We start from the raw sequence: 576,716 nt of genomic DNA, 5'->3' as shown, positions 1-576,716 counted from the left end.
GTATAGAGAGGAAGACTTTGGCTCCTGTCCTTTTGTTAATTGTTTTTCCAGGCATTTGATTGGGCAGCAGTACCACTGCTAAAAACTGACATTATTATCGTAGACCCAGTTAAATAAAGCAGGACGGGACTTTACATGGGGTAACCTTGTAGCAAATACCATAAATAGGAATATACATTATGAATTCTGGCAAATACAATTGGAAGGGGCTTTGCATTGAGAACTCCAGCTGGGGCTAGAGAGGTCTGTGTTTCAATTGGTAAAAATGCCATTTTATGTTTAGCATCTAGTTGTTAGTGACCTAAAATGCTCTTTTAAAGCAAAAACTCTGTCTGGATGTCGATTTATAGAGTGCTATTGTGTGCTTTGTGGATTTCAGAGTTTCTAAGGCACACGACAAACCCAACATAAAGCCTTGGGCTGCTCTGATGGTACAGTGCTAAGTCGCTATACATTGAGTGATTGTTAAAGGCTTGAACTTGGTGCTTAGTAGTCCTCAGTTTGTGTTCAATAATAAGGAGGCTCCCAGGGGCGTAACGGAGGCCCTTACTGCCCCTTCCATGCTAAAGGCCCACAACCCTCCAGAGGCCCCCAAACCTTCAGATGGCCCCCCCAGACCTTCAAGTGGGGCCCCACTTAGGAAAAAGTCAATAATGGTCTGTGAGATATAGGAGACTCAGGGGCGCCTCCTCATATTCTGCAGGGGCCCCAATCACTTAATGTTACGCCATTGGTGGCTCCCGACCATGAGGGATTGACAACTCCAACTGCCACAATTTGAGCACAGCAACCTCTAACTGCCCTATGTCCCCACTCAAAGTGTTCCCACACACCCATCTGAGCTGCAACTGAAGTGCTTTGTTAATGTCGATTGCCCCTGAAGAAACCAGCCTGTGCATGAAGGGCATTTTGTTGCACATTTGCACTATGTCTGCATGACTACCGGGGGTTAGTGCATTGGGGGTGACATGACATTGGTCACTAGATGACGGTTCTTGAAAGTCAGTAGATCATGGGTACTCACAAACTTTATCTCTGGGGCCAAAAGTATAGTCTGGTTTGTGGCCGAGGACCACACCGATGGGCCTGAAGGTGAGGGTGGGGTTAGGTGGGACGGGGTTGATGGTGGCGGGGCTACTAGAGTCAAGAGAAATCACATTTTCAAAACATTACTTGACAGTGCTGTATTTCAAAAGCAGATGTAACTACAGAGCTACAAGGAGGAGGCAAGAGGGTTGGAACAGTCTGTACTCTGGTGTAATGTTGCATGTATTCACTTGGAGTGGATCCTCTCTTCTCTGCGTCTACTTTATCTTTAATGCATACAGAATTCTTAATTGCACACCATAGTGGGCAATGGGTTCAATGCTCATGCACTCTCATGTACTCACACGTAAGCATGCACACACACACATACTTTCAAAGACATGCAATTCTGTATAAGCACACATTCACCCACATGCAAACACACAAACAGTTTTCGAGGCATTTCAGTTTTTTTTACACTTAACTCCCACTGCCAGGAACTACATCTCCCCTCCTGTGCCTGGCTTGAATATTGCAGGCAAAGTTACTATTCACCTTAAAAGGAGGAGGGATATAAATATGGGTATGCCTCAAGCAAATTGGTGAAGAAGCCATTGTGTGGGGTTTGGGCGAGCATCTGGTTTTAGGCGAGCACGGTAAGGAGGCAGAGAGGACCATAGATTGAGCTTTGGGCAGCCAACAGAGGAAGCAGAGGGGGTTATTAGATGTGCTTTAAGCAACCGCGGGGAGAGTAAAGGGGAGTATCACATGTTCTTTCTGAATGTAGGATAGGAGGCGATGGGAGCCACTGAGTGTGCTTCAGAAGCTGAGCGAGGAAATAGAGAGGACCATTGGATGTATGTTTCAGTTCATACGGGGGACTAAGGGGGGATTGTGCGTGCTTCGGCAGATAAAATATGGAAGTGCAGAGGGATCTTAACTGTACTTGTACGATTTGGCTTGTTAGAAGGTGCTTGCAAATTATAATTACAGCTGCAAATTTAGATGAATTCAGTGCGTAAATTCCCTTAGCTTACATTCTCTGCACCTGAATGCCCCCCCCCCCCCAAATATGGATGGAATATTATACTGTGAGGAATTGTAGGAGATGGTCTGCCCTGTTATCTCCTCTCCCAGTTTACTGAATTCCCACCTTGTGGTAAAAGGAAACAGAGCAAGTGCTACAAAGAAAATGATATGTGGCAAATTAGCAGCATGTCCTGCACTTCAATGAGAAAAACGTTGTGTAAGTTTGGTATTGCAGAATGTGTTACTGTCGCTGTTATGCCAATATGGCCAGGCATAAATATTGCAGAAGAAGTTACAACCAGAGGATCACATATTTTGAGGCTTGATACAGGGCTGTGGGTACCACTGACTGTCTACTATTGAAATTTATATTTTAGGCTGGCCGTATTTTTACCATCAAGCGGCCAACAAAATCTAGTACAATTTCGAAAGTCTTTAGTGACCATACATAACACAAGTTCGACATTTGAAAGCCATTACCTATTTAAAGACCCATACATTTTATAAAAGTGTGGGTAGTGTATCTTATACCTAGCCCAGCACACTGTAAAACTGTCCCAAAAACAGCCAACAAGCACTTACAATGCAATGGTCTCGGCATTGTTAAAGTTAGAGCTGTTGGCATTGCTCATGACATTCTTGTATGTTTTTGTTTTTAAAACATTTAAAGAAACGGCATTGTTATTTACAATGTCAATAGCTTAATCACCCTCCAATGCGAGACCTATTGCATTTGCACCCACACACACAGAGCCTCTGCCAGCACTTTTTTTTTTTTTAACTCGGATTACCCCCAATCATACCGAAACGTATAAATCGGCTTTCTCGCAAATCTCAGCCCTCTCCTACCACGGTGCATATCGCAAACGCAATATCCTGATTGTGGCCAAAAAAACTGCTTTTTCACAGAGCGACATCACTTCTCCTGGTGCAGTTATCATGTAGGCCTGCTATTTGAAGTTAAATATTTCCTGGGATAAATAATTGATGATGGTAGGAAGCAAATTAGCAATGCTTTTGAAAAACGTAAAATCCCTCTGAGCAATACTACTGGATGCATGAAAAACTGCTTTTATGTTTGATGGTGTTTTACTTGATTGAATGTTTTCTTGAACCGTTGTTATCAATTAACTGTTCAAGTTGCTGCTATATTTAACATAAGCATGTTTAATTTATATCACAACCGAACTAGAAATTTAACCTCAAGGTTAATTTGATCTTTGTAATGTAGATGGACATTTGAAATACCGATCACCTTAAATAATCGGTTTTAAGGCCAATGCCATATTAACTTGATAAACTGGTGTATAACAGGTTTTGTTTTTTGTAGGCTGTTTTTGCTGCAACTAAGTGGTTATTATAAGATTTTTAATCTATGTGTATTTTAATTAGTTTCATTGGCTTGTAATGGTTTTAATTAACCATATACAACGAAGTTTACCAAGCATAGAGGCGATCTCAGTTTTATTCTGAACAGATGTACAGTAAAGCTGTTCTGCATGCATTCATGACATTAGATATGCTATCCAAGAGGGAATTTGTCTCAATGCTCAGAATTCACAATTGCAGCTTTTAGAAGTGCAGATAGGTTTTAACAGCTGTTTCAGAGATTTTACATCTGCTTACACTAAAGATTTTCCCACGGAAACCTTCCTTGCGGTTGAGGATGAAGTTTAGCTAGCACCATTCTCCACACCCTTACTTCCACGAGGAGGAAATATTACATACAATTCATTGACAAAGTTGAAAACACATCGTAAATTTCAGGACAGCATGTAAAATAACATGAATTGCGGCATTACATAATTTAAGGTGTCCCTAGCAGGTGTCAGTGCCAATCTTTTGAAAGGGAAAGATTTTAAGCCCCTGTTATTTTCTTGCGGAATCCCGACCATGTTTTTTTTTAATACTACGGTGTGATTTTTGCAGAATTCTGCACATCTCTTAAAAAAAAAAAAGTATTCAATCTGGATTGAACTTTGTGAATCGACACAAATGTTTAAATTACTCTGCAAAAAAGTGACAAATAATCACATTTTCGAGACAGTCTATTGATTATGGATATATTGTGAATGTAAAGGACTCAGCATTTTTCCATACTTAACACTGTGATTAGGACCTCATGACCTCATTTTCCCTTAGAGTAGGCAACGGGGGGAACAGAGTACGAGAGGATAGAAGGAGAGGTGTGAGGGAAAAGGGGATAAAACAGATGGAAAAAAGCCTACATTGGTTGAAAAAGTGTGGGGGGAGAATAAAAGGGCGAGAAGAAAGGGAGGAATCAAAGGAAAAGGCTACCAGAATACATAGAAGGAAGTGAGTATGAGAAAAGCAACAAGAGGAAAAATAACATAGGCAAACGTCACAGGTGAGTCATATGCCCGAGTAGCTAGCTAATGCATCCCTCGCGTAGCAATCGGAACTGATTTCCATCGCTGTGGCGAAGTACCGCACTGAGTGTCAACTCTCCCGAAAAAGGCGGTGTGTTTCTGAACACTACTACGCTTACCTCTCGTATGCTAGCGGAGGAGGGTCTCACAATCCGATTCTGATCTGCTTTCGATTCTAAAAGTACTTAAGGAGCTGAGGGCATGGCAAGCCTATCATAATGCTAAGTATTACAGACTGACACTCTGTGGGATGGATACTAGGAGGGACTGACTGCCAGCTTCGCCTGGCGAAGCTTGCGATTGCTCCTAAACCAGAAAAGACCCACCCCGGAAGTGACTGGAGCGTTCCTGACAACGCCTGCCGACCCGGATATGACTGTTGTAGTCGCTCAGGTCCGCTGTTTTTCACTGTGTGCCAAGACTTTACTACTTGTAAAACATTTTGTAGTCTTGGTGTTTGGAGGCCGAAGCGTCAGTGAGATCAACCGTTCCCTGGTAGACGGACCATAGTTTGACTGATACTGGCGTGCAATTCTGTTCCAATAAGGCCAAGAAGTATTTTGAGCGTGTTGGTGTAAAACACCACCACCTCTCTATATAATTCCGCTGGGAACGGAATGGTGGAAAGGCTTAACCGCGTTATCAATGTGGTGATACAATTGTCTATGAAAAGCATACAGTAATATTTTTTTTAATTAAGCAAGATGGTTTGGGCATATCGTGTTACCATAAACGAAACTGTGGGTGAATCCCCATTTGTCACGATGAGGGGTAGGAACCCTAGAACGAAATGTACTCATTGGTGGTTATTTACCAGGGGTGTACAGGAGTGGTCTGTTGAAAATGTGCAGAAAAATTTGTCGGTTAACCAGTAAGGAATATAATGACATAAAAAAAGGTTCCAGGCCTGTAAACATTAAAGTAGGCGCTTGGGTTAAGAAGGCTGGTTTTGTGTCTAAAGGCGATTCAAAAATGTATGATCCTAAAAAAGTTATTGAGGTTTTGTCGAGAGCCAGGAACACCGCCGCCTTTCTCCGAGGCGAAGCAGAAATGCCTCAGAGAAAGGCAGCGGCGTTTCCGGATTCGGGGGAGTGTTTTTCTTTTCTCTCCTCTTGACATTGGCTGGAGGAGATAATTAGAAAAGTTGCAAAAAACACTCCCCCGAATCCGAAAAGGACGGGGCCTGTTCGGAGTGACGAACCTCTTCTCCAATGGCTGGCCAGCATTCAAGAGGCCAGCCAATGGAGAAGAGGGGAGAAGAGGGGCGGGTTCAAGCCCCTCTTCTCCAAGTCATTATATCTCGCGAGCGAGACTGCGCAAGTGCAGCCTTCGCTAGCCGAGACCTAAAAACCAGCCCATCACTGGCCTGGAAGACGGCGAGCTGGTGGCAATCGGGCTTGAAAAGAAGCTGGTCTGTGGGCAGAGAGGAGGGGCACAGGCTGGCTGAATCCACCAGAGCCCCCCTGCTGCAGTCCTCAGAGGCTGCAGACGGCGTAGACAGGAGCTGGCTGCGGGCAGCGACATTATTGACAAAGGCAGCAGGAAGCTTTCAGAAGGCCCTGTAAAAGTCAGCTGTGAATGTGCAACAGCTGACTTCAAAGGGGCCTTTGCTTCCCACCATTGCTAGGCATTCGATGTCACAGAGGCTCTCGGTGAACGCAAAAGAGGGCCACTGGAGCATGCACAGGGAAGCTGTTATCGCGCATGCTCCAGCAGCCCACGTTTGTGTTTACCGAGAGCCTCGGGGAGCCAGCTCCACTTGTGATGCCATGAAAAAGGTCCACAGGCCACCTAGGAAGGTCTGCCAGGCTCCTGGCAGCACAAGGGCCATACTTTGAGGACCACAGAAATAGGTTAACATATTGGGTCATTAACATGAGGCTTTACCACCCTGAGTGCTGAGCCCTTTTTAGGTCTCGCCTGACCCAGCTCATGTGCTGGACTGGTGAGACTTTTTGTGAGGGCTCAAAAAAGTGCTACCATGGCCAGCCTAGAGCTACAGTGCATGTGCACGCGTGCGCGCGCCGCGCTTGATCGCGATCACTTTCACGGCCGCACGGCCACTTTGATGTTCTCCGTGAGCCAATGCTTGTTACTTTTATTCCATGAGACCTCTCTAAGCCCACTCCCCTTCTTTGCTACCATTCTTACTACGCCGCCTTCTCATTGTCCCAGACTTTACTTCCTTTCCACTCCGTTCTCCCACATTAACTTACATTACTTCAAGCTCCCTTTCTGAAACTCACACAATATTTACTTCTATTCCTCTACTTCAGCAAGGAGTTGTACTTACAATGAAGAGGTGTGTACAAGAGGAGGACAGCGCTGGTAGCTGCCATTTTAGAAAGTTCAGACTTAGGGCCTCATGTAGGTAGCATACCAGTTACCACTTCTAAAATACCGAACGTTACCGAATCGGTATTTTAGAAGTGGTAACTCGTATGTAGGTAATGAGTCGGTATTTTTTACCGATTCGTTACAATTCGGTAATTACCGAATCGGTATTTACCGATTCGGTAATGAGGCATACCTTCCCATTGAGGGGAAGGTATGCCTCATTACCGAATCGGTAAATACCGATTCGGTAATGGTGGAGAACAAGCAAGGGTGGCAGGGTGTCACATTGACACCCTGTTGCACCCCTGATTCGGCCATGTGTGCACATGTGGCACACATACATGCCCTAAGGGCATGTATGTATGCCACATTGCACACTGCTACGCGCTTCAAAATGCCCATACACATACATTAATTATTTACCACCAACTATAAGTTGGTGGTAAATACCGACTCTTAAAAACACCCACACACTCCCCGTACATCTCGATTTTGGTTTCGGAATTTACCGAATCGGTAAAATTACCGAATCGGACAAGTTACCGATTCGGTAACATTACCGATTCGGTATTATTACCGATTCGGTAATTTTACCGATTCGGTAAATTCCGAAACCAAAAATTGTCCCCCTACATACCAATAGCCAAAATACCGGTCGGTAACGGTATAATTACCGGAAATCGGCCGTTACCGACCGGTATTTGGCTACCTACATGAGGCCCTTATTCACATAAATGTTTGCGTACATATGTGAGAACTGACCAAGCGGCAGTGTTAAGAAAATGTGCTACATCAACCAACTGCAGTGTGCATGTTCTCAATTGTCATCACACACCACTGTTCACGAGAGGATAACAACCAAGAGGAAACACATTTCTTTTTGACGTTTTATCTATGATAACAATATAACAAAGATACATCAAACGCATGTGCATTGAACAATGATAGCTTCCCCTATTTCTTCAAAGCGAAAGGACAAAAATGCACCAAACCAAACAAAGGGCACTGACTTAAGCCAAGCCGAGCAGTGTCTGCCTGCCAACCCAGGTGTTCTCCTTGTTCAGCCATTTTGGAATTTCTCACTGACAAAATTCCGATGCACTAATACTTTTAGGATGCCCCATACCATATCTTTGCTCTCTCCCCCACTTTACCTTTCTGAGTTACATTTAGAACCTCTAGCAAAATTAGCACAAACAAAGGGAATGTACTATACTTTTCTTTTTCTTCTGGAAACTTTGGTGGAGATTATGAAAAGATTAGGGTATGCAGGCACAGTTATTAATAATACCACCCCAAAATGGGCCTTTTCTTCACCTTAACTGCATAAGTGTTAGTGTGGCTCCTGTAAAATATAAAACCTCTCCAGAATAGTACTGACAAATAATATGTTGCTCATAAATTTACAAGGTATTGACCAAAGTCAACCATGTCATCAAAAGATTACTGTATTTTATGTGTAGCTGTGCATGTGAAATTTACCGACAAAGCTTTGGGATTTCAACGTTTAAAAATGTGTTTTTTAGAATTGATCATTGTTAGAGCTGGCTACCAGGGCTGGACTGGGAACCCAAAGTAGCCCTGACAATTTTGTAGGACCAGCCCCCTCCCCCCACCTGTAGGGGGGTGCTAGAGTGAAGCACTGTTGCTTTTGTTACTGGGGGCCGATACTGCAGCACTGCTGCATAACCGGCCCCCAGTAACAGAAAAAAAAGCCCCACAGCTGCAAAACTGGCCCCCAGCCTTCCAGTCTCCCAGGAAAACGCCCAAGGCCCGCTATAGCCAGTTCAGCCCTGCTGGCTACAGATCGCTATAGCTATCTATAGACTTTTCGTTAACAAATCTTTAAAAGATATATTGAGAGGACTTTGGTTTTGCCCAAGTGGAGTATTTCTCTCTCACCTCATACTCCTGGCTGGTTGATGATTCTGCCCCCTATCAATCCTTGCAATGCATTAGGTGCTATATCACATCTAAATATAATAATCAAAGGCTGGTTTACAGTTTGGCAGAAAGGGTTCTCTGTTGCAATGGCGACAGAATACCGTCCCCACCAAACCTACGGTCTGCGTGATTTAAAGGCCTGCTGAGGCTGTCCTCGACATACTCCTCCGAAGGCCCGATGAAGAACAAGCTGTCGGACGTTTGCCATATGACTTCCGACCCAATTTAGAGTGGAAATTGGATGGCTCTTTTCGTGCTGTCTGTCACCGCCAGGTAAAACCTGGTGGTGATTGACAGTAACAAAAGAAAAATAAAGACCTCCACACCCTGGGAGAAAACTTCTCGTACCACGGAATTTATTAATCAACAACCTTTATGCGTTTCATTGCTGTAGAGTTGTAAGAGTGTCACATGGAGTGGTTCAATGTTACTGATTCATGCCAGGAGTGAATGAGCGTGAACAGTAGACATGTGTTGATAGGTCAACCATTTATAAAACAAAGTACATTTTCCAAGTTGTTTGGGTAGGATTGAACTGAAAGAGCAAATTCTGCTGTGCAGAAAAATCTGGCAACATGTCAGGCTTGTTTATGTTTCTAGGTTTTAGCAGCTGCTCAGAAAGTAAAAATTCTATAAAAAAAAGGTCATGAAATTGAAAACACACTTAAAATAAATGCAGCACGCATCTTAGTAGTAAACACTGAAACATGGTCAGTGCTGTGTTTAACGCCTGACAGGTAGGTTGCACCAATAGCTGATTTTGCACATTCATTGTTGGGGAATTTGAATTTTAGCTGCCATTATCGATCGCTTTTAATTGCGCTATATTTGTGATTCAATCACTGAGCTTCTCACCTCTTGACAACCGGGCTTGCCTTGGCTCCGCGGTAAAAGCGGAAGTTGAACCTGGCGAGCCAGCGAGGTTAGCTGTCTAGTTGTTCTTGACTGCCGCCCATATCTCTCGCGCTGACGCGACCGCGCCGCTGGCGCGCCGAAGGCGCGCCTAAGGCAAGCCCGTCTGCGCCCGTCCGCGCTCGGTCCGGGCTTAGGGCATGTCCCCCTGGTCCTACCACTTTAGGCTCAACTAGGTTTTCCAGAGAGGCTCTCCTTCGGTTAGATCCGAATAGAGGTAACATGTGTTGCCCTAGAATACACCCTGAGACACTTCTTAAAGGAGCTTGTGCTCCATGTGCAAGGTGCTCTGACAAACTGTCGTTTGTTTCTTCAGAAGATGTGTTTAGAAGTGTTTCTAAGGCTAAAAACAAGAATGTTACGCTACCAATCAAAGCACTGCTTCTTAATGCTAGGTCGCTTATCAAACATAGTGACGAATGTGCACTATTAATTGAGCAACACTGCATTAAAATGGCTTTCACCATGGAATCTTGGTCAGATGAAGCGTCTGGCCCTGATCTCGTCAACGCATTGCCACCTGGGTATTTATGCTACACGCTAGATAGATTGGGCAGGAAAGGGGGAGGATTGGCAATAATTTATCATAACTCCTTAAATCCCTCCTTCTGCCCAGTACCTAATCAGGCATGCGAAGCACTGGCGGTAGACGTTTGCATCTCCCCTCATGACACCTTCCATGCTATTCTTCTATATCGCCCTCCTGGAACTAGGGGTGCGTTTTTAGAGTCAGCTGGATTGCTCCTCGAAGAAGGACTATGTGTCAACTCATTTACTATTTTAGGAGATTTTAACTTTCACTTAGAAGACGAACAGGATGCAGATAATGTTAAGCTTCAGGAAATCTTTGGAGGGGGGATCTCATTCAATTAGTCTCAGTCCCCACACATAAGGCTGGTCACACCCTGGACGGTATTTTTTCCAACAATCCTCATATGAAGATCAGCAAGGTATTACCTATTTCGTGGTCGGACCATACAGCCATATTTTTTGAGATTCCCATAACCAGACCCCCTAAGCCGTCCAGTGTATCCTTTTCTAAAGTCAACTCCAGGGCATGGAAAAACATTAACAGCGAGAACTTTGAAAACCATCTAAAATCTACGCTAAAGGTCTGGTCTCCATCTGCTGATGAAGCCGCTTTGGAGTACACAGACTGGCTAGCGTCGGCTTGTAATGAGGTGGTTCCTATCAGAGTCTGTACCTCAAGGAGAACAGCACCCTCTGCTCCCTGGTACAACGAAAGTCTTAAACTTAAAAAAATCGAATGCAAACACCTTGAACGTCTGTGGAGAAAAGACTACACTCTAGCCTCTAAAAATACCTACAGAGACTGCCTTCACAGCTACAAAAAATTGCTTACGGAAGCCAAAAAACTGTTCTATGGGGAGCAGATTAACAATGCAAATTCTTCTATAAAAGAATTATTTAGCACTGTTCTAAAACTGACTACTCCAGTCATGGCCAAATCAAACGGCAACCCGGAATTCTGCGAACTCCTGGCCTCTACTTTTCAAGAAAAAGTAGGATCTATCTTTTCTTCTTTTAGCAACTCACAGGCAGAAGACTCAATAAAAGAAACCGAGGACTTTCCCGCAGATTGGAAGTCACCGGTACTGATGAATCATTTTGAGATTATGAATGTTGAAGACACCATACAACATTTACAGGCTATTAAATCTGGCTCTCCTTCAGATCCCTGCCCTGTATATATAGCCAAACTTGTACCCAACACTATTGGAGCTGCTCTCAACTCTGTATGTAATAATATATTTAATAGTGCCTTGTTCCCTAAAGTTTGGAAACAAGCCTCTATTCTTCCCCTTCTTAAAAAGGCAAATTTGGATCCTAAAGCGCCGAATAACTATATAGGCCCATCTCCCGACTTCCTCTACCTGCTAAAATAATTGAAAGAGAGATGAACAGCCAGCTGAGTGCATTCATTATAAAAAATGAACTTCTTGATTCCACTCAGTTTGGATTTCGCACTGAACACAGCACGGAACTTGCGCTAATCAAATCCACGGAAGAGATTAGAGAAACATTAGATCATGGTGGCTCGGCCATTCTGATCATGTTAGATCTGTCCGCAGCCTTCGACACTGTACACCATGATGTGTTGCTGGACCGTTTAAATAGGAAGGGGGTTACTGGTAAGGCACTTGCTCTTTTAAAATCCTTTCGTTTAGATAGACGCCAAACTGTAGATATTGGCACAGATTGCTCTAAATCCTTTTCCCTGCCCTGCGGGGTTCCTCAGGGCTCGGCTCTTTCCCCTACGCCTTTTAATGTATATGTTTCTCCGCTGGCAGTTCTTATCCGTTCTTTTGGCTTCCAACTTACCTCGTATGCCGATGACACCCAAATAGTGATGTCTATTCAAAAAGGCAAAGAGGAGGAGGCCGGTCGGGACTGTTATAACTGTATGCAATCCATTGCCGATTGGATGACTGCAAATTGTTTGAAGCTCAATGCTGGAAAAACTGAGGTGATTATTTTTGGTAAACCCTCAAATCTGTGGTCACCCAGTTGGTGGCCCCAATCTCTGAGCTCACTCCCAGTTCCTACTGCAAAGGCAAAAAATCTGGGAATTGTGGTCGACTCCAGACTGTCTTTTGCTGACCAAATAAGTAAGGTGGTATCATCCTGTTTTTTAATTCTCAGGATCATGAGGAAAATCAAACGTTTCCTGTTGGATGACTGTCTTAGAACAGCAGTAACGGCATTGGTCATGTCCCGCCTAGATTACTGCAATGCTCTATACATTAATATACACAAAAGGCAACTCAGCCGATTACAGACGGCACAAAATGCTGCTGCCAGACTTCTTCTGGGCATCCCTAAGTTTGTATCTATAAAAAAGGGACTCAGTGACCTTCACTGGTTACCTATAAGATAGCGGATTGAGTTCAAGGCTCTTTGTATTGTTTTTAAAACTCTGGAAGGAGGTGGGCCTGATATCATGAGAAAACACATACACTGGTATACCCCTTCCAGGGTACTTCGCTCAACCACAGCAAGACAGGTACAAGTTCACCAAATTAAAACAGCCAGCTGGGGAGGCAGAAGCTTTTTTCACTGCGCTGCTAAGCTTTGGAATAATCTCCCCTCACATTCATGAATCACGATTCTGTATTTAGTTATGATTTCACCCTCTGGATCAGCAGGCAATGCACCTTTTAGCACCAGGACACCTAACGGTAGCAGTGCGCTTTACAAATCCCATTAACATAACATAACATTGTGTGAAAAATTACCACCCAATTAATGGAGATTCTACACTATGAAGAAATCCACGTGTATTTGTCCACTTTTGCTTCCCATAAAATGCCATGTGTACTTCCACTAATTTTTGGGAATACCTTTCCAAAGCCATTTTTCACAGAACCCAGTCGAGCTCAGTTTACCATGCTTAAAAGAGTAAGAGGTTGGTCGTGGTGGGACCAAGCGTGACATTCAACTTGCACCAATCTGCAGCACAAGCTCAACCCAGTTTGCCACCTTGGCACTGGATGGAGAACAAAAGGCGCAATCCGTTATTACAGGAATGCCGAGGGGAGGGGGGGGGGGGGGGGTGAAGGCTACGATTGTGAAAGTGTGTCACATCTTCCCTGCACCCCCTGCAGACAAAACAGTATTGGTTTGGATGGGTTAATGTCTCCTGATCCTGTTGGACACCCCTGGAGTAGTTGTGAGGAAACCCAACGTGGCAAGCATTTGTTCGTCATCATAGATAATAAAGGATTTAGGACCATATGTAGGTAGGGACACATTTACCACTTCATAAATACCGAATTTTACCGATTCGGTATTTATGAAGTGGTAAATGATATGTAGGTAATTGGTCGGTAAATATTACCGATTCGGAATAATTCGGTAATTACCGAATCGGTATTTACCGATTCGGTAATGAGGCATACCTTCCCATTGATGGGAAGGTATGCCTCATTACCGAATCGGTAAATACCGATTCGGTAATGGGGGGAACACATGCAAGGGTGGCAGGGTGTCACATTGACACCCTGTTGCACCCCTGAAACAGCCATGTGTGCACATGTGGCACACATACATGCCCGAAGGGCATGTATGTCTGCCACATTGCACACTTGTAGGCGCTATGAAATGCATTTCACCATCCATACTTTATTTACCACCAACTATTAGTTGGTGGTAAATACCGACTCCAAACATCACCCACACACTCCCCCTACATCTCATTTCTGTATTTGGAATTTACCGAATCGGTAAAATTACCGATGCGGTAATTTTACCGATTCGGTAAATTCCGAATACAGAAATTGTCCCCCTACATACCAAAAGCCAAAATACCGGTCGGTAACGGTATAATTACCGAAAATCGGCCGTTACCGACCGGTATTTGGCTTCCTACATGAGGCCCTTAGTGGCAAGAGCGATAGCTCAGGAATTTTTTTTGCTCATTTTAGATGTTCTCTCTGTTTTTTATAGGTGGCTTGCAACTTGACGTCTGTTTACACATCAGTCATGAAATAGGTGCAAAAACAAAAGGTTCACCTGAGCTTTCTTGAATGATAAAATCTTAGAAGCAATTCCAGGTTACTGGAGTTGTATTTTCCCTGGGTGAACGAGCGCATAAATCTAGACAAGCATTGGCATAGCCAATAGGTCTTGCTTTTGGGACTTTACAAGTGTTCCATGCATCCAGCAAGTTAACCTGTTAATAATCCGGTCGCGTAATTGTACGTCATAGTAGTTTTTAGGTCTTGCCTTACCCAGCGCTTGCGCTGGTCTGGCGAGACTTTAAGCAAGGGCTTCAAAAAATGCTACCGCCGGCTACAGCTTGCAGTGCATGTGCGCGGGCGCACGCTTGGGCAGAGGCGCCATATGGCATTCCTCATGCTCATTAAGCTCATCTCTCGCCGCGTGCTTGATCGCGATCACTTTTGCGTCGCGCGACGGCCGCGCACGCACCACTCGAGAGACTACCACTGCCACCCCGTGGCCTTAAATAGCAACGGCATCTCCTGTATTTAAAGGCTTGCAGGTACCGGTTGTGTAATTCAGTGAAATTATGCAATAATAAACATTGATATTATGCAATTAGAAACATTTTACAATAACTATGTGCAGATCTGATTCTTCTCGGAAACCAATCCCTTTGTCAAGCCATGACAACCCCCAATGTGATAAACAGTTTAATATTACTAAAGTTAAGATTGTAATTAACTATTGTGCATATTTACATCTCGTAATTAAATCATGCGTAACAAGACAGCTTCATTAAATTTCAATACATCAAGCCAGTACAGGAATCCAAGTCTAATAACCTATAATACAGAGCCACCCGATTCATCTAATCAAAACCAACGTAGACCTTCATCCGATTCGAAACCTCCGTGCTTCAATGTGTGCATTGTATTAATTGTGTTTGTAATTAGCACAGTTAACACCCAGTCTACTGTTCTGGGATGGCAGGGTGCCCTACACACGCCTACAAACCTCGCGTTGGAGTCATATTCATGTATTTTACGAAACATATGCCTACAGGGGTTCGAGGGTTGCTGTGGGATCCCCAACATGCTCTGCCATGCAGCATCAACTCTCTCTCTCTTTCACGCACACAAGCTCTCTCTCTCCCTCTCTCACACACGCATGCACGTACACATTCACATTCTCTCTCTCTCCCTCTCCCCCTCTCTCACACACACACACAGGCACACACACATGCACGCTCTCTCTCTCTTTCTCACACACACACAGGCACACATGCACGCTCTCTCGTACTCACACATACTCCATCCTCTGTAATCTTTCCCGCACCAGTACTCTCCGTGTTGCTTCTGAGCCCTGCTTTCGTTATTTCCCTTTACCCGCCTTAAAAAAAAAAGCTTTGGTACTGCTTTATTTTTCTTTATTTACCAGTACAACTTGGATCAGTAAATTAAAAAAAAAGAAAACTTCACACGCACGCTGTAGGTGCGTTCATGTGTTGTGCTTTTACCTACAAAATTACACAGCTGCTGCGACTGCATAATAGCATCTTTTTTTTTAATGGGGGATGGGGGGTTCCTCTTTATCCATGCTGCACAACATCGCCTTTGGGACATTAAGGGCCTCATGTAGGAAGCCAAATACCGCTCGGTAACGGCCGATTTTCGGTAATTATACCGTTACCGACCGGTATTTTGGCTATTGGTATGTAGGGGGACAATTTCTGTATTCGGAATTTACCGAATCGGTAAAATTACCGATTCGGTAATTTTACCGATTCGGTAAATTCCGAATACAGAAATGAGATGTAGGGGGAGTGTGTGGGTGATGTTTGGAGTCGGTATTTACCACCAACTAATAGTTGGTGGTAAATAAAGTATGGATGGTGAAATGCATTTCATAGCGCCTACAAGTGTGCAATGTGGCAGACATACATGCCCTTCGGGCATGTATGTGTGCCACATGTGCACACATGGCCGTTTCAGGGGTGCAACAGGGTGTCAATGTGACACCCTGCCACCCTTGCATGTGTTCCCCCCATTACCGAATCGGTATTTACCGATTCGGTAATGAGGCATACCTTCCCATCAATGGGAAGGTATGCCTCATTACCGAATCGGTAAATACCGATTCGGTAATAACCAAATTATTCCGAATCGGTAATATTTACCGACCAATTACCTACATATCATTTACCACTTCATAAATACCGAATCGGTAAAATTCGGTATTTATGAAGTGGTAAATGTGTCCCTACCTACATATGGCCCTAAGTGTTTAGTTATCCAGCACAATATCCTTGGTGCAACAACATCAACTGTTGCATGGCTAAACACTTATACGGTACAAGGTTTAGCCATGCAACAGCTGATCTTGTTGCACCAAGGATATTGTGCTGCAAAACGAAATACTTATAAGGTCCCAAAAGCGAGACCTATTGGCTATGCCAATGCTTGTTTGATGTTTGCGGCACTTCACGCATAGGCATTCATACGTTTTTTTTCTACAAATGGTATCTAGGTCATATTTGCATACTTTATTTTTAACACCAACTCGGTCACAAAAACAGTGCTCATCAGGACTACAGATGATATACGCATGATCCTGTACAGAAGAGTCACACCAGCCCTCATCATCCTGAACAGCTCTGCAGCATTTGACATGGTCTCCTACCACATCTTCATCGGATGTGATAGAGCAGAGTTAACATCAAACGATTTTAATGACATGGCAAATGATTATGACTAATTTTACGCAAACCATGATAAAGCGTGTGTTATGCTTCACATTATGAAAAATGACATAAATATATAATTTTGATACTGCATAATAAAAGCATGCAGGGCAAAAGATAGATTTGAGACATATTGTTTGTTGTAAACTAATATAGATGTGATTTATTAAAAATGACATGCTAATGCAATATAAATGAGAAAACATCGAGGAGCATATTTACAAGTCCCTTGCATCACTGGTGCTTCACTTTATTTGACGCACCGGCGGAGCAGTTTGGTGCTCCATATTTACAATGCCATGTTAAGCCACCATGCGTGGCTTTTCATGTCCTTGAAAATATGGCCTCTCTTCATGAAGCACTTTGCTTGAAAGGGGCCTGCCATTGATGTTGCTGTGGGTGTTTCCACGCAACACCAATGGATTCTTGCTGCATTCCCATATTTACAATGTTCCGTAAACCTTGGAATGTGTCAGAATCCTAAGCCTCCCAGGGGACGTGTAAGAAGGCACAACAAGGAGAAATACTTTTATTTCTCCTTGTTTTTTCCTCTTTCTATGCATGCTGCATTCTGCAGCACACATAGAAAGAGGAAATCACCTCTCTTATGTCCCTTCCTGCACAAAAACAATCATCCCCGTAAAGCAGGCACCCTTACACCATGATGCAAGGTAGCCTGTGTTGGCGCATGGCAGCCAATTGTGCGCCAGCACAGGGGAGAGCACAGGGATATATTGTTGTATTGTTGTAAATATGACGCATCCCTGTGCTCTGAAAGTAACGCAGCAAGGCGCAGCCAAATGGCTTGTGGTACAGCACTTCATTACTGTCTTGTAAATAAGGCCTCTAATTTGTATGATATTCATATATAAGTGTGAAATTAATAAGATTAGAAGGAAGTGTGTGAAAAGTTAAAAAAAGATTAACTTATGTTTTAATGTGTGCAGTGACAATGACAAAAGAAAAGAAGGTGTTACACGAATATACTTAGATGTGCCTTTATGAAATGTTATATACATGTATTAGTCAAATAACACATCAATGATAAAAGAGTAATATGCATTTTTCTTTGTATAAGATATTGACACAACATTTTGTGAGTACCCTATACTCACCTGGATTAATTATGATCAGATTGATGTGTTTATTAGTGAATTTTGAACTCATAAGATTACTTTTCCTATTAATGTGCAATTTACAATTTAACATGATCTTTTCGTATTTTAGCTTAAAATCATGCAGGCCTCATTGTATTTTCCCTCTTCAGTGAAGTCATGGATTGAATGTTTTATCGAAATAATAACTGTTTCTTTGACATGGTTGTACTAAATAGTACACTTGCAACAAATATTGATACACTCTGGAACAGCTGTATGGGAACGGAACCTTTTCAACCCTCATGTCATCTTCTTCAATGTCTCATTGTTCAATGTGTCTTTAACTTATATTACATGAGGAACTTCCTAATTGATCCAGCTATTTTACCGGATTTGTATTTTCTTTCCTGCTACATCACACTCATCTTATTTTGGCCTGACCAATAGAACTGAGTGGTCTGACAATTTGACGATACCAGAGGGTGTCATCCTGGAAACTGATCGAGTATAATTGCTCATTTTGGGGAACTAGGCTGCGGCCTTTTTGGTGACATGGGCTTCTGACTTCTTGTTTCAGATACCTATTCTGCTGTTGGGACTTGGACCCTGCTCCTGACCAGTGTCCTGACGCAGATTGAACCTTTTCGGGTTTAGGGTTCTTGTCATGTTGCTGTGACTCTTGTTCTTACAGCGACAGACTGAGACTGATTACTGGACGTTACAAACTGGACTGGCTACTTGGAACTTTGCTGAACTTTCCTGAGAGTCTTTCCAGAAGCCTAACCTGGCTACCTGTCCTTATCGATACATACGGTGTATGTGGTCTGAATGTACCTCGGGTGAGGAAGATTGCCCCATGTTCCGTTTGTCCTATTCTTCCTGAATCCAAGTAGCTTGGTATATGTAAAATTCTTCACTAATTCATTTCCATAGATCTATGTGACCTTTATGTGAATGAAATTGTTATTTACTCCTTAAACTGAACAAATAAAGCTTAAATTCTTAATCTGATTGCTGTTCTACCTCATCATTCCTTGTGAATGAGCATTGGTTTGGATTACCTATGATAATAGTCACCTTGGGAGGTTTACCTATTTGGAAATGTATTTGAGTTGAAGATACAGTTATCCAATTCCTGGTCCTCATTGGGTAACTGTCCATCCTCCGAAAATCCAACCCCTTTCAGCACAGAGCACAGAGCAAGATCCATTGGAGGACCAACTGAATGTATGAGCTAGCAAGAGATAAAGAGTATATTTTCCATAAAAGGGCCCAGTAAATGCTACAGCAGATGCCTGCACAAATTTGGCATTCAATGACCTGCTCTCCATTGTATCTGCTCCTTCTTGACAGGCAGAACACAAACTGTTAGCCTGGATCCATACTCACCCATAATAAATCCAATACTAAACCCATAAACTCATTGTGGAGTGTCAAAGGCTTGTCCTGTAGCCATAGACTACCCTCTTCAACGTTTACATAATCCCTCTAGCCAGGGGCATCCGCACCCAAAAATTAACATTGCTCACTACGCTGACGACACGCTACTCATACTCTCCCTTCTGCAGAAAACCCCCATCTCATACAGAACAAGTTAATTGCCTGAATGTTAGAAAGTCAACCTTTTGGCCTGTTCACCCCAAATGTATGTGTGCGCTCTGGTAATAATGGCAGTTGACTCTGGCTGTGCCCTGAGCCCTGCTAGTCAGACCTAGGGCCAGTGCTATGTTAAACACATGCATACGTTGAGGTACACTTATAATTGGCATAATTTACCCAATAAGTCCCAGCAAGGGGATGGAAACTACCTAGAAGTCCCTAGTATATAATAGGGTCTGGCAGTTTGGAGGCCAGCAGCCTTTTTTGCACTTGCATGTGTGCACAGCTAACAGCCTGAGGTCATTTTAAAAGCAGCCCTGAGTTGCAGCACTGCTTTAAAAAAGTAAATTTACAACAAACTCGACTTTGCTGGCAGAGGCACTATAAAAGCCATCATCTACATTATTGTTTCATATCAGGTACCTCCAAGGTCCCCCCTGGTGTTCCAGGGGTGGTGGGTCAAGTAACTGTAATCTAGGTCCCTTCAAAAGATGGTTTATAAACCCTGGTGAGGGAAAACTACCCATTTTCTTATTCCCCAGTGGGAAAACCCCTGCAAAGTCGCCTTTGGTGCTATGGGCACTGTTAAGTATTAATCCACATACTTTTTTACATATTAGGCAACCCCCAGGTCTCCCCTGGGTGTCCCAGGAGTGGGGGGCTGTAATTATGAGCAGGGTCCCTATAAAAGATGTTTTATAAACGCTGGTGAGGGTGGAATTGCACATTTCATTTTCCCAATTGTAGATGCTTGTTCTTATAGGCTATCATGACAATATGTTATGGACGCATATCAATGAATTTATCATAACTTAAACAGAAAAGAAGTTATAATCATCTTTTCTGTAGGCCAAAATCCAGCCTTCCTGCAGTCTTCCCTGATTGGTCACTGCTAACAGGCATAGCAAGACTGCCTTGATTAGGTGATAAGTGGCTATCCAGGGGAGAGACTATCTGCTGGAGAGAGCTCTGCAGCTTCACAGGAATGCCAGGGCAAGGGGGAGCGGTTGTAAAGCTTTGTTCGGCCTATGTTGGCAGGGTATACCCAGACGTGGGTCCCTTGCTCACTTTGCCACTGGATTCAAGCTAGCCTTGCTGATGAAGAGTGTTACCCAGGAACCGGTCCCAGGATGCTTGTTTCCGGTTCAGGGAAGATCTGGCTTGGCTGTTCGGGCTGGACTGTTCCCATGAGGCACAGGGTCAAGACTGATTTGCATATAGCTAGGTTTGAACTGAGGTGGGGAAGTGAGCTAAAGAATGATGATGGATTCATCCCAGATCTGTGACGGGGGGTGAGTGTCTGAAAAGTTTCAGCACACCGTCCATCATCTCCTTCTATTTGTTTTATCTGCACACGGCATCCAGACCCGGCCAGACCGCATATGTCAATCCCTTCCACATATCCCTCAAGGTTCATACCAAGGTTGGAATCTAATTGGCTATTGAGCTTGTGTAGAAATAGAGGAAGGAATTGTTTATGTAAGAAAGTCAATATGCTTGAAGAGTTATGATTGCGAAGAATTTGTATACACATCACAAAGCATTTTTCGATCGTTTTTAGAATAATATATACGTTTTATGTTGCTATTTTTCAATCGGTAATAATTATGAAAAAATACCATTTTGATTTATTTTATAGCGTATAATTTATTAAATGGATGTCTTGCATATTTAAAAATAGTAATAATTGAATTAAAATAATATTTTGTATAAATACTCGGGTATTAAAATTAATACCCAAGCAATAATTCATTAACCACAAATTAAAACACTCCCCCACCCAAAACTCATATTTCCCTGGCGTCCCATACCAGGGGATAAGTTACTAAAAGCATTAATTTATGAATAAAACAACCCTAAAATGCGTTGTATTTGTATGCGTAATATTTTATTGCATAGTAAAAGCATTTTTAATACATTTAAAAGTAGTTGCGAAATTAAAGCATGCGCACTAAAAACTTGCATAGTAACGGTATTTGCGAAGTAATAACTTCGCAGTATAAGCTTGCAAAGTAATGTTTTGCATAATAACGACTCATATTCACATGAAACCATCCAGAACTCAGCAGTCAGACTTACCCTCAACCACCCATGCAAAATCCACATTACACCATACCTCAGGGAAGTCCACTGGCTCACGATACACAAACCTGCACAGTTCAAACTACTTTAAAGGCACTATACAACTTCACTCCCGCCTACATAAATAGTTGAATCTCCTAACACAAACCCTCCAGACACCTCCTCTCAGCTGGACTCCTACTTACACACATCCCAAAAATGCACAGAAATGAATTTGGAGGTCAGCATGCTGCTCCTAAAGTTTGGAATGACCTCCCACCCACACATTAGAGCCTGCTCCTCTCTTCTTGAGTTCAGCAAAAAGGTGACGACATGACTCTTCGAATAGCCCCACCCTAGGCAAGGGTAGACTCTCACAAACAACAAAAGAGGAGAGAGCCGGTCAAAATGTAAAGAAACTGGGAGCCAAAGAGAAGAAGACAGATTCAGCCCACTAAGTTGAGACAAATCCCATCAGCCCACCGTTTTGGCAGAACATAATCATCTGGGAGTAAGGTGGATCAACTCATTGCAGTGCAACCTATTTCAGGGGAACCATCACTGTGTATATGCAATGAGTTTGCAGTCTTCCAGAGAAAAAGTCTCAAAACATAGTGGTACTGAGAAAGATGTGAGATGCAAAAGAGAAGTGTATTAAAAATGGCTACCTGATAACACCACCCAACTTTATTCGGTGTCAAAAAAAGTGCAAATATTAAAAAAGCAAGTGAAAAACTGATAGTTTGAAAAAATAACTATCTTATAGCAATAGAGGTCGACATGTTTCAGCCAAAAGGTTACAGTTACCTGGCTTTCGTCAGGACCATGTATGGTAAAATGCTACTGCAGAAATATGTGTTTACAAAGATACTTTGATAAGAACATCACCGTGACAATACCCTACCACAATCAAACAGTCATTGATTTGTCCAGTAGTTTAAGGGATGTCAGAGTGTTCCTGAAAAGAAGAAAAATATGTGTTTACAATTTATGAAACACAAATAATTGACTCTCAGTTTCAGTACAGCACTTTGCCTACAAAGTACAAAGGCTAATAAGTCCATGAATTTTGGATCCTTAAACATTAATTAGGAAAATGAATGTACTCACCCAGCATTATGTGGGAGTACGCCTCACCTCACCCGGCAACTGCTCGGTGTACTGAGGCCCCGCTCTGTATTAAGTGTAAGAAAACACATCCTTAAAAATGTATATGCGATCCTTCTTGCGAAAATTAGAATAAAACTTCCTTGTTGGCCTTGAAGACAGACCACTGGCCTAAAAAAAACGAGACTCCATTCAATGCAGATTACTTGACCTCAAGGTTTCAAACAAATAGTATTTAAAAATCAGAATTGAATATATCAGTCTATAGAAATATTTTTGAAAAAAACACTCACAAGCAAGCTTGTGAAATAGTATACCTGCCATGCATCAAATAAAAGGGAGAACATGGTAAAATAAGTCTCCTACTGAGCATTTCGAGGTACAAAGTTCTAAACATAAAGAAAGGAAGCTCACCTATCCGTCGGTACCCCTCTCCTTGTCCAAGCCGAAGGGAAGGTACTGATGCATCTGTCAGTGTCCCTTAAATAGTGTAGCTAATTGGTTGAATTGTAGCACATGACAGGGGACTAACTGCAAATAGACATGCTCAAGAGAGTAGTCTCACGAAAGACTACTATTCTATTGGTACCGGTTAGTCACATGTCTCGCATGGTGAAGAGACTCACGTATTGGTTGAATTGTGGCACCTGACAGGGGACTAACTGCAAATAGACATGCTCAAGAGAGTAGTGTCATGGAAGTCTACTGTTCTACTGGTACCAGCTAGTCACATGTCTAGGGTGGTAGAGGGACTAGCATATTGGTTAGATGGTAGCACCTGACAGGGGACTGTCTACATATAGACATGCTTAGAAGAGTAGTGTCTAGGGAGACTGCTGTTCTATTAATACCAGCTAGTCACATGTCTATGATGGTAAAGAGACTAGCGTATTGGTTAAATAGTAGCACAGGACAAAGGACCAACTACAAATAGACATGCTCAAGAGAGTAGAAGACTACTGTTCTATTGGTACCAGCTAGTCACATGTCTAGAATGGTAGAGAGACTAGTGTCTTAGAAGAAGAGAGTAGTGTCTAAGCATGTCTATTTGTAGACAGTCCCCTGTCAGGTGCTACCATATAACCAATATGCTAGTCCCTCTACCACCCTAGACATGTGACTAGCTGGTACCAATAGAACAGTAGTCTTCCATGACACTACTCTCTTAAGCATGTCTATTTGCAGTTAGTCCCCTGTCAGGTGCCACAATTCAACCAATACGTGAGTCTCTTCACCATGCGAGACATGTGACTAACCGGTACCAATAGAATAGTAGTCTTTCATGACACTACTCTCTTGAGCATGTCTATTTGCAGTTAGTCCCCTGTCATGTGCTACAATTCAACCAATTAGCTACACTATTTAAGGGACACTGACAGATGCATAGGTACCTCCCCTTCGGCTTGGACAAGGAGAGGGGTACCGACAGATAGGTGAGCTTCCTTTCTTTATGTTTAGAACTTTGTACCTCGAAATGCTCAGTAGGAGACTTATTTTACCATGTTCTCCCTTTTATTTGATGCATGGCAGGTATACTATTTCACAAGCTTGCTTGTGAGTGGTTTTTTCAAAAATATTTCTATAGACTGATATATTCAATTCTGATTTTTAAATACTATTTGTTTGAAACCTTGAGGTCAAGTAATCTGCATTGAATGGAGTCTCGTTTTTTTTAGGCCAGTGGTCTGTCTTCAAGGCCAACAAGGAAGTTTTATTCTAATTTTCGCAAGAAGGATCGCATATACATTTTTAAGGATGTGTTTTCTTACACTTAATACAGAGCGGGGCCTCAGTACACCGAGCAGTTGCCGGGTGAGGTGAGGCGTACTCCCACATAATGCTGGGTGAGTACATTCATTTTCCTAATTAATGTTTAAGGATCCAAAATTCATGGACTTATTAGCCTTTGTACTTTGTAGGCAAAGTGCTGTACTGAAACTGAGAGTCAATTATTTGTATTTCATAAATTGTAAACACATATTTTTCTTCTTTTCAGGAACACTCTGACATCCCTTAAACTACTGGACAAATCAATGACTGTTTGATTGTGGTAGGGTATTGTCACGGTGATGTTCTTATCAAAGTATCTTTGTAAACACATATTTCTGCAGTAGCATTTTACCATACATGGTCCTGACGAAAGCCAGGTAACTGTAACCTTTTGGCTGAAACATGTCGACCTCTATTGCTATAAGATAGTTATTTTTTTCAAACTATCAGTTTTTCACTTGCTTTTTTAATCTTTGCACTTTTTTTGACACCGAATAAAGTTGGGTGGTGTTATCAGGTAGCCATTTTTAATACACTTCTCTTTTGATTTGCACTGCATCTCACATCTTTCTCAGTACCACTATGTTTTGAGACTTTTTCTCTGGAAGACTGCAAACTCATTGCATATACACAGTGATGGTTCCCCTGAAATAGGGTGCACTGCAATGAGTTGATCCACCTTACTCCCAGATGATTATGTTCTGCCAAAACGGTGGGCTGATGGGATTTGTCTCAACTTAGTGGGCTGAATCTGTCTTCTTCTCTTTGGCTCCCAGTTTCTTTACATTTTGACTGGCTCTCTCCTCTTTTGTTGTTTGTGTAGTTGTTGGGGGTTTGGAGTTTGCCTGGTCGTTAAAGATTATTCCCCTTAGACCCTCCATGAGTGTTTGTTGTTGTTAGTAAGGGTAGACTCTCACCATCTCATCACCAGGAAACCCTCCCAGGCAATTGTGCCCTCTACAAATCCACGTAACATAACAAAACAACAAAATCCTGGGAATCCTAAAGGTACCTAGGGTTTACGGTTTCCCCTAGAGGAACTTAGAAAATAGCCAAAATATAGCTAATATTGTAGGTTTTTGGGGAAAAATAGGAAAAAAGGCAAGAAACCGTGTATTTTTCTAAAGGGTTACTGTGCTAGGATCACCATCTTTCCAACTTTTAGTAATAAGCAGAGTTGTATTAATTGTTTTCCTCAGGTTTTGCATTTTTCTAAGAAGTACTCATTGTCCTATTTTTTGTGTTTTCAACTTGCAGTTTGTGGTGAGAACAGGTGTGTACCTTTGGGGGATCCCAGAAATCTATACATTTCTGAAAATGTATAGCTTTCCAGGGGCAGGGGTTTATTTGTGCAGATACCTGACCTTTTTACCAACAAGACTATTTGTTCAAAAAACAAATAATGAAAATAAGTAGAAAACAATATCAATTGGTGACAACATACTTATCAGTAATGTTTTGTCAAAATGGCCAGTTTACAAAAGAAATGTACTGTTACATCCATCAATCTCTTCTGGTCACAAAGATATATAGGGTTTGTAGTTCTTCCAAAAACATGCTATACAAGGCGCTAAAGACTATCACCTTACCATCATTTTTCATTGTGTATCGACCATGCAGTAATTCATATGGTAAAATCTAATGAAAGAAAAATGGGCATTAAGGAAACCTATTTATTTCTGAAATGTGCACAATATACTAAGCTTACCGACAAAGGTTTTTTCTACAGATCTGATTTTGGAGTTACCCATGCTATCTTCTGATTCAACGGACAGTTTGCTAAATGTGCACAGTGGCAAATGGTTTGTAGCCAAAGCAGAGAAATCCAATAGACAATTACAATTGTGGGAACACTATACTGTGTTCCCACACATCTCCAGATAAAATATGTACCCCACTTGCTTGGCTGGGCTTTGCACCCATGACAACACACCCTAAAACGTGATCTGGATACATAACATTTCTGTCTGCAAAATCATCTTTTTTTTCACAATGTGGGTAGCTGCTGAATTTGGGCCCAAGTTCAGCTGCCACTCAGAGAAGCCTACCAAACCCATCATTGTTTGAAAACTAGACAATAATAAGCATCCAGGGTGACATGACTCTACGTCAATCCTATAATGTTTTCTTCCCCGTAAAATTTAGCAAACCTCAAACTTTGGCTAAAATTATACAATTTCCTCACATTTCTGTGAAAGAACGTTTTGGGATCTGCTGGGATCCATAAAATTCCTATGACCTAGCGTTCACATATTTATCCCGATAAATATAAGTACCCCACTTTTATGACTGGGCCTAGCTCCCGTTACAGCAAAGGCCACAAAAGCAACATGGACATATCAGATGTTTCTACTCAATAGCAACCCTTTTTTTGCAATGCTATGGTTAAAACACATTTTCCTCACATTTCTGTGAGAGAACGCTCCTGTAGATACGTAGAGCAACACCACTCCTACCACCCAGCATCACCATTCTTTTTCCAGATAAAAAGACTACCTCACTTGTGTAGCTGTACCTAGCGCCCATGACAGGAATGGATCAAATCAGGGTTAATGGAAGTCCTCACAAAGAAGTTTACAGTTAAAAGGTTGGTAAGTGGCTGTCAAAGGTTGGTAAATGGCTGTCAAAACCGACAGCAGCTGTCTACCGTTGAAAGGAACCATCGTGTTGACAGTTCCCTTCAAGTTCAAGATTAAGTGATTTGCCCAGAATCACAGGATGCTGTGCATCTTTGCCGAAACTCAAACCTGGTTCCCCAGATTTGAGGTCCACTGCCCTAGCCAAATACACCAACTGTCTGGGTTCAATATCTGGGTTGCTTCATTAATGGTAGCTATGCACCTGGCTCGGACAGTTGTCATCTATAATATTGTTGAGGTGGTAGTCCATCAGGGTGGTGTAGATAATATCCCCCGCCAACCTGATGGGTTATAATCTGCCCATCAAACTCTAAATCAGACCCTACATCTGGATCTCCGGGCCTTTCATAAAGAACATAAAACATACATCAGTGACTAATCTACACTCTCCTTCTTACCTTAACACTTTTTCTTAATGTTCTATGTTATCTTTTAATATTAGCACCCAAAGCTTGTTCCACACTGAAAAATCAGCTCAAATGGCACCACATATGTGTTCTATGTTATCTTTTAATATGTTACATGAGAAGCACTACACTGTCCCTGTGGGTAGGTCTATAGTCTTGAGGCGAGCGAACAGGCAGAAATCGTCATGTTGCGCTGCTCGCTCTGATTTTTTGCGCTGAAAGCTTGTTCCAGGCTGAAAAATCAGCGCAAACGGCACCACATAGCATGCCAGAGGATGCTACTTCTCGAGAAGATTTTCTACTTGAGCTGAAGCTTTCTCACCGCAAATGGTTGCAATGGCCCCCATTTGGAAAATCTCGACTGGTGCCCTCCTAGCCTGAAAATCGTGCACGGGGAAGCCAATTCTAGCTCATGCATGCCAACTCACTGTTGCCAAGTGACACGCAAGAAAAAAACTCCAACACATGGAGGTAGTCGTGCATTTGGCCGGAACTTGGGCAAAACTCCACCTTGCTGAGCACCCACCCCTAGTCCACACAAAAGAAATGAGATGTATTATTATTATTATTATTATTATAATATTTATTGAGCGCTACTGTTACCCGTAGGTGTCCTGGCGCTATGTGAAATCTTGCCTGAGGAACGAACCAGTGTCATGCTAATCAGTAAACAGCCAAGTTTTTAAAGCTTTTTGAAAGGCTAAAAGGCTCAACATCCCTCTAAGATATAAGGGAAGCTTATTCCAAGCTTTGGCTGCATTAGCTACAAAGCTTTTTCCACCCCAGGTAGCCTTTTTTACAAACGGTACATAAACCAGTTTGGCATCAGATGAGCGTAATAGTCTGTTTGGTGTGTACCAATACAGCTGCTCTTTTAAATAGGCCGACCCTGCTCCTTAAAGTGTCTTGTGAACCAGACACATCGCCTTGAACATAGTGCGCTTCCTGACTGGCAGCCAGTGCCGTTTCCGTATCTCTTTTGCTATTTGGAGCGTATTTTGGGATGCCCGACACCAGTCTGGCAGCCGCGTTCTGCAGGAGTTGCAACTTCTGCATTAAACCTTCCTGGATATTGAAGTGCAAATTATTACAGTAGTCCAGCCTCGACATAGTGAGAGCTGTGATATCTGTTTTGCGACATTCTGTAGGTAACAATGGCAACATTTTCTTGCAAGACTTAAGAGCGAAAGACGTAGCAGAGGCCACCGAGTTAACTTGGTCTTTGAAATTGAGCTTCCGGTCCACCCACACACCTAGGTTTTTAACCTTCCTGTTGGGTGCGGGAAGAGAGCCCAAGGTGTCTGGCCACCAATCTGGAGTCCAAAAATTAGGATCATTCCCAAAGCATACAACCTCCGTTTTACTGGAGTTTAACTTAAGGCAGTTTTGGGCCATCCAGATCCCTACGGCATTCATATCATATTTAAAACGGACTGCTGTGCTCTTTGACTCAGCTGGTAGAAGAGACACCACAATTTGAGTATCATCCGCATACGTAGTCAGACTGAACCCAAATGACTGAATAAGCGGCACCAAGGAGGACACATATATATTAAATAGTGTTGGGCTTAGTGAGGACCCTTGCGAGACCCCACATGGTAGTGAGAAAGGTTTGGATACAAATTCCCCCAACGCCACCAGCTGACTCCGGTTTGACAAGAATGATTTTAGGAGTCTCCAGGCCGAACCCTGTACACCAATCTCCTGCAGACGGTCCATCAACAAATCGTGGTGGACAGTATCGAATGCTGCAGAGAGATCTAACAAGATCAGGGCAGCCTTGCCACCTTGATCTAGAATAGTCCGTATCTCTTCCGTAGATTTCAAGAGAGCAGCTTCGGTGCTGTGGCCCCAGTGCTTAATTTGTAAAATATTAAGTGCCAGGGCTCTGACCAGGAGGCCACTGCAGCTTGCACCATCCATCACCCTTGTCATCGCTGCCAAAACACCTACTAACCATCTCTCTCGCATTTAAATGCGACAGTTCAGATTATTCCAGGTCCCCAAAGCTAAAGGAATGTCTGGGGAGGCAGGTATTAGTAATTTTTTTATGTCTTTTGTTCCCTAAACAGCTCTTATACTTCTCCCCTCTAAATTACATGAGCAACGCCACCTTGTGGCAGACTGCCCTAAGTGTGGTGTTGACAATTAGGTGCCGGTGCCGAGCACCGGAAACCAATTAAGTGCCGGTGCCCAGCACCGGAAAGCTCCGGCTCAAATTAAGCACTGTGTGGCCCCCTCGAAAGCCATACTGAGTTTGGTCCAAGGCTTGTGTAAACTCCAGAAATTGGTTGAGTTGGCCTGAGCAGTCTAGGCTATCAAAGGCAATGTGTGAAGTATTTGTACCAACACTCACAGTAACACAGTGAAAACACCACAGATTTACTCCACACCAGTTTTAGAAAAATAATGTATCTTTACTAAAAACTTCACAAGACCAAATACTACAGAAAAACCAACATACAATTAAAAAGGTTACTTTAAAGATAGTTCAAGAGTTTGCAGAAAGTACTCCAGGATGTAAAAATCAGTGTCCTGCACAATGCGACTCTCAATGCACAAAATGCGACACTCTCGTGCCCAACAGTACCTGTAGTTGCGATAAGGTTCCCAAAAGCTATAACAAGGAATATGGCAAAGGCAATGCGATACTCCTGAGACCTTGGGGAGGCTTTGCAGCAGCCCTGCTTCACGCAGCAGAGGTGGTTGCGCCGGCTCCGATCTGTAGGGGGAAGATGCGATGACTTTGGCTTTCGTTGCGTAGGTTTCTTAGGGGGAAGCTTCACGCACAGGTACGATGCGACGATCTTCAGTGCGGCGTGATGCGCGGCGCAGCGTTGACTTCTGGTGCCGCAGCCCTCGATGCGTCGTGGTGCGCGGTGCAGCGTTGACTTCGGGCGCCGCAACCCTCGATGCGTCACGGGACGGAACTCTGCGTCGACACACGCAGCGACTGGATACTTTCACGCACCGGCAGTGGTGCGGCTCTCAACTGGTTCTGCGACGACCCTCGCAATCAGGAATCTTCACGCACTGGGATGATGCTCGACGCACTCGGTGATGAGGGGACTCCGGGTGCTGCGATGACGCCGCAATGAAATTCTCCTCTCACTCTCGATTCTGCGACTCGTAAATGGATGATGCGATGGGTACCAGTTACTCTTGTTCACACTTCTGCTTCCCAGCTCCCAAACACAGCAAAACGACCCCCTGAGGCCCCAAGACTGGGCAAGCACTCCAAGGCAGGTCAGAACTCCCTCAGCAGAGTTCCAGGGGAGCTGGTGGTGAAGTCCTTTTGTTCCTGGGACTTCTTAACAGGGAGCCAGCTCTCCTCAGGCCCTTGGAGATCAGAATCAAAAGAAGGGGACACAGCAAAGTACTTCCCCTCTCCTTGGCAGCAAAGCAAAACAGCAAGCAGGCAGTCTTCTCCTCTTCAGTTCTTTTCAGCTTTCTCCTTGGCAGAGGTTCCTTCTTAGTTCCGCAGTGATCTAAAGTTTAGGTGTCTGGGGTCCTCTTCTTATACCCCTCCAAGTCTTTGTCTCTCTTTGTTTCAGTGGGGGGATTCCCCTGCTCAAACTGGTTCCTGGGTGTGCTCTGCCCTGGAGCACCTGGTTCCTTTCAGAGTGAGGGGCAGGGTCGTTAGACGCTCAGCAGGAGGTGGAGCCTTCTTTGTGCTGGCAGAGGCAGAGTCCTCAGCCTGGCCAGCAGGGGGTGGAGCCGGCATTGTGCTGGCAGAGGCAGCACTATTCAAACTCAGGGGCTACTCCTCCCACCCATCTAGAGCAGATCTCCCTATTCACCCTGCTGCTGACTCATCCAGACTCCTGGAGCCACCTAGCCCCTCACATGACACCAGTCAGCCAACCAGCACACAGGCACACAGGAAGGTTAAACAGGAGAATAGCTACTTTCTAAAAAGTGCTATTCTCAGACAGTGAATTTAAAAACCATCTTGCTAAAAAGATGTATAGTTAAATTCTGAACACAAAGATACCAAACTTGGATTTTCTATCTTGCCTTTAGGGGAAGATATGCATGTAAACAGCCTCCCCATTCTGTCCTATGGGCAAGATGGCCTCTCAGCAGTGAAAAACGAAAATGGCTGTAATTCACTACCAGGGCATGTTACACACCTCAGTACATGCCCTATCTTTCAGATACACTGCACCCAGCCCAGGGGGGTACCTAGGGCCACCATAGGGATGCCTTACATGTACACAAAGGGAAGGATAAGGCCTGGTCAGTGGTTGCACTGGCCAGGTCGACATGGCAGTCCTGGACTGCACATAGGCACTGCAAGCAGGCCTAAGACACCCTTTTAGCGCTACTCCTGTGGGTGGCACAATCAGTGCTGCAGGCCCACTAGTAGCATTTGAATCACCAGCCCTGGCACCTTCAGTGCACTTTACTAGGGGCTGACAGGTGAAACAAATATACCAATCATGGATAACCAATCAATATAACAATTTACCCAGGGAGCACTTGCACTTCGACACTGATCAGCAGTGGCAAAGTGCCCAAAGCATCTAAACCAGCAAAAACGAAATCCAGCATAGCATCAAAAATACAGGTCGTAGAGGCAAAAAGTCAGGGGTAACCACCCCAAAGGAGGCCAGGTCTAACAGTCCCACACCCTGGACAAACATTAAGGGGCTCCTGGAGCTGCGCCTCAGGACTAATACAATGGCATAAATGAGTTTTAGTATTAGCGTTGAGGCTTTTTAATATGGAACCATCATAATGCAAATTAAACTGTTTACCTGGACTTCCCTGGGCAGAGAAGCTGGCGCTGAGCGTGGTACGATCGCGGACGGGCGCAGACGGGCTGTATGACTTTAATGAAAAAAGAAACTCCACATTTCATCCCTCAATAACACATTACTCCGATTCTACAGAAGGCATGTAACTTGATCATGATAGCGCGCTGCACAGTGGAATTCTGGTAACCAAAGCAGATAGTATAATCATTTATACCACACGCTATAATCAGTTTGTCTATTTACCTATATTTTCTCTCTCTATTTATAAGACTAATTTTTGGCCCATATTACATCAGGTCCTCCGACGGATTGGAGAATTTGACAGGGATTTGGCAAAAGACTAGATGAAATATTCCCCTTATGAAGACCTAGAACAAGGAGAATATTTATATTTACACCTTTCTATATACATTTATATACATCTCTTCATTATTACTGTAATGAATGATGAAAGACCCAGTTTCTTTGTTAGTTTGCTTTTATCTATTTCTTTGTATCATGTATGAATTGGTCATACACAGACACAATATCGAATCTGAATCTTCATTCAAGAGCACAGTACAGATGATCACAGTAACATCTCAATTAAGGAGCATAAGTGGAGTGGATAGTGATAGGGAGGAGGTGTGGTGCTGCGGCCAGGGCGACTGACTCCGGAATCTGGGGAGCACGGTTCGATCCCTGGCGGCAGATTAGCCCAGCACCATGTGACTCTGGGCAATAGCTTGCTTAATCTTCCCGACGGCCCCCAGCGCCTGGAGACCCTTACGGGTGATTGTTCGCGCTTTATAAATGTGGAATATTATTATTATGTAAGAGACAAAAGACCATTTTCAATAACAATAATGCAATTACAGAATTTCATGAGAACCTAGAAACTATAGCACAGCGTGCTAATAGCTGAAAATGCTAAACCTCTGGCCATGAGACAAAGCTGGGGCTATCCTTATGAGGTATGAGGAGCAAAGTTAAGAGCTGAGCTTACAGACAGCATTGGCCAAGTACATCAAAGAACAGCTCACACGAAAACACCTCAAATAGATCTAACACCAACGCTCTCCTCTCTCAGCCTCTGCCTCGCCTACTCTCCGAATCTCTGAAAGACAGACCTTTTTTTACTCCCAAACTATCACTAATAAGTATACCCTAATGTCTATCATTTCTGACTTATTCTTGTAACAAAATCCAGACAAATCCTTCTCCGATTGGATGTCAGGCATAGGGTGTTAAGTCACAACACTGCCGTCGCGCTTCCCTTTCAAATGTCCATTGTTTATTTCCATGTTGTCATCATCGTCCTTCAGCAGAGGAAATCAAGTTTTCTCCTTCCTCCGTGTGCACATTTTCAGATGCATTGGAAAACATTTGGCAGTACAGTTTATCATTAGAAACTCGCTTTTCCTGCAACAGTAGGAAGCATCGTAGATACACTGGACACGTAGCAGCCACTCGAAAATTAAGTACACAATAGACAGCTTTGAAGAATAAACTCGATTTCTGTATTTCTACATGCTAAAGCTAAATTAACACTAACGCAAATGTTGAGGCCTTCTTGTAAAACATGCAGTTTCCCTAGGAGAAATAAACATGATTTCATTATTTATTCAAAAACAAAACTCCATCTCATTATTTTCATTTCAATCTCTTCGTTAGTATAATAGAATAAAATTATTTTAAACTATTATTCTGTAATTAATATTTGATTATTATGTTAACAAACAAATACACATCTTTTCATATTTTACTCATATTTCAGAAATCGTTTGTGGTCTACTTTAGTCACAGTGTCATTTTACCGTACCTTTCTAATTCCTTTTCTCTACTGCAGTTAATTATTTTCAATTAATTTCAAACTTTGTTATTAAATCACACTATGGAAGGTTTAACTTGAGCAAGTTTTATTTACGCAAAACCCTACTCCATCAATCACATGGCAGAACATGTGCATGACAGGGCTTGCATATGTACAACACTCAACATCACAACCAGAAATAAACCATGGGCCGAACGTCAACTTCCTCCTACAAAGAGTTTGCAACACCAGTGAAAAATCCTAAAAGAATTACTGTATTTATCACCTGCAATCTGGCTGTCATAAAACATTTCAGCACGGCATGTTCCGATTGCCAGTGGCGTCATGCTGTGCATCCTCTAACTAAAATTCCTGAATGCAATTAGATGGAAAGATTACTTTATAGACATACTCAGAGAACCGTTAAAGTAGAAGATAGGGCCTACAGTGAGAAATGCCAGGAACATGGGAAGGTTTATTGTAAAAAACAGATCCATTCTCTGTAAATTTGTCTCTATCTGAGGCTGGACCCTTCTTGGGGTATATTTCTCAACGAATTATCAAAATGCACTACTACTTTCAGTATAACAGACAAAGCACAATTTTGGTTGGGGTAGATGTTTGGACCGAAGGGCTGCTCTGCCTGCCGGTTGTTGGCCGATAGCTGGTTACAGCTCCTTATCAGTCGATATTCTGTTCCTTGTTAATGTCCAGATTGAACAGTCTTTCCACAGAATCAGACTCTCTGGAGGCAAAAACACGAATGATCAAAAGAATGGGAGTACATCTCGTCCACCAGCAGACAAAATAGAGGGCAGAATGTGTTTATTTATAAGATAGTGTCAAAATATTTCCAAGATCCCTGGATCAGACAAACATGGAGGGTAATCAGTTAGAATTGTACCATGCCCCCATACAAAGCTGCTACATTATCTTCACACAGAAACGTCTTGAATTTGCCGGGAGCTAAAGAACCTGCTTGAATAATGGACTAAAGAAATGTGCACTTACACACCAAAAGTATCAAATTTATCTTCAGTACAGAAAATATGCCTGAGCGATAAAGCAACAAAAAGCGTTTTTTGTTTACGGCTGTAAAAAAAAAAAAAAGGTTTGAGGACTGCATCCTGTCCTCGGCAAGGACAGTGGCGGTTGGTGACATTCTAAAGTGGTGAGGCGTAAAACAATAGCCGTACTGCAATGTTGTGATCGAGCGTAGCCAGGAGTCCAAACCACCTACGGGAGGTTTGGGGGGATTCTCCCCCCGAGAAAACTTTGAAAAAAGAGTGGGCAAATGGTGCATTTTCAAGCAAATTTGAGATAGCAGGAAGGTTAATAAAGCAATTGTGAATCTGTTCCAAGAAAGACAGTGAATAGCAAAACTGTCAGTCTAATCCGATGCATATCAGACGCCGGCCTACCACATGCTCTGTCCAACTGTGCCACTGTGCGCTATTCTTTCACAAGTGATGGTTTGTACTAAACTGAGCTGGAGACCCTAGGCCTTAATGCACCACACAGATCACGAGGATGCGGCCTCGTACCTCCCCAACCTGCAGATGCCACGCCATAGACCAGATGCCAAAGGTTGGCCTCCTAAAACAGAGACAAGACGCAAACAGTTTGTTGGCAGAAAGCCATGGTACCAGACCTCGCACTCTGGAACATGCTTCCTCTGCCCCTTCACTTAGAAGCAAACAATGAGAATCAGGTAAAATATGGAAATGCACCTGTTCCTAGGGACTTTTGGAGTGCACCAAAGCCGAATGTTCACCAAAAGGCAGTCTTTTCACATAACATGCAGGTTTCAGACATTTGTTGATCTCACATAGAGACATAACTAAACTTTCCTTTGCCACACCCATGCAAAGCACTGCAAAGTAGCCTCTGTGCAACAGAAAGTCCTGCCTATATATATAATAAATACAGGTATAGTGCCATAAACAAGGAGTGAGTCTGCAGGTTTTAACTGCTCTATGTGATAAAGCTTCTGTAGAAATATGTATAGACTCATATCTAGATAAAGGAATTAATTCATGCACACTAAAACAGACAAATCTAGATAACCACATTCACAACTCATTAACGCACAAGGCAAAGACTGCGTAAACTTGCACACAAACTGGCCACGAAGAGCTCCTTCATTAAAACCATATTAACTGTGAGATAGCACTACTCGACAGATACCTGCCTTGTCGTTGAGAAATCGCAGAATGTGTAGAGAGGATCGCCACTGCTGAGAGTGCAGAAACACCAAACAAACATCAAGAAATGCACTATGCAAGCATACACATACATATACTTCTTACTTAACCGGATCTGTTGAAGTCATACATGCACCGAGATGAAAATCGAAGCTCTACGAACACAAACAAATGTACACTCAGGACCTCATTGCAAGTAGGCACAAAAAGTCTACGCGACACAAGTCATATGAATTATAAAGTCCAGAAATGAAATGTAGAGCAGAAAAACATTGATAATGGAAGACTACACCTACATGCATAAAACGTTAAATGTTCATGTGGCGCAACTCAAATAAATAAAAAATTACCTAAAAGAATAAAGAACAGTCAAACATGGGAAATGGGAGATGTATGAAAAAGGGACCACATCTTATTTTTTAAACGGCTATACCCGGGGTTCTCTGAAAATAATAATTAACGTAATGTCTCGCAAGCATGAAATGTTATTTTTACAGATAAGGGATACCCCACAGAAGCACATTTAGATCATCACTGTCTGAAAGATGGAATCACATCACAGAGCTTTTACAAAACAGTTTTCCTGCCAAGGAATGCAAACGTAAAAGACTCTTGTAAACCAGATATCCTTGCCGAGGATGCCCTCTCAAACACTATCATAAACCGAGAATCTCTCCCAAAGCTAGAAGAGCACCCATAAATCAGGGACTGTGGTAAAGAATGCAAACACCGCACATTCCCATAAAGCAGGAATCTCCCCCAAAGATGCTAGCAGGAGCGCTCATAAACCAGGGTAACTGTAAATACAAAACTCTGTACAGCCGCGGCCGGCATGCTCGCGGTAGAGTGGGGGGCGCGGGTGTTCACGGGTGCTGGGTGGGGAATAAAAATAAAACGTTACCTACCTTACTCCCGGGTACCGCGCCGCCTCCGCTCCTGGATGGTGTGTAATGCTGCAGCCAAGTCCGCATGTTCCTACAGGAAGCACCGAAGCAGCCAGCAGGCCAGGCAGCCTCCCTCCCTTACCCTAGCCAATCACAACACTGCAATGGCAGCGTTGTGATTGGTGCGGCGCAGCGGAGAGCGCCCCAGCCGGGCCATTTTCTCTATGTAGGGTACATGCAGCAGCCTACATAGAGAAAAAGGGAGAGAGCGCATGACTAAGTTGGTCGGCCCTCTGGGGCCGACCAAACAGTCAGTACCCACAACTGTGGGCAAAGCCACTCCCACCCTGCCCTCGAGCAGGATCACCAACCCGCCCGCCCCCAACCAGGCACTCCAGGCACTTCTGCCTTCTTGCACTGCGAGAAAGCAGTGGTGCAACGTCCCATGCCCCTATGGAGGAGCTGCCACTGGGAAAGGATGAAATAATACCTTGGCTCATGAACCCATATTATAAAAACCACTACTACTTACTGTGCTTATGTGGCACGTCATCATATTTTAGATAGCAGAAAGAAAAACAGGAGTATTGTGTGGCATTTATCAATAGGTGCCAATATTACATAGAACACAGACTCAATATATCTGTTGAAGAAAACGAAGATAAACATTAGTAGAGGTACACAATCCAGGCAGTACCATCCTACTCAGAAAAAAACACTTAAATTAACGTTTTCGGTCAAAAAGCATCTTACCTGTGTTATACTTTTTCAGGACAATGACAGTACCACCAATAACTACTCATTTTATTTTGTGCAATGTAAAGACAGGTTGCACAAAATAACAAAGAAAAATTGGCCACAACATAGAGTTGATGTGTGGCTACTGATTATTCTTGCACTCATCATAACTTGTAAAATAAATGGTTTTGCACTGCTGCTTGCCACCTGATAAAGAATGGTTGTAAAACAGTGGAGAGAAAATGAGCAAGAAGAGACAGAAATAGGTTAACTATCTGTATGTATTCATTGCTCAGGGGCACATATCAGAATGCAATCCTGTGGATACTGCCCCTTAATTTATCACAAGACCAGCGGCTTCTAGTATGACTTCCTTTCTTGCTTTTATTGTAACAGAATTCAGAGGTCATAAATTAGAAAAAAAGCTCTAAGAAATGTGTGTCCTTAGGAACAAAACTACAATACCCAGAAAACCCAGGACCAGTGACTCTCGCAGGGGTGTAATTAAAGATGTATGCTGTATGCTTTAGTTGAGGGGTGGGACAGGGGAGGTGTTGGAACAAAACCATGTCTCAATTTTTGAGACACCCCAACATTTAGATCACTCGAAATTCACCTCAGGTGTTTCTCCTACAGGTTGATCTTGCACGAAAAGGCATCCTTCCCAACATCAATTTAGCAGAGTAACAGAAATAAATTATTGGGACCACTCAACAATTTAGTTCTAAATCAGAGAAAAGTTAAAGGGTTTTAATCAAGTTCTTAATATCAAATGATAATACCATGAAGGCATTAATGTAAAGTTACACAGTGTAGTCAGCATCTCTAAAAGTCAACATCAAAACCACATACAAATCTGGCCCACTCCCAAAACCAAAAGGTTCCTATACACAATTCTTGTATAACAAAAAAGTAAAACAAGAGAATCGTTGTGGCATGATCTAAAGAATCATGGGGCATATCAGCAACAACCGGCGCTAATTATCTCTAAGCGCACTTAGCGCTAGGATAATTATCGCCGGCTAGCGTGAATTTTTATCTCTGAGATAGCGTGCTATTAGCAACGCTTATCTCAATAGCGATAAAAATCCTCACGCTAACAGGCTAACGTGAGATTATAGCTGGGAACCCAGCGAAAATCTCACGTTACCTTGTTGATAGGGGCAGGCAAACTTAGCCATGATATCCTCCTTCCATAGGATATCATGGCTAAGTCAGAAAAATACCAGACGTAAAAAAGCAGCGTTAACCGCGGTTAGCACTGCTTTTTTTGTCTCTAACAGGGTTAGCGACATTCTTGATAATAGGAGAAATGTCGCTTAGCGACATTTCTCCTATTATTTTACTCTGAAACGCCCCCTTTGCATCTCATTAGAGATGCAAGGGGAAGCGTAGAGTAAAAGGGTGCTAACATGCAAATTTGCATGTTAGCACCCTGTTGTTGATAGGGCGCTAGTTTTATCTCTCCTTTTTTGGCTTTTAAAGCCAAAAAAGCAGAGATAAAGCCCTTGTTGATATGCCCCCAACTGTCTAGACAAATCAGAATTTGAAACGTCATTAACTTAATACATAAGCATATCCCACATTTAGAAAATCACCAGCACCTTCCATGCTATTGCCAGACGGAGATGCTCAAACAAAATATGAAACATTTTACAATGACGCTTCGCCCTAATGAATAGGACTGGTCTGCACAGCAGAACTACAGCGGAAGAACCTTGGAACTGCAACAACTTCGAAACGCAGAATGATCTCGAAAGCTTTTAATTCACAATAGTAGGAATAATCCATTACATCACCTTGTCTGCGCTCTGCAGAGCCTGTGGGGAGAGAAATGTGCAGGGGAATGAGATCGGAGGGGGAAGAGCAGAAGTGAATGACAGGAGCAGCTTCCATTTTGTCTAAAATGTTTGCTGCACATAAATGTGGTCTAACTAAAGTATGTTAAAAACACATTTCTACATTTCCTAATAAACTAATTTAAAAGTCAGTCAAATCAATTCAGCATTTGCGTATGGGATATGATATAAAAGTATTATTATACATCAATATTTTATTGCACACAAATATAAATCTGGAAAAAGCTGCAAACGGAATATGGTTTTACTAGAAGAGTCCGGAAGCACTCGGGTAGGAGATATGCTCTTTAATTCATGTTAGATGCTTAGGTTACAGCCACAGTCAGAGAGCTCCTGTTAGGGCTTAATCCTTGCTCCATCTGTAATCGATTTCCAGGCTTCCCCCAGCACACAGGAACAAACATTCCATATGTCATCACGTTCTCACACAGCATCCATACTGAATATTCTACAGCATGTCCATGCATCTGATTCATAGACAGCATGGACGTCATTATGAAGCTGGCAGGGGTTCCAGCTGTGACTCCCGGCTTATCCCTTGGGACTCGTCTCATTGCTTTTGCAGCCCCTGACTTTAGAGGTGGCAAAATCAGGGCCAAGAAGATGGTGGCAGTTTGCCTTAAGGGTATTGGGACTCCACTGTCTTTATTTACATTTGTTTTAATTATACTAAAAGTGAAGAATAGTATATAATTTGCTATTAGTGTAAATCATATGATGCATCAGGAACTAAAACAGGACCGTCACTGGCAGCTGAGGTAAGGAAAAAAATGCTTTCAAATGAATGGAGTATGTGTGTGTCTGAACATGCATGTGTACAGGTCAGAGTCTGTTTGTATGAGAGAGAGAGCGTGTCCATGTATGAGCAGGTGTGTGTTAGAAAGAGTGAGAGTGAATGACAGAGATAGTGACTGAGAATGAGTGAGATTGAAGATCAGGAACTGATTATGAGTGAATCAAAGTGAGAGTGAGTGAATGAGAGTAAATGTGAATGCAAGTGAGGAGAGTGAATGAGTGAGGATGAATGGAAGAGAATGAGTGTAAGAAGGTGTGAGAATGATTTTGAGTGAGAAGGAGTGAATGGGATTGAGAGTGACTGCAAGTGGGTGAGACTGGTTGAGCAGGTGTGTGTTACAGAGTGTGAGAGTGAATGACAGAGATAGTGACTGAGAATGAGTGAGATTGAAGATCAGGAACTGATTATGAGTGAATCAAAGTGAGACTGAGTGAATGAGAGTAAATGTGACTGCAAGTGAGGAGAGTGAATGATTGAGGATGAATGGAAGAGAATGAGTGTATGAAGGTGTGAGAATGATTTTGAGTGAGAATGAGTGAATGGGATTAAGAGTGACTGCAAGTGGGTGAAACTGGTTGAGAAGCAATGAGTAGGACTGATAGTGAGGGAGTGTGAAAATCAGTGTGAGTAAGAATGAGTCAAAGGCAGTGAGAATTAGTGAGTGAGAATAAGAATGAGGGCTAGTACGTGTGAATGAGAAACTATCTGTAAGAGTGAATGTGAGTGAAAGTAAGTGTGTGTGAATGACTAAGAATGAGTGACAATAAGTGAGACTGAGTCAGAATGAGTGAGGGTAAGAGTGAATAAATGTGAGTAAGTATAAGTGAGTTGTCGTGAGTGAGTATTAATCCGCGAGGATTATTGAGTACAAGAGGTTTACAAAGAATGATTGTGAATGAGGGTGAGTGAGTGAATGTATGTGAACATGAGTGTGTGGTTGATGTTTGCAAGTCTGCCTCTTGCCCTGGCTCGCTGAAGATAATTTGTGGCTTATGCAGGTATCCAGGGCAAAGTGCTGGCACTAGCATATTGGAGTCAACTCTTCTTATGATAGTCATGTGGGACAAAACATTGGCACTGGCATACTAGAGGTAATGCTTGGGAAACGGAACACCTGTGGCAAAATGCTAGCAGTAGCATATTGGAGAAGATTCTTGGTATAATGTGCAGCCATGGTAAAATACTGTCCTTGGCATACTGGAAGTATACATTTACATTTACATTTACTGTCCTTGGCATACTGGAAGTAATTATTGGCACAGAGCACCTATGAAACAAAGTTGACATAGGCTTATTGGAGATAATTCTTATCATAAGGTAGACGTGGAACAACCATGACATATGGGAGGGTGCAACCATAACAAAATGCTGGTCCTCCTGAAAAACTAGAACCACTTTTTTGCATAAGGGTCTTCTATGGCATATGGACGGCATCAATGGAAAAACTGTGGCTCTGTCATATTAAATGTTATTTTAACTATAAGGCAGCACCTATGGCATATGGGGGTACCCATGACAAAATGCTGGCCATGCAAAATGGATGTAAATTTTGACATATGGGGGCACCCATAGCACATTTTGAAAGAAATGGGGTCAACTTTCTGGGGAACATCAGGTTCTATTAGACTGGCAAATCATGAAAGGACTTGATATTTAAGGATTGGCTTTTCAGAGTTTATAGCTTTTGTTGGATTTGGACCTCTCTGCTTGGTCACCCCAAACTTTTTGCCTTCACCTCTCCTGCTTTCTGTAACAATTTATGTTGCCTTTCAGGACTTCTAACCACGGCTAAAGTACTCTCCTTTGGACATAGTAAATTTGGCTTACACACAATTGGTACATTTCATTTACTTATAGGTTGCTAGTAAAGTGCTACTACATGTAACCATGGCATGTAGATTAAATGCTACTAGGGGGCCTACAGCACGTATTGTGCCACCCACATAAGTAACCCTTTAAACCATGTCTCAGGCCTGACACTGCAGTGTGGAGTGCAGTTTTACACTGCCATTTCAACCTTTTTTTAAAAATATCTGTATATTACAAAGAGACTAATTAATTGAATTATGATATTTTTTATACAAGTTTGAGTGTTAATAATTGACGAATGAAAACAAAATTAAGATTTTTTAGGCTTTATACAAAAACAAACTTTTTACTGTAGTTTTATTATAGAAATTGTATTGTAGTGGTTTTAACTAACTGAAACAATAAATAAATAAATAATCTGCACTGCCATTTCGACCTGGCAAAATAAACCTTTTGCCCAGGCCTAAATCTTCCTTTCTAATACATAAAAAGCTTTCATAGGGTAGGCCCTGAACATCCCATAGGGCAGGGTGCAGTGCATTTAAAAAGTTGGACCTGTACTTTTAAGTTGTACATGTTCTAGTAGTGAAAACTCTTCCATTCCTTTTCACTACTGCAAGGCCTACCTTTCCCATAGGAGAACACTGTTGCCTTATTACCTTTAATAAGTGCTAGCTTTCATTTGGGAGCAGGTAGGAATGTAGAGTTTAGGGTCTAAAGAATTGTAATTTAAAATGCTATTTAATGGTAAAGTTAGATTTTAAGTCACAATTCTGAAAATGCTACATTTAGAAATTTAGCATTTTCTTCCCTCAAACATTTGGTGCCTGCAGCCTGTCTCCTGTGTCTCATGACTGGGTGTAGCTGGCAGTCGGATTTTGTGTATTGCTCCCAGAGAGTGAGACAAAGGGGGAATAGATGTTGGGAGGGTGTGCCATCTCTGACTTGATGAAGGAGAAGATCTGTCACCTACCACACTTGCACAGCACAAAGGTTCTGCCTCACACACACTCACAAAGGGTTTTACACCAGTCTATTGTGCCCCCAGACAATTTTGGCTAGGGCAGGGAGGCAAGGAATGTTACCACAGCTCTAGGAGTGTTCACCTCCAGAACGTTCTCCTTCTTTAAAGTTATCGTCAAGTATAAATAGTGGACCCTCAGACCCAACTCTTCGGTACACCTCTGGACATATGGAAGACTCAGAAGGACTGCTGTGCTGCTCTGCTGCAAGAAGGACTGCTACTCTGCTGCCTTGCTGCTTGAGTGAAACATACTGGACCTGCATCTTGAACCCAAGACCACCACAGTTACTCAAAGGGCTACTTGACGTGCCTCCTGATTACAGCCTCAGGAACAAAAAAGGCTCCAACCACCTTGAACCCAGCACGGCGACTCTGTCTGCTGTGAATCTTGCCCTGAAAAAGGTGCCATCCTAGTCCTGGACCATTAGCAGCGGGGTTGGAAGAGCTCTGCCAACCCAGCTGTGGTCTCTTGGGCAGAACCGATGCAGCCTGACTCATCTCCTCGCGGCTCCACCTTAGAATCCCCCACTACATGATGCCTCTCTGATGCAGGACCTCGCATCACTGCCTGCAGCTTCTTCGGAACTGTTGCTGCACACCGCATCCCTGGCACAGGACTTCCCATCACAAGCCTTTGTCTATGGCATCCTTGGCGATGACGCAAGACCTCGCAATGCAAGACTCTTTGGTGTCTTCATCGGAACCGCTGCTGTGCAAGGCATCTACGATGCAGGATCTTACAACGCAGCCCACAGTTGCTCAGAACCTCTCCTGTTCAGCACATCCTCGACGCTGGATCTTGCAATGCTCTGTAAGCAGGATTTAAGGTATCTTGTTCAGTCGACCTAACCTAGTCCCTGTATCCTGCCCACACTCCATCGCAGTTGGCCTGAACTTGCTACTTTATCTAGGTCTGGTGAACAGATATCCACAGTTGGCGCTTTGCGCTTTTACAAAAACAACAAAGTGATGGATGAAATGCTTGAATTAATCTCAGCCACTGGCCGTATACCAATCCATCGTTTTTTGCCCACCATGTCACCTCAGTTTGGACCCCTCTATATGTAAATCAGTCTTGACACTGTTCTTCATGGGAACAGTCCAGCCCGAACTGCCAGGCCAAGTCCTCCCTGAACCTGAACACAAGGAACCCAGGACAGATTTCTCCCTTCTTATGGGCTTTTCAGCCAGGTGTAGCTTGGTTCCAGTGGCACAGTGACCTCAGAACCCACATCTTGGCATACCCGGTGCACTAGGGGCATCAAATGCAAAAGCAACAAGGTGATGGATGGAATGCTTGAATGAATCTCAGGCTCTGGCAATCGATTGGGCCGCATCCCAATCCTTCATTTTTCGCCCACCATACCACTTCGGTTTGGACACAGCAATATGCAAATCAGTCATAACACTATTGCTCGGGTGAACAGTCTATCTTGAACTGCCAGTCCAGGTCCTCCCTCAACCTGTATACAAGCAACCGAGGATGGGTTTCACCCTTGTTATGGGCTCTTCAGCCGGGTATTGCTTAGTTACAGTGGCACAGTGAACCCGGGACCCATGTCTGGGCCACAACAAGCTGCAAGAGGCATTTTTTCTGAAGCGCCCTGCTTACTAGTGGCAACTGGGTATTCCTGAACCATTTTGAATGCTTCATAATCCAGATAGATCTCATTTGCTGTGTCTCTTAATCTCAATTTTGTTCTCCTCTCTGTGGGTGGAGCTAATTTGTGCGCCTGCATGCCCTCATTTCTGACCCTTATTTCAAGCACCTGCTGTTCCTCATCTGACCCTATAACCAAAGGAGGGACTGCCTTAAGTAAAACGTCTAAGATGAAAGAAGCTGTTTGACTGTGGTCAAATATCACACCCAATTTCAATGTCAAATCCTTTTTCCATCATCGCTGTGGACATGAGAAGACTACCTGAAACCTAGTCTGAAACCCACCTCTCTCTTGAGTCCCCACATCCCTTGGCAACCCTCACAAAAAGCTTAATTGGGGCAAGTAAGCATCAACTTCATACTAAATGCAATACCACAAGGAAACCACCTGTTCATTTCCTAGAACTAAGCACTTAGGGGCATATTCACAAGAACGTGTGATAACTACCGCAAGAGTAGCGGAACACAACTTTATATATCGCAGCCTATCGCGGGAAAATAACCGTGTGTCAACGTGAAATTCACAACAAGGCGTAGCATGCGATAGTCACCAGATAACGTGCCAAATGTCTGCGTGAAAATCAACGCCACACCGCATAAATGCGATACACAAACGCAAAAAAAATTCGATGAGGCCAACCACGGTACAAAAAGTTGTGAAACCAGCCACAGGCCTGCAAATCCCACGCGTCTGGTGGAACAATGCACCATAAAAACCACAGAAAAAATACACCAAAAACAATCCAACGTGCGTAGCAACATGGATGCACCCTGACACAGCGCAGGGGCCAACTCGAACCCCACAACCCCCACAGACTACCAGCAAGGAACAATGGGGCCGGGGAAGGCCAAGGAGAAGAGGGAGAGAAAGACGGGGTGCAGACCGCAGGAAAACAAGACCAGCGTCATGGAGGTGACAGAACACTACCAGCAACTGACCCACTAGCAGACCCCCTGGATTGCAGTCGGAGTGCCGAGGAGACCAATCCAGGAGGCCAATAGGCGCCGGCATGACGTGACTACCTAAACCAGGTACAAACCCGCTGCCAACAGGAAGGCAGCAACAGCGACAGGAGGTGGCAGTCCCGCGCCACCGGAGGAGCTGAAGGAAACCCAGGCCACAGTCATCAGTGTAGAGACGGTGCAAGGAGTAGAGAGTACGGACACAGCTCAAGAGGACCTGACACAACATCAACAGGGAGTGCAATGAACAGGGAATGGGGGGACGGTGGGAGTGGGTTCAATGGCATACATGCACACCGAGGTGTAGCACACTGCACACCCACAATCACAGAGAAATGGCGTTGATGACCCCAAGGCCAACGCTTCAGGGGCCATCCAATATCGCTGAAGAAGGGGTCCCGGACCTGACAAGTACAGAGTTAGTGGCCCTGGATGCACAGCGGCCGGCACAGGCACCCAGCCACGGGACGGTGACTTGCGGTGCAGTCAGATGGGCCATGCGACCTGAGCGGGTCACCATCAATGTCCGAGGTGTATGTTGCGGAGGGTTTTGGGGGACAGTGGAAGGTGTCCTCTAGGGCATGACGCTGAAAGGTTTGATTTTATCCGGAAGCAGCAAATGGAGAAGTGGAATGTGGCAGCCATGTTGCCACCACCAATTCAGTATCAGCTGCATGAGGAAGAAAACTGCTCCCTAGTCCATAGACTCAGGCGCCACCAAAGTTCGACCAGAGAGTTTCCATGATTGTCGGGGAACAGACTTAGTGGCACCGGGGCTGAGAGGGGATGCTGTCTGCGATGATGCCGGGACCCTGATATGAACTCAGCCATTGCAAAATGAAGAGTCTGTGACGTACTGGACCGCAGTGTAGGCTGGAAGCAGCAGTCAGCAGTGGCCCACAGCCACGTGTCGTTGGCTGGTGAGGCACAGAGTTAGTGACACAAGGGCAATTGTCGGTAGTGTTCGATCACATCCGTAATGATGATCTTGTTCCTGTAACCTGTCATCCTCTTACGCCTCTCCATGCGTGCGATGACATGTATTCTGCCTTTTGAATAACCAATGTTCAGTTCCAAATCTGTGACCCACTCGTGCGCAGCGTCGGCCGAGGGCAGTAGTCTCCATAGGCCCACAGCCATGTGTGGTTGTGATGCCATGCACAGACTTGTTGGCACCATATCGAAGTGAGTATAGTGACTTGTCCTATGCCTTAAATGGAGTTCACTGCCATGGTGTAATCAAGACTCAGTTCCAAATGTGTGACCTACCTAACCGTGCTGTAGGCCTCAGGCAGCGGTCAGCATGGGCCATTCACAGAGTGTCGCCGGCATAGGCCTGCGTAGTTCAGGTTCAGTGGCACCACGTGTTCGGACACCTCCGTGTATGTGATCCAGGTTTCATCCATACTGAGCCACATCTTCCTCTTACTCCTCTCCGTGCGACCACTGGTGTTGACTCTGCCATTTGTGATTTGCACCAGGTGCTGTATGTGGTACCTACTGTTCTGCAGGGTAGTTCCTGGTCCCTCATCCACGTATCGCCGGCTGGCTTTGAACAGGGTCAGTCGCACCACGTGTCGCAAGTAGCCCATATGGAACTATGCCTCACTGATTGGGTATCCTGGTGCTGCGCCGCTGGCCCGGATTTGGGGTCACTGCCATTCATGACTCAGTACACAGTACACAGTTTCACATATGGGACCTACTGGTCCGAAGAGTAGGCCTGAGGCGGCAGTAGAGTACGTCAACGAAAAAGGAGTAAAGCGGGCCTGTGTTGTGGAGGCCGTGATGGTCTGAGGAGGCTGCCAAGGATCGCGGTACTCGAGTCTGGAGCTTGCGCCGGCACGTGGTGGGCCCTCCTTGACACACGCCAGTGTCGGCAGGTGATCAGTGAGACCTGGCTGCACAGGGTCGGGCCTGGCGGGTTCGTGGTCCAGCGTGCCGGGGTCCGGCAGGCGCACATCGTCGCAGGCAACTCCGCTCAAGAGGACGGTGTCGGCCTCGTGGTGGGGTGAGAGGCGCCGCCCTGGCCGAGACGTTGGGCTTTCCGGAAGACAACCATGCCCAGGGCTATGTGCTTTTTATTCACACCCCTATGCTGGCATGGTCTCCGCCGGGCCATCCCACTCCGGTCACGCTTAGGAGAGGGCGTAACAGGTAACCCTGGTCAGACAACTACGCTACGCTTGCGAAGTTTGCGTAGTTTGTGCTACTTTGCGCTACGCGAATTGCACGTAGCACATTGCGTAGCGTAGTTAGCATTTTTTGCTCGCTCACGGTCCTCAATGTGAAGTTGGCGACCGCGAGCGAGCAAAATGACATCCCGGAGAGACTTTTTCCTCGTTCGCGATCAGCAACATCAAGTTGCCGATGGCGAGCATGGAAAATAAACCTACCGGCGAGATTCTCAACGCGGGGAGGTCAGGTTTCTCATTGCAAGTGGTCGCGTATGCTCACGACCACTTGCGATGAGAAACTTCCAGTCCGCGTTGAGAAAGCTGCTGCTCGAGTAAACATGTACTCGAGCGGCAAAAAACGACCGCTTGCACTGTGCAAGATGCCGTTTGCAATGATTGCACAGTGCGGACAAGCATCCGGCACTGTGCAATCATCGCGAAGAGTGTACTACGCAGTTCGCGTAGTGCTACGCGTATCTCGCGTGGTGCGAAGTGCACTTCGCATAGCAACGCGTAGCGCTATTACGCGAACTACGCCCAGGGTTAGTAACAGGCAAGATTTCCGCGAGGTCCCCCACTGGCTGTGGTGACATGGTTGTGTCCACTGTCCACTACACTGCATACACCAGAGGTGTATGTCGCCAAGGATAGGCTCGTGTTCTGCATACTGCCGTCTGTCCAGCACATCTCCGCCACTCTTGGCATTGTGTACTTTCCCAATCATGGTACTACTGCATCCTTCACACATGCCTGATTGCCACCTCTCCCCACATTCTGCTGTTGTGTGGCTGAGGTGCCATGCCGTTGATGGCTCATGTTCACGGCTTGGCCAGGTAACCATTGTGAGTTGTTCTGTCGTGTCTGGTGGGTGGTCATGTTGTGCATGTTGGTTGTGATTTTGTGACGTGTGCATTGCCAGAGTTGTGATTTGCATGGTTGTGGAGTTGAGGTGAGTGGGGTGTTCATTTTGAACTTGCAAAGGGGCTGTGCATTTCCCTTGTTGCCATCCTGGGGACGCTGGTTGATGATGAACAGTCGGAGGATGAAGGAATCATGCACACTGGCTGTGTATTTGAAGGCGACATTGCTAGAGATTCCACGGTGTTCTGTTGTTGCCTGCACATTGGGGTGGGACGTGTGCTTTCTGTTGCGTGATTGCGTGTTGTGTCACCAGGGGGCACAGGTAGGACATGGGTGCTGTGGTTTGCCCCCAACATGTGCGTGCATCCTGCTAGGGCGTATGGTCCTTGCTTGGTCTCCATCGTGACCGCCGCATTGTGTTGGATGTATGGGGACTGGGGTACCAGGGTGATGGTAATGTCCAGGATAGGTGTGGGGGACTTGGATGTGGCTGGCTGTGAGACTCCTCCGACTCTGGTGGTTGGGGGGTGCCAGGGGCCAACAAGGTGCAGCCAAGCCAGCAGCTTGGAGTGGGGTGAGATGTTGGTTGACTGCTGTGTTGGTGCCGTAGGCCTGTTAGGCGATGATGATCGGGATGCGTAGGATGGTTGTCCCTTTCAGCCTGTGGTGGACAGTGACATTGTCAGATGCTGGATCTGTGCGGCTGGTACGCTTCCTGGGGGTCTGCTGTCTTTGTCTGCGCTGCGTCTGTGGTGGTCCCGGGGGGGGGGGGTGTTCCGGGTGTGGGTTGGGGTCCCGGGGTGGTGTCGGTAGGTGTTGTGGCCCTCTTGGGTGTCTGAGCCGCATGATGAGTGGCTTCATGGCATCTGTTGCCCTTCCGATGTGGCCCTGGGCTGGTCTCCCTTTTGTGGTGGAGGCTGCCGTCTGACTTTACACCAGGTCAGAGCAGGTGTAGATTTCCTCGTGCTAACGCGCCTTATTGCCGGTTTTGTGTTTTTATCGCCGATGTGACTGGTCATTGAGAATGTTGTGGTGTGATGTTGTTGTGGCTTTTGGCACCGGAACCCCCACTCTGCATCTCATTAGCGAGAGTTGCGCGGGTCCTCTGTGGCGATGTTTTTTGCGGCTGCTATCGCGGGTTAACTGGTGCTGTGGGTTGTTTACACCAGCTTGTGAATGGGGAGGTAAATTTATCACGACTTTGGCTGCGATAAAGTGCCGTTTATTCGGCGATAGCTCCTTGTGAATATGCCCCTTAGTGAACAAACTGTCTTAGTGAGCAAACTATCTCATCTTGAGATGAAAATAGAATTATTGAAAATTATTTCTTCCACTTAGATCTCTTCTTGATTGAACATAAACATACTTTGCACAATATTTAAATCAATGGAGAAAATTTCTGAAATCAATAGCACCATCCAATGAGTATGAAATTTCATGTTACCAACTTGGAACCCACATATATTGTTAGAACATTTGGATATCGGAGGTTTCATAAATGAGGAAGACATTGATTCACTTTTATTCAAAGATAAACTACCTTCTGACACCATAGACTGGAATCCCTTTTAGGGTCAGTTAAAAACTGAATTAGCATATCTCTTCCCAGAACCTCCCATTTCATACGGCGCCAGTGAATGTTCTTGTTACAAAGGGCCAAATGTATCAAAGGGTTTAATCCCATTCTGTGTCTATGGGAAAATGTGTTCATACATATGGCCCAAAGACACCAGCGCTCTCAATCAGCAGCATGAATACATCCTGCCTTAAAAGATGCGCCGCATCATCTTCTTCTGTCATACCTAAATAAATGTATGGGCCTAGCTCTTTTTGCGCATGATAGACCCCTTGATGGATCTGGGAGCAAATTCATAGAGGCAATCCTTGTTGCTTTTTTGCCAGGAAATACACTGACTACCTGATGTAGATCACTATATTCTGAAACTGAATTGTGAGCAGCTTTGTTCTAAAGAATCGTGTCTGAAAATTCAGTCTCAATAACATTTTTGCTTGTATGTGAAATAGCTCTAATTGACTATTACTTTTCAATGTACTTGGACCTTTTCTTCAACCACTTTGCATAATTTTTTTCTTCTCACTAACAAGTAACGCATAGAAAGATTGCTCCCTTGCCCATTTTTAAACTGATAAAGCTCGTATTTTTGCATTAAAGAAAGGCGATTTTGAAAAGCGCAAACAATTGTAGTTTTCTATTTAAAATATCGATTTAAATCAAGAAAACCAAGAAGCAATTATTCATAGGTTGGCCACAGGAACCTAAATTATTCTCAAATGTGAATAGAGACAAAATATACAATTCGTAAACCAGATCCACTCTAGGCCCTACTGCAATTTCAAGACACAAGTAAATGTTGAATATCGAACCCTCACAATGAATCCTGTCCTCCCCAAAGACTTCTAAGATTACCAAACTCCATTCCTCATCTGAAATGTGAATCTATACACATTTTGAACTTTTGAACTTTTGAACTTTGAATGCTTATGGGATGGAAAACATAGTAGGATGCAAAACAAATTTGCATTTGCCACTCAATAAAGGAAGACTGGTCTTTATTTTCGAAGGGCCATCTGGATAATTATAAACTTTCAATTTAAACTATGCCCTGTTTAAATAAACTTTGTGTCCAGTATCTTGCCTTCTTCTAACCTATCTGTGTGCATGGACTCTTATATCCAGTTTCTAGAGAGCAGCACATAAACATCCATGCAATAATTTTGTTTCATAAAATTCCTCCTCTAATATTGCAAATACTCTATATTTTACAAGCCCCTTGTGCCACCCGTACGTCACTTTTCCCATGCTAAAAATCACGCAAAAGTGTTGCAAAGGGCTTGTAAATAAGCCCTACATTTTTGAAGGCACAAATATTGCCATGTAAATTGCGACAGTATTTTGTGAATGAAAAATAGCATATTCTGAATTTGAAAGTTTGGAATGTGGTAAAACCTTTGGTGTTATCATGTTATCCCCCATTCCGAGGTGGAGAACTGCGAATGGTGAGGTAGTGCCAACATCGGGTAAATGCCAGACCTGCGGTATTGGTTTTACTGAGAATGGTGTTCCCATATCAACAGGCCACCTGGGAATCAGGGCATATGAGTTTATCAGAATTACTAACATAAAAGCAAAAGGGAGCGGCAGAACAACTTTCAATGCCTTGTGCCTGCTTTTTGTGCGAGGGGTGCACGGTACTGGTTCGCACCCGGCGCTGACTTGGGGTGGTGGCGCCATGTTTGAAAGTATATTTTCCTTTTAAAAGCACCTGCTGCCGCGTTACTTGCTTCCAGCAATTTTCAGGCATCAATAAAAACGTCAAGATCACTTCAGTGATTAATGTTCCTGCTGGAGAGAAATCGTAGGTTTGTCTAGTGGAAGTTTTAACCCATCGCAAGGTAGTGCTGTGGGTTAATGTGCCTATTGCAAAGAATATATACCATGCAGATCACAAAGTGCATATAATGTAAACAGGTCAGTGGGTTACTGCTTGTTTCCCAGGGATCCTTTGTTACTTGCAGTTAATAAGTTAAAATCTCAATATAGCATAGTAAGCTATTAACCGTCATCAAAGAGCTCCATGCAAGGGGGCGTGGCTTGGACGCCGAACAAGATGGCCACCTGAGCTCGGAGCTCTCCTGCACCGCGGCGGACTTTTCCTTCCCGATCCGGTATCTGCGGCTGTTAGACGGACCGGGAGGGTCGGCCGAGGACAAGGGGAGAGGTCTCCGGGGAGAGCCGTCTCCAGCGATCGTACAGATGAGTAACTTCCCCCCCACAGATGCACACCACACAAGGATAGGATTTAACGTTCTTTATGAGCGATTTCTTAAGGTACGATGGAATGGTACAAGGAGGTCTGGACTCAGGGGTCCCCTCGATTCTAGTCTCTTGGTTTGTGAAAAGGGGGTAGTGGGACGGTCTGGTTACCAATCTGGTAGATGTGATGATGGATAGCTCACAATCCTCGAGCTCGGTGTTCTAGCTTGGACGGGCCGCGGCAGCGCCAGCAGGTCCCGATGAAGGTGGTCGTTATACGGTCCGCGGCAGCGCCAGCAGGTCCCGATGAAGGTGGTCGTTACACGGTCCGCGGCAGCGCCAGCAGGTCCCGACGAGGATGGAGGATGCAGAAGGCCGCGGCAGCGCCAGCAGGCAGGACGATAGTTCACAAGGCAGGGCTACGGCAGCGCCGGTAGTCCGTCAAGGCTGAGTTCTTCTCGGTGTCTCTCGACTCCAGGATACAACTGCCTTCCTGCTCTGGAGCTGCCCTAGTTATAGGTCTGGCGCCCTTTGATGTCCGGACCCTCGCACTTGGAGGTCGGGAGGTCCGGGATGAGGGAGTCCAGACACCCAGCAGGGGGGTGGAGCCAGCGCCCGGGGGAGCTGGAGGGCGATCGGCACCTGGCGGGGGAGAGCCATCGACACTTCTTTCTCCCATCGACCTGCCAAGTGGTCCGTTCACCTCCTGGGTGGATGGTGGTGCCGGGATGTCGGGGCCTGGCCAGGCCCAGGGTTAGGGTCGAGCTGAGGCCACGCGGCCTCGTGGTGCCGTGTCCAAGATGGCGGCTGGTCCGGCCTGGGGAGCCGGTAGTGGTTCGGCCCCATGATACATAGATGTCCGGGGGCAGGAGCTCCGTCTGGAGACGGGGTGCGGGTTGTTTCGGTGGGTAACACCTGGAGGGCCGGGGCTTGGGCCCTGTCATGCGGGGAGGGAGCAAGCCCTTCATGTGGCCTGTCCAACATGCGTCCCCCCCAGCTGAAGGCGGGGAGAGTCACCCATCCTCTTGGGGACTCTCCTCGTCGAGGCGGAAAAAGCGTGACAGGCCATCTGCGTTGGCGTGGTCTTGGCCCGGTCGATGTTCCACAGTGAAGTCCATCCCCTGCAGGGAGATGGACCATCGCAATAGTTTGGGGTTTTCCCCCCGCATCTGCATTAGCCACTGCAGGGGTCGATGATCTGTTTGCACCCGGAAGTGGGTACCGAAGAGATAGGGCCGGAGCTTTTTGAGGGCCCACACCACTGCGAAGGCCTCCCTCTCGATTGTGCTCCAGCGCTGTTCTCGGGCCAGGAGGCGTCTGCTGATGAAGGCCACCGGCTGGTCAAGACCCTCGGGGTTCAGCTGGGAGAGGACCGCCCCGATGCCGTGGTCGGAGGCATCCGTTTGCACAATGAATTCCCGACTGTAATCGGGGGCCTGGAGCACAGGGGCAGTGCACAGGGCGGCTTTCAGCTTCTCGAAGGCCGCTTGACAGTCTGGGGTCCAGTTAATCTTCTTCGGGTGGTTTTTGGAGGTGAGACCCGTGAGGGGCCCCACAATGCTGCCATAGTCCTTCACGAACTGCCGGTAGTAGCCGGTGAGCCCCAAGAAGGCTCGGACCTCGGTCTGCGTGACTGGGGGCTGCCAGGACTGGATGGCAGCGATTTTGAGTTGCAGAGGGGCCACCAGACCGCTTCCCACCTGGTGTCCGAGGTAGGTCACGGATCCCTGACCAATTTGGCACTTGCCGGCCTTGATTGTGAGGCCAGCCCGCTGGAGGGCCTGCAGGACCTCTTCGAGGTGGTGGAGGTGGTCGGACCAGTGGCGGCTGTACACAGCGATATCGTCCAGGTAGGCGGCGCTGAACTCCTCGAGCCCCGCCAATACCTGGTTCACTAGTCGCTGAAAAGTAGCTGGGGCATTCTTCATGCCGAAGGGCATGACTTTGAAGTGGTAGTGGCCATCGGGGGTAGAAAAGGCGGACCGTTCTTGGGCCCGGGGTGTGAGACCGATCTGCCAGTAGCCCGCTGTCAGGTCGAAGATGCTGAGGTAGCGGGCAGCCCCCATGCGGTCGATCAATTCATCCGCTCGGGGGATGGGATGAGCGTCCGTCCTGGTGACAGCATTCAAGCCCCGATAGTCGACGCAGAATCGGAGTTCAGGAGTGGTGCCGGGGGCAGCAGCTTTGGGGACCAGCACGACCGGGCTGGCCCAGGGGCTGTCCGAGGGCTCGATGACCCCGAGCGTGAGCATCTTGGATACTTCCTCTTGGATGCAGGCCCGCACCCGATCTGGTACGCGGTAGGCCCGGTGTCTGATAGGGGGACTGTCCCCAGTGTCCACGTCGTGCAAGCACCAGGGGGTGACCCCTGGGGTGAGGGAAAACAAGGTAGCAAACTGCAGCAGGAGGTCCCGGCAGCCTTGGCGCTGCTCTGGGGTGAGGGCATCGGAGAGCCGGACCCCGTCCACGGAACCATCTTTCTCCTGAGTCTTCAGGAGATCAGGGAGAGGCTCGGACTCTTCTTCCGCTCCACTGTCTGTAGCCATCAGGAGGCTGAGTTCCGAGCGCACAAAGTGGGGTTTGAGTCTGTTGGTGTGGAGGACCCGGAGGGGGTTCCGGGGAGATTCCATATCGATGAGATAGGTGACGGGGCTCTTGCGTTCGACCACTTTGAAGGGCCCCGTCCACTTGTCCTGCAAGGCACATGGTTCGGTGGGGGACATCACCCACACTTGTTGACCAGGTTCGAATTCGACGGAGGAGGCATTTTGATCGTACCATTTTTTCATGTCCTCCTGACTGGCCTCAAGATTCGCTTTTGCCATTTCCCTGAAGCGCCGGGTCTGATTGCGTAGTGTCAGGAGGTACTTGAAGACGTCTGGAGGGGCCTTTAGGGGGGCCATCTCCCAACCTTCTTTGACTAGGCTGAGGGGCCCTCGCACAGGGTGCCCGTACAATAGTTCGAAAGGGCTAAAACCGAGGGACTTCTGGGGAACTTCTCGATAGGCGAAGAGGAGGCACGGAAGTAGTACATCCCACTGGCGACGGAGGGGCTCTTCCAATCCCCCAATCATTCCCTTGAGCGTGCGGTTGTATCGCTCAACTAGTCCGTTTCCTTGAGGGTGATAGGGGGTCGTGAATCGGTAGGTGACCCCGCACTGTTGCCAGAGGGACTTCATATATTTCGAAATAAAGTTTGTGCCTCGGTCGCTGACGACTTCTCGGGGGAAGCCCACCCGGGAGAAGATCCCCATTAAGGCCCGGCCGACCACCGGGGCTGTTACAGTTCGCAGGGGCACAGCCTCGGGGTAGCGGGTGGCGTGGTCCACCAGTACCAGGATGAACCGATGTCCTTGTGCCGTGCGGGGGTCCAGGGGCCCCACAATGTCTATTCCCACCCTCTCGAACGGGGTGGTGACAACTGGGAAGGGTTGCAGAGGTGCTTTGAGTTTGCGGACGCTCTTCCCGCTGGCCTGGCACGTGGGGCAGGACCGGCAGTGGTTGAGGACGTCGTTTCTCATCTTCAGCCAGAAAAAGTGGGTCACCAGGCGACTGTAGGTTTTGTCCTGGCCCAGGTGTCCAGCCAGGGGGACATCGTGGGCCAAATTTAACAGGAAGTCTCTGAAACGGAGGGGCACCACCAGCACTCGACTGGCCCCTAACTCCGCGATTCTCTGTTCACTGTATAACAGGTCGTTATCCCAATAGATCCAATGGGCTCCGGTGGTGTCCCCTGCGCTCTGGGCGATGGCTTGCTGGCGGAGTCCCTCGAGGGAGGGACAGGTCTTCTGCTCTTGACAGAACTGTTCCTGGGTGGGCCCACCTTCTTGACGCCACTGAGCCAGGTCGGGAAGGTCCTGGGGCTGGGCGACCCCTTCGGGGGTTTGCTCTGGGGGGTCGGTATAGTCGGTGTCCTCTACTGGAGCGATCGGGGGAGGAGGTGCAGGCCATTCTGGTTCTTCTGGTCGGGGGATGGCACGGGCGGCCATGGACCGGGTGGTTACGCACGCCCAGTCCGGGAGGCCCAACATCCCCAGGTGCTCTCTTCTTTCGACGGCGGCCCACGGGGAACTCTCAAGATCATTCCCCAGGAGACAGTCCACGGGGGCATCATCCCGGACCGTCACCTTCAACATGCCGGAGACCCCTCCCCATTCGAAGGGGACGCAGGCCATTCGACATAGACTCTCTGAATTGTCGGCTGAGCGGACGGGGCAGAGAATGTTCGGCAGGATCTGCTCTGGTTTTACCAGGTGACAGCGGACGGCCGTCACACTGGCCCCTGTGTCACGTAGTGCTTCGGCCCGGCGCCCATTAATGTTCACCCACTGGCTATATTTCCTGGTGTTGGCGGGTAGGGGGGCCCGCGGGACCATGTCTTTTCCCCCTAGGCACGCTAGAACCATGGCGGCCGGTTCCCACTCTTGTTGTGCCTGCTCGTATTCTTCTGGTTCTTCGGAGATTTGTTCTCCCCCCAGGGCGGCGGCAGCTACCTGGCGGGGTTTTGGAGTTTGGTTCTGTGGACAGTTCGGGTCATTGGCGTAGTGGCCGACTCGCTGGCATCGGTGACACGTGACGTTGGCTCGGAACCCCGGGCGCATCGGGGGGTTGCCCCGGCTGGCCGGGGGCGGGGTGCTGGCGGCGGGAGCGGCCGGGACGGTGTCTCTCCCTCGCCCCTGGCCTCCTCCTCCTCCTCGGGGATGGTGCTGACCTTGGTTGTTCCGGTTCTGCTCGTGTGGCCCTCTCCGGCCCACCCGGGTGCTTTCCCACCGGTCAGCTTCGGCGGCGAGTTGCCGTGGGTCAGTCAATTTACTGTCGAGGAGGTGCTGCCTGAGCTCGACGAAGCAGTTGTTAGAGAGGTGCTCCCACACCATGAGATTAAAAAGTTGCTCGTAGGTTGTTACGTGGCTTCCCTTGATCCAACCCTCGAAGGCTCGGCTGAAATAGTTGACATATTCCACCCAAGTTGTACCCGGGATCCGGGTGCAGTCCCGAAACCTCTGGCGGTACATTTCGGGTGTGAGCCCATATCGGGTGAGGAGGGCAGCCTTCATGTGGTCATAGGATGACATCTGATGGTCTGGGAGCTGTAGCAGGGCATCGCGGCCTTCGTTGATGAACCTCCCCCATAGGCCGGCTCCCCAGTCACTTCGATCGATCCGGTGGGAGGTCATGGCGATCTCGTAGGCCTTGAACCACTGTTGTATGTCGTCCTCTCAGACATACTCTCGGACGACATCCTTGGGGATGTGGACTTTCTTTTCTGTCGCTCCCGGGGTGCGCGGTCGCTCGGGCACCTCCGGTTCTTTGTTCTGCTTCCGTAGTTCTATTTCTGCCAGTTTGCGCTCGTGTTCGTATGCTAATCTCTTTTCTTCGAGCTCTCTCTGCCTCTGTTTTTCTTCCCGTTCTTCTCGGAGCCGCGGATGTTCTAGGTTCAGTTTTTGCTCGGCTAATTTTAGTTCACCGTCCATTTTGAGCCGTGCCATTTCTAACTCATGTAGTCTGTTCTTTTCTCTTTCTTGGATCTCTTCCTGCGAGAGGCCCGTTCCTCGCTCCTCGGGAGCCGTGGCGTTCCTCTCTGATGCTGCACTGTTTCGGTCTGGGGATCTGGCGACCCCGGTTTCTGCCCACGACTCAATGGCGTGCTTAAAATCGTCTTTAGTACTCAGGCCGGTGGTAGCAATGCCTAGTTCCATGCAGAATTGTTTCAATTCACGATGGCTGTACTCTTCCAATTTATCCATCTGGAATTTCTCGGTGGATCCGCTCTCTTTGGTTGACATTGTGGTTTTGTCGTGGGGTGAGCTACTCTCTGTACGATTACGCGCTGATTCGGATCGCGCCGCTGGCCACCAATGTTAGACGGACCGGGAGGGTCGGCCGAGGACAAGGGGAGAGGTCTCCGGAGAGAGCCGTCTCCAGCGATCGTACAGATGAGTAACTTCCCCCCCACAGATGTACACCACACAAGGATAGGATTTAACGTTCTTTATGAGCGATTTCTTAAGGTACGATGGAATGGTACAAGGAGGTCTGGACTCAGGGGTCCCCTCGATTCTAGTCTCTTGGTTTGTGAAAAGGGGGTAGCGGGACGGTCTGGTTACCAATCTGGTAGATGTGATGATGGATAGCTCACAATCCTCGAGCTCGGTGTTCTAGCTTGGACGGGCCGCGGCAGCGCCAGCAGGTCCCGATGAAGGTGGTCGTTATACGGTCCGCGGCAGCGCCAGCAGGTCCCGATGAAGGTGGTCGTTACACGGTCCGCGGCAGCGCCAGCAGGTCCCGACGAGGATGGAGGATGCATAAGGCCGCGGCAGCACCAGCAGGCAGGACGATAGTTCACAAGGCAGGGCTACGGCAGCGCCGGTAGTCCGTCAAGGCTGAGTTCTTCTCGGTGTCTCTCGACTCCAGGATACAACTGCCTTCCTGCTCTGGAGCTGCCCTAGTTATAGGTCTGGCGCCCTTTGATGTCCGGACCCTCGCACTTGGAGGTCGGGAGGTCCGGGATGAGGGAGTCCAGACACCCAGCAGGGGGGTGGAGCCAGCGCCCGGGGGAGCTGGAGGGCGATCGGCACCTGGCGGGGGAGAGCCATCGACACTTCTTTCTCCCATCGACCTGCCAAGTGGTCCGTTCACCTCCTGGGTGGATGGTGGTGCCGGGATGTCGGGGCCTGGCCAGGCCCAGGGTTAGGGTCGAGCTGAGGCCGCGCGGCCTCGTGGTGCCGTGTCCAAGATGGCGGCTGGTCCGGCCTGGGGAGCCGGTAGTGGTTCGGCCCCATGATACATAGATGTCCGGGGGCAGGAGCTCCGTCTGGAGACGGGGTGCGGGTTGTTTCGGTGGGTAACACCTGGAGGGCCGGGGCTTGGGCCCTGTCATGCGGGGAGGGAGCAAGCCCTTCATGTGGCCTGTCCAACAGCGGCCATTTCCGTCTGCTTCTTATGTCACCTTGGAGCGGACAGCTTCACGCTTAAGATGTGAGCGCCAGTTTTCTTTTTTACGCAGTTTTTGCCCCGCTCTCGCTCCTTCATGCAACTCCCTCAGCGCGACCGCCATTTTGTCATCAGCGCGTCATGAGCGCGAAGCTGAGGAGGGCGCTGGTATGTTCCTCATATTACCTCTTCAGTGCCTGGACTCTGATACTATGGCTTAATGGTTTTATCCTTATGCTCTTCACGCTCCTATCATGCTCCTGTTTCACCAACCCTTCAGTCTCCCACATTTCTCTATTCAGCACTGCTTTGCCTGGAAAGAATGATCACCTCATGTTAGTTTAAAAACTGGAACGCTTTCTTTCCTCCCATGAATATCGCCTCACGGAGGACCCCTGCCTGTATACTTTTCTCACCAAATGTTTCTTGAGATGCTCTCTCTGAGGATTTCTTCAGGAATACGTCCTTTTTCTTCTTTGAGGATTTCATGTTTAGGGTGAAATCTCGCCACATCCTGGGATCTCTCCGCAGCTGTTTTTACTGTTCCTCTGCGCATAAGTCATCCGCACCGGCTGGTGTTCTCTTCGTTGCCATTGGAAGTTGACTCTAACTACTGGTTGGAACTGATTCTGATTTTTGATTTTTCCATGGTTTTTGCTGTGGTTCTTTGCTGTTCCTGCTGACCTCTGTGCTCTCCATTTAAGCATAGTGAATTTCTTTTTTTTGCTCTTCACGCTCGAGGCACATTGGCGGATTGCTTACTGTTCGTCCAGTCATTGGCAAGCTCCAGCTTCTATGGGCAAGCTACGCAACCCAAAGTTTGTCTTTGTGCCCTCGAAGAGCTCTCCTTCAACTGACTCTTCTTCATCGACAGGTCACTCTTCTCCCACAGAGCAAATGGCGACAGCGTCTTCTAGCCGTGCTTCTCCATCGCAATCTGCCTTGAACAAGTCTTCTCCTTCTGTTTCCTTGTCTAAGCGCTTGAAACAAGATTCTCCTCCTCCTCCATCTGAGACCCCTTCATCACCTATTTCGTTGGAAATGCTGCTGGAGGAAATACGCGCTTTGCGCCTATTTGTGGAGGAGACCAACACGAAGATGCAGCTCTTTGAAGCCAAATGGTCAAATATGGAGACTCGTATGTCATCTGTGGAGCAGCAGGCCACAGAGATTCAGACTAATTCTCAGCGTATTTCCTCTCTGGAGAAGTCTCTTCTCACCCTCCAACAGCACACTGAGGATTTGGAAAATAGGAACAGGAGAAACAACCTGCGCATTTATGGTCTGCCGGAGTCCTTGGAAGGAGATGATCCTGTGGCGTTTTTCTCCTCTTTTCTTCTCAAACTTTTGGACATTCCTGCTACTACTTCTCTAAGTATCCAAAGAGCCCATAGGCTCGGCCCTCGTTCCTCCTCCTCAACTAAACCACGAGGGGTCATCATCCTCTTCCTAAAATTTACTGATCTTCTTTTGGTTCTCTCTGCTGCTCGAGCAAAGCGTCAAGTATCCTGGATGGGCCAGAGAGTTTTTCTCTCTCAAGATGTCTCTAATGCCACAGCTGCCAGAAGGAAAGAGTTCCTGTCTCTTCGAGCTCCTCTACGTTCTCTTGGGGCTAGGTATGGTCTATTTCACCCTTGTACCTTCAAAGTGACTCACCAAAACAATACTTGGTCCTTTCAAGATCCAGCTGAACTCAAGAACTTCATTCATATTCAGACTAATGCTGGCATGGATACTTCCAATTCCGCTAATGGTTGATTACTATTTGGCTTTCCCGTTTTTCTTGCAGGTTTTGTGGATATGTTTTTATCCTGACATATGTTCTTCTCTTTTTGATGTGGTTCCTTTGTGTTTCCGGATTGGATTCCTTTTTTCATATGTTGTTGGCCTTCCTGTGGTTTTTGTTTAGCATAATTTTTGTATAATTTGTTTCTCTCTTCCTTTCCTAGATTGCTGATGTGTCCTCCTTCATCCCACACGGTTCGTCTTACTCATTCCCCGTCCTGGTGCAGTATGTGGCTTTCCTGGCTTAGGAGGTCACTCTTGTCGAATCCTCCTATACCCCACTGTCGTGTCACCTCCTTCTCCCCCTTCAGGTATGTCTTCTTCAGTCGTCCTTTTTGGATATGTACTGTCTCTCCTTGTACTTTTTCTTTCTTGCCTTTTTCCCTCTTTCCCTTCCCTTTATCTTTCTGTATCTTTTGACTCTTTCCTTGTCTCGCTGCTTTTTCTCATGTATCGGTTGGCACTGTTTATAATCTTTTTGTACTTATGGCTTTTCTTTGTTTCTTACAATTTTAGTCTTTTCAATTCAAAGTTATTTCATGGAATGTGAAAGGTTTTGTTAACCCTATTAAACGACAGAGAGTGCTTTCCCATTTAGCTTCTTACAACCCTGATTTAGTCCTTTTACAAGAGACTCATCTCTCTGAGGCTGAATCTCTTAAACTAAAGAGAGGATGGGTGGGAACGGTCTCATTTTCTCCTACTTCTAACAAAAAGAATGGTGTCACAAGAAGCTCAAATGTAAAGTTCTCTCTCAAGACAATGATGTTGAAGGTCGATGGGTTTTAGTTAAATTGTTAATCAATTCAGTTTCTTTGACTGTATTTAATGTTTATGGTCCTACCCACCCTGATTGTAATTTTTGGCCTTTAATCACTTCGAAATGTGTTCAGCACAGTGATTCCATGTTCATCTTGGGAGGGGATTGTAATCAAATTGTTGATCCTTTTCTTGATCGTAAATCCTCTGCCCGCTTTACACCTCACAAATCACATACACAATTTCTAGACACTGTATCTAATTCACACCTTATTGACTCATGGAGACTTTCCCATCCTGACACTCTAGATTATTCCTTCTTTTCACCTCCCCATGCCTCTTTTTCTCGGATTGATTACATCTTCCTTTCTCAATCTCTCTCTCAAAATCTCCTATCTTCGTCTATAGAACCAATAGTTATCTCAGACCATGCTCCCATTGTCACAGTCCTTGATCTTCTCCCTCCACATCCCAAGTCTTCTCGTTGGCGCTTCAATAATTCTCTTCTCATGGACCCTCTTTTTTCCTCTTCCTTTCTCTCCTTTGCTACAGAATTCTTTTTACTCAACTCCGATCCCTCTTTAGACCCCCATGTTATCTGGGATTCTTTCAAGGCTACCGCTCGTGGTTTTGTAATAGATTTTGTTTCGAAGAAAAAGAAGCGCTTTCTCAATAAACAGAAAGAATTGCTCGCGCATATTAAGTCCCTAGAGCATAAATTCTATACTTCTTCTAGCAAAACTGTTTTACCAGATCTTATACGTGCCAAGCTTGATTTCAACAAAACCACTACCGATAATGCTTCTTCAATCCTACTACGGAGTAGTGCTCGTTACTATGGTGGTCGCAACAAATCAGGTAAACTTTTGGCCAATTATCTTAAGTCCCGTAGAGAGCGTAACTTTATAGAGTCAATCTACTCTTCCGATAATCTCCTCCTACACAAAGAACAGGATATCCTCGCCCAATTCCAACTTTTCTACCAGTCTCTCTATACTCCTGAATCGCCTCCTTCTGCTTCTCTTATCCAGTCCTATTTCGATAACATCCCTTCCCCCTCCACTTCTCATCTCAACCTCCCTGCTCTTGATAATGATCTTTCTATTACCGAACTTGGCAGTGCTTTAAAGACTTTAACTAAAGGTAAATCCCCGGGTCCTGATGGCTTCTCTGTAGAATTCTATTTACATTTTTCAGACCTTCTGCTCCCTAAACTTCTCTCACTTTTCCAGTCCTTCTTTAGCTCTGGCTCAGCTGCTGGTACTTTTCACGAGGCCACGATCTGCCTCATACCCAAGGATGGTCGTGGCCCCCAATTCTGTAAAAACTACCGACCAATATCCTTAGTTAATGTGGACTACAAATTATTCGCCAAACTTCTCGCCTTACGCTTAGATCCTCTTCTCCCTCATCTCATCGGCAAGGAACAGTGCGGTTTTGTTAAGGGCAGACTTACCTCGGACAATTACCGCCTTTTTCTTAATGTCCTAAACAAAGTACCTTCTCTTACTATTCCTCTAGCTGCCATCTCGGTAGACGCCGAGAAGGCGTTTGATAGAGTTGATTGGTCCTTTCTGTTTGCTGCCTTGAGGTGGCACGGCTTTGGCCCTAATTTTATTTCTCTTATTTCTTTACTCTACTCTGCCCCTAAGGCGTCTGTTTTAGTTAATGGTCATTTATCTCCTTATTTTCCCCTCCAACGTGGAGTCCGTCAAGGTTGTCCTTTGTCCCCACTACTTTTTGTTCTGGCTCTAGAACCTTTTCTTACATCTATTAGGAATAACATATCTATTTCTGGTTTTCCTTATGACAAGTCCCATTTGAAACTCTCTGCGTATGCAGATGACATTCTCTTATTTATTTCCGATCCTGATAAATCCATTCCTGCCTTATTGAGCGAGTTTTATTCCTTTTCGCAAGTTTCTGGTTACAAGATCAACTCTGATAAAACTGAGATTCTTCCTCTCACCAAATTTTGTCTTCCTCATCAGTTTTCTGCCACTGGCTTTGCGTGGAATTCTTCTAAAATCAAATACCTCGGAATATGGTTTTCTAACTCCATCTCTTCATCCATTCGGTTGAATATGTCTATTGTACTATCCCGTATTGATAAACTGTTATCCTCCTGGAATCCTCTCTTTCTTTCATGGTGGGGTCGACTGGACTCGATTAAAATGATGATATCCCCCATTCTTATATACGTTTTCTCCATGCTCCCTATACATATTCCTGATATTTATTTCAAACGCATCGACTCCTGTCTTTCTAAGTTTTTATGGAACCATAAAAAATCGAGGGTTGCTCTAGTTGCTCTTCGGAAACCAAAATCGAATGGCGGAGTCAACTTTCCGGACTTTCGTCTCTATCACAAGTCATTTTCTCTCCGTCAGGCCTCTAACTGGCTTTCTCTGACGCCTTCCCCTCTTGCTCCTCTTTGGCTTTCTATTGAACGTTCTTTGCTTTCTCCGTTCTCTTTATCTGAGGTTGTGCATTTTTCTGCTAAGAACCTAACCTCTCCTCTCCCCTTGTTCAAGCATACTTCCTCTCTTTTTCGTCCATTGGTCTGTCCTGATCTAACCTCTCGTGAATCCTTTTTAGCCTCCCCTATTTGGCATAACTCGCTTATTCTCCTCCACAATCGCCCTATCTGCTGGAATGCCTGGAGGTCGAGGGGTCTGGTGTGGGTTAACCAACTCTTTGATGGTCTTCTTCCATGCTCATTTCCTCGATTCCGACTTTTGTTTAACTGCCCGCAATCCTTTTTCCACAGATTCACTGTCCTCATGGCCCTTATACTTGAGGTTTATTATTCCCTCCCTTCGTCATCATCTCCTATATCTCAATCCCCCCTGCTTCAGATTTTGTCTTCTCTTCCCAAAGCCTCTCTTATTTATAAGTTCTTCTCCTCCCCCAATCCTAATCGTCTGAAATCTAAGCTGGAATGTGCTTGGGAGTCGGATCTGAGCTGTGACTGGTCTATAGCTCTTTGGGATAAAGTTTGGTCCAGGTCCTTAAAAATTTCTCGCTCTGCCTCCTTGACCCAATCTATGTTTTTTCTTTACCACAGATTGTACCTTTCTCCAGTTTCTATTTCTCGCTTCTCTCCTGATAAAGATTCTAACTGTTGGACCTGTGCCTCTCCTAATGCTGATCTTTTTCACCTATTCTTTCTTTGCCCTTCTGTTGTCATTCTCTGGGGTCAGGTATGGTCTTATGTTTCTCGCCTATTCTCGATCTCTACTCCCTACTCTATCCCTCTTCTCTTTTTAGGTAGTCTTTCTGACACCTTAGATATACCCTCACACTCCTCTGGTCTATTAGATCTCATGCTGGCTCTGGCTTTTCAACACATATCCTTTAACTGGAAAGACCTTAATAATCTCTATACAATGTTGGTGGAACTCTCTCTGTCATCATCATAGGCTTGATGTGCGCTTTGCTGCTGCTTCCACCCCTACCCTTAATAGAGATTTATTCTGGTTGCCTCTCACAACTTATCTTGACCGCATGGCTCTGAAACGTATCTCTCCTTTATCCTCTGAGAATTTTAAACCTCCATGAACAGCTTTTTCTCTGTCCTTTTTCTTCTATCTTTCTTCTATTTTTCCATTTACATCTACTTTTCTTCCTGTATTTAAGTATCCCCTATCCTAGGCTTTTTTGCTTTTTCTATTCTACCTATCCTTTTGCCTGATTTCCTTCCTATTCTCTTTATAGTGCCTTTTACCTATTCTTCTTCCTTTCCTTCCTTCCTTCTTCCCTCTTTTTCTCTCTTCCCCCCCCTTTCTTTTCTCTATAAAAACTTTTTATAAAATGCTTTTTAGGTTTCGTTTGCTGCGAATATTGATCTACTGTTTTCTTTTTTAATGAAGCATGGACTATGTTTATTTGAATGATCTGTATTTCGCTGTTCCTTTTATTTTTCTCTAATAAAGCATTTTCAAACATAAAAAAAAAGAGCTCCATGCAAACTACAAGATATGTATTAGCGCTATATGTCTTTTTCCACAGTCTTTCATTTTCCTAAACTGGAAAAAAGGGTTCATTTGGGTAAAAGAAATACATTTTTTTTACAGAAAACCCCTAACAATGTTGTTACGTTTTAAATTCTGAATGTGTACTTTTACAGACCAAGGAATCTTAAAGTATGCTGCCTACCAGTATGGATACGTAAATACAGGTAATGCGTTGGAACCAATCTATATAGACAGTAAATAGAAGGACAACATCAATTATTCCTTCATAATGAGATGAATTCTCTGGCTTTAATCATATATCAATCAATATTTTTGACAGAAAACAGGTTTGGTTTAAACACGAACTTTTTTATGTATTCATATGTAAAAAATAATAATAATAAAGACACTTTTTATGTTTCACTATACATATACATACAACAAATAGATCCAAAGAAATCACAAAAACAATACAAAGGAGGAATATAACCTCTATTCCTTATTACCTCATTACCTGTATTTACGTATGCTTGATTACCCAGATGCGATTGGATTATAGGGTAACCCCCCTTTTATATATACCAGTATGGATGACATGTGACTCCTCCTACACCTTGTAGTTCTCTGTCTTATAAAACATTTCCTATACACTTATGTACACACGTATTATTGTCTCTGTGCCAATGTGTGTGTGATTTAAAGTGCTCTGGCACCCTACACCAGTATAAGTGGTGCTATAAAACTAAATCAGTCTGAGGGAGAGTGGTTGCAAAGACTTGAGGAGTACTGTTAAATGGTGGTAGAGAGGGAATCCGTGGTAGATGTGGTCTTTGGGGGGGCGCCAATACACATTGTCGCACAGGGCGCCACCAGTGCTAAAGCCTTACCTTCTTTGACAACGCCTGAAAGGCAATTAAAAGTTCTCCTGCTGCTTAGGCCCTTTAGGGCAAAAATAAAGCGGAGTCATCTTGCTGGCTGCGTCCATAGGATGAAAGAGCATCTGCTTTATAGATGTGTACTTTCAGGGCTGCCAACCAAGGCGATAAAACGAGAAAAGAACGAAGCCCCCGAGGCAGGCTGCACGTTCACGGCGGAGGCAGGGCCACCTTTTGATATCGTGTGTGATCAGGACAGTGCTGGGGGCGACATTTACCCGCAGAACAATTTCTTCGTATCCAGAGGCTGATCTCTCGCAAACACGAGACCAGAGAAAAACAGATAGCCCTTGAGGCGACTAATAACGTGAATATAATGAGTTCACGTCATGAGGAAGTTTATATCAAGTACCGGGCCAAGAAGGATTTGCACTTTGCAAAGATTACTTTAACTTTAGTGCGGCCATTTTATCAATGTGAATATATTCTGGAGGGGGGTGGGGGCATATATGGGCTTTGAATGAAACGGTGGACCAGGATATTAAACGTCAAGGGATGGGGAGGGCTGGTGACGATTGTAAAGGGGCCAACAGTGGTTGAGGTGAAAACGTGAGCCCTTTCACTACCAACAGTCAGGTTTCATCCCCTCACTCCCACCCCATGATTTAGATACCGACTACCACGATCTCCTGGCTCTTTGATAACCACAGGGAGGTCGAAAATACAGAGAAGGTGAACACTTGGAGCAAAACAAGCAAGAGTGCATTTGAGGAGAGTGAAGAAGGAATGCAAATGGTTAGGGTGAGGGGATGGATCAGGAGTAATGTGTGGACTAAAGGTAAGAGATGGGCAAGGACAGGCTTGGCCCTTCCATCATAGCCCATGCAGAGACTCCCAGAGGGGATAGGAGAGGACATGAAACCAAAGTAGCTGGGGATCAGGGAAGGGGTCTGAAGGCAGGGGTAGCACAGGAATGACAAATGTGCAGTAATGCAGGGATGGCCGAAATTACAAGGGACTACTGGAGGAGCTACAGCGGACAGAACTAAGGATGAAATCAGGATGGAGAAGAAAGCAGCGGACAGTAGCATGGGGGTCCCTTCTAATGGAAGCCCAGGCTGTCCATTTATTTCAATCACAAACCCCTTTTCTATCTATGTAATACTGCCTGGGTTAAACGGACTTGAAATTTGCCGTCAAGAAAAAAGTAAAACATTACATGCAGTTTTGAGAAATTTGATATTGTTTGCACACCCTAAAAATGCGAGAACATTTTGTTGGGTGAACTTGCAGTGTCAGAATCAATATGACTTCATTTTATTTATGTACACTACTAAAGTAGTCTAACAGAGCTGAAATGCAAAACGTAAATGTCAGCCCCATTTAACACTCAGTCGAAGCTAAATTTTGCAGGGTTTCGTGCGTTAATTTAATTCCCTCCGATTACAGGTTTTCCGCATTTGGAGATTTTCTCATCCGGATACGCACCCGGAAAATCGCTCTTGGAAAAATGCCCAACATCATGAATCGCATGGTAACCATTTTTACATGAGTAATTAGCACTAAAATAAATACTCTGGCCCAGAAGTGGTGCTAATCTTTCTAAATATAAAATAAGCAACTAATTCCCAAAATCTCATCCTACAAATCAACGAAAATGATTTATACTATACTATACTATAAAAACGCACATAAAGCCTATAAACTCTACGATAACTGAGATAGTTCAGCAGGGACTAGGCAAGTCCTGGAAATCCAGACCTCTTCCTCATCCTATGCGCTTTCATGCCCAATCGGCACTATTCTGCTTTCTCCCATTGCACCTGCATGATAGCATGGTATTTCAGACTCTCATGAATTCAGTGGTAATTTGCAATTTGTGCTTCTTCTATGGCCAAGCTGCAAGAGAAATGAGGGGATCTGGCGTGGACTGCTTTTATAGATCCTGTCATTCCAAGCAAAAAATCTCAAAATAATATAGTAAAAGCATAACAATGAATTACTGTGCCCCTCGATATCGGTAGTACCTTTTACGGTAGTAATATATATTATGTCGCTATGAAATTTGGAGTGCGCTCAAAATAAGTGTATTTAGAATTTTATTCATATATATAAATATTCACTGAAAAAAACATAGGTTTTAGGGACGTTATAGTTAGCTGGACATTTCACTCTTACAAAACCATAGAAATTCCACCTTTATAGTTAGTTCAGTTAACTATAACTCGCGCACCCGCAATGCACTGCTCATGACGTCACATATTACATCATTCATGACATGGTCAGTGACATCACTGATGACATCACAGATGACATCTCAAATGACATCACTGATGACATCATCCAGTGACTGTGTGTTTCTGTAAAGTTTAAATATGTTTTATATATATCCAATGTGTATTGAAGAATGAGTGGGTGTATAAGTGTCTGCATGGAGGATTTAGTAGGTGCATAACTGACTGTATAAGTGAGTGATTAAATATGTCTTACTAAATGCATGGGTTAGTGACTAAACTGTGTGAATGTCTGTATCAGTCTGTCTGTTGTTGTGTAAGCTGCTGCATGGGTTAGTCAGTGGCCCACCAGGTACCTCCAGTAAGCGCCACAGAGCTACGTTGCAGAGAGGTGCAAAAAGGGGTATGGCCTCAGACCACCTCTCTGCAAGGCATCCCTGTGGCGCATACTGGAGGTACCTAGTGGGCTAGTTGACCCCCAGGGACCCCCAGTATTGAAGGGGAATTATTTCCCCAACTTAAAACGCGCCACAGGGCGCGTTTGCAGAGTGTTGCTGGGAGGGGGCGGGGCCTCCGGCATGGTGCCGGTCTTTTTTTAATTTACATTTTTTAGAAGAGGGGGGGGCTGTCTGGCCCTCCTTCTTTTTCCATTTTTTGGGCCCTGGGGACCCCATCCCCCAGGGCCTGACCCTTTTAAAAAAAAAAAAAAAAATGTAAACAGTAAGGGGCCCATTCCCCTGGGCCAGCCTTTATTTTTTTTATTAGTTTTTTGGGGGTGATGGGGGCCGCGTGACACCCCCTCCGGGGCCACTTCTAGCCCTGGGGACCCCATTCCCCGGGCCCTGTTGGGGAACGTGGGGGGAGCCCCAATGTCGCCACAGTCCCGCAGGCTACCCGCCTCCTGCCGGTATTGCTTTTCCACACAGGGAGCTGCTGATATGCAGCTCCCCGTGTGGAAAAGCAATCTGCTTTGGATTTTGGAAGCAAGAGCAGGAAACCTGCTCTTGCTTCCAAAATCCTAAGCAGAGTTTGCAATGACAGGGCGGGAGCCGTGCGGCAAACAGCAGTGTCCTGGGGTGGGCATCCCAGGACACTGCAGGAGCCGGCCCTGGGGGGTAGCGGTCCCCAGGGCCATCAAGGGCTCCAGGAGAGGGGACATGCGGTCCCCCTCCCTACAATTGCACAGCCCCGGGGTGGTGGTGGTCCCCGGGGCACGGGGGTCCGTAACGGACCCCTGCATTTGCATTTTAGTGCCCCGGGGAGGTGGCAGTCCCCGGGGTGTGTGGGGGGGCTCGAGCCCCCCCACACAGGTTTAAAGTTATTTAAAAAAACAACCCTCGGGGGTGGTGGTCCCCGGGGCTTGGGGGGAGCCTTGGAGTCCCTTACCACAAATTAAAGAACAAGCCCCGGGGGTTGGCAGTCCCCGGAGCTGCTGGAGGGCCGTGTGCCCTCCCGCATATTATAAACATAGCCCTGAGGAGGTGGCGGTCCCCGGGGCTGTGGGGGCCCCCGCGAGCACCCGCAATTACAAAATATAAAACGAACAATGCCCCCGGGAGCTGGCCCACCCGGGGGCTTGTAGAAAACGAAGCGCGGGAGCCCACGCTTCATTTATTAAAATAATTTCGGCCAGATTTGCGACCCCAAAGCGACCTCCGCTGAAAATATTTTTAAAAAAATGCTTTTTTTGGCCCTGGGGGTGCTTGTGGGATCCACTGAGCAGGCCTGGGGGGTCAGGGTGTTTCTACCCTGCCCCCTTTTCTTGTTTTTCAACTTTGATTTACTGTTTTCTTGTGACTCTGTTCTACCGAGTCACAAGATGGCTGCCAACACTTCCTGGTTTGGAGTGTTGGCAGCCAATCACAGTGAAGCTCGTGGTGGGAAGGGGTCACGAGTCCACCGCGTCCCTAGATATCGAAACTTTTATTTTTGAATTTCTCAGCAACTATTGAACGGATTTACACCATTTTAAAAAAAGGCCGCTTTCTAAAAACCAAGCACTACCTTTTTGTCAAATTTGGTGTAATTCCGTTGAGCAGTTCGGGCTGTGGCTTGGCTTAAATTTCCTAAGGAAATTAACATGGAGAAAACACGTTTTGGGACCCCCATTTTTTCTCGGCCCCCGCTTGGCGAATCACCGTGAAACTTTCAAGACAGGAGCTGACCGGAGTGCCCCCTAGTTTTTTCGCGATTATTCGTCAAATGACGCCAAAGTTATTGGGAAAACAAAAAATGTTTTTCCAATGAAAAATAGGTCCTAACTATAACTACCTACTGGCGACCGCCAGTAGGTAGTATGTGTATATTTTGCGGCCTGCCTAAGTTGCGGAGAGCCCCTCCCTGCGGACGAGCAGGTCGAGTCCCGTCAAGAGAACGGAGCTGCAGAACATCTTGTTTTCAGTGAGGGAAGAAGACAGCATCGCAGCAGCATGGGTGATGCGGCAACCCACTGTGGCTAATGGAACCCCCTAGAGGAGACTGGCGGCTGGCCCTACTATAGGATTTAATTGCCAAAGACTCCAACAACCAGAATGCAGCAAATGCGCATGCCCACTGGGCGGGACTACTGAGTGAAAAGCACTACAAGTAACACCTGTGAGCTGCCTCTCCCTGTTGCCATCCCTCTGAAAAAAAGTGAGATGAGCCTGAAACGCGTCAGGAAATATGGCGAAAAATAAGCTGCACTCACCGTACTCCTGTTAGATGCTGCCTTGCTGAAATAAAGTTTAACACTTTGTGAGAGGGCCTCCAAGTGTTGGGTGTCTTCATGTGGAATATATATATATCGTGACCAAGGCAGTACGCCGTCGAAACGCATCTAGGTTGTTGTTTTGGATTAAATACTTCTGTGCCTTCATTTCACGGAGTCAGTGCCTGTCTGTTCGCCGCTGCCAGGATTGGATTACAATATATATATATATATTTACTGAAAAAACCATAGGTTTCACACATGTTATAGTTAGCTGGACATTTTACTGATAAAAAACCTATGAAATTCCCCCGTTATATTTAGTGCAGGCAACTATAACTCACGCAACCGCAATCCTCTGCTGATGACATATGTGTCTTTATGAAAAAAAAATATTTGTAATATATGTATAGCTAAAATTTAATGGAAGAAGACATGGGCAAATAAGTGTCTAAATACAGTATTAGCATCAGCAGAGGATTGCGGTTGCGTGAGTTATAGTTGCCTGCACTAACTATAACGGGGGAATTTCATAGGTTTTTTATCAGTAAAATGTCCAGCTAACTATAACATGTGTGAAACCTATGGTTTTTTCAGTGAATTTGCAAGGTTTTTTAAATGCTAATTCCTAACTATAACGTGTGTGAAACCTATGGTTTTTTCAGTGAATTTGTACGGTTTTTTAAATGCTAAGTTACTGTACGCCATTCGTAACCGCGCCCCCACTTTACGCAGTTAGTGCCGTGCACGCACGGTGGGCACGCGTTGCGCTATGCGCACCGCGTGCCCACGTTACCCTGGATGGGCCATGTACGCACGATGCGCTTCGCGCACCGTGCGCACACGGAGGGCATATTATGCGCTTCGTTGTGCAAGGTAAACTTTTACATTTTCATTGATTATATATGCCATGCACAAATGGTGCACTTCGGGCGCCATTTGCACACGGGGTGGGGAGAGTATGGTTATTTTTTTTTTCTAGAGCATTTATGTTTCCATTAAGTTGGATATGCCATGCACAGATGGTGCCCTTCGGGCACCGTTTGCACACGGGGTGGGGAGAGTGTGGTTAATTTTTTTTTTTTATTATTTTTTACCGTACGCGTACGGTAAGCGTAATCGGCGATTTTTCGAAAAAAAAATGTTTTTGACATTTTGCCCTTGGGGGTTCATTGGGGACACCTTAATCAAACAGCCCCTTTACATGTTTTTTCCCTTTGTTTTTACTCCCCCCCTCAGAGTGCGAGAGAGAAAATGGCGGCCGCAGCTTCCTGGTTTCGACCGATTCGAATGTTTACTAAGAACTAACAGCCAATCAGAATCGCGCTCGCGCACGTCACCGTACGTGTACGGTAAGCTTACCGTAAGCGCACGGTAAGCGCACCGTAAGCTGCCACAGATATATATATTGATTTAAATGCTATTTTCTCAGGAACTACTGAACAGATTAACACCAGACCTACAAAAGGCACTTCCTTGACCTGAGGACTACCTCTCTGCCAAATTTCAAGTAACTCTGTTCAGCCGTTCAGGCTGTAGCTGTGTCTAAAGGTCCTATGGAAAAATGCATGGGAAAAACGCGTTTTGGGACCCCCCTTTTTTCTCAGCCCCCACTTGACGAATCCCCCCGAGACTTTCAGGGTAGGAGCGGAGCGTAGCGCCTCACCTATTTTGAAAATTTCGCGAGGATTCGTCGACCGGCGCCAAAGTTATTCCAAATAGAATGTTGCGGATTTCCTATGGAAACAGGGTCCTAACTATAACTACCTACTGGCGACCGCCAGTAGGTTATATATATATATATATATATATATATATATATATATATATATATATATATATATATATATATATATATATATATATATATATATATATATATATATATATATACATTCCCGCTAAGGGCCTCATTACTTTACTCCCGCCAATGTGAGGGTATTCTGCCTGTCATAATTAGAGATGGCCGCCATCCCAGCAGACATCTCTTGAATTTGCAGGAGCTGCTGTCATGGCTGTTCCTGTAAATGTAATGAAAGTGTGCCAGGCTAATCCGCCAACATGATGGCACCTCGAATCACAGTTTCATTTTCTTTTTTTATTTTGAAAAAAAAATCCCAAAGCGGCATTTTGTTTTTGAAAATTAAAAATAAATTAAAATACCCTCTCACTATAGTAGCCTTTTGCTATGGCTTGGGGGGGGGGGGGAGAGGGTCACTGAAAGACGTTTACATACTGCCACATTTTAGGTGGTGCTTTTTAAAAGAAAAACATGGTATGTGCCCATCCACTCTAAAATGGGTGAGTGGACACATGGCCCTTTTCAACCTTACTTATGGAACCTCTTACCGATCTTCTCAGTCTCGCCAAGATTCACTTCCACATGTATGCAGACGACACCCAAATCTACATCAAGATCCACTCACTTGATGACATCAAATCGCTCAACACCACACTACAAAAAACCCAAACATGGCTGGCCGAAAACCACTTGAAACTAAACTCCCTCAAAACGGAATTCCTCTTAATTGCTCCCCCTAACAAAACTCCCACTATCCTGGATTGGCTGAAGCACTTAACAGCTCTCAAAGGACACCCTCTCGTTGTCGACTCAGCGAAATCGCTAGCGGTAACGCTTGACAGTAACCTTAAGATGCAGAAACATATCTGCGCCTCCACAAAAGGAGCTGACTTCCACCTGAAGACCTTGCGAAAACTGAAACCCTTTCTGCCTGCCTACGATTTCAAACAAGCAGTTCAAGCCCTAGTAATCCCTCGTGTGAAATATGGGGCAGTAACCTTATGCGACCTCCCAAGGTCATCGACAGCCCCGCTAAGAGCCACTATCAACTCATCTGCGAGACTCATCATGGGTTCAAAGAGAAACTCTCACATTTCCCCAGACCTGAGAGCCCTCAACTGGCTTTTGTTTGAAGCCAGAATTCATCTGAAAATCGCTTGTATGACGCACAAGGCCCTCCACCACAACACCCCGCACTACCTAGCTCAGAAACTGGTGCTCTCTGGGGGCATCAGAGCCTCCAGGAGTGCCAAGACTCTTCTTCTAAAACCACAATGATTTGCTAAGAAAACAAGCATTGGCATAGCCAATAGGTCTCGCTTTTGGGACCTTATAAGTATTTAGTTATGCAGCACAATATCCTTGGTGCAACAACATCAACTGTTGCATGGCTAAACACCTATAGGGTCCCAAAGGCGAGACCTATTTGGCTATGCCAATGCTTCTTTGTTCAGTAGTTATTCACTTTTTATTTTTTTAAACTGTCCTATGTCGCACTTTTACTTCAATGGCAGCTGCGCCCTGTTCCTTAGACAAGCCGCATCTAAGGAAAGGTGTGCGGTCGCCATTAATGTGAAAATGGGCATTGAGGTGCTTTTACAAAAAGGAGCATTTGTTTGTCAACTTGATGCACACATTTGTTTTTGTAAAAACGCCCCATACAGCGCTTTCATTATAATGGCGGGTTCGCCCCTTTCTTTAGGCATGGCTCGTCTAAGGAAAAGGGTATGGCTGACATTAAAGTTAAAGCACCACATGGGCGCTTTCACAAACAAGCATTTCCAATGCATTAGGTATCACATTTATGAGAGTTCCATAAATGCGAGACCTATTGCGTTGCAAATGCTTGTTTTGCAGTAGGCCTGGAGCAGATTGGATAGTTGGGATGATGACACAAGTAAGCTAAGGATAATACTGAATATCCTGAGGCAACATTTTAAAAGTAACTCTAATGCTTTATTGGTTGGCTAATTCTTTCTACTTCTTCTGTCCTAATCCTGATGGGAAAACAAAAGAGTATGTGAGATGTACACATTAATGGGAGGCTGAGCAAGAAACTAGAGGGGGTCTTGGTGGTCCACAGCCACTGATGGACTAGGCATATAAGAGAAAAGCAAATATGAGTTAGAAAGTATGTTGCAAACAAATAAGTCTTCAACAAGTACGTTTCAAACATACAAGTCTGTGTCATTAATCAAAGGGGAAAATGCTTTTAATCACTGGTGTGGAGGTAAGGATGAACATTTAGTCTTCATTTTCTGGACAATGGATTTCATTTGCATCTGTTTAATTGTTACCAGCATACTCTAGCATTGTTGGGTGTGGTTGTGGTTGTGGGTGTGGTTGTGGGTGTGGTTGTGTGTGCGTGTGTGTGTGGTTGTGTGTGGTTGTGTGTGTGGTTGTGGGTGTGGTTGTGTGTGTGGTTGTGGTTGTGTGTGTGGTTGTGGTTGTGTGGTTGGTTGTGGTTGGTTGTGTGTGTGTGGTTGTGTGTGTGGTTGTGGTTGTGTGTGGTTGTGTTTTTGTGGTTGTGTGTGTGTGGTTTTGTGTGGTTGAGTGTCTGTGGTTGTGTGTGTGGTTGTGTGTGTGGGTGTGGGTGTGGCTGTGTGTGTATGTGTTGTGTGTGTGTGAGTGTGTGTGGTTGTGTGTGTGTGTGGTTGTGTGTGTGTGTGGATGTGTGTGTGTGTGGTTGTGTGTGTGGTTGTGTGTGTGTGTGGATGTGTGTGTGTGGTTGTGTGTGTTTATGTGTGTGTGGTTGTGTGTGTGTGTGTGGTTGTATGTGTGGTTGTGTGTGTGGTTGTGTGTGTGTTTTTGTGTGTGGTTGTGTGTGTAGTTGTGTGTGTAGTTGTGTGTGGTTGTGTGTGTGGTTATGTGTGTGGTTGTGTGTGTGTGTGTGTGGTTTTGCCTGTGTGGTTGTGTGTGTGGTTGTGTGTGCTTGTGGTTGTGTGTGCTTGTGGTTGTGTGTGTGGTTGTGTGTGTGTGTGGTTGTGTGTGTGTGGTTGGGTGGTTGGGTGTGGTTGTGTGTGTATGTGGTTGTGTGTATGTGTGTGGTTGTGTGTGTGGTTGTGTGTGTTGTTGTGTTTGTGGTTGTGTGTGGTTGTGTGTGTGTGTGTGGTTGGGTGTGGTTGTGTGTGTGGTTGTGGTTGTGTGTGTGGTTGTGTGTGTGTGGTTAGGTGGTTGGGTGTGGTTGAGGTTGTGTGTGTGTGTGGTTGTATGTGTGGTTGTGTGTGTGGTTGTGTGTGTGGTTGTGTGTGTGTGTTTGTGGTTGTGTGTGTGGTTGTGTGTGTGTGTGTGGTTGTGTGTGTGGTTGTGGTTGTGTGTGTGGTTGTGTGTGTGACAGTAATACTAAAAGCATCTCAAAATAAAGGAACACAAACATCGAGTTTGGAGAAAGAGAAAGCACGTTGTAAGTCAAACGGGCGCAGCCAAGCATTGACACAACAACAAAAACAAAACAAGATCACTTAGCGAAGAATGAGTGCTGATAATGGATACACACAGCCCATCATCTTAAGAGTTCGATTGCAACCAATGTGCACTCAAACCTGCCCCCTCCTTGTGAGTTGCACCCCATATTTCATGAGTTATAACTGCTGCACCCACCATATCGCTTTGAGATCTAAAGCGCAACATAGGTCTAATCGACTAAGCAATCACCAACATGCTGTGCTTTTAAAGAGTATGTGCCAAAAGTTTCCAGCTTCCTCATCATGTCCTCATGAAAGCGCCAACCAAAGGACTCCTTGAATGGTGCAACAGACATGAAGCAGCCGCTGCGATCAGAAATAAACACTGTGAACGTTGTCCAGTTTCTCAGTAACATTTCCTTAATGTTCCTTAAGTCACAAAACAGTAACATGAAGCAGCCGCTGCGATCAGAAATAAACACTGTGAACGTTGTCCAGTTTCACGGTAACATTTCCTTAATGTTCCTTAAGTCACAAAACAGTAATACTAAAAGCATCTCAAAATGAAGGAACACAAACATCGAGTTTGTGGAAAGAGAAAGCACGTTGAGGCAGCGATGGAAGATGCATTTAAGGTGGGCGTGATGTTGCCTGACGGAGATGCACCCACTGGGAGAATCCCGAACGCTTGTAAGCGCGAAGGCGGGGGGAGGGGCGGAGGCAGGGAGCAAGCAAGAGGAAAGACAGATGGCTCTGAAGGCTGGCGGTTCACGCGTGCACGCTCGCGTGAATGCAAGCTTGTCGCCAGCCAGCAGCACTTTGAAAACACACCTACTAAAGTCTCTCCAAGCAGCGCATGCGCGCTGACTCAGCGAGACCTAAAAACCTATAACCGATCCTTCTCTTGTATGGCTCCTAGGATCTGAAACAAGAATGAACCCGTCCACTGCCTCCTTCAAAAAAGAAGTGAAAGCGATCCTCATGGTTAAATTCATGTGAACTGTATGACTGTTTACTGTATTTTACTACTAGTTCTGATTTTGCGCTCCATAGTCGTCCTTTTGTTTTGCGCTAGATTAGTTTTACGATTATGAGCTTTGTATAACTTTTTCACCCAGATCTTTGTATGCTATATCTTGCTTTCTACTTATGACGTGTAAAGCGCTCTGATACTCGCAAGGGTCTTGTTTGCGCTATATAAAACTCTCAAACAAGTCCGTAGTCAAGTGATACTACCAGTACCCAGGGCCTGCAAATTAAATGCTACTAGTGAGGCTGCAGCACTGATTGTGGCACCCACTTAGTTAGCCCTTTTAAATATATCTCAGGCCTGCCTTTGCAGCCTGTGCGTGCAATCGTAAACTGCCATTCCATCCTGGCAAAAGAAACCTCTTGATAGGCCTAAACCTTCCCTTCAAATATATATGTCACCCTTACGGTAGGCTCTGAAGAGCCCATAAGGCAGGGTGCAGTGTATTTAAAAAGTTGGACATGCATTTTTAACCTTTACATGCCCTGGAAGTGAAAATGGATTTTTCACTACTGCAAGGCCTACCTCTTTAACTGGATAACATTGGGGTACCTTATTACATTTAATAAGTGATAACTTTCAATTGGGATCAAGTAGGGATGTTGAATTTGGTGTCTAAAGAATTGCAATTTCAAATCTTCCTTAATGGTAAATTTTAAGTCACAATTCTGAAAATGTCACTTTTAGAAAGTTGTTATTTTCTTGCCCCAACCATTTGGTTCCTGCAGTCTGTATCCTGGGTCCCATGCCTAGTTGTAGCTGGCAGTTGGTCTTTGTGTATTACTGATATGATATGATAAAATTATTTATTGAGCGCACGTTCAACATTGGTTTCTTGGCGCTAAACGGAGTGCAAAGACAGATGCAGTGGGAATTAATTAGTTGAAGGCCTGCGAAAAGAGCCAAGTCTTGAGGGATTTCCTGAACTGAGGGTAAGAGGGAACTTGACGTAATTCACGGGGGAGGGTGTTCTAGAACTGAGGAGCCAGGGTAGAGAATCTTAGACCGCCATGTTTTTTCCGCTTAAATGAGCAAGGGGTCAGTAGATTCAGGCTAGAGGAACGTAGCTCATGAGAGGGGGCATAGCGCTGGATCCTGGTGGCAATGAAAACAGGTCCATGGGACGACAAGGCCCTGTGGATCAGGCAGCCAAGTTTGAAGGGACAGCGTTGGGTCACTGGGAGCCAGTGGAGACTCCTAAGCAGGGGTTTCACGTGGTGAAATTTTGGCTGGCCATAGACAAGCCTGGCGGCTTGGTTCTGTACCATTTGTAGCCAGTGGGGTTGGTATGCCGGAATTCCGGCGTACAATGAGTTGGCGTAGTCGATACGCGACATTACTAAGGCCAGGGTGACTTGGATGAGGGCTTCAAAGGAAAGGAATCTACTAATTTTCCGAATTCTACGCAAGTGGAAGAAGCAGGCGGAGACCACCGAGTTAATCTGGGCCTTCATGGTGAGATCACTGCTAATTGTGATACCTAGGCTTTTGACCAAGCTGACTGGGGAGGGTGGGCATCCCAGGGAATGGGGCCAGAAGTTTGAGTTCCAAGGGTTGGCTGAGGTCCCTCTGAGAACCAGCTCCGTCTTATCAGGGTTGAGCTTTAACTGATTGGAGTTCATCCAATTGCTGATGAAATTCATGGTCGATTGGAAGTTCTGCATAGAGGAGGATGGCAAGTCTATGGTGAAGACAAGCTGGAGGTCGTCAGCATAATTAAATGTGACTACTTCTCTCTTCCGGAGATCTGAGATCAGGGGGAAAATATATAGATTAAATAGGAGAGGGGAGAGAGAGGAGCCCTGGGTAACCCCACAGGTTAGTCTTTTTTTCTCAGAGGAGAAATTGGAGAGACGAACCACTTGGTAGCGGTCGTTGTGGAAGGAGATGATCCATTTTAGCAGGAGCCCCCGGATGCCGGCGCTCTCGACCCTGGCAACCAATAAATTGGTTGCTCCCGGACAATGAGACAAAGGGGGACTAGTTGTCAGGATGGGTCATCTCTGACTTGATAGGGAGCTGAATTATCACCTCCCACACTGCACATCACAAAGAATCTGCCTCAGCACACTCGCAAAGGGTTTCGCACTAGTCTTATGTGCCCCCAGACAAGCTGGGGCCAGGGCAGTGAGGTGGGAAATTCCAGACACCTCTGTAGGGGAGGATTCTAGAAACGTTTCCCACTTCAAAGTGGGAACCAGGTATAAATAATGGACCCTCAGACCCAATTCTTCAGATCACTTCTGGCCCTGTGGACTAAGCCAGGAACAAGGCCTGCCCAACTGTGAAGTATTCTTTGCTGACCAAGGACTCCTATGCTGCCCTAAGCCAGCTGTTGCTACTCCAGGACTCTTCTGCTAGTTTGACTTGCCCTGCTGAATCCAATCTTCCTGTGTGGACCCAGAATTCCAGGAAATCTCCACGGGTCAGTTGACTGACCCTTGTTCAAGCCATAGAGACATAATAGGCTTCTTCAATGTCGACGCATCTCCATGCATCTCTATGCAGTGGAACGCAGCCCGACGCGGGCACCGGACCAGTGTGATGCATCTTTTCTCCTGCGCATCACAGTGCAAGGACCAGCACCTCACATGGCTGCTCTTCATCGATGGTCATTGACTCCGTGGCTGCACAATAAGACTCGTCGCTGGAACTGGCATTGTAACTCAGTTTCCTACAGATCTTCATGGATTAGGACCACTTCACATGATTACCTAAAGGCAAGCTTTCCCAAAGGATAGCTTATGCATTGCGCATCAGATACCGTAGGTCACACTCCCTTAGAGGAGTTGGTAACTTTTTAATAGTTTACAACCGCAATTGAGGTCACAAACCATTGATTCATACCATACAAATTTCAAATAGGAGAGGGCACCATTTTCATACCCATTCCTAATTGTGATTCTAAATGACTCAAAACCTCTTCAGTGAGTTGGAAAGGTTTTTCTGACTCGTAAAAGGGGTTTAGTACATGGACAAACACTAGTTAGCGATTGCAAGTCCAGTGCTTTTGGAAATCGTAAGGTTTTGCGACACAAAATGGTTTTGTACATCTGGTCTAATTTTATTTGATATCTCAATCGTAGTTTTGAACACGTTGCTAAATCCATCATGTTAAATGCAATGTGAGGACAGCAAACCTTGAGAAACATGGCTTAAAAGTGTAATTTTTCTTTGAACAAAATCAATGCAGACAGTACGACTCTAAGTTTGAACTAAACATTATTGCATTTTTGATAAATAAAATCATACATTTTCAAAGTAAATGAGAAGACCAAGCCCCCATAGCCAGCACACTCCACCCCAAAATGCCTAGAGATGGTTATTTTCCATTGAGTCTTTCACTTCTGTTAATTGTAAACTTTGTAGGATAATTTCTGCTACATTTTGTAGGATTGAGGGTAACCATGAGTCAGGTAATTTTAGGACAATTAAGCATTAACCAATATAGATCTAGAATCAAGAACTAGAAAAAATGTATGAATCATATTGAATTATTAAGTGTTGGCCTAGAGAATGTGGTTAGCATACAAACAGTTTTCCAAGCTAATTATCTGAATGTTAAATATAAGTAAGACTGCATTCATAAGTACTTAATAACACTTATAATAATAATACCAGCAATAGAACAATAAGCACAAATAACAATAGCAATAGTAATGATCATAATAAAAACAACAAGGAAACAACAATAATAACAAACAACACTATGGGCAATTGTTACGTCTTCGTAGAAGTTGCAAACTGAAAGAAGAATTTTTCAAGGAAGCGGGTGAACTTAAAATAAAACTGTTAGGTAGGCATTACCCTAGACAAATAGTGACAAGAGCCATGAAATAGGCCAGGCTTTGCCCTAAGGAAGCTACTCTGGCACCGAAAATAAGGGACAACAATGAAAGGGTACCAATGGTTAGCCCCTTTCTCACCCACAAGCCCCGAAGTACAGAAACAGCCAGAAAGAATCGGCCACTAGTTAGCGACACATGCAAGGAAGCACCCCTATTTACGTTCAAGCACAACAGAAAGATTGGTATCACATAGTAAGGACACAGAAATCCCCTGAAGAACCATGACATCAGGGCACTCAGGCCTCTTGACAATGGTAGGACACTATAGGTGTGGAGAATGTGTAGTGTGTAAGTTTACTGCAAACACCAAGATCCTAGAGACGGTGGATAGAACACTTAGCGCATTCTCCAATTGTATCGCCTAACTCGGTTTTGGTACATTTGTGAATCAGATATAGCACTGTGTATATCAGAAGGTTTGTTGTAGAGTGTTCATTGTTACACAGCACCCCTGCATGGTTTTACCAGTTATGCACAGTTATACACTCATGGTTGTTTTCACCCACCTCGGTCGAGTGCATGTTGTGTAGTGGCGTAGAAAGGGCCGCCCCGGGTGTCATCACTGAGGGGGATGACAAAATGGCAAAAAATGTGTTTCAAACACATATTTTTGCCATTTTGTCGAGCCGGCGGTGACAAGAAATCACTGAGTGCGGGTGACAAAATGGCCAAAATATGTGTTTTAGACACATGTTTTTGCCATTTGTCAAGCCGGGCGCGACAAGAAATTTTCCACACCGGGTACCACCTGACCTTGCTACGCAACTGATGTTGTGTGCCGCTATTTGATAATTGTAATCAAATATATACATAATTAAATTGGATTTAGACATGGATTAACCTAGAGCATGTTGCTACAATGTGAGTCACATATAAATGGTCAGTGGTGTAAGTGCTATTTAAGAGAAGCCACGGTTGTGTGCGCGCACATCTATCAGGGGCCCATACCTGTTGTCATGACAATATTGACAGATGACCACGGCACGTTGACACCACACCAATACCGGCACTGATAGCTGGATTGGTTATGCCACGCAATGGGCAGTACGGTTAATGGCATGGAAGGAACAAACAATATACAATACGTGTCAACACAATGTATTGTGAATATGTGCATGCTCTGATGAGTTCATGCATCAGCTTGTTAGATACAGACAAATAAATCATAACCTGCACATATAACACACTTTCCAGAGGCAAACAGCATGTGTTCGCCCCACCCAAGCAGGAAACACATTGGTGATGCTGACATGATGGGTTAACTGTCAGTGGACTTGGGCTCTTGTGAAGTTATATAAATATTTTAGAAGTCATCTAAAGCGTGGATTGATTGGAGTCGGTTTACTTGGTTGGCACAAGTGGAAAGTGCTTTCGAAGGAGGGTTTTTAATTACCAAAAGAGAATATTGTGACTCTGTCTGATGCACTTGCAGCAGTGGGGGCATTGCATTATACTCTCCAATGGTGAGTTATGAAAGCATGGATTCTTGTCAAATTGCACCAGATAATCAGATAAGTATGATAGAGACTGATGAATTGTCTGGGATTGGGTCTACCTACATATGCAGATACTGAGGCAGATGACATGGTCATTTGAAGGCCCTTTCACTCGCAAGGGGTCAAAACGTCCACATATATCTCCCTTGGTTCCCTGATTATTAACAAACCATGTTGTGCTATGTTGTACGCACATGTATGTTGAAACAACTTAGTTAAAAACCAGCGATCATTGATGGTGTCTATTGTATATATAATTTTATATATTTTGCATGCATTTGAGCACTGCTTCGTCTGCACTATATTAATGTGAATTGCACTGTCATTTGCATATATACTGGAAGAGAATATACAACAGCAACAGAAACCTTCTCAGTCTGATTATGTTTTTTGTATATGCAACCCTAGTGAGAACTTAGTACTAAGCTGCCTTACTAATCCATTGACTGAATTAAGAGGAGGGGTGAAGGTAACGGACACACCTAATCCAAACCCCCAGACAATACTTTTATACACCTGAAGGAGTAGGGAGTGGTAAAAGTGTCTCTATTTCGTGGTGGCACTTGCTGTGTGTCTTAATACTGCCCTCACTCACACAGTTGTGTGACATGCTTCATCATAGGGCTGCTACAAAACACCCCTGTGCAGCCAACGCCTAAGGTGGAGCAATAGGGTAGGGGAAGACAAACACAACACAAAAGAGAAACAATAATGTTCAAAGTGACTAGGATCACCGGAAGGCAAAAGGCAGTGTAGATTAAAACTAGCTCGGAGGTGTCGCTGTGCCTATACTTTATTCCTGGACATTCCGGCCAGGATTAAAAACGTGAAGGATGGTGGTGATTGGGAGATGTAATGCACGCCTTACACCCCTCCTTACTGCCAATTTGCCGACATGTTTCGGCCGTGTGCTTTTGCCCCCCGTTCGGGGTCATGCCGGCCTTCTTCAGGACTCTACCGGTCCCAGAATATATGTGTATATCTCTCACCTTGTTTACCGAGATAAGAGGGAGTCAGAACCACTTGTTCTGGCCCCAAAGTATCCCCTCGACAATAATCTGTTGATGTACTAAATAAAAACAAGGGGACAAGAGACAAAAGAACAATGAGGTCATTAAAAATTGGTTCCCCCTCGTTGTTCTATGTTTTACATTGACATATTACAAATACAATTCACCACAGACTTGGGTCGATTACCCTAGTTGTACTCCTAAATCTAAGAATCAAGCCAATTGCTCGTAACAAACAAATTGTTTATCCTACCCAAAGAGTAGGTGTAGATCAAAGCGACGTGTACATCATAGTACGTATTTATACAACTAAACATAAGGACACCTAGTCCCTAAACAATGTTTAAACTGGTGAGAGGCAAGGAGAGACCCCCTGTAGTTACAATCTAGGGGGAGAAATTCAAGAGAAGAACAACATCGTAGTAGTTGATGGTAGTAATATCATATCATTTTGGTGTCAAGAGACATGGTTGTGATCACATATATAGTTGCGGCCGCAATAATCGTTTCTGTGCGGTAAAAGTGGCCTTTATGATCTGTGCTGGGCGTATTGCACTGAGAAACAAATATTAATGCCAGGTAATTATTAGCTGTATGTTGGAGCTCTGGGTTTAGTCTCAAAGATGCCCCCATGTACCTCTCAGGGCAAAAGTCACCGGCTTTCCGGCCCCTCTGGGAGAAAAATCCCCTTCTATGATTAAGCGCCCGGTGCTAGACCCGTATAGAGTGCCCCGCTGCTCCTGACTCCTTACTACATCAAGGTGGGTGCTCCTCCTCTGGACTGCTTGTCTGCTCTGGCCATGTAGATTTGCGGGAGAGCGGCAAGCGAGTCCTGATAAAGTCTTCGTGGACCCCGACCAGCCCGATGCATTTCCGGTCACGTGGATGTCGTGATGACTTGCACGTTGTCGGCGGCTCAGGCGGGAGGTGCTGTGCATCCTGTTGCCAGGGCGACCAAGCCTGGTCACGTGTAGTGTGCAAGACAACTTTTTCAATATTGGTGAATTACATATGTCTGTTCCTTACAGGGGGTGCTGCCCTTGGTAGATATGTGCATGGTGCCACAGAGCTTAGCTGCCCGCTCACTGGGTGCACCCTGCAGGTCTGCTATAGTGACACAAGGAAGACGTATGGTGAGCAAACAAGACCCGTAGTCCGCCGCATAATAGGTCCTACCCAGAGTGGTAATGGACCCTCTCACGTCTCATTAATGGGGACCCTTATTGATTCAGCAAATGAAACCTTTTTCAGCAACAATAGGTGCCTATACCTCACGATGATGTTGGCCTCAACCTGGATTCGCCCTCATTAGTGTATGGGGCTCCCAAGGGACAGGATCCCCCGATCTCGGTGAATGGTTTCTACACCCACATTGTGCAGCTGTAATCACTCCATAAATGTGTCACCCACATCATATCTAGTAGTCCCACCAGTCACATTGAAAGTCGTGGTGGCCCCATACATAGTAGAGGCTCCCAGTCATGAGTGTTAGTAAGTTCCCCAAGTTGGTCAGAAACTTACATTGTGACAAGTTATCGCCAGTGTCTCTATGTGGGGTGGACATCTACCTATTCAGGGTATGCGATGGAATATCGTCGTTGAGACCCACCAAATGGCTTTTCAGATCATATACCCATTTCTGCTCTCTCAGGAAGAGGGCCCTCGTCCTTTCTCCTGCGGCTGGGTACAGAGCAGGTTTTTCAATTACCGTCCAAGTCAGATCGTCGATAGTGTGGTGTTTCTCTAAGTAGTGTGCTGTAAGCTTAGTGTTGAATTTCAAGCACCTTATTGTGCTGCGATGCTCCATAATACGTGTCTTCACCTTTCTACTGGTCATGCCCACATACGGCTTGCGGCAGGGACAAGTGACAAGGTAGATCACGAAATCGGAGTTGAGATCTCTTCTCCCATGGATAGATAAGTCCCACATCTATTGTTTTTGTGTTGTCAGTGAGGTGACACACATTGCATGATCCACATTGCGAGTGCCCTTGTAGAGGAGGTAGCCCCCCTGGTGTTACGGTCCTCCTTTGCTGTGGTGTGGTTGGTCTGGTGTGCACCAAAAGGTCTTTCAAGTTTTCCAGACAAACACAGGAGGGAGCAGACTTCATGAAAAGAGACCCACAGTTGACTCTGTATATTTAGCATACATTAGAGTACCCCATCATCCGCATTAAATTCATAATTACCTTCACAAAATCTGAGTGCTTTGGGCTTTAGGGAGAAACCCTATCTTTTTCCTGTTTTAAGGTCATTTTGAAGTGGTAGACAATGACGGCGATGTGTTTTCAATAAGGAGACACATTTTTCAAATATATCCAGAATGTTTTCAACCAGACTATCGGGTCATTTGGAGTATGGCAGACAGCCCACCAAACTACCAAGTAATTTTAGAGCATTCACTTCCTTTCACCCTGTGCGGTCTCATCTGCCATACCAAGAGATCTAAAACAAACTCCTTAAGTGGGACTTTTTGGGGAAAAAAATCAATAGCCCTGATGCACAGTGAGTTTTCACTATCCGTATGGGGGACACTGATAAATTCTCCCCCTGGTACCGTCATTTCTTGTATTGTAGTCCAGAGCAGAGAATTCCAGTGACAATTTATGCACAGTTAAAATGGCTAGTGACTTTCACTGTAACAATATTAGGGTGTGCCAGATAGTCTACCAGGACAAAGATTTGCAAAAGTTGTAGCTAGTTGAGGGTCTGGTGTTAGAAATCCTGTAGTCTCCCACCTCTAAAGGGGGCAGAGGAAGTGCAGGTTTGGGGGTGAGGCATCATTCTTTTCATGGTGGATGCCATTATTCTGCTGAACTTTAAATGAAAGCATACATGATCAAGATTGTCAAGAGTAGTGTGCAAAAGATCAATGGATTTAACCCAGATCTCTTGACTGGGGGAGAATGCTTGAATCATTCAGCATTTCATCCATCATGTGTTGCAGTTACACTTTTCACCCTAAGTGGGATGGGTATGCCCAGACATTGGCCCTTTGCTCACTGTGCCACTGGATTCAAGCTAGCCTGGCTGATGAAGGGTGACATACCCTAAAACCGGTCCCAGAATGCTTGTTTCCGGTCCAGGGAGGACCTGGCAGTTCGGTCTGGACTGTTCCCATGAGGCACAGGGTCAAGACTGATTTGCATATGGCTGGGTCCAAACTGGGGTGGCGTAGTGGGCAAAAGAATGATGGATTTAACCCAGATCTCTTGACTGGGGGAGAATGTTTGAATCATTCAGCATTTCATCCATAATTTGTTGCAGTTACACTTTTCACCCTAAGTGGGATGGGTATGCCCAGACAGGGGCCCTTTGCTCACTGTGCCACTGGATTCAAGCTAGCCTGGCTGATGAAGGGTGACATACCCTGAAACCAGTCCCAAAATGCTTGTTTCCGGTCCAGGGCGGACCTGGGAGTTCAGTCTGGACTGTTCCCATGAGGCACAGGGTCAAGACTGATTTGCATTCCGTCCATCATTTGTTGCAGTTGAACTTTAAATGAAAACATACATGTTCAAGATTGTGAAGATATGGCCATAACATTTCCCTTGCAAGAAAACATAGCAACATGCTGTACCTTTATGAAAATACAAATCCTAATATAAGGCTCTTGGCAACTAAAATAGAGCCTCCATCCTCCTGAATCCTGTATTAGGACCTACATAAATGCAGATTCAGTTTTCTATCAGTTTGCCAGATTCTTTGTCATTTGCATGGGTCTCTTGCAGGAGACCCACAACTGCTCTTAGTTAATGAAATCATGTTAACATGTGAAGTATCTTAAACAGGTCATGCTAACTACACCCTCAACACTAAGAGAGATGATCCACAGCAGCATCGTTTGTTAGATTACTTGATCGTAAGACCATCTTCAGCATATGAAAATGTTGCCTGCGGGCCACAAAGAGTAGAAAAATGTATACTCTTCGATCTCTTCCTTTTTCCTTAGCCTCGGCACGTACAAAGAGTAGCTGACATTGCGCATTTCTGATACTACAGTCGGTTTAGTGGTTAGGTGTGTACAATTTGATGTAGATTGAAGTTTCACTAAGATCTCTGCATATTATAAACTATTTGCCATCATCCTATGCAAAAATAGAGATATAGCATCCCACAGTTTGGTTGCAGTCATAGTGAAGGCCCTACCTTACTCGGTTAACTCTGAAAATAGAGAGAAGGGAAGAATCCTGAGAAAAAAGCTGGCAACTACGAGCATAGAACTTCAATTTATTTCTCAGATAAATTGGGCTAGATTGATGGAGAGCCTTGAGGATTATGCATAGGGATTTACATAAAATCCTTTCCTCCACTGGAAGCCAGTGCAAATGGACAAGAGCATGAGGAGGCTGTGGAAGAGTTCGGTAATCCAAGTGCTACTTTGGGTGCCCCTATTTTGGATTCAATGAAGCTCCTTCAGTACACTGGTGGAGGTTTCTGGATACGTAGAGTTGCATACATTAAGGCGACTAAGGATAGTACTCTGCACCACAATTCAGCGAGCCTGGGGGAGGGTAGAGGAACTATTCTTCTACGCACCCTTAATGGGAGGAAACAGGAGGAGGTAAGATGGCTAGCCTACGTCTCCATCGATAAATTCTCCTCCAAATAGAAGCCCAAATTTGTCACCGACTTTGCAGCCAAAGGAGGCCAAAAACAAAAGATTTAGCCAGGAAGGATTGCCAAAGTACCTCCGTCTTGTTGGAAGTGAATTTTAAGGCATTAAGACTCAGCCAAGAGGCGACAATAAACATACAGTGATGGAGTTTAGTTTTGTCCAAGTCCATAACATGCTGAGTGTCATCAGCAGAATTCTTGCCGGTGACTCCAAAAGATCTGACCAATAAGGGCAAAGGATATATGTAAACATTAAACAGGGTCAGGCTGAGAGCAGACCCCTGTTGAACACCTCGTGCCAACACCCAATATAAATCAACACATATGGAGGGAGGTTCATAGTTTGACGTTTATCCTCAAAGTAAGATTTATACCACTGTAGTGCAGAATCTCCTATCCAGACCTTAGCCAGCCTGATTAAGAGGATGGAATGAGATACAGTATCGAAAGCTGTGGACAAATCAAGAAGAACTAAGGCACCTGCATTAGCCTTGTAAGCTAGCATTCCTAATTCATCCAAGAAAAAAACCCAGCAGTTTCAGTTCTGTGTCCTAGTCGATAACCCAACTGCATGGTTTGTAAAAATGATCCTGTTCCAAAAAGAGTTGTTGATTAGCATAGTTCTCTAATCTTCTAACTGCAAAGGGTAGAAGGGATATTAAGCAAAAGTTTGAAAGAGCGACTTGGCCAACATTTGGTTTCTTCATCAATGGAACAATGGCCGCCCTTTTACATTCACTATTAACTCACACATTAGTGAGTGAGTCATTACACACCTCAAACAAATTTCAGAGAAGAGCAGATTTGGCCATGTTCCAATATTTTGGAGGATTCGGGTCCAGTGGAGACCCAGATATAATAGACTCAGAGATAGAGTTAAACTTCTCCACAGATAAACATGGGAAATAATCTAAGGCAGGGGTAGGCTCGACCACAAATTCCTGTGGTACCGGATGAATGTCAGTAGAAGGAGCTATGTAGAAAAAGACAAAAGGTACCAAGAAGCTTCCCAAATTTGAGCCAGCCTCTGAGCTAGATGGTCACATATAGTACTAATCCTCACTTCAAAATAGATGAAGAGTTTATTAGCTAGGTCCAGAGAATGAACAATCACAGAATATGCACAATCAGGAGAGGCTAAGGGCCTCACTATTGTGAAAATTTCCTTCATGGAATTTTCTGCAGCTAAGACTCTATTTAAGTAGAATGCTCCTTATGTGGCATTGACTATATCTATGTATATAAAACGAACCAGCTTTAATTCAACTCTAGCTTTGGGGGAGTATTCAACGTGTAAGACCATCTCAATTTTTTTACAACTCCTTTTGGTGATGGTCAGGACGTCGATATATCAGGGGGCGGAGAGTTTTAAGTGCTTTATGATTAAATTCTTTAAAAGCCGAACGGTTTTTAAGACCGATTCAACGCATTGGTAATAATAATTAAAACCTTCCACATTGAAGTCAAGAGTTTTTTGTCTCACCATCTCAGTCACCTTATTAACCGGCTTAGCTCTACAAATTGTATTTCAAGGTTGCTTTGACCTGGGGAGTCCTAGCTCCTAAATGTTCCTCAAGACGGCTGCACTCTGTAGTGAAGCTAAAGGAAATTAACTAGTGAACTGCCCAGGTATGGGGAGAGATAACTATATATTCTAGTCTATTGGGAGGCCCTAAGGCAAGATCCAACATATGTTCTTTAATGTGAGTAGAGCCCTTGACTGCCTGAATGACTTCAATATCAGTCATACCCTCTATACAATTTGGTATAGAATCATCAAGAGGAGCAGAGTCAATCCGTAGTTTAAATCAGCCACCACTAGCAGAGGAGTATGTGATAGGGATAGAGGCAATACCAGATCCAACAAGCATTGAAAATGCAATAGGTCTCCCCCTCGTTTAAGTTAAAGCAATTGTGTTTGTAATTAGGTGGCTTTTTAGCTTTGCTTTTATTAGTGTTTTTCAAACTTTCATGTACATAACATGCATATGGATGCATATATGCATATGTATATGTATGCATTTATATTTGTATTTATATAGATATGCAGATGTATATATATATGTATATATATGTATGTATGTATTAGGTAGTTATAGTTAGGACCAAGTTTTCATAGGCAGAGCATTTTTTGTTAGTTGAGCTAACTGTAACTTGCGCGCCCGCAATGCACTGGTCTCCCATGTTTATGCATTTTGCAGCCTCTGGAGTCTATTCAAAACTTCCTATTAAGGTGCGATGATGATGTTAAATGAGCATGAATTCGCTGGATTCATCGAGTTTAGGGACAACTAATTCAACTGCAAGGACATTCCCAAATAGCAACTCTTGATAGGGCCTAAGTATTTTTAAATATTACCTCCTCAGAAGTACATGCCCTTGGGTTGTCTCTTTTAACAGTGTCACTTATCATGCATATCAGGATAGATGGCACAGTTAAATTGAGCAGGCTATTGGGTTTAACATTAATACATTTACTCGGGTACAACATTTTTCGCCTCACCACTTTGAAAGTCCAGTACATCACTATAGAATCAGGATGCCTGCGGTGTGCAATCTAAGCACTGAGACTTAGGACTTTTTGGAAATGTCACCACAAGATTTCAGAAAGCACTGCACGCATACCAGAAACACATTGTCGCTTTGCATGTGTCAAATAACAATAATAACGCCAATAGTATGGTGTAATTCACAGTTCTATACACACACAAACACAACCACACACACACACACACAGAGTCAATTCAGTGCATCCTCTAGGCGAGAAAAAAGTCAGGCTAAGTGGCATTCGGCAAGATGGACTCATAACCTTTTATGTAATTCTTCATTTGAAAACTCAATCAACATAAATAAAAAATACTTTTTATGCAATGCTTCACACCACATGTCTTCTGTCTCTAAGCACAAATAACAGCTGTTAACATTGTCCAATTTATGGTGCTTAATTTACCGACCTCAGAAGGATGGAAGGCTTAACGAGCCCTGTATATCAAATACCGTCAGTCAGGGATGAGCATTGGAGAAACTCAGACATACTGTCAGTATTGAACTTCCTCTCAATCCGGACTGACAGCAGTGTGCACTTTCCAGTGCGAGCCTCAAGATGATGCTGCACGCATGGCACTGGCAGCAGCATCTGCAGAGGAGCCGAGATACTGCAGCAATCTCAGCCGAGTGTATTTGGATGCAGTTAAAATGTGACATTGTTTGGATTCATCTGTGGAGTGACTGCTTCTATTGGACCCTGATATCTGCTGGCAGGTGTGAGAATTACTCCTGAGGACAGGCACTGGAGGGAGAGAGGCACAGGAACTGTGGACTGGACGGGAAAGTGGAGACCGTGGAGTGGCAGTGTAGAGGAGGAGAGAGGGTTTAGATGGCATCAGCAATCTGATTCCATCATCTCCACCGCCCTGCTCTGAGCTGGCCCTCTTGCGCCCGGGAGGAACGGTCTGCACTCCTCCAGCAGCACTTTGTTCCTCTGGCTCGCAGGATGTCCATCATTTAAGCAGTCATCTTGCAACAAATGTCTTTACTGATTCACAGAAGAATAATGTACACAAGTGAATTGAAAATTGTTATCCGTGAACATTCTTTTGCGTTTGTAATCATGTTACTGAGTTATTTCAAAAGCAAAACACTACATTATAGCGTGCCTCACCAAGCAGTACACGGATTGCAAAGCTAGCTTTCAATGGTTGAAGAGTTTCCCCACAGCCAGTGGCTTATTTCTTGAGCATCTTTCCTTGATAAAGTCCCTCAGATGAGCTTACACTCGGAGAAGTGCACTGCATGCCTCAGCTGCAAGCTGGGGTAGTGAGATCTCAGCTACTGGACAGACAGAAGTGCCTGTCACAGGGCAGGCTGCGCTAAGGGCAGATAGGAAGCACTACTCATGCATAATGAAATGACTGATCTCCCCAATACAAACAACACAAGGCCATATACAATTAGACACATATTTAACCACCTCACACTAGGGTCACACTTTTACAAGTACACCAGTACACCTGTCTCCTGTGATTCTGTGTAAATCATCTCCCCATGCCTTAAAGAAATCTGAATGTGACTTTGTGCAATGTTGTAACATTTACTCATGCAAAGCGCTCTTTGTGGTGAGTTTGCGCTATAAAACTAAAAGCACAATCCTTTAGGGTAGTCAGAGCATTGTCTAATATTCTGGCGTCCCTCTACGTAGAGTATTTAATCAAACTGAAGCTCGGCATCATTGGGGGCATAGATGATAATAATAATAATAAAACATTTTTTAAAGTGCATGGTTACACCCAACCCATGGAGAACGGCGGGGCCGGCATCGGCCACGCCAAATGTATGACGGTCGAGCCGGCCCCCTCCGCTACAGCCGGGGGCGTGCCTCTTGCGCGCATGGTGACGCAACAGGCACGCCCCCTATCCCCATTGGCTCAGGCGCGACCCGGAAGTGATTTGAATCACTTCCGGGTCGCGACGATGGCCAAACGTCCGGCCAGTAGGACTGGCCGGACCATCCTCGGGTAGAAAGGGCTGGGGAGCCAGGGAACCGGCCTCTTGTTTCCTGACTCCCCAGCTTGCCCCCCACGCCTCACTAGGAGGCGGTAACTTGTATTTTTATTTCTCTTTCAGGTCGGTGCTGCAAGGAGATCGGGACTGCAAGCTGGGATCGTGATCGCGGGACCATCGCGAACGTCGCGTTCCTCGGACTGCGGTCAAGATACGCCCCTGGAGGTCATGATCGAAGGGGGGCTGCTTGGTGCATGAGGAGCAATGAGGAGCAATGGGATCATTGGAGATGGAGCATTGGAGGGCGAGACGGTCCAGGAATAGCAGCAGGTATTGGGAGGTGGTGGCGCGAGAGGCTCGTGTGAGCGCCCACCCCTCCGGCAGCTGCATTTCGTATTGTGTGCACGCGTGGCATTACTGAAATCGTGTGGGCTATTTGAAGATAAGCTTATGTAAACAGCGCGCGGTTCATATTGTGTGCACGCGCTGGCATTCCTAAAATCTTGTGGGCGATTTGAAGATAAGCTTATGTAAACAGCGCGCGGTTCGTAACGCGCGCATTGGGGGCACACATACTACCGGCTTCGGCAGATACACGCGAGCATTGGGGGCACAGTGTTTGTTAAGTACGCGTACAGGTCAAGGTCTGAGACTCTTGTTCGCTTGAAAACTGTATAAATCCCCACGATATTAGGAGTGAAGAGCTAATGGCTCCAATTGTACTGCTGTACCTGCCGGTTGGGGGAATATGATTGCTTGAGCATCTAAAGGATACAGTGTTGAATAAGGAATATTGAACTGTGCAGGTCAGGCGTTTTAGGTGGTCTGTGAGCAAAGGTAGAATTTTCAAAAGGGACTGTTGGCTGCTGTAGATTTAGCATGTCTGTGACTGGAACATTATTGTCGTATAACGCATTTTAGGAGAGTCACTGTGGCCTTATGGTGAAGGTCTGAGACTCTTACTCGCAAGGTTACAGGTTAAGTTCACATTGATACTGTTCCGGTAGATCTCTTTTAAACAACGCCGGGGGCTGCCAGTTCCCATACCCTCCAGGCACGTCATTTCTACTGCCAAGGCATTATCTGCATTTAAGTGTTTGGGTGGGTGTTTGACGTCCTACTATCTAATGGCTGGGAAAGTTAAGAGGGGGCAGCAAGGCTCGCGTATGGAGAAGCTAATGGAGGAAATGATGAGGAAATTGACCGAGATGGGGCAGGATCTCGCTAACCTTAGGGAGAAAGTTGAGGGGCAGGATGGGGAGGGAGAGAGGCCTAGGTGCCCCAATGTGCCCCCTAAGGCGGCTTTTCCAAACGGGTTAGAGCGAGGAAACGCGTGGGGAAGGGACTGAATCCACCCGTTCCACAGGTTTCAAGTGAAATCCCGGTCCCGGTACCAGGTCCAGAGACCCCGGTGGCACCAGTCCCACCAACAGCACCCCCAGTAACACCCGTGCTGGAACCACAGACCCCACCTCAGAGTCCAGAGCTGCCAGCGGTCCCAGTGCCAATATTGGCTCCCCCTACACTGCCAGCTCTTCCTGTGATCCCGGTGCCCCAACCCACCCCCTCGGGGGGCCAACACCCGCTGGGGATACTCCGCCGGGAGGGGGGGGGGTTTACCTCAAGAGATAGTGTCGCATTTGGCGGCAATCTTGCCCTGGTTGGGGAAGGCAGGCATCCTCGCTCCAGCTGTGGGGGTAAAGGAGTTGGGTACCGATGCTTTAGCAGAAGCAACACGAATTGTGTCTCAGTTTAATGCGGGCCCAAGGAACAAATCAATGCTGGGCCTGTTGCATCATTACCTATCATTTCAGGGGGTGGTACCGGCACTCTGGAGAACAAGGGGTTGCCAGTCCCCGTGCGGCAGGGATTCCTCAGGAAGCTCCGGGGTCCGCGACAACAGGTAAACTGCCAACATTACCAATGTTGGGTGTGGGGGAGTCCAGCTCTGAGCGGGAGTTTTTAGGCAGACATGTTTCCCTTGAGTTAAAAAACAGAATATGGGCTGGTGAATATATATTTATATGTTTTCATAATTGATCTGTGAAAGGGAGAGGGAGGAATCAAGGAAGAACAAAGATTATATGCTTCCCAGGGAATGGGCTAATGAGATGCAGAAGTACCGGGTTGAAGAGAACTTACTGAACTGGATCAGAGCCTTTTCCATATTCATGGCAGTCACAGCTGAGCGTTTCCCTAATGTACAGGCGCAGATGGCTTGCTACCAGAACAGGACAGTGCTGGCCCATGATAAATTCGCTGGCGGAGGGTGGTTAGAATATGACAGGAATTTTAGGGTGGCAAAGGCATCCGACCCATCGTTGTCATGGGACCGAATTTACACAATATCTTGGTTGGATATTTTTGGGGGCGAGGGGCATGGTAACACAAAGAGTCAATCCCTGCATGCAGTGCAGCCCTTTCAGCCCTTTCGGGCACAGGGTAGTACAAGTTACACCACTAGTACAAACGGTAATGGTGGGAGGAAAGGGACGTGCTGGGACTTCAACAGGGGGACTTGCACCAGACCACAGGGTCAGTGCAGATTCAAGCATGCGTGTTCCATTTGCGCCAACCCATCCCACCCCGAATCCAAATGCCTCAAAAGATCAAAGGATAAGGGTAGGAAAAAACAGGAGTGAGATGGGGTCCCCGCTCAAAGCGCGGTCCCCCATTGATGTGACGGCTCTGACACCATGGCTCAACAAATACCCATGCCATCTTACGGCAAGAACTCTGTTGGAGGGTTTCAGGGATGGTTTTAGGATACCAGCCCCTAACTATGTGGGGTCATCTGAGTGCCAGAACCAACTCTCTGCTCGGACCAATCCAGGTATAGTCTCCTCAAAGATCGCTAAGGAGTTGCGCCTAGGTAGGATGGCGGGCCCGTTCAAGTCTGTGCCGGTTGAGAACTTTGTCTGCTCCCCGTTGGGTGTAGTCCCCAAAAAGGTAGAGTAGGAATTCAGACTAATACACAACTTGTCAGCCCCCAGAAGTAATTCGCTGAATGATGCAATTGATGATGAGTTCTGCAGTGTTAAATACGCATCCTTTGACCAAGCGGTGGAGATCCTCAGGGGCTTGGGCCCGGGCGCCTTGATGGCAAAATCTGACATAGAATCGGCCTTTCGGTTACTCCCGGTACATCCGGACGATTATCACCTGCTTGGTTTTAAATTTCAAGGGAGTTTTCATATGGATATGTGTATGCCAATGGGCTGCTCTGTTTCATGCGCATATTTTGAAAAATTCAGTTCATTCTTGGAATGGGTTTTCAGACAGAAGACAGGGCACCAGTGGGTCATGCACTATCTGGATGACTTTCTTATCCTGGGGACAAGGGGCTCCCCTGAATGTGGGTGGGCGCTGCAGGAATTTTGCGCGCTCATGCAGGATTTGGGGGTTCCTTTGGCTCCAGGAAAAACAATTGGGCCGGCATCTACGATAGAGTTCCTGGGCATTGAGCTGGATTCTATTCAGGGATGTTTTAGATTACCCATAGACAAGGTCAACAAATTCAGGGCTGCTTTACAGCTGTGCTTGGGCAAACAGAAGGTTACACTACACCAGCTGCAGCAGACAGTAGGGCAACTGAACTTTGCTTTAAGGGTCATTCCAATGGCTAGACCTTTCTCCAGATCCATCTCCCAAGCCATGGCGGGCCTCAAGGAGAAACATCACCACACAAGGCTGTCGGCTGACGTTCGGCAGGAAATGCGGATTTGGATGGCATTCCTGCAGGATTTCAATGGCAGAGTAGTTTGGCCCGGTCCGCCCACTGCATCTGCGGAGTTGGGTTTAATGACTGACGCCGTGGGCAGTGAGGGATTTGGTGCCATACTCGGTACCGAGTGGGTGGCACAGCGTTGGCCGGCATGGTGGGTAGAGAATGGCCTAACAGGGAACATTGGGTTCCTGGAGCTCTTCCCCATATGGGTGGCATTGACGGTATGGCCAGAACAATTGTGTAATCAGTCAGTAGTTTTCTGGTCAGACAACATGACCGTGGTGGAATGCATCAACCAGCAAGCAGCTCGGTGTAAGATGATTCTTCGCCTCTTGAAGGAGATTGTTCTCACATGCATGAAATTGAATGTGCAATTTAGGGCTAAACACATGTCTGGTGTCCCTAATCATGCTGCTGATGCACTTTCTCGCTTTAAGATGCAGGTTTTCAGGGCTCACCTCCCAACAGCGTCAGAGCATGCCACCCTCTTCCCAGAACGACTCTGGCAGATTGGTGCCCCCACCTACCGGACCTCGTGGCAGCCAGCCTAGCACCCAGGACCAGGAAAGCATACGAAGGGGCGTTTTGGCAATATTGTTCTTTCTTGGGTGCGGGGTGGGCTGAGCGGTGGCACGACACTGGGGCACTCATTGAATACTTAGCTTGTTTAAGGACCAATGGGCGTTCAGCGGCAGCAGCTAGGAGACAGGTGGCGGCGATCTCCTCCTTTGCTCAGATCAGCGACAGGGGTGATCCCACTAACAGTTTCACAGTGAGGAAGGCTCTGAAACTGTGGCAACGCCTCCAGGAGGCAGCCAATTGGGGTGGAGCTTCTGACGTCAATACTAGCAGCCCTTCCCGCAATTTGCAGCACATCAGGGGAAGTGTGGTTATTCACTGTGGCCTTTTCGTTGGCCTTTTACGGCGCATTTCGAATTGGAGAGCTAGTGGCACAAAACAAGCTAGACATACACGGCGGCCTGCAGTTTGAATGCATTAGAATCAGGGCCGACACCCTACTAATATCTATCAAGAAGTCCAAGACCGATCAGGAGGCCCGGGGTGATGGGGTAGTTCTCCACCGGGCGCAGGGTAACCTATGCTGCCCTGTATCACACGTTGAGAGCTACTTACAGTTTAGGCCACTTAACGTAGGGGGGCCTTTCCTCATCCATGCGGATGGGGTCCCGCTGACACGCTTTCAATTCAAAAGGGTGTTGGACATGACAATTCTGAAATCAGGTCAGAATCCAGAAAGTTTTGGTACCCACTCCTTTAGGATTTGGGCTGCCCCTGAAGCAACGGCAGGGGTCTATCAAACAGCGACGTACAGAGGATAGGGAGATGGGTGTCCAATTGTTACAAACGTTATGTGCGCCTACACATGTTGTAAGTGAGAGAGCCACACAGCGCTGATGCATTGTTTTCTACTTCCATTACAGTTTCTCAAGCCTGTCACGCAGGGGAGAAAATCAAGGCACTGCACCAGCATCATTCAACAACGCGGATATCATCACCACGGAAGGCAAGGCTTCAGACTGTGTGGATCATAGGCCATTCATATGTAAGGCGTCTGTCTAACCTTTTTTCTACAGGTGATTATAGGGAAAGAGCACGGCAGGCAGGTTTTGAAATAGCATGCCATGGAAAAGGGGGGCTATGTTTTGATCGGTTCAGGGCTATCGTACTGGACCTGTTAAAGAAAAGGGGTCCGCCCCCTAATATAATCATACTACACTTGGGGGGGAATGACTTAGCAAGACTGGGAAGAAGAGGGTTGGTGGAAACTATAGTCACTGAAATAGGCTGGTTAGCTAAGACTTGTCAGGGCTGCACTATCGGGTGGTCTCAGATGATACCCCGATTCCAATGGAGGGGGGGGGATCTGTAAAGGCTTTGAATCACTCTGCAAGGAGAATAAATAACAAGATTGAGAGACTTTTCAGGGCTACCCACTTACAGACCATCGCCCATAGATGCATTAGGGGTGAACCGTGCTTCTTAAAAGACGGCGTTCACTTATCCCAAGTAGGCAACAAGGTGTTCCTGGAGAATATGTTGGCATGGTTGGGGGGCCTTAGTCGTAGGGGATGACCTTTCTAGTGAGCACAGGGGGGGGGGGAGGTGGGGGGGGGCTAGATAGTCGGTCAACTATGCTAGCCTGTGGCGGTAAGGTCATGATTGGTGAGCAGTAAATTTAAGGTCCTTAGAGGGCGGCGCATTCCCGAATGGTGTCGCCCAAGTGGGAGGGACAATTGGTCTCTCCTAGAACTCCAGGGGCAGTTGGGTGCGGGGGAGGAGGGAGTCACGCTTTCTCTAGGCTGATTGGCCATCCCGCACGTGCACAACGGCTGCAAGGGCCCCTTTATGGAGATAAGGTATAGAGCATATGGGGGTGACGGGGGGGGAGTACCCTCACGGTGAACGGGTCCTCTGCACATGCGCACTCCGGCTGGAGGGCGTGGTTAGAAATTGATAAGGATCTGACACCAGTTAGTGACCCTGCTGTAGGCTCATTAGGTACGCAGAAAATAAAGTTTGTAAAGATTAATAAAGATATGTTTAGATATGGATAGGAAACCTTTGTATTAGAGTTATGTTAATGTTAGCCATCGGATATCTGTACTTATCAATTGTAATCAGTGTAAAGTATATTTTCTGCTACATTTTTGTAAATATTGTAATTATGATTAATGTGTATTAATTGTATATAATAAATACGGCCGGGGGGTGTCACGCCCCCCGCATCCAAAACTTCTCTACTGTCACGGGTCTTGAATGGGGAGGAGGGGGTGTAGGTAGTACCTGGCCATATAGAACGGCGGGGCCGGCATCGGCCACGCCAAAAGTATGGCGGTCGAGCCGGCCCCCTCCGCTACAGCCGGGGGCGTGCCTCTAGTGCACATGGTGACGCGGCAGGCACGCCCCCTATCCCCATTGGCTCAGGCGCGACCCGGAAGTTATTTGAATCACTTCCGGGTCGCGACGATGGCCAAACGTCCGGCCAGTAGGACTGGCCGGACCATCCTCGGGTATAAAGGGCTGGAGAGCCAGGGAACCGGCCTCTTGTTTCCTGACTCCCCAGCTTGCCCCCCACGCCTCGCTAGGAGGCGGTAACTTGTATTTTTCCACCCACCATACCCTTAAAAGCAAATGGGTTTTGGGGTTGCTTAGTCAAAGAATGTTTAAACTATTCTTAGTTCCGGGAGGACAAGATAATTGTCAAGGTTGTGTATAAAAGCCAATTTTGTTTATCACAGGTCTTCTATCGTCGTATTTTGATTTTTGTGGGTCAGGCGGTAAGGTCATGATTGGTGAGCAGTAAATTTAAGGTCCTTAGAGGGCGGCGCCATTCCCGAATGGTGTCGCCCAAGTGGGAGGGACAATTGGTCTCTCCTAGAACTCCAGGGGCAGTTGGGTGCGGGGGAGGAGGGAGTCACGCTTTCTCTAGGCTGATTGGCCATCCCGCACGTGCACAACGGCTGCAAGGGCCCCTTTATGGAGATCAGGTATAGAGCGTGCGGGGGTAACCGGGGGGGGGAGTACCCTCACAGTGAACGGGCCCTCTGCGCATGCGCACACCGGCTGGAGGGCGTGGTTAGAAATTGATAAGGATCTGACGCCAGTTAGTGACCTTGCCGTAGGCTCATTAGGTACGCAGAAAATAAAGTTTGTAAAGATTAATAAAGATATGTTTAGATATGGATAGGAAACCTTTGTATTAGAGTTATGTTAAGGTTAGCCATCGGATATCTGTACTTATCAATTGTAATCAGTGTAAAGTATATTTTCTGCTACATTTTTGTAAATATTGTAATTATGATTAATGTGTATTAATTGTATATAATAAATACGGCCGGGGGGTGTCACGCCCCCCGCATCCAAAACTTCTCTCCTGTCACGGGTCTTGAATGGGGAGGAGGGGATGTAGGTAGTACCTGGCCAGATGTTCCCGTGCTGAGATCGAATCTCACAAAAAAAGAAGGGGAGGAGGACTAGCCTCTAGACAGTTCTGAATGAGAAGGGCTGGGCTATGCAGCAAAGAGGCGCCACTATAAAGAAGCCAGGTTCCTCGAATGGGTATTGTGGGTGCGCCACCCAGCTGGGGGCCGGTTACACTACCTAGACGATTTCCTGTTCATAGGCAGGCCTGGGACTACAGACTGTGCAGATCAGTTGGCGCTTTTCATAGGCTTGGCAGGCGAGTTGGGGGTACCCTTGGCACACGATAAAACTGAAGGTCCCAGCACTAAGCTGTCCTTCCTAGGTATTGAGTTGGACACGGAGCAAGGTCTGTGCAGGTTGCCAATAACAAAAGTAGATGAGCTGAGGGAACTCATTGTAGGGAGGCTGGCACGAAAAAAGGCTACGCTAAGGGATCTGCAAAAACTGTGGGGCAAGCTGAGTTTTGCCACCCGGGTGATCCTTGCAGGGTGACCCTTCGCCAGAAGGTTGGCATGACTGACGAAGGGGCTGACCAAGGGGCATCACAGAGTCAGGCTGACCCAAGGGGTCAGAGAGGATCCGGAGCAATGAGCAACTTTCTTGGCTGAGATCAATGGTTCCCTGATCTGGAGGGAGCCATGGGTGATAGCATATCAATTGGAGCTGTTTATGGATGCAGCAGGGGGCGAAGGCTTCGGCGCCATACCTGGCTCCCCATGGGCGGCAGCCCGCTGGCTGGAAGGCTGGCACGAGAAAGAAATCACCAGAAAACTGGCAGTGTTAGAACTCTTTCCGATAGTGGTGGCTTTTTCCGTATGGGAAAAGCGCCCCGCAAACAGGCAATGCAGTAGTTCATGCAATAAACCTGGGGACAGCTCATTGCCAGATAGTGGTGCGCTTGTTTAGACACCTGACAGGTATTCAAATGAGGGCTGACATTGCGGTTAGGGTGCAGCACATTCCAGGGTTTGAAAACACGGTGGCTTATGCAGTGTCTTGTTTTCAGTGGGAAAGATTCAGGGACGCAATGCCGCACGCAGACTGCCATGGTACAGCGATACCTCAAGACCTGTGGAGCCTGGTAGACCGGTCCTGAGCAGGCTGGTGGAATGCACCCTAGCCCCCAAAACAGCTGCTAAATATCATAAGTGCTTGGCAACCTTCATAAAGGTGAAGGGCACACTTGAGATTGCGCAGGTTACCAGCTTAATAATGGAAGAGTTTATTCATTGGGATTTCTTCAGCAACCAGAGTTGGTCTTGGGCGCAAACTCATATAAGCGCAGTCTCCTAGTACGCAAAATTAGCAGGGCTAAAGGATCCAGCAGACACTTTTTACTGCAGGGCGGGCTATGAAAGGTTGGGGATGCCTGCAGCCCAAGAAACAGGACAGGAGACGCCCCATAGCCTTCACCACCCTGCAGAGGCTGCTGAAGGAGTTAGACTTCATCTGCACGCAGAGGCACGAGCGTCGTTTATTCTGAGCAGCCTTCTCCCTGGCATTTTTTGGAGCATATAGAATTAGCGAATTGGTCAGGGGGAAGGGCCTGAGGATCGAAGGAGGGGTCATGACTGTATATCTGAGCAGGTCTAAAACTGATCAGGTGGGCAAAGGTAAAGTCACGCGCCTCCGGTGTTTGGCCCAAGGCGACGGGTGCCCCGTCTGCTGCATGCAAGAGTATCTGAGGCATTCCACCCAAGACGATGGGCCCCTTTTCTGTCATGAGGACGGGTCTTATCTCAGTCATTTCCAATTTAGCACAGTCCTCAGAATGGCAGTTAAGGCAGCTGGGCTCCCACCAAAGGAGTTTGCCCCTCACTCCTTCCGCATAGGCGCAGCCACCACAGCAGCAGCCTGCAGTCTGGAGCCAGAACACATCAAGCAGATAGGCCGATGGGCATCGGGGGCCTTTCGTGGGTACATTCGGCAGAGCCAAATGTACATTTTTTTCACTGCAGGTTTGGTGGCTGCCTCGCACAGGGTTTGGATTCTGGGTCACTCTTATGTCTCGAGGGCGCAACGGTGGGTGGCGGCGCAGAGGAGCAATGTTGGTTTGGGGCTGCAGAACACAGAGGTGCATTGGATGGGTAGGCCGGGCATGCGATGGGAGCACCTACTGCCAACCATCCAGGACGCTTTGGGGCATGGGAAGAAGCTGGATGCCGTAGTGATTCATCTGGGGGGAAGGACCTGACCATCTTAGGGCGTAGGGACTTGGTGAGTGTCATGGTGTCTGGCCTAGCAGCCGTAGCGAAGCTCATAAGGCCAGCAGAGCTGATATGGTCAGAGATTATAACGCAAATCCTGTGGAAAGTGTCATTGGACAATGCGGAAGTAGAGCGGTCCCGGAAAAAGTTAACCTGCACCATGTTGAAAGTGTGCAAGGCAAACGGGTGGAGCTTCGCGAGGCATGGTCTCATCAGCCTCGGCACACAAGGCGACCACGAGACGGATGGCGTCCATCTGTAGGAAATAGGAAATAGGAATGGGGCTGTTCCTTATAAATATTGGTGGAGTATTGGAGTCCTTAGGTTTCAGCTAGCACGAAACCAGAGCAAGCAAATGGGGGAAGCTGCCTGCGGTCGGCAAACCACAAGTAGCGTGGCGGAGACAGCACAAAAGTCGGCAGAAAGAGCGCAATAGCCAAGGGGAGCAGCTCTAACCTGTGCCTTTGGGATACCTTACGGAGGGGCACACATGGGGGGCATGCTCCAGGTCAGCATGGGTTCAGCAGAGGGCAGACATGGCACTTGCAGCCCGGGTCAGGCAGAAGGGCCACCCAGGTCAAGGACTTTCGGCAGCAAGGTGTAGCCTAGAGGCCGCAGCAAGTGCTAGACCGGCTGAGGAAGGGGGCATTCGCTCGGTACGCTGTCAAAAAGGGTGTTGCCTAGGTTCAGGTCAGGACTGCAATGATCAAAAAACAATGGACAATCATGAGTGATTGAATTGTGTGTTGGTTAACTATATGTCAATAAAGCTGTGGCCTTTTTGCACCATAAGCGAATTGCGTTATTTGTGATTATGAAAGGCGAAGGGGTGCAAATGTTGGCCGAGAGCTCAGAAGTCTCACCCACCTGGGAGGGGTTAGCAAGTGGTCCAGGGCAGCGAAGCGGGACAGTGAGGGGCCTGCGACAAACCCCTACCGGGGGGCTGAGCGGGAGGCGGGCGGTCAACCGGCCTGCAAAAATGAAGAAGCGCTATTGGGTCGTGACATTCAAAGCGCCCAGTGGCATGGGGGCCACCTGGTGGGGCAGCAGGATTTAAGGACTGAATGAGCCCCCCCAGGTAATAGTTGACCCACCCACCCACACCTGGAAGCGGGCGTCGCAGCCACAGGTGGCTCAGGCAAGGCGGAGACAGCACAAATGTCGGCAGAAAGAGCGCAGTAGCCAAGGGGAGCAGCTCTAACCTGTGCCTTTGGGATACCTTACGGAGGGGCACAGGTGGGGGGCTTGCTCCAGGTCAGCATGGGATCAGCAGAGGGTGGACACGGCACTTGCAGCCCGGGTCAGGCTGAAGGGCCACCCACGTCAAGGACTTTCGGCAGCAAGGTGTAGCCGAGAGGCCGCAGGAAGTGCTAGACCGGCTCAGGAAGGGGGCATTCGCTCGGTACACTGTCAAAAAGGAGTGCTGTCTAGGTTCAGGTCAGGACTGCAATGATCAAAAAACAATGGTCAAACATGATTGATTGAATTGTGTGTTGGTTAACTATATGTCAATAAAGCTGTGGCCTTTTTGCACCAGAAGCGAATTGCGTTATTTGTGATCATGAGAGGCGAAGGGGTGCAAATGTTGGCCGGGAGCTCAGAAGTCTCGCCCACCTGGGAGGGGTTAGCAAGCGGGCCAGGGAGGCGAAGCCAGAAGATGAGGTGCCCGCGAAAAACCCCTACTGGGGGTGGGCTGAGCGGGAGGCGGGCGGTCAACAGGCCCGCGAAAAGGAAGAAGCGCTATTGGGTCGTGACATTCAAAGCGCCCAATGGCATGGTGACCACCTGGGGGGGCAACAGGATTTAAGGACTGAATGAGCCCCCCCCCCCCAAGGTAATAGTTGCCTTTGCCATTGACCCACCCATCCACACCTGGAAGTGGGCATAGCAGCCACAGGAGGGGGCTCAGGCAAGGCGGAGACAGCACAAAAGTCGTCAGAAAGAGCGCAATAGTTAAGGGGAGCAGCGCTAACCTGTGCCTTTGGGATACCTTACGGAAGGGCACAGGTGGGGGGTATGCTCCAGATCAGCATGGGGTCAGTAGAGGGCAGACACGGCACTTGCAGCCCAGGTCTTGAAGAAGGGCCACCCAGGTCAAGGACTTTCGGCAGCAAGGTGTAGCCTAGAGGCCGCAGGAAGTGCATCACCATTTGGCTTTTCAGCACGCGCAATTAAATTCATTTTATTTATTTATTTATTTACATTAGCCGGTCAGCCGTGAGCCATGGTTTACTAGTCCCCCGCCCTTCCCCACCGCAGCACTCCCTCGAGGAGCCGCTACTGTTGGTGTCAGCTACTGTAATGTTCTTTCCTAGCTGCTCTGAGGGAGAAAAATTGATAATATCAAAGGAAATATATGCAGGGAGCCATTTTCCCTTCCATCATGGATAGTACCATTCAGACTAAGATTCGAGGCAGAGCTGTCAAGAGCAAAGCGTCTCAAGTTAGAGTAATACTTTGTAGGCCTAGTCCCTGGATAACCTCAGGGACGGAAATTGTCAAGCAGCTCAGCTGAGCAGTAAAGTTGAGAGTGTACACTCTCTTCATGTGTTGCGGTGGTCGCATCTACTCTTTTGATTCAACTGACAATAACACTACCCTGGGCCAGCAGGCTTGGTGCAGCCAATAGCGGGTTTGGTCAGTAATAAAGTAGCTTCTATAGCCCAGTCATGCTGACCTGGCCTCTTTGAACACAGATTAGATCATGCCACTGCATCCAACACTCACCCACCATGGCACTTTGCAGCTGAGTGAATTGTGGCGTAGAAGTGACATGTTAGGAGCAGAGCATGAAATGCTACTTTGTGAACTAGTAGGGTTTGCTATTGAACGGCTGCCATAGAAAACTCGGTGTCAGAGTCACTGATGGGATGACCTGGTAGGGAATACCTTTTCAAGGCTCTCTAAAGCCTGCTGGCGTGTGGAGCAGTGGATGCATCACTAGGATAAAGGGCCAGATGCATGAAAATGCACTTTTGTATTTCCTAAATAGCGACTCTATAGGAATCGCTATTTAGGAAATGCAAAATGATATGTATGAAATTACCGATTTCCTAATAGCGATTCCTACAGAGTAGGTATCGCTATTAGGAAATCGCAATTAGGAAAATCCCATAATTTTTTTAATTGCACATGGTTACCATCGACTTTGAGTCAATGGTAATTGCATTTCCCAAATGCTCATTTTGCATTTAGGAAATGCTTTTACATGTGCCAAGAAATCGCAAATAGAAAATCCTTGTTTTTTGTTTTCTTAATTAGGGATTCGCAAAATGCGATTTCTACCCAGCAGAAATCGCTTTTTGTGTCCCTAAGGGCCTTTGTACATAGGAAAAGGCTGTTTTTCATTTCTTAACCGGCCGAAAGTGCAATTCGGCCCGGTATGAAATACAAAAGGCTTTCGTACAGCTGGCCAAAAAATGCTCTGTCGATTAGGACATTGCACTGGTGCGCTCCTGACACAGGCCCACAGATCGGTATCTGACAGAAGCTGGGCTGCTGTCCAAAAAGGCGAGAGTGTGCCCTGCAGCAGTTTGTGAACCATTGGTTACATTAGGCCTAATGTCTGGCACCGAGCAGACCAAGGCAGCTTGATGGCTCTGGGCAGACCGTACTGCTGCCAGTACTGGTGTGATCCATCAATGTCAGCGTGAAAAATTTCTTAAGGAGACTGGTCAACATATCGCGAGCCTGTTTTAAAAAAAATATATCAAAAACTTGTTTTTCCTATTCAAACCCAGTAAACACAAACACTCGCTTATCTACACCGGATGAAAGTTAAAACATAAAATATTGTAGAATTATTTTAAAGGCAAGTCCTCAATACTGGTTCGGGTACACAGGGAACCCAGACCATAATCTGTCTTCTCCATGGCGGTACGCTGATGTCTCGGGTTTGTCTTGAGTTTTTGGGGTCCAAGTTCAATGCTGGGGCTCAGAGCGCTCCAAGATATGACAGGGCATCAAGTTTGCAAATTATCAAATAAAGGCTTTGATAGAGACCCTTACTTGTGTCATGGTCTCTTAGGTCAAATGTTAGCATGTGCATGGCCATGGCAGGCCATATTCTCCTAGCTAGTCGTGGACAGATGAGGGGGGAAAATTCTTCCAACTCACCGCTATTTTTCTGTTTTGATTTTAACAAAATATTGACAATCTGAACCCAATCACCGTTTGACAGCCCTTCTCTTGCTGCAGGTTTCCGGTCCATTCCTGGAACCTCTGAAATTGGGTAACTTGCAACCTTTTAATATTTCCCAATGTTTCTTTCTAGTAGCAACGTCTTATTAGGTATTTCCACCATATACCTAAATCATCTCCTACCAAGCCACATTGCCTCCACCAGTGTAAATATTTGAGAAAGACTACTCTTGTCCTATACCAGTTGAATATTATTTTGTACTGCTTTTCTCTATTTTGTATACTACAAGGGCTCTTCAGGATATCCTGCCTTAGTGAATGCTTTTGGCCCTGTGTTAACTCTCTAATGTTTTCTCCCATGATTGTGGGTGTGGCTCAAAAGGTCCTTTTTGCATGTTTTCTAATGTCTTGTTCTTCCACTAATGAAAAAGAGGTCTCTCACTACATGATGGTCCCTCTTCTTCCATTGTTTAAATAGCTCCTCCGACACGGCTGGCACAAATTCTGGATTATGTATAGGGGAACGGGTGATAGGAATACGGTGACCCCTATGCAGTGATATACCTTGTCTCGTTCTTCCATCAGTAAGTATGTCATTTCAGACAAATAAGCTATTGCTGGTCTGTGTTCCTTTGATAGACTAAAGGGATACTAGATCGATCGCTTGATTAGTGCCCTTTCCATATGGAGCCAATGTTTCTCTGAGGATTGCAGAGACACTCAAATGCCATCCGTAGTGGAATGGTTTTGAAATTAGTGCAGCTCTTAGGGAGACCAAGGACCCCATCTTTTCTTGATTGCCCAGCACGTTCTTCAAAGTCTGGGGTTCTTGCTCCCCTACAAAATAATCACTCACAATTTGCAGGTCTATCAAGTCATGTTTATGAAGAGGCATTGGCCGTGCTTGAAAGATGTATAGTAATTTGGGAAGTATATCAATTTTCGGTACAGTCATTCTACCTATATACAAAATAGGAAGTGGTTGCCATCTTTTGAGAAATCTTTTGTTACTCGCCAGTATAAGTATAAGTATAAGTATAAAGAAGCTTATTGAGCGATCGAATGCCATACAGCGCTTGGCGCTGAAGTGTGTACAGGTCAGTGGAGAGAGGATCAAGTCGCTAGTGAATGTTAAACAACTGAGAATTCAGGGCCTTCCTAAAATATAAGAAGTTCTGTTGAAGTCGCATGGCCACTGGTAACTTATTCCATAGTTTAATTGCACAGCTGGCAAATGAGCGGCCACCCCATCTTGCCAGTCTATATCTGGGGGTGCAAATGAGGCCAAGACTGGCCGAACGCAGGTCACGAGAGGGAGTATAGGGCCTAAACCTATCCCTCCCGTCAGTTGCACCCCCACCAAACCGTGCACTGTGCACCAGGCAGAGTGCCTTAAACTCAATTCTCTGCTGGACCGGAAGCCAGTGGAGTGACCGTCTTCCCTTAGAATTGGGGTGTCCCCTGGGTAGGTTTAAGATGACACGAACCGCAGCGTTTTGCAGTGACTGAATCTTACCGACCTGGTACTTATCAATACCCAGGAACATAGCATTACAATAGTCCAATCTAGACATAAAGAGAGCAGCCATTACCGTTTTCTGCAACGCCTGAGGAACGAAAGGAAAGATTTTTTGCAGCGTTTTTAGCAGAAGAAAACAGGAGGAGGTTAAACTGTTGACCTGGGCTGACATATTCAGCTTATCGTCACAAATCACCCCCAAGTTCCTCACCTAAGCTCTGGGGCATCCATTCCATGACATCCTTTAGACAGGCATGAAATTTGGCCGCTGCTATCTCGCCATTAGCGGTGGATAGTTCATGGTTTATGGTACTTGCAACGTGGGTGTTTTGTGGCTACCCAGATATTTTATCTTATTACTGCTCCACCTAAAGGAAGAAATATTTTCCAAACATTCACAATGCCCAACATTTTAGATTTAACGAGGTTCACCTTAAAACCTGATATAGATCCTTACTTTTCAAAAATGTTCTCTGCTATCAGTATCAACCTTTCTGGGTACCCAGTATCAACAAAAATATGAGAACAGGTGGATTATATGTGGTATGCCGCAAGTGGTATGCCCTCCACCCTGCTGTCTTCCTAATTCTTAGCATTAGTGATTCCATTGATAATACAAAGAAGAGTGGATTTAGCGGGCACACCAGCCCCATCCCTCTGTTCTATCGAAAGGTTTATGTATTCTCTCCATTTATTGCCACTCTTGTAACTGTTTTCATAACTAGCCCATATATATATATTTACCTCATGGGCCAAATCACAATTTTATTCAAGACACTCTTTACAAAAACCAATCAACAGAACATCTTCCTCTTGTCAAATGCAGTATAACCATTGGGATCTTATGTTTGCTAGACTTTTATAGCAGGTTTAGCACACACTGCACATTGTCAAAGGTCTGTCTATTTTGTTGTGCACCTAATTGATTGGAGGTCACCCAGAAGGGCATTAGGTTCTCCAATCTATTTGCCAAGACATTTCTGAAGATCTTAAGATCTAGGATGAGTAAAACTATCGGTCTGTAGGATGTACAGTGATTTGGGGGTTTCCTCTCTTTGTGTATCAATGAGATGCTGGCTTCTATCATTCTTGGTGAGATCACACCAAATTCTCTAAAGGAGTTATGTCGTAAAAGAGTTTCATCAGTCCTCTGCGTGCAGGTGCTTTATTTGCTAGCAGGTTTTTGATGACCTTGCATACTTCTTCTATGCGCTTACTCTCTACCACACTCAGGGTGGGGAGGTCCACATTCTCCAGAAAAGATGCTATTGCTCCACAGTCCCAAGCCTCACCCCTATAGATGTTGTCAAAACGTTAGTTAACTGATTCCTTTCCTCCTCTTCGACTCAGGTTTCAGGTTCCTTTCTAATCCACATTAGCTGCACTTCCATCTGTCTTAAAGGTGTTCCAGAGAACCTAAGTCGCCATTTCACCAATGTCATTTAATGCAAAATATTCCTTAATCTGGTTTGTGAAGTCTGCTTCATATTTCCAGTCCTTAACAAGTGAATATGAGAAACGCTCAGTTGTTCTTTTCTTTTTGGGAACATATATAACATTGCAATCCCATAAAACTGGAGCATGATCGGAAATTCTAATGAGACCTACATCTGATTGAAATTAGTGCCTTTTTCATGGTGTAACTCAGATTTTTTCCCTTGACTGTTTTTGAAGGCCATAGCACTTTGTGCACTTTACCCCTGCTAACCAGGGGTAAAGTGCCTGTGCTCCCCTTTTCAATCTGATTAAATTGGCATACCACTAATTGGCATATTTAATTTACTTGTAAGTCCCTGTAAGTATATGGTACTGTCTTGGGCACTCACGTATACATAGAAATGCCCCCGAGGGACTGATCAATAAGCGTGGGTGTAAAGAAAGGTATGCTGGTAAAAGTGGGCACAAGAATGTAGGAGAAGTATGCAGTAGTGAATGCTACAAAAGCTCTAATTGAGAGACTCAGTTGCCCACAAACAACACAACCTGTACACGAGGTCAGACGATATTATGAAATCTCAGTGGCTATTTTGAAAGCGGGAGGGTATAAGAACCACTCTCATCAACCATGGTTTTAGTAGCTATTTTGGGCCTGACAAGAAGATGGTCCATCATTACATCACTTCCAGCTCCCGCCCTGTGGCCCACCTCATTGCTAGGTGCAATCTACCTGGTAAGATTTTGCCACGGGAGTCTCTGTATACCATGCTCCTGGTCTTCATCTCCGCCGCACCTCCTAGACCTGAAAGAAAGAAAGGAGAAGAATTGAGAGCTAAGTTCTAGTTACCGGAAAACATGCTTGTGCATGACTAAAATTGTTTAAGTGTTTGTATCGGAAGAATGGAGATCCGTGCTGGCGAGTGAGCAACATCATCTCATGAAAGCTTGCTAACTACAAACTACACAAATTAAAGGCTTCTGTGAGAGAATAGAGCATAGTTGTTTAAATAAAGCACACGCAAGAACTTAGGAGTTTCGAGCAGCTGCTCCAACCTGTGGAGACTATGCATGAGCAAAAAAGGCTCTAAGAGATCTCTCAAGCTGCCTCCTCTGAAACCAAGCGACTAAGCTGAAGCAGCCTCATAGTACATGAGTGAGTCTGATAGAGTGTATGCAACATTAAGCGTGAGTGAATCAGTGTGCGTGGAGCGGTAAAGAACAAGTTGATTATTCTTTCTTTTCTCCCACACATTAGTTAGTAAGCTTCCTGATTCCGACCACACTCTACAAGACGCCTCCTAAAGACGAATTCAGGTGTTGAAACAAGAAGGAATGCACAAAGACTGCAGATTACCAGTAGGCTGCCTTTTGTGATTTTATACACACCTCCATTACCTAGGGTGCACTTCCTGGCGAGCAGTATACCTGCCCCACCTTGGTTAACACTAGGGAGAGTGGTTGAACTGCCTTTGGCCATCGCTCCTGCTGTGCCCGATCCCCAGGTTAGAGTACATTTGTATGTTCTGGCTTCTAACAGGTACTAATGTGTGCCCAGGGCCTGTAAATTACATGTCAGAAGTGGACTGAAGCACCCAGTGTGCCATTCACTAAAGTAACAGTGTAAACCTAACTGCAGACCTCCATGTGTAGCCTTAATGTGCAGTTTTAAAACTGAAGGTTCGAGCTGTTAAAATAATCCATTTTGACAGGCCTGGACCTTTTAAATATTAATGAGTCACCAATAAGAAGACCTTACTGCCGAAGTAAGGGGCGTGGCTTGGGCGCCGATGGCGATGGTCGCCTGAGAGCTCGGCTCCGGGACTGAGCCCGTGATTATCCTGTAAATCGGAGGCTGCGGGGCACCCCAGCCCCCGAATTCTGCTGACCGGCCCGACGGAGACCTGCCGGGGCCCTTGGCGCGATCTGCACGAGCGGTGACCCGGCGAAAAATCGAAGTTTGTGGAACTGCGGAGTGCGACCCAACATGGCGCCCGGACTTCATTGTCCCCTTGGCCGGATCCGTTAGCCTGGAGGAACATCACCAGCGGCGGTGCATCCCCTGCTCTGCCGTCTCCCAGTGGTGTGTGGATCTGGACATCGGTCAGAGCGGACTCTTTCAACGGGGATTGCACTCGGATGGGCGGATGCCCACGCTATAGCGGATCCCGCACGCGGACGTCTGGAGGTCCCGACGGTGGCCCCACTCCCTACACCGCACTTGGCTACTTTTTCCTGGCCGACCCACTTCCATGGGAGGCGCAACCCTTTGGCGCCGCAAATCGTCCGGTGGAGTTGGTGACCCTCACTCCGGGACTCTATCGGCCGTGCGGGCCTGCCCGACCTGGCGACGATTGTCTCCGCCTCCTCCTCGGTGCCCTCAGACGACGTGTTGGTGGCGCGAGCCGAAGCTGAGACGGTCCAACAGGCCCTGGAGACGGGGATCTCCGGCACTCGACCTGAGGCCCAGCAACCGAGAGAGTCATAGCCGGCGCCTGCACTCGGAGACGCCTGCTCCTGGACCCGCACGGAGTGCTCCCGGCGACATGGGGAAACCTAGAGGAGCCAAAGGGGCTACCCCAGCCGCCTCAGACTCGGAGACCCAGGACAAAGAGGAACGTGGGGACCCGGAGAGTTCTGGCGGTGCATCAATGCAACAGCAATTTGACCGAGTCTTAGAGGCGATAGCGACCACGCGCTCGGCCCTCCAGCAGGACATTGCCCAGGTAGCGACGAGCCTAGGTCTCCTTAGAGCGGACCACGGCAAACTTTCGGACCGGGTCAAGGAAGTGGAGAGCTCGGTGAAAACCTTGGAGCCGGCACAGCGAACCTTGGCTGCGGCTATGAAGGATGCTCTATCCCGGATTACGGCCCTGGAGCAGAGAGCGGAGGATGCGGAAGGCCGTAACAGGAGGAACAACATTCGTGTGGTGGGCCTGCCGGAAAAGATTGAGGATGGCGACATGGTGGCATACTTGGAGGCCTGGCTCCGAGACACGGTGGCCCCGGAGGGTCTATCCTCCTTCTACACCCTGGAGCGTGCCCATAGAGTCCCAGCGAGGCCACCGCAGCAGGGACGTGCCCCGCGACCGGTGGTGGCACGGTTATTGCACTTTAGGGACAGAGACCTCATCCTCAATGCCGCCAGACATAATGGACCATTCAAAGTGGCGAACAGCCAGGTGAACATCTTCCCGGATTACACCTATGAAACTCAACGCAGACGGTTTTCCTTCCTGGCGGTCAAGCGCGAGCTCAGGAGCGAGGGCATCCAGTACTCGCTCCTATATCCTGCGAGGCTCCGCATAATTGTCGATGACAAAACTCAGTTCTTCGATACCCCAGAGGACGTCTGTAACTGGCTTGAACTCTATAGAGCGGGGAAAAATGGCTTCGGCTCCTCATCTCAGCAGGCGGCGGAGCCGGAGCAGAGACGGCGATCCAAGAGGATTCGGAGTCGCCGTGGCCGCTCGGGAGGTCCCTCAACTGCAGAGACATCGACGGAGCGGAAGGGAGTACTAGAGGTGTTATCAGCGCTGTCTGGCTCACGGGACGATGCCATTGCGGAGGAAGCGGACCCTGGTGACGAGGGGGTTCCAACGGACTCCGAGGAATCAGTGACTGACAGCGTCCATACGCCGGTGATCACACCGAAATCGGTGGAGGACCTTCTGGATGGACAGGGGTAACGGGGTGAGCTACTTCATTTTGGGAGGGGGCCCGGCAGGGGGGTGGCGGGTGCCAACAATAGATGCTGACTCCCGGGGAAGGGAGGGTGGGGTGCCCTGTTTTTGCCCCGAGGGTTTTTTGACACTGTTTTGGGCTTGCTTTAGTCCTGGTGGCCTGAGCGTCGAGGGCCCACTGCCTCCGCCCGGCCCGCACCTGGCCCTTAAGGCCTTCCTACGGTGGCGACCGCAGGATTAGTAGGGGAAAGTGGGTTGTTGGAGGGTATGGTTTGGATGGGAACTAGATGGTGCTATTTGGGTCCTGTTCTGGGGAGGGTGGATGGGGAGTTGGTTCACACTTGGGTTGTTAAGTTTTGGTTGGGGAAAATGGCCGCCATCAGTGCTGAGATGACCGATGTCCTTTCTTTGTTGGGACCCAGATGGGGAGACTTTGCGAGAACGATATGGGACAATGGCTGATGTTGCTAATCTGAAATGTGTCACTTGGAACGTGCGGGGGCTTCATACTATGTCCAGGCGTCACAAAGTCCACGCTTATTTAGTGCGTAGGGGGATACAAATGGCGCTGCTGCAGGAGACTCATCTGAACAAGGCGGAAGGGGCGGCGCTACAGCGTAGGTGGAGGGGGCAGGTCTTTTGCACTTCGTACTCCGCGTATGCCAGTGGGGCGCTGATCTGGGTTAGAGCTGGGGTTCCCTTCCAGGTCACGAAAACAGTGATAGATCCAGAGGGGCGTTATGTGGCCATTTCGGGGACTTTGGGAGGGAGAGACCTAAACGTTTGCTGTGTGTACGCTCCTAATGTAGACCAGACTGCCTTCCTTTCCAGGTTATCGGGCTCGTTGGCCCACTTCTTCTCCGGGCCCCTCCTGCTCGGTGGAGATTTCAACTCCGTAGTGGATGTAGACACTGACCGCTCGCATCCACCCCTCCCCGATTCTCCGGTTCGTCGCATGGCTAAGGGTCGTAGGGACTGGCAGACTCACTGGGGTCTAACGGATATCTGGAGGGCGCAACACCCCACAACTAGGGACTACTCCTACTTCTCGAGCCTCCATGAGTTGCACGTTAGACTGGACGGATTTCTTGGCTCGCCCGAACTGGTTTCAGCAGCGGTCCGGTCTGAATATTTGACCAGGACCATATCAGACCATAACCCCCTCCTGCTGGACCTTCGTTGGTTCCCCGGGGTGCCTGCGGTGCCCACCTGGAAATTACGGCCCGAGATCCTTGAGGACAGTGTTTTCAGGGCGGACCTAGGTGATAAGATCTCAGAGTACTTTGCGTCCAACGGTGGCACCGCGAGCTCGAGAGCGTTAGAGTGGGACGCTTTTAAGGTGGTGGTGAGGGGGTACTGTATTTCTAAAAAGGTCGGCATGAGGCGAATTATCCTCGCAGACCTAGAGGCAGCGGATCGAAAACTCCGCGAGCTGGAACTACGCCGCCCCGGGCGCCCTGAATTACAGGCACGCACGGCGGAGGCGAAGGAGGCGGTGGCGGCAGAGGTCGAGCGGCTTCGCTGTTTTGACTACAAGGCCTATACTGTTCGGTCCATCGCGGAGGGGGATAGGTCGAGCGCGCTGCTGGCATGGCTGGCCAACCCTACGCGCCAGTCCTCACTGACGACGTCCATGCGCAAGGCAGACGGAACCGAGGTGTACACTCAGCCTGCGATTCTGAGCTGCTACCGGCAATATTACGAACGCTTGTACCGCAGTCGCTCTGCCCGAGACCCCGACCTGCTCGATAATTATCTACGGCCTCTAGAGATCCGAACAGTGGAGCAGGACGTGGCGAAAGCCCTAGGGTCCGACATAGAACTGGGAGAGATCCGTAGCGCCATTAAAAAGATGGCGAGGAATAAGACCCCGGGCCTGGACGGCCTTCCTGTGGAGTTCTATGCAGCTTATGCTGATCTCCTAGCCCCTAGGTTGTTGATAGTATACAGAGAGGCGAAGAGGCTTGGGCGACTCCCGGGCTCGATGTGCGAGGCATTGGTGGTCCCGCTCCTCAAGCCCGGAAGGGACTCATCCGATCCGGGGTCTTACCGTCCCTTATCAATGCTGACGGTTGACTATAAAATACTGAGCAGCATCTTGGCCTCGAGGCTACTAGGACACATGAGCTCCTTGGTACATGAGGACCAGGCAGGCTTTATCCCCAGGCGTAACACGACCATGAACATTCGCAGGTTGTTCCGCTTGCTAGGGGAACCGCTTGTGGACGCCCCGTGCCCGGTTGTCTTATCGGTAGACTTAGAGAAGGCTTTTGATAGCCTGGAATGGGACTACCTTTGCACTGTGCTATGGAGGTTCGGCCTCGGGGAGGGCTTCATCAGATGGACCAAGGTTCTGTACGCCTCGGCATCGGCCAGGGTTCGGGCGGGACCGCTGATTTCCTCACAATATCCGGTGGAGCGAGGCACGAGGCAGGGATGTTCGTTATCCCCACTTCTCTTTGCGCTGGCGGTGGAGCCACTCGCGCTGCATCTCCGGTCGGGAGCCCATTACACGGGCCTGTGGACTCCTTCGGGCCCGCACTACATTTCGCTGTATGCAGACGACCTGCTGCTCTTCCTAGAGGACCCGCTCGCTGCCTTACATGGAGCTGCGACGGCGCTCACGGAGTTTGGGGAGGTCTCGGGCCTCCGAGTGAATTGGACTAAGACCTGTCTTTTCCCGGTTCGCAGGGGCACCCCTACCCCTGCTCTAAGTAGGGAGATTAGATGGGAACCCGACTGCTTTAAGTACCTGGGGGTGTACGTCTATCATGAACCTTCTGACCTCCTGGATGGGAACATTGCCCGCGGCACTCGAGCACTTCGAGGCAGTATGGACTTCTGGGCCACGCTACCGCTCTCGGTGGCAGGGCGGATTGCTTTGCTTAAAATGGTGGCGCTTCCCCGGTTGTTATATTATTTCCGGACACTACCGATCTGGGTCCCACCGGCCACGTTTCGACTATTACGATCAATGATAGTCGGATTCCTCTGGGGCTCGGGCCGCCGGCGGGTGGCCCTCAAGACCCTGATGAGGCCGAAGGATGAGGGTGGGCTTGCGGTGCCGGACTTCGAAAAGTATTATTTAGCGGCGCAGCTCCAGACCTTCACCCAGGAGATCGCCCAGGAATTCCGGGGCCCAGAAGACAGGAGGGGAACGGGTATGGCCAGGCATGTTCTCTCCTTCATAGCGATGCGACAACGGTTGGCCTTGGAGGACTTGTCGATGGAGGAGCGGACCGTTCGCCTGTGCTGGAACCGAGCTCACGCCCGGGGCCACCTGAGAACACCGTATGCGCCCGAAATACCTCTGGGGATGCTAACGGCTTTGCCCCATGGTGGCGATTGGTCACGGTTGGCGAACTGGGAGGACGCCGGCCTACAGCTAATAGGTGACCTATACGAGGACGGGGCGCTCTTGCCCTTTCAGGAGCTTATTGATCGCTTCGGGATTCCCCGCGGCGACTTTCTGCTGCACTCGGCCCTTGTCCGAGCGATCCAGGCGCACTGGAAATGCGGGCAGGAGGAACCTCCTTTATCCCCGGTATGCCAATACGTGATGATGTCTGCGGGCACGGTGAAGGCGGTCACTTGCCTTTACGGCAGACTGATCAATGAGGGGCTGGCTCCCCTCACTACTCTGAGAAACCGTTGGGAGGAGGACATTGGCAAGGAGATCCCGGAGACGACCTGGTCCCAGCTGGTGCGGCGAGCCTGGAAGGGCACACGCCACGCCCGCTTTCAATTGGTCCACTACTACGTGCTCCATAGAGCATATCTGACCCCGGTGAAAATCAGGCGATATTTTGCTACGAATTCGGCGGAATGCCCCAGGTGCCCGGCCCAGGAGGCGGACCTTCTCCACATGCTGTGGGCCTGCCCGGGATTGTCATCCTATTGGGTAGAAGTGGGGAAGACCCTGGAGGAGACGACGGGGAGATCCTTATCGTTTGACGCGGCGGTGGGACTCCTGCACTGGTTCCCTCATACCCCCAAGAACAAAATATCTAGCAAGTTCATTGATTTAGGGCTGCTCCTTGCTAAACGAGAGGTGACCAGGAACTGGAAGGCACGAGCTGGTCCGACAGGAAGCCGGTGGCACAGCGAACTTTTGAAGTGGGCGGCGGGGGAGAGCACGCTAAGATACCAGCTAGCTTGGAGGCAGCGTAATGAGAAGGCACAGGAGGCAGCGCTGGAGTGGGAGACGTTAGTGCAGGCCCTTAGGGATTATTGCGCCCCCAGCGACTCTGAAAGTGAGGAAGCAGCTCGCCCCAAGTCCCGATAGACGATTGCACTTTTCAGCTCTGTTGCTTTCCCCATGGGTCCTTTAGTAGATCCTGTTGAGGTTGTTGCCGTGCGCTGATGGCGGGGTTGGGTGGGTTCCCTTTGGTTCGTAGCGTTTTTGAGGGTGGGGTTTTCCTTTCTGGGATTATAGGCTTGTTTGGAAAAGCAGATGACGGACAGTGGATCATCCGGACCAGCCTCGACATCCTTCTGAGCCCCCATTGAATTTCGCCGCCCGACCCCAGGGTTGTGGGCTGAATGGCTGTGTAAGAAACTTACGGCGGGGGGACGGAGGGTTGTATCTCATTGATCTTGCTTGTTATATAATGCTGGTCGATTATGTAACGATTTACTGATTCCTGCAATAAAAATATATTTAAAAAAAAAAAAATTAAATAAAAAGAAGACCTTACTGCCCATATTGCAGGGTGCATGGTATTTAAAAGTAGGACATGTAAAGGTTTAATGTTAAACATTTCCTTACAGTGAAAATGCCCCAAAGGCCATTTTTACTGCAGCAGATATACAATGTGACTTTTAATAATGTTCATTCTGGCTAAGAAGCGGCTATATATTTTATTCTTGGACTTTACTATATATTTATGACAAACCCAATTCACTGTTGAAGGCGGATTCAAAATATATATTTTGGAAAAGGTACTTTTAGAAAGTTGCCATTTAGCTGCCTAAAATAAAAACTCTGGATTCAGCCCCCTTGATGAAGTGTGAATTTGCTCTTAGAGCTGAGACAAAAGCCTTCAGCGTGAGGAGGTGTTCTGCTCCTCTGGCAGGATGACCATCTTGGGCTTCAAAGGAGTGTACCCTGTAACAAGCAAATGCTGGCTGCCACCTGGACAGAGCCCTTCTTTGCTCCCCCGGTCAGCAGGCACCAATGACAATGGGAGAGGAGCTGATCCAGAACTGGTTTAGAGTGACCACAAGGAAAGGGTTGCTCATTTCCCTGGCGACTCATCAAGAGTGGCAACACAGGCTCTCCACAAGGGGAGAATGGATTCACTTTCTTGGATTTAGGGAGAGAGGTGCACTGTGGGACTATTTGAAGTAGGGCACAAATGAAGGGCTTCAAAAGTAGGTACGGTTGTCCTAAGCACTTTTACCCTATTAGTTACGGAGGAGCCAGGAGTCCCCCCCACCCACAAACTGGTGCCAAGCAGAAATGGGGCATTTTGGGTGCCCTCCCCACTACCCTTTCTGGAACTATGGAAGAACAGAAGAAGCCTAGACCTGCTGTCTGTGACCTGAGAAGTGCAGTGAAGACTCGAGGTGCGCTCCAGCTTGGATCCAGGACAAGGAAGTGGACTCCAAGGGTCATATGGCTGACCTCCTGTTCAAGCTACAAGGACACAAGAAGCTGCAAGAGACCTTTTATTGCAACTGCATAGCTAACCAGTTCCAAGTGGACCTGCCCTGGGCCCTGCTGTTGGCCTCTGCTGGATTGAATCTTGCCCCCCCCTACTGCTGTCCCTAAGGTCTTTGAACCTTGACTTTTGGCAAAGTGTAAATTTAACTTTTTCTGAAACTTGGGACTAAGAAATATTTTTGCTTCAAAGACCTTAGGAAGACCGGGACCTACCTGCCAAGCTGATTTGACAAAGGTGAGTTGCTGCTGGGCCAAAGATTCAAGTTGCTTCCAATCGGAGGTTTCCCACAGCATCTAATCCGATTCAGTGGTACTCATGCAGAAGGTATCTGGCTTCATGGAGCCCTCTTTGTCTACAGCCTGCAGCCTTGTGAAATCCAAGATCCAAAAAAGTAACTGAGTTAGAAGATAGAATTCTTAATTGGCCGAAGACGCAAAAAGTATCCGGCTCATCAGGGGCCTTCCTTGGGAGCAAAATTAAAATTTCTCGTGCTTTCCCATCAAACGTCTATGGCTTCACTGAGACCTAGTCCAGTTATGAGCCCCAGTGTACCCCAATATAGGCCTAGGTAGTTGCACAACCTTTTACCTACCTTTGTTCTATCTTGCTCTACATAACGGTTCTGGCGCTGACCTTTACCTAGTTATGTGCTGAATAAATGTTGTGTGGTTCATTTATTATGCATGAGGATTCTTAGTATCATATCTTAAACCCCTGCCTAGGACATACAAAGCCATCCTTGAACGACAGACCCACAGTACCATTATACATCTAGGTAGAAGCCCTGATGGTACCTATCAGGTAGAAAAGAACCACATCTTCACTGCGCAACTTGATGAGAAGCTTCATTCTTCTGAAGTTCCTGCATGCAAAAACTCAAGCACGCAATGGACTGACATCTCTTGCAGGGTGTCCAACTCGAGACTGAGACGAGGTCCTTCGTTCTCTCCCATCAGGTAATGGGGTTTGCTCTTTCCTAGGAGATTCTTGGCTTTACACCCACATACATGCTAGGTAGACTTAAGTACACGTAGGTAGGTCTGCATCATAGGAGTATGCTTGATTTCTGCCATGTATCGAGAAGCCTGCATATATTTACTGTTTTAGAACCATGGTAAAATTCTACATGTTATTTACTCTGTTAGTGCTTGTAATCTTATATATCTGTTTCTGTCTAATGATTGTCACAGCAAACATGATTTATACTAGAATGACGCTGGTTCAATAAATACTTATTGAAAATGTCCCCATCGTTTATTCCGTGTATCTCTCTGAGACTAAGTGAGCACGATTTACTGAGCGGAAGGTACTGCACTGTTTCCCCGATCCCTGAATGATCAAAGGTTGTCATATTCAATAGTTGCCAGAAACTATTCGCTCCTTGGTAAGAATAGGGGGCTTATATTGGCACTGTGAGCTGGCTGGTCTAAAGGCTAACTTATCTTGTGGGGATGTCTGGAATAAGTCTGGGCACCAAACCGTTAGTTTATGTTGTCTAAACGTGCAGATCCAATGAATTACTAGGAACTACATGACAGTATGACAACGTGGAGCTGTCGCCGGCTACAGCCTGATGCTTTGCCCCTCTAAGGATTTTTGACTTCATTTCAGAGACTCCGAAGGTAAAACTTACAACCGGTTAGAAAATGATTTCTGCATCTGACCTGGGCTACTTTGTGGTTGGCTGTGACTTGAACCTAAGTATTGATCAAGTGCAACCAGATGACCACGGTTGGCGCTAATTGCTGTTTGGTGCTATTTTTATATGTAAACTTTAAAAATGTATAACTCCGGTTTTCCCTATTGGATTTTTGTAATTTTTGTGTAATGTTATTAACTAAAATGTACTCTATTTTTCTTAATTGCTTTGTGATCTTTCTTGCGCTGTGTTTGGACTTTATTACTGTTTTGGTACTGAGTAAATAGTTTATACATTGCCTCTAAGTTACACCTGTCTGCTCTGTGCCATAGCTCCCAGGGGGTTGAGCTCAGGCTAAATTAGTTACTTTATGGGTTCACCCTTGGGAACGCCGGTTCTTGACCTCGTCTAGTTATCTACAAGAACCTACTCAGGTCGCCAGGATCTTTTTACTTGCAGAATAGCGTAGAGGGAAGAATCACAATTATCAAATCGTATTTACCACAATTGGACATCTCAGGAAAGAAGACTCATAATCTGGGAGGTTGACCTTTTATTATCAGCAAAAACATCTGAATATATAGGCACCTCAATACCAAGCACAAAAGATATATGGGGATTAATACAAATGCTAGTCTGCAAAGTATTCGCATACGGCTAAAAATAAACAGGATTACAGCTTCCAAGAGCATCAAGTACCCTATGGCAATCGTGATATCAAAATTTAAAGTCATCAATCAAATCATTTCTGTCCCTACTCTACTCTAAGGTGACATACCTACTTAACATTCCCTTCCAGGTGAGGATCGCATAAAAAGGTGTCAGCAGTGAAACTTCCTAAGAAGTCTTCACCATTTGAGAGCTCGATCTATATTGCTCCTTTCCGTCCCTCTCCTAAGTCTCGTCTGCTCAACCCACGGGGCTCTGTCCCTAATACAAAACCCCAAAAAGCGGTACACGCCCTTCAGCACACCCCTTCAGGCAGCCTCTTCCTTCAGTAAATTTCCATTTGGATCCTTTCATCTTCCTTCCACGAATTCGACCTTGGGTCCCAGGCCTTCTCTGTACCAGGAGTTGCAACTTTACATTCCAATCCACTCCCTTCATGTCTACTCCTTCTGTCTCCATTCCATTCGAACAAAGACTCTTTCTAACTAACGAGCTACATGGCCTTGTACCTGCAGCCAAATGCTGAATAGGAAAAAACCCCTAACATCATGAGGTTTCACAATGCACTGTATTTTAAGCTTTGCTAATATCCTACCGTCTTAATAAAACATGGCTAAAATAAACGAAGGCCTTCACTTTGCATACATGGTTAGGCCTCAAACTAAACACACTACCATTAATAATTCTAATTATTCGTCTCATACTTAAGAGAATTACCTTATTCATCCTTCTAACATGGCTTAATGTCTCTTAATGCACAACATTTTTATACTATGCATTACATATATATATCAATGCATTTCAGAATAACTGATGGCCTTTCTCTTCTCTCGAGGCCTGTTTACATTTCTACTATTCTATTTCATTGAATACATTTCCATTATTCTTGGATAACATGCTCATTTATATGCGGGTGCTGACTAACAAGGAATATGGTGCACCCCTACAATTTTCGCATCAGCAACGCTCTATCAGTTCCCCCCTTTGATGACAACTTGTCATCACACAAATCCATCTATACAGAAGTGGTAACCATTCCATTGTGTCGGAAACCCTCCATTCTTTTCAGATCTTGGTACTGATTATCTTGCATAAACGCCATTCGTCTTTCATATCCCCTGAGAATCCTCTCAGCTCTGTTTCCTCGGTACCACTTGTACGCTCTCACAAGTCCCCACAAACAAATCACACAAACCACCACAATCAAAATTGGCTTCAACACATATCCAAGAATTCCCTTCCCTAAATCTGCAAACCAGCTTCCCACATGTCCAAATCCTTTTCCAATCTTTTCCCACACATTCTCTTCTGCCAATATTGCAGTTTCTTCATGAAGTGTGGTAATGTTGACTATATATTTCCTCAGCTCTTTGCTGTTGTCTGGAATATATGTGCAACATTCCTGAACCTTCAATGTCTTACAGACTCCACCCTCCTTGGCTAACAATACGTCTAACGCAAAACCATGGTCCTGATCGATAACATCACTCCATCCACCAACAACAATGACTTCGCTGTGTTCATTGACAACTCATCAACCACAGTTGCTAATTTTCGTATTTTCACATCATTTAAACTCACACCAAGACCAGGTATGATTGCTCCAAAGATATCACCAATCACAGCTCCTGCACTAGCATCTCTTCGTGCTCTAGAGTGTTGTCCTGTCTCTAGCAGAGTCAAATCCTCGGCATGGTATATCTTCGGGAAAATAACAGCCAAATAACAAACCCCGTACCACTGCTCAGGCAACCTCACGTATGCATTCCTTCCACACACATAATACACCGTTGGGATGACCTGTATCTGACCCTGCAAAAAGTTCCTAGCTGAATCTTCTATAGTAAAGGTATGGGCACATGTGCTATGTCCCACCCAGATCTTGTCCTTGTCCGACTGCGGACGAGCAACACACAGATTTCCTCTCTGTACTTGATCTAAAGCTATGGGTCCATAACTTCCCCTTGACTTATGTAGCCTCTCTTCTTCTGTCCAATCAGTTGACTTCTTTCCCCCATCCTTATCTTGGGTTAATTTTCTATATCTGTCCTCAACTTGGCCAATACATTTCTTTTCAGTGTCTGACACTGAACATGTCAGATTATGTCTATGTGCATAAGCAGTATCCAAACTTTGAGTCGGGATGAAATATGTCCGAAGTCTTTCTTGCGACTTATAATAATCATACTTATTCAAATGCTTGAACACTGGTACGTCAGGAAGTACTGTGTCATAATTCGAGAAATAGTACTCAAATTGTTTCCTTTCATAAAACAGGCCAAGCAATAGACTGCAAGAAATCCCATAAGTCAATGGAAGGTGATGGTATCTAATACCCTCATCTACAGAAGCAGGCAACTGCATGCACACATAGCAATCCTTCGCATCCATCACATCAACGTACTCATACAACAGTTTTGCATATGCATTGAGCTTGAAGTCACCTCTCGACAAATCCATGTGTAGCCTACGACTTTCTTCTATCATCATCGCCCTTTTATCTCCTGAGATATCTTTCTCTGTACTGGTGGTAACAGGTATAGGTGTTCCCAACATCTTCCCCTCTTCCTTGTGGGCCACTGCATACGAAGTTATGAATACGGCAAAAATCACAGCTATGACTACTCCTAAAAGTGTACCTAAAACTTTCTTCGCTTTCCGGTGTGTACTTCTAGGCCCTGCCATCTTTCCCTCACGCTCAGAATCCAGTTCGATAACAATGGGCGAGAGTCTCCTTCTCATTCAGGCTAATATCTCAATGCAACAATTATCCCTTATAGCAAATGTTTCTCCTTTAATGTTCAGTCTCTATTTTCTTTCGGGTCTGCAAAGGCTCCCTCTCGACAGAGGTCAACTTCAATCTAAAATAACTGCAGGTCCCAACAGCTCCAGGACCCCTTGCAATATTTCAAGTTTAAGAGTTTTCAGTTCTTGGGGAGAAGGTACAACTGCAAAGTTCGGGAACGCCAATGTATCCAAAATCAGACCACGAATGTTACTCAGGAGTGGCGGATCTGGAATGAAGAGAGTCAGTACTCCCTCGATCTCCAATCCTGGGATTTTCAGCAACACTTCTGCTCTCAGATTCGGTGGGCCGCTGACAAGAGTAATCGATCTCAGCCTCCCTGTACTCATCGGTCCTAGCATTCGTTGCTACGTACGTCCACTCAGGTGAAGCGTACCTGTGACACGGTACTCTGGCCCTCCTCGACCTTCTCGGGGCTTCCGGATCTTGTTCTTCCTCATCTGCTCCGACTCCTGCACCTCCGACACTGGGGCAAGATCTCTTCTCGGTGTCCCTCTTGAATTTTCCCGTCTCAGATTCACGGACCAAACTCTTCCCGCTTCTGAGACACCTCTGCTCTCCCTTCCGATACCCTGTGCACTACCTTTTTCTCCGGGAAGATTTGGCTCCACTCCGCCAAATGCACCTTCTTCTGCTTCTGGTTCTGATTCTGAGTTTCTCTCTCCTTCGTTTACAGCTTGTTCCAGTGCACAACCAGCTGCGTCAGCCACCCTTACAGCTTGACTTGCCCTCTCAGATGGCCCTGCCACCTCAGCTGGGTTTTCATTTACAAGAGGGGCTGTATCTTCCAAGGGTGCTGGAACTCTACGGGTATGGGAGGCATGCACCCAGTTCGGTAGTCCCCCACACTTCACTGCAGTGTCTGTGACTAAGATGATTTGATAGGGGCCTCTCCAGCGAACATCCAAGCAACTCTTCCTCACGTGCTTCCGTACCAATAGCCAGTCCCCTGGGCACAGATCGTGGCACAGATCACTTGCAGCTGGAACAGCTACCGCCTGCACCTGCTGGGACACAGAATGAACCACATCAGCCAGGCCTTTACAGTAGTCCAGAATAACATCATCAGTGATATTTATCAATGCAGAGGCTGGTATTGCTGGCACACGCATCGCTCTCCCCATCAATATCTCATGGGGCGACAATCCAGTTCTCCTATCTGGCACATTTCGGAGACTCATTAGCACCAGAGGTAAAGCGTCTGGCCACTTCAGGGGAGTAGAGGAGCACACTTTTGCCATTCGGGCCTTCAACGTCCCATTAACTTGTTCCACAATCCCAGAAGCCTCTGGTCTATAACTGCAATGCAACCTTTGATCTATGTTCAGGGCAGCACAAAGCAACTTCATTAATTCACTGTGGAAATGCGTTCCTCTGTCCGATTCCAAAGAGGTCGGGAACCCGAACCTCAGGATGAGCTCTCTCATCAGCAACTTAGCTACAGTTAGAGTATCACACCTGCGTGTCGGGTAAGCCTCCACCCATCTGGAAAAGACACACACCACGACTAATATGTATCTCAACCCATTACACTTTGACATCTCAATGAAATCTAACTGCATCCTGTTGAAAGGGCCACCCGACCTCCCTATGTGACTCATCGTCACAGCTGTCCTTTTCCTTACATTCATTTGTTGACAGGTGACACATCTCTGACATACAGCTTCTGCTGCTGCCCGAAACTTCGTATTGTACCATGTCTGACAAAACACTCGCACCATCGCATCTCTGCCAAGATGCACAGCACCATGTATCAATCGTGCCATTGGATTTAACAAACATTCCGGTAACACCGCTCTTCCATCGTTTGAAACCCAAACATCCACATCTCCCTTCTCACATCCAGCTCGTACCCAACTATCCCGTTCCTCATCAGACACCTCGTCTTGCAACTGTTTTAACTCCTCCCATGTATCGGCCATCGCCAACATCACACTGAGGTCAGTTGTTTCTTCGTTTCCCCTTATGTGTCTTTCTGTAAAATCGCACCCCTGTTCTGCACAAAATCGGGCCACCTCGTCGGCATAGTTATTTCCAAGAGATACAAAATCATTTCCTCTCGTATGAGCAGAACACTTCTCTACTGCAATTTCGTCGGGGCCTTGCAACGCCTCCAACAGTTGTCTCACATATTCTCCATTTCTAATGGGTGATCCAGATGATGTCATGAACCCCCTCTGGGACCATAACTGTCCGAAGTCATGAACGACACCAAACCCGTACTGGCTGTCCGTATAAATCGTTATACGGATCTGGTTAGCGGCCACACAGGCACGAGTCAAAGCAATTAGCTCAGCCACCTGTGCGGAGTATACTCCTTCTAGACAAGCGGCTTCTACCACCCCAGTGATGGTACAAACAGCAAAGGCTGCTCTCAACTGACCCGCATGGTCTCTTAAACATGAACCGTCCACAAAGAATATTTCATCAGGTTCGGAAAGTGGTTCATCTACAATATCAGGTCTGGGTTTGGTGCACAATTCAGTCACATCGAGGCAGTCATGATCCTCACAATCTTCATCATCAATATTTGGGATCGGCAACAATGTGGCAGGATTTAAAACAGAACACCTCTTCAACGTTACATTTTCAGCAGCTAAGATGACTTGTTCATAACGTGTCAATCTATTATTCGTGAGGTGTTGTGTCTTAGTCCTGGTCATCAACAGTTCAACAGAATGTGGCACATGCACAGTAAGCGGATGACCCATTACAATGCTCTCACATCTCTCGATACTGACACCTGTTGCAGCAACGGATCTGAGACATCCGGGCAACGCAGAGGCTACTGGATCTAGTGTAGCCGAAAAATAGGCAACTGGTCTACGGACATTCCCATGGACCTGAGTTAACACTGCCAATGCGCAACCTTCTTTTTCACAGCAAAACAACGCGAATGCCTTCTTATAATCAGGCATTCCCAATGCTGGCGCACAGCACAAGGCTTCTCTTAATTTCAAAAATGCCCTTAAACAGTCTTCATCCCATGGTACCGGATCACTCACATCCTTGTGCGTCAGCCTCTGTAAGGGCTTTGCCTCAAAGGAGAAGTTCGGGATCCATTGGCGACAGTAGCCAACCATTCCCAAGAACATTCGAACTGCCCTCTGAGTCGTCGGGACGGGCATTCTCAAGATCGCATCTATGCGATCTGGTGATATTTTCCTTTTACCCTTCTCAATCCTATGACCCAAATACTGTACTTCACTCAAACAGTACTGCAATTTATTTGGAGACACCTTATGCCCATTCTCTCCCAGGAAATTCAACAGTGCCACTGTATCAATCCTGCAGGCGTCCTCAGTTTTTGACGCCACTAACAAATCATCTATGTACTGGACGAGAACAGACTCCTGGGGAAGCACTAGACCTTCAAGATTCTTTTTCAAAATCTGGTTGAAAATAGATGGGCTCTCAGTGTACCCCTGTGGGATACGACACCATGTTAACACACGATTCTCCAGCCTGAACGCAAAAAGAAATTGGCTCTCCTCATGCAGAGGAATCGAGAAAAAAGCTTGACACAGGTCAATCACGGTGAACCATTCCGCATCACATGGGATTTGGAACAGGATCACGGATGGATTCGGTACCACGGGACAACATGGGATTACGATCTCATTAATTCTTCGCAAATCTTGCACAATCCTGAATTTCCCACTCGGTTTCTGCAATCCCATTATGGGCGAATTACATGGACTTCCCCTGATTTCTCTCAGAATTCCTTGCCTAAGCATGGACTCAATTACGGGTCTGATCCCCTCAATAGTTTCCGGTGACAATTTATACTGGGGAGTTCTTGGGTATTCCACATTAATTTTGACTCTTATTTTCACTGGATCTACGCCTTTAACTAGTCCGATCTCTTCCCCACTAAGGTCCCATACATCAACTGACACCGACTCCCTCAGGTCTAAAGGGAGTTCCTCCACTGTAAGTGCAGGATACATTTCCACGCACCAACGCTGATTCGCAACCTTAAAGGTCGCATCATCATCTCTTGTCTGAACTTCCACTCCATTCGGGGTGCAATAGATGGTACAATTAAGTTTACACAATAAATCTCTTCCCAACAAACAGACTGGGCTAGAATCGCACACCACGAACTGGTGCCTGTCACTGAAGTTCCCGATCCTAATCAGGATTGGTTCCGTCAGTGGGCTAGTCAATTGCCTGTTCGCTACTCCAACAACTTGGATTGTTTGGCCAGAGAGGGGTAGATACGGGATCACTGCAGATCTTACAGTCGATCTCGTAGCCCCCGTATCAAGCAAAAAGGTCGTAGGGTGGCCATCGATCTCTGCTTCAACAAAGGGTCCCTTCTGATCTACCTCTAGGACCGCTCTAAGCGCACAATCATCGTCTCCTCTCCAGCAAGATCTTGTTGCTGGACCGGAATCATCCTCCCCATTCACTTCGAATAGAGGCATCTGTACAGACGTCCGAGCTCCCTGCTGCATATTCTGTATCCTAGGCGGTCGGGGAACTTGTACCTGCGGAACATTCGTCCCCCCTTTTGTCATTCTAGGTTGCGTCACTACAGGGAGTGTGTCTGCCACCGGAACATGGGTCAACTCTTCTTCCTGCTGTATTTGATTTAATGGATTAAACGGACACTCGCGTCTCCAGTGTCCAATCTGATGGCAAAGGTGACAAGCTGTGGTCTTTTTCAATACTGTCACATCTATTCCGGTCTTAGGATCTACTCCTCTCGGCCTCGCCTGTCCTTGAGCATTCTGTGCTCCTCCTTGGTAATTTCCCTGCCTCCTTCCCAACACTCCTCCAGTAGACTGTCCCTGCACTGCGGTCTGCATCTGTACCAATAGCAGATTGTCATTCAATTTCTTGTGCTTAGATTCAATTTCATCACTGCAATACCTAGCGTATCGGAGAATCTCATCCACAGGCTTATTCTGCCAACAAATCAAATGTCGCTGTATCATTAGGCTAACCTCTGGCCTCAATCCCAATACAAACTTGGACACAAACTGTCCCATGTCCTTGGTATCCAATGCCTCCAAACCACTGTACTGTTTAAAAGCTTGCAAAAGTCTCTCGTAAAATTCATGCACTGTCTCCTTGGGCTCTTGTACAGTCCTATCTATCTTTACCCAATCGGTGTCTTGTGGTGAGACCTTCGATTTCAACCAAGTGATTACCTGCTCGAACTTTTTCATCACTATCGGCGACGGGCCATGTGTAATCAAATCCCTGTCGGGCTCTGCGGCCGGCCATTCAATCGCAACCTTACATGCCGACCACAAGTCCCCCGGGATCACAATGTCAAACAAAGTATTCAAATCAATCCACAGTACCTTAGAGCTTTTGACAAAGCGGTCAACTTGCTTGTACCACTCCACATGCTTTTCCCTTAGCAGGGGAAAATCATTTGTCACAGCAGCCAAGTCCCCTCTACTCCAGGGTACATGCACGTATCCTCCATTCTGTACCTCCCTTAAAGGGAAACTCCCTATTGCCATCGTGCCTCCTCCCGGAGGTGGCGTCTCTCCCACTACTCCTCTAGAACTTTTCTTCTTGGACCATCTTTCTTCCCACTTATCGAGCATGAGCCATGCTCGCATTGCTATAATCAAATCCTTGACATGGGTTCTTAATCCCATGAGTCTCTTGTCTTCCAGTTCCTGGTCACTATACTGTAACCGGTGATCACCTTGCAACGTTTTAGTTTTTGACAGATCCACCCCATATCTTTTTGCCAGCTCTGCCAATTTCTCATGAGCTGTGCGTGCTTTGCGAGTCACATCTTTCGCTAAAAAGAGTAACTCATCTTGTTCGTAAGTCAATATTCTTTCTAGGGGTAGATTTCCACCTATTATCTCATCCAATTCGGCCTTTAGCCTTACGACATCCAACATTTTCCCTCTCAACGCTCCCCTCAGAACTTCTCGGCAGGCTGTACCATCCCTGTCACTGTATTCACATTCTCTTTCTTGTAGCCTACTCTCTCCTGATCTGCCCATAGGAACCGAGCGATTTACAACCGACCCTCGATCCCTTTCTGCATCTAAAAGACCCTGACTTTGAGTTCTCACCGGTGGTGTCCACATTCTCAAATCTGATCTCGACTCCACTAAAGATTTCGGTCTAGTAGGTCTCGATTCTCCCTGTCCTCCTGAGGAGTCCGCTGTAGCTGGCATCGGCGTACTCCATTCTATAGGCTTCGGAGCCCGTACCATTCTCCTCACCGAGCCACTTTCCTCTATCTCATTTCTCGTCCTGCCCTCTGACCGTTCCGAACTCCCTTCTGTGTCTGGCTCAAGTTCATACATCGACTCAATAGGTCCGATGATAACTGGTATTTTCAACGCATCTGGTAACCTCACTCCTTTCTCCACCTCTGAGCTGCCTACAGACTTATACCTGATATTCTCGGTTCCCATAGAGATCTTTCCTTCTACTCTTACTTCTGATCGAGGTACTGCTCCCCTACACTCTTCTTCTTTCGTCTCATTGCCTTCTGAGGCATCTGGATTGTATGGAGGTGGTCTCTCGGATAACAACCTTTCTACCAGGCTATCATCCGTGTCACTGTCTTCCTCTCCATCTACTGTCTTTTCCTTTGATTTCCCTGTCGTCTCTAATAAGGGATATAATTTATGTCCCTCTATTGCCTGCATTCTCCATCTTTTCTCCGCGGCATCCCATCTAGCATCTTGGAACGCCTGAACCGACCTTTTCACCCTTTCTTGATTTCTGCCTCTCTCTTTATCATGCGCTGCTCTAATCCACGCATGTAGAGCTTCAAATTGTGTGGGCCTCGGCATAGGTCGTAAAGCTGCCATCACAGTCTTTAGCTGATACAACACCGCTAGTCTGAATGAACCATACCGTGGGAACGCTAACTCTCCTTCACCTTGAGTCACTTTATGCCAATTCTCAATCCAAACTATAGTATGCAACCCTACATTTCTTGCCATGTAGTGTGCTGGCGAGTCCTCCGGAGGGGCCTCCGCACCCTCTCGAGTAACTACAGGTTCATCCCCCCGACACAATTCCCTGAAAACTTTAAAACATTTCATCATGACCAAATGCTAAACGCACTCGACCACTGTTTACTTCCTGGTTTCCGTCCGCCAATGACAGAGCGAACTACACCAACCAGCCTATCGCAGCGCGACACCTTCTGACGTCACAGCTCCTCCACTCGCAGCAGTTCCCCTCCTGCTCACCACTCGTTTTCACCCTTGCATTCATCCCATTCACACGCTGAAATAACCACTTGATCCCAAACAAGTTATTCCTCTGGCTGTCCGTCCACAGCCTCTGACTGTCCGTCCACAGTCTCTGACTGTCCGTCCACAGTCTCTTGAAATTGTCAACCTCGGTTGGTTACTGTCTGTCCCTATCGGGCAGACAGATCGCCTCTGATAGGTTTCAAATACTCAATTCCACATACTACAACCCACGACCAGCGTCAGGTTGCCACACACTCATACATTCGTTCCCCCTATCTCGGTCCAATTGATCGATGGTACCTCACGATCGGTGGTCAACAAAATCTACCAGGGGTGTCTTCTACACCCTCTTGCTCAGGCTTCTCATCGCCTAAGACTTTCCCGGGCTGCGCGCGCTCACAGCCTGATCTCACAATCACACAACATTCACACCAACTCCGCAAAACATCTCATACAATACAACACCGCAATCTACAGCATCGTATCCTGTTCATACTCACTCTTCGAGCTTCTGCTTGCTGCCGCACTGCTACTCGCCATCTACGTCCGTCCGCCAGGTTGTCTGCCGTTCGCCCTCCGATGATTCAACCTCACTTATCATGGATGGGCCTCAAGGGTCACTTATCCTAATCTCAATCTTCCCTCGCTATCAGAAAGAAACCATCCTCGTTTGCTACCAACTGGGAACGCCGGTTCTTGACCTCGTCTAGTTATCTACAAGAACCTACTCAGGTCGCCAGGATCTTTTTACTTGCAGAATAGCGTAGAGGGAAGAATCACAATTATCAAATCGTATTTACCACAATTGGACATCTCAGGAAAGAAGACTCATAATCTGGGAGGTTGACCTTTTATTATCAGCAAAAACATCTGAAGATATAGGCACCTCAATACCAAGCACAAAAGATATATGGGGATTAATACAAATGCTAGTCTGCGAAGTATTCGCATACGGCTAAAAATAAACAGGATTACAGCTTCCAAGAGCATCAAGTACCCTATGACAATCGTGATATCAAAATTTAAAGTCATCAATCAAATCATTTCTGTCCCTACTCTACTCTAAGGTGACATACCTACTTAACATTCCCTTCCAGGTGAGGATCGCATAAAAAGGTGTCAGCAGTGAAACTTCCTAAGAAGTCTTCACCATTTGAGAGCTCGATCTATATTGCTCCTTCCCGTCCCTCTCCTAAGTCTCGTCTGCTCAACCCACGGGGCTCTGTCCCTAATACAAAACCCCAAAAAGCGGTACACGGCCTTCAGCACACCCCTTCAGGCAGCCTCTTCCTTCAGTAAATTTCCATTTGGATCCTTTCATCTTACTTCCACGAATTCGACCTTGGGTCCCAGGCCTTCTCTGTACCAGGAGTTGCAACTTTACATTCCAATCCACTCCCTTCATGTCTACTCCTTCTGTCTCCATTCCAACAAAGACTCTTTCTAACTAACGAGCTACATGGCCTTGTACCTGCAGCCAAATGCTGAATAGGAAAAAACCCCTAACATCATGAGGTTTCACAATGCACTGTATTTTAAGCTTTGCTAATATCCTACCGTTTTAATAAAACATGGCTAAAATAAACGAAGGCCTTCACTTTACATACATGGTTAGGCCTCAAACTAAACACACTACCATTAATAATTCTAATTATTCGTCTCATACTTAAGAGAATTACCTTATTCATCCTTCTAACATGGCTTAATGTCTCTTAATGCACAACATTTTTATACTAAGCATTACATATATATATCAATGCATTTCAGAATAACTGATGGCCTTTCTCTTCTCTCGAGGCCTGTTTACATTTCTACTATTCTATTTCATTGAATACATTTCCATTATTCTTGGATAACATGCTCATTTATATGCGGGTGCTGACTAACAAGGAATATGGTGCACCCCTACAATTTTCGCATCAGCAACGCTCTATCACCCTGACAAGGGTTTTCATTATTACTAAAGGTGTGTACTCACTCCCCCCAATGAATACCCTAATTTGTTGCATATCCATTCTGTAGAATAGAACCAGGGCTAAATACTAAGGGCCAGATGTATGAAAGCTTTTTGCATTTCTTAATAGGCCGAATCGCAATTTTGGTCCGTTAACAAATGCATAACATCGTTTTTGTATGTACAAAGGTCAAAAACTGGTCGCAATTTGTGATTTCTATGTAGCAGAAATAGCAAATTCCGACTGCGATTTAGGAAATGCAAATTGGGATTACCTATTTGCGATTCCTAAAGCACATGTACAAGGCATTTCCAAAATGAGAATTGGGCATTTAGGAAATGCTATTACCATTGACTCAAAGACGATGGTAACCATGTGCAAAATATAAAAATGCTTTTAAAAATGCATTTTTTATCATGACATGAAGCGCACATATACCCCTAGAACATATGCCCACTTACATGTGCACTACGAATTTCGGGGTGCCTCCAGGGAGGCCTTAAGTCAGAGGCACCCTTGGGTTGGAATTTCCAACATTTTGATTTCCTATTTGGAAATCGCAATTTAGGTATGTGGCCCATAGGTGGGAATGCAACAGTATTTCCTTTCTGCAATTTCCAAACATCGATTCCTAATCTGTAGGAATCACTATTAGGAAATCACAAATTTTGTACATACCATTTTGCATTTCCTATGGAATCGCTATTAAGGAAATTCAAAATAAGAATTTTGTACAAATTACCCTTTGTCTATTATTAGGTATGATCAGTGTGTGCTGGTAAAAAAGGTGTATTCTTTACTGTTAGGGTCTGTAGTGGCTGGCAAGGAACAGGGGTGGAGAGACGAGGGGAACAAAATATAAAAAAATAAATACCAATACCACGCAGGAAGCATACAGGCTCCCCTAAGCCAATCACAATGCTGCAATGCAGCATAGTGATTGATCTGAGCGCCGTGGTTCAGCACTCAGATGGGGAGTGGGAGCCTGTGCATGTTCCCCACCAGGCTGTGTTTTACAGCATGGTGTGGAACATGGAGAGTGCGCATGAATGTTTGACCAGCCCGAGATGGCCGGGCAAACAATCACGTGCCCATGGAGTGCGCATACCACTCCTTTCCCTGTGCCATCAGCCCCGCCCCACCCTATCCGAGCCCCAAACCTATGAAGAATAAAATGATAATTACAACGTTATTATCATTTTATTTTTCCTGCTCTGAGAGCAGTGAGGCGATGCTCTGGCCTTCGACAGTTCTTTCAACCGTCCCAAGGTGAGGTGTGGATATTTCTCCAGGCTGTGATCTGGAAGTGTCCTACTCAAAGCTTGAAAAATCCCTTACTTTAACGTCTGTCCCTTGGATGCCTATCCATGGCTGGTGGGTGCACTATGTAAATAGAGCCTAGACCTACCAGCTATGCTAGCCACTTTTCGTTGACTATCTTCATACGGCATAGAAGGCATCTTTCCTGGCTAGCATTCGGAGGGCATAATACCACTAGGATCATGTTTCTACCATCCATTTCCCATATCAGAAATTCAGAATATGTACCTGCTCGCCTTATTGTCTTTCACTGACGTTTCTAGATGAAAATGTATATTTATATACAGGGTTCGAGTCGGGGTACCACGCGGGTGGACGGCGTCCCCCCACTTATTTTACCAGGAGCTCGATAACTGGAGCAAATGGAGCCACACATTCACTCTTTGGCCTCTCTGGGGCGAGATCGGAGCTCATTCAGAATGCTGCTCACGCGCTGGCTTCTCTGATGCAATCGCATCTAAGGGGTGAGCGAGGGGAGGCAATGAGTCTGATGGTGCAAGCCACCTTTCGTGACGTCACTTCCTGTCGTGACGTCAGCGCCCCCCCCCCCACTTCTTTTTTTAGGACTTGTGCCCTGTTTATATAAGATGATAGGTAGAAAATGTCTTTAACCATTCGAAGAGGACATATTCAGGAAAATTCGCCTTAAGAATTAGAAATCAAATTGTGTTTTTGAACTCGGGGCCAGCACGTATTTCATGATCACAATCACTTTCTCAGGGATACAAGTTTAGCAGTTCCTTCATTCACTTCACCGAATTCACTGTATCTTTTCAAATCAACATATTCAAATAGCGAAAATACTCTTTCAAAATAGACGAACTTGTCAGTGACTCGTGCTTTTCATCCCTTGTAAATCCACAGATGCACATCTATGCATAACAATCCAAGCTTGTGGCCCCGGGGAATCGTTTTGTGATCATGAAGCATGTGTTGGCCGTGAGTTCAAACACATTGTTTTCTCGTAATTCATGAACCGAGGTTTCTTGATTTGGTGCCCCTTAACTGGTTGATGATATTTTGCACTTTAACTTCGGCTTAACAGGGCAAGTCAGTATACACGAAGGGTACATAACACGGTCTGAACTCTTCGCCTTGCGATTGTGGGTCTGTGCCAATCACTACTGTTATTTCACTAGCTCTGTGACAGGAGACGGTTTCATCTAGAGCCAGGTATAGTTTATATATTCCAAGAGTCTGGTGTATATCTAGAGAATGTGTGTCTCTAGTAGGCATGTCACATCAGGAAACTCTGACAAAAATGCCTGGTATGGTTCTTGACGATTTACTGGAAAATTCCCCCTCCCCATCCCCACCACCACCACTCATTCCACGTTAGAAAGTGCAACGCAGGTCACATATTATTTTCTAGATGAATCCTAGTAAAACATCTCTCTTCTGTAACCCATAATAGCTAACTATAGGATATTCCTGTTTTCAAAGATTTCTCTTTCCTAGCATGACGGTTCCCCCACTCTGAACGCATCAACGCACTGAAAACATTAACCACAACATTTAACTTCAAACAAATATCCTCTTTTGGGGAAGACACAACTCACGTGTAATAGTGATAACACACCTGAGTGTGAAATTGATGACACACCCGCAGACAGATCACCTTCTCCCTATGGATATTGCGCACGTGCCAGCTGCAACCCAACTGAGCTATAACAGAGTTACCACAGTATATTATTCAGAGCTATCTGAGGCAGGGAGGATTACCTCCCTGGGTTTAGTGGCCTCATTATTTGAGTTGTGGTTCGCTCACAATTTTTATGCCCTCTTCCATCTATCTGTTTCAGGCTTGGGGTCTCTTATCGTCGGCTTGCTTCTCTGAGAATGCATTTGCTAACACACTTGGGTCTGAATCACAAAAGGGCTCTGTATTCGTGCCGGAGGCCCCGCAGTCTGGGCGAGACCGCCAAACTGCTATTGCTCATTGCGGGGTCCTCTCTGAGAGTGCGCCCCCTGTAATGTTCTCCAGCGGGGTAGCGGTTCAGTCCACCTACGCTCGGAGATCACGTATTAGCGCTGGCGCATGATGCCTCCCGTATGTATAAAATAAAGGGGTGTTGCCCAACTTCGGCAGTCGGGACCACGCGGTAAACTGAAACACATGAGTCGCATCCTAATTGCGGCCGCCGCAGCACGCTAATTACCCTGCGCAGCGGCCTCATTACAATGGCGACGATGCGGTGTTGAACTCACGCCATTTCATTGTTCAGCTGGTTACTCTGAGTGGCCTGTGCCAGGTGATAAGGCCCTGCAACCACACTGTGAGCCATTCTGCTGCCTATCCTCGAGGTCCTGCAGTCACATAAAGAGCAAACCAGCAGCGCAAGCCTACTGCCAATAGTAGAGGTCCTAAAACCACGGTGAGTACCTATGTTTGGGCAAGTGATCCACCCTCAGCCTCTCCTCTAGCGTCCATGCTCGTGGTTGGTCCCCAGTGCCCCCTGGAGGAAGATGGTGAAGAAGGCAGGCTAAGTGACCACGACACACGGCGACAAGGCCCAGCTGTGCCACAATCAACCTCGGCCAGGCGACTGCCACCCCAGTTCAGTAGCACGCCAGTGCACGTGCCGCGAGGTGTGCCACGTCTGTGTCAGGATGGCGTCGATCCCGGCCATCGAGCCCTTCGTCGTGGACGGTGCCCCCTCCTCCCTTGCCCCTCGATGGAGAGACTGGACTGACCGTCTCCAGATCTATTTTGAAGGGGCAGGTATAGCTCGCGACAGGCGCAGGGCACTGCTCCTCCACCTAGGGGGCAAGGACATACACCTCATCTACAAAACGCTAGTAGAGGCTACCTCCAAAACGTACGTGACGCTGCTCAGCGCTCTTAATGCGCACTTTGAGCCGATGGCGAACAGAGACTATGAAAGATTCATTTTTGGCCAGGCCAGACAGGAAGCGGAAGAGTCATTGGACACATTCCATGGGCGTTTGAAGGTGATTGCCAGCACGTGCGGCTTCCAGGATGAACAAGAGGAGATCAGGGCCCAGATAATACAAGGCTGCTACTCATCAAACCTCAGAGAGAATATCCTCCAGGAGTCCGGCAAGTCCTTGGTTGACATCCTCACCTTGGGACGGTTGAAAGAACTGTCGAAGGCCAGAGCATCCCACATGGAGGCCGCTCTCCACCGCCCCATCAAGACGGAACAGGTGAACGTGGCAGAGAAGGTGAACATGGTGAAAGCCAAGTTGCACCAAAGCCCGCGAAAGTGTCTGCAAGACAAAAAGAAAGAATGTGGCTACTGTGGGGGCACGCCCCACCGCATGCAAGACTGCCCAGCGAGAGGAAAGCGGTGCACGGCCTGCGGGTGGATGAACCATTTTGCGGTGGTATGCAGGTCATCGAAGCCCCGGAAAGAAATGGCACAGACCATAGCTGAAACGCAAGACAGGGAAGATATGGACGACGACACGGAAGATTACCCCGTCCATTATGTATTCGCAGTGGATCAACCACCACGGAAAAGACGGCGGCTTCCAAAGTGCAGACTCAAGATTCACCACCAAGACGTACGGGCCACCATAGACACAGGGGCCTCGATCGAACTGATGGCTGCCAATGTATACAACCAATTGCACGAAGCAAAGATTCGAGCATTTGCCTAGGGACAGAAGACACCCATCCCATTCCTGGGATGCTTCAAAACGGAACTTAGGCAACAGGACCTCAAGAACCCCACCACAGTGTACGTGACCAAAGAAGGAAGCGGAATGCTGGCAAGCGGCCAGACAGCAGAAGAGCTGAAGCTGATCTTGTTTGCTCTCGCGGTCCAAGAAGAGGAACTAGCGGCCATCATGGAGGAATTCGACGACGTCTTCAAGGTAACTGGATGTCTGAAAGGGAAAGAGGTCGCTCTCCACATTGACCCATCAGTCCAACTGGTAGCGCTGAGGCATAGGCGCATAGCATTCCATCTACGACAAAAGGTCGAAGAAGAGCTGGAAGCACTGGAGAGACAAGGGATAATAGAGAAGGTCAGCGGGCCTACTCTGTGGGTGTCCCCGATCGTGGTGACGAGAAAACCAAAACAGCCAGGGCAGGTCCGCATCTGTGTCGACATGCGCCTCCCAAACAAAGCTGTAAAAAGGGAGCGCCACTTAAACCCCACCATTGATGACATTCTGGGGGAAGTGAACAGTACAGTGTGGTTCTCGAAGATGGACCTACGTTCAGGATATCACCAATTGTCCCTACATCCGGACTCCCGATACATCACTACATTCTCGACCCACGTCGGCCTCAGGCGATACAAGCGTCTCAACTTCGGGATCACGAGTGCCGCTGAGGTATTTCAGAACACCATCAGAGAAGTCCTCAGCGGTCCAGGGGTTTTGAATGTGAATGACGACCTATTAGTATACGCCTCAACAGTGGACGACCACCACAGAAGACTTTGCAGCGTTCTCCAACGAATCAAAGAGTCCCGGCTCACCCCGCACAAAGAAAAGTGCCAGTTCTTGAAGAAAAAAATTAGTTTCTTTGGCTACACGTTCGAGGACAAAGGAGTAGCCCCAGACCCCGACAAGGTGCGAGACATTCAGGAAGCCCCGGCACCCTCCAATATCTCAGAAGAACGGAGTTTCCTAGGGATGGTAAACTTCTGTGGGTGTTTCAGCCCGGATTTAACCAACATCACGAAGCCCCTCAGGGAGCTGACGAAGTCCACCACCACGGGGCAGTGGGGCCCCGACCAAGAACAAGACTTTAAAGACACTAAAGCAGCCCTTTCGGCTGACACCACACTGTCGTACTTTGACCCGGCCCGGCCCACCAATGTCGCCGTTGATGCCAGTCCTTATGGGCTAGGGGCAGTGCTCACACAGCTACCACACAATCATGAATGGGCTCCGATTGCCTACGCGAGCCACTCCTAACGGACACGGAACAGCGCTTCTCCCAAATAGAGAGAGAGACCATCGCCATCCACTGGGCCTGTCGGCATTTCCACGTCTACGTGCATGGACACCAATTTACAGTCTCCACAAACCACAAGCCTCTCATAACCTTATTTCAAGGATCCGCATCAAAGCTCCCCCGAGGATAGAGAAATGGATCCTTCAACTGCAGGGGTATGACTACCGGGTAGAGTACAAACCAGGCTCATCCAACCCAGCCGACTACCTCTTGAGACATCCGAGGGCCGCAACCAAAGCAGAGGAAGAGGATGCCGAGGACACAGAGGAATACGTCCGTTTCATAACGGAAACGTCCCGACCACTTACGATAAGCCTTGAAGCTCTAGTGGAAGCCACCCAGAATGATGAGTGTCTGCAACTAGCCATCACCGCAGTTCGGGTGAACGACTGGCGCCCCATTCAGACCACAATGATCCGACGAACACCCCAAGCGAAGGCCATACTCGAGTCGATCATGCGGATCAAGGACAAACTCTTTGTCGACGGCAGTGGGTGCATGCTTAGAGGTCCGCGACTGGTGATCCCGTCAAGCCTTGCTCAACAAGTGGTGGACCTCGCACACCGAGGGCACCAGGGCATGGTGAAGACAAAAGGTTGGCTAAGAGCGAAAGTGTGGTTCCCGAGGATGGACCCGATGGACAAGCAGACGGTTTGAACATGCAGATGGTGCCAGGTGTCAGGCCAACCGGATCGTTCGCACCCCATCATCACTGAAGACAACCCCCAACGACCGCGGGAGTGCGTCAGTATAGACTTTGGGCATCTTCCGGATGGGCGCTATGCCCTTGTGGTCATTGATGACTACACAAAATACCCCGAGATAGAAATCGTTGGAGGTCAAACAGCCGCGGAAGTAATCACCAAAGTAGAGAAGATCATTGCACCTCAAGGAATCTTTGAGGTGGTGAAGACGGATAATGGCCCGCCCTTTCAGGGACAAGAATTTGCTGACTATCTCAAATCTAGGGGCATCCAACATCGGAAAGTGACACCGCGCTGGCTCCAAGCAAACGGGAAAGTAGAGAGGTTCATGCGCACTCTCAACAAAGTCTTTCGCATTGCGCATGCGGAAGAAGCATCCCTGGAGAGAGCCATCTATAGTTTCCTGAGGGAATACAAGCTGACGCCTCATCTCATGACAGAGAGGGCACCGGGACCAGCAAGCATGGGTCGAGTGGTGAGAGACACTATTCCCCATCACCCAAACTGGGCCCCCTCCCAGATTGACACTACAAGGGTCCTAGCCAAAAGGACCAGCACCAACGACCAGGCCAGTGTCAACCGAAGAGCGAGAGCGTCGACCATCCAAGAAAGGGAAGTGGTCTATGTCAGAGACAGACACCCAGGAAGCAAATTCAATCTCCCGTTTGAGCAGCGTCCATGGACAGTGATTCGCCGAACGGGCACCATGGTAACAGCCCAGAGAGGAACAGAAGAACTCACACAGAATGTATTGTTTTTCAAAAAGGTCCATGCTGGAACTCCCAACCTTCCTCGGCTGGATAGTATGGAGGCTGGTCCAAGTCATCGGAGAGTGGCTGAGGAGGTAGAAGATGGCCAAGGAACTATTCCCATGGATGAGTCGGAAAGGTCGGACCAAGGAACAACATTACCGCTCGAAACTCCAGATGGAGGACTGTCCAACTCCCCAGGGAGATCCCCGGAGGGCAGGGTCTCGCAGGAAGTGGCCCCGTCCCTATCGTCATCACGGGGAGAGCATTCCAGATACGGCCTGAGGAGCAATCCGGCTCCCTCTTGTCGTCTGGTGGGCTTCATGGTGTGAAGAACCAAAGACTTGCAGCGGACTGTGACCTGCGACTGGGTAGGAGCTGAGAGCAGACGGCCCGCCTTGAACTGGTAACAGATCAACATGTTGATGTTTGTTTATGTTTAATAAAGGTTGGAAGGAATGTAATGTTCTCCGGCGGGGTAGCGGTTCAGTCTACCCACGCTCGGAGATCACATATTAGAGCTGGCGCATGGCGCTGCGCGTATGTATCAAATAAAGGGGCGTGGCCCGGCTGCAGCAGTCGGGACCACGCGACGAACTGAAACACATGAGTCGCATCCTAATTGCGGCCGCCGCAGCGCGCTAATTACGCCACGCAGCGGCCCCATTACACCCCCCTCATCCCCCGCCATGACTGCAAAGGCCCTTTATGAATATCATGAGTATCTTTTACGCTTCCTTGGCGCCATGTTGTTCTAAGACTCATTCTTGAACCCACAGTGCAAAGGGAAAAGCCCAACAGTATTTATTCTGTCTCTTTCTCAGTCCCTTCTTTATGTCTAGCAGGGCTCTCCTTTCGTTCAATGTTTTTCGGGAGCAGAGAAGTTTTATGGAATGGGCAAAGAGGCTTGAACCCAGAACCCCAGTCTTTCAGGGGCCCCCTTGATAGAGCCAGCTCTGTTCTGCAGAGAGTCTTGATGTGTGAGGGTCCATTACAGACATTTTACAGAGAAATGTTTTGTTTATGATTCATGCAACATTCATAAATAAAGTTCTTTTAGATCAAAACAGGACCTTACATATGAGGGATGGGAGGGTATCACAGAGATTGTTCCAGTAATATTAGTGAGCTGCTGCTGTGTTACAATATTGAAAGCACACAACACTAGACCTGAATATTAGATGTAAACACATTTTGGACGAGTGTGCCTGTGCACCTGGCCAAAGAGGGCATGTAAAAGCTGAAAAAAAATCAAAGCTGTTCAGAATAGGGGCCCCCAAAATGCGTTTGGCCCAGGGCCCCCCAAAAGCCTTAAGATGTCTCTGTTTGGGAGAAGTCCTGGTGGGCGGATTCCGCAGTCATAGAAGGCTATATGATCACCCCGAAGGGATGCTTTCAGGATTGTTGATGATGCCAGTTTCATCAGCATGTCCCTCAGATGGGCTCCAGGAGATAGCTTATGGCTATACTTCTATGTGTATGCACTATTTCAATAGCATTATCTTCTTTCTCCTTCAGCACGTGTAAAAAGAGGGCCTGGAAGAATCCCTTTTTTTCACAATCTTCAGCATTTTCTATACTTTCCCAGTCTTTATATTATCACGTCTCAATCTGTTCTCTAAGTAATTGCCCTTGTCTTTCAATTCTTTCAGCTCTTCAGACATATTTTTTATAGTAGAGAAGGTGTTGCCATCGTGGCAATGGAGGCCTCACTAGCGCTTCAGCCGTCCTTGATGAATTGAATGTACCAAGAAATGCCCTTCGCCTTGGACGACGTCTCCTTTCGCAAGGCTGGATAATTGGTCAAGCAAGGTTTTGCTTAGTTTTTCTCAGTGATCAAATGGGCAGTTCAGCACTTTCTCCTTTGTCACAGAAGTCTGCTCAGTTTTCTTTGAAGCCATTGTGTGCCTGGTGAGGACTGTGATTTACCTCGGTCACCTCCCCAGTGGTTCAAATATAGATAGGGTGCACTATTCCTGTTTGCGCCACGGTGGCACCTTTAAACAAGTGCCCCGTGTGCAAACAGGAAAAGTGCACCCTATCATGTAGAATGCACTGCCCTCAGGGCAGCAGCAAACTCACGCTGCCCCCAAGAGAAATATGGAACAGCTGTTTAAAAGCTGCTCTGTGTTTCTCTGTGCAGGCTGGAACCTGCACCACCAGCACTAAAAAGAGGGAATTGTGATCCTTCTGCAAGCGGGTGCAGTGAGTGACTGCACCCACCTGAAATGGGATGTCTGGGAGTCCGTAGCACCCCAATTCCCCCTCCAGAGGGCTGCATTCAGGGGGCGCAATGACATTGTGCTTCCTGTTAGGTGGCACACTGTCAATGCGCCTCCTGACAGCTTCTTCGCCTCTGCACCCGTGTCTATAATACAGGCAAAGGGATTCCCTCATTTGCATAGGGCCACGCCCCCATGCAAATGAGTTAATGCCCTCTTGAGAAAGCGCTGGGGCTATATGTGTGCCAGTGCTTTCAGTATTACAGAAGGGAAACGCACAAGCATCTGCCGTCCCTTCTGTAATACCAATGTGCCCCTGGGGAGCACAAAGTGGGCTCACATTCCTGTTGCACCCCTGGAGCACGTTCTGTAATATGGCCCCTGGAGCTGTATCATTGTATCATACGTACGGTGCGTTTTCCCCACCTGGCGCCAACAAGGAAAATGCACCATAATAGGATGAATGCGCGCCCCCAAGGCAGCCGTGAACTCGTGCTGCCCTAGGGTCAGCGCATTTATATAAAAAACAGAGCGGCTGCTTTGAAGCCACTAGCGTGTTTCACAGTGCAGGCGGCAATCTGCCTGCACTTTTAAGGGGGTTTAGAGATCCCCTTGCAGGCGGGTGCAGTGAATGACTGCACTCGCCTGCAAGGGGTTGTCTGGGGGGTCCATGGGACCCCCTTTTCTCCCTCCAGAGGCTGCCACCAGGGGACCCACTGACAGTGTGCCACATTTTAGCTCGAGCACTGTCATTGCGCCTCCTGACAGCTTCTTTGCATCTGCACCCATGTCTGTAACAGGGCAGGCTCTAGGGCGGTGTGACCGGTGCCACCGCACCGGGTGCTGACTTCGCATGGAGGCACCTGTTTGCTAGTTTATATTGTGCTTAAAAGCACCTGCTGCACGTTCCTGGCCTCCAGCAATTTTAAGGCAACAATGAATATGTCAAGAGAACTCCGGTGATTAAATGTTCTGCGGGCGGAGTTTTGTCTAGTAGAAGTTCTGAATCGGAGTACTACTATGCGCGCAGATCGCTCCATTGGACTCCCAATTAAACAGAAACCTCATATACTTTTGGTAAAATAACAAGTATCTCTGTTTTAACATGTTAAAATGCATATCGTCATTTCACGAAAATGAAAATTTATCAAGCAGTGAGAGAGGTGATGATTTTGGGATCCTCCCTAACCTAGAGGGAGAACCAAGCAGATGCCTTGAAAACAAAGAGCACATCTAACTGAACGATTCGGTGGTGGTCCCATCCTTTTAGGACCACCCCAAGCACAGTTATGGGCAAAAATACATTCCCAACCAAAGGCCCTGCAAAGCATTATGGGACGAGATTAGCAGTGGGCAGTGAATATTATAGTATCCAATATCAAAATAATTCTACAAAGAGCTGCAGTTTATTTAGTCGTTACTAGGTGTCTCTCACGAGTCAAATGCAAAAGCATTGAAATTATTACATCAAGCTGCAGTTCCACTAGTCAGTACTAGGTGTCCCTCACAAGTCAAATGCAAAAGCATTGAAACCCTTTCATGAAGCTGCAGTTCCACTAGTCGTTACTAGGTGTCCCTCATGAGTCAAATGCAAAAGCATTTGACTTGAGGGATACCTAGCACCGACTAGTGGAACTGCAGCTTGATGTAATAATTTCAATGCTTTTGCACTCAGACATTCGAATATTTCAACATGTGCATTTTATATCTCACCAGATCGTATATGTCTTTAATTTATGTCTTATAATTAATCCTTTACAGACTTGCCAACACGCACTGTATGTTTGTTTCTAGCAGAAATTCAATAGGATACAGTTAAAAAAAATACAACACATCTCCACTATATATATATATATATATATTATGAGCTGTGCACTTATCTATTCAATTCAATAAACTACATCTTTTGGAACTGGCAATAGAAGTTGTCTGTTCCTGTTGTTGTGTGCGACTGCAAATTTGGAGAGTAATTGTATACATATATATTTTACCTACTGGCAGTCGCCAGTAGGTAGTTATAGTTAGGACCTATTTTACATAGGAAATCCGCAACATTCTATTCCCAATAACTTTGGCAGGGGTTGACGAATCTTCACGAAATTTTCAAAACTTTTGGCCAGCTCCGGTCCGCTCCTATCCAGAAAGTCTTGGGGTGATTCGTCGATCAGGGGCCGAGAAAAAAGGGGGGTCCCAAAACATGTTTTCCCCATGCAATTTTCCATAGCAACCTTTAGTCGCAGCTACAGCCCGAACTGCTGAACAGAATTACACCAAATTTGGCAAAAAGGTAGCCCTTGGTTCAGAGTCATGCCTTTTGGTTAAATGGTGTAAATCCGTTCAGTAGTTCCTGAGAAAATCAAAAGTAAAATCACATATATATCTATGAGTGCGGTTGATCCGCACACCCTCCCGATCACGAGCTGTATGCTAATTGGTAGAACCGAGGCACAAGACAGCACAGAAAACAACGTGCAAAACGCAAAAGGGGGGCAGGGTAGAAACACCCTGACCCCCCCAATTTTTTTATTTAAATCGGCACGGGTGCGCGGATCCTGACGATAAAAAAATGAAGAACGGGCTCCCGCACTTCGTTGCTAATTAGCCCCTGGGGGGCCAAGTCCCAGGGGCAATATGTGTTAATGTAATGGGGGGCCCAGAGGGGCCCCCAGCCCCGGGGACCACCACCCCCGGGGCTCTACTTAATTTTGATTGCGGGGGGCACACTGCCTCCCCGCAGCCCTGGGGACTGACACCCCTGGGGCTTCTTAATTTAATGTTGGGGGGCCTCTAAGGCCCCCCAAAGCCCCGGGGACTGCCACCCCACCGGGGCTCTACTTAATTTTGATTGCGGGGGGCACAATGCCCCCCCGCAGCCCCGGGGACCGCCACCCCCTGGGATTTTTTTAAAATAAAAAATAACCTGTGTGGGGGGGGCTCAAGTCAAGTCCCCCCACATGCCCCGGGGACCGCCACCTCCCCGGGGCTCTAAATATTTAAATTGGAGGGTCCGTCATGGACCCCCCAGCCCCAGGGACCACCACCTTTGTAGATTGTGGGAGGGGGGCCGCGCGAACCTTGTCATGGCCCTGGGGACCGCCACCCCCCAGGGCCAGCTCCTGCAGTGTCCCGGGGTGCCCACCCCCGGGACACTGTAGTTTGCTATAGCAGGGCGGGAGCCTCGTGGCTCCCGCCCTGCCATACAAAACTTGGTTTGAGTTTTGAAAGAGAGAGCAGGAAAACCTGCTCTCTCTTTCAAAATTCAAACCAAATTGCTTTTCCACAAGGGGAGCTGCATCTTAGCAGCTCCCCATGTGGAAAAGCAATGCCCGCTCCCGAAGGACACGGGGAGCTGGCAGGACTGTGGGGAGATTGGGGACCCCCCCACGGTCCCCAACAGAGAGGGCCAGCCCCAGGGGATGGGGTCCCCGGGGCTATTAGTGGCCCGGGAGGGGGGCCACGCGACCCCCTCCCCAAAATTTTAAAAAAAAGATTTAAAAAAAGAACAAAGGCCGTCCCCGGGGGATGTGGTCCCAGGGCCATAAATGGTCTAAGGAGGGGGGCAAGGCAGCCCCCCTCCAAAAAAAAATATTAAACAATATGGCCATGCCCCGGGGGATGGGGTCCCCGGGGCAGATTTTGGCCTCGGGATTTTTTATTAAAAAAAATAAATTTGGGGGCAGGACCTGGGGGATGGGGTCCCCAGGGCCAAGAATATTTGGAAAAGAAGGGGGCCCACACAGCCCCCCTTCTTAAAAAAAAACGCCATCGCGACGGAGGCCACCCCCCTCCTTTGAGCACTCTGCAAACGCGCCCCCTGGCACGTTTGCAGATGGGGAACGTATTCCCCTTGAATACTGGGGGTCCCTGGGGGCCAACTAGCCCACCAGGAACCTCCAGTATGCGCCAGGGGGCAGCATTGCAGAGAGATGTTCTGAGGCCATGCCCCTTTTTACACCTCTTTGCAACGTAGCTCTGTGGTGCTTAATGGAGGTAGCTGGTGGGCTAGTTGCACCCCTCAGAGACTGATACAGATATTTACATATTTAAACATTACTTGCTAACCCAAGTATTCACTAAGATACACTTAATCAGTCAGTTATACAAACAATTTTACAAAAAAAATCCATTTTGACACTTATTTACCCATTTATTCTTCCATCGACCTTGAGATATACATATATAAAAAATATTTAATTTTCAGAAAGACACACATTCACTGGATGATGTCATCAGTGATGTCATGAGTGATGTCACTGACCATGTCATGAGTGATGTAATATGTGACGTCATCAGCAGTGCATTGCGGGCGCGCGAGTTATAGTTAGCTGAACTAACTAGAACGGTGGAATTTCAATGGTTTTGTATGAGTGAAATGTCCAGCTAACTATAACACCCCTGAAACCTATGGTTTTTTCTGGGAATATATATATATATATATATTACCTACTGGTGGTCGCCAGTAGGTAGTTATAGTTAGGACCTCATTTCTATTCAAAAAGTGTTTTTTCTTTTGCCAATATCTTTGGTGTCGTATGACGAATCTTCGTGAAATTTTCAAAACTAATGGGGCGCTCCGGTCAGCTCCTGTCTTGAAAGTTTTGGGGTGATTCGTGAAGCGAGTGCTGAGAAAAAAGGGGAATTACACCAAATTTGGCAAAAAGGTAGGTCTTGGTCCAGAAAGCGACCTTTTTTTTTAAATGGTGAAAATCCGTTCAGCAGTTCCTGAGAAATTAAAAAAAGAAAAATGTTGATATCTGAGCACCGAGGAGGGTTCGCAAACCCTCCCAGGCACGAGCTGCAATCTGATTGGCTGCCAACACTCCAAACCAGGAAGTGTTGGCAGCCATCTTGTGACTCGGTAGAACCGAGTCACAAGAAAAGAGACTGCACCCCCTGGTGCGTTGTAAATTAGGGGATTAAGTCCCCTTCAATCCTGAGGGTCCCTAGGGGCCAACTAGCCCACCAAGCACCTCCAGTGAGCGCCACAGAGCTGTGTTGCAGAGAGGTGATCCGAGGTCATGCCCCTTTTAACACCACTCTGCAAATGCGGCTTCTGGCGCACTGCTGGCGGGGCGATGAGGTCCGCTTGTGTCCTGAGGACCTCAGGACTCAAGTGGACTTCATCCTCCGAGCAGCAGTGCGCCAGAAGCCGTGTTTGCAGCGTGGTGTAAAAAGGGTGTGGCCTAAGAACACCTCTCTGCAGCAGCTCTGTGGCACTTACTGGAGGTACCTCATGGGCTAGTTGGCCCGCAGGGACCCTCAGAATTCAAGGGGACTTAATTGGGACGATATAGTTAGAAATTAGCATTTAAAAAACCTTAGAAATTCACCGAAAAAAACATAGGTTTCAGGGACATTATAGTTAGAAATTAGAATTTAAAAACCTTAGAAATTAACTGAAAAAAACACAGGTTTCAGGGACGTTATAGTTAGAAATTAGCATTTAAAAAAACCTTAGAAATTCACTGAAAAAACCACAGGTTTCAGAGACGTTATAGTTTGTCGGATATTTCACTTTTACAAAAACAGAGAAATTCGGCCATTATAGTTAGTAGAGCTAACTATAACTCATGCCCCAGCAATGCACTGCTGATGACGTCACATATTACATCCCTCATGACAAGGTCAGTGACATCACTGATGACATCACTGATGAGATCTCAAATGACATCACTGATGACTTCATCCATGTGATTATCTGATGCACCTCCTCACACCCTAATAAAACCTTTTATACACCCACTCTAAAATACAGACTACAAATATCGAAACCATAGGCAGACCAATAGCAGTTAGTACATACCGGCTCAGTGATTCCTAGATTTACACACACACACATCCACTCATTCACCCATACAGTAACTCATACATGCAGTCACTCATCAATACAGCACTATCATATGCACTCATACACCTATACATACACTCACACACCGCCACTCATCCATAGACTCACTCACATACCTCCTCAGTCATGCAAAGAATCAATCACACCGTTTACTCACCTATACAGTTATACACAGACCACCTCATTTATTTATACAAATACTAACACATACTTACTCTCTTATACAATCACTGATACAAGCACACACTCATCCATACAGCCCCTCTCACAATCACTCACTCTCACGTATAGTCATTTATATACCCCAACACTCAAATATACTGCCTTTCACATATGTAGGTACTCACACATATACCACTGAGACATCCATACACTCACCAACACACCCATACACACACTCACCCACACATACAGACCTTCACAGATCTTGAACCCATACACCCAGTGAATCAACTCACACATCTATGCACAGAGTCACCCACCCCACCCACTCACACAGACACTCATACACCCATACAGATACTCAGACAACCAATCAATAACCCATATAAACAGTCTTGTAGCTACTCACCAACCCATGGAGCCGCTTATACACCAACTGACAGATTGATACAGACATTTACACAGTTTACTCACTAACCCATGCATTCAGTGAGATACACTTAACCAGTCAGTTATACAATCAGTCATGCACCTACTAAATCATCCATTCAGACACTTATACACCCACTCATTCTTCAATACACCATGGCATATATATATATATAAAACATATTTAAACTTTAAAGAAGCACACATTCAATGGATGATGTCATCAGTGATGTAATTTGAGATGTCATCAGTGATGTCATCAGTGACGTCACTGACCATGTCATGAGTGATGTAATATGTGACGTCATCAGCAGTGCATTGCTGGGGCGCGAGTTATAGTTAGCTCTACTAACTATAACGGTTGAATTTCTCTGGTTTTGTACGTGTGAAATGTCTAACTAACTATAACGTCCCTGAAACCTGTGGTTTTTTCAGTGAATATATATATATATATATATATATATATATATATATATATATATATATATATACACACACACCTACAGTAAAAATTATAATTGAAAATATCATAGGACGTAAAGTGGTAAATGATGAAACAGTCCCATGAAACTGAATACAATAAATATCACAGTACTTAAAAATCACAACTAAATAATGTTTAGCAGAACTTTTAGAACTGAAGCCACAACAGGGGTTTAATATGGTGAAACATTAAATAATGTTGAGCAGGACTTCAAGAACTGAAGCCACAACAGAGGTGTAAACACTAACACCCTCACTCACCCCTTTCTGCACACACAATTCTTGCGTGCATGACAGGACCGAAGGTCTCAGGTAAAACATACACATGGTACACGACTTTTCAACATACACAACTTGCACACCTGTTGGCGCTGAACATCTCAGGTAAAATAGCACAGGGTACACAACTTGCACATCTGACTGAAGGTCTCAGGTAAACACACAAGGGTACACAACCCTACAGCTCATCACTCATACTGTACGCCTGAAGGACCAGGGGTCTCAAGCAAAGCACACCAGGGTACATTATGCTGCGTCACAGTACACAACTCTACAATCATAACACCAAGGTGCACAACCCTAAACACTCAACACCATTCTGTGAATAACATCCATGCACCAACAGAAAGTTAAAAATAGCAACAACAAAAAACCTCTGAGAAATACTGAGCATTTAAACGTGTAAGCGAGCAGCAAAACAAGACTAGCCTAGACAATACTCTTTGTAAGCATTGCAAACAACAAAATACAAGGGTAGCACATTGAGAATAGCATTGAATGTTGCTCAACTAAAAACAACACATGCAGCAACTTCAGCATTAACTGGAATATGCGCATAGGCAGCACTCAAAATGACATTGACATTAAAACACGACCATGGAAAGTAGCAGGCACAAATGTAACCCCATTATCAAGATAATACCTCACAAATACAAATTCACCATCTTTACCCAAAGTCACATATGCCTCTCAAGGCTAGAGAATGGCTTTGATCAAGATCCAGAATGTTCACTGTGTCCAGTGACCAGAGGGTGGCGCTGCCTTTTAGGAACATTCGATTTTCAACAATGGTATCAATAAATGGTGGAGACTGTGCTGCAGAATGGTTTTTTTCCCCACTGTTATCATAACTCTTCAGAGCACCAATTCCCAAATTACACAAGTTCCTTATTCCAGTTGCTCTAATTGACAGCCATGCACATGGTTCCAAAGTGTCCTTGAGCCTCACAAAGATATGGGTGTAAACCTGAGATTGTCATTGACTTGCAACCTCAACAATGAGATTACTGACAAATGTAGTTAGCACTCTAGCTTCCTTTGAGCACATTCTATCTTCTCTCTTGACCTGTCAACATGGCAGTAAGACATCAAAAAGTAGGTCAAAACAGTAAAGGGCTGCGCTTCACCAGTGCATGCTCCAGCACACACGTCTACAGCCAGAAACAGTTGAAGACAGAACTTACTGCCGGTGGTCTCCTCCGCTCGCAGGTGCACTCAATACCTGCACACATGAGGATCAACCCCTGCAGGCCTTTTCAGATGGTGCATTAGAGCCTCACGCACTAACGGTAAGGGGGCACCTGCTCCTCAAAGTATACAAAACACACGCTACCAATGCCTCAAATGCTCATTAAAGTCTAGGTAACAGGTTCGCATGGGCCCCAAAAAAACAATTAATGTTCCAGCTTACCGGCAAAAGAGTCGATAAAGTCAGAATCACTTTCCAGGCTGTCAAATAATATTAAAGACACCCTGCCCTTTCCTTTAAAAAAAACACTGCTGGAAGCTCTTGCTGATTCACCTAACTTCAAAGTAGCAAGTCAGAAGGCGCCGTCTGGCACACATGCACCCACTCCTTGTGCCCACACTTATATTTAAATCTATTCTAGCACATCAGGGCAAACAGACAGGCAAGCTTGTTGTCATCAGTTCATCAAGAACTTTGATGTAACGAAGGTCGGACGGCCCCAGACTGCAGGCTGTCCGATGTTAAGAGACACTGGTGTGGCTTCCAGGGCGTTGCTCTTCCTTGAAGCTTTAAGTTTCTTTATTTCAGTTCCTTCAGCAGGTTCAGATTCATTTCAGTTTCCCACAACAGGTAGGTTCTTTGTCCAAATCATTGTGAGTGGTGTAATGGAAGTCCAGTAGCCGTAGTGTAAATTATTAGAAGATTTATTAGATCTTTATTTACAGGTAAGTATGTAGAGAGGTGTTAAGAAGGCTCCACCAGGAGTGGCATCCTTGCTGCTCAGCCCACACACTCCAACTGACGCTCTCAATCTCATCAAACACTTCAGCATTCCACTACAACACATTCATGCTGGCCGAGCAGAAGAGAATTGGAACACTGGGGGAAGGGGGTTGGGGGCAAGTGAGATATAACATACCACCATAGTCACCAGGGGATTACCCTTTGTTATTTGGCCTACTCTGGGTGCAGTGCTACTCCTCTGCTGTTACATTATTTCTGTTGAATGATTCTGTACGATTTAATTTACTGAATTTCGTCAGTACTGCCAAAGGATGGGAGTGCCAAAACCCGGGGCTGGGGTATCTGCTTTGAAATCAATCTTCTAAAACAAAATTTTCTTGATTTGAGTATTTCCTGGGAAAACTTTAGCTGTTGCAGTTTAAAGTGCTCACAGCAACCTGGTCCAATGAAAGAAATATTAACAATTAATTAATTATTTGAGGGATGATGTGAATGCAGATATAACTCAGAACTTTGTGGATAAATTATGTGACTATCATTTTTAAGAGTGAATGCGCTACTTTAACCCACAACGGCAGGACAGAAGGTGCAAGACTGTGGACGCGCACGTGCACCATTAGGATGGAAGAAGCCTGGGGTTGATCTGTTCAGCGCAACATACACACACACACTAACTAAGTTTAAAATACACAGCTGAGAGCAGGAGAGAAGGCTAGGCACATGGACTATGGTGAGAGAAACAAGGGAGGCAGTGCAAGACCCTGGTGTTGTGTCTGAATCTGAAATCTCAGCACTCAAACGCGTGGAAGCCAGAAGACTCCGGAAACAGTCGCTGTCCTTTAAACTCGGGTGAGCTAACCTCCAGATATCAGGGACTCTCTAACGCCCCCTTTTTATTTTATCCCATATTCCTGATGAAAATATATCAGCCGTGGCGCAATCAATCACTCCTTCACCAACAGCAAGTATCCGACCACACCACCATGAGCCAACCTCTCAAAAAGAACTTCACGTGTGATCCCTCTCGTATTTCATATGAATCTCTTGTTCTCCTAAAGTCTGTTCTTATTGTCACTTGCTGATGTCTTAAATTGAATGTTCTGTCGTTGCTGCAAGGCTGTTTGAAACCTGCCACTATGGTGCAGAGAGGGGGGCGGGCGACTTCGAAAAGGTCTCTGTGGCTGTGCTCTGTAAAGCAATTTAAAAGAAACAGCGCACATGAAGTTTTAGTGATATTCATACATCACCTTACTGCTCTGTCTGCTTAACTACATTTTTAGGTCTCGCCTGACCCCGCGCATGCGCTGGTCTGGCGAGACTTTTTGAGAGGGCTCCAAAAAGTGCTACCAGGCCAGCCTAGAGCTACAGTGCGTGTGCGCGGTTGCGCGCGCCGCGATTACTTTCACTTTCGCGGCCGCACGGCCGCTTTGAGGTTTTATCGCGATCACTTTCGCGGCCACACGGCCGTTAGTCTCTCTTTACTGGGGCCCTCCCTTACTGATCCTCGGCTTGACCCCTTTCTAACTGGGCTAGGCGTGCGATGACCCACTCCCAGACTCCTTCGCTTTTAGGAGGATTCTTAGTTCCATCCATGTCCAAGGATGTGCTCTCTAACCTTTGCTTGTTCTGACGTGACCTTCGGGAAATGAATTTTGTTTCCATTTGTTTTCATTTTTGGACTTCTAGCATTTGCTTCGGTGACCGATTCATTGGCGCCTCTCATTTCCTTTGTAAAAAAAACCAAAAGAAACCTCGCTCTCCATTTCTTCTCACCTGCAATGTATATATATAACGTATGTCCGTCAAGTATCGTCATTGTTTCGCTGTAGGATTTGAAGAGTTGGGCCTGAGGCTGGAAGTCAGAAGGATAATCATGTTTGCAGTCTGCTCACATAGACTGCTTGTTACAACCCAGCATGTAGCAGTAAACATGGTGCTGCCGACCCTCGTTTGTACATAAGTTTTTTCTCTGAATTCTGAAAACTTGGAAACATACAGGCAGGCGTTGGAGTGCAGCCCGTATCTGCTTCCTTCTCATCCTCCTGAGTTGTGATGCAAGTCCTGGCCTAGACGGCTACCCGGAATGGGGATGTCCGTCTTCTCCATGTCCGCACACTGCTTTGAAATGTGTGCATAACGCCCATGGCAGGTTTTTGTCACCTACACGTCCGAAAAAGAAGTGACCTGTTTCTTAAAGTAAGCCCTTCTAATGAAGTACACCATTTCACTGGACAGTATAGGCATTAGGAACCAAAATTCAGTACCACATAAAACACGTGCAAGTGTGACCGTTTTATAAAAATATGTCCAGTTTCTTGTGGCCCCACTGCACCAAACCGATCACCCCTCCTCCCATATTCCATTACCTTTTCCCACAGTCAAGTTATCGCGGCTTCTTTTCTAGATGGAAAACACCTGATCTGTATTTTATCTTCTCTTGTATGACTGTTGTCACGCTTTTTATTTATTTCAATTTGTCATTTTTTCTTGTAATCTTTCAGTTTACAATATCACACGGAGGTTCTCGTCCTGCAGTGATTTCAGTGTGAGCTCATAGATTTTAGCTCTGCAGCCATCACAATTGTTAGGTCTCGCCTGACCCAGCGCATGCGCTGGTCTGGCGAGACTTATTGAGAGGGCGCCAAAAAGTGCTACCAGGCCAGCCTAGAGCTACAGTGCATGTGCGCGGGCGCGCGCGCTGCTTTTACCGCAAATACTTTCACTTTCACGGCCGCTTTGATGTTTGATCGCATCGCGATCAGTTCCACTTTCGCGGCCACACAGCCGCTTAGCAAAGCCAATAGGTCTCGCTTTTGCGACCTTATAAGTGTTTAGTTATGCAACTGTTGCATGGCTAGACACTTATAAGGTCCCAAAGGCGAGACCGATTGGCTATGCCAATGCTTGTGTTAGTTTTTGCGTGGAAGCTTGGCTTGCTGCTGCAACTGCTGTACCGGTTTGTGTATGCCCTGTTGCGGTCTCTGCCTTTCCTGCCCTTTATTAGTTTATGAGAAGAAGGTTGCATTACTACTACCTAAGGCATTTGATTGTTCTGTGTGTATGATGCGTATGACAGAATCTTTCAGTTTTATTGACTAGGAAATAGAATTAATATTTGGGGTGGGAGACTACCCACCTCAAGGAGTAGCCTCAACTCTTTTTCCGAGCAAGCCCTCAATCATTACATTAAATCAGTTGCGCTCAACCTCCTGGTAGTAAAGGCACAGCGCAGACAGGCTTAACTTTTGGTAAAGAGTAAAGTATTTATGCAGTACCAAAACAGAAACTAAGTCAAAATGCTAAACAATAAAGATCCCTAACCTAATTAGAAAAATAGAGTACAATTTAATAAACAAAAATACACAGATCCAATAAGGGGGTTCTGAAAGATGAATTTTCAAAGATTTATGGTAAACTAGCATCAAAAAGCACAAAGCCTCGGTGATAGTCTATTGTTGTGGTAGACTGGGATCTTGCAACAATTTCAAGCTGCGGCCGGATACACCAATCAGTTTTAACCTGGTCAAAAATGTTACTTTCTGAATTAGTCCTTTAAGTCCAAATCACCCACCGGAGTACACTTCTAAAGTCCCCACTGGACCCCAAGGGGAGGTACTTAAAGACCAACAGGGTAGCTGGCAGAGGCCACCAGCAGGGTCAAGTCAAGGTCTGAGGAGGAGTGTGGGGAGTGTAAAATGGTAAGTTTAGTGTCCTCCCACATTAAACACTAAAATCCAGTTTGGGGAACTCACCATACCTCCAATAAATCCAGAGAGAGTAGCCGGGTTGAATAAAAACAAGGTCCTGCAGCTACCATAATAGGGAGCCATAAAATCGTCTTGGCACCCTAGTCCCTCCCTGTCAAGGGATCCCCGAGAGCTGCATTTGGCTCAAAAAACCTGTCGAGCAGGATTTGACACTGTGCTGTCAAAAGGAGGCCCACATGCCCCCACCCTGCATATTCTGTGGAGTTCAGAGGAGTCCTCTCTGCTCAGGTTAGCCTATTGTGTGCTCTTGGGTTGCTTTTCATAACTTTGTTACGCCTGTTCAAGGGTAATCACTGGCTGGGAGAAGCTAGAGAGCCAATATGAATGAGCCTTCAGGAACTTCAAGCAGTTAACAGAAGCTTTCTAAAAGTGTATTTTCCTTAACATTTATTAAAAATCCAGCTTCACCATTGAATTGGATTTGTTTATAACTATTAAAAATAGTTGTTTAATAATTTTTTTAGCTGGCCCATTTCCGAGATAAAGCACTTGCATTTTAATCTGCCAGCGGGTTTTCTTAATCGGACAGATGGGCCTGCCTCAACCAGTGTTTTTAGGTCTCGCGCCTAGCATTGCAGTGCACAGCACTAGACCTCTTGTATGGGGTTCTGAAAGCTGCTCACACGCTTGTGCGTGTGATCAGGCTTACGCCGGCTGCCATTGGGTTTTGCGTGCTTTTTTTACAAAAATAAGGCACGCAATTGGGCAAAGGTGGGCGCATGTCACGCCTTTGCTCCGCCCATTCCCACCCGTGTCTAGCACGCGCATCAGCGCGGCACAGATGACAGGCTCTCTTGCCCCCACTCCTCTGGGGTGCGCACGCACCACTGGTTTTGATTCCCACGTCTGCTCTTCTGTGGTGCGGGCGCACCACTGGTTTCTGAAACGACCGTGCGCAGGACATCATGTGCTGGCTGGTTGTACATAGTATTGATGGTTTCTCCTTTTCACTGTCCATAACCTTACATGGCACCAAGAGACTCTTTGTGGATGGTGTACTGTAGAAATGCTCTGTACAGATCAGTAGATCGATAATACATCATTGTTCTGGTGTTTTCTTGCTCTCAACTAGAAAGGTACATATCTACACATCCATCCAAAATTACTGTCTGATCTTGGCATTTCATTGCATGTTTTATGTACCACTGGTAACTTTTTTATATTATCTGACTTTACTCCTGGGTCCTAATTTTATCGATGTATATGCATTGTCATTGTTTTTAGGAATTGTCTTCTTTATTGGGAGCGGTGAGAGAATACTTAATTGACAGCTCTTGTTGTTTGACTTTGACATATTTTTACTTATAAGGTGCACTGCATGAGCTGTAGTGTATTGGAATTGCACTAGGAATTAGTAGTCTCTGACCTAGCTATACTCTCAGGAGGTTGGGGCACCTGCTGTACCAGTGTGGTAGCACTGCGATGTCCACAATGACCCATGCAGTGATCCTGCATATGCTGCATTCTGCCCTAACATCTGTTAACGGCCCTCCGAGAAACTCATTAATAAGAGCTTAGAAATAGGGCCATTGACCTTGGCTTGCTTCGTGTTTCCTAAGCACCAAAAAGTGTCAGAACAATATCTGGCAAGCGTCCACTAACCCAGATTGCACATTCTGTTTTTATTTATTACATTTTTTACTTAGCTACCTTTCAAAACACTCGTTAACAATATATAAACTAACAAGTTAGTATATCAAGATAAAGCGTAGGATGGGGAATAGTGGAGGAAATATTTTCCAACAGTGAGCTGCATTTGTTTCCATGCACTGGATCAGACTTGTGTATAGTTTTTCACAAAAGTGCCGTTGTTCCTTCTATAGGAAATAAGCTAATTTATAGATAGTGAAAAATTTACTTTTCAGAAAGAAATGTGTGTATTTTCTGGAAATGACAATGTGAGGTTTCAAACAAAACTGCATTTCTGAAATATATTTAAAGCTTATATTTGAGGTATAATTTATGCTTAGTTTGGGACTCAGTTTTCTCTTTTTTCCTTGGTACCAGGGGGCACTTATTGCTATGGTTATTTTATTACTTTTTGGAGACATTTATCCTATATGTTAGTAAAGCTTTACTCTAGAAGGGTGGACACCCGAGAGGAGCGATTTTGAGTACAACAGACAGGTATTTTATTTCTTCATTCTGACCCTCTGTTATCTTACCCCCTTTATGTGAATATTATGCTGGTAAGTGCACCATTATTCCCTGTTCGGGGAGAGAATGCCTGCAAATCCTCACAAAGTCTGAGCTGCGGGCAGCCACTGCGCATGCGCCGGTTTGTGTCGCTCTCTCTGCCACCTCTTTGTCTCACACTATCGCCATCCTTCTCTTTGCCAGCCAGCTTTATTTCCAGCAATGATTCACTCAAACTCACTCTGAATAAATGTACCGCCACACTGCACAACCCAAGTATCAAAAAGATTGCTGCTGCATAGCAAGAAAGTAAATACCATTCTTGATTCCTTCAGATCTATGTCAGCACTGCGTTTTCTATGCGTTGTATAAAATAGCTTGATCCATTAAAAATCTGTAGGTAACAGAGATGGATCAGAAGGTTGTGTGTCTGCTGGTTCTGCAGTATAAAAAAATGGTAAACAAGTTAGTGGGTAAATAAGTCATAACAAAAAAGGTGAAAGCTGAAAAAGCAGTTAATAAAAATAAACAAGCATTTGCAATGCAATAGGCCTCGCGTTTGCGAGAGTTTAAGCTATTTACATTGTAAATAACAATGCCTTTTATTTATGTTTTAAAAACCAAAACATAAATAAAAATCATTGTAATTTACAATGCCAATAGCTCAAATAAACAAGCATTTGCAATGCAATAGGTCGCGCATTATTAAAGTTTGAGCTATTGGTGTTGCATTATTTAGCAATGCCAATAGCTCAAACTTTAATAATGCGAGACCTATTGCATTGCAAATGCTTGTTTCTCTTGCCTCTGTGTATGACACACACCAACTTCTCTCTACGGTGACTGGGTGTTTCAAATGGACACCAACTGCATAAGCAGCAGCCACACAGACATTTACAAAATGTCGGTGCACCAAACGCTGTTTTCACAGCAAACAAGAGGGGTTGTTTCTCTCTTCTGTCCTCCTTTGATGTTGGTTCCAGGATGTTTCTGTCCTGTTTTATTATGCTAGGTACTGCTGGACTCCTGAGGTTTCCATCACCAAAGTGATTTACAGCCCCGTGTGTTATCAATAAATGTCTTTAAAAGTCATCAGAACAAGATTGCGAGAAGAAAATGTCAGACAGGGGCACTGCAGAGCATAGATAGACAAGACAACCATGTGTACAGGTAAGATAATGAACAACTTTGCTTGTTGCACTGTAAAATGTGCACACTACAGTAAATAAACAATTTAGAATTCTATAAAATATGGAGAATTTTTCATGTGTTTCAATAATTTAAGTCTACATTATCACAAGTACTTTCTAAACCATCTTGCTTCATAACATTTGCTTAAAATGCTTGATTTTTTCACTCCTTTTTTTCAAATAAATTTCGGGGGGAGAACCTCCCGAATCCTCCTTTTGACAGTCGTGCTCGCTCCCAATGCAAGAGTCATCAACAGCTTTTACACCCCCACCACTTTCAAATGTCACCAGCCGCCCCCGCATATTTGCCAGAGTTGTGGTCTTTGCGCCACCCTCTCAGCGCTCCTCCACAATCTTTGTTTGTCAGCTCTCTTTTTTCTTTTGCTGCGTTCAGCTTCAGCTTTTTCATGTTTTAGGGTGAATATGTTAAATGTAAATCGTGTGGGAGCATTCTTTTTCTCTAAATTAAAAAAATACTGTAAAGCTTTCAAGGGGATGTGGTTCTTACAGTTATTGTCTGCTCTAGTCATCACTTTGAGAACAAGGTTATATTCACATTGCTGGGATTGGCAAACGCATTGCTTTTCTGGCAGACCGACAGTACATATGTGCTTCTTTCTTCCTTCTCAGAGGTTCATTCAATTATTAGATTTTCTCTCATTTGAAATAAACTCATCAATTTTGCAGCATTATGGAACTTACTGCCAATAGGGAACAGATTCCACTAATCCTCAATGATCTTTAGAAAAAAAGCTTAAGACCTGAAGACCTTCCTGTTGATTCACATCTAACTTTTATTGTTAAGCTAATACACACTCCCCCTGCCCATTTTCCATACCTGTGTTTAACTCCTTATTCTCCCTATTCTTGCTGTTCCTTCCTTCCCTCGCCTCCTCAACCCCTTTGCAATATGTACTTCTCCCTCTTGACGGGTGTGGGTTAGGAATATTGAAGACATTTATATCAAAGCTTCACGATATTGTTACCAGAATATTGAGGGACAAGATATCGAAAGGTAAGTTTGAATAGATTTTCTACATTTAACTCTATATATAGGATATTATTTTCAGGGTAGGTAGGTATGGAGTTAAGAATATCAAATCCATACCTCCCTATGTGTACTTACTTTATTGATATTTTCTCCCTCAAGATTCTGGTTACGTTATTCTGAACCCTTCGATCTTCTGGATGAAATTCTCTTGACGTTTCCCATTCTGTGATGGCATTTTGTTCGGTGTTGCTTCTCAGTTCTGCCTTTGATCTAGTTTACTTCTTCCCTCTCAACCCACTCCCCTCTCCTTTTTCATTTCTATTCATTTCACCCTATATACTTTCTGTCTCTCCTTTATTCCCCATTCATACTCTCCCGCCCTCCATTTTTCTTTGCTCTCCCGCTTCAGTTACACCCTATTTTCCCTCTCCCGCCTTGCCTTAATGGTGCTCACCTTCCCTCTATTGAGGTCTTCAACTTCCCCTGGTTTTATGTACAGTGCGCTGATACCCCCGGGATGAACGTGCTTCATAAGAACGTCTACAGAAATAATAATTGATAATTGCGAATTCGTGGGAAGGTTTTGAGGTATTGTTGCTGACGCAAGCGAGTAATTGAGGGTGTTTCCTCATGTAGCATCTCACACCAGAAATATCAGTACTGCTACTGCATGGGAACAAACCACGTTGGTAGAGCACAAGTATTTGATTAATCATTTTTACCTGTGCCTCATGAAAACATAGCAGCTGAATACAACTCTGAATTTGAGATATTCTAGGTCTCAGGTGAAAGTTTGAGAGGATAAAACCTCTTTCAGAACTCATAATGTTATATCTTTAACAAGGGCCGGACTGGGAACCCAAAGCATCCCTGGCAATTTTCCAGGACCAGCCCCTGGAGAAGCACTGCCTGGTCCCTGGAGGCTGGAAAGGCCTGCTTGCTGCTTTTGTTACTGCTCCTATTTACGCCACCCTTGTAAATAGGGTGCAGCGTCAAAATCAATGGGTGTTGTGGTGGAAAACACCCATCGCAACACCCATTGTCCTCCCCTTTCACGCCAAGTACAGCGTGAAAGGGTGCCTCATTTACAAGGCAGCGTTAAGCCATGTTAAGTGGCTTAACAATGCCTTGTAAATAAGGCGAAACCCCTATCGCAACAGGAATGTCACTAAAAGTGACATTGAGGTGGCGAAAGAGGCTTGTAAATGTGCTCCTGTTTGTTTACACACACAACCCACCTAGGTAACCTTTGTTTCAGTGGCGTCATAAAGTCTTAGGAGGCTCCCCTGCAATGTATGGTGAGGGTGTCCCCATTCCCAGTCCTGTGCCATGACTTACTTCCTGCCACACATCACTCAGCTTCAGCATGCATGTCATGATGCCACTCTCATAAAATAGAATACTGATAGCCCTGAGTGATCATCATGCAGTGTAGTCAGAGGGACAATATAGCACAATGGAAAGCACTTTCAGTGTTCTGGCTTTACAAAATGGGGGTTGGTGTGCTGAGAGCATGTGTCCCATTATCTCAGAAACTCAAGTCAACATAGGTCTTAAGAAAAGGTTATTTAGCAGGCTACTCTGTAAAGCATGCATAGATGCAAATGAGATCTATTTGCCTCAAAGTGAAATGCTCATCACCTCTACCTTCACCCATTAATTACACGTTGGATTACCAGTATCTCAACATGTATTTTGCTTTATAGAGAATAATACACTTGGTGGGGATTCACCCACGTAACCCTACTAAAGAAACACTGTCTGTTTTGGACAAGATATGTTCTAATAGTTAAATAGTTCAGGAGACCTGGGCTCACATCCCAGCTCTGCCTTCAAGAAACTGACTGATCCTGGTAAATCAATGTGACCCTTCTGAATTAGAGAAATGGGATTGTGCAGGACACAAGTGCTGGACAGAAACATAAAGAGAACAGTATAACAAGAAACATGACGCAGAGGAGAAGGGGATAGAAAAAGAGATGATGTAGAAAGATACGTGAGGTAAAGAAAGAAGTAATGCAAATAGAGAAAGGCAAGGCATCCAGAAGGAAGGATATATAGATCTAGAAAGAGGTAGATGTGGGTAGAGAGTGAGAGGTGGAGAAATAGGTAAAGTTTTAGAGTATGGTAGAGGGAAATAGAGATAGGGCGCAGAAAATGTAGAAAGAGGCAGAGGAGTATAGTACTCCAGGGGGCTTTGTAGAGGTAATGCAATAAAAGAAGTACATTAGAAGTGAATTAAGGCAGTAACAGTAGCAAAAAGTAGAGGTAGAGGCAGACAGAGAGAATTGAGGAAAAACAAAGAGTTGCAAGATGTAGGGAGAAAAACAAGAAGAGATATGGAAAAACAGGCCAGGTAATGAGGAAAAGAGAAAGGCAGCAAGAGGAGTGAAGCTAGAACGCGAAATGAGGTGTAGAGCACAATGACAAAGATGAGAAACATTAGTGTAATAGAGAAAAAAAGGTTAGGTTTGTACAGCATGTGTTGTTGGAGGAAGAGATGGTGAGGTAGAGAGATCTATAAAGAAAGAGGTTGAGAAACATATTTGATGCAGAGGAGATGAGTTGAAATGGAGGATATCCAGAGAGAGAAATATGTGTTTGCGTGAGAGGAATATAGCATTCTACAACGCATGCTTTTATATCACGTTCCATGACAACATGGTAGTTACAATGACCGCGTTGTTAGAACGCGATACCTTCACAACGCAAGTCATTGGATCGACTTGCACTAGATGGCGCTCCAACCTTAGGAATAGTATAATTTACTATTCCTACTCCGCCCTGCACAACAGTAGGGAAGGTGTTGGAATAGTAAATAATACTATTCTTTAGGTTGGAGCGCAATCTAGAGAAAGGCGATGTAATGACTTGCGATGTAATGGAATCGCGCTGTAACAACGCGGTCGTTGTAACGATTGCATTGTAATGCTAACGCGATGTAACAACCGCGTTGTAAAGGTTGTTTCCCATGTGAGAGAGACAGAGAGAGGGAAGTTGATGATAGAGAAAAAAGAACGGAAGTAGAGAAACAGAGGTAGCCAGAGAGGAATAGAATCTTATGAGAGGTGAAGTAAAGGGAACAGAGGAAGAACAAGTGAAAGGCAGATGAACTAATGGTGAGGTAAATTGAGAGGTTAAGTAGTGAGAGTGTGTTGGGGTAGTGATAGGTAAGGTTTTAACATAGAGAGATAAAGTAGATAAAGAGATGAGGGAGATTGATGATGTAGAAAAAGAGCTGAGAGAGAGGTATAGCGAGGTAAAGTATTAACGACTTGGAGAGAGATCAGTGAGTTAAAGGTAGAGATGAGTTTGAGGGAGAAAGAAGTAGACACTGGAGAGACACAGTGAAGACAAACAAAAAAAGAACACTGAGGTAGAATGCGAGTGATGGGGTAGATAGAATTGAGGTAGAGAGAGGATTGAGCATGATATATATAGATGTAGGCAGAGAGAGGGACAAGGTCGTGAGAGAGAGGTAGAAAGAGATTTAGGTGATTGATTAATTTTGGCTATACTGAGAGAACGATGAGATAGATAAAGGTGAGGAAGAGGAGCTGAGAGAGAGAGAGATGCACTGAGAAGTATAGGTAGGAAGAGAGTTAATCACCACCTACTTCTTTTAGGCTTGGCAAGCCAGGTATGTACACTAAGGGGCCGATTCCGATCCGGGTCGGAAGGGCACCGAACGCAATCCGGCTGTAAAAACTACGAGCCGTACGAGTGTTTCCCGGCCAACTCGTACAGCTGTACAAGCGAGCTAGTACGATGCGAGCTACGTCGGAAGCTAACCGTGGCGTGCAATGGATGCGATTTACGACTGAGCCAGTACGATGCACGCGTCGGACTGCCTGTGCGAGCCAGAGTGTTCGGCTCGCAAAACGTCCGGGGGTTGCCTTTGGGGGTCCACGTCGGACCCCCTGACAACTGCAGCCCTACGACTCGGACACAGGGGGAGACCCATGGGATGGCACCAACGTGTACCCACTCTAGGAGGCGCACTTGTCCGCGACGTAACCATTCAGTCAATGGGAGCCCATGTACGCGTCGTACGACCGGCTGCCATTGACTTCTATGGGAGTCCGACCGAAACGAGTCCGGCAGCATACGCCGCATCATACTCAGTCGGACTGCAGGCCTCCGACTCGGTCGGAAAACACTCCGGATCCGGCTCGGTTGGAGTGCTTTCCGACCCGGATCGGAATCGGCACCTAAGTGGCAGATTTATTATTTTTTAGTGCAATGCTATGCATCAACCAAAGTGGGTGCACTGTATATATCAAGGATGGTGGAAAGCAGTGCAGACGTATATTTATTAAATATGTCCTGGTCCTGCTTACTACAGAGGGTGAGCGTAACTCGCGTAATTTCTTGTAGCGTAATTACATGAAATTACTACAAAATGACGCTAATTTATGCACAATTACGCACAATTAATCTTGCACATTAGGTTCAGGTAAAAATTCAACTTGAGAATTAAAATTTGAGTCAATTTCTAGTTGCTTGCATTCAAAACCCTGCTGCTTTCATTTGGATTTGTAGTTTTGTGCTCATGATACCTGAATGGTCTGCTCGGGTAAAAAATCTACCTGAAGAGTTTTCTGCTTGCCCACATTAAAGGAACAGCCACTCGTGCTCAACACAATTCTCTTCATGTTTGGATTCGCCTTCAAAAATTACCGATTGGTTTGCTTGGGTATAAAATCTACTTAAAATCATGCTTAGGTTACAAAATTACTCTAATAACTTATAGATAGGGAAAGCACCAGTTGCAGATAAGGTCCCAGAAGACCTGTACAAGTCAGAACCATCAGAGTGAGGACTCTATATAAGCGTTCGGTCAAACAGGATTCTGACAAGAGTCATGGTGTGGTGCAGAGATAATTCCCCTGTTCAAAAAGGGTGATAAATCCACCCCTAGTAATTATCACCTGATAATCTGATCGACAACTTCAACAACTATTTTGTTGGACAGCTTCTAGTCAGACTGTTCGATTGGATGGATGGATGGATGGATGGATGGATGGATGGATGGATGGATGGATGGATGGATGGATGGATAGATGGATGGATGCATGGATGGGTGGATAGGTGGATGGATGAATCAAAAATTCTATCCACTGAGCAAGCTGGGTTTCTAAAGAGAGTGAGCGTAATAGATCAGATTTTTAGATCAAACTTAATCGCCTCGAAGTACTTAAAAGCTTTCAAAAGACCATTTATATATGGCATTTGAGGACCTAAGATCCACATTTGATTTGGTTCCCAGAAAATTACTCTTGTACACCTTAGCCCAAATGGAAATCAATATTGAATTGCTTGAAATGCTGAAAAGACTACATGAGAATAATTTTTACCCAAGTCAGGTGGGGGGCAGGCGGTGATATCAAAGAGTGAATACCTATAGATCGAGGAGTCAGACAAGAGTGCATGCTTGCCCCAACATTGTTTTCACTATACATGAACAATGTGATTAAAGATTTGGGTCTAAGCACTCATGACTCACCAAAGTTGGGGGGGGTGTATCAATTCTCACATTTTTATTTGCGGATGACACTTTACTGCTATCCCGCACTCCAGTTGGGCTACAAAGTTTTCTAACTAAATTTGCTGGTTTTTGCAACCTATGGCATCCGTGGCCAAATATCTCTAAGACTAAAATAGCAGTTCTTAAACCTCATGAAACATTCAAAGAAGAATTTTTTATGAAGGTGGGAGCGTTGCAAACCGCAGAACATTTTAATTACCTGGGTGTTAGATTGGACAAATCAGGCAACTGAAAGTCCCAAACTTTAATACAAAATGATCTAACGTCAGAGTGCATTTGCAGTGATCAAAAAGTATGAAGCAACCACCCCCAGATCCGTCACTCTATCAATGGAGGTCTATAGGGCAAAAGCACAAGCTGCAGCCCTGCATGGAGCAGAAATTTGGGGAGCATGATGTACCATTGGACTAACGGTTAAGGAGAATATTTTCATGAGATCATTATTCAAACTACCCAAAAGTACACCAGCCATCAACCATTGCTCTTTTGGATAAGATTGTGGCAGTCCCACAAAAACTCTCTTCCTATAGACAAGCAATGGAAGAGTAAAATAATTATGAGAACTGTAATCCCATCCCCTGGTTCAGACATATCAGAACACAACTGTTAGACTTGGGGGTCTCTAGTTGGCACAGGTATGCACTTGTGACAAATAGGGACCCTCTCCTCTAGTCAGGGTAAAGGGGTACACTCCTAAAATAACCCCTGCTCAACCCCTTGGTAGCTTGGCACGAGCAGACAGGCTTATCTCAGAGGCAATGTGTAAAGCATTTGTGAACACATACAGTAATCCAGTGACAACACTACAAATGAACACCACACAGGTTTTATATAAACCAGGCTAAATCATTACATTGCACACTTTGTACACATGATATTGAGGATGTGGAACATTTAGGGGCTGATTCCGATCCGGGTCGGAAAGCACTCCGACCGAGTCGGATCCGGAGTGTTTTCCGACTGAGCCGGACCCCTACAGTCCGACCAAGCGAGTACGATGCGCACGTATGCTGTCGGACTCGGTTCGGTCGGACACCCATAGAAGTCAATGGGAGCCGGTCGTACGACGCGTACTTGCGCTCCCATTGACTGAATGGGTACGTCTCGAACAAGTGCGCCCCCTACAGTGGGTACACGTCGGTGCGATCTGCACCGTACATGCCTGTGTTGGGGAGACCCATAGGTCTCCCCCTGTGTGCGAGTAATACGGCTGAGGGTGTCGGGGGTCCGCGTCGGACCCCCGAAGTCAGACTCCAGGAGCTTTTGCGAGCCGGACACTCCGGCTCGCACAGGCTGTCCGACGCGTGCATCATACTGTCTTGGTCGTGAATCGCATCCATTGCACGCCACGATTAGCTTACGACCGAGACGTACGGAGCGGTTCTGACCCGGAAACGATGAATTTCATGTAGCTTGCATCGTACTGGCTCGCTCATACAGCTGTATGAGTCGGCCGGAAAACATGCGTACGGCTCGTAGTTTTTCCGGCCGGATCACGTTCGGTGCCCTTCCGACCTGGATCGGAATTGGCCCCCTATTGTTCTATTGCGGAGCCTATGTTGAACCCAGAATGACTTGGATAAGACCAATTATATTGCTTTAGGCATTAGGCACTTTAAGATAGCATATCAATTTTTTTAATTACAAGCATCAGAAGTTATTTATGCTCTGTATGATTGTTAAGGAAATCTAAACGTCTTTTTATTATAATTCGTTTAAAAAAATTGGCCTTTTATTCCATTCTGATAGAACATAACCATTTTATACTATTTATATTGTACAAATGTATCTACTACTGTGTGCTTGAGTCTGAACATCGATTGTTTTAAGATCATTTGTATATATTTTTATCATTGTAAAACATTGTAAATTGTTTTTATGAACACTGTAGGTAAGCAATGCAGTTATTACGGATTTATCTATGTATTATACTTTTCATGATGATATTTGTGTGAAGTTTTATTGGCTTTGTCCTGAAATAAACTTGAACACTAACTCTAATAGTACATTTTGCATTAAAATTTCTCCCCGATCTTGTGTAATTGTGTAATCTCTGTGATTTTGCACAAGTTACGCGGAATTACCAAAATTACGCCAATTACTCCAGCATAATTAACATTGTGCGCAGGCCTACTCACTACACCTGCCCTGACACTCAAACAAGCTGCTGAGCGCCACACACAACCTCTGCACCATCATGTAGAGGTGTGTGAATGCTGTCTAGCATAGGATTTGTACTAGAAGCATTCCCTTCAAGTACAAAATCCTGTGCTTGGTCAAATTCTTAAACATTCCACATGTTGTATATGTGCTGTACAGTGCAGTACACATGAATTGAACAGAATGTTTCTTGACACAAAGCAGTAACCCACCTGACTTTTTGCCTCTACCTCCTGTATTTTTGACTGTGTGATGGATTTCGTTTTTGCTGGCTTAGATGATTTGGGCACTTTGCCACTGCTGATCAGTGTCAAAGTTCTAGTGCTCCCTCTGTGAATTGTTATTGTGATTCGTTATCCCCGATTGGCATATTTTATTTACTGGTAGGTCCCTAGTAACATGGTCTGAGTGTGCCACAGCCTGTAAACAAATGCTACGAGTAGGGCCTGCAGCACTGCTTTGCCACCCACATGAGTTGCCCTGTACATCTATCTCAGACCTATCACTGTAGATTCAGCACACACAGTTTTAAAGTACTATGTCGACCTGGCAAGTGCACCCACTTGCCAGGCCTCAACCTTCCCTTTTCTTACATGTAAGGCACCACTCAGGTAGGTCCAAGGGACCCCCATGGGCAGGGTGCAGTGTATGTAAAAGGTAGGACATGTGCCGGTGTGATTTACATGTACAGATGGTGAAATACTGCCAATTTCATTTTTCACAATTGAAAGGCTATCTGTCCTATAGGCTAACATGGGAGTTACTTCGTAACATCTTAAAAGTATGACTTTCTATTGGGACCAGATAGAGAAATGGAGTATAGGCCCTCTGACCTCCGAATTTACTAATGAATCTTTTTTGGAAGATGGTTTTCCAATCGTCTGTTTGAAAATGCCACAGTAGGCATATTTTTGTTAAACCATTCTGTGTGCCTCTGCTGTTTGTGTATTGACTGTCTGGTTTTGGAGTGACAGGAGCTGGGCATGTGCATTCACTGTAGACAGCCATAAGGGGGGTTGAGGTGTGTCCTGCCTTTCCTGGGTGATTCACAGCTGGACTGAATGGGCCTTGGCTGCATTTAGAGTGGTGGGAGGAGTTTCACTTGCACCTGAATAGGCTGTCTCCTTTGCACAATGCTGTCTCCACTTCCTGTGGTCATGCTGCACCAGAGAGGGCAGAACTGGTTTGGACTGAGCTCAGAGACCGTTACCAGTAAAAGAACAAAGAGAAAAAGGAGTATAAGTATTGGACCTTAAACATCAGAGAATTAGGTCACTTCTGGACTCAAGAGAAACCGCTTCCAAGGAGAAGAGCTGGAAACCTGTAAGGAGGAGACCTGCCCCTTTGTTGTGTGCGATTTGCTGTGTTGGCCTGTAGTTGCTGTTTCTGCCAAGGAGAGAACAAAGACCGGAACTTTGCTGTGAACCTGCTTGAAAAAGATATCCAAGTGCCTGTGTGTGCTGACCTCCTTTACTGAAGTCTTGGGGGCCACAAAGTCTTCACCTCCAACCCACTGACCAGCACCTGGACTCTTGCATTCAAGAGGGTGCGGATTCCAGTTCCTGGGCCATGAGAATTGTATGGTTGGTGCTGCAAAGGAAGAAAAACAACTCCGACATGTCAGCTACTCCGCCAGTGATGCCGTGACCTGCACCGAGGCCAGGGATACTGCTCATGAATTACACAACGCACCGCCCTGCCTGAACCGCAGCTCTGATGCCCTTCGATGCCTGCTGACGCTAGCAGCTATCGGCCTTCCCGATGCCAGCGATCGCACCAACGCCATCACCGCCAGCATCACATTATCGCTGAGCCAATAACTGACGAGGGTGACTTCAAAAACTCTTCGACTTCACATTGTCTCACCAGTACTGATGCCTCACCGTTGACACTGCCTAACTTCCCTGTCCTGGATTGAACGTCAGGCTTCCTCATGAACTCGGCACCTCTCCTCCCCGTGGCAACCAAGGAACCAGCTTTGCCTCGGCACCGATGCCTCACCTCCATAACACCGTGCATCATCTGCTTACTTTGTTTCCAAGGTTCTGTTATTTGGGGGTCCATGGAACCCCTTGCCTGATGCCCCGCACCTCATATTTTGGCTGTCACAAAGTAATAACAGCCCAGGTAGAGGTATTTTGTTTCTACAAGTTCTATTTTTGAAATAACAGTTCTAAAGGTCATATTTTGATACATGCATGGTGGAATTTTGTCATTTTGGTCTTGTTTGGTTTAGATAAAGATACTGAGGGGCAGATTTATGTTGCACTTGCGCCACTTTTGCGCCGCCGTTGCGTCACTTTTGTGACGCAGCAGCGGCGCAAATCCTGCGCCATGGTGCGGGGTATTTACAACGTGACGCATCTCGGAGATGCGTCACGTTGTAAAGCCCTGCGCCACATGTAGGCGTTCCAGGGCAGGTGGGGGCGTTCCGGCGCAGGAACACCTCCTAAAAGTGGCTGAGTGAAATCTACAAGATTTCACTCAGTCACTTTTAGGCCAATGCTGCGTCAAAACCCTGCGCCTGCTTGAAGCAGGCGTAAGGATTGACGCAGCATTGTACAGATAGGGCCCCCCAGAACATTGCTGGAGCTGCGTCGCGCTTGCGACGCAACTCCAGCAATGTGCCACTTTTACGGCACAGATGCGTCACGCATCTGTGCCGTTTTTGCCCCATGGTGCGCCGCATTATAAATGCGGCGCATCCATGGTGGCGCAGCTGTGGCGCATAATAATTGGCGAATCCCTGCTGATATGCAGGGATGCGCCAGTTAACATAAATCTGCCCCATAGTTTTTCTAAACTGGTGTGGTGTCCATTTGTGGTGTTTTCACTGTATTACTGTGTGTGTGGGTACAAATACTTTACACATTGTCTTTCGGATAATGCTCATTCCAAGCTACCAAGGGAGTGAGCAGGTGTTATCTAAAGTGTGTAACTTCTTTACCCTCACTAGAAGGAAGGGCCCCTACTTGGACAAAGGTGCATACCTCTGCCAATTAGCACCCACTAAGCTATGCACATAAAATTCTGGCCTGTTATCTGCATGGTACACATCTTTTGCATCAGGCATATGAACACCTCTGCACTACCTTAGATGAGTCAAAACTGCCACTGCTGTCACCAGCTTCAGCAAATGTTTTTCAACTATTTGAGGCAAAGTCTGTTGAAAGGGGCATATTTTACAGCCGTATAGTGCCTTTGTCTAATGTCTCTGTAATTCTTCATCTATGTCTATGGAGGAGGCTTTCATTGTAGCTCTTTTTCTGTGAATATAGCTGCTGTCAAATACTCCTACTATGCTGATGGTTGTTTCAAAATGTAGCCCTACTTCTATGTCCTGTCCTGGTTTTTCCTGCTGAGAATCATCTAGACACCCTAAGTTAAATCATACCTCAAACACTGGTGTGGAGAGCTATATACTGCAAGCACCTGATTTCCGATTGAATGTTGAGACAAACTCTCATAAATCTGATGTCATGCGTCATTAGTCGTCCATCTTGAGGGTCGTGGGTAGCGGATGCAGCAGGGCACAGCACCAAAAAGTTCAACACAACCAGCAGTAATGTATAGGATAGTCTCCACCATTCATGATATAGAAAAAACTCAATGCAACCAGCAATGCTGTGCAGGATAGGCTTGGTCCTTCCCACACTGTACATTAATGCACAGATGTCACAACACTCGCCCCTCCTGCAACCCAGGCTGCAGACTGTTCACTGCAGGTCAACTAGGCCCCAGCATTTGCCCGCTCCAACGACGTCTCCAACTACGTCAATTTGAGCACATGCTGTTTCATATGCTCATGTGAGCTCAATTTGGACCTCAGCTACTTGCACTGTGCATGTGTGCAACATCAGATCACTTCTTTGCAACATGTAGTCTCTACCTCATGGATATTACCTCTTGGTGATTGGCATTTACAGGATCCCAGGGAATTGGGATTTCCATTTCTGCCATGTTTAAAGCTTCATAAACTAACAAAAACCTTCATAGGCAGTGAGCTAGCCAGTGGCAGCAGATACCACCGATGTAGGGGAGCCAGTGCTTAGTTTGAGCTGGTGGATACCGGTGGAGGCCTCAGGCACTTATTTTTGGAGACTGGCACTTATTTTTTTGCAATAGATATTTACCGAGCGCAAGAGAGAACACATCAAACAAAGAACAAACACAGGAGGAATCGAAAGACGGCAAATTTGTCACAAAGGGACAAAGCAGGAACCTGCAGGAGCAAGATAAAGGGGCAGGGAGTGACTGGTAGAGGATCAAAAAGTCATGATGTGGATTTTATACTATTAGCCTTCGTATTCAAAGCGCCGACATTTAATTGCCTCAGCCTTGGACCTCTGACCAGAGCTTCGGACAACAAAACTCATTCTTTTACAAATTAAGCACTGAGAGGAGTTCCGGGAAAGAAAGAGACACTCACACCCATACCCTGATTAGCTCCACACATGGTCAGATCCACACCCTTTTAGCATTATTGGCAAAGATACGCTACTAGGGTCATATTACATAAGCGCCCTGGGGGTGCAACTGGCATGATCGCCTGCTCTGTGTGCCCCAGGCCTCTTTGGTAGCCAGCCATATCTCGACAGGACATTCTTTCATTTGCATGGGGGTGTGGCTGCATGCAAATGAGGGAATTTCTTTGCCTTTCCACCCGTGCCATATTATGGACTTGGGCGCAAAGTCAAAGAAGTTGTTAGGAGGCGCAGTGAAAGTGCAACACAGTAAGGTGGCACACTGTCATTGCGCAGTCCTCTGGAGTGGACAAAGGGGGTCCCATGAACCCTCTAGACATCCCCCTAAAATTGGGTGCAGTCACTTACTGCACCTGAATAAAAGGGCATCTCTGTCCCATCTCTAAAGTGCAGGCAGGTGCCACCAACACAGTGAAACATGGAGCAGCTGATTAAAGCAGTTGCTCCATTATTCCACTGACTGCTCCACTCCATGGCATCCCCGAGTTCATGGCTGCTATGAGGGCAGTGCATTCATTGTAATCCGGCACACTGTTCATGTTAGCTGAACAGTGTGCCTGATATATAATACGGGCTCTGAGGGCCATCACCGGCACGTGCAGGGCTCTTGCTGTAGTTCGCAGTCAGGGCACAAGTCCTAAAAAAATAGAAGTGGGAGGACTAACCAAGTTATGCAAAATGCAAATAACATCATGGTTCATGACATCACAGCGCGTGGCATCATGGTGGGTGACGTTGTACGTGGCATCACAGGAAGTGACATCATAGGAAGTGGCATCACAACCCATAACCTCACAGGAAGTGACATCACAACAAGTGACATCAGATCTTAACATCTCATTCATATGTTTAGCAGGTCTATCATGAGTACAGTTGAGTGCACTACAAGACTTAACAAAAGAGATTTTGAGTCGAAAAAGTGATGCGACCCAATGCTAAATCTGGGCCTCAACTTATACATTTTTTTTAAAACTCTGCCACAAAGAAATTGGCAACAAAGAGAAGCATGGCAATACATCTATTCTGCTTAATTGGTTAAAAAGTCTGCATTTTAAAATATCGTATGTGATTGAGGAACCTGCTGCAGAGATCTTTGTGTGCCCAGTAAATCTCAGAGAATGATTATAATGGTGAAATAACTCTGGGGGTTAGCACATTTGCTGGAGAGATCTGTATTTTTTATAGTTCCAGTTTAGAATCAAATTAGAATAGAGGGTTAATATGTCTACTGCAAAGCACATTATGTAACATGCAGACGACATAATTGTATTTTATGTAGCCAGGTAAGTGGGTTACTGCTTTTAACACGGCAATCGTTTTGTTACATGCAGTTCACAAATTGTAATCCTTCTTTTTTTTTTTCTTTTTTTTCCGATGTTGGAAACTTTATTTATAAAAGTTAATTGAATCATCAGTTCCATCAATATGTTATGTATATGTATTCATCATTCCCATATTCTTCATAAATTTTCAGATCAATCCATCAATTCTTTACAGTCATCAATTCTTAACTGCCACAGCTGACGCGTTTCGTCCTTAAAAAGGACTTCCTCAAGGCTGTAAAAAAACAAAATAAATGCACTCAATGTACTATTCATTTCAATTGTATGAATTCTTTGTAAAATATTGTCCACTAAATTACACTTAACTCGGCCTGCCTATCTCCATTCTAAATCGCATTTACAACTTCACTGGATGGAAATCATATGTCCGCAACTTTTTTAACAACATTAAATATCTTCATTTATTATGCAAAACCTTCTCATAGTTGACCACACCATGGTATTATATATACACCAATACCCTCTGTTACAAAGAACAAAATCTGATATTTATGCTGTAACACAATTCTTTTATTTATTTTTTTAAAATGTTATTAGGCAACTTCATTGCGTGCAATATATACAAAACAAAATTTACATATTTTTTAGAATAGAGTACAGAAAATAATAATCCGAGGCTTAGATAACTCACAAATAAATACTACATTTCAATTAATCTGAAGAATAACAGAAAAATCAGAAGAGGTGATTGGCCTCCAGATTAAAGCACCACGTTGTCTAGCCTTTTTACCTTTGACTGCATAAATTGCCATTTCTTGGTTTGCTATTCCCAAAAAACGAGTTATCCAAACTTGGAAATTAGGAGGATTTATGTCCTTCAATCTGGTAGCCAATATTATTCTATATACTGCCATGCCCAAAAACAAACATAGCTCTTCCTCCTTACTATGACCCAGAGTATTGTCATACCCTAACAAAAATAAAGTAGGAGACATTTGGACCTTGTGGCCGAAAACCTCTTCCCAAAAGTCTGATATTTTAGTTTTAAACAAAGGCAGTTTACTGCATTCAGAAAACATATGTATTAGATGTGCCGGGCCCATCCCACACCGAGGACATTTATCGTCTGTTCGTTTCCCCCATGAGAACAGTTTTGTCGGTGTGAAATATAGGTTGTATTCAGTCTTATAAAATTGTGCTTTAAGAGTTGCTGTTAGAAAGATCTTGTCAGCAAGGGAGAGAATCTTATCCAAATCCACATTTGGATTATTCAATTTAGATGCCCAGCATGATTCTGTTCTTTCCATGTCATCTTGACATTGTTCCATCAACCACCGATATAATATACTTATACTACGTAGTGCAGTAAGCTATGGACATGAGATTTCTACACTTTGTAATACTCGCTGTTGTAAATGTCAATGTGTAATGTGTACCTGTGATGTAAATCGCTCTTGCACCCTGCCAAGGGATGAGAAGTGCTATAAAACAAGTAAAAAAAAATAGTGCTATTTAAATTGTTATTTGTGTAAATAATGGGACAGATCAACACATCTGATATTGTATGGATATCTCTTATTTACCAGGAATGAACAAAGTTAAAAGCATGCCTATCTTAAGTACTTGCTAAGTAATAAGCTGTGTGCTTTTGTTTGCCCTCCATCGCAATTGCATCTAGATGTAAGGCTCCAGATAGCTCCCAGCAGGCGAGCAACGCCCATAGGGCTGACAGGGTTTCAGCCCCTCCTCCCAGTCAAGTATTGCAGCCTGGGCTCAGCTGGGCAGTGTCTGGAGTTTTTTCTCTGGCATGCCAGAGTTTTTCACAGGTCTTTAAAGACCATTTTCATATTTACATACCTTTGTAAACTGGTTACTGAGGCTCAGGTTATTTTCTGGTTCCAGTATCCCCTGGGCCCCCACTCTGCCTATTCCTTACATTTGTATTTTACATTAACTGCTATAGAGTGAGGATGCATTTCATGAAAAGGAATATAAAGTAGGGTGCCAAAAGAAAAATAGCAGGCATGTGTTGTTTAAGCAGCCTGCAAAGACCTCGTCTTGACACTAAATCGGGTTATAAATAAAAAAGTATGCTCTTCTTTGTAATGTGACTTTTTGTTTCTTTGTTCCCTTCAATTATCAGTCATGGATCATTCAGGCAGCCCTAGAACACAATTAACAGTGCTTTTTATTTATATTTGCTGTTGGAAGTATGCACAGATAAGAGCTGAAAATACAGATTTAGGTGACTGTTTATTTTTGTACCGTCTGGGATATAAAAAGAATGAGCTGGTAACCCTAATCATAAGACTGAAAGTTTGTTGCAGGATCAGCACATTATTTATTTCCTTCAGCCTCGATCCCTGAATAATTCCATAATAGCAATAGTTTAACTTATATCTGAAACCCTACGCCGCCCTCAATAACATGCTGAATTACTTCAAGTGTCTGGGAATGCACCCTGCATTCAGACAAAACACTCCTCATTCTCACCATTCACTTTCACGCTCACCCTGCACTCACAGCAATCACAATGCACTCACACTGATCACCATTCACTCACATCATTCACCCGCTCACTCTGCACTCACAGTGATCACTTTGCACTCACAATTCACTTGTGCTGTTCACCCTGTACCTCAACCTACACTCATGTGACATTTCACTCACCTGTCCCCCTCACTGCTCAATCTACAATCTGAGTAAAACAAGTGCATCACTAACCATGCATTAATTTGTCCCCCTCTGCACTTACATCCGCACCCAAATTCATATGGTCACCTCACTCACCCTGCAGTCACTCCTCTTACCCTACTCTCACACTGTCGCATCGCTCACCGTGCACTCACATGGGCACTCCTGCCACCCACACAGCACAGAGGGTTAATGTGCCTGCTAGAAAGAATATGTTCCATGCAGGTCACAGAACTGAGTTTGAGTAAACTATGAGCAGCGCTATAAAAAATGAAATATTTGTCAGAAAGGTGCTATAGAGAGATGAGGTGCATTGTTGGTGAGTGGTAGTGAGGGAATTTATGGAGAAGGAGGAAATGGGGGAGGAGGCGCCAAAAAAGACTTTTGCACAATGTGCGACCATTGCTAGGGCCTGCACTGGCTGGGAGTGTTAGCCCCCAGTGGCGGCTCCTCCACTATGGCGAGGAGAGTCGCCCCACTGCTTTTGCGCAGTGGAAAGGAAATATAAAATGATAACTTTAAGTTATTATCATTTTATGTTTCCTTTGTGGGTGGGCTGCTCTGCTCAGGGAGCAGGGCAGGGCAGGAGTGGTTTGCCCACTCCCAAGTGCGCAATGACTTTTTAGTCTGCCCTCTCGGCCTGCCCAAACCAGTCATGAGCACTATCCCCTTCTCTATGGAGGCTGCATTACAGCCTGCATGGAGAACATGCCCACCACTACAGCCCCTGGCTGAGCACCATCTCACGGTGCTCAGACCAATCACAACGCTGCATTGCAGCTTTGTGATTGGCTTGGAGGAGGAAGCCTGGCGGCCTGCTTCCTGTTCTTGAAGTCGGAAGCAGGAGAGCAGGAGCAGGACCAGAGACACAGGACCTAGCCATCGGAAAGGTACATTTTTATTTTTTCCCTCATATGACCCCCCCCCTCACCCTGCGGGACACTCCACGCCCCCCGCACTTGCAACCCCACCCGCAAGCCATGGCAGCCACCTCTGTTCCCCCGCCCACCCCCCCCCCCCCCCCCCGGAGTTCAGGTCTAGTTGTGCCCATGGCTCCCAGCCAGGACACTTGAACAAATGTAGGCCTTATGGCCCCATAAATTTTGCTTTTGTTTTGGGCCCAGGTGGAATTTAAAATAACAAACCACTTTGCGGGCTACTCATTGCTGCTCAGTACATAAGCTGCAGAAAATTGCTCCAGGACATTTTGGCCCAACTTCTGGGGAGGCAGCGTCCATCCTGTGAAAAGAGTGGGTAGACACCTCTAACCGTGTGCACTCCCGCCTTGTGCTCTGAGTACAATTATTTGTCGTCGTTTCCTGGTACCCATCGACCCTGTCTTCATCACCGGGACATTTAATGTACTATAAAGAGTCTAGTCCCTGGGACAGACATGTGAAGATTGTGAATGCACCATCAAATCCTGAATGTCTGGTCAGCCAATGTTGCACAAACACGCTAATTCCTGTCAAAGAAAAGAGACATATTAACATCTCTCTACCCTTTCTGTCCTTCGAATGCGTAGGAGGCCTAATGCAGCAGAACTCTCCGCATTAGAAGAGAACACGGGCTGTGGAGTCATTTCTGCGGCAGCCTTTTTTCCCCTCCAAGACCCCTCTCCCGAGCCAGCCAAGTACACCTGCTAACAGCATCCCTAGGACCAATCAACTGATACTGGGTTGCGGAGAGTTCGCCATCTGCAGAAGCGTGGAAGGCGAGCTGCAGGTCTCCGAGAGGTCTGTAAAAGGGAGCGCAAGATCAAAGCAGACAGCAGCACGAAGCAAAGCAAACCATTTACCTAATTACCCACCAACAGGCCAAAATCAATTTGGGCTGAAACAAATGTTCTCAGAGCGATGCTTAATAGCCATAATTGCAGCGCCATTCATTCGGGAACATTTGCACCGGTTTTCCTGGAACAGAGCATAGAAATCCTTCAGAGTTTCTAAAAGCCGCTATCAAGTGAGGGATCTTCCTGTACATGTAAGCTCTGTAATATCAAGATACCTTTCCCACTATTAATTTCTATCACCATCTGACCCGACAGTGCTTCAACCAGCCGCGGACAGTGTATTTCAGCTTGGAATATCACGCTACAATAGTCCACAAAATACAAAATGCACAAATACGTGCATTCAGTGGTTGTTGCTGACTGAGGCGATACATGCATGTTAGGGCATGATATGCCCCAGTGACACCTTGATCTTGATAGCCCCAGTGTCGGATGTAATATCCATAAATTCTGGCACAATCTTACTCGGTGGGGTTTTAAATGTATTGGGCAGCTGTTCCAGGTTTTGCCAAACATCATGCGGATTTTGGTGTTTACCAGAACAAAATGAGAATTTTCTGAAGCGTTTTCCCCTGGTAGATTTCAACATGTTTGATCTACCGAAATTTACCTGGGGTGTCTGACCTTTATTGCAATCGGTAAATACAGAGTATGGTTAACTTCCCAAAAATAGTAATTGCAACTAAGGGGCTGATTACGATGGTGGACGGATCGCCACCTCCGGCCTGGCCGTGGCGATCCGCCCGCCATCATAAGGTGAATTGCCACTTTTCCGCCGGTCTGCAATCTTTACGATTGCCGGCCGGCTTGGGCACATATATGGTGGCGGTGCCTAGCAGGCACCGCCATCCATATTATGATGTTGGGTTTTTAAGGCCTGTCCATGGCGGCGATGCTGCCATGGAAAGGCTGGCAGGCAATGGCTTAGGGGGCCCGTTGTGGGCCCAGGGGGTGGTGGGGTGCACTTGGGGGGTACCTATGGTACCCTCTGCATGTCCACACACCAGGTCGCAGGCACTGCGCGGTGCCTGCCACGTTGTGCATGGACATGCACAACATGGCATTTAACCATTGCGGCGGGTGCTGCAGCCAGCAGCACCTGCCGCAATGTTAAATCGCCAGATGCGACCGCCGCGGTGGTGGTCGCATCATGATTAGGATGGCGGGACCGCCGCATGGCAGGCGGGCGGTCCCGTTACCGTTAGGGTGGCGGGCGGACTAAAGTCCACCCACCATCATTAATAGGCCCCTAAGTGTTTGAGCAGTGATCGTAAAAATACAGGACACTTGTAATAAGGTCCCAAGAGCCGTCAGTTCTTTAGACTGCCATTTCCATGGGTAAATATTTCATCAGTCAGGGCTTGGTTTTAGCCTGAGTAGTGAAGAAATATCTTCAGAGTTCTGGAGGCAGAGCTGTATCCAGAAAAAATGCCACCGATGAATTGTGAGGATACTATAGCGTGGGTCATTCCTCCAAAAGAGTTGCTTCCTGGTTTACCTCTATCTCCAGAAATTCGGAAATTTTCTATTATCACCCAATTTTAAGTCTGGCTCCAAGTCTCTAGCTGACAACTCATACCTTACCAGCAAATATTTTATACCATGTCACAGAAAGAAGGGATGCATGGAAGGCCATTTTCCATGCTGAATCTCCAACTTTTAAGCTCTCTACTACAGACGATGCATTAGATGCGACAGCTGATCTGCTATCCAAAGGAAAGTCAACAGATTATGCTAATTAGCTAAAGGCATTTTTTAGGGGCATATTTATCAAGTAATCATGCAGCGCAGCAAGTCACATTGCTTCACTGCTCTGCGTGACAGGGAAAGGGTAGGCATGCGCCATACTTAATATACAGTGTATTCCTTTCATTTCCCAGCGCTGGCGCACAATGTGCTGCCTAGCGCCAACACAGGATCCCTTGCACCATGGTGCAAGGGTGCCTCGTTGAAAGCAGGATTGTTTTTTTCACAGGAAGGGATACCTTCTGCACAAAAACAATCCCCTGAGGCATTTTACTCTTTCTATGTTTAATGCCAGTGCTTTAAATGGGCCGGTACTGTCCGGTACCGAGTACCAGCACTTTTTTATTTTGAGAGGGAGCGTACCGGCACTTCTCAAGAGTAATGCTATACTTTTAATTTGAGAGTACCAGCACTTCTCAGAAACAAGCAGGTACTCTGGTACAGAGTACCTGCACTTCTGTTTTTCCATTTCAAGCACTGTTTAGTGCTGAATGCAGCACACATGGAAAGGGGAAGTAACGAGGAGAAATAAAGATACGCCTAGTCAGAGTAAAACAGCTTGATTGAGTACTGACCATAAATAGGTTCAGAAACACTCTGCATGAAAAAGCATATGAAAGGGTAGGCACGGCTTCTCAGTAATAGCAGAGGAGCATCACCCCACTGCCAGCAGATGAAAAATAAAATTATAATAAAACAATTTTATTATCATTTTATTTATTACTACCTGAGCAGCCTGAGTCATGGAGTCTTGGGCTGGGAGACCATGCCATGGCAGTGAGGAGTGGAGTTAACTTACAAGTGTGCATGTCAGTTTGGCTGGCTGTCTCAGGCTGGTCAAACAGACATGCACACTTATATTTCTCCAACCCAGCTGTGTTGCACAGCAGGGTTGGGGAAAGCCACAAGCTCCCTGTGCCTGAGCAAGTGTCAGAACAGCCCACTCAGGCCAATCCAGATGCTTCTCTCATGCTAGGTAGCGCATGAGAGCAGCGTCTGGATTGGGTGGGAAGCCTGTGCTGTGGCCCATGGAATTTCCGGGAGGGGAGCACTGAGGCGGTCAGTGGCAGATGAGACTTTCTTTAAAAAATACCCCTCCACTTTAGATTGGCGGCCGCTGCCAGTGCGAAAGGGGTAGGTGAATGTAAGACAAGAACTCAGCAACTAAAGACAGAAGGTAAGAACAGATATAACAATTCTTGATCTTCATTAACTTTACATATTCAGCCAACATTTGGAAGTAAATGTTATAATCATAGATATTCCCAGTCTGAGGAAAATGTTAAATTCTACCTACAAAAATTTCTATGTTATCAGAAATTGTTTTAGTCACATTAATGAAGTTTGGTAAAGCAATTTCCTCTCTCTCCAGGAGATAGAAATATTACATCCACCGAAACGCGGTCACTGCTATTACAACTTCCAAAATTACTAGGACATTTGTCCAACATGTTAATCTTGCTCCAGGTCAAAGGAGATTGTTTTCTTCTTGTTACTTGCAATGTCAGTCCTCTATTCCTCTATTCCTACCCTATTGTCTCTAGTCTATCTTGAAATCTACTGTGACAATCAGCTAAATCAACTGGATGGTAAAGGTTCTTAGGCTCTCTGACCATTACCCTAATCTTGCATGTTTGCTTTTTGACTTTTGTCAGTCTTTAAACAGGACATTTAGGACATCTGTCATGCCTTTTGTCACTGCAACTTAATTCATGGAGGTGTGTCAGTGTCAGTCAAGTACTCATCAGATTCCTTGTTGTTCTTCACAAAGTATGTTCCCTCAGCAGGACCTGTGTACCTCTGATTGTGTTTCTTCTATCTCTTTGGCCATTGCTCCCTTTCTGTCCTAAATTATCAACACTGATTTCCCTTTGTCTTTCATCGTCTTGGTCTTCAGGCTCTTCATTAATTGCCTCTGATCTCATCACTTTGAGCAGCACTTCTTTCTTTCTCCTTTCAGTTTTCAGCAATGTTTCTTCGCAATGCAATTCCAGGTTCAAGAGACACCAGTTCATCATCAGATGCTGTAGATCACAGTGGAATCTCTTCTGCTCCGTTCTCTGCTTCAGAGGAGTTCTCCAACACCCTATTCTGTTTCAGTTCTCCAAGTGCCTCTAGAATCTCGGCATATCCAAAGTCTCAGCCTGTGATCCTAGCTGTCACTCGCTGCTGCGGATTCTGCTTCTCCAAGCGGTTATGGATCCGACTGTGACTCTGTTGCATGGGGTTGAGGATTCTCAGGCTGATCCTCTAATTTATCCTCTGACTTTTATGAAACTTCAGATCAAGGTGGGCTTGAAGAATTAGCAGAGGTTGGCTCCCTTTCTTACTCGTCTCATCTCGCTCTATTTGTATGTGAAGGTTAAATCCAGTTAGGCAAGCTGCACATTTGAGGGATTTGTTGGTCACTAGGATGACCTAGTACAGACCTTGCTAACATTATTCTAGGCACATGAACCCAGTCTCCACGGTTCAGGTCATGGCAGGAGGCAGTTTTTATGTCTGGTGTTGCAATGTCACCCCGATGAGAGATAGAACAGACAACATCAGTCAATCCTTTGCAGTACTCGAGAACTAGGGGGCTGATTGCGATGGCGGATGGACGTATCAGAAACAGGCGGACGTATTGGAAACAGGACCATCCGGCATGCTGTCGTCGGTCCTGTTAGAGGCATTACAATGCGACTGCCACCACGGCGGTCGTAATGCCTATGTTGTGCATTGCGGCGGATGGTGCTGGCTGCAGCACCAGCCGCAATGCAAAATAGGGACACCTGACATATCCCTGCACTACGTGTCAGACACCATGCAGTAATATTGTAATATGGTGGGTGGGAAACCTGCTTATGATGGCGGTGAGACCGCCACCGACAGGCTGTCGGTGGCGGTCTCACCACCATCGTAATCAGACCCTAGGTCATCAGTGATATTCACAAGTGCAGCTTCTGGAACAGAGGGAAATCGCATTGATCTTCCCATCAATACTTCATATGGGGAGTGTTAGGTCCTTCCGCTGGAGTACTTTGAATGCTCATCAGTACCAGGGGGAGTGCATCTGGCCAATTAAGAGATGTATAAGTGCAGAATTGAGCTAATTCTACCTTAATTGTTCCATTTAGTTTCTCTACAATGTCATAGGTTTCTGGTCTGTAATTGCAATGGAATCTCTGGTCAATGTCTATGGCTGTACATAGTAGCTGCCTCACCTCATTTTTTAAGTGAGTCCCTTGCGGGATAAATTCCCTCAGGTGTAGTTTGGAAACTGTCTGACTATCCAATCTCCTTGTAGGGTAGACCTCAAACCAGTGGGAAAATAAGTATACAATGACAAATATGTACCTCAGTTGGTTGCAACGGGGCATCTCCAAACAATTGACCCAGAGACAATTAGAAGGGTCATTAGATTTTCCTATGTGACTCATTGTCACAACAACTTTTTTCCCCACATTCTTTCTCTGACATGTCATACATCTCTGACACAAATTCTCAGCCATAATCCAAAATTGAGGATTGTACCAAAACCGCTTGAAAGCCTGGACCATTCCATCGCAACTGACATGGATCGGGCCATGCATATGTCTCATCATGGCAGGCAACGTGGAATCGGGCAGAACTGGTTTTCCTTCCCAATAAACCCAAATGTCACTGGCATCCTTCACACAATCCACCTTTTCCCACCTTTTCAATTTCAGGGGCTTCATGTTACAATTCTTTTAGTTCATTACAGGTCCGTACTATGTTCAATAAGATATTTGAGACTGTCCCTTCCTCTGTAGTGCACAGTTTATCCAAGTGGAATGTGCTGGAGTCAAGGGCACAATACTGGGCGACTTCATCTGCGTATCGATTACCTCTAGTGACCAAGTCATCGGCACTCTTGTGTGCAGCACACTTCACGACAACTATCTCCTTTGGTAATTGGAATGTATTCTGTAAATTTGAGATGTAAAAAAATCCTTTCCGTGACCAAAACTGTCCAAAATCAACAGGGCAATGATTTCTGCCACTTGTTTTGAAGTTACATGACAGAGGTAGGATGCTTCTCCAATTTGATTAAAGATACAGCTGGACTAGGCTGCTCTTAAAATGCCACACTGTCTCTCAAACAGGAGTCATCAACAAATAATATATGATGAGGTTCGGCAAGAGACACACCCAATATGTCTGGTCGCAGTTTGGTGCATAATTCAGTTACACCTATACAATTGTGGTCACACTCATATTCATTATCTTCATCTGGTGTGGGCAAAAAGGTCGCAGGATTGAGGGTATTACACCTCATCAATGCAACATTTTCCGCAGCAATAATGATTCTCTCCTAGCAAGTTAGACAGCTATTGATCAGATTCTGTCTGCGTAATGACAATTTCAATGGAATGAGGAACCAAAACTATCAAGAGGTGGGCCAATAGAAAGTTCTCGGTCGGTTGTATATTCAGACTAACTGCTGCAACATCTTTGAGACAACCAGGTAATGCTGTAGCTACTGGGTGAATGATAGCTCAAAAATAAAGAATACGTTTTGCCTCACCATGAGTCTGTGCCAACACAGATAATCCACACCTATCACATTTATGACTGAAAAATAAAATGTCTTTGTTGTAGTGTGGCATTCCAAGAGACGGTGCACTACAAAGCAGATTTGTAAGCTCTTGGAAGACCCCCATGCAATCATCATCCTTTGGCACTGAGTTATTGACATCGATCTGCATGAAAGGGAAAATTTGGAAATCCACTCTCAGCAGTATCCTACCATTATCAAAAACATTCCCACCTCTCTTTGTTTGGTGGGAAACTTCATTTTAACTACAGTTTCAATGTGCTCATGGGACACTCAACTGGTGCCTTCTCAATCTGATATCTGAGGTATTTGACTTCATTCTGGCATATTGTAATTTCTCTGGAGGTATTTGACTTCATTTTGACATATTGTAATTTCTCTGGAGAAACTTTATGCCCATTCTCAGCAAGGTAGTTGAGCAGTGCTGTTGAGTCTTGTCTGCAAGCTTTTTGTCAATGACGCCACAAGAAGGTAGTCAATATAGTGTATTAGACTGTATGTAGCTACATAGCATCTGTAGGGTTTCTAGGTTTTTCTTCAGGATCTGATTGAAGTATGAGGGGCTTTCCGTATATCCCTGAGGAGCTCAACACCACACAAGAATTTTCTCTTGGATTCTGAATTTGATTTGATGAGGCAGTGATTCCCTTTGTGCAAGGGGACTTTGTGCAAGGGGAAGGAAAGGAATGCCTGGCATAATCCAATGACCATGAACTACTCGGCTGCTGAAGGAATTTGGACAGGATTACGGCTAGATTCTGTACAACTGGATATCATGGGATGACATTTTTGTATATTTTACAGAAATGCTGCACTATTCTCCACTTCTTATTAGCTTTTTGCAAGTCCATAATCGGAGAGTTACTTGGACTCCCTATAACTTCTCTTAGGATGCCCTATTCAACCACATCCTCAATGATCGGGGTGAAATCTGCTACGGCCTCTTGGGTCAACTTGTAGGGCCGTGTCTGAGGGAAAACTGTATCAAATCTGAGGGTAATCTTTAGAGTCTTTGCATCCTTGATTAATCCCACCTCTCTGCCAGTGAAATACCACACCTCCATTCTGAATATTTTTTTAAATGTCAGGATGTAAATCTTCCTTTGTAAGAACAGGGTACGGTCTCACTGTGGACTCTTGGGATTTTAATTTGAATTCAGCGTCTGAAGCTTGGGTCTCTATTTCTGCACCATCAGGTGTACAATAGATCACACAGTTGAGTTTACAAACCAAGTCTCTTCCCAACAGATTTACAGGACTTGAATGGCATATCACAAATATATGATGGTCTTGAATGGTGCCCGTTTTCACTGGAACAGTAGCTGAAACCTGGTTAGTATGCCGCAGATCCATGATACTTAGAACTTGGATTTTCCTTCCCAAGAGGGGTACGTTCAGGACCTCAACCAGCCTGACGGTTCAACAAATGGCTCCGGTGTCAATCAGAAAGGACACGGGAAATTTGTTAACTTCAACATCCACATACTGACTACTCTGATCAACTTCCAGAACTGTGGCAAGTACACAATTCTCCTCCCACCTCAGGCACCATCATTGGGCCTCCTCAAATCCAACGGGACTCTCAAACATGATCGGAACCTGGGTTACAGTAGTAACAAATAGGTTCTGGTGAGACTTAGCTTGGGGGTGGAATAGAGTGCTTTCACTTGCATCTGGATAAGTACCACAGAGCTTGGAGCAGTACCAGTCTTGGGCCCTTTGGATTAATTCCATGGGGCTTCTGTTGGGCCTAGCCCTCTCTGAAAGGTCACCCCCAAACCTTTTGCCTTTTTCCCTCCATTGTTTTAATGCTTGTGCTCACTCCTCTAACCATGGTTCATTTGACTTGCACCTGACTGGCATATTTCATTTATTTATAAGTCCCTTGTAGAGTGATATATCATATACTCAGGTCCTGTAAATTAAATACTACCAGTGGATCTGCAGCATATTATCTGCCACCCACTTAAGTAGTCTCTAAAAATATGTTCCTGGTCTGCCATTGCAGCCTGAATGCAGTTTCAAACTGCCAATTCGACTTGCCAGTATGACCCGCTTGTCAAGCCTTAAACCCCCCCCTTTTAGTGCACAAAAGCCATCCATATGGTAGGCCCTAGGTAGCTCATAGTGCAGGGTGTATTGTAATTAAAAGGTTGGACATGCACTTTCAAGTTTTACATGCCCTGGTATTGAAAAACTCTTGAAGTCATGTTTCACTACTATGAGGCCAAACTGTCCCATAGGAAAACATTGGGTTGCTAACTTTTTTATTGGCGCCAGGTACGCTTTTCATGTTTGATATCTATGAAATTGTAACAAACAATCCTCTTTAGTGGAAAATAAGTCTGATTTTACAGTACAATTTTGAAAATGCAACTTTAAAAAAGTTGGCATTTTCCTGCCCTAAGCCATCTGGTGCCTTTGCTCTCTCCTGGGTCACATGACTGGTTGAAACTGGCAGTTAGACTTTGTAAATTCCTCCCAGATAGTCACACAATAGAGGGACTAGGTGTGCCTGGACTGGGCTCTGCTTTTGCACAAAGGACTTGTCACCACTGCATTGTTCATGAAACCAGCTTGGAGCCAGGACAGGAGAGGTGGAAAACTTCAATAACTTCAAAGGAAATTCTCTAAAAACTTCTTCTACTTCAAAGCTGGCACGCGATATAAATATTGGACCCTGAGACCCAAGTCTTCAGTACACTCTTGGACCTGTGGAAACTCCAGAAGAAGGACTGCTGTGCTGCTTTAATGGCAGAAGAACTGCCATTCTGCAGCCCTGCTACTCTGCTGCTCTGCTGCCTGCTGGTCTACTTGTTAAGAAGGAAGACTGGACCTACAGAAGCTATTGTTATCAATCGATTGACATTTTCCACTATTAAATTGCGCAAGAGTATTCTTCTGATTATCATTCTTGCATGACACCATGCACAATCAACTAGATATTCAAACAAAACATCAAACACTGTCCATGTCGGGACTCAATAATGGGATCACATCAGTAGGCTGGCCCTTAGTGTGTCAAATTTCACCTTCACACCCACTAGAAGTGAACACAAAGGGCCTGATTATGAGTTTTGGCCATCCTGGGGTGGGCATGCACGCCACCACCACCCTCCTGGACTGCCAAAACTCACCGCCGCCCACCCACCAGATTATAAGCAATCTTGTGGTCTGCCATGCGGGCAGCATGGGGATCCCACGGCAGTGCTGTTTAAAGGCTCATTGTGAGCCTTAAACAGCAATGCCACAGGACTGCCAGTGCACGTTCCTGCATGGGAAGGAATCCACCATGTTGTGCATTCTTTCCTGTGCAGAAACTGGGTGTGCATATCTAAATGGGGGCACAACATGTGCCCCCCTGCATGCAACCCCATGCACAGGGGCAAGAGGGGGCCTTGTTGGGTTGTATGGCCCCCTTTCTGTCCACACCCCCAGCAGTTATATGCAGAAAGAACCTCCATGACACCGCTGGCAGTGAGGAAAGCAATATTATCATTGGCGGTGCCTCAGGCACCACCAAGCATATTGCAGCCCTCAGACTGCCACGGGACCGGGAAAGTGTGCAAAGTGCCTATAGCAAACAAGAAAAAAGGTTAATTGAGAAAGATGACTATGTGCAGCTTGACGAGTGCACATTGTGGAAAACCTAGCGAGAGACCACTGGGGCAGCCAAAGTAGGAGATGACAGGGATAAAATCATCTTTTGTGCAGCTGCTATTGTTCAAGTATTTAAAAAGGTTTCTGTGACCTTAAATGAGCCTCCTCGTTGCAGCATGAGCCAGCATGAACAAGGTGTGTGCCCTTCCCACGTGGCTCAGCAGTAGTGGAAGCATTTTCCATTCAATGCGGGGTAGGCATGATGTATACTTTAAATGCACTACAGCAGATAAGAGTTTAGAAAGTTTCAAAAGAAAGACGTAGGGCAAATATTTTTTTGACCCTTTAAACCTCTCAGCAGTTATTCCCCTGGCAGTAGCATAGCCAGGGTGCCTGACCCCTAGAGCGAGGAAGGAAATGGGCACCTGGTCTATTGTTTAAAGTATCAAATGCAGTAATAATCAGGGTTCAATGCACCCCTTCGGTCTCTGGGTCCCAGTAGCGCTTCACTTCTGCACCAATGGAAGTTATGCCTCTGGTTTTCGATAAAAGTTTTAAAAGGTGCTAACTGCACTCCAGAGATGACTGGAGATTCCTTAAGTGCAGAAGGAGATGAGGGACCTTCGGCAATCGAGCACAATCAATCAAATAAGGCTTGGCACACAGATCCACCTGCTAATAAAAGCCAGCCAAGAAATCAGAATGAGGTACAAGTATGCAACAAATGTCCACTCGGGTTTAATATTTGTTGGACATGGCCCTTTTTGCAGGGTCTTCCCCAGATTGTTGCCTCCTGTTGCTGAACCCATTTTCGTTGCAGCAAGACTCTGTGCACTTTTTTCTTGCTAACCAGTGGCAAAGTGCTTGAGCCCATTCCCGAAAAACATGGTACAATTGGCATCTACCCAATTGATACAGATAATTTACCTGTAAGTCCCTAGTAAATGGTACTACATGTATCAAAGGCCTGCAAATGAAATGCTACAAGTGGGTCTGCAGCAAACATGTCCCCGGCCAGCCACTGCAGCCTGTAGTGAAGTTTTCAAATGCCAGTTCGACCTAGCACAATACATCTTTTGCCAGGCCTAAACCTTCCTTTTTAATACAAATCAGTTACCCCTATAGGGCAGAGTACATTATATTTAATAAGTAGGTCACATGTAGTTAAGTTTTACATGTCCTGGCAGTAAAATACCCTAAGGTTGTTTTTCACTGTTGTAAGGGCTAATCCCTCCCATTGACTAACATTGAGTTACTTTATTACATTTAATAAGTGACAACTTTCGATAGGGAGCAGATTTGTGGATAGGACAGGTTTCCCCCCGCACACAGTTAGGTTGCTAGGTTGGCACATGGTATAAATATTGGACCTCCAGAGCCACACTTCTGAACACTCCTGGAGCTCTGAACATCACAGAAGAATGAATGCCCTTCCACCAGAGGACTGCCCTGCTGCTACCAGAGGACTACCCACCTGCTTCAGGACTGCCCTGCTCTCTGAGAAGGCAGACTGGACTTGCTCCTTTCATCCCAGGCTAACCTAAGGGATGCCAAAGGTCAGTTGCTTGATCTCTTTTCTGAGCTACAGGGACACAACAAGCTCCAGAAGCTTCCCTACAACTGCCCGGCTGAACTATCACACTGGACCTGCTTGGACCTGCAACTAAACCTGCCTTAGTCCTGCCGGCCTCTACTGCAGTGAGGTCCTGATCCCAAGAGGTGCCTCCCTAGGTCCTGGTCCCTTGGCTGGCATCAGTTAATCTCCTCCCAAGAAGAAAGGTTAAATTCTAAAGTTTTAGGCTCTTTGAGAACAGTCCTTTTGTGCCCAGACTCTGCCGCGTGAGATGACCGCCACCGCGAAGCTCTGGTGAAGATCTGTCCTTCATGCTACTGCAATTTCGAGCAACAAACAGCAAAGCGAGATCTGTTCTTGGGCTACATCAATGACAGCCTGTGGTGACTGTTAATATAAGGATATAGCAAAGACCCTCAGAAATGCCCTGACCGACTCTTAGAGCTACAGTGATAACATCCCTTGCTGCACAGACTGCTCTTCACGCTCTCTTTGCACCTCAGTGCCTTCTCGATTGCAAACGTGACTCTTCACGCCAGACTTCGAGAAGGTAACTTTTTTAACAGGATTAACCTGGTTCCTGTATCGAGCCTGCGCTCCATTGCAGTAGATCTGAAAGTAAGACTTTCAAATGGTCTAACGCGACCAGATGATCACACAAGGCACTTTGTGCTTTTAGGTGCTATTTTTGCCTAAAACTGAAACCTCCGAACTATCGGGTTCTACTGACTGGATTTTTGTCTTTCTGTTAACATCATTTGCATTAACTGACCCGTGTAAAAGCAACATTTCGCACTGGTTGATTGGTGCAAATCACGATAGAGGATTGCATCAGCACAGGAGCAGTCCATGTTATCCTTCCTAAGATGCCCAGGGAGAGGGGCAGCTGCATGCTGGTGTTTTTGCAGTTAACATGTAAAGCAGCTGATATCCTTTGCGAGATAAAGTTCAATGAGAGATGCCATCATGCCCAACCCTACTCTACCCTCCGCGTCCTACGCTGACTTGGTTTAAAATTGTAAAGGTGCTCCCCATACAGTTAAACTTATTTTTATTTGAAAGGCAGAGTACTAGCACATCCCTGCAAGGATGCTATAATGTTAATGGGACTGTACAGACATATCTAAGAAGGAAGCATGTACTTTCTAATAAAGTGCGTGCACTTACATTCTCCCCTTCACAAGTCGCTTGATAGTTTTCAGACAATTTGTTTTGTCCTTCCTAAGAAATATGGCAGCTCCTCAAGTATATGTCAATTTTGTGCTGAAAAAAACGGAACCCATGTGCATGTTTTTATAGAAATGACTTCTCTTGATGTATAATACATCTCTGAAAAGTACAATTTCTTTTATATCTTTGTGTTTTCAGCAATGTCTTCCCCAAATCTTTTTTACTGTTAGAGAGATGTATTTACATTGCTACCTTATAAATTCTACTTCTTTAATATTTTGTGAGCTAGATTTATAAAGGTGTACTTCTAAATTCTGCTTAAAAATGTGTATGTAATTTAGAAATGTTGGTTCTCAACCAACTTTATTTTCAAACTTAAGAATATAAGTGTTTTTCCCGCAATATGGCAAGTACATTAATGTTCACCTGAGTTCAAATGACCTGCCAAAATTACCTGTGGCTCATGGCTCATGGAACAGATCTCCACTTGCGCAAATGTGTAGTCACAAAAATATTTTGTACAAAATGCCCACTGCTAAAATATGGGATCATTGAAATAATATCGATGCAAACAATATTGCACCACAAAACTATCAGAAAATAAATATTGTTAAAAATTGAATTAGCGCCTTCCTATACTTATCGCATAAAACCACAAATATTGAGAACACAAATATCGACTATAATAATGTTGCCAAATAAATACACTACCATTAAAAAACAATAATGTAAAAACAACTATTTACGGAAAACTATTAGTTAAAATAAAACATTTTAACACCGTTAAATAAAAAATAAAGATATTTATCACCACTACATTTACCTACATTTATAATGCACCCCAATAAAATATATACTTACATTCATAACAATATAACCCCCAAATAAATTTCCATTAACTACTAACATTTACACAACAGTTTAAATATATATATATATTTGACAAATCTTCACCAAATTTTCAAATCTAATGGCCCGCTCAAGTCAGCTCCTGTCTTGAAAGTTTTGGGGTGATTCATCAAGCGGGGGCCAAAAAAAAGGGGCATCACAAAATATGTTTTCTCCATGTTAATTTCTATAGGAAACTTTAGACACGGCTACAGCCCGAACTGCTGAACGGAATTACACCAAATTTGGCAAAAAGGTAGCTTTTGGTCCGGAAAGCATTCTTTTCTTTAAATGGTGTAAATCCATTCAGTAGTTTTTGGAGAAATTTAAATATTTACAGATATCGATATTTGAGCATTGTGAGATCTGATTGGCTGAACCCTCCCGATCACAAGCTTGACTCTGATTGGCTGCCAACACTTCAAACCAGGGAGTGTTGGCAGCCATCTTGTGACTCGTTAGAATCAAGTCACAAGAAAAAACACAATAAAACAAGAAGAGGGGGCAGAGTAGAAACACCCTGATCTCATAGGCCTGCCCAAAGCCCAAAAAGCATTTTTGTTTTAAACGGCGGGAATCGCATAGGAGCCGCAAATCCAGCAGAAAACTTTTAAAAAAATGAAGTATGGGCTCCCATGCTTCATTTATTTTAAGCCCCCGGATGATCCAGCTCCCGGGGACAATGCAGGATTATGTAGCAGGGGCCCGCAGGGGCCCCTGCCGCCCTGGAAACCATCACCTCCCCGCATATAATGCACTAATAATGCATAGGGCATGCGGCCCCTCACAGTCCAGGGGACCGTCATCTCTCTGGGGCTTTGCTAATAATGGCTGGGGGCACGCAACACTCCGCAGCCCAGGGAACCGCCATCTCCCGGGGCTACTTCTAATGCTAAGTGTGTGGGGGCTTGAGCCCCCCACACTGCCCCGGGGACCACCACCTCCCCAGGGCACACTTTATTTAAATTTGGGGATCCGTTGTGGCCCCTCGGCCCGAGGACCACCACCTCCGCAGGGCTTTAAATAAGTTGTGAGGCGGGCCATGAGGCCCCTATCCAGGAGCCCTCCTTGGCCCTGGGGACCTCTGCCCCCCAGCAATGTCCCGGGGTGCCCTTCCCCTGGACATTGCAGTTTGCAATGGCAGGGTGGGAGCACTGCTCCTGCCCTACCATTTCAAACTTCTGCTTTTCTTCATGGAAGCGAGAGCAGGAAAACTGCTTTCACTTCCATTAAGCGAAGCAGGAGGCTGGGAGCCGGCTGGGACCGCGGGGGCATTAGGGCTCCCCCCAAGGTCCCCAACATGAGGCCAGGCCCTGGGGATGGGGTCCCCGGGGCCAAAAGTGGCCAAGGGAAGGGGGGCAACGAGGCCCCCTCCCTTAAAATGTTTTAAAAAAATAATTGTAGTTAAAAAAGAAAAAAGTGGTCAAGCCCCGAGGATGGGGTCCACGGGCCCCAGTGATGTCACTGACCAAGTCATGAGTGATGTAATATGTGACGTCTTTAGCAGTGCATTGCGGGGGCATGAGTCATAGTTAGCTCAGCTAACTATAACGTACGAATTTCTCTGGTTTTGTACGAGTGAAATGTCAGCCTAACTATAACGTCCCTGAAACCTTTGGTCTTTTCAAGGAATTTCTAAGGTTTTTTAAATGCTAATTTCTAACTATGCTGCTTAGGAAGAACATGTACAGAAAGAGGTAGAAAGGTGCAGTAAGAAGCAAGAGGAGTGCAGAAAGAGGGAAGAAAGGTACAGAAAGAGGAAGAAAGGAACAGAAAGAAGCAAGAAAAATGCAGAAAGAGGCAACTTAAGAACATAAAGAGGAAGAAAGGTGGAGAAAAAAGCCAGAGAAGTCCAGAAAGAAGCAACAGAGGTGCAGAAAAAGGACTACTTTAACTGTACCTTTCCACAAACTCATACAAAGTAGCCTAATCACTAATCCTTCTCCCAAGATGTCTTAAACCTCACTTTTCTCTTCAAGGTTCACTATTCATCGACTGATCAGAATGTTAGGCCTACCAAATGTAAAACAGGAATCCTAACCATATCACTGTTGTAAGTCTCACCAAGTTTGTGAAGGTATGCATGCGTATGTGTCTGATTTTACCCCGTGACATGTTACATAAAAATAAACATACAAATACTTGAATACCTTTGTTTCAAACAGCATACTCTCATGTAAATTTGTGTACAAAAAGGTGTATGCCTTTCTTTCTGTTCATAATACAGGGCACATGGGTTTCAATAGTATATTGAGGGGCTCTATAATATATATATACATAAGACATGTCTACCAGGGCAACCGAATGACAGAGCAGAACTAAGAAAATGTGACCACCTATAGAAGAAGCTACTCACTTTTTTAGCTACCATCTTAAGATGCATAACACATGTGTGAATACATGTACAAGTAGACACATACCTCAATCACGAGAGCACTCAGACATTTAAACTTGACAAGAGAATTGCAGAAAAAACAAGAGAGGTGCAGAAGGAGAAAGAAATGTGTAGAAAGAGGAAATAGAAGTGCAGAAAGAGGCAAGAGAAGTGTAGAAAGAGGCAAGAGAGGAGCGGAAACAGGCAAGAGGGGTGCAGAAAGAAGCAAGAGGGGTACAGAAAGAAGCAAGAGAAGTGCAGAAAGAAACAGGAGAAGTGCAGAAAGAGGCAAGAGATGTGCAGAAAGAAGCAAAAGAGGTGCAGTAAGAACCAACAGAGGTGCAGAAGGAGGCAAGAGGGGTGCAGAAAGAGGTAAGAGGGGGCGGACATTTGGAAGAGAGGTGCAGAAAGAAGCAAGAACAGCGCAAAAAGAACCAACAGAGGTACAGAAACAGACAAAAGGGGTGCAGAAAGAGGCAAGAGAAGTGCAGAGAGAAGCAACGGAGGTGCAGAAAGAGGCAAGAGAACTGCAGAAAGAGGCAAGAGAGCAGCAAAAACAGGCAAGAGAGGTGCAGAAAAGGGGAACAGGAGTGCAGAAAGAGGAAAGAGAGGTGCAGAAAGCGGGAAGAAAGGTGCAGAAAGAAGCAAAAGAGGTGCAGAAAGAGGCAAGTGAGGTGCAGAAAGAGACAAGAGAGGTGCAGAAAGAGGCACAGAAAGAATGAGAGGTACATAAAGAGGAAAGAAAGGTGCAAAAAGAAGCAAGAGAGATGCAGAAAGAAGCAAAAGGGTGCAAAAAGAATAGAGTGAGGTGCAGAAAGAGGAAGAATGGCACAGAAAGAGAAAGAAAGGTGCAGAAAGAAGCAAGAGAAGTGCAGAAAGAAGCAATAGACGTACAGAAAGTAACAAGAATGTGCAGAAAGAAGCAAGAGATGTGCAGAAAGAGGCAACAGAGGTGCAGAAAGAGGCAAGATAGGTGCAGAAAGAAGCAAGAGAGGTGCAGAAAGAGAAAAGAACGGTACAGAAAGAAGAGAGTGAGGCACAGAAAGAGGAAGAAAGGCACAGAAAGAGGAAGAAAGTTGAAGAAACAAGCAAGAGAAGTGCAGATAGAAGCAAGAGACGTGCCGAAAGTAACACGAGATGTGCAGAAAGAAGCAAGAGATGTGCAGAAAGAGGCAAGAGAAGTGGAGAAACAGACAAGAGGGTGCAGAAAGAGGCAAGAGAAGAGCAGAAAGAAGCAACAGAGGTGCAGAAGGAGGCAAGAGAACGACAGAAAGATGCAAGAGAGTAGCAGAAACAGGCAAGGGCGGTACAGAAAAAGGCAACAGGGGTGCAGAAAGAGGGAAGATAGGTGCAGAAAGAGGGAAGAAGGGTGCAGAAAGAAGCAGCAGATGTGCAGAAAGAGGCAAGAGAGGTGCAGAAAGAAGCAAGAGGGGAGCAGAAAGAGGCAAGAAAGATGCGGAAAGAAGAGAGATGCAGAAAGAAGCAAAAGGGTGCAGAAAGAAGAGAGTGAGGTGCAGAAAGAGGAAGAATGGCGCAGAAAGCGGAAGAAAGGTACAGAAAGAAGCAAGAGAAGTACAGAAAAAAGCAAGAGACGTACAGAAAGTAGCAACAGATGTGCAGAAAGAAGCAACAGAGGTGCAGGAGGAGGCAAGAGAACTGCAGAAATAGGCAAGAGAGTAGCAAAACAGGCAAGAGAGGTGCAGAAAGGGGGAACAGGGGTGCAGAAAGAGGAAAGAGAGGTGCAGAAAGAGGAAAGAAGGGTGCAGAAAGAAGCAACAGAGGTGCAGAAAGAGGCAAGAGAGGTGCAGAAAGAAACAAAAGGGTGCAGAAAGAAGAGATTGAGGTGCAGAAAGAGGAAGAATGGAACAGAACGAGGAAGAAAGGTGTAGAAAGAAGCAAGAGAAGTGCAGAAAGAAGCAAGAGACGTACATAAAGTTGCAAGAATGTGCAGAAAGAAGCAAGAGATGTGCAGAAAGAGGCAAGAGAGGTGCAGAAAGAGGCAAGATAGTAGCAGAAACAGGCACAAGAGGTACAAAAAAAGGGAACAGGGTGCAGAAAGAGGAAAGAGAGGTGCAGAAAGAGGGAAGAAGGGTACAAAAAGAAGCAGCAGAGGTGCAGAAAGAGGCAAGAGAGGTGCAGAAAGAGGCAAGAGAGGTGCAGAAAGAGGCAAGATAGGTGCAGAAGGTAGCAAGAGAAATGCAGAAAGAGGCAAGAGGTGCAGAGAGAGGCAAGAGAGGTATAGAAAGAAGCAAGAGAGGTGCAGAAAGAGGCAAGAAAGGTGCAGAAAGAAGAGAGTGAGGTGCAGAAAGAGGAAGAAAGGCACAGAACGAGGAAGAAAGGTGAAGAAACAAGCAAGAGAAGTGCATAAAGAAGCAAGAGATGTGCAGAAAGAAGAGAATGAGGGGCCGAAAGAGGCAAGTGAGGTGCAGAAAAAAGCAAGAGAGGTTCAGAAAGAAGAAAGCGACGTGCATCCAGAGGCAAGAGAAGTGCAGAAAGAGGCAACAGAGGAGCAGAAAGAAGCAAGAGAAGTGCAGAAACACCATATGGTAAAAATGTGCCTCCAGCTGGCCACATCTGGGACATTGTGAGTATTCCCCCTTTGTCGTAAGGTAGGCCTCGAGTAGATAATGGAACCATGTGAATTTCAGCCTGCAATTACAGGACACTTTTTAATGAACTCCTTGGCTGCTGCTCTTTGCTTGTTGGATAACTTTTGGGTCAATCAGGTAGACAATCAGTTATGAATTTTCAGGCACTGGCGCAAAAACTGCCTCCCAGGGCAGTATAAAACATTGTCACAGCCTGCCTTCTGCTCCTATGAGTATGCAAGCATTGTGATATCTCCCTGTTTACAGATTCCTCCTGCCCCAATACAGTACAAACCACATGCATCAGCGCCCTTCATGTCAGGAATTGGCCCTGGTTCACCCTGGATTTTTTCATTATTCCTTGAAATGTATTTAATGCAACCTGGTCATACAAGTCTTCCAACGAGAGCAGCACCGTTTCCATCCATGGCCTCTGTTGGAAAGCGTTCCCCGGGGAGGCTGCGGAATACGTTCCTGACCACCCGGAGGCCCACCTTTCCCAGAGTTAGGCCGAGCAAGAGCGGGGAGGCCCTTCATGGAAGGGTCTCGTACCTAGGATCGCACACGCTGCGCTTACTCTCTTCAGATAGAGGAACACCACACAGTAATTCTTTGCAAGACAATAGACTTTATCGTTGGTTGTCAGGGATCTTTATGATCCGGAAGGCAGGAGCAGAATTAGTGCCACAAAGGGCAGCGATCTCGTGATGAGGGGTAAGGGGTAGCGGGACAGTCTTTGAATCAGTGTCTCTGCGGAGTATCCGGCGCACAGCTCTCAATCCTCGAGCTGAGGGGATGTTGCTTCTCTCGGCAATCTCTGCCGATTCTCTTGGAGGAACGGGCCGCGAGTCACTCAACAGGCACCGGAGGTTCGTAGTTCGAGGAGCTGCGACGGCGTCAGCAGGGCTCAGATGGTTCAGAGTTCGGGGAGCCGCGACCGCGTCAGCAGGGCTCAGATGGTTCAGAGTTCGGGGAGCCGCGCCAGCGTCAGCAGGGCTCACATGGTTCAGAGTTCGGGGAGCCGCGACAGCGTCAGCAGGGCTCAGATGGTTCAGAGTTCGGGGAGCCGCGACAGCGTCAGCAGGGCTCAGATGGTTCGGAGTTCTTCGGTTCGGGGAGCGATCGAGCCGCGACCAGGTCAGCAGGCTCTCGTCAGTCCAGGTCTTCTCTGCCTCCCGTCCCTTCCGCACCCCCTGTTATACTTCCCCTCTTCTTTGAAGTCCGAAGTCCTCGCCGAGAGGGGTCTGGGTGCCTGGGGCGGTGTGTCGGGGCTTCCTGTCGCTCGGCCCTTTGATCTGTTCAGTTGGGTCCGGGAGGGACTCTAGACGCCCAGCAGGCGAGGCGGCCGCTCACCGGGGGCCTGGTGGTCGATCGAAACCTCCCTCGGGGAAGAGACCAGAGGTGTGACAGGGTCGGCGCCTCTCGGTCTGGTTTGGGGGGTTTCGCTCTCCCTCGGCCAGGCATGCGTGTTGGGGATCTGGCCGGCCCTCGGGATGTTGGGCCATGGGGGCCGGAAGTCTGTGACATCGAGGATCGGTGCGGTTGCAGGGTAGCTTGCTGGTTGGGAGGGCCCACGCCACGAGGCCGGTCTCACAGCCTCGTATCATGCAAGACTGTCAAGGCCTTGAGTTCCGGCCCTTCCCACAGTGGCATCTCTAAGCTTGGCATTTGTAAGATACGTATTCTAGACAGTATTTCTTACTTAACTGCCGGATATCAGAGGTTTTCAAATGTTAAATGAGGAATTACATGCAGTTCATGGTTCCTGGTCCCTCTCTGTGGGTAGAAAGACATGGGGTTTTACTGGGTGCTTTCCTGGACCTGGTCAAACTTGTAATCAGGAGGGGTGGTCTGCTCTCCGCAGATAGTGCTCCACCCTACAATGCTCAAATCTTCTATATTAATTGAGCCCTTTGAGTCTGTTCCTAGAATATGAGACAAAGAACTTACAGATGGGTTTCTGCATTTCCGTCTACTTCTGGGCAATTCCACAAATAAGCGGTATCTCCCATATTTAAATCCTCGTTTCTGCTCTCATCATTGTGTGTTTCTTACATTTCCATATAAACATTTGATGTGCATTGCTGTGTTTTTCGTTGTATAAATTATATGGCATTGTTTTGAGTGCTTTGTAAAATGAGATGCTCGTGCATTTAATATCTTTCAAGAAACCGATTAGCATCACCTTATTGTAATTGACTATAATTCACTCATATACCAATAGTATTGTGGCAAAATGAAATGCATTCCAATTTCTAGAATTCAATTGCTAAATGTGTTTTTCACAAGCACTGGCTGTGCTGAGATGAAAGTTGTTTTCTAAGAGCCAGGAACGGTTTCCAGGACCATAAAAGGAATGTGCCCATTAGAAGACAGCTCAATTTCTCGGATGAATAAAAGGCAGCATAGTATATGCAACAAACAACCACTGTTCCAGGGACCGCCACGGGATGAATTATCTGGTTGTATATTAACAGCAATAGAGAACGAAATAATACAACAAAATGCAATCACTGGTAAAAAAAAAAGGCGTTTAACCAGGTCGGTTCTCAGTGCTTCCAAGTTGTCTTCTCACTTTTGCAATCAGGCCTTTGTTGCTTTCTGTATTCCACACCAAGGACGCTTTATTGATCCAGCAGGATAATGTTTACTTCCACCATAATAAGAGTTTATCCTCACGAAAAGGTCAGTGTGCGCGTACAGTAATAGCCATGTCCATTGTCATGTTTGTTACTCTTTCATGAGCTTTGTGCATTTTTCCACAGCATAGCAACCACTCGCTAGCAGATCTCCACTTGCCAATTTAAAGAACCCATGGCAAATGCATCAAATGTGAGGGGGCGGGGCTATAGTGCTCAAATGACTTCTAAACATAAACACAAAACCGTCAATCGGATTCTAGTGGTTCTTTCTCTTCATAAAACTAAATCCAATCCAGTCAGCCAACAATCCCCCATCTTCAGAGGACTGTAATGAAGGGAAGTTAGCATCAGGGCTCGAGTCGGGGTACCACGCGGGTGGACGGCGTCCCCCCACTTATTTTACCAGGTTTTTACCGGGTGGACGCGGTCCCCCCTGCCCAAAAGCTGGACTTCACTCTTTGGCCTCTCTGGAGCGAGATCAGAGCTCATTCAGAACGTCTGTCTACCTGCATTCACTGCGGGGGGATTAAACGCAGCCTCCGCGAGGTAGGGTGCAGACCACCTTTCATCTAAAGGCATACGAATACCCAGGAGATTCCTATCGTGACGTCACTTCCGGTGACAGCGTCCCCCCACTTCTTTTTTTAGGACTTGTGCCCTGGTTAGCGTAGATAGCTCTTTTAAAAGTGCGAGAACAAGGCACTTTCAGCCAGCAACAGAAGGTTAAAGCAGTTTACTTAACTGACAATCTGTTTTATACCACTTTAAATGCATATGTGCCTCCAGAAACAGCAGGGTGAGAAAATGGGTTGTCTGCAAGCACAATCGTATTTTATTTGAGCACAAGCTCTGAAAAGGGAAGCATTGATCAGATCTGCTCCGTCTCTTTTTACTGCTCTGTCCACTCCGCTTTTATGAGGTTTCCCTGCATGCTTGGACATACAGAAGGGGAACAGTCTTCCATTTCAAAATCACCCCTTCACCGAGCTCGTGCTGAAGCATCTGTGTAGCGCTTCATACCTTGTCGAAACCAGAGAGCACTTACTTGTGCCATTCCTTCTGGATTGTGGATGTCATGCATGCAGGTTTTAAACTCCTCGACGCATCGCTATATATCTTTGTTAAATGCGGCATGTCTTGGATAGCTCCAGTGCCTGTTACTTACATGACCTAATGGCATTGTCAATGGAGTGCAGCATTGGAGATGTTTAACGCCTTACAGAGTGAGCAGTATTTCAGCTCGTGTGCAGCTATATGAATTTTGTATTTTTCTCGGTATGATATTGTAAGAAAGAGGCTCTGTATATGCTGTTCCCAAATAGGTACAGTGTGCACAGAGTCCACAGTCCCCAGAGGTTTGGCAGAGGCTAAAGTTAGATATAACCTTAATCTCTAAAGTGGTAGCTTGGTCGAGCAGTAAGGCAGTATCAGAGGACAATGTAAAGCATTTGTTGTACACACTCAGTCAGCAAATGGTCTCACACACTCAAGAACTGAACTCTAGGCCATTGGTTTGTATATAAAAATATATGGTTGTTTTATTTTAGAACCAACAATAGATATCAAAATATACTTGCTCAGAATGAGATGCTTTAGGTAAATACTTTCAATAGGCAATAGACTTTTGAATGCAATTGTTACAGTTGTTGCAATAGGCAACACAATTCAAACACAATTATAACATTGAGCTCAATGGGAATTTCTAAGTAAATGCAATTCATTACTTTTAGGATTACTTTTCTAACCACAGGACTGGATCCTAGATTCAGTCCTGGGATATTTCCTGGAAACAGGTGAGTAAATACGTTTTAGTTACAGGTATGATTTTTAAGGAATATTATTGTATTTTAAAAGTTGACAGAAACTTTTTCACATAGAATCACCAATGTTATCCTATGGGAGGAAATTCACTTAGCAGGTAAGTAGGGTTATCGTTACTTTTTCTTACTCATTGTTGGATCCTGGATCCAGCATTGGTGCATCTCCTGTAAACAGTTGAAAGAAATCGTTTTTGTTATACAGGTGATTTTTAAGGAATATTTGTAAGTTTCAAAAATCGACACAAAAGAATTTCTGGCAAAAACCAGGTAATGTTATCCTACGGAGGAAAATCAAGTTAGCGGTAAGTATGGTTGTAATCACTTTTCAGGGTCAGTGCTGGGCACCAAGATCCAGCACTGGGATCTCTTCTGATAGCAGGTGAGTAATTTCGTTTTCGTTGATCGGCTTATTTTTCGTGAATATTTTAAAGTTTCAACACTCGACACTTAGAAGAATTTCCAAGTGAAACCAGTCAATGTTACCCTATGGAAGAAAAGTGAGTTATCGGCTTTTGGGTAAGTACTCGACTGGCAGAGTTAAGGTTCTCGGCACAGACTCAGGGGTGTCCCAGGGTCAGGTAGGTACAGTTGTTACACCCTCAGCGGCACAGGGGCAGCCGGGTGCAGACAGAGTTAAGCCCAATGTTATCCTATGGCGGGCAGGGGGCCTTTGGTTGGTGGCTGCTGGCAAGCAGGCCACGAGTCTGTGGGAGCTGGGCTCTTGGTCACTTACTCAAGGAAAGTGGGGATAAAGATTAGGATAGATGTTGCACTTCCAGGGGCACTCGGGCGGCTGGGTGCAGGGTGCTTTTGAGCCGTCAAGCGCTCTATGGTTTCCTATGGAGAAGCTACAAGACGAACAAAGGCTGCAAGCTTGGGGACGAAGATTCTTCAGGTGCGACCACCACTTCGAGAGGTAAGTTGGGAAGCTGTAGGTTAGGTAGGCACCCAGGAGCTGGGCACAGGGGGCCGCAGGGCGCCGGGTGCAGGGGTGTCTTTTCGCGTCGGGAAATCTTACCCTCAGCTGGTCGTGGTTGGGGGGGTCTCTGGTGTTGAGGCTGCAGGCATCATCAGGAGCGTCGAGGATGGTCCTTGGGTGCTGGACTCGGAGTCACAGTCACTTGGGGGATGTCCTCGTGGTCTTTGTCCACTCCGGCACAGGCCAGGCTTGGAAGGTGCAGAGTGTGTAGGAGTCGCGGTTCCTGGCTGGTGCCAGGGGTCTGTTACTTGCTTTGAGCAGAACCACTGCGCGTGGGAGTCCCACACCTTTAGAGTCACAAGGCAGTCAGGTCCTCCAGGGTTTTTGAGGATGCTGACCACTGGAGACGCCTGGTTTCAGCAGGAGCAGGTTCGAGGGTCGACAGGCCTGTAGGGCTGGGGCCAAGTCAGTTGGTGTCGTCCTCTTGTTAGCAGCTGCACAGCAGGTCTTCTTTCTTTTTGCTCTTCTTGCTTGTTTTGGATTCGGAATCTGAGGAAGGAAGGTTCAGGGAGCCCCTAAAAACTAAATTTAGGGGCGTTACAGGTAAAGGGAATGGACCAAAGGGTCCCTCCCTGGGGTGGGTACAACTCCTATCCTGCCACTCTCCTGTGGGAGGGGGGAAGTAGCCTAGTCGTGATTGGGCAGGGCTCCCCATCTTCAAGATGGCGAGAGCCTGGAGATGTGCTTCACCTCGCCTTCCACACCTGAGGAGTGGGGTTGGCAGAGGATGGCACACCGCCTTTCCTCCCTTGGGGTTTCCCACCAGTCTTCCGCCAGAGTGGGGGTCAGAACCAGTGGGGGACAGTTGCTGAGTACAGCAAGTGGCCTGGAGAAGCTCACAAAGGCGGCATGCCTTTGAAGCTTCCCCTGCCCATCCTGGGGGAGGAGACCTAGCACCTGGCCCAGGATGTACATTGTTGCAGGCCCAGGAGAGCAGATGGCTCTCTACCCAGCGGTCCAGCAACATGTCTGCTGTGTGGCAGCCTAGGCAGCCTCTCAGACAGGACGTGGATTGTAGGTTATATTCAGGGGCAACTCTAAGTTGCCCTCTGTCGTGCATCTTACATTAAATCCCACACTGGCATCAGTGTGGGTTTAATGTGCTGAGAAGTTTGATACCAAACTTCTAAGTCTTCAGTGTAGCCATCAAGGTGCTGTGGAGTTCGTGTTGGGGACCTCCCAGCACCATATACTCTTAATGGCAGCACTGCACTTACAGTGCACAGGAATGGACCTGGGTACTGTAGGGACACAGGGCTCATGCACCTGTACCCACACCACTGGCATAGGGCACCCTGCTAGAGGGGTGACTGAGGTATGCCAAGGCAGTGTGTGTTGTGGGCATGGCACAAAGGGAGGTGTGCCATGTCGACTCTCTGTTTTGTTCTGCACCAAGACACTCAGCCTGCAAAGGCAGTGTGTGTGTGTCAGGGTACAGGGCCTCTAAGGGTGGCACAAAAAGTGCTGCAACCCTTAGGGGCCTTCTCTGGTCACAAGGCCATGGGTACCTAGGTTACCATTTACCAGGGGCTGACATGTGGCCAGAGATGCCAATTGGGTTTAGGCTTCATGCAGTTTTAGGGAAGGAACACAGGTCCTGGGTACCTGATTGGCAGGAGCCCAGGGCACACTCAGTCAAAGTACATCAGCAATTCAGCAAAAAGTGGGGGCATACCATGCAAGAAAGATGGCACTTTCTCACACATATTCCTTTTCGAGGAGTGTGCACTGCCAGTAGTTTTAAAAGCAGGTTTATGGGGGCATGCATGACTTCAAACGCAAGAGGCACAAAAGTGAATGCATAGGAGGGTAAGCACACAGACACCCATGTTTGTCTTATTTTTAACAAAAAGAACACCCTGAAGATGTAGTGTTTTTGTAAATTATTAAAGGTAGTTTTCTAAAGGTCAGCACTTGTAACTAAGACAACACAGCGCAGACTAAGCTCAATTCAATTGTAATTCTAATGGTTCATCTAGTGCTGCACGCAGCGGCAGTGAGAAGGTGCTGTGCTGAGGCACTTTTTATAGCATCTGGTACAGGTGCTCCCTGAAGCGACACTACATTTAGCAGTCACAGCTTCTTCTTAGCTGTTTCAGGAAAGTACATTTTGAACAAGGATTACAATTTCTATTCTAGCCTAGGTGAATTCATCTGGATGAAAGGTAAACGGTTGCACGTGAGGTGTCGCTGTGAGCAGAAGTCCTCGGAGCACTGGAAGCACCCCTATTTGAAACTGAAATGCATCAACGAGTGAGGGAGCATGCCGTGGGATGGACACACTCAGTAAGTATTCTGTGCATCCTGTCCTGTCAGTTGCAAGTATTGGTGCTAAGACTGCCTCACCGTCCCGCAGCGCAGGAGCCGTTTATGACTCAGTGAGTGTTGCCTCCTTTCTGTGGTCTGGCGGAGGGGACTTTGAACCGGGAACTGGGCACCCTGCCTGCTGCATTGCTTCCCTTCCACTGCTGGTTACAGGCTATGGCACATGGCCCGCTCTCCTTCCCAGCGCGCTGTACCGCCCATGCCCTTGCCGCTGTGTGATAGCCACACCGCCGCGGGTAACCTTCGGCCAGCTACCAGCCCCCGCTCCCTCATTGACATATTCGCGCCTAGTTTCACTCATCCTCAGCATGCTCCCACGGTCCAGCTCCTCCGGTCCAGTGACTAATCCGCAGCAGCGCCCCCAGTGCGGCCAGCACCGTCACCAGGAGCGGTGTTACAGTGGCAGCGATGGATGGGACCTGGGTGACGGATGCCGCCTCCAGCCAGTGGTCACCTCTGAATGACCCCTCTCATCAATAGCAGGCCTGGATTGTGGGATCTCCCCGCTCAATCCAGTCAGCAGGCTTGTCTCCGAGAGAGACAGAATCTCAGCCTCCCTCTCTCTCGGTTCAGGTGCCGAGCCTTGCCCATTAATGAAGAAAGCCCCTGGGAGGTGGCAGTCCCTGGGGCTTGGGGGGCCCGCAAGGCACCCCTTCCCTAATTAATAAAGCCCCGGGGAGGTGGCAGTCCCCGGGGCTGCGGGGGGGGGGCGCGTGCCCCCATGCCTGATAAATAAAGCCTCGGGGAGGTGGCGGTCCCTGGGGCTGCGGGGCCCATGCGGCCCCTGCATATATATGGCACATTGGCCCCGACCCCTGGCCCACCGGGGGCTCAAAGAAGCAAAGCGTGGGAGCCCGCACTTTGTTTTTTTCAAAATAATTTGGCCGGATTCGTGCACCCAGCTCGAATCCGGCCAAAAATATACAAAATAAATGCTTTTTCTGGCCCTGTGGGTCCTTGTGGGACCCTTTGAGCAGGCCTAGGGGGTCAGGGTGTTTCTACCCTGTCCCCTTTTTTTGTTTTTATCCTTTTTTCACCTTTTTTCTTCTGCCCCTTAAACTTTAACTTTTTTAGGTTCTACACAATCTGTTATTAAATATTATCATTCTCTATTTTAGCAACACATATTATAAGGAGAACTATGAAATATATTATTTTACATAATTTTATGGAAAATGTATTTTAATGTCTTGATAATGTTGTATGTATATTTATATATTTATATATTTATATGAGAAAAATTACCTTGACATACAAAGCTCATAGAAGAGTTGCAATAGAAAAGTAGATGGCAAATTTGGGCACAACTGTATGTGATACTGATAAGGATATACAAGGGCATTGAGTTCATAGCAAAATGTGAAATGCATCAAATATACAAGTATGATATCTTCTGACAGAAAGTATAAAGGTTGACTACCCTAGGAATCTCAGGCGCTCAAACAATCTAAGAATAATATAGAACTATCGTTATGAGAACAGCATGTTTTTGCAGATTCACGTATAAGGTCAAGTTCATCACACACAACGTTCACAAAATGCACACGTAAAATTACAACAGACATTAAGTATTGATGTAACATATATACTGCTAAGACTATGGGGATTTAACCACGTTATTATGAATCGTGCAGTATCAATGGTGTATTACATGCAATATTAATGCAGGGAACAAGATCAATTTCAGATGCGTGAAACAGGTTGTAGTATCCGGAATTTTCTAGGATAAATTGATTCGGTAGATATGCAAACACCGGATCTAACAATATGTACAGGGACTTTGTATATATGTAAATGATTAAGTGTTATACAGAGCATCACGCTATTAATGTATGCTATTTGTATTTTATCTGTATTTAAACCTGTATTTAAACCTGTATTTTTTACTAATTCTGCAAACAATGCAAAGATAACCATTGGTAAACTCTTTTATGTCTATTGTTGCACTACTCACGTGATCCTAATGAACAAGCACTTGTCACTTTAAATTTGGAAGCAAAATGCCGGTACAATGTCATGTGATCATGGCTCGGAGGAGTCAAAACGTTATGGCGACATTGCTGGAATAAAATATTAAAGCACTAATTCGATGGTCCGTGTCTGTGTTGGAGGAGGATTTCTGGTGAAAAACGCGGATGTGATATATCGCTACCTACTAAGGTTAAAAATGACTTTTAATTGCAAACAATGTTATGACCTTACCCAAGGAATTAATTAATCTATCACGCATTACAGGATTCAATGTCCCAGGAAGCAATTGAATACACGCCCACTGGGGGCGGGCATGCCAATGATTAAATTGAAGTGAAAATGCAAGGATGCGAGTGGTTTCATTACCTGTTTGTGGCCCAAGAAGAAGGGATGTGAGATCCTGAAACGCGTTGGCCTGAAAAATAATTGTGAGACAAGACAGCAGGCTGCATTTTAAACTCAAGCAATGTCGAGTGATCTCCTATTGCGCAAGGCACATTGGAACAAAATATATATATATATATATATATATATATATATATATATATATATATATATATATATATAACAACGTCCTGTCCGCGTTAGATCAAAGCGGAACTCCAGGCACGGACCTCCAAACTCCAGATTGAATCACGGACTTCCACACACCATACGTGGATGAAGCAGTAGCAATTTATTGACAACAAAGTATCACAGGACCAGTGTCCTCCATGACGCATTTCGCTCCTCAAAGGGAGCTTGATCACATGATGCGTCTCCATGATGTGACGTAATTTAAAAGGTGAAAAGTGTGCGCAACCAACTATAAAAACAAATTGTTGTTGTAACTAGATGTAAAAAACAGACTGAATACAATATGTGGTCGACTTCAAACCATAATGAACGCTGTAAACATTGAGAGGAATCAAAGATTCAGTGCAATCCAAATTAATAGAGATTTAGAGAGGAATATAAATATAAATACAAAGTGTATACCTGTAAAACATAATAGCGCATAACCAAAAAATGCAGGTTAACACTGATCTATGCAAGCAATCTTCGGCAAGTGCCCTAAGTATACAGTTTCAAACTATATTTCTCTCCTAATACCAAAATAGTTGATGAGACCTGATGTGAAACAAACAAAACCAAAAAGACATCATATATATGTAAAACCTATCATGCAAATCGATCAATGATGATAAATACAAAAAATAGTCCAATCCATATCGTTCTAATGAATGGCAGCAAAATCATCAATAAAGTGCAAGTGCAGTATTGGAGAGATGGCTGATCGAATCTAAAAAGACCCAATACTAAGAGGAGGACAGAATGTATAAAAATCAATAAATAGCGATTTTGCAAGTTAAAAAATTGTTACAAATACATATATAAATAGAATGTCAAAAGGTTAAAGACAGTCTGTAAAAAACAACAAGATATAAAATACCAGAAAGTGCAAAAGGGTGCAGTGCAAAAAATATTACCTCAAACACTTAGCAGCAGTAGAAAAACCCTGAAATCGCTTAAGCCTAAGCGATCCTAAAGTGCCAGTGCAAGGAAAATAGTAAAAACGCAGAACAGATCAATATAAATTCAATTAGATAGATATAACAAAGACTCAATGAGAGCAGATGATTGTCAAAATGCAGTACCGTCTTATATATATAGATATATATATATATATATATATATATATATATATATATATATATATATATATATATATATATGCCTCCACATGCGAAGTCCCAGGGCAGAAACAACGCGGTCTGACCAAGGCTCCGGCAGCCCACAATTGCTTCACACTGGTACTTTCTAGATCGAAAGTTACGCCCAGACATTCCTGTTTGCTAGAAAATACCATTTGTTTGCAAACCATTTGCAAATTAGCAGTATTTTGCAGCAAATAGGAGTGCCTGGGAGTATCTTTTGATCTAGGAGGTTTGAAGACAAATTGGTGAGGAGCCATTACAGTAATCAAACGAATACCTGGTTAGAAAACCTGGCTTCTGGAGATGTGCAAATTGTAAGGCCCGTAAAATTGGGATAAATAAACAGGATACCAATTAGCTAATGGCGAACACAAACTGATCAAACAACACATTACATGCAGAAGTCGCTCCACTATCTATGCAATTGAATGCCCCTGTGGCCTATAATACGCTGGAAGTACGATGTGTGAAACCAAAAAAAAGAATATCGGAATATATCCGAGCGGGTACTAATCTGGATAAGAGCAATACAGTGGCCAAACATATGGAACTTGCACATAACAGTGACTGGCAGCAACTCAAGTGCTACGTCATGGATCATGTACCTAAAATGGAGCGTGGTAGAGGTAGGGTAAACATTTGTTGCCAGAAAGAGTCCAGACACATCATGGAGATAGTTCTCTCGCTCCAAGAGGTTTAAATTTGGACGAGGAATTGCATGTCCATTTGTAAATCAAGGTTCATAAATTAGTAGTATATACAAATAACAGCATATGCAACAAGAATATATCAAAGTATTCAAATGTTGTTTTATTGTACTCAATATTATTGTTCCAACAGCCAATCTAGGGTGGGAGTTGGTGTATATGACCCTTGTTTCTCTCTTTTTTGCCTCAAACTGTGTCTTTGCCTTTCCCCTCCTCCTCCAGTCTCATTTGAGCTATGAGCAGTAAATCAATCTTTGCCTTTCACTGTCATCTGTTTCATTGAAGTAACAGGCTAGTAGTAAGGATTTTTAAGCAAAAGGACTTTGCCTGCTTAATCTGAAAATAAAAAGACTGCTGTCAAACGATCAATGGTGCCTACTGAACTTTAGAGACTGCCGTCAAAAGACCAATTTGGGGAGGGATGTAGTAGGTCGGCGGTCTTGTCTCCTGGCGGGCTAGCCGGATGTAGTTGCACATCATCCACGGACCAGGCGTGGCCCACGGGATTAAATAAAAGGGGAGGAACCACACGTGGGTTCAGCTCCTGGCCAAGACATAGTGTGTGTGCCCCATTATTTCTGTTCCCTCACCTGTCCCCATTTTCCAGTTGCCGTGAACTATCGATCCAGTGCCGCAAGGTGCGGCATCACAACATACACTGTAGTCAACGCTAGCGGCACTGGAGTTTACAGGCATGTCGGTTAATTATAAGGAAAAACGAGTTTACAGGCATGTCGGTTAATTATAAGGAAAAACGTTTATCTGATCAAGAATAACTTCGGCTTCATGACAAATATGAATGTATTTATTTTAAAAATGTTAACACCCATTTAAAATAGATTTCGTTTTATTGTTGCAGTTTTAATGTAACTAGTAAATCAGACATCTGACTCATGAATCACCAAGACAGACCTTCTGGAGACTTAAAAATCAAACACAACACATCAGGAAGCCCAAAAATATAACAAGCGTTTAACGCAAAAATAGCAAGCACCACAGCAAATAATCCAAAATCAAATGTTATTTTAACTGACCAGAACTATCGCTAGAAAATGGTCAGTTGGTGCCTGATGCTGAAATACATGAAATTCAGGACAATTTGAATATGTTTTCTCTCAATAGAAATCTATGGAATCTAACCACATGACACAAATGTGTTACTTTAAAAAAAAGTCTATGGAGCCTGATCACATGACAGATATTTGCTACTTTCAGAAAACCTGTCTAATGAGCAGGTGGTAGGATCTTCTCCTGAATGAAGCCTGAGAGGTGCTTTAGGAAACAATATCATTCATGAATACAATACTGAGTTCATTAATCTCCAAAATCCCGCTTCTTGCTGCCAACACTGAGAGCGCGAGTGAGGTTATGTTTGACCAAAATGTGCAAATGTACTACACTTCATATCAATAAGAAACCACATCCATATTAGCTTATAAGATATATCAGTAAATACCTGGATATCGGTACATATGAACTGAAATAAAATCTTGCTATAAAAAAATTTTTTAAAGTAGAAATTCCCTGAAAAAATCAAAGGTTAAAGGGACTTTATAATTAGGTGAAAATGTCAATTAAAAAATAATGTTTTAACCTATATCCACCAGAATTCACCAGTTATAGTTATCTCAAGTAACTAGAACTCATGCCCTGAAGTAAATATAACTCACAACTTCACCAAACACAGTGTTTTCATCAATGATATAATTTCAGATGTTGCAGTGACATTATTAATGATGTCATAGAACATGTCATGATTGATGCAATATGTGAGGTAATTAGCAGTGCTAGGCATCAGACTGCTCTTGAACACCCATCCTAGCCATCCCTGAGGACTGCCCACGAATAGAAAACAACTAATATCTCTCCTCTTGTCAAAATGGCTGAAACTGTCTCACGACATCCTATCAGCATAAATGCATTTATTAAATTATATTAAACTTGTAGATTTATATACTGTAGCTAATCACCCATGGGGATATCCAGGCGATGTTCATGGGCACAGGGAGATCAAGTGATTTGCCCAGAATCAGAGGATGTTGTGCCGACGCTGAGACTCGAACCGGATCCCTAGCTCCTGAGTCAGCTGCTCTGGCCGCTGCGCCACATTCTCTCCTTTATGATGTTTTCACTTCCTAAGGACCACTTTCACATTTCTTTGCACTATCATAGCAGCCACACTTTCCTGAAACTTTGAAGTGCTTTCGAAAACTCTTTTTTATTTTCCTTGCTTTTTCCTTCATTGTGATTTGACTATCGAAGGTCGGATTCATTCTTCTTGTGAGCGCCCCCGGTTGTCAGATATTAACATGTAAACCAAGTGATCACTAACATTGCCTAAGATGGTGCAAATACAAAATTAACTGGGTTGTTCTGTTTTGTGATCAGACTATTCAGATCACCCAAGTAATGACATTGCTACCTTTAACTCATTCACTCAATTACTTTAAGGCTGAAACCGCCAACTGCTTTCAGGTCTGATGAGATTGCTCGGGGCTGCACCTGAATTTTCCCAGGTATCAGCAATAACCGTCTTAGCAGGACTACCTCGATGTACTTCTACACTTGCACTGTGCAAGTTCTAGAGAATGGCACATTGTGGCACCTTGTGAATGTAACTTTCACATTAACTTTACTCAAAGCTGCTCTGCTGTCTAGTGCTTGCACCCATTATTTAACATTATAGTCAATGGTATGACTTTATAAGAGTTGTGTGGGATTTGCAATATGAATTTTCCAAGGCTTACTGATCTATTCAATACAATATTGCTCAGCATGAGCAGTGGCAGCTAAGGTCTTTCGAACCTTAATCTCCTTCCTTATCATAGTATCTTCATGAGCCAGTCTCCTAATCATGGTCTCTAATTTTCTGGTTGTGATTGTGCTACTAAATACTGATGCCAACAAAATCATGACATATGAATCTCGAGGAAAGAATATCAAGGCAAATAATATCGACAGGTAAGTACATATAGGGAAGCAAAGATGTACTATTCCTAACTCTGCTTCTACATACCTTGAAGATATATGTACCACGTAGGTATATAGATGTGGTGTAGGGTATAGAACATCTAGTCTTACTCACCTTCGATATTCAGTCACGGCTCGAAATTCTCGCGGGTGGGGGGCGGTGGGTGGTTCGCATTGGGTTACCGCAAAGGGGTTACCGCGAGGGGGATGTAAAATAAAACTTACCTGACCGGTCCTGAGCCGCCTCTGCTCCTAGGTCGGGTCCCGCGCCGCCTCTGCTCCTGAACAGGAACAAAGCAAAACCAAAGGGGATGATGGACAGAGTGTTGAACATTGTAAGCAGTCGCCCCTAGTCAACTGATCTGGGTTTAATCCATCATCATTCTTTAGCTCACTCCGCCACCCAAGTTCAGACATGGCCATATGCAAATCAGTCTGACCCTGTGCCTCATGGGAACAGTCTAGCCCGAACTGCCAAGCCATGTCTTCCCTGGACCGGAAACAAGCATCCTGGGGCCGGTTTCTGGCTAATCAGCTGTCATCAGCCAGGCTAGCTTGAATCCAGTGGCAAAGTGAGCAAGGGACCCACGACTGGGCATACCCTGCCAACTTAGGGCGAACAAAGCAAAACCAAAGGGGATGTTGGACGGAGTGTTGAACTTTGCAAGAACTCACCCCCAGTCAACTGATCTGGGTTTAATCCATCATCATTCTTTAGCTCACTACACCACCCCAGGTCAGACATGGCCATATGCAAATCAGTCTGACCCTGTACCTCATGGGAACAGTCCAGCCCGAACTGCCAAGCCATGTCTTCCCTGAACCGGAAACAAGCATCCTGGGACCGGTTTCTGGCTAATCAGCCATCATCAGCCAGGCTCTGTACTGGGGTGAATGTATGACATTGTTCTGCATTCTGTCCATCAACTGTTGTTTTTGCATTTGTCACCCCGTGTGGGAAGGGTATGCCCAGACGTGGGTCCCGTGCTCTTCATGCCACTGAAATCAAGCTATCCTGGCTGAAGAGGGGTGAAACTCTGAAACCGGTCCTAGGATGCTTGTTTTCAGTCCAGGGAGGGCCTGGCTTGGCAGTTCGGGCTGGACTGTTCCCATGAGGCACAGGGTCAAGACTGATTTGCATATGGCCGGGTTCAAACTGGAATGGCATGGTGAGCAAAAAATTGATGGATTTAGGCCCAGATCTCTGTACTGGGTCGAATGTATGGCATTGTTCTGCATTTTTTCCATCAACTGCTGTTTTTGCATTTGTCACCCCGAGTGGGAGGGGTATGCCCAGACGTGGGTCCTGTGCTCTCCATGCCACTGGAATCGGTCCTAGGAGGCTTGTTTTCAGTCCAGGTAGGACCTGGCTTGGCAGTTCGGGCTGGACTGTTCCCATGAGGCACAGGGTCAAGACTGATTTGCATATGGCCGGGTTCAAACTGGAATGGCATGGTGAGCAAAAAATTGATGGATTTAGGCCCAGATCTCTGTACTGGGGTGAATGTGTGACATTGTTCTGCATTCTGTCCATCAACTGATGTTTTTGCATTTGTCACCCCGAGTGGGAAGGGTATGCCCAGACGTGGGTCCCGTGTTCTCCATGCCACTGGAATCAAGCTATCCTGGCTGAAGAGGGGTGAAACCCCGAAACCGGTCCTAGGATGCTTGTTTTCAGCCCAGGGAGGACCTGGCTTGGCAGTTCGTGCTGGACTGTTCCCATGAGGCACAAGGTCAAGACTTATTTGCATATGGCTAAGTTCAAACTGGAATGGCATGGTGAGCAAAAAAAACGATGGATTTAGGCCCAGATCTCTGTACTGGGGTGAATGTATGACATTGTTCTGCATTCTGACCATCAACTGTTGTTTTTGCACCTGAACAGGAACAGGCATGCTTCCTCCCCTCCTGTAAACCAATCACAATGCTACAATGGCAGCGTTGTGATTGGTGCGGAGTCCCGGACAGCGCCTAGCCGGGCACCTGTAGGGAGGCCAAATCTCTATGTAGGCTGCATGCAGCCTACATAGAGAAAATGTAGAGTGTGCATGATTGCTTTTGTCGGCCGACCGAGTGGTGCAAGCCACTCCACTCCACCCCGACCCGCCCACCTGCCCGCCTCCAACCAGGCATATCCGCCTGCCAGCCCCCAACCAGGCATACCTCTGCCTTCTGCTTTCTCGCCGCGCGAGAAGCAGAAAATAAAATGGTATTTAAAATTCCATTTTATTTTTTGCTTCTCGCACTGCGAGAAAGCAGTGGGCGGTGCTCCTCCGCCCTAATGGAGGAGCCTCCCTGAAAGATGGTAGTGAGGGCATTTTTTGATGGAGGTGGTCATGGGGGGCACTAACAACCATTGTCATCTCAGGCACCATCAGCGCTAAAGCAGGCCCTGAAAACAGCGACTCCGTGTTGAGCCAGGCCAGCTCTTTAAGATGCGGGTCCTTGTGTTCCTGAATTCAGTACAGACTGCAGTATCTTTTTTGGACCACATTGGGAACAGTAAGCACTATATGTGGCGGAGCATCTGTTCTCAACCAGAAACATTTCTTTTTTTTATTTAAGAAAAAAATAGAAGGCAGCTGACATACCAACTTAATGTAATGCTGAAACCACAGTTTCCATATAATCCTTTGTTCGAAAGGAATGGAAAGAAAATGTACAAGATGTACTTCCTGCAGCAGGAATCGATACACTTGTCAATCATTTGGTCTAATTGCTACATGAAGCGACCACGTAGAACGCAGGGAAGGCTTTAGATATGTTGAAAATGTCCGCTAATATAAAAGCAGAGAGTTTGAGCAACGAAAAGCCATCTAGGAATCCATTCAAAGAGATCCCAGCTGCATTCTACACATATAAAATTAGAGCTTTCTTATATACTAATTACACCTAATTAACTTCACAGGATTTTTTTTTTTTTAACAAACGCATTAGAACGATGCAAAGCATCTATTTAACTCCGTACCCGTTGAGGCTTTTCTCGCCTCAATGCTGAGCCTTTCTTTGATAATGGGGCACTTTGCGCTTAAGCCTTCATGGCTCATTTCGCACGGAAGTTATCCAAGGCAAATTTGAGTTCTTTTTACCTTGGGGACTCTAAAGGTACCCAGGGTTTGTGGATTCTATTGGAGGCCACTGAGAAAATAGCTAAAACAGCTAGACTTGGGATTTTGTTTTGGAAAAATGGGAAAAAAGTGCTCTTACAAAAAGCATATGCTTTTTTCTAAAAATGATATCAACAAAATATTTGCTGTGCACAGATCACCATCTTCCCAGCTTTTAGGAACTGGCAGAATAGTAAAAAAAAAAAAAGTTTGCATTTTTGTAAGTGGTAGTTATTTTTGTAATATTGTTTGTGGTTTCAACTTACTTGCAGTTGGTGTAGAAACAGGTATGAAACCCATTGGTGACCCCGGAAAGTTATTTGTTACTAAGTAGTTGACAAGATTCCAAATTCAGCAAGGGCTCATTTATGTGAATCAATCATACTTTTCTTAAAGAAACTAGTTGCTAAATTAAAAAACCACAAAAAGTAAAAATGGAAGCAATTGACATAGGTGGCAAAGTTTTCATGTGTAATTTGTCTGCCTCGATGGCCGATTTGCAAAAGTAATATACCCTTACATCTGTCGGACCCTTCTGGTTACAGGGATGTAGCGTTTGTTGGTTGTCCAAAAACATGCACTAACCCTAGCCAACAACTGAGCTGCAGCTTAGGATGTTTTTTCAATGTGCACCGACCATGAGGCAACTCATATGGTCAAATCTAATGAATGAAAAAAAGGGTATGAGGGAAACCAATGCATTCTAATTGTACCCAGCATACTGAGCATACGAATAGTGGTTATTTGTTCAACTCTGAATTTGAGGTTAACTATACCATTATGTGATTCAGAAGGCATTTGGGAAATGTGCTCCTTCTTGCACACTGACTTACATTTGGAAGCCAAAAATTAGGAGAAATTCATTCGATAATAACAAATGCTCAATTATTCTGTATTCCCATGTTTTTCCCAATAAATACAGTGGATTGGCCTTTTGCCTGTGACAGAAAAAGCGTTTAAAATGCAACATGGTGACATTACATTTTTGCCATGAAAATTGAGCCATATGGGTGTTCGGAAATTGGCCCAAGCTCGGATGCCACCCAAAGAAAAATTACCAAACCTAGACATTTTTTAAAACTATACACCCAGGGTCGTCCAGGGTAGTGACATGTGCAGGCCCCACCACCTTTTCTTACCCAGAATACCCTGCAAACCTCAAACATTGCTACATTCATATGTTTTTGTGAGGGAAAATTCTGGAATATGCAGGAATCCGCAAACTTTCCACACTTCTCTTGATAAAAATGACACCCAATATGTGCAGTTGGGAGTAGCATCCCTGCCAGAAAAGGTATCAAAATGCAAAATGGAGACATCACATTTTTGGCATAAACAATGACCCTTTTAATTGACGTGGGTAGCTGTAGAATTTGGGCCCAGGAAAACCTATCAAACACAGACACTTTTTAATACTATGGACCCAGGGGATGCCAGGGTGCTGTGATTTGCGTGGATCCCGCTACTCTTTCTTACCTAGAATGCCGTTAAAACTTCGAAATTTGTGTAAAATCACACCCTTTACTCACAGTTATGTGTGGGAAAGTTCTGGAATCTGTAGGAATACACAGGAATCTACAACATTCCTACCAACCAGCATTCCAGGGGCGGCTCCTCCAGTAGGGTGGAGCAGCGTCGGCCCACTGCTTTCTCGCCGTGTGTGTGCAGCAGAAACATAAAATGGTAATTACTTTCAGTTATTACCTCTTTATGTTTGGTTGTGGGCGAGATGGTGGGCGGCCCTGCTCTGCGAGCCGGGAAGGGGAGGAGTGGTGTGCCTGCCTACTCCAGAGTGCACAAAGACTGTTTTGTCCGCCCCCTGGGGCCGCCAAAACCAGTCATGCGCACTCTGCCCTTCTCCATACAGGCTATAATGCAGCCTCCATGGAGAACTTGGACTCCGCATAAGCCCCTGGCTGGGCGGTGTCCCAAGCAATCACAATACTGCTTGCAGCGTTGTGATTGGCTTAGGAGACGGAGCCTGGCTGCTTCCTGTTCCTGCCGTAGGCAGGAGAGCAGTAGCAGAATCAGAGAAGATGCAGGAACGGGCCGGCAGAAAGGCAAGTTTAATAATTTTTTTATTAATATTAAATTAACCCCTCCCCCCTGCGCGACCTTCCTATGCGCCCCCCCACCCGCAAGCCATGCTGTCAGCAACTGCAGCATTCCCACACTTCTGCTGATAAAAATGGTACTCCGCTCGAGTTTTTAAGCCTAATGCTATGACGAAATAGGTCCCAAAACACAATGTGAAGACATCACGATTTAAGCATGCATTATGACCAATTTTGGAGATATGGGTAGCTGTGAAAATTTGTTCTGGGTTTGGCAGTCACCCAGGGAAGCCTAACAAACTCAGAAGTTTTTTAGAACAAGACACTCATGCCAGAGTGATATGAATTCTTTCTAACTCAGAATGCTCTGCAAACCTCAAACTTTGGCTAAAGTCATGCATTCTCTCCACATTTTTGTGAGGAAAGCTTACAGAATATAAGGGGATCCACAAAAGTCCTACCCCTTAGTATTCCTATACTTCTCCAAATATAAATAGTACATCACTTGTTTGGATGGTCTTAGTTACATGGTAGGCTCCAAAATACATTGTGAAGGCAGCTAATAGTCCTCATAAAATGGCCCATTTTAGAGATGTGGGAAGCAGCAACGATTTGGCTCTGGCATAGGGTTTGCTCCTATCCCAAAATAAAATAGTGGGGCCTAGTAAAATTCTTACTCAGGCATCACAGTCCCTGTCACAATCTCAAAGCAGGAATCCTTGGCAGCGGGCACAATTTGAAAGGCAAGACTCTCCCCACAAAAAGTCTTCTCTGTTGTCTAGCGTTTTTTTTTATCATGAATAGTGGCACGTCCACAGTTCCTGAGCAGGAATCATTTTGAGAGAGGCAACATTGTAAAGAGGCTCTTTCCAGCAATTTCCCTAAAAAATAATTTGAGGCTTACCGGGGGAGCAATCCCAGGGGACACACATGGAGCTAAGCTTACCTGTTCCTCATGACGCTATTCAGTAGGCTCAATGATGTCAGTGAGCCATATACCACAATGACGTCTTTGCTGGAGGCAGGGAGGGTGAAGCATTAGTGATTCTGCATCAGGCCCTACCATTATGGGAACTGAGGAAAGCCTCCAGTGCGTGCACTGGCGGTCTCACTCTTGGTGAACATCACTTCATCCTCAATACGAAGGGGGTTAGGAAGCCTTTGACAGCCATTCCTGAAATGATGGCATGCAATTGGAGAGAAAAACTTTGAAGTACTTTGCTAGAAAAGCACAAAACAAATTTGCACATGTAGGCCTGTTTAGCTAGGTGTCATGTAGCCTTTCAAATATTTCATTACTGTACCTAAAGATTGCCTCTATCATTTTTTGCATTTCTTACAGTGGGTAACTTACATGTTAAAGTACCTAAGCCACTCTCAAAAATAAACTTGGGAAAAATCAATAGGTTATTGCTTTTTCATTGATAAATTAGACTTACTGGTGTCATCAAGTTAGTGTGACAGCTATATAGGGATCATGCAGCACATGGGGGAGCTGCCCAGGGAGTGAGGGAGTTTTAGAAATGGGGGTCTCTAGTTTGTCCAAGAAGGGACCCTTCTTCATAGTCGGGGCAAGGGAGTTACACTCCTAAAATAACCACTGCTCACTCCCTTGGTAACTTGGCATTTGCACATAACCAACAGTTATACAGTGAAAACACAAAAGGACTACAAAAGGACACCACACCAGTTTTAGAAAAATAACCAATATTTTATCTGTGCAAACAAGACCAAAAATAATAAAAATCCACCATACAGTCCTCAGAATTCTCAATAATCAAAAATAGCCTTAAAATACAGTTCCTTGAAGTCGATAGTTTTGTCTGACAGTGGCGTCGCGGCCAGCAACGGTGTCGGAAAGACGGGCAAAACAGTACCTTTGAGAAATGTAGGGCATAGGTGACCTCTCATTGATTCCCGAAGAGCCGGCATCTGCAGGCGTCGGTTCCAGAGGTCGGTGCAGGAGTCGTCAGGCCCTTGAAGTCACAGGCGTTGCAGATCGAACTCCTCGCTGTTGAAATTGAGCGCTAGCGTTGGCAGGCATCGGGGTTACGGTGCGAAATCCAGCGGTGCGGTGTGCGGTGCCCTCAGGCCGAATTGCAAGCAGCGGCTCGGTGTCATCAGTGAGACCAGGGTTGCGGTGGGAGGTGCTGCGGTGCCTTCTGTGGTGCCTACAGGACACGGAGTCAGCAGCGGTGTCGTTGACGCCATCAGGTTGCTTTTTCTTCTGTTGTGGCACAAAACACACAGTCCCCAGTGCTGGTAGCAGATAAACTTGAAGTCTCTGCTGTTCTTGGGACTTCTTGAACAGGGGATAAGCTCTACCTCAAGCCCTTGGAGAAACTCACACAAAGAAGTTGCAGAAAGTTCAGTCCTTTCACTGTCCAAGACAGAAGCAGCCACTGCAGACCAACACAGCAAAGCCCACATTAAAGCGGTAGTTCCTCCTCACAGTTTCTCCAGCTCTTCTTCTTGGCAGTCTTCTTAGTCCCAAAAGAGTTCTCTGAAGTCTTTTATCTCCCTGAGACTTCCAACAGGAGGCAAGCTCTACTTCAAGCCCTTGGAGAAACAGCAGGATGATGAAAGTACAGCCCAGTCCTTTCCCTGCACAAGACAGAGGCAGCAAGCAGCAAGCCAACACAGCAGGGCACGTAGCAAAGTGACAGCTTTTCCAGCTCTTCTTACTGGCAGGTTCCTTAGTTCAGTAGTAATCTAAAGTTCTGGGGTCTGGGCCCCACTTTTTACAGCACAAATTCCTTTTTCTCTGGTGGCAGAGAAGCTCTTTGCCCAGCCAAAACCAGTTATGTTCTCTCTGGTGCAGCTTCCTGGCAGGAGGTGGAGACAGCATTGTCCAAGGCAGACAGGGCTTATTCTGGTGCAAGAGAAATCTCCTCCCACCACTCTGAATGCAGACCAGGCCTGTTCAGGTGATAGTGAAAACTCCTCCCACTACTCTGAATGCAGCCCAGGTCTATTCAGCCCAGCCATGACATATTCAGGAAAGGCAGGACACACATCAACCCCCCTGAGTGGCCGTCTGAGAGAATGCACATCCCCAGTCCCTGTCATTGCAAAGCCAGACAGTCAATACACAAACCAGCAGAGGCACACAGGATGGCTAACCAAGAAAATACCCACTTTCTAAAAGTGGTATTTTCAAACATACAATAACAAAATCATCTTTACTAAAAGATGCATTTTTAAATTCTGAGTTCAGGCATTCTAAACTCTATCTTTCCATCTTGTCCCAATTATATTTATAAGATGTCATAAATAAACTCCCATTCTATTCTATGGGACAGATAGTCTTTCAATAGAGAAAAATGAAATTGGCAGCATTTCACTATCAGGACCTCCCACACACATAAGGGCATGCCCGACCTTTCGCGTACACTGCACCTTACCCACAGGGGTACCTTGGGCCTACCTTAGGAGTGACTTACAAGTAAGAAAAAGGGAAGGTTAGGGTCTGGTAAGTGGGTGCACTTGCCAGGTAGACATGGCAGTTACAAACCGCATGCAGACACTGCAGTGGCAGGTCCGAGTTACATTTACAGGGCTACTTCTGTGGATGGCACAATCAGTGCTGCAGCCCACTAGTAGCATTTGATTTACAGGCCCTGGCACACTCAGTGCACTGTACTAGGGACTTATCAGTAAATCAAATATGCCAATCATGGAAACACTAATCCATAATAACTATTTACAACTGGGCATATGCACTTTAGCACTGAATAGCAGTAGTAAAGTTCCCAGAGTCCTAAAACCCCAAAAAACAGGGTCAAAAACAGGAGGCCAAAAAGCAAAAAGTCTGGGGGTAAACCCGCTGAAAAAAGCCAAGTCTAACAGGAAGGAAGAAAAAGAGTGTGGAAGTAAATAATACAGTGTGCAGGGTGAATCCAATTAAATAGACTCTGAAAAATATACCTGAAAGATGACAAAACTGTGATCCGCTGGTGTGACAGATGGTCCTGATTATGTTGGTGTGTTTGCCAGAGGCTTGTTCCCTGACGAGATGGTGCAGTGATGGCAGGCTCTGCAGGCCGCAAACATTTTCTAGCATTTAATGGACGTGCAGGACACAATCTTTTACCCAGGGCACAGTAGACCAGTTTACTTTGCAGTGGAAGAAGCCAGAGTGACTCATCTGGGATTTAAGTGATTATTGGTTAAGTTTCAAGTGCTAGGGGTGCAGAATTAATGGTGTAGATTATAGGGGTCAATAGTATGGTTTTAGGGTCAGTGGTTCAGGATGGGGTTGAAGGTATAGGTTCAAGTGTTTCGGATTAAGGGTTAGGAGTTCTGGGTATAGGGTTAAGCGAATAGGGATCATGGGTATGCAGTTAGAGGGTTAAGGGTATAGTGTTAAGGCTATGGGGAACATAGTTAAGAGTTAAGGGTCTGGATAATTAGTTTAACGATTTCTGGTGCAGAGTTATGGTATAGTAGTTTGGGGAATAAATGTTAAGGGTTAATGGTTAGGGGTTAAAGGTTAAGCATTTGGCATATCAAACTAAGGGCCTGATTACGATATAGGGCGGTCCGCCACCGACAGGTTATCAGTGGCGGTTTGCCGGACAGACAGCATTTTGGTCCGAATCGTAGTCCCAACAAGAGGCGGTGCCGAGACATGCACCGCCGCCGGGATAACAATGTCCCTTTCTGACAGCCTTTTCAAGGTGGGAAGACCGCCATGAAAAGACTGTCGGATAGAGTCTTTGTGGGCCCCAAACAGGGCTTCCGTCCCTCGAGGAACATGTAGTGCCCCCACGGATATCCATGCACCATGTGCCATGCACCATATGGTGCATACGGTGCATGGATGTGTACAAAGAGCCCTTTAACGCTGTGGCTTGTGCTGTGGCCCTTTTCCTGGGACACAGCACAAGAGCAGTGTTAAATAGCACTGTCCAACTGCCAGCACAACTGTTCTATTGTAAGTGGGCGGTCGGACCACCGACTGCTTCTCGGGTGGTCTCCTGACCGCCGTGATAGCGGTCGGCAGTCCGATTTCCCGATATTGTAATCAGGACCTTAGAGTGTAGGGCATAAGTGATAAAGGTATGGGGTTAAGGGTTGAGGTGTAAGGTTTAAGGGTTTGGGAAATAGAGTTAAGGGTAAAGAGTTAAGGGTAATGGGGGTAAGTATATTGAGTTAAGGGTTTGGGGTCTACAGTTAAGCGTTTGTGTTCTGAGGTTAAAGATTTGGATCTAGGGATATGGATTACAGGTTTGTGATATGGGTCATGGGTTGAGGTGCTGTGGGTCAAGGGGTTATTTATAGGCCCAGGTAAAATTTCCATAATGTCAGCATTATTAGTGTCATTTCAGATTACTTTTTACGCTATTATGCCACATTGCATGGCATAAACAATGCGAACAACAGAGTGCAAACAGCTGTTACTTGCACTGCTTTTACATTTTTGGTGCAAACTGCCCTTTTGCATCAAAAGAGGATGCAAGGGTGCCTTTAACACTAAAATACAGCACCAAATGGCACTTTTGCATGTCACCTAATTGCATGCAATGTTTAGTAATTTTGCTACAATTTCACAGAATAACGCATAAGCAAATTTCAAATATTTTGCTCACCCGTAGTTAAGGATTAAATGTTATGGATTCAGGGGATAAAGGTATGAGATTGGGATTAGAGGTTATGTGTTAAGAGTATGGTATGTGGTGTTAAGGGTAATGGGTTAAGGGTATAACGTTTGAAGTGGGATTATTAGGTTAAGAGTTTGAAGTATGGGATTAAGAGTTTATAGTTTAAGGGTTACATGTTAAAAGTTTAAGGGTTGATGGGTTAAAGGTATGGAGCTAACCCCCACAATTGCATTTGCTTAGTGTTACAGTTGACATTGTGTTTCACTTAAGGTGTGTTGATGATTGTCACAGTTAGTTTAGCCTATCTGTATGAAAAAGTATGTGCTGATTTTTATTAGCAATACAATACTTAATATCAGTGGTGAATTTCCATTTCAATATGATGCACTTAGAAGTGCTAAAAACAAACCAATGCTATTACTCAGTATAAAATTCTAATAAACAAAGTACAACCCAACCAGCAGCTTCCCTACTTGCAAATCCCTTAGGTGTGCTTCTAAAATGGCTCTATGTTTGATTTCTAAATGCTTAGGTGCCATGAAGTTTGTCCATTTTCTCCAATGCAAAAACAAATCAATAACAAAGATGCATTCCTTCTGTTGGTGCCAGAAGGAGTAACTAAAATGGATGCATTAGTGGTGGTGGTGTAAGACTCAGTGTACAATGAATCCTGGAGTGCTAAGGCTATTTGATTGCCGTCTGCTACAGGTACTGAACTTATAACTGGAACTGTTTTCTATATCAGTGGACATAAATAGAGCTAACTGAGATATCAGGCTTCCACTAGGTGGCATCCATGCTGTCAGCCTCACAAAAACGCACATGTACAGTTGATGGAGACTTATCATTATAGTCCTTGGTGGTCAGTGTCTGAATCCTGGTCACTGTCATCACCATCTAATGTGAGACCTAGAAGAAATCCAGAAATTCATTAAACAGATAGTGAATGATGTATTGAATACCTGCTTCAGCTGTAATATCTTGCTCTGTTTCTGAAGTTGACCCTTTGATCTATATTGTGCTACCAAGTTCGCATTCACCAAAGTACAAACAGAAAAAAGAGACTCCATGGATGGATGATGGTATATTGCACCCATCTTTTGTATTTCTACACCACTGATAATGGTTGTAACATGCCTCATTCCTGAAGCAATGGCATCCGGTGATTCTTTTCCCGGTGGGGATCAGGGTGGTGGACTTCACAAGAAACTTTTCACAGATTTGAGCCAAATAGTGCATTTTAGAGCACAAGTTTATGTACCTTTTGTACAAAGCTGTGGGGTCTATTAACAAACTGCATTTTGTGGTATGTTTAGTAGTATTACAACAATACTTCTAATGTACTACAAAACGCTGTTCACTAACTTATGTGCGGAGGTCTACCATGCCCCTCTCCTATCGTTTATATGGGAGATGTCTACCTGGCCTGTGGGGGGGTACCTAATACTGAAAGGGAACTTACTAATAAAGTGAAGGATTTTAAGGGATGAGTGAGGAGGGGTTAAAGGAGAGCTAGGGTGGGGTTTCGGAATCGGCATGCACCCACCCACAAAAGAGAAAGCCCGTTCCTATTCACAGTCTGCACTTCTATTGTTACCACAGCCAAAAAGGACCCAAAAAAGTACTAAATGTACTTCATTTCACAACTGGAGTAAGTCCACTACCACAGATGGCCCCATTGATACTGCAGCACCCCTCCACTAAAAAATGTCAATGTAGCGACTCAAAATAGAACCCCATAGGAAACAATTTTAAAATAAATTAATTTATTTAAACTCATTAAGAATATATACATTTAATTTAATAGTAAAAATTAAATGAAAATGATAGATAAATATTAAAATTTTAAATAATTTATGGACTTTTTATTAATTAAAAAACAACTTTGGCTCTAATTATGATGTTGGGCGGAAGGCCAGCCGACAGCTCATTGGAGGCTTTCTGCACTACATCATAGGTGTCCGTCCGACTGCCGTATTATGATACTGGCAGTTGAAGGAAAACCCGCAGTGGGATTCCATTTAGCTTCCGATGGCCTTACAGAGCCCGTCGGGGCGGCGGGCGGAATTGTAATCCCAAAATTACAGCGGAGCCTGCCTCGGCTCCGTCGTAGGGATTACAATGTTGCTTTCTGCCTACCTTTCACAGATATCCGCTTGTCCTGAAAATGCAGGCGGACGGTGCAGGGTTGTTTGGAAACATCCTTTTTAGGTCTCGCCTGAGCCAGCGCTTTAGCGCTGCTCTCGCGAGAGCTTTTGTAAATGGGGGATCTGGAAGTGCAAACGAGTGCTTTCAGGCCTCCAAATACAGTGCATGTGCGCCGGGCGCGCGCACCATTTGGAAGCCTGCACACCATTTGCTTTCACTTTCGCGGGCGCTTTGATGTTTGATCGCGATCGCGATCACTTTCCCTTTCGCGGCCACACTCCTCTCAGTCCTGCTGTGGCATTGCCCCAGTCTCTTCTCACCCCCTGCTGTATACTGCCCGTCTCACTCCTCTCCGCCCTGCTGTGACACTGCCCCAGTCTCTTCTCACCCCCTGCATTATACTGCCCATCTCACTCCTCTCATCCCGTGACACTGCCTCAGTCTCTTCTCCCATCCTGCAGTATATTGCCGTCTCACTCCTCTCAGCCCTGCTTGGACACTGCCCAACTCCCTTTTTTCAGCCCGTGCAGTATACTGTCGCCTCCCACCTCTAAGCCCTGCTGTGACACTGTCCCAGTCTTATCTCGCACCCCCTGCAGTGATAGTGAGTCAGGCTTTTCACTTCGCTCTTGGACTGACACTGTCCTAATCTCCTTTCGCCTCCTGCGGTACACAAATCCTGTCCCGCCTTTCTCTACCCCTTCTGAGATACTGCCCTAGTCTAATCTGAGCTTTTGGGATGACACGGCCCAGCCTTTGCTCTCCCCGCCAGCAGTACCTAAATCCTGGGCTTTTCTTATTCATTCCCTGTTGTGCCTTCACCTCCCCAGGCGCGTCTCTGCCCCGTTTCCTTTATGTCACGCGCCATTAGCAGCGCTTCTGTCTCTACCATCATGGCACGTGAGGCGAGGCGTGCCACGCGCCGCTGGGCATCTTCTGTCAGAAGGAAGTTGGCGCTCATTTCTAAAGTAGAATAAAGTTACAAGTACTGCAAAGCACAAGTGTGCGGCTCACATCTCACGCTCAGGTGGCATCGGGCCGCGTCCACCACTCTGCAGCCCCTGCCAACTCGCTCCGTGTGGGCCGGGTGCCCGAAGCGCCTGGCCAGCTTCATCATAAGAGCCAATGTCGGGCTGACCCCTTCCTGCTAAGATCAGGGTGCAGCGTGGAGGCACCTTTCGGATGGGCACAAGTGAAGCGCAGGCCTGGGCTTCCCGCGCCCCCTACTGCGGCACTGAGCACTTTTCCTAAATTGAAGGGATTGGGAATTTAGGACACTGTATAGGAAGCCTAGAGCAGAGGGAGAGGCGGCAGTGGGTATCTTCTATGGCTTTACTCCAAGCTCCTGCGTCACTTCACCTCAGACAATATGAACCACCACTGTCGGAGGCGGACAGTCTATGGGGCACGGAAAGGTCCCCGGGCGGCCGACTCTTCTGGTTTCCTCATAGGCCTCCCTGCACTCTACCCTTCTACAGGTTGAAGGCGCAGCTGAGCCTGGGATTCGCTGTATGCAGCGCGGAATGCCCGCATCCCAGCTGGACACAGCTAACAAGGGCAGGCATTGTCCGGGCATCCTCCCACCGCATTCCCAGGGCAGGAGGAGCCGCGCTTCTGTCGTGACCTTCACACCCAGACCAAGGTACTGGCCGGACGACGGCATGGGGCGGCTGGGCAACGAGCCCGCTCCCACCCTTGCGACTAAACCAGAGAACAACAACACACACTTCAACATTATTTAATAAAATGTGTGCACTTTCATGGAAAGCTTTATAAATCCGTTAGCAATTAAAAATAAACAAACCAACAAGCATTTGCAATGCAATAGGTCTCACATTTACGCGAGTTTGAGCTATTTGAGCTATTGACATTGCAAATGACAATGCCTTTTATTTTTGTTTTTTTAACATAAATAAAAGGCATTGTCATTTACAATGCCAATAGCTTAAACTTGTGTAAATGCGAGACCTATTGCATTGCAAATGCTTGTTTCTATTGCAGCTTGTCCTGGGGCCCTTTTCTGGCCACCACACAAGCTTCAATAGAAAAATGGATGTTTCCGATCGCCCATAGGGCATCATCATACTGTGGGTGGAACTGCCGACTAATAGTCAGGCAGTTCCATTCCCTCTACGGTGTCGGTAGGACGCTCATCTGCCCGACATTTTAATAGGGCCCATAATGTTTTATTTAAAAAAATATTTACGATAAATTAAATTCATATATTACCTTTAGTTATTTTTAGGCACTTTTAGTACATTATGCATGTATATAAGCATGTCAATTTTGGTGGGTTTAAGATTCTTTTTAAAACATGATAAATAAGTTTAACTACATTCAATATATTTATATTTATTAAAACATAATTTACATTGTAGTTAATAGTGCAGTATAGTTCAAAATACATAGATGCAATTATTAAACTTTAACATACTTTTTTTTTAAATGTAATACACTTTTATTAATGTCTCTATATTTTACAGATTGTGGAGGGTCTGTGAAGTGACTAGTAGTAACTTTATGGACATATTTGATGGGTGGGACATTTTAAATCTACACTTTTATGTAACTTTATACTCTTAAATGGCGAATAGCCAAAAGTAGTTAAGGTATTCAAAAGTGTAAGAGTAAACTTATACGTGTAGATTTACTAACATATAAGTTTACATTTAAATTTGTGAATAGCCCCCTACATGTTCTGACAGGGCACTCATGTAAATAAATATTTATTTGCAGATTAATAAAAGTCATTGCAATATCAAGCCATACAAAAAGGGATTAAAATAATTGCTGGGGGCATAGTGAATTAAAACAACTCATTGTTAAAACATCCTTCCCTAAAGAAGAGATGAAGTCAGATTTAAAACTATTAGTCCATAAGAATGCTCGAGAGCCGCGAACACCAAGTGTTTGGAGATGTATTTGTGCGAGTTGCAGGTGGGCGGGTCCGAATGTTTGCATACCGCTCAGAGGTGGATTAGCCCAGGCAGAGGTTTAAAGGTCCAGTGGCCTCTAATGGAAGAAGGACTACCTGTTAGCTTGTGATGGAACTTGACTGCCCATCTGGATGGTGGGTTCTGGTTACTCAGTCTGTGGTATCCGCGCCTGAGGCCAGCGGTTTCTTATCTTGCATAGCTGCAGTTGTGCTGATAATAATTTGTTAACTTCTAATAAGAACTTACCTGCCCTGCAGGAAAGCTGGATTGAATTGCTACAGGGTATTCATGAAATATTCCAGTTTCAGTGATGTTCCTAGTATGTCTGACCCTCCTCTGCACTGTTGCAAGGTCATCCGCTCCAGAACAATGTTAAGAAAAAGGTGACAAAAAGGCTCATTTTTGAATCAAATTTTCCTACAAATGTTTCAAAAGCTATAGGTATGAAGGCGACTCATACTTTCATGTGAACACACTTCTCATATCATTCTACACTTCTACATTTTAGGACCTGATTATGAGTTCGGCAGTCCCACCTCCACGTGGGTATCGAATTCACCGCCGCCGACTAGGCAGTCCAACCACCCTACTAGAATGCATGCGGTTTCATAGACGAAAGACTGCCATGGTCCAACTGACAGGAATTCTCGGCCACGGCAGAATAGGGCCAATTTCCTCTGTTTGAGGGCGGACCGCCAGTGTTACCACTGGCCCAATTACGATGTGCCTTTCCGATGGCATGACTGTGGTGGTCCAACCACAACATTTGAGCTGGCGGAAAAGGAGGGGTATAAGACAGAAACTCACCTGTACTCAGCTTTCCACGTCCTGTGCCACCATGGAGCCAATTGTGCAAGTACTACCGCTGCTGCTCCTGTTTGATGACGTCCAAAACCCCCACAGTCGTGGACACAACCAACCGTAAGCCACACTCTTACCCGTTTCCATAGACTCCTCAGCAAATAGATGCCGCACCAAGGACCTGGCAAGGCGTTTGGGGTCCCTGGGTCAAATACATTTTTTGGGCCCCTGTTCATAATTGTTCTCAATGTATGATCCAATTACAGCTCTATGATGCCCTCTTTGGCCAGGTCAGTGACACTGTACAGGCAAACTCTACAATGGTCGATATGTGTTCACATCTCCTAATCAGGGATAATGATGTGTGCATTAAATGGTGTCACACAACAGCACCTTATCCTCAAGATCACACCTATTGATCTCTGACACCCTCACATTGCTCACATGCTAGTTCTTATTGTGATATCAAAGATACATCTGTAGGGATGTGTCATGAAACTCAAACACACCTTCTCCCCTAAATCTCTGTAATGGACTCTCACACATCACCTACATTAAAAGGTAATGTCAGGCAAATGAGATTCCAAATAATCAGTGTGAGAAGCATTCGAATGGCACAATGTATAGACTCCCTGCAGAATAGGGTTGTCTCTACCAGGGGGAACCCTGGAAGGCTGGGGCCCTGGGCCATAGCCCACTTTGCACATGCCGCAAAAACCTCTATGTGCCCAGGACTCATGGCTTGAAGTATATCGGGGACAACCAATAGTGTAACCAAGTGCCATGCATATTTGGGTAATGTGTAAGTGCAAGTTATGTAAGCAAACACAGCACTAACAGCATTTGCCTCACAAGCAGTTGTAAGCTACACACACAAATATGGACACGTCAATTAAAATTCCTAATAAAGCATTACAATTTAACACCCTGTGTGGCTGGACAAAAAACTGCAAGCTAAATAATGTTGTCTTTGACCAAGTCAAGCTGAAATACTTACCATATGAAATACCACCCAAAGCAACGTCAGCCCCAATCGGATTTCATTTCTCATATCCATCCATTGAACATTTCCCCTTATCCTGCGTGACTCCAGCAATGGTTCCAATGTCAGATCATACTAACCACTTCAAATGGATCAGAAATCAGGGTGAAACAAACACAACTGGAGTCACACATCACAAAGTATCCAATAACATCCAATAGGTAGCAACGTATGGCAGGACTAATGTGTCATTAGCAAAGGAAATGCTTTATTTTGAAAAAAACTATTTCAACTAGTGAACCAAAGTCCAATGGCCAGTCCATTTTAGCGTAGTGTGGTACAGCACATTGCTGTACCACTAAACTTGCCCTTCATGACACTGCCAGGGAACCTCCTCACAAAGGGGCATGCATTGGGCATGGCAGGCACCTCGAAAATGTTGCTTGGGAGGGGATGTTTGGGTTTGGGAGGGGGGTCCTTGGGTTTGGAAGGTGGGGTATTGGGAGGGGAAGGGGTGGACTGACATTTGGGGGGTTGGTAGTCAGAAGGAATGGACAGACGTTTTGAAGGGGTGGATGAGTGTGAACTAGGGGTGGTTTGAAGGTGGGAGGGGTGGGTTTGCGTGTAGCAGGAGCAGGAACCTTTCTGGAAAGGGTGGTAGGTGAGTTGAGAGGGCAGAGAGCCAGGTGAAGGTTGGATCCTTAGTAGGGAACATAGGAAGGGCTTTAGGAAGGAGTGGGGTCTTGGAGGTAAAGAGAGTGTCAGTGTCTGATGTAGTTGGGACTGTTGCGGGTGCAGGTGCATGTGTGCCAGGTGTATGTACTGCAAGTATGGATGTGTCTTCTTTCTCAGGTGTCTGTTGGGTGTGTGATTGTTTCTATTTGAGTTTCTTATGTGTGTATAGTGTGAGTGAAGTGTCTGTGGATGTTGGTGCAGTGCAAGTGCAGGGTGTGTGTGTTATGACTGCTGATATGGTGGTGACTGTGGGTGTGGATGTCTGTGTTGTCTGTATGTATGTGATGGTGACTACGGTGGTGCATGTGGAAGTGAAGGTGTCTGTGCTGAGTGGGGATGTGGTGGTGTTTGCATGTGTGTGTGGTGTCTTCTGTGCTGTGCAGAGATGTGATGGGGAGTGGTGTAAGTTTGTGGCTGTGTTGTTGTCATTGGTGGGTGTGGTCTCTGTGCATTTGGATGTGTATAAATTATTTTTGTGTGATGCGTGCTTGTGTGTGTATGCTGCTAGGGTCTGTATGGTTGGGTGCGTGGCAATGTCTTTGTGATAAATAAGATGGAGCTTTTGTTTGTCTTCTGTACAGCCAGATGAACGCAAAACGAGGGGCTGAGTTTTGGCCTGAGTAATTACCACTGTCTGAAATTGTTTTTCTGCATTTTAAAGCATGGTTTTATTAGGGAAGGCTGTGGTTAAAACCTACAAAGGTGAATGAATAGTTGCTTTTCTGATGTATATTATAGTCCAATTATTAATCCAAAATGAATGGTAATTGTTTATTTTCTTTTGATGATACAATAAACTAAATGGATGACTACTGTTGTAGTAAGGACTCCCTTAATACGTACATACATTGTTAAGTTAGCATAACCACGTCAGAAGTTAGAAAGCCATCTTGCTGCTTTTGCACACGACACTGCGTTCACATGTTATTGCTTAAACGAACTGCTGACTCGAGTTTTGCCTCACACGAGAGCAATCTGTTGTTACCATCCTGAGCTCTGCGAAGCGACCTTGGTCTGCACACGATGTGACAAACAGTCTGAGTTGTTAGACAATGCATGTTTTCCACTCTAGGTTGATCGACCCACTATTTAGTCATAACACACGAGCAGCTGCACATACCTGAAAGTTGGTGCTTTTAATATCACGGACATCATGTTTATTATTCAGACCGAAGACGAGCCTTCCTGCGAGAAGACTCCTGATGCTCCTGTGATGTGATTTCACTAAGCTGATCTTTGAGGTATGGGGTCCCCTATTCAAGCCTAAGAGACCTTCTGTTAGTCTAATAATAATATTAGCTTCTTAGTAAAGGGAAGGTGGTAGTATCCACTGTCATTATAACATGATCACCCCTTTTATATTCTATGGAATTGTAACTATGTTGATGGTTTTGATTTTAATCATTTGTCTGCTTGTATTAGCCAAAGTACTGCATATTAGGACACGTGGTCTATAAAAATAAACTCTTTTTATTTTCACCGTGTCTCTGTTGATTCTTGTTGTGGACTGATGTGAGAATAATATACGAACAGGTATTTCCGATTCCCACCATTCCTGAGTATGTACTGAGTCGCTTGTTCTGGGTTGTCTTTTCATTGGGACCGCCGAGCTAAATCTCGGATAACGAATGGGACACTTATGCTAGCCGGATACTGGGTTCTGGGTTCTGAGGTGAGTTTCTGGTACACCACAACTCACTGAGGTCCTGGGGTTCTACGCATAGTTCTGTGTATAAGCAGAATCCCTGCAACACTGTAAAAGGCATTACTGGGGCCTTTGTTCTGCTCGCTTATCTTTGTAGATCCTCATCGGGTATGAGAAACATTCAAGCCAGTGTGCCATCTTTGGAAAAGCTTATTTTACCATTTCAAGGGCGTGCCTTTGCTTGTCAGATTTTTGGCCATGCACATCTACTGTTCAATATTTAAGCCCTTCCTGCACCAACTCTTTAGATATGACTACATATGAATGTGGTAGCTCCTCTTTTATTAAATCAATGCACTTATCTTCTTTTCAGAATTGATGACTGACTGTTGTTTCTGAGCTCTGTGTTTTGCGGCCAGTTCCACACCAAGGGCCCGATTACGATGTCGGACGGACTCATTTGTGAACTGGGATCGACCGACCTCCTGTTGTCGGTCCCATCCAGCACGTAGGATGCGACCGAACACTGTTCGGTTGCGCCCCTATTCTTTGCAATGGGAGCATGCATTCCGACTAGGATGCATGCTCTCAGTGTAAAGAGAAGAGGTGTAGTTCATCCCTGCACCCAGTGGCGGGCACCACCGGGTGCAGGGATCAACAGGGGGGCACCATAGATGCCCCCTAGGCCGCCATCAGGAGGCCTTGCACCCATGGGTTAGGTCGGAAATTAATCTAAACAGGAGATTATGATGCCGTAGGAACGGTCCTGCTGCATCGTAATTGGGCCCTTAGTAGAAAACATGGCGCTTGAAACAAATCCTTGCACAACAGTCTGGTCTGGTAGAAGGTAGTTGAGCAGGGTTTGGAGACATTACAAAGCAGACAGCAATGAGCATACCTCATTTATATATGTGAGGCTACATCTTCTTCTTACACTGTTCATGTTATACTGATGTTATTTGATCATATGTTTTCCATTGGCAACTATTTCTTATGGGACATCACTGGTGATGTTGGCGTTTGGTGTCATGGCAGCTCATCAGAACTTTGGGATGGAATAGAAGGGTTTTTGGCTTGGTTTCTCCTGACACCCATCTTTTCATGGAAGACCACCTCACTGAATATATCCCGCTTCCAGAGCTCATATTTTGGAATATCTAATTGAAATATTGGTGTTGGGGCATCTTCTTTACTATGCTGCTCTCGCTGTTCAGCCTGACATTTCTTTCTGTGGAACAAATTCAATGATGTGTGCTGTGTGCTGAATCATGGCACAGTGCTGTCTAGTGGGGACTGGCATGCTCCCCGGCTTGATCCCAGACAAGTGTGTGGCTTTGTGTATATATACAGTAATACATGACTACATGAATTTGTAAAGGTTTGGTTGGAGAATCACAGAACGTAACCTCAAAATGATGATTCTCAAACTAGAAAAATTAATTTAATATTAATTTAATATGTAAAATATGACAAAAGCTTTAGAATGAATCTCATAGCAGGCATCAAATAATGGGTCAAGAGAGAAAATATGAACTAACAAAAAACGTCAAATATACAATCATAACAAGAAATGACAGGAATTCAAAGGTAAATCGTTTTACAAAGCATACGAGACACAAGAAAGAGGAATAATAGTAACTTGGAAATACATCATGTGAGGACAAGGAAAGCGATGGAGCAGTTAAACGGGTGAGGCACATTTGGGCGACAAATGCAAGAAGTCCGTGGGGAGGAGAAAAGGGCAAACACTGAGAAAAGTAATAGTTAATAAAAAATGCGGCTCAAGATGAGGACAATTTTCACCAGAATAGGCTCGTTAGCCTGGATTCATGAAGCTAGCCATTAAGAGATTGTGTATGCGCGCGTGCACCGTGAACTCCAGATGTGACATGAATGGTTTGAAAGCAAGAAATTCTAAGACAGCCACGTTAGCATTTTGCAATCTGCTGTGTGGAAACATGAATATGACATTTACATATGGGCTGAAACAATTTTTTTCTTTGCACATTTGCTGGCTGAAAGTTCTTAAAGTCAGTTGCTTTTTTTCTCCTGATCTGCCTTACCAGGAATATAAGAATCAATTGAGGTTCGGCAGGCCTTTTATTGGACCGGGTCCGTGGAGGCCGGCGTTTAGGGATGAGGGCCTCTCCTGGCGGCTCTGTCACTTTCCGCAGCTCCCCAAGGTCAATTGTAGCATACACAGAGGGGGAGAAGGAATTAGAGAGGGAGAGGGAGAAAGAGAGAGAGAACTCGATCAGATAGGGAGAAGAGAGATAAAGAGAAAGAATGGATGAGTGGAAAGAGAGATTGCATTAGGAGATTAATGGAGTGGGGTTGCCTTTTTGCAAGGGTTGCTTTGGTTCCCCAGTTCGTCCCTGGTGACCTCTAGGATTTTATCTGTGCATTCCATTTTTTTGTTAAAAATGTTCCTTCTCATTTGCTACACTGAACTACAAAAAAACTGCACTTTCCTTTAAACCGTATTATGTGTGTCACTTACTTTGACCTCTTTTCACAGCATTAGGCAGCACAGCCTGTAACCACAAAAGCTATTGCAACTCACAAACCTCTGGCCCGAGATCTCCACCTATGCCTCTCCTGTGGTTTCTGTAGGGACAACCACCCCAGTGCAGGAGAGCTCCACAAATTGGTAAAAAGTGACACTGATAGGAACTCTTCAGGCGAAACTTCAGTCAAACGAGGTGACTCGTAAGTCTAAATCTAGGTGGAGATCTCCGTACAGAAATTGTAAGTTACATCCACAAGGAGATTACACCTCGGTGTGGGTGTAGTTTTCTACTTTGAGAGATCTCGGCATGCAAAAATACCAGTGTGAAAAGGGCCCAATGTGCTGCTCTATTAAAAAAAATTAAGAAAATCGCACACTTTTGCTACTTCTTGCTATTCACTAACATTCCTTGGACTATTCCTCAAAAGAGGTGTCAATTTCCAAGCGTACTCCTGGGAAGGTGAGGTGACTTTTCCATGGAGATCTTATTCTTGCTGTGTGGCCGTCTCTCTGCCAGAGACACCTGTATATGCAAAAATAGGATCCCCTATGCAATCCCACGTACGCCCTCCTCGGATTTAGGACGTTTAAGTTTTGTGAGTGCAATTCGGGGGTGTTTCTTATTCCATAAACATTTTGTACAGATGGAACTAATTTGTGAAAAATATGAAATAGGAATTTGAATGGGCAACATTGATAATGTATAGAGGATGTGGGGTACAATCATCATTTTGATAGTATCTAACCTACCTCACCAGGAAAGATAGAGGGGAGTCCAGATAAGAAGGAGTAATTGAATTTTAGTAATTAGTGCATTAAACGTGTATCTAATTGTGGTAGACAGAGAAGCGGAGAACCAAATGCCAAGGTATTTAATTTTTGTGGGAACCATGCAAAATTAGTGTCATTAAACATATATTGATAGCATAAAGAGTTCAAAGGTAGAACTTCTGTTTTGGAGAGATTTAACTTATAACCAGAAATACTGGAATATAAACGAACCTCATCCAAAAATGGAGGGAGTGAAGTGTGTGGATTGGACATATATATTAATATATCATCAGCATATGCTGATATTTTGGTTTTGATGGAGTTGTGCGTGAAGCCAGAAATATGTAAATTAACACGGATGCGTTCAAGGAAGGGTTCAAGGCAAAAAACAAATAACAGGGGGGAAAGGGGAAAACCTTGACGAGTACCTCTAGATAAGGAAAAAAATCTGGAGAAATGATTATTCACAAAAATACTGGCACGGGGACTGGAATATAATAATTTAATATAGGAAATGAAAGTGGGGCCAAAACCAAACCATTGGAGAGTTCTAAACATATACTGCCAATTAATACGATCAAAAGCCTTTTCTGCATCCAAAGACAGTGCTGCAAGAGGAGACTTTTTACCACAAGAAATAACATTTGCAAACATTCGAGCATTATCTGCAGCCAACATGCCCTTAAAAAATCCAACTTGATCAGTCTTAACCAAAAATGGAATAATACTTTCAAGTCGAGAGGCAAGAATTTTAGCCAAAATTTTACAGTCATAGTTAATTAATGAGATAGGGCGGTAGTTTTTACACAGGGAGAGATCTTTATCAGGTTTAGGAATAAGAATTATTAAGGCATCCATAAAGGAACCAGAAGCTTTAGCTTCATCAATAAAGGAATTAAAAAGATCCAAAAGTTTGGGAACAAAAATGGAGGAAAAGGTAGATTAAAATTCAACAGATAGGCCATCTGGTCCTGGTGCTTTTAATTTTTTTAAAGATTTAATGGCATTATTTATTTCTTGAACAGTAATCTCTCCCTCTAATGATTCAAATTCAACTGGCATGGAAGGAGGGGTGGGAAGACCAGTGAAGAAAGTATCTAGATTTTGATAAGAGGGGTCTGTATCATCAGAATAGAGTGTTTGATAATATTCATGAAAGATATTAGCAATATCTTCATCTGGGGACGCTAAACTTTTAGTGGACTCACTTAAGATGGGTCCAATATTTTTACGATCACATTTGATTTTCAAGTAGTTGGCTAACATCTTACCAACTTTATTTTGTCCTCCATGATACTTAGATTTAATCTTAAGGAGGATATTGCATGCTTCGACTGTAGCAAGTTTGTTAAGATCAGATTTGGCCCTAATCAGCTCATGAAGAGCCAAAGATGATTTAGTAGTAAAATAATTATGCTCCAATAATTTAACCCCTTCAGCGCTGCGCGGATTCCCCCGCGGTGCTGAAGGGTTCGAGCGCGGGCGGGGCCATGACGGAACGGTTCCGTCATGAGCACAGCTCAACCGATGCTCATGACGGAACCGTTCCGTCATGAGCATGGAAGGGGTTAAGCTGTTGCAATAGAGTGGCATATTTATTTCAGGTAATTTTCTTTTTCTTTGCAACATACGAAATAGTGAAGGCACGAAAGGAAGCCTTAAAGGCATCCCAGTTATTGGAAATGGAGGTGTCAGAGGGAATATTGAACTGAAAAAATTCATTAATAAAAGCAGTGGCTTCTGTAATAAACACATTATCTGATAATAAAGAACTATTAAGCTTCCAGCGGTTGAATTTTGAGGAGCTTAAGGATAAGTCCAAAACAGTAAGAACTGGTGCATGGTCGGAGATAAAAATAGATCCAATCTCCGATGATTGAATGGAGGGGAGTAGTAGTTTACTAACCAAAATATAATCAATCCTAGAGCGTGTTTGATGAACATTAGAAAAAAAAGTAAACTCGAGAGAGTCAGGATTACAAGTCTTCCAAACATCATATAATGAACGAGAGGCAATGGCCGATTGGAATGCCTTATGGGATTTATCAGGGTTAAACTTACACTTAGATTGTCTGTCAGAAAAGGGGTCCAACCATTGGTTAAAATCACCAGCAATAATAATATTAGGACATTCAATGGAGGAAAGTAAAATCTTAATGTCATTCCAAAAATCAGGATCTGGTCTGACCTGGCCATAAATATTCAATAAAACCAGTTCTTTGTTTTGTAAAACAACCCTGGCCATTACCCATCGTCCATCAGCATCATTTTGCATAGATAAAATGTGTACAGACAATGACTTATGGAACAGTATAGCAACACCCCCTTTCTTATTTGAGGCAGGAGAGTAAACAACTTGACCCACCCATTGTCGTTTTAACTTAAGCGATTCCGCTTCATTACAATGTGTTTCTTGAATAGAAGATACCTGAGAGTTTAGTTTAGATAAGTGAGAAAGTACCTTTTGACGTTTGACAGGATTTCCAAGACCACGAACATTCCACGTAACAATATTACACATGATGAGGGATTAGGGGGGTAATACGAGTAAAACGTTGATACACGTCAGGGAAACAGCTAGAAAGAAAAAAATACCACGGTTGAGATAAATAAAAGAAATACAATATGGAACAACATTCAGCACTAATAGACACATGCAATAAATTGAACAATGAAAAAAGGGATAGGTAAAATAGAAAGAAAAGATAGACCAAGGAAAGACATCCAGATCTAAGCGACAACAACAGTAACTGATGCATGGGGTGCAACAGTACCGACGAGAGAAGAAACAGCGGAGAAAAAGGTAAAAAAGAATAGAATTATGAAACAGCCGAATAAGTATGATATATAAAAGAGGCAAGGACTCAAGGACAATAAGAGGAATCAGTTGCAGAATTTGTAGAAAGAGTCTGGAGAAAAGACCTCAATTTAGAGGATCATCAAAAGAGCGTGTGGAACCATCGTGAGTAATTTTACATAAACACGGATGAAGAATACCATATTGAATGTTTAATTGTCTCATTTGAGGACGAAGAGACAAAAATTCTTTCCTTCGTGCATTAGTAGCGTTGGAGAGATCCTGTGATAAGAAGATGTTGTGACCAGACCACTTGAGATGACGTTTCGCTCTGGCAACAGCAAGAACTCGCATTAAATCAGTAAATTCCAGAAACAACATAATAATTCCTCTAGGTTTGGAAGCATGAGGTTGAAGACGACCAAGTCGATGTGCTCGTTGAATATTTAATGAAGGCTCCGGTGGAAGGTCTAAAAGTTCTAACAAGAATTTCTTTAGGAAGAGAAGCAAATCCGGACCTTCAAAATTTTCTGGCAGGCCGTAAAGACGTAGGTTGTTGTGTCTATTACGATTTTCAAGGTCCTCAGTGTGGAGCTTGAGACGATGAATTTCCTGTTCCAAAAACTGAATTTTGGTAGAGACATCATGAAGGTCACTGATACGATGTTCCATATCTAACACCTTAGCTTCCATAGTAATCCATCTATCTTCTATTTGCTGAAGTTTCTCGTTAGTCATGGACATAAAAGACTTAAGTCCCCTCACCTCATCTAGAATGCTGTCAAGAACAGGGTTTTGAGAGGATAAGATGGGTGAAGGGGGGTCATTTTTGGCTCTCTTGGCTTTGGTACCTGAAGACGAGGCTTTAACCGAAATTGAAGCTTCATTAGCCATTTTGAAATGATGTGGAGGGCGAGAAGTGGTTTTCAATAAAGATTTCAATCTGCCCATATGCTTAATGACTACACATCATTAATTAGTGAGGTACATAAAAAATTACAACACTCTCCATCAGCACTCGGTTAACATAAAAAACGACGTATAAAATGTAAGGTCAAATGTCCAGTTAACAAGAGGCTAGGAGGTACTGCTAGACTGTAGCAAAAAAAAAAAAAAAAAGGTTAGAAGCTCAAAAAGGTAGAGAACAGCATCATTCTGAGAAACATCCATGCATTTTAAATAAAGAAGGAAATATGCATGTTGATATTAACTGATGCAGCATAGAAAAAAAGCAAAATGTAGCGAGCCATTAATAGAGCTTCATTTTGTTTTAAATAAAGAAGAAAGTCATTAAGCAATATTCCATGAAGAAAAAATGAAAAAAAAAACACTGGTGCCGAGCATTTCAATGAAAGAAACACCGATTTACCTTATTGAGGTGAAAAGCAAGCAGCCGCTGCAAAATGGCCGCTGCCTCTCACATTTCCTCTGAGGGAAAAACACCGCCGCGGCCGCTGGTTCAAAGAAAGCAGGAACCGCCGTCAGAGCGGTCTCAATCACCGCTCCGACCCTTCATCTTTTGGTATCCTGCTTTAAATGCCTCGCTGAAGGCAGAAATCTGGCTGAAATCTTTAGACCGGCTCCGCGTTAATGCGGAGCTCAACGATGAGCCGCCTTCTTCCTCGTGGCGCGAGACCACACCCCCCTCTCAGATATTTGTATCTAAGCTGCTATCTCTTTATCAGCCATCCCTCTCTCACTTGTCTCACTTGTCTCTCTTTCTCTGGGTATCTCTGTTGCCCTTCACCTATCTCATTTAACAAAATCTTCCCCACCTGTCTCTCCCCTTTCACCCATTCTCTGAATTGTCTTTTTCAAATGTCTCTCTCATCTGACTCCTTATTACTTCTCCCACCTTTCTCACACCTCTCTCCCATCTTGCACCAGTCCCTTTACTCACCACTGTGTATCATCTGACTGTTACCTCTCTAGATTGTTTCTCCCTCTCCCAGTGGTCTCTTTATGAATTATTTCTCACAGTCCATTCTCTCTCCTCTCAGTTGTTTATATTCCCTCTCTCACTTCTTTCTCTCTGAGCTCTTTCACAGCAGTCTTTCTATATCACCTTTCTTACACCTGCCTCATACTGTCCATCTCATTAAACTGCCTCCTACCCACCTGTCATCTATCTTTTAGAAGCGCCTTTTTTACCCGGTTCCTTTCACCCTGCTCCCTCATTCCACTCTTAACCCTTCTTTTCTCTCTACTATCTGCTGTATTTCCCTTCTCCCCTGACATGTCCTGCGACAACAAGAGACATGGAGGCACCTTTTGCCAGGCCTTCTCAATCAGCAACAATAAATTATGTTGCAAAGTTTTGTTCTTTTTAGTTTACCACTGTGCTAAGTTCTTGCTGGACATGCACGCGGCAAAAGCAGCCGAGCCCATGTACAACAGGCCACAAATCGTAACATTTTGTTTCAGAGCAGTGTAGTTTCACTGTTGAATGTTTTTTATTGCAGGCAGCATGTTAATGTTGGCTGTGCGTTAGAAGAATAAAAAGCTAAGGAAAGCCCGGTTTAGCCCGGGGGAGCGCCAGTAAAGTGTTAGTGTACGTTTGGCCACACTAAGTGCTAAGGCCGCAAAGCTGGTGCGCACTTTTTGTTGTTTCTTACACTTGAATACGCCTAGGGAGCAGGATTCCCATGTGTAAATGTGCAGAAGTTCTGTGACCTCACACAGGGCGGTGTGGACAAAGTGCCAATAACTCTGGAGGGCAAAACACGACCACAGCATATGCATGAGGTCCTAGTCAGGAACTCGGCAGTGTGGGCATGCGGCTTGTGTCTCGAGGAAGTAGCGATTTACTTGAGCCGCGGTTCAGTATGTCTCATAGAGTATGAGGAATTGTATATTTTTAAAACTGGACTTACAGGATTCTAGTTTGGGAAATTTGAGCACACGATCGCCACTACTTGTCATGAAGAACCCTCCCAAGGTCATCTTCCCATTTTTGGCGCAGTGATGCGAGTGGGGTGACTTCCAGTTTACGAATGGATTTATAACGCTAAGTGATAAGATGATGGGCATCATTCATAGTGGCTCGTGACGATGGCGGACGGACCTGAGTCCGTCCGCCTTCGATACGGGAATTGGGACCGTCCGCAGATATGGTGCCGGTCCCACCCATGGAATCACAATGCGACACCCACGATGGCGGTCGCATTGGGCATTTTTACTATTGCGGTGGGTGCTGCAGGCTGAAGCACCCGCTGCAATGGTAAAAATGCAGGGTTTGTATTTCCCTGCACTACGTGGCAGGCACCATGCCGTTCTAGGCTTGCAGAGATGAAGCATCCTAATATGGCCTGTTAGGCAATGCCACCATTCTAGGTATGCTTTGCGGGTCCATGGCGGACGGAATTCTGGTCCGCTGGAAAACCGCCTGCCATCATAATTTGGCAGGCGGAGAATGGCCGAAATTTGGCAGGCTGCCGGTGGCAGATTCTCCATGATCGTAATGAGCCCCTTAGTTAGGACAGATTGTAGAACATGATGTGTGGCAGGTTCCCCCCGCAGTGATGTCAAAAAGAGTATGGCAAGTGCGACTGAGCTGTGTGTGTAAGAGGATTTGCCCTGGTGGTAGGCCATATTCATCGACTAGTTGGTCAAAGGGAAGGAGGTGGCTGTGGGAAAAGAGGTCACCTGTTGAATATATCAAGTGTTCTGGCCAGATCCTCAGGTCTTCAGCAGTGTAAAATGCTGGGTTTTGGGGTAGACCAGCTAGAAGAAGTGTTGGGCATATTGCGGTGCTCCGCGGGAGAGGCGATGTCAGTGGGACTGATGACAAAACATTTGTGGCTGTCGCTATTAATATGTCTTTGGGGGTAAATAAGGCAAACACCTTTGAAATAAATAAGGTGCTAACGCATTTGAACACCATATTATGAAAGCAGATATTTGGACATGGTAATTTGTGAGAAGAATATTTTAGCATAATTGTTGTGTTGCATTTGTTAGTGGTGATGATGTATTGTGTTACATTGCATTATTATTATTTTGACCTGTAGGTTTTGGGTTGTTTTTTTTTGTTTGTTTTGTTGTGTTGTGTCCTGGTATGTTTTTGTTGAGTTGTTATTTTTCTTTGTGTTTATTGTGCTGTGCTCTGTGATTACTTTATATATGTCAACAAATGCTGTTACATTTTCAGCCAAAAGTGGCACATTCCTTTAAGGATCCAGTAACAAACAACTATCGACCACTGATTAAGGTACGTAATATATTCTTTATATATGTATGTATGTGTATGCATTTTTCCAGCACAAACCATGAAATAAGGCAGGGGAGAGCTGTACATGTTCAAAGTCTAGCATATATTCAGCGGGTTATAGGATAGATAGCTGGTTTGTGGACTGGTAATGGATTGCAATGTAGTGTTCTTAAAAAAGGTACATCTTCGACTCTTTCTTAAATTGAAGCTGTGTTGGGGTGGTCCTAATGGATACAGTGATGTTCTTCTAGATCATGAGTGCAGAGATGGAAGAGCTCCATCCTTGTATTTAATTTTTTATGCTTCTCAGTCTGTAGTCTGATTGTGCACTGGCTGTGAATGTGCTAAGAACCACCAGATACGGGGAGCCTGTCTGCAAGATAAGCCGGGAGAGACCTTCTGTGGCAGGAAGACCGGAATGATGTGACATCCAAGGTCACCCAGATGGTTACTTCTTTGAGAGCTGGGAAACTAGGGAGTCTACCTGCTCCCAGAGAACACTGTCTTCAGATTGGTTCATTTGGTGGAAACTGGTAGAAGCAAGCCGTCAATAATCTTCTTTCATGTTTTATTTATGTAATCTTTAGTACAGTTGACTGGACCCTTTCCTGGCTTCAATGCTGATTTCCCCTGCCCAAAGTGTTAAGCTTCATGGTAAAACACTTATACTTTCCCCTCCATCCTTGAAATTGGTTCATTTGATACTGACACCTTACCCCTAGAATTTCCCCTTGTTGCTTTCAATGCTTTATTTAATATAGGGAAATTCCTTTATGGAACATGCTTGGTTGGTATTTTGCTTGCTGTACATAATTCTATTTTGCATATTCGTGCTGATTATGTGCAAATTTAGATTGCATGATCATATGAATATGCATTCTTTTACTATATTTTTCTCCCAATTTTTCTGAGTAATATAACTTGTAACCTGACCTAAAGTTTCTTATAAACCCCTCAAGGTTTGGACATCATCCTCTCATTTTTGTGGAGCCACATTGGTTTCACTGTACTTGAAATGCATTACCTATGTTAGCTCCTTTCCTACACTTCGAGTTGATAATCAAAGGTCCACACGACCAGTGGGGGACAGTGGCGTAACAAGAGTTGAGGGAGCCCCCCTCCAGACAGGATCAGGAGCTCTTCGGCCAAGATACTGTGCTGAGGGGGGACCCGGAAGGTTGGGCCCCCCCTCACACTGCGGGGGTTGCGGGGGCCTGTGTTTCTGCCACTGGGCTAGTCCAGTAGGGACCCCACATTTTTCTTGGGAGCCTGCGGCCGGCGCCAATAAATGCCAGAGGTGCCTCAAGTCCAATACTTTAAATAGAAAAAACTAAGTGCAGGTACTCACCAAATTGAGATGTGGACTTGGGGGCGGGGTCTGGGGACAGGGCTACGGGCAGTGCTACCAGGGGCACACATTTCAATTGATTGAGATTTAATTGGTGTGCAGATGTGCATACCAATACTATGCATTTCTGGTATATTTTGCGCATTCTTTTTGTCTTTATACGTACAAAAGGGTACATTTAATATTAAAGTGGGCTTCTCATGGTACAAACCCTAAATCACATATGACTTGCACAAGCTATTTTCCTTAACAATTTTGAAAAATGTTTAACAATGGTTAACCCTCTTGTCTCATTGTCACCTAGCAGACATCACCCAGCCCCTCCTTGATGGCACAGCTTTGCCTCAAAGCTCCTTACCTGCTGTAAAGTCGGATTCCCTCTTTCTAGAGGTGGGCAAGCTGCTGAAAGCTTGAGCCTGGATGCCTGGCTCTAACTCAGTTCCAGGTCCTCTTCCACCCTCAAACCCAAAATGAACTGAACTTTGATGGTGCATCTGATTGCCAACCAAACTCTAATCTCATGTGCAAAGAATAAAGACAAAATAGTGACCTTTGTTGTAATGGAGAGAAAGAAAAATTTAGCCATGTAGAGGCTGAATTGCTCAATGTGAAAGCAGAAATTCTGGGCTCAACGTCGGCTTCCCCACTTGACCAAATTGTGTGATCCTAAACTAATATTTTACCTCACCAAGCCTCCTTTTTCTTCATTAGCACATATGATAGTATATTCAAATGCACAATTTCAGGATGTGTGCTGTACATTCACATCTTGTATTAGATTTACTAGACTATAATGTTGCTTCATCATGAAAAAATAGGACATATATAATGTACACATGAAAAGTGACTTGTTTCCTAGTTCACTAATGGCATTGTCGTCACGGTGGGAGCACAAACTCCTCTCAATGCTGTGATATAAGCTAATGCACCAAGGTGAAATACTTCCACATGTTAGAGAATACACTTTTATTTCACTGTTAATGTTTTCAATGGTCGACTTATGCACTGGCTTTTAAGGCCAAGCCAGGTTTACTGGTTCGGCTCTGACTTGGCTCTCCTGGTTAAATTGCTGGTTAGCCCACCTCTACCCCTCCAAGAGCCCCTCCATTAATCCAAGAGAAAAAGGCCTCTAAAAATCAAAACACAATCGTGTTGAAATACTTAAGTCGCCAAGCATTTGCTACAAGCGAACTTTTTCACGTGCGCTTCATGGGCAGAGCAGCGGCAGTTCCTCCGCAATGGTGGAGGGGCATCACCCCACTGCCTGGCTCAGAGCCAGCAAATAAAAAATACAACAATATAATTGTTTTAATTTTCATTCGCCGGCTCTGAGCCAACTTGCACAGGGAGGAGTGCTATGTGCACTCCCTAATGACGCATATCTATTTGGTCGGCCGCCTCAGGTCGACCAAAACACGCGTGTGCACTTTGGCTTCTACAGCCCGGCTGCATTGAACAGCCGGGCTGGAGAAACCCCCAGAGACTCTCTGGTCTGAGCTGAGCGTCTTTCCAGCCCACTCAGACAAATCCCCGCGCTGCTCTCACATGAGAGCAATGCGGGAATTGCAGGGAGCCCGTGACGTGGCCCCAGTTCTTGCTGGGACCTGGAAGGATGAGGCCGAGCGCGATGCGGGAGGCGGGCGGCAGTTCCAGGTGAGTGTCTCCACCTCTTTATTGTGGCGGCCGCCATTGGGGCAGAGTGTGGTAATTCAGGGCTTGACGGGCTTCCAAGTATATATCTGCAGTGCTGCAGACAACACTCACTCATGCAAGAACACGCACTTGGACATAGAAGAACTGGTGCACGCAGACAGGGCACTCAGTACATGTGTTTTAGAAACGCTTACATTTACTTCTGTCCACATTACTAAACCTTGATTCCCACCTGCTATGCCTCAGCGTCACTCTCACCACCTTCCTCCTCAATCTGGCTACAAACAAGTGACGGCATACTCTGCTATGCCAGGAACTGTACACTGAATGGACACTGTGTCAATTACCACAGTGTTACTCGGGCCCCACCCAAACTCCCTCACAGCTCTGAATCAATGCATATGGCCGCTGCTGAATTAGCACTTTGTAAGGGTAGATTAGCACTTGATTATCAGAGTGTTTCACGAAAACGGATCAACTCTTTGTACGCTGTGTTACGCTTCTTTCTGTACATACCCATTTCACTGGGCTTACCTTGCTGCCCCATGAGTACCGGTGAGCTCTTTGGAGAAGTTCCGGTACACAGGCACAAAATGTGCTCAGTACCGGTGAGTACCGGCCCAATTAAAGCAAGTCTGTTCCTTTAACCTCTCCACAGTTCCTGCTTCTTCTTCTCACTCTTGCAGGTTCTCACTTCACTCCTGCTTCCTTCCTTTGTTTTCCTCTCTTTCTCTCTCCCCTTCCTTCTCCCTTTTATGCCTTCCTCTCTTACTCTGGTCCGAAGCAGTGCTTGGAATTTGCAAAAATAGTCACGCACTGAGGCCCACATTTATGAAAAGTTTTGCATCGCTGTGTTAAAACAGCGATGCAACACTTTTCACTAAGCCCTCCTTGTGACACTATGGATGCGCAGTATTTACTGTACATATCTGTCGGCGCAAAACTCACGCATTGCTGGAATTCTGTCAGAAGCATGACACAACTCCAGCAATACATGGAGTAGGCCTATACCTATTGCACTGCGTCACCCTTACGCCTATGAGGCAGGCGTAAGGTTTTGATGCAGTGGCATCCTAGAAGTGGCTCAGTGAAACCTGATAGATTTCACTGTGCCACTTCTACGAGGCTTTCTTGTGGGGGAACACCCACCCTGCATACATTGCACCTGATGCAGGTATAATGTGGCACAGGGGTAACGCATCTGCCTGATGCGTCACTATGTAAATATGGCGCAACGTGGCGTATTATTTACACCGCTGCTGCTTCACAAAAAGTGATGTAACGGCGGTGCAAAAGTGTAGCAAGGGACTCAAAAACAAGCCCCTGAGTACCTGCACTTCCTTCATTTTAAAGTGCGCGCATCCACCTGCACTTCTCAGCAGAGGTCCAACACTTTTAATATGAGAGCATCAGCACTTATCTATGTAGGAAACAGGTACTCTCGGAGAGTGAGTACCTACACTTCTATATTTCCATTTTGAGCCCTGGGGCAAAGTCTGATGATGTAAAATCAGGTTCGTTATCCTGAGTAGCTGGTCCCCACCGCCCGGACCCACCAGTACACATTAAATACTACTCTTGGGGCGCCTCGTCAGGGGTAGTAAGCGAAGCGCTATATATATGCAATTACAATTACAATACAAAGTGGAATATCAGTCAGAAGTGTGAAAGGGTAATAGTGGACTGCCTCTAGCGAAAAGAAGTGATTTCATAGCTGCCACATGCCTCTGTAAGACTGCTGTGTGGAGTCCAACTTGCGACTAAAACGGCCCCAGCCCTACCAGCACCTCTGCTAGCCAACGGCACTACTTCACAACACATTGGGCTGTGTCTATGGAAGGGCTTCACGGCCTGTCATCAGTGCCCCACAGCAGACGGCTACCATCGAGGCACGGGTCCTGGGAGCTGAGGGGAGCCGTGCCTACATGAAGAGAGGCGGCTGGAGGCAGCGCCTCTGCCTCTTGCCCCTGGGTTTCTGGCTGATTTCCATCCACCTGGGGGATAAACTGTAGTATGCGCATGCATGACGTGACATAATAGAAGAAAAATTAATGTAAATGAGTGTACTTTAATAGTGCACCACCTGCGGAAAACTAAACAGGACTGACTCAGCCGTTCATACTTCCAAAGTAGAGACAAGAGTAGCATAGATTTGGACACACTGACTGCTACGCTTATTGCTTTGTTATTGCTGTGGTTTAGTGCTACATATATGCATAATTATTATTGGAACGCTGGGAGCTGCATTGAGGACAGTGGAATGGTTGAGGGCCGATAATGGCTGATATAGGCCTCCAGGTCAAATATTCAAACGCTTGGTTTTCGTTTCTCCCTTTTGATTTTTGAACATTCTACCCTTGAGGGTGGTATGTTCTAGCAGCATTATAGCCCTTCCGTCCCTGGATATATAGGATGTTAAAAGCCCTCACCCTTGTTACAGACCCCGAGTCTGGGCTTTTACCAACCATTATTGCCCTTAGAAACGGGCTATATACATATATAAATATACATTGTTTCCAGATGAAACAAGAGAGATGGCCTTTCACGAAGAAGTCTGGGAATAAAAATTAAAGTCATAAATGGAAAGAGTATGGTAAAAAAAATCCCAAAATAAATGCCTCTGACTCGCACTCTGGGTTCTTTGGGTGTTTCCTTCCGCTGACATAAAGAGACATGGCGGCCTGTTTTCTCTGGGGCCTCCTCTGCCAACAATTGATTTTGAAAGCTTGATATATATATTTCACCCTGCTGGGATATCCCATCCCGTACAACAGGCAGCAGCTACTGTGTATTTTCCTGCAGCCTTTGCGAGAAGGCTTCGGAAGTGGATGGGGGCCGCCTCCAGAGTGAGAGTACTTGGGGGGCCCCCGCACTGCGGGGGCTGCGGGGGCCTGTGTTACTCCCCTGGTGGGGGATTCTCTTTGAAGATTCTACTAAAAGATTAAGATTTAGGAATCCTGGCATCATTGATTTCTTGTTGAATGGAGTTTTAATGGAAAAATAGAGTTGATGATAAAGCAAAGGAATTTTGTATTTGGAGTCAGTGTAAGACTGAATTCTTCCAAGTTTATATTAGAGATCCAGGTCTGAATTTCACCTTATTTGAAGTCATCAGCATAGGGCACAAATGACATCTTCGTTGGGTTTAGTTTCAAGTGAGCATTTAACATTCATGTTTAATTTCGGCACAGTTATTCATTTCTATATTTCGGACCACGAAGATCTTTAGATACAGTTGTGTGTCATTGGCATGTTGTTGAAACTTGCTTTCATAGTTGATAAGGAGAATTCAGTCTACAGGTTGAAGATCACTGCAAAAACGATTCTCCAAAGCCTATGTTCAGAGAAGAGAGTAATCACCGAGCTCCAGATTTTGATGAAACAAATTATTCGGTCAAACACCTTAGCATGAATTATTACAGGCATTCGAGATACAAGAAGTACCTAGGTTGCATAGGGGTCCTATTGAATTTTATGTAAAGATTTGTCTTCTCTTAGTTGATTTGGGACAAGACAGTTATAACAAGATCTTTAGATCATTAATTAAATTGCCACCATGCAAATATCTATGAACTTACTCTTTATGAAATGAGTAAAGAACAGTATCCATTGTGAAGTCTACAGCCCAGTTAATTTACTAAATTTTTGTTTTAAAATTTTAAATCACTTTATTACTTTTACTTTGGAAGATGTTATTATCTATCTGAAGTAGGATTTCTTAAGGTGTCATTTGGTGATTTTGAATTTCACATTTTGCTGGACATGCTAGAACTGAGGTGATCATTTGATATGACTAGTATGACTGTTAGTCTGAATTGATAGAATGTTTTTATGATGAAAGCTGAGATTTCTTGTAGCGGGTGCTCATGCTGTTGTATTGGAATAATCTAAACACTTTATGTGGGTGTCACAGTGATGTGTGGCAGGGTTAAAACATGTATGACTTTATGTTACATACAATACAGGCCTGGTTGTATGCTAACTAGGTCACCCTTTGAGCATTAAATGGATTTGAATGGGAGGCCACAGGGAATTTGAGGCAGGTTTGTTTATAAATTATGCCGCTAATAAAACGCGTGCTAGACTGTCATGGTTTTTCTGAGACTCATACTAATAGGCTGGAGAAGGAAAATAGAGCACCACGTATAAAAAAGGTATGCAAAATTCCCATGCAGGGGTCCATAGTGCAAGGGTGTCTGCGTTGCAGTGAATATATTGTTTATGTGCAGGAAGGTGTTCCTTCCTGCACATAAACAATCACTAATGGCGATTTGTTATTTCTATGTGAACTGTAGAATGCAGAACACATTGAAGTAGCAAATCGTCATTATTTAATCATTGTTTATGTGCAGGAAGGGACAACCTCCTACACATAAACAATCATTAATGGCATTTTGCTCTTTCCATGTGTGCTGCAGACAGCAGCACACATAGTAAAAGCAACAAGCATTTGCAATGCAATAGGTCTCGCATTACTAAAGGTTTGACTATTGGCGTTGCTAATAATAATGTAACACCAATAGCTCAAACATTTAGTAATGTGAGACATATTGCATTGCAAATACTTTTTTTCTCTCACAGTTTTATATAGCGTGAACTTGACCCAAAGGTATAAGAAAGAGCGTACTACAGAGCGAGCCGGCAGTAAAACGACAGGCACCAGTTAAACCTGAAAAAATGTAAAACAACCTCCTTTTTAAAAATATTTAAATAAAAGCCAGCAAACGGAGGAAGGGACCAATGGATGAAAGGGTGGACGAGTGAAGACTAGGAGAGAGAGGAGCAATAGAGAGTGGGCACAGGAGTAACCGAGGAGATGGTCATTTTAATAAAATAAAAAGAAGTATATAGTAGTAGTTTAGTTTAATAGTTTAAAAAGTAGAACCTCCGGTAGCCAAGCAAAGAGAAATTCCACACTGAAAAAACAGAAGCACGCACACATTCTCTAATATTATACTCACGTAAAGAATTACAAAAATGAGTTCATGTGCTCCCACGTGCTCCTCCTCTAAGCAGACCATTACGAACTTGGAATGCTTCATGGCGCTCTCTGGTCGGTAGGAGAGGATGAACAGAGAATTCAGAACAGATAGGTTGTGATTAAAATCTGATTGAGACTCATAGTGCGTACCATCTGAGAGGCGCTTTAAGAAGCACACGTGTCCTTTTGATATGTATTGTTTTTGGGGAACCGGAACAAGCTTTGGTTGGGAGAGGACCAGGGGCAATTTATGTCAAGATTTCAGCCACTGCATTCGCCGGATTAAACCAGAAAATGTTTTCCTACAGTACTTTACACGCTTTTCTGTCGTTTCTAAGCACAGCAAATAACCGGTGTTACCATAAGCCAAATTAACGGGACCAATACATGATGGTAGTCACAACGATCACTGAAGAATGAATGGGAATAGAGAACCAGACATGGTCACAGGACGTTGATCTTGCACTAAGACGGCAAATGTGTTTATACATTGAAAGAAGAATAAAAGTCACCCATAGACCTAACATATACCCCTCACTAATTGCCAAGTCGCCAATAATAAATGTTGTATGGGACAAAGGCTGGGTAGCCTACCCCCATCATCCATTGTTGCAACAATAGCTGCAACGCTCGAGAGTGCCTGGTGCTTAATGCCTGCAGTTGCTCCGGTTGAAACTTTCATTTAGAGCAGCGTGTTTTTTTTTTATGAAGCATCACCACGTTTTCCTGCCTTTCTGCACGCATTGCTCCTCCATATACTGCCTATAGATGAAATTAAGGCATGAACACAATCTAGGGCTGGCTGTGCATGCAGAAGACACATTATCATCTGCCCAGGGAATAATTGCCTGGCGCTGCATACAGATATCCAGTACCCGCGCATGCAATGAGATATGCTGTGCAGAGGCAGGCAGCAAGCATTGCTGTGTCACACGTAGGCTTTCCAGAAGCAACGGCGCCGGTCTAGCTGGCTGCACACACACCGTTCACATGACTACTGGGGAGGCGGGCGCTACCACTGTATGCAGCGCAGCGCAGGGCAGGCCGTTCTGTCTCGTGCCATTTCACTCTGCACACAGAAGTGGATGCTTGAATTAAGTAACAGTCACATCGCGGCTAATCACGGGTGCATGCCAGGGAGCGGTGAGTGTTGGCGTTGTAATGCCCAACGCTCCATGGCTCTCTTATGGGCAGATGAGCTGGTCCAGAAATACCCCTTCCCAAGCAGGACTAAGATGGCCCTATGAATCCGTGCTGCGTAGTGCTGTCTGAATGCGATGCTTCGGCCGCCATTTCACTCTACACTGCGAAGCTCAGCAGGCATAACAATTGCACCTGAGCAGTAACAAAACAGTGAAAGTAAAAGGAAATTAAACAAACACTGTTGTTCAATTCAATATGGAATCACAACCGGGTGCCATCCCAAAACCAGGGAAATTGTGTGGCGGCCGCTGCGGCAATTGTGAAACTGAAAGCACGCATGGCTCGCTAAAAATGACAAACCAGCAACAGAGGAGCCCGCGAAAGTGAAAGTGATCGTGATTACGATCGCTACGGAGGAAAGACACATGGCGCTGCGCGCGTGCACGTTCACGTGCACTGTAGCTTTAGGCCACGGCAGCACTTTGAAATGCCCAGATATAAAATGTCTCTTCGAGCCTTTGGCTCGCGAGACCTAAAAACGAGGAGAAATTTAAGTATTTCCCCCTCTTATCGCCATTCTAATGCTCGTTCTTGCATGGCAGTAGTTTGTGTCACTGCCTTAGATTTACACCTCCTTGTAAATCTGGGGCAGCATCAAAACCAGTGGGTGTTGCGGTGGAATCCCCACAGAAACACCCACTGCATGCTCCTTTCACGCTAAGTGATGCGTGTAAAGGGGCCTTATTTACAAGACGGTGTTTAGCCACAAAAAAGTGGCAGTGCAGTGGCTTTTGGGGCTCAGGAACTGAACCCAATAATTTGGTGGGAAGCAGGCATGGCGCCTAGTGTGGGCTCAATCCCCGATGGCCAAGAACCCTAAAAGTAAGTAATCCACACAAATGTATCCAGAGACATCCAGAGGTATTTCACAGTCTTTCTCAGTACTGGGAAAGGTGTCCCCGTGTCTGACTGAGGTTTGTCAAGCAATTAACCATTACAAAAGATCTGCCCAAGTCACCAGTACTGTTTCTGAGTATTTGTAAACAATTGTAGAAGAAACAGAAGGAATAAATACAACAAGTACTTATTCCATAAAACTTATATACTGCCCTCAATGCCCATTTGACAGCAAGGGAATTTCACTATCAGAGAGCAAAGCTACAATAGGGTCGGAACTGTCCCGAGATATATATACCACTATTTATGGATTGAAATAGGAGATTCAGCATGGCTATTCACAATACATTCTATAATTGATCCTCCAGCATTATCATCTATACGAATTTATTGAAGTGGCATTAAGATACATAGAATAAATTACCTTGTTTTAAGAGAAGCTACTGCATGTCACACAGACAGTACATTTGGAACCTACAACATTGCCAGAAATTGTAGGACCTGCAATTGCTACTTACACAGCTCACCCAAATAGGGGGTTGATTAACCATAGGAGAGAGGAGGAAAATGTTGACAGAGGTAATACTGATAAACCAACAGTTGAGACAGTTTGTATAAATAGCTGTGACCCTAAAATCAAAGGCACTGCCAAACACCTACTTATGCACAATCAACAGATTATAAATACAGTAACAGGGTGCTGCCCAGCTGAACAAAACAAAATGTAATTCTGGGTAGTTAGAAAGACCAATCAATTAGAGATAGTTTATCCTCACATGACACCTCAGGAAAAACAACAGATAATGAATGTGGTCCTCTTAATGACAATAGTGCAAAATCCACAGCAAAGTCCAGCCAAAGAGAAGCATATTTATAACCCAATACACTATAGCACATGCTCCCACATTGGACCAGGATCGGTAATGCCTCTCTAATCCAAGGCACAATCCTGGTTTGCTTAAAGTCTGGGCATGTTACCTCATCCTAAAAAAAACAATGGCAGACCAGACTGACTTGAATAACGTCCGCCTCATCTACAACATTCCAACTCTGATGAAGCTCCTTGAAAAATGTGTACAGGTCCAACTCTGCAACCACATTGAGCAATTCCATCTTCTTGACCAATTCCAATCTGGTTTTCGCCCAGGGCAAAGCACCAATTTGGTCCTTACACATATATTGGACGATGTGCTAAAAGTATATTGGATAAGTAAGAATCATGGCTTCTAATCCTCCTGCACCTATCTTCAACATTCGATACGGTTAAGCATGACTTTTTGGAACACAAGATGGGACTTTCAGGATCCGTCCTACACTGGTTCACCTAATTTCTCTAGAACAGAACTCAAAAAGTAATGGTCAATTAGTCCCTGCCGATGACAGCTTTAGTCATATTAGGGATCCCACAGGGTTCTTTCCTCCCACCCACCCTCTTTAACCTGTTCCTGGAGCCCCTAACAGAAATTCTGAGTTCTTCGAGCATCCACTATCACATGTATGCCAATGACATCCAATTATACCTGAAAATCTCCTCTACTGAAGACATCAAAGCACTCAACTTAACACTAAAAAAAAACTACATTGGCTGTCATCCAACCACCTCAAACGTAGCACTCTCAAAACTGTATTCCTCCTAATTGCTCCACCCAAATAGTCACCCATCATTAATGAATAGATGAAGCCTCAAGCACCCTTCAACTGCCTACCACAAGTTATTGATTCAGTAACATCATTGAAATTAACAGTCAACAAGAACCTTAACTAGCAGAAGCACATTAGTGCTGCTACTAAAGGAGCAAACCTCCAAAGGAACATCTTAAGGAAATCAAAATCCTTCCTCCCCAGCAACAACTTCAAGTTTGCTGTCCAAGCCCTACTGATTCCCAGGTTGGATTATTGAAGTGTTGCCCTCTTCAGCTTGCCTAGATCTAAAACTGCTCCATTAAGGACCTCCCTTTTCTCTGCTGCCAGGCTCCTCACAGGATCAAAAAGAAATAACCAAATTACCCCCGATTTGAAATCACTCTATTGGCTCCCCTGCGAAGCAAGAATTCAACTAACAATTGCATGAATGGCCCACAAAGCTCTACAACTGAACACCCCCAGCTACCTCGCTCAGAAGCTTGACATTTCAGGTGGCTCCAGATCCTCTAGAAGCTCAAGCACCTTACTGCTGAAACCACAGAGATTCTTCAAGAAGAAAACTTAAAACAGAGGCTTTTCTGGCATTGCCCCGAGAATTTGAAACTCCCTCCTCCCTGAAATCAGACTAGATCCTTCAATTACATCTTTCAAGAAAGAAGTCAAACTACTATTTATGAACAAATTCCTGCCCTAGTCCCTTGGAACTCCTCTCTACAAGTATACCATGATTCTTTAATGTCAAAAATGACTACTGCACGCTTGCTATGCTATTGTTTTTTTTGTTCTATCTGTCTTAGCATTAAGATTATTAGGCAATGCATATTTTGCCGCACATGGTAGTATTGTAATGCACGGCTGACTTTGGGCTGCATTTGTCACAATACCTTTTATAGCTTCATATTTTAGGACTTTAGCTATTATTTGATGCCCCAAAAAGTAATTTACCTCCTGTCGAATTGTACCCGGTTGCACTCATATGACAGCTCTGCCCCACCCATTTCGCATTGATATGAGTACTCTCTTTGATACTTCTCCAGTCGTGATTACTGTTATATGGTTTCATTATACTGACATGTGCACTATGTATACATTTTTGCATGTATTGATCATATTCCTTATCTTCTAACTACAATAAAATACTTGACCACCAAAAAAAACCATTGAGGTGACACCGCCCTCACCTGGAGATTTGCCTATTCCTTTACTATGCTTGATTATGACATTTTGTTTCTACATGTCTCTGCTCCTTGAGCATTTGAGAAAGCACTTTGATACCCGCGAGGGTCATGTTTGCACTATATAAAACTTTCATAAAAATAAAATAAATGGCATTTCCTCAATAACAGTGTTATTACAGGTTCTAAAACAAGTAAAAGAGAAGCATGCTGTCTTGTCTGCTGTTGTACTATGTATGAAACTGATAAACAATATTGACACCATGACTGAAATAGTTCTTAGTACTATAGCAGGACATGTGTCTCTTTTACCTAAATGGCAAAAGTTCACTGCAAAAGATAAGAGGAGCATGGAATGCTGACCTTAGCAGTAACCTTAACAGAATTGAGGACTGTGATGCCATCGGGAAGCATGACGCCAACAGGAACAGTGACACCATGGAGGTGTTCAACACTGTTTGAAGCTATGAGGCTGTTGGAGTTTAGGTCATGTCCAGATACAACAGGAGACTAGTGAATCTCCAAATGCAGAGAGGGTAAGAAAACCTTAGTGGAGAGGAAGTAAAGGAGCCCTGGAACTGAAGAGTAGACAAATCCCCTACCTACAAGTGTGCTGACCTGCAACAGTTCAGGAAGACTGTTGGCAGGCCAGGTGGGTGTCTGCAGATTAGGGCTTCAAAGTCCTGTGTAGGAAGGTGAAGTGTTGGACCTCTTAGGAAGAAAATGAGTCAGGAGAAGCTGTCGGGAAGAGAGAGCCTGCGAATCCTAAAGCCTGTGGACAAAAAAAGAAAGACTAAAACATCAAGAGATCTTGGAAGAAAGAAATACACATAGCACATAGAAAAAAAAGAAGATAAAGAAAAGTAGAAGGGGCTTAAGAAAGAAGACATGGATTGCTTTTTTTTGTTGCTCTACGTATATAAGACTAACCTGGTACTTTCATTCCGAGAGTTTTCATCGGTAAGAGATGGTCTCAGCCTGAAGAGGAGATTAGCTGCTACAAGAAGAAGGACACAGGGCTATATCAGAGACATTTATTATATGTTCTGGAACTCAGACACTGTTTTTCCCTTTAATTTCCCTTGTGCATTGAAGAAATAAATGTTTTCTGTTTAATCAAGGCCGTGTGTCAGTTGTCGCATTTAAGCCCACATCTACAGGAGATTCATATAAACAACATATATATTAGAGACGATAAAGTAGATTAACATCTTCAACACACACTTATGGGGAAAAAAACACCTGGGCACGGTGAATTTGGCATAAAGCAGGCACATCAATTCCAGACATTCATCAGGATAGCATTACTCTGAAAACCAATTACACCTAATATTGTATATACTTCATTTATTTTTTCACTTTGTTTTAATAAAAATATATAATATTTTTTTAACTTACAAAAATATATATCCAAATAGTAACAATATTTTTTTGAAAAACACACTGAATGTATTTATCTTTTTGTTTCAATTGATACACATTTTCTTTACATTCTGGAAATCACTTTTCAAAAACGCACAGTTGTCATATTTCTCTATTCATTGTTACCATCAAAAACATTTACAATACTTTTATGATAATATAATCAATGTTTGAAACCATCCATCAAATTATTAATATGAGGGGAAAGCAGCTTGTTAACAAATGATCATACAGTCAATGTTTAAAACCATCCATCATAATAATGATATGAGGAGACTGGCGGCTTGTTGACAAACTACGTGCGTTTTGGCATAGGCCGTCGTCAGGACTCCGTCACAGTGGTTACTGGAGGGCATGTCCAGAAATGGACAGCCCTGGATGTCTGTTATGTAGAGAAACTTTTGGCTGCTACCTTGTTTTTGGTTTTTGACTTTAATTTTCCTTTCAAAGATGAGTGGCTCTTTTCGACTTCTTTCCTGTGTTGACAGGATGTCTATATAAACGGCAATATCCAGACCGCTGTCAAAGAATGATCAAGCTGATCCCACTGACTAGAATTAAAAGTACAAAGTACTTAATACACGTGGGTCAGGATAGGGAAACGATCCTTAGTTATGTGGACGCGGGTTTGGATCTATATGTTTTGCCGAACTGATATATGCAATTAGTTAGGGAAGTGGTTGAAATACAAAGGTGCACTCAGTCTAATACTGCTCCTCCACAAGTTCGTCCGTATCGGTCGATGAGCTTCACCTATTGGATAATGCCGACGAGGTCTTATATAGGCATATATCAGTTTGGCAAAACATATAGATCCAAACCCGCATCCACATAACTAAGGATAGTTTGCCTATCATGACAAACGTGTATTAAGTACTTTGTACTTTTAATTCTAGTCTGTGGGATCAGCTTGATCATTCTTTGATAGCGGTCTGGATATTGCCATTTATATAGACAACCTGTCAACACAGGAAAGAAGTCGAAAAGAGCCACTCATCTTTGAAAGGAAAATTAAAGTCGAAAAGCAAAAACAAGGTAGCAGCCGAAAGAGTCTCTACATAACAGACATCCAGGGCTGTCCATTTCTGTACATGCCCTCCAGTAACCACTGTGACGGAGTCCTGACGAAGGCCTAAGCCGAAACATGCGTAGTTTGTCAACAAGCCGCCAGTCTCCTCATATCATTATAATGATGGATGGTTTTAAACATTGATTGTAGGATCATTTGTCAACAAGCTGCCAGTCTCCTCATATTAATTTGGTGAATGGTTTCAAACATTGATTATATGATCATAAAAGTATTGTAAATGTTTTTGATAGTAACAATGAATAGAGAAATATGACAACTGTGAGTTTTTTAAAAGTGATTTCCAGAATGTAAAGAAAATGTGTATCAATTGAAACAAAAAGATAAATACATTCTGTGTGTTTTTCAAAAAAATATTGTTAATATTTGGATATATATTTTTGTAAGTTAAAACAAAGATTACATATTTTTATTTTAAAAAAGTAAAAAAATAAATGAAGTATATACAATATTAGGTGTAATTGTTTTTCAGAGCAATGCTATCATGATGAATGTCTGGAATTGATGTGCCTGCTTTATGCCAAATTCACCGTGCCCGGGTGTCTCTTTCCCCATAGTTGTAATTACCTGTCAGGGTAAGTTCATCCTAGGAACAGGGGCCCCATTTCTTTCCAAAACTTTTCATCTTCAACACACATACGGAATAGTGACAATGCATACATTGGCAGGTTACAAACAGGATTTTAGAAAATCCAAAATATGCTATTTAAATGTGAGTTCCCCAAGATATAACGTATCCAGTAAAGGGAATTAACTCTCACCAGAGTTCCAGTGCCGATTTGTACATTGGGGCAAAAGGGCGTTGCCCTGTTCCTTGCTATGAGCCATGCAACATATATTTGTAATACTAAAAACTCACTTGTTTATTCTGTTTCCAGTGCCCTGACCGCGGTGCTCTTTCTGTTTTGCCGGGTCAGATGGTATATTTCAGGGCGGGGCCAATGCTGGTAGAAGAGAGACTGCATTGAACATGGTCAATTCATCTGAAGTGCACATGTCTGGTTGAACGGATAATTTGGTATGTCCAGCCCGACATGCACACTGGAAGCCTCTCAAATCCACTCTGTAATAAGAGATGGGGAGAACACAGATGTAGCTGCCCAGTAATCCGGTGGAGCATAGGATTTGCCTGACCAAGCCAATCTTAGTGCTGCTTCCATGCTGTTTACTGTTTTAAACAGTATGAAAGCAGAGTCAGGATTGGTTTTAAAGGTTTAGCCTATACTCGCATTGCCTGGGCTTAAGCGGCAACGCAGGGGCAGGAGAATTGCACAGGTTGACCAATCACCCCGTGGCTTTGTGTTGAAGCCACACCGTGATTGGCTATTTGCCTGTGGCAGTCTCTCTCTCTCTCTCTCTCTCTCTCTCTCTCTCTCTTTCGCTCTCTGGCAGCGTGTTAATTACCTTTGCGCTGCACAGCTGACAACACTGTGCAAGCAGAGAGGGAGTTAAAATGGGAGCACTGCCCCAGAGAGAGTCGTCAGTTGATCACTGTGTGTGCAGGTCAGGCAGCAGGTCAGCAGTTCATCATGTCCAGACTGACTGCAGCATGTAAGTTAAGAGTGTTTGCTTTGGATGCTGCCATGCACCATTGTTTGTTTTCTTCGGGGGCCATTCTGCCTCCTACTTTAATCCTTTGAGCTGCTAGTCAATAAAGCAAAAGAAACAAAAACGCTGTCACTAGAAGACAGGAAAGAAAGGAAAATGTGTCTTTCTTGTCTTCTAGTGGTACCGTTTTTGTTTATTTTGAATTATTGATTAGAGACAATTCACTCCATCGACAGCCACTTTCATGCATACCGCTAGTCACCATCCGCCACTGAGTTACTGGAGAAATGTTGGAAATTGTTAGCAACCAGGCACACTCAAAACATTATACCAGCATAAATCGGATTTCTGAATTGCAGATGAAGATATCTCCCACACTTTGTGGAGAGGTCAAACCCATTACACAGGTTAATCATGCTCACATTCACAAGCATCGACTGAAATACAGAAACCAATAAAAATTTTTAGAGACTTGCAGAAATACATAATTGCAACTGCACATTTATGAAAAATAGGGCAACAAATACACAACTGGTGATTAGAATAATTCCTAGTTAGACTGGGTTCATATAGATGAAGGCCAGACTGCAGAAATAATATAAATTTCACATTTATATTCTGTAGCAGAGGAACGCTTCAGTGCAAAAGAAAAAGTTCTCATATCATTGCAAATGCCTATCATTGCCTAAGGCTTGAGAATGATTATAATTCCGTCTGTCCCACCATTAGAGGTCGCTACTGATTTGAGACACCGAAGTGCCACAGCCTTGCATGTGCGCTGGGTGAAATTAGCAGTGAGACAGATATGTACAGTCAGTTTGAAAGCAATCTGATATTAAGAAACAGGAATTCCTAAACTGTGTGCAAGAAATTCCAAATACCCTGTTTGTGAACCCATTTAATGATTATCAAACCATCTTTTACACAGATGGATCGGCACAACCTGCGCTGGGCAGCTGGGAAGGTGGGAGAGAACGACAAATTTGGACCCATTAACAGAGAGTTTTGGAGAGAATTGGCCTCTACCCATAACTTTGGCTCCACCTTGGAAGAGCGCTTGAGGAATCAATTTATGTTAGGATGTGTGCAAGATAAAACGAGAGATGCTTTATGGCAAACAGACAATCCCACTCTTCAAGAAGTCATAACCATTGCCAGGAGTCATGAACATTCGAAGGCATGTGTTGACATTATAAAGAAGGACTCTTCAAGTGAGAAGAAAGACAACTTTAAGGTTAAAGTAGTGGTTGATAAGTGTTTTAAAGCCAAAACTGGTTTATCTAAAAAACTGTTCTCTCACAAGAGCTTTCAAGGGAAATGTTTCACGTGCAGTGACTCCGGGCACATAGCCAATTTTAAGGATTGTCCAGGCTGGAAAGTTGTATGCAAACCTTCCGGGAGAAATGGTCACGTCTACAAGTGCTGTAGGGCAGGCAAAGATCACAAGAAGGTCAGAGAGGTTGATCTTTTCGAGGAGGATGTTGAAGAGGTTATCATTTGTCAAGTTGCAGAAAATACTTGCAATGGACCTCAAGAACTGGTTTTGGTTTATGACTTCCCTGTCAAAATGCTATTTGATTCTGGTGCCAAGATTACACTTGTTCCTAAAAATTATTTATGAGTGCAATTTGTTAGGTAAAGTCACTCTTTTAAAACCTGACATCAGACCAAAGGGGTATGGTTGGGTTACCATAGAATTATTAGGTTACTTTTGGGGCACAATTGACTTCAAAGGGAGGGTCATCCCTGGGAAAATGTATATCTCAATCAAAGGTGACGCACTCAAGTTGGTTTCACCAAAAGGATCTGCATGTCTTTCTTGACCCCAATGAAAATCCTCCTGCATGTCTAAAAGAATTGCCGCCTGTGAGAGTAGTCGATGATCTCACTCAAGATTGGATCAAGGATTTCCCTGTAGTTTTTGCCAGTTACCTGGGTTGTTTATTGATGTATATTGTATAAAAATTAAGCAAAATGTGATTCCAAACGTTTCCATAGGTAGGAATGTTCCTTTGTTGGTAAGACAGAGCATGAAATCTGAACTGGATAAGCTCCTGACCAAGGATATCATTCAGAAGTTGAGGCAACAGAGTGGGTCTCTCCGGTGGTGATGGCCCGTAAGGCCAACGGTGAAGCCCAGCTCTGTGTGGACTTGAGAGAGCCTAATAGAAAAGTTATTGTTGACCTCTACCCTTTATCCAAAATAACTGAGATGTTGTGCTCACTTGAAGGAGCAGAGCATTTTTCGTCCTTGGACCTAACCCCCGCTTACCACCAGATAAAGCTTCACTCTTCCTCTCAAGACCTCACAGCCTTTGTAACATCATTTGGGACCTTTACATTTCTGAGAATGCCCTTTGGGCTCATTTCTGCTGCCTCCGTTTTTCAGAGGCGGATGGAGGGCATTCTTGGAGGTCTTCAGTGTGTCAAGGTGTACCAAGATGACATACTCATTTTTGGTGTTGATCTAGATCAAAATGATACGAGGCTGAGGTCTGTGTTAAAGAGGTTGCAAGATGCCAGTCTCCCTAACCGACCTAGTGGTTGCACACGTAGTTGGCTCCTCTAGTCCCCGCGGTATTCTCTTCCGCCCTGGATTTACTCCTGGTTTGCTGTTGATCGCCAATTGAATGCGCGACCAGATCCTTTACTACGGCTCCATTCAACCTTGGGCTGCACCTCGGTCCTCCTCCTGCATCAGTTGCCTTGCCCGCAAAGTTCCCTTTCCACTTCGAGCACTCCCAATTTAAGCAACCCAGGTCCTGATGATGATCCTCACTTTGACAGGATCGAAACGCCGTTGACCATTATCCACCAGCCTAAACGTTCTTGGCGCACACAAACCTGGTCCATTTGAAAATGAAAAATACCAATTTTACTATCGAGTAAATTGCTATATGGACCCTGTACTGTATATATTGCCTTCATGCGCCGGCTGTTGTGGTGTTGTTTTTTCACGTTGTCACTAGCGCCGTTGTTTCACTAAGCACGAGCACTTTGTACACTTTATCACTAGGGTTGCCAGAGTATTTTATACCCTGTTGTGCTCTTTTGATCCACCAAATATATGACGCCAATTGGCGCTTTTGAAAAAATAACTTTGAGTTTCCTCTCTTCTGTTCGTTGTAATGTCTTGTACATACCTTTGTAAATAATTCAGTACATCCTGCTGAGATATTGTCGCATTTACAAGTCTCCCCCTTAAGGCTGACAAATGTAAATTGAATGTCAAGGAGATAGAGTACCTTGGTCATTTTGTGTCAGCTGCAGGTATCAAACCTAAGGCTACGCTTGTGAATTCCAGTCATAATCTACGCTCACCATCAAGCAAGGATGAGTTGGTGAAATTCCTGGGTATGACTGAATTTTACCACAAATTTGTTCCAAATTTTGCAGGGAAGACCTTATGTTTAAGGTCTTTGTTAAAGAAAGGGAGTGAATTTGTGTGGTCCAGGGATTGTGATTAGGAGTTTGTTTGCATCAAGAAACATCTTCGTGATGCACCCTGTCTGAGTAGTTTTGACCCTGCGAAAATGTCATATGTTATGACTGATGCCAGCTCGACTGGTCTGGGGGCTGTCTTGTTACAAAAGGTTGATGGTGAGGAGAAAACTGTTCTGTTCATATCCAGGCCATTGAGGGGTGCTGAATGTAACTATTCAGTAGTAGAGAAAGAGGCTCTGGGTGTGTTCTGGGCAATACGCAAGTTGAGAAAATGTTTGTGGGGAATAGGTTCAAAATTCTTTCTGACACAAACCTCTTAAGGAAGTCTTCTCCAAGAAAGGCATATATTTTGTTTCCTACCACATACAAAAAGGGGTGGTAGCTCTGCAAGAGTTTGATTTTGACTTGCCCTACTTGCCTGGCTCTAACAATGTTCTTGCAGACTGTCTTTCGAGACTTGGGTGTGGAGGTGATGAGAAGGAGGATGATGTTGAGTGCTTTGGTGGGGAAGGTTTAGAGGAAGATTTCAATGTGTGTTTGATCAGTGAAGGGATAATTTCCGACAGTGAATGGAAGGAACACCTTGTGGGTGATCAGGTTTCACAGAAAGTCATTGCCATGGTGAAAGGAGTTTGGTGTGAGAAGAAAGACTGTTAAGAAGTGCTCACAGGGTTTTGGCATGTCACGGTGGATTTGGCCGTGGTGGATGAACTTATCATGCATGGTAGTAAACGTATTCTGCCACTTGCTCTAAGGGCAAAGTTGGTCAAAAATTCTCATGCCTCACACATGGGCATTGCCAAAACCAGGGAAAGAATCCAGGAGGCGTACTGGTGGCCCGCCATGGATGTTTATGTTGAAAGATTAGTCCGGGAGTGTTCTGAGTGTGCTTGCTGTGACAAGATACTCAAGTGTAGGACACAACCCATGGTCATTAGAGATCAGGCTGCTGGTCCGTGGACTGACATTTAAATAGACATTTTGGGGCCGGTGAAGATGAGATCTCAAGATCATATGTCATTTTGTGCATAGACTTGTTTTCTCGGTGGCCCGAAATCGAAGTGGTGAATTCTGTGGAGTCTGCTGTTGTAATTGAATTTCTAGAAGAGCTTTTAGAACGGGAAGGTTTCCCACTAACACTCTTGTCTGACAATGGCATTCAATTCACCTTGGGAATCATGAAAGATTTTCTGACACCAAGGGGAATTAAGCACAAGAAGGCTGCACTGTACCATCCACAAATTAATGGTGCTGTGGAAAGAATTATCAAAGTACTTAAGGAGGCTATGCAACAAGCCAGTTCCTGTGGTGAAAGTTGGGAGTTGGCGGTGAGAAAAAAGGTGCGGGAGTTTCGATTCACATCTCATTCTTCAACTGGGGTGGTCCCTTTTTGTTTGTTTAAAGGAAGGATGACGAATGTGGAAGTGACTCCGTCTTGGGTATGTGTTAAGAGAGCGTTGGTGGATGACAAGGTGGGTAGCTCAGAAGGCTGGAGAGAAAGAGAGAGGAATATAATGAGTGAGAGGAAGGTCCGCTATGATGAAAGAAAGGGGGTGAAGAACACTGTGATCAATGTTGGTGACTGGGTTAAGATTAAATCTCCTAGGAAAATTTGGGGTCAGCCATTTCAGGTGATAAAGGTTTTTAAAAATGCCATAAAGACAAGTGATCATAGGATTTGGAATCTAGGCAGGGAGGCTAAATATCATACCTTGTCATCTGTTGGTTCTGCTGATGCCACTGGTGTAACTTCTACAAGTTTAGATCCAAAGGTGCCTGTAGCTTCAGAGGGGTGTTCTAGTCCGTGCCGTTCAAAGCGTATTCCCCTCCGCTTCCAGGAATGTGTTCCTTAAATCTCTTTCATTTGCATTGTTTTGTGTTTAATATGCTTTGTTCTATTTTATTCTTCAATGTATTTAGTTTTTTTTGCTTGCTTTGCAACAGTTTATATCTTCTTATGGGATGAAGGGGGGAGGAGATGTGGTGTTCTGAACCTTCATGTCAGCCACAGCTTCCAGGTTCTGGAATGTGGGGAAGGTTGCCAGGCACCTGTTTGAACTGTTGGTCGATCAGTTATCCTGTGGTACTTTGAAATTTGGGACCGCGTAGGAGGCAGGGCCCTACCCCTGTCTATTCCGGTATTAGCGAACCGCAAATGGCCAATACGGTATGTAAAAGTACTTTGCATAACATTTCATTGATAAATATACTATGTATACGATGTTATGCATTGGCTCCGCGGGTTCCATCTTGGAGCGGTGGCCATCTTATAGTTGCCCTCACATAGGCTACACTTTAAGAACAAATACAGGCCTCTAGAACACATGCGCCTTCCTTTGACTTCTCTGTGACCTGTGCGAGTTGGCTCCACCGCCCCAGGTCAGTCCGGTCCCACGAGCTGCCCGTCCACTTCTTGTGGGAGTGATCTTGTCAGGAGACTGAAATCTACTGAGGAGGACAGAACAGGACTCTACCAAGAAGGTAATCTGTGCACAGGGATTCTGGAGATTCTTTTATGCAGCCCAGTATATTTCTGATCTTCCTGATTTTGATCCTACACATGATGTCACTCCTGCATGAGAACCCTTTTGGCGTGAGTATTAACAAAAACCGTTTAGTCATGTAGAACTTGGCAGTTAGAATTTGGGTAACATTTTGATTAGTAAAAATAAGAATTAAGTATAAATGGGTCGCTCCCAGTCCTTTGGTTCTTTGGGTTTTTAATTTGGTTATCGCAATTACCAAAGCCGAGGGGTTGGTTTCTTGGTTTTTGATTTGGTCATTGCAATTACCATAGTCAAGGGTCTCGTATATTTGCGAGTGTATTGGTACAGATAACCCCTTGAAGTTTGAAGCTAGATTAGTGAGCTATAAGATGCCTGATCTTAGCAAATTTGGAAATGTAGCTTTGGAACTTTGGTGTATAGGTTTGAATATGCAAATTGCAATTTGTGTAGGCAGGTAATGAGGAGATATTTCTCCATTTGGTTTCCGCAGTGTTTTTGGCATGCCTGTTTGTAAGCTCACATAAAAAAATGTGTTGTTTTTTGGAAGGTACCATAGTGAAGTAAATTAGCCGATAGCGGGAAATATCTAAATAGGTTAGATTTAAAAACATATTTCTTCCTTGGTGATTTTGTATCCCCAGGGAATTAAAATATGACATAATACACAACAAGGATCCTTCGTTCTGCGCAGTTTTATGAATAAAGACATGCAGAACGATTTTGTTTGGTGTTCTGCTAGGCAAAGCTAGTGAATTGAGCGCATTCACTACTTCTTGGACATACATCAGTCTGTTTATGCAGTCTTTTGGAACACTATTGAGAAGCGTTTCTTGTAAATATGACTTACAACTAGTATTTGCAAATGGTTTGGTTCAACTATAGTCTGTGAGCTGTTCTTTCTTTCTGTCATGTGTATTGATCTGTAAGTCAACTGTGTGTTTAAATGTCTATGTGGTTTTCCCATTAGTGCAACTTCTGTAAGTAAATTGCGACAGCGCTATTTATGAAAAATGGCTAAAGCACGCTGTATCGTTTGTTTGACCCCCTTTCTGTTTATGTCTGAAATGAGCTCAATATGTGTGTGTGGGTCTTCTGATGTTTTTAGTGTGTTAAGCACAATGTTGGTTAATTAATGTTTAGTCGAAACTTAGAAAAGAAATCCAGAAATGAACCATGTGATGTACTAAAATAGCTATATGTTGCTCTTTAATTTATAGAATGAGCAATTGTGCACATATACAAAACTGCCGTTAAATGCTTAAAGGGTAAAATTAGAAAACACAGTCAATAGACATGAATAAGGCCCCAAAAACGAAATTATCTATTTTTTGCGAAAGTAAATGTTTGATAGGAATGTTCATTCAGCCAGCACCTTCCCAGTTAAACACGGGTGGAATTTTGCATAACCGTCCTTTTAAATGAAAGTGGCGCAAAAATGTGACACGTTTCAAGTTGGGCTTATGCGCTTAGGCTTGTTTGTTAATGTGTCCAAAATGATAGGCAAGAGATGCAGCTTGTTTTTTTATACATGGAATTATCACAAAAACGAATAATTGGGATTTTTTTTTAAAGAAAATTATTAATCATGGAAAAATTATTTTAAAAAAATAAGTGCTTTTCAAAATCGTTTTTTGATATTTATAAAGCTTAATACTCATACTATGACCTCCTAGCATTAAAATTTGATTTGAGTTGTGTTGCATCACTAAAATGACAAGCATTCGCGTGTACAATTTTCCCTTGGCCCAGGCGCAAACAAGCTCATTTTTATAAAGTATAAGTTATTATTTCCAATGCCTGACTCATGGGTTATGTAATAGACATTCTGGTAATGCATATTATGCAAGAAAATTGTAGGATATTCATTTTTTAATGCCTAAAAATATCAAAGTCGAATTTGGTTAAAAACACTGTTTAAACTGCATTTTCTTTCATTCAGTGTCTCAGACTTCAGTAAATGCATACATTTAGGTTTGATATATATACATTTACAGGTTGTGCCTTCTTATGATTCACTGTGTCAATGTGCCAGTACAAAGGCTTGTTTTAATATCAGGGTTGAAGGTTCTAACTTTAGCTGGGCCTACTGAGACTTCATTCATTTGAGGTTGATGAAATGTGTACCATTACATAGGATTGCAACAAGCATTTATTCTAAAAACTGGTATGTGTGTTATTAAGTTTTGTGAATTATTCACAGTAAATGTTGTTTAATAATCTGGGAATGGGGGGAGGAGCCTAGCGCGCAACCAAGATGGCCGCGTAGGTGCGAGGCTCCCGAGGACCTCCGCGACCTCCTACATATATCCTGACAATATCCTGTCCTAGATGAGGGGACTGTGTTGGTGAGCCCGAGCTGAGGTGGCACCCGCTTTACGCTTCCAAATTGGACCTCGGACTCCGGCGGTAGCACCGATTGAGATTTGCGGCCTTCTCCACGCCGGACCCCGGATTGGAGCTGTGGGGTGATCCGGAGGCAAAGTGAACAACAGCGGCGGGCTGGGCGCGGCGGCTCGCGTACCCCGCACTTTCACTTTCGCTTTTGCACCCTCCTTGCTGTCTCGGCGAGGTTGGGTCGCGGGGCACTGTGAGGTGGTGTGGCCTCGTTGGGGTGCCCTGCCGGCCCGCCGGCTGTGACCTGCCCCGCGGCCCTGTGGTGACCCCCCCCGGATCCCGTGAACCGGCTTGCCCGCCCTTTACGACGTGCCTGGCACGGCCGTGGGACTGGAACCATGTCCACAAAGCAAGATGGAGATCGGGCAAAGGTGAAATCGACCCGACGTGGCGCAGCCCACCAGTCTAACAGCATGGACCGCTATACCCTCCAGAAGGGATCTCCCGAGGTGCCGCGTAGGTCCCCTGAGGGCCCGACTGATGCTCCTGCTCTACCCGCGGATCTGACCCTGCGGGATGTAATGGGCGCTATCGCTGAGATGAAGGCCTCGGTGGACCAGCGTTTTGATACACTGGCGCAGAAAATTGACTCGGTCCTCGTGGATGTTGGCCTGGTAAGGGCCGATCTATCCAAGACTAATGACCGGGTCGATTCTTTGGCCCACACCACATCGGGCCTTACGACGGATGTGGCAGCCCTCCAAAAGGAGGTGCGCCGGCTCGGCCAGGCGAGCGCGCTGATGGATCGTCGCCTGGAGGATTCTGAGGGTCGGGCCCGGAGGAACAATGTCCGTATTCTCGGGGTGCCTGAGGGACGTGAGGAGGCGGCGGCGGATCTATTCGTGGAGGACTTGATTCTCACCCATCTCCAGCCCCGGGGGCTGAGTAAATTCTTCGCGGTGGAGCGGGCCCACAGGGTTCCCGGGGGAAGGCCTAAGGCCGGAGCCCCTCCGAGGCCTCTCATCGCCCGGATTTTCAACTTTCGGGACAGAGACGCTATCCTGCAATCCTCCAGACTACAAGGACCGGTCAGACTCGACAATATGGATATAAATTTTTATCCTGACTTCACCCCAGCGGTCCAAAAGCAGAGACTAAGCTTTCTCGGAGTCAAACGTCGTCTACGGGACCTAAATCTCAAGTATGCTATGCTTTTCCCGGCTAAGCTGCGGGTGGAGTTGGATGGCCGCACACACTTTTTTGATCGTCCCGAGGCAGCCGGGGACTGGCTAGATACCTTGCCTGGGGATCGGGATCGGGGGGGTGGGGGGGGAGCGGTTGGGGGAGAGGGCCCGCCGGATCAGGACTGAGGGACTAATATTATGCCTCGCTCTGGACAAAATTGATGTCACTTTTGACTGTTCGTCTGTTCGAGTAAGTTTCCCTCCTGTGGAGGTCGTGTGGGGTCTCTTGGTTCGTTCTCCCTCCTCCTCTGGGGGTCTAGTTAGTTTCACCATCTATGGGGCGACAGGCACACTGCACTTTGGGGGGGCTGTTTGGGCTCATGCAGGGGTGCAGGGAGGGGGGAGTTCTGTTGGGGTGGGGGAGTTGGGGTGGGGTGTTGTTCGTTTTTACCACAAGGCAAACCCTTTTTTGTGTTGTTTTTAAGGTGCTCTCCGGGGGACGACTGATGGCTCTTGTGTGTGATGGGGGGTAGGGATTTGACTTTGTTGTCTTGGAACGTTAATGGACTGGGGGATAGGATCAAACGAGGTGTGGTCCTGCAGTATTTGAAACGAATCTCACCCGATGTAGTCTTCCTGCAGGAGACACACCTTATTGGAAACTCTTTTTGTGCCATGAATCGGCGTGGCTATCGTTTGGTGGCCCACTCGGGCTTCACGTCGGGCTCACGGGGTGTGGGCATTATGGTGAAGAACTTGCTCCCGTTGGAAATTGATGAGGTGCGCCATGATGATAGGGGACGCTATGCTGTTTTAGTGGGGAGAATGGAAGGCAAAGTAGTGGTCTTTGTATCAGTATACGTCCCACCGGGGCTACAGGCGACTACTTTTGCAGACCTGGGGCGCCTCCTCCTGGGCCTTCCGGGGGGACTCCTAGTGGTTGGGGGGAACTTCAATGCGGTGGTTTCTGGGACTCTGGATCGTCACCCCCCTAGGGACCTCCCCCGGGCGCAGGCGTGGCTATCCGGCCTCTTGGATACATTGGGATTGGTGGACTGCTGGCGCTTAAAACATCCCACGCAGCAGCAGTACACTTTCCACTCGGGGGCCCATGGTAGCCTCTCACGGCTTGATCATGTCCTTGTCCCGGCGGCCTATGCTGGGAGGGTGGGGGAGGTGCGCCATTTGGCGCGGGGTATCTCAGATCACTCCCCGCTCCTGTTCCATTTTGATGTCCTTCCGAGGGGTGAGGGCAGGGTAGTTCCAATCAATGCCTGGTACCTGCGCGACCCCACCATTCGCGCTGATGTGATTAAATCCTTGCAGCGATACTTTGATGAGAATGTGGGGTCCGTCCCTTCGGCTATCTCCCTGTGGGAAGCCTTCAAGACAGTTCTCAGAGGGGAGGCCCTGTCCTTTATTTCCCATGCCCGGAGGCGCGAGCGGGAGGAGGTTACCCGGGTGGAGGCCGAAATTGCTGAATTGGAGGGTGATTTGGAGGGCGGAGTGACGGATGCTGCACTACATGTCCTACAACTTAAGCAGGCGGCCTACAGGGCCCTCGTTACGGAGGCGGCCAGGGGCCTCAGTAGGGAGCAACAGGGGCGACTGTATGATGTGGGTGATAAGGCGGGCAAACTGATAGCGTGGTTGGATAAAAAGGAGAGAGTGCATCGTGTGGTCCCGCTGATTGAGAGGACGGATGGTGTGAGTGTAACCGAGCCAGAAGAAATTGTCTCCTGTTTCGCGGATTATTTCCGCGAGGTGTATTCTCCGGTCTCTCCTTGCTCGGAGGAGGACTCCCATTCCCTGCTTAGGGATATCGCGCTGCCCTCCCTCTCGGAGGAGGACAGGGTGTCGCTGGATGCCGCTCCCACATCCGACGAAATTGCCCTCGCCATACGTTCGGTTGCCTCTGGCAAGGCCATGGGCCCGAATGGCATCCCTATCGAGCTGTATAAGTTGCGACCAGATGTACTGGCACCCCACCTCCGCGCGATGTTCCTGGCGGCCCACTCGCTGGGCTCCCTCCCGCCGGACCAGCGTCTGGCTACTATCGTGGTGATCCACAAGGAGGGGAGACCTCGGGACCGGGTTACATCCTATCGGCCTATCTCGCTCTTGAATGCGGAGCCCAAAATTCTCGCCAAGGTCCTGGCCAATCGGCTGGTCGGCGTGGTGGGCGATCTGGTCCACCAAGACCAGTCCGGCTTTATCCCCCATCGCAACACGGCCCTTAATCTGCGGCGTTTGCACGGGGTGCTCGCACGTGTCCCATTCGTGCGGGAGCCGGCCATTTTGGCGTCCTTAGACGCCACTATGGCGTTTGACACGCTTGAGTGGCCATACATTTGGGTGATGCTGGCGAAGTTTGGATTTGGCCCGGGCTTCATCAGTTGGGTCAAATTGTTGTATTCGGGCCCATTGGCACAGGTGGTGGTGAATGGAAGAGTTTCGGCCCCATTCGAGCTGGGCCGGGGCACGCGACAGGGCTGCCCCTTGTCGCCGCTCCTGCTTGCGCTGGCCTTGGAGCCCCTGGCGGAGTGGCTGCGGTGGCATCCCTCCATCCGTGGTCTCCGTTGGACCCCCGAGTATGAGGACCGTGTGTCCCTATACGCTGATGACATCCTTTTGTACCTAGCCTCCCCACGTAAGTCGCTCATAGTCCTGGTTGATGTTTTACGTTCATTCGGCCGGAACTCAGGCCTTGTCATCAACTGGGCTAAATCATGTGTGTATGTGCTCTCTGGGGAGGCTCCTGTCCTCCCGCGGGGTTGTCCGATTCAGATTGCCTCTCAGGGGTTTCGATACCTGGGTGTCTACATTACTCTGGACCCAGAGGCCCGCTACGAGCGGAACTTGCTTCCCCCCCTCCAGCGCTTGAAGGAGGACGTCGTGCGTTGGCGGCGCCTGCCGCTATCGCCGCTCGGCCGGGCGGCGTTGTTTAAGATGATGTCGTTGCCACGTTTCTTATACGCTCTCCAGAACACTATGGACCCAGTTCCGGCGCGCTACTTCCGTGAGGTGGAGAGTCTACAGCGCCGCCTGATCTGGGACGGGAGGCCGCGCATTGCCCTGGCGAAGTTGACGCTCCCATGGTATGACGGGGGGATTGCCCTCCCGGATATTAAACGGTATTACTGGGCCTCCCAGCTAGCTGCAATTAACCATGGCCTCTACGGGCCCGCCTTGAACCCGGCATTTGAGATGGACAAGATGCTACTGCCCGGTGGCGACTACAATTGAGCGCTCTACTCTGGCGCGCCCGACGCTCGCTTGACGGGACCTACGCGTGTCATGGTCAGAGTATGGCATGCAGCTAATGCAGCTATGGGGTGGAAGGACCGTTTGACCCAGGCGTCACCGCTGTATGCGTCTGAGAAGTTGGGCTCTCTCTGGACCTCGAAGGGCTTCGAGAAATGGGACATGATAGGCATCAGTAGAGTGGGGGATCTCTGGTCGAGGGGAGGACTTAAAACATTCGAGATGCTGCAGACGGAGTTTCAGTTGCAGGGCAGTGAATACTTTCGGTACCTGCAGGTCCGTCATGCACTGGGCTCCGTCTTCCCAGACGTCGCCTCCATCCCGGAGTCTTCCCCCCTGGAGGATAGAGTGCTAGATGGCCACGTCCCAGACAGTACGATCTCCCTTATTTATAAAAAACTGATTAATGATCGCTCGGGCTTGCTGATTGGCCTCCGCGAGGCTTGGGTTGCCGACGGTCTGGAGTTGGACGATGAGGACTGGATCTCCGCGGTGGCCTCTCCGAAGGAGGTGGCTATACCGGCTCGCCTTCGCTTCGTCCAGCTTAAGATACTCCACCGGGTCTACATGACGGGGCCAAGGCTTCAGCGTATGGGCTATACGGAGGATGGATTGTGTAAGCGTGGTTGTGGTGCCTTGGCGACCTTCCTGCATATTTTATGGGAATGCCCGAAGGTGGAGCGATTCTGGCACGGTGTGCACGAGGTCCTGCGAGTGGTTACGCGTGTTGCGCTGCTGCCTGAAGCGAGGAGATGCCTGTTGAATGTGTGGGAACCAACTGACTATTCGGCTCCGCAAACGTGGTGGGTGACTCTGGGATATATGATTGCTAAGCGTGATATTGCGCAACTGTGGGGATCCCAGAACCCCCCGGCGGTGTCGGCCTGGAAAGAACACATGGACTGGTGCATGTTTCGAGAAAAGGTGGTGTATGTGGCGAGGGGTAAGCCTGGGACATGGGTGAAAGTGTGGGGCCCCTGGAACGCCTACCGTGGGAGTATTTGCGCGCCACCGTTGCTGCCTGCTGCCTCACCAGCCCCGTCCCCTTAGTTGAGTCCTTCCCCCAGCCCCGGGCACAGGGTTCCCCCAGTCCTCGCTCTGTTCCCCTTCCCCTCTTTGGACTCCTCTGGATAGTTGGGGTTCCCCACTTGGGGAGCACGTGCTGCTACTTTCGACTGTGGGTAGCCTTGTGGGTGTTGTTTTCTTGTTGTTTGTATAAAATGAAACCGTACTGTGGGGTATTACGGCTGTGGCCCATGATGTTGATAACTCCTGCTTATGCTCCTCTGTAACGCCAAGTGTTCTATGAACGTATGTCATATGTTTCTGCCACTCCTAGCGGCCGGCCGGAGGGTTGTGGGCCCATATTTGTATATTCTTGAGATTTGTAATAAACGGTTTCAAAAAATAAAAATAAAAAAATAATAATCTGGGAATAGAGATAATTTTTTAGCGCCTAAAAAGGAGAAATTATTTTACAAAATAGAGTGAATTATTACAAGTTAGGAGGAATTAGGAAGGCCTTCTGGCTTTGACAAATTCAGAGTGTCAGAAGCTGGGGGTTAGGAGAGCTGCAGAGGCTGGCTCAAGTTACGCTGCTGCGATGCTATCTTTAGTTTTCTGTAAACAATGGAGTAGGCTGCCACGTTGACATTTATGACCTTTTAAATTAGGGCCTTGTCTCTGTGGAATGCAGAATGACCTTGCTACACGGGCCTCTAAAGGTGGGGTTTCTGGTTTCTCCACAAGAACATCAATAAAACTAAAGAACTTAATTCCAAAGGGAAAATATAGAAAAAGGGTTCCTTTAAAAATCCCAACATCCTGTTAAATGCTCTACAGAACTGATACATTTGTGTCTCCGCTCTAAATAAATAAAAATAAAATGATGCCTGCTAGTTGCTGTTATTTGACAGGAAACGAAGTGTTGCATTAAGTCTTAGACAGAAAATAAGATGCAGCCCTTTTCTAAAATTTTGAAGGCTACATGCCTCAGTTAGAGCGATTTTGCTAATTAAGGATTATTTTTCACAGTGGAAATTGCAGGTGCCAAATTAATATGGAGTGTCAGTGTAACGATTTTTATTTTTAGAAAGGTAAAACTTAAGTGGCTGGATGTTGCAAGGACTGACAAGAGGGTAACAGTTAAGTAATGGCAATTTATTTCTGTGTATTTGGTCCTATCATGAATTGTTCTTGCTGGTCCTGTATGTTAGAAGAGAGACAGTAAAGTTATATTTGACAGCAGATTTCCATTGCCTGGTGATCTACTGTCAAAAGGAGGGTAAGGATTTTAAACCTGACAAATTAAACAGGCCCAAATATTGGGTTTTGGGCTGCAGGTTCATTGTGCATGAAGTACATGACATAGTGCTGTGCGTCGCCGCTCATTTACACATGATGTTGAAATTTGTCTATGCTTTCTGTGCTTGGAATACAGCAAGTATACCTGATGGCTTGGCATGTGTGTTTTTATTTTATGCACGTTTTATTTTATGCACGTTTTCCGTTTTTGCGTTGTTCTTACACTTTTGCTTTTGATACTATTACATGTTTACCCGTGTTGTGAGGGGATGGTCATGACGATGCCCATCGCTACGCAACAGTTGGTTGAACTTGTTCTGGTTACTAAATTCCACAGATAATGATATTTCATGCTGTGAACATAAGAGACAACACTTCACCAGTGCATGTCTATTTGGCTATAAATAGTATTGAAGGAAAATAATAGAGATGTAGGATCAAAGTGTGTCACCTGCAGTTAGTCACGTTACTGCCCCTTCCCTTAAAGGAACAGGCAGCTTTACATTTATGTATCCTTGATTGCACCTAAGGATGGCCTAATTTCTATATTACATTAGTTAATGATGTTCTGTTTCCTAAGTAGCATATGGCTTTTGTTCCTTAAAAGAAAACCAGGTTTTCATTTTCCCTGCAGAAGGAACTGGAACATTAGCTAAGATTACCGTATATGGTGTAGTCGCCAGAGGTAGAGTTAAAATTTGTGTAACTTTTGCCTTTTGTATATCACCCGTACTCTTGGTGTAGTGTCACATGCCTGACTATTACCCAAGTAAATTCTTTCCTTCCTATAGATTTTTATTTTTTTTATTGCTTTTGTTTCTTCCCTGACCGATGTCGCATTATGCTTAGTTATTGGGGATTTTAGTTGTGTCCTAGTTCCAATTCCCTTTTCCGTATTCCTTTCACCAGTCAGCCCATTTATTATTGTAGGTGTATTGTTCAGGTACACACTTCCAGACTGCAGTGATGCACCAGGAACCCCCATATTATGTACAATTCCCTTTTGCATGACCAGACTGATCTTCAAGAATTTTCCTTAGGCCTGCTTCAATGTTTTCCAGCTTGACTGTCAGGATAGCGATAGACTGGCTAACTGACTCAATATTATAGTAAGATAAGTTTTCCATCTCAATAGGAGATAACTTACGTTTATTTTATTTTTTTAACATGACGAATTTTCAATGTTCATTTTTAATGTGGTTTTTACCCTTTTGTTCCTGCTGCTTAAATTTTGGTGGGATCAGATGTGTTCTAATCATGCAAATACAAGGACTCTCTAGTTCTTGTCTTTTGTTTCCACATTTGATCATTAGCCTGTGTACCACAAGTGCACCAGATGCACAGTTTTAAAGGAAGGTATCTACATGTCTCTGATAAAATGTATCTTGTGATCTTTCTTTTGAGGTGTTCTAGATAAGGAATTTAGAAACGCTTATATGTAATCATTGAACAAAAAATGTGTTTGCCCCATTAGACAATGCCACCATATGTGAAGACATCCATTTAGATAGAATTCTCGTGTAGTTATCTACCCTTAGATGATGGAGGCTCTCACACGGAAACCCAATTGAAAAGATTAGAGACACTGTTTTGCCTACTGCCTTTATATTTGTATTGCTTTTTGAGAATGACAGTATATTCTAGACCAAAATTGTCCCATGGCGTGTGGCCACTCCTTTGAAGATCACAGGCCGCCTGTTTACAGTCCCCTTGTTATACAATGAACTGTTTAAAGCATCGCACTTGCTTCATCAGAAGGCGTTCAACATCAGAAAAGAAGGAGGAGCTGGTTTTGCCACAGAACCAGAATTTCAGTGCAAAATAGCGCCTGTCATGTGCTGGTAACCTCTGACAGTGTGCAGTTCCTTGAGCCCCTTGGCCTGAGTTTTTGGCCAAACACCCCCCCCCCTTTTTCCTTTGCTCCAATGGAAGTGCAGTGCACCGGCGGATACAAGATTGACAAAAGGCACTACATTCTGGTGTCCATGAAAGAGCGGCCTGAGCATCCTCTGACACTGAATGATGAGTGTTGGAGCCTGAGAATGGTCCCGAATCTGCACGAGATGACCTGTGCCCTTGATCAATGGAGAGCACACTACCTGTAGTGCCTGCCCGAATCTGCACGAGATGACCTATGCCCTTGATCACTACCTGTAGTGCCTGCCGCAAAGGAAAGATACTGGTGCACTGCCTTGAGACATTGAGACTTTCGAGTGAGCTGTGGGTGTTTGCCAGGAGGGCACTCCAACTAAGCAGTACTTTTCTCATGAAAAGCTTGAATGAAGAGGCCCATGCGAAAGAAAACAACAAAAGAAGATTTGATGGACAATAGAAGCCTGCCAGAGAGGCTTTTTGAACGGACTCTGGGCATAGTTGGTTTCACAAGAGGTTTCCGTGTGATTGTATAGACTAGGTGTTAGGAGACTGATTGTTTTGCTGGCATTGTTTTAAAGTACTATTCTGCTTAGTAAAAACAGAATAAAGTCAATTTTCTGTGGAAAGAGTACCCCCTTTTCACCTCAGAGCATTGATGAGGGTCACCACTGTTTCACCTGAACATACAAAACAAATCACTGAATTGCATAGGAGCCCTAAAAATGTTACTAGATAGTTTTAGGATTTGCTTTCTGCTTACGGTTGTAAAGAATTACTATTTCATTTGTAATAGTGGTCACTACTTTCTCCCGTTGTCTATATGTTCTTAATATCGTGTTTTCTAGTATCTTTTTTAAACATGACGTTGTCATTTATGGGTGGGATTGTTTTTCTCTACCCAATTGACTTCTGCACCCGCTTCCCAACCTATGTCCTTTCCCACTACTGTTTCTTTGCACTCTTTTCACCCTTTTCCTGAACATGAGCAGGTTAGAAGATCAGAATTCGTAAGCAATTCTTTTGTACAGCTTCTGCATCAACACTAGTTAGTAATGACCATCACTAATTATTGGGTGTGTGATCTTATGCCACCTACTACAGACAGAGGTATTCCTTATTTTGTCCTGCCATATGTGGCCTTTGTGCTACTACATGTGTAAGGAGACGTGTCCCGTGAGAGTTGCTAAATAATAGGATGATGCTACAGCAACATCTCCATGACTTCATGAATGTAGACCTGGACTCGTATTGATATGAGTATAGTTATTGCCTATGTAAGGGCAAAAGGAGGGTCTGTGGTACTTTGAAATTTGGGACCGCGTAGGAGGCAGGGCCCTACCCCTGTCTATTCCGGTATTAGCGAACCGCAAATGGCCAATACGGTATGTACAAGTACTTTGCATAACATTTCATTGATAAATATACTATGTATACGATATTATGCATTGGCTCCGCGGGTTCCATCTTGGAGCGGTGGCCATCTTATAGTTGCCCTCACATAGGCTACACTTTAAGAACAAATACAGGCCTCTAGAACACATGCGCCTTCCTTTGACTTCTCTGTGACCTGTGCGAGTTGGCTCCACCGCCCCAGGTCAGTCCGGTCCCACGAGCTGCCCGTCCTACGGCCACCTGTGATTAGCATCAGGGTTTGACACACCATAAAGCCTTTTCATCCGACACAAGCCTCCGGCTAATCTCTTTCACACCTGACTGTTCCTGCTTTATGGCCTGTTTTGCAAACAGGAGCTGCCCGTGTTTATTGAGGTCTGCTGATATCTGATGAGGGATCTGAGCCTCGCTGGGTAAATAATTGCGGGCTGGCTGAACTGAAATGTGGGATTGTAATCATGACTCTGCTTGTTCTTTGAAGTAAAATATGTGAATGACCAACTGCAAGAGAAGGGCGGTGTTGCCCAGAGCGTAATATTCTGTATAAAAGAGAAGACTGGTTTTTGTTCTGCAGACTGCCTCATTCAGTTGCTAAGGCTTCTGTGCGACGTAGTCTCACTCATTTGAGTTTAATAAAGATGTCTTTTCATATTTCAGCTTCTTTGCCAAGTTCTTTGTTATATTACCATGAAAGTGGAATTTTCAAATACCACAACAGGAAGTACTCGAAGTCATAGGGTGCTACCCCTGGCACCTCTGGGGTCTCAAAAATCAGAGTACTTCAATCCTGAGCTTACTGCTGGATGGGGTCTCAATACTTTATGGTCTTAAATAAACCTTATTTATGGACTACTCTTCAGCTCTCTTCCTTGGGGCAACCTACCGCCACTTTTTGCCAGGCAAGGGAAGGATCACCTGGAAAAGTTAAGAAGAATGGAGGCGCAGTAAACGTTTGCATCGTGTAAATGCTGTGCGAACTGGGAGCAAGTAATAAGACAAAATACCACAATGTCAAAATAAACATGCAGAAGGAATTTGAGAAATATACTTATAAAGTAAGTATAGCTGTGCACATAAGTGAATGTAGTAGAACTGTGTGCGAAAATGAGCTGTGCATATCTGTAAAAGAAAATAGACAGGTATACTGAGATAATGTACTAAACGGTAATAACAGAGTAAGCTGTGTGTATCAGCGTGAAAGCCACACACAAAATAGTAAGCTGTGTGTATCAGCGCGAAGAACACACACTTGTGTTGGAAAAGTAGTTGTCATTAGAATGAGTACAGATTACCTCTTCTTTGTCGTGATCCACACAGCTGTGTGCATCAGCGTTGAAGAAACAGATACTGAAAGGGCAGCTCCAACATCACCCTACAGTGCAAATTACGTGTAGGGCAGCTATGCACTTCAGCGCACCAAAGAAATATACACCGCCAAACTTGTGTGCCCCAAAGCAGCGTTCGTGATAGTTGCGAGAGCCGATGTAGAGAACACTCGACGAAAAGTGACAGTGGACCAGGCAAAGACAGACAGAAAAAGAAGGTGGCTGCGACATAGCATGCAGTTGATGACAGAAGATGGCGGCTGTACATTGCACGAGCTTACGTAAAGGCCAGTCAGGAGCAGGCAGTACGCAGAAGTGGAGCATTAGAAGTCAGGCAGGGTCAGGCAGCAATGGGAGGTGCTTCGCAAGGAGAGGTCCCAATGGAAAAGAGACTTCGCTTGCACCTCCTTGAGAAGTACGGAGGATCCGCCAAGCTTAACACCGCAATAAGAGAATGCGGCCAGAAATAAATGAAACAGCGCCCTACCGTTCGTTGAGGTTAAACAACAATGGGGCAACCCTGTGTCCCTCAGAACCTGGGTATTCATATATAAACAAAAACAATGGTTCTGTCGGGCGTGCAAACTATTTCTTATGCAAGCAAATATTTGTTATTTTCTACAATCTTCAAAAAATGATATCTAAGCTGTTTTGACATATTGAACACATAAAAAGCAAAAGCAACGCAAATTGGTGAGTATTAAGTTATTCTATATAAATTAAAGCATGTGTGAGTATATATAAATGATTGTGATTGAAATTTTCAGGTTCTAATTTAGCAAGTAAGTTAGCTGTAAATGGCCTTGTTAGGTTGTACTTGGATCTTTAATGACTAGGTACAATCATTTTTAGTTTTAAATCTCCTTTAAGCCAATGCAAATCCCGAGGCAATTTTGACCATTTTTGTTGGCTTTTGCAACTGCCTACCATAGAGTACAACCCTACCATAGAGTACAAAATATAGAAGGCAAGGAATTACATTGCAGTGCTCAAAGGGGCTGATTAATAGTTTGGTAGACAAGGCACTCTGTTGCAAATGCAACAGAGATCCCTGCCTGCCAAATTCATTGGCCACCCCCCTATTTAGGATCAGTGGAACTGCCAGCTTTCCATAGACACAGCCCCCATTGGCTCTGTCAATAACAAATCTCCTCCAACTGCCCAATGGAGTAGGGGCCAACAGAGAAAGGCCATTACACTGACCGGCATAATTAGGTGACAATGTGGTGCCCTTCTTTCTTGTTTTACCTGGTGATGAGGGACAGAAAAAAAACAAGTCAAGAAAAAAATCTCCCTGGGTGTGAGGGGCATTATTTGTTTGTTCTTCACTAACAACTTCCCACTTTTGACAGCCGTCCACCAAGCTTTTTGGCATTCACATTTATGCTCTGCACTTCACACTGCAGCTCCACTCTGCGGATACTGCACTCCAGAGAACTAACAATGCACATAAATTGTATTCACAATGCTGCCTTCAGCACAAAATTGCAGCCTGATACATTTACACATCAGGAAATAGCATTCACACTGCAAGGTAGAACATGCAAACTGCACTTCAAAGCACTTACACTGTAACCCAGCTAATCATACGCTGCATGCATGAACATTAACACTTCTATCAAGTTCCTGTCTCAAGCATGGTGTTACTCTGCACTTGAAACTATCTGGCCTTTAACAAAGTACTGAAAGCTTTCCTTGATGACTCATTGTATCAGTTGTATGTCGAGTGGAGAAGCTTTATGCGCCCTCGGAGAGGCGCAACTAGAGCTAAAATTCTGGGGGGGGGGGGGGGTATTTCTCCCAGCAATAGGCAGAGTGGAGATGCAGGGGCTCTAAGGAGGGGGGGAAAAAACAACAAAGCATCGTTAACAAGTAAAAAACAGACAAAACAACAATGTTTTAAATTGGTCTGCCAAGTTATACTGTAAAGCGCAAATCATGAAACAGCTTTAGAAGAGCATTGCTATGTGCAGTGCCAGGGTCACACACCTGGCAGCAGTTGAACAGTAAGCACCTCCAGCTGCCCTCACTTAAAGATACCTTGATTGCACTGGTGCCCTTAAAGCAGGGGTGGGTGTATCTCGCGAAGTTTCACTCCATGGAATTCCGCGGAGTTATATGGAAACTCTGTGAGAGTCTGCGAAGTTAAGCACACTGATTTGTAGTGCCAGGAGCTCGTTCCTCACTGAAAAATCAGCGAGAACACCACCATGTGGCACACCAGAGGGAGCTGCTTCTCGAGCTGATTTTGCTGCTGCTTAAGTAGCTTTTTAGGTCTCGCTGAGTCAGTGCACATGCGCTACTCGGAGAGACATTTAGTAGGTGAGTTTTCAAAGTGCTGCTGGCTGGCCTAGCGCTTGCGTGCACGCGAGTGTGCGCACGCGCGCAGCCGGCGGCTTTGCAATATGTACAGCCGCGATCACATTCAGTTTCGCGCGCGCAGCCTACTTTCACTTTTCCCATCGCGCATGCGTGCACCACTCGCGTCCACTTTTTGTCCACTCCTTGCTACAATTCTTTTCATAGGGGTGACGTTTCTATTGGCTGGGAAATACAACAATGATATTTACTTCAATAATAAAGTTACTTTTGCAATGGAACACAAGCCTTCCCTCCGTCGCGCAATATTGTCATTGAACTTAAACAATAACGTTACTCTTGTTATAGACACAAGCCCTCCCTCTGTTGCGCCGCTCTACTTGAGAACGTTTGTACACTTCCAGTTCCAATTAGATCGATTAGGTTAATGTTCTAGTTTTAAATAGCGCTACGCAGTATCTTTAAAAGTGACCTCCGGTCTTTTCAATCACGTGTCCTTATCCGGAACACAGTGATCGGGCGTGAGGAGTTCGGAGCACAAACGCTTCAGGTAAGACCCTGTCCGGACCTTTCCCTTACTTTAAATCCAGTAAACCACTGCTCAATTTTGACTCGCAGATCTATTTCAGATCTGTCTTTGAATTCTTCCGCCATCTCGTACAGATTGACTTCACGGCGCCCTCTACATGACTTAAACCCACACCCCGGTAAATATTTCATCAATACTTTACAGACTGTGCATCATACTACTGCTTGTTTCCTTTGACTCGGCTCGCGGTGCCACCTCCCACCCACCGTTGCGTGGTCACGCTGGCGCTGGTGCACTTTTGCTTGTTTTTATTGGAACAGTGACAAACAGTTTTGCATCGCATCCTTAAAGAGATGGTGGGAAAACTCAACATGCGATATCAAACATGTTGCTTTTTTTCCAAACCAAGGGATAGTTTTACTGAATTATTTATGTGCATTGTATTTTCCGCATGGCCTGGTAACTTGCACTGATGTGTTTGGCCACCTCTTCGGATGAGCTCATCACTACCTCCAAGGCTTGTTCAATCAGCTGTGGGGTAAAGATAATATGCTTCCTGTTTGACCATTGACAACGCGTCGACCAGCCGGAGTTCTCCGCGAGTTAAGAACTGCTTCTCTGTGTGAGCAGCATGTCGACACTTCAAGACCCCGCTGTGACGGCTCAGCCTTTCACCGCTCTGAGCGTGATAAAATGAGAAGAAATGTTGAATTTAGAATTGTATTTTAATACAAAACATTTATATGCTAAGTTCTTAGCACGCTTAGGTAGTTCGGTTGATATAATTATACGCTGCAACCGTGCCCTGCACATCAAACCACGTCATGAAGACGAGATATTAGTGTTGACTCGAGCAGTGTCAGACGATTCCTCTCTGCATCAGTGCAAAGCGCTTTTGCAGCTCTGTTTCTGAGACTGTCGGACTTGTTTTAATTAGCAGCCTGCGCTCTGTTTGCCCCCCTCCCACTCTTCTCAAGTGTGTGTACACGCCTCGCGGTATTCAGAACTGTTTGCTTTACAGCGCTGACATGCGCCCACAAGCTACTTCATGACGCTAACTATTAGAATGTCGGACAATAAGCAGATGTAACTTCTAGAAGTTTTACGTGTTTTTTTAATTTATAGCCCTTGCTTTTAGTTTATACACAGCTTTGCTCTACAGACTGGAGATCGATGCGCAGAAGCAGTACGTGTGCAGCCATTACAGGACATGTCACTGCTTAAAATCAAGAGTTATATAAAATGAAAAATATTGCCCGGAGGCTGCAACAATCCTTAAATACTGTGTGGGCATCTGCACCCCCAACACCCATTGTTCAGTTCGAGTGTAACAAATGGTCACGAATTTATTTGCAGAGGATAACACCATGCGGGCAAGTGAGGAGACACTGGTAATAAAAGCCAGCCCTCCAGAGTACACAACAGGCAGTGTACTCGCTGGACTCTTAGTGACCACACCGTCATCCGCTTCAGTCAACACGCATACACAGACGTCACCCAATGATTACACTGACACTTTATTTGTGGGTGAAGAACTGCTGCAGGTTTATTTCATACAACATAGTATGATAATAAAATTGGGTTATCTTACGGGCGATCCAGGGCAGGCAGCCCCTTGCTGCTCCGCCCGCCTGGTGAGCCAGCACACACGGTGGGTCGATGCCCGGCAGTGTGGCAGATAATTATTTACAGATCATCCACTGGGTCACGTGATCTGTCTCCTACTCCCGCCCCTTCCGACAGGGGCGGAGCGTGTTGTGGCACACCCCCGGTTGGTCAGGCCCCCCAACCGCCCGAAGGACTAACGGGGCGCCGTCGCGGTCTTCCCAAAACCCCCTTCGGCTCCTGGACCTTGGCTCGGGCACCCCTACTGTGCCGGACAGGGGTACCCTTACTGTACCGCCTGTCGCAGAGGTACCCTTACTGTACCCGTCTGCATCCAGATCGCCCTGTAACTCCGCCACAGCTCTGGGGAGGCTACCGTCGCTGCCAGAGCCCCCCTCTCCTAATAGGTGTTACTGATGTCCCTTGCTAGCCAGTGCCTCTTGTACGTCAAGCAGGAACATGTCCATCCCTACCCTGGACAGGTGCACCCCGTCAGCCTCATAATACCCCTCAACCTTCTCCTGGATCAAAGCATGTCTGATGAAGCCCATGCCCCTGCGCTCCATGAATTTCTGCATGGACCTATTAAGCCTCCTACGGGACCGCTCTACTGCCGCCGGGGACCTAGCCCCTCTCCAGACCCTACGGGGGATGATTTCAGACCACCAAACCTCGCATGACCCCCCGGCTTGGCTAATGGCCTGCAAGTCAGTTTGCATCGACAGGAGCAGAGCCCTCCTCCCCCTGGCAACCAGGTCATTACCCCCTAAGTGCAAGATGATAACAGAGGGCAGGACCCCTACAACTGCCAGGCGCTGCTCAATTGTGCCGCGGGCTTCACTCCATTTCATGCCCGGGGAACCCAACCACACAAGCTGCGTAGTAGCAAAGTTCAGCGACCAGTTCCTGTGTGCTGCCCAGCGTTCCAGCCTCGTGATGTAGGAATGGCCTACCAACCAGACCTGGGGACCTGTCAATAAAGCGATGAAACGGCTTTTAGGTAATCGTATCTTTATTACACACACAAAACGATACGTTCATCATAATGGACAAAAACCCGGAGCGGGCACACAGGTCAGGGCTGCACCACAGCATTAAGGACGGACATACTTCTTAAAACAGTCCGATTCCCAGCGGCCCACCCCTTTTACTCCTTCCGGGCCCAAGCCGGCTTTGGCCGCTGAGGTAGCAGCACCAATCCTAAAGGAGTGCGAGGAGAACCTGCGCCCACACCCCGCTAGACCGGCTCTAGCCAGCGAAGCTCCCAGCAGACGCTCGAACTGAAATTTGGTAAGGGGGGATCCGTCCGCATGAACCAGAAAGGGACCAGGAGATACTGGACGCAGAGCCAGGTATTCCCTGACCAAGTGAACCGGGCAGTACCTGTTGTCCCCTAGGGTCTGTAACACCACCGTCTTCCCCCTCCCCGCCTGGTCTGTTTTTGATCTGCGAATCCGTAGCTCCAGTGCTGTATTGAGGGTCACATCCGCCATCCCCAGCGCGCAATCAGACAGGTCTTCCTTAGATTTTGCCACTAGCTCGCTGACCCTGAAAGCGCCAAAGAATGCCAGGCAGAAGGCCGTTGAAAACAAGCTGGCTTCGAACGGTGAAAAAGTCACCAGGGGTAACACGTCTAGGAGGAGCTGGAGGTCTCTGAATTCAATGGGTGCCCTGGTATCTGGTTGTCTAACCTCCTCCCTGGCCCAACCGTTCAGGGCCGCCCTAATCTTGGATGATCCCGCGGGGTCGCCACTACCATCTAGCCTGGCCTCGTGGCGCACCGCTGCCAAGTGACCACTAATCCAGGAGTGCGATCTGCCATTCTCCTTGGCCCATACCACAAAGGCCTCCACTTGTTCTTCCGCCCCCAAGGCTGAGGCACCCAGCGCCTCCCCTACAGCTCTGAAAGTCGCTAGCTCCGAGTCGTATTTCCGCCGCGCCGCTGGCGCCAGGGACCTCTCCCCCATCTTCCTCAGTCTCTCTCCCACTGAAGCAAGCGCCAGAGGTGGTCCGGGAATGGTGTCATCTCCGCCCTTGCCCGCGGCCAGGCCTCCCGGAACCGGAGCCACTGAAAGCGAGAAAGAGCGTCAGCTGCCACATTCCGTACCCCCGCGATGTGCCGCGCCCTACACTCGACGTTGCTGCGCAGACCCTCCCTGACTAGCTCCCTCAGCAGGCTCAGGACTAGCGGACACGAGGCAGTCAGGCCATTAATGGCGTGCACCACCGCCATGTTGTCTGACCAGAAGACAACCTTCCTGTTGCTCAGTGAGGCCCGCCAGAGATGCAGTGCTACTACAATTGGGAAAAGCTCCAACACTGCCACGTTCTGCGTCACCTTCTTCTTACGCCATGCATTGGGCCATCGCATCGCGCACCACTCTTCCCCCAGAATCACACCAAAACCTTCCCTTCCTGACACATCCGAAAACAAGCAGAGCTCCTGACTGGCTATCCACGGGGCCCTCCAAATGACCGTCCCATTAAAGCCCGTGAGGAATTCCGCCCACATGGTAAGGTCAGCCTTCAAGCCCGCGGTCAGTCTTACAAAATGGTGCTTCTGAGTCACCTTTGCCGTGGCCCCCGCCAGTCTCCTAGAAAACACTCTGCCTGCTGGAATCACTCTTGCTGCAAAATTCAACTTGCCAATCAAGCTCTGGACAGCCCCGAGGGTCGCTTTGTCCTTGCCCAGCAGCGCCTGGATATCCTGTAACAAGCCCTGTACCTTCTCAGCGGGGAGCCTTGACTCGCCCTTTACTGTGTCTAACTCCACGCCAAGAAAGGTCAGTACCTGCGCAGGCCCCTCGGTCTTACCTGGGGCAAGGGGAACACCCAGAAACTGTGCCAGCTCCTCAAACCGACTCAAGCCTGTCGCACACTCGTCCGACCCACTCGCACCGAAAAATAGGAAGTCATCTAGATAGTGGGTCACCTGTGTGATCCCGTGGAGTTCCCCCAAGGCCCACTGAAGGAACGAACTGAAGGCTTCGAAGTAGGCGCAGGAGACAGCACAGCCCATCGGCATGCAACGATCATAAAAGAACTGCCCTGCCCACTTGAAGCCTAGCAGATGTTGACTAGCTGGGTGAACCGGCAGCAGGCGGAACGCGGATTCAATGTCCGCCTTCGCCAGCCACGCCCCCTTCCCAACTCTCCTGACCATGTCAATGGCCATGTCGAGGGAGCAGTATACCACAGAACAAATACCCTCGTCCAGCCAGTGGTTCACCGAGTTTCCTTCAGGGTATGACAGGTGGTGGATTAGGCGGTAGGTGCCCTGTTGTTTTTTCGGCACCACCCCCAGCGGTGACACCAAGAAATGGTCCAAGGGCGGGCTGCTAAAAGGTCCCGCTACCCTACCTGCTGACAACTCTTTCCTCACCTTTTGGTCCACCACCCCGGGCATATCCCTAGCGGATTTCAGGTTCCTCGCATCTCTGGACTCCAGCGGCCCATTGTAGGGAATCCTAAAGCCATCGATAAACCCCCCCGCCAGGAGCGGTCTGTCCCGGAGCAGTGGATAACGCCTAATGAGTGGGAGGATATTTCCCAGGATGATGGGTGAGGGACCCTTGACCGGGGCCGTGGCGCTCTGTGGTGCAGACAGAAATGCGGGGGGCGTGACTGGTGTGTGAGGGGGGGGGGGGACTGACGGAGGAGGGGGGCCATGTGTGGTCTCAGAGTCGGGCGTCAGTCCTGCTGGGTGCTGTGGGCTGAGGTGCGCTCTGGCTGGAGGAGCACGAAGTGGCAGGGTGCTGCGCGCCGCACTTGCTGCAGCTATGTGCGAACTTACATGACCTCCCCCATGTGCAGTTTCCCCCATTGTAAAGGCGGCACGTCCCAGAATTGAATCGCTTGCCCTGTCGCTGCCCCCGCCCCCTGCCACCCCGAAAAGGCTGATTGGATGGGCGCTTGGTAAACTGGTCCTTCTTTCTATCAAATGCCTCCCCCTGCCCTTTATATGTCTGGTCCTTCTTCTCCCTGGTGGGGCGGCACATGTGTTCCACCCAAAGCTGAATTTCCTTCTGGTCCCACCCCAGGTCCGGGCATATGGCCATTCTTTTCCTGAAATCCTGGTCATAGTAGAACCAACCTAACCCCCCAGAGAGCCTAGCCTCCTCTTGTATCGTGCTGGCATACTGCATTAAAGCCTCACTCTGCTCCGGGGACTTCTGCACTATGACAGCTGCCAATATATTAAATGCAGATGTCCAATTTTCAATCGTCTTGTCTGGCCACCGCTGATACCTAACCCTCTCCTCCTCCTTGCGCCCCATCTTTCTCGTGTCCACCCCCGCAGACCCATGCATAAGTAATGTCAGGATGTCTATATACTCCCTCCGCCAAATTCCTTCTTTCGCGGCCTGCGGCACCAGCCATGCCAGGGAGCAGCGGCCCGATGCCAGCGGTGCCTGGGTGACAAGGGGCTTCGGGACCTGAGTTACACCCTCCCCTCCAGGCGCCGCACCACCCGTTGCTATGGTGTGCGTCGGCTCAGCAGCTGCCGGGATGGGGGGTGTGGCAACCGCCTGTGTGGGTGGCGGGGGCGCCAGTGCGCCGGCCAGTGGGGTGCTTGCTGCAATACTTGTGGAGGGGCCAGCATCCCCCGATGTTGACAACCCCGAAGCTCCCCCCAGCTCACCATTGCGCCGTTCAACGGTTGTACTCTGCCCAGCCCAGACTTGAAGCACGGGCGCCTGAGCGGGTGCGGGGGCCGACACCGGAGTCAATTGTGATGGTGCGGCCAGTGCGTCGAGGCGGCTCTGGAACACAGACATGAGGCCAAGCATCTGGTCCATGGCTTTGCCCATCTGGGCCAAGTCAGTGAGTCCTGTGGCTGATTCGAGTACCGGAGTTGTTGCGACTGCTGGGAGGCCAGAACGAGTTGCAGTCGCCTGTCGTTTCCTGGCCGGCTGGGCCTCTGGCATGTCTTTGGACGTGGGTTTACGCACCCTGGTGGACCTCCAGGGCTCTGACCCTGAAAGGCCTGGGGCGCCCTCGGAGGGGGGGGGGTTACGACCACGCCCGAGTCCTCCACCCTGCGGCCCTCAAGAAAACCTTGGGCCCACGCCGTGCCCTTCTCTCGGGCGGACGCCATAAAGTCCGCCCAAACCCCTTCCTGTGGTGCGCTCGACTGCGTCTCCTCGACCGACGTTTCTTGGGAAAAAAGTGGACCCGGTGTCCCGATATTCTCCATGGCAGGTGGGCTATTCGGAAAGTACAGCTATGCGCGTCCCCTAGCGCCTTCGCCTCGGATCCTAGCCTACGCTCGCGGGCAATCCCTCACCGGATCTGGAATGGGGTAAAAGAGCAGGGTTAGTACAGCGGAAAAGTTTTTTTTTTTTTTTTTTTTGTTTGCGCCAAGAAAAGCAAATGCGACCTTATTCTAGAACACAATGGCATAACGCATCGATTTGTACTAAGCTGACGTTGATTGTACAATGGACCATGTGACGGTTAAATTGAAGACTGTGTGTGATCAACGCTGGTGGTGGCGTCATAATAACAGAAAGCATTCCAGCGCAGACGGCTGAATGGACCCTGCAAAAGAGAAGCAGTGGCGATAGATAAATAAACTGTACCCCGACATGCATAGCGCCACGTGTGCCCCCTGGTTGTTTACCATTGTTTTTTTTTTTTTTTTTTTTTTTTTTAAAGAAATCCGCAACCCAATAGACCGGTGTTTTCTCAGAGCTGCAGGAGAAATGAATTCCCCCGACAAACAGATGATTTAACAAGCAGGACGCTCGCCGTCATAGGGACAACAACGAATCCCCGTCGTTGTCTCGACATACATGAGGGGCCAGACAACTGCCGCGCAACGAACTGCAGCATCATGCGCCTAAAATGAACACTCGCCTTTCCCTACACTGCCGACGCTGATAATCACCAGTTATCTCAACATTTTTTCGGTGCCTGGGATCGCCGCGGAAAACAATTCTCATCCGCAGCACGACCCGGCTCCCGCCATTTACCTGCACTCTGACTCGACGCGGCAAACAATGAAAGGAGAGGCTCGGCACCCCGCCATGCGGCCGTACTGCTGTAGCGCGTGTTAACCAAAACACGTGGGACCAAAAAACCCGCCGGCTATGACGCGCTGCACAAGTCCACCGCTACCTGATGCACATTCATTATTGGGAGCGCGCGCATCGCGGCCCTTAACATTAGCAAATGGCCACACCTCAACTGCTGAGAGGCGCGACGTGGCCCCTACCTAGGGAATGGCCGCGCCCCCACAGACCGCCACACCGCCACCGCCGATCCCCCACGTTGAGCCATCCAGGCCAATACCGCGTAACCCGGGACGCCCGCGTGTTGTGACTTAGGTAGTAAACCCATGCGGCCAACACCATACTTCGTGTCCGGACCTGACAAAAACCCCATACATCGCGCAGACACAGCTATTACCTCCCGATACGTACATCGAATGCGGGCAGGGGGGGCGCGATCCGCCAAATGGGAACGCGACGGCACGCAAACCCCCACGGATCCACCATCTTCATGACCATGGCAACACGGCACATGTCTGGTGGCCCCCCACCTATCGTGGGAGAACGGGTACTCCTATTCCCGCCGCGCGGCTGGCTAACCGTGTGGGCCAAGAAATCCACGCGCATAACCGTGGGGATGGAAAACACGACTTCGAAATTAAATCCCCCAAGCTGCAACCAACGAGCTGGCTGGAGAACGGCACCACAAACCCCAGCGGAGTCCCCCTGTCTAGTGGAACACGGCCCATGTCTGATGGCCCCCCAACCCATTGTGGGAAAACCGGTACTCCTCCCCGCGCGCGCCAACAATGTTCCCTTGAGATTGCAAGCTGCTGGACGCCTTCGGGGGAGGGGTTACGTGAGGTTTTTTTTTTTTTTTTGCCTCAAATAATAATCGCCGTCTGCGTATGCGGAAGCCATGGCAGGCGGTGGGGGGGTTGGGGGGGGGGCTGTTCTTATAACGCTAAACCGGGCCCCGGCGGGCTTCTGCCTGCGGGCCTCCAATATGCCTGACTCACACCGCGAACTGCCCACGCTCGAAGGCCTACCCGCTTGGGACCCGAACAAAGGCCGCGCAAGCTGCTCGCAACAAACGGACGGGGGCATGCCACACCGTCGGTCCTCCGCCCAGCCCCCCCGCAATCGCCCCTACGGCCCATGGCCCCCACCTCCAACAACCCGCATTGCCCCGCAGGGGCGCGGGCCTCTGCTTGCGCCCCCCACACCCATGGCCTCCCGGGCCACAGGGCCCTGTACGCCTGGTCATGCCCAGGGACAGGGCCGGGGTGGGAGAGGTTAGCAAGACTCACCGGACGCAGGAATTCACGGAAGCACGACGTCGCTGGAGGGGGGGCTCGGTCAGGTACCGCGGGACGGCCGGGAAATCGCGTGTCCAGGCTGGAGCGGCGCACAGGAAACAGAGGAGGAACTGGGCGAGAGGGCCTCCTAAGTAGGGGGGGCAAGCCGCGCCCCCCGCCCCCAATGGCCCGCCTCCAGCTCCAACTATAGGGAGTAATACCTAGTGGGCGTAGCCTCGCGCGCGAGGCAGCAAAGAGGAAGGCTCCGACGGGCGGCCACTAACATGCTGCCCTGCTGATGTCCCACTGCTTGGGACGCGGGCAGCGGCATATCTTTCACAACCTGTGCACTACCAACCGATGGCAAATCGGCCTTGTGAGGTCGCCAGACTGGGCCACTAATTTTACTGTTATTTTGCCACCAAATAAACACCACCCCAGCTATCTCCAATTGAAACATTTGCAATTTACGTGTTTAAAATGCAGACATTTGGCTCGTTAAGAGCTGCACAGGAAGCCATTGTAATGCAGCGGGGGGGAGAGGGGGGGTCCCGCGAAGCCTGGTCTCCACTGGGGGCATTCAAGGACGGGCCTGCAGCGTTCATAGAGCTCTGTCTAAGCCCCTGCTGGGACGCTGGCGGTCCCTTGCTTTTATCCACCCAGGTTGTCAATTTTATCAGCTTTAAAGGGATTAAACCGCCTTCTGCATGTGAAAATAACTGGCGCCGAGCTCTCGCGTTTCGCAGCTATTTCCAACGAACTGCTCATTCAGTCCGACTATTTTTATTGACATTTTGGCCATGTTTAGCTCATTACTAAACGAAGACTACGAGGCCCAGAATGCAGAGGAAAACAACGGACTGGTTTAGATACTCACAGATTTACCTGGCAGCATTGAGAGTAGCGTGGGAGCATCTTTAATTTTGTAGAGAAAAGAAAACTCTTAGAGGTTAAAAAGATTAAGCCAAAAAGAAGACAGCACAGACCAGGTGGGATCAAAATGGAGCAAATGAACCGCCTGCAAGGTGACTTTCATGCAGTCTTGTCTTTTTCTACCATCACCCCGCAGTAAGCATGCTGTGACTTGTGTAACTACTTTTTCTCCATTATAAACATGGTTTAACCCAGGATGCTCGGTGATACTAGTTTCCATTCTGCCTGCCCCCACTCCTCCTCCACCTCATCCACTCCTCCTACACCTCCACTCCCCCTCTCTCCTGCCACCTCCACACCCTCTCTCCCACACCTCCACTCTCCCCTCCACTCCCCCACTCTTCCTCCACACCCCCCTCTCTCCTGCCACCTACATCCCCCCTCTCTCCTGCCACCTCCACTCCCCCTCTCTCCCTCCACCTCCACTCCCCCTCTCTCCCTCCACCTCCACTCCCCCTCTCTCCCTCCACCTCCACTACGCCCCTGTCTCCCACCACCTCCACTCTGCCCCTCTCTCCACCTCCACTCACACTTCCCTACCTCCACTGCCCCTTCGTCCCTCGGCCTGTACTCCCCCTCTCTTCCTCCACCTCCACTCCCCCCTCTCTCCCGCCACCTCACTCTCCCCTCCACTCCCCCACTCCCTCCCACTCCCCCCCACTCCCCCACTCCCCTTCCTCCCACTCCCCCTCCTCCCACTCCCCCCTCTATCCCTCCTCCCACTCCCCCCTCTCTCCCGCCACCTCCACTCTGCCCCTCTCTCCCACCACCTCCACTCCCCCTCTCTTCCTCCACCTTCACTCCCCCTCTCTTCCTCCACCTCCACTCCGCCCCTCTCACCCTCCACCTCCACTCCGCCCCTCTCTCCACTTCCACTCACACCTCCCTACCTCCACTCCCCCTCTCTCCCTCCACCACCACTCCCACCTCTCACATCCACTCCACCTCCCTCCCTCCACCTCCACCCCCCTCCATCTCCTTCCCCCTCCCTCCCTGCACCTCCACTCCCCCCTCCCTGCACCTCCACTCCCCCTCCCACCTCCACTCTCCCTCCACCTCCACTCCCTCCTCCCTACATCTCTACTCCCCTCTCCCTCCACTCCCACCTTCCACCTCTACCCCCTCCACCTCCACTCCCCTTTCCCTTCCATCCACCTCCACTCCCACCTCCCTCCACCTCTCTACACCTCTACTCCCCACTCCCACCCTCCACCTCTATCCCTCCACCTCCACTCCCCTTACCCTTCCCTCCAGCCTCACCCCCCCTCTCCACCTCCATTCCCCCACCACCTCCACTCCCTCCACTCCCACTACCACCTCCACTCCTCCACACCTTTACTCCCGCCTCCACCTCCTCTCCCCCTCCCTCCACTTCCACTCCCTCCTCCCTCCTCCTCCACTCCCTCCTCCCTCCACCTTCACTCCCCCCTCACTCCCTTCACCTAACTCACTCAGCCCCTCCCTCCCCCTCCTCCCACCCCTCCCTGCCTGCACCTTCACTCCACTCCTACCCTCCCCCACCCCACCCTCCCTGCACCTCCACTCCCCCCACTGCACCCTTCTTTGCATAAACCAAAAAACTAGAACACATTTTTGGTGTTAATTGTTGTTTTTATTACGATACTTCATTTGTATACAATGCTGTCTAGGTTATATATAAGGTAACAAATGGTTATAACACTTTTTTAATTATAACTTATAACTTTTAAACATGCTGCACAACATTCACAATGCTCTGCAATACATATTAAAAACGTTAACAAAACCAATAGCTCTCTCTAAACACTTATAAGGCCCTAAAGGCGAGACCTATTGGCTATGCCAATGCTTGTTTACTTGAGTGACAGCTATCTGTTCGCTTCACAAATCAGGCGACGACAACATTGTCGTGATTTGTAATTCAAGGATTCATTTAGTTTACGCAGAAGTTAATGACATCACGTGATCAAGATTCTGCTACGGTTTTAAGCAGTGCTGAAAACGCGTGCCTTGGGAAATCCGAAGTACCTATACAAAGCCTCGCTGGATAAAGTAAGAATTTCACACTTATTTCTCCTGTGAGTGCTTTGATGGCAGGACCTGCAGATATTATGAATGTATACCGGCTGTTGTGGTCTCGGTGAGCCTCCATTTTTAGGTCTGGTTTTTCAGCACAATGGTCTCCTCCAGTAATTTCTGTACCAATCGCAGCACTAGGTCTGGCAGCTCCTTTGGCATTACCAACTGCAGCATTACAACCGCCATCATCATATGTGTACCCACCACCATTATCACCATCACTAGTGGTCCCACGGCCACCAGTAGCATTGCCACTGCTACTGTAGCGGGGGAGAGCCCCTGCTTGGCCCCGCACAGGCCCACTTATCGCAGCTTTGTAAATAACACACCCGCACAAAGTGCTTATGTGTTGGTAGAGACCCCATGCATCCTTACGGTCGTTAATTTATTTCTCTTGGGCCGCGTCTCGCCCAGTGAGTGACATAAGTGGAACTATGTTTAGTAGAGGTCAGGTGGCTCTCCACATCCCTCCTATACTTTATTGAGTTCGACCAACCAGTTCTTCACACAGGTTGCATGTTGCATACAAAGTCTCTTAGCCTTTAGCTGGGGGCAGAACTTCTGGCTCCGGGAGCTGTTTCGTTCATTGTGTAGCAGTAGCCTGCTTCCTTGCTGGCCATGGCCTCTGCTTTCTTGTTCTCCAAACAGCTATAAGCATCTTTTCCAGAGAAATGTTTGCCCCACTGGTATGTCCATCTCCAGCCGCCTCCTCGACTTCATCTTCAACAAGCCTTGGAGCGGCAAACACTTTCTTGAACCAGGAAACATTTCTGGTGACTGTGCGAAATCCTCGCAGTGCTGTGATCATTGTGCCATTTATCGTGACAACTTTCAAGTCTTCAGGTTCACAGTGGGTTCTGAACTCTCATCCAGTGTACCTGCATTGACGATCACCTCATCACCCGCATGCAGGGAGGGGTGTTGTGCTCTCCAGCGTGCACTCACTTTCTGATTGGTGACTTCCCGCCTGGCTTGTGTGGCTTCACTGTCAAGGTTCGCAGGGTGCTACTCCGGACTAGCAGGAATGCTGTCCTGCGTGGTTTTCCAGAACAACAGGTGTGCTGGTGCGCAGTTGGTGATGCTGTGACGGGTCTGCCAGTAGTCGTTTAGAAACCTGTGTAGACAGCATTCGGCGTCCTCACCTTGCTCCACTCCTATTTGGAGAGTGCTGGGAGAGTACGCATCAATCTCTCCACTTCCTCATTTGCTTGAGGCCACTGTGGGGTGATTTTCCTGTGTTTTATGGCAAGAGAACTGAGGTAATCCTGAAATTTATGCCCCTAAAAGGGCGGACCGTTGTCCAACTTTAGTTCATCCAGCAGACCCAGCATCACAAAGGTCTTATCTATGACTGTCTTGACATGAGGAAAAGTGATGGACAACAACTCTATGACAGGAAACTTCGAGTGTGAATCCACCATCATCACCATGCTTCTGCCATGAGGAAAACTCCCAAAGACAATGCTGCCTTTGGTCCTGGGCTCCAGGCTCAGTTTCTGAGTAAGAACGGGTGTGGGCAGCGAGTCTTCACTGGTTATGGCGCATGAGTGGCAGTATCGCACCACCTCGTCGACGAGAGCGTCCATTCCCGGGAACCCTACTTTGCTGCGGAGCCGGGCTTTAGGCTTCACTGTGCCTAAATGCTCTAGGTGAGTCAGACTGATCCCCCAGCTACACAGGTCTTTAGGGACCACGATCATTTGGCCCCATAGCAATAATCCATGCTGCCCTTCACATAGCTCGTTCTGGACCCTCCACAGTTTTTGTCTTGCGCGTTGATCCTCTCTGGTTAGTGATCAGGATCCATCGAGGAAACGCTGCCATTGCCTCTGGGCCAGTGCCTCCATGGATCTTACCAGATTCGCATCTTGGTGCTTCGATGAGCTCCTCTAGGGTCAACGCCTTTGGGCAGGCTCTCTGAGCAATCCTCTGGACGAACTCTTTGGTCAGCTCCTCCTCCCGGGTTGATTGTGGGGTCTCCTCAGGCAGGGGATAACGCGAAAAGTAGCCAGCAGGGTTGTTAGTGCCTCGGTGGTAAATTATGTCAAATGTGTATGCTTGCAGTTGTACCTCGATCCTCGGAGGAGCTAGCCGGGTAGTGTGAATGAACAGAGGGAGAAGAGGCTTGTGGTCGGTCACTATTCTGAATTCCTGTCCACCGAGATAGAGGTGGAAATGATGGCAAGCCCACCTTATGGCCAGAGCTTCCAACTGCATTTACGTCTCCGAAAGGGCTCTGCGGGCACATGCTATTGGTGTCCACTCTCTATCAGCGCCTTTCTGCATGAGCACGACCCTTAGGCCATCAGGGCTGGCATTGAGATCAACTCTGTCCTCTTATTTGGGTGGAAATGCATCATGGTGGTCTTGTCCATGAAGGCATCCTGGTTTGCTTTGAATGCCTTGTCAGCTTTGTTATCCACTCCCAGGACACCCCGGAACTTGTGAGTGCCCTTTAGGGTTCCGACAGAGAGTCCAAGTTGAGAATAAAATGTCCACAATAAGAGGCCATTCCGAGGGACATCGAGTTTCTAGGAGTGAGCGCGGTTTGGATTGCCAGGGCTTTCTTTGGATCCACTCGCAGGCCCTCCTGGGAGAATATGTATTAAAAAAAACTCAATGGAGTCCTGATAGAAAGAATATTTGTTCTTGTTCAGTGTCAGACCACTGTCTGACAGGCATTACAACGTGTCTCTTAAGCGAACATGATGCTCTTCAAGGCTGTTCGAGAAGATGAGGATGTCACCACCTAAGTTAATGACCCCAGCGGGCCAGACAGGGTCTACTTGATGGCTTTCTGGAAAACCTCTACCGCAGAGGATACGCCGAAGCTCAGTCTCTTGTACCTTCTCAGTCTTATGTGCGTAGAGAAGGTTGTGATGTATCTGCTCTGAGGTGCAAGTTCCAGCTAATGATACCTGGAATGGAGGTTGAGTTCAGAGAACCACTTGGCCCCATTATCATCGGCCACAATGTCGTCTATCGTGGACGTGATATGACGCTGTCGATGAGTACCCTCACGGTCATGTCTGCAATCTTTACTGTGCACATTGGGGGTGGCCGGCACCAGTGCTCAGCATACCTTGCTTAACGATACCACAAAGATGTCCTCCTCTTTGTTGTCTGTTTGGGCTCCGTGCTCATAATCACTGTCTGTTTCCTGGTCTGGAGTGTCATCCAGGGAAAGCTGCCGGAGCACCGCTACAGCCCTTCACGGCTTGTCAACAGGGATTCAGAACCTTCCACTACAGCATACTTTTGAGAAATTATTCAGCTTTCCACATTGTGAGCACATTTTTCCTTTTGAACAGCACAGGTCAGATGTAGAATGTTCTAGGCCACAGTTGCCACGGGACCCGTCTGATTTTGACTGTGCTTACGGGCACATCGGTCCTGGTCATCTCTGGATGGCGTCTGCATTTTCTGCTTTGATTGCAGAGGGCCTCTGCAGGCAGGGCATGGCAGGGCGTTTGTTGAGGGCTGCTCATCTCCTCTGCCCGTGAGTTCAACAGCTGCTGAGATCGGTCGAGGATGGGAATGTGATCAAGAGAGATCCCTGGCTTTCTCAGAATCAGCCAGTGAAGGACCGTGGACCGACATCCTTGAATTACTTGTGCTCGGATCACGTCTCGCTGGTCATGGAAGGTGCACATGCTCACCAACTTCCCCAGCCATGCATTAAACATGTTGACAGACCCTGTGTCTGACTGCATGGCCTGCCGCAGTTTCAAATGCTCAATGTCAGGGTTTATTCAAGGGTCAAAGTGTTTATTCAGTGCCCTTACTGCTGTGTCAAAGCCGTTGTCATCACCGGTGTCCTGTAGCATCTCGAGGAATTCATATAGTTCAGCCCCACCATAGTGCATGAGTAATGACTTTTTGAGAGCTCCATCTGCCTCTGTCATGATTCAGAAGTAGTGGTTTTGGTGTCCTAACCATGAACACCACCTAGGTGCTGCCATCACCGGACCAACCAATTCACTGAAGGCAGGTAGCGGTGTCACAGCTGCGTGGACATAAGGATGTGGGACCCGGGGAGCGGCCAATCCTGGTTGCTCCTGGATACTCATCCCTGTGATTCCCTATATCTGCGATGACAGGTGATGGTGGGTATTAGTCTTATTTGAGGGAGCTTATATCCTTGCACTCTTGTATTATGTCGTTTTTTTGTGTCATAGAGTTTTTAGTTCTGTTTTTATTTGTTATTTTTTGCTTTCAGACTTGAAGCCTTATCCTTTGGGGCACATCATGTCCCAGAACCTCCAGGGGGATTCTTGGACTACTGGATTGAACACTCACCCTGCGGGTCCCCCCGCACCGTGCAACGAGAAAAGGGGAAGGAGAAGGCATCAACTTCCACAGCCTGCATGCTGTCAGGTCGACCACCGCCTCATGGGCCGGCCTACCTTTGAGGGTCTTGGTGCTCCGCGTGACTCTGATGTCCTGACACTCTCTGTAGAGCCTACCACAGGGCTGCTATGCAGGCTGCAATGTTGCGGCCGCTGTGATTACAACAGCAGTGTGTCCTGGGTGACGGGAACCATGCCGCTGGTAACGGCGGGCAGAGCATCTACTGCCTTGCTCGACCTTTGCAGGGCTGCAGGTCAGGAATCGCTTGGGAGCAGCTATGGAAGGATCTAGGCTTGCACGTCTTCTGCGCAAGTCGGGCTGACATGCATCTTCAGTTTGCCTTGTCGTAGAAAACGGCATCACGGAGTCAGTGCAGATAGCAGCACATTCAGCACCGACTCATTGGCAGTGGACATAGCTCCCTACCAGCCTCATCTCCAGTGTAGCGGGGTAGAGACCCTGCATGGCCCCACATAGGCCTGTTTATCGCAGCGCTGTAAATAATGGACTCAAACACAGTGCTTATGTGTCGGCGAAGACGCCGTGCAGCCTTAGACCTGTCTATTTATCTCCTCAGGCTGCGCACGGCCCTTGGAGTGAGATAAGTGGAAATTATGTTTAGTAGAGGCCAGATGGCTATCTACAGCTACCAGTATTAGCGCCACCATTATCATTACAACAACCACTATCATGACTGCCATTGACATACCACGAACACCATTGCTATTAACACCAACACAATTATTACCACCAGTAGCACTACCACCACCACCACCACCATGACCACCACTATAATCTCTACCGCATTACCACAACCACCACTGCCACGATTATCACAACCCCAATGAGTACCACTGATACCATCACCATTGACACTACCAACACCGCTCCCATATTTTTCACCATCACCATTAATAACATAGTAAATAAGTCTGGCTTCAATCACCTAACGTGCAATTGAAGGGAGAAATAAATTATGTTTGCATGTGTTTGCTTGTTAAAGCCAGACATAATTGCTTTACCAATGCTTCTTTCAAATTAGCCTGAAGGGGCTCCTTTGAGGAGCAATATATCTCTTGTGTGTTAAGATAAAAGAGACGTAATTGCCAGTTTTTTTTCTGATGGAAGCAGCATTTCTGAATTCAAAGAGATACTGATTAGTTATGCTCTGCGTGACTCGGGTTTTTCACATCGCATATTCTAATAACAGTTTTTGTTTTAATTTATCCTCCCACTGTTAGCTTCCTGGATCTTTCATTTGAGTACTTAGTCCCAGCTGACTATACTGTGGCGCTAATGAGCTCCAGGGGGTTGTTTCCGTGTCTTCATTGGCCCTTTCACTTTGAGATGCGAAGTGGAAAAGGAGCTGTAGAAGCCACAACAACATCCTCTCTCTAAGGAGCATATTTTTTGAAGGATTGTGATTCTAAACAGTGGAAGACAAACAAACTGCAACAATATTTAACTACATGACATCTATTGTTTTAATTTTCTTCCACTGATGCATCCTTAATGCTAAATAATTAACATTTGCACTCATATCATACTTTAATTCCAGACACAGAAAACTATTGACAAGGAAGTAAAGCATTGTCTTGGGATAGTGGGCTACAACGTTTAAAATAGATAAAAGGGCAAGGTGCAGCATATGCTTGTCGTTTTTAGATGTGCCGGTCCCTTATCCCAAGGGTATTCCTCCAAGTGACTCCCCACGTGCCTGTAGACCAATCAGGCGGTAGGTCAATGTGTTGGCCAGTGTTTGGGCTGTTTGTGGGTATTTTTATGGTCTTGCGGGACAGTTTTTACTGTTAATTCCCTGACATTAAAGCAAACTTTGCCTGCAGTAAGATCAAACCTGCCCCAGTTTCCAATGTGGGTCACTTTTTTTAACTGTCTAATTCACTGATGTGGTCCAGTTTTATTTTGGTGCCCAGGTTTATTTTCTGTCCCAGTCCGACCCTGCTCTTAGTTCCAGTTGGAGTGGATGTACCCTGATACTGGCGTCCATCTGTGTCTCAGTGTCACATGCTTGTGTGGGACTACAGATTGATTGATCCGAGGGAGATGTCTTCCTGGGCCATATGCTAGACAATGTGTTGTGGGTCTCAGCTTTGTCTTGGTTTTAAGGACTGTTGACAGAGGATACCTGAAGCTGAGGAAGATCAAAGGCAGAGTAGAGAGCTGCAGTCAAACAGGTTTGCTTCACATGCATTCCTGTGTATCACATTTCTTTATTATTTTCCCAAACAAAGCAGGACATAACACAGTGCATTACGAAAACCAATTACAGCTACTACTGTCTGGTTGCACAATCTATACAGTACCCAAGCAGGAATAATGACAACCAGAATGTCAAAAGGAGCAGTCAAGGTGCTACAACAGTCCATTGCATGTACAGCCTACCTACCCAAGGAGAAGGTAAGAGGAGTGAGAAAAATATAAAGTCCTAAAGAGGTAAACAGAAGGAATGAAGTACAAACATGAAAAGTGCTTATGTAACATCATTCCGTCCTATAGAGACTTCTTCCAACAAGCTGAGAAAGGTCCAGATGAATGCATGGTCATCTCAATTTTATTTAGATCCCCCTATTATGTGAGCTGCAGCCCTTGCAAGCATGAGGCTCTCTCCGCAGGCACAGCACTACAACACCCAAAATAGGTCTAACAGGCTATTTCATGAACTGAATTAGCCTATCATTTATTTTGCATATCAATGTTTCAAATGCTGCCATTTCATACATAGCTTCCAGCCAATTTTGGTGATCTGGAAATACTGGTATTGCCCACAGTCATAGAATACCCAATTTTTCTACCTCCAATGCTGTGGTCAACCACCTGCACATGCAGCAGGTCATGGGTGGTAATTAGCAGGATCATGTAGTAATGTGAGCTTTGGCAAAAGGGTCATTGTCTGATCAGGATGCTCTCCAAGTCTTACCCTTTATCATGACCTTCACGGAGTTGCTCCCATTCCCCTTCTTGAAATTGTGTGTCTAATCGTACTTCCTACCACGTCTTAAGTGATGCTGAAGTGGTGTGAGAAAATATGTTAAGAATCAGGTTGGAATATACATTTGAAATCGTGCCACCCCCAAATCAATTTAATATGTAGTCAGGAATCGGTGAGCATTGAAGTGGAAGGGAAATGTTTCTCAGCATTGCTTTTAGAGAATGAGCCAGTTGGCCATATCTCCATCTTTGCATCTGTGGGAGTTTATATTGTATCATTAGGGCCAAGAATGACATTACTAAACCACCTTTCAACATGTCATCTACACTAGTAACCGTGCAAGCTTAACATATGGACCAGCAGATTTCCTACCCACCTATCTGTATCTAACTATTCCACCTCAGCGGAGCCTGTGAGTGTAAGAGGTCATAGACTTTCAACAATTTATGTGCTTTCTTTCAAGTCTGAGTTGATGATTGTATGATGGAATTAGACTGCATGTGGGTCGTACTTTGGCATGGTTAGTACATATCCAATTCACTGGATGCATTAAGGATCGGACACTCCATAAGGACCCAAGGCAGTGTTGAAGAACCAGAACCTTTTGGGCCTGGCGGCGCAGGGTACGCCTTAATCTCCTGGGTTCTCCTGCTTCAGCTAACAGAGACACAGGGACACTCTGTCGGCGTAAAAGATCAGATTTTATTAGCTACAGCTAGTACAGTTGTCCTAGAAGTACACACGGTATGTTCTCAGGAGACTGCCACTTCACTCCGTGGCGTACAATCTTATATTGGTATAGGAGACATATACATTAACCAGAAAACACTCCTATCACACACATCGAGAGCCAATAAGGGAAGTTTGAGATAGGACAGAGCCAATAGAAAAGGTTGGAAAACAAGGTATCGAGTAACTCGAAGAAGCCTCTCCTTCAACTGTGTTTGCCACCCCTCCCACAGGTTAAGGTATTAACGTGTCTGTAACTGACTTGCAGGTGGCGAGATACGTTTGTGTGTTCTGGAGGACAGTTGTGAAACGAGAGAATACGAGCAGAAGACAGCGAAGGCCAGAAGATAAGATAAAGTCAGAAGAGAATAGTGTGAACCAACAGATAGTTAAGACAGGGATTAGAAAAACCAGACAGGGATTAGTGTATTCGGCCAGTCCCTAACACCAGCTTTGTAAATAGAGGCAGAAGGCTATTTTGACACAATATTGGGGGAAAAGCAGAAAAGACTTTGTTCGCCGTGCTGCCTGAGTGAGGGCAACACAAAATGGCGGCGGTTTACAAAATGGCGGGTTAATTCGATCGAAGTCGAAAATCGAATTTCCTCAGACCCTCCTTTTGCCAGAACTCAGGCAATAACATACGGACTAATGTTAATCTGAGTCGATGTCAATGGTCATGAGGTCATCAAGCTGTTGTTGCAACATCATTTTGATATTCTCTGTTCTCTGTGACTTAGGGTTTGGGATGCACATAGTAGCACAAAGGTCACAAATGGCGGGACCACAGTGCATACAGAGACAACAAGAGAAAATGATAGCCAAAACCATTCCAAGGAATGTTAATACCTTCCAACCCCATTTGGACAGTAGTCCCCAAAACCACCCCAATAACGACCAATCTCCTTTGTCCTGATGAATCGACTCGGAGATTATGTGTAACTTAGAGATGGCCTGGTATACTGTCGGAGCGTCATCAGGTATATAAATACAGCAACTTGATTTGATCAATTTACATACTCCACCACGATCTGCAAGAATAATATCTAAAGCAACTCGATTCTGTAATGTCATAAGACGATCCGCCTGTAGTTCCGCTGTAATATTACTTAGAGCTCCTACAGTGATGTCTATGGTGTTCTCTACCACACGAACCAGTTGCCTCATATTCCTACTGTTTGCCATAGGACCCCAAAAAGGCAGAAATCCTTTAAGGAAGTCTCCTCCCTCTTGTCCTGCTGTGTCTTTGGAATCAATAATCCCTCTGCCATATCTGTTTTTATGAAAATTTGAAGAAGCAGTATATGTAGGGGGAAGAAGGAAAGCTATATAGCAGGTTCCAGAAAAATCAGTCGGTAACCATGTATAGGCTCTATCGTGACCGATAAAATACGTGCCCTGAGATGATACTAACAGCGGCGAATTCTGAGATGAATGGATGTACGTATGGGAGCAAAAGCTTTTTCTCTGTTCGGTGTCAGCAGTCTGACCATTTATTTGCAAACAGAAATTGCCTTGATGAGGTATAGTCCAAATTGGTGGAGATTTGCCCTGTTTGACCTTATCACTAAGACTAGTGATGTAATGGGTGACGTTCCAATTAGTGTATGCTTCTCTCTCATCGATAGAAATGTTACTATTTTCCATGATTTTAGCCATAGCTACCATTCCTTTTATCAATGAACAATGACTGAAATCTGATCCACCAATATAAGAACTGACAGGTCGTTTAAATCGGCTTTGATAGGCATTAGAGAAAATTACAAAATAAGCCCAAGCAGAACCTTCATAAGAGAACGGAAGGACTAAATATGGCATCCCTTTTTCTGTGGCATGGGGCATTAGTCCACACACCCAACAGTTGGTTGTATTAATCACTAATTGGTGTTGATGTAATAACTGGATAAAAGAGTTATTGTAATATTCGGTTCTTCGAATCAGTTCATGTTGAGGAAGTGTATGAAAAAGATGTGGAGAGATAGTGGAATAAGAAGGCACAGTGATAGAAGAAGGGACAACTTTCTGCTGCATAGCATGAACAATCCAACCTATACACGCCATTAAAATACACAATAATATGAAAATACATAAGGTTATACCACAACGACTATATACTATTTTACAGTACTTCTTCATTTTTTCTTTTCTCTCTCTGTCTCCTAATGTAGTCTCCATCTTCTAAGTGGATGCTCACGGCAATCTTCCTCAATCACTTGGTTATGATTATCTGCCATCCTATGACACTGCACGTCCTGCAGACCTATTGCCACTACTCAGGTCGCAACCAAGACTCCTACCGTGACCCTGCAACCGGGATAGAAACTACATGGAAGAGAGAATCTCAAGTTTTCTTCTTTGGTGTAGGTCTCAAATTATAACGATCCTTATCAGGTACAGTCTGATCCTGAAACAATGTTCGTGGATCTGTGGTATTCAGACGAAGGTGCGGTGGTACAGCTTCCTGGAGAATGTCGTTGCTTTCTTTCTCTGACAATGTTCCATTCACGTGTGCATCACTAAATGGTACAAAACGAGGAACCTTCTCGCTTTCAGAGTCTCTTTTACCCTTGCGGACCCACTGATCGAAGGGCAAAGGCAAAGCCACCTTCTTGCAGTGCACACCGTGAATCCAATTCTTCTTTCCTTCAACTTTCACTGCTGTACGGGTTGTTAGTAACCCCTGACGAGGTTTCCTCCAGCGAGGCTCCAAATTCTTCGTCCTTTGGAAATTCTTCACACAGACCCAATCGCCTGGTTGGATGGAATGACCTGAATCTGTGGAAGCCTCTGAACCTGTTGATGAAGAATACGCAATTTAGTTGTGAGGTCATGCAAGTAATCAATCAACATCGGGTATGGTATAACAATCTCATAAGGGCTAAGTCCCAAACGAGAATGCACAGCCGTTCTGGTGGATAAGAGAGCCAAAGGTAGGGCATCGGGCCAACTAAGGCCTGTACTGGCTTGTATTTTAGCCAGTTTAAGCTTTAGAGTGCCATTATAGCACTCTACTAGACCCGCCGACTGTCGATGGTTTGCCGCATGGAATTTTTGCTTGATGCCAAGACCTGCACAAACTTTTTGCATGACTTGGCCCACAAATTCACTCCCATTGTCACTCCAGACAATGCGCGGCAATCCAAATCTAGGAAAAAATTCCTTTAAAAGTATTTTGGCTGTGGATAGAGCAGTATTGTCTTTCAGGGGATATGCCTCTATCCATCTGAAAAAGGCACATACCACCACTAGAACATATTTGAGATTGTTGCATCGTTTCATGTGAATGTAATTGATTTGCAACACCTCAAATGGATAGGTCGGAGGAGCAAAGTGACCTGCTGGAGTTGGGGTTCCCTTTCCCGGATTGTACATTAAGCAAATGATACAATGTTTCACTACATTTTCTGCACATTTCGGTATTCCCTCATTCTGCCATACTGGAGCTAAAAGCTTGCATATTCCTTTCGCACTTAGGTGGGCTGGACCATGCGCCATAGTAACTACAGGTAGTACATAGGCGTCTGGTAACAGCCAACGTTGGTGCTCTGACAGTTCCACCCAACAACCCATCTCATCTAACATTCCTGTACTTTCTTTCCATCTACTCAATTCTTTCTCTGTAACCTCTTCTTGAATTGATTTCACACTTTCTACTGTGTTTTCATACATTCCTCTTTCTCTGACCCAATTTGCAGGGCCCGCAACATACATGCGACTTGTAGTATCTCTGGCTGTCTTTTTAGCTACCTCGTCCGCAAATGCATTTCCACGACCAATATCGTCGGTAATCTTCTTGTGCGCACTACACTTCACGATTGCTATCTGGGTAGGTAAAGCAAGTGACTCAAGAAGGTCAGTTACCAACTGACAATGTTGTATTTTAGTGCCATGGGAAGTAAGGAATCCCCTTTCTTTCCATAGACGTCCGAAATTGAACGCTACACCAAAAGCGTATTGGCTATCGGTATACACGTTCACTCTTTTTCCTTTAGATAACACACACACTCTAGTTAAGGCTATCAGTTCAGCTGCTTGAGCTGAGTTATGTCTGATGCGTGCTGTTTCTACGACTGTATGCAAAGTAGTAACCGAATAAGCTGAAGTTGTCTCTCCATTAGGAAGCCTAAAACAAGAACCATCTACCCATAGCGTTACATCCGGATTCACTAATGGCGTATCTGTCAGGCCAATTCTACCCTTTGTCTCTTCCTCAGTATGGAGGAAACAATCATGTTGTTCTTGAACACCTTTCTCTTCTGGAAGAGGCAACAAAGTAGCTGGATTTAAAGTGTTACATTGTTTGATGTGTACGTGACTAGCTAAAAGCGTCAGCTCATATCCAGTCAAACGGGCACTCTTAAGATGCTGCGTTTTTGTTCTGTTTAGCAAAGTATCCACTGCATGTGGCACCATAACAATGAGAGTATTATCTAGCACCACTCCAGCCGACTGACGAATGGAAATAGCTGCTGCTGCTGTCGCTTTAAGACAGCTAGGCAATGATTTAGCTACTGGATCTAACGTAGCTGAGAAATAGGCACATGGCCGCTGTTTGTCTCCAAATCGCTGCGTTAAGACTGACAACGCACAACCTTCTTTTTCATGAACATAGAGCGTAAAAGTTTTACTGTAATCAGGAGTACCTAGTACAGGAGCAGAACACAGAGCAGCACGTAAGTCAGCAAAACTCCTCTGACATTCGTCAGTCCACGGAAGGGGCTGAGGCGTATCTTTCAAAGTGAGTGCCAACAAAGGTTTGGCCAACAGAGAGAAGTTAGGGATCCACTGCCTACAATAGGAAGTAATGCCCAGAAAGGCACGTACCTCTCTTTGTGTGGATGGCACAGGCATTTGCGCAATTGCTTGAATACGTTCTGGGGTTAATCGTCTTCCTTCCTTTGATAAGATATGACCCAAGTAGGTAACCTCTCGAGGAACATATTGTAGCTTAGAAGGTGAAACCTTATGATTAAGATCGGACAAGTGTTGCAACAATGCAACCGTCACATTCTTGCATATGTCCTCTGAATCAGCAGCTATCAACAAGTCGTCCATGTACTGAATAAGAGCAGCACCAGACGGCAAAGAAAAAGCATCAAGATGACATTTCAAAGCTTGACTATAAATAGAAGGACTTTCACAATAGCCCTGAGGTGCGCGCTTAAACCGGAAGCTTCAGCCTCCAAGAGAGAAGCCAAAAATATCTCTACTTTCTTCGGCAATGGGAATACTAAAGAAATCATTTTTCAGATCGATAACAGAAAACCAAACCGCTGTGGAAGGTATCATTGTCAACAGTGCAGTGATATCTGGGACAACTGGAAACTGTGGTACAACAATTTTGTTAACCTCCCGAAGGTCAATCACAAAACGATAAACAGGAGGCTGAGAAGGATCAGTGCGTTTAAGAACGGGAAGAATAGGGCTATTAAATATGTTTCCTCTTGTTTCCTCAACCACTCCCTTCTGAATTAAATCATGAATGATTTCCAAAAGCGCTCTTTCACCTTCAGTGGAAATTCTATATTGAGGAACGCGTGGCAATTCAGCATTGGGCTTGAGAGTAAAAACATACGGTGGGATCTCAAGACAACCAACATCATTCGGACCCGTAGCCCAAAGCGTTGCAGGAAGAGAGAGCAATTCAGGTGGGAACTGATCTTTAGACAAATACATTGGAGAGGTCAATCTTTGTCCTAGAGTAAGATATACAGCAGAAGGAGAACAAGATATTGTGGCATGTATTCTTTTTAGTAGATCTAAGCCCAATAGATTCTCGCCGCAACCATTCGTTAAGAGAAGCGGAGCTTCTAAATCATAAGGGCCAATTGAAATAGGCAAAGGGCCAGAGACCGGGTTACGAACTGGGGCACCAGAAAAACCTACAGATACATTTGTTAAGCCAGACAAAGGTGCCCGAGGGAGTTGTGAATGAATGATAGAACTTTTCATAGCACCAGTATCTAAAAGAAATGGCTCTGAAACACCCATTGTAGTGACATTAACATAAGGTCCATTCTGATCTACTGGAATCAACACAACTCCCTTACTTTGTCCATGGCTGTCCTAGTTAGCATGAAGACCTTCATTATCGCCTTCAACATAACAATCTTCATTGTAGTACTGTGTAGACCGAACGTTTTGTTGATCAAAGTAATTCACGGAATTAGGAGGAGGAAGGGAACGCTGATCTTGAGTCAACATACCTCGACCTCTACCTCTACCTCTGTTTGCTGACTGGAGGCCAGCACGACCTCGTGGAGCAGATGGTGTGCCATTACGCTGCAATAAAACCGGACAACTATTCTTAAAATGACCTTCCTCCCTACAATAGGCACATTGATTAGGACCTAACAAAGGTCGCGGAATATATGGCTCAGGTTTTTGATACACCCTCTGAAACTGCGGAGGCTGTTGAAACTGGGGCTGAGCATAACGTGGTGGATAAGCCTGTTGCAAGAGAACCTTAGTTTTCAATTCTTTAGTCTTTTTCTCTTGCTTATCTTTTTCTTCTTTATCTCTATTTTCATAATATTGAGCAGTAGCCAATATCTGGGCTGAAGAAGAAACAGCCCATGAACTCTCGGAGTCTTTCAACTTATGTGACAGCTCGGGAAGCAAATTAAATACGAACTTATCTACAAATAACCGCTGTCCACCTTCCGTAGTCATGTCTTGACCACTGTGATCAATGAATGTCTCTTCGAAACGAGTGAAAAAATCGGAGACACTCTCATCCTTCTTCTGTTTGCACGTGGCTAGTTTATCCCAGTTAACTCTCAAGGCAGGCATCATCGTTTTCATTAATGCAATAATCCTACCAGGGAGTTCTGAAATCAAAGCATCAGGCTTCGCACCACCCACTTGGTCTCTATCTGCGGCAGTGATAGCATCCCAATTTCCACCTAATTCTTGGGCATGATTCTCTTTACGAATTTTAGCCCATAATGCTTGTGGGACTACATTCCCGATTAACATGTCAATGTCTGCTAAATTCATAATACAGGCATCAACGGTCTGTGACAATTCTTTATAATAACCTGCAGGGTTCTTACGAGGATCCGGTGAAGACTGTTTAAGAGCCAAAACTTCAGATCTTTTGTAGGGAACATGTACCCATATACGCTGGAAGTGAGCAGGAATAGCTAGATTAGCACCTGCTGCTGGAACCTCTTCTCTCCACACTGGGGGAACCTCTCTCATTGGGTAATTTTTCAGTGTCAACCTAAATGAGGGATCGGAGTCGAGAAAAGTCTGGGAGGTAAATAAGGTTCTAAAGGTAACAAGTCGCTTTACGGCGTCCTCAACCTTGGAACCCACAATGAGACCCTTATCAAAATCAGCCTGAATATCTAACAGACCCTGAGGGACCGAACCCAAATCCATATCCTCCCATCCTTTAACGAGAGTATCACACATGACATTGAAAACATATCTCTGCGTAGGCGCATTCCACTGTGAGAAGGTAGGCATAATGTCGAGCACACTATACTGGGGACCCTTCTCAATCCATTTACGAGCGAGAGAATTTAACCTTTCTCGTTCTTCGGAAGCTGGGAACTGACTACGAGACTGTCTTCGAGAAAAAGCCGGAGACACATTTAAAGCTTCAAAGAAAGGAGATAAAAGACCAGAAACCGTATCTGTGAGTCGTTTACGCATAGACGGAGAATTGGACATAAGAATAGGGGATAAAGTATTAGGCGAACTAATTGAAAAGGAATCGGTAATTACCGGGGGAGCAGAAGGCAAAGAAGATGAAGGCAAAGGAGTCGAAGGCAAAGCCGGCAGAGGCGGCAATACTTGAGGGCGCAAATGTGGAAGAGCCGGAGCAAGCGGAGGCGCAGCTGGCGGCTGAGCAGGCTGAAACAACGGTGGTGCATTAGCACCTTGTACATAGGGCGGAGGCAATCTCAATAAGTGAGACATCAAGGGATCTTCCTCTGAATCCTTTCTTTTATCGGAAGGGGAAGCTGGCAACATCGGATAGCATTTATCTATCGCCATATGATGCTGTCTCTCTGAAATTTCCATCGCATTATCGACTTCATCATCTTTAAATTGTTGAGCAGCCCCTATAATTGTCATACCCTGTGTTTTCCTATCTTGTTTTTCTTGCTTCATTTTTCTCTGTTTGGCTTCCTTACGCCAAAGGCGGAAAGAGTCAAACATTGCCGGCCGGGCTTTTCTTTTAAATAAAATAGCTTCCAAATTATCTAATATGTCAGGCTCAAAACTACCATTTTCTGGCCATTTTAAAACACCATCATTCTTCGTGTATCGAATCCATGCCTCGTTAAAGGCAATGGGGCCAACACCATGTTTAGAATAGAGCTCATAAGTGGGAGTTCCAGCCGAAGGAATCGGACAAGAGTCCTCCAGCCAGGAATCCCTATTACAACCAAAGCAACAAAGTTTCCTAAACTGAGTCAGACCAGGCATCGTTATTTCACTGGACTGTTCACAAACATCAAGGGGGTCAAATTTAGTTAACACAGCACAAATGTACTTACCCCTCGGCTTCGGTTATTGCAATACCCGAATCAAAGACCCAAAGAACCTAAGGACCAAAGAACCAAAGAACCAAATCTGGGAGCGACCCACCAATACTTAACTAAGATGTCTTCTTACACCAACAGAGGCCCGTCTATCGTCTCGCCTTACCATACATCACCAAAAAGAGGGCCAAGGCAGGGCGGCAGTCAGGGCAGCAGTCGTCAGTAGCCGTCAGGAAGGAGTAACCATGCTGCAAAAGACCTTCGGACCACTTTCGACATACAGGGGTCGCTTGACGTGGCTCGCGATTCCTCCAGAATTTTCTTGCGGGGTTCCTCACGACCTTCAGGCAGAACCACTACCTCTGAAACCGCCCCACGTTGGGCGCCAGTTGAAGAGCCAGAACCTTTTGGGCCTGGCGGCGCAGGGTACGCCTTAATCTCCTGGGTTCTCCTGCTTCAGCTAACAGAGACACGGGGACACTCTGTCGGCGTCAAAGATCAGATTTTATTAGCTGCAGCTAGTACAGTTGTCCTAGAAGTACACACGGTATGTTCTCAGGAGACTGCCACTTCACTCCGTGGCGTACAATCTTATATTGGTATAGGAGACATATACATTAACCCGAAAACACTCCTATCACACACATCGAGAGCCAATAAGGGAAGTTTGAGATAGGACAGAGCCAATAGAAAAGGTTGGAAAACAAGGTATCGAGTAACTCGAAGAAGCCTCTCCTTCAACTGTGTTTGCCACCCCTCCCCACAGGTTAAGGTATTAACGTGTCTGTAACTGACTTGCAGGTGGCGAGATACGTTTGTGTGTTCTGGAGGACAGTTGTGAAATGAGAGAATACGAGCAGAAGACAGCGAAGGCCAGAAGATAAGATAAAGTCAGAAGAGAATAGTGTGAACCAACAGATAGTTAAAACAGGGATTAGAAAAACCAGACAGGGATTAGTGTATTCGGCCAGTCCCTAACACCAGCTTTGTAAATAGAGGCAGAAGGCTATTTTGACACAATATTGCAGGAAAAGCAGAAAAGACTTCGTTCGCCGTGCTGCCTGAGTGAGGGCAACACAAAATGGCGGCGGTTTACAAAATGGCGGGTTAATTCGATCGAAGTCGAAAATCGAATTTCCTCAGTGTTTCCCTGGAAGTTTTGAGGCTGTAGACAGAGGGGCTTATTTATAGTATTTTGGCACAGGGCAGCGCAGGAAGGCACCTTGCTGGCTGTCCTACACCAAAGTGAAAGGGCAGGAATGCACCAAATTTAAGCAATACAGTGCATTCCTGTCCTTTCTCCCTGTGCTGGCACCGTTTTGGTGACTTAGCACCAAAGTAGGCACCCTTGCACCATGGTGCAAGGGTGCCTCCATTGCATGCAGGATTGTTTCTGTGCAGGAAGCGGCAACCTTTCACCACAAAAACAATCCTAAGAGGTGTTTTCTTCTTGCAGCACACATGGAAAGAGGAAAACACAAGGGACAATAAACACATTTCTCCTCATTTCGTGTCACCTCGGCAGGTGTACGGATTTGGTTCTTCTTCGGGTTTACATCACCTTGTAGATCTAGGGGGGCATCAAATTATTCCATGGGTGTTGTGTGAGAAATCCCACTGCTACGCTCATGGAATGCCTGTGAAGAGAAGGACGATGCATCGATTTGCGCTATGTCACCTTACTCATTATTTATGAGGCCACTCAAAGCCACACAGGGTGGCTTTAAGTTGCTTCATAAATCGATATGAGAGCTCTGTGTCATGTATGTACCACTTGGCGTGGTGGAAAAGTGACTCAGGGTTCTCATAAATAAGTCCCAGGGGTTGCCAGTTGATGAGCTAATCAGTCTAATTCCATATGTGGAAGGCGCAGGCCAATGGCCGATGCGGCCGCATGGAGTTTGGAACCTCTCAGTCTGGGCTTGTTTCTGCCCCATATAACGTTAAGGATTGCCCGTTCCAGGTCTTTTAAAAGGTGTCAGGGTATCTCTAGAAGTAGAATTCCAAATATATAATTAAACCTCGGGGCTATGTTCATTGTTATGATTTGCGTTTTTCCCCATAATGAGAGTTGCAGCTCCATCAATTTTTGGAAGTTTGCCTTTGTCTTGTCTAATAATGATATAATGTTGTGTTGGATCATATCTATAAGCCCCTGCTTTATAAGTATACCAAAGGTTTGAACTGAGATTGTTTCATGTGAATGGAAGTGAGCCTATTACAGCTCACATAGTCAGCAATGTCAAGGGCCTCTTTGTACTGGAAAATACATCAAACTGAAGACTCCTTAACCAATGTGAAAAAATTAGAACCTTTCCCCAAGCACTCCATTGTCGGGAATAGGTACCCCCACTCCACGTGGTCAAACGCCTTTTTGGCATCAAGAGAGAGGAGGATCTTGTCATCCAGGTCATGACGTACTTACCATATGACATGTAGCAGGATTTAGAGATGGTTAGCATAGGAGCAACCCAGGACAAAGCCCACCTGAGTCTGGTGTATCAAGAGGGCACTGACACCCCCTTCAATTGATTAGCCAGGATTTTCACCAGTATAAGGTCCGTGTTTATAAGAGATATAAGAGATATCAGCTGATAATTTGAGCATTCTACGTGCTCCTTATCAGGCTGTTGAATTCTACACACGCGTTCTTAAAGTTGCCCCAGAATAGTACTGGGGAGCCTTTTTCAGGGAACTGAGGACCCATCCATGGCTGCTTAGAAACCTAATTCCTCCTCTTAAAGAAGGTCTACAGGTTCTGACAAACTCCAGGGTAACTATGAAACATCAGATCAACTCAATAAATATTTAGATGAAATTGCTGAGGGCGGATATCAGGAAGATGTCTAATGGCACTTAAGAAATGGAGCAGAGAATGAAGGTAGTCTTGAGTAACATCACATTTGAATATTTAAAACTCACTGATGACAGGGGCATGGCTTGGCATCAGCCAAGATGGCCGCATAACTAAAGAGCTCTGCAGCAGCCCTCCTTACCTTCCCTAAAAATCCAGCCAGAATCTGCCTTACCTAGCCTCACACAGCGGAGCCGGGGTCCAGCTCAACAATCGATTGCTGGGGAGATGTCTTTGGGGGACGCAGGGTAGTCCAAGTGATGACTGCTAGGGGCAGGCTGCCCCAACACGGACTGGCACCTGGTACTGTCTGCTGCCTGCGGAATCGACTCTGGGCAGAGGCCCTCTGTCTCTCCTGTCTCCCCCCATGGCCCTTTTGACCGCCCACTCATGGCAGGCGTCAGAGCGCTGTCTATACAGAGAAAAGAGACGCTGCAGAGACCAAACTCTGCTGTTGGCCCTCTCGGTGGGGTGCGGATGGAAGGGACTGCACTGAGGACGCCTGGGGTGGGCTCCGGAGTGCGACAGCGGAGGACGGCATCTCTTGGGAGAATTTCCCTGAGAAACCAATGATGTGAGAGGGCGATGAGACCCTCAAGAGACCATAAATAGAAAAGAGACTGTTATTTGTCACTTTAAATAAATATCTTTCTTTCAACACATTGGCTCCCTGGCATAACAGACGGCTACAAAACTGAGACAAATCCTGCCCTGCATAAATTGGAGAATAGGAGCCAGCAAACACTCACTGAACACGGCCTACTGGGCCCAATGAGGGGTGAGAAATAGTGACAATCTGTGAGCGCTGGGTGGAGCAGTGAGACCGGGTGTCACCAGATCGGCAATCCGGGTGGATCACATAAACTATAATACTTTCCCCTGGAGTGTCAATGCCTGGTTGGTAACGGGGCCTCTACCGCGGAGTGGAGCAGGGAAATGGATGCCTGGGAAGAATCACTATGGGCCCTCCGGCCACCCTTCACCGGTGTTGGCTTGACACGCACAGCTAACTATGGTCCTTAGCCACAGAAGGGCGCAGTATCAGGGGGCGGAGGTGAACAAACTTCATAATAGAACCACCAATCTGCGACCAAAGGGAGTTCCCCCCCCACCCAGTCCAATAAGCTGGACAAATACGCGGTGCCCAGACATGCGACCTCGGATATAGGTGCGGCTGGGGGTCAGGAGGAGGTGGCGGAGCCCTCGCTTGGGGCTATCATGGCAGCCATTCATGAACTGGGAACAACCCTTGAAATGAAAATGGACAAGGTCACACTAGAGGTGAATCTCCTCCAGGCGGACATGAACAAAACCTCTGAGAAGGTCACAGAAGCAGAAACAAACATTACGGAAGTCTAGTCAGCCACACGGAAACTAGAAGACCGGGTACAGCATTTAACCCACCAATGCAAAATATTGGCACAAAACTTGAAGATCAGGGCCTGTAGGAACAATATTAGGGTGGTGGGGGTCCCAGAAAGGGCGGAGGGACCCTACATGGACCTCTTTTTGGAGGACCTTATACAGAACTACCTGAAATGGAAATACCTATCAAATTGTTTCTCAGTCACCCCACCCAGGACCCCACCCAGGACGATCATCGCCAAGATCCTGAATTACCGAGATTGCAACGCTATCCTACAAGCCTCACGTCTCAAGGGAGATCTGCCTTATGAAAACGCACTGATACCGTTTTCCTCAGATTTGACTCTCCTGGTGCAGCGGCAGCGACGCACCATCGATGAGGCCAAGAGAGCACTCCGGGCCGAAGGCCTCAAATTTATGATGCTGCTAACGGGAAAGCACAGGGTGTTGGACAATGGCAAGTCATGGTACTTTACAGCGCCCAAGCATGTATGGGACTAGCTTGAAGGCAGACGTGGAAACAAGCAACGTGGACAACGAGATCTACAATGCAGCAGAAAAGAGAGCGGAGATGCCCCACATGGGGCACAGGAGGATGTTTCGGGTAGAGGTACCTCCCCAGAGTCTCGCCCAACGAGCCCGGCCCGTTGAGTGATTTCATAACAAGGGGCCAAAAAGAAACAAACTATACTGAGCAATTGACCCTGGCTAATCCTTGGGTGAGACGAACTGAAGACTGAGCTATGGACTCCTCCACACTTGAAGATCTCGTAAGTGCAGGGGCGCTTGTGTGCAAATGCAGGGATGGACAAACACTGGACACTAGAATAATGGGGAAGCTGGGGAGCGTAGGGGCTGCTAATGATCTATTGGAACCAGCAGCGCCAGCCGACCCCAACATATAGTGACTGTTTGATTGGGAGACAGGCGCTCTGAAAATAGGGGATGTAGGTAGTTTTAGGCCTACTGTGCAGGAAGCAGGGTGGAGAGTGTTTGATAAGGGTATTTGTACTCATGTTTTAATATGTTGTGCAAGGGGAGAAGGAGGGACAATTGGGGGGAGATGAGAAGATTGCGAACCCCCTTGTCATGGCTATGACAATGCCACATAAAACAGCATTAAAGGTCATGACATGGAATGTCAATGGCTTGGGAGATAAAATTAAGTGCACTATGGTTCTGCAATATCTGCGCAGACACTCCCCGACCGGGTTCTCTTGCAGGAGATACATTTGAAGTGCAACAACTATCTGGCACTAAATCGGTTTGGATACACACTCCTATTTTATGTGGGATTCACATCATGCTCCGTGGGGGGGAAATCCTCTGTAAGAACACAATACCTCTTCTGCCACAACGCATATGGCAGGATCTAGTAGGGAGATATGTAGCACTCACAGGGTCTTGGTAGGGCTGAACTATTAATATTTGTTTCACCTACATCCCTCGGAGGCTCCACGCAGAGACCCTCCCTTAACTTAGTAACTTATTATTAGGTATGCCCCAAGGCGTCCTCATACTAGGAGGGGTATGAATGCTACAATGTCAGCAGAGCAACATAGGGCAACGATGCCCCCGGGGGATGAGATCACAGCCATTGCGTGCTTTTGCAGAAGCAATGGAGCTCATGGACTTCTGGAGGGCACACAACTTGACTGTTTAGGCGGTACACACACATTTCGGTGGCACATGGTACTGGCTCCCGTCAAGACTACAACTTTACTCAGACCGTGTTTGCAGGGCAATTTCGTGAGGTGCGCCACAGAGCAAGGGGCATATCAAATAATTCTGCAGTCGAGATGCTGCTGCAGGGTCCCACTCGAGTCTACACTCTCCCACCGTGCATAGATCCCTGGTACTTTAAGGACCATGACTTCCAACACAAATTTCGAGAACAAACACAACAATAGCTTGTTGAAAATACAGGCTCTGTGGGCTCACATAGTACTCTCTAGGAAGCGTGTAACGTAGTAGCCCGGGGCTATGTGCAGGCAGTGATTGGGGGTAAGAGAAAAGAACGGCACTTCCGCTGGGATAACATAGAAAAGAAATAACAGACATAGAGATGCAGTTGGGGCGGGAAAGGGTGACCGACCCAGAGCTAAGACTTAAGTTGCATCTAAAACAGGGAGAGCTCAGGGACTTAGAGAAGAATGCGGCTCATGCACACGCGGTAGCCACACAGAGATGAATATACGAGCTTAGCAATAAAGGCAATAAGTTAATAGCATGGTTAGAGAGGAGAGATAGGAGCCGGAACTGGGTCTCAGAGCTCCAAAACCCTGGTGACTCCCGAGGAAGACCAGAGCGAAAATAGCGGAGGCTTTCACAACTTATTACGAGGCAATATATCAGTCGGGCTCTGGCAGGTTGAGAGAAGACAGCGCCGAAATGCTCAACGATATCTCCCTTACCGTGCTTTCAGTGGAGGATAGGTAGGCAATGGATCAGGACTTGCCGACAGAAATCGTGGGGGCCACTCGAGATTTACAATCCGGGAAAGCACAACTGTGTAGCGCAGGGGGTGGCCCAGCCAATGCTAAACTTGTTCACTGCCGCACAAGATGAGGGACGACTGCCAGAAGATCTATGAATGGCAACTATTGTGTTCATTCCAAAAAAAGGAAGGCCTCCGGAGCTATGTAGCTCCTGAAGGCCAATCTCTCTGCTTAATTTTGAAGTAAAGGTTCTGGCAAAGATGCTAGCCAATCTACTGGGCCCAGTGGTGTCTACCGTAATCGACCCTGACCAGTCAGGATTCATGCCACACAGAAGTACCAGGGTAAATCTATGCCATCTGTACGGAGTTATGCAGGCGACGGCGGCCCGACTGGCCAAGACTGCTGCACTGCTGTCACTCAACGCGCGATTGGCGTTCGATAGTATCGAACGGCCATATCTCTTTGCAGTTCTTCCCAGGCTTGGTTTTGGACCACAGTTCTGTGCTTGGGTCAAACTCCTATATTGCGATCCACTAGCAAGAGTCCATGTAAATGGGACGATATCTAGATCATTCCAGTTACATAGGGGTACGTGACAGGGCTGTTCGCTGTCCCCCTTGCTCTTCACGCTAGCACTTGAAATGCTTGCTGTGTGGGTTTGTGGGGACACGCTTGTTCGAGGTATAGAGGTGGGCGGTGGCTGGGAGGAACGCATTTCTCTATTCCGAGACGATATTCTGCTTTATACACATAAGCCCCGTCAGACTTTTCATAGACTTAGTCATATATTTAAACTCTTTGGAAGTTATTCAGGCTACCATATAAACTGGGATAAGTCCGTAGTATTCTCCCCGGTGGGTGAGATTCCACCCCTTATGTCCTCTTGTGTGGCCTTGGCCCACCAGAAAGAGTTCAAATATCTTGGTATCTGGATCACCAGATCAGAAGAAGACTTTATGGCCAGGAATGTCTACACACAGATGGAGAGGTTACGGGAAGACGTGGCCCACTGGCGGCACCTACCTGTCTCCCATATGGGCAGAGCATCCCTGTTCAAGATGATGATCCTCCCCCTCCAACTATATGTGCTTCAAAATACCCCATAACGAGTACCGGAGACCCTCTTCCGGGGGATCAAGGCGGAACAATGTAATCTTCTGTGGGGGGGAGGTAGCCCGCGAACAGCGCTCCGTAAACTACAATGGAGTTTTATGAGGGCAGCCTGGCAGTCCCGGATATCAGGAGCTACTTTTTGGAATCTCTGCTCGTTAATGTCAATTACTGGGTTCATGCAACATGCAATGAGTCCACTTATCAAACAGACCCCCTTGCCACTTACAGTGCATACTCGGACAGTGGCGCAGGCATGGCGCAAAGCCACAAAACTATTGGGGTGGGAAACCAAAAGAATAGAACAAACTCTGCTCTGGGATAGCGACCTTTTGGGTGAGGTTAGGCGTTTGCAAGGCTTTTGTTAGTGGGATCTCATTGGGATAGACCGTCTGGGGGACGTTTGGCGCGGCGGGACTATGATCAAATTTGAAGAGCTACAGATGGAATACCAAATGGCAGACAGTGAGAGATTCTACTATTTGCAACTGAGACACGCTATGCGATGCCATATACTAGAGGGAGAACAAATACCCGAGTAATCCCCACTGGAAGATAGGCATCTACTTGATCAATGATTGATAAAGCAGTTTACCTCACGTATCGAAAGATAATGAATAACTCTCCTGACCTATTAGGCCCCCTAAGGGAAGCGTGGGAGGCAGATGTAGGACTGTTGAAGGACGACAACTGGGAGGAGGCCATAGAGTGACCTAGGGAAATTGCCATACGGGCATGGTTTTGAATTATACAACCACGAATCCTACATAGATCATATGCCCCCAGGACACTCCAACACATGGGCTGCTGCGACTCAGAAAGGTGTGCTAGGGCATGCGTGGAAATAGGTACCTTTTTTCATATCCTCTGGACCCGTCCCAAAATTCAGTCATATTGGATGGAAGTCACCCGAGTGATGTCGGCTGTGGTGGGTAACCCTGGGCGTAGTTCGCGAAGTAGCACTACGCGAAGCTACGCAAAGTGCACTTCGCACTACGCGAGCTACGCGTAGCACTTCGCGAACTGCGTAGTACCCTGTTCGCACTGTGCAAGATGTCGTTTTCAATGATTGCACAGTGCGGAAAAGCAACCGGCACTGAGCAATCATTGAAAACGGCATCTTGCACAGTGCGAGCTGTAGTTTTCTGCCGCTCGAGTAGATTTTTACTCGAGCGGCAGCTTTCTCAACGCGGACTGGTAGTTTCTCATTGCGAGCGGTCGCGAGCATACGTGACCACTCGCAATGAGAAACCTGACCTCCTCACGTTGAGAATCTCGCCGGGAGGTTTATTTTCCACGCTCGCGATCGCCAACTTGATGTTGCTGATCGCGAACGAGGAAAAAGTCTCGCCGGGATGTCATTTTGCTTGCTCGCGGTCGCCAACTTGACATTGAGGACCGCAAGCAAGCAAAAAATGACCGCTGCACTACGCAACACTACGCTACGCGTGTTTGCACTGTGCTACATGCAATTCGTGTAGTGCCAAGTAGCGCAAACTACGCGAGCGTAGCGTAGTGCTTTGCCCAGGCTTAGTGGTGGGCCTCCAGGTCCCAGTAGAGGCATGGTGGCATATACTGGGAGTGACAGGGGAGACATATTGGCCAAAGTACACTAAAATACAGCTCAGACTGGTAGATGGGGTGGAAAATAGGAATAAAGCATGGGCATGGGGGGCGTCGACTGCTCCAAAGATGCGAGACTGGAAGCGAGATGTGGCCTGGTGCTAGCAGGCTGAAAAGATATGGACTACATGGGTTGAATACAGAACTGAACCATGAGGAGTAGGGATGGGTAGAACGGGGAACGGGGTGCTGGTATGTAATTTAGAGCTCAACATGGACAATCTCCTCCTTTTATTATATACTTTATAAGTGATCAATTTGTAAATGGATCCCCTGATTTGGTACCTACTATACTTCATCCTGTAAATGTGATATATTGAAAGGTGTAAGAAGCTACAGTTCAATAAAAAGAATGTTATAAATAAAACTCACCGATGCCTGCTACCTCATATAGAGGGTTGGAGATATGGATGGGTGCTGTCAATGCAACAATATCCATTTTAGTGATATTCCTGAAAATGCTGAAGATCCATGTGTAATGTATGTGAATTTATGGAGTAAACGAAAACTGAAGAAACCAAACCATGGAAAACCAGTTTTAAGGAAAGACATATTAAAAGAAAAATGAATAAATCTAAAATGAAAGGAATCATTTTAAAGGCACAATAACTTTAAGGAAATATCCACAATTAAATAAACTTGGGTGGCGTTTAGGGATACTGAAACGTTTTGGGGTATATTGAAGGGCGATGGTTAGGGGTGATGAGAGACTTTTAGGGGTCAGGGACAGGTGGAGTTCAGGTGTATAAAGGGGTTTTAAGAGTTATGGGGCAAGTGGAGTTTAGAGGGGGGTGAAGTTATTTTAGAGTTTGCGAATAGGTTAAGTTTAGGGCGGTGAGGGTTTTTTAGAGTCCACAGAATTAGTGGTGTTTAGGGCTATTAAGGGTTTTTAGGGTTCACAGATGGATGGAATTTAGGGATGATGAGGGTTTTTAAGGTTCACCTATGGGATGAGTTTAGGAGTGCTGAAGGGTGTTTAGGTTCAGGAATGAATGGAGTTTAGGGTGGGTGGTTTTTCAGGGGTCAGGAATGTGTGGAGTTTATGGGCAGAAATAGTTTAGGAATCAGGAACGGGTGGAGTGTATGGTCAGAAAAAGTTTTAGGGTTCAGGAATGGGTGATGAGGGATTTTAAGGGTTCAGGGATTGGTGGAGTTAAGATGTAGAAAGGAATTTTTAGAGTTTAGGAGTGGGTGGTATTTTGGAGTGATGAGGGTTTTTTAGGGTTTACGGATGGGTGGAGTTTAAATGTCCAAAGTGCTTTTAGGGTTCAGGGATGGGTGGAGTTTAGGAGGCTGAGATTGGTGTCTTTTAGGCATGGTGAAAGGTTTTTGGGGATCAGGATGGATGGTGTTTAGGGGTGGTGAATGGTCAGTGAATTATAGGCATCCAAACTAATTGTCTGACAATGTACAAGATAAAAATATGAAATAATGTCCCCTCAAATAAAGCACTGAAATAAATATCTCAGACTAAAATATTTATGAAAGTAAGACCTAAAACCATTACACCCTAAACACATGCAAAAGGCAATTCCGAAAAATACCAATCATTGCACTTCAAATTTCCATTAAACAGTTTAGGTGAAGCGATTTACCACTAATGGTATTTCATGAAATCCTTTTTATATGAAATCACATACAATCTTCATGTGTGGAACACTTGTCCCGAAACTGAGGGGACTGTCTATCTTATTTTTGGGTGGTTGAATAGGGGATCCTTCCCAGAATGCCATTAGCCAGACTCCTTAAATTTGAAAAACAATGATATTTTACAAGCTGGTCAAAGAAGGCCCAATGCTCTATGGGAATGCTATGGTACTGTTCTTTCCTGATTAAATCTATTTAAAGGCAAAAGTAGTGCTTTGAAGGAGGCAAAAGAGAAGTAGGCATGAAGTACATAAAGCTTTTCCCAGACAACTTCTCCATCATAGATGATGGTATATGTTAGTACTTTGTGAGCGCTACAGAAGAATGTGATTATCCAGAATGCTGTTGAGTCAAAGGGCCTGATTTTGATGTCGGTCGGAAAGCCTCCGACCGCAGGTAGGAGGTTTTCTGACCGACATCAATGGTTTCAATTCCGACCGCCTAATTTCAATCTGGGCAGTCAGAATTGAAACCAGCCGGTCATTCCGGATGGCTTCCAGCTGGTCTGCCCGTCGGAACCGGCACGTAAATCCTATGCGACAGCATTTCCGTTGCCAGGATCACAATGTCAGTTTCCGACAGGCTTTCCATGTCGGGCTTTTTGACATGGAAAGCCTGTTCAAAAGCAACTTTGAGGGCCCCTAACAGGGCCCCCTTCTCCCTGCAGCCCCTGGTTGGTTTATTAACTTCAGCTTTGCACTTCAATCAATTTGATTAGTCCTTGGTGACTAAGAATCCTCTTTAGGTCGGCTACTTTCCATGCAATAACTGTAAGACAAGAGATGCCGGAGGAGACCTTCGTAGGACATCTTTTATTCATGGCACTATAGGGGTTCGGAACAGCTGCTGAGCATGGGTGTTAATGCCAAGGTGATCCTGCCCCACTCTGCATCTTAATTTGGTCTTATATAAACCTATAATCTACCGGTGAGTTGTTGACTCTTGTTAAAATTTATAAAGATCTGCAAGTTAGTTTGAGGATTTCAATCAGGTGCACCATTTGCACCATTCAGAATGCATGTTGTTTTTCTCTTATTTTCCAGAGGCACATTATGGTTTAAAATGTAGGAGTATTTTTCTCTCTCTCTCTCTGCTTTTTTATCTCTATATCCCAATGTGCAAAGGTGGATTTTTCATTAAGAACTTTGGCCGCGATACTAGGAGGATTCCAAATGACAATTGTTGATTCGATGTTTGATGGCGATGATGTTAGATCAAATTGTATTCTTAGTATATATGAGCTCTGATAGTGACTTAATTTGGGAATATGTTGTAATAGACGTAAGATATTTGCCCTGTTTAATATATCTCTATGACCTCTGAGTGTATATAGAGGAGTAAATATGAGTTTGAGCAGTGACTTGTAGAACAAGCTCCAAGTAGTTTCTTCATCAGAACAGAAATCATGTTGCATAATGCCATTATTTGCAGAGGCAAGGGAGTCGGAGTCCTCTGTAATGAGAGCTGGACCTGTTATATTATGAACTCTGGTTCTCTTTTTCATTTGAATTGGTGTATCTTGATGAATGGATTTTGTGCCTGTGCTCTCTGAGGGCCTTCTTAAAACCTTTTTTTCCTGTAGGCCATTTAAACATTTGACAAGTATAGGGGACTGTAATGTGTGCCCAGCAGCAATCCCTTTTTGAGTAAGTGTCTCTCTGACACTGTAATCTTCATCTCTGGGTCCAAGGTGGCTAGTTTAATGTTTATCTTTTGGAGAAAGGTCATTCTCTAGTATATTGTCTTATGTAGATTGGACCTTGCAGAATATTGGAAAGAGTTTCTGCTGTGCTGCTTCCTTAATATGCACCCCATTGTCCCCTAGCTTGGCAATCTACTGTAATAGACAATACTCCCAACGGCTGACCAAAGGTTCAGCACATCAATGCCTGTCGCATAAGTTAATTGTCCTGTGCATCTACTTCCGGCACTCGCCGCCGTTGAGCACCACTGGCATCCAGACAGAGCAAAACACTTGGGAATGGAAGGTGCACCAGAAAACAAGTCCAGATAGCAAGTTTTAGTCCATTATCCTTCTTTATTTATGATTGAAATAAAATCAACCAACGCGTTTCATTCCTTTTCCATGAGGAACTTCATCATCAACAATCATATAAGACACAATATAAGTCATCACACATAAATGCACATAAAAAGACATGACAAATTCACATATATAAATATATACATATACACTCCGTATACACTACACAAGGTTCACTTAGTGTAGAGTATTGAGATGAAGCACACTGGGAATTGGTTATAAACGATCGAACTTAACGTAATCAAGTTGCTGGACAGCCCACAAAACAAGTATATAAACAATAATAAACACTGAGTGTAAAAGGAAGACGTACACAGAAAAAATACATATATACACATATATATAGATTCTACGCAACCTAAACACAGCGTATATATCCAATGTCAGTTTCCTTATGTATTAATTGTCACTGGGTGAAAAGAGAAAACAGATAAAATACATATATAGAACTTGAATGGTGGAATATAGGCATTGACTTTTTGTGATCTGCTAATATAGGAACACCATGGTTTCAAGACATGGCTGTTCTGACCTTTGTAATAGAATTCATTACGATATGTTCTTTTATTATGGCCTTAGCTAATAGGAGTGTTATCCATACAGATTTCAAGCTGAGACTTGACTTGACTGACCCTTATTGTGGGGTGATTACCCGGCCGAACAATACCCTTATCGCAACTACCAAGGATCTGTGTAAATGCCCTACTAGATTAATCAAGGTGAGACTCTATGGATATGGCGATGGGCTGTGATTGTCCATCCCTATGCACATAGGCATATTTCTTAGGCTTCTCAGGTATAACTCATATCACCTCTATCTCTTTCTACTTGTTCTTCCCCCGAGCACAAACCTATGAGTTATAAGGACAATAACAGCATCTGTTTACACTGCGCTCGAGCTGTATTTAGTTTGTATATATGTATATATTTGTAATTTATCTGTGGACATTTTCTCTTTTCACCCAGTGACAATTGATGCATAAGGAAGCTGACATTGGATATAGACGCTGTGTTTAGGTTGTGTAGAATCTGTATATATGTGTATATATGTTTTTTTTCTGTGCACGTCTTCCTTTTACATTCAGTGTTTATTATTGTTTAGATACTTGTTGTGTGGGCTGTCCAGCGACTTGATTACGTTAAGTGTGATCGTTTATAACCAATTCCCAGTGTGCGTTTTCTCAATACTTTACACCAAGTGAACCTTGTGTAGTGTATACAGAGTGTATATGTATATATGCAAATTTGTCATGTCTTTTTATATTGTGTCTTAAGTGATTGTTTCAGCCCTTATGAAGTTCCTCATGGAAAAGGAACGAAACACGTTCGCTGATGGCTGATTTTATTTCAATCATACAAAAAGAAGGATAATGGCCTAAAACTTGCTATCGGGACTTCTTTTCTGGTGCACCTTCCATTCCCAAGTGTTTAGCTTGGTAATCTAGTTGGATTTTCCTTTCTTTTCTTAAGGCTTCTGTTCTTCATTCTTGTATACGGTTTAGGAGGTACTTGGGACTGGTTTAAGAGAAGGGGGTGAGCAGTTGACCTTCTATTATCCCATTTATTTTATTGCCCATGTCAATGGAATCTTTGGTAGATCATGGGTGATCACCGCCAATAACCTTGTCTCTTTCATTGAATTAGGGAATCAGATATCCATTGATGGTATATTAACTTTAAGACTTGTGCCCCCGGCTGGTAAAAGTAACCCGGCTACTTTAACCATGCTCATAAGCTCCTCTTTCGGTGTGCTAACTATTTTGAGTGTAAGAAGGAGGGTACAGAGTTTAACCACTGGTGGGGTGCAGGTACATTCCTTGCCTTACCAGAGTGTGAATGCATCTTTAGCTTGGATTCCAGATAATTGATGTTCGATTCAATGCTGGTTATGCAGGGTCCTGTCCTCTTCTGTTCTTCCACAGGTCCAGAATGTGTTCTGTGGAGGGTGCCATGAGCTGCCATATTTATGGTTGGCCTCAGTCATTTGGAGGTAGTGACTCCTGGCTTCTCCAATGAGTCTAAAGTTGCCGGGGGCAACCTTATCCACCTATTCAGTAGTTCTTGTTTTTTTCCTTATTGAAAACAATCCAATATTGCACCTTACTGCTAAAATTCAAGATGGCGAAACCCTTTCTCCTTTTTGCAAAGCTTGTGTGCCCACCCAAAGATGTGGCAAGGGAAATGCACAGACTCCTCCTCTGTGGTCAGTCAAAACAGGTTCTAAGAGTGGCTGCCCTCCCACTGAGGGCACTGGGTTTGATCCTAGCCTGAACGGGGGGACAAAGGGATGCCTTATCCTTTTCACATCTTATGTTTACTTGTGAAAGTGCAGACCTCTTTACAAGTTAAAGAGGTTCCTTGGCCCACCCTGACCGGTCTTCCTGCAAGGAAAAGAGAAACACCTCCCCACAACCAAGCTAATGTTCCTGCTCAGAGAACAGTTTTCACAAGTCATTATGGTCAAGCACAAGCTGCTGGCGAGCTAACGCAAGTTTGAATCCAGAAGCTTCAGGCAGGGAATAGTTAAAAAATGTTAATATTCTTTTCCTAAATATTTATTAAAAATCTAATTTCACCTGTGAATTGCACTTTTAATAAACTTTTAAAAAATATGAAAAGTATTCTTCAAATAGCATTTGTAGCCACTTTCTGTGAAATGTAACAGATTAAAATTATTAAAATTTATAATTTTTGCATTGACATTTTCTAGGACTCAGCTACAGCCCTGCCAGTGAAAGTAGCTTTTGGGGCCTAGTCACTGGAAGAACATGTCTGTTTTAATTTTGCACATGGGTGGCAAGGTGTACTTAGGGGTGACATATTAATATTTAAAAGAAGCATTTCCCGCCTGTCAAAAGGGGTTCTTTTGACTGCTCTGTACAGCAGGTTTTAGGCTGCTGCAGTCAGGCTAAACATGGTAGGCCTGAAGCCATGTTTTACAGGCCAACCCTGTGGATGGCACCATATGTGCTTCAGTGCACAGGTGGCGTTTAACTTCCAGGCCCTAAGTATATTCCCTACACAACATACTAGAAAAGTATAGGCAAGTAAAATATGTCAATCAAGGGAAATACAATTTAACCATGTTTAAAGGGGGACCACAGGCACTTAACACCTGTTTAGAAGGGGTAAAGTACTCATAGTCCAATAACCAGTAAAAGTAGGGTCCAGTAAAAGGTTAAAATCTGGGTGACTATGCAGAAAATTTGAGTTTGCTCACTGTTCCTTAAATTCAATGGTGGGCAGTTTGAGCCTGCAGTGCAAACGTGTGGAAAAGGCAGTTGAACGGTGATTCCATTGGGAGAATGATGCAGAGAACCAGATATCATTGTGGCAGATGACATCTTACTATTTGTTGCTGACTTATGGCTCCAAGATTGATAGGTATCTTTCATAATATGGGCTGGCTATGGATTCCACATTGTTTCCCATACAGAGGTGATGCGTTGGGGACCTCCCTATGGTTGTGATGTAAGTTTCCAATACTTGGACAGTGACATATCTAGAGACCAAGGGGGGCAGGCTTATGAGCACCAATTTATACCTGCTGCTGAATAATTGTGTAATGATGATGTTCATCATTAGAGTTGACAGTCCCTGTCCATTCTAGGAGAAGCTGTCTTTTTCAAAGATGGTGTCTCTACAGAAATAACAGTATTTCCTCAAAAAATCTATGTGCTGGGTTACAGAGGACTATGCTGTGTTCACGATCCTGTTTTGGGGGATTGATATTCTTGAATATCTCTACCCACAGTGTGCAGGTGCTATTTCTGGGCATCTCTCCTTAAGGAAACAAAATAATGGGCCTAAGTACTGCTGTGAAGCTCTATATCCATAATCCATAGTGGAGAAATGTACAATAACTTATTGTTGGTAATAAAAAGACTTGGATGTTACTGCAGTCCAGAATGTGATGGTCATAGCCTCGGCTGTGATTGTGAAGGTAGTAGGATAGAAAGGCAAGTTGAAGGAGACATCCCTGTGGCTGAGTTATATGACTGATGATGTTTCAAAGGTGGTTATCTCTAAGGACAGCAATGTTTTGGGTATCTCTAAAAAAGTTTTATCTGAGTTATTTGTATGCTACAAAAAGGAACAAAGTGGGGAGTAGAGAGGTACCACTCGCACAAGTGGTGGAGGTGGATACTTCCTCCCAGTCATACGCTCATAAACATAGGGATACACCCGTGGGTACAGTATGTCAAGAAACTCCTGCAGGAAAAATATGTATCCCACAGTCGTGGAGAATGCACATCAGTTGTTTAAATACCCCTCACACACCAAAAGGGCCCTTGGTGTCATGCTTCATCATAGGGGTCTTCCCGCCCCTCTACGGGACGGGGCGTGCTACGACCTACGTCTGCGTGGGAGCACTAGTATTACTGAGACGACTATGTGTGATGCGAGGGTGTGAGAGGAAGGGTCAGGAGTGGATGGAAACGTGAATTAAAAAATACCTGGCTCATTGGTCAAAAGAAATTGATTATACCGTTTGAGCTGGTATTAGTAAAAAGGTGAGGGGGAGGAGGGAGTGTGCCTCAATGAGCTGTGCCTCCTAGGGGTGCTGACATGTTTCGAAGCTTCCCCATGCTTCTTCTTCAGGACCTTAAGGATCCCTTCCTAAAACTCACTGTGATGTGTAAAAATAAATAATAATGAATGAATAAATGAAAAAGGAAGCAAATAACCTCCTACGGTTAGTAATGCCTAGATAGGTCTTACATGGTCCATTGACCTAGAAGAACAAACATAAAAGGGGAGATAAAAGACATATTTCACGTAGGTAGATGATCAATCCATCGTGTGCAAATAGTGATCTGAAAAAGAAGTGATATAATAATCTCCTCTTAACGCTATCCATAACGTTATCACGTGGTCTGTGGTGAAGATACTGTGTGACAAATGGACATCAACATTAGACAGAACATACATGTAACATAAAACACACGCTCTATTCAGAAAGGAACTGAGTTCCTATGATCCTAAAATACCCAAAAACAATGGTTATCCATGCCAGTAGGAACATGTCAAAAAAACAACATACTTGCTGTAAAGAGAGAAAATAACCTCATGAGCTCGTGGACCGAGTGGTGGAAGTGCCAAATCGGCTATCTATACGGTTGGAAAAAAGGGAGAAAGAATATTTCCAATCGGTCACGAGAGTGACGTTGAAATGGTCCGAGGTAGGCAATCCCTCCAGAGCGGGAGGGAGCGGGTTTAAATACCCACTTCAATCACGGTAAGCACGCGAAAGTCGGTGATTACACCGTTGCGCGTTGACCCGCTAGCTCTGCGTACGGAGACCCGGAACCGGAAGTAGGCCGGTCGGGTCAAAGTGTAAGTGCAACGGGACACAGATCGTATTGTTAAATACCAGGGACAAAATTTCTAAGGCGTCTGATAAAATTGCCTGCGCGCAATAGTCAGCAGAACAAATACCCAGAAAGTGGCATCTAAATAAACGGATTCCGCTTCGGTGAAAAAAGTAATGTAACGCCGAAGGAAATTCGAAATGCACATACGCATGTTCAAATCAACTGGATATAAGCATAATCTGAAGCTATAAGGAAAACAATGTACGCTCAAGGGTGTTATTTGGAGAAATAACCCCACCCGATGTTGTCGGTGGCCATGAACATCAGCCTTAGTTTATAGGGAACCAAGTTTGGGCACAGTGACACCTAGAGTTGAATAATGATACAAACAACATGGGAGCGGATCATAAGACAGGCACAACTCTCCAGGACAGGGGAAAGAAAGGAGAAGGCTGCATAGATCAGGAAATCATTGCTGATACGTGCAGAGTTGGTAGTCTGAAAATCACAAATGGAATTGATTCCATGGTATTTCGTCATTTAGTCCACAGATGTGGGTCCCAAGACGGAAAACCCAACACTGTTCTTTTTCAAGGAGGCCATGTTCTCCGCCCAATTGCTCAATCACTGTCCACTGCAAATCGTCAATGCCATGTCCACTGGATATGTAGTGGCTGGACATCTTAGTAGTACTTCTCCCACATCTGACATTGCTGCGATGTTCACCTACACGTATCTTGATTGGTCTGGTGGTCATCCTCACATATTCAAGACCACATGGGCAGGTGATTAGATAGACCACATTTTTGCTATTACAATTAGTAAAGCTTCTCTGGTCCCACTCATCACCATTCCGGAATTTAATGTGTTTGCTTTTTTTCGTGAGGTAACATGTGCTACAGTTACCACATGGGTGATGTCCCTGTATTGGTGGTAGTAAACCTTCAATTCTAGGCCGGGGTGTGCTCTTGGGTCTGGTATGGACAAGCATGTCTCTGAGGTTCCTACCTCTTTTGTGTGCAAACATCGGTTTAGTGATATTCAAACCGCAACTATTGAGAAGTCACCAGTGTCTATTCACTATCTTCGTGATTTTGTTGGAATGTGTGTTATAAGTGGTTACACAGATAGGTCTCTCTTCAGCCTGAGTGACCACTTTGTCTTCCAATAGGACTTATTTGTATGCTAGACTTGGACACATTTTACAATGCCGCAATATTGACTAGCAGAATCTCCAGAAAAACACCTTTATTAAAGCTGGGTTCTTGATGGTCCAACTATGGATTGGGTCATTCTTAAAATGTAAAAGATCCATTAATTAAAGAAACTGATGGATTTGGAGGGACCAAGGGGCTAGTGGTGAGGATCCTTCAGCTTAATAAGATGATGAAGAATAAGACAAAGCCCTAATTCATCCAATGGAGGTGGCCACTGAGTCCAGTCAAGGCTCAAACAACAGAAAATTTTACATAGGTTATATTTAAATAGAAAGAGACTGTTAGCTCTGGGCTTGGTCACACAATCCCTTGATGGAAGGGTTTTATATCACAATATCAAAAAAAGATATTGTTGTATCAAAATATTGATACAGCATCAATACACAATACTAAACAGTAACATTAAATTCAAAGTACCAAAATAGCGAGTCCAAAAATATTGTGTTTAAAAAATATAGCAAGGTAAAACATATCTACTAAAAACTTATTTTAAAAAATAACATTAAACTTATCCCAAAAAATTACTAAATAAACATAAAAAGTAAATATTATATACAAATATTTATTGTAGAATAAATGCTTCTTACAGGAATCTGACAAATTTATTTAGAGGTGCAATTTAAAATGCATGTTTGTTTAACTAATGATATATCCACAACCCAAAAATATTATGGTCAAATTATATTTTAGTGTTGGTATTCAGAAACCATATGGATGTTCAACATATTAAAATGTATGCAAATGATATTAATCTGACAATACAAATAAGACTGTGTTTAAAAAAATAAAAAATATAATAAAGTGAATAATAAAATAAAACACCTTCAAAATAACATAGGTAATTCTTAAGAGCTCTAACAGTATAACACAATCAATAAATATATATAAATACATTTTTAATGTAGGGGACATTTTCAATTTTATATTATAAGCAATTACTTATACGGCTAATTATTTAAAAAGTCAAACTACATCTGAAAAATCACCAAAATAAAATAATAGTAAACACTGCTGGACAAACATTGGTGAAAGTGTATATAGTTGAGGGAGAGCAGTTTTACTATTCTATTTTAACTCCTGCCCTACCAACATTTCAGAAACTGCAAATGTATGATGGGGCGGTTGGTCAGCTTTACTATTCTAACTCCAGTACCACTAATATTAGGGAGAATCCATATATTTGGAATAGGGGAGTTAATCTAACTCCTGTCTGCCTAACATTGTGAAAGGTATTCCAACACAATAAACTAACTCTATCTATGTAAAGTGGTAGAAAACTACTGTATCTATTTAATTAAATATCTGATGAAAAATTATAATTTTCTTATCATATAATACATTTATATTATCGCAATAAATTTAATGAATATTACATTTTGCATCATGTTTTCACAAAATTGTATTATATGTTTTCAAAAACAAATATTAGTCCACAAATACAAAATAATGTATTTTACATTATAACCCTCTAGAAATTGTAATAAAGATATCAAACCCATTTTTGTTTAACATAATATATTAACATAAACATTGAACTCAAAATTATTTTCTTAAAATAAAAATTGGCACAAATACCATACTCATTCAATATAGAATTAATCTAATGTATATCCCATCCCAGTATACGGTAGCACAAATTGTCTATCTGGAAATATTGCTGCACCCCAAGATAGTCCTGGTGGGCAGGTAATGATGTAGACCCTTAGGAGAGCCAGCTCTGGTATGCTATTCTCCTGATGCAAATGTTCATGTCTTGCTCTATTGTCTCAAATGTGTAATAAAGATTTTCTGATCATTGGACATGTTGTTTCATTGTTATGAAAAGCAAGAACCACAAACATTGATTTAATGAGAAAATAAATGAAAGAAATGCAATGTGTTTAATTGGATACATATAATATTCTGACATAGCCGAAAGAAATAAGCCTGAGAGCTAATAGGGGTATACATTAGCAAATTAGCATTCATTATTATTAATTAAAAATTGTAAGTACTGTGGCAATATTTGAATATATGTTCTGTCCCAAAAGCACAATTATTTCCTATGTATTAATGGTGTCATACCAGTGATGTCTCTTAGGCTTAGGTGTTGGTTTCCAGAAGATAATGCAGCATTTTGACCACATAAAGAGATTCCACTGAATTGCATCTTGAAGCCAAACCAAAATTCCTTTACTCTCTTTTAACAAAATATATTTATAAGAACCCAAGATCACATTACACAGTTAACATCTATGAGAATCAGACAGCTCTAGTGTGCATGGGGAATCCAATATAACCTGCTGTTAAGGACAATACTCTGTAATATAAACCAAAGTAACTCACATGCCACCAGGATTCTTTGATGTAGCCCATGGGATGTCATTTGGTGGTAGTCAGGGGTCACAGCTGTGACCTCTAACTTGCTCCATGCTACTCATGACACAACTTTTGCCTCCTCTGAAGTCAGGGGTCACAAGGGAAGTACCAGGAGCAGCAGGGAACAAGTCAAAGGTCACAGCTGCGACCCCTGACTGCCCTCAAATGATGTCCATGGACTACCCCCAAATGAAGTCCATGATGTATCCAAGTCATAATAGTCTCTAGTTGTGTGTTCTTGAACCTTTCACTTTCAGGCAAGTTACAGTTTCCACTAAAGGTGTAGCTAGCTAGTTATCCTTTGATATTAGGTCCATAAGTGATCAATAAAAAAAGATGTTACATTTCCAGAATATAGGTGTGGGTTTTCCCGGATATTGATGTTGGTGTCTATTCAGGCATTTTTGAAGCATGAAAAGTAGTACTCCAGTAGTGCTTTATTTACATGCTCATGCCTTATAATACGTTAAACTTTTTATTATTTTAAATATAAGTGTATTATTAAATGTAAAAATATAATTTTGCATTAATTATACTTAACTTTCTTTAACCTGTTCCATTCTATGCGTCGGACGTGCGGGACCTTCCGATGCAAAAGTGCTCATGTGCGACAGACTGCTCCAGCACTTCAGACACCATGTCACTGGAAATCCCTCTGGTATGGGCACCAGAGGGATTTCCTTTTCCCTCCAACAGCCTCGGGAGCTGGGGAAGAGTTTCCCCAGTTCCCGAGGCTGTTCCCCTGGTTTGTCTGAAATGACGATCAGCGCGCATGTCACGCTGATGTCATTTCAGTTTCACTTTCTATGTGCTCAGGGGGCTATCTCAGCCCCCAAGCACGTAGAAAGACAGGAGAGGTATCATTGGTAGCCCCCCTAGTGGATCTCTGTTTGGGGATCGCCCCAAGAGGGCAATCCCCAAGCAGGAATCCAGCCACTGGATAATAGGGAAGGGGGAGCGGCCCCTTGGGCAAAGGCCTTTGCTCCCCCAAAATAATTTCTGGCACAATCAGCCTATCTGCTCCAGCTGGGAGGCAGATAGGGGCAATAGCCCCCAATCCACCCCCCCCCCGGGGGGGCAGAAAGCACACTAGGCACCAGGGATTTGTTTTTGTAGCACATTTTAGGGTGAGGTATCATTTTACTCGGGAGACTGAGGGGAACGCTGTGTGGTAGGACATTTGTGCCGGCACAGTGATCCCACGCAGAAATGTGTGGATAATGTGATTTTTTTCAGCTACATTTGAGGTTCGCTGGGGATTCTAGGTAGGGAAACGTAGGGGGATCTATGCAAACCATACCTCCCTAGACTCTCCGGGTGTCTAGTTTTCAGAAATGTGTGGGTTTGGTAGAATTCCCTAGAGGTCCATCGAGCCGTGGGCAAAAAACACAGGCGCCTCCCTTGCAAAACCAGGTCGTTTTGTGATAGGTAATTTTGATGTCTCCACAATACGTTTTGGGTCCTTCCCTGCAGCGGGCACTTGGCCCACCCACATGAGTGAGGTACCATTTGTATCGGGAGACCAGGGGGAATGCTGGGTGGTAGGAAACTTGTGTCAGCTTAGTGATCCCACAACTTTTCCACACAGAAATTTGACAAAAATTGGATTTTGCTCAATTTGAGGTTTGCAGGGGTTTCTGGGTAGGAAAATTTTGGCCGGGTCCATGCAAGCCATACCTCCCTGGACTCCTCTGGATGTCTAGTTTTCAGAAATGTATGGGTTTGGTAGGTTTCCCTAGATGGTCGCCAAGTCTGGGGCCAAAAACCCAGGTGACCCCCTTGCAAAACCAGGCAGTTTTGTGATAGGTAATTTTGATGTTTCCACAATACGTTTTGAGCCCTTCCCTGCCGCGGGCACTTGGCCCACACATAAAGTGAGGTAAAATGTGTTTTTTTACAATGTTTGAGATTTGCAAGGGATTCTGGGTAACAGAACCTGGTGAGAGCCACACGTCATCCCAACCTGGATTCCCCTGGGTGTCTAGCTTTCACAAATATATAGGTTTGCTACGTTTCCCTAGGTGCTGGCAGAGCGAGGGTTCTAAATCCACAGCTAGGATCTTTGCAAAAAAAGGGTCAGTTTTCACTGTAAAAATGTAGTGTGTCCATGTTGCGTTTCCTGTCTTGGGCACTAGATATACCCACACAAATGAGGTACCATTTTTATTGGAAGACTTGGGGACTGTGGGGTGGGTGGAAATGTGTGGTCCACGCAGATTCCAGAACTTCCCATCACAAAAATATGAGGAAAATTATTTATTTTTTTAAGTTTAACATTTGCAATGGATTCTGGGTAACAGAACCTAGTGAGAACCACACAAGTCACCCCATCCTGGATTCCCCTGGGTATCTAGTTTTCTAAAATGTATAGGTTTGCTAGGTTGCCCTACGTGTCGGCTGATCTAGGGTTCAAAATCCACAGAAAGGCACTTTGCAAAAAAAGGGTCTGTTTTCACTGTAAAAATGCTGGGCCCGATTCACAGAACTAACTTAAGACAAAATCCTAAACTTACTACCATTTTGGTATTCACAAAAGGCACTTACTCATTTTGGTATTCACAGAAGGCACTTACTTACTCAATTTGAGTAACTTACTCATTTTGAGTAACTTACTCATTTTGGTATTCACAGAAGGCACTTACTCATTTTGTGAATACCAAAATGAGTAAGTTACACAAAATGAGTAAGTTACTCACAATGAGTAAGTAAGTGCCTTCTGGGAATACCAAAATGAGTAAGTGAATTCTGTGAATACCAAAATGACAGTAAGTTTAGGATTTTGTCTTAAGATTGTTCTGTGAATCGGGCACTAGGCCTATACACACAAGTAAGGAATCATTTTTATTGTGAGACGATGGGGAATGTGGGGTGGGTGGAAGTTTGTGGATCCACGCAGATTCCAGAACTTTCCATCACAGAAAGGTGAGGAAAATTTATTTTTCCAGAAAGTTTGAGGTTTGCAAGGGATTCCGGGTAACAGAACCTGGTGAGAGCCACACAAGTCACTCCATCCTGGATTCCCGGGATGTCTAGTTTAAAAAGATTTATGGGTTTGCTAATTTACTGTAGGTGCAGACTGAGCTAGGGTTCAAAATCCACCGCTAGGCACATTGCAAAAAAAGGGTGATTTTTCACTGGAAGTATTTGATGTGTCTACGTTGCATTTTGGGTCATTTCCTGTCGCGAAATGGACACTAAAACTACCCTCACAAGTGAGGGGACATTTTTATCAGGAGTCTTAGGGGAACACCGACTAGTAGAACAAGTGTTAATACCAATTGACTTTCTTTGCATTTCTGCCTTCCAAATGTAAGACGATTTGTATAAAAAGAAGTCATTTTTAAAAATGACCTCTAATTCACATGCTTGTATGGGTACCCACAATTTTGGAGATGTGCAAAAAAACATTGCTTATAAACTCTATATTTTGTTCCCATTTCGGAAATATATTGGTTTCCTTGGTGCCTGTTTTTCACTCTTTATATTTTACCAAATGAATTGCTATATACCAGGTGCACAATGAAAAACCATTGCAAGACACAGCTCCGTAATTGGCTCTGGGTTCCTCAGGTTCTTGGTGAACCTACAAGTACTATATATCCAACACAGCCTGAAGGGACCATCAGATGTAACAGTATATTGCTTTAAAAAATTTGTCATACTTAGAAGATGTTACAGGTGAAAACTCTGGCACAAATGGCTGTTTTTTCAAATCAATTTCAATATTTTCTATTTTCAAGTGTTAGTTTCTATAAAACACACTTGAAGGATCTACAAAAATGACCCCTTGCTGAATTCAGAATGTTGTCTAGTTTTCAGAAATGTAAATCTTTCTGGGATCCATTATTGGTTTCACACCCATTTCTACCACTAACTGGAAGGAGGTTTAAGGCACACAAAGTAGGAAAAATAGGCTATGTCCCAGCAAGATGCCAAAACTGTATAGAAAATGTCAGGTTCTGGCAAAAGTCTGCCTGTCCCTGAAAGCTGAGAAGATGGTGATTATAGCACCACAAACCCTTTGTGGATGCCATTTGCAGGGAAGAAAACAGATACTTTCTTCTGCAGGAATGTTTTCCAATTTTTTCCAAAAAAACAAACTTTAGATGCATTTTGGCTAATTTCTGGGTCCCTCCAGGGGAATCCACAAACCCTGGGTACCTTTAGAATCCGCAGGGTATTGGAAAAAAAGGGCACAAACTTGACGTGGATATCTTATGTGGACAAAATGTTACAGGGGCCTAAGCGCAAACTACCCCAAATAACCAAAATAAGGCTTAGCACTAGCACAGGGGGCGGGAAGGCCTAGCATCATAGGGGTTAAGTAACAAAATTCTGTATATATGCATACAATATATACATCTACACACACACATACATATTACACAGTGGTGGTTGACTCAGTGTAGTAATAGTATCAAAAGGAGGATCATTTATTGTTTCACCCATAATTTTTATGAATCTGCGCAAAACATACTGAGAAAAGGTTCATCCAGCTCAACTCCTTGAACGTTTTGCATTGATTGTTCAGTGTAAGATTTCCCATGTTTTTCTCCATTGGAAACGCTGCTCTTGAATACAGAAACAATGGCTGAACGGAATTACACCAAATTTGGGAAAGAGTTAGACCTTTACTCAGAAAGCGTCCTTTTTGCGGTTTGGTGTAAATCCATCCATGTTTGTGAAATCAACTTTTACTAGTTGGGCGTTCAGGGTTTAAAAAGTTAGGTATACCAGGACGGTTGATGTCCAGATATGCTCTGATTGGCCAATATAAAGGGGGCTAATCATTCCTCATTGAATGGAAAGAATATTAACAATGTGGCAGTCATTAAGGGTCCCATGTACATGGTCCTTGTGTCCTGAAAATGAATTAAAAATATATATAAGGACCAGTATGAGCAAACCCTGACCCTGGGGGGGTGGGGTTGCAGGAGTCCCAAAGGGGGGCATTACAAGACTCTGGAACATGGTACCCACTGAAATACATTATACTGAATGACAAGTTGTAAGGGTCAAAAAAGGAGCAAATGTCATAACAAAGTCATCATAATTCGGTTCCCAGGGAATATTTTACCTTAAGGTCGATTTTTAGAAATGTCTGCTACTGTAAGTTTAAGGAGGATAATTGTACTGAAGCTTTGTCCTTGCAGTATGGCTGCAGCCTAGAGGCTCCCTGTAAACTGGTAAAGCAATCAATGAAGAGGGTGTGGTATTACACAAAGGAAGAGATGTTAACCCCAAAAGCTAAAACAAAATGTAAAATAAGCTTTTGTGTGCTACTACTTTCTGTCCTCAGACCAACAGGACAGACAAAATTGTTGAAAAACGTTGGAGAGTTTTACAACCCGGCAATCTTAAATTGGTTCTCCCTATGTTTGTGTACAAATGTAGCTGTACTTTGGTGACCCAAAGTGATCCACAATAACTTTATCACCAATATGTGGGGTTTACAACATGTAGTCGGTCATTGTAAATGTGGCAATTGCATAGTGTGAAAATTTGCAAAAAAGACCAAAACTTTGCATTATGGCAACTGTGTGCATGAACTCAAATAATCTTCCAGTTCTAATTCCACTTTTAATATACTGCACCCAGTGGCCTTGTGATATTAGTTATGTAGGACAGTAAAACCCAGAATAGTCCACCATAGGAGCAGGATGAGTTGTAGGATTGTCAATGCCCCATTGGTAAACCATTTTACTAAGAAAGGGTGCAGCAAGAATGACTTTAAGTGGCAGGTGTTCGATGTCATTACTAATCCATCAAAAGGAAGAGCCCTACGGGAAAATCATGAAACAAGAAAGCAAATGGATCCAACTCTGCAAATAACAAAAAAAAAAGGCTTTAAATCCATAGAAAATGAAATAATAGCATCAAGCACTACATGTCCTCATAAGCAGGGTAACATTTGTGGATGTTGACTTTTGGACTTCCTTCTCTTGATGGAGGAATGTGATTGTTGTGTTGTGTTTTTATTACAATTTAAATGTTCATGCTTTAAAGCAATTGTACCTTTAAGGCTCGTGCTGTATGAGCTTTGGAATGTGTGCTATGTCACAGCATTCTGGCCTGACTAGGAATTGAGAGCGGAGTTAGTAACTGTAAGCTGTGCACTTGGCACTCGCCTGTTTTCCCACTTGTATACTTGTTATACTAATTAAAGGAGTTCAATCAATCCGGCATATTTCCTTCACTACAGTGATGATACTTTAAAGTTGGCACATTTCCATAAATATGTACTTTACAATCATAGGTATTTTACTATCATTATAAACTGTAGCCTGGATTTACAAAGCCCTAGCGTTGCCATTACGTCACAGAAGGCAGAGTAAGGCAACACAGGGGCTTCAGCGAGATTTACTAAGCCCTGCAAAGCCACTTTGCATGGCTCTCCATGGCTTATTAAATCTGTAGTAACACAAGACAGCACAAAGCGCTGCCTTGTGATACTCTGCCCTGGGAAGGCCTTCTATGGGTAGAGCATGGGTGTTCCCATGCCCTCACCCTTGTCTTTTTTCGCATTCCCAGATTTAATAACGGTAGTAAACCTGAGACTGTGTCAAAATGCTATGCTTTCTCAGGTGAGACATAATTAGGAGAATTATGTCTATTTCTCCTAGTTTTTTCCGCATTGTTAGTAAATTGGCCCATGTGTTTTTTAGAATATGCGTATGATTTCAAGCAGTCTATGTAATGCTTGCTGCTCAATAGATTCAAAAACATTTTCTGTGATTGCAGAATTGTTTCCTAGGTTCTTTAATAATCTACTTCAAATTCTTTGCTATACCATTTCTGTTAAACAGAGTTTTGGTTCTTTTTGATAACCGCTTTTTGCCAGAACATTTAATAATTTCTCGGTGAATGGAGCTCTGTTCCAGACAGGGGTAGTATTTTCTTCTGGAGAGACAGGTTTGAATGGTGCCAGGAAGGTGGTAGGATACTTTGTGTGATAAACTAGTGAAATAGGGAGACTGTATTCTACATTTACCCTATATACATAGATATAAAGAATCTCTCTCCCCTCCCCATACATTAACTGTGAGATAAAGGTGCAGATACATAGCGCAGCATACAGCTGTAGGTGTTTAAATCATAGATGGAACAATTAGGAAACTGGAAACCTATTGGTTTCTCACACACGAAAAATAAGGATGTGACTGAAAAACACAACAAAAGAGATTGCAGAACACATTTTATCACAAACCTCCTTCCCCTCAGTGAAGGGAATATATCTCAAGCCCTAACAAGGGTTGAGGACTGGGACAACCTCAGCAACTTGAATAAAGAACATCGTAGAACATTACTGCACCGGGCCTCAATGAAGGAATATTAAAGATCAAACACAGTACCCACTAATCTGACAGTCAATAACGAACCAAGGATATTTCTGGATGATAAGCAATTCATAAAATTGATTGATTATCACAACCAAACACCTGTCTGATGTTATAATTGTAAAAAGAAAAACAAGCAGCAAAGACCACTTAAAACACAGGTACAGATTGGAATGCACAAGAAAAAGTTAGGCATAGTAAATAAAGAGATTGCAGACTACAAAGATTTTGTTACCCAGACAAAAGTCTCCAAATTACAGGCTGATGTTAGAAGATTTTCAAACACAAAGGTTTACCCTTACACAACAGAGGATTACATCAAACAAGGCAATGTTTGCAATGTCTGGTCACAATCAATGACAAGGACATCTGATAATGAGGGATCCTCCAATTCAGATGCAGAGGGTTGGAGTTGTGATAGTTCTACAGGAAACAACAAACACAGAATAAATCAGAGATGGGGCAGAAGGTTTAATGGGGTAACCCAATTCCGGGCTCATCTCCACCACCACCCCCATTGCCAAATATTTACTTTTGGCCTACACCATATGGGACAGCCCCAGCAGCAACACAGCCTCCATTCAGCCCAAAAAAGTATCCTATTTTAGGGCGAGGTGGCTGGAGGAGAAGAAAAACAGATCAGAGAGACAGGTGGGAAGAACAGGAAGGGGTAGTGACCAGAAGCAAACCAAGGGAACAAAACAACTATAATCGTGCACAAGCAACACCTAGGGTTAGGGGTGAATCTGACACCCTCCAGTTCTCAGGAGACGACATATATGTCTTTAAGAGAGGTTAAGGCTTTGTACACACCAAAAAAACAAGAGATTCAGCCTGAGATGCAAATTGGCCGATTGTTTTAGGAAAATATTAATTAAAGCCTCTCTCACAGACATCATGGACACAACAGAGACCACAACACCCACTAACTTGAAGAAAACATATTTTTACAATACTCCAACAAATATGGTACCAACTGAAGTTCTAGTCTTTGAGCAGGCAATTAGAAAGGATCTTGAGGCACTAGATACTAATGTGGTCCAACTCCATAAATTCACAGCCAAGGAACAGAGAGCGTTAAAGGACCTAAGGTCTAGGGATGACATAGGTATAAAACCCGCTGACAAAGCGAAAGCGATATTGATCCAATCAACTGCGGTTACAGGAAGGCATGTATTGAACTTCTTAGTGACAGAAGAAATTACCAATTTCTTGCAGAGGACCCCTATGAGGAAATTGCAAAAAGACATAAGAACCATTTTTGAGAATGCAAAAGAACAACAATAGATAACTAAGATAGAAGCCAAATTCTTGAACAATGAGGAATCAAGAACCTCTTATTTTTACTCTACTCCCAAAATCCATAAGAATAATACTCTTCTCCTGGACATCCTGTAGTTTCAGGAATAAGATCGGTACTAGAAGCCTTGTCTATCTTTGTGGATTGGTTCTTAAGACCATAGTGTCTGAGATGCCTTTATATGTCAAACTTACTGTTAGACCCGGGATCCCTGGTTGGCTGAGGCAGGTACCTTATGCCAAGTAGGGACCCGCCTTCCAACTCCAGGGAAATGAAGGTCACCTTCTTCGATAGCCCCGCTCACCCCCTCAGTAGCTTAGCACGAGCAGCCAGGTTTATCTTCAAGGCAAATGTGTAAATTATTTGCAACCACACTCACAATAATCCAATGTTGACACCACAAATAGACTCCACACAAGTTTTAAAAAACGAGTATAAACTTCATGTAAAAATGATATACGATAAGACCACACAATATAAAACCAACATATAAGGTTGTGTAATATTTCGCCTGGCCGGTTGTTAGGCCAGCCAGCCTTTGTAAGTTCTGGTGATGTAAATTAGCACTTCTAAACATTCTCCTGTACTCCTAATATCATGTTATACAGTTCGTAATGCTAGAATCAGGCCCTTTTGCAATGTAAAAATACTGTAATGCGTAACGTAGCAATCAGACACTCTGAAATTAAAAGAACGCAATGCGTAACGCAACAACCAGGCACTTTGCAAGATAAAATAATGCAATGCGTAATACAACCACCAGATATGTCGTTCTGCAAAAATAAGGCAATGTGTATACACTAATCAGGTAATTTGTTATGCAGGAATAATGCAATGCGCAATACGCTAAACAGGTAGTTCATTATGCAGATAAAAATGCCATGTGTCATACACTAATCAGGTAGTTCGTTATGCAGGAATAATGCAATGCATAATACTTTAATCAGGTACTCCGTTATGCAGAAATGATGCAATGTGTAATACAACAGTCAGGTACTCCGTTCTACAGAAATGGAATACTACGTAGGTCACTCAGGCCACGATCACCGGGCCTTAGGCGGTCTCTCCGCCTCTCCTTCTGACTTGCAGTCAGCCTCTCACAGTTGCCCCAACACAGTATGATGTAATCCCAAAGTGCAGCTTCGCACTCGGGTCCCTGTACCGCCACTCCCTTGGCAATACGGGCCACGACACGAGTTGAAGCAAAGGCTCGCGCTGCCAACACGAGAAAGAGGCAGAGAGAGTCTCCCTTCGAGCCCTCGCCCCGCCCCAGGAGTCGACCCACGTTACCTGGGGAGCGCAAACTCACTCTCCTCTCTTCGTCCAGCAGCTGGGCCTCCAATGCAGCTTTGTGAAATGGCAACGGCGGCTTGGGCCGGCAACTCAGCTCCTCCGGGACTGCCAGTCCGGGCCGCTTCAGTTACGAAGATCTCAGGCTTCCACAAAGCACACGCACACAGCGTCGCTGAGTCTTCCTTCACTCCGGGTGCACGATCACTGGGCACTCCACACACAGGTCTCAGACTGCACGAAGATCATGCGCACAGTGTCACTGAGACTCACTTTACTCCGGTGTACACGATAAGGCAAATCCTCATGAAGGTCTCCTGGTGCACAATGAACCTGCATACAGCGGCGATGAGACTCACTTGGATTCCGGTGCATACGATAACAAGGCGAAACCTCACAAAGGTCTCACGGTGCACAACACACACGCACACAGCGGCGATGAGACTCACTCGGATTCTGGTGCACACGATCACTGGACAATCCTCACAAAGGGGTTCAGGCTGCACAAAGCACACACACACCGCGTCGCTGATACTTGCTTGGACTCCAGGCGCCCACGATCACGGGCCGGTCCTCATGAAGAGTCTCAGGCTGCACAAAGCACACGCACACAGCATCCCTGAGACTCACTTGGACTCCAGGCACCCACGATCACAGGGCAGTTCTTACGAGGGTCTCAGACTGCAACAGGCACACTCACACAGCGCTGTTGAGACTCTCCTAGAAACTTTTGTGTTCCTGTGTTTCCGAATAGGGAGCCAGCTCACCTCAGGCCCTTGGGGATAAGTTACTTCAGGACACAGCAGACAGCAAAGTCCTTCAAGCAGGGGGACACAGCACACAGCAAAGTCCCTTTAGCCTTTCCTTGGTTGAAACAGCAAACTACAGGCCAGCCCCAGATCACACAGCAAGGGTCAGTCCAATCCTTCAGTCTCTTCAGTTGTTTCTTCCTTGGCAAAGGTCCTCTTGACCACGAAGTAGCTCCAGTCTTGTTCACACTTGATCAAGCCATTCTCCAACGTTCAGGGTCTTATCAGCTCTCATAGTTATACCCCTCAATGGCTTTGAGGTTTTTGTGTTTCAGGGGGCACTGACCCCTGTTCAAACCAGTTCTGGGTGCCTCCCTGCCAGTGACACCTTTCTTCCTTCAATTAGTGGGGGTCTGGATTCTCAATCAGTCTACAGGAGATGAGCCAATTGTTTTATAGCAGCAACCCAGGCCTCTTCACCTCTAGGGGCTTCTCCTCCCCTACACTCCAGATGCTGGTCAGCCTGTTGCTGTCTCACCTCCTCCCCTGGGTCAAGACATTCCCCAGATCCTATCACTTTCAAATCCAGACAGTCAATCCACAGCCAGGCAGAGACACACTGAAATGTCAGAGCACAAAAACTCAGCCACTTCTAAAAGAGTGGCTTCTGAACACACAATGCAAAAACCACCTACATAAAAAGATGTGTTATTACATTGTGAGTTCAGGCATACTAAAATTCACCTTTCCATCTTAAGCCTTTGGGTAGACAGGCTGGGAAACATATTACACAGCCTTCCCATTCTGTCCTATGGGCAAGATGGCCTTTCAACTGTGAAAAACGAAATGGAGATTATTTCACTGTCAGGGCATTACACACACCTTAGTACATGTCCTACCTTTCACATGCACTGCACCCTGTCCAGGGGTTACCCTATACCTCCCATAGGGGTGTTTGATGTGCATAGAAAGGGAAGGGTAAGGTCTGGCAAGTGAGTGCACTTGACAGAACAACATTGCATTTTAACAAACTGCGCGCAGGCCCTGCAATGGCAGGCCTGAGTTCCCTTAATAAGGCTACTTGTGTGGGTGGCACAAATAGTGCTGCAGGCCCACTAGTAGCATTTGCATTACCAGCCCTGGCACACATAGTGCACTTTACTTGTGACTTTACTAGTAAGGAAAACATACCAATCATGGATAACCAATTATCATTACACTTTATACAGGGAATTCTTGCACTTTGACACTGTTTGGCAGTGGCAAAGTGTCCAAAGCATCTAAGCTAGTCAAAAATAGTGGAGGTAGAGGCAAACAGTCGGGTAATCATGCCAAGAAGTGCCAGGTCAAACAGTCACTAAACAACTTTTGAACATCCTTAAGGATATACATTGTGATCCAGCGGAAGAGATGCTAATTGGGTAGATATAGAGGCTCTCTACACTAGCATACCATAGGAGTGCCTTAGGGACATAAAAGACTTATTGAGACACAGGGAATGGAAATGGACAGTACCAATCGAATTGCTCATGACTTTGACTAGATTGGCACTTAAGAAGACCTATTTTGAATATTAAGGAAACATAAATGAACAGAAACACAGAACATCGATGCAAAGCACCTTCGCCCCTACTGTAGCATCCCTCTACATACACCTTTTTGAACAGGAGAACATCATCAAGAACAACCCTTACCATGGGGGAATAAAACTTTGACGACGATACATAGATGATAACCTTGTCATATGGCATGGCACAGCAACAAAAGCAGAGGAATTTCTGACTTGACTTAATACACCAAACCAATTTTTAAAGTTCACTATGACAATAAGTAATCAAGAACTCCCTTTCCTCAATCTACTCATAAGACCTTTGGATGGGATATTGACCACAAAAGTATACACTAAACCAATGGATAGAAATAGTTTCCTCCGATTTGTCAACACACATCCAAGAACACTGAGGGAAAATCTACCAGTAGAGCAATTCTTTCATTTAAAACACTACCACTCACAGACAAATTGAAACATAGGAATTACTCAAATCACCTAGTAAAAAAGACAGAGAAACAGACTAGATATAGCAATAGGGAAATCCTTCTAATGGATAAAGAGTAACAGACAAATCAACAACTCCTTTGTGTTATTACATACAGTAGCAACTTTAACCAAGTGAAAAAAAGAATAACTAAGCATTGGAGAAGGATTACCAGCAACACTCTGAAACTAGAGAAACCCATGTTTTCTTTTAAAAGAAACACAGTTTTGAGGGACATGTTGGTTTACACATGCACAAGGAAGGTAGATAAAAAATGAGGAGAATGCCCTTTGGGGTTCTCCCCCAGTCAAAGGCCACTTACTGTGTGGCCACTGTTCTGTTTATGCATACAAATAACATGTCACCAACATAGAATTAAGCATGCAATACCCTCGGGAACAAAAATCCCACACCACTTGTAACTAAAACAATGTCATTTACTTAATGAAATGTCCCTTTGGTCTAATGTACCTAGGCATGACAAGCAGGAAGTTAAGGTTATGATTTATTGAACATCGTAATACTATTAGGTGCCAATATAGCACAAGGAAAATGGCTAATCAATTGATGACCAGTGGTCATAGTGAAACTGACATATCATGGCAATTATTGAAAAAGTGACAGTGGCAATGAACATACTCAAGATCCTGTCTGAACGGGAACAGAGATGGATGTACAAACTTAGGACCCATATAAATGGTTTGAATTATAACATTCTGTGGAATTTGATAAATTTCTTACAAAGATAATAAGATAGCTGGCTACCATTTAGAGAGGTCATTCACATTTACTAAGAGTGGGGCCGAAATTTCAGAAGTGTGATGTGAGGTTCACCACTTCCGCCCGCTTTTTTGAAAAAGGTCCTAAAGGAAACCATACATTCAAAACATACCAAAAATAATTTTGAAAATATTATCATTCCAACACGAAATTAGATTTCACTACGGATTCAACAAAGGAGATATGTTTTTTGTTCACCACTATGATCGCAAGGAAACAACATAATTCCATAATTCCTCGGGGTCACATGATGCTTAACCTAATATTTACGCATCACCACGTACATGAGCCGCAACACACAGCACTGGAGATCAACATTAATAAATCCAGCATTATCCCTGCCTTTTGGCTATCCGTAAAAGTGATTCGTTGGCCTAATAGGTATTATGGTGATTAACCTTGGTGTGGTAAGTAACCGATCCATTGAGCACTTTGCAACAGGGACATCTTAAGGAATTTGGGGGCTCCAGTACGAACTACTTTGAATTTATGTTCCAATTTCAGCTCTTTCATTCCCTCTTTGGCCAGGTCACTGAACTTGCATAGGCACACTGGCCCAAATTCTAAATGTGTTTACACATCTAATATTCAGGGATAGTGGCTGTGTTTTCAGTATTGTAACACAGCAGCAGCTCACAGATATTACTGATATTAAACTCTGTGCCACCTCCCATTTCTCATATATGAGGTTCTGTTTTGATCTCGAAGAAACTTTTTTTATGGATGTTGTATGAAACATTAACAGAACATTTCTCTACAAAATGCCTTAAATAGATTCTCAAACATCAGATCTTCAGTCAAGAAGGCTTTATTTTGATATAAATATATCTTAAAAAGCAGAGATAGAATAATAAACAATAAAATAGTAAAAAGCAACCAGTGCATGAAGAAGTAAACAAGCATTTCATAGTACTATAGGTGCCAATAAATTAGCTAAAAACCATGTATATTTTGATAAAAAAAACAAAGTAAACAAGATACAAAAGCCTAGTTGATCTGATACGCCAAGCCCATTTTAGGAACTTGGCTAAACCACAAGCAAAGAGGGGCCGTGGATCGTTTTTTAAGATACGCAGAGCCACTAAATAGTGTCTGGTTCCTAGATTTCTACATAGTGGTTTTAACCATCTACTCCGGGGGCTGCGTAGGCCGGGCATTCGAACAGAAAATGAGCAACAGACTCGGACCTTTTTTCACAGAAAGGACAAGAGGAAATTGTCTGAGTTGGTACTTTCCACCTTGAAGTCAGTTCGCCAAGAGGAAGTAAACCTATTCTGAATTGGAAATATAATGCCCTGTCCTTACGGTTTAAGATGACATCCAGGAAGGGTTCGCAGAGGTACACATCCTTAATCAAGAGAAAATCCGTTGTGGACCTACATAGATTGGCATTATTATTTCTAGTACCGACTACCCAACTCCAATAGATCTTTTTCAGCTCAGACTTAGGGGGTGCAATTCTATTGTTCCAGTCCTCTCCAAGACCGAGGCTGAAGAGAAGACGCTTGACTTCCCTCAACCAAGGGATCTTGGCCCAGCCTGGTGACCCCAACACATCGGTTAGGCCGTCCGCGTAACTGGATAATTCTGATGTTCTCCAGATTCTCGCCCATAAAAGAAGAGGGCGGAGCCTAGCCTGGTCACTAATTGGGCGAGTTCCTGTATCTAAAAGCAGTGGGAGGGTTGGGGTGCTATAGGGGAGCCCCATTAGATCTTTAAGGAATTTGCTTTCGGAGCGGGATAAAAGATCCACCTTATAAACCCCCCATAGTTCAGCCCCATATAGAGCAGCACTAACACCCCTTGCTCTGTAGATGTCTAGAACAGGAGCAATGGGTTTCAGGGATGAGGCACGATGATCCTTGAGGAGGGCACCCACCACCCTCTTATGAGTCAACAGCATCTTTTGGTGGTGGTATTTCCAACTCATGGAGTCACAGAGACGAATACCGAGGTAATCGAACTCTGAGACTCTCTCAAGGGCAACAGAATCCAGGATCTGTGGTTTGGCCAACTTTTTCGGAGGGTTAAGGACCAAATACTTGGTCTTCGCTGTGTTGATAACTAACCCTCTCGCATCGCAGAAAGACTTAACATTTGCTAGTAAGCTCTGCAAGCCTGCCGGAGTTTTAGAAATCAGGAGGGTATCATCTGCAAATAGAACGGTGGGTATTCTTCTGCCAGCCAGGGATGGTGCATCTGCAGGATGTTGTAGCAGATGCTCCACCACTCCATTGACATACAATGAGAACAGGGTGGGAGCAAGGACACATCCCTGGCGTACCCCTCTATTTACAGGTATACGTGCTGTTTTTTGCCCCTGATTACCCCACCTGATCTGTGCAAAGTTGTCAGCATGGAGATTTATCAACATGCTTAACAAATAGGGAGGGATGCCCTGGTCGTCAAGCACACTCCATAATTGGCTGCGGGGGACTAGGTCAAAGGCAGTCCGTAAATCTATAAAAGCAAGATACAGACTGCCCTTGCCCAGTAAGATCACTTTCCAGTATAGCATCATAAGTCGAAAGGATTGCTCTATTGTCCCCGTGCCAGATCTGAAACCAGCCTGAAAGTCTGAGAGAATGCCCTTTTCCTCTACCCATTGCAATATTCTGGTCAAGATCACTTTTCCAGCCACCTTTTGTGAGGTGTCTAAAAGGCTTATTGGGCGGTAGTTGGCTGGGTCGTTCCGACAGCCTTTCTTAAAAATTGGAACGACCTCAGCACCCTTCCATGAGGTCGGGAATGATGCCCCTTTGAGACTGGAGTTCAATAGGGCAGAGATAAGTTTTCCCCATTCTTCCGGGTTGATGCGAAGCAAATCTCCAGGTATACCGTCCGGACCTGCTGCTTTGTTAGGCAACAGGCTATTGATCGCCCCCACCACTTCCTTAGTTGTAAACAGAAACTCGTCCTTAGAATGGGAACAAACATGAGGATGTCGTGCTCTCGTACATTCCCCCTCCTCCTGTACCATTAAATAAAGTTGGGAGAAGTGGTCAACCCACGCACTCTCAGGAACGTTACAGGTAATCATTGTGTCCACTGGTTTCTCCCTAGACCTTAGTAGGTCCCAAAAACCCTTTGCATCCTTCCTTAGGCTTGCGGCCTTCAGGTCCCACCAGAACTGGTCTTCCCATTCTACCTTTGCCTTTATTAGGGCCCTCCTATAGTTGCCCCTTGTGGTGCAAACCAGGGCTCTATTCTTAGATTTTACTGCCTTTAGTAATTCCGATTTGGCAGCTCGGCATGCGGCTGAGAACCACCCAGCAGGAGCCTTTCTGCCACCTCTCTTGTATGCCCCCTTTCCCGTGTTGTTGGCTATAAATAGCTCGCCAATAGCCTTTATAGTTTGTGCAAAAGCCGCGGATACCTCCAGCGCACTTAAAGAGGGAGAATCTAGGCGGGGTGTAAGTTTTGCCATTATAGATTGTACCTCCCGCATCTTGCCCTCATTGCCAATAAAATTCTTCCAATTCAGGCGCCTGCCACAGTTGGAGGGGCACACTTCGTGTGTTGATTTCCACACATGGGGGATTGAGAGAGGGGGGCTGGCCTTCCACAGAGGAGACAAAGACAGAGCCAGAGGGTTATGGTCGCTGTCGATGGATGGTCGGACCTCCATATCCACAAGGAAAGACCACAACCGGAGATTCAACATGATGTAGTCAATCCTGGAGGAGTGGCCTATTCTATTAAACGTGTGAGCCCCCATTTGATCAGATTTGGATCTACCATTGGTTGCTCTGAGACCGTGCTCCAGACAAAGGGCATTAAGGTCAATTGTGTTTTGGGTCCACCTTTTAATTGGAGCAATTGACAGCGAGGGGATGCCTCTCCTTGTATCATCGTCACTGGTGCCCAGCACATCATCCACAGCAAGAGGTTCAAATGTACAGTTAAAATCCCTGGCTAATAAAACAAGGGAATCTGGACCACAGCTCTTAAGTTCCTCGTCAATTCCCGTTGGGGAGAGAGTAGGTAAGCCACCCCTAGTGCCTCTAACATAGATATTAAATATTTCGAGCACTCCTCCTCCACACGGGCCTCTCACTGAGAGTCTCTGAAGGTCCGGGGAAGTAGTGGCTATACATTTAATAGAATACCGCAGGGAAATGTTTACCCAAATTAACAGACCTCCGGAGGGGCGTCCCTTACCTCCGTTCGGTCGCACAGCTGGTACAAAGTAGGTGGTGTAACCCACCTTGTACTGCGGTTCCAGGCACCAAGTTTCCTGGAACAAGCAAATCCCGAAGGATTCGATAAATGTGCTCCAGTCTGGGATATTTATGTCCGAGCTAGGCCAGCAATATTCCAGCTAGCTACCTTCAGGGGCATGTTAGAGACCCCTCCCTGCCCTAAATCCAATACTCTTATAATGGGGGTATTATCAATGGTAATATCCCTTTCACCAACAGGTGATGTCACATCACAAGGGGTTTGGAAACCTTCGACAGGCGACTCCCTGCTGTGCTGGGGCGCCACCTGTGTGTGTCCCCTGGAGGTGAATAGAGGGGAGAAAGTAATGACGGGAGGGGTCACTTGCTGCTCTCCATTGGGTGAACTATCAATTTGTGACTCCCCAGAAACTTCAATATACAGCTCCCTTGTAGGGCAGGTTACCTGTCAATTATTTTGCCAAAATCGGCCCTGCGACTGTCTAAAGCTATTATTAAATAGGCTAAATTTAGAAATACAGCCGCGAGATTGTCTGCACTCCCAGCCCTCCTGCGTATGTATTCCAGTTTGCCTCAAGGGCGGGATTGGGGGGTTAAAGTAACTGAGGTCACAAGTGCCAATTGAGCCCGTGCTACCTACTAAGCTGTCTTCCTTCTTAGGGCCCCTACAAATAAAGCTAACACTCCTTGGATCTTCAAAATTCACTATTATACAGTCCCCGTTTACCGTTTTTTTCCTAGTGCCAATCCATCCAACTCTTCGTACATGGATGATCCGGCCCTCCCAGAACTCGGGCAAGGGTCTATTCTCTTTGAGCCAAAATAAAGTCTTGTTGAATAATTCAGTATAAGGCTCGCGCTTACCCGGACTAAGCACCGGTACCCCGGTCAGCACAACTACATAGGGCTGACAATCAGGGGGGAGATTTATATTGAGATCCCTTCCACAAAGAGGGCCCTCACCTGGCTGCAACACATGGGCCTTTACAGTTTCAGCTGGAATAGTAATTGGGGTCTCAAATACATTATGGACTACTGGAGAAGTGGCTATAGGAGTAAAATTATCCTTGCCTGTGCAACCCGAAGCTGGGGGACGTACCTTTTTTTGCCTGGAATAATAGTAGTAACCTTAGGAAACTTAAGTTTCTCTGCAGGCTTAGAAAAAGAATGGCCAGGGTTACTGAAAGTACCTGCCGCCAACACAGTGGGGCACAAATTACGGCTAGTCGCTTCCGAAGCGACCAGTGGGTTCTCAACTGTGGTGGCTACACTCTATTCAGCAGTAGACGGTACCTTATTATCAAGACCCCCCCCCTAGACCATCATCCCTCGTTCTTAGCTGCAATTTTATAAATTATTTTAGTGAGAAAAAGTTGTCTAGGGTTTTCTGCTCCCTTTTATCTACTCGCTCAGTTAGCCCTCTAATTTTGTCAAGTACTGGAAGGAGTAGAGATTTCATTATTTCCTCCATTTTTGAAATCTGGGGAAAATCTGGGGGAAGGGTCGCTACACTGCCAACAATCTGGTTATTAGGAACAATAGTTACAGGTCCCTCAGTAGTGCCCTCTTCTTTCTCTTCCTGAAAGGAACTAGAAACCCCCCTTAATATATTGTTGGAAGCACCCCTCCTAACGCTTACCCGCCTCTGGTTCTTACAATTTTTAGATAATCTACTTTTTTGTGGAAAGGCAAATTTTTTCTTCTTTATGGGGGCTGGGTGGATTTCTGCCTGCACCACAGTAGCTGCCGGGAGAGGTGATATTGGAAGAGTAGTGAGGTCAACTGAATGTGAGCCAGAAATGGCAGACTTGTTTGCTGCTAAGACAGGGGCCACATGGTTTTGGGCATTAAGTGTCGTAGCCGTCAACAATTCGAGCCCTTCAATGTTAGCTCTCAGGGCCGACACACGTGGATGATCCAAGGGGGGGGGGAGACAAGAGGGAGTGGGTCCACTATTCGCTCCGGGGAGGGTATCCGGGATATCGGGCCAATCGACGATCGTCTATCACCAAACGGGCTACGAGATAGCCGCCGCTCGGCCATAGTGATTTCTTTGTCGATTACGTTGGCTACACGGGTAATAAATTGGTCCATAGTGCCCGCCATTCCCCCCTCGCTCCCCCTCAAGATTTTACCTGAACGAGTTGACATTGCTAATACAAGACCAGTCCGAAGGTAAAAACAAAGCAGAGCCCTACTACAAGTTGAACAGTTGGATGCAATGGGGGATATGTGAAGGAAACAGACAGGAATCAAAGAGGGGGGTCCCAGTCACTAGCAAGCCTGAAGTGCGTAGGACGACTTCCTCAGATAATATCCAATAGACACAACCCCAGTCCGAGGCCTCTGCATTAGGCAAATAACACCACACAACAATAGCAGTACCTGGATTGTAACAGGTGCTCTAATACCGGAGAATAGAGGGTGGGCCCGGCCCGGCCTCCTGCGGCCCCGGACGGCCACAGACGGTCCCGCCCTTGTCCCGGGCTTAGCCCGGCACCGCCCGCGTCCCGCGACGCGGGAGGAGCGTTGCTCTTTTATGCGCCTCCGGGCGCGTGTGAAGCGCAAGGCACTCTGGGGGCTGTGGTCTCCGGCCGCGCGAGGTGGCAGCGGCGGCGGGGAGACACACAGCGAGGAGGCACCCGGAAACGGCGACAGCAACGCCGGCACCAGGACGCCAAGAAAGATTCACCAGCAGGTAGGCAGTATTCCAGAAGTCCAGGGTTCCCGCTCTGCAAGAAGAGCGTTGCTCTTTTATGCGCCTCCGGGCGCGTGTGAAGCGCAAGGCACTCTGGGGGCTGTGGTCTCCGGCCGCGCGAGGTGGCAGCGGCGGCGGGGAGACACACAGCGAGGAGGCACCCGGAAACGGCGACAGCAACGCCGGCACCAGGACGCCAAGAAAGATTCACCAGCAGGTAGGCAGGTAGGCAGTATTCCAGAAGTCCAGGGTTCCCGCTCTGCAAGAAGAGTGTTGCTCTTTTATGCGCCCCCGGGCGCGTGTGAAGCGCAAGGCACTCTGGGGGCTGTGGTCTCCGGCTGCGCGAGGTGGCAGCGGCGGCGGGGAGACACACAGCGAGGAGGCACCCGGAAACGGCGACAGCAACGCCGGCACTAGGACGCCAAGAAAGATTCACCAGCAGGTAGGCAGGTAGGCAGTATTCCAGAAGTCCAGGGTTCTCAAACATCAACCAAATTGAAAATATAGTAAAGGAAAGCGGTAGTTAAAACAATCTGTTTAAGAATTATTCAAGGTCATCAGGGCAAGATTCCCTGCAGAACCGAGATGGCTCTATCAAGGAACCCCTAAAATGCTGGGGCCCTGGGCCAGAGCCCACTTTGCCCATGCCATAAAACGTCTCTGTTTTATGAACATGACAACAGCTGCAGGATACCAGTCTCTCTTACTTAAGGAACTTATGCTCACATTTTTTCTATGTTTAGTGTGTGGCAAGAGGGATATACCTCTACCAACCCGCATATGGTGCTAATATACACCATTTAAGGTAAGTCTGTATTAACTTTTAGTATGCAAAAGGGCATCTGGTGGGCTAACACTCTCTCACAGTGTGCCATGGTTCATGTGGTTCACGTGGTTCACGTTTGAGCATCAATCATTGCAGTGCATGTCACAAATCTCACAGATACATCTATGTTTTGTCATGTCTGTGTTCTATCTAGCAATGCAGAGGAAGCCTGTTTCCTTGCATTATGAAGCATGCAACAATTTTGCGATATGCATTGAATGTATATGCCACATTTGTATCAGCCTGTCTCATGTGTACTGAAGTGGAATGTCGTTTATACAAATGAAGTGATCATTGTTTTATGTTGTACACTATTTTTGCTGGCTTTACAACTCTGTGACTTCACCACTGCTAACCAGGAGTAAAGTGCATGTGCGCTCACATAATATGTGGTTAAATTGGATTATTACTGACTGGTGTCTTTAACTTGCCTTTACGTCTCAGATATATGGTGAATAAAATCCACCAAGGGCCTGGAGGTTAAATGCCACTTGTGGATTCCAGCACCAATTGTGCCCTCCACTACAGTGGCAGTTGATACATGCTGCAGTGTGAAAGCTGTAATGTGACCTGTCAAAATAACCATTGTGTAAAGATAAAGACCTTCCTTTTAAATATTAGTAAGTCACCCCTATGTAGCCATTGTAACGCACAAGGCATGGTGCATTGTATTTAAAAGTGGGACTGGTAGAACATTCTTACCAGGTCCCTACAGTGACAAGGGCCAAACCATTATTTCACTATGGCTGGCCTAGCTCCCCAAATAGAAAACCAAAGTACAGATGAAAACAGCAATAGAGCTAAGTCAGGAATAGGACCAGCAAGACAAACAATTAAGTCACTAATTTTTAATAGATATTCAAAATCCAATTCAACTTTGAAGTCTGATGTTTCAAGTTACCATTTACTTGCCTGAGCTTTCAGATGGCTAGCATCATCCTCTGCCAACTGCTTACCTATCCTCAGCCCTGAATGAAGTGTGAACTAGGTGTTAAATTCCTCCTAGGAGCTACATAATAGGTTGACATGAATGAGCAGGGAGGAATCCTCTGAGCTCAGATAATATTCAAAGTGTGGGCATCTTGCTGGTACAACTGGGTCAAATCCTGCATAAAGGTTATTTGTGACCCATGGGGGTCGTGGCCAGCCAGGCAACATGGCGGACGCAACTTGCTAGTGCGCCGTCCTTCGATCCCCTATAATCCGAGATATTTCTCCTGGAGGTGCCATCTGCGATATCGCTGCCTGAGGATAGTTGCCGGAGGGCGGGCTGCATCCGCGGAGAGCTGCACTGAGCGATTTAGCCGGCTGGACGTGAAGTACTGCGAAATACAAGTGCGCGGTCCAGCTAACGATCGGCCTGCGCGTGGACATTTTGTGGAAGGAAATGGCGGCCAGCTACGAAACCGCCTTGTACTGGCAATGGAGTCCCCGTCGTCGGTGTGCCTGGGAGGTGGAAATGCCTCCATGCCACTGAGCTGTTGGTGCCCTGCTGTGCAGTTCCCCTGCAAATACTGAGGCAAGTGAGGAGGTACAGTTGCGGCTGGGGGCACCCACGAGGGGCAATGGAGGCAGGGCAGCGCGAACAGGTCCTTTTGTAGGCGCTTGGGGCGCCTGGGCGTTTGAGCGCCGTAGGGACGGCAGCGGGCTTTCACCCTTGTCTACCCATCACGAAAGCTGATTGGAGCTGCGGGTGCGCCACCCAGGACTTCAGGCGCTGCAGACTATGCGGGGCCAGCGGCTGTGTGTAGTGGACATTTTCAAGTGCTGCAGAGCCACTGTGGGGAGAGAGCTGGTATCTCCCGAGACCCTACGCGACGGGCTGAAGTGAGGCTTGAGGCAATGCGGAGACCTTCATGGCTCAGGCCGCTACTGGGGATATAGGCATAGTGGGCACTTCCTGACAAGTTGAGATTTGATGCCCTGCTACGGTGTCCCCCATACCTGTCGCTGGTGGGCTGAGACGGGTGAAGCAGAAAAGGCGAGCGCTTGACAGTGCCGGGGGCTGAAGGCGGAGGAAAGGCCCCAGTGTCGGTGTTGTGGACACTGTGTTATGCCCTTGTGCGCCCATCTCCTACACGGGACAGCAAGCGCTGCAGATACCTTACCTGTGAACCCCTGGTACTATGGCTGATGCGGAGCGAGGGGCAGTGTGGTGTGAGAAAACCGACCAGTGCCACGGCGGCCATTGAGAGCGGAGTTTCGGAACCGCTAGAGGCCCCACAGGGCGGAGAGGAACACGACCGGCAATTCTACACGGTCCTCTGTGGGAGCTCTGACCCGGTGAGCTACGGGATATGTGGATTGCCCCGAAGTTAGTAATCTGAGGGGATCAGGGTGACCTTGCTGGGGCCGCTGGGGAACGCCGCAGAGAGCAGACGCATGGCGGAAGGTGCGGTCGCCCCTGGTGGGAACATCGGAGGAGCTGCTGACCTTCAGGCAGTGGGACAGAGCGACAAGAGAACTGGTTGAGACTCTCGTGGCCTAGTCAGTGAGACCAGGAGTCCCCGGAGTCGGACGGCTATGTCGGACTCGTGAGAAAGCTGGTGGGGAAGTGCAGGCGGCGCTCCTGGTAATAAACCTGTGGGATTCTTGGCTGGAGCTAGTGGGAGCCTGTGGAATTTGTGGGCCCCGGACTGGGGATTGGGAATCACACAAGAGGTGCATAATCAAAGGGGCATAAACAAGTGGTATTGCTCGATCGAGACTGTTGCAGTGCCTCTCTCTTCCATCTCTAAGCCGCTGCCGTTGTTGTTGTCCCACTGTCTGCTAGAGACCTGATGCTGGCTCAGCTACCCTGATCTGCAGCGCCCACGACATCGGGACTGATTAAGTCACCACTTCTGGTAGGCGGGATACATCCTTCTCCTGGTGAACTGAGCTGACACAGGTGATACCCAGGCCCCAAGGACTGGTGTTTCAGATACAGCGCACAAAAGGCGCAGAGCGTAATAGGCGAATGCCCACAGCGCAGCAACTGGTGATGGGCCGGATTCGGGCCAAGGCACAACAAGGTCGCTTACGGGCCGCCAGCCTTGACCCAGTACAGGGAATTGTGGGAGAGATGCCGGAGCCAGCGACCACAGCCCTGGCGGCCAAAATGGACGCTGTTCTTGCAGCGGTGGAGCGGATAGGTGCAGCACTGAATCACACTAGGACCTCCCTGGAAACCAGAATCGACAAAGTTACCTCGGACTTCACCTTGCTCCACGCACATCACCGGAAACTAGCTGATAGAGTCACACACGACCAAACCCGGAAGGAGCTTCAGCCTGTGACGACAAGTCATGCAGCCGCATTGCAGGATTTGATAGACCGTGTCCACATACTGGAAGACCGGGCAGACGATGCGGAAGGACGCTCACGCCGTAATAATATCCACGTGCAGGGCCGGACTGGCCTTAGCGGGCACCTGGCAATCCCCCGGTGCGCGGCACGGGTTGGGGCCGGTTTTGGGCCCCTGGGGGGCGTTTGTGTTACAGGGCCGGTTTTGCAGCATAGCTGCAAAATCAACCCTGTAACAAAATCGGTCGAAAACCAGCCCTGGCAAAGAGCTCGCGGCACCCCCAAGCCCCGGCCGAGCACTTTGCAAGGGCCGGTTTTGGTTCCCAGTTCGGCCCTGTCCGCGTGGTGGGCCTGCAGGAAGGCGAGGAAGGTAGGAACCCAGAACAATTCACGGAACGATGGCTGCGAGATCTGCTTCCTCCGGGGACCTTGTCCGCACAGTTTGTGGTGGAACGGGCTCACCGTATCCCGGCACAGAAGCCGCAGCCGGGTGTCAGACCGCGTAAGTTCATATTTAAGCTACTAAATTACAGGGATAGGGACGCGATGCTCCGTGAAACACGAAAAATTTACTTTCTTCAGGTGAGCGTCAGTCCAGTTATGTTTTTCCCCGACTACACTGCTCATGTACAGAGGCGTAGGAACAACTACATGGCTGTAAAATGACAACTCCGGGCCCTGGAGCTCCCTTACTCGCTGCTGTTCCCTGCCCGGCTACGAGTGGTCACAAAAGCCGGGGTCCGCTTCTTTGATTCTCCTGAGGAGGCATGGGACTGGCTAGAGGAGTCGGGATTGTGGACGGGCGTGCGGCCCTCGGATCCGGGCGGCGACAATATGTCAAGCAGGAGAACGAGGAGGCGGCGGAGGAGGGGACAGCTGAAGGCAGTCAGCCCGGGGGCCTCGACAATATGAGGAAGGAACGGCGAGACGTGCTGGAGGCAGTTGCGACCCTTGGATCCTCACAGCTTCGTGAACGGTCCGATTGTAACAGACAAGCTATGTTGGTGACCAGTGGCTATTCGTCACTGTCCACAGAAAGTTCGGAAGAGCTTGGCCTGCCGGTGGTCACCCCACAAACTGCTGACAACATTATAGGATGAAGCGACGGAATTCTGTACTTTAATGTGGCCTGCTCATGCAAGTAAAATGCTATTCACTGTATTGCATAATATGGCTGGCTGACACGTTGGAGGGTGGTGGCTCATTGGGTTACACGTCGCGTGTACCACACATTGTGACGATCTCTGGATGGGAAGCAGGCTGCTGGTGAAAAGCATGGCTTCGCCAGAGGTTACATACGTAGCTGCCTGGATTGACAGTCTCGCGAGCTGCTGGCCCTGCAGGACAGTTCGGGGGTTTAGCTAGTTGGCACACTAAACATACGGGCAGTAAAGGGGAAGGCTATAACATACCATCATTATCACGCAACCCCATAGGTAACACTTTGCCTAAGTTTAGGATTTGACCGTGTTACAGAAGTTTGGACGGCCATCGCGAAATGACCGCCCCAGATGTTCAGTTGTTCATGGTTTGTTTTATGTTGTTGTCTCTGATGCAGCAGTCCGACACACTCACGCAGTCCCCTAGCCTCCGCACCCCACGAGACGCCCCACCCGATGCCATGCCCCTGGTATCCCTGTTGATCACTACAAGTAGAAATGGCGTGAGCTGAAATAATCACATGGAATAGCCGTGGCATGTACACACCTGGGCGTCTTTACTCCATATTTGCATATCTACAGCGTCATTCAGCTGCAATTGCCCTGCTGCAAGAAGCACACATGACTCAGCCGGAGCTTGATAGGCTGCGTGGGCGCTGGAGAGGGCAGGTTTAGGGCACAACTTATTCAGCACATGCGCGGGGCATGCTAATTTGGGTGAGGGCAGGTACTCCATTCGTTTCTGAAGAAGCCGTGACAGATCCCGATGGTCGCAACACTTTAGTGAAAGGGACACTTAATGGCCAGCAGGTGCTTTAAGGCTCCATATATGCCCCAAATATCGATCAATCTTTGTTCCTGGTGCGACTATTTGTAGCACTGTCTCTACGCTGGGTTGCCCTGGCTGCTAGGAGGGGATTTCAACGCGGTCCTCGATGTACACACGGATAGGTCCTTCCCGCCGTTTCGGGCAACGACTGCATCCTCTAATGTGCAGGCGCTAGTGGACTGGTTGTCCCAACGGGCAGTATTGGACATATGGCATGTACTGCACCCCACAGACCGCATTTACCCCTATTATTCTGCAGCTCACGGTTTGCATGTGAGATTGGACCGGGTGGTGGACTCGCAGTCTCTGGTCCCCTTGGTTGAGGTAGTGGAATACCTAGGTAGTACGCACTCCGATCATAATCCTTTATGACTTCGACTGAACTGGGACCCTGGTCGCCCCCCATACCCACCTGGCACCTCCAACCTGGTGCACTGGAGGACCCAGAATTCCATGCATCACTGGGATCAGCTGCCCTGGAATACTTTGAGCACAACAAGGGGAAGGCGAGCTCCGCACTGGTGGAGTGGGATGCCCACAAAATAGCTATTAGGGGGCACTCTCTTGGGGCAACATGGAATCTGCGTAAACAACTGTCCATGGCGCTCACGAGGTTGGAAGCGCAGCTGCACCAATACAAAGGAGAGGGAGAAGGCGGGGGTGGACAGTCAAGACAATTAGAGGACCTCAGGGCTCAACATGCGGAGCTTATGGAGAGGCTGTGTTGCCATAATTATTCTGCCCACACAGCTCGCACGCACGCTAAAGCAGACAGAGCGGGCAGACTTCTGACCTGGCTGCTGAAACAGGAGAGTACGCATGCACCAATCAGGGAAATACGCACGTCGGAGGGTTCTCTGGTATACACCCAAAGGGAGATACACAGGGTGATGACGGATCATTACGCACAACTGTACCAATCCAGGGGGCGTCGCTCTGAACCCGACCTAGAGAGATTTTATGCGTCGATTCAGCTACCGACGGCCTCCAGGACACACCAGGAAGCCCTTAATGGTCCCCTCACCCTGGAGGAAATCGGAGAGGCAATTGGGTCCATGGCATCTGGGAAGACGCCGGGTCCGGATGGCCTGCCTGCAGAGTACTATAAAGCTTACCGGGATGTTCTGATGCAGCGTTTCCACACCCTCTACTCCACAGCCATGATGGACAATGAGTTGCCACCGTCAATGCGAGAGGCTTACCTGGTGTCCCTCCTCAAGCCAGACTGGGACCCTGAAAACCTAGGGTCATACAGGCCCTCGGCGCTGCTGAATGGAGATTACAAAATCTTTGCTAAGCTGTTAGCGGAACGCCTGGCTCCGGTGGTCCCCGAGTTGGTCCATACCGACCAAAATGGGTTTGTGCCCAAGCGTAGTACATCATTGAACCTGCGGAGGTTCTTCAGAGTGGCGGCTGACAGCGGGAAGGAGTGGCCCAGGGCGGGGTGCCTGGTATTAGACCTCGAGAAGGCTTTTGACTGCTTGGAGTGGAGCTACCTTGCGGCGGTATTGCTGCGATATGATTTAGGTTGGGAATTCCTACAAATAGTGGGCCTGTTATACATAGTCTTCGTGAGAGATGTAGGAGCTATTCCGGCTCAGCTAGAGCATACCTTACATGACTTTGCTGCTCTCTCTGGACTCCGAGTGAACGCTAATAAATCCTGTTTATATGCATTTAGGGGGGACATTCAGGATCCGGGCTATGTTCTGGCTGGCACGCAGGTGCAATGGAAGTCTGATACGTTCCGCTATCTGGGAATACAGATATACCGACAACCAGCTGGCCTCTTTGATGGCAATCTGGGTCGTGCGGTAACAGCCATTCAGTCGCAAATGGCTTTCTGGAAGACGCTCCCACTCACAGTCACAGGCAGGGTGGCGTTATCCAAGATGATGATCCTTCCGCAGCTCCTATATTACTTCACTAACCTGCCATTGTATGTCCCGGCTGCCTTTTTTAACAAACTCGCTACACACCTTAGAGACTTCCTCTGGGGTAATGCGCGCCATAGGATAGCATTAGCGAAGCTGTACTTGCCTGCGGACCAGGGGGGGCCTGGCTGCACCCTTGCTTCGAACACTACTATTTAGCTGCGCAGCTGCAGTGGATAGCCAGATGGATCGTGGACAGAGAACGGGAGGACACGGCGACTACAGCAACCCCCCTCTCTCTGGACTGCATCACTGGGCTTTTTCATCCGGCGGCTAAAATGCCCACACCGACTCCCCTCCTCTTAGCGGTAGCTTACAAATGCTTCCACCGCTGCTTGTACATCACTAAAGACCTAGTCCAGGGATCTCCAACCGGTCGATCGCGAGCTACCGGTAGCTCGCTGAACCCCCATGAGTAGCTCATGCCTTGCATATCAAATTTGTGGCCCGTTATTCTCATTTACTATTCTTGGGCCTTTTTTCATAGCTGTTGCCTGCCCTCGCCAAAACCAGCTGCTCAGATTGGCCTAACTGGGTCTAGCGTGGGCAGGGCAGGCCAAAGATGATGACGTTGTTGCGGAACTGTGTCTGCACGTCACTTGGCTTTCACAGCCTTGCACCGAGGTCTTGATCGTGTGTTGGAGCAGGCAGCAGGTGGGCCGGAGTGGAGCAGCAGGTCCCGGAAAGCCTACTAGCATGGAGGTGGCACAAGCAGTATTGAACTGCTACGAACCCGCGCTTCCTGCCTGGCACATGATATTTAAGCAGCAGATAATAGGTAAGCACTGGCCTGGCCAGTAAACATCTTAATCCTCTGAGACTGGAGTTGCGATGTGCGCTTTTTTATACTCAGCCGCTTGTATGCCGTGGGCGCGAAAGTCTGGGAATATCTTTTTCTCCCGCTTTACAGCTCTGGGCTATAAATCTGGAGAAGCAGGGTGAGTTTCAGTTTCCTTTACGTAAGGCACAATACAAACAAAGCTCTCCCTGTCTGCACTCCTAAAATGAACGTAAATTGTTCCACTCTGGGGGCGGAGCTTGGCTCGTAATAGGAATGGCTGCCTGAGCCCGGTGCTCCGGCTCGCAGCACGTAAATCCGTCACTTATCCTGCCCTTTGCTGCCTGACACCGACGCTACCGCGGAACTCCAGGCGCCGGAAAGGCGGCGCTACCCTGACAGCTTGTCCCGGACCCGTGAAGTGAAGCCTTGGCAGAGAAACCCTGACGGGAAAGTCGCATTGTTCTGGCCCTCGGGACCACGGCTGTTGCGTGGGCGGCGGCCGGCCGGCGTCGGTCTGCGTGCAGCCTGTGGCAGTGGGAGGAGCCGGACCGCGGAGCTGACCTCGCGGCTCAGGCTTGTGACGCTGACCCCGGGAGCGCGATGAGCGAGGTGAGAGGTGGCAATTCTTCTCCCTCGGTGATGGCAGCCTGAAAAGACAAGTAGCGGCCAGCGCCCTAGGGGATTCTTTGGAACGGCGCCCAGGGGGCTGATGCAGGCGGCGCCGAGGCGGGGACTGCAGCGGTGAGCGCCGCGGGCACAATCACGAGGAGTAGGCGCCTGAGGAGACCCGAGGCGACCCTGAGGCAAGCACACCGCGCCCAGCTGGTATTGCAGTACCGATGGCCTGGGCAGATAGCAGCATGGCCCCAAAGAGAGTGTGATAGCGGAGGCTGTTGGCACGACTGTTGCGGGCGGCGGAGCGGCCGCGCCGAGGCGCTTGGCTGGACGGAGGCGGCTCTGGAGGGCTGAGGTGGACGAAGCTGGCTGGCAGCGGAGAGGGAGTCGCTACTGGGGTTCGTGCGGAGGCGGATCGGATGCCCCACAGGTCGAGGGGATTGGCATTGGCCCCGGCAGTAGGAGAGAGCCTGAGGCGCGGTGCACGCGCCTGCGCGCGCAGGCCTGCGGAGCTTGCGCTGGACTCGTCCTACAGTTAGAAAATTGGTGTGGCGATTGAGGAGCTGCGAAGGACGCCTGAGCTCGGGGCCGCCCGCGGCGACCTGGGATAGCTGCAAATTGTGCAGTGAGGCGCGCATACCTTCACTGGCGCACTTGGGGGCGCCACTTGCCTAACACTGGGCGGCAGGACGGTGTACAGCACTCAGGCACCCAACAACATGGGCAAGACGGATAAGTCGCAGCCGAAATTGTCGTTCGAGCAAAAGCGTGCTAAGTCGCAGACGCCGTCGGGTGAAGATGTGGGCGTAGCCGCAGCCCCGCTGACGGAGTACCAGGATTTGCGGGGTCTGCTGCTGTCCATGGAGAGGGGTCTGCAGTCTGGCATTACTTCCCTTGGTGCTAAGATCGACACACTCTCCTACAGAATGGATCGCATGGGGGAGCGGAGAGGCTTGACCAGACAAAACAACGCCTGGTGAAGGTCGAGGAGGCGCAGTCCTCGCTGGACTTGGATCACAAGCAGCTGGGGCGACTCGTGCAGGTGCTGCAGGATAAGACCGAAGACCTTGAGGCGCGCGCGTGGCGCTGCAACCTGCGCATCACGGGCCTTCCGGAGTCGACTGCGACGGGACGGATGGAGTGTTTTGTTGAGACGATCTTGATTGCGCTTCTTGGACGGGAGAGGTTCTCGGAAGTCTTTGTGGTGGAGAGGGCGCACAGATCGCTTGAGACGAGGCCCCTTCCAGGCGCGCCGCCGAGACCAATTATAGCGAAACCCTTGAACTATTGCGACAGAGATGCCGCCCTGAGACTGGCGCGAGAGAAACAGACACTGGTGTACGAAGGGTCGAACCTCTCCCTCTATCCGGACTTTACTGCAAAAGTGCAGGAGGCGCGGCGACAGTTCGTCCCTGCTAAAAAGCAGCTCCGGGACCTGGGGCTGGACTATGCGATGTTGTACCCGGCCATGCTCCGAGTTAACTGTCAGGGGAAGTCGCACATTTTCACGGACCCAAAGGCACTGCACGGAGCGTTGAAGGACTGGCAGAAGGAGCGCCGGGGCAGTCCGGAGAAGCGACAGCGGAGCGAGGAGACTGAGAGTACGCTGGAGCAGCAGGACTGACCCGGATTAACTGGCAAGCATTGTTTTTCCCTTCTTGGCCCTCTGATATGACTGTAGAGTGAGCCCAAAGAGGGGTTACTTGGGGTGCGGGGAATGATTTGTGGAGTCGAGAGGACAGTCTGAGGTGCAACAGTGACGTGGTCTGCATGATTTCCCCAGGTCTCTACTTGATCAGTAACCAAAAGTAATGCCATGCTTTTGCGGCCCCTGCCATGTGCGAACTATTTGCTACGCTGGCGGTCTGAAAGAAGGGAGCGACAGCGGTAGGCGCTGGAGTGCGATGCAGGCGATGTCGACAGGAGAGTGACGAGTGTAGTTGGTTGGGATGGCAGGGCTGCAATGGGTTTGCTGCGGGGGGAAGCCGGGCGGGCGGTTATAGCAATAGTTTCCACAGATTACGGATTGAGCGATCTCCGCCTGCGAGTGCAATCCACCCGTTGCTTGGGGGTTCAGTTGTTTTGGGTTGGGAGCTGGGTGGGGGGGTAAGCTCCTGATGGGGCGCGGCACGGCCAAGTTGGGGGCGGTCTGCTGTGGGAGGTGGGGGGGGAAGGGGTTGTTTTTTGTGGATATTTTGTTCAAGGGGTCGAACTGTCCACTTGCTTTGCATGGGTCTCGTCCAAGTAACTGTCGCTCACGACTTACATATGTTGACAACAATTGCCACTGCTGGGATGGATATGGCTAGCAATACCACAAATCATAGGGGGCACACCTCCCTGAGAGTGATGACCTGGAATGTTAGGGGTCTCAACGACCACCGAAAGATGCGAAAGGTGTTGCACTACCTAACTCTGAATAATGTTGATATTGCTTTCCTTCAAGAGACGCACCTTCCCTGCGGTAGTCAGATGTTGCGTGTGAGGGGTTTGGTGGGCAATTCGCATGCTGCCGGCTTGACCACGCACGCCAGAGGGGTGATAACTTGGTTTAACCCTAAGCTGGGTGGCAAGGCACAACTACTCCATGCGGATGGTGGGGGCCGGTTTGCACTGTCACGATTTCAAGGGAAGGGACTGGATTTAATACTGGTTAACGTGTACGCCCTAACTACGATTGTCCTGAGTTCTACTCGGAGCTTGCAAAAAGAGTCAAGACTCTTGGCTCTGCCTCCATGATGTGGGGAGGGGATTTTAACATGGTGATGAATCCAGGTCTGGACAGATTCGGTGGCCCGTTCCGCCCGCAGTCTACTGCGGCAAAGACGATCAGTAGGGAGATGCTTTGTATAGGCCTTACAGATGTGTGGAGGACTCTCAACCCTGCAGATGGGGGATTCACGCACTACTCTTCCTACCATAACCTACACACTCGGATAGACTATTGGCTGGTGTCCACACGACTAATGACGCAGGTTCGCGCGTGCCAGGTGCTACCGCGCACCCTATCGGATCACTCTCCCCTATTGCTCACGCTGGCCACACCTAGTACGACCATGACACCTTTTGGGTGGCGGTTCTCCCAGTATTCCCTCCCTGATCCCGTGTTTAAAGATGAGCTGGCTGACGAGATCACCTCGTTCTTTGAAATTAATATAGGTTCGGTGGATAGCTCTCAAACGGTGTGGGAAACATTTAAAGTCTATATCAGAGGGGTGGCAATCGCTAAGCACTCTGGGGTGCTGCGTTCTATACGGCAGCGGTTAACATCGTAGGAGGGCAGGTTGCAGGAAGTGGAGACTGCACAGCAGTTGGATTCAACGGATGCTATTGCAGAACAGCTGAAGGCGCTGCTTGCAGAATACCATGAAGTGGCCGACTCAGAATTGCTGCATTTGGGGAAGTATGCCACTGCCAGAGTTTACGGGGAAGGGGACAGGCCTAGTTCAGTGCTTGCTAATATATTAAGAGCACGTAGATGCAAGGCAACGGTCACCAAAGTTCGATCGGCGGAAGGGGTGTTGTTGACTGACGAGGCGGACATCGCCGCACGCTTTCAGTCATATTACTCTAACCTGTATGCATCTAAACAGGCTAATATGGACGATAATATACAGGACTATTTGGATCATATCCAGATGCCCTTCCTCCCAAATGAGCACAGGGAATTTCTGGCTCTACCTATTGAGCGGGATGAAATCCTTGAGGCATTAGCCGGTATGAAGGCAAATAGTGCCCCTTGTGCGGACGGCCTTACGGTGGCCTTTTACCGCTCCTTTATTGATTTATTGCTACCGCATCTCTCTGCGCTGTTTGACGACCTATGCGTTACTGGCCATATGCCCCCCTCCATGAGGGAGGCGATACTTGTGGCTATCCCCAAACCTGGCAAGGACTTGGAGGAGTGCAGTTCGTATCGGCCGCTATCTTTGCTGAACGTAGACACTAAGCTATTTGCGAAGGTGTTGGCCACGCAACTTGCGTTACTCACTCCGGAGCTGGTTGCGCCGGAGCAGGCAGGATTTGTGCCTGGCAGGAACCTCACGTACAATCTGAGGACGGTGTTCGGCGTGCTGCAGCACATTAGACAAGATTCGAGGGCCCTTGCAGTTTTTCTCGATATGGAGAAAGCCTTCGATTCGGTTGAATGGCCCTTTATGCGACAAGTCCTGACCAAGATGGGATTGGGGCCGGTCTTTCTGCAAATGATTGGGGTGCTTTATACGGGCCCTACTGCAAGGATTAAACTGGGGGATCTGATCACGGACGCTATTCCGATTTCTAGGGGGACGCGTCAGGGCTGCCCCCTCTCCCCCATACTATACGCGTTGGTAGCGGAGCCGCTGGCTCGGGACCTGCATGAGTATCATAGCTTGAGAGGCGTTAGATTTCCGTCGTATCGTATAGTTGTTTCCACGTATGCAGACGACACCTTGCTCTATGTTAGGGAGCCGGAGGGTAACTTAGCGCCAGTGCTGCGTGAGGTTGTGCAGTTCGGGGCGCTGTCTGGGTTGAAGGTCAACTGGAACAAATCCATTGCGTTTACGTTGACGTCGTCCACTACCCCGTTTGAAATGGAGTATCCACTGCAGTGGTCAGACGATTCGGTCAGATACCTTGGGATACAGCTGCACCGTGATTCTGATGTAGTTTTTACTGAGAACTACGGGAGGGCCATTAACAAATTGGAGGAAGACATGGATCGGCCTGCCCCTGTCACTCATGGGCCGGATATCCATCGCTAAAATGGTAGTGCTGCCTCGATTTTTATTTTTGTTCTCCAATATCCCAATGGTTCTGCCGCGCACCTTCTTTGCCAGGTTGAACAGGTCTCTGTTACGGTTGGCTTGGGCAGGGAAGCAAGCCCGAGTGCGCTGGAGCGTCATGACACTGCCATACCATATGGGGGGCCTTGGAGCGCCTGATATGGAGCTATATTATAGGATCACACAGGGGGCACAGGCGTACGCCTGGATACACGGTGAAGACACGATTCCATACCTAAAACTCGAAAGGTTGTTTGCAGCGCCACTCCCGTTGCCCGTGGTCCTGTTTGAGCCGGCCAATCGCAGGACTGGAATCTTAGATTCGTTAAATGCCACCCGGCATGCTTGGCACTGGTTACTTGGGCAGACTGCGACAGCATTGTTATATTCTCCGGCCATGCCCATTGAGTGGCCGCTTTGGCTGCCCCCTTGCGGAGACGGAAGCGTTGTGAGGTCCCTGCGGGGACTGGGAATACACTTGATGGGTGACTTATTTAAGGATGGTGTCGCCAAAACGTGGGACGACGTGGCGTCAACATCGGAGAATTACACCCCGCTACAGAGATTGCAATTCCATAGGGTCAGAGGCGCGTGGCGACAGCACTTGGGCGAGGATATGGCCGAACCCCCTGAGGTTCGGGAATTATCGTATTCACTCAAGCACAAAAGCCCTCGCGGGTTGATGTCCAAGCTATACTGCATAGCTATGTCACAGAGATCCCAAAAATATACTAAAGCTCGTTTGGCCTGGCAAAGGGACCTGGATACAGTGATAGACGATGTCATGTGGGTTTATTGCTGTACTGGTATACGGCGGATATCACTGCATGGCAAGCAAATTCATTAATAGAGCATATTATACGCCAGAAAGGCTGCATAGATATGGCTTGCGCGCGGGGTCAACCTGTGAGCGGTGCGCACACCCGGTGGCAGACTTTATGCACCTGGCGTGGTACTGCCCCGGCGTGGGCGCGTTCTGGGAGGCAATATTTCGCCAGGTCGGAGAGTTAGCTAATTTGGAACTAAGTCTGGATCCAGCGGTGGCGCTATTGGGACACTCGAGGGGGCTCCCTAAGGCGGCGCGTAGACTGGTAGACATGGGCATGCTGATTGCCAAGCGCAGGGTAGCCATGCGTTGGATGCGGGGCCCTTTGCTCACGCTGGCGCAGTGGAAGCGTGACGTGCTCTACTGCTGTACGCAGTCGGAGACATATAGCGAATTGCTCCCCCCTAGAAGCAGGCCAAAGAACTTTTGGCGACTGTATGCTGAATACCTCAAGAGGGGTGGAGCGGGGAGACGTCCAGGGCTGGAGATGAGGAAGCATCGTCCCTGGGTGCGGAGGATACTGGGGCGAACTGAGTCAGGTCCTACAGCGGCTGGCAGGGCTCCGACCATTGTCACAGTCGGGGGGCGCGTTTACCAAGCTACACTCCGAGAACTAGTAGACACGTAGGCTGTCTGGCACATCCAACTAGGCGCGTGCGGGTTAGCCACAGGGGGCATGTTAGGGAGCGCAACAAGCACAGGCATTGTCCATGTATGGGAGGCCCTGGGAGCGACTGATGGGACTTTTCGACGGGAGTGGGTGGGGGGGGGATTTGTGGTTAAGTTTTTTGTGGGATTTAAGTCTTTAAAAAGTAAATAAATAATAAATAAAACTGTGCTGTCCCCAAATGGGATCAGGCTATGTTGGAATGACGAGATGGGCTATTCATCTAAACAGAGTTGCTAACTTATCGCATGTGAAGACAGTGATGCCGAACCCCCGGGATGTGGGATAAGCTGTAATATGGAATGTACATAAGAATAGATACCGCCGGCCTCCGGGTTGTAGGCGAGCAACGATGTATGCCTGTGCTACTGTTCATCACGATATAAATAAATAAATAATTTTTTTTTTTAAATTGTTCCACTCTGCAGCACAGCTATGAATTTATGATCCAGTGTCAACTCTTTCCTACCATCTGGGGCCAGGTCACTGACAGAGCCTGGTCACACTCGTCTAAATTATAAATGTGTTTATATCCAGTATTCAGGGATAGTGATGTGTGTTTCCAATATTTAACACAGCAGCAGCAGCCCGCTAACATTACTGCAAATAATCTGTGACGCCGCCCCATTTCTAATGTGATATCCTGTTTCGTTCTAAAATAAACTTTTTTATGGCCATTGCATGAAATATTAACACAAAACATCTCTGCAAAATGTCTGTAACACTCTCACGCATTACCCACATTCAAAATAAATGAAAGGAAAATGATATTTAAAGCAATCTGTTTAAAATTTTTAAAGGTTATTTGGGCAATGCTCTCTGCAGAACAGTTTTGGCTCTATCGGGGCCCCCTGAAAGGGTGGGGCTCTGGGCCAGAGCCCGCTTTGCCCACGCCATCTCTGTTCCTTGCATGTGGTAATAAACACTACAGCAGTTTCTCTGGGTTCCAGATCATGGACAGATCTGGAGTATTATAGTTAAATACTCAGTTTGGAGGTTGAGTTTGACTGCCTCTTGGGAAGAGAGCTTATCTGTTAAGAGTGCTTTGACTCCAAAATAGCCAGCCTTACTCTTTATTCAATAAAAGCAGTTAAAAAACAACAGGTGTTTAACATACTTTCATAAAGAGTTGGATCCCAAAGTTGTTTTACAGATGCATTCATTGTGAGCCTCTGCCCTGGCCTAGTATCTACATTGGCGACGCGGTGTTGCAGATTTTACTTGCACATTGAATGTGGTCTAAAAATAAAATTGTGTGAAACTCTGCTTTATTAATGACTACATTTAATCATTGAAATAAAGCAGCATTTCAAACTAATTTTTCTCCAAATGAATAGCCTCTATCTAAGAAGTTATCCTATTTACAAAGTAAGCCACGGGAGGGTATGTACCTGCCGAGACAGAATATCCACATGAAGAACTGGAAACCTCCCCATTGGCCCGAGACTAGAGCATCTGTGACTGTTGAAATTGTATTTTTTTTCACAAACTCAGTGAAGCTTGCACTTGATTGCGCATGTATTAAGTAGAAAAATATGTATTCTACATAAAGAAAAATTCCCTTTCACCTCCACAAAGAAAACATAGTAGAGAATAAGGCCCCATAATGAATCAAATGAATTAAAAATTGTTTAAATCTGAACCAGGATGGGACATTTTAAAAGTGTCTTTTTGGAAAACTAGTAACATTTGGTAAGGAATATATGTTGAGGTTTAGCTTTTGCAGTGTGTGAACAAGTTGATCGAGGATCACAAAAGGAGGTCATAGGCTTGTATCCTGCGGCAGCTCGTTACACTTTCCAGGAAATCTGCCATGCAAGACAAGCTTTTGTTTCAGGTGGCTCAACCTTTAGCTGTCTGTAGCTTCAAAAGAGGGAGTGTAGCCCCTTTTGTTCAAACCACAGTATGGGCTCCGAAGAAATTAGGCTTACAGTCAATGAAACTGGGCGTGGGGCGGTCTCTAAAAAGAAATGCGCGAGGTGCTTGGCCTTTAGTAGCTCACGACGATTTTCACTGATCAGAAGTAGCTCTCACTACAGAAAAGGTTGGAGACCCCTGACCTAGTCCCTTACGCGCCTGCTAAACGGCTGGTGGGCTCCCCAGCGGGCCTGGGGTGCTCACGTCCCTGGAGCTTCTGGAGTGGCACGAAGCTGACATACAGAGCCTGGGAGATCTATACTGGGATGGCACGCTCTTGCCATTTGAGTCCCTTACTGAAGAGCTGGGGCTCCCACAGGGACATTTTTTAAGGCACCGCTCCTTGATCACTACACTGACCTCTAGATGGGGGGACATGAAGGAAGAGCCGGGTCAACACCTCACCATGCAGTATCTCCACGTAATGGGTCGTGGCCGGCACTTAGTCCGGTGGTTTGCGGCATCTCTCCGCACGCATGCGGCGATCAAATTGGTCTCACTTCAACGCCGGTGGGAGGCAGCTGGAAGATAGGGAGTGAGAAAAGATATTGCAGAGTCCTAAACGTGTTCCCAGAAACATGCAGTTCCGTCAAATCCAATTGTTCATAGTTCACAGGGAGTATCTCACCCCCGAAAAGATCAATAGGTACTTTTGCCGTGAGGATAGGTACTTTTGCCGTGAGGATGTGGCCTGCCCCCGCTGTGCAGAGGTGGGGGTTGGCCTAGTGCACATGCTGTGGGGCTGCCACACACTGCATACATACTGGCGTGCTATTAATGAGACATTGTGCGCGTGCACGAGCCGTAGCATACCTTTTGAGTGGCCTATTTACCTATTACATCAATTTCGTAGGACCCCGGCCACAAAAGTCACTACCCGTTTCCTCGACCTGGGGCTGGTAGTTGCCAAGCGCCTCTTAACAAAGAGATGGAAAGCGCAATCCCCGCCACACCTGAGGGCATGGAGGTATTCCCTCATAGCATGGGCTAAAGCAGAAGGAATAGCCATATGTCCAGGAGTCATCCCCACCCACTAGCTAGTGTCAGGCATACACGTGTCTCCCAAAGCCATCTCATCAGAACACTTTTGTACATGCGTATGAACAGAAGAGGACTCAACCTGCTGTCTGTGCCCTGGGAGGAGCCCTGAAGGGCTGGACCTCCTCCCCTTGTACCCAGGAGAAAGAAGCTGACACTAAGGGTCAGTTGGCTGACCTCCTGTGTGACTACAGGGATACAACAAACTTCAAGAAGCCTGTATCCTAAAGTGCCTAAGTGATGACTGGCAACTGGACTTGAACTGGACTTTGCTGTTGGCCTCTGTCTGATACCCTGAGGGTGTCCTCCCCTGGGATACCAAGAAGTGCACTCCTGTCATTGTTTAGGACTTAGAAGAAATGCAAACATTTTTCTTCAGAAAGGTGGAAAAGTCCCTTTCTACACTGGGACTTATAAACGTTTTTTATTTTTTTTACTTTTAGGTTTCCACCGGGACCCATCTGCTTGTTGTATCTCTGACCAGGGCTCCATCGGGTCAGTCTCAAATCGTACCTAGGTCATGGTCTACCACTTCCATACACTATCTTTGGTGCTTTGTGCTTTTTGGTGCTATTTCAACTTTAAAAAATGTAAGTTCATATCTCCGGTTTCCTATTTTGGATTTTTGTTATTTTGTCTATTAAATTTTACTCTATTTCTCTGTTTCAGTTTGGGATTTATTTTTTCTGGGTGTTTTGACTTTATTTGACTGTTAATTTGACTGTTTTGGTACTCCACAAATACTTTACACTTTGCCCAAGGTTAAGCCTGTCTGCTCTATGTCATAGCTTCCAGAGGGCTCAGCGCAAGTTAATTTTGTGACTTTAAATGTTCACCCTGACAAAGGTTGTAATTATTTCTGGAGATGGGCCGTCGCCCACCCCAAAAAATAATTTAATTTCATAAACCGCTGCTTTCTTTCTTGATGTGCCTTGTGCAGCCAGCATTTTTAAAGGATAGAACGCATTTAACACACATGCCACTTTGAATATGCTTTATACAGTGGCTATCACATTGCTAAATGGAGATTTTGTCCATTCACTGAACAATTCTCTACCACCCTTCTTTGTGACTTTTAGCCACTACTAATTTACTACAATCTACAAACAGGGTCAGTTTTCGGGTCACTATTAAAATCTTTTAATCTTTTCCTGTTTTTGCATGCAACAAACGATAAAGAGCATGTGCCTTCTTTGCCCCAGTGAATATTCATTCTTTCTTATGCATACCACTGGTGTCTTGGTCCACTCACTGTTCACCATAAATCTAATTGTGTGTTTCACTGCACTTTTTTCCCTTGGGTGCTGGCACAATAAGTGTCAAATTAGTTATCCCTCACTCTCACTTTTACTCTCCAATTAAGTTTTTATTAGTTAACTAAATATCCCTCTATTATTTTGTTTTCTAGAATCAATTATTCTTGTGCCCTCCCATTGTTTTTGTCCTGCTGATGACCTTATAACTAATCAATAGTTTGAGACGTCACCAACACTTCGAATGAACAGTCTAGGTACCCTCTCATTAACTAAGAGACTGCAATGTGGATTCACAAACTTGGACCCAGGAAATTTAAATAAACCTTATGTGAGAAGATGGCCTGGTATATGTTGTCCGCTAATTAAAGTGGGCACACTGTACCAGTCCAAACAAGCCTTATGGTGATCTAAGAGGTAAAAGATAACCTTAGAAAGCAATCCAAGTGGTAGCTGTGGAGAGCAGCCTTCAGGCTCAGTCTTCAAGGCATGTTAAGCAGCTTGTTTTACCAGAATGCAATCTTATAGTATTGGTTAAATGGAGAACCACACAATAGTTATAAAAGTATGTATTTATTAATATAACACTAATTGGTACGACACAGTATCGCCTACATAGAGATAATCACAAAGCACATAATACTTAAGCACAGAAATGACAGTAAATAGCCCTAATACAGAGTGGGTCCTGGGGGGAACCAAACCATCTACTAAGTAAGTGGTATAAGAACCACGACTTGGGTCAGGACGGTGTCAAGAGGACGTAGAATCGCTAGGACCCCAAGGAACCACCCAAGGTGAGTGAGTAGGGACCCCATGGAGGACAGGTGCAGTGTGGGAACATGACCGCATGCTCCGTACAACTCTATGAGAAAGTCGTAGTTGACGTTTTAGAGATTAAGGATCCTTGCCAGTGGACTGCAAAGAAACCCCATGGAAGTCAGAAGGTTGGAGAGCCACCCCACCCGTGGATACCGAAGTACCCAAGTTACCTATCCCAGGGAAGCCGGGTGCATAGGGATGAAGTGGCGTCAGAAACCGCAGTCAAACCCAATGGAGGACTTCGAGAAAGTTCCGCTGCTGGCAGGAAGAAGTATGTCCAGTGTAATCTAAACATGGATTTTTGATGAAGAGTACCTGCAAGCAGAGGGGACAGAGTCTGGGTCACTTAGGAGTGACGAGGAGCTCAGTGGACGAATGCCCACCAATGTCGGGTGCTTCAGGTGCTCTTGACTCTGTAGCTGCAGGGACCAGGCGATATTGAAGACAAACAGGAGCTGGATGTGAACTGTCCCAAGAAGGATGTCGAGTGCTGAGGGGTTGGTGTTGGCAACAGCAACCCAAGCAAAAAGTCAAGATAGTGTACGGTTCGGACCAGCAAGGTCCAGGAGACTCACCACAGCAAGGGGAGTCAGGGAAGGCCTGGAGCAACCAGGGGAGGCCAAGAAAACCAAAGTTGACCCTCAAATAGATCCACGGGCTGGAGGCACAGGAGTGGAGAGAGGACCTCGAGCAGTTTCACCAAACAACAGGCCACGGAGCACTTGGTGCGAGGAGGTTTAAAAATCTTGGTAGAAAATGGTGCCAGAGGTTGGGGCTACAAGTAGCCCAATGGACTTGTTTAAGAAGGGCCAACAAGAACATGCACTTGCAAATGAATGTGGTGCACAGGGGTTCGGGTATTGCAGCCCCCACGAGGGATACTGGCCTCAAACTTGCTAAGAGGGCATCTCGGGCCTCAAGGGACGTAGAAACACACCTCCTGTGTTGGTAGACCCTTCGGAGTCTGTAGGAGCTTGGATCTGCAGACTACTCAGCAGTGTAGAGGTTCCTGCGAATGCAGGGGAGTGACTCCTTCACTCCAAGGGAGATTATCTTCGGTTGTCCTTGATGCTCCACAGGTCCTGCACAGATTCTATATGGTGCACGGGCACAGGCGATGCTTCAGACTGAAAGGGAGATGAAGTCGGGCCCAAACGAAGTCCAGCGAAGTCCAAATGGTCGAAGTGCAGTGGCTTCTTGTTCAGAATCTTGTCCACGTCAAATCTAAGGTCATACAGCCAGGTAAGCCCTTAAGTACCCACGGAAGAGGGTTGGCAGGATTCAGGGGACCCTCCCAGGGGATGGTCCGGACAGTGGGGAGGTTACTCTCATGTCCTTTGTCCAGTTTCGTGCCATAGCAGGAGCCAACGGCTCCGAGGACTGGTTTGAGCTGGACTATGCACAGGGACACCAAATGTGTCCCCTCATGCAGACTTTCAGTTGCTGGCAAGCACACCCACCCAACCCTAATACACTAAATTCTGTCTGGGAGGTGGTCACACCTCCATGTGACAGGATAACTATTGTTTTGCCTTTCCCTGCTCGAGCTTGGCTCAGCAGCAGGAGGGCAGAAATGTGTCTCTGGTCGGCAGCAACCATTTTGTGATGTCTGGGACTAGAAGGCTGGTACCGGGAACACCAGGGACCCCACAAAGCTTGCTTCTGAGGGGTGGAATCATAGCTCCCACACCGTTTACCGGTGTGGGGGTATGATTCCAACATGTTTGACACCAAACACATAGGGTTAGTTTCAGCTGTTTTAGAGTTGGTCATCCCACTGTCGCATATTGCCCCTCTATATGTCGTATATAGCTGCTTCACTGACAACCCGGCAGAATGGACTCCGTAGGCTGCAGGGGCATTCTGCTCATGCAGTGGCAACCCTCTCACTTAGAACAAAGCCCCCTGCCCTCAGGATTGTAAAGGTCTGCTAGAGGGGTGACTTTTAGGATTTAAGTGCAGTGACCCTTAGATATAGTAAACCTATATCTTAAGTAAGTGGTGCATGCACCAACTTACCACTGCAATGGCAGGCCTGTAGTTCCATTTTGCATGGCCTCTTATGGGTGGCATAATACATGTTTCAGCTTAAGTGAGGCCTCTGGGGTACCTAAGCCCTGGATACATGGATACCATATACTAGAGACTGGCAAGGGTACTCCAGTATCCAATCTGGAGTGTACCGAAGTACATAACATAACAGTTTAAGGAGAAAGCAGATAGACTGGGGTTCTGATTAGCAGGATCCCAGTCAGACTAGTCAAAAACAGTATTACATTTAGCAAAAAGTGGTGGTAACCATAAGTAGCAGATCCTACTTTCCTACACCTTAATTGTTTGCATTGTATATAAACACATTAATCACCTATAATATTTTTCACTGTGTGATCACTTGGGGGTATTAAGTGTTGCACTTGTCCTCATATCTTTATAAATATATTTTTTGTCATTTTAGATTAAACTTTTTGATTCCTGGCTTGCTTTTCTGTACTGGCAATTAAGTTAGCAACATTTATACGACAGACTTTTATTTTAGAATGAATTCTATAAACTAATAAATATAACTTAAATAGATCTGTATGGGTGCATTCTAGGAGACAGGTATACAGGGAATAGGTGTAAAAATCTGTTTTAGTTTCAATGCACACCACTAGAAACCTTATTCTTATTGGTATAAAGAAATGGTACTATTGTTTTTTAATTAATGAAACCTTAAGTCATAGGGCCTGATTACATGCTTGAACCTGTGGTGGTGGTCCTTGGACCGCCAGACTGGCGGTCCACCCACCATATTACAAATACAGTGGTGGGATTGCCATATGACCATTGCAACCACCGGGGATCATGGATCCCATGGCAGTGGCACGGCTGTCAGAGGCCTGATATGCTGGTGGTGCAGCTGCAGCACTGCGGAGCATATTAGAAGTTTCCTCTACGCGTTGAGGCAACAATGAAAACTGTGGTGGTGAGTAAACAAAGGGCCCCCTGTTGCCTAAAGGCCATGGGGTGCATGCAGGGGGGCACATGTTGTGCCCCCCGTGTGCAGTCATCCACCTTTCCTGCACAGCAAGGACTTTACAGTCCATGCCTTCGGGGAACGGGCTTTGGTGCTCCCATTGTGGTGTCTTTTTCATAGGCACCACCATTGGAGCGCCAAAGGACCATTGCCAGACCACGAGATTTCTTGTAATCTGGCGGGCAGCCGTCAGTCTCGTTTGCCGTCTTGGAGCAGGGTGCTGGTGTGGCCGCCCGCTCCTAGACCGCCAAACTCGTAATCAGCCACATAGTTCCCACACATACAATGATTTCTAGAAACAAAAATAAGTATAAAGAATAAAAAGATAAAAACATTGGTAATCTAAAGTATTAGCCCACCAACTCTGGCAAAGAAGTGCATTTCTTTTTAGGCAAATGCACACATCCCATCACTCACAGTGCAAGAGAGCCAATAGCTGAAAGGAGGTGACCAAATTATCCTATGCCGTATACATTGGTGGACAGATGCAAAATATGAATTACAGTTGAAAGGACCAATTGATGAAGGGGTCTGACTCCGAACCCCTTTAAGAATGTATATATGTATGTGTGGGTTTTCCATTTATTAATTTTTGATTACATAAAGCTTTAAAAAAGCTAAAGCCGCCACTAAACCGTACCTAAAATAGTTTTTTTCACAGTAACCGTATACTCTTTTCATCTTAAATTTTGTAAACTGAAGGCATAATTATATTTTTTGAGGTTAAAATAGGTTTAAAAAATTATTATAGATGGTCCATTAGCCACTAAGGTACACAATAATCTGCTTACGTCTTTATTTGCATCATCAAAATGCGCACAAAATCTAATTTTGATAAGTTTTGGTTGTATTTTTAATTTAATTGATGTGTTTCTGGAACAGTAATATTTGGCAAATTTGTGTTGCAGTTTCTACATATACTAAGACATCTTTATACTGAGGCATTTGCCAATTGTAGTCCTTTGGATTTGGCAGATGATGGCTGCTGCTAGCATGCAGGATTTAGTTACAGACTTTATTGATACTGTGCAAAGTGGAAAGAAGGCAATTGGTTGATACATGGAACTGTACATGCAGAAGTGTCATAGTAGTTTTACTAGTGGATGTCATGAGTTATATATTGTATTGGTTTGTATCTCATTAAGTAAAAAACTGGTCTAGTTTAAATATTGTCCTTTTCCAATTTTGGATAATATCTTCAATATTTTAACCACATGGGACTATTTTGTCAACGAAGGTTTTTATAATTAATTCCCGATGCAATTCCACTTAGCCACCCAAAGAAGAGGTTGATATGGATGGAGCATACCTCGCAATCATGGCTGTTCCCCGCACCTTGAGGTAGATCTCATTACTGAAAGAAAAAACATTGAGTTGTTTTCCATAAAAGTGCCAATATTTGTGATGATTGATCTTCCATATATATTTTAGTGAAGAGACTGACAAAGATTAAGAAACAGAATAATTAGGGATCCGTTGTTTATGTAGAGTGATTTTTCTGACTTAATTAGACCTTCATTTTTTCTAATGTACTATGGTGGTGAGTTGAATTTAGCAGATTTGGGTATTTTTTCAGTTTACTACAGCGGGATCTTTGCCCTTGTCTTCTTTTAGATAATCTTGTATATATTGTATGACAGATTTGCAAAACTGTCTGCCTGTTTTATGATGACTTTTTATTTTTTAGGGCAAATCAATGGTGCATCTGCCATCTTCTACAAAGTATACATTTTCTTTTGATATTTCTTTTGATATTTTTTAGGCCTGTATAACAAATACCCATGCAACTGCTAGGTGAAAGATCAGATTAAAAGTCCATAATTTCTTTAGACCACTTTTTACTGAAGTGTGGATTAATACCAATATTAGTTTGTGTGGAATGTAAATGTTCAACTCTTGAAGTTCATTTGACAACACATCAAGTATGCAACTATCCATACTGTGCCCTGCTGGAACTAGGCACATCCTGTGAGCTTACAATTTGTGTAGAAAGGTTTTTTTGTTTGTCAGTTTCCCTCAAACTGTCCAGCATGGTTTGAACTACACACCAGAATGACATGGGGCAAAACGGTTATCATTTGTGATGAGTTCCTAACTAGTGATTAATTTACCCTGATGTTTAGTAGCCCTTATCTTGTTGGATTTCTTCAAATTCATCTGTCAACAAATGTGTTTCTGTGGAGGGAAGTGTTTCCCTTTCATTATTATCAGTTGCTTAAGGTGGAATGATGCTATTGTATTGTGAACACATAGATTCATATTTTTTGCAGTTCCACTGGGCCCCTTAAACATCTCAGATATATTATGTTGACCTTTTGTTAGATACCATCTTCATATTCAGGAATAGCTCTGTTTAGATCCGCAAAGTTTTGTTAGATGCTGAACTAAATAATTGTTGTCTATTTATTTTTTATATCACCAACTTCCTTTTGCTTCGTTCAGGGTTTCCAAACAGGTAATTCATCTGATTTGAGGAATCCCTAAGACACTTTCCCCAGGATAGCAGGAGTGCTTGAGTCATTATTTCTGAATGGGGAGCATTAAGGTTCTGAGACCAGAAAGTCTATGGTTTTGCAGTTAAAATAGTCTGAAGATGACAAATACCCATCAATTTTTCAGTATTCCCTTGATTACTTTTTCTGATTCTTTAAATGTTATTTTTGAATTAATTTGAGCTTATTTCTGAATAATTGTTCCATTTCTTGTATGGACAAATGGTGCAACAGAAGGTTGGTCTCAAGTAACTTTACAGTCCTCCATTTTGCTTGATAAATATGTATTTACAAAGCATTTTTTTTTATGGAGACACGATCCTAACTATAACTACCCAGTGGCAAACAACCACTGGGTAATATATATGTACGTTCCATAGCTACTGCCTTTTTGTGTTGCTAATAACTTTAGTGCCCTTTGATGAATCTTCACGAAACTTTTCAAAAAAGTGCTCCTTTTTCACTTCATGGTGATCTGTCAAGCGCGGGCCAAGAAAAAGGGTGGCCCAAAATAGGTTTTCCTCATTCATTTTTCCATAGGAACTTAAGGCACAGTTACAGCCCAAATGGCTGAATGTATTTACCCGAAAGTTGACAGAAAGCTAGCTCTTTGTCCAGAAAGAGTGCTTTTTGAGATTTGGTGTAAATCTATTCAGTAGTTTGAAATTAAGGCTCAAGATAATTGTATATTTCACACCACGAAGGCGACAGATCTCATTGTGAGATCTGATTGGCTGACACCACATCAACAAGGATGTGGCGGCAGCCATCTAGGACTTGGGCCTCAGTCCTGAGCCCTAAAAAGAGTTAAAAGAAATAAGGGGGCATGGTAGGAATACCCTAATCCCCCTAGGCCTCATGGTGGGTCCCAGAGGGACCTAGCCTGGGCCCAAATACGTTTTTGTTTAACATGTTGCTGCGGGCAAATCTGTGCCAACATTGTTTTAAAAAGGACAGGCTCTCTTGCAATGATTAATACCCTACCACTGGGTGGGCCAGGGGCTGGGGTGGTGCAAGACATGTTTTTTTTTTATCCCCTTCCCCAAGCCTCAGGGAGTCCCCAGGAACTTCTTCCCTAGGTGTTGTCATGGAAAAAGTTGGGAGGGGCACAGGGCCCTCTCTCTGAGCCCTGAGAGGCCCCGATGAGCACAAAGCCCCCTCCTTGAGCTTGTAAAGGCCTGAAGGACCCCATTCCATGGGGCAGGCTCAATTACTGTCTCCCTGGGGGCCCAACCCCGGGACACAGTAGTATCCCTGCCCGCATTAGCGCAGGCAAGGAAACATGTTTTCTTCCACCTGGAGGTAGCATTTTTAACGCTCCCGACAGGTGGGAGCAGAAACGGGGCAAGGAAGGCATTACATGTTTCACTCAGCGGGAACTTGTACAAACAAGGTGAAAGTTCCAAACTAAGGTGAAACACACATGGCAAGCCACAAGCTATACAGTACAAGTTCTTAACTGAGTAATCTTGCTAAATCCCTAAAGTGCATTTGATATTTTTGACTGGCAACAGTAGTCATTGATGCATATACTGCTAAACTGTAGTACAGGGTTTAAACAAAAATCAAAGTATAAGAACATATTTTAAATACATGAACAAGAGTGAAAAAATGCTCGGTATATTAAAATATTTTATGGCAAAACCAGTCACACATCCTTGTATATAATGCAATTTGAGTACTACTCTGACTGCCTGACTGGGTCAAATTGTGGTTATATGTAGACCACAGGTTTATTCTTATCCAACTTGCCATTTGTCCTCATTAAATCAAGGCCAAACAATGTTATGGATAATTCATTAGAGCATGGAGAAAACATAATTTCATATTCAAAGCACACTTACAAATACCCTGCTATGTTATGTTATGTTATATTATGCTATAGGAAAAACATGTCAAAATAATTCACTACGCAATTAGGGGTGGCTAAAAAAGCATCTAGGGGGGTGTGGCTTGGATGCCGTAGCATCATGGCGGTCCTGCCACAAGCTCCACTCGGACATGGAGCTTCTGTTCTAAAAAGTGCCTCTCATCATGGAGTTTTTCGGGCTCAGACGCCGGTCCCGCCTGCAGCATGTGGAGGTGAGTCCTCGGACTCGGTTTAGCTCTCCCAGCATTAGTTTTGAGCCCAGGAGCCACGGCGGTGTTTTTTCCCTCAGGAAACGCAAGCGCCCGCCATTTTGCTCGCACTCTGTTTTTCTCTCACATCTGGGCTCCGTGTATTTATAATTTTTAATGCCATGCAATCTTGGGCTGACTTCAGGACCATGATTTTTATACAGTCCTCTGTTTGTGGCTGTAGATTATAACACCATGTGCTAGAAATATGTTTTTGTTGGCACCCCCTCAGCAATTAACCCTTTGGGGCTCTTAAATCAACCTGGTTGCTTTCACCTCATCTTTGCACACTAAGGGAGCTTTTTTTTTTGTCTCTATGTCTTGGATGGTGTAACGTATTATACTTCTGCTGATACTGGACATTTGCTGAGGTGGCGGCTCCTCTCCTCATTGAGGTGATTATTTAAGGCATTTTTCAGTGACTATTATACTTTACTTCTACCCTTCTATTTTTTCCCAATTTGCCTATCTACTTTTGGATGTTCATTGACTTTGCATGCTTCTCCATTGGTGTATGAGACTGTTCTGCCTGATTCTACTTACTACTCATCGCTCCTATCACCAAGCCAAGATGTCCAGCGATCATCACACCACCTCTAAACCATCCCCTTCAGGTGCAAAACCCAAAAGGCACGAAAATGACCACCCTTCTCCCATTCTCTCCTCACAAAATCCGGTACTTGACTCTATTTTAGATGAGGTACATGGGCTTCAACCTTTTATGTCCGCTACCAATGAAAAATTAGAATTAATAGAGGTCCGATGGATTGTTATGGAGGGAAAGGTGTCAGAATTGGAGCAACGTGTGGGAGACCTTCAAGATATTACCACAAAAATTCCTCTACTGGAGCAAGAGATCCATAAGCTGAAACTACTCACTGAAGACCTTGAATATCGAAATTGGAGTAACAACCTTCGCCTTTATGGTCTTCTGGAAAATATTGAAGGCCCTGATATGCTATCCTTCTTGAAGTTCCTCCCTTCCTCACCGCTCAACATACAGCGTGCACATCGTTTGGGTCATCTTCATCCTAATTCAAGCAAGCCACGTGGTATTATAATGCTTTTCCTAGAATTTACTGAACTTATGCATGTATTGAAGGCAATTAAGCTCAAACGACATCTCACTTGGTCGGGACATAATATCTTCATTTCACAAGATGTTTCCAATGCAACGAATTCTCGACGTAAAGAATTTCTGGCTCTTCGTCCTCAGATGAGACATTTGAATATTCAGTATGGCATTCTCCATCCTTGTCTATGCAAAGTCACTCACGAAGGAACCTCACGCTCCTTTGAAGATCCTGAGAAACTGAAACACTTTCTAAACACCCTTTCCTCTCGCAATATGGACACTAATGCTTAACTTTCTTTTAGTTAACTGGTTGATATTGTTCTTCTAAATTATACCTATTTTGTTAATTCTATTATTCGTTGCTTCTTTCTTTTTATTGTTCTCTACTTTTTCTAGTAATACCTTTACTCTTTTTATGTCTTATAGTACTTAATTACTTTTATTCTCTTGTTTTCTTCTTTCACTTCTTGTCTCCTATTTTATGTCTTATTTCTTTATTTCTTAAGAGGCCTCTTGGTGCCTATTTACTCCTACCGCCGTCCCTTGTCTCCGGCGTCACCATGCTTCCCTCATATTGGTTGCTTATCTCTCTTCAGGTCTGGATTCTTTTCCTTGATCTGTTTACCTATTCTACTTTTCTATCTTTTTCTTCTTCTCTCTCCCCTTTTCTTTTGGTTCCTTGGCTATTTTCTTTTACGGTTTTTTCTTATTATTATTTTATTACCTCTATGAGTGTCTTGCTTTATCTCCATTGTTTCTTTTTCAAATTCATATCTTTCTGCTTTCATGGCTTAACATTTCATAAATGTTGTCTTTCTTTCTTTTTAATTGGTCTTACAGCGTACTGTTCCTGTTTCCATATGTCTCCCCCCCAACCCTCAACATGTTTAACGTTGTCTCGTGGAATGTACGTGGTCTAGGTCATCCTGTCAAGCGTCAAAAGGTATTGTCTCATTTATCCAAACTTAATACCCATGTTGCCTTTTTACAGGAAACTCATTGCAACAATGTGGAATCTCTTAAGCTTAAACGTGAATAGGTTAACCAAATAGTTTTTTCTTCTGCTGTTGATCGCCATGGTGGTTTTGCTATTTTATTCCATAAATCAATTAATGCACAAATATTATCCACTGAATGTGATTCTGATGGGCGATGGGCTTTGGTTGACCCTATCATTTTTAAAAAACAAGTTACTTTCTTTAATATTTATTGCCCAGTCAAACCCGACCCACAATTTTGGCATTGTATTAAATTGAAATTATCCTCTATCCCTAATCCCAATTTAATTGTTGGTGGCGATTTTAACAATTGGCTATGTCCTTTCTCTGAAAGAAAATCTAAATGATAAGACCCATAAATTATTTCAATCTGCCATCGCCTCTCGTCCGTTATATGATGTATGGAAAGCATGCAATCCAGATATTTACGAATTTACTTTCTTTTCACCTGTTCACCATACTATGTCTTGTATTGATTATATTCTAGTTACTAAATCATTACTCCCTCGTATCCATTCATCTGAAATTGGTTCTATTTTTATTTCTGGCCATGCACCTATGTCTGCCTCTTTTGATATGTCCCTAATACTTGCAAACAAGGCCGTTGGTGTTTTAATAATCATTTACTCTCAGACCAAACCTTCATTTCTGAAGCGACCTCCTTTATTAATGAATTTTTCTAATTCAACAAACCTTCGGACACCTCAACTCATAACATTTGAGATGCTTTTAAAGCATCATTTAGAGCCTTTACCATTGCTTACTCTGCAAAGAAAAAGAAATTAATCAGTGCTCAAAATAAGGAAACTCTTCAAAAGATTAAAACCCTGGAACACAACTATTTTTCTTCTAAATCTTCTTCCACTTTGCAAGAATTGATTACAGCCAAATCTACCTCGAATAAGATTGCCACTGTTGATGCTTAAGATTAAATCTAAATTTCATGGAGGCCAAAATAAGGCGAAGAAAATGTTAGCTAATTATGTTAGCTAATTATTTAAAAATTAAATCAGAGCATAAAAATATTGAACCTATTCATTCAGAAATAACAAATAAGCTTCTTTCCTCCGATTCTGACATAGTGGATACATTTCAATCCTATTATGAACTTCTACATACAGAAGATACAGCTCCTTCTGAAAAGGATTTTGAAACTTTTTTCCAAGGTATTCCTAAACCCCCCTCTCTCCCTGATGACTTTTTACCTCTTGAAGAGGATATTTCCCTTCAGGAGATAATCGATGCCTTTAAATCTTTAAAAAAAAGCCAAAGCCCCGGGAACGGATGGTTTCTCAATTGAACTTTTCTTAACTTTTTCCACAATTTTTGGCCCAAAATTATTGGACCTTTTTAATTCATTCCTATCTAAGTCTAAAGCATGTGGCTCTTTTTTAGACGCCCTTATTGTAGTTATTCCCAAGCCGGACAAAGACTCTTCTTTCAAAGATGTTGGCTTCCCGCTTAGAAAAGATTATTCCTTATCTCATCAATCCAGCTCAAGCTGGCTTTGTTAAGGGCCGACTTGCCTCTGGCAACGCTAGAATGTTTTCAAATATTCTTGCCCTTGGAAAGAAGTATTCTTCTCCTTTAGCTGCCCTCTCACTTGATGCCGAAAAGGCTTTTGACCGAATAAATTGGCAATATATGCTCTATACTCTATACTCTTAAATACTCTTAAATGGTTTGGTTTTGGTCAAAAGTTTATTTCTTATATCAGATTACTATATACTGCCCCACATGCCTGTGTTTTTGTCAACGGTCTTTTTTCCTTATACTTCCACCTGCAGAGAGGCACCCGTCAGGGCTGTCCTCTTTCTCCATTACTTTTTCTCCTTTGCTTAGAACCCTTTCTTGAACGGATTAGACATAACCCTAAAATCACTGGTTTTAATCTTAATTCCCATCAAATCAAACTTTCTGCATACGCAGATGTTACCCTTGTTTATATGTCCAATCTCTGCGATTCTCTTCCCCCTTTTTTACAAGAGATTGCATTGTTTTCCACTGTCTCTGGTTACAAACTTAATTTTTCCAAAACTGAGATTTTACCTTTAAATGCATTATGTTATCGTTATATGTTTGATACAACCAATTTCACTTGGTGCCCCCAAAAGATTAAATACTTAGGAACATGGTTTTCATCAAATATTCCTAATACTTTATCCCATCATTTTTCTGCCTTAAACACCACTTACCAATTTACTATCTTCCTGGTCCCCATTATTTTTATCCTGGTGGGGTAGACTTAATACGATTAAAATGACGATTGTTCCCCAAGTGCTTTTCATACTCTCAATGCTACCTTTTAAAATTCCCAATTATTATTTTTCTCAGATTAATTCTATTTGTACTAAATTCAAATGAAATAACAAATGAACTCGTATTGCTTTATCTAAATTAACTTGTCCAAAATCTGAGGGTGGTGTTCATTTCCCTGATTTTAAATTGTATCCCACTGCTTTTTTGATTCCTCAATTTTATGCTGTCTAAAGATTGTCAAGACTCTCCTATGCCAACATGGATTACTGCTGAACATTCTTTGTTAAATGACTTTTCATTTCAGGATATTAAGTTTATGACTAATTGTACTTTCACTTCCAAATATCCTTTCTTAAAACGCTCTCACCATCTTCTACATGCCCTTTTTTCCAAGGTTTTGATCCCTATCAATCCTTTTTAGCATCCTCCATATGGTTTAATAAACATATTAAAATCCGCCACAAATCTTTCTATTACAAACACTGGAAGGAAAAGTGTATATTTTATGTACATCAGTTGATGGATAATAATTTGCTTCTATCCTTTCTCCAATACAAGAGAAATGTAACCTTCCTGACTCTTGTATTCACCAATATAATACATTATTTCCTATTCTCCAAACCTTTCTGCAAAACTTTAACTCCAACCTCACTCCTATTTCTTTTACTCCTATTACACCCCTATTTCAAACTCCCCTTGACCCAACTCCAAGTGCTTCCTTTATATATAAAACCTTATCCTCACCTACCAGCACTCGGAGTAAATCTCCTATCGAGTTACTTTGGGAACAAGACTTATCTCAATCACTCTCTGTTCATCAATGGGACCGAATGTGGCAAAAGCTCTTCAAAACCTCTAAAGCTGCAAATATTACAAAATCCCTATATTTTATTTATAACAGAGTTGTAATTACTCCCCTATTTCTACACAAAATTGAGCATTCTATTTCTCCATTATGTTGGTCATGTCTCTCTTCTGAAGGCTCGTTGATGCATTTACTTTACTATTGTCCCAAAGTTCATGACTTTTGGAAAGCTATATAGTCGAAATGTTTATTGATTTTTACTTGTGATGTACCATTTGCTATTCACAATGTCTTTTAGGTACCATATCTACGGATTTCGATCACCTCTCTTCTAAAACTATTTTATTTGACCTCTTTATTGCTATTACCTTTAAAGTTATATTAACCTGTTGGAAAGATAATTTTAAGATAACCGTGGCGTTTGATTTGAAATGAACATAGAATTGCTTCTGTCTCCCACTCTTCTATTTATTTAAAGATTAAGTCTGACTCACTATGGTTACCTTTTACCACCTTTTTGTCCTCACACTCATCTTTCTTATAACACCCATCACTACTCAAATTTTTTAACCATTCCTTCTTCTTTCTTTCCCCTCTTTCCTTTCTTCTTTGTTTCTTCTCTTCTCTTTCCTCTATCTCTTTTACATATCAAATCATTCAAATATAATATCTTCTCTAATGGAACACTCTCCTTTATTACGATAATGTATTTTCTTTTTACCCTTATTTCTCTTTTTCTCCTATATATTTCTTTCTTTCTCATTATAACACTTGCTAATGTTACTATGTAGTACTCTTGCGCCAACATTTCTTATGTAATGTTCTAATTCTGTGTTCATTCTCTAAATAAAATTTTTATTTTTTTTAAAAAGCACCTAGATGCCCTAATATGTGCATATAGGTTTGTTTTTACATTTAAAAGCACCAGTTACCGAGAAGCAAGTGGTATCAAGTCAAGATCAGCATGCTATGCACCACAGGCCTGCCACTCAGTACAAACGGGGCACCAATAGTTCCTAATAGGGCTACGTAACTGTGCATACCAGAAGACATCTTTATAGACAGATGTTTATTGCCGATTTCCCCTAACGTGGGATCCAGCATACCTAGACAGTTCTTAAGTGTATGTTGTTTTCAAATTATTTGTAGCTGAAATCTGACATAGGTGTGCTTTATGCTGACTTCATTGGGTATGGGGAAACGGGAGCCTACAACGAAGAGGTGCATATTAACAAAGGGATTAACTTTCACAACCTGATCAATTTCTTCACAGAATTGATTAAGACATTTTCAAACCATTCCAGTCGCAAAGTAATTGCCTGTCAACCAGTGACAGACTTGTGACCTCACACAACTCTTGGGGTTTATAACTAGGCTCCTCACTGATGGCTCTCAACTTTGACTCCCAGTGTGGCGTGATTTTTTAAATTTTTTTATTAGAACGTTTACAAACTGGCAGTGCTTCCTGACCACACCACAAAAATGAGTCTGAGTCCCAATCTATTGTATGTTATAGAAACAATAGCGTGCGTCCACTTAAAAGAAATCTCAGTAATGAATAAACTGCACAGGAGTGGCGACAGACCACATGCATAAATACTGAACCTTATCACATTGACAGTAACAGCAACCCAACCTTCAAACCAATGTATGTAACAGAGCTACAAAGCTGTCTCATCTAGTGCAAACGTCAGAGCAATAGCATTGTAACACTACAGACCGAAACGTATCAAATTAAGATACTTTCGAAAAAGGGAACCACAGTATGGTGTACACGTATCTGTTACAACCTACACGCCTTACATGGGAACCTAATTTCATATAAGTAACTTTGGTTAAAAGTGCTAAGCTAAGACACATTACTAAATGAGCTTTTGAGGCCAAAGTTTTTCTTTATCTGTCACAATAAATATACACCTGTATGCATACGGAATGCATGTGCATAGCACGTGCATAAGGTTTGTTACATATTAATGTTATAGTTAGTGTAATGTCTTAAGCTTAATGATCGTAAACCCATGAAAGAGATTTTAGGTGAAAGAAAAATATAAACAACTCTAATCGGGTTTATTTCTGCTAATTTGTTGTTAATTCAGTGATATAAAAAGTATGCCTCGTGTTTTCCACATGACCATGCCAAGTATAAGCCTAATGACAGGAATATGCAAATCATGAGATTTACTTAAGAAGCTAATCCTCTTACTTCCATTCTGGAATTGAAAGCTAATCGCACAAGAACGACACGAGCAGTGCAAGGATGAACATATCTAGAGAGAATGTATTTATGCTGAGAAAAAGATTGTACCATTAGTAGTATTCTACTTTACCTGTCTCCTCCATGGATCTATAAGGAAACCATAGGAATGGAACGGCCAGTTAGCATCACTTGGACTCCCTTTAATCATAGCTAAGCCTTTGGTGCTCTGAGCAGAAGAAATGCTGGTTTGGTTGCTTATTATTAGGATATTAATTGTATTTGAATATTTTGTGGATTTTTGCAGCTATGATTATTATTGTGCTTACAGTGGACTGTGGTAATCTGTTTGTTTTTTTCCTATTTCTGAATTTGGAGTGTTTTTTCACTTTTTAGCAATGGAAACTGACCTACATTTTTCCACCACAGCACTCTTGGGCCTCACGCACTGTACGCCCTTTCCCCATGGGAGGTTGGGTCCAATAGCAACACATGTTCCCACTCTTCATCACTGACCACGCTGAATCCTTGAGCTCAATGTCACTGCTACACTCACATCTACTGGCAGCCATTTTCCATTGTGTCATACTTGTTCATTCAAATCCTTCTATCTTCTTTGTGAACTCTTCTTGTAATCTCGGAAGCTTGTAACTTCTTCTGGTGTGGATCTTTGGGATTTATGTTTTTTTACAGACACTTCATTCCATAAATACATTTTCAGAGCAGAATTTTAGAAGAGGTGGGCTTCCAGTAATGCTACCTTACTTCCCTGTCAAGGAGGAATATAACGATTGTTACCTTTCTACACTGGACACTGAAGTGCAGGGCTGGCCTTGGGCGAGCTGAGCCCAGGCCCGGGGTGTCAAATATTTCGAGGAGCGCAGCAGAGAGCTGCCTGACTTAATGTCATGCAAACAGCAGGCCCTCTATTTCTGCTTTGTCTCAATAGGGTCCCGTTAACGACTTTGTAATCGGCCCTTAATGTACCGCAGTGTAATTGTGAGCACCTCATCAACCCCCTGCCCTCCTCCCATCTTCTTCACACCACCTGCCGTCACACCGCAACGACCCCCTGCCCCGACAACAAACACCAAATAGTCTTTCCGCCCAGGATGCTGTCCCGGTCGGTCTGATTTAGGGTCAGCCTTGCTGAATTGTGTTTCTATTTCAGCTATTCAGTGATTTTTCCCAACTCAAGGGTGCACCATAAGTCCCAAGACTTAATCTTACAATTGCAGTGGGATGCCGTAGTTGGGGCTGATCCCAATTCCAGGGGTGTTCGTCGTCATTTAGGTTCATACAACAGGCAGATAGGTCTCTGACATACAATTTTACGTCATTTTATGGTGGTGAGTTGAATAGTTGAATTTATCACTAACGGGTGCCATGATGGCACAGTACTAAGTAAACAGTTTTCAGATTTCATAACCTGATTCAATTTTCATTTGTAAAAATATTATGATATACCAGAAAGTGTGATACGTGATCTACTTTCTTCCTGAATGTGATTTAAATCCCACTCCATACCTCTAATTCTTCTTCCGATATCTGATTTACTGACACAGAACATAGCCAACTGATCCCATGTGAACTTGTTCCTGGAAGAAAGGGGATTTTGTTATTTACCATACAAAGGATGCAGACATAGTGGCTCATTTAGAGATTGGCAGTAATAACATACCATGTGTATTTGTAAAGCGCACATTCACCCCTAACAGGGTATCTTGGCGCTAAATAACAGACATTTATTGTTACCCAACTCAATGGTACTCATTTTATCAATCTCAGATGGATGAAAGGCTGAGTGGACCCACCAGGATTTGAACCTGTGACCATAAGGTCGAACACAGGTCTCTGCAGTGGATGCATTAGTCAACTGAGCCACCAGACCCGGCCTATGGGGAATGGGGAATCTTCCAAAAACAATCATGTGCCCTATCTGCCCATTTGACTGCCATGCTGTGTAAAAAACTGAACCAGAAGGCATGCCCTAAATAAGGCAGGTCTTCTGGTTCCGAATCCAACTGACACTAAATCCAGGTGATTAAGATCCTTCATTGAGAATATATAAACTTCTCTCTGCTTTGAGTCTGTTACACTGCATGAGAAAGAGTTCTGGACAAAAGAAGTCATTGGCCAGTGGTTCTTAACATTTTTGACGGCTGTGGACCCCCACTTAATCATTAATGGAATCCTGGAACCCCCACTGAATCATTATTGGATTCTGCGGACTCCCCCTAAATCATTACTGGAAGGCAGGGAGAAAAATAAACCTTGATCAAACAAATACACAAATTAATTATTTTATTTAATTCACATACAAATATAAAAAATAAACATTTCAATGGGAAGATTGGAGCTTTTCTAAATTCAATATAGGCCACTCATCATCCATACTATATTCTGTTTGATGCACTTACACTGTGCCCACGAATCAATCTGAGGAAACTGATTTAATGTTTAGCCTCCAATTTCATATTCCTTCACATTTACAGAATGTCCAATTGTACAAATTGTTTCTTTATTCATCTACATTGTATTAATCATTAATATTATTTGTATTTTCAAAGCAGTCGCAGAACCACTGAGTAGACTTTGTGGACCCCCAGGGGTCCCCGGGCCACAGGTTAAGAACCACTGGCATAAGCTATTCCAGGCTTATTGTAACTTCCTTAGGATCACACAAAAGTGAATGAATGCCTGTTAAAAACACTGAAACGTGGAGGACCACCACTGGGTCAATCAATGAAGATCCAAAGATTTGTGAGCGTGAATGACTGTCGCAACGCCGTACAACATGTTGTTACTTCAGACTATCACAGAGTCCTGAAACTCTGAAAAACACTGGATTCCACAGCTGTGTGAGTTTATCGAAAACTTTTAGGACCTGAAATAACTTTTCTCCTGATGAATCTGCAAACAGGAGGTGAAGAAAGACATCAACATTCTTAAAGCATCTTTTATTTGGATTGCAGATGCTGGATTGCATAAATGATTGCAGACTTCCATGAATAAAGATAAGTGGGTGCAATTGCCTGACACCATTTTTCAGTGGACTTGGCAGACCTTCTCAGGTTGTTGTAGGGCAATGCACTTCTCTAATTTTAGTGATGAGGATACCTTAGGGCCCTGAGTATAAGATGGCAACACCAATCTGAATAAATAGGTAGGGACAGATTTATGAATAGGGATGAGAGCAAGAGTAACAACATTACAAGTTAATAAAAAGGTTTGACCCCTCTCCTTTTCCCCTACACCATGTAAATTATTTTACGCAACTGAACACCAATCATAGGTTTTTGGGCTGATAGTCAATGTTTATAAGAGAGACTTCTTGGTGTTGCTCTCATATGATGATTTTTCAACATTTATCATTTTAAGACATTGGATTCCATAGGAATGTATTCACAATTGCACCAGGGACATGGAAAATTGTTTCTGTCACTTTGGACTCATCTGAAGATTGGACACCCTAGAAAACTGGTGCATTAAAACTTTGCTGTGGACTCCTACCTGGCTCTGTCTAAGTCGCGGATCACCTGTGTAGGAAAAGAACAACGTTCCTGGCGCCTTGGGAGTCAACTCCCGGCATGCCATGTATACCAATTCTTTATTTTTCAGACAAAACATTGGCGTGGGGGCTTGCCTTGAAGAAACAATAAAATGCCCTGGAAGCCGTAACATGAAGGGGCAGCTGACATTCTGCATTTTCACTGAAAATACTTGTGCCACATCCTGGAGTCACTTTCAGCACAAAGGGCTGCTGCACCAGTGGCAAAACATATTTTATTTGACATGCAGTGTCTGGCCCAGTGTAGGAAGGTCACACCCTGCCACAGCAGTTTAGCGCCCTGTCCACCAACCCTGAAATGGCGTCCAAAGTGCCTGAGTGGCTACTAACGCCAATGAAGGGCGCCCAGAGTGCTCAGGTTTAATGGGGCAACAGCATTCTGGCTGCAGGCGTTTGTCCCAGACTAGCACAATATTTGGTATTCCCCTTTGTGGGAAGAGAGGGTCTGGATTCTGTAGTCCAAGGTGTAGAAGGCGTCTTACAGAGTAATATGAGGATTAAAGTCATTTTTGTACCTACCATCATTCTTACGTTAAGAATAGATTTGTGGTCGAAGTTGGCTTGGATTGACTGCAGGAACAGGCAGTAGCAGTAGGCCTGCTCTTGGCGTACCACTCCTCTACCTCAAGGCCCAGGGTTCTTTACACCTCTTCTCCAATGCTGATAGAATATAATGAGCCACTCGCCCCGACTATAATCAACTTCTTTCAGGTTTCTAGTGACTCAATAAGAGCATCCAGATGTTGCACAGCACTCCTCCCTCAGCAGTCCTTTTTGCGACCCATTGCTTATCACGCACATCTCAATGACTTGCCGTAGTCCAAAAGTAGAGAATTTGCAGGCCACAGTTTGCCCTTATCATTTTGATTTTGTGAGAATAATTTGGAAACATTCTAATTAACATTACTCTTTGAAACTATACGTTTGAAACTATTTCGTTGTGAAATGAAGAGTGGAGAGTCAGGGTTCAAGGGACTCCTCCTACCAAGGGAACAGGAGCTTTACTCTCAGTGAAGGTGGTGTCCTGTGTCTCTGCCAGCTTGCTCTGTGGTGCACCTATTTGTCATTATCATCATCACTTTCCATGTCCGTTTGGGGCTGGGGGCCTCTCTGCTCCTCGTTTGCTTCCAGCTGTGGTGGCAGTACTGCTACAGACCAAGCTTCTGCTTGGATTGGTAGTTGCCTCCCTAATCTATCGACTCCCTCCAAGTAATAGAAAGGCTGACTGGAGGCATAAGAGCAACGGGACATCATATCTGTCACCTCACCCACATTCTTGCTTAAACCCCTGCATAGTGCTTACCCGCAAAACCGGTTTGTCGCCCTCAAAGGCACATTGGAACGCTCACACCTCCGGCACTGTGTACATTTGGGATTGGTCGAATCTGGTTTATTTCTTCTTAAAGGTTGCATCGGGGGTAGGGCAGGATTTTTAATTATACTGAGGAGCCAGTGTTCTGTAGAGTGGACGGGCCTGCCCCATACTGGCGGAGCGATGAAACGGGCCTCCATAGGAGGCCCACTTGCCAGTGTGCAGGGAAGACTGTTCCACGTTCGTTTAGAGGGGGAGCACAGCCAAGTCGATGACGTTCAGGAATCAGGCAGTTGCTGTGGAATAAGCCTGAGTCAGCCTTCCTGTGACGACCCAGGTGAGCACTGTGAGGTGGTGGAGGGTGGGAAGACTCTTTTTCCAGCATGACATAACAAATCAATGGTGTCAGGTTGGGCTGGAAGTGTTATGTTCGAACGAACCTCATTTTCGACAGTGAATCAAATTACTAAACCCTTCAAGGGGTCATAACATATGTTTAGTTAGGAGTTGATCAAACCCAATTGTTTTTTTTTTTTTTAAAGACAAGCAAAATATTTTAAAATGCCTAGCACCGTACTCTCTAGATTACATAATCATCATTACTGATTTTATTGTGTACTTCTTCATGGAAAAACAAAGGAAAACATTTTTAACCGAATCATTTCCCATTGAAAAACAGAAACTAAAACAAAGTTAGACTGGTCGCTTTAGCATTGAAACTTAGGCATAGTCCTAAAATGCCTAAGTGTAAACTGCGCATGTTTCCATTAAAAAAACATGCATCCACTCAGGGTGGACAGGAACCAAAAACAGCTCTTGTAAAAATTTTCATTCTATCTCCCTTCCTTCCTCTCCTCCTCAATGTCTCTCTTTTCATCCATCCTTGCTCTCTCTGCTCTGTCTCTACTATTTTCTGATCTCTCCCAGGTCTCTACTCCCCTCTCTCCCCTCTACCATTTTTAAATTGAGCTTCGACCTGTTATATCTGTTCTGTGGGGCAAACCCACCAATTGCCATTGGTTACTATCTGTGGCGTTCAGAAATGCTGGTTTGTTATTGGTGCATTTCTGTCAAAGTCCCTCCTTTGTGTGTTTCGTTCTCTTTCCGGGGATTTCACTCTGAGAACATTTTAGTTGGCCTTCACACAGTACAGTGTGTGATGGCCTCTCTTCCCTCCTTCCATCTGGCTATTGCAGGTCAGGTGTTGTTTTTTTGTGTGTAGTTTTATATAGCGGAGCTCAACCCAAAGGTATTGGAGCACTTTACAAGAGCCCCAGTTACTTTACAGATGGCCACATTCATTAGGTCTCGCCTAGCTATTGCGTTTACGCAATCGCTATGCGAGACTCTAGTAAGAGGGGTATTTCAAAGTGCTCCCAAAAGTGGATGGCATGGCGAGCACGCGACAATCAAGTGCATCGTGCCGCCATGCAATCCGTTTGGGGAAGCGCTTCAGCCCACTGGCGCGTACACGTGTCACAGCCTCGGCATCATACTTCAAAGGGTCCGCTCCCCCGCCTGGAATGCGCTCCCCAGCCCCCGTCAAGCGCGCCAAATTTGCTTTCACTTTCGCGCGGCGGGCGCTCGCGTTCGGACCACTTTAAAAGCCGGGCTTGTCTTGTTTCAAGTATGATGGGAGTGCAAGTTTCCAAGCATCGGTAGCCCGCCAAAGTATCATTTATCAAAGGTTAAAGTAACGCAAATTGTTAACTTTTACCGCCCTCCTGCACTTGCATTTTTTGTTGCACTTGTCTTGGTCACCCTAATGATGCCTACTATTGGTAAAACACCAGCCGTCGCCTTAGAGCTCCGCCAACCCTTCAATGAACAGGGCACCAGCACTGTCTCCCTTACCTTCATCTCATCACGGCCATCCGTGTTCTCCCCACCCCACGTACAAAGCGGCAACTGAAGCAGTTTCTTTTTATGCTACAAATGACTCCAAACGACTCCGAACCAGATAGCAGTCATCCGAATTTAGATACACGATGCCCCACGACTACGACGGTTTCGCTGCACAAGTGCACAGCTAGAATTTTTCAAATTGAACTGCAACTAAAGCAGGTACACCAATGGACGAACGGCTTGACATCATACATTACCCCCAGGTCCCTCCGTCCTCGTCCCATTCCTATACAAAGTGGAGATTACTATCTCCGCGACAGAAAAAAAGAACAGGAGCATGCTGGGATACCTAACCCACTCCCTCCCGCTGGGAGTACATAAGCGGTACCAGCCCAGCATGCAGCCTGTTCTTTTTTTCTGTCTTCCGACAGAATAGGACGTGTCTGACTTACCTGTGGTTTCTTCGCTGGACGTCTCGTGGGGCTGCTGGGCTGTCCTCGACGTCCTCTTCCGCGTCTCCTGGCCTGCCGGGCCTGCTGGGAGTCGCGTTGATTGGCGCCCGGCCCTTTGCGGCTGGGGCGCCGGATGTCCGGATTCCTTCCGGGTTACAGCGCGCGTCTTCCTACGGCTTGGCCTGGCTGGAAGACACGCTGCTATGGATGATATGGGAGTCCAGGGGCTACGCCGGGCGGTGCTCCTGGTCTCCTTTGGTGTGCTGCTCGCCTCCTTTTCTGCCAGCCTGCTGTTCCTGATGTTGGTGCAGGGACGGTGCTTGATGGGGGTCGGTGGCTGCAGCTCTCTTCCTCGCCCGGCGCTGGTGTCTTGGAGGGCGCCTGGGCTGGGTCTTGGGGGCAGGACGCTTTTGGTGTGCTTTTCCTGCCCCTGGGGTAAGTACCGCTTAGCGGTTCCGATTTCTTCCATGCTTGTTCCTCTGGCTCTGTACTTTGTCTGCTGGGCCTGGCTGTGCACGGTGGGCTGCTTCGGGGGTCTTGGCTGGGGGTCTTGCTTGGCTGCTTCGGGGGTATTCTCGCCGTACTTGCTGCTGGTATTTTCTACTCTGGGGCCTGGCGTCCTCTGGTCTCACCGTCTGCTGGTTGATTCCTGTTGGGGTTTGTCCGTGCTGGCTTGTGGCGCTCCCTGTTCCTGCTTGCTGGGTTGGGGGCGTTGCGTGGCTTTCTGCGCTGAGTCTCTGCCTTGCTTCCCGGTGCTGCGGGGGGGGGGTGCTTCCTCCTTCGCTTCAGGGTTCCCTGTCCTCCTTGTTTTCCGCTTGCTCGACGCTTGTTGCTGGATGGCGTCTGGGCGGAGGGGTTTGGGGACGGTCTCTGTTTTTGGTATTGGCCTGTCCCCCTGGTGGGTGCCGCTTTTCTTTTTTCCATGTGCTGCGCTCTTCTGCTGTGCTGGCCTGCGACCTTGGCTCCCTGTTTTCCGCTGCTGGGGGTGTGCCGGGGCGGGTGGGTGCTGTGGCTGTCCCCCGTTCCCCTGTGCTCCCTTCTGCTCTCCTGGCCTTTTTCGTTTTTGGGTGAGGTTCGTCCTGGTTCGTTCCTCTGTCCTGTGGGCTTCCAGCCTTCCTGCCCTGCGTGCTTCTGTTTCCCCCTGGTTGGTGCTTGGTTGACTGTTCGCCTTGGTTGCCTGTTGCACGGATTCTTCCGCCTGCTGCCTGTCCGCCCTGTTGGTTCCTGCCTGTTCTTTTGGAGCCGGGCCTGGTGCGTGCCTGTCTGGGTGCCTGCCTGCGGCTCATGGTGCTGGGCGCTTCTTGCGTCCTTCCAGGGGTGTTGGTGTGGCCCGTGCTCGGGGTGCCTTGTTTTTTTCTGCCCCCCTGTGCCTGTCCGGTGCTCTGGGCTTCGCTGTGTGGGGTTTCCTGGCCTATGGCCTTCCCTCCCTGCTGGCGCTTGCTCCTGTCTTGGTGTTGCGGATGGGCGCGCCGGTGTCCTTGCGTTCGCTCTCTCCTGCCCTCCGGCGTATCTTCCTGCCTGGGTTGGTGGGCTCCTTCCCCGGCAGGTTCCCTGTGGGTGTGCTTCGTGCTGGTTGTGGTCGGGGCGGTGGGCCTGTGGCCCCCGGTATTCCCCCGTCTGCGGCTCCTCTACTTTTGCGCTTGGCCTCTGCTTGTGTTTGGCTGGGTTGCTTCTTGCGTCCTGCGTCTGGGTCCTTGATGCTTCCGGACTCCCTGTTTCTTGGGTTCTCGGGGGGGGGGGCTGTTGTGCCTTCCCTCTGTTCCGGTGGGTCTTGGCCTTGGTTGGCTGTTGGCTCTGGGGCTTTCCTGGTGGGGCCTCTGAGGGGCTTTCTGGCTGGTGTTGCTGCTTGCCTCTTCCCTCTTGCCTGGTGCTGTGTTGTGGTGCGCTGGGTTGGCTGATGGGGTTTGGTTTCCTGTTGTGGTTTCCTTTCCCCTCGTGTCTCTTCTTTGTGGCTTGCGGTCGTTTGCCTCTCGCTGCCGCTCCTTTTGCCTCCTGTGGTGGCTAGGTGTTGTGGGTCTTCCTTGGCTTCTGCCTGGGTGGTTCCTTGTTTCTTGGGTGCGCTGCTTCTGTGCCTCTCCCTGTTTGTGGGTTCGGGTTGCCCTGTGCCCTTCTTTCATGCTTATGGGTACCGCTCCCGATGTCCTCCTCGCCGTGCCTTCTCTTGGGCTTGGCCGATGGTTTTGTTGGTGGGGCTGCCGGTTGTGGTCTGGTGTCGGCCTCCCGTGGTGTGTGGGCCGCGTTGCTGCGTCCCCGCTCCTCTTTTTCGGCCTTGTGCTGGTGGTTGGCTTTGCCTGGGTCCTGGGGCTCTGGTTTTCCCCTTGTGGGCCTTGTCCTTGGGCTTGGGCGTTTCTCGCTCCCGTACGGCCTGCTTTTGGCCTGTGGTATCTCTGGCTGTTGCTCTTGCTGGCTCTGCGTGCTTTGTTCTTCCCTTTTTGGGTGTGTGCCCGCTCCCCCCGGGGGTTGTGCGCCTTTGGTTTCTCCGGGCTCCTCTCCTTTGGTTCGGGGGTGCCGGGGGTGTTCCGGGGTGCTGGTGTGTTTCCTCCCTCCGGTCCTTGTTTTTGGGTTCTCTGGTGCTTTTGGGCCTCTTTTTGGCCTCTTGCTGGCCGGTGGTTCTGGCCCTGTTGGTCTGGGTGCCGGGTTGGTCCTGTGTCCTTCCTGGGATGCTCCTTTGCGCCTGGCTGGTGTGCTGTGGCCTCTGTGTTGGTTGCCGGTGCCGGTCTCCCTCTCTGTTCCCGGGCTGCTTCTCCTCTCTTGGTGGCTTGGCTTGCTTTGGTGCCGGTCCCTGGTCCCTTCTTGGTTGGGGTTTTTGGGTTTGGGTCAGTTGACCCTTTGCCTCTCCTTTCGGGCTCTGCTGCTCTGTTTTGGGGCCTCCGGGCTGGCTGGCTTGTCCTTTGTCCGGTTGGCTTCTTGGGTCTTCTGGGCTGCCTGCGTTGTTGGGCTGTTGGCCTCCTTGTTGGTCGTTCCTGTTTCGCCCTTTGTGGAGTTCGCCTTGGGTGGTTCCTTGGTGTCCTCCTGACCTATGGGTCGGCTCTTGGTTGGTGGGGGTTCCTCCTTCCCGGTTCTGGGGTTTGTTTCCCCGATTCTGTGTTCTGCCCTTGGTTGTTCTCTCCTGGCTGTTCGCTGGCCGTGTGTGGAGTCTGCTTTGGGTGGTGCTTGTTGCTCTCCCTGGCCTTGCTTGGGTGGGTTCCTGGGTTTGTGTCCCTGTGTCTCCTGCTTTTGGTTGCCTCGGTCCTGGCCTTTGACTGGTTCCTGTGACCGGGTTTTCTTCTCCCGGTGCGGCGGCCTTGGCTGCGGCCTTCCGGTGTCTCTGCTGGGGTTGACGGCTTGTCTTCCTGCCTTTTGGCCTGGGCCTTCTGTGGGTTTTCCGTGCTTCCGGTTCCTTTTTGCCGCGGTTGTCGGCTGTTGGTCGGTGGGTTCGGGGGGGGGGGGGGGGCTTGTCTGGTTGCCTTGGCCCCTTTCTTCCTGGTTCTTGCTCTATGTCGGTGCCTGTTTTCTTGTCTGGTTCCTTCCTCTTCGGTCTTTGAGGCTCTGCGGGTGTCTTACCCTGGTGTGTTGGGGTTGGTCCTGTGGTTGGTCGCGCTCGGTGTTTTTCTGAGTTTGTCGTGCCTCTTCGTTCTCCTCTTCCTTCCCCTCGCCTCTTGGTGTGGTGTTTGTGGGTTGGTCCGGCTGTGGGTCGCCTTCTTCTCTGTTCTGGGGGGCTCGCTCTCTGGCTTGCCCTGCTGTGTTCCTTCCTGGGTCTTTGGCCTGTCTCCCTGTGCGTCCTGCTCTCGGGCGCTCTGCGTTGGGCCTGGATGTGCTGTTTTGTCCCTTTTTGTGTGGCTGCTTGGTGCTGCCTGGGGCTGTGGGCTTCTCCCTTGGTGGTTTTTCTCCCGGGTTGTTTGTCCTTCCTGGCTGGATTACTCCTTTGGGGCGCTTCCGCTTCTCAGGGGTTCCCTTTCCCTGATGGTTCGGGGGGGTGGTTTCTCTTTCTGCCCCTCTGGGGGTTCCCTTGGGTCTTGCTTCTGGGTGCATGGCCTCCTTCGGGCTTTCCTGGGGGGTCTTGTGTTCATTTGCGCTCCTTTATTGCTGGTCCCCTGCTTCTTTTGGGGTCTGGGTTCTTTTCGGCTTGGTTGGAGGCATGGCTGGTTGTGTTCTCCTGCCTGCATTTTCTTGTGGGCTCCCTTTTGCTTCGGTTGGGGGCCGTTTTTCTCGGTCTGGTACCCCTGGCTTTGGTGAGGTTCCGGTAGGCCGGGTTCTCTGATTTGGTATTCTCCACTTTGTATAGGAATGGGACGAGGACGGAGGGACCTGGGGGTAATGTCCTATTACTTACCGGTAATCTTCATTACTCCTGGTCCCGTAGTCCTCGTCCCATTCCTTACTTCCCTCCCTCCCTCCCTGGTGGCCGGCCTTCCGGTTGTTGGCTTGGTAATTTCAGGCTGCATGCTGGGCTGGTACCGCTTATGTACTCCCAGCGGGAGGGAGTGGGTTAGGTATCCCAGCATGCTCCTATTCTTTTTTTCTGTCGCGGAGATAGTAATCTCCACTTTGTATAGGAATGGGACGAGGACTACGGGACCAGGAGTAATGAAGATTACCGGTAAGTAATAGGACATTTCATGCGTACACACAACACGCCCAAACTTCAGCGCACCACGCCTGTGTAGTGTAGTGGCTGTTTCCCCAATTCAAGAAGACAAGTAGCCATTTTAAGGTCAGGCAACTAACGTTACGGCAGATAGTATTGTGTTCTTCGGTTTTGACTCGCTCTTAAAGTTTTTTACCAGTTGCGTTGCAGAGGACGCATTCATTTTCAGGCACGAAGAGATGAAATGATTTGTCCAGAATAACAGGATGTACCTGAGGTTGGCACCCCGTTCCCCAGCTTCAAATTTGGTGGCTCTAGCCGTATAATGCGGAACATTTTTTGTTCGTTTGGCTTTACAGTATGGCAACTCCCTTGAGGTTTTGCTGCTTGTGTAAGAGTGGCGGATGCGCCAAATGTTTACTCATTGTTTCAAATAATACACTGCAAGAGTCTTTGATTGAAATTCTTACGTCCAATCGAGTGTCTGCGCTCCGCATATTTAGGTTGATGTTAAGATATTTATTTATTTATTTAATGTTTTTTTTATTAAGGGCGGACTTTACCCGAAGGTGTCACAGCGCTTCACAATTGGAACAGTACTGATACATGAGGAGAAAATTACAAGTGAGCATGTTACAAAAGCAAACGTTACGTTACATAAGGCAATAGTGACATTTGTGCAAGTATCAAGAGCAAACAAAATACAAGAGGGAGCAAACGATATGTTACAAAAGGAACAAGCATTGGCATAGCCAATAGGTCTCGCTTTTGGGACCTTATAAAGTGTTTAGCCATGCAACAGTTGCATAACCAAATACTTATAAGGTCCCAAAAGCGAGATCTATTGGCTATGCCAATGCTTGTTTTTGAGTAGGTATGGGGAGACATGCGTTTTATCTTATTTACTTTGCATCTGACTGCATTGAACAACCTGTCCTGGAGAACACATCTCCCCGGCGCAGCCTTAAATCAGATGCCGGTCAGACACGCTCATGAGGGACGCTGTAATGGGCGCTGACAAGTTAGCGGGCGGAACACGAGCTCTGTCACCAGCCTAGCGAGCGATGAACCCCGAGCAGGGCTCCGCAGATGGCAAAATTGCTTTCCATCCGTTGTTTTTTTGTTGTTGTAGTTTTATATAGCGTAATTCGACCCAAAGGTATTGGAGCACTTTACAAGAGCACCAGTTACATTACAGATGGACACATTCATTTTTGGGTAGGCACGGGGAGACATGCGCTTTATTTTCTTTTCTTTGCATCTGACTGCATTGAACAGCCTGTCCTGGAGGACACATCTCTCCGGTGCAGTCTTACATCAGATGCCGGTCAGACACGCTCATGAGGGACGCTGTAATGGGCGTTGACAAGTTAGCGTGTGGGCGGCAAGCTCTGTTGCCAGCCTGGCAAGCGATTAACCCCGAGCGGGGCTCCACAGAAGGCAAAATTGCTTTCCATCCATTGTGAAAATTGGTGCTGTCACCAGCCTGCCCTCGATTGAGAGTTTTTCAATTAGAAGAAGCACTCTCTGGTTTCGACTGATATTTACTATTAACGGGGCTCTGAACAGCAACTTGTTACAAGCAATAGAGGGAAGGAGTGGAGAGTCTTGGAGGGAAAGAAATGGTATTGTTGTGGAGAGGGTCTGGCCCCAGCGTGATAAATCCACCAGGAGTCAACATCGCAACTAGCGACGTATCTTCCATTGGTGCAGCATGTGCCGTGGCACCGAGGAGCCCTGAGAGGTCCACTGATGATTGCTATATTTCTCAGTTCAAAAAATGGCTTTGGGACCCTTTCCATTCCTTGCACTAGTGACCATGAGACACTGGCTGCACCACTGATCTTAGAAAGGTAGGTTGGGGCAAAATATTTATTAGGTCTTTCTTGGAAATTTCATCTGCAGTAGACTGCTTTGGTCATAACCTCCCAGCAGCGATAAAACTGATGCCTGGAGTAAAGAGAGACATTTGTTACTTAAGTCTGTCTCCGCCCTCAGTTGTACAATGATGGTCCAAAGCTCATTTGGATTCTGCCCATAGTATACAACATACATGCATTCGTGGGTTTTACCAGTTGCTTTTTTTTTCTGACGAAGCATGGAGGTGTGTTTTAATTCTACAAGGAAAATCCCTTAAAGAAAGGTAAACTACTATAACTGTTTCTTATTTATATATTTGCATGCTTTGTAAAGCGCTTCACTCATTTACTTCATAGAGCTCTGTTGAAATGCAGTTGTGCAAATGCTGTCTCAGAAGCAGTCCTCGTTTTGTTCTTGATGTTATTTTGTTCGTTAGTTGTTCATCAGTTGTCCACACACATATTTAAACAAGCATAGGTCTCGCATTTAAGTGAGTTTGACCTATTGGCATTGTAAATTACAATGCCTTTTATTTATGTTTTGGGTTTTAAAACAAAAATAAAAGGCATTGCCATCGGCAATGCCAATAGCTTAAACTCTCGCAAGCAGTGGCGTAACACAGGCCCCTGCAGACCCCGCGGTGTGGGGGGGGGGGCAAAGTTCGGGGGGTGGGGGCTCAGCACCGTTCTCTACCCAGAGAGCTCCTTAATGGGTCCGGAGGGGGCCCCTCCACGCACCCTTCAGGGAGGCCCCCTCAAGTTTCGTTACACCAGTGCTCGCAAGACCTGTTGCATTGCAAATGCTTGTTTCTCTTTCCTGAAGAACCACATGCCTGATACAGTTAATCTTGCGGAGTTGAAGAAAGCATGGGAGACCTCAGCAGAGGCCCTGGGCTTTCAAACGGCCCCCTGAGGACTCCAGCCCGCGGATATGTCCGAGGGAATAAAAGGCCGATGCGACCCCGCCTCCACCGGCCTCGCGGCCTGTTTATTAATCCTCAAGCAGGGGGAGTAATGTCCGTGCAGGTCACAATTGCCCCCAACACTTGAAGAGTAAAGGGTGCTTCATGTCATATAAGGACGTTTGCAGCATTAATCTCTAACTGTGCCCTGCTTTAATACTAATGGAACCAGGCATGAATCCATAACCACACAAACAGCAGTCTTCCTTGACATATATATATTATTTTTTTAACAAAGTTTTCCCAGAATCGGGTATCAGAGCGCTTTACATAGCACCAGTTGTGTTACATGAGGACACACATTCATTTTTTGCTAGGCACGGGGAGATTAAGTGATTTGACCAGAATCACAGGATGTTCAGCGTCATTGCCGAGACTCGAACCCCAGATTAGAGGTCGACCGCCCTAGCCATTAGGCCAACTCCTCTTCCCAAGACTTACCCTAAATGCAAAAATCTTAATCTATTTATATGTGCCTTGCGACATTGGCTAACTGTTTGTGTAGGTACCCCTGGAAGGCGAATGTGTGACATTAAATCGCGGTATATTCAGAACACACCAGGAAAGGTGGTGGTGGAGCGCAGGGAGATGCCCAAGTAACGGCTTTAAAGTGAACTAATATAGTTTCTGGCTGACTGTCATTCTTTGTGATGCCCTATTTAACACTATTTATAGATATAGTTCTGAGGAGGAACTCCCAACTACCTTGTTAAGCGTCTTTTTTAAACTACGTGCCCAGTTCTGAGCAACCGTATTGGTCTATTTTGCTTAGAAATAAACGAATGTTACAAATTTCCATCATGGCAATGACTGTACAGTATCTCTCTGGCCCATCTAGTGCGTTCGTGTGGCAGACAAATGTCTCACTCATTTTTGTGTTGAAATGTTGCCAGGAGGGAGGCATGCTCACACTTTGTTCGGGGCAGTGCCAATAGTGCCAGCTAAGCCATGTCTCCTCATTTTGAGGGCAGGCCCTGGTTGGTGCTTCTGTACAGTACAGCCCATGTTTCATCGCTGAGGAGAAATAGGCCACTGTATGTGGTTAGGAGGGCGATCACCTCTCAAAGCAGACTCGCATTCCCTGGCTTCCAGGTACAGGTTTGAGAACCATAATGCATGACCCTCCCCCACATCCAATGCAGGTTGGAGAGGGAAAGAGAGTGCTGGATCATGCCCACCACAATTCTAAGCTTGCCAGGCAAAAGCATATGAGTGGAAGACAGGGCCTCTCTTCCATGATGGCCAGAGCAGGTGATGGGAACCAAAGGTCAGCAGGCACAGAATAACGATTCATGGAGCAGCGGACATGCTTCAGAATTGTTGTCATAGAGACAGTGGTTGGTGTTCCTTTTTCTTCTGCAAGAGGGAGTCACTCAGTAGCAACAGGGTGCTTTCCTGGAAATTTGTTTTCTCTAATAAGTAGACCAATTCCAGACCAGTGTAGGTTGTATCACACAACCACAGTTTACACTTTGGCAGGGAAATGCGTCTAAGCCTTCATTGTCTCGCCACTTCAGGTAGTAGTGAAACTTCATGTAGACACTCCGGCCAGGGGGCTTCACCCGTTGAGGAGAGCTTCCTCCTCTGTGATTGAACATTTTCTACCGCAGGACTTGAGCGGTTATGAGACTCCTCAGCAGCAATTCAATCTTGAACTGGGAACGATCTGCCATTGTCATTATCCAATCCAGATATAGATTGATTGATTGATAGGCTTTATTTCGATATATGAATATCATAAAAGCTTTACAACAAGTAAAAATAGTCACAGTTATTACAATATATACAAAAGAGAAATAATATATCCAATCCAGATATAATAGTGCACCCATCAGCATCACTACTCTTCACAGTGTTCACTGAGAGCAGCAGCAAGCACGCTATCTCCAGCTACCACCAAGGAGCTGCATCCTTCAGGGACACATCTTTGGAAGCTATGAGTCCTCTCAGCCACCACCGGTAAAGTAATGGTATCTCCAGTGCGTATCAGCAGGAACAGACTGTGGGGCTATGATTGTATCCCGAGGTGAAAGTGCGATCAGACTGCGTTCAGGAGATTCTCCTCGTCCGTGGGCCATCTCTCATGAACGTTCACTGTACAAGGCTGCCCTGTTAATGCAACATTTCTTGAAGGAATTTGTGTCCTTGAATTAAACCACATTTCAATAATATACAATTCCATACAAATTGGTCATTTGGAGGCAAGGAGCTGAAGTCCAAGAACTACATGGTTTCCAATCAAGAGCCAAATCTGATTATAACTCAGGTCCCCAGGGGACACAAAGTGAGCAGCTTTGCCAGTAGACCGCATGTTGCCCCATAATCACAGTCTGTCGCACACAAGGGTAGGGATGGCTGTTGATGCCCCGCTGGGGGCATTTTTATTCCATCCATCAATTGTTCAAGTGAATTCAGGTCCCCTAACCTCTCATTGACCCACTACTAGGGGAAGACGGTAGGAAAGGTTCTAGTTCACGTGCCACCCACGCATTACAAGGGCATCCAGCAGCACCACCTACTGGACTAAAGAAAAAAAAGACACTCGCAGATTGTAGGTTCAAGAAAGAGATCCAATTTGTAAAATTTAGGACCCCTCCCCCCAAAACAGAAAATACTCTGCAGTATATAGTAAGTACGAATGTACAGTACAAATACAGCGTGCTTCCATCTGCATCATATACATGTAAGGCACGTTCTAATTATTTTTACTTAAATGTATACTCCACGCCTGAGGCATGGAAGAAGTCATCCATCAAAGAAGAAAATTCGGTTCTGACATTTTCATTACGTAACCTAGAGAAGTGCCCGGTCATTGTGCTTCCCTGATATGAGCACACCTAGAACCGGTGCATGCATGGGCAGTGCGGCCCTCTTTCGATCTTCACCTCGTGAAAGACTGAACCGGGTCGTCGCGCGCTCTTCATGCTGCTCACGGCACAGCTCGCCGCGCCGCTCATTGATGCTTGTCTCACCCTCCCTGGCACAGCTCAGACGAACCTTCTAAGGAAGAATCTTGGAAGATAAATGGCTGAATGATCCCGAGTCACATTTAATGTATCCACTTTACCACAGGGCATTCGACAGTCTCCAGCAGATTCACAGATCCTTAAACACTTCAAAGAGAATTCTGGGAACCGTCTGTTCCAGGAGCTGAAACTTCAGCACTAGGTCAGTGGCTAAACTTGCCGGCAAGGCTAGCAGGAAAGCTTTTTGAGCAGCGGAATCACTGTTGTCTGAAAGCTGTGTTATGCGGTGCACATGTGTCTGCTGATTGGCACTCCAAAGCTGCTTAGAGCATCCCTCTGCCACAGTGTCAAAGATGGGGAGAGGATAGTGAGACATGGCAGAAACAGTGCATAAGGAAACCATTGCACTGCAGTAAATTTACTTTCAGAATACCATATCTTTCCTCCACGGAGACCGGCTTGCCTTCTACATCTGCGCATAGATAGGATTCTATAAGGAGACCCTCCATGCTGTGATGCTTCATGGATGCTGTGAGCACCTCTTTTTTGTTTGTAATTGTTAGAAATGGGATTTCGGGTTTGCTAGGGCTTGCGCCTAAGCCAGGCAGAAACCACCACTCTAGTCAGGGCAAGGGAGTTACACGCTGAAGATAACCCTGCTCACCCCCTTGGTAGCTTGGCACGAGCAGTCAGGCTTATCCCAGAGGCAATTTGTAAAGCGGTTGCGCAACACACACACAGCAACAACACACTAGGCACACCACAAAAGAAACTCCACACAAGGTTATATAAAAAATTGTATTATCCAAAACACATTAGAATCATAATCACACATATACATTGTGCCAACTGGCACAAGGCAATATTCACAGGGGATTATATACACATGACAGGGCCAATCGGGCCACTGTCAGAAACATCAGAATCACACAAGTCACAAGTAGTAAATAACGCAACCAGTAACTACTGGTACAATAATGACCTCAGCATTATATCACCTTAGGCATAAAACACATTATGCATAATCATCATGGGCATCATATTAGCATAAACACATTATGCAATCCTCATATTAGGCATAAACACATTATACCATCTCATTAGGCCTCACCATAAAAATGACCCCACTGGCCTTTCACTGGGGCCCAACGGCCCTTTGTCCCAAATGTCAGGGCAACCAAGGTGCGCAATGCACTGGGGGCGGGGGAGTGTAACTCACCACCTTCTCACCAGGAAAATCAAAATGCCACCTTTGTTGCAGCTGCCCTCTTTGTCCGGCGGGGCAGCTGTAGGAAATTGGCTTTGGCACCACTGTGCCTCCTGAGCCCCCACTGGGACCCTAGAAATAATGTGCCCCATGTTGTAGCTGCCCGCTCTCTCTTGCGGTGCAGCTGAGTTCATCAAGCACGGGCACCAACAGTGCCTTAGGGAGCCCCTTCCAATGGGACTCTTCTGGTGCCTCTTCTCCGCACCTACCATGCAGCCAAAAACGAATTCTGCACTGGCACTCGTCCCGCTCAGGGGGCCAACTTTCCATCAAGACAAATCAGTTAGGGCACTACTAGTGCCTTGGCATCAGCCCCACTCACCAGGCCCTCCGGGGACTCCTCTGGTCTCCGTCTCTACGGCGGGGCAGGCACCAACAATGTGCCTCGGCCGGTCGCGTTACAGGGGCTTCTCCAGATCGGCCCCACTCTTCGTCCTGCAGCCTCTGGAGCCCTCGACTGGCCCCGTCTCCGCGGCCGCAGGAAGGGCTCCTCCTCTCTTCTGTTTCTTCAGCCTCGGGAGGCTCTCCTCCCACCTCTTCCATGTTGGCCAACACTCGGGGCTCTCCTTGTAGTTCACAAGAGCCCCTGGTGTGCAACCGGCTGCACTTCTGCCGGACTTCCACTTCAGGGCAGAAGGGGAGCGGAAATGGAGCCCGCAAGGCTCTCAGACTCCCAGCAGGCCCCGCCCACCGTCAGGCACGGGCACCTGACTTCCGTTTTTCGGCGGTTGCTTACTCTGCAGCTGGGAAATGCGGGGTGGGCTCCCGCTTCTCAAGGAGCGCAAATACAGCGGGGTAGGCTCCCGCGTTTAAATTGGCATAAATGCGGGGTGGGCTCCCGCTAAAAAAAAGGCATCAACAGCGGGGTAGGCTCCCACTTTCTGAAGCACAAAACAGCGGGGTGGGCTCTCGATTCCCAGGCCTCTATCCAGGGGAATCCCCACGTGGGGATTCCCTCTAAATAGGGCACAGCTCAGCGCTGCGAAGCTCCAGCACTCTCCCCATCCTGGGAGAGAACGGTCACAGCGCTCACAAGGCGCTAGACGCCAGAAATGTAGAGGGGCGCAGCTGGGCCCAGGCAGGCCAGCTCACAGGGCCCTCCAGCAGAGAGGCAGTCCCTCATGGCGGTTCCTCCTGGAGCCCAGCAGCAGCAAGTCCCCAAGAAGCACATTTTCATGGGGTCACAGCCCCAATATTTATACTACATCTCTGCTTTGTCATGCCCTGGCACAGGGCTTGGGGTAACCAGTCTGAACTGGTTCTGGGGGGTGTTGGAACACTCTGTGTACAGTGCTCACACCCTCCTTTGTCAGATTGGGGCTCGGTCCTTAGACACACCACAAGGGGCAGAGCCAGCATTCACCTAGCAGACACAGACCTATTCAGGGGCAGGGGACTACTCCTCCCACTACTCCAAATGCAGATCCCCTATTCAGCCTAGCGCTGACTCACCCTGCCCTCCCTGGAGCCACAACACCTCACCAGCCCCTGTCACTCCAAAGCCATACATGCAATCCACATCAGGCAGGCAGACACATAGCACACAGAAATGCCAACTTTTAAAAGTGACATTTCTAAAATAGTGATAATAAATCTGCGCGCACCATTGCGCAGCATTTATTATTACGATTCCAACCATACCAAACTTGACCACGCTGCTCCTCTCATATCAGGAATTACCACTGAAACACTTATCAGGGAATCCGCAATGCATTCCTATGAGAGGGCAGCCTCACAGCAGTGAGAAACAAAAAATGGCTGTTTGTCATTACCAGGACATGTCACGCATTTAAGGTACATGTCCTACCTTTTACCTACAATGCACCCTGCCCATAGGGCTAGCTAGGGCCTCCCTTAGGGGTGACTGACATGCAGTAAAAGGGGGGTCACAGGCGTGGCACACACTTTAGGTGCCACGTCACAGCGGCAGTAACACTGCGCGTACAGGCCCTGCAATGGCAGAGGCCTGAGGCAGGCTTGAAGGGCTACTTTGGTGGGTGGCGCAATCAGAGATGCAAGCCCACCAGTAGTATTTAATTTACCAGCCCCAGGTATCTGAGATCCCACTTTATCACAGACTGACAGGTAAATTAAATATACCAAACAGGTGTAGACCAATCTTAGAAGTGCTAAAGTGCCCAGAGTCCTAGAACCACCAACACCATGTCAGAAAAAAGGCTAGGAGGAAGGCAAAAAGTTCATGGATGACCCTGCAAAAAGGGCCAAGTCCAACAATAATGATACGTCTTTTGGAGCAGTAGTTGATACACTGATCTGAGAACCTCAACCTAACTGAAAACTTTGATGGGACAGATCATGAAACCACATATATATAGGCAGCCTTCACTGAGCCTTACGTCCAGTGTTCTAGGAGGTAATGCACAGTGAACGGGATACCACAGGGGTGTTTGATGTGATTGTCCTTAATAGTATGTCATCTGAGTCACTTGATTGGCAGTCCTAGATACATTCTATAAAAATAATGTGATCTGGACTTAAAGATTAAGGGGCTGATTTAGAATTTGGCAGACAGGGTACTCCGTTGCAAATGCAATTAAATACCCTGCCTGCCAAACTCTTACTCCATCTGCCATGTTTTGAGCCGGGTGGACAGTCAGTATTGCGTTGATGGAGCCCCTATCTGCTACCTCAACAGAATACTTCCTCCAACTGAGTAAGACCCTTATTAGGAAGGCCCTTACACTGTCTGCCCTATTTAGGGTGGACAGTGGAGAGGGTGTTTTCCTTGTCGGTTGCCATCAAGATAAACCTGGCATCGGGGACATGAAAAAAACAAATACAATAATTACCCCCACACCAAGGGAGAAAGCTTTTGAAGAGTTTGACGGCCAGCCATCATGTCTGATGGTACCATCAGTCAAACGTTTAATACATTGACAAGAACTGCTGCAACAGCAGTCCCTGTTAATTTACAGAGTTGTCCACAAGGCTGATAAAAAACTCTAAATGTGGTGGCCGAGGTCCCTCAGCAATGTCCTCCGCCATCCCTTCGAAGTGCCCTCTATCCACCAAGCTCTAAACAGGCCCTATGTGTTATGACAGACTGTGTCCCTAATCTCTTAAAAACTCTGAATGTTTTAGCAAGTTTGATCTGTTGGCATATTTGTTTGGCCAAAAGAAAAAAGTGACAGTGGTCATTTTAATCTGTCTGGATGTTTGTGGTCAAATTAGACTTAAAATGTGGACATACATCTTTAGCATTTGTTGCAACATCTAATATCCCCAGCAGGGGCATTAACACCAATTAGTTATCTGTTGCCCTGATGGGAAACACTCACCATTGACTGAGAATATTACTTGCAAAGCCGGCAATTAACAGCTGTTAAACCCCTCAGCGATGGTAGTCTTGATTATTTACCACCCTCGATGCAATATTGATACTGAATGAGCCAATCAAAGTGTTTAAAGTGCTGACATTAACTTTTGTTGTTTGACTGCATTCTTGTTTTGTTCCGTAACAGTTTTATTTTGTAATACAATAAAACCCCTACAAAAATCCATAAACATATCTAATCCCAGCAAACACTACACTAAATAAGCAGGCAAATTATCACTCCTTTAATGTAGATGATATAATTAAATACATTGTTTCCTGCGTATATCAGGACTGTTTTCAATGACACAAAAGGGAAGGATAGGCAAAAGAGTAACAAAAATACACACACTACATGAAGAACTCACATCTCCTGCATACAATTCACTGAATGATGATCATTCACCCTCACATTTCTCAGGGAGCGCCAACTTTGATTGTAGCTTTAGACTCTGCGTTACATTGAAAAACGTAGATCAGCACTTGCAGAATTACACCCCTGTGCGGGTGTAGAATCAGGACTTTCTGGAATTCACAAAGATTGCAGGTTTCATCATATCACATCATAACAGATCATATGACTTTATCAAGCAGGATCCTATTCATGCTTTGTAGAGTGCTTCTTAGTAGAGAACTCTGCACAGGTGGAATCAGATCCCCTAGGCAAATATGCACATATTTTTCAATTGTGTTTTTTTCTTCAAGGAAAATATGGAGAAACCTCTACCCTACACCCCCAGCAAAATTCAGTGTGATCCGTTCCAACTTTCCACTCTGGAAGAGATGTTATATCAGCCCCTGCTTGGGGTAAATCTACCATCCTTTCCATGGTGGCAAGGGGAAGGAGAGGAGTTTGTGATTACTGACAAAGTTATTTTTGGGGCCATTCTAAGTCTTCAAAGGCTGACCACAACTTGGAATTCCCAATTCTCACCCTTACAGTGAGATTTATGGATGGAGAGAACTTCGCACTCTTGTCAGAGTTGCACCATGCGTGATTTGGCTTATGCCTGCCAGGAATCTCTTTGTGAATTTATGCTTTCAAGTATTTGATTACTTTACTTTGCCTGTATGACAATGTAACATAAACTGGATAACCACTGTGTTTCCCAATTTTTCTTTTATCAACTGAAATGTTAACTTATTTGCTCAGCCAGCACCTCACACCTTCATTCAGAATCCTGTACAAAGGTCATCGACATTTTAAATTCAGTGAAAGTCTGAAGTAGAGCCGCAAAACACACATAGGCAGTCAGTGTACTTGTTTTTGTCTGTAGGAGATAAGAATAGGAATAGTCTTAGGGCCCGATTCACAGAACAAACTTAAGACTAAATCCTAAACTTAGTACCATTCTGGTATTCACAGAATGCACCTAGTACTTCTGATATTCACAGAATGAACTTACTACTTTTGCTATTCACAGAATGAACTTAGTACTTTTGCTATTCACAGAATGGATTTACGACTCCTAAACTTACGTCCGCACTCGGGCCGGAAATTCCGGCCCGGAGGCGGAGCTTCCGGCCCGGAGGCGGAGCTTCCGGCCCAGAGGCGGGGCTTCCGGGCCGGAGGCGGAGCTTCCGGGCCGGAGGCGGAGCTTCCGGCCCGGAGGTGGAGATTTCAGCCATAGCTAAATCGCCCGGAATCCCCACCTCCGGGCCGGAAGCTCCGCCTCCGGCCCGGAAGCCCCGCCTCCGGCCCGGAAGCTCCGCCTCCGGCCCGGAAGCTCCGCCTCCGGGCCGGAATTTCCGGCCCGAGTGCGGACGTAAGTTTAGGAGTCGTAAATCCATTCTGTGAATAGCAAAAGTACTAAGTTCATTCTGTGAATAGCAAAAGTAGTAAGTTCATTCTGTGAATACCAGAAGTACTAAGTGCATTCTGTGAATACCAGAATGGTACTAAGTTTAGGATTTAGTCTTAAGTTTGTTCTGTGAATCGGGCCCTTAATGTCTTCATGTTTCCAGATATTTGTGGGCAATACTTGCTCTTTCCACTCATTATGGTCCTTCACTTTCAGTTTGCAGCCATGATTGCTGGGCAGGAAATTAGCAGCAGGAGCACCCTCATTAGAGGCACGAATGCTTAATCTACATATTGCATAGCTTACATTGAGGCTTGCCAATAACACTACATATTGACCCTTACCTTCCATATTTATCATGACCTGCTGCCTGGTTCCAGTGACCTTCTGCATAGGGTTAGAAAATCATTTTCCTCCAAGAAAACTTAGCCAAATATGCGTTTATTTATCAACTGGTTCACACATTCCTTTTGCTCCATGAATAGTATGGGGAAAACCTCTTCTAATGCTAGAAAATATATGTATAAGTATGCAAGACAATAGAGACCTTTAAATGTGTAAGGAACGTCCATGGAGTGTGTCATAAATCTCTAAAAACAATAATTCCATGAATTGTATTCAACAAAAAAGAATAAATATGAATAAAAAATGACACAAATGAATCTGTTCATGACTACGCTTTCCTACGTTGATGATATCTATCTCACAGACGATGAATTGAACACCCACTTGGCAAGAGTGGATTGCATAATTTCACGATCTGCTGAACTTGGTTACCAACTTAATGAAAACAAATCTTACATAGCTTTTCTCAGTGTCATTTACTTAGGATATGCACTTACGAATGAGGGAAAAAGTCTTGCCCCTCATTTTTTTTAAAAATGTGCCCAATTGTTGCTTTCCAAGCACACTTAAAAAATGGTAGTCTTTGCTTTTATTTTTTAATTTTGGCAGAACATACATACCTGATTATGCACAACGTACTAAGCCCCTTAATCGTTATTAGCACTATGTCCAATGGCATTTTTCACCCCCAAACAACTCATACACAGTCTCTAAGAGACTGTACAGTTCAGTTGGCTGAATTCAAGGCTTTACTTCTTGCACTTGAAAATACGGATCCTGATTTCTCCACCCCTATGGCGTGTGATTCATATTACTGTGTACAGCCCTTTAATGATAACTTACATTTTTGGTGAGATAATTACTTTAAGGATTCCAAGGGAAGCACAATAAAGCACAAACTGTTTTGGGTTAAAGAGGTAGATCTTAAAGATAGGCTGCTACAAACTCATGTTATGCATACATTGAGTCATCAGCTTGTGGGAGCACACGTTGTAGGGAAAGTTTCTGGCTGATGAAGCAGCTAAATCTGCAGTAGTCCCAGCTAAAATAGCAGCAGTAACACACTCTAAAACTCATATCTATAATAATATAACGGCTGTCGTAAATGTGTTTCAAAAGCAGCACCCAGTTACTGAAGGGCTTTCCTTCAAAATATTCTTATCATTTTGATGATCAAAATGACCCTTTTTTAACAATTCCTGGTGTTGGTAATCGTGTAATTCCCAATGCAGACTGCAGACATGATCTAATTGTGGCCGAACATGAAGGTGTAACTTCTGCTGATGCCAGAGTGAATGCCACTATTTTGAACCTACAGCAACACTATTGGTGGTGAAGTTTATGCCAACAAACCAGAAAATATGTTTCAACTGGTGACATTTGTCAACAAATCAAAAGTTTCACTATGTGTCCTTCACCACAGACACATCTTTTTATTTCCACCCAGCCTTTTAGCTGAATTTACCTAGATCATCGTGGTCCACTGATTTCAGTTACTGCTTTCAAATATATTTTGGTTGCCTTTGATTCTTGCTCTAGGTTCCTCTTGGTTTAGCCACAGCACTCGGTTGACACTCTAACTGTTGTTAAAGACTTGTAAGTCTTAATCAGGACATATGCGTGTTGCGCATTCCACTCGGACCAAGGTCCTGCTTTCTCTTCTAAAACATACAGTATGCAGTCAATGGATGTGCAAGTGCATTTTTCTTTTCCGTATACACTCAAGGGTAATTCTGTGGTGGAGAGAATGAACTGTGACTTAACAGCTAGAGTATTAGGTACAGGGTGTGACTGGTTGAACCATCTTTATGGGATTCCACAAGCATTAAATAACCTCCCAAAAAGATCTCTGGGTGGGCAGACCACATACGAAGTGCTTTTTGGCATCAGTTTATATGTTCCAGACCTTGTTGTACAGACCTTGTGGCAGCTGCTGCAACCTTTGACGTAGATAACCATTGTGCAGTCTTACATGACTTACAGAAGTTTCATGCAACCACAAGGAGATGATGGACAGAGCGCTGAAACTTTTCAGACACTCACCCCCAGTCACAGATCTGGGTTGAATCCATCATCATTCTTTAGCTCACTTCGCCACCCAAGTTCAGACTCAGCTATATGCAAATCAGTCTTGACCCTGTGCCTCATGGGATCAGTCCAGCCCGAACTGCCAAGCCAGATCTTCCCTGGACCAGAATCTATTTTAAATCCATATGGGGAAATAAATCCTGGCAGGTTCAGGGAACAGAAACCTTATTCCGAGCATGTTTATTCCACTCATGGTCTTTTTGAATCAGACCATCCAATAGACTACCCGTCTAGGATTAGCAAAAATGTAGGAAATTAATGCCTCGACTATTCCTTCAATGGCCCGTTTTGATAATAGCGGTACAAAAGGGGGTGGTGATGGACGGAGCATCAGAACCAATCAAAAACTCACACCCAATCAACAGATCTGGGTTTGATCCATCACCGTTCTTTAGCCCACTCTGCCACCCCAGTTCAGACATGGCCATATGCAAATCAGTCTGACCCTGTGCCTCATGGGAACAGTCCAGCCCGACCTGCCAAGCCATGCCTTCCCTGGACCGGAAACAAGCTTCCTAGTACCGGTTTCTGGCATTTCAGCCGTCTTCAGCCAGGCTTGCTTGAATCCAGTGGCAAAGTGAGCAAGGGACTCACGTCTGAGCATACCCTGCCAAATTATGGCGAACAAAGCGGTACAAAAGGGGGTGGTGATGGACGGAGCATCAGAACCAATCAAAAACACACACCCAATCAACAGATCTGGGTTTGATCCATCACCGTTCTTTAGCCCACTCTGCCACCCCAGTTCAGACATGGCCATATGCAAATCAGTCTGACCCTGTGCCTCATGGGAACAGTCCAGCCCGAACTGCCAAGCCATGCCTTCCCTGGACCGGAAACAAGCTTCCTAGGACCAGTTTCTGGCATTTCAGCCGTCTTCAGCCAGGCTTGCTTGAATCCAGTGGAAAAGTGAGCAAGGGACTCACGTCTGAGCATACCCTGCCAACTTATGGCGAACAAAGCGGTACAAAAGGGGGTGGTGATGGACGGAGCATCAGAACCAATCAAAAACTCACACCCAATCAACAGATCTGGGTTTGATCCATCACCGTTCTTTAGCCCACTCTGCCACCCCAGTTCAGACATGGCCATATGCAAATCAGTCTGACCCTGTGCCTCATGGGAACAGTCCAGCCCGAACTGCCAAGCCATGCCTTCCCTGGACCGGAAACAAGCTTCCTAGGACCGGTTTCTGGCATTTCAGCCGTCTTCAGCCAGGCTTGCTTGAATCCAGTGGCAAAGTGAGCAAGGGACTCACGTCTGAGCATACCCTGCCAACTTATGGCGAACAAAGCGGTACAAAAAGGGGTGGTGATGGACGGAGCATCAGAACCAATCAAACACTCACACCCAGTCAACAGATCTGGGTTTGATCCATCACCGTTCTTTAGCCCACTCTGCCACCCCAGTTCAGACATGGCCATATGCAAATCAGTCTGACCCTGTTCCTCATGGGAACAGTCCAGCCCGAACTGCCAAGCCATGCCTTCCCTGGACCGGAAACAAGCTTCCTAGGACCGGTTTCTGGCATTTCAGCCGTCTTCAGCCAGGCTTGCTTGAATCCAGTGGCAAAGTGAGCAAGGGACTCACGTCTGAGCATACCCTGCCAACTTATGGCGAACAAACTGGGGTGGCAGAGTGGGCTAAAGAACGGTGAGGGATCAAACCCAGATCTGTTGACTGGGTGTGAGTGTTTGATTGGTTCTGATGCTCCGTCCATCACCACCCCCTTTTGTACCGCTTTGTTCGCCATAAGTTGGCAGGGTATGCTCAGACGTGAGTCCCTTGCTCACTTTGCCACTGGATTCAAGCAAGCCTGGCTGAAGACGGCTAAAATGCCAGAAACCGGTCCTAGGAAGCTTGTTTCCGGTCCAGGGAAGGCATGGCTTGGCAGTTCGGGCTGGACTGTTCCCATGAGGCACAGGGTCAGACTGATTTGCATATGGCCATGTCTGAACTGGGGTGGCAGAGTGGGCTAAAGAACGGTGATGGATCAAACCCAGATCTGTTGACTGGGTGTGAGTGTTTGATTGGTTCTGATGCTCCGTCCATCACCACCCCCTTTTGTACCGCTTTGTTCGCCATAAGTTGGCAGGGTATGCTCAGACGTGAGTCCCTTGCTCACTTTGCCACTGGATTCAAGCAAGCCTGGCTGAAGACGGCTGAAATGCCAGAAACCGGTCCTAGGAAGCTTGTTTCCGGTCCAGGGAAGGCATGGCTTGGCAGTTCGGGCTGGACTGTTCCCATGAGGCACAGGGTCAGACTGATTTGCATATGGCCATGTCTGAACTGGGGTGGCAGAGTGGGCTAAAGAACGGTGATGGATCAAACCCAGATCTGTTGACTGGGTGTGAGTGTTTGATTGGTTCTGATGCTCCGTCCATCACCACCCCCTTTTGTACCGTTTTGATAATAAGCAGAAATTAACACATTATACTGAAGAACAATTAAATAGGATAGTGCAGAATGGTACATTTAATTTCTCCTTTTCGAAGCCTTGTGGGTGGTTGTTGTGGCCATTGGATACAAATGGTTGTCATGCTCGTTTTCTTAATTCCACACCCAGGTTTAAATCAAGCAGGACTGTCAGAACTCAACAGATAGCTAATCTCTCAGGATGCCACTCAGTGAATGTAGTAGCTCACAGGGTGGGGTGACAACCTAAGATGAAGAAAGATTGTATTAGTTGGGAACAAGGATGGAATTCCCCAAATTCCAAGATGGCCGACAAGATTCTGCTCCCCGGTCTGCACTCTAGTGTTGCAAACCAAGAGACAGCCAAGGAATGTTCAGCGTGCTTGCACTCAGTTTGGCACACTTTACCTGAGGAATTCCAGTGTGCAACAGCATACCAAGTTTTCAGAACGAAAGCTTAGTTAGGGTAGAGTCGACGTTTTAGGCTATCATTTAGTTCCGCCATTTTTAAGTATTAGGAAGAAGTGCCTGTTCATGTAGTGTCTTACCTTGGAGTTGCCGCTTCCCACAGAGTCTAAAAAGAGAAGGGGAGGCGGAACGTGAGTCTGTCAAGATAGTGTCTGAGTTTGCGGTTTCCCTCAGAATTCATAGGGGTGAAATATGAAGCTTCTGAGTTTTCTTATGCCGTTACTCTGGCCCTCTTGAAGTGCCAGCACAAGCAGGAAATGTTCTGCAAGGAGAAAAGCAAATCTAAAAATCAGACAACAATGCAATAGGAATTAACAGGAAGACACGAACAAGTGGAAGAGAGAAAATTTCGAACTTACCTAAATTGGAATGCTACGTTCTTCCAAGTTGAAGATAAGGAAACACGAAAGTACCCTAAAAGTGAAAAGAGAAATCGTAATTAAATGGGTTATAAATTTTTGTGAGTTAAAATGTACATATGAAGAAAATCAACATAATACTGTGACATAAGCTATTCAATAATAGTCATCTAGAAAGAGGAGACGCTTACAGTCGATTAACATTTGGTAAGACTTAGAAAGGTGTAGAATATAGTTGGTTGTCATACTATTGAATGATAGAAGGGTGGATTAATGTCTAATGTTGTTTTACAGGTATGGAAAAAAGCCTGTGAGGTTCCTGAGCCAAATTATAACATCATAGTGGAGGTGAGGAGAACACAGAAGCTAGCAGGAAGAAATTACTACTGTCTCTTTGTTCAATCCCCATCCCTTTTCCGTCCTCAGGACAAAACTGTTTATCTGAAGGATTATGGAGGAGAGTGCGTTCTGAAGAGGGACATTGGGAAAATTCAACGTTCTGTTCCTGTGCTGATCAGGTGAGGTCTCTGACAAAACCTGATCCCCAATATCCACAGTCAACACATTCTGGTATTATTACCAGCTCTCCGATGGGAAAGTTATGTCAAGAATGGTTGGAACATTCCACACTGTCTGCAGTGAAAACAAATCTTTTTCTCCTTTCCAAGGACATGAATTCATCAGACTTTCTTTCAGGTACAAAATCCCCACATACTAAAAGATTTATTTATGCTACTTACAATGAAATTTGGAAACTATCACAAAATGAAGCTGCAGCACATTTAAGACAAATTGGTCAGCATAATTTGCTAACTGCTGTCGATAATAGTATTAGTTCGTTGTCATCTAATATTTACACTTTGAACAACATTGTGTCTTCTGTTATTAATATTGTGCAGAGTGGAGAAGGAGCCTAGCGCGCAACCAAGATGGCCGCGTAGGTGCGAGGCTCCCGAGGACCTCCGCGACCTCCTGAATTAATCCTGGCGACATCCTGTCCTTGTTGAGGGGACTGTGTCGGGGAACCCGAGCTGAGGCGCCACCCGTTTTTTGGGCTCGAATCGGACCCCGAACACCGGTGGGAGCATCGATCGAGGGTTGCGGCCTTCTCCTCGCCGGCCCCCCGGATTGGAGTAGTGGGGCGATCCGGGGACGAAGTGAATAACAGCGGCGGGCAGGGCTGGGCGACTCGCGTACCCCGCACTTTCACTTTCGCTTTTGCGCCCTCCTTGCTCTCAAGCGGGGTCGGGTTGTGGAGCGGGGTGCGGCGGTGTGGTCTTGTCCAGGAGCCCGACTGACCTGCCGGCGGTGGGTTGACCTGCGGTTCGGTGGTCGCCCCCGCCCCCCCCCTCTCACCAGCGACTTGGTATAGCGGCCCGTTCGGGGAGCTTGGCACGACGGTGGAAGAGCCAGCATGTCCACCAAACAAGATGGCGACCGGGCGAAGGTGAAGACAACCCGCCGTGGCACGGCGCACCAGGCTAACAGTATGGACCGCTACACGCTCCAGAAGGGTTCTCCGGAGACGTCGCGTGCATCCCCGGTGGGCCCGACGGAGGCATCTGCTCATCCGGTGGATCTGACCCTCCGGGACGTCATGGGCGCCATCGCGGAGATGAAGGCCTCGGTGGACCAGCGTTTCGACACCTTAGCGCAAAAAATAGACTCGGTCCTGGTGGATGTGAGCCTTGTGAGGGCAGACTTGTCCAAAACGAACGACCGAGTCGACTCCCTGGCCCACACCACAACGAGCCTCACGACAGACGTGGTGGCCCTCCAGAAGGAGGTGCGCCGGCTTGGCCAGGTGAGCGCCCTGATGGACCGGCGACTGGAGGATTCCGAGGGTCGGGCCCGGAGGAATAATGTCCGTATTGTGGGGGTGCCGGAGGGACGAGAGGCGGAGGCGGCGGATCTTTTCGTGGAAGACTTGATCCTGACCCATCTCCAGCCCCGGGGGCTAAGTAAGCTTTTTGCGGTGGAGCGTGCTCACCGGGTCCCCGGGGGCAGACCTAAGACCGGTGCCCCGCCGCGGCCTCTCATTGCCCGGATTTTTAATTTTCGGGACAGAGATGCTATCCTCCAGACCTCCAGGCAACAGGGTCCGGTCAAGATTGACAACATGGAGGTACATTTCTACCCAGACTTTACTCCGGCGGTCCAGAAGCAGAGACAGAGCTTTCTTGGTGTTAAACGTCGCCTAAGGGACCTGAACCTCAAGTACTCAATGCTCTTTCCAGCTAAGCTGAGGGTAGAGGTGGATGGTCGCACGCACTTCTTCGACCGACCCGAGGCGGCTGGGGACTGGTTGGACACTCTGCCTGGAGATCGGGGCCGGGGGGGTGGGGGGGGCGCGGCTGGCGAGGAGGGCCCGCCGGATCAGAATTGAGGGGTGACTGAATAGGCCTTGCTCTGGACGTTGTTCCTTCACCATTTATTGATTGCGTATGTTCCCCTCCTATGGAGGTCGTGCGGGGTCTGTTGGGGGCGTCCCTCCTCCTCTGGGGGACTAGTTAGTATTTAGCTATGGGGCGACAGGCACACTGCACTTTGGGGGGGCTGTCTGGGCTCATGCAGGGGTGCAGGGAGGGGGGAGTTCTGTTGGGACCGGGGGGTGGGGGGGGTGTGTTGTTTGTTCGTACCGCAAGGCAAACCCGCTACTGTGTTGTTGTTTTTAAGATGCTCGGTGGGGGACGACCGATTGTTTTGACGTATGATGGGGGGTAGGGATTTGACTGTGTTGTCATGGAATGTTAACGGCCTGGGGGATAGGATTAAGCGTGGTGTGGTCCTGCAGTACTTAAAACGTATTTCTCCAGATGTTGTCTTCCTGCAGGAGACGCACCTTATAGGTAACTCCTTTCATGCAATGAATCGGCGGGGGTATCGTTTGGCGGCCCATTCCGGCTTCACTTCGGGCTCGCGGGGGGTGGGTATTATGGTCAAGAACTCGCTCCCGTTGGAGATTGACGAGGTGCGCCATGATGAGAGGGGACGCCACACTGTTCTGGTGGGAAGAATGGAGGGTAGAGTGTTTATCTTTATATCAGTGTACGTCCCGCCTGGGTTACAAGCCACCACATTTGCGGACCTGGGGCGCCTCCTTCTGGACCTTCCGAGTGGCCTGCTGGTGGTTGGAGGGGACTTTAATGCGGTAGCCTCTGGGTCTATGGATCGCCATCCCCCTAGGGACCTCCCCCGGGCACAGGCGTGGCTGCCCGGCCTTTTGGACACGCTGGGCCTGGTGGATTGCTGGCGATTAAAGCATCCCGCATTGCGACAGTACACCTTCCACTCGGGTGCCCATGGTAGCCTCTCGCGGCTTGATTACATCCTTGTCCCGGCGGCCCAGGCAGGGAGGGTGGGGGAGGTGCGCCACCTGGCGCGGGGTATCTCAGACCACTCCCCATTGTTGTTGCATTTCGATGTCTTCCCGAGGGGGGATGGCAGGGTGGCCCCAATCAATGCATGGTATTTGCGCGACCCCACCATTCGTGCCGATTTGATCAAATCCTTACAGCGATATTTCGACGAGAATGTGGGGTCGGTTCCTTCGGCCATCTCCCTATGGGAGGCTTTTAAGGTAGTTCTTAGAGGGGAGGCCCTTTCCTTTATCTCCCATGCCCGGCGGCGCGAGCGGGAGGAGGTGACCCGGGTAGAGGCCGAGATTGCAGAACTGGAGGGTGACCTGGGGAGCGGGGTAACAGACGCCAAGTTGCATGTTCTACACCTAAAGCAGGCGGCCTATCGGGCCCTCGTTACGGAGGCGGCCAGGGGCCTCAGTAGAGAGCAGCAGGGGCGATTGTATGATGTGGGGGATAAGGCTGGCAAATTGATAGCGTGGTTGGATAAGAGGGAGAGAGCGAGCCGCGTGGTGCCTTTGATTGAGAGTGTGGATGGTGCGTGTGTCACCGAGCCGGAAGCCATTGTCTCCTGCTTCGCGGATTACTTCCGCGACGTCTACTCCCCGGTTTCCCCCTGCTCGGAGGAAGATTCCCATGCCCTGCTTCGGGACATCGCACTGCCCTCCCTTACGGTGGAGGACAGGGATTCGCTGGACGCCCCTCCCACCTCGGACGAAATTGCCTTGGCTATTCGCTCGGTCGCATCCGGCAAGGCCATGGGCCCTAACGGTATTCCCATCGAGCTATACAAGCTACGCCCGGATGTGTTGGCGCCCCACCTGCGCGCGATGTTCCTGGCGGCCCACTCGCAGGGTTCCCTCCCGCCGGACCAGCGTCTGGCCACAATTGTGGTGATCCACAAGGAGGGGAAGCCCCGTGAACGGGTCACATCCTATAGACCGATTTCGCTCTTGAACGCGGAGCCCAAAATCCTCGCCAAGGTGTTGGCCAACCGGTTGGTTGGCGTGGTGGGCGATTTGGTCCACCAGGACCAATCTGGCTTTATACCACACCGCAACACGGCGCTCAATTTGCGGCGCTTACACGGGGTGCTCGCACGTGTCCCATTTGTGCGGGAGCCGGCCATCTTGGCGTCCTTGGACGCCACCATGGCGTTCGATACGCTTGAATGGCCATACATCTGGGCGATGCTGGCGAAATTTGGGTTTGGCCCGGGTTTCATTAGCTGGGTCAAATTGCTATATTCGGGCCCGTTGGCGCAGGTGGTGGTGAATGGGCGAGTCTCGGCCCCATTCGCGCTGGGGCGGGGCACGCGGCAAGGTTGCCCCCTGTCGCCTCTCCTGTTTGCCCTGGCCCTGGAGCCCCTGGCGGAGTGGCTGCGGTGGCACCCTTCTATCCGTGGTCTCCGCTGGACCCCCGAGCATGAGGACCGCGTGTCCCTCTATGCGGACGATATCCTTCTGTATCTCGCCTCCCCGCGTAAATCACTGATCGTCCTGGTTGATGTTTTGCGCTCATTCGGTCGCAACTCAGGCCTGGTCATCAACTGGGCGAAATCCTGTGTCTATGTGCTTTCCGGGGAGGCTCCGGTCCTACCACGGGACTGTCCGATCCAGATTGCCTCCCAGGGTTTTCGGTACCTGGGTATATATATCACTCTCGACCCGGAGGCCCGCTATGAGCGGAATTTGCTACCCCCCCTCCAGCGCTTGAAGGAGGACGTGGTGCGCTGGCGGCGTCTGCCGCTTTCGCCGCTCGGCCGAGCGGCCTTGTTTAAAATGATGTCCCTGCCGCGCTTCCTGTACGCCCTCCAGAACACTATGGACTTGGTCCCGGCACGCTACTTCCGTGAGGTGGAGGGCCTCCAGCGGCGCCTGTTCTGGGACGGGAGGCCGCGCATTGCTCTGGCTAAATTGACGCTCCCGTGGTACGATGGAGGGGTCGCCCTCCCGGACATTAAACGGTATTACTGGGCCTCCCAACTAGCTGCAATTAATCATGGCCTCTACGGGCCCGCCCTGAACCCGGCGTTTGAGATGGACAAGATGCTCCTGCCCGAAGGCGATTACAATCGAGCGCTCTACTCTGGCGCGCCCGACTCCCGTTTGACGGGACCGACGCGTGTCATGGTGCGTGTCTGGCACGCGGCCAATGCAGCTATGGGGTGGAAGGACCGTTTGACCCGGGCGTCACCGCTGTATGCGTCTGAGAGGTTGGGCTCTCTGTGGACGTCGAAGGGCTTCGAGAAGTGGGACACGATCGGCATCAGCACGGTGGGAGATCTCTGGACGAGGGGGGGATTCAAAACTTTTGAGACGCTGCAGGCGGAGTTTCAGCTGCAGGGCAAGGAGTACTTTCGGTACCTACAAGTCCGCCATGCGCTGGGCTCCGTCTTCCCGGATGTCGCATCCATTCCGGAGTCTTCCCCCCTAGAGGACAGAGTGCTAGATGGCCATGTCCCGGACAGTACGATCTCCCTCATATACAAAAAACTGATCAACGATAGATCGTGCCTGCTGACTAGTATCCGCGAGGCTTGGGTTGCCGATGGGCTGGAGCTGGACGACGAGGATTGGATTTCCGCGGTGGCCTCTCCGAAAGAGGTGGCCATCCCGGCTCGCCTTCGTTTCGTCCAGCTCAAGATCCTTCACCGGGTTTACGTGACGGGGCCAAGGCTTCTACGTATGGGTTTTGCTGGTGACGGAATGTGTAAGCGTGGCTGTGGTGCGTTGGCGACTTTCATGCATATACTGTGGGAGTGCCCGAAGGTGGAGCGATTCTGGCGTGGTGTGCATGAGGTCCTGCGTGTGGTTACGCGTGTCGCGCTGCTGCCTGAAGCGAGGAGATGCTTGCTGAATGTATGGGAACCAAATGACTATTCGGTCCCGCAGACGCGGTGGGTGACTCTGGGATATATGATAGCTAAGCGTGATATTGCTCAATTGTGGGGATCCCAGAGGCCCCCTGCGGTGTCGGCCTGGAAAGAGCATATGGATTGGTGTATGTTTCGTGAAAAGGTGGTGTATGTGGCGAGGGGTAAGCCTGGGGCGTGGGTGAAACTCTGGGGCCCCTGGAACGCCTACCGCGGGGGTATTTGTGAGCCGCCACTACTACCGGCTGCCTCGCCTGCTCCGTCTCCCTAGACGGCCCCCCTCCCTCAGCTGCGGGCGCGCGGTCCCCTAGTCCCTGATCTACTCCCATTCCCCTCTTCAGAGTTCTGCTGCTGGTTTGGATCCCCCACTTATGGAGCACGTGCTGTCACTTTTGATCGCGGGTTGCCTTGCGGGTGTGGTTTTTTAGTGTTGTTTTGTTTTAAGAAAAGGGAACCGTACTGTGGGCATGGAGCTGTGTGGCCTGCACCATTGATTACTCCTGTTTCACTACTCTGCACTGCCGAGAGACTTACTACTGTATATATGCAATATGCTTTTGTCACTCTAGCGGCCGGCCTGGTGGTTGTAGGCCCATACCTGTAACTTTTACAAACTGCAATAAACGGTTTCAAAAAAAAAAAAAAAAAAAAAAAAAAAATATTGTGCAGAGTGACATGTCAACCTTTTATCATGGGCAAAGTCAGGTTAGATCTATTATGTAGTTTAGCTGGATGCTTCAAACACTTAAAAATGGTCGAGTTCCATGGCATTACTTGAATTGTACCGATTTGTTTTCACCTTTTAATTTGACACTCAAACAAAAACTGATGGCCATGAAAAACATGACACACACAATGCTGCATTTAGAAAAATTAGATCAATTCCCATTCACTATAGCTGAGATGCCTTCGGCGATGTGGTTAATACCTGGTGTTATTTCACTGCCCACCTCGAGATTTCAATTTACAGCTTGCATGAAACATTTCCCTATCAGTAGATACGAACCCCTTGGAATCAGCTTCATACATGATTTATGGTCACTTCCCTTTAGATATCATTGTGAACGTTCTAATAAGGAACTTTTTATAACTGGAGAAGACATTCATTTGCTTGTAAATAAGTTAAAATCCATGGCGCTGGTAATACTTCAGCACCTAATTTAGCTTGTTATTTAAAAGGTATCCCAGTTTCCACAATTCTCCCTTTCATAACAGTACTTTCCAATGGTAGTTATCTCATTCTGAGGGATCAAGACTGTTGCAGAATGTGGGCTGGAGTCCTGTATGACCGTTTCCCAGTTACTCACCTGTTGCAACAATGTCTTGTTTCCTCCTCTGCATGAGATAGTAGATAGTTCATTGTGGTCTTTGATTCCAACTTTGAAGGCAGATTTCAACAAGCTAAACAGACTCAAAGCTTTATTGCTCCAACAAGAAGAAGCTCTCTCATCTGCCCGCAAGACCTTCTAAATGCAGGTGACTAAAACTTCAAGTGAAATACGGTCATTGTTAAATACAAACCTTTCCCTGCATTTCGGAGAATTTATGCATCAAATCTTTAATGCGTCCAGTACAGTTGGCCTCGCCCACTTTTTTAAGGTTGTAGGCTCTGGCCTCGTTACTTCATTTCAGACCATCTTTGGAGTAGTTCCAGCATCTATCCACTCCATTTTTTCTACTGTATTCGGAGGCTTCCCATTGCTGTTATTCATCATTTGCTGCATGATTATCTTGATCCTGCTTCTCCACAATGGATGTTCCTTTAGCTCTGGAAATGGCACCACTCCAACACTACCGTGAGCATATGCTCCAGATCTTTGTAATTTTACTACTTGAAGAACTTGATCTTGTTTGGCTCCTGGCATTTTGACCTGTTTGGTTTACTTGTGTGCAACCCGTGCTCGAATGTATCTGGTGCCCCTTTGAATGTGCACTGGACATTTGTCTGGCTTCGCAAATCCCTGCTACCATGGATTTCAGGCTGTTGATAGTCCCTTAGCAATCCATTTTCAGAAGTGTTCCCTCAATTTGTGGCATCTTTACAATGTGAGGTTTGAGCCATCGGCCAATGGAGAAGCATGTACATCGGCACGAGGACCACAGGATGTAGGTTTTACTAACAGATGCGGGTCGCCAGGCAACTGCCTCGGCATTGGCTGAAACCAGAGATCATATTTGTTCCTTGGAGCTCGTGGCTTGGGCAATAGACCAATAATCGCATGTGGAATCGGACTCGTTTATAAAGTCCTTGGTCTTCGAATTGGCAAGCAGCACAATGGATTCCTCTGAAACATCATACTTTGACTGCTTTTTTTTGGCCATTTACGACTGAGTGGGAGCCAGTCCGTATTTTCCAGGTTGCCCCGGACAGCAAGCCAGCCATTCCGTGAGAGGTGCAGGGTGCAGGGAGCAAGGAGGGCGCCGCTCCTCTACCTCCATCTCCTACCTCAAGCCCCCCCGCAGCAACTGACAGCCAGGAGCGAGGGCGAGCAAGGGAGAGGTAAGCCGGAAAAGTACCAGGAGTCGGGAGCGGCCAGCTGCGGTGCCGCGAATAGCGGGTGGCCCCGCAAGTACTTTTTCCTCTTCTTTGGTGCACGGCACGGCTGGGAGAGAGCCCGGCTGGGAGAGAGCCGTGGAGCGGGTGCCGCGAATGAGAGCGGTATGTGCACCAGCTGACTAGAAGTCAGGCGGATTCCAGCGCCGTGTTTTCGTTGCGCCTGGGACACGTGCGCGGAGTCAGGGAGCCAGGGAGCAGTGTGAACGGAGCTGCAGTGCTACGGCTGCGGTTGCCTTGCGATTGCCTTACCGCTACGAGGCTGAGAGGCTAAGAAGTGGGCTGTGAGGTTTGCACGGGCCGTGAGGAAGAGCTGCGACTACCGCAGCACTACCACCGCCGCCCTACGGCTACGGCTACGTGCTGGTGTGTTGCGAGCCCGCCAAGCCCTATTGCATCAGGCGGAGAGCAGGTGAGCTGTGTACCCGGTGTACCCTGTGTACCCTCGCAACAGTGGAGGGGGGAGAAAGTGGCAACAGTGAGGCTGACTCAGGAGAGCGTAGCACCCGCCTAGCGTGATATGCGTTATGACTCTCCCTCGGAGAAGATTACTCCCTCCAACCTCCAGTGAATGAAAACCTCTCCCTCAGAGAAGAGTGGAATCGGGCAGGGGCAGTGAGTCACACCGCGAGTCGCCGGACTGTTACTGGACCGTTACCCAGCCGCTTCATTCCCGAGTTGGGCGGGTCCGACACGTAATCAGAGCCCCCTGGAATTACCGGAACTCGAAGTAGAGGCTGGGCTAGGCCATGCCTCTTGGTTTCAGCGACTCTTGAAGTAATGACTCAAGTGACTTTATAAGTGCTATATATGTAAATCACGTTACTAGTTTTTACTACTATGGTAAATTGTAGTTTATTTTTTTATTTTATAAGACATTGTTTTAAAATTTATCGTATTAATTGCATTGTTATTAACTTGGACACTGATCTCTTGTTGTGGTAAATAATGGGGAAGAATACTTTCCCCCAACTCTGTCCTGCTACTAAGCAAAAAGTAGTTCCTAATACTCCCCTCCCTAGCTTGACAGCGATTGATCGAATGCTGCAGCAAACTATTGGGGTAGTTGCTTCTGCTATTGAAAGCACAGAAAGGCGACTCTCTCTTCCAGTTGGCACACTTCCTCCTTTGCCTGCTACAAATGTTTCGATGCTTACAATAAACTCCCAGGATTCGATATTAGTGCCTTCTTTTGCTGGCCTCCCTGGTGTTCGATCGACACATTCTGCCCAGGACCTTGTTTCTATCTTGCCTAACTTGTCATCTCCCTCTATGCCTATTATTACCAGGTTATCTTTAACACCAACAATTCCTCCAGCAAATGTATCCTCTGAAATCACACCCTTGCCTAAGGATTCAATAGAGAAAAAAGGTTCTGACTTGTGTTTAAGTTCGCCTTTGGTTTCGGCATCAATTGTTAGTTTAGATAGTCACAGTCCTCGCGTAATAACTAGACGGCAGAAGGCAAAGCGTAAACAAAATCATATTAATAAGGAAGGACCAAATGTATTGACTGCGAAAGGGAAGATTACTCATAAGCAACGTAAATCTACTGCAATAATAAATGAAACGAAAGGTAATAAGGGTAGCAGGCAGACAGAGATTGCCTTTCCCTCGACTAGTACAGGTGAACCAGTAGTTGGGGAATGTTTTTTGGGGAAAATGGAGATATTGATATCAACCTATTCGTATTAAAGTATCGAATATAGAAACCAGGGTAATTAATATGGAGAAACAGCTTACCGGAAATCTGCAGTCTACGCAGGTTAAATTACCACTTATCTTACCCCAAGTGACTCTGCCTGAAACAAATAGGAATCCCCAAAAAACAACGGGGGCCTTGGAAAAATATGTTCATTCTAAAACCAATGTGGAATTGGGACGTTTGGGGTTTAATTAACCCAGGGGTTTAGAACCTAGCGTAGCAGGTATATCCGGTCCCCCTCAAGTGCTAACTAACAACTCTAAGACTGCTATGAGAAGAATTGAAGATATTAAGGAGGCTGATTCGATATCAATTTTAACAATTCTTAATTTGCCCCCTGAGGCTATTCCATATACAGTGGTGTTAGCAAATGTTCCTCATCTCCCCCCCAATGTTTACGAATACTGGTCGACTCTCAGGAATAAAGCACTTCATTTCCTTTCTACCAAGCTTGGACCTAATAGTTCCTCGTTTCCTGAGTTCAAGATGGTTAGAAGAGTTAGTTGGCTAGGCTCGTTGACTAAATCTCTGAGTGGTGATTGTGTAATTTTAACATTTTGGTCACCACCATTGGTTTGGAATATAATTGAGAGGGGTTGTACTGGGTCAGTTAGTTCTGATTTTGTTAACTTTCTCCCCCTTGGCTTTTTCTACTCTCCCCAACGCCTGGATAGGTTTTCAGGTCCCCATTGCCAAATATTAAGTCAGGGGGGGTCTATGGGAGGGACATATGGTATCCCGACATTTAATCCCTTTGATACCCTTAGCGGTTTGGACACAAGTGATTGACCACAACTCTATTCCCTTCATAACTCCCCAGAGTTAGTCATGGATCTTATGCCTGTTATTACTTTAAAGGAAAACAGCAAGGAAGGCAAGGGGTTAGATCTTAGTTTTTCAACGTCTGAGGGTCTCATAGGGGGGCCGGAGGCTCTGATTGGTGGGCTAGAGAAGCGGAGTGAGTGTGGTTCTGTATCTCTACCCGTCGGTCTGAGTGTGGACTCTTCCATCTACCCCCCTTTGGGTCCGCCTTTATGTAATGTTTGTTCTTGGAACATTGCTGGTATCAAATCTAAGATTGGTAACTCATTGTGGCAGGCCTTTATTCAGACTAACGATTTGATTTGTCTACAAGAAACATGGAGTAGGGATCCGGTCCATATAAATGGTTTTAAGACCTTTCACACACCAGCCGTGGACGTTACCCATGGCAGAGCTAAGGGTGGACTGATGATTTATTTGTCAAATAAGTTGAACATCTTAAAGGTAACGGAGCCTGTCAAAGATACTTATTTCCAATTTTTGTTACTCGTTTTAGACTCAGACACTCTGATTGCCCTGATTAATTTGTATAATAACATTCCCCCTGGTGATGTACTTAATGTTTTTAAAAAGTTGGCTAATGCATTCTTTCCACAAGGTAAATTTTGTGGTTATAATATGATGACCCTTCTCCACGGTGATTTTAATTGTACTTTGTGCACCATGAGGGAAGACAATAGGTGCGGAATCACTCAGGAAGATGGCTTGTGCCAGTCACATTTTAATCATTCCCTTTTGGGTGAACAATTTAACGAACTAATAGGCAAACTTGATTTGGGATTTGCAAATGAAGTTTGTGCAACCCCTTTCATCTTACCTCCTACATTTATTGGGAGGGGTTGTACTTCCACAATTGATTTTGCTAGAGTAACTATTAAGCACGCTGGTAGCATATATTCTTTCAATATCTCAGATATTGCGTTAAGTGACCACTTTCCTCTTTGTGTAACCATTCTGATTCCAAGGAATTCTGTCCCAAAAGATAACATAGATGCGGACAGATTGCGTGAAAATTTGAGCATTGGTAGTATGAATGGCTACACGCTAAGATGGGATAAGGTGGATCAAGTAGAAACACTTAAAACAGTAATTGCTAAAAGTATGTCTGAGGTAGTGACTTGTTTGAGGGAGGAGTCTACATCTGAAGAGATTCTTGCATCCTTCCTATCTATTTGTAATGAAATCAGGTCCTCCCTTATTAGGCAATGTAAAACTAAAAACAAACAAAATGGAGGCTGGTTTAATTCTAGGTGCACAAGAGCTTATTCTCTCTCAAAGAAAGAACTGCATAAATCACCTAGGTGTGCAAAGGAAGTGAGTAGACTCAGGATTGAGTATAAGCTCGCCCTAAAAGATAGAAAGAACGAGCTAAAAATAGAATCTTGGGAAGCATTGCACGACGCTGCGGTGTGGAAGGATAGTGCGGGCTTCTGGAAGATCATTAGAACTCCTTTCCTTAGCGATGCTACTGGCCCAACTCTAGTGATAGGAATTGCTGAAACAGATTGGATTAATCATTTTACTAAAGTATACGAAGGTCTAGGAAAGTCTAGCCCTCTTTTGAATCCCTCTGCTCATCCCATCTCAAGAAACGTAATGTTCACCCTGGAAGAGGTTGAACTAGCCTTACGTGTGAGTCAGGGCGGGAAGGCACCAGGTCCGGACGGTGTCCCTATAGATATTTTTAAGGCAAATGTTCCTTTGTGGGGTCCCCTTCTGGTCCAGGTGCTTAACGCTAGTTGTATTACAGAATCTTTGCCCACTTGGGTGGAGTCCATAATTGTGCCCATTTATGAAAAAAGGGGATAGACATGACCCGGGTTGTTACAGACCCATTTCCCTTTTAGATTCCTTTACTAAAATAGTGGGTCGAATAATTTTGGACCGCCTTTTGCTTTGGGCTGAGGATAATTCTATTTTATCTGACCTACAATATGGTTTCCGCTCCGGCTTAGGAACAGTGGAACAGAGCTTAAATCTTTTAATGCTGACCGGGAAGTACACGAGGGCCAGGAAAGGGAGTTTGTTCCTGGCCTTTGTTGACCTCTCGGCCGCATTTGATTGTGTTGACCATTCCACTTTATGGATTGTGCTGGGACAACTTGGGGTTGAATCCAATATTATTTATTTTCTTAAACGATTTTATAGTGACGCTTCAGCTCGCGTTCGCTATGGCCTAAGGGGGCAATGCACGGGCAAAATCCCAATCAGGAGTGGTGTCAGGCAGGGCTGTGTCCTCGCCCCATTCCTTTTTAATTTGTATATAAATGGTTTGGAGAAAGCCCTGTGCAATAGTAAATTCGACCCCCATATGCTGCTGGTCGTCCAATCCCGGCATTGATGTACGCGGACGATGCTGTGCTAATGTCCCGTACTCAAGTGGGATTACAGCGCGTGGTGGATAGTTTTGCCCTCTTTATGAACGAGTTAGGCCTTAGAGTGAACATCTTGAAAACTTTCATCATGCGCTGTGGTCGAAATCCCAAAATTAAAAAGGCCATTTTTATAGCAGGACAGAAGCTTGATTCCACTAAACAATTTTCTTATTTGGGTATCTTGTTCAATCAGAATGACTCTTGGGGTCCGGCAGTGGCAGCGAAAAAACTTGCATTGGTTCGCTCGACTGCCGCCCTTAAATCTTTCTCCATGAAACTAGGTACCAGACCGCCGGTAGAATTAATTAAGATTTACAAAGCTAAATGCGTGTCTGGTGCAATGTATGGTAGTGGGGTTGGGGGCTTTGCTGACTCTGCTCCCATTCAGGCAGTTGAAAACTCCTTCTTGAAATTTATCCTCGCAGTACCCAAGAGTTCCCCTAACTATAATTGTCATGCAGAATTGGGTCTTCCTTTTATATCTGATCTTATTAAACTTAAACCAGTGCTACTATGGCACAGGATGTGGACTAAAGATGAAACCAAGTTTAATAGAGATATATTGATAGATATCTTGGAATTGGAAGGAGCGATGAGGATACCATGGCTGAGATATGTACGTAAATTTTTAGCTGACATGGGAAAGCTGGATTATTTTTTAAATCCTTTTACTATCTCAGCCATATCGCATAAGGATTTGAAGAAGGAGGGCCTTGCTTTTTTGGATTCCGCGAGAATTTCTGTGGAAATCCTAAAACCTACTGTCCTGCAACACCAATTAATTTTAACAACTTTTAATATTCAACCCTATTTGCTGTATGTCCCTGGTAACTATGATAGATTCCTACTATCACGTTTCAGATTTGGAATCTTCCACAGATTGGTTAGTTTTCCTATAACAAATGATTGGACGCACAAATTATTGCCCTGTCCTTGTGATGATGTTTCCCCTCAAAGTACTATCCATGTTGTTTTATTTTGCAAATTTTACAGTTATATTAGGCACACAGTTTTACTGCCATTTTTGAGAGAGGTTGGTCATCGGCAATGTCGTTTTGGCTATGTTAGATATCCTACATTTGGATAATCATTTTTGTGTTGCCACAATTACATTGTTTTTAAAAAAAAAGTGATTTGCACTAGGAAAAGTATAATATAATGCACTTTATTAAGTCCTTGAATGATTTGTATTAATAATTCTGGTGTTTAAGCCATTGAGTTATCGCTAAATGAAGTGTTGTGATTTTTTTTTTTTAACGCAATTTTTTTTAATGTATGCTTTTATGGTTGTTTTTAACAATCGAATAAAGTTATATTTGATTTGATTTGATTGGACTGCTTTTCCAAATTGACACTTTCTTCTATTAGTTTTCAGCAAATGCCATTTGTATAATTATGCTTTGAGTATGTTTACCTTCAAACAATATATATATATATATATTCACTGAAAAAAACATAGGTTTCAGGTATGTTATAGTTAGGAATTAGCATTTAAAAAACCTTTGAAATTGACTGAAAAAAACATAGGTTTCAGGGGTGTTATAGTTAGGTGGACATTTCACTCGTACAAAACCATAGAAATGTGTCCGTTATAGTTAGTTCTACTAACTATAACTCGTGCACCCGCAATCCACTGCTGATGATGTCACATATTACATCATTCATGACATGGTCAGTGACATCACTGATGACATCATCCATGTGACAATCAGATAAACCTCATCATACACTAATATAACCTTTCATCACTCAATGTAAAATACAGAGTACCATATTTGAATCCATTTACACACCAGTACAAGTTTCTAAAAACCCACGCAGTGATTCCTAGATCTGCACACACATCTAATCACTTACCTATAGATTCAGTCATATATGCTGTCAATGATAAATTGAACACTATCAAAAACACTTACACGTCTATATTGACATTACACACCAGCACAAACTATTCACTTATGCAGTCATCCTACTCACTTATGCAAACAATGGATCATACATACATTTACTCAGTTACACACTTATACAAACACCACTTCATTTATTCAGTAACTCATACTTAGTGTGTTATAAAATTACTATTACAAGTATACATTTATCCATACAGTCACTCATACAATCACTGAGTCTTATGTATACTTATTAATATACAACAACTGTCACATACACTGGGAGATATCGAGATAGATAGATAGATAGATAGATAGATAGATAGATAGATAGATAGATAGATAGATAGATAGATAGATAGATAGATAGATAGATAGATAGATAGATAGATAGATAGATAGATAGATAGATAGATAGATAGATAGATAGATAGATAGATAGATAGATAGATAGATAGATAGATAGATAGATAGATAGAGATATATAGATATATATATTCCATTTGATGTTCTCTATTGTGCTATTATCCTGTCCAAAGGGAGGGTGTCATGTGCTTCCTGTATGGCCCATTGTGGGTTTCCCTAAGTTAGCCTAATCATGCATGCTGTAGGCCTCATTTTCCTTTGCACACGTTACTATAATAAACACACTTGCCTTTGTGCCACATTGTATTTTCACACAAAAGCTATATATGTTTTTTTGTGTTCTGTTCTTTTCCTGGGATTTAGTCTGCACACCATTAACAAGTTCAAGCAACAATGTCCCTTTTTATTTTCTCTGGTCAGGCACTAGCACCTAGACATAACACGTGAAAGCACTTGTCATATAGATGATCACAGAGGTCTAAAAAACACACATGTAGCAAGGGTTCAAAGATGAGCACTGTGTCAACTGAGATGTACTGCGTCCATCTAAGTATGCTAAGGTACGGAGTCTGCCACTAATCCCAGAGATCTTTGATATATAATCATTTAGCTTCTGAAGCAGGGAAGGGGAGTTAGACAAGTCTGTCTTATAACATGACACTTTTTTTTAAGGTATACGTTTATTGTTGTTTTCAGTGAATTTCTATGGATTTTTAAATTTTATTTCCTAACTATAACATCCCTGTAACCTCTGGTTATTTCAGTGAATTTCTAATGTTTATTGTTTTTTTAACAACAAATTTTATTAGGTTATTTTTCACTAGGAAGGGCAATAGCCCTACAAGGAACTATAAGGGAGAAAGGATTTCATTCGCGCCAATAACCACATTTCTGTCATTTAACGATACCTGCTAAACATGCAGGTGAAACAATATAAACAATATGCAGACAGTTTTCGATCTCCACATTAATGTAAACATCATACAAGTCATAGTATATATAAATTAACAGGGCAGCAATATTCTATAAAAAGAAAATAGAGGGCAATAGATAACTGGGGTCGAGGGGCACCATTTAGGGATCCATATCTGGCAGGAGGGGAAGGGCAAGTCCTCGATATGTCGCCCACCGGGTCCAAATCTTGCGGTGCTTCGTAGGGCATCCCCGGGCATCGAAAAAGAGCAATCTCTGCCCCATACATTTATCTAACTCAGTCTTCCATTTACCTAGGGTCGGGGGAGATGTCGCCTTCCACAATAGCGCTAAGTCCCTCTTGGCTATAGTACGGAACAGCAGCTGCTGTTTGTAGCGGTTCCCCCTGATATCATCAGTAGAATGTTACAGGAAGAGTCACGGGTCAAGTGGGAGCTCCCATGCCAACACCTCATTTAGGCATGATCGAATTCTATGCCAAAAGGGCTGCAACGTCGTGCAGCTCCAGACTGTATGTAGGAAGGACTCCTCCTCCCGGCCACACCTCAGACATACAGGGGACTGGACAACGCTCATCCGCCAGAGTCGAACCCTAGTATAATACACCCTGTGTATGTATTTGAACTTGATGAGCCGATGGAGACCCCTAGGGCTGGCAATTGCTTCGGCCCAGTCGTCATCAGTCAGATCAGGAATGTCAGCCTGTCACACAAGTCGTGTCTTGTCGAGGGTAGTGGGCGTGTGGGTCATGCTATTTGGTATATTTGCCTAATCTTGTGAAGTCAGAGATCGCCCATCAGTAAGCGGCCCTCCAAAGTTTGGAATTCGGGGAGGGTCTCCAAAGCGTGAATCTGGGGGGTTAGTGCATGCCAGAGTTGGAGAAATTTGTAAAATTGTGACCTATGTAGGTCAAATTCGGCCTGTAGTTGTTAGAATGACTTCAATGTGGTGCCCCGTAATACATCCCGAGGGTCAAAATCCCCACCAGGTCCCACCCCGGGTACCCTGCCACAAGGGAGTTTGCTGCGTGAGTTTCCCATTCCAGCCCATCTGTCGGGTCTTAGCTCGCCATAGCAGTATCACAACTCTTCCCGCTGGCGGCAGCAGCTCTAAACGTGCAGAACTATACAATAAATGAAGGAGAGGGACCCGCTCCATCGCAGCGTGCTCTATTGAATAAGCAGGACCTGTGGGGGAATTATACCACCATTCATTCACTACGAGGATATGAGACGCTACATAATAGGAGTCAATATCGGCAGCTGCAATCCCACCACAGTACATAGATTGTATACAGGTACGGAGTGCAACCCTAACTGCCCCCCTCGTTCCAGAAGAATCTATTTTGTATGGCAGCAACTTGTGCAAACCATGAGCGTGGGATAGGGTAAGGGAAGTTTTGAAGGCGGAATAAGATCCAAGGCAATGACACCATCTTGAAAATGGTAGAGCGCCCATATAGGGAGAGGAGGAGAGAAGACCAAATTGCTGTTTCGTTATTAAGGCTAGCTAACAGTGGGGTGATATTATGCGCCCAGGAGACTTTAGGGCACGGGGAGACATAAATGCCGAGATATTTGAAACCATCCGTGGCCCGGTAAAGTTGCGAGGCCCATGAGTCATGGCCCTGATGTCAACACACCGGGAATAATATTGATTTTGTGGGATTGGCATAGAGGCCTGTAGTTCCCCCAAACACTCAGAGAATTTCCAATATGCGGGATCCAGAATACCAGGGGTCTGTCAGGAAAAAGAGGACGTCGTCCTCGTATAACACTATGTGATCAGACCTCGACTGAGACCATTCGAAGCCCCGGAGCACAGTGTCGCTCCTGACCCACGCCGCCAGGGGCTCCACTGCAAGGGCAAACAGCAATGGGGACAGGGGGCAGCCCTGTCGAGTACCCCTCTGGATTGGGAAAGTGCGGGATCGATGTCTTGCGATGCGGACCGACGCCGTCAAGTTGGTGTACAACAGACAAATATATGTCAGAAAGCGTGGCCCAAAGTTGATTGCCTCGAGCAGCTTAAATAAATACACCCAGCTCGGAGAGTCGAACGCCTTATCGATATCAGCGAGAAGCAGGGCGGCTGGCCGACCCAATGGCAGGGCCGCCGCCATAGCGTTATGGACACGCTGGATATTATGACGGGTAGCTCTTTGCGGCATAAAGCCCGACTGGTCGGGGTGAATCAGGTCTGTGACACATTTACGTTCTAATGTTTATTTTAATGTTGTTTCCTAACTATAACGTCCCTGTAACCTTTGGTTTTTCAAGTGAATTTGTTAGGTTATTTGAATTGTATTTCCTAAATGTAACCACTAAACTTTGACAGTGAGTGTATGAGTGAGTGCATGAGTGTCTCAGTAAGTCTGTGAGTGGGTGTTAGATTTTCTGTGTGGGTCTGTCAGTAGGTGTGTGAATGTCTGAGTAGGTGTGAGTGAGTGTCTAAATTGCTCTGGGAGTTGGTGCGTGAGTGGGTCTGTGAGTGAGGACATGAGTCTCTGAGTGGTTTGTGAGTGAGTGAGTCTTTGAGAGAGTCTGTGAGTGAGTGGGTGAGTGTCTGCATGAGTCTGTGAGTGGGTGCAGGAGTGTCTGAGTGGGCCTGTGAGTGGGTGCATGAGTCTGGGTCTGTGAGTGAGTGCATGGGTGTCTTTGAAGGTCAGTGAGTGAATGGATGAGTCTGAGTGGGTAAATGAGTGGGTGTGGGAGTGTTGAGTGGGTTTGTGAGTGGTTTTGGGAGTCTCTGAGTGTGTCTGTAAGTGAGCGAGTAGGTGTCTAAATGGGTCAGTCAGTGTGTGTGTGACTCTCTGAGTAGATCTGTGAATGGGTACATGGGTCTCTGAGTGGGTTCTGTGAATGGGTGGATGAGTGTCTGAGTGGGTCTGTGAGAACATGCAAGAGTCTGTGAGACAGTCTGTCAGTGGGTGTGTGAGTATCTTAGTGGATCTGTGAGTGGGTGTGTGAGTGTCTCAGTGGGTCTGTGAGTGGGTGTGTGAGTCTGTCAGTGGGTCTGTGAGTAGATGCATGACTGTGTGAGTGGGTCTCTGAGTAGGTCTGAAAGTGTGTGTGAGTCTCTCAGTGGGTCTGTGAGTGGGCAATTGAGTGCTTGAATGGATCTGTGAGTAGGTAATTGAGTGTCTGAATATCTGTCAATGGACGTGTGAGTCTTTGAGTGGGACTGTGAGTGGATGCAAGTGTGTCTGAGTGGGTCTGTGAGTAGGTGCATGAGTGTATGAGTGGGTATGTCAGTGTGTGTGTGTGGTAAAAACAGGAGGGGGGCACACAGGGTCAGTTCCTCATGCCAGCTCCCCCTGTGATGGTCCAACAAACCAGAATTGCTCACAACTCACAATAATAGTACCATACATTGGTGTAAACCTAAAGAATATAAAAAAATCCTCACACAAAAGGGATCGTCTCCTGTAGATAAGGGTATGGGGCTGAACTAAATGTTGGTAAGACCATCTTTCAGTAAGAGTGTCCCTTCAAAATCCTACCGGAGCAGAACACTATCCTCAGGCAAACTTAAACTTGCTAAAAACTGAACTACTTGTTCCCTAAAGTAACTATAACTTTTGCCCGCACCATGCACTGCTAACTACTTTACACAACACTGTGCATGACAGGGGCACAATGTATAGTTACTTTAGGGCACAATTTATATTTACTTGAGATAGCTAAAAGTGGTGAATTTCAGTGGCTTTGTTCATTTAAAATAGCATGTTTTAACTGACATTTTCACCTAACTATAACGTACCTTTAACGTTTGTATTTTTAGTGAATTTCTACATTTTATTTAATGTACAGTAAGATGTTATTACAATTCCTAACTATGACGTCACATTAACCTTTGTTTTCTTCTTATTTTTGTGAAATATTTTTTACTGGGTCTTATTTTTCAAAATAAAACATACTGGTATCTCCGTAATTTAGCAACACATCAGTGTCATAACAGGCATAGTTACAGTTTTTGTCTCAGTGATTGTATACAGACGGGTAAATAGGTATCTTTTTGAGTCCAGAGTATTAAAAAAGGGAGAATATCGCAACAATACTAAATCAGAGGAAGAGATAATGGGATATATTATGTGAGGAAAGCATAAACAAGGCAGGCTGGTTGGCCTAAAATTAAGGCCAAGAAGGTAGGTGCCTATTGTTCCAGCCCCATAACGACTGGAGGCGAGAGCCAATGGAGAAGGCCAACTATGAGCTTAAAGCAGCTTACAGATTTTGCTTCAGCAAGCAGTTCCCTCTTGAACAGTGGGCAGCTAATGCGGGTAAGCAGAGGACAGGAGCATAAAGGTGAAACATGGGATATATATGAGCAAGGGTTAAGTTATGCTAGGCATATCAGAAAGGCTGGGATATTACACTCTGTGCACTACCCGGGGGGGGGGCTACAGCTAAGAAGAGGCGGAGCAGTCATCAGTCAATCCTCAGAACCTGAGCAGTAGAGCATCCCATTACATGGAGATGGGGTATTTTATGATCCCGGGGTCTTCTTCCTTCTCAAAGCAGTGCTCTCAGCCCAAGTCTGAAGCAAAAGTTGCCACACCATTTATGTGAAAAAGCTTTCTCGGCCAATCAGAACACTAATTTTGTAATTTTCAGGACCAACCATACAGACATACCTAAGTTTTAACCCATTTATGACCACCTTGATCATCTGTTTAAATGCACATTTCTCAAAAACAGCTGAAGAGATTTACACCAAACAATGAAAAGCATGCATTGTGCGGCCAAGACACTGTTGGGCATGGCCAAAGGATGTGCACAGCAGGGTCTGACTGCCCGTGGCGGGGGTATAGGGCTCTACCACATGTCAGGCCCTGCGACTAACCCCTGCCATTCACGGTGGAAGGTTGGGCACTGTAGAGATATGGCTGCATGTCAGGGGTGACTGCAGCCAACAGGGGAGTGGGCATATGGCCTGGCAGCAGGCTAGGCACTATGGCCAACCCCCACCATGCATGGCCTAAGGTTGTCTATGGCAGGGGGTTGGCTGCCTGCCCTGGGTTTGGTGCAGGGCCAGGTCAGAGGCTAGGTCCGTCAGCCAACCCACTGGTGCACATTGCTAAAACATGTATGGGGTAGAGTTGCGTAAATATGATTTAAAAAACACAGAAATATACTGAAATAACCAAAGGTTAAAGTGGCATTATAGTTAAGTATAGTAATAGGATTTACTTTATGTCAGAAAAGCTCTAGCAATTGACTGGAAAAAAAAGAAAGGTTAAAGTGACGTTATAATTAGGGATGGAAATAGGAGCTTACATTACCTCACGAAAAACTCAGAAATTCACTAAAATCCCAAAGGTTGAAATTGTATTATAATTAGGTCTTGAAATAAAGATAAAAATTAAATTCACAATTTATAGTTTACAGACCTAAATATGATGTGGGCCCTCCCTTTTGAACTGCATATGACCTCACATATTACATCACTCATAACATGTTAAATTGTATCATTCATTATATCATTGAAATTACATCATGGATGACATTACTAATGACATCATCCCAGCTACTACTCTTCAATGACTAAATATGTGTCTGGATCATTTTAGTTAGCAAAGTAGGTAGTAAAGGCCTACAAATATATCCAGCATAGATTGAGAATATCTACATAAGTGCCTTTCTGAAATAGAAATTGTGTAATGATAGAGACAACTCCGATTCACTATAGTGAAAGATAACTGGTGTACAGTGCAACTACAGTAAACTTTTTGATGTAAACAGCACTTCATTTAAACCCAGTAGAGACTGAGTGCAACCAGTGTGAGTTGCAGATGTACGTTCCAAATAAGTTGTGGATTAATTCAAAAGCCTGCAGCCAAAACATGTGCAAAAAACTACATTTTCTCTTTACGATACATTATTCACCTGTGGATTTCTGTACACATATTAAGGTTCAAGAGTTCTTATTTAGTGCTTTGAACAATTTCAATCTAAACTGGAAGTTTATTAAGTGCAGATATTTATTTCCAATGAAAATTCTGAGGGATTATATATTGTTGTACAATATGTAACCTATGAGTGACTCACAGACGGTTCAAGTTGAAGAATGATTGTAACCATTGCTAAAACGATGCAGCTCATTTCAGGAATATGTGTTGGAAACTTTTACATACTACAGAGTGTTGACCATAGGGCCTGGTTTTCATTGCCTTATTATTGGCTAATCTATAGATAAGAAGCGGTTCACTTAAAATTCAATGTCAAATGAGGTATTTAACAAGTTGATCTCATTAACATAATGACCACACACTGTTTTCAAATGTTTTGATAAGTTTCTGATCTCATTAATGTCTACCCTTACTCACCCCATAACCCTAAAAACATCTGTAAGACCTTACTGATGCCCAAACCCTCAAAACACCCTTATCACCCTATTCCCTCATCAACCCCTGAGCCATAAACACATATATATAGATTTATACACACACATATATACAGACATATACAGAAACACATATATAGTATATATTCACTGAAAAAACCATAGGTTTCACACACGTTATAGTTAGGAATTAGCATTTAAAAAACCTTGCAAATTCACTGAAAAAACCATAGGTTTCACACATGTTATAGTTAGCGGAAATTTTACTGATAAAAAACCAATGAAATTCCCCCGTTATAGTTAGTGCAGGCAACTATAACTCACGCGACCGCAATCCTCTGCTGATGCTAATACTGTATTTAGACACTTATTTGCCCATGTCTTCTTCCATACATTTTTAGCTATACATATATTACAAATATTTTTTTTTCATAAAGACACATATGTCATCAGCAGAAGATTGCGGTCGCGTGAGTTATAGTTGCCTGCACTAACTATAACGGGGGAATTTCATTGGTTTTTTATCAGTAAAATTTCCGCTAACTATAACATGTGTGAAACCTATGGTTTTTTCAGTGAATTTGCAAGGTTTTTTAAATGCTAATTCCTAACTATAACGTGTGTGAAACCTATGGTTTTTTCAGTGAATTTGTACGGTTTTTTAAATGCTAAGTTACTTTACGCCATTCGTGGCGTGCGCGCCCACTTAACGCAGTTCGTTCCGTGCGCGCACGGTGCGCTTCGCGCACCGTGCGCGCACAGTGAGCACGCGGTGCGCTTCGCGCACCGCGTGCCCACTTTACGCAGTTAGTGCCGTGCACGCACGGTGGGCACGAGGTGCGATGACAAAGCAAGAAAGCACGTCAACAAATCTGTACTTACTTGTAGGTACCACTAAAAAATCATTTCATAAACACAACGGCTCTTTTTAGAGCCCCCTAATATCTAAACACTTAAATCTGATTTTCATTTTTTTTTTTTTTTTTTCTACCGTACGCTTACCGTAAGCTTACCGTACGCGTACCCCGTGATTTTTTTTAAAATCAATAAATGTTTTCTTTGTACTTTACAGTCCTTCTTTGACCCCCTCACAAATGTAAGGGGGTCTGTAACTCTCCTCATTGCCCCCTTTCCTTGTTTTCACTCTTTTTTTTCAGAGTGAAATACACAAAATGGCGGCCGCCGCTTCCTGGTTTCGGCCGATTCGAATGTTTACTAAGATCTAAGAGCCAATCAGAATCGCGCTCGTGCACGCCACCGTACGCTTACCGTAAGCGTACGGTAAGCGTACCGTAAGCGGGCTCAGATATATATATTGATTTAAAGGCTATTTTCTCAGAATCTACTGAACAGATTTACACCAAACCTACAAAAGGCACTTCCTTGACCTAGGGACTACCTCTCTGCCAAATTTTGAGTAATTCTGTTCAGCCGTTCGGGCTGTAGCTCGTTCTAAAGGTCCTATGGAAAAATGCATGGGAAAAACGCGTTTTGGGACCCCCCTTTTATCTCAGCCCCCGCTTGACGGATCCCCCCGAGACTTTCAGGGTAGGAGCGGAGCATAGCGCCCCACCTATTTTGAGAAATTCGCGAGGATTCGTCGACCGGCGCCAAAGTTATTCAAAATAGAATGTTGAGGTTTTCCTATGGAAACGTGGTCCTAACTATAACTACCTACTGGCGACCGCCAGTAGGTAATATATATATATATATATATATATATATATATATCAAGAAACACAATCCTGGATTACCACCTTCCTTGGTAATTATCAAAGCAGGTACGGACCACAGCAGTGCAGTTTGATTATGCTTTTATTTTCCCAATCACAAAATCAGCATGACGCGTTTCGGCTGCGTCTCCGCAGCCTTGATCACATGACACACCGGAACACCAGTGAATAATTTATAGTGCTTCCCTGAACATATGCGGGTCACCTGACTATAGGGCAATAGTAAAGCTAGAAAACATACTACTGTGAATTGAAAATCGAAAAACTTTTTATGTGTCCTTTAGTAAGAACACACATAGTATAACATCTTACTTATTTGTCCATAAATATTGTTAAAAAATATTACTCATTACATATCCAAATAAATAATTAGTCTAAATGATATAAATACCAAATAAAACCTAAATGGACAGAGCCTAAAAAGCAATGTAATGATGAGGCCAAGTGGCCAACGATTCTCTATCTCGTATATATGCAGCTGAATTACCAGACCAACATGTCCTATTGTTTAGATAACACCAATGATCAGGGAAAGTGCAAGTGCAAATATAAAAAAAAAGATATTAAATATCATATCTTAAAAAAGATAAAAAAACTCTGTGTCAAGGGAGGTAACATCTGAACGCTCAAATTTACATCATCTTTCAGCAAATTGTCATTGTTGATTAAAGTGCCAGTGCATATCATTATGTGCAATAATAAACATATACATACTCCGACTAAAACATATTATGGATTAGTTAATATACACACAAATAATTCCATAAAACCAACTACAATAAAATCAATTCATCCCACATCAGCCACAACTTAAAAACCGAAGTTTAAAAATTGTGAAATCAGTAAAACGTAGTCGAATCCATTGCAGTAATGTTGTCACAATAATCCTAATCAGTTTATCCAATGTTAACATATGTGCGGAACCTTACGTAAAATGCAAAGCAAATAAATGGCAGCTACTGAGAATCTTTTTTAAATGTACATCTATACAGTATGCTAATTTATAAGAAATTATGCAGATCTTCTCCTGTATTTAGACCGTTGGGGATCCTGGTGTCAAGAAGTACAATATATTTTGATTCCAGCTGTCTCAATTGTTTTTCCCTGTTCCCTCCTCTTATGCTTTTGGGTACTGCATCAATTACATAGTAGCTCAAATCATTTAATTTGTTATTATGTACCAATTTAAAATGACGGGCTACTGGATAACTTTGATCTGAATTCACTATTGCTCTTAGATGTTGTAAGATGCGGTTATAAACTTGTAATTTGGTACTTCCAATATATTTTAATTTACAAGTACATTCCAGTACGTAAACTGCATGATCCGTACGACATGTGAATAGACCATTAATCTTAGTTGGAACAGGGTTGAAAGGGCTACTGAATTCCTCTGTGTTAATGCCAAATTTGCACGCCCTACAAGTGATACATTTGTGAAATCCTGTTTTTTTAGATAACCAATTTGTTGCATTAATCACCTCTGGACTAGATTTCACTAGGGCATCCCTCATTGAGGGTGCCCTTCTAAAGGTGATAACTGGGAGTTCAGGTAGTAGAGGGGCTAGTGTAATGTCAGTTTTGAGTATGGGCCAATGTTTTCTGATGATGCCCTTAATTTTTTTCTCCTCCATACTATAAGTAGTTATTAGTCTTATTTGGTCACTTTCCTGAACTATAGATTCTTTTCTTTTATCTTTGGTTATTTGATTTAAACAGTGCTCTCTAGTATTTTCATTGGCCCTAGATCTAGCCTGTTCTAACACCTTGGAATTGTATCCTCGGGCTACAAATCTATTTAGTGCTTGTGATTGGCATTCAACAAGATCTTTCTCAGAGCTGCATATTCTCCGCATCCTTAAAAACTCTCCATACGGAATACTGTTGATAAGGTGAGTTGGGTGGGAACTGCTCGCGTGGAGTATGGCATTTCCCGCTGTAGATTTTCTATGCATTTTTGTCTGTATTACACTGTTTTCAATGTAGATTTCTACATCAAGGAAATGTACTTTTTTTTGTTTGGCTGATGTCTGCACTGAACTGTAAATTTAGATCATTATCATTGATGATATTAACAAATTCTGTGGCTGATTGAGATGACCCTTTCCAAATCATGCATACATCATCAATGAAGCGCCAAAATTCTACCACATGACCATCAAATAATGCACCATGGGTGCCCCTCAGGACATGTTCCTCCCACCAACCAACATGCAAGCATGCATAGCTGGGGGAGAAACATGCCCCCATCGCAACACCACGGAGTTGTTGGTAGACTTCACGGTTGAATAGAAAATAATTGTTGTTCAAACACAATTCTATCATTTTAAGAATCATTGCATTATGTTGACGGTATTTGATGTCACGTTTGTCCAGAAAATATTTCACCGCTTCGAGTCCATCCACATGATGGATACTCGTGTAGAGAGTACAAATATCCATAACGACAAGTACATAATCTTCTTTCCATTGAACAGTACTAAGTTTAGTTAGAAAGTGTCCTGTGTCCTTGATAAAAGAAGGGAGGTTTTCCACATGTTCGTGAAGGAAATAATCCACATATTTGGATATTGGTTCAAAAAGACTGTGCTGGGCCGATATTATTGGGCGGCCTGGTACTGGTATTGCCTTTTTGTGAATTTTAGGGATAAGATATAAGGTTGGAATAGTAGAAAAGTCATTATTTAAAAACTTGTATTCCTGTTTACTCAACAACCCGTCCCTTTTCCATTGTGCCAATTCCTTTGTTACTGTTTCCTTTGTAAGTTTAATATCATTAAAAGTTCCTTTCCTATAACAGGTGGTATCATTTAGGTGTTTCCCTGCTTCTTCCATGTATTGATTGCGTGGCCATATTACAATATTGCCACCCTTATCAGCTTTATTGATGATTAAATTCGAGTTATTTCTGAGTTTGCGCATTAGATTTGCATATTGCTTTTCTATGTAGTTATATTTTTTCCACTTGCGCATTGAGTTCACCCTTAGACTCTTAAGATCTTCAGTAACCACATCGTTAAATACATCAATGGCGTCTTTCGGCATCATCGGAATAAATGTTGAAGAGGGCCGAAAGGGGCTGATACAAGGAGAATTAGTAATGATACCCATAGTCAATAAATCCTTTTGCGTGGATTCAATAGTGTTCTCTTCTTCTTTGTTCAATTCCTGGATGGTACGCAGTAAGCTGGTATCAGACACTTGTAGATTGCTGGCAGGTCTATTAATATTGGTAATTTCCATAGCCTGTTCTTGTGCCTTATTGAGTTTGTAGTGTTTTTTCAATTTTAATTTACGAATGAATTTAAAAACATCAATGCGGGATTGGACGTAATTGAAAGTGTTTTTAGGACAAAACGATAATCCCAAAGATAATAACTGTGACTCGGCCTTGGTGAGGACCGTGTCAGACAGGTTAACTACCGTGTTGTCTGAATTGGTCGGTGGGGAGGGTGGATCTACCATTTCTTCCCCCCTCTGCCCCTCTTTGAGTAACCTCGCCCGCCGCCTCTTCCTCCTCTGTTGTCTGCGCTTGTTGTTCCTTCTGCGTTTTTCTTCGCTGGTTGTAGTCTTGGACGTAGGGTTTGTCGACGGTCCTCCACTAAAAAACCCAGTTCTTCCGATGGTGAGTATTTATTACCTTGGACTTGAATTGAACTGGGTCCATTGTCATCTGAATCAGTGCTGCTTGCCACTGAACTGATGTCAGTATCTGATAACATGATGTTCGATGTATCCTGAGTTATCGTTGCAGGGTTAGTTAAACTTTTAGAAATCAGTGCCTGTCTTTTGACTGTATCAAATTTGCGCGCAAATGTGAATATTCTACCTGTCTCGTAATCCCGTTTATCGCGTGCAAATTTGAATATTTTGCGTTGTTTTATTGTTTCCTCATGTTTTATTAATCGTGCATTGATTTCTTCCCTGGTTTTCTTGATGAAATCTTTCAATTCATGTTGTTCCAAATCTTGGTTTAATTTGTCGATTTGCATCATTATTTCATTCCGATCAATCTCTGCATATTTAATTAAAATTGTCACCATGTTCATTGAGGCTTGTAAATTATTCGTGGCCCATTCTTTAAGCATCATAGGGTTTGGATTTTCGAATGATGGTGCTATCAAAACCCTCAGTCCTCTTGGTACTCTGCCAGCTTCCTTGTACTGCTCTAATGAGCGTTTCTCCCACCATTTAGTGATTTCAGTGCGGAGCAATTTCTCTAATCTTCGTAAGGTCGTTTTAATATCGGAGGTGTTGATATTTTCCGCATTTGCATTCTGATGTCCTTCCTCTATATTAGGTAAATTTGAAAACAGAGCGTCAGCTATCGCCTCCCGATTCCGGAGTGTTTCTGCTGATGTCGCCATATTGGATTGGGAAAGTCAATTCAAGCTTTACACAGCCAATATGTAAACTGAAAATCGGCTGTGCTTCTATCGCACTTTCCTGATACCTGCACAGTCCAAATAGTAAAAGCGCGTGCCACAGCTTACCCCCAAGTTGTTCGGTTGTCCTACTGGGGTCCTCCGACTCCGTAAACACTTCCAAACTTCCCTTGGTCAGGCCGTGTTCTTCACTTTCACAGTGTATGTGCGCGGGGGGCTGGTTAACATACTACTCCTTCCGAGTTCCGTTTGACATCGCGTCCGCGATATCGGCCGCACAGAAAACCAGCCACAGCAATCAGAAGGGTCCGTAAAGGCGGAAACGGCCGTATTCCGCCAACGTGATATCAAGAAACACAATCCTGGATTACCACCTTCCTTGGTAATTATCAAAGCAGGTACGGACCACAGCAGTGCAGTTTGATTATGCTTTTATTTTCCCAATCACAAAATCAGCATGACGCGTTTCGGCTGCGTCTCCGCAGCCTTGATCACATGACACACCGGAACACCAGTGAATAATTTATAGTGCTTCCCTGAACATATGCGGGTCACCTGACTATAGGGCAATAGTAAAGCTAGAAAACATACTACTGTGAATTGAAAATCGAAAAACTTTTTATGTGTCCTTTAGTAAGAACACACATAGTATAACATCTTACTTATTTGTCCATAAATATTGTTAAAAAATATTACTCATTACATATCCAAATAAATAATTAGTCTAAATGATATAAATACCAAATAAAACCTAAATGGACAGTGCCTAAAAAGCAATGTAATGATGAGGCCAAGTGGCCAACGATTCTCTATCTCGTATATATGCAGCTGAATTACCAGACCAACATGTCCTATTGTTTAGATAACACCAATGATCAGGGAAAGTGCAAGTGCAAATATAAAAAAAAAAGATATTAAATATCATATCTTAAAAAAGATAAAAAAACTCTGTGTCAAGGGAGGTAACATCTGAACGCTCAAATTTACATCATCTTTCAGCAAATTGTCATTGTTGATTAAAGTGCCAGTGCATATCATTATGTGCAATAATAAACATATACATACTCCGACTAAAACATATTATGGATTAGTTAATATACACACAAATAATTCCATAAAACCAACTACAATAAAATCAATTCATCCCACATCAGCCACAACTTAAAAACCGAAGTTTAAAAATTGTGAAATCAGTAAAACGTAGTCGAATCCATTGCAGTAATGTTGTCACAATAATCCTAATCAGTTTATCCAATGTTAACATATGTGCGGAACCTTACGTAAAATGCAAAGCAAATAAATGGCAGCTACTGAGAATCTTTTTTAAATGTACATCTATACAGTATGCTAATTTATAAGAAATTATGCAGATCTTCTCCTGTATTTAGACCGTTGGGGATCCTGGTGTCAAGAAGTACAATATATTTTGATTCCAGCTGTCTCAATTGTTTTTCCCTGTTCCCTCCTCTTATGCTTTTGGGTACTGCATCAATTACATAGTAGCTCAAATCATTTAATTTGTTATTATGTACCAATTTAAAATGACGGGCTACTGGATAACTTTGATCTGAATTCACTATTGCTCTTATATATATATATATATATATATATATCCAAAACAAAGGGATCCAAATTCCGGGGCACACTGTCAGCGGGTGCTCAGCATAGCGGGCCGGATCCTGGCCACGGAAAACCACATTATTTATCCAAAGATGCGGCACTCGGGAAGGAGATGATTTCAAACAGTGCTTTATTGATTACACAGCTCAACCAACGCGTTTCAGCCTAACGGCCTTGCTCACGGTTAGTGAGTCCTTCTTCTATGGCACTATATATACATCCAACTAGCCGTAGTATGGCATTGTGGGAAATGTAGTGCAATCAAAACAAAGTTGTACAGTTAAACTAAAAGAAAAACAATCATATGTTATGATTAACAGGTAGATGAATTAGCATCAACGGGTCATGGTATAGTACCTAAGACGCAAAGGTATACAAGCAACAATGTAGGTCATAGAGCGTATTCAGCCTAGTATCTTTGTGTAGTACAAAGTATTATCGTACGGCGGAATATCTGGACTCAGAGGGTAGAGAGTAAATGAGAGAGAGTACTGTGTAGTTTCAAAAGAAGAGAGAAAAGAGAATCGGTGCTTAAAGTACATGGGAGAGGGAAAGAAAAAGTAAGAGAGAGAAAAGCTGAAAGAAGGGAAGATAAAAGAGACGGGATAAATGCTGTTGTCTCAGAATGACATTGATAGCTGAGGGAAATGGAATCTATGTTAAATGTACGTAAAGTTCTTCGTCATTGTTCATCCCAGTCGGGGTCTTAGTTTGTAATCTGATAATGTAGCGAGATTCCAACTGTCGCAGTTTTTTAGTTCTATCGCCACCTCGTTCATTTAGCGTAATAGTGTCAATTCCATAGTAGCACATCGCTCGCCAATCTCCTTTTTGGCATGTTAACATGTGTTTAGCAGTTGCATATGTGGTATCCTTATTCTTGACTGCTCGGATGTGCTCCAGAATGCGCTTTTTGAGTGGACAGATAGTACTACCTACGTACTTGTGACCGCAGGTACATTCAATGATGTAAATGGCAAATTTAGTACTGCAAGTTATTCTTTTACTTAATGTTATAGTATTTCCATTTGGCTCAGTAATATGTTTCACGTTTTTTCCAATTTTGCAGGCCTTGCAAGAGTTACATTTAGTAAACCCATTTTGTTGTTTGGTAAGCCAGCTCGTTTGTTCTTCCTGAATGAAGTGGCTCTTGACAAGCATGTCTTTCAGTGATTTCGTTTTTCTGTACGTTACTGTCGGTCTTACTCCAACAAGTTTACCAATGTCCGGGTCTTTTGTGATCAAGTGCCAATGCTTTTTAATTTTACTCATAATCAGCGCACTTTCTTTGCTGTACGTGGTGATAAACCTAGGAACTTGTTTTTCATCTTCAGAAGTTGGTTTGGTTTTGGGCATAAGAGTATCCGCTCTTGTTCTGGCATCAATTCTATTCTTATTCCGCTTCAGGATGGATTCAGTGTAGCCTCTTTGTTTGAGCCTCTCCATGGATTCATGTATTTGGCTCTCTGCATCTTCTGGTTTAGAGCAGTTGCGCTTGAGTCTGATGAATTCTCCAAAGGGAATACTGTTCAGCAATGGTTTAGGGTGAAAGCTGGTTCCATGTAAAATGCTATTAGTAGCCGTTTTCTTCCTATAAAGAGTTGAATGGATCTGGTTGTTCTCGATATAGATCAGGGTATCGAGAAATGGAATCTTCGATCTGCTCATCTCAAATGTGAAGGATAGGCCAATGTCGTTATCATTCAGTTTGTCAAAATAATTTCGAAAGTCCCCATCTGTGCCATTCCAGATGAGGAACAGGTCGTCGATGTAACGAACCCATAAGATGATTTTGTCCATTTCTTCCTGATTGTCTGAGTTCCAGGCTATTGTCTTCTCCCACCATCCCATAGTGATGTTGGCGTAATTTACAGAAAAGGAAATGCCCATTGCCGTTCCGCACATTTGTTTGAAGAGTTCTTTGTTAAAACAGAAGATGTTGTTGGTAAGACATATCTCGATCATATTGAGTAACATTTGTGTGTGCTTCATTTCAGTTATTTTCCTTTGTTTTAAAAAATAGGTACACGCTTGCATTCCCACTTCATGGCGTATTGACGTGTAAAGAGACACAACGTCTATGGTGACTAATAGGTATTGGTTGTTCCAGGAAGTGCCATCTAGGATCCGGAGGAAGTCGCCAGTGTCCCTGATGTAAGAGCTCATACTCTGGGCGATAGGGGCAAGAAAATGATCCACGTATTCTGAGACATTTTCATACAGTGATTGACATGAGGAGACTATCGGTCTGCCTGGTGGGTGATTCAGGGTTTTATGAATTTTGGGTAAAAAGTAAATGGTCGGTATGACCGGAAATTCATTTGTTAGAAATTTGAGTTCTTCATCGTTAATTAAGTTGTCCTTATGCCATCCTGTTAATTTTGTCTCTAGTTCAAGTAGCATTTTGTTCATCGGGTTGGTAGTAATTCTGTTGTAATTGGTGGAATCATTTAATTGTCTGTATGCTTCAGCTAGATAGTCTGTCGTGTTTAACAGTACGGTGTTACCACCTTTATCAGCAGGTTTGATAGTTAAGCTTTTGTCTTGCATCAGGTGTTTGATGGCTTCCCTTTCTTTTTTACTTAAATTTTCTCTGTCGGTGTTATTTCTGGTGTTTCTGATTTTGTTAAGTTCGTCAATTATGGCTTCACTGAATTGGTCGAAGCGGTTCCCAGGTGGTAAAGCAGGGCAATACTTAGACTTTCTTTTTAGCCCACTGTTAGTTCTCTTATCCGTTTCAATTGACAGATGGTCCAAAACTTGTTCCTCTGTCATGTCGTCATCTTCTAGATTGTATAAGAGGTCAAAAATAGTTTTTAGATCCGTAGCTTGATCGATGTTAAGCATTGGGTCTGAATTGGGTGTCTGGTCATTATTATGAATAGGATCAATTGGTAAGGCTTTAGAGGTTTTATTGGCATGAACTTTAGCTAGTTTGAGCTTGCGGATGTATTTATATAGGTCTATTCGCACTTGTGTGTGGTCAAAGTGGCTTTCTGGGCAAAAAGATAATCCTTTGTTCAAAGCAGAAGTTTCTTCAGGTGTCAATATGTGATTTGAAAGACTGATAATTAGGTTGACATCATTCATTTCCGACTTCGTAGTGGATATTGTCTTTTTGCGTTTTGCGCGTCTGGTTTTTCTAGTGCTTGCGAGGCATTCTCCCCTCGTCCTTGTCCGCGTCTTTGGTACCTTCCGCGGCCTCTTCCTCGTGTTAGGGTTTGGTCTACATGCATCAGGCGCATTTCCTCTAAAAAATTGGTTTTTGGTCCTGATGTAGCCCCAGTGTGTAATTCTCCCTCACTGAGGTCTGATTCACTTGCCGTTGTGCTACCTGTAGCTCCCAATGTGTTCACTGGGTAATTCTTCTTTAGTGTTTCAAATCGTTTGGCAAAAGTCAGGATTCTGCCATACCGGTAATCCTGTTCATCTCTAATGAATTTGCGCTTTTTTCACTCTTGGATTTCATTTTCATAGTTTTCTAATCTTGCTTCCATTTCTTTACGTAATTTTGTAATTTCCTCCACATTGGTATGTGCTTGTATCAGTATCTCCAATTCATCAAGCTGCTTGGTGATTTCAGTTAGATCAATTTGAGCGTGCTTGATTAAAATTCGCATCATATTCGCAGAGCACTGGGCGTTGTTCTCTGCCCATTCCTCAAGAAGATCAATTTTGGTGTCCGGATGTGTAGGCATAGTGAAAATGCGTAGCCCTCTTGGTACTCTCTTGACTTCTAAGTAGTTCTCAAGGGCAAGTATCTCCCAGCTCTTATTTATCTCCCTTCTATACAGTTTTTCCGCTTTATTGAATTGCTGCTTAATCGTAAGGTCAACTGACGGGACTGATGGAATTGGTTCTTTAGCAGCGTCCCCTGTTGTACCCTCAACGATTTTGAACAAAGTAGCTGCCGTAGTTGCTCGTCTACCTTTGCGGGCTTCCATCTTTCTGTATTTTCAAATCGAAAAACACTTTGAGCTGTGTGTACGTTTAGTATAGCTTTGGTCGGTGATCTCACTTCCCTGCCGGTTTGAGAGGAGGCCCCCGTTGTATAATCCAACTTCAAAGTAAAGGCCGCTTCGAGAAATGCGCTCAATAATCAGGCAAGTGTCACTCACCTTGGTGAAGACTCCCGTGAAGGCGGCGTCCTCCGGCTCCGTCCTACGGCGCTTCGTTCCAAGGCAAGCTGTTTCTTAACAGCGTGAAGGCGCGCACTCTCGGGTGCTCACGGATTCAAATTGTATCCAAAACAAAGGGATCCAAATTCCGGGGCACACTGTCAGCGGGTGCTCAGCATAGCGGGCCGGATCCTGGCCACTGAAAACCACATTAATTTTACTCATAATCAGCGCACTTTCTTTGCTGTACGTGGTGATAAACCTAGGAACTTGTTTTTCATCTTCAGAAGTTGGTTTGGTTTTGGGCATAAGAGTATCCGCTCTTGTTCTGCCATCAATTCTATTCTTATTCCGCTTCAGGATGGATTCAGTGTAGCCTCTTTGTTTGAGCCTCTCCATGGATTCATGTATTTGGCTCTCTGCATCTTCTGGTTTAGAGCAGTTGCGCTTGAGTCTGATGAATTCTCCAAAGGCTGAATACGCTCTATGACCTACATTGTTGCTTGTATACCTTTGCGTCTTAGGTACTATACCATGACCCGTTGATGCTAATTCATCTACCTGTTAATCATAACATATGATTGTTTTTCTTTTAGTTTAACTGTACAACTTTGTTTTGATTGCACTACATTTCCCACAATGCCATACTACGGCTAGTTGGATGTATATATAGTGCCATAGAAGAAGGACTCACTAACCGTGAGCAAGGCCGTTAGGCTGAAACGCGTTGGTTGAGCTGTGTAATCAATAAAGCACTGTTTGAAATCATCTCCTTCCCGAGTGCCGCATCTTTGGATAAATAATATATATATATATATATATATATTTTTTTTTTTTTCCACTTAAAAAAGCAAAAGTTACAGGGACGTACAAAACCATTGCAATTCAGCAGTTATAGTTGCCTGAGCTAACTATGACTTACACCCCCACAATGCATGGTTTATGACCTCATATTACATCAATCAATCAATCAATCAATCATGTCATTTGTAAAGCGCACTACACACCCGGTGGGTTTCAAGGCGCTGGGGGGGGGGGGGAGGGGAAGGAAGTTACTGGTCGAAGAGCCAGGTCTTGAGTTGTCTCCTGAAGGTCAGCAGGTCTTCGGTTTGACGTCACTCATGATATGGTCAGTGACATCACTCATGGCATCACTGATGACATCATCAACTGAGTATGTTTTCTAAGAGTTTATGAGTGTTAAACATATATACTAACCTACTACAAAAGTTAGATTAGTATACTAGTTGTAATACTATTTCCAACATATGTGATCTGAGTGGCTGTGTGAATGTATCAGTGTGTGAGTGGGTGTTTGAGTGGCTGTATGTGTGTGGGAGTGCATGCATGTTTGGCTGTATAGGTGAGTGAGTGGGTTTCTGACTAGCTCTGTGGGTGTATCAGTGGTTGTGTGAGTGGTTGTACGGGTGTGTGAGTGGGTGTCTGAGTGGTTGCATGGGTGTATGAGTAGCTGAATGGGTGTGTGAGTGGCTCTATGGGTATATAAGAGGGCGTATGAGTAGCTAAGTGGATGAGTGAGTGGCTGTATGAGTAGGTGAGTGGGTGAATGGGTGTGTGAGTGGGTGTGTCAGTGGCTGTATGGGTGAGTGAGTGGCCATGTGAGTGGGTGTATGGGTGGATAAGTGGGTGTGTAAGTGACTGTATGGGTGAGTGAGTGGGTGCCTGAATGTCTGTTTGAGTGAGTGACTGGGTGTGTAAGTGGGTGTATGGGTGAGTGGCTGTATGAGTGGGTGTTTGTTTACGTGAGTTGGTATGTGAATGGTTGTATTGCAGAGCGAGTGTGTGTGTGTGAATGGCAGTATGGGTGAGTGGATATGGAAATGTTTGTATGGATTTGTGAATGGGTATGGAAGTGGGTGTGTGAGTGAGTGTCTGCATGCTTGTATGGTTGAGTGAGTGGCTGAGATGAAAGGCTGCATTGGTGAGTGAGTGGGTGAGAAAGTGGGTACATGAGTTGCTGTATAGGTGAATACTTCTGTGTGTGAGTAGCTGTATGAGTGAGTGGGTGGCTGTGTGAGTGGTTGTATGGGTGAGTACCTTGTTGTATGAGTGGCTGTATGGGTGAATGAATGTTTGTGTGAGCGGCTGTATGGGTGAGTGAGTGGATGTGTGATTGACCTAATGGAGGAGTGAGTGGTTGTGTGAGTACTAGTATCGGTCTGTGAGTGGTTGTGTGGGTGTAGAATGGGTATGTGAGTGGTTGTTGGGGTGTTTGAGTGGGTGTACGAGAGGATGTATAAGGGTGTGAGTAGGTATGTGAGTGGTTCTGTGGATGATGTGTTTAGTGATGTTATTTCCTAACTATAACGTCCCTGTAACCTTTGGCTTTTTAAGTGAATTTCTAAGGATTTTTCTATTCTAACTGTAATCTGTAAGCTTTGGAAGTGTGTGAGTGAGTGCAAGAGTGTCTCAGTATGTCTGTGAGTCAGTGGTAAGATATGTTTTAGGGTTAAGGGTGGATATTTTGTTTGGGACCCACTTTCCCGGGCATCCATGATCTATTGTGCTGCCACTACCTATACCTCCTGCACAGTGTGGTTAACTTGTTGCCTACTCACCCTCCTCCGTGAGAGGGTCTTATTCCTATAGAAATTATGGTTAGTGCTCTAAACAACTCAAATGAGGACATATTTTCTGAGTTCTCAAATAGCAACAACACACTTTTAAATAGTTTGCTTTCATTATGCCTTTTTATCCAATGCATCACTTGGTTATATGTTACATTTAAGGGAGAGGATGTGGCATTACAACCAGAACTGCAGCCTTTGCAACTGGAGAACCAGATTTGAGTTTCTGCATTAGCTCGACATCCTGTGATTCTGGACAATTCATTTAATTTTCCCCCATTCCTAAAACTAAAATGAATGTGCCCTTGTGTAATGGAGCTGATGCTCATGTAAAGCACTCCTATACCTTCGGGTCAAGTCTGCACTGTATAAAACTACAAAAAACAAAACAATTAAGTGCTTTTCACACGTCTGTCATTGGGCTATACTTGGGCTACGTTTGGGTGATAAGTATTCTATATAAGGTCTCTTCTTTCTCTGGTGGCCATCTTCGGAGACATATTTGTTGTGAAGCTCTCCAATTTCCTCATAAACTTCAGTATCCTCAGTAGAAAATGCTTTCAGCTTTTTTCTACTTAGATTCCATCAAGACGGTGTTCAGATGTGCCACACTTTTGGCATAAGTTCAGAATGTTAACACTCTAGTTGCTCATTAGAACACTGTAGTAAAGCTGCTGAGCACCAGGCGAGTTAACTAGCAGTGTGCTGCAGGTATTGAAAGTGCATGTTTTAGCCTGCATGTCAGAATGTTTTAATGAACTAAAAGAGAAAGCTATTTGAGAACTCACTTAAAATGTGTCCTCATCTTTATTTCTACAGCACTAACCCTAATTTATATGACAAACTGAACCCCCTCATTTTGATGCTTTCTAAATGAAATGTTTTAAGTTGTACCAGTTTGATTCAATCAACATGGTGTCAGGTGTGCCATAGTTTTGTCATAAGTAACACTTTTAGCACTCTAGTTGTTATTTAGAACACTCTGGGAGGATGCAGTAGAGCACACAGGAGTCAACTGACACATGGCTCCTGTTGGAAGTACATGTTCTACTGAGAATGCCAGACTTCATTTTCATATGGCTGAGGATGACAGTGTAAATTTACTGAAAATATGCTCTCATTTTAGCTTCTGGAGCACCTTACATAACCTCTATGGGAAAATCATGAGAAAAACAGCTTTCTCTCAAATATGGTTCATGAAATCCCAGCAGAAGGCTTTTCCACAGGGTACATTCACCTTAGAACAGAAAATAATTCCTAAAATTAGTTTGGTACCATCCAGTAATAATTTATATTGTAACTAAAATCTGTGATCACCCTCTATATGGTCTTCTTTTTTTGACCTTCAAAATTTGGCATTCACTACAATGGATTTCAATTGGGTGCTATCATGCATATTGGTCCCAAGATAACTGCCAACACTTCCTGGGTGAAGTGCTAACAGCCAATCAGATCTCACCATGAAATATGTGCTTAGGCTCAGTACAGATATACAAATTTGGTTTTCATTTAATTTCTCCAAAGCTACTGAACCTCCGCTTGACTTATCACCCTGAAACTTTCCATGCACAATTAGAATCACCAAGGCACTTTTTTGGGAAAATTTTGTGAAGATTGGTCTAACCGCACCAAAGATGTAGGCAAGTCAAAAAATTATTTTCCTATGGAAACATGTTCCTAACTATAACTACCTACTGGTGATCACCAAAAGGTTAAATACCTTAAGGTAACTATAACTCTAACCCTCGCCATGCACTTCTAATTACCCCATATGTTACATCAATCATGATATCTTCTATGACAGCATTCATAATATCAGTGGAATATTTGTGGTGAAATTATTGATGAGAAAACTGTGCGTGGCGGAGGCGCGAGTCATAGTTGCCTTATGGTACGAGTTATAGTTCCTTGGGATAACTCTAACCATAGCTGCTTTATTTCCATGGCTTTTTGTGTGTAAAATATGAACCTAACCATAACGTCCCTGTAACCTTTGTTTCTTTATATATATATGATTCGAGTGTGGCGAAAACGGGCTGTGTGACTGTGTGAAGTCGGGAAACAACCCAATCCAGCCTGACATCACCAGCAATCTTTCATTCAACTTTATTTATTTAACTAAGACAAACTCCAAATGGCAGCAGACGAAATGAGAGAAAGGGAGGAGGCGGCGGCGGCAATGTTTTGTGATGACAATTTACCGCCAATGGACTACAATACCCAGAATGCCCCAGTAAACGGAAAAAATCAAGGAATAAAGGAAAAATGCAAACAACTTGAGAAAGCAATGAGAACGGAACAAAAACGTTGGTGGGAAGCAAAGTCCTTGCAGCGCTACATTGACGTGGGGAGGATTCCCCGCGGCCTGAGAATACTCATAGCCCCCAGCTATGAAGCACCAGACCGTGACATGATGCGCGAATGGGCAGAAACCAATCTCGAGTCTTCACGCAAATTGCTTTTTATCCTAGTCAAATATGCAGAAAAGGATTGCATTAAACTGGCGGATGAAATTGATTCCTTAAACAAGGAATTGGAGAAAATGGATCAACAAGATGACATCGTAAAATTAAAAACTGATATGAAAAAGCGACTCAAAAAAGAGGAAGATGTAATAAGAGAACGCAAAACATTCAAATTTCACGGAGATTGATGCGACTATGAACAAGGCCGAATATTTACCTTCGCCCGAAAGTTTGACTCGCTCAAAGCTGACAACACTGACACAAAGAAAAAGGAGGCGGCAAGGGTTAACCAACAAACTGACTTAACGTCTGCATCTGAGGGAAGTTCAGCAGCAGAAAGTGGATCAGAAATTGAAAACCCGAACAAAGCCAAAGCAAGTACATCACGCAGGCACTCCCTCACAGACGAAGTGGATTTTTTATGCATGGAACGGCTACAATCCCTCAGGCCAAGAAAACAACAAACCGGGGAAAATCAGGAACAATCAAAAATAAAAAACGGAGAGAGAGGAGAAAAGCCCAGAGAAGAAGGATCATACAAAAAGTATCCAAAAAAACAACAGTGGAGATACTGGAAGAAATAAATCCCAGTGCTGCTGATGCCTCTAGTGACATGACAATCATCAATTTAACAGACATGATTCTGAACAAAGCTGAATTACAATTACTTGCCTTGGGCCTCTCCTACTGCGCGGAAAGTACGTTCAACTACTCCAAGTCTAGAGTTGACATTTACAAAAGTGTCAGGAAACTAAAATTGAAAAAATACCACGCACAGGTGAAGAAAAAGAATATAGCAATTGAAACAACGTCAGGCAGCAACGAGTCTCTGACACAAGGAACGGACAGCGAATCCAATACCATGCTTAATTCTGAATCATTGATTGACACACTCTTCGATTTAGCATGTGAAGGAAATCTAATAGGTGAATCTCATGAAGCCTTTTCTAACAACACTCAGGCATCGACAAGCACAAAATGTGTGACACCTTTCAAACCACCTTCCTCGTTTTATCCTTTGATGCTGAAAGACACCATTGATACATTTCAGGAAAAAGTGATTACTGAATTAAAAGGCCTAAACAGAATAACACACAATGGGCCAAGACGCAGCAAAAAGAATGTACATGAATTGCAATATCATTCTTTGATAACCAAAATTAAAAATGATAAGGAAATAGTCGTGCGGGGCGCCGATAAAGGAGGCAATGTGGTACTCTGGAAAAGAGAGGAGTACGTTAAAGAAGCAATGAGACACCTGGATGACAAGTCGTGTTATGGAAACAGTAATAGAGTGGCCTGGAACGCGACGCAAACATCTTTTCGTATCACCTTGATGGCATGGCGAGAAAAGGGCTTGTTAACGTCAGACGAATATAAATACTTGTGGAAATCCAATCCAACAATCCCGATTCTATATTTTATACCGAAGGTGCATAAAAACAAAACCAGCCCTCCTGGCCGACCTATAATATCTGCCCGGAACAGCATCTTTGAAAACACTTCTATTTATGTTGACTATTTCCTTCAAGATCATGTTCAAAATTTAAGGTCATATATTAAAGACACTGGTGACTTTCTTTCTAAAATTAAGAACATCAAATGGAACAATGAATACCTCCTAATTACCCTCGATGTGACGTCACTTTATACCTCTATCAGACACAATGATGGCCTACGGGCCATGAAATACTATCTAGCGAAGAAGGGAGCACAATATGAAGAACACAACAAAATGCTTGTTAATATGGTTGAACTGTGTCTTATGAATAACATTTTTATGTTTCAGAACACCATGTATCAACAACTGAGAGGCGTAGCGATGGGGGCCAGCTTCTCCCCCAGCTATGCATGCTTACACATGGGCTGGTGGGAGGAGCAGGTCCTCATGGAAAAAAACACTCTGAAACTTTTGAGCGCAATATCAAATGTTGGCTGAGATTCATTCATGATTTGTTTTTTGTTTGGCAAGGCACTGAGGAGGGAGCTTTGGAATTTATTGAATCGCTTAATAACAATGACCTCAATCTCCACTTCACATCCAACACCAGTAAAACAAATATAGTTTTTTTAGATGTAGAAGTGTATGTAGAACAAGGCAAAATAGAAACTAGACTTCACAGGAAACCCACGGCGGGAAATACCATCCTACATGCAAGCAGCGCGCACCCAAGTCATCTTATACAGAGCATCCCCTATGGCGAGCTCTTACGCATCAAGCGCATTTGCAGCCATCAAGAAGCCTTGAAAGTAGCGCAACAGGAGTGTATTAACAGATTTAAGGCTAGAGGATACAGTAAAAAATGCCTAGACAAAGCTCTCACCAAAGTTAACCTCCCTAATAATGATAAAACACCAGCCAAGAGGATACAGTCCAGGGTCCCTGACAATACTGTTGATGATTTTAGATTCATCTTGGATTACAATTAGCACCATATGTCAGTGAGAAAAATCATCAACAAACATTGGCATCTTGTCAAACAGGACCCTATCATAGGTACTATGGTACCAAAAAACCCTCGATGACTTACCGTAAAGGGATTTCTATGAGGGATTCTCTTGTTGACAATGACCCATGCGGAATCACAGCCAAGGGATCTTGGTTGGCCCAACGATTTGGCTTTTTCAAATGTAAGACCTGCAAGGCCTGTCAGCATGGCGTTTCCACATCTAGCTATCCTACTCCTTTTGGCGGTCCAGACAAAGTCATTACCAAAGCCCTGAACTGCAAGACAGACTATGTAGTTTATGTCTTAGTGTGCCCCTGCAATTTAAGGTACATAGGTAGTACTATACTACCAGGCCACAAAAGGGTACTTCAACATCTACGAGCTATTAAGAACAAAGACCAGGCATACCCGGTAGCACGGCATTTTCATGAAAAGCATGAAGGCAACCCCAAAGACCTCAAATACTTTTTCATTGATTCTGTAACTAGAAACAAAAGAGGGGGTAACAGGGAGAAATCTCTCAGATTATTGGAAATGCAAAACATCTTAAATTTAGATAGCAAACATCCAAATGGACTCAATAGCTCGGAGGAGTTACATGCGAGTCTATAATAAGGTTTTCTATCTACAACCTATCCAATTACTGGACACCTTAGCCTTCTTGCCGTCCTATCCATTAACATTTGCCTAGACCATTAAGTCACTCTAAAACATAAACTTTCATCAACAGTCACAACCATGAGGGTATTGTGGTAAAGACACATTTAATGTTACACTTAAAAGTCATAAGTCAAAGGTCCAATTGTTGCCTCCCTTTGAAATATCTACCTCTCCTTTTCTCTCAAACACATTAGTTTTTATCACGGTGTTTTTAGGTATTTTTTAGCACATAATCAAATATAAATGATTTTATATGTACTTATACCGTATTTTAAGTATATGTTTTTAAGTAAAAAAGAAAAAATAGGTTTCAACACTATGGGTATTAAGTCTTGCACTATTATATGTCATCCAGTAGGTGGGCTTCAACAGTGGTTCAACAAACTTACAAACTGAAATGTACGTTCATCATGACTTGTTGGTCCAGTTGACTTAACTCAACTTATTGTAAATCATTTAGCTATCAGTCCACAGATTGGTGAGACTTTGTGTGAACCAACATTGAGAACATGAGATTATGACCAATTGATGGTTTTAAATATTTTGGTATTTAATATTTAATATTTAATATTTAATATTTAAGGATTGATATTTATTGTGTATTTGTATGGGTCTTTAATAAGATATATTTATGCACAGTCTATTTTTAACCTGTTCTAACCATCTTAATTGCGATTCGTGTTATTTAAATATATTTATTCTTGATATTTATTCATATGAGGGAATTCCTACAATATGTTGGTTTTAACACTAGAGAAGCTATATGTTGCACTAGTAACAACAATTCTACCTCATTCCATTAGGATCAACTTGAGCGTTATTTTATCCTATTTCATCCTATTTTTATTCTGGATTACCATTATAAAATTGGGCCTAATTTCTTTAATCAATATTGCAAATATTTTAACGTTGAGCATTACAGGATTTATCCTGAGATTTTTGTGAAAGTCTAAATAACAACGTCTCACCGTACATTTATGTTGATTAAGTGTCATAGGAAATGAAATTTACACAGGAAACCACTATTGAAATATTGCCCAATCAGATGACGTGATGTTAAAAAATGTAAAAAAATGTTTTTCCTTTAAATACCGCATGTCATTGGTTAATCTGCGTCATGTGATCAAGTCCCCCAGGAGGGATGAAACGCGTTATGGCTGCCTGGTTTGTTTTAGTCTTGTGAATAAACAGATATTGGAAAAGAATCCCGTGGTCCGTGCTCCCTTCTGCTCAGCTGGTCAGATACGAGAGAGGAGAGTGCTTTGCTGATATATATATATATATATATATTTATATTTATATTTATATATATATATATATATATATATATATACGAAACTGCTAAGCTCCTCCGAACCTCCGCTTTCAAAACCACAACAGCAGCAGCGGCAGCGGCAGCGGCGAACAAAGGAGAACGGACCCAAATTGCTGGCAGGAAGATTTATTCTTGTCCTTCGCTCAGTGACGCGTTTCGGGCACAGCCGTACCCTTGATCACACACTCATAGCAGGTTTGCCAATACATTTTAAATACGCTTCGTGAGTTTCACTTCCTGTGTCACATGATAATGGACATAGGCAACAGACTAGTCAGGAATACAGATATCGTGTAGTCGACAGTAATACAATTGTTTTAAACTGTCCTGTAAACTTAAATACTTTGTTAAATCGTTTTTATATCATTGCTGTATAAATACAGAGAAAACAAACCACATACGTTGACGCAATTGTCCAAAATTAGACAATGAGTTTAAAGCAAATACATTGATAAATATATTTACACATCAACACCGGTGCTGGCTAAAAAAGTGAACCATAAAAAACACTGTTAATAAATAGGATAAAATATCACTCATAAAACAGTATCAACATGGTGCCACATAGTCCAGCTATGAACCAGCGGAAGTCTAGCATAGCAGCATGAATGCTGATAGTGATGTGGTTTTGTAGTTCTGTTGTTGTTGTTGTGTATCTATATGCTAGTCTGAACTAATGAAAAAAGTGCCAATAAACTATGTGCAAATACAGTGAATAACCTAATTTCCTCAAAATAATCTATTTGGGGAAAAGGACTGTCCAATGTGCGTGAAACACCTAAACAAAAAAAAAAAATTTCTCCCTAAACTTATGAAAAGTTGGGACATGTGCAAAAGACGCAGAAGCAGCAGAGATTCATTAATGAATAGTGGACACAAGCAAAGATGATGTGTCTAAGAAACCCAATGGATATTCTAGAAAAGCATGATAATTCGATTCCAGTACAAGGATGTGAGGGATGTCTGAAAAAATTATTATTATCAATCCATATACATATATATAAATAAATATATATATATACATATATATATAAAAAAATATTTAAAAATATATAAATACTTAAATAAATAAATAAATATTGATAAATATTTTAAAATATTTTAAAATATTATTCAGAGAGGTGGCTGTAAAACATCATTACCCTGCACAGGTTTAAAAATGTGCAAAATGTAAAAAGTGTACTAAATGCAAAAAGTTGACAAAAACCTGTGTATGCCAATGAGGCAATGTGTACAGATGACAAATCTCCAATTTGTGTGGACCGGCAGTACAGTATGAATCACTACATAATTCTATAAGAAATTATGTAGATCTTCTGTTGTGTTGAGGCCATGTGGTGTTCTACTATCTAATTCAAGAATAATACGCGATTCTAGTTGCCTGAGTTTCTTTTCTTTGTTGCCACCCCTTCTTAGGGGGGGAATCGCATTGATTACATAATAGGAGAGGCAATTAAGATCGTTGTTGTGTTCGCGTTTAAAATGCCGGGCTACAGGATATGATGGATCATTGTTAACTATAGCCCGGATATGCTGCAATATTCTGACGTGCACCTGCAGCTTAGTACTTCCCACGTAACGTAGGCCACAGGTGCACGACAGAACATATACAGCATATTCAGTGCGGCAATTGTAATTTCCTTGAATGGTGTATTTCTTTTCTGAGAATGGAGTGGTGTAATGAGTAGTGTTTACACCAAACTTGCACGCACGACATGAAGAACACTTGAAAAAACCTTTCCTAGGTTTGAGCCACGTACCCGTGGTGCCAATCTCTGGGCAGCTCTTTACTAATTGGCTCCTCATAGATTTGGCTCTTCTGAAAGTGATGGTAGGAGTGTCGGGGAGACGTGGTCCGAGGACCCCATCCGTGAGTACAATAGGCCAATTTTTCTTGATAATAGATCTGATTTTCCTCTCCTGACTGCTGTATGTTGTAATTAGCCTAGGGCACGAGTCAACCTCATTCTCCTCAGTGGTTATAACTGTCTTGTGGAACAAGGTATCTCTAGGTCTGTCTTGGGACTTGACTAGGGCACGGTTCAGAATTTTGTCACTGTACCCTCTCTGTCTAAGTCTGTGTAGCATATCATTTGTGCATTTGTCAAATTGTTCAACTGTACTGCAGATACGTTTGATTCTCAGTATTTCGCCGAATGGGATGCTCTCTATTAAGTGCTTGGGATGGCTGCTGTTGGCATGTAAGGTGCTGTTCCCTGATGTGGGCTTTCTAAATAAAGTTGTTTCAATTTTGTCGTTTTCAATCATCACCCTAACATCTAAAAACTCAATAGTGGATGTACTAATGTGCGAGGTGAAGTGCAAATTCATACAATTTTGATTAATAGTAGAAATAAAATCAATTGCACTTTCCTCATCACCTCTCCAAATCAGAAACACATCATCTATAAAACGCAGCCAATGCACTACATGATTGTTGACAATTTCTCGATGTTGTTTCTTTAAGACCTGTTCCTCCCACCAGCCCACATGTAAACAAGCATAGCTGGGGGAGAAACAAGATCCCATCGCCACGCCTCTTTGTTGTTTAAAAACATCATTTCCAAACAGAAAAAAGTTATTGTTGAGACACCAGTTGATTAAATTCATTAGCATTTTGTTGTGAAGAAAAAATTCCCCACCTCTGGAGTCAAGAAAATATTTGACAGCATTAAGTCCATCGATGTGATTGATGCTAGTGTATAGCGACTCAATGTCTAAGGCTATTAATAGAAAATTAGTCTCCCATGAAATGTCCTTGATCTTGTTGAGGAAATCCCCAGTGTCTTTTATATAGCTTGGAAGTTTTCTCACAAAATCTTGTAGAAAAAAGTCTATGTACTGGGAAATGTGTTCACTGACACTGTTAATGGCCGAGATGATTGGTCTTCCTGGTACTGGTTGGGTAGATTTGTGCACTTTTGGAATCAAATATAATGTAGGTAATACCGGGAAGTCAATGTCCAAAAATTTGTATTCAGATATTGAAATCAGACCCCCCCTTTTGTATTGTAGCAGTTGTTTGCGTAGTGATTCTTTGGCATGGTTATACTCTTTAAGATTAGATTTCACGTAGCATTCCTGATTGTTGAGTTGTCTCCTTGCTTCAGTGATATACTCCCTTTTGGGCCAGAGTACAATGTTGCCACCCTTGTCAGATGCATTAATAATGATTTCATTATTTTTACCCAATTTGGTCATAAGTCGGTCATATTGATTGTTCATGAAAGATACTTTCTTTGATTTCTTCTTAGACTGAATATATAGTTTTTTGATATCGTCTGTTACACGATCGTGAAATATGTCCACAGAGTCTTTAGGCATCATAGGAATGAAGGTGCTTTTTGGTTTGAACGGACTGATCCCAGCCCCTATTTGAGTGATTCCTGCATTGTGTAGTTTGGTCTGAGTGCTAATACCATCTTCTGGGACAGGTGGTGTTGTGACTTCCTCATTGCTTAGATCCTGCATGGTGAGCAAAGTTGCGATGTCAACTGCTTGTAGCCCAGTGAGGCTTCCGGGAGGAATGTCGTGCGTTGTACGGCACTTGTCCAAACCAGTTTTCACCGTGAAGAATTTTTTTAATTTGAGCTTACGGATGAAACAAAAAATGTCAATCCTGGTGTTGGCATAGTTAAAGGAACTCTCTGGGCAAAAGCTGAGTCCTAAAGATAGAAGCTGTTTCTCAGCTATAGAGAGTTCAACATTGGACAAATTGATTATGGTTTGTTCCGTCATCGCCTCTTTCTCTGCCATTGTTGTTTTTGCTTTTGTGTTGTTTTTCCGGCACTTCCGTCTTGCTTTTCTTCTGGCATTTCTTTTCCTTCGTTTGATTGCTTGTTCCGATTCCTCGGTCTCAACGTGTGGCGCCTGTCGATGACTAAAAAATCAATCTCTTCTCCCAGACTTAAAACACCTCCTTCCATGTTATTGGTCAGAATATCTCCTTCCGAACCAGAATCACTAGTAATGGATTCGCCATCTGTCCCTGAAGCTTCACAGTCTTTGTTGATATCCATATGGGAGGATTGAGGAATCTTGCCAGCTCGTCTATCTTCAAAGCGTAGTTTTTTTGCGTGTTCAAACTTTCTCGCAAACGTGTATATTTGTCCCTGTTGGTAGTCCATTAAAATATATATATATATCACCCAAAGTTCGTCCACGAACGAAAGCGCACTCCACACCAGAATACTTTACAAAAGCTTTTATGGTTGCAGGAGCATGGATTGAACATTCATGTCAAGAATCATTTTCTGCGCCTTACGCGTTTCAAGCCTCCTGGCTCTTGATCACAGGCATCCTTGGCAAACCGGAACGTACAAAGTCTCGGCATTTTATTCCCTCCAGTGGGATCTCGTCAGTGAGTTTATTTGCGCCGGGCACTCTGGGATTTGTAGTGCTTCTAATTAAATTTCACCCTTCAGTGGGTTTGTTCCGTGAGCCAATTTTAAACATCAACATTTCAGCCCTCCAGTGGGCCTCTCCCATGAATGCACAATCCATTTAAACCTGTTCTGATGTGGTCGTAGTGAGGCAGCGAAAAGTTCTAAGTCTCCAAGACAACAAACACATTTTGAGGGCGGTGCAGCTTTCACGGCAGGACAGCCGTCATAAATCACCCAAAGTTCGTCCACGAACGAAAGCGCACTCCACACCAGAATACTTTACAAAAGATTTTATGGTTGCAGGAGCAAGGATTGAACATTCATGTCAAGAATAATTTTCTACACCTTAGGCGTTTCAAGTCTCCTGGCTCTTGATCACAGGCATCCTTGGCAAACCGGAATGTACAAAGTCTCTGCATTTTATTCCCTCCCTCGTCGGTGAGTTTATTTTCGCCGGGCACTCTGGGATTTGTAGTGCTTCTAATTAAATGTATATATATATATATATATATATATATATATATATATATATATATATATATATATATATATATATATATATATATTCACTTAAAAAACCATAGGTTTCACACATGTTATAGTTAGCTGGACATTTCACTCGTAAAAAACCATTGAAATTCCCCCGTTATAGTTAGTTCAGATAACTATATCTCACGCGCCCGCAATCCACTGCTCATGACGTCACATATTACATCACTCATGACATGGTCAGTGGCATCACTCATGACATCACTGATGACATCATCCTTGTGATAGAGAGGCGGTCGCGCAAGTTATAGTTATCTGAACTAACTATACAGGGGGAATTTCAATGGTTTTTTACGAGTGAAATGTCCAGCTAACTATAACATGTGTGAAACCTATGGTTTTTTAAGTGAATTTGCAAGGTTTTTTAAATGCTAACTCCTAACTATAACGTGTGTGAAACCTATGGTTTTTTAAGTGAATTTGTAAGGTTAGTTATGTATGTATTATTATCTTTTTTATATAGTTCTTTTACAATAAACTACCTATGTATATAGTTATAGATTGACTGTATCCTGTAATATGGAATGGCTCGTTTAAAATGTTTAAGGTTTTTCACCGTGCGCGCACGGTGCGCGCAGCCCGCGATTTTTTGAAAAAATAAAATAAAATGTTTTTTCATCCTTCGGGGTCCTTCAGGGACCCCCTGACAAAGGCTAGGGGGTCAGGAACTCTCTACCCTGCCCCCTTTTCAGGTTCTCCACCTTTCTTTTTCACTGTCACACACAAAACACACAAAATGGCGGCCGACACTTCCTGATTTCGACCGATTCGAATGTTGACTGACATGTAACCACCAATCAGAATTACTCTCGCGCATGTTAGGGTGCGCGCACGGTGCGCGCTTATAGATATGTATGTGCTTTTAACTGCAATTTTCTCAGGAACTACTGAACAGATTGACACCATATATGCAAAAGGTACATGCCTGACCTGAGGACTACCTCTTTGCCAAATTTCAAGTAATTCTGTTCAGCCGTTCGGGCTGTACCTTCGACTAAAGGTCCTACGGGAAAGTGCATGGGGAAAACGCGTTTTGGAACCCCCCTTTTTTCTCAGCCCCCGCTTGACGAATCACCCCGAGACTTTCAGGGTAGGAGCTGAGCGGAGCGCCCCATTAGTTTTGAAAATTTCGCGAGGATTTGTCAACCGGCGCCAAAGTTATTCAAAATAGAATTTTCAGATTTCCTATGGAAACTCGGTCCTAACTATAACTATCTAGATAATATATATGTATATATATATATATTTTGTCGTATGACTCCAAAAAGGCATCACTGGAGCAATGAGGGTGTCACATGAGGCTGGCAGAGCAAACCAGCAATAAATCTGTTTCTCCTACCACAGAATCACACGTGCATTCAAGGAAAGAGTCAACATCAAATTTAATCCATGTATCCATGCATCGACAATGAAAAAGATTCAGCTTTTTAACCTTGATCACATGACCAGTTGCCATAGAATCTTTCTTAACTAGTGTCACAAAAAAGAAGAAGAACAGTGTGGTGAACATACAAGCTCCATCTAGGAAGTATAAACAGAAAGCAGAAAGGAAAGGGAAATATAATCCCCTATACGTAAAAAAAAGAACCTACTTTGGATGTACTGCCTGCATCTTCTCAAGTAATCCAAATCACAAAGTACATATGGCAAACCTCCAAATTCATGAAATGCAGACCACAATCCATCCAAGTAGGTATGTGTGGTCCCAATCCCATAAAGCAGATCTCAAATACATTAACATCCAGTTTACAACACAAGGAGAAGTGGGGGAGGGAAGAGAGAGGTGAGAGAAAGGGTGAACGAAAGTAAAGTGAAGAAAAGAGGATCAGACGTCACATCCAGCTCAAGTGGGTAAATTATTCTCGTTGGGATACACAATATACATTTCATAATGCCACAAAGTTACGTAGACAAATCTCTTTCCATATATAATTCCCATAAAAGTACTTCTGATAGGCACAAATATCTACTCCCATAGATCAAACATCTAAGCTTATCTGTGTTGCAGTCCATCACCATGCCTAAGTAAACCTGAAGAAGAACGGGTAGGGAATAGTCCATAATCAGTTCGTAGTGAAAATCGAGTGATTCTATGGGAGGAACACACACACACACATTCACACACCTACCTTATATATACTTATCATTCACTTGTAAAGACATGAAGGGGCAAGGTATATGCATGGCAAAAACATGCATGGAAAAGGCAGTAAAGGCATTGTCTGGTAAAGGATGCGTTATAAAGGCTATGCATTGTAATGCCCATTTTGTAAAGGCTGTCTCCCCACTTAATGTGGGTAATTTCACATATATTCTTTATACTACATGTATATATATATATACAAAGTGATGAGACTGGTGGTACCTACAAGAATAAGAAATGGGCCAAGGTCTCCTCAGAGGCTTTAACTGAAGCCTTACGGACAGAAAACCTCTCGTTGGGGAAGGACTGCGAATCAGCCAACCAGCTACTGGAAAATTGGATCACCAGTGCTCTTGATAGGGTGGCCCCACTAAAAGACTGCACAGCACGCAAACCAAACCTTCGGCGGAATGGTTCAATGCTGAACTCTTCTCGCCTGCAAACAACTCAGGCACATCTGGCATAAAGCAAAGACTGCCACCGGTAAACAGGACTATCACGCTGCCTTGAAAATCTATCATAAAAACATTTGCACTACCAGGAGGGCTTTTTACACCAATAAAATCGACTCAGTCCAAAACTTAGCTAGGGAATTATTCTCTATTGTCAAATCTTTGACATCATTAGATCGGGTCGCCTTGCAGACCACCCCCACCCTAGAGAGTTGTAATACCGTCGCCCAATTCTTCCATGACAAGGCAGCGGGTATATATCAATCTTTCCCAGAATCCAAATATAATAAAAGGTGCACCATATGATAATTGTATCTTTACATGAAAATGACCAAACAGTCCAATACGATTTAAAAAAATACGTGCAAGTCTTCTTTTTATTCTGTCAAGATTCATATATGAAAGGTATGTACAGCAGATAACAGCCAAAGCGATTCGTCCAGAACACTGGACTTCTTCAGGGCTGTAAGACAACACATATGGATATATGAATATAAATATGTATAAATATATGTCAAACATATACATTTGTAATTTTCTCTTGTGGTCCAAGCCACAACAGGATCACAACATTTTTGACTCACATATTACAAATTTAGTACCGTCACACAGACAAAGAGACATAATCCTACATAAATCAAACAGACCATAAATATACATTTTTTAAAAAATACATATAACGTTAAAGATAGATCAAAGGACACCTTCTGGGACACCTTGGTGTACCCCATACAAAGACGGATCATCTCAGTAGACACACATAGAAGTACTCCAAAAGTCACGTGAATCCCAGAATCCACCAGGAAGTTTGGCAGCCTGGAAGCTTGGGGGAAGACCCAGCCATCACGAAGAGTCCATCGAGCTTTACTCAACCCTTCTGGAGGAATTACAAGCTCTGATTACCAGGGTCAAATCAGGCTCACCCAAGGAGCCTGCACCCTCTAAGATCCTGAAATCAGTTTGGAATCCATCCTGCCTGGACTGAGCAACCTTCTCAACATCTCTTTGGCATCGGGAACTCACCATTGTTAAGCTTTTTCTCAAAAAACCTTCCCTAGACCCTCCCTACCGGAAACTTCAAACCCATCTCTCTTCTTCAATTTTTTACTAAAGTTGCAGGAAAACATGTCAATATCCAGCTGACTCAATTCATTGAAGATAATAATCTACTGCACGAGTCTCAATTTGGTTTCCAGGCTCAACACAGCACTGAGTCGGCGCTGCTGCTGGCCCCAGAATCGCTGAGAGCCGTGGCTGACAAAGGTCACACTGCTGCCTTTATCATGCTAGATCTAAGTGCAGCATTTGACACTGTCTCCCACAGCATATTTTATGACTGCGTAGTGTGGGATCTGCTCCCTGGCCCTTGAATGGTTAGCCTCTTTTCTTCAAGGGTGGACATTCCAAGTAATAAATACCCCCGATGCCTCAGAATAATTTTCCCTGCCCCAGGGGGTGCCGCAGGGCTCTATGCTAAGCACTACATTATTCAAAGTCTATATGTGACCCTTGGCAGACATCATAGACAAACACAATGTTTCCATTATGTCATACGCCGACTACATGCAATTGATTATCTCTCTTGTCCAGGATGAGGGCTAGTCAGCAGGTAGTTTCAAATCACATATAGTAGACACGGCTCAATGGTTGAGTTCAAGTTGTCTTAAACTGAACGCAAACAAAACCAAAGTCCTAATAATAGGGAAGCAACCCTCAATATGGTCCTTGGTCTGGCGCCGCAGACACTAGGCGCCTTCCCAACCATAAGCCCAAAGTCAAAAACCTCGGAGTATGGTTCGACACAACTCTTTTCTTCGACAATCAAATTGTGTGTCTGGCCGGGAAATGTATTGCCATACTTAAAATTATCACAAAAATTTCAGACCTGCTACGCAAGGAAAGCGGTCACAAAGGCTCTCACAGTCTCAAGATTGGACTACTGCAACAATCTTTATATTGGAGTGTGCAAACACAATATTCAGAAGCAGCAAAGAGTGCAAAATGCAGCCACTCGTTTTCTCCTCAACCTTCCTAGACAAGCCCATGAGTCGCCAGCTCTTGCCAAGCTTTACTGGCTCCCTCTGGGGAAGCGTATTCATTTTAAGGCCATGTGCCTATGTCATAAAATTCTGAATACAAAGGACCTCGCTATCTACATAACCAGATCAGGCCCTACCTGCCTGGCTGCCGCCTGCGATCCACAGACTCTGCACTCGCGATCCTTCCGAGGACAAGGAAAGCCCAGATGGGCATACACTTTTTTAGAGTCTGCTCAGCCAGACTATGGAACAGTCTTCCTGTGCATTTAAAACTTGAGCCAGATAAAGTCCCCTTTAGGAAAAATCTGAAGACCTGGCTGTACAGGCAAAGCTACCTCACCTAGCCTCATGAAAGCTTTTCAGTCAGTACATCCTCTCTCCTTATGGTGCTTATCTTCCCTTCTTCACTTTTAATTTCTGATCACCTTTGATCTCCCTTGTTTCTGTCATGTGAACAATTCCAGTTGAAGTAAGCTGCACTCTTTATAAACATAATAACATAACATATTCTGCTTGTTCTGCTTGTTGTGAAAGTTTAAGCCCATTTCTTTACTACAGTGGTTATGAAAAATTGGGTCTATGTGTACCTTACTAAATACCTTCCAGTACGAAAACTGTCATATCTTTTAGATTATATCATCAGTGGTGCCATTTGAGATGTTATTAGTGATGTCATCAATGGTGTCATTTAACATGTCATGAGTGATGTAATAAGTGAGGTCATATGCAGAATGTGGCTGGGGCGCAAGCTATAGTTACCTCAGTAAACTAAAACTGGTGAATTAAGGTTTTGTTTGGTTTTCAAAGATTAGTTTTTGTATTATTTCAACACCTAACTTTAATAGCAGAGGCCGCCCCCGAAGGGGGCCTCAAGGGCCTGTGCCATAATGGCCACCGGAGCCTGAAAAGGAACTGGTTCGCACTGCCGGGAAGTGCCCTGAGGCAGAGTGGGGAGTGCTACCCGCGTGGCAAACTCGTGCCGGAGTGGTGCCAGGTCACCGGACCAATGGGAGGGACCAGGTGAGGGTTTGGATCCTCCAATCAGGGGCACCCGCTCCCCTCCCCCTTCCGAGTGCAACGGCCGAAAAGAGGGGAAATAAGGCGACGTTCCCCCCTAGTGCAGCTCACTTCTACATCAAGGAGCTGGGGGAGCGGCGCCGAAAATTTCGAGTCACACCCACCCACACCTAGGTAACAGCAGCGTCGCAGTGCTGGTGGAAACACGGAAACAAAACGTGCATGGGTTTGGCTATGGAAACACACCGACAGGGCAGTGTGTAGAAGGAAGGCCACTTACTTTGGCATGCCTTACAGCAGGGTGAGTAGGCCTGATAAAAAGGGGGTAGCAAAGGGAGACAGAGCTCACAGCCCAGCCCCCGCCAGACGGCAGGGCACAAAATAGACTAGCAAGGTAGAGAGTTGGGGCCTAACTCCGGGGAAAGGATACCCCACACACGCAAAGAGGCGTGGAGAACAACAAGAACAATCTACGAACTGTCAGGGTGATTTACGACTCTAGGAGATGCAAATGAGCAAAAGACAAACAAGTGATTAATGACCAGCCTATGATTTATGGCTGATGATTTATGATGATCATGAAGAATGATTTATGACAACAAAATGATGACCAATTGTGATATAATGATGTATGATACCCCGAGAAATTATGACGCATGATTTATGGCTGATGATTTATGATGATCATGCAGAATGATTTATGAAAACAAAATGATGACCAATTGTGACAGAATGATTTATGATACCCCAAGGATTTATGACCCACGATTTATGATGTCCAACTGACACTGTATGATACCCAATTTGCAATGACATGTGATGATGATTTATGACCCCAGCCCCAATACGGTGTCCAGGGGAGTTGCATCTGTATGACGTATGTAATAAGTAATAAACTGCTGCCAACAATGACCACCAAACACAACAGCTGTTGGCTGTGTTTAGTAATGCAGATGCATAAGTATGGTACTTCTCCTGGAATGGGCACAGTGCGGGCGTTATGTCACTTTAACCTTTCTGTCTCTTTACACAATTTAGGTGGGCCATTCTATGCTCGCCCTAACGGTACATCTTTTATTTTAGCAATAACAATAGCTCTATGGTTGATGTAAATTAGGTTTCTTTTCCTGACCTAGAGTGCTTGCAGAATCCATATCAAGCATTTCTTTAACTTTTTCAACCTCTCCCACAGTCTCACTGGACCGTTTAGCCCAATGGATACTTTTATTTTCTAAATCTCTCTCCTGTCTTTTAGCTTCGCCATTGTTTTCTCAACGCGGAGCTCCCGGGCTGGTCCCATTGCGTTCTCAACTTTCATTAAAAATTGTGAAGAAATTGCATGCTGGAAGGTATTGCACGCCTTAAAGTATGCAATTACAGCTTTAAACGGGAGGCACTCTCAATTACTTGCTTAGTCCCCGGGGTTTCAGTAATCAAAAACATTTATTTTGCTAGTTCAATTAAAATATTTGAATAAGGCAATGAAGTATATTAAGGGCTTTCATGCTTCATACTGTGATTTCAGGCTAGGCAAAGAAGATTTAATTTATATTTTGGGTTTTTTCTTGTTAGGCTTGTTTGATATATTTTACTGCTTAATCCGTGTGATGTTTTCTGCAATTAGAGAAAAAAACAGTGCACTGGTTTGCTTCTCTTCCTCTCCAAAACCAAGTCACTGGAACATAGCTCCAGGAGCTATTGCTGTGCATTTCAGTCCTCACCTTGTAGCCACCTGCTTGTGTGGTGTGGTAGAGATAAGCGGCTCGAATACAGATTGTCTGCCAAGCTTTAGCGAAGGTGATTAGTTGTGGTGTCAATGAGGAACTATGACAAAGGCACAGAACGCTCTGACCACTCCGAATGTACTGAGGGTTATATGTGGTTTCAGGAGATTGCAAGGGAATGGGAAAGGCATTTTTCAACACTGGTGATATTTGTGACGTAAACTGTAGAGGCATAACCTTTTAATCCAAACGTAATATTATGATGCTTTTAACACCTTTATTTCAGATCTTGTTTAAAATATCTAATGTACATGGAAACAGTGGTTCTCTATGGATAGTTCAACATTCGTTCACACTTTTTTTAACATGTTAATTGCAGTGGGAAAACATCTAATTCAAATATGAAATAGTACGTCCTAGCATCTAATTACAATATGTATTCTAAAAATTAATAAAATAAGATATTGTATATGTGATTGCAGTGCTCAGTACTCCAGCAATAACATGCTGACAAAGTTTCACTTGAGTGCAGGGGCCTCACGGAGCACTGGGGGCAGGGCTTGGCATGCCCAAGCCCCATGAGCATGTGCCCAGACCCCTCAAGGGGGGCCATCGCTGCCGCACATTGGGCTAAACAGTCCAGTGAGACTGTGGGACAGGTTGAAAAAGTGTAAAACAATGCTTGATATGGATTCTGCAAGCACTATAGGTCAGGAAAATAAACCACATTTACATCAACCGTAGAGCAGAATCTATTGTGATTGCTAAAATAAAACATGGACATTTAGGGCGAGCATAGAATGGCCCACCTAAATTTTATAAAGAAACAGAAATGTTACAGTGACATTATAATTAGGTATTGAAATAATACAAAAACTATGAATGATGACGTAAAACATGTCATGCTAACCTCAAGCTTCACGCAGCCGAAGTGTGACTTCACATAATGCATCACTCATGACATGTTCTACAACATCAGTCATAACATCACTGATGGCATCTTTGATGACTACACCATGCACTGACGAAGAGCAAGTTATAATTACTTGAAATAACCATAACTAGTGAATTTCAGTGTTTTACTTTAGTGTAAAATATTATGTTTAAAATTACATTTTCACCTAACCTTAACATCACTTTAACCTTTGTTTTGTTCAGTGAATTTCTGAGGTTTTTTTTTAACGGAAAGTAAGAAACTATTACCATATAGTGATGTCACCGACCATGTCAGGAGTGATGTAAAATGTGAGGTCATAAGAAGGGCATTGCGGGAGCGTAAGTTATAGTGAGCACAGGTAACTATAACTGCTGACTTTCACTGGTTTTGTATGAGCAAAATCTGAGCCTAACTATAACGTCCCTGCAACCTTTGTTTTCTTTCAGTGAATTTCTAAGATTTTTTCAATTCGATTTCATATCTATTATGGCCCTGTAACCATTGGCTTTTCAGTGTATTTCTATGTTTTTTTAAATTCTATTTCCTGACATCCGTGTAACCTTTGCTTTTTTAAGTGAATTTCTTAGTTTTTTTAAATGTTATTTCCTAACTGTAACCTGTAACCTTTGAGAGTCAGTGTGTGAGTTAGTGCATGAGGGTCTCAGTGGGTGTCTGAGTGAGTCGTGAGTGTCTCAATGGACATGTGAGTGAATGTGTGAGTGTCTGAGTGCGTCTGGGAGTGGCTACTTAGGTGTCTCACTGGGTGTGTGAGTGGGTGTGTGAATGCCTGAGTGGGTCTGTGAGTGAGTGTTTGAGTGGGTGTCTGAGTGGGTGCATGAGTGTCTGAGTAAATGTCTCTATGGGTCCGTGAGTAGGTGTGATAGTGTTTGAGTAGATTTGCGACTGCTCCCATTACTGTGAGTCAGTCTGTGAGGGGATGCATGAGTGTCTGATAGGGTCTGTGAGTAGGTGTGTGAGTCTCTGTTGGGTCTTTGAGTGTATGCATGAGTGTCTGAGTGGCTGTCTGAGTGGGTGTGTGAGTGTCTGAGTGGGTGTCTAAGTGGGTGTGTGAGTGTCTGAGCAGATCTGTGAGTGGGTATCAGAGTGTCTGAGTGTGTTTCAACTGCCTCATAAGTGTGTCAGCCAGTCTACGAGTGAGTGCATGAGTATCTGAGTGGGTATGTAAGTGGGTACATGAGTCTCTAATTGAGTCTGTGAGTGGGTGTGTGAGTCTTTGAATGGGTCTGTGAGTGAGCACATAAGTCTCTGAGTAGATGTCTGAGTGAGTGCATGGGTCTGTGAGTGAGTGCATGAGTCTCTGAGTGGGTCTGTGAGTGAGTGCATGAGTCTCTGTGTGGGTATGTGAGTCTCTGATTGGGTCTGTGAGTGGGTGCATGAGTTTCTGAGTGGGCATGTGAGTGGCTACGTAAGTTTCTCAGTGGGTCTGTGAGTGGGTACATGATTCGCTGAGTGAGTATGTGAGTCAGTGCATGGGTCTCTGAGTGGGTCTGTGAGTGAGTGCATAAGTCTCTGGGTAGGTCTGTGGGTGGGTGCATGAGTGTCTAAGTGGGTCTGTGAGGGCCTGCATCGGTGTCTCAGTTGGTCTGTGAGTGGGTCTGTGAGTCTGAGTGGGTATGTGAGTGGGTTCATGAGTGTTTCAGTGGGTATGTGAGTGAGTCCATGAGTTTCCTAGTGGGTCTGTGAGTGAGGGCATAAGTCTCTGATTGGGTCCTTGAGTGAGTATAAAGGTCTCTGAGTGGGTCTGTGAGTGGGTGCATTAGTCTGTGAGTGGGTCTGTGAGTGGGTGTGTGAGTGTCTCAGTGGGTCTGTGAGTGAGTTTGTAAGTTTCTCAGTGGGTCTGTGAGTGGGTGCCTGAGTCTCTGAGTGGGTCTGTGAGTAGGTGCATGAGTCTCTGAGTGGTTTTGGAAGTGGGTGCGTGAGTGTCTAAGTGGGTCTGTGAGTGCGCATGCATGAGTCTCTGGTGGATCTGTGAGTAAATGCATGAGTTTCTTAATATATCTCTGAGTGAGTGCATGAGTTTCTGGGTGGGTCTCTGAGTGGGTGCATGAGTATGAGTGGGTCTGTGAGTGGGTGCATGATTCTCTGAGTGGGTCTGAGTGCACAAGTGTCTCATTGGGTCTGTGACTGGGTGTGTGGGTGTCTGAGTGCTCTCTGCATTGCCCACTTCTGCTCTGTATTGCCTTTTCTGCTAGTTTTTCTGCCCTCCATTTTGCCTTTTCTAATCATTTTTCTGCCGTCTCTTTTGCTCTCTTCTGCTCTTCTTTACCTTTGCTGCTAGTTTTTCTACTTTCTGTTTTGCCTTCCCTGCTCATTTTTCTGCCCTCTGTTTTGCCTTTCCCGCTCGTTTTTCTTCCCTCTGTTTAGTTTTTTCTGCTCATCTGTTTTGATTTTTTTGCTTATTTTTCCATCCTCTGTTTTGTCTCCTATGACCCCTGGGACCATCATCTCCTCAGAGCTTTATTAATATTTTAGAGGGGGTGATGGGGATCCCACTCGATTGAGCTCCAAACGTCCAGAAGACCGCCACCTCCACGGGGCTTTATTTATACCAAAGGAGGGAGGCTAAGTGGTCCCCATCCCTCCTGGAGTTTTCATATGCCTCGGGTACAATCAACTCCCCGGGCCTAACTTATAAGTTATGCAGGGGCAGGACGGACCCCCGGGCACTGGGCACCACCACCTCATAGGGCCATATACATTATTTAAAGTGGAAGGGGGCCCACGCGACCAATTTTAGCCCTGGGGACCCTGCTTCCAGGGCCCGGCCTCTTGATTGTGGTTGCCCTCGAGCCCACCCAGGGACCCTGTCACCACCATTGGGGACCACGGGGGAGCCTCAAGGCCCCCACTGTCTCTGCCGGCTCCCCATCTCCTGCAGTAGCTGGAATTGCTCTCAGGGAGCTGCTAAACATGCGAGAGCAATCGTTTTGTCTGTTTCCCTACCTGCTTGACAGCAGGTAGAAAACAGATGAAGACTCTGCTCTCAACAAACTGGAGCGGTTTCACAGCTCCCGCTTGCTGAGATTAGAGTACGTGTTTGCTCTGACTTGGCAGGAGCTGTCAAAGTTCCCGCCAAGTCAGAGCAAACAGTTATGTGCCAGGGTGGGCACCCTGGGACATAGCAGGACCGGCCCTGGGGGGGGGGTGGTGGTCCCAAGGGCTAGTTATGGCTTGGGAGGGGGGTCGCACAGCCCCCCTCTACTTTAACATGTTATTTTGCCCCAGGGAGGTGGTGGTCCCCAGGGTGCAGGGGTCAGTGTAGCCCCGCACTAATATTGAATTTGCCCCGGTGAGGTGGTGGTCCCCTGGGCAAGGGGGGTCCACCAGGCATCCTATCACTAACAATTTAGTCCCAGGGAGGTGGTGGTCCCCGGGGCACAGGGAGTCCACATGGTCCCCACACAATTTTATTTTTTAAAGCCCCGTCGAGGTGGTAGTTCAAGAGATGGGGTGTCCCAACGGCCCGCACTATTTTTGAAATTAAAGCCCCAGAGAGGTGGTGGTCCCTGGGGCATAAAAATGCCAATGGAGGGGGTCACGTGTGCCCCCCTCCTTGAAATTAATAAAGCAGTCATGCCCCCATGACCTGGCCCACCTGGGAGCTCAATTAAAAATAAATGCAGGAGACCGCACTTGTGTTTATAAAATAATTTGCAGTAAATTTGTGGATCCACCTGCAATTTTGCTCCAAAACTGAAAAAAACATGTTTTTAAACTTCAACAGGATCCCTCTGGGACACCACCACCACATCTAGGGGTTTGGGTATTCCTACCTTGCCCCCTTTTCTATATTTTTTATGTTTTTGGTGGAACTCGGCTAAAGCCGAGTTCCAGGATGGCTGTCAACACTTCCTGGTTGAAGTGTTGGCAGCCAATCAGATTACAGCATGGGTCCTCTCTAATTTGCGCCCCAGATATACACATTTGGATTTCAGTTAATATCTCTAAAACTACTGAATGGATTTACACTAAACTACCCAAAGGCACTACTCTGGACTAAGAACTAGCTTTCTGACAAATTTGGTTTAATTCCGCTCAGTGGTTTGGGCTTTAGTCTTCTTCAAAAATCAGGTGAGTATTAACATGTGGAAAACGCATTTTAGGAACCCCCCTTTTTTCTCAGCCCCACTTCATAGATCACCCCAAAACTTTCCAGACAGCAGCTGAAGTGTGCACCAAACTTTTTGGGAAAATTTCGGGAAGATTTGTCAACCGGCAGCAAAGGTATTGGCAAGTCAAAAAGCGCTTTTCCTAAGGAAATTTGGTCCTAACTGTAACTACCTACTGGCGACCAGCAGTAGGTGCTATTGTATGTATATATATATATATATATATATATATATATATATATATATATATATATATATATATATATATATATATATATATATATATATAAAAATCTTCACAAAACTTTCCAAAAAAGTGCACTTTTTTTGCCTAGTATGTGCATGTATGGTTTTGAGGTGATCCATCGAGCAGGGGCTGAGAAAAAAGTGGGGTCCCAAAATCCCCATGCATTTTGCATAGACTTTTTTAAGAAGCACTACTTCTGAAACTGCTAAACGGAATTACACCAGATTTGTCAGGAAGCTCGATCTTGGTCCAGGAAAAATTTAATTTTTGTGATTTGGTGTAAATCCCTCCAATAGTTTTGGAGATATTAAGCTCCAAAAATATTTACATATCTGGATGCTTGGGTTCTCAGTCCTGATTTTAAAAAACAGACAGGCACATGAATCAAAGGAAAAACCGGTCGCAAACGGGCAGATTCTCAGAATCTGCCCCTTTGCGACCGGTATTTTTGCATTTGGAATGCATCATCCCAAATGCAAAAATCGCACTTTAAGGAATCTTTAAATTGCGATTACTTAAATTGCGATTTCGCTAATAGGGGGAGCAAATTACCATGTAGTTGAACTTCATGGTAATTTGCAAAAACTTTGAAAAATGCACTTTTGTGCATTTTTCAAAGTTTCATGTTGCGCACACACATGCCCTTAAGGCATGTGTGTGTGCAACATATTTGCACAGATCAATTTCAAGGGTGCTAAAGGGTGTCATTTTGACACCCTTGCACCCTTGAAATTGCATGAGCAATTTGCGAGTACCTACTGGTACTCGCAAATTGCTCATGCAATCTCCAATTCATTCCTATGGGCCTGGAGGCCCATAGGAATGAATGGGACAGCATTCCTTAATTGCGAGTCGCAATTTGCGAGTCGCAATTAAGGAATGTGTAGGAATCGCTATTTTTATAGCGATTCCTACATGCATAGGCTTTTGCAATTCCTTAATTGCGATTCCTTAATAATCGCAATTAAGGAATCGCAAAAGCCTACGTTGATGCATGTGCCAGAGAGTCTTCTGATTGGCCCAGGGGGCTATTTTCCCTTGTGCCAATTTGCTCCCACAAGAGTCAGACCCCAGCCCAAGCGAGCGCTCTGATTGGCTGCCAGCAACATAAAGAAAAATGTTGCTTGGTCCCCTATCCTGAAGTTAAAAAGTAAACAAACTATAGGGGGGGGGGCAGGGTACGGATGCCCTGCCCCCGTTGGCCCTGTAGGATGGACCAAGAGGGAGGCTCCATGGACAAAATAAAAACATATCATCTGTTTTTGCTGCTATCCTATTGGATTCCTTTGAGATTGCAGCAAACAGAAAATGGCAGTGAGATATTTTTTACAAATAAATACATTTTATAAATAAATCGGGAAGGGGGCAGGTGTGGGGCCCCATCCCGAGCCAATTCAACTAAGTGGAGGTGGGGGTGCGGCCACCCTCCCCAAGCCTTAATAGACCTGGGAAGCCTATCGCACATGGCCAAATTCATAAAAAACGGGAGGGGGCTGCACTTCCCCCTCCCCGATCTTTCATAGACCCTGGGAACACCAACACCCAGGGCTGCGTGCTATTAAAAGGGGAAGGGGCCCCATCTCTCGGGCAGACTAAATTAGTCTGTCCTGGAGCGCCCACTCCCAGGACAGACTAGTTTCTCTGCCCGCATCAGTGCGGGCAGAGAAACATATGTTTATTCCCACCAGCATTTTCAAATGTCCCACCATGCAGGAGCAAATATCACTTCTCTGCCTCCAGCAGCGCTGGTAAGGAAGGCATGTCTGCTTCCAACCAGGGTGGGATTTTGAAACGCTCCCACGGGGTGAGAGCGGACTTCTTTTTCCTGCCCGCACTCCTGCGGGCAGGGAAACAAAAAACAGATATTGCTCTCACACAGAGGGAGCAAGCATAAATAGCTGTTACCTCCAGGTGGGAGCAATGCCGGCTTCTGCACCCTGCGGGGAAGCAGCTGGAGCTGCAGAGGTCCTGGGCCCCCACCATGGCCCCCTATTAGTGGGTGTGTGGGTTCCCCGGGTGGGTATTAGGCACCCACCTCTGGTCCTGGGGGATGGGGCCAAAGAAGGCTCGTGGAGGAGGCCACAAGCCCCTACCGTCAATAATGCAATTTGACCCTGGGGTCTCTGCGGCCTAATAAGGCTCGAGGAAGAGGATCATGCATCCCCCTTTCCACTTTTTATTGCATTTGGTCCTATTGGATAGTGAGTCCCAAGGGCCCAATAAGGCTTGAGGAGGGGGCACCTAGCTCCCTCCCCTTTTTGTAATGCATTCAGCCCAAGGTACTAGAGTCCCCAGGGCCTATTAAGGCTCAGGGAGGATTGCCGTATGGCTTTATATATGGTAATATAAAATTACGTTAAAAACCCTAAAAATTCACCAAAAAACAAAACAATGGTTAAAGTGACATTATAGTTAGGAATTGTAATTATATCTTAATGTACATTAAAAAAACGTTGAAATTCATTGAAAAACCCAAAAGTTAGTGACATTATAGTTAGGTGTGATAGTAAGATCTGAATTTTTTTTTTTTAAACCTTAAAAACTCACTGAAAAAACAAAGGTTAAAGTGACGTTACAGTTAGGTGAAAATTTCAGTGCCAACATAACGTTTTGAACTAAAAAGAAAACACAGAAATTCACCAGTTCTAGTTAACAGAGCTATATAAAACTTGTGCCACTTCCATGCAATGCTTATGGCCTCATGATAAAGGGCATAATTGATTACATCACTAATTACATCTCAAATGGCATCATCAATGACATTTTGCAACAAATGTGATAGTGTGGTATAGATTTTGTGGACTGGAAGCTATCCAATACGCTGCCTCTAAGGCCAATTTTCTATTACAACGCAAGTTGTAATGGGCATAACCTTTCACAACATGGAGGACCTGAAGCATACCTTTCAACTCTCCCACATTTAGTAAAGGTTATCCTCTTTTTACTGGTATTCAGTAGGTATGTGCAAATTTTGAACCGAGGATTCATTTTGCAGTAAAAAATAAAGAACAAAAAAACATACAAGTGACTCGAGCAACAGCCACTCGTCTTCTGGTCATTTGCCTTATTCCTGCACATTTCTTGTAAACTTGTGCTGTGAACGGCACATAAGTATGTCATGTGGTGTCAATATGGGAACATTGCTTAAGAAGCATAACACAAAATTCCCAAAATGATGTGAATAACACTAGCACAACTTAAATTTCCCCTGGGCCTAGTATTCAGCTACCTTTAAAAAATGGCTCTTTAGATGTTGATGGGGTCAGCAGCTTATTATTCCTTGAAGGACTTCCAAGAAAGGGTCTCGTTCTTTATTTACCTTAGAGGGATCATCCTGTTAAAAACCTTATTTAGGGGGCGTGGCCTAGCTGCGAGGCAAGATGAACGTGTAGTGCCTCGGCTCCGCCGATAACCTCCTCTCAAGACATCATCCTGCTATATATCCTGACATCTTGCACTGAAATTGGATGCTCCACGGCTGGCGATCCCTGCCCCTGCTTGGTGGGGCCCCGGCGCTGCCTCCGGTCCGGAGCTACAGGTCCCGTCGTTTTGGGCCCAGGAGTGTTCCCACAGCCGGGGACTAAAGTTTGACTGGGCATCGGCACGGCGCGGCCAGGCGAACGGCCGCGAATCACCGGAGGTTACCGGAGCGACACCTGGAGGACGCCCGCTCTGAGATCTCCTCTTGAGGGTGGGGGGCGCGCCTTGCTGTCCCCCCCGCCCGCGCCACCCATCGGGGGCATTTTGGCGGCGACAAGTGTCGTTGAGGAGACTTCACCGCCCCCCCCCCTGCGGAACTGCCTCTTCTCCCTCTGTCGAGGAGCCTCTCTGGTGCCCCTGATTCTGCCGCCTGGGGGCCGCCGGGGTGTCATCGAGGCGGGGGCTTCCCCCCTCCCCCCCCTGTGTTGGCAGAGGATCTTGCTCCACGGCTGGGGATTGCCGGAGATTGCCGGAGTGGAGTGTTCCCCGCGAGCGGAGAGTGACGAGCCCTACTCCAAGGTACAGCGTTGGGGAGCGCCTGCGGGGGGGTATCGTACTTGAGCGCTCCCTCCTGTGCTGCCCTGCTGCCTGTGACGGAGTGCTTGTGTGCCCCGCATTGGAGGGATCGGAGGCGAACTTTTGAACTCTGCGCCACGAGTGGCCTTGCTCCTGGACTTTGGGCGGCGCGGCCCCCTGGGGGCTTTGGCGTTCCAGAGCACAGTGACTCCCTGCTGGCCCTGAAGCTCGCACGGCGAGCGCATAGAGACTGAGAGGTGGGCGAGCTTTAAAAACCTGGCAATTCCCTTAACGAACTCCTGCATGTGTGTGCGGTTAAAACTTGGGCATCTCCTGGTCGGGGGTGAGTTACAGAGGTCTCGATTGCCCATCGGGGAGTGCAGGTAATTGAAAGACACCATTTTTGGATGCCATACCCACGTGTCGAGAGTGGAGTGACCCCTTTGGAGAAACCTTTACCGCGCTCGCTCGATTCTAGCGCCACCCTGGTTAAAAACTGCCTAACCACCTCCGCTGGACCAACTGGGGGCCTCGCGATGTCTGGCGTTAAGGGAGCCAGGGCGTCTCAACAAAGTAAATTGGATCGATACGCCTGCACGAAGGCGGATCTACCTGACAAGAGGGCGCAGGGAGACATGCCCCAGCATGGCGCGGAACAGGCCCCTTCTGAGCCCACTATGAAGGACCTCATGACAGCCATTACGGGCATTTGAACGTCCATAGACACACTCTCCTCTGAGATGACGCTCATCAGGGCCGACCTCGCCAATTATCGAGAGAAAGTGCAGCAGCTTGAGACCACCACCACAGGACTAATGGGCGATACCTCACAACTTCAAACCGAAGTTGCGGAGCTGCAGGCCTTCCGCAAATTCGCAGAGGACAAGCTCGATGATTAGGAGGGGAGGATGAGGCACAACAACGTACGCGTCCTGGGGGTGCCTGAAAAAACAGAGGGCCCTGCCGTGGACCTATTCATTGAGAACTTAATCACGACTAAACTGCAACCTAAAGGTCTCTCCAAACTCTTTGTCGTTGAGAGGGCGGACAGGGTGCCGGGGGGCCGCCCGAGGCCAGGAGCTCCACCTCGCCCAATACTGGCCCGTCTGCTAAACTATCGAGACAGGGACACTATCCTCCAGACTGCCAGAGTTGCCCCCCCGCTCCGCCTGGATAATGCTACCATTACCTTTTTCCCTGACTGTACCCGCGGGGTGCAGATGCGTAGGCGCACGTTCCAAGATGTCAAAAAACGCTTACGAGCCAGAGATCTGAAATACGCCATGCTCTTCCCTGCGAGGTTGCGTGTTGAGGCGGAGGGGGAAACACATTTTTTTGACCATCCAGAGGCCGCATCGGATTGGCTGGACGGCCGGGGGGACCGAGGGGGGATCGCCCCCTCGGGCAGCTGAACTGCGGGGGGTAACGGCATTGAAACAACTATGTGATGTCGGTGTCGCTGTCTCCCGGTGTGTGTGGCGTCGGCCTGGGGGGCTCCCCGGCGGCGCCTGGTGCGGAGCCGTGTGCTTCTTTGGGACATTGCAGGCCATTGCTCAGTCTGACCCTCTTGACCAATGATTCAGATGTGCTTACAATTGGGAGTGAGGATCGGGGAACTGTTAAAGCCTCCCCCCACGTTCTTCCTTTAGCTGATTTTTTTTTTGGTTTTTTCTCGCCTTTTTTGATGGGCGACAGGCACTCTGCATTTTTTGTTCAGATGGGCAGTTTGAGGCCCAGAGTGCAGGGAAGCAGGGAGTGGGGGAGTTGGGAGGGACTGTATTTTTTCTTGGTTGTTATCTATGTTTATATGTTCGACGGTATGGTCTCTAACTGTACACCGAAAGCTTATACACCACCGACACACAAATGGGTACGCAACGTAACAAGGAGGTTAAAATCTTAAGTTGGAACGTTAACGGACTGGGGGACAAGATCAAGCGAAATGTGGTGACCCAACACATCAAAAGACTCTCCCCAGACATAGTCCTACTCCAGGAAACGCATCTAATAGGCAACAAGTGTGGGGCAATGTGCAGGTGGGGATACTCGATGGTGGCACATGCGGGCTTCACGTCTGGATCGAGGGATGTGGGTGTCATGGTTAGAAAATCTTTTCCGTTGTCGATTGTCTCCACCTTCATAGACGACCTTGGGCGATACGTGGGTGTATCCGGCACATGGGAGGGCCATACTATAACCCTTCTTTCAGTTTATGCACCCCCTGAGTTGCAATCGGCTACATTTACCGACCTTAGCGCTTTACTACTCACACTACCAGTGGGACATCTTGTCATAGGCGGGGACTTTAACTCTGTTGTATCGGGCGAGTTGGACAGGCACCCGCCGCGTCTATTGCCCCTAACAGCGCACTCGCTCTCTAATTTTTTGGATGCATTGGGTTTAGTAGATGTATGGAGAACTTATCACCCGGATAAAATACAACACACTTTTTATTCTCATGCGCATCACAGCCTCTCCCGCTTAGACTATATAATTGCCCAGCCTCCCAGATTGCCAACGTTCACAAGATTAGACATCTGCCCAGGGGTATTTCCGATCACTCCCCCCTCTGGGCTCACATAGTCCTGGACCACACGCAAGTCGGACGCATTGCCCCCATAAACCCCTGGCACTTCAAAAACCCCAAGATACGAAGGGATCTGATCAAGTCCATTGATGACTACTTTACAGAAAACGAACATACGGTTGACTCCCCCCAAACACTCTGGGAAGCGTTCAAAACTGTGGTCCGAAGGCAGGCCCTTTCCCTAATAGCGGGTGCAAAGAAAGAAAGACTGAATGACATCTCCGATGTTGAGCATAGGGTCCACCGCCTAGAGCAGACCGTCAACTCAAACCCCACGCCCAAAGCGATGCACGAACTACGACTCTGTCAGGACGAGTATAGAGCTCTAGTCACAGATCGCGCCAAAACAATGGGACAAGAAAAACTGGGCCGTATATACGACTGGGGTGACAAGGCGGGGAAATTGATAGCCTGGCTTGATAAGAGAGAGCGTACTAGTCGTCTGGTTCCTGCACTCCAGGGGAAAAACGGTAACCCTGTAACAGACCCCCAAGACATAGCTACTCAATTTGCAGTCCATTACCAAACGGTGTACAGTTCGGTGGCCCCTCATACACTTGAGGACTCTGTCGGCCTTCTCAGAGACATCTCCCTCCATACTCTGTCGGAGGCGGATCGCAAATTCTTAGATAGCTCCCTCTCTACTGACGAAATCGCGCTGGCAATTCGAACACTGCGACCTGGTAAAGCTCTTGGCCCCAACGGTATCCCTATCGAGCTGTACAAGCTCCGCCCTGACAAATTGGAACACTATCTCAGATCCATGTATAATTCCAGCCTGGAGACGGGGATAATGCCTTTAGACCAGCGCCTGGCCACCATCGTCACCATATATAAAGAAGGGAAGCCCAAAACTGATTGCTCCTCCTATCGGCCCATCTCCCTACTCAACGCCGAGCCTAAAATCCTAGCTAAAGTACTCTCTAACAGACTGATCAAGGTTATAGGGGACCTTGTCCATCCAGACCAATCAGGCTTTATGCCTCGGCGTAATACTGCCTGAACCTGCGCAGGGTGCACGGCGTACTGGGCAGGGCCCCAACCATACCCGAGGATGCCATTATCGCGTCCTTAGACGCCACTATGGCTTTTGACACCATTGAATGGCCTTACCTGTTTGCAGTGCTAGCAAAACTTGGACTTGGCTCGGTCTTTATCAGTTGGGTGAAACTTCTATATGCTGAACCCATGGCGCAGGTGGTCGTAAATAACAGAAAATCCGCCCCCTTTGTACTCGGTCGTGGCACCAGACAGGGCTGCCCCCTCTCTCCCCTGCTATTCGCTCTGGACCTCGAACCCCTCGCAGCGTGGATACGCAACGACGTGGTCATTCGCGGATTACAATGGGCACCGAGTTGGGAGGACCGTATTTCCTTGTACGCAGACGATGTCCTCCTCTACCTCGCCTCCCCCAAGAGATCACTTATTGTACTGTTTGACATTCTAGACATCTTTGGACGATACTCCGGGTTTCTGGATCAATTGGCAGAAGTCTCTCCTATATGTTCTAAGTGGGGACTCCCCGCAATTGCCTCGAAATTGCCCGATATCGGTGGCCACAGACGGGTTCACATACTTAGGCATATTTATCTCCCTGGATCCGGCACTCCGGTATTCACGCAACTTGGCCCCACCCTTGCAACGCCTTAAAAGCGACATTATACACTGGAAAACACTCCCTATCTCCTTGTTGGGCAAGGCTGCACTATTCAAAATGATGTCCTTACCACGCTTTCTCTATGCACTTCAAAACGCCGCGGACCCTGTGCCCAATTCGTATTTTGGGGAGATAGAGAGCCTACAGAGGGACCTCCTCTGGGGTGGACGGCCACGTATAGCCTTAACAAAGCTCACGCTTGGGTGGTATGACAGTGGAATTGGACTGCCGGACATTAAAAAATATTATTGGGCAGCTCACCTCATAGCCATTAATCATGGCACTCATGGCCCCCCTGATGCCCCGGGATTCCGTATGGACCGCTGGCTCCTTCCCGGCGGGGCGTACGGCCGAGCACTATACTCCGTACCTGGCAAGTTCCCGCTGACGGGGCCCACCAAGCACACGGTTAAGGTATGGCACGCTGCGACACAATCGCTGGACTGGGCTAATAGACTAACACTAGCTACCCCGCTTTGGGACTCGCAAAAGTTAGGATACCTGGGCGACTCAAAAGGGTTTGACAAGTGGGACCTTATCGGTATTTCCACTATCGGAGATCTTTGGACTGCGGAGGGAGTAAAGCCATTTAGAACACTCCAGACTCAATACTCACTGGCTGACTCAGAGTTGTTCAGGTACCTTCAGGTCCGACATGCACTTCAGGCCGCACTGCCGAGGGGCGCCTCCTTACCAGACAGCTCCCCGCTGGAGGACAGACTCCTTGACGGGCATCTGCCTGAGCGTGCCATATCCCTGACGTACAGGAAACTAATTAATAACATGCATGATCCCCTGACCCTACTGCGGGAGAAATGGACTGAGGACGGAATTGAATTGGATGACGAAGGATGGCAGACAGCGATCTCGTCCCCCAAAACAGTAGCAATTTCGGCCCGGCTCCGCCTGGTGCAACTAAAAATCTGGCACAGAATATATATAATGGGGCCTCAATTGGTACACATGGGGGGACATACGGATGGGTCTTGTAGAAGGGGGTGTTCCCAGCCAGGTATTTTCATACACATCATATGGCATTGCAGGCTAATTCAGAAGTACTGGCACAAGATACACTCCATCATGAGTGAAACCCTAGAGATTGAAATCCGGCCGGAAGCTCCTAGATGCCTCCTAAATATCTGGGAACCCACAGACCTCAATGCCTACGCCATACACTGGGTGACACTTGCCTGCATGATTGCCAAGAGGAACATTGCGCAACACTGGGGGGCGTCACATGCACCTACAATAACAGACTGGAAAAAGGACCTTGATTGGTGCATGCAACGAGAAAAATCTGTGTACATCGTGAGGGGTTGCCCCCGAAAATGGTCCAAGATTTGGACCCCCTGGAACTTATATCGAGGTGAAATATGTACCCCCCCCAGACTTCACAATGTAAATGTCTCCCCTTCCCCGTAATTCCAACTGTACCATCATTTTATGCATTGTTGAATCCTTGTGCTTGCGATTACCTATGCGGTGTTACTATGAAACTATGCCTTGAAGTCGATGTTTTTTTTAATAAAAAGAGTTATAAAAAAAATCTACAATTTTAAGTCAAAATCTTCATACATATGCATTAGCCACTGATAAAGCATGTACTAGCCCTGCCATGTCAGCAAACCTCTGCAGTTTGTTAAAATACATTACACCAGTGGCGCTGGAATAATTTTTAGAGTGGGAGTGCTGCTGCCATCAATGTTACATCAGTGAAGTCATAGGCATTATGAAATATAAAAGTGTCACACAAACAGAAAGTGTAGCAAATGAGCGACAACTATTCAGCAAGAGAGCGGTAAGGGTTGGTATGTAGCCGGTGTTGCCTTTTGGAGCACACTTTTGCAAATATATCAGTAAAGCATGGGGTTGTGTTCTATATTGTTAATGGTTTGTCATCAAAAAAGAAAGGATCACTTGTACCTGTTATCCAGGGTTCAGTGGTTTCTCAACTGTTCCTTAGAAATTGTTAATGAACACGTGCTTGCCATGTTAGACACGTGCCATAGAGGGCGCCTGCTCATATGATGTATCTATTAAATGTTCTGTGCATTCCTACAAATGGCGCTCCATGTTCTGTCGTTCTCGCTGCTGATCTGGTCGTTTTCTAACGGCATTCAGTAATGGAACCACAGAGATGGAGGTCGTTTGAGGATGGGCTCTTGTGTCGGATTTGTGCTTCTTCAATAAATAATTGGAAATCTACCTGATATTCTTGTGCATTACTTTAAACCCTTCACAACACACGGTGCGTTAAAACACTGCTATTAACAGACAGTACATTTTCTATTGAAATGGCTACTGAATTTACACAGACACAATTTTACTGATAAAACTATATAGCATACAAATTATAATGTGTGGAAATCAGGTTTCAACAAATGTGCATTATTTGCACTTCACCAAGTAAAGAATATTGATTTGTTTTAATCCCAATATAATCTTTGTTTTCAATACTCTGCAGAGTTGCTTCCCTAACTGCTGCTGTATTTTCAATGATCTTTAACCCCTTCGCTGCGGCGGGAATTCCGCCGCAGCGCTGGTGGGGGTTGGGGGGCAGCGCGGTGGCGCTGTGCTCATGACGGAGCCACTCCGTCATGAGCCACGGTTGAGCTGTGCTCATGACGGAGTGGTTCCATCATGACTCCGCCCACTGCGCTAATCGCCCGCACAGGCGGGGAATCAGCACAGCGTGGGCGGAGCGGCGGCCAACGGCCGCAGCATGACGGAACCACTCCGTCATGAGCACACGGCACCCGTGGCTCATGACGGAGTGGTTCCGTCATGAGCGGGGAAGGGGTTAAAGCCCATTTACAAGTATTTAAATTGTGTTGTGTTTTAGAATAAACTGACGTCTTACAGCTTTCCTTTCAAACTCTCTGTACCCCAGCAAGATTGTCAGATGGTTCACACTACAAAATCCTCTAACTTTGGAATCAGAGATGGAAAATTAAACACCAATCTTCATGTTGAAAGAATAAGCAGCAATTTGCCAGAAGACATAGCCTGACATTTGGCCTCTGTCTTTAAACGCACAGCAAATGTGACAAGACAGAAACAAAATGTAAAGACATCTTTGTTGCTCATTCACCTAATAAACTCCAGTATGGTTATATTGGGGTGGTGCAGCACCCCCACATCTCTACTTCCAGCACCTATGACGATGGATTTAACCCAGATCTCTTGACTGGGGGAGAATGTCTGCATTGTCAGCATTCCGTCCATCAATTGTTTGTTGTAACGCTTTTCGCCCTAAGTGGGATGGGTATTCCCAGACGTGGGACCCGTGCTCACTACGCCACTGGAGTCAAGCTATCCTGGCTGATGACGGCTGATAGCCAGAAACCGGTCCTAGGATGCTTGATTCCGGTCCAGGGAAGACATGGCTTGGCAGTTCCGGCTGGACTGTTCCCATGAGGCACAGGGTCAAGACTGATTTGCATATGGCCATGTCTAAACTGGGGTGGTGTAGTGGGCAAAAGAACGATGGATTTAACCCAGATCTCTTGACTGGGGGAGAATGTCTGCATTGTCAGCATTCCGTCCATCAATTGTTTGTTGTAACGCTTTTCGCCCTAAGTGGGATGGGTATTCCCAGACGTGGGACCCGTGCTCACTACGCCACTGGAGTCAAGCTATCCTGGCTGATGACGGCTGATAGCCAGAAACCGGTCCTAGGATGCTTGATTCCGGTCCAGGGAAGACATGGCTTGGCAGTTCCGGCTGGACTGTTCCCATGAGGCACAGGGTCAAGACTGATTTGCATATGGCCATGTCTAAACTGGGGTGGTGTAGTGGGCAAAAGAACGATGGATTTAACCCAGATCTCTTGACTGGGGGAGAATGTCTGCATTGTCAGCATTCCGTCCATCAATTGTTTGTTGTAACGCTTTTCGCCCTAAGTGGGATGGGTATTCCCAGACGTGGGACCCGTGCTCACTACGCCACTGGAGTCAAGCTATCCTGGCTGATGACGGCTGATAGCCAGAAACCGGTCCTAGGATGCTTGATTCCAGTCCAGGGAAGACATGGCTTGGCAGTTCCGGCTGGACTGTTCCCATGAGGCACAGGGTCAAGACTGATTTGCATATGGCCATGTCTAAACTGGGGTGGTGTAGTGGGCAAAAGAACGATGGATTTAACCCAGATCTCTTGACTGGGGGAGAATGTCTGCATTGTCAGCATTCCGTCCATCAATTGTTTGTTGTAACGCTTTTTCGCCCTAAGTGGGATGGGTATTCCCAGACGTGGGACCCGTGCTCACTACGCCACTGGAGTCAAGCTATCCTGGCTGATGACGGCTGATAGCCAGAAACCGGTCCTAGGATGCTTGATTCCGGTCCAGGGAAGACATGGCTTGGCAGTTCCGGCTGGACTGTTCCCATGAGGCACAGGGTCAAGACTGATTTGCATATGGCCATGTCTAAACTGGGGTGGTGTAGTGGGCAAAAGAACGATGGATTTAACCCAGATCTCTTGACTGGGGGAGAATGTCTGCATTGTCAGCATTCCGTCCATCAATTGTTTGTTGTAACGCTTTTCGCCCTAAGTGGGATGGGTATTCCCAGACGTGGGACCCGTGCTCACTACGCCACTGGAGTCAAGCTATCCTGGCTGATGACGGCTGATAGCCAGAAACCGGTCCTAGGATGCTTGATTCCGGTCCAGGGAAGACATGGCTTGGCAGTTCCGGCTGGACTGTTCCCATGAGGCACAGGGTCAAGACTGATTTGCATATGGCCATGTCTAAACTGGGGTGGTGTAGTGGGCAAAAGAACGATGGATTTAACCCAGATCTCTTGACTGGGGGAGAATGTCTGCATTGTCAGCATTCCGTCCATCAATTGTTTGTTGTAACAGACAGTACATTTTCTATTGAAATGGCTACTGAATTTACACAGACACAATTTTACTGATAAAACTATATAGCATACAAATTATAATGTGTGGAAATCAGGTTTCAACAAATGTGCATTATTTGCACTTCACCAAGTAAAGAATATTGATTTGTTTTAATCCCAATATAATCTTTGTTTTCAATACTCTGCAGAGTTGCTTCCCTAACTGCTGCTGTATTTTCAATGATCTTTAACCCCTTCGCTGCGGCGGGAATTCCGCCGCAGCGCTGGTGGGGGTTGGGGGGCAGCGCGGTGGCGCTGTGCTCATGACGGAGCCACTCCGTCATGAGCCACGGTTGAGCTGTGCTCATGACGGAGTGGTTCCGTCATGACTCCGCCCACTGCGCTAATCGCCCGCACAGGCGGGGAATCAGCACAGCGTGGGCGGAGCGGCGGCCAACGGCCGCAGCATGACGGAACCACTCCGTCATGAGCACACGGCACCCGTGGCTCATGACGGAGTGGTTCCGTCATGAGCGGGGAAGGGGTTAAAGCCCATTTACAAGTATTTAAATTGTGTTGTGTTTTAGAATAAACTGACGTCTTACAGCTTTCCTTTCAAACTCTCTGTACCCCAGCAAGATTGTCAGATGGTTCACACTACAAAATCCTCTAACTTTGGAATCAGAGATGGAAAATTAAACACCAATCTTCATGTTGAAAGAATAAGCAGCAATTTGCCAGAAGACATAGCCTGACATTTGGCCTCTGTCTTTAAACGCACAGCAAATGTGACAAGACAGAAACAAAATGTAAAGACATCTTTGTTGCTCATTCACCTAATAAACTCCAGTATGGTTATATTGGGGTGGTGCAGCACCCCCACATCTCTACTTCCAGCACCTATGACTATGCACATTCTTGAAATGAGCAGAATGGCCACACTTACAGCCATACTGTGAGTTAAACCATCTCCAAGTGGGTAACTGTCAGAATGCCTTTCAGAGAGTCATGGGGCGAGTAAGAGAATGTATCCCAACAGTGGGGGTTCAGGCCTTTTATTCCTGATGTCCCAGGGCTCTGAGCAATTTGTCTAAGTACTGTCCCATCGGCACTTGACTCTCAGTGGTACGCAATTTGAGCACTCCAAGGCTTCTTGGGAGGGAGGGAGGTTCAATGTTTACACTGGCACAAGACTCAAAAGAAACTCAGCACCTCCAGTAAATAAATGTCCAGCTAGCTACTTACTTTTATGAAGTCCAGGTAAGATTCTGAGTGCCACTTACCTGTCTAAGGGCTGTGGTTATTCCCTATTTGTGTGCAACAACATGCAGGGTAGGCCCACTAGTGAGAACAAATCTTTTTAAAAGTCAAAGTGTCTCAGTTCCGCAGCACGTATGTCAGAGCATGATCTCAAGAGGTTCAGTTGCGGAGTCATCAGTCTTATCCACTCTTGCTGCAGTTGCAAAACAGAAGTCCAGGGCATATGTCAACAGCCAGGAGATGAGCAGAAGTTGACAAGAGTGCACAAGAAAGCCTGGCACTCCCTTGTGTGTGTCCCACCCAGCTCTCAGGAATGCAGACATTCCAGAAATCTGTTTGGGATTGCTCTTCCACAAGCCTTTATAAGGCCTTGGGCTTCCAATATGGAACCCACAGGCCCCATATACTGTACCACACACATACATTACAGTATGCACATGCAATCACAAGTGCTTTTCACAGCGTTACATTCCAACGTGATGTAGATCAAAGGTGAGTTAGGTACACAGCAATGGAACTTTAAATGAGTGAGCCGGTAAGCTTCCCTCCAATGACGCAGGTAAAAAGAACTGTTCACTTATGCTAAACACAAAGATGAGTGCTGCCATCACCACGCTCATGCTACTTAACTCTCGGTAAGGGCAGGAGTCCTATACCACTACTAGGGTAAAACATGGTGTGCCCTTCCCAGTTTAACCAGACCAAAATCTGTGAGACAGGCCTAAGTTATGGGGCACATACGTGATCTGCATCGACCCATAATGAAAAACCAGTACAAAGGAACTACAAACAAATATATGTAAACTATATTATTAAATAATGTTTTTATTTCTATAAATGTTAAATACATTTTTAAAATACAACTACAATTTAGAACAAATTAACACATGTTTACAGTTTCTATTAAAACAATTACAATACTTATAAAAGTAAACATTTTTTAATAAAAAAAGCTCATGATATTATTCTTATGGAAAGAAATCACGGTTTTAAAATATACATATCTATTTTTGTTAAACATTAATATATATATTAATGAATTTATTTTTGATAAATATGGAAAAAAATCATGTTTTATAAATCGAATATACAAATTTGTATATTTGCAGAATTATTAGAAATATTTTTATTTTAAAATATACATATTTTAAAAATATCCCTAACCTTATCCCCTTACAGCCCAATATCCCACTGCAAAAATAAAAATACTAAACAATTATTTATATATAGTTATACAACTAAATATACAAATTTCATAATTAAAAAGTTAGCCTACTCATCTACAATAAATTACATACTAATTGACACAAACGATATCACATACACAACATTTTCTACATTGATACTTTTACAACGATCTTAAAAACAACACTAAAATTATAGTTTTACCTTTGATATTCCTGTCAACAATATTTTTGATATCCCGATATTCTTGACACAATATTTTTGTATCACAATATTAATTTCCGATATTCTGTCCAAACACCCACTTACCATGAGACCATCCTTTTAACTCAATGCCTTTTGTAAACTGAGGCTATTGAATACAGTTGATAAAGAGTCAAGTGGGCTTTAAAAAAAGAGTATTCAGTAGACTATGGCTGCATTTGGCCAACAGCTACACATCAGAGTTGAATGCAAACAATGAGGTAGGAGCAGGGCCTGGCTGCAGTCTAGACCCAGTGTCCAAATACCCAATGCATATGGTTGAAAGCCCGTGAACAATAGGGATGGCTGTCAGCAGAGGGTTATATGCAGGGCCTGGTGCCCAACTCTTTCTGAGCTTTGGGTGCATTCCCTGCTGCCAACCCTGCTGCACATGATCAGGAACAGTGTATAGAGAGGGTCCGCAGACTGCAGAAGTTAGGGTGCAAAACCTGGAAGGCAGGGACTGCAGCCTAAGATGGTAAATAGTTGTCATACAGTACCATAGACAATTTTCATGGCATGAAGTGGAAATAATAAGTTTAATAAGCCTTCCCCGAATTGGTTTAAATTGGAGTGGCAATAGTAAATATCACCAATTAGTTTCCAGTGCTTTCCGCATATTGGTTTAGGTTGGAGTGGGATGGTACCTTTTACCTCTTTGTTGTCCAATGCCTTCCCCAAATTTGTTTAGATTGGAGTGGTTTAGTAAATGTCACCAGTTTAGTGTCCTACGCCGTTCCCAAATTGGTTTAGGTTGGAGTGGGAATAGTATATTTCACCCCTTTAGTGTCTAATGCCTTTTCCAAATTAGTTTAGATTTGAGTGGGAATAATAAATGTCACCCCTTTAGTGCCCAACACCTTTCCCAAATTGGTTTAGATTGGAGTGGGAAAGGTAATGTTACTCCTGTCACTGCTTTAGTGTCCAACGCCTTCTCCAAATTGGTTTAGGCTGCAATGGGTATAGTAGATTTCACCCATTTAGTGTCCTACGCCTTTCCCAAATTGGTTTAGGTTGGAGTGGGAATAGTATATTTCACCCCTTTAGTGTCTAATGCCTTTTCCAAATTGGGTTAGATTTGAGTGGGAATAGTAAATGTCACCCCTTTAGTGCCCAACACCTTTCCCAAATTGGTTTAGATTGGAGTGGGAAAAGGTAATGTTACCCTTGTCACTGCTTTAGTGTCCAACGCCTTCTCCAAATTGGTTTAGGCTGCAATGGGTATAGTAGATTTCACCCATTTAGTGTCCTATGCCTTTCTCAAATTGGTTTAGTTTGGAGTGGGAATAAAATAAATGCCACCCTTTTAGTGTCCAAAACTTTCAATAAATTGGTATAGATAGTTTTTTTATATCAGGCTTTAATAGGAGTTAATTTTTTGATTGATATCATGAAATATTATATTTATTATTTTAAAAAATACAAGGTTTGGTATGTTGGTTAGGAAATTGTCAGAGCTTTTGAGGACTTTGGTAGGTTACTATTTATTTTATAATATCCTTTTGGCTATCATTTCCAAGTAATCTACCTCTTTGTATATTTTGAAGAGTTTTACTTTAAATTGTAGAACACCGTGCATTCTTTTGTTTTGTTTGTTAAGTTTCTGTGCCAATTTGAGTAACAGATTGCTTCATTCTTTGTAGTTGGTAGCTTTGCTCTTTTTGTAATGCTTCTAGTAGGTTGGGTTCTGCCTACTGTGGATTGGTAGGCATTGTGCCATCCTTTCACTGCGTTGTTTGTTTCAGCTTCTTGTTCCAAAGTGCTGTGATAGACATTCCACCATGGTTTTTGGAATTTAGTTTGGCGTCTGTGTACTCAGCAATGCAGTGCAGTCTGCCAACCCAAGTGTCTTCGAAATAGTCAATGAGGGGGCTAAGTTTTTCTTCATTTTATTGGTAGAAAAGGCTTTCTATTAGTAAATTGTAGTGGTTGGCTACCGTCTGTGACAGGGACATAGGCTAGTCCTATCATTGTTTTGATTTTAAAGGCAAAATGGCAATTTGTAAAATTTTCCACAGTTATTGCAGATTTTGGAGGTGCCGCCATATACTTTGATTGAAATGATACAAATAGCCTTGTATGGCTATATGAGGGTAGATTTTTATAATGGTTTGATCATGACTTGCTCAAAGTCTATGATTATTTTTGGGGGATAGAAATTATTTGTTTTGTGTTTGATATGGTTTAGGACTTTGTAGTATGTGCTACTTTGTTTATTTGGTAGTAGAGCAAATATAAAAGGAATATTTGTGTTTTGATATTCATCATGTATGGTGTATATCTGAGTGAGTGGTTTGGGAGACATTTAGAATGCCCCATCCATCCACCACGTTTTACATGTTTTCAGTTTTGGTAAGTTATTAGATGTAGAGGATATTAGGATTTGTTTTACGGTATTTAGGTTGTCATGTAAAAGGAAAGCATAATCAGGGGTGTAGCTTGGACAGTAAGATTGGAGTGGGATGAGTAACAGATTTTCCAACAATCATGCTGGTATATAATGTTACAATACATTATTCGACAAGCAGAGTGCACAAGAGGGGCTTAAGGGAAAGGGAGAGGAATGTGAATTGGTAACATACTAAATGAGAGGAAACAATATTTTTCAGAATAGCCAACATTTTTTAAGACTTTAAAAACATAGAGAGTGAGAGAGTGTGTGTACAGTTTTGTGTGTTTGTATGGAAAGATTCCTGATGAAATCAGTCAAACACCTCACAATACCTGACTGAAAGGACCTGGACCCAATTATTTACCTAAAAATACATAATTAGAGGGTGTAACACCCCAAACACCCCCTAAAGCTACCCCTCTGCTCATGATGGGCCTAATTACAATGTTGGATGGAAGGCATCCACCCGACAATTGGTATCTCCTCGACCGTGTCGGAATCCTTCTGACCAAATCGGTCGGTTTACAATCCGCCCAACCGATTATGCTTTCGGTCGAAAAGTAAACCGCGCCGTCATTCTGAATTGGTTTTGGCTAGCTATCAGAGAATTTGTGTCAGTCGGAACCGCATCGTACACACCTATGGACTGCATTTCCGACCGACCGATTACGATGCCGATTTCCAACAGCCTTTCCGAGTTGGCCTGTCCGACATATAAAGGCTCTTGGAAGGTGACTTTAGGGGCCCCTGACACGGCCCCCTTCATTCTGAGGCCTCGGGTTGGGGGCCAAGGGGACACCTAAGGGACCCCCCTGTAAAACCCTGTACTGTGTGGCAGGCACTGTGGAGTGCCCCGTGACAGGGTGCAGGGTTTTACACACACACACTCCCCATTTCACCATAGAAACCTGTGTTTTTGGTGGCACACACACCCCCATAGGACACAATGGGACTCCAACAGAATAGTGTTCGGTCGCATCGTAATCGGTCGGGCGGGCGGAACCGCCGAGCACGAGTCGGTCGATCCGATTGCGACACACGTCGGGCAGAAGGTTTCCGCCTTACATCATAATGAGGCGCTAATTATAATTGCTAGGTTTTCAGATATATGTATGTGTTGGTAACTTCTAGGGGCAGGAGGGGTAATGCTGATGGCTCTTTTAGTTCATACAATTAAACATTGTAAAGTGGGTATGGGTGGCAGTTGACCTGTTATGTGTTTGGGGACTTTAGGTAGTATATCTTTAAGGATATTGTTTGTGGATTCCTGGGAGCTAGTGCTTGCTTCTCTTATTTACTCCAATGTCTCTCTTACTATTTATGTTACATTTGAGGGGTCTTTGTGCTCTCTTACATGAATTACATCATCATCTTTTGTAGTTGCCCTCCCATTGTATCCATCAGAACAATATTTAGGGCCTGATTATGACTTTGGCGGTCCTCACACGGGCCACCACACCAGCACCTCGCAGGAGAACTACCAAAGCTGTACTCACACCACCAGCCAGATTACGATTGAAATGCTTGCCAGGAGGGCGGTGCTGCTTTGGTGTCACATCATTGCCTGCCTAAAGGCCTCTAGGTGAGCCTCAGACAGGCACCGCCATGACACCGCCACAGCACTATCCTGTATGGTGCAGCATGCACCATGTGGTGAATGCTGCATCATACAGCAACTTGGGTGAAAATCTACAGAGGGCACGACAAGTACCCCCCTGCATGCACCCCCAGGCCCAGAGGCAAATGGGGACTGTTAGGGCACCCTTGTTGCATCACCGCCAGCCTGTCCATGGTGGGCTCACTTCCATGGAAAGGCTGGTGGTGAGAATATTCATAATATGCTCAGCCGTAGCAGCACTGCTAGTCTATTATTCAGTCTGACTGCAGCGCCACTGCTGTTGGTTCCAGGATCCCCATCGGCCACAGCGGTCCAGTGGTGGTCCAACCGCCAAACTCGGAATACAGCGGACGCACAGTCAGTCTGGAGGTTCGGAGACGGCCACCACAGGCTCGGCAGTCCATCTCGTAATTAGCTCCTTAGTACATTTCCAGTTTATAGTTTCCTTTGATGCAGTTCTTGGCTGTAGGTGTAGCCCATGTGATTTAGTAACTGCTTTCCTTTAAGCAAAGTGATAAACTTTGCAGCTTCTCTCATTGTATTTGAAAGTAGTGTACTAGTATAAATATATAGAATATTTAAATGTTTTTTTTATTTATTATTTATATTTACAATTATGCAATAACTACTATTTTGTATACTTGAATGTTGGTTAGAAATGTTTCACAATTTTGCAGCTTTTCCATTGGGGGTGTTCCTGTGTAGAGTAGGTGCTTTATTTTCTTTTGGGTGAAAAAGAATCATGTTTCACTTACATACTAATTTTTTGTTAGTTTGTAGACTTTGAGGTCATTATGGTAATTTTTGCCTGCTATTTGGGTGAGTTTATACCTTTGTATTAATTTAGGTATATTTACTTTCTAATATCTTTTTGATGGTTTTTGATAGTTGTTTTTTTCAATCAGTTTATCTCAGTTTCAAGGAATGAGTTTTTCTTTTAGAAAGTCGATGTAAAATGATAGAGCTTGGATAGTCTTTTATTAATTATTTGTTAATTCATGTTTTTAAGTTTAATGACAATTATATTTATGTGTTTATGTGTAGATAAAAGTTTCATTGGCCTGGTTAGGTAGTTGCTGAAATGTGTAAATTTCTATAATGGTTTGGCAGAAAATCTGACAGAGTTTCCTCTTGTTCAAATTAGTGTGCCTTTTATATTGTTGATTTAAAGTTTGTTTGATCTTATTGATGAAAGATGTTTATAGTTGTATTTAATTGGTTGGTTTAGTTTTGGTTTGAATGTATTTTCTTTGTTTTGTCCTTTTATGGTAAACGCAAATTTAGGTATTATTTTTGATCTACAATATATACTTTGCTACTTTTAAATATAAGTTTATATTTATTAATATTTAGGTTGTAGTTTAAATGTTTTTAGATTATGCTTATATTTTTTTAGGATTGTATTGTCATAATTTTTGTTATTTAATTTTGGGGGGTGAAAGTGTAATATATTTTTGATTAGCTTTAGTATCTATATAAAACAGTTTAGTTTTATTTAAAGTAATTGTTTTATGGTAAGTGTTTTAAAAATATTTATTAGTGAATATTACATTTGTTAGGCGATATTATTATTATCAAAATTGTTTGTATCAATATTTTTGACATTATATTTTTATTTAAAGGTAACAATATCTTTGAGTCAGTTATTTTTGTTTTCAATATAGTTTAGAATGTATATTTTTAACAACAATATATTTGTTCTTGGTATTTGTGGTTTACTAGTTAAGTATAGGAAGTTGATATGTTTATGATTGATATTTAATTTCCGATATTTTTTGGGTTTCGATATTGTGTGATCGATATTATTGTGGATCAAGAAGTGGTATGCAGTTCCTAAAGGGGATGGGGGGGTCAAGCATATAGTGCTACTTAGTTCGTCCTTCTAGCGAACCTCTTGGAGAGTAAGCTGAAACTTCAGCCAGGATGTCAACAGCCATCCACAACAATGGTGGATGCAAGTTACCATCAAGTTGATGCACTCTGACGTGGGACCTACCCCAGGATCCCGGACGTATGCTTGCCCCTTTTCTTGATTGACTCGAATCCATTCAATAGGGACGGTAAAATTTAGGATACCCCGATGACCCTCACCTACACTACAGAGTAGATCAGGTTCCCCCCCCCCGTCCCGACAAAACACCACAAATCCACTTATAGTGTTTTAGACGTGAAACATGTCCACCTTTTAATCCACTCTCACTTGTCATTACACACATTTAGCTGTAACAGGTTGAATTCCCCCTGCCAGCCTAGACTCCAGTAGTCTTTTTTAATCATAGCATAGTGTCCAGTTAATAAAGGTTACATGGAGAACCGATAGCTATTTTTACTACACTTACTACTCCCACTCTACTCACTACTCTATGCCCCTCCACCCCCACACAAAGGGCCTCCTGGCGTGCTAATCTAAAGACCCCCAGCATAGAGCCGCCTGAGGGGCCCGTTGGGCATTGCAGCGCCGGCCCAACGAGGAGCTGCCCTATAATTAAAGCATGGCATCTCTCGGGTGTGTGAGGGCCCTTGCTCCTTATTGGAGCACTCCCCCCTCTGATCCTTCTCCCACCTGGTTTCCCTCCATCACCCCTCCGCTCTTCACCCCTTTTTCTTCTGTCCCACCTGCGTTTTCTTCCCCCATCCCCTTTAGGAACTACATACCCATGCTTGATCCACTTGTTATTGGGCATGTATGCTGGACCTGCCTCTTAAAAGCCCCTGCTCCTCTATTTTGTTAAAAAATGGATCGATATTATGTCAGTGATCCGGTAGGTGGCTACAAACTTGCTCAAATGCCCTCTACTTAGAATGTTTAATCATTTATAATAAGTGGACTTACCCAAAAATGTACCAGTAGGATGATATTGATAGTAGGATCTCTCAGCAATTATTTTAAATTATCACAACCAAAATTAATTGTCACACATATTACCAGTAAGAAAATATGCTCATGATTATTAAATCAAGAATATGACATATCTTTACTAAAATATAGCTGTGCTACAAATGCACAATGAACAGTCATTTTTACTAAACAATACAACATTAAAACACCTCATGCACAATAATGGCGTACATGCCACATTCATGCCAATCATACATAACTATGAGTCAAACAATACTCTCCTCAGTCCCCACACATTCAAGATGGTGGCCACATTCACCAAGCCTGACTGACTGAGAAATATTAGGATGTCATGAAAATATTTTAGGATGTTCCAGTCATATTTATAGACAGTGTTTGGTTGAAAAGGTTGTTTCAGCCTCACATCCTATTGGAATAGGCGTTTGCCAGGATAAAAACAATGCTTGTAACCAATGAATCCCAAGCAGACCTGCAAACTAAATGAAAAATCTTATCATGTGAGGAGGAAGCGGAGCCTTGGAGGGTGCAGGCCCTCATGCAGACAAGTGCCTTAGAGGCACTTTTGCCCCCACCAAATCCCTTCCTGCATATACAAAACAGCTTGCTGTGGCTGTTGCAGATATCCTGGGATGTTCTCACACTGCTTAATTGGTGTTGGCCATTAAAAGTCTCAAAAGGTGAGCTGGAAATCTACACTTCGCAGTGGTTTTCTGCTTGTTTTCCATGTCACTTTGTGCTATTAGCTTCTCACCGTGTGACCGTGTGAAGGGAGTCGATGTTGTGTAACACACTGTGGCATGGTGTCACTTAGCAGGTCTGCCCAAGAGAACAGGCAACTTCACCAGACCAAGATATGGTGGGAGTGCTGCTGGGCACTGACGTGGGGCGGGGGAGGGGCAGGGTGAGGGGTAGTAAACTACTAATTATAGTTGAATAGAGGCAAGTAAACATGTAAATAAATAAAAATGAATTTCGTTGCGCTCGCTGCATCGCATTTGGCTCATACACGCGTCGGCCACTATTTTCACCTCACTGTGGCACCCCTCTTTCCATAAGCCAAAAGTATATTGCTTTCTTTTAAATTATTTAAAAATCATGTCTCCATCCATGTCCGTATCAGCTCTTCTCTGATATAAAGCTGAGAGTGTCCCTTTTAAAATAAAATTGGAGGTGAATCCTCAGCTGAGGTTCATCATCTGTCATGTCAGAAGAATGCTACCTTTCATCCACCATACGTTGCATGAGGTGGTACTGGAGTCCTTACTTAACTTCACGTTGGATTATGTAAACCTTCTCCACTATAACTTTCTGGGATATAAATAATTTAAACGCACACACCTTCAAATGATACGAAATGCATCACTAATTGTAGCACAAATACAAAATAAGGTATTACAAAAAATAACACATTGAAGCAAAAACACATAGGTGATTGCCAGCACCAAATCATATTGGAATCATTTAGCAGAGCAAGCTCTCAGTCAAGGTTACTGGCCTGTGTTCATTTTCAAAATTAATTATAAAAAATTACATTTCACTTTATGATTGCAATCAAACATTACACTCTACGCCAAGAGGTAAAATGCCACGTAGGCACAATTTATGCGGGCCATATACATTACCCACCTTGGAAATGGGGCGATTATTAGCAGTGTAATGCAATCACGAACACGAACAATTGTTTGAATTATTCCTTCAAAGAAAACTGACTAGATATTTTAAGGCTAAACCGTAGAAGGGTCGCGTTGGCAGTTCACTCTGTCTACAAATAGTAAAGAAAAAACTAAGAAAAGTGAAGAAAAAACTAAGAAACATTAGGATCACAGTGAGCAGAAAAAAATTGAAATGACAAAGTAAATTTATGCATTCATAGCTTGAACAGGTTACGTGCTATGCAAATTAAATTAAATGTCAAGCAGAAAACATAAGGGTCACAATGTGCAATCCACAGATATTGCAGTGGCTATTTCGTCTTCTGTCACACGATTTCCCGCGGTGTTGTTTCGCAAAGAACAAGATTGATGATGGCATTTGTTTCTACTATGGGCACTTGGCTTCAGATGGTCACCATTGGTTCGCCACACAAACTGTTTTACACATAAATATATTTTCTGCTACAGAAGAATTCTGGATATTCGAATTATTGAGATGTTCTTCAGAATTATTACTGAAAGCTCTGCTTTTCAACTTCTGTCTTAATAAAAAAATGTTTTACCACCATTGTACCTATTTTTAGGTCTTGGCATTATGCACTGCTTATAACCTCACATAATACCTTGGGGCCAGAGAACTGCTTAGTAATTGCAACAATATTCTTCTTTAAATCTAACGAGTCATGCCATCAATAATGTAATTTAACATGGAATGACTGAGGTAATATGTGTGGCCATAAGCAGCGCTAGTATCCCTACCCTGGCCCTTTATGTGTTTTTTGTTTTTTCAGGACTCGAGTCCCCGAGACTTAAAAAGATGACTACCACAACATGTGTCTTCATGTTGCGGCCACCATTCACATCACATGATCTCAACCATTCTGAAACCTCATTTTGACATGTTTTTTCCCCTTAAGACTCCCTCAGGAGTCCCATGCAACAGAGAACTACAAAAGTTTAACCATAATTGCTCTAAAATGGCTGAACAGAATTACACCAAGGGCCTCATGTAGGTAAATAAATTTTACCGGTTCTTAAATACCGAGCCGTACCGAATCGGTAAATTAGAATCGGTAAGTTATATGTAGGTAAAAATTCGGTAACAGTTACCGATTCAGTAACATTCGGTAATCACGAATCGGAATTCACCGAATCGGTAAATACCGAGGTGGTATTTACCGATTCGGAAAATACCGAGGTGGTATTTACCGATTCGGAAAATACCGAGGTGGTATTTACCGAATCGGAAAATACCGAATCGGTATGTACGGATTCGGTAAATAAAATCACATGACTTGACGAAACAGCTAATCCTGTGCAACGACAGCCCACCCAACCAGGAGGTGGCCACACCCAGGCAGGTGTACATAATTAGCCGACCCTGGAGAGGCTTTGAGTGCAGAGGAGAGGCAGGGAGCCGTTGCCTGTGCGAGCGGGAAAACGAACAGCATGTCCAGCCAGAGAACACAGAGAGACGGAGGGGAAAGGAGGAGGAAGCTGAAATTTAGCCCCAAGGAACTCCAGGTGCTGGTGGAGGAGGTGGTGAAGCAGCACCAGAAGCTGTTTGGAAGGCAGTCCCTGCAAGTGCCTGAGGCTGAAAAGCGCAACATATGGCTGGCCATCCAGGCGCAGGTCAATGCTGTGGGAGTGACCCACAGGGACATTGAGGTCCTCAAAAAGCGCTGGTATGACCTGAGGATTGTAACCAAGAGGAAGATGGGCGACATCCAGAAGGAGGCCAGCCAGACCGGAGGTGGAACCAACAGGGCACCTGCCCTCACCGAACTGGAGGAGCTGGTGGCGGCCACAATCGAGCAAGAGAGCGTTGTGGGCCTCGGGGACGCCGACAGCTCTGCCAGAGCCGCAACACACCAAGGTAAGACGAAAGCACAGCAATGTAGCCCCCCCACCCCTATCCCACATCCCCCATTGTGAAACGAGAATCACACTGCAGTCCACACGTGTCAGTGCAGACAGGCAATGCATTCCGGGAGATGTAGTCAGGGTAACACTAACCATGACGTAAATGTTACAGGGCAACAAGGCATGTCACGCACTCGAGGCACAAGGAGACAGAGGACATTTTGGAATGTGAAATGATTTATTGTGACGCTTGCAATGCAGCCCTTCGGGGACACTGAGCCAATGTTGTATTTCTGTCCACAGATGTGACATCATGCAGGACAGGGCATGCTGCAGGAGAGACGGCACACCGGCCACAAATATCACCTCTAGCCAGCACAAGTTCAGACCAGGGAGCAGGCCCACTGGCAGCCGCACCACCAACACAGCCAGCCTCGCCGCACCCAGAGCCAGCATCACCTCACCGAGAGCCAGCATCACCTCAACCAGAGCCAGCATCGCCACTCATGTTCGATTCACCGGCCACATCTCCGCTTGCAGGTGTGAGAATGAGGAGGCGTCCAGCAGCCAGGCTACGAGCCTTAGACACCTCGTCAGACGACAGCATGGGCCCAGAAGACCGCACCAGGCCCCAGGAAGGGAGCCATGCCACTGTGCCCCACACCTCACAGGCAGCACAGACGGGAGCAAGAGGGCGCCGCAGGTCGCGTGTCCAGAGTCCACCAGCACCCATTGACGGCCATGGTGTCTTCTTGGGTCTCGAGGGCCAAATGTTGAAGCAACAGCGCCTGCAATCAAAGGCAGTCATGTCAGTCCAGAGGCACATGCGGGTGATGAAGACAACATTAGTCAACATGGACAATAACATTAGCGGCATGGCTGCGGGCATTCGGGACATGTCCCAGTCAATCCAGCAGTTGTGCAGCAAATTAGATGCTGACATCGAAGCACGGCGCCGGGAACGCCAGAGAAGGGACACTACCAGCAGGGCACTCAACCGTCTGGTAACTGCGACTTCTCTACTGTGCCGGCGCTCTGTGACGATGCAGGAGGGCCTAACACAGTGCTGCAGCGACCTGTCTCGGGGGATGGTGCAGGTGACAAGTGCACTAGGGGTGCTATTGACCAGTCAGGCGTCGACAACTGCTGCAGGGGATGCTGCGGAGAGCATCGACACCAGCAGCAGGAGCAGCATCACACCCCCCGTCCCAGAAGCACGCAGGAGCAGCAGGCGGCTTGGGGTTGGCTCTAGTGAGGATGCACAGGCCGTGCAATCCACCACTGCAGCGCGTATGCGCAAACATTGATGTAGCCCTGCTTAGCCACTTCCCATTGGGTGACGTAACCCTGGACTTACTCCTTGTATAGATGGGATATTGCCAGATTGGCTTGTTCATGTGTTCATGGCGTGGTGCCACATTAAAACTACGTCATGACTTCTCACAACTCGCTGTGTCCCCTCACTTACTCAGAAATAGTTGCATGTGATCTCTGCCCGTCTCTCTCTCCCATCGATTGCAGTTGGCACTCTAGCTGCGTTGCCCTCTGGCTGGCCTGACTCATCCTCGTTGTCCTCAAAATATGTTAGTTCCACATCTGTACCTTTTTTCGTGGCAAGGTTGTGCAGCATTGCACAAGTGGCAATAATCTTGCAGCAGGTGATGGGTTTGTACTGGCGTGCGCCTCCGCTCTTGTGCAGGCAGCGGAACCTGCTCTTCAGTAGTCCAAACGTGCGCTCCACCACATTGCGTGTTGTTTTGTGTGCCACGTTGTATCGTCTCTCACTCTGGGTTGCTGGGTGTAGGTAGGGAGTGAGGATGAATGACCGGCATGCATATGCACTGTCGCCTAGATGAGTAAAAGGGAACCATCAGTAACATGCCTCTATACACTATGATTTGCAGGTTTCAAGGGGCGTCACTGTTACTTACCTAGCAGGTATCCCTCTCCGAATTCTCCGGCACTCAGTCGTGTGTAGATCCCACTATTCTGGAAGATGTAAGAGTCGTGGGTGCTCCCAGGAAACTTTGCAACAATATCTGTGATGATGTTCCCTGCATCACAGATCACCTGCACATTGATGGAGTGGGTGGACTTCCTGTTCCTGTAGATGTGCTCTGTGTCAGCTGGTGGACAGATTGGGATGTGTGTACCATCAATACAGCCGATGACATGGGGGAACTGTGCCATGTGATAAAAGTCTGTTTTTGTTTTCTGCAGTGCAGCCTGTGTGTTTGGGAAGCTTATGTAGTGGTGCATTCTCTGCATCATGGCATCCAGGAACTTCATGAAGAAACGTGACAGGCAACTCTGGGATACCCCACCCACCGCAGCTGTCACCACCTGATAACTGCCGGATGCCAGCAGATGTAGGCTGCAGAGCACCTGCACATGTGGGGGTATGGCGTGCGCCCTTCTTATTGGCTGGTCCAGGAGTGGGTGAAGGTCCCTGATTAAGTCCATGATGGTTTCGGGGTGTAGCCTGTACCTCTCATGTATCTCTGCATCAGTCAGCTGGAATAGTGTGATGCGCTGTCTGTAGATGCGTTCCTCCCGTCGCCAAACCCTCAGTCCTGCTGCCTGTAGACGTAGGCGCCTTGCAATGACGTACATAGCGGCCATGTTGTCCACGCTGTTGCATTTTGGGATTGCTTATCTGCACTGTTGATGGTTACCACCTGCTTTCAATCCGTGTTAATTACCGACTCTTATTTACCGATTTTCTTGGATTTCTTAATTACCGAGTGCTCCTACATGTCATTTTAATTTTTACCACTTCATATTTACCACTTCATATTTACCGATTCGTTAATTGTGTATTCGGTAAATCTGATTCGGTATTTTGGAATTCGGTAAATATGAATCGGTATTTACCGCCTCATATTTACCGAAAAGTGGTTTTTGGACTCCTACATCTCACTTGTCTGAATACCGGTCGGTAACGGCATATTTACCGAAAATCGGCCGTTACCGACCGGTATTTGGCTACCTACATGAGGCCCCAAATCACAAAAAGCAAGTTTTATACACACAGCCAGAGCCAATACTCTCTGACGGCCTTACTCCAATTTAGATGGTTGACCATGTGGGCATTTGTTTACTGTCCATCACCACCACGCAATCCCTAAAGATGGGAGACAGTAAAATGTGAATAATGGTTCCTGCTGCTATGGAAGATGACTCTCATAAATGCAGCCAAATGCCGGTTCTCCTATAAGCGGACAATGCTGATCTGATAGCGAGAACAGCAAACGGACTCCAGTCCCTCCTAGATGCTTTTGATGTATTCATGACTGATTTGGGACTCAAAACTAATCGTACTAAATAATTTTTCATTAAGTGTGGGCACAAAAAAGCTAAAACGAGGAAGTTTATGCTAGGAGGGGAAGAAATGTAAAAAAAAAAAAACACTTTCGTATCTGGGAGTGCCTTTTGACATGGATCTTAACTGGAAGTTTCTAATTGAGCATTAGTGCAATGCAATTTCAACGGTCCATAGAAGCTGTTTTCAGATTTCTAAAAGATTTGGGCACAAGCCAATTAAGGAATTGCTTCATATGTTTAAAAGTAAATGTCAGTCCGTTGTTTATTTTGGGGCTGGCATCTGGGGATTTATAAACTGTAAAACATTGCAAATAATAGAAAACAAATGGAGACTGCTGGCCATGTACATCCGTATTGTTTTGTCACAAAGAAGTCGGGCTGGTGTATTTAGAAGGATATATAAAACTGCAACCATTGTTGCTGTGGACAAGAATTTGGAAAAATCCGGCAGCCCAACTCTGCAGAGAGATACTGAGAGACTGCATACATTTGGACAACTGCCTAGAGATCCCATGGGTCAGGTATATTAAATCCACCTTCCTAAAGACGGGTACCCCTGATTACTTTTTTATCCAGATACCCTTACTAATACTTCTCTCAAAAGAATTATTAATCTTTATTACCACCATCACATGTTACTCTTCAGATGATATTATCTCCGATCGGGTACAGTTATTTCACCAACTCAAAGCATAGCCTGCACTTTCTTTACAGCTACGTTTAAATGAAAGGCAACATTTCTGCTGATTAGTCTACACCTTAAAACTGCACACTTTTTGGCAGCCTTTCTCATCCAAGGCATGTGGTTTTCTTGATTGCCACTCTGCCCCTGTGATGGTATACCAAATCAAAGCACTAGGCACTTAATTTTGTTTTGCACATTTTACACTCCCCAGAGAAGGCAATTCCTTCGGCCATTACAATTAGCAGAGAAAATTAGGAATCATGAGACAGCTTTGGCCTATTTATCATCCCTAGATAACACGGACATTATATAAGCTGTATTAAATTATGTTTTAACTGTATTTAGGATACGAAGCTAATACTAAATATTTATCATGGTCATTTTCTTTTTTTAATCGAAGTAATATGTATTTATTTGTGAATTTTATATGGTAAAGGAAGTAAATGAACTAGTTTCTGTATACTTGTATGGCTCAAATAGATTATATATAGAAATAGATAGCTAGAAAGTATTTTTGATGATGATGACTCCCATTGCAAAAGGGGGGCATTTTTTTTTCAAAAACAAAATACAGTTTGGGCCTTTTTGGGGGGGTTGTGTCTTGCTGATGCCACCCTGCACCAACAACATCATGCATTGACAATTCCTTCCTATGCCTTAAAAAAGACCACCAGCTTGAAGATCATTTATAAACTTGGCAGAGGTCCCTCCACCAGGCTGCTGCTACTCCCTCTTCCTGGCAGAACATTATATATATATACTAGCCCTTAGTCTTTTAATTCCCAATCCATCACAGGAGTGCATTTCTAACGCCTATCTGGGCCTCAGACAAGGCACTTAGAGATTCACAGGGTGTCAGGAAGAAGCCAACAGCAGGGTCTAGTCCGGGTCCAGTTGCCACTGTTGAGCTCGATACTTCTAGGAAAAGTACGCTTGAAACTTGTGTATTACTATAGCCACACAGGAGATTAGCCAACTGACCCTTGGAGTACGCTTCTTTAGGCTTTAGGGCTCCTTCCACATGACAGACAGCAGGTCCAGTCTCTTCTGATCTTCTGCAAGTCTCAAAAGTGTTCTGCAAATAACTGGAGGTGCCACATTTACTCCTGATTAATAAATACAGGCTCTTCCCTAACAAATGGGGTAAGGCCTCTTCCCAAGGAATTGGTAAATGTTTCTGGGCCAACCCTGCCCAATATATTTCAGTAGTTCTTTTTTGCCCGACAGCTAACAGACCCAAAAAGTTCAGGGCCTTTTCAAGATAACAAAAGTCATCAGCCACACCTGATCTTGGGCTCTGCTGGCTGTGTGAGTGTGTTGTAAGTGTAGTATAGTAACTCTAGTGGCCTCCCACATCTAATACAAAAATCTAGTTTGAGACAGGCACTCTGCGCATAGCATACCCAAAGAGAGAAATCTGAGAGGACAAAGGCATGGTTCATCAGCAATCAAGCAGAAGAGCCACAAGTATTTTCTTAGCATTCTGTTCTCTCAATTTCAAGTGTGCTCCAAGTGTTACTTGTAGCCCAGCATACCTGTCAAGCAGGACTTGGCACTGTAATGTCAAAAAGGATGCATGTAGCCCCTGCTGTGCATACTCTGCGGTCAACTTATTGTCTGATCTTGTTAGGCATTTCACACTTTTTCAACACTTATTCAAAGCTGAGCACAGGCTGAGAGCTGGCAGAAGCTTATGCTAATCAGCCACTTCAGGCAGGTAAAGGGTATCTTTCCAAAGTTACTTTTCATTAATATTTATTTAAAAATCTTACTTCACCATTGAATTTGAATTTCATTAACTATTAAAAATAGTGGTTCAGTTATTTTCTAGAATGTCCCCTTCCGAGATAAAGTATTAGTATTTTAATCTGTACTCTGGCATTCTTCATAGAATAGCTACGCCTGCCATAGTGAAAATAGCTTTAGGGGCCTGTCATTAAAGGGGCATGGTTATTTTAATTTTCTACATGTTCCACCTTTAAATATAATGCTTCATACCTTGTGAGCTTCAAGTTTCACATAGGGGGTGACCTACTTATATTTCAATGTAGATTTTTACAGTTGTTGTTTTTTACCAGGAGTACAGCTAATTTACACGGCAGCATACAGACTATAATAGCTGTCCTGAAGCCATGTTCTCTTTGTCATGCTCGTAGATGATACGATAGGTGTTGCAGTCCACTAGTGGTATTTAACTTCCTGGCCCTGGGTACATTTTGTTCCATACACTAGGGACTTATAGGCAAGTTAAATATACCAATTAGGAATATGCCAATTTTACCATGCTTAAAGGGGGTTCACAGGCACATTACAACTGGTTAGCAGGGGTAACAAGCGTACAATTCTTAAGGCTAGAAGGACAGACAGACCTAAAATCTGGGGGGGCATCACTCATTGGATCACACAAAGATGATCATTTCCTACACCATGGAAAAAGCTCCGTAAGTTGGGATTTTTTTTATGTTCCTTGAGTTAAAAGGATTTAGTGAAGGGATGCTAGCTTGGGATCCATTTATTGTACTAGGATCCCAAGCTTAGGTTAAATAAGGTAGAGTTATTTTGCACTCTGGACATGTGGAAAAAGGAACCAGATAATAGTGCCTGTTGTCTCAAAGTGGTTCACAATAGCTACTCATGAGTTACATCCATCGGAAATGTATGAGTCGGGGAATAGAGGTAACGGGCAGCCTAGACTCAGTCTCTTTATAAGCTAATGATATCCTTATTTATTTACATAACATCCAGACTGACCTGGACGCCACAATGTGAAAACTGGATGAATATAACAGCATGTCCACCTGGTGGTCAGCAAAGATAAATCATGACTATTCCCTTTGGAAAATGACCACACCCGAGAACCTGGTGCATTATTGATAACAGCCTTAAAATAAGAAGTGATGACCTTTAGCCATCTGGGGGATTAATTTTCTTCCTGTGCCAGAGATACCACAGAGGGTAACACATCCAAAGTGATAGCTGCAGTTGGTGCCCTATATCCAGGTGGCCTTGACTCCTCCAGTGACTAATGAGCTGAATAGTTCTTTCGTGAATATGTATCACGCCTACACTACAGTATTATTTTGTTAATATGCTAGTGATTATGCTAGGACAGATGTTTAACCCCTTCCATGCTCATGACGGAACGATTCCGTCATGAGCATCGGTTGAGCTGTGCTCATGACGGAACCGTTCCGTCATGGCCCCGCCCGCGCTCGAACCCTTCAGCACCGCGGGGGAATCCGCGCAGCGCTGAAGGGGTTAAAGACTTAAAACTTTATTGATAGACCTGATATGGGGCTTCATGACACATAGAGTTACGCTTGCTCATTTACAGGGGATCCCAGCATACTATATGATGAAACATATTATCTGTCTCCTCAGCTGCAATTGGCTACTTACTGGTTTATTTATTTATTTGTATTTAAGAGTTTTCTATAGCGCTGGCTAGACCTGAGGGTATCACAGCGCTTTATAACATTTGTCATGTGCAATTGAATAAAAAGTATAACAGTAGTAAACACATCGATTCACATCAAGTCCTGTTTGGGGAGGGGGGACAGAGGAGTGAATCAAGAGGTAGGTGCTGTAAAAGTTATTCTTATCACAGTGACTGTATGCTCCAATGTGCAAGATTCGGCATTATGCGTCAGCTATACTTTCGGAAGAATGCGGTTGAGGAAGAGGTCTTTGAGATGACTTTTGAATTTTTTGAATGATGGGTTAGTCCTGATATGGACTGGGATGGCGTTCCAAATTTTGGGAGCATTTCCATAGAAGGAGCGCAATAGGTTTTTTTGTTGATGAGAAGTAGAGGGTTAGTGCTCCTGAGATTCCTTGTCTGTCCAGCTTTGTTGAGTTTGGAGGCCAGGTAGGCAGGTTTGCCCGTGTGCAGAGCTTTGTGTGTGAGACAATCAGTTCTGGAAGTACTGGTTGATCCCCGCCATACCAGAGGATACACAGTTGATCTATGGAACATTAGAGATGTGCAGCATTTGCTGAAAATGGATTTTGCTGGGAGTACATTAGAGGAACGAGCACAAGGGTATTGACCACAGCAAGATATTGTTAGTAGAGATGCCTTAAGAAGACTCCCTCCAATTTGATGTACCCACCGCAGGTATATATCCTGGCCTATCCAATAGCTGTCTAAGATATGGTGGTTTGCCAAATTCCTGTTAATTCCTATGTCAGCTAATGCATCAATATGGGAATGAGCTGATGTGTAAAAGTGAAAGCCATGATGATAACCTGCTTTAGGATTTTGACGATGTAAGATTGCAACACGATATACTAGGACAGTGTCTTCTGCATTGTTCCCTAGAAAAGCTGCTAGTTTAACACGGAAAAGTAACTCAGCCGAAGCAAAAGAGCAAGCACGTTAGACCTGTTGCTAATGGGGAGATCTAAAAAGGAGATGAGTTTATTATATCACATCATTCAGCCATTCAGAGAATGGTGATGTGGAACTGACAGAGCTAAGAACAAAACAAGACAAATATTAACAGATAGCTGACTGATGAAGACTGTACAACCTCTTTGAGGTACCCAGCTCTGATGTCTAGAAATGAACACTTTAATCTAATACCACCATACTTGCTTTACTTCCAAACATTTACATGTTATATATCCTGGGCTATACAATAGCTGTCTAAGTTATGAGACTGTAACAGTAGGGCTTTTCTATATGGTGTGGGAGCGCAAAGCCCTTAGACACTACTAGGAAGCAATGGTACTTCAAACAGTCACCTTCACAGGCAGGTATATCAAGAATACTCCTGAGATAGTTTTATTAGGACCTCAAAAAACATTGACAAGGCCACTAGGTCTTTCCTTCGGTAATGAGGTGTAGAGAAGTTGGTTTTGCAAATGTTTGTTTTCATCACATAAAGTTAATTTTAAAAAAAAATCCAAAATAGCTGTAGGTGTGTAAGTAAGCATGTGCACACAAGGGATATCATTCTGGCATCCTTTTTCATTTAGTTTAAGAAATAAACTGGAATAGGAGTGGTTTCTATCACAAAGAAAATCATTCCAAGATGGCTGCATGTGCATGAGCAAAGAAGCGTAGTGGCATTTCGGCAACCATTTGGAATTGTTTTATTTACTTCAAATTACTCTTCCACAATGGCTGCGGCCATTTCAGAATGTTAAATAAAAAATAAAGTTTGTGTGGAAAGCCACACATACTAAAAGAAACAAGCACTGTAGCACTGTGTATATGCGGATGGCATGAAAAATAATTTTTAAAAACGAAAGCTATAAAACGGTGAGATGGAGGCGGATTCAGGGTGCAAGTGTGAGGCAGATGTTGATGGCATGGAAAGTGAGGGGGTGTGAACACGGGAGTTGGTGGCTCAGGAGCAAATGCCCAAAAGTGAACATCCTGGTAGCTCTGTGGAGTTACTGAACCTGTACCAGAAAAGGTATGTGCTCCCACACAGAAATGAAAAAATAGTCCCCTCAAATCAGCAGTTGAAGGACACAAGGCAGTCAAAATGGTGGTAAAAAAGATATGCCCCAGGGGCTGGACAAAAAGAACACTAGGGAGGAAAGACATCAAGGAAGGAGCAGGGACCTGAGATAGGCACCAAATCCATTGAATCATGAGCAAAAGGCTGATTCAAAGGCCACTCAATTTATATTGTATTACAGGCAATAGGTCCATACATGTCAACATTTTAGAACAGGTAAGTGAGAGATTTAAAAAAAGAAATTGGGAGAATGTATTTTCCACATTGACTTATAATGAAGCAGAGGCAATCTGCCTGAATCAGGTCTTTTGGTGTGTTTAATAACATGGTGCAAACAAAAACAGAGTTCTAAACTGCTTTTTTTTGCGCTATGTAAAACTGCCAGAAAATAAAACCACATGCTCTAATCTTGCCCCCCAAGAATTAAGGGCAAAGTGTTAACCTTTTATGTCAGAGGTCATCCTTGGAGGGAGAGACTGGAGCGTGCATGACAATCAATCAATCAATCAATCAGGGTTTTATAAAGCGCGCTACTCACCCGTGAGGGTCTCAAGGCGCTTGGCGGGTGGGGGGGCAGCTCTGGTCAGTCAAAGAGCCAGGACTTGAGGCTTTTCCTGAAGGTGTGCATGGTAGGGGAGTGTCTGATGTTGACAAGGAGCTTGTTCCAGGCCTTGTCTGCGACGTAGGAGAAAGCTCTTCCGCCTGCTCTGTTTCTGCGGATGTAGGGGGTTTCTGCCAGGGCGAGGTCGGCGGAGAGGAGGTCCATTTTGGGTACGTGGAAGGAGACTCTCTTGTTGAGGTATTTGGGTCCGATGTTGTGGAGGGATTTGTACACTATAAGTAACAAGGGGGACCCGATATAGGTAGCTTAGGACCACGGGTAATCATGTGTTTTACAAGAACAACGATCCTTAGCATAAACTTGATTAAGGTGACTGTTATACCATAGACTTCAATAAGACCTATGTGTATTCCTCCTGTGTCCAGCCGGACAAAGGAACATTTATTATCGAATTTTACAAAATTAGAAATAGGATAATGACAAACAATGAAAGAAGGGCACAATCCTGTACCAAGTTTTCAACAAGGGAAAAGAAGTAAGGTAAAGGTGGAAAGAAATGGCAGGCAAAAACTTTGGGAGCAAACATTGGGCTTACAATACAGTAACGGACTTAGGTAAGCTCCAACCTACAGAAACCACAATACATTTTCACAGTGGATACAATGTGGTACTGTAATGGAAAGTCGACGTTTCGATCCCTAGCTCCTAATCTAGTGGGATCATCCTCAGGACTTAAAATTACAAAAAGTTGCCTGATGCGATCTCTAGCCTGTTGAATTGAACGAGGAGAGAAGGGAGAAAAGAACAACAATCAAACGATAAGAAGGGAAAGCATATCAGCATTCAGTTGCGATGTACATTTCAACAATTGTGCGGTCCTAGGAAAGTGCCTCATGCATTTAATATTCCTTGTGATTAAAAACGGGTTTGGCGCCGTTTGGTTGCTCTAAGCGAGTGAGCGATTTGCGAACGCGGTTGTGAAGGAGTGAAGAATTTAAGGCGTCCTTATGGGTTGCATGCCAGACCTCTCGGAGTGAATTGAATTCGAAGTTGTGGATGGCCATCAATGCAGTGGTGGCGTGCGAGGCATCGTCGGGCTGGCCGGGCGTAGGCAAGTGATGATCGATCCCCGATTGGCAGCTGGTGCTACTATAGTGAAAAATTGGTGCCTTGTGTGGGACAAGTGGTTGGAACGTCGCAAAGGTGGGGAATCTAGGTTACCTGGGGAACAGCAAGAGGAGCTGCTCGTGGTTGCGTCCGGGTGATAGGCAACCAGGCTGTGGGTGATAGGGGAGTAGTCGGCGCTGCCGGGAGGCACTAAAGGAAAGAAAAGGGCGTAAGGGGGGATGAAGGTGCGGGCGAGGGGAAGGTGCCGGAAGATGGGTGGCCGGCTTACCTTGGGAACAACTTGAATTTTGTTCCGAGCGAGGAGTATTTAGCAAACGATTTCTTCCGCGTTGGAGGCGGGGAGTGGGCGGCAGCAACGATGGCTAATCATGGGCATACTGAACAAGGTAAAGGGAAGCTCGTTAGGGGGAGTGAGAGACAGAGGTAGAGATTAACTCTGGATCGAAGCTGACAGTGGCTTACCTTGCGTTATTGCTTGTAATAGGATCAATTGGGAAGTGTTCCTTCCGCGTGTGGAGCGGAGAGAGGACGGCAGCAGCGATGGCTGTCCGTCGTTAGTGCGAGCTGAATAGGAAGGAGAGAGCTCGTTACGAGGAGTGGAGGGTAACGATGGAAGAATATCATTGGAAGGGGGTGAAGGGCTTACCTCGATCGAGTCTCGACAGAACGGAGGGGATCGTCCGTTTGTGGCCTGCAATGGGAACTGGGCTGTCGGGCGCCGGTGAAGTTAAGGCGTCGTGTGGGAGTGGAAAGAGAGGACGGACTGTGCCAGGGGTTAGATTATCGGTGCAAGTGCGGGGGCCATTTTGGAGTGGGGAACCGTGACATAAGTGTGTGTGCCAATACCGAAAGGGTGATATTGTAGTGAACTTAGCTTGGCTGGTCACGCATGCAGTTTGAGGAACATGATTTTCATGATGAGGTTATCGCCCAGTGAATTGGGCTGGTTAGTGATCAATTAATAATTAACAGAGAAAACATAATTAAAAAGGCAAGTAAGCAACATTAGATGACAGATTGAGGGTATGTAACAATTAAACCATCAAAAAGGTGAAACACATTGAAGCAATTTGCAAATCCGCGGTTACTGAGGGCGGTATTCTGAAAAAAGGCTTGCACATTACTCATGGAGGACTGTATGTGCAGTATTAGTATCTCATGAGTGGAAGTTCAAGGGAGTTATAGAGTGTCATTTCACTGTTACTTTGTAGTCTTTTAAAGTAACGTTGTCCAGTCCTCTGTTCTATTCAGACCGTTTCGAATCGAGTCAAATAGGATGATTGATTTCAGTTCCTCTCTGTTCAGTAACTGAGCCATATTTCCTCCACGTTGTGGTAGTTTCAGGACTTTTAGAACTGTCCAACGAATGCCGTCTTCATTGTGATTGGCCTCTGCAAAGTGGTGGGATTTGTAGGCATGTTTGAGAAGTTTGAAGGTTACTCTCTTCTCGACGGGGAGCCAGTGGAGGTCTCGCAGGTGTTGGGTCATGTTTTTGTGTTGTGGGGTCCCGAGGACGAGTCTAGCTGCAGCGTTCTGGATCGTTTGGAGCTTGTGTTTGAGGGTTCTGTTGATTTCGGCATAGAGGGCGTTGCCGTATTCCAGCCTGCTGGTTATGAGTGCATGGGTGACGGTTTTTCTGCATTCCGGGGGTATCCATTTGAAGGACTTGCGGAGGATGCAAAGGCAGTTGAAACTGGTGGAGGCGACGGAGTTGATCTGGCCGGTCATGGTGAGAGATGAGTCAAGGATGATGCCGAGGTTCCGTGCATGGTCTGTAGGGGTGGGAGGATTCCCGAGTGCGGAGTGCCACCAGGTGTTGTCCCAAGTGGAGGTGGAGGGTCCAAGGATGAGGACCTCAGTCTTCTCCGAGTTGAGCTTCAGGCAGCTATCTTTCATCCAGGCCGCAACGTCCTTCATTCCTTCCTGAAAGCAGAGTCTAGTGTCTTGGGAGTTCTTTGTGAGGTAAAGGATGAGCTGGGTGTCATTGATGTATGATACTATGCTGAGCCCATGTTGTCTGACAATGGCGGCGAGGGGGGCCATATAGAGGTTGAACAGGCATCAACATTTTCTTTTTTTTTTTTTTTTTTGAGAACCTTTATTTCAGAATTCAGGACACAGCTATTCAGCCGACAGCCCGGAGGTTCGGCAGAATTAAGAGTTGGATACAATGATGTGTCCTCAATACAGTTCAAAGAGTAATGCAAAGGTCCAATTTTAAGTAAATACTGAAAAAACTCACAACAAACCCCAGCAAGGCAAGGACATTGAAAGCCCATGGCGAAAGCCCCCAGGGGAGGCAGGACCCCACTCATCTACTAGTTACAAAACTGTGTACGGAGGAAGAGGGGGGACAGCAGAGGCCCAAAGCGGTTCCCAGAACCCAACTGTGCTGGAAAGTAGGTCAGGGGGAAAGCTGTTCCTCGGGAGGTTCCAGATCCGGGGCAAGACATATTCCCCCCCTGTATTGGTTCCACCGCCCCCAGATGGCATGCCACTTCCGGGGGCGACCTCTAGAGCAGTAGACCGTCTTCTCCCTAAACATGCTCCAGTCCATGTTCTCCTTCCACGCGGTCAGTGTAGGGGGTCCCGGGGAGCCCCACAATCGCGCGATATCCCTTTTTGCTACCATGTTACCCAGAGTCACCCATTGGGTCTGCGCCTCATCGAGGTCAGTGGGCCCCCAGACGTTCAGGAGGCAGCACCGCGCCTCCGGCTGTACCGCAGTGCCCGTCACCTCCCCCATAACTGCATGGACTCTCCTCCAGAACTCCACAATGGCACTACATTCCCAAATGATGTGCAGGAAAGTACCCACCATACCACATCCCCTTCTGCACAGGCCGTCCTCCGAGAATCCCATGTGGACCAGTCTTGGCCCCGTCACGTACACCCGGTGCAGTATTTTAAGCTGCACCAGCCTCAGACGCGACGGGATCGCAACCTCCTTAGGAGACGAAACCGCTGACTGCCAGTCCTCATTATCCAACTCAAGGCCATCCCTAGTCCACTGTTCTCTAAGCCCCAAAAGCATGTCTGCCCGGACGTTAATCAACTTCTTATATATAAGCGAGATCGTGCTCTCGGGCATATGACCATCAAGGACTCGGTCCTCAAGGGGAGAGGACTCCGGCACCTTCTCGCCCTCAACGAGGACTGATCGGAGGGCGTGACGCAGCTGGATATACCTGAAATACTCTGAGGGCCCTAGCTCATACTCAGTCTGCAACTCCTCGAAGGACTTCACCCTCCCCTTATGCAGCACATCTCCCACCTTGGATATACCTATCAGGTCCCACTTATCAAAGCCCTTCGTATGCCAGAGTCTTCCCAATCTTTCCGATTCAAACAGTGGGGTAGCGAGGGTGAGCCTACCCTTCCAGCCCAACGAGTCAGTCGCCATCTTCCATACACGCACCGCCACGCCTGTGGGCCCCGTAAGGGACGAGTCTAAGGACCGCGAATACAACGCCCTGTAGTAGTTGCCGCCACGCAGCAGCCACCTATCCATGGCATATCCAGGGCTGAGGGCAGGGCCATAAAGCCCATGGTTGATCGCGCTCAGCTGCGTGGCCCAGTAATACCTTCGGATGTCCGGGAGCGCGATCCCCCCATCGTACCATGGGAGCGTCAACTTTGAAATAGCTATTCGCGGCCGCCCATCCCACAGCAACGTCCGCTGGAGGCCTTCGACCTCCCGAAAGTATTTGGCCTGTACCCAGTCCAAGGTGTTCTGGAGGGCGTAAAGGAAGCGGGGAAGAGACATCATTTTGAACAGGGCCGCACGCCCAACAAGGGAGAGCGGCAGCCTCCGCCAACCTTCAACATCTCGCCTCAAGCGCGCCAAGGGGGGGAGCAGATTCCTCTCATAGCGCACAGCAGGATCCATGGATATAAAAATCCCCAAATACACGAAACCCTGCTGGGCAACCTGTATCGAACATGTTCTAGGGATCGGTGGGACCTCGCCACTAAGAACGTACAAGTACGATTTGCCCCAATTAATCACAAGCCCCGAGTTCCTACCGAACGATGCGAGTACGTCACAGACCACTATAAGTGACTTCTTAGGTGAGGCAAGATACAGCAGGATATCATCGGCATAAAGTGAAATACGGTCCTCGTGATCAGGCGACCACCGAAGGCCCCGCACATCGGGGTGCCAACGTATCCACGCAGCCAACGGTTCAAGGGCGAGGGCGAACAACAGAGGCGACAGGGGACAACCCTGCCGAGTACCCCTACCAAGCTGAAACGGAGTAGATGCCCGACCATTCACCACAACATTCGCTAGTGGCCCCTCGTACAGCAACCGAACCCAACTCACAAAACCGCGACCGAAACCAAACTTGGCCAGCACGGCCCATAAGTATGCCCACTCCACCGTGTCAAAGGCCATCGTGGCATCAAGAGATGCCACAATAGCCGGTTCACGCAGCGTGCCCGCCCTGGCGATGACGCCATGAAGACGCCTAAGGTTTAATGCTGTGTTTCGGTGCGGGATGAAGCCAGATTGATCCGGGTGTACCAAATCGCCAAGTACCCTAATCAAACGAGTAGCCAGGAGTTTGGCCAGAATTTTCGGCTCAGCGTTGAGGAGCGAAATGGGCCGATAGGAAGCGCACCTATCTCGGGGTTTACCCTCTTTATGTATGACCACGATCGACGCCAGCCGCTGATCCAACGGAAGGATCCCATCCCCCCGCGCCTCCAAAAACATGGCTCGCAGGTGAGGGGCGACCCTATCCGGGAACAGTTTGTACAGGTCGATCGGCAGTCCATTCGGTCCAGAGGCCTTACCCGAGTTTAAAGCGCGAATCGCCCCCGCCACCTCGTCAGCCGTGATGTCACCATCCAAATCGTCCCTATCTATGTCAGAGAGGCAGGGCAACTCGATATCACGGAGGAGATCAGACGAGTCCTCGGGCGGCCTGTCCGACACCGAGGAATAAACCCTACGAAAATACTCCGCGAAACACTTCACAATCCCCTCAGGTTCCACAATCGCCTCTCCCCGCTCCCCCGTCAACTCTGGCACCACTCTATTGACCCGTTCCTTCCTGTCCAACCACGCCAGGAGTTTCCCTGCCTTATCACCAACGTCATATAGGCGGCCCTGTTGTTCCCTACTAAGGGTCTTAGCGACGTTCGTCACCAGGTCCCTATACTCCGCCTGCTTCAAGCAAAGCTCGTGCAGTGAGGACTCTGTAACCTCCTCCTCCATAGCCCCCTCAAGGGCCGCAATCTCCTCCTCCACTTGCCGCACCTCGCCATCCCTCCGATTCTTGGCAGCCACCACCAGGGAGAGGGCTTCCCCCCGAAGGACGGTCTTAAAAGCTTCCCACAGCGACACCGCCGAGTCCACGGTTCCCAGATTGTCCTTAAAGTAATTATCTACCTTCTTTACCAGGGCGCTGCGCATCTTGGGGTCTCGGAAATACCATGGGTTGATGGGGGCCACCCTCCCTCCTCCCTCCCGATCTAGATCCAGCCGGATCCACACAGGCGAATGGTCAGAGATGCCGCGTGCCATGTGCCTGGCCTCGGATATCAACGAGGCATGTGCGGCCAGAGTGAGCAGGTAATCAATCCTGGAGAGGCTACCATGCGCCCCGGAGTGAAACGTGTATTGACTCTGTGTGGGGTGCCGGAGCCTCCAGCAGTTTATCAGACCAAACGTATCCAGGAAGTCTGGAAGCCATTTCTGAGCCCCCCCTGTGTCCCTGGGCGGGTATCTATCCAACAGTCCGGAGCCCACAGCGTTGAAATCCCCTCCCACCACCAGCATTCCCCCCGGGAGAGTCAGCAAAGCCCTGCCCAGTTCAGCAAATGTGGAGGCCTGCAGGGCCGGCGGGACATAAACCGAAACCAAAACCAAAGTCCTTCCTTCCCACCGCCCCGCCACCGCCACAAACCTCCCCCTATCATCAACAATGGTGGAGTCCACCTCAAAAGGCAACGATGCTCTAACGAGGATGCCCACACCCCTAGACCCAGAAGAGAATCCCGAGTGTGCAATGAATTTATACCCCTTCCTATTCAGGGCATAGCACGTATTACCTATGAGATGCGTCTCCTGCAGCAGGACAACATCTGGCATTGAGCGTTTCAAAAATTGCAAAACAATCCCCCTCTTGATGCGATCCCCCAAACCATTAACATTCCAGCTTATAACACTTAAGCCCCTACCCCCCATCCTCAAACGGAAAGAGGCCCACCCCACACCCGAGGAGCCACCATGGAACAGCCCTGAGGATAATCATCATGCCTTGCAGAAATAAACCCCCAACAACAAACTCAAAATCCCCAAAACTCCCCCCACCCTGCACCCCTGCTGCAGCTTACAAAGCCCCCCCAACTTGCAGTGTGCCTGTCGCCCTACAAAAACAAAAAATCTACAAAAAGTACCCTAAGGGAGGAAAAGAGCACCCCTCGTCCTCCCGCAACCCTCCACAGTTACTGCACGCCGTTCGATTCTTTAAGTATGGTCAAATCAAGTCAGGCCGGCTCTGAAATATCAGCCCTGTCCATCCCGGCCACTGTCTCCATGCTCGGCTGTGTCGTCCCCTGTCCGTCGCCGGGGCAAAGCGTCCAGCCATTCGTCGGCCATAACAGGAGAGTCAAAAAAGAATGTCCGATCTTCATGCACCACCCGTAGTCTGGCAGGGAAAAGCATGGCATACTTCAGATCCAGTTCCCGAAGTCTCCGCTTCACCCCCAGGAAGCTCTGTCTCTGTCTCTGCACCTGCTGGGTGAAGTCCGGATAAAAATTCACCGACGCATTCTGGAAGGGGACTGGGCCCGTCACCCTCGAAGCTTGCAGGATAGCGTCCCGATCTCGAAAATGAAAGAGCCGAGCGACAATCGGCCGCGGCGGGGCACCCGCCTTGGGCCGCCCGCCCGGCACCCTATGGGCCCTTTCCACCGCAAAAAACTTTCCAAGGCCCTTAGGCTTCAGATGATTGAGGACCAAATCCTCCACCAGCAGGTCCGCCGAGGCCTCATCCGAGGACTCCGGGACCCCGATGACGCGCACGTTGTTGCGCCTGGCCCGGCTCTCGAAGTCCTCCAGCCGGCGGGCGGCGAGGTCACTCTCGGCCCTCAACTTCCGAACCTCGGTCTGCAGATCCGCTACATCATCAGTGAGGCCCGTGGTCTTGTGGTCCAAGTTCTTGACGCGTTCGTTCGTCTTGCCCAGATCCGAGCGGATCAGATTGACATCTACCAGGATGGCATCCACCTTATGCGCCAGGGCCTCGAACTGTCTCCCCATCGAGGACTGCATTCCGTCGAGCGCGCCCATGACATCCTGGAGGGAGAGCTCCGGTGTCCCAGGCGAGTCCTCCTTCTGGGCATCCGGCGCCTGGCTCGACCCACTCGGCGATGCTTTCAGGAGGACGTAGCGGTCCATACTGTTGACTTGGGAATACGTTCCCCGCCTGGTGGACTTAGTCTTCAGCCGATCCCCTTCTGCTTTGCCCGACATAATGGACTCCAGGCAGTTAAGACTGTTCACTCTCAAAGAGAGGAGTAAGGAGTGAGCAGGTCCGCCTTGTGCCGCCAGAGCAGCCCGCCGAGCGTCCCTGGGGTAATAAAGCCACCCAGAGCTCTACAGTGTCCGGGCAGACAAAGGGAACAAAACCGAAAGTGAAAGAGCGAGGACCTCCGTCCGACAGTTCACACCTCGCCAGGCCGTTGTTGATCAACTAGGAGTCGGGCATCCTGCCAACTCTAGCCCCTGGCATCCCCGGGAGTTAGGCCACAATCTTCCGCCAGTCGTAAGTCCGGTTCCCGATGGGCGATCCGACCGTGGGTAGCATCAATCGCCTCCCTGACAACTCAGCAACACGGTGCCATGCATACCATCAGGATTAGAGACAGGATAGTCGACGGAGGGCGCGAGGGTCTCGGGAGCTCTAAGCTCACACGGCCATCTTAGTCAAGCGCTAGGCTCCTCCCCAACATTTTCTTTTTGACAGTTTTACAAAACTCCAAATGGGGTTTCTGCATGCTGGAATCAGGAGGGGGAGACTAGCTTTGAAATCAGTAGTTTCCCACCTGAATCAGGAGGGTTGGCATGTATGTAAGTCTTTGACATCAAACCACTAAAACTGTCTACAGACAGGCCTAGAAAGAGAAGCTGACTTGTAGATTTGCTGACCTGTGCTTTTACATTCCAAGAGGAAGAAAGCCATGAACTGGCAATCTCTGTTGACACCAAAAATCATGACTTGAAGGCCGAAATGGGCCAAGGCAGAAAATTATGAAGTGATGGTCAGCAGAAAAGCCATGGAGGAAGAATAGAAATATGTCAGTATGACGTCATATTACTTCAGCTTACATCCAAGTTGGATCTAAAATTCCCCTGAAATATTCAGGAGTTGTCAGTCTATATGTAGTGATCTCAAACTGACTGAAATTATTGGAACCACTATTGTACGTGTATCTGAATCAGATGTCACCTGTGCTTTGTGCCTATAACCTCACATTTAGATAAAATAGCAGTAACAATGTCCTCCTGCGTAAGTGACACATGTTTCTCGATTGAAAAAGTTACGTCGTGACTGTGTAATTGTAGTACAAGTTTGCATGGATAATGTTAGCGTCTGAATGACCTTTAATACAGGTAAACAAATTGCAGGTAACCCATGAGCGGGTGCCCCTAGGTAACTGTGTTCCTATAAAAGATGATTAGTGATTTGTAATTTTGAAAAAGTACATTGACAAACAAAACATTTATAACAAACATATTTTTAAGTGCTGAATATTTTATGACTGATAAATCAATAAAGACCAGTTTAAAAAATGAGACTATGGGGTAGCCTGTGATCTGGGCCTTTGCTTTTATGTTGAACCATCTGCTCTACCACAAGCACCAGGCATATCGAGAGTACTTCCACTGAGCTCAGTGACCCAGCCCGCCTACTCAGGGGGTTGTCTGCAAGTCACTCTGCTCAGTGACGGATTGGCCATTTTACCAGCCGAGCAAACACCAGGAGGCTGCAGGCCTGGATGCCAATTTCAGCTTCCCTGGGGTAGGCTTGGGTCAGCTTGCCCTTAAATTATTTTAAATTCATTAGCCGGTATAGTTTAAATAATAGTAATTTAACTGTGAGCTCTGGAATACTTGCTAAGGATTATTCCTTTAATCCCTCTCGTAGAGGAATAACCCATAAACACCACAAAGGCTAAGGCCTCTTCTGTCAGGCCTGGAAAGCTTGTCCAGGTCCGCTCTGAAAGCAGTTGAGATGCCGACAGGTTGGCCATCTCCAGCATCAACTAGGCAGTAGAAATTATCCCAGGGGGGCCGATTCACAGAACTAATCGGAGATAAAATCCTAAACTTACTACTTTTGGTATTCACAGAAGGCATTTAGTAGTAGTAAAGTTAGGACTCCTAACTTTACTATTACTAAACTGAGACAAAATCCTAACTTTACGACTCTCTGTATTCACAAAAGGCATTTAGTAGTAGTAAAGTTAGGAGTGCTAACTTTACTACTACTAAATGCCTTCTGTGAATACCAAAAGTAGTAAGTTTAGGATTTTATCTCAGTTTAGTAGTAGTAAAGTTAGGATTAACCCTGTCACGCTGACAGTACAGTTGATGCCCCAACCTCAGTGACATTTCTGATGACTCAACTCCCCTCCTCCTCCGCATCTTACCATCTACCAGCTAACAAGCTTCTCTCCTCATTGACACCCTTTTTCTCCCAGGCACTGCTGCTTTACTTGGGACTTCAGACTGCATCTCCCCTATTTCTATGTACTGTAAATAACTGGTGGTACCATCAACCTATTTAATGGAAGCCGAACACACACACCCCCACACACACACTCTCTCTCTCTCTCTCTCTCTCTCTCTCTCTCTCTCTCTCTCTCTCCCCTCTCTCTCTCTCTCTCTCCCTAGTCTCTCAACCTGATAATGGTGCCAGCTGGGTGTAGGATCCAGCTGTTTTATGGCTGATCTAGGACTGCTCCTGTCCTAAATGCTGTATTATAGAGGCCCGTCATACAGGTATACATGTGCCAGCTCGTGATAGCCCAGCAGTGCCCCTGCTACATTGAATGCTTCTTGTTCAGTCTTCTGTTAAATGCTTTCCTCACTGCTGGGCCTGTTCAGGGGAGCACGCCTATGCCCCTTCTGTACTCTCGCATAGTCTCGCGAGATCGAAAGTGTTGAAGCAGCTGCCCTCGTCTCATCTGCAGGAAACACAGCAAAACCCTTCCAGCAGGAATTAGCATATTTTAATATCGCCCTTGACACCACGCTAATCGCGTCTTCATGGAAGTTGTATAATTTTAAATGAATACTTTATTGTTCAGTTAATTAAAAATAACAATATGACACGATTAAATCACCCTATAACACATCATGAATAGATAGCAATAAAAAAAATAATCTTGAAACAGTATAAAACCTTCAGGATATCTTCAAAGCTTCAAGGTAGGAACTAGTCATAAGGGCACCAATCAACAGTTATTACATTTCATAGATCTTATTGCATTTCTTTAGACCCATTGCGTCTGGGGTTTCCTATTTAAGCTGTTGTTGATTTAGACACATTTAGATTTGAGCAAATGAGTCAAAGTGCAACGTGCCTTGATGTAATCCTCTGTCATCCTCATACTAAATATTAATCATAAATAAAAAACAACATATTTAGTGCATTCAATCAGATGCCAAAGCTAATTATAAGTGCACTAATCTCCAATTTTTACATATCGTAAGCCTTTTACAATTTTATTTCTCGTTAAGTAGTTATAAACTACTGTAAAGGTAAGGATATTTTACATCTGATATCAAAATAGTATTGACGTCGGAGCAAAACCAATTTCAAATAATGCTCTGGTTCATAAATATCTCCCTTGTTTAATTAATGGAGCGATCCCCACTCTCTCCTTCAGTCAGTGAGGGACTGTGGGAACTAAGTAATAAAATGCTGCGGAGACGGACAATTGATCACTGGCTGACGCTGTATCTGGAACAAGTTGAAACCAGAAATTCACATCACAGCAGGTACGTAGAGAACAGCAGTGGCGGCTGGTGACACTTGAAAGTGGTGTGGCGTAAAATTATTGTCATACTGCACCATAGCGAGCGAGCGAGCTAGCTAGCCGAAACCTCGGCAAAGGGACCCTGTGGGACAAGAGGTCCAGGCTCCCAAACAACACCAAACATGCGCACTGAGGCAGAAAACTACAAGCAAACCACTGGAAGGATGGGAGGGGTCTTGCGGCTATTAAAGGGGTGATATTTCTGCAGCAAGGGCCAGGTGGCATGGTCATAACAGTGTGGACGGCAGATGAATGGCAGAACAGGAGGCACACCGAGGTCCCTTCATCCATTATTATAACTGGGGAGGATATGGCTTAACAATTAGAGCAGCCAACCTTGAAGCTGGGAAACCATGTTCGAGTCTGGTGGAAGGCTCACACATCCTGTGATTCTGGGCAAATTACTTAATCTCCCAGTACCTAAAAAACATGAATGTGTCCCTCTGTAATGCAACTGGTGCTCATGTAAAGAGCTCTGATACCTTAAGTTCAAGTTTGCGCTATAAAAAACTGCTTAAAAAATGGTAGGAAGCTGAATTGGTGCTGTCCAGGTGGAGAGGGTGGCCGTTAAACATTTAATCTGTGTCTGGTTTTGAGTTCTAGTCAGGCCTTTTGTGTCTTTACTGACTAGATTGCTGCACGATCCATAGACATTGCCATGAACATGCGAAGTCCGAATGGCCTGTTGTGACCTGTGCATGCAGCATTAAGTACAGTAGCTGACTGATAAATTTTGTATGCTCCAAGCATATTTAAAGTGGCAGACTTGCTACTTTAAAGTAGTTATATGGATATTTGCGTAGACAGAAATTCTCATGCCCCTGGAAAGCTGCGACCCGGGCCGGCCCTCTGTCTACTCTTTCTCCAACATACCCACAAGGAATCCGCCCCGTTAGAACAGCCAAGCCGATGCCACTCTGTGCCCAGACAACAGAACAAAACTGCTGCAAGCAGGCTATGCCCCTCCCCACCCCGCGCCAACCCCCAGCCAGGCACAAGACACAATAGTTAAATTGCCATTTACCATGGGATTTCTTGGTCGGTGTCGGAGTCTGACGCAATGAAACCTGCCGGAAGGAAAGAAGTAAATGTCCGATTGTGCCGCCCGTAACATTACATTTGTCAAGAAAGAAAGGAGGGGCTGCTCAGAGATGGGACGGAAGTGGCAGAGAGGGTCTCACTGCAGACAGGATGTTGCAAACCATTTCTCACGACAACTCTAGCACATGATGCTCAGGGGGCTGCTGAGATCCTACATCCATCACATTCAAGGGCCTCTTGAGAGAAATATCTTTCCAGTGTGTAACCTTCTGAGAGGGCTTAAGAAAAATCTGTTTACAGCGCGCTACTGCAGAAACAAAGCACGAATTGCAAGAATAGAGGGGAAAACAGTGACAAGGTTGAGGGTTAGCCCTAGGAAAGGCACATTCTAGCGAAGGCGCTCAGTGCCTAGGCCCTAAACGTGAGCACTGGACGAAGCGTCGCGTGTAGGCGCTGTAATGCAAGCACGCAAAGCTGTGGGGAAGCCAGCGCCGCAGTGACTCGCCGAGGCCAGCCCATGCCACACTATCATCAGCAACCACTGACATTTCCTAAAGCTGTGCTTGAGCTGCGCGCGAGATGAAGAAGGGGGCCAGTGAAACACTGTGCTGCGGAGCAGTCGCGGCCGGCATGACGGGGGGAACGCGCGGGGAGGGGGGGTTTAATTGAATAAAAAATAAATAAATAAACTTACCAGGATGAGGCATCTCCTCTGCCGGTCCCGGGTCGCATTACGTCTCCAAGTCCTCTCATAGCAAGTGGCAAATCATAAGACTGGGGGCGGCTACCAGGCTATATCCTGCCATTTGACAGGGCATGGGGCGACTGTACATCACCGCCCGAGCAGGATCCTATCTTTAGACTCTTGCACTACACTAGGCATGCGCAGCATACCTAATATAATGTCAATGGAGTAGGGTGCTGAAATAAAAAGTGCCCTTCTCGCAGATGCGGAGTCGAAGTCCAGTTCTGGACTCCTGCTGCTCTCGTCTGTGTGTGTGTGCGCTGTGTGTTTATTGTTGACTCATGCGCACTTGAGGCTGTGAAGCAGCTGCCAGCACAGGCCGGAAATGTAAACAGACGAATTGCGTCTGCAGTCTGCTTACATTTCTTGCTGCCCGTGAGCAGTTTTTCTTGTTGATTCTGCCAAGTGGGGCGCCGTCCCAACGCCCCTATGGACCAGCCGCCCCTGGAGAACAGGGTTTCTCCAAGCAAAACACCCACTTGGCGTTGTTTTGTATCAATCCAGGCACTCAGGTACTCACCTGCCTATGGATCCACTCCTCTGCCCTCCGGTACACTCTTGCATTGACCACCTCGCCCAGCTACACAACCAAACACACAAACTCACCAACCAATGAAGCAGTACTGTAAGTTAGAACATGCCAGGGGTTCGGTCTCTGCCAACGCTGGTTTGAAAAGAATTGCGGCCGGGTATATCTATTACAAATTCCCCTCAAAAAGGTTTAATGTGCTTGATCAGTGGCAGCGTTGGTGCAAACACCAGAAATGTTGGACAGTATGAGCTGAGGAAGCAACCCATGCAGAAAGTTATGTCATATATACTGCTGTTGGTCCCAGGTAGAGGGAGCAGGATGAATAAACTGGACACATATAAACATAAACACCCGAAGCAGACAAAGCAGAAACCCTAAAAGTATGGAAGCACGTTCTTTAACCAATAACCATTAACAATGACACGATCATATTTACTAAGGTTTCACGCAACGCAGCAAGGCAAATTACTGCACTGCATTGTGTGGTATGGAGAGAGCAGAACTGCGCCATACCTACTAAACTATGGCGCCCTTCTGCTCCCTCCTTGCACTGGTGCACTTGAGGCTGCCTAGCGTCACACCAAGCACCATTGTGCCATGCTGTAAGGGTGCCTGCTTTACGTGCCTTTCTCCTTATTATGGGTGCGATGTGGAATGCAGCACACTTGGAAAGAGGAAATAACGAGGAGAAATAAAGATATTTCTCCTTGTTAGGCCTGAGACTGGTAGGCGCACCAGTTTGGTGCAATCCCAGGTTTACTGACCTTAATAAATCTGGGATTGCGTCAGAATCCATGAGTGGATTCATGGTAGCACCTATGCTCCATCCATGGAATGCCTTCCTAATGCAAAGTAATGTAAAGACACGCAAAGTGGCTTTGCATACCTTAGTAAATCCTAGATAAGGACTAGCATTGCCTTGCGACGGTTTGGGTGATGCAAGGACAACTCAAGTCCTTAGTATATCTGGATTTTAGTTTTTGTTTTTGTGTGTTAGTGACGTGTAAATGTCCATAAACTGGAGTTGTGACATTTATAGTATTATCAACGAAAAGTTGACATATTTACATGCCTGGACCTTTGACTCAACAGAGCAATGGGCCTTCTATTTCCATAGTGAGATTTTTGACCTTACACAAATAATGTCTTTGTGACTTGCTCAAGTGAACCCTAACATTTTGTCCTTAAGATGCCATTACTGATTACTAAAGCCGCCAAGAGCTCAACTGATTTAGCTGTTGGGACAGTAAACATCAGCCACATCCTGGATCATTGACTAGACTATCCTAATCTGATCCCCTACAATAAAATCATTGTGCAGACAAGTGTCACCATTATTCAAGTGTTCATGATGCTTCACCATCGTTCATCAGTCTTCTTGTGTTTTCAAACTTTGAGCACTGCACCATCTCTCTAAGTCATTATTGTAACACAACAGGTTTTTTACAATAGCTCTATACTAATTTAAGACAAAAGCATGAGATCATGAAATGTACTGTCTAGTTTTTATTGTTTCGGTTCTGATAAAACAATTACTGAAACAATGTTAACTCATTTTACCCCCTTTGAATGAAGACCTGCCTTCCTCAGCAGTATATGTTCTCAGATATGTCTGCCAGCAGCTATTAGAACCAGAAGGGCTGGAGTGGGTCATGAGGTCACCACTTCATACCTTGTAAGATCTTGTTAGACCGCCTCCTCGTCTGGACTTTAGTTTCATTGTCAGCAAGTCAGTCCTTGTCAGATGAGTGCTTAGAAGGTGGGCCCATGTTCAGGTTCTGTGCCACATAACTATACTCTTGAATGAGGCAGGCAGCTGACACTGCTCATAAGTGATTGAATTATCAGGATGCAGCTGGTAGCTTATGGAGTCCTCGTGTCAGAAAACTGTCCAAAAGGTGTCATGCTATCATAGCTCTTTCGAAAACATTTTATTTCGAAACAGGCACATGACATTTGATAGTTGTCGATGGAGATATTTTCGAATGTTTCTTAGCAGCTCGAGTCACACCCACCTGAAGGTGCATGTTGGTAGTTGGATTCCCTTAAAAACTGTTAGCAGATCTTTAACTGGACAGTCAATTTCTGCCAATGGCTAACATGCACGTACTGTAACCTGATTAAGGGCCCAGTAGCTTGGCCTAGTGTTCAACTCTGAAAGGTCATTACAATCTTAAAAGTCATGCATCTAGCATCAAACAACTTGATGCTGCCCATCCCTCTAATTGAATTTAATTCAAACTGCTCAAAGCCTTAAGAGAATGATTACACTGATGTTTGTTAGCAATGCCAATGCATGAGGCAGGTGCAGCGTTAAGTGTTTTCTTACAAGCGCTTAGGACCAGTTTGCTTTTGCATGGTAGCTTCACCATACAACTCACCATAGCACATCAAAGACAACATTAAAACAGTTAACATCGTTTTAGCTTTGGATTTAATTCCTAGGAGGGCTGGACAGGTGAGATGATTCAGAAAATCTTAGATGAACTGATTCACCAGTAACTAAAGTTTAGTAATAAGAACAGAAGTTTAGAAATGCAAATAGAAAAAAAATCCAGTTTATCCAACATTAAGAGAATTTCTACCTAGACCACATACCTAGATCTTGCTTTCTGCATCAACAATCTTTGGTAGTTATTTTGAAGCACTTTCTCCATATCACCCTCAATTTAAATAGAGATTAAAGTTAATATGCAATTGCTAGGTTTTTAACAGAGGTATTTCATGACATGGAGGTTGTTATATTGTGCTTGATACAATAGTGCTAACTTCAGACTGGTTGACTAGTATTCTGTTTGCTACACTATCTTCTAAAATATTTTTAATGGAGAGAAAAAAAACCCTTGCCAGAAGATGTATATTTGTGGTAGAAGATATGGTCATGAAACCTACCAGATATCTATTCTTATGGATCGTTTCAATCTTCTGTACAATATAAATAACACAAAGCAATGATACTGGTTTGGCATCTTTGCAAAGCATCAGACATTTTCATACAATCATGTAATATCATTCTGCTCATTCCTTGGGGAAAGGCAGTGTGTCAAACAATGTTCTGATGGTATCTCACACTGAATCAAACCGTTTAAGAAGTCTACATAGAACATTCGACTGGACTCTGTCATAAAAAATGCAAACATCCAAAATCCCTGGTAAAACTCACCCTCCCAGGCTTTTGTTTTAAAAAACTTTTGAGCTGACTAGCTGCCTTAAATTAAATGAATTCAAAGCAACAACAACATCAACAAGGACATCAACAATTTCAACAACTGGATCAAGAACTGCGCATACTCCCTTGCACCTATAAAACCCAACTGGCATAGTAGATCATACAGGCAGGCCAGCTGGTACACAGTAGACATCCGAGACACAAAACAAAACTAAGCAGCTAGAAAGGAAATGGAGAGCCAGCCATGACGCCACTGACATAACTACCTACAAGGCTGCACTCAGACGCTATCACCAGCAAATAAGAGACATGAAGAAAAAAGCACTAGTGAACTGCATCGAAGGAAGCTCCAGCAGCTGCAAGGCGATCTTCTCAATTGCTGCCTCCCAGAAACTCTGTGACAACCTAACCAACTACTTCCACAGCAAAATGGCAAACATCTACAGCAACTTTGCACACCAACCCAACCCCAGAGAACCTGTTGCTAAACTACCCACTATTAACCAAGACTGCCACCTGACTGAATGGATATCCCTCACCAGAAACGACACACTAGCAATGATGCGGAACATCCAGTAGGAGCCCAACAAACCCAGGCCCATACACATCAACAACCTGGGAACTTCACCAATGAACACCACCATGACCCACATCATCAAGACTCCTGGCATGTCCGTCACTTTCCCAGATGAATGGAAACTTGCAGAAATCAATGTCCTCCTCAGGAAGCCCATACCAGACCCAAATCAACTGAGCATCTTCTGACCCAGCTCCCCGCTTCCCTATCCAGCCAAAGTGATTGAGAAGGTCATCAACAAGCAACTCACAAACCACCTTGAACTTCACCATCTTCTAGATAATACTCAATCAGGATTCACATAGAATTACAGCACCGAAAAGCACTCATCGCGGCCACTGATGACATTTGAATCATCATCAACTAAGGAGAAACATCTGCCTTCATTCTGCTCAGCATCTCTGCGGCCTTCGGCATTGCCTTCCATAACATCCCCATCAGAAGACTACATGAGATTGGCATACAAGGATCCACTCTCAGATGGATCTGCTCCTTCCTCACAGGAAGAACCCAAAGAGTCAGGCTGCCACCCCCCACATCAGAGACCAAGATATTGATATGCAGAGTCCAACTGGGATTGTCCCTCAGCACCACCCTTTTCAACATATACATCACACTGCTTGCCAATATCATTTGATTACAAAACATCACCGTCATCTCCTACGTTGATGACACCCAGCTCATTCTCTGCCTGATGGACAAAAAAGCCACAGCCAGAACCATCTTCGCCAACTGCATGACCATGGTAGCAGAATGGATGCGATCCAACTGCCTGCAGCTCAACTCTGACAAGGTGTGTAAGAAATTTGGAGAGTATCCTAGATGACAAACTCAACATGATACCTGAAGTCAAAGCAGTGTGGACCTCCTGCTTCCACATCCTACGCATGCTGCGAAAAATCTTCAAATGGTTGCCTCAGAATACCAGATTGTCATGCAAGCACTCATCACTAGCAGGCGGGACTACAGCAACACTCTATGACGGAATCGCCAAACAACTCCTACACAGACACCAGAGCGTCCAGAACACTGCTGCAAGACTCATACTTCACATCCCACACGACACCCACATCAGACCTCACCTCAGGAAACTTCACTGGCCCCCAGTTCACAAGCGCAGACAATTCAAACTTCTCACACACACATACAAAGCACTACACAACACAGGACCAGAATACCTGAACAACCGCATGCACTTTCACTAACCCACCGGGCACCTATGCTCTGCCTCACTCTTACTCGCACTCATTCCCCGCATCGGCAAAAGCAAAACTGGAGGTCGCACATCCTCCTACATCTCACCCAAGACATGGAACGACCTCCCTCAGAACATCAGAGTCTCCTTCTCACTTTTTGAGTACCTCAAAAAGCTACAGACCTGGCTCTTTGTATAAGCACCTTGGGGACCGGAAACCAATACACATGCCCAAGCACCTAAATAGCCCCTTGTGGTAATTAGTGTGTTAAACAAATCAATATAACATAGCATAACACATGTGTAACCCCACAATAGCTTCTTCCCAGACACAAATGACACATACTTCCCTTCTGCCATTCGTCCCTATTTTGCTCAATTCAGTAAAATATTTGTCTTTAGTTGTTACAAATTGTTCACTGACAAAATTTAGTGTAAAAACACATTCACATTAAAAAATATCGAGACATAAATATCAAAGAAAAAAATATCGATTCCCTTTACTTATAAATGAAATGAAAAAAATATTGAGAAAAAACATATAATTTTTACTAATATAGTTGTATAAAATATCGATTTTGAAATATATACATCTAAATATTAAACATTAATTACATTATATATTAATACTAATATAATGAAAATAAAATATATGTAATTGTTTTGAAAAATATGACGACTATCATTATTTAAAAAAATCAAAGCAAACATGTATACATGTTTTTTTACGTATATATCTAATTTCAAAATATAACACAATTAATATTTTTAATTTATATTATTTTGTAATACTTTTTAAATGTAATGACATAAAAAATAAATATAAATACATCTATCCAATAGCATAACGTATTTAAAAAACAAACCATTTTAATTACAAATGACAAACTCAAACAAAATTAAAATTGTTTATTTATTAAAAATAAATACAATATTTAAAACCTTAATAATTATAAATATTACAATTTAAATAACAAGAAACATGTTTAGTTAATGTAAAGTAAACTACAATTTATTTAAATTTATACTTATACTATACCTACTACAACTTATAAACAGTGGACAAAGTTTCAAACTCAGGAGATGTAACATTCACAAATCCCACCAAGGTCAATTGAAAGAGGGGAAACATTTACTATCCCCACTCCAGTCAGTGCAACAGTAGGGAAAGTGTTGGATTGAAAGAGGGGAAAAATGTACTATTCCTTCTTCAGTCAGTGCAACAGTAGAGAAAGTGTTGGATTGCGGAGGGGTAACATTTACTGTTCCCACTCCGTTCAATATAAAGTAGGAAAAGTGTTGGATTGCAGAGGGGTTACATTTACTATTCTCACTCCAATAAGTGCAAAAGGAGGGAAAGTGTTGGATGTCAGAGGGGTAAAATTAACTGTTCCCAATGAGTATAACAGTAGGGAAAGTGTTGGATTGCGGAAGGGAAAATTGGACTATTCCCATTCCAATTAGTGCAACAGTAGGGAAAGTGTTGGATTACGAAGGGCAAAAATGTATTATTCTCACTCCAGTCATGTTATAAATTGATATAAATATTATTTTTATCAAAATACCAAAATCTATTGGCAAAATAATAACAACAAATAAATACAATATTATTTACATTTAAAAAGCATAGCACAATTAAGAGAAAGAATAATAAATTACATTAAAAATGTTTTACTCTTTTTAATTTTGTTATTACTTACCACACATCTAAAAAGTATATTAAAATTTATATTTACACATTTTACATAATTAAATATCTATTCAGTAATGCTAATTAACTACTAATAAAACATTTACATTTAATTACCTTTCCACCCTCTATCCACACAAAACAAACAGCCCACACCTAGGGGCCAATTCCAATCATGGAAAAAGGCAGTACGAATAGTCGTACGGAGCGTTTAAACTTATTCTCCAACCTAGGAAGTACGATTCGTACAGAAAGCCTTTTTCTGTACGAATCGTACAAAAGACCATATAGCAAAAAAATACCCACGATTCCGATCCGGAACTGCTTGTACGCGACGTCCGTACGTATTTCAGCAGCGTTTTCCGTCCCAGCAAGTACGATTCGTACCGATGTCACTACGTACCTCGCTGTGACTACGGGAGCGAAAAACTGCCGGAAAAGCAGAACCCTACGCCACGGAGCCCCGGTACGCGACTTACAGCCATGAACCCCATCGTACGTGTCATCCCGGTCCTCTTGGCCTATGACCTGGTGCACCGCACCCGACGCACACGCCGCAGAAGGTGAGAACAACACCCAGGGGCCAGGGGGAGGGGGTGAGGGCCAGAAAGCATACCCCATACGCAAACACAAACCTATAATATGGAGGCCATACATTACCACCAGGGTCTGGTCACTTGGGGGGCGTGGCCAGCAACCTCTGCGTACCGCAACAAGGAAGTGGACGTGTACGGTGCGTACCACACGTACCCCTACGGCGCCATGACAACAGTAGTACAGACCGTACCCATGCATGAATGCGTGGGTACGGTGCGTACCACACGTACCCCTACAGCGCCATGACAACAGTGGTACGGACCATACCCACACATGAATGCGTGGGTACGGTGCGTACCACACGTGCCCCTACGGCGCCATGACAACAGTGGTACGGACCATACCCACGCATGAATGCGTGGGTACGGTGCGTACCACACGTACGCCTAGGCGCAATGACAACAGTGGTGCGGACCGTACCCACGCATGAATGCGTGGGTACGGTGCGTACCACACGTACGCCTAGGCGCAATGACAACAGTGGTACGGACCGTACCCACGCATGAATGCGTTGGTACGGTGCATACCACACATACCCCTACGGCGCCATGACAACAATGGTACGGACCGTACCCACGCATGAATGCGTGGGTACGGTGCATACCACACGTACGCCTAGGCGCAATGACAACAGTGGTACGGACCGCACCTACGCATGAATGCGTGGGTACGGTGCGTACCACACGTACGCCTAGGCGCAATGACAACAGTGGTACGGACCGTACCCACGCATGAATGCGTTGGTACGGTGCATACCACACATACCCCTACGGCGCCATGACAACAATGGTACGGACCGTACCCACGCATGAATGCGTGGGTACGGTGCATACCACACGTACACCTAGGCGCCATGACAACAGTGGTACGGACCGTACCCACACATGAATGCGTGGGTACGATGCATACCACATGTACCCCTAGGGCACCATGACAACAGTGGTACGGACCGTACCCACGCATGAATATGTGGGTACGGTGCGTACCCCTACGGCCCCATGAGTACTCAGGTACGGACCGTACCCACGCATACATGCGTGGGTATGGTGCGTACCCCTACGGCCCCATGACTACTCAGGTACGGACCGTACCCATGCATACATGCGCGGTTACGGTCCGTATCACACGTACCCCGTTACGGCAGCAGGAAAATTTGGATACGAGGCGTACACATGCCAGGAATGTGGGCATAGAGGACTGGCCCAGCATGTTACCTTCAAATTGTTGTGTGTGTAGGTCCTGGCCAGCAGTGTACAGCTCCAAGGGGGTGCGAGGGTGGGTGCAGAGGCCTCCCAGCAGTGGACAGACATATGAGGGGTGGGTGCATATCACTACCAGCAGTGTCCAGACATATGAGGGGGGGCAGAGGACTCCCAGCAGTGGACAGACATATGAGGGGTGGTTGCATATCACTACCAGCAGTGTCCAGGCATATGAGGGGTGGGTGCAGAGGACTCGCAGCAGTGGACAGACATATGGGGGGTGGGTGCAGAGGACTCCCAGCAGTGGACAGACACATGAGGGGTGGGTGCAGAGGACTCCCAGCAGTGTCCAGACATATGAGGGGTGGGTGCATATCACTACCAGCAGTGCCCAGACATATGAGGGGTGGGTGCAGAGGACTCTCAGCAGTGGACAGACATATGGGGACGGGTGCAGAGGACTCCCAGCAGTGGACAGACATATGAGGGGTGGGTGCATATCACTACCAGCAGTGTCCAGACATATGAGGGGTGGGTGCAGAGGACTCCCAGCAGTGGACAGACACATGGGGGGTGGGTGCAGAGGACTCCCAGCAGTGTCCAGACATATGAGGGGTGGGTGCAGAGGACTCCCAGCAGTGTCCAGACATATGAGGGGTGGGTGCATATCACTTCCAGCAGTGCCCAGACATATGAGGGGTGGGTGCAGAGGACTGCCAGCAGTGGACAGACATATGGGGGTGGGTGCAGAGGACTCCCAGCAGTGGACAGACATATGGGGGTGCGTGCAGAGGACTCCCAGCAGTGGACAGACATATGAGGGGTGGGTGCATATCACTACCAGCAGTGTCCAGACATATGAGGGGTGGGTGCAGAGGACTCCCAGCAGTGGACAGACATATGAGGGGTGGGTGCATATCACTACCAGCAGTGGACAGACATATGAGGGGTGGGTGCAGAGGACTCCCAGCAGTGGACTGAGATATGAGGGGTGGGTGCAGAGGACTCCCAGCAGTGGACAGACATATGAGGGGTGGGTGCAGAGAACTCCCGGCAGTGTCCAGACATATGAGGGGTGGGTGCAGAGGACTCCCAGCAGTGTCCAAACATATGAGGGGTGGGTGCATATCACTACCAGCAGTGGACAGAGATATGGGGGTGGGTGCGGAGGACTCCCAGCAGTGCCCAGACATATGAGGGGTGGGTGCAGAGGACTCCCAGCAGTGCCCATACATATGAGGGGTGGGTGCAAAGGACTCCCAGCAGTGGACAGACATATGGGGGTGGGTGCAGAGGACTCCCAGCAGTGGACAGACATATGAGGGGTTGGTGCATATCACTACCAGCAGTGGACAGACATATGAGGGGTGGGTGCAGAGGACTCCCAGCAGTGGACAGACATATGAGGGGTGGGTGCAGAGGACTCCCAGCAGTGCCCAGACATATGAGGGGTGGGTGCAGAGGACTCCCAGCAGTGTCCAGACATATGAGGGGTGGGTGCAGAGGACTCCCAGGAGTGGACAGACATATGGGGGGTGGGTGCATATCACTACCAGCAGTGGACAGACATATGGGGGTGGGTGCAGAGGACACCCATCAGTGGACAGACATATAGGGGTGGGTGCAGAGGACTCCCAGCAGTGGACACACATATGAGGGGTGGGTGCAGAGGACTCCCAGCAGTGCCCCACTCCCAGGAGGATGGATGTCATTCACACACTGCATGACACACCACATGTGGGTGTGAGGACATACAACACATGCATACCCACCCATGGCGGATGCCCCACAATACACACCCTTATTTCATGCCAACAGACTGTATAGTCATGGAAATGCATACTAAAATAAGTTAGCCGAGGGGAACACACACTGTCACGCACATCACAGGAGTGATTGGAATGTCCAGGTGCTGGTCCAGCCACCCAGATGTTGTCTCTCATGTAAGGAATAGGGTTCACTGCGACTAGATACAATGCCCACAATTGTGAGTCAGGTGCCCAAATACCCTGCATTACACGTGACATTTGTGTGTTAGGCCGTGATTACACACATGCATAGTGCTGAAAAGGGGCAATTGGTCCCTGATGCCATTCCTACATACACAAAACACAAGTACAGTGAATGGCAAGAATGGCACAGACAATTCAGCAGGAGACATCGGTGAGCATGCATGGCCATTGTTGAAGGGATCCGTCACCAACAAAGGATATGTTGACACAGGTCAGCACAACAATTGTGCAACTGTTTGCAGGGAACATGTCAGGTGCCACAGAGGAAGGAACACTCCTTGGGACAATGTCTCACAATCCAAAGGAACACACACTACCAATTAATATTTTCACAGACATTGTGATGGCACACAGATACCATGGTCCACCTCATGACCATCATACTAAAACATTTCTCATAACCCTAACACATTACCAGAACACCAACTTCATGGGCCTCATCACCAACATCAAGTACCTGAAATGCAATAGTGTGGAAACTAAATGAAAAGGCTTTATTCAGCACACCAAAGAAAAATTGTAAGAAGACACTATTTACAAAGGCCAATGGCCAGTCCATAGTTCGAGTCCAAGGGTGGACGTATGCGACTGTGTCCACCCCTACCTTGCCTGCACAAAGTCACCTCAAGGTTTGTCGACCGGGGGGGGGCATCATCAGTGGGAGTACCAGGCACCGCAGGGACAGGAGTGGGTTGGGTAGGTGTGGTGGGTGCAGGGCTGGACGTATCCACCACAGGGGGTGGGGCAGTGCCAAAGGTGGTGGTGAGCAGCTCGCTGCACACTGCTGCCAGGGCGTCCAGAGGAACCCCTGCTCAGGAAGAAACACCAGGGCCAACGGATGGGGGGGGTCCGAGGGATGGGGTGCAGCGCTCTTGGGGGAGGTGGTGGACATGGGGGGGACTCAACTCCCCTGGCCTGAGACTTCCTCAACCGCTTGCGGGGTGGTGTCACAGTGGGGCTGAGGAACAGACTAGCCATGTAGGTCTCTTTGGGTGACATTTTGGCAGGGGAGCTAAGGGGAGTGTATTTGGAGGAAGTGGGTCATGAGGACTGCGGACTCTGACTGTGGCTGCGTGTCTGCCATTTGCCCCCAGACCCTGTGGGTGTGACTACATCTCCCTGAGTGTGCGTGCCAGGAGGTGTGCGCTGTGCCTTAGTTGGGGTGTGCTGGATGTGTCTGTTGGGGTGTGTGCCTGTGACTGTCTGTGTGTGCTTTGGACAGGCATGGGAGAGGGCAGTGTGGATGGGTCCGGGGTAGGGGGGGACAGAGCACCACAGGAGAGACACTGCTTCCGTCAGTGAAGAGTCCATGGACCGCAGAAACCTGCGTTGCTCAGTCATCGTTGATGACAGGCCCTCCACGAACGACACCAACTGTGTGAGCAGTCTAGTGTGTTCATGGAGGACATGCAGCATCGATGCCTGACCAACCTGCAACTGCCGCAGTGTGTCCACAGACTCTTCACTGAGGGCAGCAGGAGTGACAGGGGCAGGGGCTGCGGTGCCTGGTCCGAAGTTGACACGGTGGGACCCTGCATGGACAGAAGGGACGGGAGCAACTGGGAGGGCGGAGATGGCAATGGAGGAGGCGGGTACAGATAGTGGGATGCTGCCAGATGTTGTTGCATCCTCTGCCTCCTCAAGGATGTCAGCCTGGGACCCGTCGGTGTCGTACATGCTCTCGCCTCCAGACAGGTCCTCCGACTGACTCCCCTCGCCCTCCGTGCCACTGTCTCCTGCTGACTCCACAGCACTGGTGGCACTGTCGCTGGGTCCCTCCTCAAGGTCCATGCAGGTGTCTCCCTCGCTTGTGGATGATGATGCTGTGGGCAAGGAGAAGAAACCAGAAAGCATCAGTCACCTGTATACATCTGACACATGAGCACAAGAACAATTGGTCACAGTGCATATCAGGCAATGCATCATGAGTAACAGCTGGATTACTCCGCACATATGTAAGCCCTGTACTGCCCAGTTGGTAGACCCACCATGCCACTTTGACACCAGGAAACTCAATACACAAAAAGCCACAACTTGAATGAGCAATACACTGAGAAGCTAGTGTCTGTGAACCGGTGAGCACAGCAATACAATGAAGTCATGACACCTCTTGTTTACCCTGAAATAAACAGGAGTGGAGCACTCAAGGTAAACTAACACACCTCAATACTCAAGGTGTCACTACACTCAGAGACCTGTAAGTCCCTTGGAACACAAAACAAACAAATGTTGGTACCTTGGGGCTCACAATACTTTAACCAATCTACATGTTTGGGATGTGCCAATTGGCCATTTCGTGAAAAGAACACTGATGTGCCTGCATGCAAGATGTTGCACAAGGCAGTGCACACAAAAGTACATTGACACTGTCATTGAAGAAGCTGGCACCTTTTCGGAGGAGCCACTGTTAGAAATAGATGGTGATGCAGAAAGTACATATACATGGGCCCACGGAGGTCTTGACGTCTTGACACTCGTTAGTTTGTATCACCGACAACTAATGAGTCTCACAAAATCAGGACCACCGTGGGAACATGTATATGGAGAATCTGCAACTCCATTTATTTATAACAGTGGCTTCTTTGAAAAGGTGCCAGCTTATTCAATGACAGTGTCAATGTACTTTTGTGTGCACTGCCTTGTGCGACATGTTGCATGCAGGCACATCAGTGTTCTTAACACAAATCATCAAATTTCCTTATGTTAAACATGAACAACTGTTGACAAGTGCTGAGAGTGCCAAGGTACAATTCATGAAGAGTAACAACTTGAATCATGTCAGTTGTCACCAGGCCATCCGTCACCTGATTACACAGTTGGCTACACATATGACCTACTGCCTGTCATCTGGAGTGGCACACATGTCCACACCCAGGACAATGCATAAGCTAATGGGCCTGCAATTGGTTGCTAAAAAAGACCAGCTGTACTGTGGGGACACCATCATGACAAGCCAGAATGTACACACAGATGGCAGCACACAAAGTCCAAACTGCATTGCATCTGAACCACACACGTGCCAAAAATCTATGAGCAGGATTTTTGTTGGTAAACAAATTACACAGGCTGCAAAGCACGTACATTAAGCACTGGCCAGCATCACAGAGGCAATGCCCAGTGTATTTTAGTCCAGGCAATTCTCACACACAAGTCAGACCTGGCAATGAAAAATCAGGGTTGCACATGTATGCCTCTCCCGCACCCCCCCCCCCACCCCCCAATACCTGAGTCAATGTGATTTATAAGGATCAAGAAGTGACACCTCTTATTCAGGGTTACAACAACTGTGCTACAAAAATTGCTTCATTGACACCACATCACCTCGTGGGGCTGACAACACATGTTTGTGACAAATAACCATCAACAGATTGTTGTGAATAGCCACACAGGCACCGCCCAGTGTGAGTATGCATAAGCAAAATGGTGTATCCCTGTCCAGTGGACACATGTAGCACACATTAACAAGATCCAAACTAGGCCAGGGAACAATGCGACAGAGGCAGACCTATGCAGCACACACAGAGAATGTGCACAGTTTTGGATGACACACATGATTAGGAGGCCAGGGTGTCTCAGGGGACTGTAGTGGGCACACTGCTCCATGGTCCTGGAATGAGCTGACTCTACCATGTTCAACCGTCATGGCACTATGCATATCTCACACTCACGCACATCATGTCTGAGGCCACAACATTGCTCATGCATGCTGCAAGGGTGTCCAGTTGAAAGCTCATACTCCTATGTTGAGAATCAGCATCAGTGACAACAACTATGGTCCCCCAACATAGTGAACAGGTCATGGCACAGGCAAGGTACCGACACAAGTCACAGACCATCCTCCCACATGATGCAGAAAGCAATGTGCACTTAGATGTACTGCCACCCTAGATGACCATGTGCAAATGTGATTACACACACACCAGGGGACACATGTCAAGGAAAGGAAGGGATGAAAAAGATCCCCAGGTGACATTTGGGAACAGAAAATGCACAGCACATATGAACTCTGGGAGTGTATTCATGCAAAATAGCACTTCCTAAAGCTGGCGACACATAACACGACAAAAAGCCATGTACCTACCCCCTCCTTGCTGCAGTCTCTCCTGTAACTGCCTATCGAGGTCAGGGAAGACTACCGCCAGGACATGTTTCATGTGGTGGGTCAGGTGTCGGAGGCCGCCGTGGGGGCGAGGAGGAGAGAGCTTGAGCTGGACCTGGGCAATCCGCCGGGTCCAGCACCGGATGTCCTGCCACCTCTTGCGGACCTGGGCCAGCTGCCGATCACGCCCCCCGCAGTCCTCACAGCCCTGACGACGTTGGTCCAGATTACCCCCTTCTCGTAGGCAGTTACCTGTCAGGATGACAAAGTGACACAACATCAATACACCTGCTCCATGTCCCACAGACACACCTTAGAACATCTTTGAAATGTTGAACAGGGCATAGGATGCTGACATGAATAGCCTCATTCACAACATGAAATTGGCCTGTGTGCAAGCGCCAATGCAGTACATGGCATTGAAAGTCTACAGGTGGCATGAGGGGTGCACAACACTCAATGAACATGCCACACACTGTGCAGCACATGCAACAGCAGGCTGAAAGGCAGCACGTGCCATGCAGTCACATTTCCCACTCCACTGACGCACCCTCAGCAGACTAGACAGACACACCCAGCCACAGATCACTGGCCTGTCATTGACAACAACGGATACAACCCTCACTCTGCACATGTGCCATTTGCCAGGGGGGAGTCACAGGTGTCGTGCTAGCTCTGCAAGTCAGACACAAAGCACGGCTCACTTGTCACATCAGATGGTTAGATCAGTAGCCTCCAACATGCAGCTGTGGTGCAACTCTTCACATAGACACTCACCCACATGACAAGGAACATTCACACACATCAATGTCCATGAGGTCGTACACGTCATTTGGACACTCTCACCACAGGTCCACTCAACTCATACACATCTGTGGGTACAGTCACCTGTCACACCGGGGGGACCACTGAATCACCTCAGGACAACAGGAATAAAAGCCCCCAAGGATTAGCCAGCCTGAATGGCTCATGCACTATGCAGTGAAAGTCACTGTAAGCACCATGCAAGTGAGGATTGCACACAGGAACTACATGATGCTCTGCATGAGAGACATAAGCATGCCCCCCCCGGGATACACTCTGAACAACATTGCATGTCAGTCCCACCTGGACACAATATTGACAGTCACACAACAGGTGCATAGGCAAAGGTAGTGGACTCAGCACTCACCTGCTCCCCTGGTCTCCCATACAGACTGGTGTACTGTGGGAGGAGGACGTCCAGCAAGGCCTGATTCTCCTCCTGGGTGAATGGCTGGGCCCTCTCCACAGCACAAGACATGGTCCAGGGAAGCAGAGACAGCAGCAATGTTGTCGACAGGAAAGTTGTGCAGGCAAGTGCCCTCTCATGGCTTCTGGCTGCCTTATATCTGTCTGGCTGAGGGGCATTCATTTTGAGGAGTACATAGTGATTGGTTAGAATCATTTGCATCTTATGTTTACTCCAATCCCTTTAAACATACACCAGTGACAGCATTTGCATCGTTCAAATTTAGAACATCATATCAAGTCAACAACCACTTTGCAACATTGTATTTTGTGGCCAACTGACTTTTCCCGGACACCTGATGGAAAAATTTGAAGAGAAAACTCGGTATCCATGACAACCAGCATGCATTTAGGGCCTAATACTTTTCCCTTATGTGCCCCTATGTAATTTTGAAAGCCACACACAGGTACGGTGCATTTCACACGTACCCCTATGGCACCAGTTGCATTTGACACGTACGTGTAGGCACTGGTAGTACACGTACAACTAGTGCGTACACGTACTTGTACACATACGTGTAGGCACTGGTAGTACACGTACGTGTACTACCAGTGCCTACACGTACGTGTGCAACTAGTGCATACCAAGTATGTGTACGCACTAGTTGTACACGTACATGTACAACTAGTGCGTACACGTACTTGTACACATATGTGTAAGCACTGGTAGTACACGTACGTGTACTTCCAGTGCCTACACGTACGTGTACAACTAGTGCGTACATGTACTTGTACAAGTATGTGTACGCACTAGTTGTACACGTACGTGTAGGCACTGGTAGTTCACGTACGTGTACTACCAGTGCCTACACGTACATGTACAAGTACGTGTACACACTAGTTGTACACGTACGTGTACTACCAGTGCCTACACATACGTGTACAACTAGTGCATACACGTACTTGTACAAGTACGTGTACAAGTACGTGTACGCACTAGTTGTACACGTACAACTTGTGCGTACGCGTACTTGCACACGTACGTGTAGGCACTGGTAGTACATGTACGTGTACTACCAGTGCGTACACGTACGTGTACAACTAGTGCGTACACGTACTTGTACACGTACGTGTAGGCACTACCAGTGCCTACACTGACGTGTACAAGTACGTGTATGCACTAGTTGTACACGTATGTGTAGTACCTTAGTACATGTACTACCAGTGCGTACACATACGGGTACGCATTTCACATGCTTACAATGCTAATACAGCCGTACACATGCCAGAATGGAGGGTTACGAGTCGCACATAGATGTCCATCAAGTACTTGTCATTGCATACTTTCATGTGCAGGCCCTAGGTGTGTTAGCCAGTGATATTGCACAGGTCCTCTCATCTGGTTGCACAATTGATGTGTTCTGACCTGTGGACACATGTCATGTGTGATGGGGCACGATGTGGCACACATCACCTTGACACTTGCCACATGTGTGTCTGTAGTCCAACTGTGTCATGCATAGCAGCAGTGGGTGGCACAGTCATCAACACCCGCACCTGTCTCCTGATGCCAGGGACAGGGACACTTTATCACGATCAGCGTGCCCCTTTGGGACTATGTCAGGTGTGTGTCATGTGTTCCCATGAGCTTCATGTCAGTGTCCCGTCAACGGCATCTGCTGTTGGTGCAGCCAACAGGGGTCTGTGTGGAGATGTGCATGTAACATATCTACGCACACCATGCCACATGTGTATTCCCAAGGCTGTAGGGTCTGTGTGCATGGGACATCATATATTTTCAGTCATACATGTGTTTGTTGTCTCAATGGCTGTGTCTTTGTGTTGTCACGTGTACCCCTTCATCGCACTGTGTTTGATATGTACATTTGACATTCCATATGACCTGTGTGTGTGCCTTGCAGTCAGCTGTCTGGATGAGATGACATCCTTCAAATGCAGCTATGTGGTTGTGTGTCACTCCGGTCATATCTGTGGCTCTTCACTCAGACTGGCCCCCAAATCATTTCAGGGCATGTCATGTAAACTTGACAATCAACAGGTGTATCAGGCTTTTTCTAGGAGTGCCAGCAAGCTGGCATCTGTGTCCTGGATGTATTGCACACACCCGACTCCATAGTTACCTGATGTGTATTAGCAGTGTAGCATGTGCTATGTTCATTGACATTGATGTTTGCCGACTCTCAATCTTCATTCTTCAAAACTATGTTTTGCAGGGCACCACCTGTCCCAAGACTAATGCCAGACTTGGCTGCCATGTGGGAACGTGCCTGCATCCGCAGTTACAGATTCACTCAACAGTTGATTAAGGACCTGACAAACAAGCTGGCACCACACCTCCAACCGCAACACAGGTGTCCTACTGCGCTGACCCCCAAGATGAAGGTGATGGCAGCCTTACATTTTTTTGCCACAGGTACGTTTCAATTGACCATAGCTGATGTGAGTGGGATGTCCCAGACTATGTTCAGCCGTGTCCTGCGTGATGTTTTAGCAGCCATGTTGGAGCACATTGATGAATTCATCAAATTTCCGACTCCAGAGGGGTTGAGGGATGTCAAGGGGGATTTCTATGCCCTGGGTGGGGTCCATTGATGGTACACATGTGGCTTTTGTACCACCACAGGCACAGGAACAAGCCTATCGCAACCACAAACATTACCACTCGATAAATGCCCTTGTGGTGTGTCTTGCTAACATGCTGATATCCCATGTCTGTGCACGTTTTCCAGGATCAGCACACAATGCCTACATCATGAGGCGTAGCAGGGTGCCACAAATGATGCTGCGGCTGCACAATGAACGAGCATGTCTTGTTGGTGGGTATAGTCTTTTTGTCCTATGTGTTGCGGTATCTTTGTCTCTTACGGCATCTCGTGACCCACATATTTACATGATGTTTCCATGTAGGGGACTCTGGCTATCCCAACATGCCATGGCTGATGACACCTCTCCGCAACCCAAGAACAGCTGCAGATCACTGGTACAACGATGCACACGGGCAGACCAGGCGAGTGATTGAGAGGAAGTTTGGACTCCTGAAGAGCCGATTCCGGTGCCTGGACAAGACAGGCGGGTCCCTCCCTTATGCCCCGGAGAAGGTCTGCAAAATCTTCATTGTGTGCTGCATGCAGCACAACATGGCAGTTGAGAAGGCAGTGCCACTCATCCTGGATCCAGATGAGCAGGAGCATCCACCCGTGGAGGATCAAGAGCTTGGTCACGAGGCTAGTGATGAGGAGGAGGAGGGGATGATATCCGGAGTCAGCTCATACGCAACTTCTTCTCATAATGGTGAGTCACTGGCTATGAGTGTGCAAGCTTGTAGCATTGATTGTCATGTGTTGCAATGTGTGTGTCCATCTGACTGAATGCAAAGTGACTTGGATGTGTGTTCTGATGTGTCACTCGAGTGATGATGTCATGCAACACAGTTTTGCGGAGAGACTTATTTGGCAATTTACATGTGTCCAACATTGTTCATGTTTTGTACACTTCCATGTGTGCGTTGAGACTTTTTTTAGGTGACTTCTCGTGTGTCTGTCATTCCCAGGTATTTTGCACCTGTTGTCTGGTCGTGTCATGGTTGTCCACCTGCTATTCCTCGTGAGGATTGCAACGTGTGCTGAATCAGCGTTCTATGCATGGACATGTGGAAATGTCAGTTTGGGTAAGTATTGCAGCAAGGCTTTTTGGTGGTGGTACAGGTTGGGAATGTGTGGTGACTGCTTCTGTGCATGTTGTGGTATCATGCATACATGTCTTCTCACCATGGAGCATATAACATGTAGCATCACTCCCAGGACATGATAGTCAGCCTTCTTGACAGTCATCTGTAGTGGAATATGGCGTCTGATGAAGACATCAATGTGTGTGAACCTTGGCTCTGAAACATTGCAGACGCTACGGGTGGACATAGTGGGGGACATCACAACAACATGCTTTATGGGAAATTGCAGCATCTCCGTGTGCAGCAGGATGTGTTTTGCTCATCCCCTTACCTTGTGTGCCAGTTCATTGGGATTGACATCATCCGTGTTGTGAAGGGGGGGTCCAGCGTATGTCCCACATGTTCTGTCAACTGACCTGTGAGTCTGTTAATATGGAGGCATATCCCTTTGTGTGTGTATGTGAAATAAAGGTGTTCAGCACAATCCAAAGTGCCTCATCTCGGTCACTGCAGATCTTTTACCGGTTTGCATGCGTCATCTATGGCATAATTGACAAAGATTGAGCATATGAGTGTATGTGTACTTTGGCAACATGCATGCAGTGCTTCATGGCTAATGATCTCTATTGTGCATGAAGTACCAGGCTGTGTATGTATTTGTGCAGGTTGCTGCCCACAACGGGACGTGAATGCCTGCTGATGGTGTGTCTCCTTTGCGCATCTCCGCATTTTGTTGCCTGATACAGTGGCTGTAATTTATGGTGATTGATCATACACTTTCTGGGAGTGACCCATGAGTGAGCTGACACTCCTTCCTTGACATACACCTGTTGCACTGTGCCTTGCAGACCTCCTTGTCTTTGTGTGTTGATTTTTGCATGATTTCTAGCCCCTGCTGCTGCCTCACCTGCGGCCCGCCACTCCGAGTGCCCTGATTCTGCAACCCCCACGCCTCAAAAATGCTCATCCCTTCCCCCTCCACCCATTTGAAATGCAGCCAGCAGCTTTTCTGTGCCACTGTAGCCCCAGCGCCGTGCCAAAGGCAGGACCGTCTGCACCTGCAACATGCACAGTGCACGACCCTCTAGTCTTTGCATGACCCACGTCACACAACAGACTTATGCTGCAGCCACTCTCCAAGCAATGTCCTCATGACAATCATCCTCCTGCCATCAGGCAACCCCTAAGCACACACACGACACCTTCGCATGCTGAGTGTGCTACTCCAACTGCCTACACAGCGCTGCCCAGCCTACCAGACCCTGTCAGTACAACCAGGTTATGTGCCTCCTACTCCACACCCGCTCCATCCACCAGCACGCCATTGGACTCTGTTACCTCCTCAACACTACAGCCCCACTCATCACCTTCATGACAGTAACCTGGACAAAAGCATCCTCAGCACATGACGTCTTCATTGCCATCTCAGACGGATCCAAGATCACCCGCAGGGACGCCAACACCAATCCCGGGGGCTGAATTGCTAATTATTCACAACTACACCCTCAGAGTCACAAGTCCGGGTTCGCAGCAACTCCCTAGCAACTTTCGGAGTAACACTCATCTACAGATCTGCAGTCCTACATCCACAATTCCGCTAAGCCGTCAACACGTACATCTGCACGCAGGCCCTCACCTCCACAGGCTACATGTGGCTGGGGGCCAGTAACTTCTTGCTGGAGGGGACACACACCACCATCCATCATTGGTCCATCAACATTTGAATCCACGTCTCCAACAAGCAACACAGTGCCACACACCCCGCTACCGATCCCCCAAAGATGCTTGATGTAAGTCGCCACAGACAAGCTGTGTGGGACACTCAAAACAACACCACCGCCACACCCTGCAAACTCACACACTGGATCAGCAACTGATCCAACAATCTTGCCACATTGACGGACTTTCCTGTGAAGCACAACAACAGTTAAGGCACCTGGGACAAGGCAGACCTACTGGACTCCTACAGACCAAGCCGGACTCTTGTGCAAACCTTGCAACACAAAGAGGCATCATTTTCCTTACAGCCCTGGAAAACACCACACACAGCCATCACCATATCATCAGCAAGGACAAGTGGAGATACTTTAGATAGTGCCGAGACACCCAAACACACGACATCAAGGAGCTCATCAGCATTGTGAGTGAACTGACAGCAGATCTCCATCCAAGACACCCCACCCTTGCAAGGCAGATCCCATCCCTTGCAACTTTGTACCACTGCAAGCTCATGGCCATACACAACAGCCTTGGCACACAGAGGCAGACAGCACTATTATCCACTGGACAAACCCCCCTCAGGTCATGGACTCCCGTCAGCAGCAAGTACACAACCGGGATCATGTGCACCATCCACTCTGGCTCTCCATCAGGCCCCTTCCCACACAACATCTCAACCACATCATTCGCCATCCTTGAAGCCTACGTCCAGCGTGTCATGAATGTCTCCTTTGAGTTAGCCACATTCCATGGCTGCAGGAGGCATGCAGAGCCCCAGGTCCTTCTTAAACAACGGACGGCAGTACCGCAGGATCTCCTGGTACATCACCCTACTTCCCTACCCAGCAAATGTCACCAGGAAGACACTCAACAAGCAACTGACAAATTTCCTACATGCAACCAGCTCCAGCCAACCGGCACCAGACCGTTTTACACAGTAATCACACCACTGCAACCGTCATCATTGCCACCACCAACGACTACTTTGCCCTGCTCAACAATGGTGAGGCCACCAGCCTCAGCCCTCTCAACGGCATTCTACACCATGTGCTACCACACTGTCAGCTCACACATCTCCAACACTGGTATCCAGAGGAGGGCCCAGGATTCAATCAGGAAGTAGCTCACCAGCAAGGCCCAGGGAGTCTGCCTCCACCCTGCAACATGTAGTACACTGGGGTCATCTGGCCCATGCCACAGGGCACTTCTCTCAGCGTGACGATCTTCAATGTCTCCATGACCCCCCTCTCCACCATCACATGCGCACACAACCTCATCATCATCTGGTATGCCATTGACACCCAGCTGCTCCTCAAACTCACCAAAGAGCCAGCCATTGCCAGATCCAAACTTCAAGAAGGCATGAGATCCGTTGATGAATGGCTGAACATCAGCCATCTGAGGCAGGACTTGGACAGGACAGAGGTCATCATCTGAGCATTGTCCCCTTACGGCTGGGTCAACTCCTTGCGTCCCACTGGTCTGTGCACCGCACCAGCACCCAGTGGCCACGCAGGCAAGCTGGTGTTCATCATGGACCCATCGCTCACAATTAACATGCAACTCACCAACATCTGTACCTCATGCTGCAACACCCTCCACATGCTGATGATGACCCCCAGATAGATCCACTCCAAGGCAAGACAGACCGTCCCCCTGGTCCAGGACACCAGCCAGCTCAAATACAGCACCGGCCTCTACAGAGGACAACTGCAAACATGCAGGAGAACTTATCCACATCCAGGGTGCATCCGCACACCTCATCTGCAACATCCCCCGCCCCAGCCACATCACCGTCCACCTGAGAGAGGTACAATAGCTCACTGTGTGCTGCAGGATCACCTTCAGACTCCTCAACCACACTCAGGAGGCAGTCCACAACCCCAGACCCAAACCGACCTTAGACGTGTGTCATCCAACACCCGGTTGGCCCTACTCCATGCAGCCCACCTTGCCCTAGCCACCATTCATCACATCCACATAAAATCTGCATGCAGGAGATAGTTCTCCCACCTCGCAAAACAGACCTGGTACTCCCTCCCCGGGCACATCAACATGACCCATGACCGCTACACCTTCATGTAACTCTTCCAAATTGGTCTGTCAGAGCAATATAGCAAGCCCCCCCTCAGCAGCTTGAGGCCATCACGTGTCCTCGACCGGACTCAGATCCAAGTATATGGATGGCTGGAGTTAGTGCCACACTCAGGCATACTTTGACATATCCCCACACGTATGTTGTGGACTCATGCTAAATGACTGCAACATGAAATTTCAATTAATAATTTTTTAATTTCTAGCTCTTGGGCGTTGTTTGTGCACAGAAAATGGGGAAATGCAGGGACCATAGAATCCAAAGTTCACAGGGGGAGATGGGATCCTTGCCATTTGAAGTCATCAGAGTCCAGCCCACAGTGTTTGGCATCATCGGTCAGACTGTGACCAGCAAGTCCATGTGGCAGATGATGTCAATCAATGAGGTGATGCTGTCGCACATAAAGGCCAGGTGCCAGGCCAGGTGACCTGGTAGATGTGGATGGCCCGCTGCCTCTCACGGTCTTTTCCGTGGATGACCAACCTTCCTCCGGGGACCCTCAGATGCAGGCCTTGACGATGTTTGGGACGCTCCGTCGAACGAATCCTCCTCCTCCTCCCTCCCTGTGGCTGGTGCTGGTCTGCGCCTGGTGTCACAGGGAGGGTTGCCCATGTTGTCGGCGATCCGACGGAGTGAATGGCTTATGTCCCTTTGCACCGCCAGGAGCTCAGCCAGTCTTGCCTCCATCCGTCCTTGATGTTGTTGTTGACTGGCGTGTTGCTCGGCCTGCTGGTTTTTGATCTCTGTGAGGGTCACCACTACCTGGCTGATCTCCCTGGTGTCACGCCGGTATGCCTCCATGATGTTGCGGATGTGTGACATACCGGTCCCTTCAGCTGGCTGGTCAGGTTCTCGCCTCCGCCTGCCTCCACTCCCGCCACCCCTGCCAACACGAGCCTGGCCTGCCTTTGTGGGCACATCGACGGTACCCCTGAGGGATGGCAGTGGTGGTGTTGTCTGCCTCCTCCTGGGTGCCCGCCGCACCTTGTCCCTCCTGGTCAGACTGGCTCTTTTCACTGCGGGCAGGACTCGTGGGTGTCTCCTGTGATGTGGCAGGAATGGGGGTGGTGGTCGGCACAGATGTTCCTGAACCAGGTTCTGCAGGGGCTTGGACACCAGAGGGTCCAGGTTGGTCGGGGTCATCCGCGGAGTGTTGAGAGGCGTCGCTGCTGGTGGGATCCGGTTCCTCCCAAGCCTGTGACTGTGATTCTTCACCCCCATTGTTGGGGGGATGTTCATCATGTTGCCCTGTGTGTGAGAGACAGACAATGTTAATGCTGTTTCATGCAACATGCATGTTTCATACACATTCAAGTTGGCACTGTTCCTCCAGGTAGTTGTATGTGCCTAGCATTCTCCTCAATGTTCACTTGTGTATGGGTATGTTGCGGGGGACAGATTGATATGTTCTCCTGAGTCTTTGACATGTCCATTAGTGGCTTGGGTGCTTCTTCGGCTATATATTGGTCTTGTTGTGTTACATGTCCATTGTGGCAGTGGGTAAATACATTGCCTGTCCTGGTGGTGTCTGCTTGTGTAAGGGGTGTGTGTGACAGGGCCTGCTGGTGGGTGTAGTGTGATTTGGCACTGGGGCTCCCAGGTGATTTAGCTGTCCCCCCAAGGAGCATGCTGCCATGACAGTGAGTGTGAGTTCCTGTCCTAGATATCTGACCTTGTTGTGTTGGTGTTTGTGTTTGCACTGGTCACAGGAGGGCCTTGTGCTGCCTACACCAGGGCCAAGAGTGAGCTATCTTGTCAGTATTTTCCCAACCCTTGGGCATTGCGCATGGTGCATGGGTATGTAGCTGGGCCATATGGGATGAAGGCAATTGTGTCTGATTTGGAATTCAAACATGCGTTTTGGTGCACCCACCCTCCCAGCATACCGGACATCCATTCTTGGGTTGGTGCTTCGTGTAGCATGGGACATAGCATGGCCTTGCTTTCTCAATGGGGCATACACATGTTATTGGCATTCGCGTTGTTTGTGACTGTGGTTCTGGCGGGTGAGAGCTTGGGGGTAGTTGCATGCATTTGGTGTAGTTGGAGTGTGGATGCCATTACCCCCATGTTACATAAGTTGTTTGTGTATTCACCAGGCTCTGGAGAACCTTGGAGTCCATGTACTCCCACCAGCGGAAGCATGGCCATCACCTTCTCCTCCCAGGGATGGTAATGAACTGGACTGCGGGGCGCACCACCTCCAGTGATGTTGGTCTGGGCGTGCTCTTCATTCATTTTTCTCTTGACCGCCCTCCGCAGATCGTACCACCTGGCTTGGCATTCATTCCTGGTCCTTCTGACGGGTGCAGCAGCATTCACCCTATCGACGATCCTCTGCCACAGGCGTGATTTTTCAGCTATGCTGGTCTGTCTGACCAATGTTCCAAACAGCTGTGGCTCGACTCTGATGACTTCATTGACAAGGATCTCCAGCTCCTCCCTTGTGAACTTTGGATTCTTGTCGGTGGGCATGGTGTGGGGTGAGGGTGTGGATGGTTGTGGGTGTGTGGGTCTGAATGTGACGGTGTGTGTGTGAATGTGGAGAGGGGGTATGTGTGAAGGGGTGTGTGTGAAGGTGTATATGTTAAGGTGGATGGGTGCAGTGGTTTGTGTGTGCTCTGTAGCAGTAGTGAGTCTGTTGCAAAGGCTCATGGTTTGTGTGTGTGGTCCCTTTTTATTGGACCATTGTAGGGGGGACGGCTCAGTTTGAATTTTTGGTGGGTGTGTTATAAGGGGTGGTTGTGAGGTTGCCCCTCTATTTGCCTGTTTGGATGTGTCCAGGTCAGTCCTTTCAATTTCTTGTGCAGTGTAGACGTGTTTTGTGGTGTTGTGCGAGTCGAATAGGCCCTCCTTGTGCTGTTTTACAGTGTCCGTGGTTCAGTACGGTACAGGGGTACGAGTCGTACAGCCACACACCCCCATGCGTAGTGGATGTGAGGTGCGTACACGGACATTGCTATGTATGGTGCGTACACCCCATTGCTTCTGTACGGTGTGGGTGCGTAGACCGCCATCGTGTATGTACAGTGCGTACCCACAACATCCGCCATACATACGCGATGTTGGGGGTACGCACCGTACATTCGCAATGGGGGTACGGTGCGTACATATGTGCTGGGGGTACGCACCGTACATACGTGCTGGGGGTACGCACCGTACATTCGCACTGGGGGTACTGTGTGTACCTACGTGCTGGGGTTACGGTGCGTACCTAGGCGCTGGGGGTACGCACCCTACATTCGCACGGGGGTACGGTGCGTACCTACGCGCTGGGGGTACGGTGCGTACCTACGCACTGGGGGTACGCACCATACATTCGCGCTGTGGGTACGGTGCGTACAAACTTCGCTTCATAGCGGGCAAAGTCATTCCCCGTGTACGGGACGTTTTCCGTACGAATCGTAAATTGTAACGACGGTCCGGATCGTACTAGAACGGTCGGACTTCATTTTTACGATTTGTACAGAGAAGTGTCCGGGTCCGTCTTGTACTGATTTTCCAGCTACGATTCGTACAGATCGGGCCGATCCATATGTACTTTTTCCCATACGGATCGTACTTCACGGGTCGGACGTGACTTGTACGATTCGTACGGAAAAAAATACGGATACGAGTCGTACGGGGAAAAAAAATACAGGATCGGAATCGGCCCCCTAATATATAAATTTAAACAAATTAATTAAAGAATTTACATAATTATTAAACAATAAATATTACTAATTCGCTAAGAATAAATTAATTATATTGAATTAACTTCAGACCCTTTACCGCTACAAATACAATTCACATATAAAACCTAAACAATATTGTAATTACATATTTACATAATTATCATTTAAACAATTATTAAAAATTAACAATATTTATGTATTATTATAATTTTCTACTTAACCTTTACCCATACAAAAACCACAAAACACACCAAACAAAAATATGTATTACACAATTTACATAATTAATCATCAATTAAAAATCTATTTATAATAAGAAATAATTTAGAATTAATTATAGTTATTTACTTCCAACCCTATACACATAAAAAACCCACAACCCGCATGTTAAATTTAAATTAAAAAAACTATATTTATAAAATTAACATAAATATTTAGCAAATAAATGATCATAACTAATTGAAAAAATGTATTATTATTAAATTATAATTAATTAACTTCCCACCCTATACCTCTACAAAACACAGAACCCACACCTAAAACTTAAAAATAAAAAATATCATAGATATATATATATATATATATATATATTCACTGAAAAAAACATAGGTTTCACACATGTTATAGTTAGGAATTAGCATTTAAAAAACCTTGCAAATTCAGTGAAAAAACCATAGGTTTCACACACGTTATAGTTAGCTGGACATTTCACTCGTAAAAAACCAATTAAATTTCCCCGTTATAGTTAGTTAAGCTAACTATAACTCGCGCGCCCGCAATGCACTGCTGATGACGTCACATATTACATCACTCATGACATGGTCAGTGACATCACTCATGACATCACTGATGACATCTCAAATGACATCACTGATGACATCACTGCTGACATCATCCAGTGAATGTGTGTTTTTCTGAAAATTACATATGTTTTATATATGTATATCTCAAGGTCGATGGAAGAATAAATGAGTATATAAGTGTCTAAATGGATGATTTGTTTTTGAAAAATTGAATGTATTACTGACTGATTAAGTGTATCTTATTGAATACAAGTGAGTAATGTTTAAATGTGTAAATACCTGTATCAGTCTCTCACTTTGTGTATAAGTGGCTGCATTGGTTGGTGACTAGCTACATGAGTGTCTATATAGGTTATTAGTTGGTTTTTTGAGTATCAGTGTCTATATGGTTCGGTGGGGGGTATTACGTTGTGCATAGATGCATGAATGAGTGACTCACTGTTTGTATGTGTTGAAGACAGCATATGTGCAGGACTGTATGGGTGGAAGAGTGTGTGTATGGGTGTGTTAGTGAGTGAATGGCTGTCTCAATAGTGTCTTTATGAGTAACTACATATGTTTTAAACTAGTATATGTGACTATTGGTGTATATAAGTGAGTATATGTGAGAGTGAGAGATTGAAAGAGTTCCTGTATGAATAAGTATGTGTTTCTATAAGTGATTGTTTAAAAGACTAAGTATGTGTAAGTTTCTGTAGAAGTAAGTGTGGTGGTGTGTGTATAACTGTATATGCAAGTAAATGTATGTTTCTTTCTTTATTTTCATGAGTGACTATGTGTGTCAGTAACTCTGTGGATGAGTGGCATTGTCTAACAGGATGTATTGGTGTATGAGTACATATGATGTGTGAGTACACGAATGAGTGACTGTACAGGACTGTTGGTTAATGAGTGGATGTTTATGTGGTTCTTAGAATTATTGAAGAGGTTGTTGTAATTGGTATTGGTATGTCCATTTTTTTGAAAATTTCAGTCTCTATTTTTGAATGTGTGTATCAAAGGTTATATTAGGGTGAGAGGAGATCTGCCACTCCATCACATGGATGATGTCATCAGTGATGTCATCAGTGATGTCATTTGAGATGTCATCAGTGATGTCATGAGTGATGTCACTGACCATGTCATGAGTGATGTAATATGTGACGTCATCAGCAGTGCATTGCGGGCGCGCGAGTTATAGTTAGCTTAACTAACTATAACGGGGAAATTTCATTGGTTTTTTACGAGTGAAATGTCCAGCTAACTATAACGTGTGTGAAACCTATGGTTTTTTCACTGAATTTGCAAGGTTTTTTAAATGCTAATTCCTAACTATAACATGTGTGAAACCTATGGTTTTTTCAGTGAATTTGCAAGGTTTTTTAAATGCTAATCCCTAACTATAACATGTGTGAAACCTATGGTTTTTTCAGTGAATTTGCAAGGTTTTTTAAATGCTAATTTCTAACTATAACGTGTGTGAAACCCATGGTTTTTTCAGTGAATTTGTATGGTTTTTTAAATGCTAATTCTTACCTATAACATATGTGATTCCCATATTTTTTTTATTGATTTTGTATGATTTTTTTATTATAAATTCTTATCTTAAATGTGTTTTTTTTTTTAAAAAACAAGTTTTTTTAAAACTTTTTATTCTCTTAAAACACTATGTTTTTTTAAAAAAAAATATGCAATATATCAAGTTTTCTCTTTTTTGTTTTTACCAAACAGGTAAGATATATTAGTATAACATAGAAAATATATATATTTTTTATTTTTTATTTTTTAGTGCACGTACGGTAAGCGTACGGTTTACGCAATGTCCGTAATTTATCTACTCTGTTTGCGTATAGTTACGCAATTTGCGTAGCCGCGCGTACTGTGCGTGGGGCGTGTAGGCGTGTACGCTACATGCGCACGTTACGCGGAAGTGTTGTGGAGTGACTGTTTTACGCATGCGCGCGAGCGCGTGTCTTTTTTACGCGCATGCGCACTTTTACCGTAAGCGCACCGTAAGCGCACCGTAAGCGTAACGTAAGCGTAACGTACGCGCACGGTGGGTCATGTGATCATGAAACACAACTTTTGATTGGTTGAAACTACTTTCAGTTCTAGAACTCTCCTACACCACACCCATTCCCCTCATTTCTGCTTGTGATCCCTTAGGAGAAGGAGCTGACTTGTCTTTGTGATACGATGGCAGACCAGCACTCTTCTGCTGAGAGTGAGGCTAGCAGCACCACCATCAGGCAGAGAAAGAGGAAACAGAAGAGCTCTTTCATATGGGAGTATTTCAGTTTTCCAGAGGGTGAGAAAAAAGTCAATGCTGCCTTGGTGACTTGCAAGCTGTGCCAGCGTGTACTTTCGCGAGGTAATCCCAACAAGAAGTATTCCTTTGGGAATCACACTATGTTGAGACACCTTGAGGATGTGCATCCTAGGACACATGCACGACATACTAGGGGCAACCCTTCAGTAAGTCGAGCAAGCACATCCACAGCAGCTCAGCCGAGTCCTTCTTCGGAAGCTCAGCTGAGCCCTTCATCTGTGGGGGCACAATCACCTTTTTCTGAACCTCTGGAAATGAACCCTCGGTTTGGTAGGGTTACTATGCGGTGTTCATTTTGCCATGATCTAATTGTTCATAGGGAGACCAGTGTTTCCCTCATTAACAACAAAATAGATCAGCACAAATGTCCAACCAGCTAATGTTCCCATACTTCCTTTCCTCTGTCCCTGCATGAACACAACGGCTCTTTTAAAAGCCAACCTTACCTCTCAACTTTTTTTTATTTTTTCTTTAAAACTTTTTTTTTTTTTTTTACCGTACGCGTACGATATGCGTATTTTTTTTTTTTTTTTAAAAACACTAAAAATCAATTACCACATCTCAAGATCCTTGAGGAATTAATAACTAAATACTAAAAATCTTTTTGAGATAAAGTGGAAGAAAGAGACCTTCTAATTTCTCAGTTACCTGTCCCACCCAACAATTTAATTTTTAATTAAAATGTAATTGAAATTACTTGAAAAAATGGTTGGTTTTTTTTTAAAATTTTCTTTCACAATCTGAAAAAAAAGAAAAAAGTATTAATATTTAATAAATCAATATATTACACAGTACACGTATTTACATATTTTTCCCCAAAAATGTTTTGCCTTTTTTTTGCTGTTTTCAGAATATATTGCATTTCACTATAAATTGTGAAAGCAATTGCATTCATCATTTAACAGCGGGCAAAAAAAAAATAACAATCTCAAAGATTGTATAAAAAAAGCCCAGAATCTCTTTTAACTTAAACATAACATTATAGAAATGCATAATATTCTAAAAAAATATTAACTAATATCAATACTTATTTCTTTAAAATACCGTCTGACATTTTTGTTTCAGAAGTATAATCACAAAAATATATCTCAAATAACTCCACAATACATCTGGTTCCATTTCCTTTAGGCCAAATAGTAATTTTAAAATTCTTTTTTGATTAAATTTCCAATGGTAATCCAATAAAATTCTAAAGTTTAAATTGTACAGATCTCACCGATTCTCTGTAACATTTTGGTTTCCAAAAGATTAAATAATAATTAAATAAGTCCACAATACAATTGTTTACTTTTCCTCATGGCCAAATAGTAATTTTAAAAATCTTTTTTGAATAAATTTCCAATGGCAATCCAATAACATTCCAAAATTTAAATTGTGCAGATGTTACCGATTTTGTCTAAATTTTTGGTTTTCCAAAGTTCCATTAAAAATTTAAAAAGTCCACATTGCAATTGGTTACCTTTCCATTAGGCCAAATGATAATTTGAAAAATCATTTTTTAAGAAAATTCCAATGGTAATCCAATAAAATGGTAAAATTGTTTTGTACACATCTTGCCAAATCTCTCTAAAATGTAGGTTTCAGGAAGATTAGATAGGAATTTGCTAAATCAAAAGGCAAACGTTGCTTGAAAATCAATTGGGAATCATTACACAGTGTCCAGCCTTTTTCACATTTAAGATAAACTGTGTAATGTCCAGAAGTAACAGTAGGTCCTTCATGGAAAATTATTGCAACTGTTACAAAAGTTTTTCCTGAAATTGATAATTGCTGTCCTGTAAACTTCTTTATTAAAGTATCCAATTTTGAACCATCAGCTTTACATCGTTGCATCATTAAAATTACATATTGTCCGTATTCCTTTAAAATTAACGTTGAAAACATTTCAGATTGACACTCACTGCATTCCATGTTATGATTAGCATCTTTAACTAATTTAGCAAAAGTGACTGTTTTACTTTCTGGCAATGTTAAATAAATAAACCTTTCAGAATCAACATTAGAGCCACATGTATTGTAACAGTTTTCACAACTATGTTCCCATTTATAAGAGAGACCAAACAAATTTTCAATGGGAACCCCTTCTTCTTCCAGTACCTGAAGAAAAAACATCAAGAATTCCTGTGCGTCTTGCTGTACATTTTGAGAAAACTGTGTTCGTCCTGAACATACATCTAAAAGTTTTCTAATTTCAGTAGCACTTTCTATTTGAGTTTTATCATTACTCAGCTTTTGAAAAAGGACACTCAACTCAGAACAGAATCTTTTTCTCTGATTTACTATTATCTGCTCTTGCACACTTTCCAGATAAAATGCAACATTCAGCACTACATTAGCGTAGCAGTTGACACCAGAGCTATTTTCAAAATGACATCCTACAACCTCTTCTTCATTTTCCTTTTTCTTTTTGCTTGCAATTACATAACTCCTCTTTTTTTTCCTCCTCTCTACATCTTCATTACAGATATTCTCATTTCTCCTTTTACGAGAAACTACACGTTTCTCCAACACAGGATACTGACCTAAATGAGGAGCATAGGTTCTTCTTAATCTATTATACTCCTTTACACAATTTGTATCAGCACTAACTTTTGAGTCATCAAAGTCTATCATGAATAAACCAGATAATGTTTTCACTCGTGACAAAGCTACATAAGCCATACCTTCTTTGAACACAGTTGAACCAATGTTCACAAAAGCACAATCTACAGTCAATCCTTGAGACTTGTGAATAGTTACAGCATATGCTAGCGAAAACGGAAACTGCTTCCTACGTACATATAAGTCTTTCACAAGCATGAAACGAACTGAACAACGACAAATGTCTTTAACTTCTTCTATCTGATCAAATTTTATTTTTAAACATTCAATTCCATCTTTTTTCTGATAATTAATAAAACCCACAACTCTTCCCATAGCTCCATTAACTAAACCTTTTTCAACATCCAAATTTCTCCTTAAAAATACTCTACAGTTCATGCAAACATATAGATTTTTTTCTAATCCAGCTGTTTTGGAAATGTTCTTCTCTAGTGAATCCAATTTATTTTTCAGTGTGCCTGTTAATGTGATAGTAATTCTTCCATCCTCAATTTTGTCCACTGCTTCCAATTTCCTGATATCTTCCTTTTCCAATTTTAAAAGCTCCTCATTGAATATTGAGCATTCACGTAGAGTTGGCATTAAGCAGATGACACTTTTCTTTTCTGCAATGTTCTTGTATATCTTCTCTGCAACTATTTCTTCCTTTGGAAATAAATTATGTAGCAGCCGACTCTGTAATGCTTTTTTGCCAACTTCTGTGAGTAGTCCAATTCTGATATCTTTCAGAATACTTCCATATTCTTCATCGTTTGCTTGCCTCATATTAGTAGTAAGTTCCTTGTACTCAAAGAAGGACCAAATATTTGCATTACCGATGCTTCCTAATGACTTCTTTGTGTCTTCATGTGTCACAGTATTAAACACTGGTTGTCCTTTAACTGGAGTAAGTTGTAGAAGATCCCCAAAAACTATGACATGTTTTCCACCAAATAACACGTCATAGTCTGTCCTTAGAATTTGCTGCATTCTTAAATGCACAAAGGCAAGCATTAAGTTTGATACCATGCTAACCTCATCAATAATGAGAACTTGCATCTTCTTCAATACTCTTGAAACTTCCAAGCATGCTTCTCCAGTTAGCTTGTTGTATTGTATTTTGTTCTCATGCTCCACTGGTAACATTAGCAAACGATGTAAGGTGATTCCTTTTATGTTATAGGCTGCTAACCCAGTTGGAGCAGTAACCACACAAGACAAAGTAGAATCCGTTTTTTGCTGTAGGTAGCTTCTGATGACTTTTATTAGGAAACTTTTTCCAGTTCCAGCTTGTCCACTTACATACATCCTGATTGGATGAAATGATGTGCATGAGCACTCTTTTTTTTCATGTAGAAATCCGTGATCAATTTTGCTTCTGATCTCTTCATAAATTTGTTGCTGCTCTTCATTCAGTTGTCTTTCCAAATTTTGTAAGTCTATAAATTCTTCTTGAGCTTGATTCACAGCCGTTTCCACTTTATTCATGGCTATTGATGCTTCATTTTCAACGATTGGTTGTCCTAGGGGATCTTGACTGAGTGTTCCTGAACTTTGGCTGTCTTGAGAACTGTCTCTAGCTACTTCAGCTGCAATTGTAGTTTCCTGTTCAATTTCTTCATTTAACATTTGCAGATAAGTTGAGAATGTACTGCATTGTATGCTGTCTTTGCAAGCATTAAAAGAATCTTCATAGCTTTGAAATTCTCCCAGTAGTTCATCCTCTGTACGCCATGGTTTAAACAGCTGTAAAAGAGCCAAGTAGTAAAATTCCTTTTTGTCAGTAGTGTCGCAACTCAGCTTCCTGTGATTTATCAAACTTCCTTTTGTTTGCTTCACCAAACATCCTTCCTCACCAATGACTTTATATTTTCCATTGTTGATGTCTTCTGCGGCTTTCCGTGAATAAATGTAGTTCTGCAGCACTTCATAGAGACACATGTTCTCCAGATGATGACTTCTTTTTGGATAATATGTGTCCAACATGTTTGATTTCAAAATATCTGTACTTTCTGGGTCATTCTCGGCCAGATATTCAATTTCTCCAACAGATTTCAGTACCCGATTTCTCATTGCTGCAAGGCCTAAACTTGCCCAAATTATTCTTCTTGATTTCGAGTAGAGACTTGCAGAAGATAACCTATCTGAACATTCGTAGGATCCAATTTCTCGATGCGATAACATCTTTAAACTGAAACTGTACAGCTTCTTACTGACAGTCTTCTCGTGAGAAATCTCTTCCCACATTTCTTTCAGTTCAGTTTTTTCAGATTTAGTAATGTAAGACGTTACATATCGAGCAACAGCAATGGAATTGTCAGCTACATACTGTATATCCATGTTAGCATTCCACATGGATAAAATGACTGGGTTGTAGTCATTTATATTTTTTGATTCTTCTTTTCTTTTTAGGTTGTAGGTATTCTTAGGTGATTTTCTTGTGATAGTATGTCTCACAGATGACATAAAACTGTTTACTCTTCCATTTGAAAGAACAGGTCTAGGAAATCCAAATCGACATTTAGTGTAGTATTTTTCTTTGCTCTTGTATTTCCGTCGACAGTATTTTCCACACCGATGACTTTGGAAACGTAAAACTTGCTCCTTTAACTTTTTCTCTTCTGTGCTTTTTGGTATAGCACATGTTGCATATTCTTCAATGTAAGATAACACTGCTTCATCAGTATCTGTTCCAAACTTTGAGGCATCCTTGATCCACAACAGCATATGAATATGAGGAGCACCTCTTGCCTGGTACTCTTTTCTCCAAAAGAAATCCACTACTTCTCCTAGAGGTGGATTTTTTTTATTGCAGATGAAGGACATCATAGCCTCAAATCTATGATTGAAATATCTGCAAACATTAACCGGATCCAATGAGCACAGTTCTTCTGCTGTCTTGTATTCGATGTTTTTTATGTTTGAATTTGCCTCTCGTAGAAAATCCAGTAAATCATCCCAAGCGTACTCAGCACAGCTTAGGGTAAGGACCCATGTTGGTGTTCCTAAATTCCGTAACATGCATTTTAATTCACCATGGCGTCGGTACCAATATTTATTTGTCCCACGCTGACAAGCCATCAGATTGATCAGTTGTGTTTCCAAATGATCATCTCGGTGCTGCACTTTCTCCATAAAATCCTTAGCAGACACATTTTGTAAATGTACTCCACTTTTTAAAATGTGATTTACTGCATAAGATAGTGCAGACAAGTCGCTTTCAAATAAAAGATGGAACAAATAAGGAATACTTTGTCGAAATCTGGGATCTTCTGCATATAGTCTTGTAGTCCGATACTCAGAAGCTGGAATCTGTTCTGGACGTTCATCGTATCGTCCTCCTTTTCCTTTAGGAAACAGCTGGGGAAAACATCGAGCTTCCAAGCTCTCCTCCCATACACTCACGGGAGTTCCTTTTGCTTTCTTCATCTGAAACAGATCAATATTGTCTCCCATAACTTCTTTTGAATGAAGAGGATGTATGCTAAAATGTTCATAAATTTCTTCTTCCTTTGACTTGTCCACTTTTTCAATTTGTCCAGTTGATGTTTCTGTGTCTTCTTGTAAATCTTCTTCTACTTCTTCTATATAAATTGATTCATACCATTTGTTATTCCTTTTCAAATACAAATTTGCTCTTTGTACTTTCCGTACATCTACCAGCTCCTGCCAAATCTTCTTATTCTTTGTAGGTACACCATTAACCAGAATAACTAATGGTTCAGTTTCCAAAGTATCCGCATCAATATTTTCCATATTTTTTTTCAAATCCAAGGGCAAATACACCACTCTACCTTTTAAACCTCTCAGTAAATCTGAAGGAGGTAATTTACCAGTTTTGGGCTCCATACGTACTATGGTCTGGAACGGATGAACACATTGTATAAGTATAGACTCATATGTATTTAATTCAGAAAGTTCAGCAGGAATAGCATCCAATTCTAAATTATTATGTACAGCTCTGGTCGGCATTCTATTTTCCTCTAACTTGTTGTAACAGTATTTACAAATACGCTGATCTTCACCCAATTCAAAACAATTTTCTAGAAATATATATGTGGCAAAATCCTTCCACTTATAATTATCTTCATTTTCACTCTTTCTGTAGAGATCAACATTCCTAGTTTGTTTTCTATAATGAGTTCTGCGGCAACAAATACAAGTAATATTTGGTCTTTCATTAGAGATTTTTTCAAATTTTGTTATGTGATCATTAAATGTCTTACTTACAGAGGGTTCTACATTCTCTTCCACTTCTTCCTCATTTACTGTGTCCTTTTCTGCACTGTTTTGTTCAGGACCAAAGTAACAAAACTGAATTTCATCAACAACCTTCTCTACATCTGATACCGATCCACGGAACAGAGCCCTATTCAATTCATCTAACTTTATTGCTGGACTTTTAGCAAAATACAACCGTCTCACAAACTTTCTCATTTCAGTATGATGAACAGCCAGCATCCTAAAATGATGGAAAACACTATTACACACTTTTCTAGATAGACAAGCCAGAGAATGACCCTGCAAACCAGTATTCTCTCTCACTCTGCATGGATCTAGACTTTGAAGCACCTTAATCTTCTGTTTTACACTTTTTTTTACTATATTCTCTTAGAAACTCACGAAATTTATCAATAGATTCCTGACGCACAGTGCAAATACTACTACAATTCCAAGTGTACACTGGGGCTTTTGGACGTCTCCCCATAGCCTCATCCGCCATCACTTGTACCTCATCTCTTGGAACCATTATCTCCTTCTCCATTATGCAACCATTTTTCACTTCATAAGCACGACCTCTGGTGTCAACTGCATGCAGCAAACTATTACTTTGAAAATAACTCTCTTCATTAAAAAAAGGTTCACTACTTGAACTATGCATCCATTTTCCTAAAAACACTTTACAAAAGTTTGTTCTGTTCACTACTCTTTTCCTTTTGCTTTGTGATTTCAGTACATTAACCATTTTATCTAATGTACGCATCCTATTCAAAATTAAAATGAATAGTTTCCTTTTTAATTCTAATGCCTTTGCTGCAATGGCTTCAATTTCTTTTTTTCTCTTGTAATATTTTGCCTTTTGCTTATATTTCTTGACATCCTTTATCAAATTGGACATAACTCTTCTCTGAAACATTTTTCTACGTATCTCTTTAAACGCTGTTTTTCTGTTTAAGTTAATCTTTATTGTTGCAGAAGGTATATTTGCATTAACTAAATTCTCAATTTTTTCCTGTTTTTTTCAATTGAAAACATTCTTTCCAGTACAGACATTTTGTACATTTTTCCTTTTTTTGAAGATGTTCTTTAAAAAATCTTTTGTCTGCTTACCAGAAGATTTGTTCTTTTTCCCAACATGAGCATCTCCAACAAACTTAGGTCCTCCAGTTGTCTTCAAATATAGGTTTTTTTTGTGGTCTTTCTTTAGTCTGGATTTTGTAGGCATCTTACATTTTGTTCACTGCTCTTCAGCAATACCTGAAAAAAACTTTAAAAAAATTCCTTTATTTTATTTAAATATATTACTACTTTTTTATGATCTTTTCAAATCTTAAAATACTATGTACCCCTTTCCTACAAGTGAAAATCACAATAACACCATCACAAATTAAATATCTAATAACAATTCCTGTGTGCACACAGAGTCATGGTTTGAAATTAGGCAGAAAACGAAATTTCTTTGCCAATTGCAAAGCATACTTCCTACTACTTTTTTGGCAAGTGATAAGTACTTTTACAGTCTGACACATTTTGAATCCACTTTTCAGATTCTGAAAACAGCACATGTCCAAACAGCTTTTTCAGACCAGCAACATGTGTAACCTGGGTGACTGACTACACTCCAGCAAGGGCAACCAGCCTTAGTGATGCTGAATGTATTTGCATTACTGATTAAAACCTCAAACCCCACTCGGTTGTGAATACTGTGCTTGATTCCACAGGATAAGCAGCTGGGTGTGTGCAAAGAGTCTGCTTCTGCATAAAAAATAGCTCCCCCTTTCCATCTATTGCAAATGTAAAATCACCAGAGCAATACCAAACACCTTTCTGAGACCAGCAACATGTGTAACCTGGGTGACTGACTACACTCCAGCAAGGGCAACCAGCCTTACTGATGCTGAATGTATTTGCATTACTGACTGAAACCTCAAACCCCACTCGGTTGTCATTACTATGCATGATTCCACAGGATAAGCAGCTGGCTGTGTGCTAAGAGTCTGCTACTGCACAAAAAAATGGCTCCCCCTTTACATCTAATGCAAATGTAAATTCACCAAAGCAATACGCAATAAATCTCTGCCTGTAATTCCTATTTGCATACAGAGTCATGTTTTCATATTAGTCACAAAACGAAATTTCTTTGCCAATTTGAAAGCACACTTACTACTCTTTTTTTTGGCAAGTGATAAACACTTTTACAGACTGACACATTATGAATCCACTTTTCAGATTCTGATAAAAGCACATGTCCAAACTGCTTTTTCAGACCAGCACCATGTGTAACCTGGGTGACTGACTACACTCCAGCAAGGGCAACCAGCCTTAGTGATGCTGAATGTATTTGCATTACTGACTGAAACCTCAAACCCCACTCGGTTGTGAATACTGTGCATGATTCCACAGGATAAGCAGCTGGGTGTGTGCTAAGAGTCTGCTTCTGCACAAAAAAATGGCTCCCCCTTTCCATCTAATGCAAATGTAAAATCACCAGAGCAATACGCAATAAATCTCTGCCTGTAATTCCTATTTACACACAGAGTCATGTTTTCACATTAGTCACAAAACGAAATTTCTTTGCCAATTTGAAAGCACACTTACTACTCTTTTTTTTGGCAAGTGATAAACACTTTTACAGACTGACACATTATGAATCCACTTTTCAGATTCTGATAAAAGCACATGTCCAAACTGCTTTTTAAGACCAGCACCATGTGTAACCTGGGTGACTGACTACACTCCAGCAAGGGCAACCAGCCTTAGTGATGCTGAATGTATTTGCATTACTGACTGAAACCTCAAACCCCACTCGGTTGTGAATACTATACATGATTCCACAGGATAACCAGCTGGCTGTGTGCTAAGAGTCTGCTTCTGCACAAAAAAATGGCTCCCCCTTTCCATCTAATACAAATGTAAAATCACCAGAGCAATACGCAATAAATCTCTGCCTGTAATTCCTATTTACACACAGAGTCATGTTTTCACATTAGTCACAAAACGAAATTTCTTTGCCAATTTGAAAGCACACTTACTACTCTTTTTTTTGGCAAGTGATAAACACTTTTACAGACTGACACATTATGAATCCACTTTTCAGATTATGATAAAAGCACATGTCCAAACTGCTTTTTCAGACCAGCACCATGTGTAACCTGGGTGACTGACTACACTCCAGCAAGGGCAACCAGCCTTAGTGATGCTGAATGTATTTGCATTACTGACTGAAACCTCAAACCCCACTCGGTTGTGAATACTATCCATGATTCCACAGGATAACCAGCTGCCTGTGTACTAAGAGTCTGCTTCTGCACAAAAAAATACCTCCCCCTTTCCATCTAATACAAATGTAAAATCACCAGAGCAATACGCAATAAATCTCTGCCTGTAATTCCTATTTGCACACAGAGTCATGTTTTCACAATAGTCACAAAACGAAATTTCTTTGCCAATTTGAAAGCACACTTACTACTCTTTTTTTTGGCAAGTGATAAGTGCTTTTACAGACTGACACATTATGAATCCACTTTTCAGATTCTGATAAAAGCACATGTCCAAACTGCTTTTTAAGACCAGCACCATGTGTAACCTGGGTGACTGACTACACTCCAGCAAGGGCAACCAGCCTTAGTGATGCTGAATGTATTTGCATTACTGACTGAATCCTCAAACCCCACTCGGTTGTGAATACTATGCATGATTCCACAGGATAAGCAGCTGGTTGTGTGCTAAGAGTCTGCTTCTGCATACCAAAAAATGGCTCCCCCTTTACATCTAATGCAAATATAAAATCACCAGAGCAATACGCAATAAATCTCTGCCTGTAATTCCTATTTGCACACAGAGTCATGTTTTCATATTAGTCACAAAACGAAATTTCTTTGCCAATTTGAAAGCACACTTACTACTCTTTTTTTGGCAAGTGATAAACACTTTTACAGACTGACACATTTTGAATCCACTTTTCAGATTCTGAAAACAGCACATGTCCAAACTGCTTTTTAAGACCAGCACCATGCGTAATCTGGGTGACTGACTACACTCCAGCAAGGGCAACCAGCCTCAGTGATGCTGAATGTATTTGCATTACTGACTGAAACCTCAAACCCCACTCGGTTGTGAATACTATCCATGATTCCACAGGATAAGCAGCTGGCTGTGTGCTAAGAGTCTGCTTCTGCATACAAAAAAATGGCTCCCCCTTTACATCTAATGCAAATGTAAAATCACCAGAGCAATACGCAATAAATCTCTGCCTGTAATTCCTATTTGCACACAGAGTCATGTTTTCATATTAGTCACAAAACGAAATTTCTTTGCCAATTTGAAAGCACACTTACTACTCTTTTTTTTGGCAAGTGATAAACACTTTTACAGACTGACACATTTTGAATCCACTTTTCAGATTCTGAAGACAGCACATGTCCAAACTGCTTTTTGAAACCAGCACCATGTGTAACCTGGGTGACTGACTACACTCCAGCAAGGGCAACCAGCCTTAGTGATGCTGAATGTATTTGCATTACTAACTGAAACCTCAAACCCCACTCGGTTGTGAATACTATAACCATGATTCCACAGGATAACCAGCTGCCTGTGTACTAAGAGTCTGCTTCTGCATAAAAAAAAACCTCCCCCTTTCCATCTAATGCAAATGTAAAATCACCAGAGCAATACCAAACAGCTTTCTGAGACCAGCAACATTTGTAACCTAGGTGACTCACTACACTCCAGCAAGGGCAACCAGCCTCACTGATGCTGAATGTATTTGCATTACTGAGTGCAACCTCAAACCCTTAAAGTATTCCTTATTTTTACCAGTACACCTTAAATTTTCGTGAAAACATAGTCCATATTATTTTACATGTTCCTCACATTTAAATTTCTCCCAAAACAGAAAATAATAAACACAACTTCAACAAAAGGAATTCCAATTCTATTATTCATTTCTTAATTTACCATATACATCCCCTCTCAAACTCTAAACTGACCTTTAAAATTAGTTAATTGTAAAAGAAATGTGGCACTCAAACAGCAGATTATCAGAGCCAGGATCTCTGTTCTGTTCACCTCTCTCCTCTCAGCAGAACCAGATAATGGCAAACTTTCCCTCTCTTTTTCCACACATATACATGTTAATTTCAAATCTCAGTGCTTCCCCCTTTTTTTCAAATGTAATCACACATTTCTATTGGTTGAAAACCAACCCTTTTCCAAAAGTACCCTTCCCCCAACTTGACTTCTGCCTAGTACCCTTCCCCCAACTTGACTTCTGCCTGCTACCATAGCAACAGCTCATGGAACACTGCTGTGTGGAGTTAGGTCAGAAGTTCAGCAGACAATGTTTCATTTTCAAAGTGCAAGAGTGCTTGACTTTTCAAACCTAACAGCAAATCCATAGTACTGTTCTTTGGTAACACATTTTTCTGTACCAATATAAAACATGCTTCTATAAATTTACACATACAGCCTAGTTTTTATTCTAGAATGGTATGAAACAGCCAATCAGTTCTTTTTTTTATAAAAAAAATATGTATGCCTCCATTTCCAAACTGTCTTTCATTTCTTTTTACCATTCTACTGAATTACACCTCCTGAGTGCATCCAGTTCTCCTTTGAAGATGTTCACAGTGTGGATTGTAGGGCACAGCTATGTCTTCTGGAGTGAAAAGTATGCAGAGAAAACAGATATGGTGAGAGACCTTGCTTTGCCAAATGTAGACATTAAATGGATTGGTCAGAGAGGGTTAAAGTGGCACCAATTGATGCCATTCGTGAAATCCTTCATGCAAATCCAACACCCTGACCTCATAATAGTGCACTGTGGTGGCAATGACCTAGGCACTTTGACTGGGGTAGGTCTGGAAATGCTTATGAAGGAGACCTTTGCACAACTGTTTTCACTTTTCCCTAAAACTGCCTTTGTGTTTTCTAACATATGCCAAAGGCAAAAATGGAACTGGTCCAATCATTTTTGTCCACAGATTGACAAAGCAAGAAAGCACGTCAACAAATTTGTTTCTGCTTTCCTCCGTGACTATGGTATGGGTTCCATTTACCACAACAACTTGTGTTACGACATGCAAGACATTTATAGAGGAGATGGTGTACACTTCACTGATGAAGGGAACAGAGTCTTCCTCTTCAACCTTAGACTCTGCATCGGTACTTACTTGTAGGTACCAATAAAAAATCACTTCATAAACACAACGGCTCTTTTTAGAGCCCCCTAATATCTAAACACTTAAATCTGCATTTCATTTCATTTTTTTTTACCGTACGCGTACCCCGCGATTTTTTTTAAAATCAATAAATGTTTTCTTTGTACTTTTCTGTCCTTCTTTGACCCCCTTACAAATGTTAGGGGGTCTGTAACTCTCTACCTTGCCCCCTTTTCAAGTTATTACCCTTTTTTTTCTTAGTGAAATACACAAAATGGCGGCCGCCACTTCCTGGTTTCGACCGATTCGAATGTTTACTAAGATCTAAAAATAACAAAAAACTATTACCTTTAATTTAAAAACTACTATTAATTTACAAACCATATTAAAAAACTAACAATATTTAAACAAACATTTTAAAACACATACAATTAACATACGTATTCAAATTCTCAAAAATAATCAAATATCGATAATATTATTCACAACAATATTTTTAACGTCGATATTACTCACCTTAAAATCGATATTCTTGTCCATGATATTCTTGCTCACAATATTTCTGTGTCATGATATTTCCAACGCGATAATTGCGTCAGTCGATATTACTGACTCTATATTTTGTCTGACTACCGTTATAAATTATGCATGAGTAGCTCATCCAGGCCATGTTTGCACTTTCCATTCTGGCACTTGCATGTCTGCATTTATAATGTGTAAAAAGAAAACTTCAAGCTCTTGAATGACAACCTGAGAGATCCAAGCTACTGAAACTTCCTGAAATGAAGCAAGTGGATAGCCACCGGAACACCTGCAACTTGCCACGGTTATAGCTGGCATCTCTTCTACATCAGTTGATTGTGCTGCTGTAGTCCCATGTCTATATTAGTTAAAGAGTTGCTTTGTATCTATAGCAGCTGCCAGTTCGGAGCCCTACGCCATGTCTGTGACACCTTTCCTTTTTTTATTTTAGAGCTCTGATCACGCCACACCTCCGTCTCTCGGGAGTGGACATTGCCTCTGAGAGTGGTCCATGCGCATTGCTGGAGAGGTGCTATAGCTTGCTGTGATCTGCCGCTACTGATGTGGAATGCTCTGACCTACAAGGTTGCTATCCAATACCTTCCAACCTGAACAGGGGGCAGAGCGACGTTCCGAGAAGTACCTAAGTTGCACTTTTGCCCCCACCCTGCCCCCAATCCCACTCCTCCAAAAACAAAACAAAAAGCTTGCTGAGGCTGGTGCTGATGCCCTGGGGTGTTTTCACACCCCTTAATGGAAGACAGCAGTTTAAAGCCTCCGAAAACGAGCAGTAAATCCACTGTTTATAGTGGTTTTCAGCTTGTTTTCCTTGCCACCATTCAATATCGGCTCCTCGCTGGGTGACCGTGTGATGGGAGCCGATATCATGTGCCATACGGTGGCACCGTGTGAGTTGGCACGTTTGCTATCCTATGGTGCCTGTCCCCATGGCAGGGACAGCCTTGCAAAAGCTTACCATGTTCCTGCCTCTGAGGAGTTACCAGTACTTACCACTCTTCCCCTTCAGGAAACTACTAGCAGCGCGAGAGAGAAAGAAATCTCAAAAGTGGGCTCACACTCCTATTGCTTAACGAAATGTCTGTGTACCTGTGAAAAGGAAGACTTTCATATATCATGACTGACAGCTACAATCAACTAAAAGCAGATGCATGTGTTCTGATCAAGAAGTATGTAAATGACACAACAATCATTCCTGACTGATCTGACATATTCTCCCTCTCTCTTTAGATAGTAAAGTTTCTTGCAGATGAGCTAATGCTATCTCTGGAAGGAGGAACAAAGTGGATAATGTACATCTTATAGCCTTATAGCCAGCCGTAGCAGGCTATACCAGCCATTAAAGGCCCGCTCCAGCATTAAACTTTAACAAGTGAGCAGGACTTTAATGGCCGGTATAGCTCAGCTACGAAGGACTATAAGGATATTAGAACATTCTGCCACTAGAGGGCAGATATTCAAACAAATAAAACAAAGGGCTATCGGAGGCCGAGGGAATTGAAATCCCCTAGGGCTCCG

General features: G+C 45.5%; 1 long non-coding RNA gene across 1 annotated transcript; it reads right to left on the bottom strand.

Annotated features, from left to right (window-relative positions):
• Positions 1-175,053: 175,053 nt before the first annotated feature.
• LOC146867602 (uncharacterized) lies at positions 175,054-531,411 on the bottom strand. The gene is made up of 6 exons (XR_014966110.1): positions 531,080-531,411; positions 418,783-418,837; positions 418,504-418,685; positions 257,132-257,198; positions 238,815-238,930; positions 175,054-175,239 (listed from the first exon to the last, which is right to left on the bottom strand). It is a non-coding gene; the product is annotated as an uncharacterized LOC146867602 (long non-coding RNA).
• Between the last annotated feature and the right edge of the window lie 45,305 nt (positions 531,412-576,716).

This window comes from Triturus cristatus, chromosome 1_2, assembly GCF_964204655.1.
Source record: "Triturus cristatus chromosome 1_2, aTriCri1.1, whole genome shotgun sequence".
Classification (NCBI taxonomy): domain Eukaryota; kingdom Metazoa; phylum Chordata; class Amphibia; order Caudata; family Salamandridae; genus Triturus; species Triturus cristatus.
The sequence above is the reverse complement of the archived record's forward strand: the minus strand, read 5'-3'. Positions and strand labels throughout refer to the sequence as shown.